Source organism: Coregonus clupeaformis, chromosome 35 (assembly GCF_020615455.1).
Source record: "Coregonus clupeaformis isolate EN_2021a chromosome 35, ASM2061545v1, whole genome shotgun sequence".
Classification (NCBI taxonomy): domain Eukaryota; kingdom Metazoa; phylum Chordata; class Actinopteri; order Salmoniformes; family Salmonidae; genus Coregonus; species Coregonus clupeaformis.
Window position 1 is genome coordinate 3,566,288 of NC_059226.1, and position 477,851 is coordinate 4,044,138.

General features: G+C 44.4%; 2 protein-coding genes and 1 non-coding gene across 5 annotated transcripts; 2 read left to right on the top strand and 1 right to left on the bottom strand.

Moving 5' to 3' along the window:
- The first annotated feature begins 23,072 nt into the window (after positions 1-23,072).
- On the top strand, positions 23,073-369,062 carry LOC121573524 (delta-sarcoglycan-like). Of its 3 annotated transcripts, none has more exons than XM_041885585.2 (8): positions 23,073-23,160; positions 272,135-272,320; positions 307,879-307,980; positions 317,919-318,006; positions 318,651-318,770; positions 349,905-349,977; positions 367,158-367,281; positions 368,809-369,062. In XM_041885585.2, the coding sequence occupies exons 2-8, from the start codon at positions 272,135-272,137 to the stop codon at positions 368,986-368,988; spliced, it is 873 nt and encodes a 290-aa protein (XP_041741519.1). In that variant the 5' UTR covers positions 23,073-23,160; the 3' UTR covers positions 368,989-369,062. The 3 variants fall into 3 exon arrangements, with proteins under 3 accessions (XP_041741519.1, XP_041741520.1, XP_041741518.1); XM_041885586.2 differs by lacking the exon at positions 23,073-23,160 and adding an exon at positions 51,527-52,015; XM_041885584.2 differs by lacking the exon at positions 23,073-23,160 and adding an exon at positions 257,290-257,745.
- Positions 101,470-103,496, bottom strand: LOC121573526. Its single transcript, XM_041885587.1, has 2 exons — positions 102,073-103,496; positions 101,470-101,941 (listed from the first exon to the last, which is right to left on the bottom strand). Exons 1-2 carry the CDS (start codon positions 102,680-102,682, stop codon positions 101,799-101,801), a joined length of 753 nt encoding a protein of 250 aa, XP_041741521.1. The 5' UTR covers positions 102,683-103,496; the 3' UTR covers positions 101,470-101,798.
- A 77,223-nt stretch (positions 369,063-446,285) lies between the features above and the next one.
- trnag-ucc lies at positions 446,286-446,360 on the top strand. The gene has a single exon. It is a non-coding gene; the product is annotated as a tRNA-Gly (tRNA).
- The last annotated feature ends 31,491 nt before the right edge of the window (positions 446,361-477,851 follow it).

Genomic DNA, 477,851 nt, shown 5'->3' on the forward strand with positions numbered 1-477,851 from the left:
TTACCGGGATAGAAGAGTAGTCAGGAGTCGTAATGGCAGAAGCAGGTCTGGATCTCCTGAGGCAGAAGAGTATCCAAAAACCAGGCAGGTCCGGGGTCACAAAACCAGGGTGAGCCAGAAGCGCGAGCAAACAGGTTCCGGGTGTGAGCTTTGCAGGCGATCTGACACCGGAGAGCTGAAAGACAGGGCCTTAAATACTGGGAGAGGTTAGTGGGTAATGCAGCGCAGCTGGCAGAGTAATTAGAGCCGAGCAGAGCAGGGACAGGTGGAGCTAGTTAGGCTGAGTAGAGAGAGGGAGGTGAGCAGAGTGGAAGATAGTGGAAACCAATTAAGGTGGTAACCCGGTGGAGTGAGAGGGCTCATGACAGAACCCCCCCCAAGGGGACGGCCCCAGAAGTCCCAAGAGCAACACCACGCCGGGCGGGAGGAGGGGAGCCGGAGGAGGGCTAGAACTCCTCCGAACGGTCCCGAGTGAACGTCCTCATCCTCGGAGGAAGCCGGAGGGCCGTGGTCGGGAGATGGGACAGGTCCCGAGACAGGGTCAGGCACAGGACAGGAAGCCGAGCGGGCCGGACGGTTAGGGACCCCTCTGGGGCGGCCCCTACGGATTGCAGGTTGATCAGGATGCCGTTGGTGGAAAGCGGTGATGAGAGTCCTATCCACAATCCGACTAGCTGGCACCCAGGTCCTTTCCTCAGGTCCATAGCCCTCCCAGTCAATGAGGTACTGGAGACCCCTACCCCTCCGTCTGGACCGAAGCAGGCGGCGGACGGTGTAAACCAGACCACCTTCGACGAGCCGTGGAGGAGGGAGGACAAGGCGCAGCAGGGACCAGCGGACTCCTGGGCACAGGCAGGGGCTGCAGCAATCCGGCTGGGGGCTGGCAGGACGACTTGTGTTGGTTGCAGATGGGGCAGGCTTGGACGAATTCCCGTACATCCTTCCTCAGAGAGGGCCACCAGAACCTCTGGGCGAGCAGGTTGTAAGTGCGGGTGGAGCCAGGGTGACAAGCTAGGCGGGGAGTCATGTCCCCACTGAACGACCTGGGACCTCAGGTCTTCGGGGACAAAAAGGCGGTCAGCTGGGCAAGTGCTGGGACCTGGCTGGTTACGGAGAGCCTCCAGCACCTGTTCCTCAACAGCCCAGGTCAGAGCTGCAACGATGCAGGGACTTGGCAGAATCGACACAGGGTCCTTGGAGGGGTCAGGAGCGGAGTTAGTAGGTACTGGCCGAGGGGGTAGTGCGGCGGCAAGCAGGCAGGTTCGGTGGCAGTCCTCTCCCCACTCCCTGATCACCCCGGTCACCCAGTCGAGCTGAGGGTTGTGCCGGCGGAGCCATGGGTAACCCAGGATGAGGGGTTGGCCTGGAGAGGGGAGCAGGTGAAACTGGATAGTTTCCGGACAGACCCATCGAGACCGGGGCCGTGACATGAGTGACCGATCCGAGTAAGTGTCCGTCCAGTGCCCGGGCAGGAATAGGAGGTGTCAAACGGAGGTTCTCCAGTCCCAGTTGGCGTGCCAGCTTGATGTCCATTATGTTGGCTTCGGCGCCAGAATCCACCAGAGCAGCCAGGGTGTGAGTTGAGTCAGAGAGGCGGAGGTGAACTTGCAGCAGGGGTTTGCGGTCGGAGGACTGGATGGTCATTGAACTCAACCGGACTCCCCCTATGCCCGGTGAGCTTCGGCCCTTTAAAGGGCAGGTTACCACACGATGTCCATCACCTCCACAATAGAGGCAGAGGTTTGAGGTGAAGCGTCGCTGGCGCTCTGCAGGAGTGAGAGAGGCTCGCCCAATCTCCATAGGCTCAGACTGATCAAGCTGAACTGGGTGAGTGGCAGTAGATGACAGGAGCCCAGTCGGATCTCTCCGAATGCCGGTAGTAGGTGGACCTTGGCGCCCCCTCTCACGACGACGGGTCTGTATCCCTCTGTCGATCCTGACAGTCAGTGCGATGGCTTCATCAAGAGTGGAAGGCAGTTCATGGGAGACCAACTCGTCCTTGATATAGTCAGCCAAACTATGGAAGAACGCGTCCACCAACGATGGTGTGTTCCAAGAACTTCGTCTAGCCAGGGTTCGGAAGTCGATGGAATGGTCTGCGACTGTACGTCTGCCTTGTCGAATACTGAACAGTTCACGAGACGCCTCTGCGGTTGGTGAATCCAGGTCAAACACCTTCAGCATCTCCTCAGCAAACAGGTCGAAGGTTGCACATGCGGGGGTTTGACGTTCGAACTCTGCTGTTCCCCAGAGTCGAGCTCGGCCCGTCAGGTGAGTGATGGCATACCCAACTCTAGCCCCCTCCGTGGCGAAGGTCCTTGGCTGCAAGGAGAACTGAAGTCGGCAGCTAGTCAGGAATGGCCGGACCTGGGTTGAATCGCCGTTGAACCGCTCGGGGTTTCCAATCTTGGGTTCGGAGCAGCGGCTGCAATGACCGGGGCAGGTAACTCGGGGGCAGGGCTGGTGGGCAGACTGGCTGGGGTCAGGTTGGTGAGGAGTTGAATGATCATGGCGAGTTGTTGTTGCTGCTGCTGGGACTGCTGCTGGTGCTGCTGGAACTGCTGATGCTGTTGGTGGCCGACCTGAAGCAGAGAGGAGATGACGCCGCTCATGCGGCCTAGCTCTCTCTCAGTGTGTTCCAGGCGTAGCATGGCGGTGGGTTGCTCAGGCTCTTCGGTTTCCATGTCGGGGGAAGTGTGCGCTGAGTCCATGATGGTCAGATCGTACTGTCACGGTTCAGACAGACGACAAGAGGACCACAATTGCGTCACACCAGAAAGTTTATTTAAACTTAAGGGGAAAGGGATGTAGGGAGTGAGTGAAGGCTCCAGGGGTTATCCCGTCCGATGTGCTGGGTCTGTGCCTCCCCCAGTGGCAGCGATCGTCCGATGACGCCGGTGGTTGGTGGTCCAGAAGTCCTGGGGGGGGGAGGAAACACAGACACAACGGGGCGGAATGAAACCAGGCAGCAGTACAGTTCAAGGGAAATCCAAAATACGTAGTAGCAAGGCAGAAGGCTGGTCAGAGTTACCGGGATAGAAGAGTAGTCAGGAGTCGTAATGGCAGAAGCAGGTCTGGATCTCCTGAGGCAGAAGAGTATCCAAAAACCAGGCAGGTCCGGGGTCACAAAACCAGGGTGAGCCAGAAGCGCGAGCAAACAGGTTCCGGGTGTGAGCTTTGCAGGCGATCTGACACCGGAGAGCTGAAAGACAGGGCCTTAAATACTGGGAGAGGTTAGTGGGTAATGCAGCGCAGCTGGCAGAGTAATTAGAGCCGAGCAGAGCAGGGACAGGTGGAGCTAGTTAGGCTGAGTAGAGAGAGGGAGGTGAGCAGAGTGGAAGATAGTGGAAACCAATTAAGGTGGTAACCCGGTGGAGTGAGAGGGCTCATGACAATGAGCTTGACGCCTTGTTAAGTTCCTTTCCTGAGGATGGCTCACCCCTCACAGTTCTGGGTGACTTTAACCTCCCTACGTCTGCCTTTGACTCATTTATATCTGCCTCCTTCTTTCCACTCCTTTCCTCTTTTGACCTCACACTCTCACCGTCCCCCCTACTCACAAGGCAGGCAATACGCTTGACCTCATCTTTACTAGATGCTGTTCTTCTACTAATCTCACTGCAACTCCCCTCCAAGTCTCCGACCACTACTTTGTATCCTTTTCTCTCTCGCTCTCCTCCAACACTACTCACTCTGCCCCTACTCAGATGGTAATGTGCCGTCGCAACCTTCGCTCTCTCTCTCCCGCTACTCTCTCCTCTTCCATCCTATCATCTCTTCCCTCTGCTAAATCCTTCTCCCTCCGATCTCCTGATTCTGTCTCCTCAACCCTCCTCTCCTCCCTTTCTGCATCTTTTGACTCTCTATGTCCCCTATCCTCCCGGGCGGCTCGGTCCTCCCCTCCTGCTCTGTGGCTTGACGACTCATTGTGAGCTCACAGAACAGGGCTCCGGGCAGCCGAGCGAAAATGGAGGAAAACTAGACTCCCTGCGGACCTGTCATCTTTTCACTCCCTCTTCTCTACATTCTCTTCCTCTGTTTCTGCTGCTAAAGCCACTTTCTACCACTCGAAATTTCAAGCCTCTGCCTCTAACCCTAGGAAGCTCTTTGCCACCTTCTCCTCCCTGCTGAATCCTCCTCCTCCTCCCCTCCCTCCTCCCTCTCTGTGGATGACTTCGTCAACCATTTTGAAAAGAAGGTTGACGACATCCGATCCTCATTTATTAAGTCAAATGACACCGATGGTCCTGCTCACACTGCCCTACCCTATGTTTTGACTTCTTTCTCCCCTCTCTCTCCAGATGAAATCTTGCGACTTGTGATGGCCGGCCGCCCAACAACCTGCCCGCTTGACCCTATCCCCTCCTCTCTTCTCCAGACCATTTCCCGAGACCTTCTCCCTTATCTCACCTCGCTCATCAACTCATCCTTGACTGCTGGCCATGTCCCTTCCGTCTTCAAGAGAGCGAGAGTTGCACCCCTCCTCAAAAAACCTACACTCGATCCCTCCGATGTCAACAACTACAGACCAGTATCCCTTCTTTCTTTTCTCTCCAAAACTCTTGAACGTGCCGTCTCTAGCCAACTCTCCTGCTATCTCTCTCAGAATTACCTTCTTGATCCAAACCAGTCAGGTTTCAAGACTGGTCATTCAACTGAGACTGCTCTTCTCTGTGTCACGGAGGCTGTCCGCACTGCTAAAGCTAACTCTCTCTCCTCTGCTCTTATCCTTCTAGACCTATCTGCTGCCTTTGATACTGTGAACCATCAGATCCTCCTCTCCACCCTCTCCGAGTTGGGCATCTCCGGTGCTGCTCACTCTTGGATTGCGTCCTACCTGACAGGTCGCTCCTACCAGGTGGCGTGGCGAGAATCTGTCTCCGCACCACGTGCTCTCACCACTGGTGTCCCCCATGGCTCAGTTCTAGGCCCTCTCCTATTCTCTCTATACACCAAGACACTTGGCTCTGTCATATCCTCACATGGTCTCTCCTATCATTGCTACGCAGACGACACAGAATTGATTTTCTCCTTTCCCCATTCTGATAACCAGGTGGCGAATCGCATCGCTGCATGTCTGGCAGACATATCAGTGTGGATGCCAGATCACCAGCTCAAGCTGAACCTCGGCAAGACGGAGCTGCTCTTCCTCCCGGGGAAGGACTGCACACTCCATGATCTCGCCATCACGGTTGACAACTCCATTGTGTCCTCCTCCCAGAGTGCAAAGAACCTTGGCGTGACCCTGGACAACACCCTGTCGTTCTCCGCTGTTGTCCCACTGGCTATCGTAAGTTGAATGCACCAATTTGTAAGTCGCTGTGGATAATAGCGTCTGCTAAATGACGTAAATGTAAAATTGCATAATTTTTGGGGGGATGCTAGTGGTTGTATTAATTTGAGATCTATCGCATCCCACAACTGTCCCAGACTATTTTTGGAATATTTATTTCTCGCACAGAATAGAATAGGTCGACCTTTGTACTGTGAGGGGTAGTAGATGACACAGGCTAGTGCTTTTGCTGTTATTTAGGCCTACTCATCTTGTTGGCTGATGAAAAGTAAATGTGGACAGGTCTTCCAATATCTTCAATATGCACCTTGGAATTGGATGAGGACGCGCGCAGTTGCGTCTTCACTTGTAGTCTGTGAGAAAGACCCGATCACGTGATGAAGCGTGCAGCACTCCGCAAGAAGGGCACAACAGCCACTGGCCGCAAAAGGCATGGATTTTCTTAGGGTGCATTACGGCCACACAAAGGCATTATCAATTGCTTGTCAAATTATGAATGAGTGACTGATGTGGTGTGTACAGCCTGCGCAAAAAACAAAGCAGAGCTCATGCCTTTCAAGCTATTTTTTTCAAATCATCATTAGAGTCGCATCATGCAGCCTTACGATGAATAAAAAATAGAAACATGTATCCCAACGTTTGTAGAACAACTAAATTTACATGAATAACTCTAAATTAAGTATATAGGAATACCTATTTCTTTGTTAACCGCTCAACACAAAATAGCCGCATGTGAGCACACCCTCAATATGTTTGGAGAAAATATCCTTGTCACGACTTCCGCCGAGGCTGCCTCCCCTCCTTGTTCGGGCAGGTTTCGGCGTTCGTCGTCACCGGCTTACTAGCTACTGCCGCTCCCATTCTCATCACTCCACTTGTCTTGTCTTGTCAATCACACACAACTGGTGCTCATCCCCTAATTAGTCTGTGTATAAGTGTTCCCTCTGCCCCCTTGTCTTTGTGAGTGATTGTTCTATGAGGGAGGAGAGTAGCTCGGTTGAGATACTTTCATTTATTTTGCCAGGGTTGATTTTCCCCTGTGTCATTACATTTATTTTATTTTCTGAGACTGTGTTTGGTCAGGGAGGATTGATTCCCCTGTACCTGTTTCGATTGCCGTTGTTGGCGCATTGTATGTCTGGAAGGAATACATCTGCATCCAGTTATTTTACTCCTGTGCCTGACTCCGTCCATCATTCACCACAGAATCACTCACCCGCTAATATGGAGTCAGCAGGAGAAGACCGCATGCCTGGAGTCGTTGGCAAGGGTCCAGGAGCATTCCACGATGCTGGCCAGCTTGGGGGAAGCGATGGATCGGGTTCTTCAGGTCGTCCAATGCCTGGAGACGAGAGGACCCGATCTGACGAGACCAGCTGGCCAACCGGATCCAGCCACCTACACCCCAGCACCCGGAGGGATCCAGATATCCTGGCCCCCGGCATTTGATGGGACGGAAGCACGCAGTATAGGATTCCTTCTCCAACTGGAGCTGTATTTCTCCAGCATCAGGCTGGCGCCATTAGAGCGGGAGAAGGTATCCGTCCTCGTTTCCTGCCTCTGTGGGAAAGCCCTGGAGTGGGCCAGCGCGGTGTGGAACGAAGGAGGAGCCGTGTTGGAGGACTACAGGGAGTTCGCTCGCCTCTTTCGGGCGGCTTTCGGGCGAGCGGCTTGTCCAGCTGAGGCAGGGGATGAGGACCGCACAGGACTACGCGCTGGAGTTCCGGATGCTGGCAGCATGGTCTGGGTGGAACGAGTGGGCCCTGATCGACCACCTACGGGAGGACGTCCGACGGGAGCTAGCCTGCCCGGGATGCCAAGCTATCGTTCTCCCAACTGGTGGACATGGCCATCCGGCTAGACAATCTGCTGGCAGCCAGAGGACGTCCTGGTAGGGGTCTGCCCGTTCCCACCCCGGACGACTCGGATCCCGAGCTGATGGAGCTGGGTGGAGCCGCCGGTCGAGGGAGCGGAGGAGGACAGCGACAGTGCCACTCTGGTGGCACGAAGGGACAATACACCTCACGTCGCAGTGAACGTTATTTTGGGTCTGGAGGCAGTAGGCAGGGCACTCACGCATCACCCCAGGTATCGAACACCCACGCTTGTTCAGAGCCCTTTGCGGCGCACTGTACCCTATCTATCTCCTTTCCTGATCACATGGTAGTTCCCCAGTGTAAGGCGCTAGTCGTTTCAGGCGCAGCTGGGAACTTTATGGACAGGGCATTTGCACGCAGTCAAGGCATTTCATTGGTTCCCCTATCCATTCCACTCCCCATCAGAGCCCTTGACAGTTGACTATTAGGGTCCGGGTTAGTTAAGGAGGTTACTGTACCAGTCACCATGATCACCCAGGAGACTTATTTTGAGCAGATCACCTTTTTGATTATTGAATCTCCTGCTTACCCTGTAGTATTAGGTATTCCGTGGTTAGCCCTTCACAACCCCAATTTCTCATGGCCGCAGAGGGTTCTTACGGCGTGGTCGCGAGAGTGTCCGGGTAGGTGTCTAGGTGTTTCCATTGGTGCAACCACGGTGGAAAGTCCAGACGGTACCCCCACCGTGCGCATTCCCCCCGAATACCATGATCTGGCGCTCGCGTTTTCCAAGAGGCAGGCGACTAAATTACCACCTCATCGGGAGGGGGATTGCGCGATAAACCATCGGGTATATGCTGTACCTCCCAGGAGTCATGTGTATCCCCTGTCGCAGGCTGAAACGGAGGCTATGGAGACACACGTCACCGAGTCCCTGGGCCAGGGGTATACACGTCCCTCCACTTCACCTGCTTCCTCGAGTTTCTTCTTTGTGAAGAAGAAAGATGGCGGTTCACGCCCGTGAATTGATTATCGACCACTGAACAAGGTGACGATACGATTTAGTTATCCTCTTCCCCTCATTCCTTCAGTGATTTAGTCAATGCATGGGGCCCGCTTCTTCACCAAATTAGATCTCAGGAGTGCCTACAACCTTTTGCGTATTCGGGAAGGGGATGAGTGGAAAACAGCATTCAGCACAACCTCAGGGCATTATGAATACCTGGTGATGCCCTACGGTTTGATGAATGCTCCATCCGTCTTCCAGTCCGACATTTATTTTGCCAGGGTTGATTTTCCCCTGTGTCATTACATTTATTTTATTTTCTGAGACTGTGTTTGGTCAGGGAGGATTGTTTCCCTTGTACCTGTTTCGATTGCCGTTGTAGGCGCATTGTATATCTGGAAATAATAAATCTGCATTCGGTTATTTTACTCCTGCGCCTGACTCCATCCATCATTCACCACAATCCTTTCTATTTTATTCAGCTTTGTTCAATTGTATTCTTCATACTATAAAATAATGCCACAGAATTCTAAGCAAATCATTTCTGCTAAATGAACTAGTGTAGCCCACTGCCATTTTGCATAGCCAGATCAGGACCTAACATAAGGACAACTCAGAGTATGCTATTCTGTTCTTCTGAAATAGACTACATTTTCTTCATATCATGCTTCTTTAAACCTGTCTAAAATAAATAATGGATTTATTGTGAAGGTGTATGCTATATTTCATGGATTTATTAGACTTTTTAAAATGTAGATGTTCCAAAGGTCAGCATCAGTGGCTTGTAGCCTATGTGTGGAAGCCAGGAGATGCTAAATGTGTTTATGTTGATAAAGGTCAATTGCCATGAGACCGACAGTTATTTTCTTGACAATCACCGGCTGACTACATTTCATGACCGCCACAGCTCTAATCATAACCAATGTCAACCCTCGTCAATTATGTTACATAGCTAGCTAGTAATATTATTTACAGTTGCTGATGTTAGACTTTGCTAACTTGTTACAAATGAGAGGCATGGCAGATGATAAGATAGCAGGCACCAGGGTAGCTAGCTAGCCAACTCCAGTAAACCTAACTTTAGGTGGCAACCGATAGTTGTTTAGCAAGTTAATTTAGCTAGTTGGCTAGCTACCTAACTAGCTATATAGCTAGCTAAGATAGAAAATAGACAAATAATTAGATTCCCCCCCCCCCACAGTAACACAGTAGTATGTTATATGTTAGACAGAAATACACAATATGCGTTTCACTAGGTAAACTAAAGTTGTTATTTTCTTTCTATGTTTTTTTTTTTTTGGGGGGAGTAGATCAGCTTTAATATTGCAGATAGATTGTAACTTCCATCAATGTAATTGTCTGCATCACTTCCAATCCCCCATATGTTGTTTTTTTCTCGCAAATATACACTACCATTCAAAAGTTTTGGGGTCACTTAGAAATGTCCCTGTTTTCGAAAGAGAAAATTTTTTTTTGTCCTTTAAAATACGAAAAATTATCAGGAACCATCAGTCCTGTGTTCCAATGGCACGTTGTGTTTGCTAATCCAAGTTTATCATTTTAAAAGGCTAATTGGTCATTAGAAAACCCTTTTGCAATTATGTTAGCACAGCTGAAAACTGTTGTGCTGATTAAAGAAGCAATAAAACTGGCCTTCTTGAGACAAGTTGAGTATCTGGAGCATCAACAATTGTGGGTTCGATTACAGGCTCAAACTGGCCAGAAACAAATAACTTTCTTCTGAAACTCGTCAGTCTATTCTTGTTCTGAGAAAAGAAGGCTATTCCATGCGAGAAATTACCAAGAAACTGAAGATCTCGTACAACGCTGTGTACTACTCCCTTCGCAGAACAGCGCAAACTGTCTCTAACCAAAATAGAAAGAGGAGTGGAAGGCCCTGGTGCACAACTGAGCAAGAGGACAAATACATTAGAGTGTCTAGTTTGAGAAACAGACACCTCATAGGTCCTCAACTGGCAGCTTCATTAAATAGTACCCGCAAAACACCAGTCTCAACATCAACAGCGAAGAGGCGACTCCGGGATGCTGACCTTCTAGGCAGAGTTGCAAAGAAAAAGCCATATCTCAGACTGGCCAACAAAAAGAAAAGATTAAGATGGGCAAAAGATCACAGACACTGGACAGAGGAAGATTGGAAAAAAGTGTTATGGACAGACAAATCGAAGTTTGAGGTGTTCGGATCACAAAGAAGAACATTTGTGAGACGCAGACCAAATGAAAAGATGCTGGAGGAGTGCTTGATGCCATCTGTCAATCATGGTGGAGGCAATGTGATGGTCTGGGGGTGCTTTGGTGGTGGTAAAGTGGGAGATTTGTACAGGGGAGAAGGAATCTTGAAGAAGGAAGGCTATCACTGCAACGCCATGCCATACCCTGTGGATGGCACTTGATTGGAGCCAATTTCTTCCTACAACAGGACAATGACCCAAAGCACAGCTCCAAACTATGCAATAACTATTTAGGGAAGAAGCAGTCAGCTGGTATTCTGTCTATAATGGAGTGGCCAGCACAGTCACCGGATCTCAACCCTATTGAGCTGTTGTGGGAGCAGCTTGACCGTATGGTACGTAAGAAGTGCCCTTCCGGAAGCATGGGGTGACATCTCTTCACTAGAATGCCAAAGGTCTGCAAGGCTGTAATTGCTGGATTCTTTGACGAAAGCAAAGTTTGAAGGACACAATTATTATTTAAATTAAAATCCATTATTTCTAACCTTGTCAATGACTACATTTCCTATTCATTTTGCTATATTTCATATTCAAACTAATTTAATGTATGTTTTCATGGAACACAAGGACATTTCTAAGTGACCCCAAACGTTTGAACGGTAGTGTGTATATATATATATATATATATATATATACACTGCTCAAAAAAATAAAGGGAACACTTAAACAACACAATGTAACTCCAAGTCAATCACACTTCTGTGAAATCAAACTGTCCACTTAGGAAGCAACACTGATTGACAATAAATTTCACATGCTGTTGTGCAAATGGAATAGACAACAGGTGGAAATTATAGGCAATTAGCAAGACACCCCCAATAAAGAAGTGGTTCTGCAGGTGGTGACCACAGACCACTTCTCAGTTCCTATGCTTCCTGGCTGATGTTATAGTCACTTTTGAATGCTGGCGGTGCTTTCACTCTAGTGGTAGCATGAGACGGAGTCTACAACCCACACAAGTGGCTCAGGTAGCGCAGCTCATCCAGGATGGCACATCAATGCGAGCTGTGGCAAGAAGGTTTGCTGTGTCTGTCAGCGTAGTGTCCAGAGCATGGAGGCGCTACCAGGAGACAGGCCAGTACATCAGGAGATGTGGAGGAGGCCGTAGGAGGGCAACAACCCAGCAGCAGGACCGCTACCTCCGCCTTTGTGCAAGGAGGAGCAGGAGGAGCACTGCCAGAGCCCTGCAAAATGACCTCCAGCAGGCCACAAATGTGCATGTCTGCTCAAACGGTCAGAAACAGACTCCATGAGGGTGGTATGAGGGCCCGACGTCCACAGGTGGGGGTTGTGCTTACAGCCCAACACCGTGCAGGACGTTTGGCATTTGCCAGAGAACACCAAGATTGGCAAATTCGCCACTGGCGCCATGTGCTCTTCACAGATGAAAGCAGGTTCACACTGAGCACGTGACAGACGTGACAGAGTCTGGAGACGCCGTGGAGAACGTTCTGCTGCCTGCAACATCCTCCAGCATGACCGGTTTGGCGGTGGGTCAGTCATGGTGTGGGGTGGCATTTATTTGGGGGGCCGCACAGCCCTCCATGTGCTCGCCAGAGGTAGCCTGACTGCCATTAGGTACCGAGATGAGATCCTCAGACCCCTTGTGAGACCATATGCTGGTGCGGTTGGCCCTGGGTTCCTCCTAATGCAAGACAATGCTAGACCTCATGTGGCTGGAGTGTGTCAGCAGTTCCTGCAAGAGGAAGGCATTGATGCTATGGACTGGCCGGCCCGTTCCCCAGACCTGAATCCAATTGAGCTCATCTGGGACATCATGTCTCGCTCCATCCACCAACGCCACGTTGCACCACAGACTGTCCAGGAGTTGGCGGATGCTTTAGTCCAGGTCTGGGAGGAGATCCCTCAGGAGACCATCCGCCACCTCATCAGGAGCATGCCCAGGCATTGTAGGGCGGTCATACAGGCACGTGGGGGCCACACACACTACTGAGCCTCATTTTGACTTGTTTTAAGGACATTACATCAAAGTTGGATCAGCCTGTAGTGTGGTTTTCACTTTAATTTTGAGGGTGACTCCAAATCCAGACCTCCATGGGTTGATAAATTTGATTTCCATTGATAAGTTTTGTGTGATTTTGTTGTCAGCACATTCAACTATGTAAAGAAAAAAGTATTTAATAAGATTATTTCATTCATTCAGATCTAGGATGTGTTGTTTAAGTGTTCCCTTTATTTTTTTGAGCAGTGTATATATATATATACAGTGGGGAGAAAAAGTATTTCATACACTGCCGATTTTGCAGGTTTTCCTACTTACAAAGCATGTAGAGGTCTGTAATTGTTATCATAGGTACACTTCAACTGTGAGAGACGGAATCTAGAAAATCACATTGTATGATTTTTAAGTAATTCATTTGCATTTTATTGCATGACATAAGTATTTGATACATCAGAAAAGCAGAACTTAATATTTGGTACAGGAAACTTTGTTGGCAATTACAGAGATCATACGTTTCCTGTAGGTCTTGACCAGGTTTGCACACACTGCAGCAGGGATTTTGGCCCACTCCTCCATACAGACCTTCTCCAGATCTTTCAGGTTTCGGGGCTGTCGCTGGGCAATTCGGACTGTCAGCTCCCTCCAAAGATTTTCTATTGGGTTCAGGTCTGGAGACTGGCTAGGCCACTCCAGGACCTTGAGATGCTTCTTACGGAGCCACTCCTTAGTTGCCCTGGCTGTGTGTTTCGGGTCGTTGTCATGCTTGAAGACCCAGCCACGACCCATCTTCAATGCTCTTACTGAGGGAAGGAGATTGTTGGCCAAGATCTCGCGATACATGGCCCCATCCATCCTCCCCTCAATACGGTGCAGTCGTCCTATCCCCTTTGCAGAAAAACATCCCCAAAGAATGATGTTTCCACCTCCATGCTTCATGGTTGGGATGGTGTTCTTGGGTTTGTACTCATCCTTCTTCTTCCTCCAAACACGGCGAGTGGAGTTTAGACCAAAAAGCTCTATTTTTGTCTCATCAGACCACATGACCTTCTCCCATTCCTCCTCTGGATTTTCCAGATGGTCATTGGCAAACTTCAGATGGGCCTGGACATGCGCTGGCTTGAGCAGGGGGACCTTGCGTGCGCTGCAGGATTTTAATCCATGACGGCGTAGTGTGTTACTAATGGTTTTCTTTGAGACTGTGGTCCCAGCTCTCTTCAGGTCATTGACCAGGTCCTGCCGTGTAGTTCTGGGCTGATCCCTCACCTTCCTCATGATCATTGATGCCCCACGAGGTGAGATCTTGCATGGAGCCCCAGACCGAGGGTGATTGATCGTCATCTTGAACTTCTTCCGTTTTCTAATAATTGCGCCAACAGTTGTTGCCTTCTCGCCAAGCTGCTTGCCTATTGTCCTGTAGTCCATCCCAGCCTTGTGCAGGTCTACAATTGTATCCCTGATGTCCTTACACAGCTCTCTGGAGAGGTTGGAGTCTGTTTGATTGAGTGTGTGGACAGGTGTCTTTTATACAGGTAACGAGTTCAAACAGGTGCAGTTAATACAGGTAATGAGTGGAGAACAGGAGGGCTTCTTAAAGAAAAACTAACAGGTCTGTGAGAGCCGGAATTCTTACTGGTTGGTAGGTGATCAAATACTTATGTCATGCAATAAAATGCAAATGAATTGCTTAAAAATCATACAATGTGATTTTCTGGATTTTTGTTTTAGATTCCGTCTCTCACAGTTGAAGTGTACCTATGATAAAAATTACAGACCTCTACATGCTTTGTAAGTAGGAAAACCTGCAAAATCGGCAGTGTATCAAATACTTGTTCTCCCCACTGTATATATATATATATACAGTGAGGGAAATAAGTATTTGATCCCCTGCTGATTTTGTACGTTTGCCCACTGACAAAGACATGATCAGTCTATAATTTTAATGGTAGGTTTATTTGAACAGTGAGAGACAGAATAACAACAAAAAAATCCAGAAAAACACATGTCAAAAATGTTATAAATTGATTAGCATTTTAATGAGGGAAATAAGTATTTGACCCCTTGCAAAACATTACTTAGTACTCCCGTGTAGTTCTGGGCTGATTCCTCACCGTTCTCATGATCATTGCAACTCCACGAGGTGAGATCTTGCATGGAGCCACAGGCCGAGGGAGATTGACAGTTATTTTGTGTTTCTTCCATTTGCGAATAATCGCACCAACTGTTGTCACCTTCTCACCAAGCTGCTTGGCGATGGTCTTGTAGCCCATTCCAGCCTTGTGTAGGTCTACAATCTTGTCCCTGACATCCTTGGAGAGCTCTTTGGTCTTGGCCATGGTGGAGAGTTTGGAATCTGATTGATTGATTGCTTCTGTGGGCAGGTGTCTTTTATACAGGTAACAAGCTGAGATTAGGAGCACACCCTTTGAGTGTGCTCCTAATCTCAGCTCGTTACCTGTATGAAAGACACCTGGGAGCCAGAAATCTTTCTGATTGAGAGGGGGGTCAAATACTTATTTCCCTCATTAAAATGCAAATCAATTTAACATTTTTGACATGCTTCTTTCTGGATTTTTTTGTTGTTATTCTGTCTCTCACTGTTCAAATAAACCTACCATTAAAAATTATAGACTGATCATTTCTTTGTCAGTGGGCAAACGTACAAAATCAGCAGGGGATCAAATACTTGTTTGCCTCACTGAATGTGTATATATACACTGCTCAAAAAAATAAAGGGAACACTTAAACAACACAATGTAACTCCAAGTCAATCATACTTCTGTGAAATCAAACTGTCCACTTAGGAAGCAACACTGATTGACAATACATTTCACATGCTGTTGTGCAAATGGAATAGACAACAGGTGTAAATTATAGGCAATTAGCAAGACACCCCCAATAAAGGACTGGTTTTGCAGGGGGTGACCACAGACCACTTCTCAGTTCCTATGCTTCCTGGCTGATGTTTTGGTCACTTTTGAATGCTGGCAGTGCTTTCACTCTAGTGGTAGCATGAGACGGAGTCTACAACCCACACAAGTGGCTCAGTTAGTGCAGATCATCCAGGATGGCACATCAATGCGAGCTGTGGCAAGAAGGTTTGCTGTGTCTGTCAGCGTAGTGTCCAGAGCATGGAGGCGCAACCAGGAGACAGGCCAGTACATCAGGAGACGTGGAGAAGGCTGTAGGAGGGCAACAACCCAGCAGCAGGACCGCTACCTCCGCCTTTGTGCAAGGAGGAGCAGGAGGAGCACTGCCAGAGCCCTGCAAAATGACCTCCAGCAGGCCACAAATGTGCATGTGTCTGCTCAAACGGTCCGAAACAGACTCCATGAGGGTGGTATGAGGGCCCGACGTCAACAGGTGGGGGTTGTGCTTACAGCCCAACACCGTGCAGGACGTTTGGCATTTGCCAGAGAACACCAAGATTGGCAAATTCGCCACTGGCGCCCTGTGCTCTTCACAGATGAAAGCAGGTTCACACTGAGCACGTGACAGACGTGACAGAGTCTGGAGACGCCGTGGAGAACGTTCTGCTGCCTGCAACATCCTCCAGCATGACCGGTTTGGCGGTGGGTCAGTCATGGTGTGGGGTGGCATTTCTTTGGGGGGGCCGCACAGCCCTCCATGTGCTCGCCAGAGGTAGCCTGACTGCCATTAGGTACCGAGATGAGATCCTCAGACCCCTTGTGAAACCATATGCTGGTGCGGTTGGCCCTGGGTTCCTCCTAATGCAAGACAATGCTAGACCTCATGTGGCTGGAGTGTGTCAGCAGTTCCTGTAAGAGGAAGGCATTGATGCTATGGACTGGCCGGCCCGTTCCCCAGACCTGAATCCAATTGAGCACATCTGGGACATCATGTCTCGCTCCATCCACCAACGCCACGTTGCACCACAGACTGTCCAGGAGTTGGCGGATGCTTTAGTCCAGGTCTGGGAGGAGATCCCTCAGGAGACCATCCGCCACCTCATCAGGAGCATGCCCAGGCATTGTAGGGAGGTCATACAGGCACGTGGGGCCACACACACTACTGAGCTTCATTTTGACTTGTTTTAAGGACATTACATCAAAGTTGGATCAGCCTGTAGTGTGGTTTTCCACTTTAATTTTGAGGGTGACTCCAAATCCAGACCTCCGTGGGTTGATCAATTTGATTTCCATTGATAATTTTTGTGTGATTTTGTTGTCAGCACATTCAACTATGTAAAGAAAAAAGTATTTAATAAGATTATTTCATTCATTTAGATCTAGGATGTGTTATTTTAGTGTTCCCTTTATTTTTTGAGCAGTATATATAGTATCTCACAAAAGTGAGTACACCCCTCACATCACATATATTTTCATGTGACAACACTGAAGAAATGACACTTTGCTACAATGTAAAGTAGTGAGTGTACAACTTGTATAACATTGTAAATTTGCTGTCCCCTCAAAATAACCCAACACACAGCCATTAATGTCTAAACCGCTGGCAACAAAAGTGACTACACCCCTAAGTGAAAATGTCAAAATTGGGCCCAATTAGCCATTTTCCCTCCCCAGTGTCATGTGACTCGTTAGTGTTACAAGGTCTCAGGTGTGAATGGGGAGCAGGTGTGTTAAATTTGGTGTCATCTCTCTCACACTCCCTCATACTGGTCACTGGAAGTTCAACATGGCATCTCATGGCAAATAACTATCTGAGGATCTGAAAAAAAGAATTGTTGCTCTACATAAAGATGGCCTGGGCTATAAGAAGATTGCCAAGACCCTGAAACTGAGCTGCAGCACGGTGGCCAAGACCATACAGCGGTTTAACAGGACAGGTTCCACTCAGAACAGGCCTCGCCATGGTCGACCAAAGAAGTTGAGTGCACGTGCTCAGCGTCATATCCAGAGGTTGTCTTTGGGAAATAGACGTATGAGTGCTGCCAGCATTGCTGCAGAGGTTGAAGGGGTGGGGGGTCAGCCTGTTGGTGCTCAGACCATACGCTGCACACTGCATCAAATTGGTCTGCATGGCTGTCGTCCCAGAAGGAAGCCTCTTCTAAAGATGATGCACAAGAAAGCCCGCAAACAGTTTGCTGAAGACAAGCAGACTAAGGACATGGATTACTGGAACCATGTCCTGTGGTCTGATTAGACCAACATACACTTATTTGGTTCAGATTGTGTCAAGCGTGTGTGGCGGCAACCAGGTGAGGAGTACAAAGACAAGTGTGTCTTGCCAACAGGCTTGGGGAATGCTCCATGTATTTAAAATTTACTCTGACTTTTGCTTGGACTCAATGTTTTCACTACATATGCTTTCAGCCCAAGTATCTAGTAAAAATAAATGCCTATTCCCTAATAATATGCTAGGGAAAAATGAAACGAGCTTGTTCATTAGAAGTAATATAGTAATATATTCAGATGTAGTGGGAACCCTATATGTTTGGTCTACTACATGTTGCCGCCGCACACCTCCCCCCTCCCCATCCATCCCCCAAATGGGTCTCTCCCGTGGCTGCCCCCCCCCCCAATACATATCCCTTATCTCACTGCGAGGAGGCTCCCACCATCACTCTTTACTCACTTAATATTTATATCAGAATGCAGTATTTGCTATCAAGGTCAAGCAGGCTGCTACCTTCACAGAGGAGTTATTTGTCTCTAGAGAGAGTCACTTTTTGGTGCTTTTATCTGCCCACATTTTTCTCACCGAGCCCTGGGCAGGAATGGCACCAAGCTGAAGTGACAGAGTTCGTGTGAATAAAGTCAACACAGGCAACTTTGTTTCTTTGAAACTTTGACATCACCGGAACCTCAGATGTAAACATAGCTTGTTGTTTTTTTCCCCCTCCACTTCTTATTAAATGTAAATGTTTTCTATAAATCTATTTTTCTAAATCCCTCAACGTAGATACAATCAATTTCTAACATAAAGCAAAAATGCAAAGACATCGGCATGGTCGTGACTTGTCATGACAGGCTGTGAAAATCTGTTTAAGGATTATCTCCACCTGTGTAATAGCCATCCATAAGCTCCTGTTTATCTGGAGCATGGGGAAATGATTTACGTTTTGACATCTCTCATACAGTGCTGTTCTGCAGATGTGTGTGTGTATGTGTACATCTATATGTATATGCGTGCGTGTGTGTTTGTGTGTGTGCAGGCATGCGTACTTGCATATTTAGGTCTGTTTATGTCTTCGTGTGTGTGTGTGTGCGTGTCCATATGTTCATATGTGTGTGTGTTTATGTGTATCCAATTCAGTCCCAATGCTCCAGTCCACTCATCATATGGCAGTTGTGGGGGAATTGAATGGCCAGAGGGAAAAAAAACAGGACAGAAAATCCAGAGCCATGCCAATTTTCTACACATGTTAGATAAATGGACCCTGACGGCCAACCCTTGTCAGAATGCCTCGGTTGACAAAAGCCTACCTGATATCGGCCGGCACTCGCCCAGCCACTGACAGCTGACAGGGCAGAACATAATCAGCACAAACTGAATGTATGAATGTCCAGTTCAATGAATCTGGCTGGGTGTTAGGTATGTGGTCTGAAAAAACCCCACATGGAACTGTAACCTTAATTTAATCATTGCAGATAGATTTTCTGCATTGACTGGGTGGAGTGGAGACTTGATTTCAGAATAGGCTGTTGAAAAAGTGCATGGCGTAAAATCTACAATCTGCAATTCTGTCCTTTCTTCAACTCAGTGTCGTTGTGATTAATCCTATTGTAATCATGTGAGACAACTAAAATGAAGTGTAATTGGTGGAGATGTATAATGCAGAACTTTTCACCCAATGAACAGTGCATTGAGGCATAAGGAGAGACCTGGTTGTCAACCTCTGAAAGGACTTCGATGAGAACGGACTATTACTGTGTTATTCAAATGGCTATTCTACCCATTAATTTGTGTTGATCCCTCTCAATCATGCATAAAGCTAATCCTTATGTCATACTGTACTCCAGTTTATAGAGCAGATTCGTCACATTGGCTACTATTCTCATAAAAAAACTGATATTACATTCTGTACCACACTCATATCACAACCATTCCTCTCCCTATGCCTCAGCTCTGTGAGTATCAGCCTGTAGATCTGTCCTTGCTAGCAAGAGGAGCCTCTGCTGCCACTCGTATTAATTGTCAGACGATGATCCAGAGGCCAGAGAGTCAGAGCTTGGCTCATTGTATTACAGAGAGCAGCCTTTATTCTCCTGCCCAGGAGGCATCGGTGGTGTAATACAGCAAAGCAGGGGCCATGCACCAGTAGCAGCATCACTCCACAATGCCAGGCTAGGTTGATGTTAGCGGTAGCATTAGCCTGTTAGCGTGACACTGTTTCATTAGGTTGCTGCCCCCACATGTCAGCCCTCGGCAGCTCTGAGGCTAGTTGAAGCTAGCGGCTCGCAGGCTAACGGACACGCTCTGTGCATATTAATGTCAGAGGTGATGAATATAAAAAGAGGGAAACATAGAAAAACATTTGCTGCAATAGTATGCAATAGTTTTTGTACCAGCCCTTTGTAGTTAGTTGGTAAGCTTTTAATAGGACATTTGCAATGTGAGTACCACAGAAATGTGTCCAATAGCTGACAGATTACTATTTTGTTGTTGTAGTTCACTGAAGATCAAAGTTATGACAAACTAATTACAATGTTAGATATAACGCCGATTTTAGTCAAATTTATTGATATCACGCTTGATCATGATAGTAATTGTTTGTATTTGCAAGTGTCAACTCATTAATTAATGTATACATGTTTCAAGTTTTCAAGTACAGTGAAATGCCTTTCTTGCAAGCTCTAGACCCAACAATGCAGTAATCAATTGTCACGAACGTTGAGAGATGGGTCGGACCAAGGTGCAGCGTGAAAAGCTTACATGTTTATTTACTCAATAAATATTCAACAAAACAAGAAATAACGTTAAGTCCAAAGGGCTATACACATACCAGCCTAACAGGAACAAGATCCCACAATACACAGTAGGCAATGGGCTACTTAAGTATGATCCCCAATCAGAGACAACGAGCGACAGCTGTCTCTGATTGGGAATCCCCCCCGGCCAAACCTAGAAACACAACCTAGCACCGCAACATAGAAATAGACTAACTAGATCATAAATATAGAATATATAACATAGAACCTCACGCCCTGACCAAACCAACTAAAGACAACAGGCCTCTCAAGGCCAGGGCGTGACAGTACCCCCCCCCCCAAAGGTGCGTACTCCGGCCACACCAACCTGACTCATTAGGGGAGGGTCCGGGCGGGTTTTCAGCCTCGGAGGCGGATCCGGCTCCAGGCGTGACGACATCTTCCTCTCTGCCTCCCCGTTGCGCCCCTGGTCTGGTCTGGTCTGGACCTCGGCGTGATGCTTCCCCTCTCCTTCCTCCCACGATGCACCAAGCCCTATCTGGACCCTGGTGTGGGAGACCCCGAACCTGGAGAGGGGCTGACGTCTGGGCCTGGATCGGCAATCCCCCCACGATGCACCAAGCCCTATCTGGACCCTGGTGTGGGAGACCCCGAACCTGGAAAGGGGCTGACGTCTGGGCCTGGATCGGCAATCCCCCCACGATGACCAAGCCCTGTCTGGACCCTGGTGTGGGAGGCCCCAACCCTGGAGAGGGGCTGACTTCTGGGTCTGGAGTGGAGCCGCTACCCGGAGCTGATCTGGACCCCGGTGGAGCGGACTGCTCTGGCTCCGGAGTGGAGCCGCTGACCGGAGCTGAACTGGAACCCGGTGGAGCGGACTGCTCTGGTTCCAGAGTGGAACCACTGACCGGAGCTGAACTGGACCCCGGTGGAGCGGACTGCTCTGGCTACCGGAGTGGAACCGCTGACCGGAGCTGGACTGGGCACCGGTGGAGCAGACTGCTCTGGCTCTGGAGTGGAGCAGCTGACCGGAGCTGGACTGGACCCCGGTGGAGCGGACTGCTCTGACTCCAGAATGGAGCCGCTGACCAGAGCTGGACTGGGCACCGATGGAGCGGACTGCTCTGACTCCGGAGTGGAGCCGCTGACCGGAGCTGGACTGGGCACCGGTGGAGCGGCCTGTTCTGACTCCAGAGTGGAGCAGCTGGTGGGTGCTGGAACAGGCACTGGTGGAACGGGCCGGGCCGGACTAGAGACTCGCACCACTGGTCTGGTGCGAGGAGCAGGCACGGGGCACACCGGGCTGGCGACACGCACTACTGGTTTGGTGCGACGAGCAGGTACGGGCCAAACCGGACTGGATGCACGCACCACTGGTTTGGTGTGAGGAGCAGGCACGGACCTTACCAGACTGGGAGCACGCACCACTGACTTGGTGCGAGAAGCAGGCACGAGGCGTATCGGACTGGGAACCGGCGCTGGAGGTCTACGACTGTACCAGTCCTTCACTCTCCGCGCCCAATCCTCCACCAGTGAGGACTCCTCCGGGAACCCCCACGAGTTGGGGAACAGAAGCTCATCGTCGTCGTCATCCTCCGACTCCTCAGTGTAAAACTGTTCCCATTCCTGTTCCCATGGTCGTAGGGACTCCAACTGGAACCCCACCGGGTGCAGTGGTCGGGGTTCTTCTTTCTCGATCCCCGACCACCCCTTTAGCCTCCCCAAAAAAATGTATTGGGGCTGCCTCTCTGGCTTCCTCCTCGGCCGGCGCCGTCGGTGTCGCCATTGCTCCTCTCCTACCCGGGCTTCCTCTGTCTGTTCCCAAGGACGGCGATCCATCCCAGCCTGGATCTCCTCCCATGTCCAAGATCCCTTACCATCCAGGATCTCCTCCCATGTCCAGGATGTCTGCTCCTGGCCATGCTGCTTGGTCCTCGTTTGGTGGGATCTTCTGTCACAAACGTTGAGAGACGGGTCGGACCAAGGTGCAGCGTGAAAAGCATACATGTTTATTTACTAAATAAACATTCAACAAAACAAGAAACAACGTAACGTGAAGTCCAAAGGGCTATACACATACCAGCCTAACAGGAACAAGATCCCACAATACACAGTAGGCAATGGGCTACTTAAGGATGATCCCCAATCAGAGACAACGAGCGACAGCTGTCTCTGATTGGGAATCACACCCGGCCAAACCTAGAAACACAACCTAGCACCAAGGTGCAGCGTGAAAAGCATACATGTTTATTTACTCAATAAACATTCAACAAAACAAGAAACAACGTAACGTGAAGTCCAAAGGGCTATACACATACCAGCCTAACAGGAACAAGATCCCACAATACACAGTAGGCAATGGGCTACTTAAGTATGATCCCCGATCAGAGACAACGAGCGACAGATGTCTCTGATTGGGAATCACACCCGGCCAAACCTAGAAACACAACCTAGCACTGCAACATAGAAATAGACTAACTAGATCATAAACATAGAATATATAACATAGAAACTCACGCCCTGACCAAACCAGCTAAAGACAACAGGCCTCTCAAGGCCAGGGCGTGACATCAATAGCAATGTAATGTAGTGTTTCAGCAGCCTACAACATGAGATAAAGAGATAATTTGAGTCCATCTGCAACCCTTTCCATTGCTCCTTGGGCACTCCCTTCTGACATAAGACAGAGTAGTGTGTCAGCAGATGTCCTATTTTACAACCTTTACCTTTAAATAGTCCACTGACCCAGTCAGGAAGTCTCTCTGCACACTGAAGCATGGTGATAAGTCCAGACAGCTGAGTTTGGCATGGCCTCCCTCTCTCTCTCTGCTGTCATGCCTGGGACATTACCATTCGGAAGGGGAGACCTCCAAATATGGCAGGGAGAGGAAACACTAAAAATAGTCCCTGGGAGACACAAATCCAGTCAAGGTTTACCTCGGAAAAACCAAAGGACTTACCATTGTGAAAACATCTGCAAAGGTAGGGATGTAGCGCCATTTTGAGTGTTTGAATTCTCAATGTGTTTTAAACAAGGGTTAATTTTGAGGTTTGGCTCCAAGATCTGTGATCTTCCATGGCAACACGGTTAGTGTTGGGATAGTCTAGGTAGGGCTGAGGACATATAATAAGGTTTAACTGAAGTAAAAAAGGAAGATTTTACTGAAAAAACTGCAAAGGTCCTATAATTTTGCAGTGACTCTTTTACAAGCCACTTCTGAGATATCACTGTTGAGGTATCACTGATTGGGCAGTATTCTGAAGCAGCAGCAAAAGATTGTCAAAAGTTGTCATCGACATATCCCTATTTCAGATACATCTGAGGAGTCTCTGAAAGGGTTATATGAGGTGTCTAGTTTTGTTTCTGAACTGACGCTGTTTTAATTAATGCAGTGAGGCTGCCTTGGATGTCAGTTGTCATTGAATTGAAGAATCCACTGAACTTAATCTAACACACTGATATCAATGATTTATTAGAGGGTTGACCCCCGTGGCTGCTTTAAAAAACCTGCTGATATACTCTTATGCATTAATTATAATGTTGGACTCTAAAACCCACTAAATATCCTTGTTCTTTACACTCACATTAGTGAGGTTCTTAAATCTATACTGAGCCAAAATATAAACGCAACATGCAACAATTTCAAAGATTTTACTGAGTTACAGTTCATACAAGGAAATCAGTCAATTGAAATAAATTCATTAGGCCCTAATCTATGGATTTCACATGACTGGGAATACAGATATGCATCTGTTGGTCACAGATACCTAAAAAAAAGTTAGGGGCGTGGACCAGAAAACCAGTCGTATCTGGTGTGACCACCATTTGCCTCATGCAGAGTTACACATCTCCTTTGCATAGAGTTGATCAGGCTATTGATTGTGGCCTGTGGAATGTTGTCTCACTCCTCTTCAATGGCTGTGTGAAGTTGCTCGATATTGGCGGGAACTGGAACACACTGTCACACACGTCAATCCAGAGCATCCCAAACATGCTCAATGGGTGACATATCTGGTGGGTATGCAGGCCATGGAAGAACTGTGGACATTTTCAGCTTCCAGGAATTTTGTACAGATCCTTGCGACATGGGGCCGTGCATTATCATGCTGAAACATGAGATGATGGTGGCGGATGAATGGCACGACAATGGGCCTCAGGATCTCGTCACGGTATCTCTGTGCATTCAAATTGCCATAGATAAAATGCAATTGTGTTTGTTGTCTGTAGCTTATGCCTTCCCATACCATAACCCCACAGCCACCATGGGGCACTCTGTTCACAACGTTGACGTCAGCAAACCGCTCGCCCACACGATGCCATACACGGGGTCTGCGGTTCTGAGGCCAGTTGGATGTACTGCCAAATTCTCTAAAATGATGTTGGAGGTGGCTTGTGGTAGAGAAATGAACATTAAATGCTCTGGCAGCAGTTCTGGTGGACATTCCTGCAGTCAGCATGCCAATTGTACGCTCCCTCAAAACTTGAGACATCTGTGGCATTGTGTTGTTTGACAAAACTGCACATTTTAGAGTGGCCTTTTATTGTCCCCAGCACAAGGTGCACCTGTGTAATCATCATGCTGTTTAATCAGCTTCTTGATATGCCACACCTGCCAGGTGGATGGATTTTCTTGGCAAAGTAGAAATGCTCACTAACAGAGATGTAAACACATTTGTGCACAACATTTGAGAGAAATAACATTTTTGTGCATATAGAACATTTCTGGGATTTTTTATTTCAACTCAACATGGGACCAACACTTTACATGTTGCATTTATATTTTTGTTCAGTGTAAGAAACATTTCCCTGACTCTGCACCAATATGGTCAGTGGCCACATGTGTGGAGATAGTCTTCAACTTTTGAAGAAGTACTTGAGGAAGTTCTCTTCTATCGCAGGTTTATATTGGTCTCTTCAATGCAGTTTGAGCATCAGGTCATCTCAGGTCACAATCACAGGTGCTTATCAATTAGAATACAAATATATCTGCTGCTTTGTGGTCTTAAACTGTAAGAAGAATGAAAGGCAATGGGTAAATTCCATTCGACCTGAATCTATGTAATTCTTATAATGTATGTAGGTGTAAATGGGAAGAGTAATCCTTCAGTTCACAGGATTTACCCAGATCAGCCATCCAACCAGCGTTAAACCTTTCTCTTTCTCCTCCACTCCCTCCCTCCCTCCTTCCTTCTCCATCCACTTCTCCCTCCCTCTCTCTTTCCCACTCACTGGTATTGCAATGCTATTCCCTTTGTTAGACACTGCTACACTCTTCACAAGCTCCCAATAAACACGTGAGCTCACTGCAGGATAATTAATTAGGCCTGAGTGACAAGGTAATCTAAGGTCAACCCACGAGATATCAAAGGGCAAACTTTGGTACCCACTGCCTCTGTGTGTGTGTGTGGCTCTAGCCTTTTGGGGGCACTAAGCGAGATTTGGTTGGGAGGCCCCCCACCACACGACAAAATAATTTTGTGGCCCCCCTCTTGATGGTTTTATACACATTTTGCCATGGGGCTTAGAGAACATGTTGCAGTTAACTTAATGAGGGTGTTGGAGTCGTGCTTGGCCACACAGTCATGGGTGAACAGGGAGTACAGGAGGGGACTAAGCACGCACCCCAGAGGGGCCCCCATGTTGAGGATCAGCGTGGCAGATGTGTTGTTGCCTACCCTTACCACCTGGTAGCGGCCCGTCAAGAAGTCCAGGATCCAGTTGCAGAGGGAGGTGTTTAGTCCCAGGGTCCTTAGCTTAGGGATGAGCTTTGAGGGCACTATGTTGTTGAATGCTGAGCTGTAGTCAATGAACAGCATTCTCACATAGGTGTTCCTTTTGTCCAGGTGGGAAAGGGCAGAGTTGAGTGCAATAGAGATTGAGTCATCTGTGGATCTGTTGGGGCGGTATGCAAATTGGAGTGGGTCTAGGGTTTCCGGGATGATGGTGTTGATGTGAGCCATGACCAGCCTTTCAAAGCACTTCATGGCTACAGACGTGAGTGCTACGGGTTCGGTTGTCATTTAGGCAGGTTCCCTTGGTGTTGTTGGGCACAGGGACTATGGTGGTCTGCTTGAAACATGTAGGTATTACAGACTCGGCCAGGGACAGGTTGAAAATGTCAATGAAGACGCTCGCCAGTTGGTCAGTGCATGCCCGGAGTACACGTCCTGGTAATCCGCCTGTTTTAATGGTCTACGGCGAGCGTGATCACACAGTCGTCTGGAACAGCTGGTGCTCTCATGCATGCTTCAGTGTTGCTTGCCTCGAAGCGTGCACAGAAGTCATTTAGCTCGTCTGGTAGGCTTGTGTCACTGGGCAGCTCACGACTGGGCTTCCCTTTGTAGTCGGTAATAGTTTGCAAGCTCTGCCACATCCGAAGAGTGTCGGAGCCAGTTTAGTAGGATTCAATCTTAGTCCTGTATTTACGCTTTGCCTGTTTGATGGTTCCTCTGAGGGCATAGCGGGATTTCTAATAAGCGTCCGGGTTAAAATCCCGCTCCTTGAAAGCAGCAGCTCTGCCCTTTAGCTCAGTGCGGATGTTGCCTGTAATCCATGGCTTCTGGTTGGGGTATGTACGTACGGTCACTGTGGGGACAACGTCATCGATGCACTTATTGATGAAGCCGGTGACTGGTATGGTATACTCCTCAATGCCATCGGATGAGTCCCAGAACATATTCCAGTCTGTGCTAGCAAAACTAAGCATCTGCGTCATCTGACCACTTCCGTATTGTCACTGGTACTTCCTGCTTTAGTTTTTGCTTGTAAGCAGGAATCAGGAGGATATAATTATGGTCAGATTTGCCAAATGGAAGGCGAGGGAGAGCTTGGTCTAGAGTTTTTCTCCCCTCTTGTTGCACATGTAACATGCTGGTAGAAATGAGGTAAAACATATTTAAGTTTGCCTGCATTACAGTCCCCGGCCACTAGGAGCGCCGCCTCTGGATGAGCATGTTCTTGTTTGCCTATGGCTTTATACAGCTCGTTGAGTGCGGTCTTAGTGCCAGCATCGGTTTGTGGTGGTACAGTGGGGAGAACAAGTATTTGAAACACTGCCGATTTTGCAGGTTTTCCTAATTACAAAGCATGTAGAGGTCTGTAATTTGTATCATAGGTACACTTCAACTGTGAGAGACGGAATCTAAAACAAAAATCCAGAAAATCACATTGTATGATTTTTAAGTAATTAAGTATTTGATACATCAGAAAAGCAGAACTTAATATTTGGTACAAAAAACTTTGTTTGCAATTACAGAGATCATACGTTTCCTGTAGGTCTTGACCAGGTTTGCACACACTGCAGCAGGGATTTTGGCCCACTCCTCCATACAGACCTTCTCCAGATCTTTCAGGTTTCGGGGCTATCGCTGGGCAATACGGACTTTCAGCTCCCTCCAAAGATGTTCTATTGGGTTCAGGTCTGGAGACTGGCTAGGCCACTCCAGGACCTTGAGATGCTTCTTACGGAGCCACTCCTTAGTTGCCCTGGCTGTGTGTTTCGGGTCGTTGTCAAGCTGGAAGACCCAGCCACGACCCATCTTCAATGCTCTTACTGAAGGAAGGTGGTTGTTGGCCAAGATCTCGCGATACATGGCCCCATCCATCCTCCCCTCAATACGGTGCAGTCGTCCTGTCCCCTTTGCAGAAAAGCATCCCCAAAGAATGATGTTTCCACCTCCATGCTTCACGGTTGGGATGGTGTTCTTGGGGTTGTACTCATCCTCCTTCTTCCTCCAAACACGGCGAGTGGAGTTTAGACCAAAAAGCTCTATTGTTGTCTCATCAGACCACATTACCTTCTCCCATTCCTCCTCTGGATCATTCAGATGGTCATTGGCAAACTTCAGACGGGCCTGGACATGCGCTGGTTTGAGCAGGGGGACCTTGCGTGCGTTGCAGGATTTTAATCCATGACGGCGTAGTGTGTTACTAATGGTTTTCTTTGTGACTGTGGTCCCAGACCGAGGGTGATTGACCGTCATTTTGAACTTCTTCCATTTTCTAATAAGTTGTTGCCTTCTCACCAAGCTGCTTGCCTATTGTCCTGTAGCCCATCCCAGCCTTGTGCAGGTCTACAATTGTATCCCTGATGTCCTTACACAGCTCTCTGGTCTTGGCCATTGTGGAGAGGTTGGAGTCTGTTTGAGTGTGTGGACAGGTGTCATTTATACAGGTAACGAGTTCAAACAGGTGCAGTTAATACAGGTAATGAGTGGAGAACAGGAGGGCTTTTTAAAGAAAAACTAACAGGTCTGTGAGAGCCGGAATTCTTACTGGTTGGTAGGTGATCAAATACTTATGTCATGCAATAAAATGCAAATTAATTACTTAAAAATCATACAATGTGATTTTCTGGATTTTTGTTTTAGATTCCGTCTCTCACAGTTGAAGTGTACCTATGATACAAATTACAGACCTCTACATGCTTTGTAAGTAGGAAAACCTGCAAAATCGGCAGTGTATCAAATACTTGTTCTCCCCACTGTAAATAGACAGCTACGAAAAATATAGATGAAAACTCTCTTGGTAAATAGTGTAGTCTACAGCTTATCATAAGATACTCTTCCTCAGGCGAGCAAAACTTTGAGACTTACTTAATATTTGATTTCGCGCACCATCTGTCATTACAAATAGACACAGACCGCCACCCCTTGTCTTCCCGGAGGCAGCTGTTCTACATTTGCATTTACATTTATGTCATTTAGCAGATGCTCTTATCCAGAGCGACTTACAAATTGGTGCCTTCACCTTATAGCCAGTGGGATAACCACTTTACAATATGTATTATTATTATTTTTTTGGGGGGGTGGGATATCCTATCCCAGGTATTCCTTAAAGAGGTGGGGTTTCAAGTGTCTCCGGAAGGTGGTGAGTGACTCCGCTGTCCTGGCGTCGTGAGGGATCTTGTTCCACCATTGGGGTGCCAGAGCAGCGAACAGTTTTGACTGGGCTGAGCGGGAACTGTGCTTCCGCAGACGTAGGGGGGACAGCAGGCCAGAGGTGGATGAACGCAATGCCCTCGTTTGGGTGTAGGGACTGATCAGAGCCTGAAGGTACGGAGGTGCCGTTCCCCTCGCAGCTCTGTAGGCAAGCACCATGGTCTTGTAGCAGATGCGAGCTTCAACTGGAAGCCAGTGGAGTGTGTGGAGGAGCGGGGTGACGTGAGAGAACTTGGGAAGGTTGAACACCAGACGGGCTGCGGCATTCTGGATGAGTTGTAGGGGTTTTATGGCACAGGCAGGGAGCCCAGCCAACAGAGAGTTGCAGTAATCCAGAAGGGAGATGACAAGTGCCTGGATTAGGACCTGTGCCGCTTCCTGTGTAAGGCAGGGTCGTACTCTCCGAATGTTGTAGAGCATGAACCTACAGGATCGGGTCACCGCCTTGATGTTAGCGGAGAACGATAGGGTGTTGTACAGGGTCACGCCAAGGCATTTTGCACTCTGGGAGGAGGACACAATGGAGTTGTCAACCATGATGGCGAGATCATGGAACGGGCAGTCCTTCCCCAGGAGGAAGAGCAGCTCCGTCTTGCCGAGGTTCAGCTTGAGGTGGTGATCTGTCATCCACACTGATATGTCTGCCAGACATGCAGAGATGCGATTTGCCACCTGGTTATCAGAAGGGGGAAAGGAGAAGATTAGTTGTGTGTCGTCTGCGTAGAAAGGATAGAGGCCATGTGAGGATATGACAGAGCCAAGTGACTTGGTGTATAGCGAGAATAGGAGAGGGCCTAGAACTGAGCCCTGGGGGACACCAGTGGTGAGAGCACGTTGTGCGGAGACAGATTCTCGCCACGCCACTTGGTAGGAGCGACCTGTCAGGTAGGACGCAATCCAGGAGTGAGCCGCGCCGGAGATGCCCAACTCGGAGAGGGTGGTGAGGAGGATCTGATGGTTCACAGTATCAAAGGCAGCAGACAGGTCTAGAAGGACAAGAGCAGAGAAGAGAGAGTTAACAGTGCGGAGAGCCTCCGTGACACAGAGAAGAGCAGTCTCAGTTGAATGACCAGTCTTGAAACATGACTGGTTTGGATCAAGAAGGTCATTCTGAGAGAGATAGCAAGAGAGTTGGCTAAAGACGGCACACTCAAGAGTTTTGGAGAGAAAAGAAAGAAGGGATACTGGTCTGTAGTTGTTGACATCAGAGGGATCGAGTGTAGGTTTTTTGAGAAGGGGTGCAAATCTCGCTCTCTTGAAGACAGAAGGGACATAGCCAGCGGTCAAGGATGAGTTAATGAGCGAGGTGAGGTAAGGGAGAAGGTCTCCGGAAATGGTCTGGAGAAGAGAGGAGGGGATAGGGTCAAGCGGGCAGGTTGTTGGGCGGCCGGCCGTCACAAGTCGCAAGATTTCATCTGGAGAGAGAGGGGAGAAAGAAGTCAAAGCATAGGGTAGGGCAGTGTGAGCAGGACCAGCAGTGTCATTTGACTTAATAAACGAGGATCGGATGTTGTCAACCTTCTTTTCAAAATGGTTGACGAAGTCATCCACAGAGAGGGAGGAGGGGGGAGGAGGATTCAGCAGGGAGGAGAAGGTGGCAAAGAGCTTCCTAGGGTTAGAGGCAGATGCTTGGAATTTAGAGTGGTAGAAAGTGGCTTTAGCAGCAGAAACAGAGGAAGAAAATATAGAGGAGGGAGTGAAAAGATGCCAGGTCCGCAGGGAGTCTAGTTTTCCTCCATTTCCGCTTGGCTGCCCGGAGCCCTGTTCTGTGAGCTCACAATGAGTCGTCAAGCCACGGAGCAGGATGGGAGGACCGAGCTGGCCTGGAGGAGGATAGAGAGTCAAAGGATGTAGAAAGGGAGGAGAGGAGGGTTGAGGAGGCAGAATCAGGAGATTGGAGGGAGAAGGATTGAGCAGAGGGAAGAGATGATAGGATGGAAGAGGAGAGGGTAGCAGGAGAGAGAGAGCAAAGGTTGCGATGGTGCATTACCATCTGAGTAGAGGCAGAGTGAGTAGTGTTGGAGGAGAGCGAGAGAGAAAAGGATACAAAGTAGTGGTCGGAGACATGGAGGGGAGTTGCAGTGAGATTAGTAGAAGAACAGTATCTAGTAAAGATGAGGTCAAGCGTATTGCCTGCCTTGTGAGTAGGGGGCGACGGTGAGAGGGTGAGGTCAAAAGAGGAGAGGAGTGGAAAGAAGGAGGCAGAGAGAAATGAGTCAAAGGTAGACGTAGGGAGGTTAAAGTCACCCAGAACTGTGAGGGGTGAGCCATCCTCAGGAAAGAACTTATCAAGGCGTCAAGCTCATTGATGAACTCTCCAAGGGAACCTGGAGGGCGATAAATGACAAGGATGTTAAGCATGAATGGGCTAGTGACTGTGACAGCATGGAATTCAAATGAGGAGATAGACAGATGGGTCAGGGGAAAAAGAGAGAATGTCAACTTGGGAGAGATGAGGATTCCTGTGCCACCACCCCGCTGACCAGATGCTCTCGGGGTATGCGAGAACACATGGTCAGACGAGGAGAGAGCAGTAGGAGTAGCAGTGTTTACAGTGGTAATCCATGTTTCCGTCAGCGCCAAGAAGTTGAGGGACAGGAGGGTAGCATAGGCTGAGATGAACTCTGCCTTGTTGGCCGCAGAACGGCAGTTCCAGAGGCTGCCGGAGACGTGGAACTCCACGTGGGTCGTGCGTGCAGGGACCACCAGGTTAGTGAGGCAGCAGCCACGCGGTGTGAGGCGTTTGTATGGCCTGTGCGGAGAGGAGAGAACAGGGATAGACAGACGCATAGTTGACAGGCTACAGAAAATGGCTACAATAATGCAAAGGAGATCGGAATGAAATGAACTAAACATCTGGGAAAGCGAGAGAGCGGGGCCTCCCTCACTTACGTTTCACTGAAACACCCAAATAGGTAAAACTATAATTGTTGTAAACTACAGCGGTTCAATGTTTTCTAGGAATAGACTAACTTAGTTTATTCAGCTAGCTAACTTGGTACAGTATTCTTCTGTGAAAACCATCCAGGGCACCTAGTCCTATGACGCCATAGCCAACTAGCATGCCAGGCTCCAATAACACGGTTTAGCACCAATACTCGGCCACAACAAACCACCAGTGTGCCAACTGTATATTATCCATGTTGTCGTTCAGCCATGACTCGGTGAAACATAATATATTTTAATGTTCTCGTTGGTAGGATAGTCTTGAACGGAGCTCATCCAGTTTATTCTCCAATGATTGCACGTTGGCCAATAGGATGGATGGTAGTGGCGGGTTACCCACTCGCCAACGAATTCTCACTAGGCACCCGGACCTGCGTGCCCTGTTACGGCGTCTTCTCTTCATGCGAATGACTGGGATTTGGGCCTGGTCGGGGATATCTGGAGTAAAGCCTTCGCATCCATCTCGTTAAAGCTTTCTGTAATTCTACATATTTTGGCATGGGTGGAGAGAACTCTGCAATTTTATAACACATTTCATTTTTTCAATTTTGCCATGGGGCAGAGAGAAAACATCTACAGTTTATTGTTATTAATATTTCATTTACATTTACATCATTTAGCAGACGCTCTTATCCAGAGCGACATAATATATTGTTATTATTTTATCTACAGCTAATTTCATGCAATTTTACCCATTTTGCCATGGGGTGGAGAATTTTCCCCCCAATTTAAAGCAAATTCCCTGCAATTCTACACATTTTGTAATGACTTGATAATATGATTTCTGAATGAGAATGACTAACAAAATCAGTGGGGGACCCCTGGAGGTCAGGGCCACTGGGCATGTGCCCGATCGGTATTCGGCCATGATTACTACAATTTTAGATAGCTGGCTAGACTAACTACCAATCGAATTTTTTTTTGCTGACATGGCTAATTGAGTGACTGTCAATGACTGACATAATAAGAGAAAAACTGCTGATGCACAACCAAATTTCGAAATTGCACCTGGTGTATTGTACTTTTCTTACTCTCAATAGTAAGTTGAGACCCCGACTGAGTTCCAAAAAATATAAACGCAACATGTAAAGTGTTGGTCCCATGTAAAATAAAAGATATCCAATATTTTCCAAACGCATAAAAAATTGTATTTATCTCAAATGTGTTTACATCCCTGTTAGTGAGCATTTCTCCTTTGCCAAGATAATCCATCCACCTGACAAGTCGGGGGTGCCAAGGAGTATTTTTGTCTGTAATAAAGCCCTTTTGTGGGGAAAAACTCATTCTGATTGGCTGGGCCTGGCTCCCCAGTGGGTGGGCCTGGCTGCCACGTGTCTGGGCCTACAGTATGCCCTCCCAGGCCCAACCATGGCTGCACCCCTGTCCAGTCATGTGCAATAGATTAGGGCCTAATTAATTTATTTAAAAGGACAGATTTCCTTCAATGAACTGTAACTCAGTAAAATCTTTGAAATTGTTGCGTGTTGCGTTTATATCTTTGTTCAGTATATACAGTGCATTCAGAAAGTATTCAGACCCCTTGACTTTTTTCCACATTTTGTTAGTTACAGCCTTACTCTAAAATGTATTTAAAAAATAATAATCTCAGCAATCTACACACAATACCCCATAATGACAAAGCAAAAACAGGTTTTTAGAAATGTTTGCGAATTTATTAAAAATAAAAACAGAAATACCTTTTTTACATAAGTATTCAGACCCTTTGCTATGAGACTCAAAGTTGAGCTCAGGGGGTTCCATTGATCATCCTTGAGATGTTTCTACAACTTGATTGGAGTCCACCTGTGGTAAATTCAATTGATTGGACATGATTTGGAAAGGAACACACCTGTCTATATAACGTCCCACAGTTGACAGTGCATGTCAGAGCAATAACCAAGCCATGAGCTCGAAATAATTGTCCGTAGAGCCCCGAGACAGGATTGTGTTGAGGTACAGATCTGGGGAAGGGTACCAAAACATTTCTGCAGCATTGAAGGTCCCCAAGAACACAGTGGCATCCATTATTCTTAAATGGAAGAAGTTTGGAACCACCAAGACTCTTCCTAGAGCTGGCCGCCCGGCCAAACTGAGCAATCGGGGGAGAAGGGCCTTGGTCAGGAAGGTGACCAAGAACCCAATGGTCACTCTGACAGAGCTCCAGATCTCATCTGTGGAGATGGGAGAATCTTCCAGAAGGACAACCATCTCTGCACCACTCCACCAATCAGGCCTTTACGGTAGAGTGGCCAGACGGAAGCCACTCCTCAGTAAAAGGCACGACAGCCCGCTTGGAGTTTGCCAAAAGGCACCTAAAGGACACTCAGACCATAAGAAACAAGATTATCTGGTCTGATGAAACCAAGACTGAACTCTTTGGCCTGAATGCCAAGCGTCACGTCTGGAGGAAACCTGGCACCATCCCTACGGTGAAGCATGATGGTGGCAGCATCTTGCTGTGGGGATGTTTTTCAGCGGCAGGGACTGGGTGACTAGTTAGGATCTAAGGAAAGATGTACAGAGAGCTCCTTGATGAAAACCTGCTCCAGAGCACTCAGGACCTCAGACTGGCGCGAAGGTTCACCTTCCAACAGGACAACAACCCTAAGCACACAGCCAAGACAATGCAGGAGTGGCTTCGGGACAAGTCTCTGAATGTCCTTGAATGGCCCAGCCAGATCCCGGACTTGAACCCGATCTAACATCTCTGGAGAGACCTGAAAATATCTGTGCAGTGACGCTCCCCATCCAACCTGACAGAGCTTGAGAGGATCTGCAGAGAAGAGTGGGAGAAACTCCCCAAATACAGGTGTGCTAAGCTTGTAGCGTCATACCCAAGAAGACTCGAGGCTGTAATTGCTGCCAAAGGTGCTTCAACAAAGTACTCAGTAAAGGGTCTGAATACTTATGTAAATGTGATGTTTCTGTAAAAAACCAGTTTTTGCTTTGTCATTATGGGGTATTGTGTGTAGATTGATGAGGAAAAAAAACGACTTAATCCATTTTAGAATAAGGCTGTAACGTAACCAAATGTGAGAAAAGTTAAGGGGTCTGAATACATTCAATTATTGCACTAGAATCAGAGGCATGCCCCAGGCTATCTGTCTCTGCTGGGGTGTTGACACTGCTCCACCCTTTAAGGGCTGGCTGGAGGGCATCTCTTATGAGTTCACTGAGGGAGGAGAGTGAACAGTGCTGGTATAACCATTACTGTTCACTGCATCACAATACAGTGCTGTCGCCTAGGCTTGTGTCGCTTATGCTTCGAACTGGCCCTGTGTGTTTGCTTGTGTATATTCACCCTGTAAACTCAGGGGAGTGGTAACATGTTATTTCCCTCTTAGGAGTGTGTCAAGAGGAGGGGGTGAAATTGTGAGGGATTAAGGAAAAGCATGGAGCAACTGGAGGTCAATTGTTGCTTTCTTCTGGAAAAGTCAGTTTCGATTTATTCTGATGAGCGATGAGCACCACTGGATGCTTGACTTGTCGTGTTTCTTTGCATGTGGGAGACTAGCATCCCACCATATTATCTGACATATTCTGATAGCTCTATTAACATTGCATTCATGAAGATGTCTTCATGATACAGTACATTTCTCCATTCCCCAAGCATGGGCCAGTATGGAGTGTGCAGCACTGTATTGAGATGCAGTGAATAGTATTGGTTATACCAGCACTGTTCACTCTCCTCTCCCAGTGAACTCATTAGAGATGCCCTCCAGCCAGCCCCTGAAGGGTGGAGCAGTATCAACACCCCAGCAGAGACAGACAGCCTGGGACATGCCTCTGATTTCCTCTCCCATGTATGCTGTCTCGGTGAACTGGATATTCAACAGCTTTTAAATGTATTAGCTAGCTGTGTTGTGCACTCGCTCCCACTCTCTCTTCCCTCTCGTGCAATAATTGAATTGTTGTTGTTGCGTTGTGTGTACTGTCTCATGGGATATTGCACATGCCAAGTAGAGACGACACTAGAGTGATATAAAGCTATTCCTAAATTAACTTCTGTGTAAAATGTACTGTATGTAATTGATTTCCTGTCCTTTGCTACTGGTGTGTGTTTTTGGTGTAGGTTCATCGATGTTTGTTATTTGAAATGTGGTTATATAGTCATGACAAATTGGGCCTGTTGTAATGCACAAGCCCACATAAAACATAAGCTCCCTAAGGATAAGCTTAGCGCAGCCATACATTTGCTTTACAACAACGCCCTGCTGAGTTGAGACTGTGATCTATAGAGGCAATAAAACACAGTTCTTTAAAAGCAGAATACAACCCACAGAATCAGAAACCTACAAAAACCTGTTCCTGCTGCCAACCGAGATAAAAGTGTGTCATTATTAAATATGTCATAACCATGTGTGACTATGTTGCTTATCGTGGACTACAGGAAACGGTGCCAGGACAACAACCTCTCCCTCAATGTGATCAAGACAAAGGAGATGATCGTGGACTATAGGAAAAGGAGGGCCGAGCACGCCCCCATTCTCATTGACAGGGCTGTAGTGGAGCAGGTTGAGATCTTCAAGTTCCTTGGTGTCCACATCACCAACAAACTATCATGGTCCAAACACACCAAGATAGTCGTGAAGAGGGCACGACAATGCCTCTTTCTCCTCAGGAGACTGAAAATATTTGGCATGGGTCCTCAGATCCTCAAAAAGTTATACAGCTGCTCCATTGAGAGCATCTTGACTGGCTGCATCACCGCTTGATATGGCAACTGCTCATCATCCGACCGCAAGGCACTACAGAGTGTGGTGCGTACGGCCCAGTACATCACGGGGCCGAACTCCCTGCCATCTAGAACCTCTGTACTAGGCGGTGTCAGAGGAAGGCCCTAAAAATTGTCGAAGACTCCAGCCACCCAAGTCATAGACTGTTCTCTCTGCTACCGCATGGCAAACAATGGCAAACGGTACCAGAGCGCTAAGTCTGGGACCAAAAGGCTCCTGAACAGCTTCTACCCCCAAGCCATAAGACTGCAAAATAGTTAACCAAATAGCTACCTGCTTTGACCCTTTTTTATTCTATGCACACACACTGGACTCTACCCACACATACTTACACTGACACATAACACATACACACATTCGCCACACACACACGCTGCTGCTACTGTCTATTATCTATCCTGTTGCCTAGTCACTTTACCCCTACCTACATATATCTACCTCAATTACCTCGTACCCCTGCACATTGGCAGTCAGGATCTCTAGTCTCCACCGAGTGTTGTTAACATTTACATTTAAGTTATTTAGCAGACGCTCTTATCCAGAGCGACTTACAGGAGCAATTAGGGTTAAGTGCTTTGCTCAAGAGCACTTCGACAGATTTTTCACCTAGTCGGCTCATTGATTAGAACCAGCGACCTTTCGGTTACTGGCACAACGCTCTTAACCACTAAGCTACCTGCCGCCCATGGTTCCCATTATCCAACTGTCATTGGAGAAACAAGCTTTTGAGTGTTCAGAGATAAAACACCTAAGTTCTTCCGACTGGCATGGAAGTGGCTGGAGTCTTCAGAGGTGTAAGGATAATTAGGAGTCTGAAACTAGGCTATTTGGAGCAGTGTGTGTGCGTGCGTGTGTGTGTGTGCGTGCATGTGTGGTGTATATGTGTGGTGTACTGTATATGTGTATGTGGTGTATTCATACGTGCATGCCTGTGTGTGTGTGCAACAGAGGGGAGTCAGAGCGAATCAGAGCATATAGCAGATGTGCATTCTTTCTCTCTACAGTCTGAGCCCCAAGGTCCCTCTGCTGGCCAGTGATGTTTATCTATCTGCTTTACTATAATTATGCCTTTTTTTCCCTGCTCCTCACGCTCCAGTGCCTTCTCTATAGCCCTGCACCACTCTGAAAAAATGTATTCAAGTACATACTGTGGCTTCCTGTTAAAGGATAGTGATACTGTATATTCAGGCCTTGATTCCTACGCTTATCTACTTGAAAATGACTTATTTTACTAGAGGAAATAATATTTTCATGTTCTTATAGCAAAATGTTGATTATGGGTAGCATAGCTTACATCTGATATTAGCCTTATTACACTAAAAGAGGATGGTACTTATTAGATCACCAAATGGTGACGGTGCTGTTTAATGGCACGATTGGGTGGGATACTTTCTAAATGTAATCTGTTACAGTTACTAGCCTGTCCAAAATTGTAATCAGTAATGTAACTTTTGTATTACCTAAACTCAGTAACGTAATCTGATTCCTTTCAGTTAGTTAAAAGGCGCAGGTTAGTAGCTGGCAAAGCCACAAAGTCATAAAATCTGATTTAAAACCTAACCCTAACCTTAACCCTAACCTTAACCACACTGTTAACCCTAATTCTTAACCCTAACCTAAGACCAAAAAGCACATTTTAGTTTTCATTCATTTTTACAATATAGCTTATTTTGACTTTGCAGCTGGCCCATCTGGTGGAAATCACTCAGTTCTGCCTCAAGGATATCCCAATAAACGTCAACCTGCTTAATAGGCATTAGAAGAAGACGAAAATGAATACTACCAATTGAATGACATACATTGCAGGATAAATCAATGTTAGAGTTTACGTAGCTGGCCAGAAATGGATGTTGCATTTTACTTTATGGGTTGGTTATGTAGGCAGCTTCTAACCCATTGCTTTCTACTACAGATAATACTATTAGGCTATATCTTTACATAAAAAAAAGAGTCTGTCAGATTTCTAGTCATTCCAATTAATTAAATACCCCTTGATCTTCAAGAATACCACTTGGAAATATGTAAATATAGATTAGCCAAATTGTTTTAGGCCTACCTGAGCATAACCCAAAAACTAAGGACTAGTTAGCCCAGTGGCGACCTGTCATTATTTTTATTTGCCTGTTTGCTTGCCTGTTTTGCATGTTATTTTCGCATTAATACGTGTCACATGTAAAAAAATTAATATAATAATTGAGTTAATAAAGCCGCTTTTTTGCTTTCTTGAGTAAGGCAGCTCCAAAATGCAGGTGTTTTAGCCTAGCTCAGTGCATTCTGTGGTGGTGGGGCAGCCAGCGGAAAATACGGCGTAGGTGTTGGTAATGTTCTCTAGTTGACCCGTGATTGGCTCAGTGTTCTGTCACTCATGGGAACATTACGTCACCGCCAAGTCTAAGGGTAGAGCTCGAGAATTCAGGCCCCTTGGGTGCTGCCATAGAGTTACATTAGAAGTAACCATCCAAGAAAGCTCAAGGTCATTGGCCACAGATAAAATGACGTCAAATCACGTTATATCTATAGTAGCTTTGATTGGACTGATCATGTCAACATCATACTTTCAAAATCTTAGCTAGCAGTCATCATCATTGTCACGCCCTGGCTCTGGGGACACTTGTATGTTGAGCCAGGGTGTGCATTTCATTTGTTTATTTAGTATGTGTATTTCTATGTTGGCCTGAGTGGCTCCCAATCAGAGGCAACGAGTGTCAGCTGTTGTTGGTTGTCTCTGATTGGGAGCCATATTTAAACTGTCTGTTTCCCATTTGTGTTTGTGGGATCTTGTTTCAAGTCTGTTTATGTTAGACCGTGAACTGTCACGTATCGTTTGTTGTTTTGATCGTGTCTCTAATTAAAGAGTATGTTTGCCTGCAACGCTGCGCCTTTGTCCTCATCTCTGGTCGACGATCGTGACAGAAGATCCCACCTCGACTGGATCAAGCAGCGTGACGAGGAGAGAGGATGGACCTGGGAGGAGATGAGTGAGAGTCTGGCAAGAGGGATGGAGGCCATGAGCACGGGGGAGAGACAAGCCCATACATTTTTTAGGGGGGGGCTAACGCCGTGGACGACGGGGCAGCAGGAGGCCGCCAGGTTACGGGAGTCACTGGTCACCAGGGGGAAGGAGGATGTAGAGGCACGGCGAGAGGTACTGGCGTGTGTTGCCAGTCCGGTCCGGCCTGTTCCTGATCCCCACGTAGGGCCAGTGGTGTGTGTTCCCAGTACGGTCCGGCCTGTTCCTGTCACTCGCACCAAGTCAGTGGTGCGCCGTCAGCCCGGCACGGCCCGTTCCTGCTCCCCGCACCAAGTCAGTGGTGCGCTCGTCAGCCCGGCACGACCCGTTCCTGCTCCCCGCACCAAGTCAGTGGTGCGCCCGTCCAGCCCGGTCCGGCCCGCTCCTGCTCCCCGCACCAAGTCAGTGGTGCGTTTCGTCAACCGGCGCGGCCGTTCCTGCTCCCCGCACCAAGTCAGTGGTGCGCGTCGTCAGCCCGGTCCGGCCCATTCCTGCTCCCCGCACCAAGTCAGTGGTGCGCTTCGTCAGCCCGGTCCGGCCCGCTCCTGCTCCCTGCACCAAGTCAGTGGTGCGTTTCGTCAGCCCAGCTCGGCCCGTTCCTGCTCCCCGCACCAAGTCAGTGGTGCGCTTCGTCAGCCCGGTCCGGCCCGCTCCTGCTCCCCGCACCAAGACAGTGGTGCGTTTCGTCAGCCCGGCGCGGCCCGCTCCTGCTACCCACACCAAGCCAGTGGTGTGCGTCGTCAGTCCGGCACGGCCCGTGCCTGTTCCACCGGTGGCTGGTCCGGCACCGGTCAGATGCTTCACGCCGGAGCTAGAGCAATCCGCTCCACCAGTGTGCAGTCCAGCTCCGGCCAGCGGGGCCAGACCGGACCAGGGGTACTTTGGGGGGTTGGAGAGGGAGCGGGGAACAGGCCCGGAGCCGGATCCGCCGCCTAAGCGGAGTGCCCACCCGGTCCCTCCCCTGTGGTGTTTGGTGGGCGCGGTCGGAGTCCGCGCCTTTAGGGGGGGGTACTGTCACGCCCTGGCTCTGGGGACACTTGTATGTTGAGCCAGGGTGTGCATTTCATTTGTTTATTTAGTATGTGTATTTCTATGTTGGCCTGAGTGGCTCCCAATCAGAGGCAACGAGTGTCAGCTGTCGTTGGTTGTCTCTGATTGGGAGCCATATTTAAACTGTCTGTTTCCCATTTGTGTTTGTGGGATCTTGTTTCAAGTCTGTTTATGTTAGACCGTGAACTCACGTATCGTTTGTTGTTTTGATCGTGTCTCTAATTAAAGAGTATGTTTGCCTGCAACGCTGCGCCTTGGTCCTCATCTCTGGTCGACGATCGTGACAATCATGAATCAAGTCGACAATCTACTGGCAAATCCTTTTTAATCCTTGTCATATGAAGATAAATAATGAAGAGAAATGATAGATAAAATGTATCGGTGCTAATCGGCCATTGAACATAAACATTACACAACAAGTTGTAAATCGCAAATTCAACAATGAGTGGTTTGGAAGGAATCAGTGGCTAACTGCAAAAATTGCAAAGCAATCACTAGCCTGCTATTCAGTGGAGTGGCTGTGTGGTCCCAAGTCTGGAATTAAGGGTCTCTTTTCCAAGCTTTAAATGATAAACATTCAACATTGGCCATGCTCTCAATGAAGCATGATTTGTGCCGCGCTCAAAACAACTGTTAAATCTGAACTGCGAAATCTGACTTCAGTGAGTTCAAGACAACTGGGAACTCAGGAAAAACTAGCTCCAACTGGGAAAATACATTTTGAACGGTCATCTAACTCGGAATTGTAAATCCGGAACACGGGCCTCTTTCTAGAGCTATGAGCTGAAGATCACTTACGTAATCATGATTCAACCTTGTTTTTTCCGAAGTTCCCAGTTGTCTTGAAAGCACCATAAATCCAGAGAATGCAGACTGTTTTTTTTAAAGGTAGTAAATGAGGCTGAATTAACTGTTTCGCTGCCAGACAAGGCTCCGCTGATAGCCAGGTGTAGCAGTGGTAAGGTGTTGGGGCTGCTGTTGGGACAGCTTTATGTAGGCCCTAACAGTTTGTGGGCACCGTTTGTCACCGTTATAGTGCAATTAATGTATTGTTTAGTGTTGTGTTGTGTTGTGTAGTGGCTTTGCTGGCATGCATCCCACATTTTTTCTGTTTGTTTGCCCCACCAAGATTTGCATGCTAAACTCGCCACTGAGCTACCCTAATATTTTTATTTTTATTTTGTTGTCATGGAGGACTGATTGGGCTCATTGCTTCGAGTTGAAAATACATTCTGCTCTCGGAATGGCATGCTTTGAGCATTACCGAAAAGTGCTATTTGCATGTGAAAGACTAGATGGTAATTTTCCATAAAAGAAAATAAAAGCCCCACTCGTGGTCTTCTTAAATTAAACTAGTTTTTGACAGTATGGAGCACAATACCATTGGGGAGTTTGGAAGGGAGGAACTCAAACTTTTATTCCATAGGCTAGGATCTGCACTATGCAGCTGTTGCAAGAGCACATTTTTCACTGGCTGTCCACTGGGGCGTATTCATTACTCCGATTCTGTTGCGAAATGTTTCTTAAACGGAAGCAAATGGAATGAAATGGGTATGGACCTAGCCTACCGGAATTTGTCCAATAGAAACTCTCTTTGTGCTCCGTTTGGCTCTTAAACGGTAAACAGTTTCCGTAATGAATAGGCCTATACCCCTGGTCGCAAAAACAATGATTGATAGGTAACTTAAACTTCTTAAAGTCAACCATTATTCGGTTAAAATACACATATACATTTGTAAACAGCCATCCACAACAACCACAATCCGTAGGGCGCATGTCACGACTTCCTCCGACGCTGCCTCCACTCCTTGTTCGGGCAGGCTTCGGCGTTCGTCAACACCGGCCTTCTAGCCACTGCCGCTCCTCATCTCATATTTCCATTTGTTTTGTCTTCTTTATTACACACACCTGGTTCATATCCCCTCATCAGTATCTGTATAAGTGTTCCCTCTGCCTCCTTGTGTTTGTGTGTGATTGCTTATTGTGAGGATAGTGAAGCTCGGTGGAGCTCCTTGTATTTTGTATCGCCGGGTTATTTTCCCTGTGTGCCATGTTGGTTCCAGTGCGCCTGTTTTGCGCAATGGACTGTTTTGACGCATTACTGCGTAACTCTGTTTTCCGGAATAAATCCTGTTATTTACCTCCTGAGTGGCGCAGTGGTCTAAGGCGATGCAGTGCTAGCTGTGCCACTAGAGATCCTGATTCGAATCAAGGCTCTGTCGTAGCCGGCCGCGACCGGGAGACCCATGGGGCGGCGCACAATTGGCCCAGCGTCGTCCAGGGTAGGGGAGGGAATGGCCGGCAGGGATTTAGCTCAGTTGGTAGAGCACGCCAGCGTTGTGGGTTTGATTCCCATGGGGGTATAAAAAAATAAATAATAATGTATGCACTCACTAACTGTAAGTCTGCTAAATGACTAAAATGTGATTTACCCTCCAGTGCGTGACTCCTTCAACTCACCCATCACAGAATCACACACCCACCATGGAGTCAACAGGAGAGGAGCACATGCCTGGAGTCATGGCACGGGTCTGGGAGCATTCGTCGATGCTAGCCAGCTTGGGAGAAGGGATGGATTGGGTTGTCCAACGCCTGGATAGGAGAGGACCCAATCTTTCGGGACCGGATCCAGCCACCCACACCCCAGCACCCAGAGGGATCCATATATCCCGACCACGGGATTTCGATGGGACAGCTGCTCTCTGACAGGGATTCCTCCTACAACTGGAGTTGTACTATACGAACATCAGCCTGGCTCCATCGGACCGGGAGAAGGAGTGGGCCAACGCAGTCTGGAGTGAAGGAGGAGCCACGTTGGACAACTTCGGGAAGTTCGCTCGCCTCTTTCCGGCCGTCTTCGATCACCCACCCAAAGGTAGAGAGGCAGGTGAGTGGCTGGTCCGCCTGAGGCAGGGGACCTTTAGGACTTCGTCCTGGAGTTTCGTACTCTAGCGGCTGGGTTCGGGTGGAATGAGTGGGCCCTAATCGACCACTTCTGGTGCCCTCTACGAGAGGACATCCAAAGGGGCCTGCCCGGATCACGAGATGATGGAGCTGGGTGGAGCAGCGATCCGGGAGAGCGGAGGATGACAGCGCCAGTGTCACTCTTGTGGCATGGGAAGACATTCTGCTGCACGCTGTCTTCTGCGTTCTTTTGGGTCTGGAGGCGGCAGGCAGGGCACTCTCGCGTCATCCAAGGTATCGAACACCCACACTCGATCAGCGCCCTCTGCTGTGCACTGTACCTTACAAATCCACTTTCCTGATTAGACGGTAGTTCCCCAGTGTAAGGCGCTGGTTGGTTCAGGCGCAGCTGGGAATTTTATGGACAGGTCATTTACACATAGTCTAGGCATTGCATTGGTTCCCCTATCAATTCCACTCCCCATCAGAGCACTCGACAGTCGACCATTAGGGTCCGGGTTCGTTAGGGAAGTTACAGCACCAGTCACTATGGCTACGCATGAGACTCATCAAGAGCAAATCACTTTTTTATTATTATTGAGTGTCCTGATTTCCCTGTTGTGTTAGGTCTTCCCTGGTTAGCACTACACAACCCCACCTTTTCATGGCCGCAGAGGGTTCTCACGGGGATTGCGCGATAAACCTCCGGGTAGACACTGTGCCTCACAGGAGTCATGTGTATCCCCTGTCACAGGCTGAAACAGAGGTGATGGAGACATACGTCTACGAGTCCCTGCGCCAGGGGTTTATACGTCCCTCCACATCGCCCGCCACCTCGAGTTTCTTTTTTGTGAAGAAGAAAGATGGAAGTCTGCGCCCTTGCATTGATAACCGAGCACTGAACAAGGGGACAATACGTTATAGTTATCCTCTACCCCTCATTACATCTGTGATCGAGTCAATGCATGGGGCACGCTTCTTCACAAAATTAGATCTCCGGAGTGCGTACAACCTGGTGCGTGTCCGAGAGGGTGACGAGTGGAAGACAACATTCAGCACAACCACGGGGCATTACGAACACCTGGTGATGCCTTACGGTTTGATGAATGCTCCATCCGTCTTCCAGTCCTTTGTGAATGAGGTGTTTCGGGACATGCTTGGTCGCGGTGTAGGGGTCTACATCGTTGACATTCTGGTGTATTCCGCTACGCGCAACGAGCATGTGTCCCTGGTTCGCAAAGTGCTGGCCCGACTGTTGGAACATGACCTTTATGCCAAGGCAGAAAAGTTTCTGTTTTTCCAACAGTCCGTCTCCTTCCTCGGATACTGCATTACCACCTCAGGTGTGGAGATGGAGGGAGATCGCATTTCAGCCGTGCGTAATTGGCCAACTCCAACCATGGTAAAGGAGGTGCAGTGCTTTATTGGCTTTGCCAACTACTATCGGAGGTTTATCCGTCTCTTTGGCAAGGTCGCAGCTCCCATCACATATCTGTTGAAGGGTGGGCCGTCCCGGCTCCGCTGGTCTGCTGAGGCTGACAGGGCCTTCAGTAACCTGAGGGTTCTGTTCACCTCATCCCCGGTGCTGGCCCATCCCGATCCATCACTACCGTTCGTAGTGGAGGTGGATGCGTCCGAGGTAGGGATAGGCGCTATCCTATCTCAGCGCTCGGGCACGCCACCCAAGCTCTGCCCCTGTGCCTTCTCCAAGAAGCTCAGCCCGGCGGAGCAGAACTACGACGTTGGTGATCGGGAGCTGTTGGCTTTTGTCAGAGCCCTGACCATGTGGAGGCACTGGCTCGAGGGGGCGAAACACCCTTTCCTCGTCTGGACGGACCATCGTAACCTGGAGTATATCCGGGCAGCGAGGAGGCTGAAACCCTTGCCAGGCCAGGTGGGCCCTATTCTTCAACCGGTTTGATTTTACACTATCTTACATCCCGTGTACGAAGAACGTGATGGAAGACGCACTGTCACACCTGTACGACACAGAGGAGAGGCCCATAGACAACACCCCCATACTCCCGGCCTCTTGCATTGTGGCGCCGGTAGTATGGGCGATAGATGCGGACATAGAGCGGGCATTATGCACAGAGCTATCTCCACCTCAGTGTCCAGCTGGGCTGCAGTATGTGCCTGCTCTTGTCTGTGACTGTCTGATCTATTGGACACACACGTCCCCCTCCTCTGGTCACACAGGTATCAGTCGTACAGTGCGCTGCCTGACTGGAAAGTACTGGTGGCCTACCTTGGCTAAGGACGTGAGGTTGCATGTCTCCTCCTGCTTGGTGTGCACCCAGAGTAAGGCACCTAGGCACCTCCCAGCGGGTAAGTTACAGCCCTTACCAGTTCCACAACGGCCATGGTCCCACTTGTGTATTGACTTCCTTACTGATCTTCCCCTCTCTCAAGGTAACACCACCATCCTTGTCATTGTGGAACACTTTTCCAAAGCCTGCCGCCTCCTTCCTCTGCCCGGTCTCCCCACGGCCCTGCAGACTGCAGAGGCCCTGTTTACACATGTCTTCTGGCACTATGGGGTGCCAGAGGACATAGTGTCTGACCGGGGTCCCCAGTTCACATCCAGGGTCTGGAAGGCGTTCATGGAACGTCTGGGGGTTTTGGTCAGCCTGACCTCTGGTTTTCACCCTGAGTCAAATGGGCAGGTGGAATGGGTGAATAAGGATGTGGGTAGGTTCCTGCGGTCCTACTGCCAGGACCGGCCGGGGGAGTGGTCGGTGTTCTTGCCATGGGCCGTATATTCCCAGAACGCTCTCCGTCACTCCTCCACTAACCTAAAGCCATTTCAATGTGTTTTAGGTTATCAGCCGGTTCTAGCACCGTGGCATTAGAGCCAGACCGAGGCTCCTGCGGTGGATGACTGGTTTCTGCGCGCGGAGGAAACGTGGAACGCTGCTCACTTCCACCTCCAACGCGCAGAGCGTCGCCAGAACGACCACACTGACCACCACTACAGTGAGGCCCCAGTCTTTGTACCGGGTGATCGGGTCTGGCTCTCGACCCGGAATCTGCCCCTCCGTCTGCCCTGCCGGAAGCTGAGCCCGTGGTTTGTGGGGCCGTTCCTCCCGCCAGATTATCGTATTAACCACTCATTCCATGTGTCTCTCCTCAGGTCGGTGGTGGCTTGTCCGCTCTAGGAGTCTGATGTGCGGGAGGTCCCGCGTAATCCGTCCATTCCATCCTGGATTCGAGGCGTCGGGTGGGGTGCCTTCAGTACCTCGTGGAGTGGGAGGGATACGGTCCGGAGGAGCGGTGCTGGGTCCCAGTGAGGGATATCCTCGATCCCTCCCTGTTGCGGGATTTCCACCGTCGCCATCCGGCTCGCCCTGCTCCGCGTCCTCCTGGCCATCCCCGAGGCCGTTGTCAGCACGCTGCTGGAGCCGCGCGTCAAGGGGGGGGTACTGTCACGACTTCCTCCGACGCTGCCTCCTCTCCTTGTTCGGGCAGGCTTCGGCGTTCGTCGTCCCGGCCTTCTAGCCACTGCCGCTCCTCATCTCATCATTCCATTTGTTTTGTCTTGTTTATGACACACACCTGGTTCATATCCCCTCATCAGTACCTGTATAAGTGTTCCCTCTGCCCCCTTGTCTTTGTGTGTGATTGTTTATTGTGAGGATAATGAAGCTCGGTGGAGCTCCTTGTATTTTTTATCGCTGTGTTATTTTCCCCGTGTGCCTTGTTGGTTCCAGTGCGCCTGTTTTGCACAATGGACTGTTTTGACGCATTAATGCGTAACTCTGTTTTCCGGAATAAATCCTGTTATTCTGTGAGTTACCCTCCTGCGCCTGACTCCTTCAACTCACCCATCACAGCGCAAATAAATGAGAGAGCAGCAGTGTGATTAACATCAATGCGCTATGTAGCCTAGATATTAATAATAAGTGATATCAGTATCAATGTTAGGCCACACCACTGCTGTCGTCCTTATCCCCAAGCATATTATTCAAGTTGGATAATCTTTGGATGCCGACAACAGTCGCACCATTTGAAGAAATAGCTTGGACCGTAGCCTATAAAAGCATATTCCTGCTCTTTTCCCGTGATCGATCAAACGCATTTGGTGTGTCATCATAGTGGTCTCTGATCAGACTCTCTTAGGCGTAACAAATTTAAACTTGCACATTTTTTCAATGCTGATTTGAATGTCATTGAGAAAACACAAAGGTGTCAAATATTTTTCTTTTTCTGAATTTAAAAGTAATCCTAGAAGTAATCATCTAGTTTTTCAAAAGAATCTGTAATCTGATTACAATATTTTTGCTGGTAATGTAACGAATTACACTTAGAGTTTTTTTTTCTAATCCTTTAGGTGCATGACATAGGATAGATTGGAGAGTTAGTCACATGATCATTTTTACTATTACTGCACATTTGGCTGAGACTGGACCAATGAATGTTAATGCAGGATGATGAAATGTCATATCCATGACTAGGAAAAGCACCACTTTATGTGCAGCATAACTTTGTAGTGTATTTGTGGTTTAAAAATACTTCTGAAGTTTGTAATGTCCACTTTGAAATTTCTGACTAGATTTTCCCTTACTATAAAATATCAACCCATACAAAAAATGTCCATTTAATTATAATCCACATTTACTGTTGCTTCATGATTATTTTTTACTGCTGTAGCAAACTGGCTCAAATTAAGATCTGTGCTTGGTATGATGTCTTGGTGCTGAGATGAAGATGCATGTCAATTCCGTGTTATTAAATAATAACATGAAGATAGTCAGTCTGCATTATTAATCTGTGCTGATGTTTTGAACCGTTATATCTTGTAGAAACCTTGTCCCTCAACATGATTAGCACTCATCTGACTACAAACATGCAGTCATTTACCGGATGCTCTTATCCAGAGCAATTAGGGCTAAGTGCCTTGCTCAAGGGCATAGACAGATTTTTCACCTAGTCAGCTCTGGGATTCGAACAAGCAATTTTTCGATTACTGGCCCAACGTTCTTGACCGCTAGGCTACCTGCCGCCTCTTTGATTTCACCTTTTGAGTTCGCCTTTTGATTTCACCGTTTTAAAATTCAATTATTGCCCTCATTAGATGGGTAATTTTGATGAAGATAATATCGTCATCATCGTTTTCAGATTAGCCATTTCATGGGTTCACACTTCATTATGCTCAATCATTGCCAAATCCTCCTTAGCTTGTATTATGTGTCAGTACCATTTATGTCTGTAGCATGGTGGCAGTGTGTGTATTGTAAAAGGCTGGCTAGCTGAGACAGAACAGTCTGTTCCCAGGCCAGCCCAGCGAGACAGACAGACAGACAGACAGACAGACAGACAGACAGACACTGTGTATTGTGCTGGCACTAGACGCTACCAAAGCATATTGAACTATTATGATCATAGAATGATAAGCATCACATTGAAACACTGTAAAGAAACAGTGGGGCTTTCAGACTCTCTCGCCATCTCTCTCCATTTATTTTTCCGAAGGTGATGTCATATTCACTTCTGTTCAGGTGTACTGCATTGCTGCATAGACTAGTTTATGAATATTCAGCATTATAATGTATATATACATAACAAAGGGAGAAAGTCCATTGTTGGAGGATGGGGGTAGAGTTTTGCTTATCAGCAGATTTGGTCCACAGGAGTTCTCTTTGTAGAGAGCTACAGGCTATAGATGTTTTCATAGTAGAATGGTGAAGTTAAAGTATACTGCATGCTCTATCTATCTATTCTACTTTGAACCTAACACCTGTCAGCCACCTGTCAAAGATTTCTGGGAGTAAATACATTCCGCATTGAGAGGTAAAGAATGACAACAAATATAAAAGTGTCCCAGCATGCCCCCTTAGGAACATGGCTGTCTACAGCTGATCAGCACCATTCTTCATTATTCTCCCCATCCCTGATGTACTGTGGTTTGGAACCACAACTCCTGTCCCTCCCTCGTCCAGTTACAGTATCGAACTGCCTGCTAGAGTAGGTGTCTCTCTCTCTGTGCCAAGTGGCGTGATGAAAATGGACACATGTTTGGCACACGTCACCTACAGCTCTGATGGACCTCAGGGACCCACATCCTCCCTGGGATGCGTCCAAACACATATTTGTTGTTCCAGGCCAATGCTGGTTCTCTACAGGGCTATCTAAAGTGTCCATATTCTGTCAGAGATGGGACAGTTTCTGTCGCGGTGTCAAAGGAAGTAACAAGCCGGAGTAGATTTACTAGTTTGTACTTTAGCTATGGGCCCCATGGGGTACAGCCAAGAATTACTGGATACATTGAATTGAGTTGGATGGGAAGTGAGGGTGGGGTGTTGTATATAGCTGACTTGTTGCCTCCATTCTTGGAATCCCATAATCTCCCAATCGAAGGCACGCACGCACCTGGTATCCAAAATATTGTTTTAGTTTTGTGTTTGTTTGTTTGAAAATGGCCCAGGGACTAAGTGTGTGTGTGAACAAACTCTGTGTATCTGTGGCAGTTTTTAGTCATATCCACCCTCCTGCCTGGGTCGAGGTGAGGGCTTCATGACTGAGATTGTACATGTGTGTGTGTCTATACAGCTGTGTGTGTATTTGTATTCTGTGTGTGTGCGTGTGTGTGTGTTTGCCTACATTAATAGGCTGGTACATTGGTGTCATTCTGGCATGCTCCTGAATAGAACAACAATGATTTATTCCATGTCATGGTAGTAATGTGAGATGTGCTATTCTGGGTGTCACGCAGCCAAAAACTGCTTTTCCAACAGGTCTCATGAGAATGTATTGTTTTGGTGTTGCACAAAAAGAATGTCCGCAATAAGGATCTCATTCGCCTCAGTCATAGAGAATGTCTGGACAATGTTATTGAGTTAAGTGTTACTGAGTAGCAGATCTATAGCAGATAATCAGTCTTCAGCTCCAAACCTCCTCAATAGTTAACATCAGACAACTCTGCCTTTAATTGCATGTACAGATTATGTTCATTTAACTGGAAAACTCCACTGAAACCCTATTAAAATAAGCCCAATTGCCTTCTGAATAAAACAACAACAACTTCATATTCATTCCTATCTTCATAAAACAATGAACAATGATAAGCTTTTCATGAATGGCATTGATTGACTCTGACTGAGCCTCCCTCTCCGACTGGCTCTTAAATGCAGTGTGTGTTCCTTTAAATATTCTAATCAATGTTTATGACCTCTAGTGAGACTCATGCTGTCAATTTGCCAACTTCAATGCAGCTGGAAACACTCTCTGCTAATTCTCTCTGCCTTCTCTTCTTCCCTTGCTCCCTCGCTCCGCTCATCCTTTCTCTTCCTTAACCTCTACACCGCCTTCTCTCTCATCCCACCTCTCTATTCCTCCTCCATCCCGTCTTCTCTCATCCTCCTCTATCGTCTCTCTCTTCTCTCTCCCTCTTTCTCTCTCTCTCTCTCTCCTCCTTTGGATTTCAAATCATGATCCCCTCTGCTGCAAAGAAAACTCCACCTACTCAGTATTGCTAATGTAGTCACTGACAGTGCAAGTGTTCTCTCTCTCCCTCGCTCTCTCCTGCTCTCCTCATATCTCACTCCCTCCTTCTCTCTCTCTGATGCACTCTCTCTTGCTTCTCTCTCTCCTGCTCACACTCTCTCTCCCTCGTTGTCTCATACTCCCCTCCTCTCACTCCCTCTCGCCCTTTCCCTGATCTCTCTCTCTCTCTCTCTCTCTCTCTCTCTCTCTCTCTCTCTCTCTCTCACTCTCTCTCACACACACACTCTCTCTCTCAAATACACACACACTCTCTCATTGCTCCAGTCCCAAATAAATAAAGAGGCACAGAAGGATGTGGGGGAAAGAGAGAAGTTGCTGCTTTAGGAAGAACAATGTTGTTGCTACCCAACCTTCTTTATATCCTGCCTGCTTTTGAGAACGTGTAAGGATTAAAGGCGCGTGGCAGCGCTTACACAGGGATTTCTACACCACAAAAGGATGCTCAGTTCTCCCTCCTCTCCTGCTGAAGCCACAGAAGAGAGGACTACTGTAGATAACTTGTCTCCTCCTGTCTCAGCGCTACCTGCCTAACAGTCAGCTCTGCGCAGCCACCAGAGGCAATGACAGCCTTGCTGCTCTAGAGCCCCATGGAGCGCAGTCCGCCGCTGAATTCCACGCTTTTGTAGATATACATTCTAAGAAATTCGTTCTTAGAAGCCAAACCGAGAGAAAATAAACACTGGCTGCTCACCAGCTCTATGGTTTTCTGACTTGTCCAAGATTGTGATTTTTGGCATCTGACTAAGAGGTAGGTTCTTGCTTTACTTTAGCTTGTGTTTTTTGGTTTGTTCATTTGCTGCGCTGCTTACTGTCGAAATAACTGTCTCCTTCTTCAGGAAATTATCACTCACAGGGAAATTGTGCTCAAAGAGAGGGGTTTGCCTATTGTTGTACAGTTTGGTGTATGCTTAGTCTTTAACTGTCCTATTTAAAAATACTTTTTTCCCCACTTACATTTGGTCTACAGTATGCTGTGGCTCTGTCTTCAGTACTGTTAGAGGGGATTATGCACAGCTCATTGACACAGATGAATGGTGACACCACATTCTTTTGGAGAGACTGGAAACCCAAATTGGTCTACACGGACAAGTTCTGGCCTGGTTTAGATCCTACCTGTCGGAAAGATATCAGTTTGTCTCTGTGAATGGTCTGTCCTCCGACAAATCAACTGTACATTTCGGTGTTCCTCAAGGTTCCGTTTTAGGACCACTATTGTTTTCACTATATATTTTACCTCTTGGGGATGTTATTCGAAAACATAATGTTAACTTTCACTGCTATGCGGATGACACACAGCTGTACATTTCAATGAAACATGGTGAAGCCCCAAAATTGCCCTCGCTAGAAGCCTGTGTTTCAGACATAAGGAAGTGGATGGCTGAAAACTTTTTACTTTTAAACTCGGACAAAACAGAGATGCTTGTTCTAGGTCCCAAGAAACAAAGAGATCTTCTGTTAAATCTGACAATTCATCTAGATGGTTGTAAAGTCGTCTCAAATAAAACTGTGAAGGACCTCGGTGTTACTCTTGACCCTGATCTCTCTTTTGACGAACATATCAAGACTGTTTCAAGGACAGCTTTTTTCCATCTACGTAACATTGCAAAAATCAGAAATTTTCTGTCCAAAAATGATGCAGAAAAAATTAATCCATGCATTTGTTACTTCTAGGTTAGACTACTGCAATGCTCTATTTTCCGGCTACCCGGATAAAGCACTAAATAAACTTCAGTTAGTGCTAAATACGGCTGCTAGAATCCTGACTAGAACCAAGAAATTTGATCATATTACTCCAGTGCTAGCTTCCCTACACTGGCTTCCTGTTAAGGCAAGGGCTGATTTCAAGGTTTTACTGTTAACCTATAAAGCATTACATGGGCTTGCTCCTACCTATCTTTCCGAGTTGGTCCTGCCGTACATACCAATACGTACGCTACGGTCACAAGACGCAGGCCTCCTAATTGTCCCTAGAATTTCTAAGCAAACAGCGGGAGGCAGGGCTTTCTCCTATAGATCTCCATTTTTATGGAACAGTCTGCCTACCCATGTGAGAGACGCAGACTCGGTCTCAACCTTTAAGTCTTTACTGAAGACTTATCTCTTCAGTAGGTCATATGATTGAGTGTAGTCTGGCCCAGGAGTGTGAAGGTGAACGGAAAGGCTGGAGCAACGAACAGCCCTTGCTGTCTCTGCCGGGCCGGTTCCCCTCTCCACTGGGGTTCTCTGCCTCTAACCCTGTTGCAGGGGCTGAGTCACTGGCTTGCTGGTGCTCTTTCATGCCGTCCCTGGGAGGGGTGCGTCACTTGAGTGGGTTGAGTTACTGACGTGATCTTCCTGTCTGGGTTGGCGCCCCCCCTTGGTTTGTGCTGTGGTGGAGACCTCTGTGGGCTATACTCGGCCTTGTCTCAGGATTGTAAGTTGGTGGTTGGGGATATCCCTCTAGTGGTGCGGGGGCTGTGCTTTGGCGGAGTGGGTGGGGTTATATCCTTCCTGTTTGGCCCTGTCCGGGGGTTTCTTCGGATGGGGCCACAGTGTCTCCGGACCGCTCCTGTCTCAGCCTCCAGTATTTATGCTGCAGTAGTTTATGTGTCGGGGGGCTGGGGTTAGTTGGTTATACCTGGAGTACTTCTCCTGTCTTATCCAGTGTCCTGTGTGAATTTAAGTATGCTCTCTCTAATTCTCTCGTTCTCTCTTTCTCTCTGAGAACCTGAGCCCTAGGACCATACGTCAGGACTACCGGGCATGATGACACCTTGCTGTCCCCAGTCCGCCTGGCCTTGCTGCTATTCCAGTTTCAACTGTTCTGCCTGCGGCTACGAAACCCCTACCTGTCCCAGACCTGCTGTTTTCAACTCTTTAATGATCGGCTATGAAAAGCCAACTGAGAGACCTGAGCCCTAGGACCATACGTCGGGACTACCGGCCGTGGTGACTCCTTGCTGTCCCCAGTCCGCCTGGCCTTGCTGCTATTCCAGTTTCAACTGTTCTGCCTGCGGTTATGGAACCCCTACCTGTCCCAGACCTGCTGTTTTCAACTCTTAATGATCGGCTATGAAAAGCCAACTGAGATTTATTCCTGATTATTATTTGACCATGCTTGTCACTTATGAACATTTTTGAACATCTTGGCATGGTTCTGTTATAATCTCCACCCGGCACAGCCAGAAGAGGACTGCCACCCCTCATAGCCTGGTTCCTCTCTAGGTTTCTTCCTAGGCTTTCGCCTTTCTAGGGAGTTTTTCCTAGCCACCGTGCTTCTACACCTGCATTACTAGCTGTTTGGGGTTTTAGGCTGGGTTTCTGTACAGCACTTCGAGATATTAGCTGATGTAAGAAGGGCTATATAAAATAAAATTGATTGATAGATACATTCCCAAAAATGGCTAATTCTCCCACATGCAGGATGAGAAGTCAGCTTCAGTCTGGGAAGTCTTTAATCTGATGCTTTATTGCAGTGAACATAAATAATAATTGAACATTTCAGCTCAGCACTCACATGGTACTTTTAACAAGTCAGGAGTCAAATTAAAAGAATGTTAATCATTTCATAATAGATGCAGATAACATGGTACTTGAGAAGAAGGGTGCTTACTCTAGGTGACTGAATAGTTTCTTACAACAAGCATTTGGAGATTTGGGTTTGTGTTTTTTGTCATTTGGTTGAATGTTTTCTCATTTGGACACTCCCAAGAAACAGTCCACTCTCAGTCCAAAAAGGAGAGTGGTTAAGTACTAAAATGAGATGTTCGGATGAAGAGAGAGATAGATTAATGTTGCTTATGCCTCCATTACTCTCTGATAGTGAGAGATCTCTTGTACTTTAAGTGACAAACCGATACACACATGAATTCAGATGCACAGCCCACAGTTCCCTTCTGTATTGAGTTCACCCTTTGCAGGATGCATATATGCCAAGTGGGGAGTGTGTGATCATATACATATTTTCTGGGGCTTGCAACTGCCTGGTGCATCAGGTCTCATCATGTCGGCTCATATTTGGCATTATGGTGATGAGGCTTACTCTGGTCTTCCTCAATCAGTTTGTGCAAATCATTCTTTATGTTTGTAGAGTTATTAGTATTGTGTGCTCTCTCTCTATCGCGGTCTCTATCTCTCTCCTCTCCCTCCCTCTCTTAACACTTATCCAGGTACTCTACATTTACACAAAGGTCATTTGAAAAGCCAAATAAATGTTGAGCATGTGTCCACATGCTGAGCCCTCTGAATGCTGGATAGAGGAGAGAGTCTGGCCTCGGAGGGAGAGAAGGTCTCCCGAAAAGAACTCAATTTCACTGGGACGTGTAACGAGCGCTGGGGGGCGAGTTGGCGGCCTGCCCGGCCACTGAAGAGAAATCCCTCCACGCCTCCAGAGGAAATCAATTGACAGAGAGACAGAATTAGCTGCTTTTCTCACCTGCTGAAGATAAGATTACTGCTGTGCCTCCATCTTTTGCGTTGGCCTGGCGGTAGAAAGACACAATAGAGGGAACATTGCTACTCACAGAGGCAGAGAATTATTCATGTCAAATAATGACACAAAGTTTGATTTGGGAGTTGATAGAAAGAAAAGGGCTGCTCAGTGCAGGGCAGATATGAGGTTCCTACTGGATGATGATAGTGTGGGGGTGAGTGTAGAAGATGCTGTGATTGCAGAAGTGGGGAAAGTGTTTGAGATGGAATATACATTCTGTGGTAATGAATGCTGCATCAGGATAGGTGAGGTGTTTTGATTTAAACAGCTCCCTGTCTGTCACTGTTCACACGCAAGCGCACGCACATGAACACACACACAAACAGAGTAACCACATTAGATTGAAAAGGAAATTACCTGAAAGTGCTTCAACTTGATTCAATGCCAAGAACAGCAAAGGCACCCTTGCCTCTCACCATTCGGTACAGAATTACCCCTCAAACAAATCAAGTCCTTTTACAGATCTGACCTCACTCCTCAATGTCCTTGTTACATTCAGAACTTTCTGTGTGTGTCATTAAATGAGGAACTGTCAGAGACTGTTTTGCCTTATATTTTGGCATTTTTCTGAATTTTTCTGTTTCTAGCTAGGTTTCCATCCAATTGGCGACAGATCTTCATGCAAATATTTCCATCAAATTGACGTGTTGCGGATAAGGCTGTGCGTGATGACGTAGTGCACATAAAAATAACTTTTGTGGTTACATTTCCATGTACCAAATAAAAAATACAAATTAAATAGCTTTCCATCGCCTTTTCAACTCTACTGACTGTTTTTCACTAAACATTTTGTGTTATATAGTGAATGTGCCCACTCTGGTCTTGGCACGTGCGCTCTATCCAACAGTTCGCAGATACAGTGCGGGAATAGCCTACATGATGAGATTATTATGGACAAAAGAGCTAGATTATTCATATTTGTCAAACGGCAGCCAAGCATTGATCATCATGTCACCAGAATAAGACCCTTGATATTTATTGGAAAGCAGCATCAAGCTTATCACCTTTCACCACCCTGTGAAGTTCAACATAATTTATTTAATCTGTAGCCTAATAAACTGCATGCTTTCCTGAGTTGTAATGGGAGGACCACAAAACATATCATCGCGTGACTCCAAGTTTACTTCGCTATGATGGTTATTATATCAATATTTGCGATAAAGGTATTTCCACTGCCATTTCTCGCATAATTACATTTACAGTCACAAAAAGATCCCACCTTGTTTTGTCGACATTTGGAAAGTTTACAGACAAATTTGCTGTTTCCATCAGGCCTGTCGTGACATTTTTTTAAATCCGATATGTACTTCACTTGCATAAAAAAGGTTGGATGGTAACCTGGTTATTGTCTGGCTTCTAGTGAGAGTGAAAAACAATCTTTTCAGACACATTTTGGGTAGGCCTACATCTTATTTTCTGTTATTGTGTTATCTTACTGTAGTAGTGAATCATGTTTGGGGTGTGTGAGGCCTGGATATCTACTGTGCCTTGAGGACAGAGGAAACAGGAGGCTGACTTCCCCTTGACTAATTAACAGCCAATCAAACCCAGTTAAATAGTTAAAAAAAAATATATATATATATATATATCGCATTTCTTTTGAAGTCCCGCATGAACGAAACACTCCGCCTGATGCATGGCTCAGAGGAGGAAAGTTCAAACTAAGCACCAGAAGGCAAGTCTCAAATAAATGTTAATACATATTTAATTGGGTTTTGAGAAACCATGATGAATAAATAAGAAGAGGAGTTGGTCTTTTTAGTTTTTTGAATGCTCACAGATGAAGCCGGTATCCTTGGATTTAGAAAATAACGTACTGTAGCAAATGCACTTTAATCGTCCTCTGTCTGGTTCTCAATGCACCTGTCTGCTTCCTACTGAATGATAGTTTGTTCCAGTGAAACTAAGTTAGCACCTGTTAATAATTCATGTTTTTAGCTTAATTATTAGTTTTTTATTCTCTACATATGTAAACGGGTGCAAACTTTGTAGATGTGCAAACTAGGCTTTGTAACTTGGACCCATACTGTATATGGCATATGTACATTTATGTCATATACATACAGTACATGTATGTAGACTAACTGTTTGATTTCTTGAGGATAAGAACAGGTCTTCTCAGGCAACTTGCACTGTACTTTAGTTTAGTTTTTCTGCATCAAACACTTGATGCTCATATCTTCTTTTTTTTATTGTTTTTCCACAGCACCTGACAAACAACACAAAAACAAAACGCCTACTATACAACACATTCCACAAGGTGATCGACGTATGATTTCCACATGTTGTCAAACACTTCCGTTTTTTGTTTAACTTTATAATATACAAAATCCAACAGGATGTAGCTAGATAGTTCAGTCCTCCAGTTTGTTATTGAGGGTGGTTATGAGGCTTTCCAATTGATGCTCATTTCAAACATTTATCAGCTAGATGCTCTTATCCCACTAGGTACTGCTACAGGTGTGTGTGTGTGTGTGTGTGTGTGTGTGTGTGTGTGTGTGTGTGTGTGCTCACACGCTTGTCTATGTCAAATGTGTGTGTGTCTGTGTTGGTGAACTCGCGATCTTTGTGTGGTTTTTTTGCGCATGCATGTGTGTGCGCGTGTCTATGACTGAATGTGTATGCTTCAACAAATGTACACCTGCATTAGTAATTCATGAGTCATTCTCTATGGCAACAATACATTTGACAAGCTGCTGACAATGTTCACATCCTGCCTGTGTTGCTATTGAGATTGTTGTGTTGCATTGTGTTTGTGTGTTCAAGGAACTGAAACTGTGTCGTCAGCAATTTTAATAATTCCCTGTTATACAATCTGTCCTCAAATCCCTATAAGGCTAGCTAATGTTTTCAGACATTCCTCTACTATGTGATATACTGCATTGGGTCCCAATTAACTGCACAGATTTTAAAAGCTGAAAAGCCAAAAACGGGCGGGGGGTCTTGTACAAACATGATATTACCAAGTTATTATTATGGTATAATAATAACTTTAATAATAACTTTGTTTGTATGTCACTTTTCAGTACAGGTAACGAAGTGCTTCACATCATAAAATAAAATAAAGTACCAACAAAGAAACAAAGACTGGAGGAAGGAGAATGAAAAAATATAATTAAAATAATTAAAATCATACATTAAAAGCATCTTTATAAAAGGGAGTCTTCAGCAAGGATTTAAAAAGAGGCACTGAATCTGCAAGCCTGATCTCCTCTGGCAGACCATTCCAAAGTGTAGGGGCCCTAATGGCAAATGCCCGGTCTCCTTTCGGTGTCAACCTAGACTTTGGAATGGTCAACTGTGCCCTGCCAGAAGATCTCAGGCTGCGTCCTGGCTCGTCGGGAGATAAAACATCTGAGATATATGATAGGTCTAAACCAAGCCTTAAACGTGATTAATACAATATATTGAAAATATATTCTAAAAGTGACTGGTAGCCAGTGTAGAGAAGCTAAAATAGGTGTGATATGGTTACATTTCCTGGTGCATTTTGAACTAATTGTAGACAAATTGTGCCTTTCTGTATGATAAATGTTCATTATTTTCTTCTGAGCAATTTACTTTATTTATTCGTATTTTTTCTTATTTCTTATTGTTTTTGCATTGTCGAGAAGGAACCTGCAAGTAAGCATTTCTTTGGACGATGTATACCATATGACTAATTCATCTTGAAACTATACAAATAATTACAAAGAGTATAAGGCATATCTATTGTAAATCAGGACCTTGTATTATTTTGTTGACCAATATGATCGTAGGACAGTGTATATGGGTAGAATGCACATTGACTTGTTTGTCAAACGGAGGAATAATTCTGATGGTTTATTGATTACAGTAAATCAAGGCATAAGTCACCTTGGATCTGGCCATTGGCTTGGCAGATAATATGATTATTGACCTATGAAACAAGACATTGACAAATTACCACTTTGCTGACTGGTTGTTTAGGCACATCATTCACTGTGGTAGTTATTGACAAGTAGAGGCAACACAATTGCTGAGCACCATCAATTATCTAGTTCTATTCTGGAACTGATTGAGTTTTAACCCTTGTGCTTTGCTGGGGGGGAAAAAACGTCAATCTTTTGTTGATATTCTTTGCTTGTTAGCGAGTTATTAGCCCAGTTATAGTTAAGTATAGGTCAGCAATGGGGAGTTATTGCTTCCTACAAGAGCACAAAACGTGTAGACTACATTTCAAGCTGTCTTTGAAAAGCCAGTCAGGTAAAAAGATTATGTCTCAATTAAAGGGGCAGTGTTGTGTTTTGAGATTAGGCAGAGGGGTAGCCTACATTGTCTAATAGTCTGTAAGACAATAATAAATCATGCAATTTATAGTCACCTATTTGGCCAATGGAGTTACAGACCAAGTAGAAAATCATGAATTAATGTCAAGCTCTTTTTAAAAGTCTCATGCCTGCATTGAACACCACATATACAGTGCATTCGGAAAGTATTCAGACTTTTTCCACATTTTGTTACGTTACAGCCTTATTGTCCCCCCCTAATCTACACACAATACCCCATGAATACAAAGCAAAAACTGGTTTTTAGAAATGCAAATGTTTTTCAAATAAAAAACGGAAAAATAACGTATTAACGTAAGTATTCAGACCCTTTACTCAGTACTTTGTTGAAGCACCTTTGGCAGCGATTACAGTCTCGAGTCTTCTTGGGTATGACGCTGCAAGCTTGGCACACATGTATTTTGGGGAGTTTCTCCCATTCTTCTAGGCAGATCCTCTCAAGCTCTGTCAGGTTGGATGGCGAGCGTCGCTGCACAGATATTTCCAGGTCTCTCCAGAGATGTTTGATCGGGTTCAAGTCTGTGCTCTGGCTGGGCCACTCAAGGACATTCAGAGACTTGTCCCGAAGCCACTTGTGCATTGTCTTGGCTGTGTGCTTAGGGTCGCTGTCCTGTTGGAAGGTGAGCAGGTTTTTATCAAGGATCTCTCTGTACTTTGCTCCGTTCATCTTTCCCTCGATCCCGACTAGTCTCCCAGTCCCTGCCGCTGAAAAACATCCCTACAGCATGATGCTGCCACCAGGTTTCCTCCAGACGTGACGATTGGCATTCAGGCCAAAAAGTTCAATCTTTGTTTCATCAGACCAGAGAATCTTGTTTCTTATGTTCTGAGAGTCCTTTAGGTGCCTTTTGGCAAACTCCAAGCAGCTGTCATGTGCCTTTTACTGAGGAGTGGCTTCCGTCTGGCCACTACCATAAAGGCCTGATTGGTGGAGTGCTGCAGAAATGGTTGTCCTTCTGTATGCTTCTCCCATCTCCACAGAGGAACTCTGGAGCTCTGTCAGAGTGACCATTGGGTTCCCTGACCAAGGCCCTTCTCCCCCGATTGCTCAGTTTGGCCAGGCAGCCAGCTCTAGGAAGAGTATTGGTGGTTCCAAACTTCTTCCATTTAAGGATGATGCAGGCCACTGTGTACATGGGGACCTTAAATGCTGCAGACATTTTTTGGTACCCTTCCCCAGATCTGTGCCTCGACACAATCCTGTCTCGACGCTCTACAGACAATTCCTTCGAATTCCTGGCTTGGTTTTTGTCTGACATGCACTGTTAAATGTGGGACCTTATATAGACAGGTGTGTGCATTTCCAAATCATGTCCAATCAATTGAATTTACCACAGGTGGACTCCAATCCAGTTGTAAAAACATCTCAAGGATGATCAATGGAAACAGGATGCACCTGTGCTCAATTTCGAGTCTCATAGCAAAGGGTCTGAATACTTATGTAAATAAGGTATCACTAATCTGTTTTCGCTTTGTCATTATGGGATTTTGTGTGTAGATTGAGGAAACACATTTATTACATTTTAGAATAAGGCTGTAACGTAAGGAAATGTTGAAAAAGTCAAGGGGTCTGAATACTTTCCGAATGCACTGTAGGCTACTGTAGGCTATATCATATAAATCAAAATCTATTTGCATGTGAAAATTTTATGGTATTTGCTCCATTGGTTTTGTTGGTAGGCCTACATTATGCTCAAATAGACACACTAGCCTATTGGCTACTGTCTAAAACTGTAAGGGTACAGCCTCAGTGTTCACTGTAAACTCGTGCCGGAATTTGCACACTCACAACATTCAATTTCCGCTCACAAGACCTACAATTTGCTGAGTGCCCCAAAAAATTAGAGGGAACATTGAACTCAACCCAATTGAACACTTATGGGAGATTCTGGAACGGCGCCTGAGAGAGTGTTTTCCACCACCATCAACAAAAAAAACTAATGATGGAATTTCTCATGGAAGATTGGTGTTGCATCCCTCCAATAGAGTCAGACACTTGTAGAATCTATGCCAAGGCACATTGAAGCTGTTTTGGCGGCTTGTAGTGGCCCAACACCCTATTAAGGCACTTTATGTTGGTGTTTCCTTTATTTGACAGTTACCTGTAGGTGAGTGTGGGTGTGTGTGCGGACGCACATGTGTGTATGTGTCTATGTGTGCATGCATGTGTGTGTGTGTGTGTGTGTGTACATGCGCATATGTCTGAGTGCATTTGTGCGTGTGTGTGTGTGTGTGTGTGTGTGTGTGTGTGTGTGTGTGTGTGTGTGTATATACAGTATGTTCACGCTTAGTGTGCACTTGGTAACATTTACAGGGATTAAGAAATCAGTGGCGGCTTCCAGAGACGAGGGGCAGTGTTGTAATTAAATGAGTCAGGAAGCAAATTCATTTATTATTTGATTTCCATCTCCAGATGCAAGCCACTGAATTCTCTGGTCTAACAAACTCGGCACAAGTGCCTCTGGCACGCATTTAAGTGCACAATAACACTGCATATCCTTTTAATGCAGATTCTCCCAGCAAGGGGTCCTGGAACCGCGGTTGCGTTGGCAGCATCCAGGTAATACTTGTTTTCTGAATTTAGATGCTGCTTTTTAACATGGCTGACTATTCCGACATTACCATATTGTATTCCGTAAGTACATTTGCAAGCTCAAGTGTGTATTCCGTTTATACCGGAGGGCAGAAAGAGCTCAAGGAATATTTACAGTGATGCTAACGCTGTCAGGCTTCATGGATAATATTGACTTTATGAGCGATGGCCATATTTACCTGTTGAATGGATGGCTGCTTTGACTAATGAGCTTCTGAGATTTTATTTTCTTAATAACGCATGGTTTTCTGGGATTAAATAAAAAAATTTAAAGATCTGGGAATGGAGGGATGAGAAATGGGTAACTATCCCTGTGGGCATATTTCAGCTTTTATAGGAACATTTGTCATGCAAACGTTTGTGTTGTAAAAGTTGGGATTCTTTTCCACCCCAGGCCTTTTATCTCAGTTTCACTCATGCATTCTATATGCATAGCTCTTTCTCATTCACAACACTGTTACACATGAACAAGCAGTGTATAGCCCTGCCTTAGCTTTGTTTGAAAGCACCACTTGAAGTCATGTGTTTAATTTTGCATTAGAGTTAGAACTCATTGGTTCTGTGCCCGAGGCTCTTCACTGAGCTTGCCAAGAGATAGTAGTATAGACCTTGGTCTGTCCTGTCCATCCTAACTTTAGCAAGCATTCAGTAGGAGTAATGCCAATTTTAAGGTACGACTGCAAGGTATGCTAAGTGTAGGGGGACCATATGTCCCAGATTTTGGCTCTTTGTCCCGCATCCCGCAACCAAACAATCATGTCCCGCATTCTATCAACAAATTCAAACACCACCAATTTAGAAAGAAAGGTAGATTTGTCCCATATTTCAATCGGACATTCCAACCTGTCTCTTGCAGTGATGTTGCGCTTATGAAAATATATTGTAAGGATGTGGTAGCCTAAACCTACTGGTGATGTTAAACACTCCAATCGTTGTTGAGATCTGATATCCTGCGCAGCGCAAGACGAGACGTAGGCCAATGTCATAGGCCTATTTACAACCAATCATATTTCTTAAATCCTTTCGGGCTAAATTCCAGCTAAACTTGGAGAGGATGGTTAGGCCTCCTAACTACTTACAAAAGTAAGTAAAATAGCCGTATTAGACTGAAAGATATAAGGTCATTTCAGCAAACTTGTGAAGCTCTCCATGCTCATTAGTTGCTCATTCAACATATTTGCTGATACTTCACTCAATCCCTTTTTAAAAGATTCCCATCCTAACTGTTTTAAATTCCCTGAGACCAACCAGAAATGTTTCCATGGCCAAATATTCTGAGATTTTCATAAAACAGCCACACATGTGGTCTCTAATTTCTGCATCAAGAGTAGGCTACGCTTCAATTGCTCGGTCGGTGCAGCGAACTGCAGGGGTGTAGTGCTGCCAGAGCACACCTGAGCGCCACTTCTCACAACGGTGCTTGTTTAGTAAAGTTAGATCAAAGCTGAATCAATGTCTTGGAAGATCACAATGATAGTAGAGCGTTACACCAAAAACACCACCTAATTTCTTATGAGATTTTAGGATGGTTAGCTGAATAGTCCCCAAAACTTCTCATGCGGCCAAAACTCAATAGCGCACAAACTAGGCCGAATGTGCTTTGATTGAAAAAATACAGGAAGGCTATGTAGTTTAACACCATCTGCTCTAATTTGCTCACGAAACAGTAATTCAAGAAGATCTAAATGCATATTCCCATGAAACTGATTGAGATCAAATGATTGACATTCAGATGCAGTTTGGACATTTCACTGGTAAAACGGGAAGAATTATCATTCACGATTGACAGTGATGATGCCATGGCCTATATTAAAGTTAGGTATGGTGTTTGAAGAAAACGTTATTGAGACAATAGGCAGACGTTGCAATTGGAGTATTCATTTTATGCATATTCTATAGTGATATTCAATATCTGTCGGTACAAACTTTGAGAAATTATGACTCATTTACATTTGTATTGTCCCGTGTAGCTCAGTTGGTAGAGTATGGCGCTTGCAACGCCAGGGTTGTGGGTTCGATTCCCACGGGGGACCAGTATGAACATTTTTTATGTACTCACTAACTGTAAGTCGCTCTGGATAAAAGCGCCTGCTAAATGACTAAAATGTAAAATGTATTGCTCTCGGTTTAACACCATCCGCTCTAATTTGCTCTCTCACCATCTCTCTCCCTCTCTCTCTCCGTTCCCCTGCCTCTAGCCACTGGGGCTCCAGATAGCTCTGCAGACTGTTTAAAGTAGCTCTGGCACTGACAGATTGATTTCTCTCCATCAAAAGTGTACGTCTCTGCAGATCTATAAATACACACTTCCCAAAATGGAGTTCCATTTTGATGAGCAATAGTGCCGAAAAGTATTGCTAATATGTTTTGAATGCAGTCAGCCCGTTTCTTTGCAGGGTGAGTCTATTTACCCGTTATAATAGCACTCAATCAAAAGTCAAGCCAAGGTTGATCTGGCATCAGCATAGCTATACAGCACTAAGTTCTAATATGCTGAACAAACACTTTCCTTTTTACCCCATGCGAATCGGAAATATGAAGCTAACAATTTGTCTTAAACAAATGCAAGGCTAAACTATAACTTTTAGTGTGTGTTTAGAGAGGGTTTGTTTGGCTAATGTCTCAAAGAATGTTTATGATTTTCCAGATCCATCCACTGACACCTTGTCATGTACAGTAGTCCTCACATGGGATACATGTGTATACAATCCCCCCTTCCATTTCAAATACACTCAGATTAGATTAAGAGCATGAAGACCCCACTAGATCTGATCCACACGTCTCATGGGAGTAAACCATGCTGGCAAAGATTACCATGGATTTGTTAATCTCTCTGTTCTTTCCTTTCAAGACCACAAGCACACAAACATGCATATGCATGTGTACACATACACACAGTCCCACGTACACACACACATGTACACATGTGAATACACACACACACACATGCACCATCTAACCATCAGTTATGTCCCAGCGGCCCTTGGGGTTTCACAGGCTAATGGAATCTAGTCTCTACACACACTGTTACATGAACAGTTACACGTACACATGAATTTAGAGATGATTTTAAGTTCTGCTGTAGGGTGTGTGTGTGTGTTTGTGTGTGTGTGTGTGTGATGGGGTAGAGTCTGACAACAAGGAGACAGGTGCTATTACCCTATGGGCAGCACATCAGAAGGTGGAATGTGACCCATGATGATTGTTTGGATGACGATTGGACATTTGCCAAAAACTGTCTGCTAAATTTGGTCTATTGGACAATTGTACTACACTGTTCTATTCCTCCCTTCAGAGTGACCCCTCAGGATAATGTTGACAGGCATTTGAGAGTTGCATTAACCCTGAAGTGATAGAACGTTTCGGGACCTTGATAACCTGTTTCTTTAAGCATGAGACATCTATGTTGTTTGCCTTCTCTTGGTGAGACCATTTTTAGTTGCAGTTGTATGAAGCTTGTGAGTGGCCACTTTTGTCAAACCTTGCAAATCTCTCGGGCTGTAGTGCCTTTTCACAAAACCTCTAAGGAGAGAGAGCTGGACAAAAATCCCATCTTTAAAGGAATGTTTTTGTCTCTGGCCTCCAAGAAAGAGTTAGACTATGACTAAATGACAGCATTAAGAACAGATTTGGCTGCCAACCACCATAATTGACTAATTTTTTTTGCACTGACTCTCTTGCACTGACTCTATGCACACTCACTGGACTGTAACCACACACTCACACATACTTACACTGACACTCCAACACACAAACACACACAACATATGCTCACAAACACAAAACACACACACACACACATGCATATTGACGCCACACACACACACATTGACTCGGTTGTAACCCTTGTATATTGCCTCGTTATTGTTATCCATTGTCTTACTATTTCAATGTTTATTTGCACATTTTCTTACTTTTTAACTCTGTATTGTTGGGAAAAGGCTCGTAAGTAAGCATTTCACAGTAAAGTGTACACCTGTTGTATTCGGCGCATGTGACAGATAACATTTGATTTGATTTTATATGATTGTGTGTGTACAGAACCTTTGCCCATTGTTTCTTTTGTTGGAGGCTGTAGTCGAAGATTTGTAATGCATGTAATGCCTCTAATACATCTTACCTCATTGCCTAATTTCTTGACCAACATCCACTTAGGAATTCAGTTATGAATTATTAAGTCTTGTCTGCATGAATAATACACCATGGTTGAATTTTCTTCAAGCTCTCTACACAAGCTAAACCTGAGATGCAGCTTCATCCACCCGGCAAAACGAATGTTAACCTTCCAGAATACAACACACACATTTTCCACTGCCAAGGAGGCTCAAGACTTCTTCAAGAAGCACATCTAGCCCAACACACAAGGGGACGAGCTGATAGATCTAGGCTGAACCCAATTTGACTGGCTAATTTTTCAGGTACACTATTCATGCACAATCACGCAGCCTAGCCTATGGCTATAATGCTGCCCTCAGCATAAGACAACGAGGACACCCCCTCAATTGTGTAAAAGGAACACTATTATTATTATTATTTGTATTATTATTATTGCTGAACATTGGACATTGTTCTTATTATATTGCCTATTGTCCAGGACATTTAGACAATAATGGCTCCATGGCAATTAACGGACAGTATATTGAAGTGTCTAAGGTCGTGTCTACACTTGACACTTACATGGGACTTCTGCTATCTGAATACGAAGATCGCATTGAAAAGACAGGTCTAGACGCACAAAAGTCACTTTGAGGTCTGATTGTGTTCAGATCTGGCTGACCACTTCAGGAGGTGGTCAGGGATGCATTGTGTGCAAATTTGTCCTCCGTCTGGACGCAATCAGGCTACCGAAAGCGCATACAGTGGGCAATGTCATCAGCTCTCCTCCCACAAGTCTCCAGAAAACTTGTGTTTTGGGAACTAGAGTCAACTTTTCATTATGACGTTGGAGGAAATACGTTCCTAGCGTGTGAGGAACGTGTTTCCTGGCCTCATAAATGCTAGCTAATATTTAGAAAAAATTATGCAGAGTTATGCAAAACCATTTGCAATCCCTTTAGCATTGCTTGCTAGCTTGCTGGCTAGCTACAGAGGTTAGCTGGCTAGTTAGCTACAGTAGTTAGCTACCGCCATCAATTGTTGTTGTGTTATTATCTTATTTAGCCTATTCCACTGTTTGTAGAATGCATACTGGCATTTGAATATAGCGCGGGAAAAGGAAATCCGGACACACTGTGGACATGGTAGACACATTTAAATGTAGGTGTAGATGCATGACGCGTTATGAATTCCATGATCAGAACTCTATGATCAGAATACTAAAGCTGAATGAACTGTCAAGTCTAGACATGGCCATATAGACTGGGGTTGCTTCCTTTTGGGGCTACAGCGCATTGTATCCCTATGGGCTAAACTGTTTAGGATAGACAGCCACCACACATATGGGCTACCACACAATTCCTTTTTTTTCTCTCCTGTTGATGGGTGTCCCCCTCCGTTTCTGCTGCTCAATTTATGTCCCAGGGAGGACTTGGCCTACAGGCCATGATGAATTGTTCTGAAGATCTAGGTGAGAACGACCAATGGGTAGGTTTACCTGTGTGTCCTGCTTTTTGTTTCACATCCACTAAAGATAACAATTACACAATTAATAATACATTATTTTTTGAAAAACAATGGCCCCAACTGCCAACTGTGTCTCCTAAATCAGGTAGGCACATTCCTTCATATGATGTCGGAGTGCCCTGCAGTTAAATGCTTCCTTTCGAAGTGCATGAATTTAAATATTCAATGCTTTGCTTCTATTATGTTACTTAACGATGATAGCCCCTTGAATCTCTCAATCAGTAAGAGAAGATTACTGCTGGCAGGCTGCACTGCTGCAAAACAATTTTGGACTCTAAAATGGAAACCACCTCACTCTCTCCCATTTAACCAGTGGATACAGTTACTATTAAAAAGTTATAACATTATAATTATTGACAGCGAGAATGAATGGTGCTAGTCAAGGAACAATTGAGGCCTGGACAAATATACTCTGCAAAGAACAATAAAAAAAACAATCTTAGCTAAAGCCCCACACATACAAACCAATTACACTGAAAAATATATATATATAAACGCAACATGCAACAATTTCAACGATTTTACTGAGTTACAGTTCATACAAGGAAATCAGTCAATTGAAATACATTCATTAGGCCTAATCTATGGATTTCACATGATTGGGAATACAGATATGCATTGGTCAGTCAAAGATACCTTTAAAAAAAAGGTAGGGGTGTGGATCAGAAAACCAGTCAGTCTCTGGTGTGACCACCATTTGCTTCATGCAGCGTGACACATCTTCGCATAGAGTTGATCAGGCTGTTGATTGTGACCTGTGGAATGTTGTCTCACTCCTCTTCAATGGCTGTGCGAAGTTGCTTGATATTGGCAGGAACTGGAACACGCTGTCGTACACATCAATCTAGAGCATCCCAAACATGCTCAACGGGTGACATGTCTGGTGAGTATGCAGGCCATGGAAGAACTGTGGACATTTTCAGCTTCAAGGAATTGTGTAAAGATCCTTTCGACATGGGGCCGTGCATTATCATGCTGAAACATGAGGTGATGGCGGCGGATGAATGGCACGACAACGGGCCTCAGGATCTCGTCACGGTATCTCTATGCATTCAAATCAATAAAATGCAAATGTGTTTGTTTTCTGTAGCTTATGCCTTCCCATACCATAACTCCACAGCCACCATGGGGCACTCAGTTCACAATGTTGACATCAGCAAACTGGTCGCCCACACAACACCATACACGCTGTCTGCCATCTGCCCGAAACAGTTGAAACCAGGATTCATCCGTGAAGAGCACACTTCTTGTAACGACAGACACTGGGAGACGAGAAGCAAGTACAGGGTGTGGATAATAATAAATAAACATGAACCAAAACAAGAACAGCGTCTGGACATACATAACATAACAACATCACTGCTGACTGGGGAATGAACCTGAAGGAGTGACAGATATAGGGCAGGTAATCAATGACGTGATGGAGTCCAGGTGAGTCCCATAATTAAGCGCAGGTGCGCGTGACGATGGGTGAACTGGTGACATCGAGCACCGGCGAGGGGGAGCGGGAGTATACGTGACACTTCTCCAGCATGCCAGTGGCAATCGAAGGTGAGCATCTGCCCACTGAAGTCGGGTCAAGACCCTGGTGAGGACGACAAGCATGCAGATGAGCTTCCCTGAGACGGTTTCTGAGAGTTTGTGCAGAAATTCTTTGTTTGTGCAAACCCACAGTTTCATCAGCTGTCTGGGTGGCTGGTCTCAGACGATACCGCAGGTGAAGACGCCGGATGTGGAGGTCCTGGGGGTCCTGGGTCTGCGGTTGTGAGGCCGCTTGGACATACTGCCAAATCCTCTAAAACGAATTTGGTAGATAAATTAACATTAAATTATCTGGCAACAGCTCTGGTGGACATTCCTGCAGTCAGAATGCCAATTGCAAGCTCCCTCAAAACTTGAGACATCTCTGGCATTGTGTTGTGTGGCAAAACTGCACATTTTGACTGGCCTTTTATTGTCCCCAGCACAAGGTGCACCTGTGTAATGATCATGCTGTTTAATCAGTTTCTTGAAATGCCACACCTGTCAGGTTGATGGATTATCTTGGCAAAGGTGAAATGCTCACTAACAGGGATGTAAACACATTTGTGCACAACATTTGAGAGAAATAAGCTTTTTGTGCATATGGAAAATATTGGGGATCGTTTATTTCAGCTCGTGAAACATGGGACCAACACTTTACATGTTGCGTTTATATTTTTCTTCAGTATATACTGTATATATACAGTACCAGTCAAACGTTTGGACACACCTACTCATTCAAGGGTTTTTCTTTATTTTTACTATTTTCTACATTGTAGACATCAAAACTATGAAATAACACATGGAATCATGTAGTAACCAAAAAAGTCTTAAACAAATCAAAATATATGTTATATTTTAGATTCTTCAAAGTAGCCACCCTTTGCCTTGATGACAGCTTTCCGCACTCCTGGCATTCTCTCAACCAGCTCCATGAGGTAGTAACCTGGAATGCATTTCAATTAACAAGTGTGCCTTGTTAAAAGTTAATTTGTGGAATATCTTTCCTTCTTAATGCGTTTGAGCCAATCAGTTGTGTTGTGACAAGGTAGGGGTGGTATACAGAAGATAGCCCTATTTGGTAAAAGACCAAGTCCATATTATGGCAAGAACAGCTCAAATAAGCAAAGAGAAATGACAGGCATTTACATCATTTAGCAGACGCTTTTATCCAGAGTGACTTACAGTTAGTGAGTGCATACATTTTCATACTGCCCCCCCGTGGGAAACGAACCCACAACCATGGCATTGCAAGCGCCATGCTCTACCAACTGTGCTACAGGGGACTATCATTACTTTCAAACATGAAGGTCAGTCAATGCGGAAAATTTAAATAACTTTTGAAAGTTTTTTCAAGTGCAGTTGCAAAAACCATGAAGCGCTGTGATGAAACTGGCCCCCATGAGGACCGCCACAGAAAAGGAAGACCCAGAGTTACCGCTGCTGCAGAGGATAAGTTCATTAGAGTTACCAGCCTCAGAAATTGCAGCCCAAATAAATGCTTCACAGAGTTCAAGTCACAGACACATCTCAACATCAACAGTTCAGAGGAGACTGCGTGAATCAGGCCTTCATGGTTGAATTGCTGCAAAGAAACCACTACTAAAGGACACCAATAATAATAAGAGACTTGCTTGGGCCAAGAAACACGAGCAATAGACAATAAACCGGAGAAAATCGGTCCTTTGATCTGATGAGTCCACATTTTAGATTTTTGGTTCCAACCGCCGTGTCTTTGTGAGACTAAGGGTAGGTGAACGGATAATCTCTGCATGTGTGGTTCCCACCTTGAAGCATGGAGGAGGAGGTGTGATGGTGTGGGGGTGCTTTGCTGGTGACATTGTCTGTGATTTATTTAGAATTCAAGGCACACTTAACCAGCATGGCTACCACAGCATTCTGCAGCGATACGCCATCTCATCTGGTTTGGGCTTAGTGGGACTATCATTTGTTTTTCAACAGGACAATGACCCAACACACCTCCAGGCTGTGTAAGGGCTATTTGACCAATAAGGAGAGTGATGGAGTGCTGCATCAGATGACCTGGCCTCCACAATCACCTGACCACAACCCAATTGAGATGGTTTGGGATGAGTTGGACCACAGAGTGAAGGAAAAGCAGCCAACAAGTGCTCAGCATATGTGGGAACTCCTTCAAGACTATTGGAAAAGCATTCCAGGTGAATGTGGTTGAGAGAATGCCAAGAGTGTGCAAAGCTGTCATCAAGGCAAAGGGTGGCTACTTTGAAGAATCTAAAATATAACATATATTTTGATTTGTTTAACACTTTTTTGGTTACTCCATGATTCCGTATGTGTTATTTAATATTTTTAATGTCTTCACTATTATTCTACAATGTAAAAATTAAGAAAAACCCTTGAATGAGTAGGTGTGTCCAAACTTTTGACTGGTACTGTATATTTATTTAGACTTGTGTTGCTTTCTTTGCTTTCAGGTCTACAGGGAAGGGGTGGTACGGGGGGGATTATGGGGAATGTAAGTGGAGACTCAGGGGATGGATGGGTGGGAAGGGGACTGATAAGCAACCTCGGTTGTTGGGTGGGATGGGAAGGGGTGGGAGGCATGCTTTTTTTCAGACAGGGGAAGGAGGATGTGGGCGGGCGGATGGGGACTGAAGTGGGAAATGGGTTGGGGTTATCTTTGTCTGCATTTCTTTGATTGTTTTTGTACTTGTAACTGCCCATCAAAAAAAAAAAGTCAAAACTAAATAAATAGTACAACATCAAAAAAATTGCAAACCCCCTGATTTGCTTATCTTCTGGCCCTTGCCCATGGTGTTGCACATGGCACTTGCTAATTGCTTCCATTGCTTCTGTTGACCTGTGCTGCTGTCTGTACCCCACCAGTCTCCTAAAAAAGGAGGATCATTTGGGCTCCAATTAGAGAGGAGCTTGGCGTGCCCCTGGGAGGAATGATTAAAAAAAAAAAGAGCTTTTCACAGGCATGGCATAAGGCAATCAGATCAGCCTCCAAGGAGGATAATGCCAGCTTCAAGAAAACCCATAAACGATGCCCCGGATTGGGAAGATTGAGAGACTGCTGCATTATAACAACACAATCCGTTTGAAAGTTGTGCCAGAGTGATCAGACGGCGGTATAGGATGTCTGATGACAGAGTCGGAGTATCTTCACTAAATGCCAGTGAATTGAGTGAGGCAGTCATTGTGTTTATTGCATCATCAGCCATCTTCAACTGCCTATTTGCGTGTGATCGTTAGGAAATGTAAGTTTAGATGTATTCATTGCGTTAATGCAGTGTTAAGTGACTTCCTGCGCACCTCATTTGAGACAGAGGGGAGACATGGGTCTGTGAGTCTATGGTTATGGTTCCGAATGTCAGCGTAGAGGTCAGACTGCTCAAAGGCTGGACAGATACAAAAATGTCACACTCAATATAACCTACAGTACCTGCATACGGTTTACTTCAGATCTTTACTTCAGATTTTGTGCCTGCTTCGTTTTATGATGTTAGCTACAGTCACACGCTGTTGTTTACACAATTACTATGAGGACACAAGAGTCAATCTTCAGTCAGTCTAATCCTATGATGGAGATGGAGAGACTTTTCAGGATTGCAGAGCCATTATAGATATAATATCGGTGGGCTCACTAGACAAAAGCTACCCCTGAAAAGGATATACAAATCAGAATTGTTATTTGAGGGTATGCCCGCATCACTTTGTTGAAGTGGTGTCTTCGCAAACACACTGCGACCTACATTTCACAATAAGCAAGTAAATTAAGGTTTCAATGACAAACTTCATTTGATGGTTGTTAAAATCCATACAAACTCATCAACAGTTTTGCTGCTCGCAACTTTTATTTGCCCTTTAATTTGCGTTGCTACACATCATTTTATGACATTGAAATTCATCAAAAGAGCACTTTGAGCAGCTATGAGTATGTGTGAAAGAGAAAGGGAATGAGATAGAGAGTACAGAAAAAGAGAGAACGAGACAGATAGAGAGAGAGAACATGACAGAGAGAAAGAGGTGCTTGGGTGTGTAATGTTTTATTTACTGTAGGCTCTCTGCAGGTCTCTCTCTCTTACACAGGGAATACAGCCCCTAGAGGCTGAGGTGAGCTTCCTACCTCAATTATGTTATCACGTTCGTGAAATTATGTTTCTCTTTTATCCTTGATTCGCTTTCTCAGCCCCTGTCTGTTCTCTTGGCTCCTGGCCTAAGCCTTTGATTTCTCTTCATCTCCCTAGCTGTCCTGAAGGTCCCACTTGTGAAGTGTGCATACTCCACAGGAGTTTAGTCCCTCTGTGTGTTTGTACTGGCTGCCTGCTTTGTGATCTACCCTGGCTGGAGGTGAAACATTTGGAGGCCATGCTGGGCCTGGCCAGGTCTGAGCACTTAAAGCCAGTCAAAGGGATTTAAGCATTTAAGAGTAAAAAGTAGGCTCTTGGCCCTAATGTAGTGAAGGTTCAGTGATTTATTATTGTGTGACAAGTAGCCTTGCCTTGTAGAGGAATCGTGTCAACTAAGAGAGTTAATGCCTAAGCTTCAGCTCAGTAGGCCAACACAGTCTTGAGTCACGCAGGAGACCCAGGTCACACTAACAATGTATTTTCTACAGTACATTGTCCCAGCAGGAAAAAATCTGAAATGCTAATTTTGTTATTCTTCATGTTGATGATACTGTAGTTATTCAGCAGAAAACTGACCAGAGATAATCGCATGAGTCACATCTAACAGTTCTTGTAATACATTTTTCAATATTTATGACCGACCACAAGGCCCCCTGTGAGGATAAGGACCATTCCTCCCTGCCGCTCGGTGTGGCTGTGTTTGCAGCAGCACTAAGCAGGGGAGGGCTTGTTAGTGCTTGGATGGTAGACCTGAGGAAAACAGAATGCTGATGGAAAGGTGGATGCCTTCTCACTGGACCATATTAAATCACATTATATCATAACTCAGTACCGCAGTACACTGCCTTGGTGGAGACGCAGTTTTTTTAAATGAGATGTTGTAGTGAGACATCCACATTCAATGATCATTAGTTATATAGGCCGATCCTATGTTACATTCTCTTTGGTCCTTTGGCCTTTTTCCTTATCATTATATCACATTATAATTTGCAACACAATGTGGGTTGATGGTGTGTTTGGTGAGCTCAGGGGTAATGGCACTATGTATGTAAATAAAATCTCCCAGTAGCTCATGTCATCCATACCTCATAGAGTCACGTGACCGTCACTTGTTTCCCCCAGATAGTCAAAGACTATTGTGACTTAATTACTGTGCTCCGTTGATGGGGCATTGTTTCCAGGGCAGGGAAGTGAAAAGGCAGGCTGGATCACATACGGCGAGACAGTAAACATCAACGGTGTTCCGCAGCCAGTTAATTTAGAGCCTTTCTCTGCTCTTCTCAGCACCACCTTTTGTTTCCCCAAGGGTCGTTCCACCTCAAAAAACACAAGAAAGAGGATTTCAACACCCACCATCTCATATTGTTCTGAAATTATTTCTGTTGTTAGAAAAATATAAGATTGTCATTCCTGCAACATTATTTTGTTGAAATATAATTTGATCTCTGAGAAATTAAGCTAATTGATTGCACCCAAATTGCCCATTTTAATGTATAGGATTCATATAATATTCAACTAATACAGTACCTAACATCCAATTTGAACCAAACTTTTTCAAACAATGAGTTATACATGAGGAATCCAAAGAATTGGTCAAAAAAAAAAACACAGAACCCCCACACCCTCCTTACCTTGTAAGCAGTCTATGGACAAGGTATGACAACAATCTATGCTTTGGTTTTGTTGTACACTGTTTTCAATGCTAACCAGTCAATGGTACCTACACTACCGTTAAAAAGTTTTGGGTCACTTAGAAATGTCCTTGTTTTTGAATAGGAAATACAGCAAAATGAATAGGAAATGTAGTCATTGACAAGGTTAGAAATTATGATTTTGAATTGAAATAATAATTGTGTCCTTCAAACTTTGCTTTCGTCAAAGAATCCTCCATTTACAGCAATTACAGCCTTGCAGACCTTTGGCATTCTAGTTGTCAATTTGTTTTTTATTTTATTTTTATGTCCCCTTTATTTAACAAGTTGAGAACAAGTTCTCATTTACAACTGCGACCTGGCCAAGATAAAGCAAAGCAGTGCAATAAAAACAACAACAACACAGAGAAATGTACAGTCAATAACACAATAGAAAATATATATACAGTGTGTGCAAATGTAGTATGTTATGGAGGTAAGGCAATAATGTTGAGGTAATCTGAAGAGATTTCACCCCATGCTTCCTGAAGCACCTCCCACAAATTGGATTGGCTTGATGGGCACTTCTTACATACCATACGGTCAAGCTGCTCCCACAACAGCTCAATAGGGTTGAGATGCGGTGACTATGCTGACCACTCCAATATAGACAGAATATCAGCTGACTGCTTCTTCCCTAAATAGTTATTGCATAGTTTGGAGCTGTGCTTTGAGTCATTGTCCTGTTGTAGGAGGAAATTGGCTCCAATCAAGCGCCGTCCACAGGGTATTGCATGGCGTTGCATAATGGAGTGATAGCCTTCCTTCTTCAAGATCCCTTTTACCCTGTACAAATCTCCCACTTTACCACCATCAAAGCACCCCCAGATCATCACATTGCCTCCACCACACTTAACAGATGGCATCAAGCACTCCTCTAGCATCTTTTCATTTGGTCTGCGTCTCACAAACGTTCTTCTTTGTGTTCTGAACACCTCAAACTTCGATTGGTCTGTCCATAACACTTTTTTCCAATCTTCCTCTGTCCAGTGTCTGTGTTCTTTTTCCCATCTTAATCTTTTGTTTTTATTGGCCAGTCTGAGATATGGCTTTTTCTTTGCAACTTCAGCATCCCGGAGTCGCCTCTTTACTGTTGACGTTGAGACTGGTGTTTTGCGGGTACTATTTAATGAAGCTGCCAGTTGAGGACCTATGAGGTGTCTGTTTCTCAAACTAGACACTCTAATGTATTTGTCCTCTTGCTCAGTTGTGCACCGGGGCCTCCCACTCCTCTTTCTATTCTGGTTAGAGCCAGTTTGCGCTGTTCTGTGAAGGGATTAGTACACAGCGTTGTACGAGATCTTCAGTTTCTTGGCAACTTCTCACATGGAATAGCCTTCATTTCTCAGAACAAGAATAGACTGACGAGTTTCAGAAGAAAGTTATTTTTTTCTGCCCATTTTGAGCCTGTAATCGAACCCACAATTGCTGATGCTCCAGATACTCAACTAGTCTCAAGAAGGCCAGTTTTCAGCTGTGCTAACATAATTGCAAAAGGGTTTTCCAATGATCAATTAGCCTTTTAAAATGATAAATTAGCAAACACAACGTGCCATTGGAATACAGGACTGACGGTTGCTGATAATGGGCCTCTGTACGCCTATGTAGATATTCCATTAAAAATCAGTCGTTTCCAGCTACAATACCCATTTACAACATTAACAATGTCTACACTGTATTTCTGATCAATTTGATGTTATTTTAATGGACATTCCAGGTGACTACCTCATGAAGCTGGTTGAGAGAATGCCGAGAGTGTGCAAAGCTGTCATCAAGGCAAAGGGTGGCTATTTGATGAATCTCAAATATAAAATATATTTTGATTTGTTTAACAGTTTTTTGGTTACTACATGATTCCATATGTGTTATTTCATAGTTTTGATGTCTTCACTATTACCCTACAATGTAAAAAATAGTAAAAATGTGCAAACTTTTGACTGGTAGTGTTGGTCCAACCTCATGAAACATTTCACTGTCAGAGGGCTCTTAGATTTATCAACTATGTTTTCTCCCCCCTCTCTTTAGATAATTGGATGTTTGTTATTGTGTGTACCGAGCACAGAGGAAAGAAAACGTATTTTGGCTGGGCCTTGACAGGTTAGACAATGGTTTAAAAAGAACAAATGCTGTCAAGAGAAGAAGCAGAGTAGTGGTGTGTGTCTGTTAGGTGAGGAAAAGTTCCCTCTAAAGGGAGACCAAACAAAATGTGTGCTTCTGGAAGCATCAGAATCGACCACTTGCTGAGATTTTTCTCGCTGCTTTCACGTCAATGGAAAATATTGCCCCTTGGATCATTGTGTCCACATTCAGGGTGTGGTAGCATAGCAGCAAAACCTCATTGATTTATTCACCCCCCCTCCTTTCATCTCTCTTATCAGCATAGTTTAGCTGCCTTTGATTGGTTAGGTGATCAGGAGTATGAAGATTACTTATGCATATTTAAGACACTGGAGTCACACTTGGCCAGTAAATAACCAGGCTGGGAGTGATCAAAGGTCTCCAGGTGGGGGTCCACGTCTAAACCTGCCCATCCCTACCCATGAATCGGTGGTGAGCGTGTTGGCTCGAATAAAAGGAGAATTACAACCTTGTTTAATGGTCTGGTTTAAAATCACGCTGAGGACGGGGATAGCCGGGGCCCTCGTGAGATGTACTACAAAAAGGTGCTGGCTGAGTGCAGATAACCTCTGGGAAGAAGACGTGAATGCTTTTAAGCCACCAAACAGAACCTGAAAATGCATCTCTGAATTTGCCCATCCGGCTAACAGCCTCAGCATTCTCCATTAACATCTGCTCCTCCTTTCCAATTCCATCTAACGTCATCCATCGTGTGATGAGATGAATACTGTTTGATTAATACAGTGCCATGGACTGCCCAGTAATCGGCAGTTATCAAGGGCATCTCTGATCTGGGTATAAATAATCAATTATTTAAGATAATGACCTAACAAGATACCCTTTAGAGGAGGTCAAGTTTCCTCTTCGCAGGCGCCTTGTGCTCCCGTGGAGGGAACAAGCTATCTGCATTAGAGCACTGACATCGCACTACCTGCCTGACAAGAACTGCCTCTCCTCTGCTTCTGCACAGACACAGGTACAGTTGAAGTCGGAAGTTTACATACACCTTAGCTAAATACATTTAAACTCAGTTTACCACAATTCCTGACATTTAATCCTGGTAAAAATTCCCTGTCTTAGGTCAGTTAGGATCACCACTTTATTTTAAGAATGTGAAATGTCATAATAATAGTGGAGAGAATTATTTATTTAAGCTTTCTTTCTTTCATCACATTCTCAGTGGGTCAGAAGTTTACATACACTCAATTAGCATTTGGTAGCATTGCCTTTCAATTGTTTAACTTGGGTCAAACGTTTCGGGTAGCCTTCCACAAGCTTCCCACAATAAGTTGGGTGGATTTTGGCCCATTCCTCCTGACAGAGCTGGTGTAACTGAGTCAGGTTTGTAGGCCTCCTTGCTCGCACATGCTTTTTCAGTTCTGCCCACATATTTTCTATAGGATTGAGGTCAGGGCTTTGTGATGGCCACTCCAATACCTTGACTTTGTTGTCCTTAAGCCATTTTGCCACAACTTTGGAAGTTTGCTTGGGGTCATTGTCCATTTGGAAGACCCATTTGCGACCAAGCTTTAACTTCCTGACTGATGTCTTGAGATGTTGCTTCAATATATCCACATACATTTCCTTCCTCATGATGCCATCTATTTTGTGAAGTGCACCAGTCCCTCCTGCAGCAAAGCACCCCCACAGCATGATGCTGCCACCCCCATGATTCACGGTTGGGATGGCGTTCTTCGGCTTGCAAACCACCCCATTTTTCCTCCAAACATAACGATGGTCATTATGGCCAAACAGTTCTATTTTTGTTTCATCAGACCAGAGGACATTTCTCCAAAAAGTACGACCTTTGTCCCCATGTGCAGTTACAAACCGTAGTGTCTTTTTTATGGCGGTTTTGGAGCAGTGGCTTCTTCCTTGCTGAGCAGCCTTTCAGGTTATGTCAGTATAGGACTCGTTTTACTGTGGATATAGATACTTTTGTACCTGTTTCCTCCAGCATCTTCACAAGGTCCTTTGCTGTTGTTCTGGGATTGATTTGCACTTTTTGCACCAAAGTACGTTCATCTCTAGGAGACAGAACGCGTCTCCTTCCTGAGTGGTATGATAGCTGCGTGGTCCCATGGTGTTTAAACTTGCGTACTATTGTTTGCACAGATGAACGTGGTACCTTCAGGCGTTTGGAAATTGCTCCCAAGGATGAACCAGACTTGTGGAGGTCTACAATTATTTTCTGAGGTCTTGGCTGATTTCTTTTGATTTTCCAATGATGTCAAGCAAAGAGGCACTGAGTTTGAAGGTAGGCCTTGAAATACATCCACGGGTATACCTCCAATTGACTAAAATGATGTCAATTAGCCTATCAGAAGCTTCTAAAGCCATGACATCATTTTCTGGAATTTTCCAAGCTGTTTAAAGGCACAGACAATTTAGTGTATGTAAACTTCTGACCCACTGGAATTGTGATACAGTGAATTCTAAGTGAAATAATCTGTCTGTAAACAATTGTTGGAAAAATGACTTGTGTCATGCACAAAGTAGATGTCCTAACCGACTTGCCAAAACTATAGTTTGTTAACAAGAAATTTGTGGAGTGGTTGTAAAACGAGTTTTAATGACTCCAAACTAAGTGTATTTAAACTTCCGACTTCAACTGTATGTACCTAGAGCTGCATGGGCTGTGGTCTGGAGCTGGAGTATATATCCCTCCTCATGACTTGTCATGTCACCAAGAGTATAGAAGTATTAACCACAGCACATAGGTTGCACTGTGTCAGGGCGTCAGTGAAATGCGGTAGGCGAAGTCAAGCACAGGACACAGAACTGATCAGAAAACGTACTTTACTCAAAGGTAAAAACAAAACAACCACTACCTCCACACAGGGAGGGAACAAACCCACACACTAACGACTACCGAAGACAATAACAATCACACACAACACACAGTGCAAGACAGAGGGCTAAATAGGGAAGACATATTACATAATGGGAAACAGGTGTAACCAATAAAGACAGAACAAGTCGAACATAGATACATAGATCGGTAGCAGCTAGTACTCCGGTCACGACGAATGCGGAAGCCTGCCCGAGCAAGGAGGAGGGACAGCCTCGGCTGAATCCGTGACTGTACCCCCCTTGACGAGCGGCCCCAGCCGTGCGCCGACCCCGGCCTCGGGGACGGCCAGGAGGACGCGGAGCAGGGCGGGTCGGATGACTGGTGGAAATCCCTCAACATGGAGGGATCTAGGATGTCCCTCCTAGGGACCCAGCACCGTTCCTCCGGACCGTACCCCTCCCACTCCACGAGATACTGCAGGCCCCCCACCCGACACCTCGAATCCAGGATGGAACGGACCGAGTACGCCGGAGCCCCCTCGATGTCCAGTGGGGGCGGAGGAACCTCCCGTACCTCAGACTCCTGGAGTGGACCAGCTACTAACGGCCTGAGGAGAGACACATGGAACGAGGGGTTAATACGGTAATTAATAGGAAGTTGTAACCTATAACAAACCTTGTTCAATCTCCTCAGGACTTTAAATGGCCCCACAAACCGCCGACCCAGCTTCCGGCAGGGCAGGCGAAGGGGCAGGTTTCGGGTCGAGAGCCAGACCCTCACTGCGGTGGCGATCGGCGCTCGCCTTTTGTCTCCTGATTGCCCGCTGCAGGTGTACATGAGCAGCGTTCCAGGTCTCTTCCGAGCGCCGAAACCACTCATCCACCGCAAGAGCTTCGATCTGGCTCTGATGCCAAGGTGCCAGGACCGGCTGATAACCTAACACACACTGGAAAGGGGTAAGGTTAGTAGAGGAGTGGCGGAGTGAGTTTTGGGCTATCTCTGCCCAGGCAATAGGACCTCAGAAACCTACCCACATCCTGGTTAACTCTCTCCACCTGCCCATTACTCACGGGGTGAAAACATGAGGTAAGGCTAATCGAGACCCCCAGACGTTACATAAACGCCCTCCAGACCCTAGAGGTGAACTGGGGACCCCGATCCGACACAATATCCTCAGGTACCCCGCAGTGCCGGAAGACGTGGGTAAACAGGGCTTCAGCAGTCTATAGGGCTGTAGGGAGACCTGGCATAGGAATGAGACGGCAGGCCTTCGAAAACCGATCCACAACGACCAGGATGGTGGTATTCCCCTGCGAGGGGGGAAGGTCCGTCACAAAGTACATCCGACCCTCTGGACACTGGGGGGGAATAGGCTCGGTACGTAACGCCCGCTCGATGTCCGCATCCACCTCCCACACCACCGGTGCCACCAGACACGACGCCGGGAATATGGGAGTGGGCTCAATGGACCTCTCCTCTGTGTCATAAAGTCGGGACAGGGCGTCTGCCTTAGCGTTCTGGGAACCTGGTCTGTAAGTGAGAGTGAACACAAATCAAGTGAAGAACATGGCCCACCTAGCCTGACGAGGATTCAACCTCCTCGCCGCCCGGAGGTACTCCAGGTTACGATGGTCAGTCAGAATGAGAAAAGGGTGTTTAGCCCCCTCAAGCCAATGCCTCCACACCTTCAGGGCTTGAACCACAGCTAACAGCTCCCGGTCCCCCACATCATAATTGCGCTCTGCCGGACTGAGCTTCTTAGAAAAGAAAGCACAGGGGTGGCGTTTAGGTGGCGTACCCGGGCGCTGAGACAGTACAGCACCGATCCCAGCCTCAGACGCATCCACCTCAACCTGGAATGCCAGGAAGGATCCGGATGAGCCAGCACCAAAGCCGAAGTAAACAGGTCCTTCAGATGCCTAAAAGCCCTGTCCGCCTCAGCTGACCACTGCAGACGCACCGGCCCTCCCTTTAGCAAGGAGGTAATGGGAGCCACTACCTGCCCAAAGTCCCGGATAAACCTCCGGTAGTAATTGGCAAAACCCAAAAACCGCTGCACCTCCTTCACCGTGGTTGGAGTCTGCCAATTACGCACGGCTGACACGCGGTCAATCTCCATCTCCACACCTGACGCGGACAAGCGGTGTCCTAGGAAGGAGATGGACTCTTGGAAGAACAGACATTTCTCCACCTTCACATACGGGTCATGCTCCAACAGTCTACCAAGCACCCGACGCACCAGGGACACATGCTCGGCCCGTGTAGCGGAGTATATTAGAATGTCATCTATATACATCACTACACCCTGTCCATGCAGGTCCCGGAAAATCTCATCAACAAACGATTGGAAGACTGAAGGAGCATTCATCAGACCGTATGGCATGACAAGGTACTCATAGTGCCCCGAGGTGGTACTAAATGCTGTCTTCCACTCATCTCCCTCCCGGATACGCACCAGGTTGTACGCGCTCCTGAGATCCAATTTAGTGAAGAAGTGCGCCCCGTGCAATGACTCCGTCATGCTAGCAATCAGAGGTAATGGATAGCTATATTTTATTGTGATCAGATTTAGACCACGGTAGTCAATGCACGGGCGTAAACCACCATCCTTCTTCTTCACAAAAAATAAACTTGATGACGCAGGGGAAGTAGACGGCCGAATGTATCCCTGTCCCAGAGATTCGGAGACATATGTTTCCATAGCCGCCTTCTCCTCCTGTGACAGAGGATACACATGACTCCGGGGAAGCGCAGCGCCTACCTGGAGGTTTATCGCACAATCCCCCTGTCGATGGGGTGGTAATTGAGTCACCTTCTTTTTACTGAAGGCGAAAGCCAAATCGGCATATTCAGGCGGAATGTGCATGGTGGGAACCTGGTTCGGACTTTCCACCGTAGTTGCCCCTACGGAAACACCTACACACCTCCCCAAGCACTGATTAGACCATCCCTTGAGAGCTCTCTGTTGCCATGAAATAGTGGGGTCATGAGAGGTTAACCAGGGAAGCCCCAACACCACAGGAAACACAGGAGAATCAATCAGATATAGACTAATTATTTCCTCATGCCCCTCCTGCGTCTTCATCCTGAGAGCGCTGTGACTTCCCTAATCAGACCCGACCCTAAAGGACGACTATCTAGGGCATGGATAGGGAAGGGCACATCGACTGGCACAATAGGAATCCCTAACCTACGGGTAAACTGACGATCAATGAAGTTCCCAGCTGCGCCTGAATCTACTAGCGCCTTATGCTGGGAATGAGAAGAAAACTCGGGAAACACAACATTCATAAACATATGCGCAACAGGGAGCTCTGGGTGAGTTGGGTGCCTACTCACCTGAGACGGTTCATCAGTGCGCTGCCTACTGCCTCGACTCCTTGGAGGCCCTCCCCAGCACCGACCAGCAGTGTGTCCTCTCCGGCCACAGTTGGTGCAGGGGACGGCCCCTCTACTGGTCTCCCTCATAGCAGCACCTCCGAGCTCCATAGGGGTAGGGTCGGAGGTGCTGGGGGATAGAATGGACATCCCTGATCCGGACATCCGCGGGTAGCCAACAGGTTATCCAGTCGAATCGACATGGCCACCAGTTGGTCCAGGTTTAAGTTGGTATCCCTGCAGGCCAATTCCTGATGAACGTCCTCCCTTAAACTACAGCGGTAGTGGTCGATGAGGGCCCTCTCATTCCATCCTACGCTGGCAGCCAGAGTCCGAAAGACCAGTGCAAATTCCTGTGCGCTCCACTTCCCCTGTCTGAGGTGGAATAGACGCTCACCTGCCGCTCTCCCCTCTGGTGGATGATCAAATACCGCCCTAAAGCGGCGGGTGAACTCCGCATAGTTGACAGTTGCGGCGTCTATCCCCACCACTCGGCGTTTGCCCACTCCAGCGCTTTACCGGACAGACAGGAGATGAGGGCGGACACGCTCTCGTATCCCGAGGGAGCCGGGTGAATGGTTGCCAGGTAGAGCTCTACCTGGAGCAGAAAACCCTGACACCCGGCAGCTGTACCATCATACGCCCTCGAGAGCGAGAGCCGAATCCCACTGGACCCAGGAGGTGAAGCGATGGATATTGGTGTAGGTGGTGGTGTAATCGGAGGAGGTATAGGAAGACCTCCTCTCTCCCATCGCTCCATAGTGTTGACCACTCGTTCCATGGCGGTGCCGAGAGCCTGGATCATGGCTGCTTGTTGTTGTACGCGTTCTTCCATCGATCCGGCTGGCATCGCTGAGCCTGCTGACTCCATAATGAAGGTGTGTGATTCTGTCAGGGCGTCAGTGAAATGCGGTAGGCGATGTCAAGCGCAGGACACAGAACTGTAGTTCAGTTGGTAGAGCATGGCATTTGCAACGCCAGGATTGTGGGTTCGTTTCCCACGGGGGGCCAGTATGAAAATGTATTCACTCACTAACTGTAAGTCGCTCTGGATAAGAGCGTCTGCTAAATGACAAAAATGTAAAATGTAAATGTAAAACGTACTTTACTCAAAGGTAAAAACAAAACAACCACTACCTCCACACAGGGAGGGAACAAACCCGCATACTAACGACTACCGAAGACAATAACAATCACACACAACACACAGTGCAAGACAGAGGGCTAAATAGGGAAGACATACTACATAATGGGAAACAGGTGTAACCAATAAAGACAGAAAAAGTTGAACATAGATACATAGATCGGTAGCAGCTAGTACTCCGGTGACGACGAACGCCGAAGCCTGCCCGAGCAAGGAAGAGGGACAGCCTCGGCTGAATCCGTGACACACTGTTGCATAGTGACCGGAGGGGCTCCACATGATTAGGATGGGGCTACATTACTGACTGAAATGGTCAGACTGTCAAATTCATAAGAAACACTGACTCCGAATCTCAGTCGTGAAGAGGGCACAACAGCACCTCTTCTTCCTCAGTAGGCTGAAGAGATTTGGCATGGGCCCTTCGATCCTCAAGAGATTCTACATCTCCACCATCGAAAGCATCTTGACTGGCTGCATTAATAATATAATAATAATATGCCATTTAGCAGACGCTTTTATCCAAAGCGACTTACAGTCATGTGCGCATTCATTTTTACGTATGGGTGGTCCCGGGGATCGAACCCACTACCCTGGCGTTACAAGCGCCGTGCTCTACCAATTGAGCTACAGAGGACCACATTACCGCCTAGTATGGCAACTGCTCCTCCCTTGACTGCAAGGCTCTACAGAGGGTGGTGCGGACTGCCCAGTACATCACCAGGGCCGAGCTCCCTGCCATCCAGGACCTCTACATCAGGCATGTCAGAGGAATGGCCGAAAAATTGCCCAAGATTTCAGCCACACAAGCCAGCCATGGACTGTTCTCTCTGCTACCGTTTGGCAAGTGCTACCGAAGCATCGGGTCTCAGACCAACAGGCTCAGAAATACAGTAGCTTCTATCCAGTGGTGTAAAGTACTTAAGTAAAAATACTTTAAAGTAATACTTCAGTAGTTCTTTTGGTATCTGTACTTTACCTTACAATTTCTATTTTTGCCAACTTTTACTTTTACTTCACTACATTCCTAAAGAAAATAATGCACTTTTTACTCCATACATTTTCCCTGACACCCAAAAGTACTCGTTACATTTTGACAGGAAAATTGTCCAATTCACATACATCAAGAGAACATCCCTGGTCATTCCTACTGCCTCTGATCTGGTGGACTCACTAAACACAAATGCTTAGTTTGTAAATTATGTCTGAGTGTTTGCGTGTGCCCATGGCTATCCGTAAATAAACAATATTGTGCCGTCTGGTTTGCTTAATATAAGGAATATATACTTAAGTATATTTTAGCAATTCCATTTACTTTTGATACTTAAGTATATTTAAAACCAATACTTTTAGACTTTTACTCAAGTAGTATTTCACTTATACTTGAGTCATTTTCTATTAAGGTATCTTGACTTTTACTCGAGTATGACAATTTTTCCACTACTGCTTCTATCCTCAAGCCATTAGACTGTTGAATACTTAATGAAATTGCTACCTGGACTGCACTGACTCTATTTTGCACTGACTCTATGCACCCTCACAAGACTCTATCCACACACTCATACGCACTTACACTGACATTCTCATACAAACACACACATAGACACACATACATACAATTACATATGCACACACACTTAACGCACACACAAATACATACGCATACTGAGGCCACACACACACACACTTTTTTTTCTTCTTCTTCTTCTTCTTCTTCTTCTTCTTCTTCTTCTTCTTCTTCTTCTTCTTCTTCTTCTTCTTCTTCTTCTTCTTCTTCTTCTTCTTCTTCTTCTTCTTCTTCTCTATCCTGATTTTTTCCGTGGCTGTCAGTAATTAACTATATACCGTATGTCTGAAGTGAAAGTATTGCCCCAACAGGGAAATAAATAATGTACGCTTTGCACTGTCTCTGCAGCTCAAATTAAGGATTTGTTTTTCACTCTACTTATTTTGCCTACCCGGTGGGAGCTGTAAATATGCTTGTTTTACAAAATGATGTATTTTGAATAGATAATAATGATCTATACTCTAGAGCTATTAACATTCAGCATACATTTAATATAGATGTATACAGCACAGTTATTTCTCAGTGTGTGAGTTGAGTTCCTTGTTTTTAGAGCATCTTGATGCTACTGCTAATGTTCATTTAGTCTAGTTGGGGTGTATTTGAAATATAATAGTAATACAGTGGAACTACTATAACTATATCTCATAATGTAGGTACAGTACAACACACAGAGAACATGTTGATATCCAATATAATATAGAACATTGTAGTGCTATTTTAAGTCTGTTTCATCTCTGCCCGTGTTGCTTCATTAGGCAGGCATCTTAATTTGAATTCATCTTCCAAGTCATTATGTAATTACAGATATCTCTGTTACAGGTATTCAATAATAGGTCTAGAGTTTGGAACACTTTCAGCAGTACAATCATCAACGACAATCATTTGCTAAGTATCATCTTCACGCTATTGTTAGGGAAAGTTAACCAAAACCCACTTCACTTCAGAAGCGGAAGGAAAATGTTGTGATACAGTTGTCACTTAACAAAGCAATAGCATAACATTACTGTCAAAAGAGCTGCCAACCCTCCCTGCTTGACAAGCATTTAGAGGAGGGGGATGGCATAGCCTTGTTTGAATGCAGGGAGAGGTAGCTCGACCAAAGGATGAAACAATGGCTAACACCCTCCCCTCGTTCCCTCCAACAATCAATCAGAATGGTATTAAGAACAGAACAGTATTAAAATGAGCTCAATCATTTGACTGGTCTTACGGTTTGTTATTTTCCTTTCATAATGTATAAAAGAAAAAGAGCCTGCACACTCATAAACTCCTCCACATACCTTTATTCACAAACAAGCAACGTTTTGATCCTTGCTGGATCTAAATATTGTTTTTGTGTGAATAAGGGTACGCGGTGGAGCTTATCAGTGTGCAGGCTCTGTTTCTTTTATACTAACCTTTTTCAGCCCTGCACCCCACATAAAGGACGTTTGATCACACTTGACCCTTTCATAATGTATTAACGGGGAAAAATAATTATTGTACTCTATCAGAGGAAGTGACTAATAATTTGGTATATTGATTATGAAACAATGCTATCAGATAAATGCAAGGATATTGAACAAAATCAGACCTATTTAGTAATTTGTCTAAATATCAACAGATCAAGTGAATTTACAGAATGGACTGTACATATCAAAGCTGTAGCTCAGAATGCTGCCTGGATCTTATAAAAACCTATGTTATTCCTCATGGTGACTCAGAAAGACTCTCCTGAAAGAGATAAACCAAAGAACTCAGCAACACTGCACTTGGCATTTATAAATTAGCATTTGCCCTATTATGTGACAAAAGTACATTTTCCTTTGTGGGTTTTTTCATCTAAATGTACTTTTCTGCACTCCTTAGTGCTACGACAAAGACACTTATGGAACCAAGAATTCCAATCCAACTATAACTGGCTTGGTGGCTGACACCTCTCGAATGTTTAATATTTCCTACACTCAGTGGCAAGTCTAGGAAGCACCTGCATGCAAATTAGATATTTATTTCCCCTCCTACAAGATACCACCCAGTCTAAGAATGATTGGAAAAGTATTCAACAAGGCCAACTATGGAACTAATGACGGAATAGGCTACAGTACAACAGTTAATGATCCACAACCAAGAGAAAAGACAACAGTAGCCACAGGGGAGGAAGGAGAAGGCCAGGGAGGGCAGTGCAGAAACACAGCTTCCTTTGCAACGACTGGGTAGTCTCAGTTGCACTGTATGTTGATATATTAGCTGCCCACACCCCCTGCATACCAATGAACGTCCCCTAGACAGGAGAGAGAGGAGTCAGGGGAGTTGGGGGAAGGAAGTAGAGTGGTATTAGGTGATGTCAGTCTACGACCAGCATTAGAGATAATCGGCTATGCTTGGATGAGATTTTAACTTTGAGAGAAATACCTTTTTTTCCCCTGATTTTACACAGAACTGTCTTTATACAGGTATGTTGGTGTTGTAAGTGCTCCGACAGTACAAAATAAAGGTGTGAAGAGTTGAGGACAAGGTATGGAGAGTGGCGTGACCCAGTGAAGTTTATGAACCAGAGATGTTAAAACAGGTTCATTTTGACCTGCCCTTAAAATGTCTGACCGTACAGACCATGCTGTATGTATGAAGAAGGTTATCTGCTCTTGTAATCTCGCTCTCTCTTCACTTTCCATTTCCTCGCCTCAACACTCCCCGTTAATTAATCATCTGCCCTATAGCCCACAACTAGGTAACATTTCAGCCCAATGCACACCTTTCCATAATGAACTGTCTCTCTCAATCACTCTTTTTAGGTGAATTTGAAGCGATCTACTGTACATAACACGTACTGTAGGAGAAAAGAGAGATAGAAAATTAGTCATTTAAAAAAAGAGCAGGCTCTTCAAAGAAAAACAGGATTACATATTAAGAAGCAACAGTTCTTGGAACGACTTTCAGAGGGGAACTAATATGGTTTTATTTAGGCATGTACTCCATGTCTGAATGATGTTTGATTTGCTATTATCAAAGAGTTATGAGTTAATTAATTGTAGGTTGGCGGAAGCTTTTATTTTGAATTGGGAACACAGCAAGCAGTGAGCGTACTTGAAAATAAATCAAAGTCGGAAAGAAAAACATTTTGACCACTTAGATTATACCTATAATTGGATACATCTTTCTATCATTCTATCAGACCTCAGCAAATAGTTACCACAGGACACTAGCTACAGTACATCAAAACATGATCTGTCAATCATTGAATAGTAGAGTTCAAATAACTTACGTTTGGATATCGATTAGAAATGGTCTACACACAGGCCTCCCGAGTGGCGCAGCGAACTAAGGCACTGCATCTCAGTGCTTGAGGAATCACTACAGACCCGGGTTTGATCCCAGGCTGAGTCACAGCCGGCCGTGACCGGGAGACCCATGAGGCGATATACAATTGGCCCAGTGTTGTCTTGGTTAGGGGAGGGTTTGGCTGGCCGGGATTTCCATGTCCCATCGCGCTCTAGCGAGTCCTTGTGGCGGGCCGAGTGCTTGCAAGCTGACCTCAGTTGCCAGCTGGACAGTGTTTCCTCTGACACATTGGTGCGGCTGGCTTCCGGGTTAAGCAATCAGTGTGGCTTGGCAGCTCTGTGTTTTGGAGGATGCATGGTTCTTGACCTTCGCCTCTCCCTACTCCGTAGGGGAGTTGCAGCGATGGGACAAGACTGTAACTACCAATTGGGGGTGGGTAAAAAAATAAAAGGTCTACACACAAGACAGACATCTTCGATTGAAACAGAGGTGTGACCTGTGAAAAAGGGACCAATGCAGTAGTTTCTCTTGCAAAGTAGATGTCTAGTGTCTCCATTTTAACAGCATTGGTATTCGCAATAAGTTTCACATTGATCACCACTGACTTTGTAAGAAAAGGTGGTAAGTTACCTGTTTTAAATGGAGTTTCAGGGGCCTCCTAAGTGGCGCAGCGGTCTAAGGCACTGCATCGCCGTGCTAGAGGCGTCACTACAGACCCGAGTTCGGTCCCGGGCTGTGTCGCAGCCGGCCGCGACCGGGAGACCCATGAGGCGGCCAACAATTGGCCCAGCGTCGTCCAGGTTAGGGGAGGGTTTGGCCGGCGGCCGGGATGTCCTTGTCCCATGGCGCTCTAGTGCGGAGGAAACACCAATGTGTTTCCTCTGACACATTGGTGCGGCTGGCTTCCGTGTTAGGCGAGCAGTGTGTCAAGAAGCAGTGCAGCTTGGCAGGGTAGTGTTTCAGAGGACGCATGCTCTCGACCTTCGCCTCTCCCGAATCCGTACGGGAGTTGCAGCGATGGGACAAGACTGTAACTACTTCCAATTGGATATCATGTAAAAAGTACAAAAATAAAAACATATATAAAATTGAGTTTCAGAAGTACGGCAAATGTAGTGGATAATATCCTGTTCCCTTTAGTAAGTAAGCATTGATTCGAATTGTTTGAAAGTTGTCATTTAGAGATGTTGCATTTAAGAGTAATTTTAAAGGCCATAGAGACAATTACTTATTAGAAGTTGTCTTAATGGTGGGAAGGTATTAATCTTTCACCATAGACCAGAATGCCTGAATTAGTCATGTGCTCTAACTGTTGGGTAGCAACTCTGCCTTACTTTTAAGGTAATTGGTTTCTTGGATTAAAAAAGAGCACACAAATTCAGCTAAATATAAGGTTAGTAGTTCTATCAGTTGAATTAGATTTTCTGCAGGCATCTTCAAATCTGTATTTCCCCTCACAAAGTTTGGTCATACTCTGGCCTACTCTAGCTCCACTGCATATTTCCCTAGTGATGCTGAAACACAGCAGCACCACCCATCTTGTAACGACTACTTCTGAGAAAACATTACATTTAACCAGTGTTATCAGCAGATAAAATACATTGCCTCAAACTGAGGCCCAGAGAAGCTACCACTTAGGCCTAATAATCAGTGGTGTAAAGTACTTAAGTAAAAATACTGTTAAGTACTACTTAAGTAGTTTTTGAGGGTATCTGTACTTTACTATTTATATTTGACTACTTTTACTTTTACATTCCTAAAGAAAATAATGTACTTTTTACTCCATGCATTTTCCCTGGCACCCAAAATACTTGTTACATTTTGAATGCTGAACAGGACAAGATTGTTATTTTTATTTTTTTACTTTTGATACTTAAGTATATTTTAGCAATTACATGAACTTTTTATACTTAACTATATTTAAAACCAAATACTTTTAGACTTTTACTCAAGTAGTATTTTATTGGGTGACTTTCACTTTTACTTGAGTCTGTCACGATTCAGACAGACGACCAGAGGACCACAATTGCGTCACACCAGAAAGTTTATTAAACTTAAGGGAAAAGGGAAGTAGGGAGTGAATGAAGGCTCCAGGGGTAACAGGGATCCCGTCCAATGCGCTGGGTCTGTGCCCCCCAGTGGCAGCGATACGTCCTATGAAGCCGGTGGTGGGTGGTCCAGAAGTCCTGGGGGGAGACACAGACACAACAGGGCGGAATGAAACCAGGCAGCAGTACAGTTCAAGGGAAATCCAAAATACGTAGTAGCAAGGCAGAAGGCTGGTCAGAGTTACCGGGATTGAAGAGTAGTCAGGAGTCGTAATGGCAGAAGCAGGTCTGGATCTCCTGAGGCAGACGAGTATCCAAAAACAGGCAGGTCCGGGGGTCACAAAACCAGGGTGAGCCAGAAGCGCGAGCAAACAGGTTCCGGGTGTGAGCTTTGCAGACGATCTGACACCGGAGAGCTGAAAGACAGGGCCTTAAATACTGGGAGAGGTTAGTGGGTAATGCAGCGCAGCTGGCAGAGTAATTAGAGCCGAGCAGAGCAGGGACAGGTGGAGCTAGTTAGGCTGAGTAGAGAGAGGGAGGTGAGCAGAGTGGAAGATAGTGGAAACAAATTAAGGTGGTAACCCGGTGGAGTGAGAGGGCTCATGACAGAACCCCCCAAGGGACGGCCCCAGAAGTCCCAAGAGCAACACCACGCCGGGCGGGAGGAGGGGAGCCGGAGGAGGGCTAGAACTCCTCCGAACGGTCCGAGTGAACGTCCTCATCCTCGGAGGAAGCCGGAGGGCCGTGGTCGGGAGATGGGACAGGTCCCGAGACAGGATCAGGCACAGGACAGGAAGCCGAGCGGGCCGGACGGTTAGGGACCCCTCTGGGGCGGCCCCTACGGATTGCAGGTTGATCAGGATGCCGTTGGTGGAAAGCGGTGATGAGAGTCCTATCCACAATCCGACTAGCTGGCACCCAGGTCCTTTCCTCAGGTCCATAGCCCTCCCAGTCAATGAGGTACTGGAGACCCCTACCCCTCCGTCTGGACCGAAGCAGGCGGCGGACGGTGTAAACCAGACCACCATCGACGAGCCGTGGAGGAGGAGGACCAGGCGCAGCAGGGACCAGCGGACTCTCATGGATGGGCTTAATCTTAGACACATGGAAAGTGGGGTGCACCCTCAGGGAATTAGGCAGTTGGAGCCGGACAGCAGTTGGGCTAATCACTCTTATGATAGGGAATGGGCCAATGAACCGAGGTGCCAGCTTCTGCGACTCCACCCTGAGTGGCAGGTTCTTCGATGACAACCACACCCTTTGACCAACATGGTAGGTGGGAGCAGGAATTCTCCGACGGTTGGCCCCGGTAGTGTAGCTGGCAACGGACCTGAGGAGTGTGGCTCGGGCTTGTGACCAGGTGCGGCGACATCGACGGGCAAAAGCAAGTGCAGATGGGCAAGTAACCTCCTCCTCCTGGCTGGCAAATAGAGGAGGCTGGTATCCATAAACACATTGGAAAGGGGACATACCGATGGCAGAGCAGGTCAGAGAATTGTGTGCGTACTCCACCCATGTCAATTGCTGCGACCAGGAGTGGGGGGTTGCGTGAAGTCATGCATCGCAGCGCCTTCTCGAGCTCCTGATTAGCCCGCTCTGACTGCCCATTGGATTGGGGATGGAATCCGGAAGTCAGACTGACTGTGGCTCCCAGCAGGTGACAGAACTCCTTCCAAAAAGCGGAGGAGAATTGTGGACCATGGTCAGAAACAACATCCCTTGGCAGTCCGTGGATCCGGAAGACGTGTTCCAGGACCACCTGGGCGGTCTCCTTGGCGGTTGGGAGCTTGGGGAGGGGAATGAAGTGTGCCATCTTGCTGAAACGGTCAACGATGGTGAGAATGACGGTCATGCCACTTGAAGGGGGCAGCCCCGTGACAAAGTCAAGGGCGATGTGAGACCAGGGACGTCTGGGCACAGGCAGGGGCTGCAGCAATCCGGCTGGGGGCTGGCAGGACGACTTGTGTTGGTTGCAGATGGGGCAGGCTTGGACGAATTCCCGTACATCCTTCCTCAGAGAGGGCCACCAGAACCTCTGGGCGAGCAGGTTGTAAGTGCGGGTGGAGCCAGGGTGACAAGCTAGGCGGGAGTCATGTCCCCACTGAATGACCTGGGACCTCAGGTCTTCGGGGACAAAAAGGCGGTCAGCTGGGCAAGTGCTGGGACCTGGCTGGTTACGGAGAGCCTCCAGCACCTGTTCCTCAACAGCCCAGGTCAGAGCTGCAACGATGCAGGGACTTGGCAGAATCGACACAGGGTCCTTGGAGGGGGTGTCATCCTTCTGGAATTGACGGGAGAGGGCGTCTGGCTTGGTGTTGCGTGATCCAGGCCGGTATGACAGAGTGAAATTAAACCTGGTGAAGAACAGGGCCCAGCGGGACTGCCTGGAGTTCAACCGTTTGGCCGTGCGGATGTACTCCAAGTTCTTATGATCGGTCCAAACGAGAAATGGAATGGTGGACCCCTCCAGCCAGTGACGCCACTCCTCCAAGGCAAGCTTCACAGCCAGCAGCTCACGGTTCCCTATGTCGTAATTGCACTCAGAGGGGGACAACCGACGTGAGAAAAAGGCACAGGGATGGAGCTTCCTATCCTCCGCAGCCCACTGAGAAATCACAGCCCCAACTCCCACATCCGAGGCGTCCACCTCCACAATGAATTGCCGGTCCACATCAGGCATCTGGAGGATGGGAGCGGAGGTGAACCTCACCTTGAGGGTACTGAAGGCTTTGTCGGCTGCTGGGGTCCAGGTGAAGGGTTGCTTGGTGCTGGTTAGAGCAGTGAGAGGGGCAGCAACGGTACTGTAGTTCCGGATAAACTTCCTATAGAAGTTAGCAAACCCCAGAAACTGTTGCAGCTTCTTTCTGTTCTCCGGAACTGGCCATGAAGTGACTGCTGATACTTTGGCAGGATCCATTTGGATACTTCCTTCTGCCACTATGTACCCCAGGAAGGCCACTGTCTTGACGTGAAACTCACATTTCTCTGCCTTGGCGTAGAGGGAATTCTCCAGAAGACGATGAAGGACTTGCTGGACATGGCGGGTGTGTTCAGACAGGTTTCTGGAGTAAATTAAGATGTCATCCAGGTAAACGAAGACAAACTTGTTTAACATGTCCCGCAGTACATCATTCACTAGAGCCTGGAACACAGCAGGAGCATTGGTGAGGCCAAAAGGCATAACCAGATACTCGTAGTGGCCTGTTGGTGTATTGAATGCGGTTTTCCATTCATCTCCCTCCCGGATCCGCACTAGGTGGTAAGCGTTTCTGAGATCCAACTTGGTAAAAACAGTGGCTCCCTGGAGCAACTCAAAAGCAGAGGTGAGCAGAGGCAGAGGGTAACGGTTCTTCACTGTGATGTCGTTGAGTCCCCTGTAGTCGATGCAGGGGCGAAGAGATCCGTCCTTCTTCCCCCACAAAGAAGAAGCCAGCACCAGCAGGAGATGAAGATGAACGGATTAATCCTGCGGACAGAGAGCCATTGATGTAGTCCTCCATGGACTTTCTTTCAGGAGCAGACAACGAATAAAGACGACCCCTTGGAGGAGCTGTTCCAGGGAGGAGGTCGATGGCACAGTCGTACGGTCGGTGAGGGGGCAGAGATGTGGCTCTTGCTTTGTTAAACACCTCTCTGAGACCCTGGTAGCATTCTGGGACATTGGAGAGGTCAGGAGCGGAGTTAGTAGGTACTGGCCGAGGGGGTAGTGCGGCAGCAAGCAGGCAGGTTCGGTGGCAGTCCTCTCCCCACTCCCTGATCACCCCGGTCACCCAGTCGAGCTGAGGGTTGTGCCGGCGGAGCCATGGGTAACCCAGGATGAGGGGTTGGCCTGGAGGGGGAGCAGGTGAAACTGGATAGTTTCTTGATGGTTTCCGGACAGACCCATCGAGACCGGGGCCGTGACATGAGTGACCGATCCGAGTAAGTGTCCGTCCAGTGCCCGGGCAGGAATAGGAGGTGTCAAACGGAGGTTCTCCAGTCCCAGTTGGCGTGCCAGCTTGATGTCCATTATGTTGGCTTCGGCGCCAGAATCCACCAGAGCAGCCAGGGTGTGAGTTGAGTCAGAGAGGCGGAGGTGAACTTGCAGCAGGGGTTTGCGGTCGGAGGACTGGATGGTCATTGAACTCAACCGGACTCCCCCTACGCCCGGTGAGCTTCGGCCCTTTAAAGGGCAGGTACCACACGATGTCCATCACCTCCACAATAGAGGCAGAGGTTTGAGGTGAAGCGGCGCTGGCGCTCTGCAGGAGTGAGGGAGGCTCGCCCAATCTCCATAGGCTCAGACTGATCAAGCTGACCTGGGTGAGTGGCAGTAGATGACAGGAGCCCAGTCGGATCTCTCCGAATGCCGGTAGTAGGTGGACCTTGGCGCCCCCTCTCACGACGACGGGTCTGTATCCTTCTGTCGATCCTGACAGTCAGTGCGATGGCTTCATCAAGAGTGGAAGGCAGTTCATGGGAGACCAACTCGTCCTTGATATAGTCAGCCAAACTATGGAAGAACGCGTCCACCAACGATGGTGTGTTCCAAGAACTTCGTCTAGCCAGGGTTCGGAAGTCGATGGAATGGTCTGCGACTGTACGTCTGCCTTGTCGAATACTGAACAGTTCACGAGACGCCTCTGCGGTGGGTGAATCCAGGTCAAACACCTTCAGCATCTCCTCAGCAAACAGGTCGAAGGTTGCACATGCGGGGGTTTGACGTTCGAACTCTGCTGTTCCCCAGAGTCGAGCTCGGCCCGTCAGGTGAGTGATGGCATACCCAACTTTAGCCCCCTCCGTGGCGAAGGTCCTTGGCTGCAAGGAGAACTGAAGTCGGCAGCTAGTCAGGAATGGCCGGACCTGGGTTGAATCGCCGTTGAACCGCTCGGGGTTTCCAATCTTGGGTTCCGGAGCAGCGGCTTTAATGACCGGGGCAGGTAACTCGGGGGCTGGGCTGGTGGGCAGACTGGCTGGGGTAAGGTTGGTGAGGAGTTGAATGATCATGGCGAGTTGTTGTTGCTGCTGCTGGAACTGCTGCTCATGCTCATCGGTTTCCATGTCGGGGAAAGTGTGCGCTGAGTCCATAATGGTCAGATCGTACTGTCACGATTCAGACAGACGACCAGAGGACCACAATTGCGTCACACCAGAAAGTTTATTAAACTTAAGGGAAAAGGGAAGTAGGGAGTGAATGAAGGCTCCAGGGGTAACAGGGATCCCGTCCAATGCGCTGGGTCTGTGCCCCCCCAGTGGCAGCGATGCGTCCCATGAAGCCGGTGGTGGGTGGTCCAGAAGTCCTGGGGGGAGACACAGACACAACAGGGCGGAATGAAACCAGGCAGCAGTACAGTTCAAGGGAAATCCAAAATACGTAGTAGCAAGGCAGAAGGCTGGTCAGAGTTACCGGGATTGAAGAGTAGTCAGGAGTCGTAATGGCAGAAGCAGGTCTGGATCTCCTGAGGCAGACGAGTATCCAAAAAACAGGCAGGTCCGGGTCACAAAACCAGGGTGAGCCAGAAGCGCGAGCAAACAGGTTCCGGGTGTGAGCTTTGCAGACGATCTGACACCGGAGAGCTGAAAGACAGGGCCTTAAATACTGGGAGAGGTTAGTGGGTAATGCAGCGCAGCTGGCAGAGTAATTAGAGCCGAGCAGAGCAGGGACAGGTGGAGCTAGTTAGGCTGAGTAGAGAGAGGGAGGTGAGCAGAGTGGAAGATAGTGGAAACAAATTAAGGTGGTAACCCGGTGGAGTGAGAGGGCTCATGACAGAGTCATTTTCTGTTAAGGTACAGTGGGGAAAAAAAGTATTTAGTCAGCCACCAATCGTGCAAGTTCTCCCACTTAAAAAGATGAGAGAGGCCTGTAATTTTCATCATAGGTACACGTCAACTATGACAGACAAATTGAGGAAAAAAAATCCAGAAAATCACATTGTAGGATTTTTTATGAATTTATTTGCAAATTATGGTGGAAAATAAGTATTTGGTCACCTACAAACAAGCAAGATTTCTGGCTCTCACAGACCTGTAACTTCTTCTTTAAGAGGCTCCTCTGTCCTCCACTCGTTACCTGTATTAATGGCACCTGTTTGAACTTGTTATCAGTATAAAAGACACCTGTCCACAACCTCAAACCGTCACACTCCAAACTCCACTATGGCCAAGACCAAAGAGCTGTCAAAGGACACCAGAAACAAAATTGTAGACCTGCATCAGGCTGGGAAGACTGAATCTGCAATAGGTAAGCAGCTTGGTTTGAAGAAATCAACTGTGGGAGCAATTATTAGGAAATGGAAGACATACAAGACCACTGATAATCTCCCTCGATCTGGGGCTCCACGCAAGATCTCACCCCGTGGGGTCAAAATGATCACAAGTACGGTGAGCAAAAATCCCAGAACCACACAGGGGGACCTAGTGAATGACCTGCAGAGAGCCGGGACCAAAGTAACAAAGCCTACCATCAGTAACACACTACGCCGCCAGGGACTCAAATCCTGCAGTGCCAGACGTGTCCCCCTGCTTAAGCCAGTACATGTCCAGGCCCGTCTGAAGTTTGCTAGAGTGCATTTGGATGATCCAGAAGAGGATTGGGAGAATGTCATATGGTCAAATGAAACCAAAATATAACTTTTTGGTAAAAACTCAACTCGTCGTGTTTGGAGGACAAAGAATGCTGAGTTGCATCCAAAGAACACCATACCTACTGTGAAGCATGGGGGTGGAAATATCATGCTTTGGGGCTGTTTTTCTGCAAAGGGACCAGGACGACTGATCCGTGTAAAGGAAAGAATGAATGGGGCCATGTATCGTGAGATTTTGAGTGAAAACCTCCTTCCATCAGCAAGGGCATTGAAGATGAAACGTGGCTGGGTCTTTCATTATGACAATAATCCCAAACACACTGCCCGGGCAACGAAGGAGTGGCTTCGTAAGAAGCATTTCAAGGTCCTGGAGTGGCCTATCCAGTCTCCAGATCTCAACCCCATAGAAAATCTTTGGAGGGAGTTGAAAGTCCGTGTTGCCCAGCGACAGCCCCAAAACATCACTGCTCTAGAGGAGATCTGCATGGAGGAATGGGCCAAAATACCAGCAACAGTGTGTGAAAACCATGTGAAGACTTACAGAAAACGTTTGACCTGTGTCATTGCCAACAAAGGGTATATAACAAAGTATTGAGAAACTTTTGTTATTGACCAAATACTTATTTTCCACCATAATTTGCAAATAAATTCATTAGAAATCCTACAATGTGATTTTCTGGATTTTATTTTTCTAATTTTGTCTGTCATAGTTGACGTGTACCTATGATGAAAATTACAGGCCTCTCTTTAATCTTTTTAAGTGGGAGAACTTGCACAATTGGTGGGTGACTAAATACTTTTTTGCCCCACTGTATCTTCACTTTTACTCAAGTATGACATTGTGTACTTTTTCCACCACTGCTAATAATGTTCCTCCTTGTCAATCCTCTGAACCATTTTGAATGCTGAATCACAATTTTTGAAGTCTTTCTCCATTTCACAAAAACTGCCTTTTTGGCAGATTATTCTTTGTGTGAAGAGTGAGACCAGTCTGTCAGCGAAACATTTAACACTTCTGATGGCTCCATAAATCTGCTTGCCATGGACATTTAGTGGTTTGTACAGTTCTGTAACTCACATGCCACACACTGTCATATTAATAATTGCGTGCAAAACTGCATCAGCTACAATAATGAGACATTTCTTCCAAATGATGCCGCTGCACGTTGTTCAACCTCAGCTGTGAGATCTCATGCAGAGGGTCTAACCTTGGTGCTGTGGCTAATGTCCACAGATTTACATTTTAGCAGACACTCTTATCCAGAGCAACTTACAATAGCAATTAGGGTTAATTGCTCAAGGGCACATTGACAAATTTTTCACCTAGTCGTCTTGGGGATTCAAATCAGCGACGTTTCAGTTACTGGCCCAATGTGCTTAACCTCTAAGCTACCTGCTGCCCCACAGATTACCAGAGAGCGACCAGACAAGCTGACCCACTGTCCATTCACGTACCCAGAACTCTATTAGCTGTAACCGTGGCAAACAACATCCTACCCGCTGGACCACAGCAAAAGCTTGCCACGAGCGCTCGTCTGGTGGATGAAAGTGGAGGCTGGCAATGAGTGTTTTAGATGAGTGTTGTGGTAGTCGAAGGAGGTACTGTGACCTGGCCATGCCCCCTCGCTCCGGGCAGAGGCCACAGAGAGCATCAGTGACTGAGTGCCAACCCAGCAACACCTTAGCTCTTTATCAATCAGCCATGGCATCTATTCCAGCCTCCGCCACCTGTCCCACTCTGTCAGTGTCAGTGCACATTTCGCGGGCTGGATTTAGCTACTGGCTCACAGAAGGGTTCCTTCAAGGGTCATTATGTTCTGGAATAGTATGCTGTTTTCAGAAGCATTACGAGGGGCTTGGGATATTTTAGTTTTGGCACCGTCAATACTTATCGGCAGAGATGTTCACAAGTCTTTGAGGTAGAGTCCAAGTCAAGTCTCAAGTCTTTTAGGGCCAAATCTAAGTCAAGTCACAAGTCCCTTTTGGCAATGGCTTTCTGCTTGCTGTGGGTTAGGTCTATTAACCTTGTAAATTATTTGAAGAGACTCCCTTCATTAGTCCATACTTGTATGAAAGAAAGCACATCAGGCACTATTTAAATCAAAATAAATGTCCTTTTAAAATGTAGACAGTTTACATGAATAAAAGTAACTGTAACGGATATGAAAAATAGCTAACATAACATTTTAAAGTGCATGGTATTTTGTGGCAGACATTGTCTATATTTCACTTCATTCTGTCACACAAACAGAAAATCTGTAGGTGAGGGAAGATAAATGACAATCAATCAATCAATCAATTTTATTTTATATAGCCCTTCTTACATCAGCTAATATCTCGAAGTGCTGTACAGAAACCCAGCCTAAAACCCCAAACAGCTAGTAATGCAGGTGTAGAAGCACGGTGGCTAGGAAAAACTCCCTAGAAAGGCGAAAACCAAGGAAGAAACCTAGAGAGGAACCAGGCTATGAGGGGTGGCCAGTCCTCTTCTGGCTGTGCCGGGTGAAGATTATAACAGAACCATGCCAAGATGTTCAAAAATGTTCATAAGTGACAAGCATGGTCAAATAATAATCAGGAATAAATCTCAGTTGGCTTTTCATAGCCGATCATTAAGAGTTGAAAACAGCAGGTCTGGGACAGGTAGGGGTTCCATAACCGCAGGCAGAACAGTTGAAACTGGAATAGCAGCAAGGCCAGGCGGACTGGGGACAGCAAGGAGTCACCACGGCCGGTAGTCCCGACGTATGGTCCTAGGTGCTCAGGTCTCTCAGTTGGCTTTTCATAGCCGATCATTAAGAGTTGAAAACAGCAGGTCTGGGACAGGTAGGGGTTTCGTAACCGCAGGCAGAACAGTTGAAACTGGAATAGCAGCAAGGCCAGGCGGACTGGGGACAGCAAGGTGTCATCATGTATAAATGTAAACTAAAATGACTGACAACTGTTCAATAACTGCACTACTAAAGTGTTCTATATACCTAAAATATACTTACTGACCTGGACACATAACAACAGAAACACAATTTCCTGTAACAAGTAGCAAATTACGTCCTGTGCACTAAGACAGAGAACATTTCTGTTGCAGACAGGTTACATTTCAGAAATATCAAGTTTGTCAGCGTTCTTGCGCTGAGCCTGGCACGATGAGGGCGCATGATGAGGCCTCCATGACTAAACAATCTCACCACTGGGGCACTAGTGGCAGGCACAGCCAACACTGTCATTGCTACCTGCTTGAGCCTTGGAAAGTATTTTGCATGGATTCTCCAAAAATCCAAGCAATCGACTTCATTTTCATCAGAAGATACTTGAATGTAGCGAACAATCTCTGCTCTGACAGATTACTTTATGTCTCCTTTCTTCTTGCTGATCTTGTTGCGGTAGCCAGAGAACAGTCTGGAGGTTTTGGCAGGTGGTTGTTCTTCTTCTTGTCCACTACTGCTCTCCGTAACAGTGACTTTCCGTGCCTCAGCGAAAACAAGGTCTGAAAAAAATTCATAAAATGATGTATATAATCAAGAATATAACAGGATACATTATACATGAAAACAAATCATTATTATTTGAATTCAGGTGGCATAGAAAACGTTGCATGTTGCAATGCATTGTACCTACCAATCAGACTCTCCTTCAATTCAGCTTTATCTTCATGTGGTATGAGGACATCATGATCAAGCCAGAACAGGCAGAAAGTTGGGTCCAGCAGTGCAGCCATTATGTATACATTGTCACCAAATGGAAGTTTTGTTGCCTGTTCATCCGAGTGCTCCATTCTGACATTCACAAACACCCCATGGAATCGGCGTTTGAGTGACTGCTGTAGTGCTTTTACTAGACTGTCTAGGTGTCGACTTGTGCTCAGTATACTTTGCAGATGATAGTTGAGTGACAGTCCACAAGGAAGGGCAGCACTGAGAGTCACCACTTTCTCCCCCTGAGTAAGGTCGGTGGCCTGGACAAAAGGGTCCAAAATGTCCACTAGCTCCAATAGCTGGCTCCATTCCCTTGGTGATAAGCAGAGCTCCTTGTGTCCTTGGGCCTCAAGTAGAGTATTGAGGCTTTGTTGATTCAGATTGGTGACTGCTTTAACAAGCCAGAGGATGGAATTCCATCTGGTAGACACAGCAGCAGGGATACTACGATTGGCTCCGAACTCAGCTTCAAATGCTTCTTTCAGACCACAGGTAGTATGTAGTAAGCTGCAAAGTTTAGTTACCTTAGCCATCACACTGTTTATGATTTTTGTTTCCTTTAGTCCATCTCTAATCACCAGTTGTAATGAATGGGCAAATCACTGTAAGCGCTGTTGCCTGCAGTTGGTTTGGATAGCTTCAACATCAGCATTGTACTCTTCACCAAATTATTCCCATAGGCTGGGGTTTTCCACATCATCATCATCATCATGATCATTGCTTGCTTTGGGGAAACAAACTGTGAAGGCCTTTTTCATATTTGCAGCGTTATCACATATGATATCATCTAATTCATGTTTTATGCCAAAATTATCACATATTACTTCAAATGTATCACTGGTTCTTTCCCCAGTGTGTGACCCTGTGAATCTATCACAGCTCAACAGAACTGACTCCAGTCTGGGAGTTTTCTTCTCTTCCATGGCCATGTAATGGGCCGTTACTCCCATGAAGCCCCTCATGGTCCTGTCAGTCCATATATCTACAGTGACAGACACTGATTCTGTCTTCTCTTGGGCACTTTTGATTGTAGCCTCTTTGTTCAGTGTTAAGTCATGCAGGCGCCTGGTCAACGTGGGCCTACTTACTGGTCTATATTTGTCATCAACCACTAACATGAAATGCCTAAAGTGAGGGTTGTCCACTAAGGACATAGGCAGGTTGCAGGAAATGATCAGGTCTTGCAGTATAGCCTCTGTTATGGCCTTCTGCCTGGGTTGGCCCTGGCTGTACACATAGACACTTGTGGTGGTCAAGAATGAGTCAATGCTGCTCTGTCCTTCTGTCCCTGCACTGGCCACCTTTGCTTTGCAGAATTCAGTGAACCTGCAGATGAACAACATGATGGATAGTTATTGCTGACTTGAGATGGAAGTACAAGGACACAAACAAATATATATGGTATATGGGATTTTTCAGCAGAAATGTCCAAGAAGTTGCATGCTTTGAACTCTCGTTTTATACTAAGTTACTTCCTAGGACCAGGCTACAACAGAAAGTATATTAAATCCCATAGTGATATGCATATCGCTGAGATGTCATTTAATAATCTCTGCTAACAAGTACGCCTAGCTATCTGACAACCCACCTCTTAACCTTTCGAGAAATATTTGAGAAGCTAAAAGATGACACACAAGAAAGCTAGCTATATCAAGCTGGCATCTGCTAAACAGGCTATTATTAGTCTAACCACATTGTAACGTTGTTAGCTAGCTAACCTAACTGACCTTTCGCGGTGAGTTTTCAAATGTCGGATGAAGTTAGATGTAGTTGCGCCAGCATCTTTAATGTTAATTCCACAAGTTTTGCAAACAGCATTTCGTTTTTTTGCCACTGGCATTATGCTGCAGGTTCTTGTAACTGTCACGGCCTGGCTCTGGGGACTCTTATATGTTGAGCCAGGGTGTGGATTTTCTATGTGTGATTTTCTATGTTTTGTTCTAGCTCGTGTTTTCTATGTTGGCCAGGGTGGTTCCCAATCAGAGGCAGCTGATTCTCGTTGTCTCTGATTGGGGACCATACTTAGGCAGCTTGTTTGGCACTGTTTATTGTGGGATCTTGTTCCGTAAGGTTTGTTTTGGTGTATTAACCTAGGACTTCACGTATCGTTTGGTTTGTTGTTTTGTTTGTGTGTACACTAGAAATAAAAGATGTACGCTTACCACGCTGTGCCTTGGTCCACTGTTTATAACGACCGAGACAGAAGATCCCACCAAAATAGGACCAAGCAGCGTGTGCAGGAGCAAACGCCGCGTATGGAACAGGAGGTTACTCTGGTAGATGTCCTCCTCGGTTGGGGGAGAATCACAGAGGAGGAGGCCGTCCGCTACCGGAGGGCGATGAGGGAGGATGCCCAGGCAGGAGAGGAGAAGCGGCGCCAACCGGGTCGTCGTCGGACAGGCGAGAGGCAACCCCAAGTAATTTTTTGGGGGGGGCACACGGCATGGACGACGGGGCTGCTGGAGGCAGCTACAGGGCGAGTTTGCGGACTAGGAGAGGAGGCCACCAGGTTACGGGGGCCATTGGTCATGAGGGGGAAGGAGAGTGTAGCGGCACGGCGAGAGGTACTGGGGTGTGTTACCAGTCCGGTCCGGCCCGTTCCTGATCCCCGCACAAGGCCAGTGGTGTGTGTTCCCAGTATGGTCCGGCCTGTTCCTGACCCTCGCACCAAGCCTGTGGTGCGCGTCGCCAGCCCGGCCCGGCCCGTTCCTGCTCCCCGCACCAAGCCTGTGGTGCGCGTCGCCAGCCCGGTCTGGCCTGTTCCTGCTCCCCGTACCAAGCCAGTGTTGCGTGTCGCCAGCCCGGCCCGGCCCGTTCCTGCTCCCCGCACCCAGCCAGTGGTGCACGTCGTCAGCCCGGTCCGGCCCGTTCCTGCTCCCCGCACCAAGCCAGTGGTGCGCGTCGCCAGCCCGGTTCGGCCTGTTCCTGCTCCCCGCACCAAGCCAGTGGTGCGCGTCGTCAGCCCGGTCCGGCCTGTGCCTGCTCCCCGCACCAAGCCAGTGGTGCGCGTCGTCAGCCCGGTCCGGCCCGTTCCTGCTCCCCGCACCAAGCCAGTGGTGCGCGTCGTCAGTCCGGCACGGTCCGTGCCTGTTCCACCGGTGCCTGGTCCGGCACCGGTCAGCTGCTCCACACCGGAGCCAAAGCAATCCGCTCCACCGATGTCCAGTCCAGCTCCAGCCAGCGGGACCAGACCAGGGCCGCTACGGGGGGGTAGGGAGAGAGTGGTGGTCACGCCCAGAGCCGGATCCGCCTCCGAGGCGGAATGCCCACCCGGCCCCTACCCTCTTGTGTTTGGTTGGCGCGGTCGCAGTCCGCGCCTTTGGGGGGTACTGTCACGCCCTGGCTCTGGGGACTCTTATATGTTGAGCCAGGGTGTGGATTTTCTATGTGTGATTTTCTATGTTTTGTTCTAGCTCGTGTTTTCTATGTTGGCCAGGGTGGTTCCCAATCAGAGGCAGCTGATTCTCGTTGTCTCTGATTGGGGACCATACTTAGGCAGCTTGTTTGGCACTGTTTATTGTGGGATCTTGTTCCGTAAGGTTTGTTTTGGTGTATTAACCTAGGACTTCACGTATCGTTTGGTTTGTTGTTTTGTTCGTGTGTACACTAGAAATAAAAGATGTACGCTTACCACGCTGCGCCTTGGTCCGCTGTTTATAACGATCGTGACAGTAACCAAATGTAACAACGAAAGCCTCACCACATGATGACATTGTTGCTGATTACAATTGTTTAGCTGTAGTACTACAGTGACGTACAAATGACGCAGACGTTCTAGAAGGCTTTTCAGCCCTCTGTATTAAACTACTATCTCTGTGTCACAATGCCGCCTGTTCCATGTTATCTGACAGAATGCACAACAAAAACTTATCCCAGTACTGACTTGCATTGTTCTCATCTAGAGTGCAAGTCAAGTCTCAAGTCAATTGATCATGAGTCTAAGTCACGACTTAAGACTTGAGTTTCCATCTCTGCTTATCAGTGTTTATTAAATTATATCTTGTCACCTGGGATCACGCACAAGCATAACACCCAGTTGGAAGCAGTGATTGCAGACTGTTCTGTGTTACCCCCCCATTTTTCAACCAGTGTTCCATCATTTGTGAACTCTAGAACCTCAATAGACCTAGGCCCAATAGACTTTTCAAATTGTGGTTTATTTAAATAAATAAAAATATTTGTGTAAAATTCATTATTTTCAACTGTTTAACGGTTTTCAATAGTACTTAAACTTAAAAAACACCACCTGTCTCATACATATTTTCTGGTAGTTTACATCATGTTTGCTATTCTACCACTTCTTCGTCAAAACATTATTTGAAGGGTGCTCTCTGGATCGTTTCGCTGTATTCACTGTCTGGGGTATTTAGCTAAATGTCTTCATACAGCTGTAATACATCAATTCTTCATGTTTGTTGACAATCACTTCATGCATGATGAGTTGTAGCATTGTTGACAAATGAATGTGTTTTTCTGAATGATTTCAAACTGCAATTTTGTGTATGGAAGGCCTGCTTTGTACACTCTTCTCATTTGAATGGATAGGTTGTAGGATCACTCCTTTTTAACAAAGGACAATGAGTCTGGAGATGAAAGGAGCTCATAGCTATCTGCCGGTTCCCTTTTGGCTGTTGATGTGACTGATATCTAACATAATCTCTCAGCATCAAAAGATATCATCAGTGGCAGGAGGCCGGAGCCCTTTTATCACGGACAGACAAGACAGGGATGTCAAAGCTCTGTCTCTATATCTCATGTTGTACTACATCAAACACAGCCTCTTGACCGCAATGCTTATTGATGGCAAATGAGTGCACATACAGTCACATAGTATGTCATGTAGGATGCACATTGTCAGCTCATCTTGAATATTTTATGGAGATTTTTATCAAGTTATCTGGTTTAATTTATTTAGCTGTTGATGTTCTATTTGACATCTTAATCATAGCTTGCTCGCGGTGTTTGACAATATTTTTGTGAAATCAAAGTAAGCAGACTTGTTATAGCACAGTCGCATACAGCTAAATATACTAGTCCATTTCGAGGCTCACAGGAGAGAGCACTCAGCAAAATTATGAATATTTAGAGTGAGAAAAAAATAGGATTTGCAATTTATTTTAAATGCTTGGCAGAAAAGCAGTCATTTAATACTAGGTTATGTCTAATACAGCACAGGACATAGATAAGGGAGCCCTATCTGCTGGTGCTGCCCTTACAAATGCTAAATAATGTCATTTTTTGCTAGGGGGAATTATCTTATAGCCTGCTTTGTACAAACAGTGAGGTGATAAGGAAATTCCTCTTTGACTGTGGTCTCCAATGGTTACCAGTGTACAGAGGGCCTTCCATCTCATGCAGGCTCTACTTTCAGATAAACCAGTCAGAACATCATTCACGCCACAATCCACTGGGGAGCCTCATCACTTTAGCAACCCAATTAAATGTATGATGATAACTTTGGTATAGAAGGGATAGGGGATACATTTTGATGTGGTTCTTTGAGAATTCATGTATATTGGAACTTTAAGTTTCGCTCAGCAGGTTTGGGACTCAGTTCAATTAATACATTTCCATGTCATGTCAATATTGATAGGATGGTACCATCCAAAATATATTTGATAATGTATTATTAATGATTACACAGAAAAAAGTGTCCACTAGACATATTAGGTTTATTCTGTATTCAACTCCTTGTGACTCTGATGATGTCCTAATATGGACAATGTAGAGCTGTCACAATCATTTCTAGCATTCAATAGGGATACTCTGTACATATATACAGCTGCACCATTGAGAGCATCTTGACTGGCTGCATCACTGCTTGGTATGGCAACTGCACCGCCCTCAATCGCATGGCGCTACAGAGGGTGGTGCGGACAGCTCAGTACATCACTGGGGCCGAGCTCCCTGCCATCCAGGACCTCTATATCAGGTGCTGCGAAAGGAAGGCCCAGAAAATTGTTTAAGAATCCAGCCACCAAAGCCATAAAATGTTCTCTCTGCTTCCGGAGCATCATGTCTGACACCAATAGGATCCTGAACAGCTTCTATCCCCAAGCCATAAGACTGCTAAATATATACACAGACTATGTGTCTCACTCTACACACTCCATTCATATATCCTGATACCTAGTGGTCCTCTGCAGCTCAGCTGGTAGAGCACGGCGCTTGTAACGCCAGGGTAGTGGGTTCGATCCCCGGGACCACCCATACACAAAAATGTATGCACGCATGACCGTAAGTCGCTTTGGATAAAAGCGTCTGCTAAATGGCATATTATTAGTCACCTCGTCATTTAGCAGACACTCTTATCTAGAGCGACTTACAGGAGCAATTAGGATTAAGTGCCTTGCTCAACAGCACATAAAGGTATTTTTCACCTAGTCGGCTTGAACAAGCAACCTTTCGGTTACTGGCCGAACGCTCTTAACCGCTAGGCTACCTTACCACTATACCTATCTAACCCTAACACTCCAGTATCCCTGCACATAGTAAATATGGTATGGGCGCTGACCCTGTATATAGCTTAGTTACTTTCTCGTGTTCTTCTTATTTGTATTTCTCGTGTGTTTTTGTTCTACTTTACTTTTTTATACTCTTTTTATTGTTCTACTGGATTGTTGTGAAAGAGCCAACAAGAAAGGCATTTCAAATCAAATCAAATCGAATGTTATTTGCCACATGCGCTGAATACAACAGGTGTAGACATTACAGTGAAATGCTTACTTACAAGCCCTTAACCAACAATGCATTTTTTTAAATTCATTTTTTTAAAGTGTTAATAATGTTAAAAGTGTTAAAATAATTTTAAGCAAATAACTATAGAGCAGCAGTAAAATAACAGTAGGGAGGCTATATACAGGGGGGGTACCGGTGCAGAGTCAATGTGCGGGGGCACCGGCTAGTCGAGGTAATTGAGGTAATATGTACATGTGGGTAGAGTTAAAGTGATTATGCTTAAATAATAAACAGAATAGCAGCAGTGTAAAAGGGGGGTGGGGGGGGGGGGCAGTGCAAATAGTCCGGGTAGCCATGATTAGCTGTTCAGGAGTCTAATGGCTTGGGGGTAGAAGCTGTTGAGGTCTTTTGGACCTAGACTTGGCGCTCCGGTACCACTTGCCGTGCGGTAGCAGAGAGAACAGTCTATGACTAGGGTGGCTGGAGACTTTGACAATTTTGAGGGCCTTCCTCTGACACCGCCTGGTATAGAGGTCCTGGATGGCAGGAAGCTTGGCCCCAGTGATGTACTGGGCCGTACGCACTACCCACTGTAGTGCCTTGCGGTTGATCAGTTGGGGCGGTATGCAAATTGGAGTGGGTTTAGGGTTTCTGGGATAATGGTGTTGATGTGAGCCATGACCAGCCTTTCAAAGCACTTCATGGCTACAGACGTGAGTGCTACGGGTCGGTAGTCATTTAGGTAGGATATCTTAGTGTCCTTGGGCACAGGGACTATGGTGGTCTGCTTGAAACATGTTGGTATTACAAAGTCAGTCAGGGACATGTTGAAAATGTCAGTGAAGACACTTGCCAGTTGGTCAGCACATGCTCGGAGTACTCGTCCTGGTAATCCGTCTGGCTCTGCGGCCTTGTGAATGTTGACCTGCTTAAAAGTCTTACTCACATCGGCTGCGGAGAGCGTGATCACATAGTCATCCGGAACAGCTGGTGCTCTCATGCATGCTTCAGTGTTGCTTGCCTCGAAGCGAGCATAGAAGGGATTTAGCTCGTCTGGTAGGCTTGTGTCACTGGGCAGCTCGCGCCTGTGCTTCCCTTTGTAGTCTGTAATAGTTTTCAAGCCCTGCCACATCCGACGAGTGTCAGAGCCGGTGTAGTACGATTCAATCTTAGTCCGGTATTGACTCTTTGCCTGTTTGATGGTTCGTCGGAGGGCATAGCGGGATTTCTTATAAGCGTCCGGGTTAGAGTCCCGCTCCTTGAAAGCGGCAGCTCTACCCTTTAGCTCAGTGCAGATGTTGCCTGTAATCCATGGCTTCTAGTTGGGGTATGTACGTACGATCACTGTGGGGACGACGTCATCGATGCACTTATTGATGAAGCCAGTGACTGATGTGGTGTACTCCTCAATGCTATCTGAAGAATCCTGGAACATATTCCAGTCTGTGCTAGCAAAACAGTCCTGTAGCTTAGCATTTGCGTCATCTGACCACTTTTTTATTAACCGAGTCACTGGTGCTTCCTGCTTTAGTTTTTGCTTATAAGCAGGAATCAGGAGAATAGAGTTATGGTCAGATTTGCCAAATGGAGGGCGATGGAGAGCTTTGTATGCGTCACTGTTGTCACGATCGTCGTAAAGGAGAGTAGACCAAGGCGCAGCGTGTGAAACGAACATGACTTTATTTAATTAAAGTTTCTAAATACAAACAAAACACGACTCGTGAAGTCCACGGTTACACTGACCGAATAAGGAACAAAAACCCACAAACACAAAGTGAAACACAGACAGTTAAGTATGGCTCCCAATCAGAGACAACCAGCACACAGCTGACACTCGTTGCCTCTGATTGGGAGTCACTCAGTTAAACATAGAACTAAACAACCTAGAACACCCAACATAGAAACCGAAAACATAGAAACAAACACACTCTGGCTCAATAACTAGAGTCCATTAGCCAGGGTGTGACAACTGTGTGTGGAGTAATGGTGGTCTATAGTTTTTTTTTCCTCTGGTTGCACATTTAACATGCTGGTAGAAATTAGGTAGAATGGATTTAAGTTTCCCTGCATTAAAGTCCCCGGCCACTAGGAGCGCTGCCTCTGGATGAGCGTTTTCCTGTTTACTTATGGCCTTATACAGCTCATTGAGTGCAATCTTAATGCCAGCATCGGTTTGTGTTGGTAGATAGACAGCTACGAAAAATATAGATGAAAACTCTCTTGGTAAATAGTGTGGTCTACAGCTTATCATGAGATACTCTACCTCAGGCGAGCAAACCCTCTAGACTTCCTTAGTATTAGATTTTGTGCACCAGCTGTTGTTTACAAATATACACAGACTGCCACCCCTTGTCTTACCGGAGTCAGCCGTTCTATCCTGCCGATGTAGCGTATATCCCGTCAGCTGTATGTTGTCCATGTCGTCGTTCAACCACGACTCTGTGAAACATAAGATATTACAGTTTTTAATGTCCCGTTGGTAGGATAACCGTAATCTTAGGTTGTCCAATTTGTTCTCAAATGATTGAACATTGGCTAATAGGATTGATGGAAGAGGCAGTTTACTCGCTCGCTGTCGGATCCTTACAAGGCACCCCGACCTACTTCCACGATATCTCTGTCACTTTCTCATGCGAATGACGGGGATTTGGGCCTTGTCGGGTGTCTGTAGGATATCCTTTGTGTCTGACTCGTTGAATAAAAAATCTTCGTCCAAACCGAGGTGAGTAATCGCTGTCCTGATATCCAGAAGTTATTTTTGGTCATAAGAGACGGTGGCAGAAACATTATGTACATAATAAATTACAAATAACGCGAAAAAACAAACGTAATAGTACAGGGCTGTAAAACGGCAGCCATCTTCTTCGGCACCACTTCTGTCTTCGGCGTCACTTCACAGTACTAGTCCACGTGACAATAAAAATGTAAAACTTGTATATACACTGAGTATACAAAACATTAAGAACTCAAGCTCTTTCCATGACATAGACTGACCAGGTGAATCCAGGTGAAAGCTATGATGCCTTATTTATGTCACTTGTTAAGTCCACTTCAATCAGTGTAGATGAAGGGGCGGATACAGGTTAAAGAAGGATTTTAAAAACTTGAGCCAATTGAGACATGGATTGTATATGTGTGCCATTCAGAGGGTGAATGGGCAAGACAAAAGATGTAAGTGCCTTTGAACGGGGGTATGGTAGTAGGTGCCAGGTGCACCGGTTTGTGTCAAGAACTGCAACGCTGCTGGGTTTTTCACGCTCAACAGCTTCCCGTGTGTATCAAGAATGGTCCATCACACCAAATGACATCCAGCCAGTATAGAAGGAGAGTAGACATAGGACCCTGGAGACTATAGAAGTGCATACCTGGAGGGAAGCAAAAGTTATCTTCCTGGAGGGAAGCAAAAGTTATTACCCTACATAAGAATAGTAAAGCCCCCTTTACTGGCTCAAATAGCCAACCAATCAGCCTGTTACCAAACCTTAGTAAACTTTTGGTATGAATTGTGTTTGACCAGACACAATGCTATATTAGAGTAAACAAATTGACAACAGACTTTCAGCACGCTTATAGGGGAGGACATTCAACAAGCACAGCACTTACACAAATGACTGATGATTGGCTGAGAGAAATTGATGATACAAATATTGTAGGGGCTGTTTTGTTAGACTTCAGTGCGGCTTTTGACATTATCGATCATTGTCTGTTGCTGGAAAAACTTATGTGTTATGACTTTACACCCCCTGCTATATTGTGGATAAAGAGTTACCTGTCTAACAGAACACAGAGCGTCTCCTTTAATGGAAGCCTCTCCAACAAAATCCAGGTAGAATCCGGAATTCACCAGGGCAGCTGTCTAGGCCCCTTACTTTTTTCAATCTTTACTAACGACATGCCACTGGCTTTGAGTAAAGCCAGTGTGTCTATGTATGCGGATGACTCAACAGTATACACATCAGCTACCACAGCGACTGAAATGACTGCAACACTTAACAAAGAGCTGCAGTTAGTTTTAGAATGTGTGGCAAGGAATAAGTTAGTCCTAAATATTTCAAAAAAACTAAAAGCATTGTATTTGGGACACACCATTCACTAAACCCTAGACGTCAACTACATCTTGTAATGAATAATGTTGAAATTCAGCAAGTTGAGGAGACTAAACTGCTTGGAATAACCCTGGATTGTAAGCTGTCATGGTCAAAACATTTTGATACAACAGTAGCTAGGATGGGGAGAAGTCTTTCCATAATAAAGTGCTGCTTTACAGCATTCTTAACAGCACTATCAACAAGGCATGTCCTACAGGCCCTAGTTTTGTCGCACCTGGACTACTGTTCAATCGTGTGGTCAGGTGCCACAAAGAGGGACTTAGGAAAATTGCAATTGGCTCAGAACAGGGCAGCACGGCTGTCCCTTGAATGTACACAGAGAGCTAACATTAATAATATGCATATAAATCTCTCCTGGCTCAAAGTGGAGGAGAGATTGACTTCATCACTACTTGTATTTGTGAGAGGTTTTGACATGTTGAATGCACCGGACACCCATGCATACCCCACAAGACATGCCACCAGAGGTCTCTTCACAGTTCCCAAGTCCAGAACAGACTACGGGAGGCACAAAGTACTACATAGAGCCATGACTACATGGAACTCTATTCCACATCAAGTAACTCATGCAAGCAGTAAAATCAGATTTAAAAAACATAAAAATACACCTTATGGAACAGCGGGGAATGCGAAGCAACACAATAACATACACACTATAAACATGCACTATCACGTTTCAGGAGAAGACCCAGATGCAGACAGTGTCGAAGTAACAAAAGTTTATTAAAAAAACAGGGGGCAGCAAATGACAGGTCAAGGGCAGGCAGAGGTCAGTAATCAAGATCAGAGTCCAAAAGGTACAGAACGGCAGGCAGTCTCAGGGTCAGGGCAGGCAGACATCAATAATCCAGGGTGGTGTGACAAGGTACAGAACGGCAGGCAGGCTCAGGATCATGGCAGACAGAATGTTCAATACCGGGAAAACTAGAAAACAGGAACTTGAGAAAGACAGGAGCAAGGGGATAACGCTGGTAGGCTTGACGAAACAAAAATAACTGGCAACAGACAAACAGTGAACACAGATATAAATACACTGGGGATAATGGGGAAGATGGGCGACACCTGGAGGGGGGTGGAGACAATCACAAAGACAGGTGAAACAGATCAGGGTGTGACACACACGTACACATGGATTTTGTGTTGTAGATGTGTGGTAGTAGAGTAGGGACCCTTAATATGTTGTGAAATCTGTTTTGGGCCAAGAAACACGAGAAATTGACATTAGACAGGTGGAAATCTGTCCTTTGATCGGATGAGTCCAAATTGGAGAGTTTTGGTTACAACCACCGTGTCTTTGTGAGACGCAGAGTAGGTGAACAGATGATTTCCGCATCTCTGGTTCCCACCGTGAAGCATGGAGGAGGAGGTGTTATTGTGTGGGGGTGCTTTGCTGGTGACACTGTCGGGATTTATGTAGAATTCAAGGCACACTTAACCAGCATGGCTACCACAGCATTCTGCAACGATACGCCATCCCATCTGGTTTGCGCTTAGCGGGACTATCATTTGTTTTTCAACAGGACAATGACTCAACACACCTCCAGGCTGTGTAAGGGCTATTTGACCAAGAAGGAGAGTGATGGAGTGCTGCATCAGATGACCTTGCCTCCCCAATCACCCGACCTCAACCCAATTGAGATGGTTTGGGATGAGTTGGACCGCAGAGTGAAGGAAAAGCAGCCAACAAGTGCTCACCATATGTGGGAACTCCTCCATTCCAGGTGAAGCTGGTTGAGAGAATGCAAGAGTGTGCAAAACTGTCATCAAGGCAAAGGGTGGCTACTTCGAAGAATCTAATCTCAAATATATTTTGATTTGTTTAACACTTTTCTGGTTACTACATGATTCCATATGTGTTATTTCATAGTTTTGATGTCTTCACTATTATTCTACAATGTAGAAAATAGTACAAATAAAGAAAAATCCTTGAATGAGTAGGTGTGTCCAAACGTTTGACTGTTAATGTACATGCATGTCTTACTTATGCCAGTAACTGCAGATATAGATGATACCCAACGAAATGTCTGAGGCACAATAATATCTCTTTATAAGTGACACATTTTTCTCTGTCTTATTTGAGCTTAGAAAAATACATTTTGAACAACAATTAATTTGTTGCTTAGGCACCACAGTCTGATAAGCATCCATTAATTAAGAGATAAAATGCTCTCAGAAAATCATCTCACTGTTCCTCGAGCTCAGGCTTCTTACAATCATCATACTACATTTCATATTTTGGTTTAGATCACCAAACATCTTCTTTTTGACAGAGAATTCCTGAACATGCAGTTTTTTGACAGTCATTCATGTGTTCCGTCTTAGTTATTCCATTGAAGCTGTTTAATCTTATCTATTCCCCTGTCCATCAATATTCTTCAACCATCGTCAAATCAGGTAGCAGAGCTAAAGCTATACGATAAGCTAAGAAGTTCTTGTTGTTGTTTACTGTCACAGCATCCCGTCTTTGTTGTCATCCCTCTTTGTACTTGTCTTTCTCTGAGGGTGAAGTCGCGTCTTTGAACATCACTGGAACAATCCCAACTGTAGAGAAAATATGACACTCAGTCTAAACTGTTCATATCCACAAGTTTAATGCATTAGTCTATCTAATAAAATGAGTCAAATGTATTAGTAATAGTACAGGAGAGCCGACCGCAATCCCCTGGATTCATCAAAAATGTAATATATTTTTCATGGTCTTCATTGCTCAGAAACAATATATACTCAGAACTACTGCACTTTTCGAAAAAAAGGTGTTATCTAGAACCTGAATGGGTTCTTCGGCTGCCCCCATAGGAGAATCCTGTTTGGTTCCATGTAGAACCCTTTTGTTTCCAGGTAGAACTCTTTTGAGTTCCATGTAGAACCCTTCCACAGAGGGTTTTACATGGAACCCAAAAGGGTTCTATCTGGAACCAAAAAGGGTTCGACCTGGAATCAAAAAGGGTTATTTTGGAACCCTTTTCTCTAAGATTGTACTATGCATCATTGTTTCCCTATATGTACGCCACAGGATGAGATGTTTTTAAATAAACCACAACTAGCCCGTTTAGACAATTAGTATTTGATTTGACACTAGCACTACATTTTTTTATTATACATTGACCCTTGGAGCCATTCAAGTTTTGAGCCTTCAACGTTTCTGTTTAGTTTTATAACTAATACTTTCCATAAAGGATGCAACATTCTAAGAGAAAATACGTTGGGAAATAAATGAATTATTCAATTAATTCCAAGTAAAATGTGACCATAATGAAATCAGGTTTACTGTTATTTAAATTATGTGCTTGCTCTGGTTGAACATGCTTATTTCCTTCTTCCTAAGTCTGTAAAAAAAACGTATTTAGCAATTTTTTTCAGATACAGAAAACAAGTCACCACCGGGGAAAGATAGGCTTTCTGCAGCATGGCAAAAATGTGCTAGCTAACTAACAACTGTAACGATGTAAAAACAAATTATGTATGCACTCACTAACTGTAAGTCGCTCTGGATAAGAGCATCTGCTAAAATGTAGTAAAACTTCCCTGTCTTAGGTCAGTTAGGAACTCCACTTTATTTTAAGAATGTGAAATGTCATAATAATTGTAGAGAGAATGATTTATTTCAGCTTTTATTTCTTTCATTACATTCCCAGTGGGTCAGAAGTTTACATACACTTAATTAGTATTTGGTAGCATTGCCTTCAAATTGTTTAACTTGGGTCAAACGTTTCAGGTAGCCTTCCACAAGCTTCCCACAATAAGTTTGGGTGAATTTTGGCCCATTCCTCCTGACAGAGCTGGTGTAACGGAGTCAGGTTTGTAGGCCTCCTTGCTCGCACATGCTTTTTCAGTTCTGGCCACAAATGTTCTATAGGATTGAGGTCAAGGCTTTGTGATGGCCACTCCAATACCTTGACTTGGTTGTCCTTAAGCCATTTTGCTACAACTTTGTAAGTATGCTTTGGGTCATTGTCCATTTGGAAGACCCATTTGCGACCAAGCATTAACTTCCTGACTGATGTCTTGAGATTTTGCTTCAATATATCCACATAATTTTCCTTCCTCATGATGCACCAGTCCCTCCTGCAGCAAAGCACCCCCACAGCATGATGCTGCCACCCCCGTGCTTCATGGTTGGGATGATGTTCTTCGGCTTGCAAGCCCCCCCTTTTTCCTCCAAAATAACGATGGTCATTATGGCCAAACAGTTCTATTTTTGTTTAATCAGACCAGAGGACATTTCTCCAAAAAGTACGATATTTTTCCCCATGTGCAGTTGCAAACCGTAGTCTGGCTTTTTTATGGCGGTTTTGGAGCAGTGGCTTCTTCCTTGCTGAGCGGCCATTCAGGTTATGTCGATATAGGACTCATTTACTGTGGATATAGATACTTTTGTACCTGTTTCCTCCAGCATCTTCACAAGGTCCTTTGCTGTTGATTGATTTGCACTTTGCACCAAAGTACGTTTATATCTAGGAGACAGAACGTGTCTCCTTCCTGAGCGGTATGATGGCTGCGTGGTCCCATGGTGTTTATACTTGTGTACTATTGTTTGTAAAGATGAACGTGGTACCTTCAGGCGTTTGGAAATTGCTTCCAAGGATGAACCAGACTTGTGGAGTTCTACCATTTTATATATACTGGACAAAAATATAAACGCAACATGTAAAGTTGGTCCCATGTTTCATAAGCTGAAATAAAACAACCCCAACATTTTCCATATGCACAATTGCTGAGAGTATTTCTGTCTGTAATAAACAAATTCTCATTGGCTGGCCCTGGCTCCCAAGTAGGTGGGCCGATGCCCTCTCAGGCCCACCCATGGCTGTGCCCCTGCCCATTCATGTGAAATCCATAAATTAGGTCCTAATAAATGTATTTCAATTCACTGATTTCCCTCAATTAAGTGTAACTCAGTAAAATCTTTGAAATTGATGCATGTTGCATTTATAACAGTCCATGCCAACCCAATCTTTTTTGCCCCATAGTTGCGCACGCGTCAGTTTTGTTGCTAAACAACCAAGGCCCGGTTTCTCAAAAGCATCTTAAGGCTACCTTCGTAGGAGCATTGTTAAATCTCTGAGCTGTTTCCCAAAACCATCATTACCAAAGCTCGTTATTTACTCCTGTGTTTTTTCCCTACCGCCTCACTTTATTCATAGAAGATATCCTTTAAACATAGAATCAAGATGTTTACCTGTCTCTCTGTGACAACAGATAACTTCACAATGTAGTTGACTACAAATACAAAGTTGCTAATGTTTTTTAAATTGTTACAAAAAAGTGAATGATAAAAATATGCTTCAAATGAAAACCGAGATGACTGCATTAAAAGATAAATAGCCTACAGTATAGGCTACTTTTTTAGGTGACTTAATTTCTTGTTTTTTTAAGTCTTTTTTTTAAGGAGGGGTTACAGGTACGTAAAAACTATCAAATTAATGCAAACAAAGATAACTCCAACCCAAAATGGGGTTAAATGCACTATGTATTATGTAGGTTGAACGCTGTAACACAGAATAAAATAATTAATAAAAGTCCTGTGATTGGAGTGACTGTCCATTACTGATTATCACTTATTAACTATCATTTATTCACGTTATTTCAGAAAATATTTCAGTTATCGTGTATAGTATATTTGTTTTATTTGATGACTTTATTATTTAATTCCAAGTCATCATCTCATCTCTTTAAAGCTGCTGCCTATGCTGTCTGACAAAATCACTATTTTAGTAGTTCTTCAAAGTAAATAAGGTATACTTTTATGACTGCTGAATACCAGCTATCAATCACTTAGATCATGTATTTTCAGGTAGAGATACCTTGCGAAGCAACTACTCTCGATCGCTCATGCATTCTTCTGTTTCTTTTATGTATCAGACATAAAATAAACATAGACCGGACTTTTTCCACATTTTGTTACGTTACAGCCTTATTCTAAAATGGATTAATAAAATGTTTTCCTGATCATCTACACACAATACCCCATCATGACAAAGCGAAAACAGGTTTTTAGAAATACAGAAATACCTTATTTACATAAATATTCAGACCCTTCGCTATGAGACTCGGAATTGAGGTCAGGTCATCCTGTTTCCATTGATCATCCTTGAGATGTTTCTACAACTTGATTGGAGTCCACCTGTGATACATTCAATTGATTGGACATGATTTGGAAAGGCACACACCTGTCCATATAAGGTCCCATAGTTGACAGTGCATGTCAGAGCAAAAACCAAGCCATGAGGTCGAAGGAATTGTCCGTACAGCTCCGAGACAGGATTGTGTCGAGGTACAGCTCTGGGGAAGGGTACCAAAAAATGTCTGCTGCATTGAAGGTCCCCAAGAACACAGTGGCCTCCATCATTCTTAAATAGAAGAAGTTTGGAACCACCAAGACTCTTCCTAGAGCTGGCAGCCCGGCCAAACTGAGCAATCAGTGGAGAAGGGCCTTGGTCAGGGAGGTGAAAAGCACGACAGCCCGCTTGGAGTTTGCCAAAAGGCACCTAAAGGACTCTCAGACCATGAGAAACAAGAGTCTCTGTTCTGATGAAACCAAGATTGAACTATTTGGCCTGAATGCCAAGCGTCACGTCTGGAGGAAACCTGGCACCATCCCTACGGTGAAGCATGGTGGTGGCAGCATCATGCTGTGGGGATGTTTTTCAGCGGCAGGGACTGGGAGACTAGTCAGGATCGAGGGAAAGATGAACGGAGCTAAGTACAGATGAAACCTGCTCCACAGCGCTCAGGACCTCAGACTGGGGCGAAGGTTCACCTTCCAACAGGACAACGACCCTAAGCACACATCCAAGACAGCGCAGGAGTGGCTTTGGGACAAGTCTTTGAATGTCCTTGAGTGGCCCAGCCAAAGCCCGGACTTGAACCCGATCAAACATCTCTGGAGAGACCTGAAAATAGCTGTGCAGCGACGTTCCCCATCCAACCTGACAGAGCTTGATAGGATCTGCAGAGAAAAATGGGAGAAACTCCCTTAATACAGGTGTGCCAAGCTTGTAGTGTCATACCCAAGAAGACTTGAGGCTGTAATCGCTGCCAAAGCTGCTTCAACAAAGTACTGAGTAAAGGGTCTGAACACTTATGTAAATGTCATATTTCAGTTTTTTTTTTTTTATACATTTGCAAAACTTTCTAAAAACCTTTTTTTGCTTTGTCATTATGGGGTATTGTGTGTAGATTGATAAAAACACTAAACTATTTAATCCATTTTAGAATAAGTCTGTAACGTAACAAAATGTTGAAAAAGTCAAAGGGTCTGAATACTTTACGAATGCACTGTATCAGCTAATTGATCATTACTGCATAGCTTGTTGGACAGTAAACGACTAGAATGATTACCATGGAAGTAATGGTTGAGTCTTACTCGACGAATGGCAAATTCTGTTCTCTGTCTTATCAATAAATTATGTTCTGTCTTGACTTTGGAAAGAGTAATAGATACCTGGTCTGAAAATAGTGTTTGTTGAGAAAGCTCTAACACAATTAACAATATCTGCTTTATTTATGATTTCATCAACCCATATACAAATGCAGTTGACTGAATTTTTATTGATCATTATGAATTAAATTATCACAGAATGTAGGATTTTGTAGTAATTATATGTTGAAACAACATCTTGTGGCTCTTTTAGGAGATTGAAGTTAACAGTAGTAAGTATGGTGGTCAGACAAGCTCATATGTTCAATTTCTATTTTCTTTATTAAAGTGTAGATAATAGTATGAAATCAATTCGTAAGAATGATTTATTCCTGTTTGAGTAGAAAGTGTACTCTTTTGCTTTAGGATTATGTGCTCGCCAGGCATCAATAAGGTTGTAATCAGAGTATACACTGAGTGTACAAAACATTAGGAACATCTTGGTACTATTGAGTTACACCCTTTTTACCCTCAGAACAGCCTCAATTCGTTGGGGCATGGACTCCACAAGGTGTTAAAAGCGTTCCACAGGGATGCTGGCCCACGTTGACTCCAATGCTTCCCACATATATGTTAAGTTGACTGGATGTACTTTGGGTGGTGGACCATTCTTGATACACACGGGAAACTGTTGGGCGTTGCACTTCTTGACACACTCAAACCGGTGCGTCTGACACCTACTACCATACCCCATTCAAAGGCACTTAATTATTTTGTGTTGCCCATTCACCCTCTGAATGACACACATACACAATCCATGTCTCAATTGTCTGAAGGCTTAAAAATCCTTTAACTTGTCTACTCCCCTTCATCTACACTGATTGAAGTGGATTTAACAAGTTACATCAATAAGAGATCATAGCTTTCAACTGGATTCACCCGGTAAGTCTATGTCATGGAAAAATCAGGTGTTCTTAATGTTATATACGCTCAGTGTATGCTGGAGAGCTTTGGTTGCATGTGGATTGTAGTTAGATTTGTCCTATTAGTCCTATTAGATTTGTCCCGCATGTCCAAAATTGAATTAATTTCTGTCCCAATAATTCTAACAATATGCTGTTCAGATAATCAAAAAACGTAGGATCGTATGAATTTGGAGCGTTCACATTAATAAAGGGAATTTTCTGACCATTATGGATACATTTGATGAAAGTCATTCTGCGTTCTTGGTCTTCACCTTTACCCAAGATGCTAATTTTGAGTTTCATATGTACCATTATGATTACAGATTTAGTTTTGTTTGGGGCTGATGAAAAAGCCAGGCTGGTCACAAGAAAGAGCTGTCGATTTCTGAGGGCGTCGATATATGCCTTCGTTGGGGCTCACCCAAATAAATTAAAATAATGATGTCACAGCACTGGGCTCAAACTCACAATGCGCAGCGCCAGAGCGCGCTGCTTAGACCACTGCAGTTCACAATTCCCTAGCAAACAGGGAGAGTACTTGATGATACCTAATGGAAACAGCATATTATTTTAAATTATTTTGTTTTAAGCCTTCCCCAAACGATAGCCCTAAACCATAACCACTCGGAATTAATACCTAAACCTAACCCTTTGAGTTGTTTCTGTTTTAGCTACGCAGAATTAACCCTGTAACCACGCAGAATTAATGGGTAAAAAAAATCAATGTTCATCCAATTACGCCAAATTCTGAAGTGAAACTACGAGATCAGGTTGGAAAAAGCAGCCAGTTTGTACAAATGGTTCTCTATTTTATGTGAGTCCTTTTGGCACAGGTGTGTTTCTTGGAGCATTGCTATATCAACATGGTGTAGCGGTCAGGGCTCTTACCCTTCTGGGCCACCCTCTCTCCTGGGCAGCAGATGTCACCAATGAGCAGGAATATACCAGCCTTCACACACCCACCCTCTCACTCCATCAATACAGCTGGAACGTTTAATAGGACAGTTTAGGCCTTTCAAATTCCAAGAGAGAATAGCTAGCTTTGCCATTGTTTAAAACAATTATAATGTATTATTAATAATGTAATCTTTAGTGTTAATAAGCCCATGGATGTGAAACAAAAAACAGTACCCACAGGGAAATAATTAATTATACCAACTGAGGTATTCAAAGCGCTTTACATATTAGGGGGAAACTCACCTCATCCACCACCAATGTGTGGCACCAACTTTTTTATTTCACCTTTATTTAACTAGGCAAGTCAGTTAAGAACACATTTTTATTTACAATGACGGCCAATCACGTCCGGTTGTGATACAGCCTGGAATCGAACCGGGGGGTCTGTAGTTACGCCTCAAGCACTGAGATGCAGTGCCTTAGAACGCTGCGCCACCTGGGTGATGCATGGCAACCATTTTTTATTTGCCAGAAAAATCACCACACATCAGCTATCAGGTGGAGAGGAGTCCTATATGCCAATTAGGAATGAGGGGGATGATTAGGTGGCCATGATGGAATGGGGCCAGGTTGGGCATTTAGCCATGACACCGGGGTTACTACGCCTATTCTTACGATAAGTGTCATGGGATTTTTAATGACCACAGAGAGTCAGGACACAATGTCCCCTTCACTGCCCTGTGGTATTGTGGTCTCCTTAAAGGGAAGATTGCCCCCTACTGGCCCTCCAACACCACTTCCAGCAGCATCTGATCTCACATCCAGGGACCAATCAGGACGACCCTACTTAGAGTCAGAGGCAAGCCAGCAGTGGGATGCAGGATGGTATGCTGCTGGCTCTTTCCCCAGTCAGACCTTTAAATTTAAGTTTGCAGACATAATTAATTAGGGTGGGTAATGAAGAATTATTATTATATATTTTTTTTATACAAAAAAGTTAGGCAAAATCTAACAGAAATCATGTTCATTCAATTGAGTTCTATTTTGCTAATTTTAGGCTACTGTCTGTAATTTGCCTCAATATTTTTCATGATGTGTAACAAAATGTGCGCAATGATGTGCCAAATGAATCTGTGATTGAGTGCATTATTATAGGGTCAGCATTAGAATAAGCTGCCTCAATATTTGCAGCCTTTAGGTGATAATATCTATCTAGGAGCTGATCCGTCGTCAGTATTGTGGAATAATTTTTAGGTTAAGGTAAGATTTGAATGGAGAAAGCTGATCAGAGAGCAACGCTGCCTTTCTTTCGATCCTACCAGTATCGACACATGCTCTAACGACACATTTAGCGAACGTTCTTTCTGAGTGGTGTTTTGGGGAAAGCATGATTCATCTTTGGCCATTGTAGGAAAGATGCATCATTAAAACACTCATAAGCATAAGTTCCATCGCTATCGGCAAACCGGGCCCAACCCAAAGCAAGCAGACCCAATTCACTCCTGGTCTTGCACATCATGAAATTGAATAGTGAAGTTGGCGCTAGCCTGTGTATCTCCCGTGATCCGCAGCCTGTCAACACTTCAGGGAAGCCTGTGTACCAGGCCGGCGTAGGCCCCCTGGATCTGCCTGTTTATACAGGGGTCGTGACCGATGTCTTTAGGGATCTACAGTACTGCTGATCCTAACAACTACCTTAGCAGTCGTCTCCCCTGTGACGGACACAGATCAATGTCTGTTACGGCAGAGCTGTGTTCTACTGTGATGATACCACTAGTGGTGTTGTTATACTGACTCATTCTGGCGGAGTGGTGCCAGGAATATAACCTCTCCCTCAACGTCAACAAAACGAAGGAGCTGATCATGGACTTCAGGAGACAGCAGAGAGAGCATGCCCCAATCCACGTCGACGGGGCGTCAGTTTAGTGAGTGAAAAGCTTGAAGTTTCTCGGCATGCACATCACTGACAACCTGATATGGTCCATCCACACAGACACTGTGGCGAAGAAGGCGAAACAGCGCCCCTACAACCTCAGCAGGCTAAAGAAATGTGTCTTGGCCCCTAAGACCCTCACTAACTTTTACAGATGCACCATTGAGAGCATCCGGTCGGGATGTATCACCGCTTGGTACGGCAATTACACTGTCCGAAACTCAGGGCTCTCCAGAGGGTGGTGCGGTCAGCCCAACGCCTCAGCGGGGGGAACACTACCTGCTCTCCAGGACATCTACAGCACCCAATGTCACAGGAAGGCCAAGAAGATCATCAAGGACCTCAGACACCCGAGCCACGGCCTGTTCACCCCGCTACCATCTAGAAGGTGGAGACAGTACAGGTGCATCAAAGCTGGGATCTAGAGACCGAAAAACAGCTTCTATCTCTTGGCCATCAGACTGTTAAATAATCACCACTAGCCGGCCTCCGCCCAATACCCTGCCCTGAACTTAGTCACTGTTACTAGCCGGCTACCACCCGGTATTCTACCCTGCACTTTAGAGACTGCTGCCTGTCGTGGAAATTCTAATCAAGTGAGAGAGACTGTAATTTCTTCAAACAATTCATCTTTATTTGATATTGAGTAATTATTGCAATAATGGAGCTGGTCAATGAACCACCCATAGGTGATTTGTTGAGAGCCCAACAAACAGGAAATGCTGACATCTTATATAGTGGACCTAAAAATTATTAGTCATGGCTGGTTCCACCCCTCCCCGGCAGCTCAGGGCATCATAAGATACCCTGTTTTCTTATTGTGGCTATGTGTATGGGGTCATAGTGCACAAACAAGTGATAACGTTAGTTCCATTACTCCTCTGTTCAAGCCAGCCTCTGTTCACCTCATATCTACACACAGCTGTGCCCTTGAAAGATATGAGAAGAAACAGGATGGGCTGAGACACTGTGGTCACTGTCAGAGGGTCTTTGTCTTGACCGTGTGACTAAGTTGAACACAGGCAGAGTGGAAAACACTATCTCCTTCTTACAAGACCTTCAAACAGACAGTGGAAATTTACAGGTTTAAGGCTCATACAGCGCATGTGCATAACAAAGTTTAGCGTTACGAACTATTAAAGTTGTTCTTCATTACATTGTCTCTGCTATATACCGGATTTTTCCCTCACATGCCCAATGTACATTTGAGTCATTTAGCAGACGCTCATATCCAGAGCGACTTACAGTTAGTGCATACATTTTTTTTCATACTGGCCCCCCGTGGGAATCAAACCCACAACCCTGGCGTTGCAAACGCCATGCTCTACCAACTGAGCTACATCCCTGCCGGCCATTCCCTCCCCTACCCTGGACGATGCTGGGCCAATTGTGCGCCGCCCCATGGGTCTCCCGGTCGCGGCCGGCTACGACAGAGCAGTGCCTTAGACCACTGCGCCACTCGGGAGGCATGTACATGTATGTATACATGTATGTACTATGTACATAGTCAGTGAACACTGCTCACTTTAATAATGTTTACATACTGTTTTGATGAATATTTACAGTAATATATGTATACATAATATTCATAGGGTAAAAAAACTATCATTTGGACATTTTAGAACTATAGAAACAGTTTCAAGTCAAACTCCTCATTAAGGCCAAGAGGAGACAGTGTGTTAAGCCTGTGGATCCAGAAAGATTCCCTTTGAATACGTTTCCTCTCAATGTCCCCTCCCCTGCGTTAAGATCAAAGGCCTGATTACCTTATTGTCCACCAATGTCATTTACATGTTGAAATGTCCCTGTGGTCTGTCCTACATAGGGAAAACCCTCAGAAGCCTTAAGACCCGTATATATGGACAGGTGAGACAAAAAACCCTGTTGCTTTTCATCTTGCACAAGCTGGACATCCTATTAGCTCTCTGAGATACATTGTAATAGAAATGGTAAGATGTCACGCAGGGGAGGGGACATTGAGAGGAAACTTCTTCAAAAATAATCTTTCTGGATCCCCAGGTTCAACGCAGGTCTCCACAGGGATGCCAACGCTTCCCACAGTTGTGTCAAGTTGGCTGGATGTCCTTTGGGTGGTGGACCATTCTTGATACACACATGAAACTGTTGAGCGTGAAAAACCAAGCAGCGTTACAGTTCTTGATACAAACCGGTGAGCCTGGCACCTACTACCACCCAGTTCAAAGGCACTTAAATATTTTGTTGTGCCCATTCACCCTCTGAATGGCACACATACACAATCCATGTCTCAATTGTCTCAAGGCTTAAAAATCCTTATTTAACCTGTCTCATCCCCTTCATCTTCACTGATTCAAGTGGATTTAAGAAGTGACATCGATAAGGGATCATAGCTTTCACCTGGATTCACCTGGTTAGTCCATGTCATGGAAGGAGCAGGTGTTCTTAATGTTTTGTATACTCAGTGTATATATTTATATTCCGGACTCTGACATTGCTCATTCTGATATTTCTTAATTCATTTTTTATTTTTATTTGTGTGTATTGTTTTGTATTGTTAGGTATTATGGCACTGTTGGAGCTAGAAACATAAGCATTTCGCTGCACCTGCGATAACATCTGCAAAATAAGTGTACAAGAACAATACCATTTTATTTGATTCTGGGATCATCTATCTGAGCTGGCCTCCTGCGTGTGGGAGGAGGGAAATGGCTCTCTGGGCTTCCGAATGGGATTCAACTACCTTAATAATACTAAAGCATAGTAATAATGGATTGGATTAATATGTAATTTTACCTCATCCTTTGTGACACAGACACAGGACAAGCAGTGTGGGAAGTGATTCCTTTCTTATTCAGGCTTTTGATTATCACTTTAGCACAGTTTTGGGATCTGCCTCCACACTGGTGTGCTGTCAAATCAATGTGTTGATTGAGATACAGTAAGCAGTGATATAAGTTAGTGACAGGAATAGGACTTGTAGATGTGTCTGGAGGAGGAGGGGTGGAGACTGAGGCAGAGATGGAGGAAACACTATGAGGGCAAAGTAATGATCAGATTTCATCACACCTCACAATACTCCTGGGTGTATGCTAATCTAGACTGTTATGGAAAATAAATAGGCAAGGAATAGTATGCAATACAATATCACCATGAAGCTCTCTTCCTTCCTGTCTGCTATCATTCTTGATGAATTATTGAATACTCACAGGGTCTGTATAAACATGAGATGGAAATATAGTTTTGCATCTGATTCTGGCTATTAATAATAATAGCAGTAGCCCTATTTTGATCTGATAAATTATGGTGCAATCTCTTCAAAACTATTCCATGCACACACACACGCATATGCACACGCACACACACACGCACACGCACACACACACACACACACACACACACACACACACACACACACACACACACACACACACGCACACGCACACACACACACACCTAACCCTAATTCTGACCCTAAGCCTAATTCTAACTCTAAACCCAACCCCTAAGCCTAAAATAGCCTGAATTTTAGTTGGTTTACTATTCTTCTGAGGACTTCTGGTGCTCACATGTATAGTAAAATGTGTACACACACACACACACACACACACACACACACACACACACACACACACACACACACACACACACACACACACACACACACACACACACACACACACACACACACACACACACACACAAACAAAGATTACCATCTGAATAGGTTCTATAGAATTGGGGTTCATAAGCAGATCCAAATGACATTTGATATAAACCTCTGATTAAATTGTTTAACATTTACAACCAGTGAGATCACTTAGCCTCAGTCATCAATGTGATACTAGCACTTTAAAATGTATTTGGTATTAAGTCAGTCAATGAGCATGAAGAGAGGGTGCATCCATGTTATCAGTGGTAGTATTAATGGGACAGAAGTTATATACAGTGGGGAAAAATAGTATTTAGTCAGCCACCAATTGTGCAAGTTCTCCCACTTAAAAAGATGAGAGAGGCCTGTAATTTTCATCATAGGTACACGTCAACTATGACAGACAAAATGAGGATACAAATTCCAGAAAATCACATTGTAGGATTTTTTATGAATTTATTTGCAACTTATGGTGGAAAATAAGTATTTGGTCACCTACAAACAAGCAAGATTTCTGGCTCTCACAGACCTGTAACTTCTTCTTTAAGAGGCTCCTCTGTCCTCCACTCGTTACCTGTATTAATGGCACCTGTTTGAACTTGTTATCAGTATAAAAGACACCTGTCCACAACCTCAAACAGTCACACTCCAAACTCCACTATGGCCAAGACCAAAGAGCTGTCAAAGGACACCAGAAACAAAATTGTAGACCTGCACCAGGCTGGGAAGACTGAATCTGCAATAGGTAAGCAGCTTGGTTTGAAGAAATCAACTGTGGAAGCAATTATTAGGAAATGGAAGACATACAAGACCACTGATAATCTCCCTCGATCTGGAGCTCCACGCAAGATCTCACCCCGTGGGGTCAAAATGATCAAAAGAACGGTGAGCAAAAATCCCAGAACCACACGGGGGGACCTAGTGAATGACCTGCAGAGAGCTGGGACCAAAGTAACAAAGCCTACCATCAGTAACACACTACGCCGCCAGGGACTCAAATCCTGCAGTGCCAGACGTGTCCCCCTGCTTAAGCCAGTACATGTCCAGGCCCGTCTGAAGTTTGCTAGAGTGCATTTGGATGATCCAGAAGAGGATTGGGAGAATGTCATGTGGTCAGATGAAACCAAAATATAACTTTTTGGTAAAAACTCAACTCGTCGTGTTTGGAGGACAAAGAATGCTGAGTTGCATCCAAAGAACACCATACCTACTGCTCCAACCCAGCCCTAAGGACAGAACAGTGCAGTCTGGACTAGGGACTGTTCACCTCTCTGATGTTCATCAGCGCACACACACACACACACACACACACACACACACACACACACACACACACACACACACACACACACACACACACACACACACACACACACACACACACACACACACACACACACACACACACACACACACACACACACCACCAGGGACTGTTCACCTCTCCTAGACACTCAACAGCATTGTTTGGGATGTAGCTCAGTTGGTAGAGCATGGTGTTTACAACGCCAGGGTTGTGGGTTCGATTCCCATGGGGGGCCAGTATGGAAAAAAATAAAATAAAAATGTATGCACTCACTAACTGTAAGTCGCTCTGGATAAGAGCGTCTGCTAAATGACTAAAATGTAATGTAAATGTAATGTAAATGAAACATCATGCTTTGGGGCTGTTTTTCTGCAAAGGGACCAGGACGACTGATCCGTGTAAAGGAAAGAATGAATGGGGCCATGTATCGTGAGATTTTGAGTGAAAACCTCCTTCCATCAGCAAGGGCATTGAAGATGAAACGTGGCTGGGTCTTTCAGCATGACAATGATCCCAAACACACCGCCCGGGCAACGAAGGAGTGGCTTCGTAAGAAGCATTTCAAGGTCCTGGAGTGGCCTAGCCAGTCTCCAGATCTCAACCCCATGGAAAATCTTTGGAGGGAGTTGAAAGTCCGTGTTGCCCAGCGACAGCCCCAAAACATCACTGCTCTAGAGGAGATCTGCATGGAGGAATGGGCCAAAATACCAGCAACAGTGTGTGAAAACCTTGTGAAGACTTACAGAAAACGTTTGACCTGTGTCATTGCCAACAAAGGGTATATAACAAAGTATTGAGAAACTTTTGTTATTGACCAAATACTTATTTTCCACCATAATTTGCAAATAAATTCATAAAAAATCCTACAATGTGATTTTCTGGATTTTGTTTTCCTCGTTTTGTCTGTCATAGTTGACGTGTACCTATGATGAAAATTACAGGCCTCTCTCATCTTTTTAAGCGGGAGAACTTGCACAATTGGTGGCTGACTAAATACTTTTTTCCCCCACTGTATATATATATATATATATTTTTTTTAGGTAGAAGTGACAATAAATCCAAGAATGTAGTTCTAGAAAGATTCTAACTACTTCCAAATGTTCATGCCTGTCGAAATCCATATTAGCACCTGCTGAGACTGAGGATGTACTAATATGGACAATGTACATTTCAAATATGCTCTTACAAGCCAACAGAGTAACAAAGACATGATCAGATTAATGATACAAAACCAAATTAATGACTGTAAAACTGGGTTAGTGTGTGAGAGGCCAGATTGTGTTGACATCTGTCATAATCACATCCTGTCTCCTCTGTTGGATATTGGAGGGCCCAGAGACTGGAGCGATGCATCTGTGCCAGCCTCTGCTCTTCTGTAGCGCATCATGTTTTACAGTATGCCTAGTCACATTGGCTCCAATTTGAAAAGGCTTGCCAAAGGCACATAGCAAACACAATCTGAATACTGCAGATGGATGATGTGTTGTGGCCTAATCAGACTATCATTAGGCTCTTTTTAGTCAACAACTGTGCGTCTTCAAAGCACTGAAATGTTAACACTATATGCCATTTAGCAGACGCTTTAATCCAAAGCTATTTACAGTCATGCGCACGTACATTTTACAAATGGGTGGTCCCGGTAATTTAACCCACTACCCTGGCGATACAAGTGACATGCTTTACCAACTGAGCTACAAAGGACCACATCTGAGTGTTTTAACATACTGTATATGATAGCAGTTATGAATTATATACCGTGTCATGATCAGGGGTTGGAACCGGTTCAGGGAACAGAACTGAAAACCAGAAAAGGACTACATTCTTCAAGGAACAGAATCAGAACCGGGAACAAAGGTGATCTATACTGTTTTGGAACATAACTGTAATTTTAAAAGCATGGGAAACGTTTAATAACGTTATTTTACATTCCGGGCATTTCTTTCCAGTCCCACAAAAAAACACAACAAAGCACCTATGCAAAGCCCTCCCTCTGTCAATCCAAAACTTCTTCCAGTGTCTACCTGCCAGCTTTTTGCCAGTGTGTTTACATGTAGGCTACCTGCCCCTCTCCCTCCGAAGCATAGCTGTAGCCTACTGATGTTACAAGTGTGATTCAGCAGATATGGAGAGAGATGTTTAATTAGAGAATAATAGATTAACTTTTCCAATGCTGGTTAGCGATACGATAGTTATCACATTTCACATTGGATTTTTAACTACAAAAAGTTAAGATGTGTTTTTAATTTTGGTGCCGCTTGTTAGCTAGATTCTCTGGTCCAACGTTAAGCCAACTCTGAAGTTCAAAGACATTGAAAGTTCCTCCATAGAAGCCACTCCTCCGTAAGTAAAATTATGTGGGCCTAATTCAGGTAATGCATGTCATCGCAAGATGCTCAGTGCTTCAAGTCAAGCCTCCTCCTCCACCCTCTCTCCTAACCTGCAAAATGTCAGTTGCATCTCGCACCCACACTTGTCGTTCCATCACGTATGTAAACAACTCACTGAGCTATAGCTTGCCCGCTCCATAGCAAGCTCCTCTAACCACACTGCATGATTGGTGAAGTAACTTAATGTCGAGCTAAATGTTTTTAAAAAAGGAACAGAAAGGAACAGTATACCTGTACTTTTTTTTTGTTCAAACCTGTTCAGAACTTTATTTTGCTGGTCGGAAAAGTGGAATGGAATGAACGGAATGAAACAAATAATGATTCTGTTCAAAACGAAACGATTGGAAAATAATTTCGTTTACAACCCCTGGTTATGACTAGGATAATTATCCAAAATATCTATTTCACCACCAACCTGAATCCACCTGCAATTTTGTGGTAACTTTCTGTATTAATCCCTTTTAAACCAAATAATAAAGAGAGAGGAGCTCTTAGGTTTGCCGGGCCAGAACAACTTATTTTCCAGATGATACTTCAGGTCTGACATACTGTATCAAGTACCCGGTGTAAATATATTGTTTTGCAGCATATTCTGTGGCAGAATAATTGGTTTAACAGGACTAATCTTAAACCTGGCTGAGTAGAATAGCTTTGTCTAAGGGTTTAAGGGTCTCTAACATCCTCTAGCACAATAGGTAAACAACTGCACTGGATTATTGCACCTGTCTATACAGAGCTCTGTAAACATAACCTAACAATGCATTATTATTATTATTATTATTATTATTATTTTATTTTTTTAGGGGGTAGATCAGCTTTAATATTGCAGATAGATTGTAACTTCCATCAATGTAATTGTCTGAATCACTTCCAATCCCACTCTGGGATGCTGACCTTCTAGGCAGAGTTGCAAAGAAAAAGCCATATCTCAGACTGGCCAATAAAAATAAAAGATTAAGACAGGCAGTCTGAGATGTGGCTTTTTCTTTGCAACTCTGCCTATAAGGTCAGCATCCCGGAGTCGCCTCTTCACTGTTGACGTTGAGACAGGTGTTTTGCGGGTACTATGTAATGAAGCTGCCAGTTGAGGACCTGTGAGGTGCCTGTTTCTCTGACTAGACACTCACTGACTAATGTATTTGTCCTCTTGTTCAGTTGTGCACCAGGGCCTCCCACTCCTCTTTCTATTCTGGTTAGAGCCAGTTTACGCTGTTCTGTGTAGGGAGTAGTACACTGTGTTGTACGAGATCTTCAGTTTCTTGCCAATTTCTCGCATGGAATAGCCTTCGTTTCTCAGAACAAGAATAGACTGACGAGTTTCAGAAGCAAGTTATTTTTTTTCTGGCCATTTTGAGCCTGTAATCGAACCCACAATTGCTGATGCTCCAGATACTCAACTAGTCTCAAGAAGGCCAGTTTGATTGCTTCTTTAATCACTACAACAGTTTTGAGCTGTGCTAACATAATTGCAAAAGGGTTTTCTAATAATCATTTAGCCTTTTAAAATGATAAACTCGGATTAGCAAACACAATGTGCCATTGGAACACAGGACTGACAGTTGTTGATAATGGGCCTCTGTACGCCTAGGTAGATATTCCATTCCGTTGCCAGCTACAATAGCCATTTACAACATTAACAATGTCTACAATGTATTTCTGATCAATTTGAGGTTATTGTAATGGACCACAAAATTGCTTATCTTTTGAAAACAAGGATATTTCTAAGTGACCCCAAACTTTTGAACAGTAGTGTACATTCTATTTTGTTAGTTATTTCTCCTGAACTTCCTCTAACCTCAACCTCTCCAATAATTTTCATGATGTCCATCCGGTTGCTTCTATATGCCATATCTTTCAAACTGTGCTCTTTCATAAAAGTTTTCAACCTATAACCTATATACTTATTATGGACACAGTATGCTTTACATGAGTTATCTTGTTGTTATTAGTTATTAGTTATTATTAGTTGTTATTAGTCCCAACCTTCAGCTCCATTCAACCCCTCCCATCTACAGTGGGGAGAACAAGTATTTGATACACTGCCGATTTTGCAGGTTTTCCTACTTACAAAGCATGTAGAGGTCTGTAATTGTTATCATAGATACACTTCAACTGTGAGAGACGGAATCTAAAACAAAAATCCAGAAAATCACATTGTATGATTTTTAAGTAATTAATTTGCATTTTATTGCATGACATAAGTATTTGATCACCTACCAACCAGTAAGAATTCCGGCTCTCACAGACCTGTTAGTTTTTCTTTAAGAAACTCTCCTGTTCTCCACTCATTACCTGTATTAACTGCACCTGTTTGAACTCGTTACCTGTATAAAAGACACCTGTCCACACACGCAATCAAATAGACTCCAACCTCTCCACAATGGCCAAGACCAGAGAGCTGTGTAAGGACATAAGGGATAAAATTGTAAACCTGCACAAGGCTGGGATGGGCTACAGGACAATAGGCAAGCAGCTTGGTGAGAAGGCAACAACTGTTGGCGCAATTATTAGAAAATGGAAGAAGTTCAAGATGATGGTCAATCACTTTCGGTCTGGGGCTCCAAGCAAGATCTCACCTCGTGGGGCATCAATGATCATGAGGAAGGTGAGGGATCAGCCCGGAACTACACGGGAGGACCTGGTCAATGACCTGAAGAGAGCTGGGACCACAGTCTCAAAGAACACCATTAGTAACACACTACGCCGTCATGCATTAAAATCCTGCAGCACACGCAAGGTCCCCCTGCTCAAGCCAGCGCATGTCCAGGCCCGTCTGAAGTTTGCCAATGACCATCTGGATGATCCAGAGGAGGAATGGGAGAAGGTCATGTGGTCTGATGAGACAAAAATAGAGCTTTTTGGTCTAAACTCCACTCGCCGTGTTTGGAGGAAGAAGAAGGATGAGTACAACCCCAAGAACACCATCCCAACCGTGAAGCATGGAGGTGGAAACATCATTCTTTGGGGATGCTTTTCTGCCAAGGGGACAGGACGACTGCACCATATTGAGGGGAGGATGGATGGGGCCATGTATCGCGAGATCTTGGCCAACAACCTCCTTCCCTCAGTAAGAGCATTGAAGATTGGTCGTGGCTGGGTCTTCCAGCATGACAACGACCCGAAACACACAGCCAGGCAACTGCCCCCCCAGCCCATCCTTTTTACGCTGCTGCTACTCTGTTAATTATTTATGCATAGTCACTTTAACTCTACCCACATGTACATATTTCTTCAACTATCTCAACTAGCCGGTGCTCCCGCACATTGACTCTGCACCGGTACCCCCCTGTATATATAGCCTCCCTACTGTTATTTTATTTTACTTCTGCTCTTTTTTTCTCAACACTTTTTTTGTTGTTGTTTTATTTTTACTTTTTTTGTTAAAAATAAATGCACTGTTGGTTAAGGGCTGTAAGTAAGCATTTCACTGTAATGTCTGCACCTGTTGTATTCGGCGCATGTGACCAATACAATTTGATTTGATTTGATTTGATAAGGAGTGGCTCCGTAAAAAGCATCTCAAGGTCCTGGAGTGGCCTAGCCAGTCCCCAGACCTGAACCCAATAGAAAATCTTTGGAGGGAGCTGAAAGTCCGTATTGCCCAGCGACAGCCACGAAACCTGAAGGATCTGGAGAAGGTCTGTATGGAGGAGTGGGCCAAAATCCCTGCTGCAGTGTGTGCAAACATGGTCAAGACCTACAGGAAACGTATGTTCTCTGTAATTGCAAACAAAGGTTTCTGTACCAAATATTAAGTTCTGCTTTTCTGATGTATCAAATACTTATGTCATGCAATAAAATGCTAATTAATCAGTTAAAAATCATACAATGTGATTTTCCGGATTTTTGTTTTAGATTCCGTCTCTCACAGTTGAAGTGTACCTATGATAAAAATTACAGACCTCTACATGCTTTGTGAGTAGGAAAACCTGTAAAATCGGCAGTGTATCAAATACTTGTTCTCCCCACTGTATATATATTAAATTACAGTGGGTGTTTTATTTAATTATTTTTGCTTCTGTCTGCAACATTAATCCATCTATAATCTGTCTTTTAATATTCGCTCCACCACTTTTTTAATAAAAGGGGATATGCAGATATGCCCGAAGACTGTAGACTGGATCGGATCAGCTAATCTTCTGCATGGTATCACTCACTTCATTGCAAATGTCATCCTCCAAAAACATTGTGTTGTTGCTATGGAAAATACTTGCCACAATCTCTCTGTCTTGGCTCAGTCTCTGAATGTGCAGTATCTCAGAACACAATAATGGGGAGAACGTTTGTCTCTGTGTTCATTCTGGTAAAGTTTCAGAAAGTTGGTTAAAGGTGGTATTGTTTTGTAAGTTTATTGGTGAAGTCAATAGTGTAAGAAAAAAGCATTATAAAGAAAGTCATATATTTCTAATCTTTAACCTCAGACAGGAAATGTACGACCAAAGCTGTGAATGATGATGAAAACGTGCACAAAAATGCACATGTAGGCATTGATTACATTCTCTGGAGCAAGTGGAGTTAGCTAGCTTTCCTCCTTCATTTTAGTCATTAATGACTCACTTGGCGAGCATTCCTTCGCCTCAAGGACAACAGAGTCTTCAGACACTCAATTCGGAGTGGGTTCACACAGCACAGAGTGCAGCTTGTTGTTCATAGCCCACTGTATTCAAATGTACTCACCCACGAGGGCTCTCTCACCCTAGAGGATGTGTGGGGTGACGTTCTCAGTTAATCCTCATTCCCTCGCCACACAGCAGCAGCCTCTGATTCATCCTGTTGCCTGTGGTGGCGTGCCAACACCCATCCCTGGATACGTGTCTTCATTCTTTCTTCATTCCCTTACAGTCAGGGCCTTCACCTCTTTAGTTGAAGCCCAGGCTCTTAACTTGCATCCTAAACTAACTTGCAGTCGCAGCTCGACTTTGAGACAACTTTCAGCCGGGCGTCCGGTAATGGGCGTCCTCTGCAGAGAGAGAGAGAGAGAGACAGAGAGAGAGAGAGAGAGAGAGAGAGAGAGAGAGAGAGAGAGAGAGAGAGAGAGAGAGAGAGAGAGAGAGAGAACCGCCACCACTGCTTTATTACACGGTGGCGGTCACGCAAGGCCTCCAGTCAGACAGGAACAGGGCGTGCATGAGGACGGACTGGTGGGCTATTAGCACTGCCATGATACTCCTTTCCTGTCCCTCCTCTTCCTCCTTCCTCACAACAACCCGTCCTTTCCCTGGTCACCTCCGAGGGCCATGGGGGAAGTGGAAAAAACTCCAAACAATGTTTTGGGATAATTATGGTGTAACCCCTGAGACATGGTCATCATCTATGTGATTATTTCAGCCAGCCATGGTTTGCTTATTGTTGCCAGAAACAATGAGTAAACATGTTGGGGAGTGGGTTCAGGTGTGTGGCCCATGCCCACTTAGCAAATCAATTCCTTATCCATTTGAAGGCCAAGGCAGTAGCAGGCAGACCCACATGGGGAAGAGGGAGAAAACAACCACTAGAGCTGAGCAGCTTCAGTGATAACCCTGTAGTTGCACTGTTGGCTCACTGCTGGCTGCTCATTTCCACACAAACCTGAGCATCCATCATACCTGTATTCAAGGTAATCACATTAATTATGTTGATATCACAGCCTGTATTTCTGCTGCTGCGTTTCTGACTAGTGGGTGTTTTGAGACTGATATTCAGTAATTCAGTAATGACTGTATTAAGAACTGGTACAAACGAATAATCAAGTCATGATACGTGTTTAAATGAATCAAATAAGGCACGTTTTCCCTTTTATAAGTGTTTCCCTTTGTTGACGAAATCAAAACCCTTTTGGTGTTGTGACCCTTGCCCAGGGTGATGTGGGTGTGGATGGTGGGGGGGGACAGAGGATTTAGTGTTCGGAGAGCCCTTGTATCTTCCACTGCTCAGATGTACAGAGTAGATATGGAGAAAGGTCAGAGGAGGAGTTTGGTATTCTGCCGGCATTTCCGTTTGGCAGGACACAAGACAGTGTGGAGGGCTCTCAAGCCTGAAATGATTTTTCTTCCCACAGCCAGGAGGGTATGGCTCCCATGCCACACACCATTGGTTGGAGGCAATGCATTTTATAGTGTAAATAAAGATCTCTCTCTCAACCTTTCCCCCATCCTCTCTCTCTCTCTCTCTCTCTCTCTCTCAATTAAATTAAAATAAATTCTAGGGCTTTATTGGCATGAGAAACATGTTTACATTACCAAAGCAAGTGAAATAGATCAAACTAAAGTGAAATAAACAATCATAAATGAACAGTAACCAATACACACACAAATGTTTCAAAAGAATAGAGACGTTTCAAATGTTATGGCTATGTACAGTGTTGTAACAGTGTTGTAAAAGGGAAAATATAAATATAAATATGGGTTGTATTTACAACAGGTCATAAATCTTGCTGCTGCGAAAGTGTTCACCCGCCTTGGCATTTTTCCTATTTTGTTGCCTCACAACCTGGAATTATCAATCAATCAATCAATTTTATTTTATATAGCCCTTCTTACATCAGCTAATATCTCGAAGTGCTGTACAGAAACCCAGCCTAAAACCCCAAACAGCTAGTAATGCAGGTGTAGAAGCACGGTGGCTAGGAAAAACTCCCTAGAAAGGCAAAACCTAGGAAGAAACCTAGAGAGGAACCAGGCTATGAGGGGTGGCCAGTCCTCTTCTGGCTGTGCCGGGTGGAGATTATAACAGAACCATGCCAAGATGTTCAAAAATGTTCATAAGTGACAAGCATGGTCAAATAATAATCAGGAATAAATCTCAGTTGGCTTTTCATAGCCGATCATTAAGAGTTGAAAACAGCAGGTCTGGGACAGGTAGGGGTTCCATAACCGCAGGCAGAACAGTTGAAACTGGAATAGCAGCAAGGCCAGGCGGACTGGGGACAGCAAGGAGTCACCACGGCCGGTAGTCCCGGCGTATGGTCCTATGGCTCAGGTCTCTCAGTTGGCTTTTCATAGCCGATCATTAAGAGTTGAAAACAGCAGGTCTGGGACAGGTAGGGGTTTCGTAGCCGCAGGCAGAACAGTTGAAACTGGAATAGCAGCAAGGCCAGGCGGACTGGGGACAGCAAGGTGTCATCATGCCCGGTAGTCCTGACGTATGGTCCTAGGGCTCAGGTTCTCAGAGAGAAAGAGAGAACGAGAGAATTAGAGAGAGCATACTTAAATTCACACAGGACACTGGATAAGACAGGAGAAGTACTCCAGGTATAACCAACTAACCCCAGCCCCCCCGACACATAAACTACTGCAGCATAAATACTGGAGGCTGAGACAGGAGCGGTCCGGAGACACTGTGGCCCCATCCGAAGAAACCCCCGGAGAGGGCCAAACAGGAAGGATATAACCCCACCCACTCCGCCAAAGCACAGCCCCCGCACCACTAGAGGGATATCCCCAACCACCAACTTACAATCCTGAGACAAGGCCAGTATAGCCCACAGAGGTCTCCACCACAGCACAAACCAAGGGGGGGGCGCCAACCCAGACAGGAAGATCACGTCAGTAACTCAACCCACTCAAGTGACGCACCCCTCCCAGGGACGGCATGAAAGAGCACCAGCAAGCCAGTGACTCAGCCCCTGCAACAGGGTTAGAGGCAGAGAACCCCAGTGGAGAGGGGAACCGGCCTGGCAGAGACAGCAAGGGCTGTTCGTTGCTCCAGCCTTTCCGTTCACCTTCACACTCCTGGGCCAGACTACACTCAATCATATGACCTACTGAAGAGATAAGTCTTCAGTAAAGACTTAAAGGTTGAGACCGAGTCTGCGTCTCTCACATGGGTAGGCAGACTGTTCCATAAAAATGGAGATCTATAGGAGAAAGCCCTGCCTCCCGCTGTTTGCTTAGAAATTCTAGGGACAATTAGGAGGCCTGCGTCTTGTGACCGTAGCGTACGTATTGGTATGTACGGCAGGACCAACTCGGAAAGATAGGTAGGAGCAAGCCCATGTAACGCTTTATAGGTTAACAGTAAAACCTTGAAATCAGCCCTTGCCTTAACAGGAAGCCAGTGTAGGGAAGCTAGCACTGGAGTAATATGATCAAATTTCTTGGTTCTAGTCAGGATTCTAGCAGCCGTATTTAGCACTAACTGAAGTTTATTTAGTGCTTTATCCGGTAGCCGGAAAATAGAGCATTGCAGTAGTCTAACCTAGAAGTAACAAATGCATGGATTAATTTTTCTGCATCATTTTTGGACAGAAAATTTCTGATTTTTGCAATGTTACGTAGATGGAAAAAAGCTGTCCTTGAAACAGTCTTGATATGTTCGTCAAAAGAGAGATCAGGGTCAAGAGTAACGCCTAGGTCCTTCACAGTTTTATTTGAGACGACTTTACAACCATCAAGATTAATTGTCAGATTTAACAGAAGATCTCTTTGTTTCTTGGGACCTAGAACAAGCATCTCTGTTTTGTCCGAGTTTAAAAGTAAAAAGTTTTCAGCCATCCACTTCCTTATGTCTGAAACACAGGCTTCTAGCGAGGGCAATTTTGGGGGCTTCACCATGCTTCATTGAAATGTACAGCTGTGTGTCATCCGCATAGCAGTGAAAGTTAACATTATGTTTTCGAATAACATCCCCAAGAGGTAAAATATATAGTGAAAACAATAGTGGTCCTAAAACGGAACCTTGAGGAACACCGAAATGTACAGTTGATTTGTCGGAGGACAGACCATTCACAGAGACAAACTGATATCTTTCCGACAGGTAGGATCTAAACCAGGCCAGAACTTGTCCGTGTAGACCAATTTGGGTTTCCAGTCTCTCCAAAAGAATGTGGTGATCGATGGTGTCAAAGGCAGCACTAAGGTCTAGTAGCACGAGGACAGATGCAGAGCCTCGGTCTGACGCCATTAAAAGGTCATTTACCACCTTCACAAGTGCAGTCTCAGTGCTATGATGGGGTCTAAAACCAGACTGAAGCATTTCGTATACATTGTTTGTCTTCAGAAAGGCAGTGAGTTGCTGCGCAACAGCTTTTTCTAAAATTTTTGAGAGGAATGGAAGATTCGATATAGGCCGATAGTTTTTTATATTTTCCGGGTCAAGGTTTGGCTTTTTCAAGAGAGGCTTTATCACTGCCACTTTTAGTGAGTTTGGTACACATCCGGTGGATAGAGAGCTGTTTATTATGTTCAACATAGGAGGGCCAAGCACAGGAAGCAGCTCCTTCAGCAGTTTAGTAGGAATAGGATCCAGTATGCAGCTTGAAGGTTTAGAGGCCATGATTATTTTCATCATTGTGTCAAGAGATATAGTACTAAAACACTTAAGTGTCTCTCCCGATCCCAGGCCCTCGCAGAGTCTGTGCAGATCCAGGACAGCTAAGCCCTGGAGGAATACGCAGATTCAAAGAGGAGTCCGTAATTTGCTTTCTAATGGTCATGATCTTTTCCTCAAAGAAGTTCATGAATTTATCACTGCTGAAGTGAAAGCCATCCTCTCTTGGGGAATGCTGCTTTTTAGTTAGCTTTGCAACAGTATCAAAAAGAAATTTTGGATTGTTCTTATTTTCCTCGATTAAGTTGGAAAAGTAGGATGATCGAGCAGCAGTGAGGGCTCTTCGGTACTGCACGGTACTGTCTTTCCAAGCTAGTCGGAAGACTTCCAGTTTGGTGTGGCGCCATTTCCGTTCCAATTTCCTGGAAGCTTGCTTCAAAGCTCGGGTATTTTCTGTATACCAGGGAGCTAGTTTCTTATGACAAATGTTTTTCGTTTTTAGGGGTGCAACTGCATCTAGGGTATTGCGCAAGGTTAAATTGAGTTCCTCAGTTAAGTGGTTAACTGATTTTTGTCCTCTGACGTCCTTGGGTAGGCAGAAGGAGTCTGGAAGGGCATCAATGAATTTTTGTGTTGTCTGAGAATTTATAGCACAACTTTTGATGCTCCTTGGTTGGGGTCTGAGCAGATTATTTGTTGCGATTGCAAACGTAATAAAATGGTGGTCCGATAGTCCAGGATTTTGTGGAAAAACATTAAGATCTACAACATTTATTCCATGGGACAAAACTAGGTCCAGAGTATGACTGTGGCAGTGAGTAGGTCCAGAGACATGTTGGACAAAACCCACTGAGTCGATAATGGCTCCGAAAGACTTTTGGAGTGGGTCTGTGGACTTCTCCATGTGAATATTAAAATCACCAAAAATTAGAATATGATCTGCTATGACTACAAGGTCTGATAGGAATTCAGGAAACTCAGAGAGGAACGCTGTATATGGCCCAGGAGGCCTGTAAACAGTAGCTATAAAAAGTGATTGAGTAGGCTGCATAGATTTCATGACTAGAAGCTCAAAAGATGAAAACGCCATTTTTTTTTTGTAAATTGAAATTTGCTATCGTAAATGTTAGCAACACCTCCGCCTTTACTGGGATGCACGGGGAATATGGTCACTAGTGTAACCAGGAGGTGAGGCCTCATTTAACACAGCAAATTCATCAGGCTTAAGCCATGTTTCAGTCAGGCCAATCACATCAAGATTATGATCAGTGATTAGTTCATTGACTATGACTGCCTTTGAAGTGAGGGATCTAACATTAAGTAATCCTATTTTGAGATGTGAGGTATCACGATCTCTTTCAATAATGGCAGGAATGGAGGAGGTCTTTATCCTAATAAGATTGCTAGGGTGAACACCGCCATGTTTAGTTTTGCCCAACCTAGATCGAGGCACAGACACAGTCTCAATGGGTATGGCTGAGCTGACTACACTGACTGTGCTATTGGCAGACTCCACTAAGCTGGCAGGTTGGCTAACAGCCTGCTGCCTGGCCTGCACCCTATTTCACTGTGGGGCTAGAGGAGTTAGAGCCCTATCTATGTTGGTAGATAAGAGGAGAGCACCCCTCCAGCTAGGATGGAGTCCGTCACTCCTCAGCAGGTCAGGCTTGGTCCTGTTTGTGGGTGAGTCCCAGAAAGAGGGCCAATTATCCACAAATGTTATCTTTTGGGAGGGGCAGAAAACAGTTTTCAACCAGCGATTAAGTGCTGAGACTCTGCTGTAGAGCTCGTCACTTCCCCTAACTGGGAGGGGGGCCAGAGACAATTACTCGATGCCGACACATCTTTCTAGCTGATTTACACGCTGAAGCTATGTTGCACTTGGTGACCTCTGACTGTTTCATCCTAACATCGTTGGTGCCGACGTGGATAACAATATCTCTATACTCTCTACACTCGCCAGTTTTAGCTTTAGCCAGCACCATCTTTAGATTAGCCTTAACGTCGGTAGCCCTGCCCCCTGGTAAACAGTGTATGATCGCTGGGTGATTCGTTTTAAGTCTAATACTGCGGGTTAAAATGGATTTTTGGGGGGTTTGTATCATTTCATTTACACAACATGCCTACCACTTTGAAGATGCAAAATATTTTTTGGGGTGAAACAAGAAATAAGAAATAAGACAAAAAAACTGAAAACTTGAGCGTGCACAACTATTCGCCCCCCCCCCCCCAAAGTCAATGTAGTCCTCTGTAGCTCAGCTGGTAGAGCACGGCGCTTGTAACGCTAAGGTAGTGGGTTCGATCCCCGGGACCACCCATACACAAAAAAAAATGTATGCACGCATGACTGTAAGTCGCTTTGGATAAAAGCGTCTGCTAAATGGCTTATTATTATTATTACTTTGTAGAGCCACCTTTTGCAGCAATTACAGCTGCAAGTCTCTTGGGGTATGTCTCTATAAGCTTGGCACATCTAACCACTGGGATTTTTGCCCATTCTTCAAGGCAAAACTGCTCCAGCTCCTTCAAGTTGGATGGGTTCCGCTGGTGTACAGCAATCTTTAAGTCATACCACAGATTCTCATGTGGATTGAGGTCTAGGCTTTGACTAGGCCATTCCAAGATATTTAAATGTTTTCCCTTAAATGACTCAAGTGTTGCTTTAGCAATATGCTTAGGGTCATTGTCCTGCTGGAAGGTGAACCTCCGTCCCAGTCTCAAATCTCCGGATGACTGAAACAGGTTTCCCTCAAGAATTTCCCTGTATTTAGCGCCATCCATCATTCCTTCAAGTCTGACCAGTTTCCCAGTCCCTGCCGATGAAAAACATCCCCACAGCATGATGCTGCCACCACCATGCTTCACTGTGGGGATGGTGTTCTCTGGGTGATGAGAGGTGTTGGGTTTGCGCCAGACATAGCGTTTTCCTTGATGGCCAAAAAGCTCAATTTTAGTCTCATCTGACCAGAGTACCTTCTTCCATATGTTTGGGGAATCTCCCACATGCCTTTTGGCGAACACCAAACGTGTTTTCTTATTTTTTTCTATAAGCAATGTCTCTTTTCTGGCCACTCTTCCGTAAAGCCCAGCTCTGTGGAGTGTACGGCTTAAAGTGGTCCTATGGACAGATACTCCAATCTCCGCTGTGGAGCTTTGCAGCTCCTTCAGGGTTATCTTTGGTCTCTTTGTTGCCTCTCTGATTAATGCCGTGAGTTTTGGTGGGCGGCCCTCTCTTGGCCGGTTTGTTGTGGCGCCATGTTCTTTCAATTTTTGTATAATGGATTTAATGGTGCTCCGTGGGATGTTCAAAGTTTCTGATATTTTTTTATAACCCAACCCTGATATGTACTTCTCCACAACTTTGTCCCTGACCTGTTTGGAGAGCTCCTTGGTCTTCATGGTGCTGCTTTCTTGGTGGTGGCCCTTGCTTAGTGGTGTTGCAGACTCTGGGGCCTTTCAGAACAGGTGTATATATACTGAGATCTTTTGACAGATCATGTGACACTTAGACTGCACACAGGTGGACTTTATTTAACTAATTATGTTACTTCTGAAGGTAATTGTTTGCACCAGATCTTATTTAGGGGCTTCATAGCAAAGGGGGTGAATACATATGCACACACCACTTTTCCGTTATAAATTTTTTTTGAATTCTTTGAAACAAGTTTTTTTTTTTTCACTTCACCAATTTGGACTATTTTGTGTATGTCCATTACATGAAATCCACATAAAAATCCATTTAAATTACAGGTTGTAATGCAACAAAATAGGAAAAATGCCAAGGGGGTTGAATACTTTTGCAAGGCACTGTATTTCACCTAATGGATACGGGAGTTTATCAAAATTGGAATTGTTTTCAAATTCTTTGTGGGTCTATATAATCTGTGGGAAATGTGTTTTTCTAAAGTGGTCATACATTTGGCAGGAGGTTAGGAAGTGCAGCTCAGTTTCCAGCTCATTTTGTGGGCAGCGTGCACGTGGCCTGTCATCTCTCGAGTGCCAGGTCACAGTGGTCAGGTATTCTGCCACTGTGTACTCTCTGTTGAGGGCCAAATAGCATTCCAGTTTGCTCAGTTTTTTGGTTAATTCTTTCCAATGTGTCAAGTAATTATCTTTTTGTTTTCTCATGATTTGGTTGGTTCCAATTGTGTTGCTGTCCTGGGGCTCTGTGAGGTCTGTTTGTGTTCATGAACAGAGCCCCAGAACCAGCTGGCTGAGGGGACTCTGCTCTAGGTTAATCTCTTTGAAGGTGAGGGCTTTGTTTTGGAAGGTTTCGGAATCACTTCCTTTTAGGTGGTAGTATAACTTACTGACTCTTTTCTGGATTTTGATAATTAGCAGGTGTCGTCCTAATTCTGCTCTGCATGCATTATTTTGTGTTTTCCATTGAACATAAGGGATGTTTTTGCAGAATTCTGCATGCAGAGTCTAAATTGGCTGTTTGTCCCATTTCGTGAATTCTTGGTTGGTGAGTGGACCCCAGACCTCACAACTATAAAGGGCAATGGGTTCTATAATTGACTCAAGTATTTTTTGCCAGATTGTAATTGGGATGTCGAATTTTATGTTCCTTTTCATGATGTTGAAGGGCCTTCTGGCCTTGTCTCTCAGATCATTCACAGACTTGTGGAAGTTACCTGTGTTGATGTTTAGGCCAAGGTAGGTATAGTTTTGTGTGTGCTCTAGGGCAACAGTGTCTAGATGGAATTTATATTTCTGTTCCTGGCAACTGGACCCTTTTTGGAATACCATTATTTTTGACTTACTGAGATTCACTGTCAGGGCCCAGGTCTGACAGAATCTGTGCAGAAGATCTACATGCTGCTGTAGGCCCTCCTTGGTTGGGGACAAGAGCACCAGATCAGTAAACAGCAGACATTTGACTTCAGAGTCTAGTAGGGTGAGGCCGAGTGCTGCAGACTGTTTTAGTGGCCTCGCTAATACATTTATATAAATATTGAAGAGGGTGGGGCTTAAGCTGCATCTCTGCCTCACCCCTCGACCCTGAGGAAAGAAATGTTTGTGTTTTTTGCCAATTTTAACCATACACTTGTTGTTTGTGTAAATGGATGTTATAATGTCATATGCTGCAGGAGTTGTGACCAGCAGAAGGGGCATAGGCCTGATCTGGGGAGGGCTATATAGGGTGTGGCCAGGGTTTTCTCTCTCTCTCTCTCTCTCTCTCTCTCTCACTCATACACATACACTCCTCTCTCTCTCTCTCTCTCTCTCTCTAACAGAGGGTTGTATTTTTATTTTCTGTTAGGGGATGTAACACAGAATTGAGAGTTCATTCGGGAAAGTATTCAGACCCCTTTCCCTTTTCCACATTTTGTTACGTTACAGCCTTATTCTAAAATGGATTAAACAAAAAAATGTCCTCACAATGTCCCCACAATGACATAGCAGAAACAGGTTTTTAGAATGTTTTGCAAATTTATTAAAAATGAAAAACTGAAATACCTTCTTTAAATAAGTATTCAGACCCTTTGCTATGACTTGAAATTGAGCTCAGGTGCACCCTGTTTCCATTGATCATCCTTGAAATGTTTTTACAACTTGATTGGAGTCCAATCAATGTGGTAAATTCCATTGATTGGACATGATTTGGAAAGGCACATACCTATCTATGTAATAATAATAATAATAATAATAATAATAATAATAAAATGCCATTTAGCAGACGCTTTTACCCAAAGCGACTTACAGTCATGTGTGCATACATTTTTACGCATGGGTGGTCCCTGGGATCGAACCCACTACCCTGGCGTTACAAGCGCCATGCTCTACCAATTGAGCTACAGAGGACCACGGTTGTAAGGTCCCACGGTTGACAGTGCATGTCAGAGCAAAAACCAAGCCATGAGGTTGAAGGAAATGTCCGTAAAGCTCCGAGACAGGATTGTGTCAAGGCAGGATTGTGTCCCTTTGGCTGTTGTGGCCTGCCGCAGCCGGCGTCTCAGCAGCCCTCTTCTGAGGTGAGTTCTGTGGCTCTGGCCTCGCAATCAGCTTCGAGACACGGCAGAGGCCAGATCATTCCGGCTATTTTGATAGGGAGTTCGCATATATCTGTACCTGGGGCAAAGACTTTGTGTTTTCCTGGGGCAAAAGTTCAGGATATCACCAGGTTACTTCCGGAGGCTGTGCGTCAGTCACCGGGGGCTGATACTGTCATGGTTCATGTGGGGTCGAATGACATTCTGAAGGGCAGCTCAGAACAGCTGAAGATGGATTTTAAAGAACTGATTGGGTCACTACTTCACACCAACAAAAGCCCCATAATATCTGGCCCTCTGCCCTCCCTAAATCGTGGCATTGAACGGTTCAGCAGACTTTTAGCCCTCCATAACTGGCTATGAGACTATTGCATCTCTGTGGGAGTAACATTTATTGACAATTTCGATAACTTCTGGAAACAAAGCTCGTATTACAAGGAGGATGGGATCCACCCAAATAATTTGGGTTCCTGGACCCTTTCACAGCATTACAATGCTGTGTTGAGACAATGACTTATCAATGACCCAAGCCCAGCTCATTTAATCCCTACCATTGTGTCGCTGAGTTGTCATAATGTTTCAGCAAATGTACATTATCCCAGGGGCGTTGGAAAACACAATGTAAGTAACCTAATTTATGTCCCTCTTACTGCCCTGAATGCCTCTGCTGATCCTACAGCTATTGTATGCAGTAATCATATGCCTATGAATCAGAGTTTTACTGTTTGCACTGAGGAGGTGTGCCCTAGCAGGAAGTCCACTGTGTGCAGCTCACCCTGCATTAACATAAACAACTTTAGCATGTTTACCTCCATTAAGCTTCCCAGTAAAGCAAGAAAAACAATCAAGCATCCCAGAAAAGTGTTAAAAATAGCCCACGTTAACATATGTAGCTAAAGAAACAAGGTTCATGAAATCAATAATTTGCTAGTAACAGATGACATTCATATTCTGACAATCTCTGAAACTCACTTAGATAATACCTTCGATGATACAGTGGTGTAAGGGTTGGTGTGAGGTGTGAACCAGGTGCGGTGCAGGATAGACAGTAGGCAGTAGGCAGAGATGGTGAAACAAGGATCTTTACTGGTTGTCCCGAAGCCAGGATACAAAACAACGGACTTAACACAATAAAAGAAAGGTGGTGCAAATACAGTGGGGAGAACAAGTATTTGATACACTGCAGATTTTGCAGGTTTTCCTACTTACAAAGCATGAAGAGGTCTGTAATTTTTATCATAGGTACACTTCAACTGTGAGAGACGGAATCTAAAACAAAAATAAAGAAAATCACATTGTATGATTTTTAAGTAATTAATTTGCATTTTATTGCATGACATAAGTATTTGATCACCTACTAACCAGTAAGAATTCCGGCTCTTCCGGCTCTCACAGACCTGTTAGTTTTTCTTTAAGAAGCCCTCCTGTTCTCCACTCATTACCTGTGTTAACTGCACCTGTTTGAACTCGTTACCTGTATAAAAGACACCTGTCCACACACGCAATCAAATAGACTCCAACCTCTCCACAATGGCCAAGACCAGAGAGCTGTGTAAGGACATAAGGGATAAAATTGTAAACCTGCACAAGGCTGGGATGGGCTACAGGACAATAGGCAAGCAGCTTGGTGAGAAGGCAACAACTGTTGGCGCAATTATTAGAAAATGGAAGAAGTTCAAGATGATGGTCAATCATCCTCGGTCTGGGGCTCCATGCAAGATCTCACCTCGTGGGGCATCAATGATCATGAGGAAGGTGAGGGATCAGCCCGGAACTACACGGCAGGACCTGGTCAATGACCTGAAGAGAGCTGGGATCACAGTCTCAAAGAAAACCATTAGTAACACACTACGCCGTCATGGATTAAAATCCTGCAGCACACGCAAGGTCCCCCTGCTCAAGCCAGCGCATGTCCAGGCCCGTCTGAAGTTTGCCAATGACCATCTGGATGATCCAGAGGAGGAATGGGAGAAGGTCATGTGGTGTGATGAGACAAAAATAGAGCTTTTTGGTCTAAACTCCACTCGCCGTGTTTGGAGGAAGAAGAAGGATGAGTACAACCCCAAGAACACCATCCCAACCATTAAGCATGGAGGTGGAAACATCATTCTTTGGGGATGCTTTTCTGCCAAGGGCACAGGACGACTGCACCGTATTGAGGGGAGGATGGATGGGGCCATGTATCGCGAGATCTTGGCCAACAACCTCCTTCCCTCAGTAAGAGCATTGAAGATTGGTCGTGGCTGGGTCTTCCAGCATGGCAACGACCCGAAACACACAGCCAGGGCAACTAAGGAGTGGCTCCGTAAAAAGCATCTCAAGGTCCTGGAGTGGCCTAGCCAGTCTCCAGACCTGAATCCAATAGAAAATCTTTGGAGGGAGCTGAAAGTCCGTATTGCCCAGCGACAGCCCCAAAACCTGAAGGATCTGGAGAAGGTCTGTATGGAGAAGGCCTGCTGCAGTGTGTGCAAACATGGTCAAGACCTACAGGAAATGTATGATCTCTGTAATTCCAAACAAAGGTTTCTGTACCAAATATTAAGTTCTGCTTTTCTGATGTATCAAATACTTATGTCATGCAATAAAATGCAAATTAATCAGTTAAAAATCATACAATGTGATTTTCCGGATTTTTGTTTTAGATTCCGTCTCTCACAGTTGAAGTGTACCTATGATAAAAATTACAGACCTCTACATGCTTTGTAAGTAGGAAAACCTGCAAAATCGGTTCTCAAATACTTGTTCTCCCCACTGTAAGTCTCCAAAAACAGGCTGACAGCCAAAATACGAAATAGTAACTATGACTGAAATAATAAAGAAACATGGATAACACTTCTCGAGTACCTGTACATACTTCTCTGATCAGACACGGATTAGTACTGAGCATAGAGAAACTAGCAGAGAAAATTGAGCAAGGGAACAAAGGGAAGTATAAATACACAGGTGAACAGGTAGACACAGGTGACACCAATAGGTGACACCCCTCCTGTAACAGTGCCCCCCCGACGAACGGCCCCAGCCGTTCACCTCGGCACCTCCGAGTGGAGGTGACGGAAAGTTGTTATCAGCCCTGGGTCCAGAATTCCCCTCCTGGACACCCAGGACCGCTCCTCCGGCCCATAACCCTCCCAGTCCACCAGAAATTGGAGACCCCTCACCACCCACCGGCAGTCCAGGATCCGGTCCACAGTAAAAGCTGGCTGCCCTCCGACGAGGCACAGCGGGGGAACAGGTCGAGGAGGGGGAGCCAGGGGACAAGTGGCGACGGGCTTGAGGAGGGACACATGGAACATGGGATGCACCCGCATGGTGGGGGGAAGTTGCAGGCGGTAGGCCACTGGGTTGACTCGCTGGACCACTCTGATGGCCCAATGAACCGGGGGGATAGCTTCCTGGACTGCCCGCGTAGAGAGCCCACCCTCTGTTCCGGGAGAAAAACCGGGGCCGGGCGACGCCTGTGGTTGACCTGTTGTTGAGACCTGACCGAGGCCCGCTTAAGCGCCGCCCGTACCTGCTTCCTGGTGTGGTGACAGCGACTGATGTGGGCCTGTATTGACACTGGAAGGGAGACAGGCCAGTGGACGAGCAGAGAAGGGTGTTGTGGGCGTACTCCGCCCACGCCAGTTGTTGACTCCACGTAGCTGGGTTGCTGGAGGCGTAGCACCTCAGCACCCCCTCCAGATCCTGGTTGACACGCTCCGTCTGCCCGTTCGACTGGGGATGGAAGCCGGAAGACAAGCTGACGGAGGCACCGAGGCATGTGGTGAACGCCTTCCAGAACCTGGAGGTGAACTGAGGGCCTCGATCCGACACCATATCTTGGGGAAGGCCGTGGAACCAGAAAACTAGCTGCACCACCAACTTAGCCATCTCCCGGGCCGACGGGAGCTTGAGAAGGGGAATGAAGTTGGCAACCTTCCAAAACCGGTCCACAATGACCAGGATGACTGTGTATCCATCAGAGGGGGGTAGGGCGGAAATGAAATCCAGTGAGATGTGGGACCAGGGGCGCTTGGGCATAGGCAGGGGTCGGAGCAGCCCTGGGGAAGGGGCTGATGTGAACTCTTTGTGCGTGCGCACCCCGGGCAAGCGACCACGAAGGCACACGTATCCCCCTCAGCTGATGGCCACCAGAAACTTCCTACGCAGGAACTCCAATGTCCTGGCACTGAGTTGGTGAGGTCGGACGCGTGTGCCCACTGAAGCAGTCGCGAGCGCGCCACCTTGGGTACGTACATCCTCCCCGATGGACCTCCGCCCGGATATGGCTCCCACCGTTGCGCTGCTCTGACCAGCCTATCGATTCCCCACGAAACTGGGGCAGCAATCAGGGTGTTGGGAACAATGGGGTCATCCCTCTCCACCAGGTCCACAGGGTCGAACTGCCGGGAGTGTCACAAAGCTGATGTGGATGCGGTGTAGGAGTCAGGCGCAGGACACAGAAGCTCAGTCAAAACGACTTTACTAGTTCACCACGACAATGCAAAAATAACGGGCCTCGAACACAGGAGGCGAGCGATTACGCAAACAGTGCGTAAATACACTAACAACAAAATACAATGTACACCAACGGACAGGCGGACAACAACACACAACTGCAAACAAAACCAAAGGAAACTTATAGGTGACATAATCAATACATAAGACGAAACAGGTGCACCAACAAGACAAAACCAAACAAACATAGAGAACATCAAGCGGTAGTAGCTAGTACTCCGGAGACGACGAACGCCGAAGCCTGCCCGAACAAGGAGGAGGAGCAGTCTCGGCGGAATTTGTGACAGGAAGAGAGTGTCAGGCATGGTGTTATTCGACCCCGTACAGTATGAGATCGTGAACCGGAACCTGGTGAAGAACAACGCCCACCTGGCCTGGCGCGAGTTGAGCCTGAATGTACAGTCGCGGTCAAAAGTTTTGAGAATGACACAAGTATTGGTCTTCACAAAGTTAGCTTCTTTAGTGTTATGAGATATTTTTGTCAGATGTTACTATGGTATACTGAAGTATAATTACAAGCATTCCATAAGTGTCAAAGGCTTTAATTGACAATTACATGAAGTTTATGCAGAGTCAATATTTGCAGTGTTGACCCTTCTTTTTCAAGACCTCTGCAATCCGCCCTGGCATGCTGTCAATTAACTTCTGGGCCACATCCTGACTGATGGCAGCCCATTCTTGCATAATCAATGCTTGGAGTTTGTCAGAATTTGTGGGTTTTTGTTTGTCCACCCGCCTCTTGAGGATCGACCACAAGTTCTCAATGGGATTAAGGTCTGGGGAGTTTCCTGGCCATGGACCAAAAATTTTGATGTTTTGTTCCCCGAGCCACTTAGTTATCACTTTTGCCTTATGGCAAGGTGCTCCATCATGCTGGAAAAGGCATTGGTCGTCACCAAACTGTTCTTGGATGGTTGGGAGAAGTTGCTCTCGGAGGATGTGTTGGTACCATTCTTTATTCATGGCTGTGTTCTTAGGCAAAATTGTGAGTGAGCCCACTCCCTTGGCTGAGAAGCAACCCCACACATGAATGGTCTCAGGATGCTTTACTGTAGGCATGACACATGACAGATGGTAGCGCTCATCTTGTCTTCTCCGGACAAGGTGTTTTCCGGATGCCCCAAACAATCGGAAAGGAAGAAAGTTACTTTACCCCAGTCCTCAGCAGTCCAATCCCTGTACCTTTTGCAGAATATCAGTCTGTCCCTGAAGTTTTTCCTGGAGAGAAGTGGCTTCTTTGCTGCCCTTCTTGACACCAGGCCATCCTCCAAAAGTATTCGCCTCACTGTGCGTGCAGATGCACTCGCACCTGCCTGCTGCCATTCCTGAGCAAGCTCTGCACTGGTGGTGCCCCAATCCCGCAGCTGAATCAATTTTAGGAGACGGTCCTGGCGCTTGCTGGACTTTCTTCGGCACCCTGATGCCTTCTTCACAACAATTGAACCTCTCTCCTTGAAGTTCTTGATGATCCGATAAATGGTTGATTTAGGTGCAATCTTACTAGCAGCAATATCCTTGCCTGTGAAGCCTTTTTTTGTGCAAATCAATGATGACGGCACGTGTTTCCTTGCAGGTTACCATGGTTAACAGATGAAGAACAATAATTTCAAGCACCACCCTCCTTTTAAAGCGTCCAGTCTGGTATTCTAACTCAATCAGCATGACAGAGTGATCTCCAGCCTTGTCCTCATCAACACTCTCACCTGTGTTAATGAGACAATCACTGTTCATGACATTCTGGAGTATACGCAAATTGCCATCATCAAAACTGAGGCAGCAGAGCTTGACCGCTAGTAGCTCACGGTTCCCTAATTCGTAATTCCGCTACACCTGGGACAACCGACGGGAAAAACGCGCAGGGGTGAGTCTTACCGTCCATGAGGAACAGCTGGGACAGGATTGTTCCCACCACAAGGTCTGAAGCATCCACCTCCAGGCGAAGGAGCGCACGCTCGTCTGGGTGAGGGCTGTCAGGGGAGCGGCTAGGGAGCTAAAATTGCGAATAAATCACCTATAAAAATAGTTGCAGTTGCTTGAGGGAGGAGGGCTGGGGCCAATCCAGTACTGTGCTGACCTTGGCTGGGTCAATCCCTAGGTCCCCCTGGGTGACGATGAACCCCAGGAAGGAGACTGTCTCAGTGTGGAACACACACTTCTCTGCCTTGACGTAGAGCTGGTGACAGAGAAGGTGTTGGAGGACCTGCCGAACGTGCTGCTGGTGTTCACTCATGTCCTTTGACAATATTAGGATGTCATCCAAACACACGAAGACGCTGTGGTCGAGGAGGTCCCGGACCAGGACGGGGGTGGATCCTCACTCCAGGATGAGCCGCCCCATGGACCAGTCTATCCAGGGTTTGTGGGCGACCAGCCAGGGGTGCCCGAGGACAAGGGGACACTCCGGAGAGTCCACAATGAAAAACTGGATAACCTCCCAAAGATGACCAGGGCGGCCTCCTCCCATTCCGCCTCTCGAGCCTGGGTCCGGAACTTCACGGAGTAGTCTGCCACCGAACGGTCACCCTGCCGACAGGCCGTGAGCCGACTCCTGGCCTCGTGCCCCGACTCCACCCGAACACCTTGCGTAGCACCCGGGTGAATTGGTAGGAGTCGGAGCAGGAATCAGGAATTCCCCAGGGCAGCTGTCTAGGCCCCTTACTTGTTACAATCTTTACTAACGACATGCCACTGGCTTTGAGTAAAGCCAGTGTGTCTATGTATGCAGATGACTGAACACTATACACGTCAGCTACCACAGCGACTGAAATGACTGCAACACTTAACAAAGAGCTGCAGTTAGTTTCAGAATGGGTGGCAAGGAATAAGTTAGTCCGAAATATTAAAAAAACTAAAAGCATTGTATTTGGGAAAAATCTATCACTTAATCCTAAACCTCAACAAAATCTTGTGATGAATAATATGGTTATTGTGCAAGTTGAGGAGACTAAACTGCTTGGAATAACCCTGGATTGTAAACTGTCATGGTCAAAACATATTGAAACAACAGTAGCTAGGATGGGGGAAGTCTGTCCAGAATAAAGCACTGCTCTGCATTCTTAAGAGCACTATCAACAAGGCAGGTCCTACAGGCCCTAGTTTTGTCGCACCTGGACTACTGTTCAGTCGTGTGGTCAGGTGCCAAAAAGAGGGCAGCACGGCTGGCCCTTGGATGTACACAGAGAGCTAACATTAATAATATGCATGTCATCACTACTGTTATGATGAGTTTCTCAGGTATCAAAGAATCAAGGATGCAAGAATTTACTTAGAAATTCTGTGGAGATTTCATACCAAGTATTTATTGAATCACGAGCTCGTGGTTTCATCTAACAAACGACATGGCTTTGCCCTTCATCAGCTGAACTCAGTAGACAAAGAATACCCTCTATCTTATATAGCCTTTTGGTTCTCATTCCTTTCACATACATCTGGTAACCATCATAGGCCTCCCTGTCTCTGTTCTTATTGCCCTTTGCCCTCAGGTCACTACATCCTGTCCATCACTCATACTACCCTAACCATCACTAATCTACTTTGACATAATGGAATGTAGACTTCATGGCCCCAAACCACTCATCTCTTAACTCTTCCTCTGTCCTCACAACACTATGGCATGACATCATTATACCATAAAAAACATAATATCAACTACTTATATTTGTGAGAGGTATTGACACCCATGCATACCCCAGAAGACATGCCACCAGAGGTCTCTTCACAGTCCCCAAGTCCAGAACAGACAATGGGAGGCTCACAGTACTACATAGAGCCATGACTTCATGGACCACTATTCCACATCAAGTAACTAATGTAAGCAGTAAAATTAGATTTAAAACAGATAAAAATACACCTTATGGATCAGCGGGGACTGTGAAGCAACACATAGGCACAGACACATGCAAACAAACACACGATAACATTACATTTACATTTTAGTCATTTAGCAGACGCTCTTATCCAGAGCGACTTACAGGAGCAATTAGGGTTAAGTGCCTTGCTCAGGGGCACATTTACGTCATTTAGCAGACGCTCTTATCCAGAGCGACTCACCAATTGGTGCGTTCACCCTATAGCCAGTGGGATAACCACTTTACAATTTTGGGGGGGGTGGAAGGATTACGCACTATACATTCATTTTGTTTTGTAGATATGTGGTAGTAGAGTAGGGGCCTGAGGGCACACACTTAATATGGTGTGAAATCTGTTGTGAATGTATTGTAATGTTTAAAAAAATGTATAACTGCCTTAATTTTGCCTGGCAGCAGCTAATGGGGATCATAACAAATACAAATACAGATCAGGGGAAGGGTACCAAAACATTTCTGCAGCATTGAAGGTCCCCAAGAACACAGTGGCATCCATCATTCTTAAATGGAAGAAGTTTGGAACCATCAAGACTCCTCCTAGAGCTGGCCGCCTGGCCAAACTGAGCAATTGGGAGAGAAGGACCTTGGTCAGGGAGGTGACCAAGAACCCGATGGTCACTCTGACAGAGCTCCAGAGTTCCTATGTGGAGATGGGAGAACCTTCCAGAAGGACAACCATCTCTGGAGCACTCCACCAATCAGGCCTTTATGATAGAGTGGCCAGACGGAAGCCACTCCTCAGTAAAAGGCACATGACAGCCCGCTTGGAGTTTGCCAAAAGGCACCTAAAGGACTATCAGACCATGAGAAACAAGATTCTCTGGTCTGATGAAACCAAGATAGTACTCTTTGGCCTGAATGCCAAGCGTAACTTCTGGAGGAAACCTGGCACCTTCCCAACGGTGAAGCACGGTGGTGGCAGCATTATGACGTGGGGATGTTTTTCAGTAGCAAGTACTGGGAGACTAGTCAGGATCGAGGGAAAGATTAACAGAGCAAAGTACAGAGAGAGACCTGAAAATAGCTGTGCAGCGACGCTCACATCCAACCTGACAGAGCTTTAGAGGATCTGCAGAGAAGAATAGGAGAAATACAGGTGTTCCAAGCTTGTAGTGTCAAACCCAAGAAGACTCAAGGCTGTAATCACTGCCAAAGGTGCTTCAACAAAGTACTGAGTAAAGGGTCTGAATACTTATGGAAATGTTATATTTCAGATTATTTATAGTTTGTATTTTTTGCAAACATTTCTAAAAACCTGTTTTTGCTTTGTGGGGTATTGTGTGTAGATTGATGAGGGTAAAAAACAATTTAATCAATTTTAAAACAAGGTTGTGGAATGTGGAAATGTGGAAAAAGTCAAGGGGTCTGAGTACTTTCCGAATGCACTGTATTAACACTGTCCCGAACTATAGGCTACTTACAGCTGGTTACGCTGATTGTAAAAAATGTGGATATTTAAAAGGGGGTGAGGGGTGAGTCACATTTAGTTACAGTTTGGGTTTATTAACCTCTACGGGATCGGTGTCCAGCAGTGGCGGCTGGCCGATAGAGGGCGCTAGGGCGCCGCCCCCTTAAATAAAATTATTTTTAAAAAAAAAAAAAAAAATAAAAATAATAATAATAATTATAAAAACATCAGTATGTCAATATTTGTGTGTTTGAAATATGGAATGCACACAGTAATATGTGTAAGATATGATAGAAAATCATATTCGCAACCTTTCCTCTGCCTGTCAAGCGCCTCGTCAGCTCTGGGCGATACAGAAAGTGCCCCCGGAGGCGGGTCTACGTAGCAGTTAAGCCAATTGCTAATTTAAGATATGAATGTATGACATAAAATGTAGCTAATCAGCGATTTTAATTCGAATCCAAGGAGGGCGATTATTTTATCACTCAAGCTCGCCCTGATAAAATAAGGACCGGGCTCCAGTGGCGCCATTTTTACTAGAGCGACAATGGGGCAAAGCGTTACTCCTCCAAGACCCAACCCTAACTCGGTGAAATCTCTCCTCCAAGATCCGTTTGAGAGGAGAACTTTGTCAGAGAAAGTTCGGGTGAAAGAGCTGGGCCCAGATCAACCTGACCTCTCAATCAGACAGCAGGCTAGCGAAAGGGAAGCAGTATATGCGCGGCTTCTCCCGTAGCTGGTACACCAGGAAGGCTTGGCTAGCTGGGTGCACTGATGCTAATGCTTTATTTTGCTTTCCGTGCTTGCTTTTTAAAGCGACGGGGTCAGATTCAGCATGGACAGGTACCGGAGTGAGGGATATGAAGCACCTGTCAGAGAAGGTAAAGAAACATGAGAACACCGGGCACACATGGACAACTCTGTAAAGCTAGCTGTATTAGGAAGGGGTGAACATTGCTACGCAGCTGGATGACCGGCCACAGGATTGCGGTGAGGAAACACAATGAGGAGGTGGATAAAAACAGGCACATTCTATCCAAAATTATCGATTGTGTGAAGTTCTGTGGGGCTTTTGAGTTGGCCTTGCGTGGGCACGAGGAGACTCCCCAGAGCCTCTACAACACGGTGGAACTTCCACAGTCGCGCTGTAAACACTGTGTGCGAGTACAGGGATGACCTCCTAACGTGTTTCCAGACCATCAGAGACTCTGGGAACTTTGATGCCCCGACTGCCGAGAGGCGGGGGCTTTGTGAGGATGCTCGAAGCAGGCTTTCTGTTTTTCCTGGCACTGTTCCACAAGATCATGCCAAATGTGGACATGCTTTTCAGCCAGCTGCAGAAGAGGAACATCGACCCTGTCTTCATTAAAGCACTTGTCCAGAGGTTCACAGAAAGCATGCTAACAATCAGGTAAATAACTATATTTACTATTGGCTGATAAAGATGCTGTTAGAAAGATGAATAGTTCACTTACAACAGTTTAAAAGCCTAAATGTGTCTGGTCATCAAAGTGAGTGATTATCATAGAGCCGTCACAATTATATTTGTTTTAGTATTTTTAAAAGGAAAGAGAAGACATTTACATTACATTTTAGTCATTTAGCAGACGCTCTTATCCAGGCGACTTACAGTTAAGAGTGCATACATTTTTTCATACTGGCCCCCGTGGGACAGAACCCACAACCCTGGCGTTGCAAGCACCATGCTCTACCAACTGAGCTCACGGGACCACATTAGTTTTGGCAAGATCTGAAAAAAGAAGTTGGTGGAGTGCAACCCTCAAACATTGAAGAATTACAGCAGTTTGCTGCTGAAGAATGAGCCAAATTGCCAGCAGAAAAGGTGCAGCAAGCTCATTGATGTCTACAATAAGCATATGTTGGCAGCTATCTTGGCCAAAAGCTGTGCAACCAAGTACTAGCTCCAGGGTGCCAATAATTTAGTCCATGACATTTGTCTATATTTTCTAAATTACAATTGTAAACTTAAGTTTACAGAAATATAATTAAAGGTGTGGAGACCCATTTTTTCCTCTCAAATTTCAACTGATTTTAGAAGAAATAGGGAATTATTTAAGAAAAGCCCAAGGGTGCCAATATATTTGGACACAACTGTATGCCTTCAGTCTAATTGGAATGTATGGCAGTAGAGTTGTTTGTATTTCTCCCTAACCAAAATGGCTGCCATTAGGATACCATTCAGGATTTTTTTCACCTGTGTTACCACACGACAATCACGCCAAATGAGCATTGCATTTGTGTGCTCCTTCAGTGTGAATGCGCAAATTTGATATGGGTCACATGTAAAACTGATACATAATTGATACAGATTTACGGTATGTTGCCTATATATTACTATATACCGGTATTGATGCACAGACCAGTTTGGGTTTTACTTTACCTTCTATAACGGTATTTCAATGTTTGGTTTGTTAAATGTGGTAATGCCACTCCGCCATATGTAACGTCCGTTTTTCTAGTTTACTCCCCAATTTGGGTCGTCTCTCTCCCTCTCTCACCAAGTACCACCCCGTCACTCAAGGAGCGCAGTTGTTGTTACTCGACCACGAGAACAAGTGTTTGTCAAAAAGGCACAATCAGGCGTTGATAATAATGCAGGAAAGTACTACACAGTTTGTAATAATTATTCAGGTGTCCACCAGGTCAATTTCTAGAAGAGGCCTAGTTGTTATTGAAGATTAACTTTATTGCTAAGTGCACAGCAGAACAAAATTATGTTGCATCCCTCTCACAAATGTAATAGAAAAAGGCTTTAAAACGTAATAACATCAGTTAATTATGTACATCACAGGTTAAAAGCAGTTACTAGACATAGTTTGTGTGTATATACACACTATCTGTCTGTCTGTCTGTCTGTCTGTCTATATATATATATATATATATATATATATATATAAGTCACTGGTTGTGTGTTGAGGGGGAATTACAGTGAGCTAAGAAGTCTGATTGCAAGTTATCAAATTAAACTTTATTTTTTGGACCCAGGGCCTCAATTCCCCTCTTTGTGTGGGGACAGCGCATCTGAGAGCAGCAACAGCCCATCAAGCGACGGAGGATGCTGGGACCAGGAGAACAACAGAGGTTGGCTATAGAGGTAAGTTGTGATGTAATTGTCAGTGTTTCCCCATAGAACTTTTTTCAGGCCTGGTAGTATGTAGCCAAAACCCTGAACAATCAGCACCTTGGTAATCATATACTTGAGTTGGACATAGGCATGTGTCAGTCAGGATCACTTGCATCAAAATAGCTTAATTGCAAATTAAAGCTGATGATGTATCTTTTACAGGTATGTGATACCATCCTGAGTCATGCCAAAGAGAGGTTCTCCTTCACCCAGCACCTCATCAGCGCAACACTATTGCACGGAGAGTTGTTCCCACAACACAGTGTGAAGTTCCCGATACAGCGCTTGGAAACAACCGTGGAGGCGTACCCCATGTTGAACAAGGCCAAGCTCAAAACCGAACTGTCCCTCATCTATGAGAACAGTGAGTTCAAGGCTTGTAGTGGTGCAGTGCCCCTGTACCAGTTCTTCATGGAGAACAACCTTCAGAGCACTTTCACAGAGACTGCCAGCCTCCTCAAGATCCTCATCACCACACCCATGACAACTGCTGAGTCAGAAAGGTGCTTCTCTACACTGAAAAGGATCAAGACCTTCCTGAGAAACAGCATGACACAGGATCGCCTGAACGCTCTGGCCATGCTCTCCATGGAGAAGAAACTTGTCAGGGACATTCCTGACTTTAATCAAAGGGTCATTGAGAGGTTTGCCACTCAGAAGGACAGACGGGCAAAATTCCTGTACAAATAAGATGACAGACACACACACACAGAGCAGCTCTGGCCGCATGTTTCTTTGTATATAGTTGACCTTAGCATAAAAAATCCAGTTATATATGGTACTCTAGAAAGTCTTAATAGTGTCTTTGCTAATATTACTGTATATATGTTGTTTTGTATCAATTAATTGTTGCAGTTCTGGAGCACATTAACAATTAGTCACATTTAGTATGATCATAAAATACTGTATGCTATTCTTCCAGTCAAAGGTTTGAGTTCATCCACTTGATATCCATTTCTATATTATACATCCTTTTATACAGTGTAAGATTTCCTATAAACTTTTATAATAATTTCATGTTATTGTCCACTTTCCACTCTGTTCTGACAGCATGCCTGTTGCGTTGCCTGTTTACTACCAATGGTAAAAGTTCACTTTAAATGCAAATGAAAGGCTTGGGTTTGTGTAATATGTTTTTGTGTAAGAATGCCTCAACTTTTTAATATTGGCATTAAATAATTACTGAATGTTTCACTGAGCACTGCTGTCCTGCAGTTTGTGTTAAAATATATCGCGATGGTTACAGGAAAAAAAAAGTATGGCACAGCCCCACCGAGAATATTTTTCACCAGCCGCCACTGGTGTCCAGTATAAGGGACGGTTGAGCTAACGTGCGCTAATGTGATTGGCATGACTGTTGTAAGTAAAAGCAAACTTTCCAGGACTTAGACATGTCTTATATGGGCAAAAAGACCATGTAATTGCTTGAGGAGAGTGCACAACAACAAACAACTTATCAGGGCAACTCGTTTGATACATTTACCTCTGAAGGTAAATAATGTACTTACATTCAGTAATCTTGCTCTGATATGTTATCCTAAGGGTCCCAGAGGTAAAATGTAGCATACTTTTGTTTGATAAAATCAATTTTTATATTAAAATGTAGGAACTGGGTTCTACAGTTTGAACCCCTGCTGTCTCTGGCTCCACACCCACCCCGCCCAGCCATCTAGATGTGTGAAAGTGTATAAGCTAATGATCCATCATGTATGACATTCCTGGGAGTGTGTAAACTTACATTTTGTATTACCATATCATTTTTGTATGTTCTCTATAGTTATATACTTGAAAATGTATCAATTGACCAATTCGGCACATTTGGGCAGACTTGATACAAAATAGTCCAGTTTTGCAATGCTTCACAGGATCAATCTGAAACTTTGCACACACACTGCTTCCATCGAGTGGCCAAAATCTAAATTGCGCCTAAACTGCAATATTATATTGTAGCCTTTCTCATTTCAAAGATGATGGAACAAGAAAAACAACAGAAAACACGTTTTTTTGTTTTGTATTATATTTTACCAGATCTAATGTGTTATATTCTCCTACATTAATTTCACATTTCCACAAACTTTAAAGTGTTTCCTTTCAAATGGTATCAATAATATGCATATCCTTGCTTCAGGTCCTGAGCTACAGGCAGTTAGATTTGGGTATGTCATTTTAGGCCAAAATTGAAAAAAAAGGTCAGATCCTTAAGAGGTTAATGGCACAGCATGCAACTACTACAGAATTCGGTTCACCTCGCAGTGTTGGAGCCACATACAGCATGTCCCCTCATTATTTAGCCTACTATACAGTGGGGGAAAAAAGTATTTAGTCAGCCACCAATTGTGCAAGTTTTTCCACTTAAAAAGATGAGAGAGGCCTGTAATTTTCATCATAGGTACACGTCAACTATGACAGACAAAATGAGAAAAAAAATTCCAGAAAATCACATTGTAGGATTTTTAATGAATTTATTTGCAAATTATGGTGGAAAATAAGTATTTGGTCAATAACAAACAAGCAAGATTTCTGGCTCTCACAGACCTGTAACTTCTTCTTTAAGAGGCTCCTCTGTCCTCCACTCGTTACCTGTATTAATGGCACCTGTTGGAACTTGTTATCAGTATAAAAGACACCTGTCCACAACCTCAAACAGTCACACTCCAAACTCCACTATGGCCAAGACCAAAGAGCTGTCAAAGGACACCAGAAACAAAATTGTAGACCTGCACCAGGCTGGGAAGACTGAATCTGCAATAGGTAAGCAGCTTGGTTTGAAGAAATCAACTGTGGGAGCAATTATTAGGAAATGGAAGACATACAAGACCACTGATAATCTCCCTCGATCTGGGGCTCCACGCAAGATCTCACCCCGTGGGGTCAAAATGATCACAAGAACGGTGAGCAAAAATCCCCGAACCACACAGGGGGACCTAGTGAATGACCTGCAGAGAGCTGGGACCAAAGTAACAAAGCCTACCATCAGTAACACACTACGCCGCCAGGGACTCAAATCCTGCAGTGCGAGACGTGTCCCCCTGCTTAAGCCAGTACATTTTCAGGCCCGTCAGAAGTTTGCTAGAGTGCATTTGGATGATCCAGAAGATGATTGGGAGAATGTCATATGGTCAGATGAAACCAAAATATAACTTTTTGGTAAAAACTCAACTCGTCGTGTTTGGAAGACAAAGATTGCTGAGTTGCATCCAAAGAACACCATACCTACTGTGAAGCATGGGGGTGGAAACGTCATGCTTTGGGGCTGTTTTTCTGCAAAGGGACCAGGACGACTGATCTGTGTAAAGGAAAGAATGAATGGGGCCATGTATCGTGAGATTTTGAGTGAAAACCTCCTTCCATCAGCAAGGGCATTGAAGATGAAACGTGGCTGGGTCTTTCAGCATGACAATGATCCCAAACACACCGCCCGGGCAACGAAGGAGTGGCTTCGTAAGAAGCATTTCAAGGTCCTGGAGTGGCCTAGCCAGTCTCCAGATCTCAACCCCCATAGAAAATATTTGGAGGGAGTTGAAAGTCCGTGTTGCCCAGCGACAGCCCCAAAACATCACTGCTCTAGAGGAGATCTGCATGGAGGAATGGGCCAAAATACCAGCAACAGTGTGCGAAAACCTTGTGAAGACTTACAGAAAACGTTTGACCTGTGTCATTGCCAACAAAGGGTATATAACAAAGTATTGAGAAACTTTTGTTATTGACCAAATACTTATTTTCCACCATAATTTGCAAATAAATTCATTAAAAATCCTACAATGTGATTTTCTGGATTTTTTTCCCTCATTTTGTCTGTCATAGTTGACGTGTACCTATGATGAAAATTACAGGCCTCTCTCATCTTTTTAAGTGGGAGAACTTGCACAATTGGTGGCTGACTAAATACTTTTTTTCCCCACTGTATGTACTGCCGGGTGTCATTCAAGCACTGTCTAGCTCAACCACACATTTTCTTATCATGTATGTGCAGGATGTTTCATATCTTTGCAGTAATACATTGATAAAGGAGATGTGCTTTTCCAGAACCTTTTGTGCCCTTGGTGTTTTTTGCAATAAGTCTGGTCTAGTTGTACCATTCATGTAGCCCAAGGCACTCTTTTTCCAATGAGAACAGTTCACATTCAGTAGTTGACCTTTGAAAGTTCTGTTTATATGTTTGCTTACGATAATACTCAAGTTTACAGTGACATGTGGCACCCTTGAAATAACCACAGACATAATGCATTGATTTCAATTGGTGTCTCTTGAGACGTTTGTTTTGTGTCCATGTTACGTAAGACCACATACAGTTGTCTTCTTGGAGGACACAGTGAGATTCAATGAAAATAGTCGTGAAAGATCCCTTTATGACTCAGACACCATCTACTGTATACTTTTCTCCCCCAGACTAAAACAGATGGTACTTCTCCAAAGTCTTGTGTTGCGTGTGGTAGATTATTGGCAAGTTCCTTGTTGGCATCTAATAACCTTTTCTGGGTGTCTGTTCTGAAAATAAAATTGATCCCATCTTGTTGTTTTCATTAAGTAAAAGCTGTCTAAATGCAACTGGAGAGCACTAAAGGTGAATATAACTATTGTTCAAGAAGACATACTGGAGACCACTCAAAACAGTAATATTTCATGTTCAATCAATCAGTAAGGTTAGTACAAGGAGACATTGTTCAAGAAACAGCAATCTCCAGCCATTACAGATTAATTAGTGTTAACAGTAATCAAACACTTTAATTGCACCCTGCAGTCATCAAACACTGGTTATGTACGAATGTAAAAAACTGCCTAATGTACACGATTTAACAACATACTACTGGCTACATTAAACAACTTGAGAGCATCAAAGTTTTCTTTAGCAGAGAGAGCAGAACACGAGAGATTCTGCTTTAGTAGAATACAAAGCCAACATCCTACTCCACGTCTGAAAAGAGAGGAGGAGCGAATAGATAAAATAGAGGGACGACAGATAGAATCACTGTCTACGTCAGGCCTTGGCGGGAGAAGGAAACATAAAGCTGTTCCTTCTCATCCTGAGGCAAAGACCCCCTGTGCAACTAATTATCTCCTCAGTGTTCCTCTAGACTCCCTCCCCATCTCGCTCTCTCTGTCTCTGTCTCTGTCTCTCTCCTGCTCACAGCCCTGCCTTGTTTCAAAGCTCTCTGCACTCCATTTTTTCTGTAATACCACCGTTATCCCGCAATTCCTTCTTGCCAGAGTGAGGACTGAGGAGTGAGATTTCATTGTGGTGTTGGATGGAAATGGGAGGGGAGCGTGGGGAGAGAGACAGTGTGTCATTGTGGTTTGGCATTCTAAAGTTGTCCCAACCCTGACAGGTGGCTGTTCTTTACATGGAGTCAGTGGACGGAAGGGTGGCCATTTTGAATGCGACACTGTACTGTAAACAACAAGGATAATGCAATGAAGGTTAACTTAGTTCAAATCACATTATTGTACAAAGTAACAACTTACTGTACAATTAGCAGATGTGTTATTTAATGCTGGAATCCTTAGTGGTGTAATTGCCACATCCGTTTGTAATACTGCAACAACAAAGAAGTTACTGCAAACAATAAACAATAACAACCGCCGTGGGGCACTGTTTCCCCATACTGCGGATTCCATCTTTAAAGGAGAGGGTGTATGAACATCACCTAGGCCTACTGTGTGTTGACAGTCCTTTCATTCAATTAAATACTATTGCCAGGGATATGAGATGATTCCATATTCTGGTGCAACACCCAGTAATTATCAAAGAGCAAGCCACGGTGGTAATATAACAGAAATGTTGGATGCATTGTTATCAAGCTGTTCTTTAATTGATAACAGATGAAGAAGAAAGCATGGCGTTGGATGTGCTCTTGTTCTAATTGGATTCATAACCACACAGAAAAAATTTAGACTTAAAGACTACAACTAACATTATTGTCAATGTGTCTCACAATATGTTGTGTGATGTTTTCTATGGCCAGGGTGGGATGTAAGAATATAATGAAATCAAAAGACGTACGCACATCAAAGGATAGCTGGAACTGTATTGTTTTTGAACAACACTTTTACTACTCAAGAAAACAACTTAGCTTATCATATTCTTCTTCTTCTTCTTCTTTTTCTGCTTCTTCTTCTTCTTCTTCTTCTTTCGTCTTCTTCTTTCGTCTTCTTTGTCTTCTTTGTTTTGTTTGTCTTGTTCTTCATCTTCTTCTTTGTCTTCCTCCACCTCCTACTTCCCCACTTCCTCCTCTTCCTCGCTCCTCACCTGGGCTTTGCCGTTCACCTGCCAGTCTGGGTTCTCCCTCCATCCTGGCTCTAAAGCCCAAGGCCTCCAGGCTTAATCTAGAGCTTCGCTGTCGCTCTGTGATTTGGTCTCACTTCAAACCCATAAGTCCTTTCTCCTGTTTGCTCTCTGACAGCAGAGCTAGGACCATAATCTTCACATTCATACCTTCTCTTCTTTGGAAGCCTTTGCCCCAGGAGAAATGAAAATAACCATAAAGACAGAGGGAAATGGCCTTTTCCATAAAGAACGTCAAATGACTTTAATAGATGGAACAGCGGTGTGCCACGCTTGCCTGCAGTCGTAATGTAAATATCCTGCTAAACGGCTCTCGTCCCCACAAATAGGAGTAATCGACTCATCAGGAGAGGAGCAGGTAGACGGCAATGGATTGATTAGAATCAATACTCCGCGGCCAGCCGGCTCATTCTTTCCGATGTTTTGTGAGCTCCCTTCTAATGGTTGGGTAATAAACCGCATTTACCTTTTAGGATCATGCTGCCCTCTCCTCTCCCCATTCCCTACCGCCACTCTCCAAAAATTGAGCAAAAATTAGGACGGAACACTACAAAGATCCTTCTGTCATGCTCAGAGCTGCCACTGCTGCCACTGCACAGATTCATCACCACCCATTTAGGTGACACATGACCATAAATTGAGAATTTAACATTAGATGCTAGGGCATTTGCATTTCTCTGACAGTTGTGGCTTTGGATGTTCAGCGCTGAAAGAGAGCGAGCTAAGCTTACAGTCAAACCCCAGCCTGTAACCCCTGCCTGCACACGGTTCTAGATCGTTCCACAATGCTTTTAGAATTTACCCAAAGAGGTACATTCTAAAGAGTTATAGTTGATTTCGAAGTGGGATGCGGTTCTAATGTTTGAAGGGGAAAAAATCCCAGTAACAAAATCTACAGGAAATTGAGTTCCCGAAAAAGGCACTAAAAGTTTAGAATATGTGTGGAATGGCTGATAATGTCGCAATAATGAGGGCCGATTCAACTCACTAACAGGATTAGGCCTGAGAAGTGAGAACACAGCGTTCTCCATAAGGTACAAATTCAGGGAGTTCTCTCCCCACTTCCTCCTTCCTTCCCGCCCTCCTCCCTCTTCCTTTCAGCTTTTGTCGCCTCACATTCTCCCTGCCTTCTCTCAATTTGATAGCTTTCCTTTTTAATTTAGGGAGTGACTGGCTGTCTGATTGATGCTGGAAATACCTAATTAGGTAAAAGGGCAATTATTGATAATGACAGCCTAATGACACATTATTGGAACAGTTTAGATTGGGGCTGTGATAGTGCCAAGCGCCATTATGTTCAACTCTGTTCTGAGATATAATGAAACCATTCTGTTTCACTCCATGATGATTTTTCAGATTTATTGTAGACGACAGTTTAAGGTTGGGTGTTGCAGTATCACTTTCTCCATCCATCCAACAGAGGCCTGAGGGAGGCTGAGGGTGTTGGGAGAAGTTTTGAATCATCAGAGGAAAATAGCAGCTGGTCTGGGGATGATTATTTCAACAGAATCATAAACATCTCTCTCTCTCTCTCTCTCTCTCTCTCTCTCTCTCTCCCTCCCTCCCTCCCTCTTTGGACCATGGCCAAGCTTGTTTGTTCATATGTGCATCATCCTTGATTGATCTGGGAATTGCCTCTCCCTCCTTAGCCTTATAAAGGTCTGTTGAAATGGGAGAGTGTTGGGCTGGATATAAATACAAAAGGTGTTTATCAAGTGGCACAGAGTCAATGACCATTGGAATATGGAATTGAAGGAACACTTCTGCTCTCATGTGATATTGAGGATGTTTTATAGCTATTACTGTCGTGTTGGTTGATGCAGTTTTGGGGTGGGCATCTCTGATCATGGAGGGCCTACTAGAGCTGTGCAGGAACAAATGCCTACACACACTGCAGCCCTCCAGGATCAGCTATCCCCACTCCTGAGATGACCAGGTACAGTATGGAGGACTGTGTCCCTGGTACAACATTGGATTTATTAGTTGTACTTGGTTTTACTGTGCTGCAGAACTTACGTTTTTAAAAGTAGAGAGTCAGAGCCACCTCAATTGACTCTCTAGGACTCAGGGTTTCCCAAACTCGGTCCTGGGGCCTCCCAGGGGTGCACATTTTAGTTTTTGCCTTAGCACTACACAGCTGATTAAAATAATCAAAGCTTGATGATGAGTTGATTATTTAAATCAGCTTTGTAGTGCTAGGACAAAAACCAAAACGTGCACCCCTGGGAGGCCCCAGGACCGAGTTTGGGAAACCCTAGTTGGTGGACCAAAAACGGACTTCTTATTTACACCTAAAAATCCAGGTGAGTTGACTCCACAAAAAAAAAAAACTTTCATGAGTCTACTGTGTGCTTAAAGCATATTAAATAACTGCTGATCACACCACTTTCCAGGAAGTTAGGGTTCAGCAACCCCTGCTGTAGATGATTGCTCCTAAAAGCCAAATACTTTATATTCAAATGATGTCTTTGAGTTAGATGTCTGTAGCACAGAGAACTTTTGAACAGAGTTTTTGACAAAGATGAAACTTCAACATAATTGTTTCAGTGCTTAGTGTGAAACAGATCATCCATCATGCTGCACCATGTCATAAAAGCTAACAGTGTATTATGGGAACCGCTAGGGTGGGGGCCGTGTGTGGGGGAGTTCCACATTAAGTCCAATGTAATTTGTCTTCATCATGCTCACACTAGTCTGAAGTGCATGGCTTTCTGAGCAGTTTTAAATGGGGAAATTCTCCGGCATTGGCGTTGCATTTTATTGAGTCCAAGCCATCACGCACCCCAGTGGCTATGTAATGATCCAGTTCACTCTTTTCCTCATCTAACTCATGAAGTCTGCAGATATGCATCTACAGACCTGCAGAAGGGATTCTGCTTTACAAACTTGCTAGTTGGCTGCAGTTTCAAAGTACTGCTTTTGTTCTTGGCGTTGACATCAAATTCAGATTGAACATCATGCTACAAATGAGTATTAGTAATAGGCTTCAGGATTTTCACTCCTAACAAATGGCTGTAGCCAATGCACAAGTCTTCAAACATCCAGTTTTGTTCATTCCCATTCAGTCTCTCCTCTCCGTGCTGAGAGTTTGTCAATACTCTCACCATAGACATCAAAGGTCAGAGATGGTACTTTACCTATTACTTCTCTTCATGAATTGCTCTCCTCTGACTCCCCCATAAATCAGCAGCCATCACCACCCAGCAGAGAGGTCAGTGTGTGTGTGTGTGCGTGTGTGTTGGGGGGAATCAGTGAGTGGAGCTAGCGCTCAGCCCAGGCAGGGGATGGAAAGAAGGGAGGAAAAGCTCTGTATGGGCAGGAGGGAGTTGGGATTGACAATTCAGACAAAGCAGCAGATGTTGGCAGCAAGGTCCAAGTATAGATCAGGAGGCTGGGTCACCCTCCTGGGTGTACAGGAATTTAGGGGAAATGTAGAGAGAGGGAGAGGAGGGGAGAACGGAATATGAGAAGGGAATAGGAGAATAGGCACAGGAGGGGAGAGAAAAGGGGAAAGGAGAAAATGAGAGGGAAGGACAGTCTTCATTGGCAGTCCTCTGAAGTGAAAGCCAAACATAAAATTGTCTACATAAACTGCTAGTTTTAATAAAGAAATGACGCTACCAGTACTGTTGAGCGTTGGACTGCCCATTATATAGGTCTAGTATTAAATAGTTATATTATCTATCCTGTCGCCTAGTCACTTTACCCCTACCTATATGTACATAGCTACCTCAATTACCTCATATCCCTGCACATCAACTCGGTACTGGTACTCCCTGTATATAGCCATGTTATTTTTACGTGTTATTGTTAATCGTTATTCACTGTGTATTTATTCCTTGTGTCAGTTTTTTTATTTGTTTGTTGTTTACGAAGCATGTGACAAATAAAAATGTATTTGATTTAGAATTTAAGACCAGAAGACGGCTTATGCAATTCCGTTAATGAGAAGTGTTGCCTTGACACTATTTTGTAGTTTTAATGTAATTACAATAAAGCTCTGTATGATGTGTTTCGGCAACTGAATTGTAGTAGAGCAATTAAAATACAATACCAAAAGATGAGATGGTCGCCCCTCCTAATATGCGAGATTAATACATTCATATGTATTTGTCACGCCCTGGCTCTGGGGACTCTTTAATGTTGAGCCAGGGTGTGTAGTGTCTATGTTGTATTTTCTATGTTTCATTCTAGTTCGTGTTTTCTATGTTGGCCAGGGTGGTTCCCAATCAGAGGCAGCTGATTCTCGTTATCTCTGATTGGGAACCATACTTAGGCAGCCGGTTGGCACTAGTTTATTGTGGGATCTTGTTCTGTATAGGTTTGTGTTGGTGAACCTGTAGACTTCACGTATCGTTTTGTTGTTTTGTTGTTCTTGTATTAAGTACTCATTAAAAGATGTACGCATATCACGCTGCGCCTTGGTCTGCCTCTTATGACGACCGTGACAGAAGATCCCACCAAAGAAGGACCAAGCAGCAAGTTCAGGAGCAAACGCCGGGTAAGGAACTGGAGAAGTTGGCGATGTCCCAGGTGGGCGAATGGTGGTCTTGGGAGGACATGTTCGCGGGCAGAGGGCCATGGGCAAAAGTTAAGGCCCTGGTGAGAGAGGAGGTACGGCGCCAACAGTGCCATCGTCGGACAGGCGAGAGGCAACCCCAATACATTTTTTTGGTGGGGCACACGGCATGGACGACGGGGATGCTGGAGGCAGCTACAGGACGTATCGGCGGATTAGGAGAGAAGGCCACCAGGTTTGGGGGGCTGGAAGAGAGGTTGGCGGAGCCTAGAGGTAGAGCAGAGCCAACTCCCCGTACTCAGGCTAGGCAGCAGGCGGCAGCGACAGGGCGTATCTGCAGAATAGGAGAGGAGGCCACAAGGTTACGGGGGCTATTGGTCATGAGGGAGCAGGAGTTAATTGGTCAGAGGGAGGAGCTACTGGAGGCGATAAGGGAGAAGGAGAGTGTAGAGGCACGGCGAGAGGAACTGAGTAGGCAGCAGAGGGAGCGGAGGTTTATGAGGAAACCCAGTCCCGCTCCTCGCACCAAGCAAGTGGTGTGTGTCACCAGTCCGGTCCGGCCTGTTCCTGATCCCTGCACTAAGCCAGTGGTGCGTGTTCCCAGTACAGCCCGACCCATTCCTGCTTCCCGCACAAGGCCAGTGGTGTGTGTTCCCAGTACGGTCCGGCCCGTTCCTGCTCCCCGCACTAAGTTAGTGGTGCGTGTTCCCAGTACGGCCCAACCCGTTCCTGCTCCCCTCACTAAGTTAGTGGTGTGTGTTCCCAGTACGGCCCAACCCGTTCCTGCTCCCCTCACTAAGTTAGTGGTGCGTGTTCCCAGTCCGGCCCGGCCCGTTCCTGCTCCTCGCACTAAGCCAGTGGTGCGTGTTCCCAGTCCGGCCCGGCCCATTCCTGCTCCCCGCACTAAGTTAGTGGTGCGTGTTCCCAGTATGGCCCAACCTGTTCCTGCTCCCCGCACCAAGCCAGTGGTGCGCGTCGCCAGCCCGGTCCGGCCTGTTCCTGCTCCCCGCACAAAGCCAGTGGTGCGCGTCACCAGCCCGGTCCGGCCTGTTCCTGCTCCCCGCACCAAGCCAGTGGTGCGCGTCGCCAGCCCGGTCCGGCCTGTTTTTGCTCCCCGCACCAAGCCAGTGGTGCGCGTCGCCAGCCCGGTCCGGCCTGTTCCTGCTCCCCGCACCAAGCCAGTGGTGCGCGTCGCCAGCCCTGTCCGGCCTGTTCCTGCTCCCGCACCAAGCCAGTGGTGCGGCGTCGCCAGCCCGGTCCGGCCTGTTCCTGCTCCCCGCACCAAGCCAGTGGTGCGGCGTCGCCAGCCCGTTCCGGCCCGTTCCTGCTCCCCGCACCAAGCCAGTGGTGCGGCGTCGCCAGCCCGTTCCGGCCCGTTCCTGCTCCCCGCACCAAGCCAGTGGTGCGCGTCGCCAGCCCGGTCCGGCCCGTTCCTGCTCCCCGCCCCAAGCCATGGTGCGCGTCGTCAGCCCGGTCCGGCCCGTTCCTGCACCCCGCACCAAGCCAGTGGTGCGCGTCGTCAGCCCGGTCCGGCCCGTTCCTGCTCCCAGCACCAAGCCAGTGGTGCGCGTCGTCAGCCCGGTCCGGCCCGTTCCTGCTCCCCGCACCAAGCCAGTGGTGCGCGTCGTCAGCCCGGCACGGTCCGTGCCTGTTCCACCGGTGCCTGGTCCGGCACCGGTCAGCTGCTCCACACCGGAGCCAAAGCAATCCGCTCCACCGATGTCCAGTCCAGCTCCGGCCAGCAGGGCCAGACCAGACCAGGGGCGCTACGGGGGGGTAGCGAGAGAGTGGTGGTCACGCCCGGAGCCGGATCCGCCTCCGAGGCGGAATGCCCACCCGGCCCCTACCCTCTTGAGTTTGGTTGGCGCGGTCGCAGTCCGCGCCTTTGGGGGGGGGGGGGTAATGTCACACCCTGGCTCTGGGGACTCTTTAATGTTGAGCCAGGGTGTGTAGTGTCTATGTTGTATTTTCTATGTTTCGTTCTAGTTCGTGTTTTCTATGTTGGCCAGGGTGGTTCCCAATCAGAGGCAGCTGATTCTCGTTGTCTCTGATTGGGAACCATACTTAGGAAGCCAGTTGGCACTAGTTTATTGTGGGATCTTGTTCTGAATAGGTTTGTGTTGGTGAACCTGTAGACTTCACGTATCGTTTTGTTGTTCTTGTATTAAGTACTCATTAAAAGATGTACGCATATCACGCTGCGCCTTGGTCTGCCTCTTATGACGATCGTGACAGTATTAGTATTTGCTTGGTCGGCCACTTCATAATAGGAAGGGAAATAACCAATGAGTTGGTGTTATTTTGATGTATTGGAATGAGGAAATGAAAGTGAGGTAATGAAGCAATTTCGGGGCAATATGAATTAATCCATGGTAATATTTGTGTGTTGATACCAACTCAAGATACCGCTGTACTGTATTAAAAGGATGAAGGTCATAAGACTCACAACACTCCAGGTCCTGTGACCTTAATCTTGTTGTGCTCAATTGAATTTGAATATTCATCATGTATTGTGAATTTACCACCTCCCTGCGACATTTGTGTACTTTTCAAAACCAACCTGCTTGATTTCAAATCATTCACTTATGAATACCTTCATTATGGTATTGGCACTTGAGAGAGATGTTGCCACTTGGCATCTGCTATCGTTTATTGCCTCTCTATTCTGCCTGCACCACCTGAAGGGAATATTGACAGATCCTCAACATCAGTAGATGAGTTAGAACAGGTTTCCTGCTGTGCGCTAGACTGCAGTGTTTCCTAACTCCTCAAGTACCCCCAACAGTACACATTTTTGTTGTAGCCCCAGACAAGCACACCTGATTCATTGGGGTACTCGAGGACTGGAGTTGGGAAACACTGTGGTAGAGTGTGAAAGGTGTCTTTAAAGATCTCAGGGATAATAACTAATGCTACCTTAGAAACACACAGGCTGAAGCTCCTCTTCTCTCGTTAAGTGGTAATGCTAATAGCTAATCATTACCCAAAGTATTAGTACATTTCAGAGGACTTTGCAAGTGGAACAGAAAGGCTACAGGGAATGGAGTGTTGTTCCTCTCAGACCCTTCTGGTATCCATTCAAATATTCCAATCTTTGAAGAAGACTGTAAGCGTCTCTTTTTGTCTTTTTGCCCCTAGTTATCCCCCCTCCAGTCCTCTATTTTGAATCTCTCTGGTTCAAACAATGCTTAGAAACGATTTAGCCTAAGTTAGCTCAGCAGGCTAACACAATCACAGTGGAGTGACGGCCTAGATTCTGAAAAATCCAGGCGATGATGCCAAAAAACAACAACAAGAAGAATGACAAACCAAAATATCAACGTTTCTCACAGTTACATTATCCTTGTTTTGTCAGAAAGGAGTATTGGTGGAGTACTGATGTGATGACAGACATATAGTAAAGATGCGGTCAAATATATTGGCACCCTTGCATGATTCACTATTTCTTCTAAAATAAGTTACAATTGAAAAAACGTTGGGTGTTTACACGTGCATTTGTTTGATTTACACACACACACACACACCCACACACACAAACACACACACACACACACACACACAAAGATGGCTTTCTCCCAGATTCACTTCTGCTGTAAAATGATCTAGTAAAGAACCTTGGATAGCCCCTAACCACAGCTCTGGAGGGTTCATTAACTGACCTCTCAGAAGCATTCCTTCATTTTTATTTCCCTCTCTCACCTCTTGTTTGTTTATTTGTTTTCCGATCGATTAGGTCAGTCCCTTCTCTATGTTATTTTGTAAAGCTGCTCTGGTGTCATGCGGCACTATGGCTTCAAATGGTCCTCAGAGAGACGAATAAATTATTGGGACTGTTCCCCCTCTCTCTCTGGGACTCTGGCTCATCACATCAAAGAGACCACACACACAAAGCCATCATTTGTATCAGTGTTTTCGGTTAGAGATGCTTTAAAGTGTGTGTAGTGCGCTAAACAGAGAACTGCTCTTTATGAAACCAGTTATAGAAGAGAAGCGAGTGTTCAGAACATAATACTATACATTAAATCTTGTTATGTGGGTGAATCTTTGGTATGTTGGATGTTTTAAGGCGTAATACTATAATTGTTAATATTTTTAATCTATTCCGGTGTATTTATGTCATGACATTCTTGCCTCTAGTGAGCCATATGGATATGTGGGTCCAATATGTGCATGTCCCACTCCGTGCCTGTGTTTACTGAAAATGTATTATTATTACAGTACATCCATCACTAGGTAGCCTAGATGTTTCATGCTAAACACAAAAGTACTTCTAAATTAGGTAGCTCACACAGGTGTGTGTGCTTTCCCACTAATGAGAATCTGTGTTTACTTTGCCTGTGGAATAGAAGAGAACACCCCAGCGGCCTTCCCTTCCCTTCCCTCCTGTCTGTCCTGCCTCTCTGTGGGCCAGCCAAGCAGCACTCACTGTCTCATATCCATCTGTGCCCCAGATACAAACCTCATTAGCCAAGAGACACAACAGTTTGGGCCATTCATTTCAGAAAAACACACAGTCAGCAATGCATATAGCCTCAGTTGATAGGGTTCTGTATCAGGAGCTCCGTAATCTCACTTTCCGACTTGCAATGGTGTCGTCTTCTTTGAGACTTTTTCCAGGAGTTTCAGATTGATTGTGGTTGGAAGTGAGGGCGGCGCACAACTCTCAGGTATCACACTGGGCTGTCGGACAGATGACTTTTGACATTTTCACGTTTAATAAACATTCAAACAGGATGTTTGCAAGGTTTTCATAATGCCCAGCATCAGACAACAGATTATTTGGCGCATCCCTCAAAAAGTTTTCGGAGGCTTGTGGGGAAAATGTCAGGCTCTTCAGCCACGGATCAGGGATAAAAGGATTGTGATACCTAAGAGCATACTAATAAAGGAGAGGAGAAGAGGGACCGCCACTACCCAATTCTCACACCCCAGCACCCTGGCCTTCTGTCCCACAATCCATCAGAGTGTCAGTGGCTGGGCTCCATGCCATAGTGACAAATCTGCCTGTCAGAGGTACAGGGTCCTGCATGACAGCTTGGCATTTTAACCACACAGATTAACTTTGAAACGTCCATGCTCCTCTTCCAACAAAACATTTGTGTGACGATTAATAATAAAGCGAGAGAGAGCAGGTCTCTGATCCGAGATGAGCGATGGATGGATGGCTTGGCCGAGTGGACCCCCCTCTGTCCTGTTGATTCAATCAGGGGAGTCAAGCTTGGAGGCTTTTAGCACCAGAGACCACACAGCTCTAAACAAACACAGTCAATTGAGAAACTTTTGTTTGATTGTTTTGATAGGTGGGGAAGTCACAAGAATAGATCACTTGGTTCATCTTTTGAACTGACAAAAAGTTGCAATAACATTGCAATAACTCCACTGGAAATGTTCTCGTATGTCACTTTCTAGGATATCTTGTCAAATTCCAGGTTCTAGCATCATGTAACATTTGACAAACAACATTGTTGCCATGACCCATGGAAAACGTTCAATAACTCCCCTGCGTGCTCAGGTTAATGTCATCAATATGCCATAACTACGACTTACATCAGAGGGTTAAGAGGGTGAAACGATCAGCCTGAAGACACTGTGCTGTGATATTGGACATCAAAAATAGTTTTATATACTGTAAATGCAAATGATACCTCTCTTACTTCGTCATAAAAAGGAAATGTTTGTTAACTGAACAGCCTGACAGCTGCCATACAGACCATGGAATTCATTTATTGAAATGGAATGTTCATCATTAGCATGAATAATTTGCTGTCAGCCTCAGTATGCCTTCACTTGTAAAATACCTGACTGGGCTCAAAGACTTTAAAGCAACTGATAACTAATATTCTAATTTATTGTTCTGATTTAGTACTAGCTTTGAATAACACTGGAATGTTTTTCTCTTTTTGTGTATGAGATTTGACTCATACAATAATTCTGTATCCAATAATTGTATCCAGATGTTCTATTCAAGATTTGTATCCAGAATTTGTATCCAAGATTTGTATCCAGTTTTTGTATGCAGATTTTTTTTGATTTACTGTGATATTGTGTTTCTGAGCGCAGATGTCTTTCTAGGACAAACTGAAACGTTCTTCATTTATAATGCAGGTTGCAGACTGGGCTAATTCAGGTCAAGTAGCTCAAGGAACCAGCTGACTCCCCACTGAGGACTGTGACCTCATGACGACGTGCACAATGTCTACATGACTATGTAAAACCCTGTGGATTCATTTAAAACTAAACACTGTCATGCTGCATGCATTATGCATGTGTATGGCTGTAAACTGGGACCCAGGTGCTGTTGTCTTATTGTTGTGTCTGACAGTGTGTTGGTAACGGGGGAGTTGTAACCTCCACCTCTGTCAATATCCAATGGATCAATGCTAATCCCATGAATGGAAATGTTTTCCTCACATGGGGACCACCCACAGATGACTAAAGAGGCAGATACTACACAGCTGACACCATTAACCCTGAGAGAGGAGAAAGATATAAAGAGATGAAGAGGGGGAGGGGGAAATAGAGCAAGATGAGAGAGAAATATATATATATATATATATATATATATATATATATATATATATATATATATATATATATATATATATACACTGTATATCTAAGGCTGTTTTCAGTTATATAGGGTATCTTGTCATCTGTGCCAAGGCTGTATGCACAATAACAATGTGGCTAGACAAGGACGTCTCTTGATGACATTGTATTTACTTCATGTATGCATCTATGGTTGTCTTTCAGAAGCTTTGGACTTTGCAATCCGACAGATGTAGGATGTTAATTTGAGCCAGTTTGCTAGAGCAGGAAAATAATCCTGCAGCAACAGGAAATGTGAATTTTTATGTGGATTATAATTAATCTGCATTTTTGTAGGGGTTGATACATTTTTTGTTAGGGCAAATCAAGTCTGAAATTTCTAAGTGAAAATTACAAACTTTAGAAGCCTAATACACTACAAGTTTGCATTTCCTGCCTAGCAGGAAATTTCTCAACAACAAAAGAGCAATCCAATTAAGATCCTACATCTGTAAGTGACTTTATGGACACCGATCTGACAATCTTTTGAACAGACATTGCTAGTAGCTGATAGGTACAATACATCTCAATGGGAATGCCTGCTAAAATAAAGGTGAAAAAAACCTTTCTGGTTACGAAAGTTTTCTAGACAAATTATGTCTTGCTTCTGCCACTGTAGGAAGTCAGTAGCTAGCATCACCCTCACAGTGAGCCAATCTTCTTTAGTCTGCCTCAAATCCTGCACGTCTTTTGACTTCTCTCTTTCATAAGCTAGTGAACAGCGACTTCTTTTCTTTCTTCATGGCATACACTACCGGTCAAAAGTTTTAGAACACCTACTCATTCAAGGGTTTTTCTTTATTTGTACTATTTTCTACATTTATTATATATTAGAGATTCTTCAAATAGCCACCGTTTGCCTTGATGACAGCTTTGCACACTCTTGGCATTCTCTCAACCAGCTTCACCTGGAATGTTTTTCCAACATTCTTGAAGGAGATCCCAAATATGGTGAGCACTTGTTGGCTGCTTTTCCTTCCCTCTGTGGTCCGACTCATCCCAAACCATCTCAACTTGGTTGAGATCGGGGGATTATTGAAGCCAGGTCATCTGATGCAGCACTCCATCACTCTCCTTCTTGGTAAAATAGCCCTTACACAGCCTGGAGGTGTGTTGGGTCATTGTCCTGTTGAAAAACAAATGATAGTCCCACTAAGCCCAAAACAGATGGGATGACGTATCGCTGCAGAATGCTGAGGTAGCCATGCTGGTTAAGTGTGACTTGAATTCTAAATAAATCACAGACAGTGTCACCAGCAAAGCACCCCCACACCATAACATCTCCTCCTCCATGCTTCACAGTGGGAAATGCACATGCGGAGATCATCCGTTCACCCACACCACGTCTCATAAAGACAAGGTGGTTGGAACCAAAAATCTCACATTTGGACTCCAGGACAAATTTCCACCGGTCTAATGTCCATTGCTCTTGTTTCTTGCCCCAAGCAAGTCTCTTCTTATTATTGTTGTCCTTTAGTAGTGGTTTCTTTGCAGCAATTCTACCATGAAGGCCTGATTCACACAGTCTCCTCTGAACAGTTGATGTTGTGATGTGTCTGTTACTTGAACTCTGTGAAGCATTTATTTGGGCTGCAATTTCTGAGGCTGGTAACTCTAATGAACTTATCCTCTGCAGCAGAGGTAACTCTGGGTCTTCCATTCCTGTGGCGGTCCTCATGAGAGCCAGTTTCATCATAGCGCTTGATGGTTTTTGCGACAGCACTTGAAGAAACTTTCAAAGTTCTTGAAATGTTCCGTATTGTCTGACCTTCATGTCTTAAAGTAATGATGGACTGTCGTTTCTCTTTGCTTATTTGAGCTGTTGTTGCCATAATATGGACTTGGTCTTTTACCCGCCCCCCACCTTGTCACAACACAACTGATTGGCTCAAACGCATTAAGAAGGAAAGAAATTCCACAAATTAACTTTTAAGAAGGTACACCTGTTAATTGAAATGCATTCCAGGTGACTACCTCATGAAGCTGGTTGAGAGAATGTCAACAGTGTGCAAAGCTGTCTTCAAGGCAAATGGTGGCTATTTGAAGAATCTCAAATATAAAATATATTTTGATTTGTTGAACCTCTTACGGATCGGACCCTTTTTTTCAATTTACGCCTAAAATGACATACCCAAATCTAACTGCCTGTAGCTGAGGACCTGAAGCAAGGATATGCATATTCTTGATACCATTTGAAAGGAAACACTTTGAAGTTTGTGGAAATGTGAAATTAATGTAGGAGAATATAACACATTAGATCCGGTAATAGATAATAAAAACAAAAAAAACATGCGCTTTCTCTATATTCTTTTGTTCCATCATCTTTGAAATGCAAGAGAAAGGCCACAATATACTATTGCAGTTTAGGCGCAATTTAGGTTTTGGCCACTAGATGGTAGCAGTGTGTGTGCAAAGTTTCAGATTGATCCAGTGAAGCATTGCAATACTGGACTATTTTGTATCAAGTCTGCCCAAATGTGCCGAAATGGTCAATTGATACATCTTCAAGTACATACAGTGCTATGAAAAAGTATTTTCCCCCTTTCTAATTTTCTCAACTTTTGCATATTTGTGATACTGAATGTTATCAGATCTTCAACGAAAACCTAATATTAGATAAAGGGAACATAAGTGGACAAATAACACAACAATTATATATGTATTTCATAAACTTCAGCTCACAGACGGATGGTCTGACATTCTCCTGTAGAATTCTCTGATACAGAGCAGAATTCATGGTTCCTTCTATTAGTTGTTGATCAGTCTCTCACGTCGCTGTGGAGGAATTTTGGCCCACACTTCCATGCAGAACTGCTTTAACTCAGTGACGTGTGGGTTTTCAAGCATGAACTGCTCGTTTCAAGTCCTGCCACAACATCTCAATTGGGATTAGGTCTGGACTTTGACTAGGCCATTCCAAAACTTCCAATTTGTTGCTTTTTAGCAATTTTCATGTAGACTTGATTGTGTGTTTTGGATCATTGTCTTGCTGTATGACCCAGCTGCGCTTCAGCTTCAGCTCACAGACGGATGGTCTGACATTCTCCTGTAGAATTCTCTGATACAGAGCAGAATTCATGGTTCCTTCTATTAAGGCAAGTCGTCCAGGTCCTGAGGCAGCAAAGTATCCCCAAACCATCACACCACCACCACCATGCTTGACCTTTGGTATGATGTTCTTACTGTGGAATGCAGTGTTTGGTTTTCGCCAGGCATAATGGGACCCATGTCGTCAGAGACAGCAGAGGTTGTGGAGCCAGAGACAGCAGAGGTTCAAACTGTAGAACCCAGTTCCTACCTTTGAATATAACAATTTATTTTATCAAACAAAACTATGCTACATTTTATCTCTGGGACCCTTAGGATGACAAATCAGAGCAAGATTACAGAATGTAAGTACATTATTTACATTTAGAGGTGAATGTATCAAACCAGTTGCCATGATACGTTTTTTGTTATTGTGCACTCTCCTCAAACAAAAGCATTGTCTTTTTTCACTGTAATAGCTACTGTAAATTGGACAGTGCAGTTAGATTAGCAAGAATTTAAGCTTTCTGCCCATAGAAGACATGTCTATGTCCTGGAAAGTTTGCTGTTACTTACAACAGTCATGCTAATCACATTAGTGCACGTTAGCTCAACCTTCCCTTATACTGGACACCGATCCCGTAGAGGTTAAGACTTTTTTGGTTACTACATGATTCCATATGTGTTATTTCATAGTTTTGATGTCTTCACTATTATTCTACAATGTAGAACATTTTAAAAAATAAAGAAAAACCCTTGAATGAGTAGGTGTTCTAAAACGTCTGACCGGTAGTGTATGCTAAAATGCTTTTAGTTATTTATTTGAAGGTCAGACGGTATAGAAAGACTAAATGTTGTCCAAAGTGGAAACAGAGAGAAGCAGAGAAAAGCCTGTAGCTGGTCTGGACGAGGCCTGTCAGTGAAAAAGTGTTTAATAAATGACTGCTAACACTCGGACAGAGAGGCCAGGGACCTCTGTTAAAAACCTCACAGACTATAAATCTTAAAAATCAATATGACAGCCCCAAGTAATCAGTATCAATGATTTTAAACTGAAATAAGTCCCTTGGGGAGGACTATAAAATCCTACAACTCAGCTCTGAAAACATCTCTCCAATGAAAGATGGAGGGCGGTGAAATGCCTTATTGATGCTCCGAGCACCTAAACAGTAGAGTCAGGGACATACAAGTGGCAAATGGTGTGGATTGTGAAAGTCGTGATTTCTCTCTCTCTCTCTTACACACAAATACTTTTTCTCATAGAAAGGAGTTTGCGACTGAGCAATCTGATTGTGTCACCGTTCTTCAATTCTTTCTTACCTCTTTGTACTCTCAACTTTGGCTCTCTTTCTTTCAGTCTCTCTTAAATTCTGTCTGTTGCTCTTTTCTTTTTAACATAAGCCCATATTGGCAGAGAGAAAATGGGAAATGATTTGGTGTAAAGCAGGTTTGGAACGGGCTGGTGCCCTTTCTGTCAACAGTGTTTAATCGCCTTGCTCTGGCACCAGTAGGAAACCTTGTGAATAGCATCCTGTCATGCTTGAAGCTTCTGAGACCTTCTGTGGGTAAATGTCAACAAATAACATTTTGTCAGCATTTTAAACATTTATCTGCTAGAATTCTACAGAGGCTGCGGCTGCCTCAACCCCTAGGGTCCCCTGGATGTATTTTAAGCTGAGATAAAGCCTAATATCCTTATATTCACTGCAGCCATAGCTCCAAGGCATTAATTTCTGCAGACGAATTTGCCATCCAAAACAACTCCTGTTTAAAAGTCTGCTATCCTCAAAACACAAAGCAGGCATCATCCTACTATGGCATACAAAACACAGCACCCGCCATATAGGTTATATTGAATATCTCTGTATTAAATTTGTCACGGTGAGCTAATGTCAAGCTATATAGGAGGGCAACGACAATATACCCAAAAGGTCAGCTGAAAGGCCAAATTAGCTAAAGGACCGCAAGCAGAGTTTCCTGATACTGCAGGGATTTGGAGAGTGAATAGGGAGGAGATGATGGGAGGAAAGCTGCTGCTGCCGTTGCTGCTGTTGCTGCATCCTTCTCTATGGTTCCCATGCAGCCACACTCATTTCCTCAGGGGTGTGCTTATGCTAAGAGGAGCTCCTCTCTGACTCAACACAGCCAGCCAGTCGCTCACTGACTGCATATTCAGTTGAGATTAGGCTGCATCCAAAGTTAATGTTTATGTTGCGTACTGCAACTTCATAGCTCCACCATACCTCTTCCCCTTCACTGAGCTGTTTAAGCCACAGTCTTGTTGAAGTGTCACAAGACAGTTTTGCTTACTTGGACTTCTATAGTGTGTCTGTAAGGGAATTCTGCATAATGTTCCCCAGCATGCACCCATGATGCATAATGTGTGGTTGACAACAGCCTGTACAGAAGTGGAAAAATGAAGAGAGTGAACAAATGTGAACAATGATGAAGGTCAGTGACGAAGATGTGTCTAGCAACTTGCTGGCACCGAGGCCCAGCGTGATGACACAATTACGATTTATGGCATTGTTTGCATGACAGACCATCTGTGGGCTATCACAGGGGTCAAACACACCTTCTCTAGGGCAATCTCGATGAAGAGACATTCCCACCGAAGTCCTAGGGTCACTGAAGCCAGGAGAGGTGAAGACTGATTAAACTTGAATCCAATAAATGTGTGAATTAAATTGTCATGTTTGGACTGTTTCAAGAGTTCATAAAGAGCTAGGACTGGTGGAGTTATGTCGCACATGCAGCTAACAAAAACCTATGGAAATGTCCGCTCTACCCAAAATTACAACCAAATAATTGCAGCATTACCGCAAAAATGGAAGAGGAAAATGGAAGGGGGAAAAAGTAAGGAAGTTGTCTATCAGCCCGGCATTAAAGAACATAATTGGTTAAAGAAAATTGTGATGAATAAAAAAGTATACCAGTTTCATTTAAGGACCAAAGGATTGACAGCCGTCCCATATAGATTGCAAAATAGTTGGAAAGAGATTTTTGACGTACCAATTCCATGCCATAGTGTTTATGAACTGATACGCAAAACGAAGCCAGATTCAAAACTTATAATTTTTCAGTTTCAATTATTATACAAAATTCTTGCTACCAATAGAATGTTATTTATATGGGGGATACAATCTTCCCAGCTCTGCAGATTTTGCTGCGAAGAGACAGAATCATTAGATCATTTGTTTTGGTACTGTCCATTTGTAGCTTGTTTTTGGTCACAGGTCCAGGAATGGCTGAAGGATTGCAATATTTACCTGGAGCTAACTCCGCAAATAGCACTACTGGGTGATCTGAAAAGTCATAGTCAATCGATCAATAATATAATAATACTTTTAGCAAAAATGCTTATTTTCAATTTAAAATCTGTAGAAAAAATGGGAATAGAAGGGTTCAGAACTTTTGTGAAACATCACAGTACAGTTGAAAAATATATGGCAAATAGAAATCCAATATGGATGGTGTTAAGAGATAGATGGGAAGTGTTGAATGGAGCTGAAGGATGGGACTAATAACAACTAACAACAACTAATAACTAATAACAACAAGATAACTAATGTAAAGCATACTGTGACCATAATAAATATATAGGTTATAGGTTGAGAGCTTTTAAAGGATATGTATATACAGTTGAAGGCAGAAGTTTACATACACTTAGGTTGGAGTCATTAAAACTCGTTTTTCAACCACTCCACAAATTTCTTGTTAACAAACTATAGTTTTGGCAAGTTGGTTAGGACATCTACTTTGTGCATGACACAAGTAATTTTTCCAACAATTGTTACAGACAGATTATTTCACTTATAATTCACTGTATAACAATTCTAGTGGGTCAGACGTTTACATACACTAAGTTGACTGTGCCTTTAAACAGCTTGGAAAATTCTAGAAAATGATGTCATGGCTTTAGAAGATTCTGATAGGCTAATTGACATAATTTGAGTAAATTGGAGGTGTACCTGTGGATGTATTTCAAGGCCTACCTTAAACCTCAGTGCCTCTTCGCTTGACATCATGGGAAAATCAAAAAGAAATCAGCCAAGACCTCAGAAAAAAATTTGTAGACCTCCAAAAGTCTGGTTCATCCTTGGGAGCAATTTCCAAATGCCTGAAGGTACCGCGTTCATCTGTACAAACAATAGTACGCAAGTATAAACACCATGGGACCACGCAGCCGTCATACCGCTCAGGAAGGAGACGCATTCTGTCTCCTAGAGATGAACGTACTTTGATGCGAAAAGTGCAAATCAATCCCAGAACAACAGCAAAGGACCTTGTGAAGATGCTGGAGGAAACAGGTACAAAAGTATCTATATCCACAGTAAAATGAGTCCTATATCGACATAACCTGAAAGGCCGCTCAGCAAGGAAGAAGCCACTGCTCCAAAACCACCATTAAAAAGCCAGACTACGGTTTACAACTGCACATGGGGACAAAGATCTTACTTTTTGAAGAAACGTCCTCTGGTCTGATAAAACAAAAATAGAACTGTTTGGCCATAATGACCAAGCTACTATCTAATCAACGCAACATTGACATTATCCCACCCCCCCATGGTTAGCCACTATTGCCTTAAAAATCCAAACTTAACACAATATCAGCCAATTAATTTCCAGCAATATTGCCCCTTTCTGTCTGTGTGGTGCGCGTGTTTGTCTATCACTCTGTGTGTAGCCAGTTGATGTGATAACCATTTTATGGATTAACAGAAATACTTTCCCCAAAACCTTCTCAATTAAATGTTAATTGCTTTAGTAAAAAGACAGGTGCTGCTGATAATACTGCCGTCGTCATCAAGGCAGAGGACATATATGTGTATCCCATGTATCGAACGCTGTCTGGCCAAAAAGAGTATGGCATGTCATACTATTTTTTGGCTAGACAGAATCAGATACATGGGATACAAATAGTAAGACAGAGCAGTGCTGTTTTGCTGCTCGGATACTTTCTCCAGTGAGATAGTTTCAGCCACTTCTGAATTAAAGGAAAGTTGGCAGGTGCACAGTGCACTGTTCGGATGCTGTAATTATTTTTGGATGAACTTGCGAAGATAACCTATTTTTTGAACTGATTTGTTTGACAATTAGATGAAAACATCATGACTGGCTGTGTTCATGGCACATTCAAAGGTAATACATTCATAAAGTTAAATTACTTCTTTACTAAAAAAACATAAAATGGGATGAAAATGAGACGATTTCTCAGTCTGATAAACTTTAGGCTACAAACAACAGCAGCTGCATGCAGCCTACTATGCGCCCTGTCCCTCTGGCTAGGGTAAACGAAGCAGTAGCCTTATGTAGCCTATTTATAGCCCATTTGTTTATGTTAGGATAAAATGTGAATGTGCTGAAATTTGGTTTACATTCAAACTTGGGCTGACTAGGCTACCTAGACCATTTCAATCCAAAATGATTAACTTGAAATAATTAATCAACAAAATAGTGATGATGACATAGACCGAGTTAATTTCTGCCAGAGTTTGGCAGGGTTTATATCCTCCCCAGGGCCAGGAGCTTTTGAGACCTGATAGGAAAAACTCTGGTAGCCCATATAATTTTTTTTACGACTGATTAATAAACGTCATAGGGTCAGGAGTTTTACCTGGTTAGGCTACCAAATCAGGAAAAACTCTGGGCCGCAGTGGGAAAAATCACTCTGGGATCTGTGATGCCATCTCTGATCAAAGCTGAACTCCACTCCCTCTCAGTGGAGTGAGTGGTGTCGGTGTGTGTGTGAGAGACACAGAGAGAGATAGAGGACAGAGAGTGTGTCCATGTGTGCATCAGCATAAGTACAAGAGAGTTTGTGTGGGTGTATGCATGTGTGAGCAGTGTGTGTGTGTGTACAGGTTCAGTGCAGAGTGCTCTGCTCTCCTCTCCTAATTAAGAAAGGAGGGAGGCAGTTCTGACATGGGGTCTGGAAGTGATGGATGGGCTGATGGGCCTCACCTTTTATCTGCCGTGGCTCGGAGGGAGAGAGAGAGAGGGGAAAGAGAGAAGGGAGAGCGAAAGGGGGAGAGAGAAAGGGAGATAGTGATAGAGTAAGAGAGAAAGAGAAAAAGAAAGACGGAGATAGAAAGGTGCAGATGGTGTAGGGGTGGAGGCGAGGATAGGATAGGGGAGAAAGCGAGAGAGAGAGAATGAAACTAAATAAGAGTACAGTATCTCTTGTGAGCATGCACATCACAGCACAGCCTATTAATAAGACATCCAGAAAGGTGCTTGGACTCTCTCCTTTGGTAATTTAGTTATTCTCTGGTTTTGACTCCCAATCGCTCATAATATATCTCAAGTGCAATTGAGGCCTCTCCAATGGGAGCAGCTGAGCACACAGCCCAATAAGAGTTGCAATCCTATCAAGCGTGTTTGTGCATTCCCCACGTACACATTTTGTTCCTGAAGAGTGGATGTGATTTAACTACCACTCCACGGGAAAAGTAATTTGTAGTCTCCATCTTTGACTTTTTTTTTTAAACAGGGAAGCTTTGTTCTGGTGTCTTTTCTCATCTCCAATATCTTGCTTCCTTTCATGTGAGTGGAGAGACATGATCCCTCTTTTCAAAAGCTTCAGAAAGAGAGTGTGTAGTCTGATTGGTTTGCAGTCGCTCATCCCTTCGTTGAGCTCACAGGATATTTGCAGTGCTCACCAATTCTTTTCGGCACTAAGCAAATTTCAGGTCTGCGCTTACTGTGAACACCGAGGCTGTACCCGCTTTAAGTTACAGTTATAACAGTGGCCAAGTAGGCTACTGTGGCTATTTGATCATAATGTAGGCCCATCAGAGTGGTCTACCATAAAAAACAATGGAGAAAATGCATCCTATAACATTTTAACATGGAAATAGCTGTTCTATAATTCAGCCTACAGTAGCAGCCAATGTGTGGTGTTCAATGTAGGCCTACATTCCATGAGACTTTGGAAAAAAACATGTAGGGATTGACATTAACCTGTTTATCCACTTGTCCTTCAGACAAGGAGGTGACTGAAAATGTTGTGCTGTTTGATGAAAGAAACCACTTTACAAAATACAATTACTTATTATTCCAATACCATTATTATAGAGAATCTGAAAGAGTATGCTACCCTCTGCCTATTGGCTACTTAGCTTATACAAGCCTGTCTCAAAATACAACACTGTCCCTATAAAACAGAAAAAAAGCTCTTTACCTGACTTGCTTTTCAAAGACGGCTAGAAATGGACATGTTTTGTGCTCTTGTAGGAAGCAACCACTCCCCAATTGCTGACTAGAAATTAGCTGTAATTGGGCTAATAACTCACTTACTAGCAAAGAATATTAACAAATGTGCACACGTGGCTACATGCAGCTCTCGCTTTGATCTCAATACATGCGCATCTACTCGAAACCACTCATGCTGTAAACACAGTCCATTTCATAGTGAGTGGCACAGATCCATATATGGCAATGGTCTATTTGCATTTAGGGATACTGCAGCACTGATTGGTTATGGCACACCGGTCTGTGTAGAGTATGAGTCGTGCATGTCAATGTAATAGAATCCTACTCCAATGCGCACTGCTTACAAGAAAGTCTCTTGCATAGTTTGTTTTGTTTCAGTATGTTGCATTGAAAGTGGCTAATGTTGCGTTGATTCGATCACAATTCCCACAGTAGAGGGAAACGTTGATAGTGTTAACTAAAGGGGAATACAAGTTAAATCTCTTGCTTCTCTGCGCGGGCTGATATTCTCTCTGTCCTTCTGTGCTACACACTCCATTTTATAACTTGGAAATGGAAGCTCACCGTCCCAAGTAATTAGGGACAATTTCAGTCAACAGATTCTGTTGATTAAGACTTCCTCCCCCTCCCCTCTCCCCTCCCTAGATGACAAGCTACCCATAGAACACAGAGTGGAATATGAAGTGGCCGTTTGTTTGCCATGTGAAGCTCTTTGGCTATACTGTATTAATACCCCCTAGAGTCGATTGACACACCGGTGGTTTTTGCCACTGTCCTTTTTGCCATTTATGAATGTGTTATTCAATGTGTTTCTATGGGCTTTAGTAGTAAAGGCCAAAATCAATATTTTATCACATCATTTTTTATTTAGTTTTTGACACCTAAAGGGGTCCTAAAATTCAAAATAAAATAACTAAATGATCCATAGTATGACCATCCTAAAACAATTCCATATGTCAGCTTAGCACACCCCACTCCCCCAACATTTTAGACTAAAGAATGTTTATCTGTGACCCAGTTTATTTTTTTTGACTTTGCATGCATTGGATAAAAAATATTCACAAGTATGACCAAAATATCAAAAGATACATGCTGGGAAAATAAAGGGTAGTAGAAGCCCAGAGGGTATACTGCTTGTTGAGAGAATAGGCAGGGAGACTCTATCTGGCATGTGATGCTTGATGCCTCTGAAACTTAAAATGGAAGGCATGCTCATACAGTTGCTTTATACATCATATTTTAATACAGACATATTGTAGCCTACATTAATTGTCAATGTTACATCAGCTTCACAAAGGATATGTATGGGCTTGTAGGTTAAAAACATTGTACGAAAACCAGTCACGCACAGCTTCAACAAAAGGCATTTCATCCAACTGAATGCTCACTGTTTGCCAAAGGGAGGTACAGGCATGCACACATGTGGGGAAAAGTTATCTCTCACTAATAGCATGGTTCATTATCATGCCCACACAGAGATGAAACACCTCTATTTCGGTTGATCATGGCGCTCTAAAGTAGGCCGACATTTTCTTTGATCAATCACCAGAGTAACAGTACTTTATATGGCTTGATAATCTTCTCTGAAATGTTTCTTATTTTTGTTCTGCCTTGATGAAGCTCCTCATTCTACAGTAGGCTATATACTTCCCAAATGCCCAAGTCCATTACACTCCAATCCGAGAGTATTTTGCCTGTAATAGGCCCACATGCATTGAATCTTACAGCTAGGCAGAGAAGAAATGTGTGAATTCTATAACATGAGAATGTTGCTATGATGATCTCAGTAGAAGTTGTCACTTTCACTATACACATATTCGTTTTCCATTCCCCTTGGTTAATGTATACCATCCAAGCCCATTTTGTGGCATTCTCAGCACAACTGACAGGCATGAAATTGACGACTCAGTGTATTTTTTAACTACAGTAAACAGTCATTACGCTCATAGTTATGGCCACCGCTTGTTGATAAACATGTTGGCAATTCCATGGTAACAGAATTACGCTTTATTTTAAAATGTATGCCAAACAAAAACCATTGATTTCAAAGTTTAACAAACCGTACGACTCTATGCACAAGGACCACCTTGAACAATTTCCCAAAAATATAATTTAAAAAAACGAATCTAGTGGAAAAACTGTACATATGCAAATTTAGATAATGGAATTACGGTAAAATCTCCCACGTTTCCCAAAAACTGTTAAATATCTGCTCCAAATTAATATTCAAAGATGTCTTCAGAGAGAATGGGGTGTCAGCTATGACATGGCACCTTGAGTTAGAAAAAATATATTTTAGTTATTGTGTAAAGTGGATTTACACCCAGTAACAGAATTACGTAACGGAATTACATCATGGGTCCCTGATCTGTACTACACAAAATGCATAATTATGGCTATGAATGTCATTCTCCTCATGTTTCACAAGTTTGGACATCACAGCGCAGCACAACAGAGCACAGTAGAGTACATTGTGGTACAAAACAGCAGAGTAGGATAGAATAGAGTTCAGTACAGTGCAGTAGAGTACAGTACAGTAGAGTTCAGTACAATATTCTGTACTCTACTATACTCTATTTTTCTTTACTGTACTGTATTGTACTGTACTGTATTGTATTGGACTGTACTCTACCGCTCTATACTCATTGTACTGTATTGTACAGTACTGTACTCAGTACTGCATTTTACTGTACTGTACTCTACTCACTGTACTGTAATGTGCTCAGTACTGTACTGTATTGTACTGGATTATGCTGTACTCTACTGTGCTCTACTCACTGTACTGCACTGTACTGTACTTTCCAAACTTGTGAAACATACTTCTATGATGGGTTCAAATTTGGTCCGTCTGTGGACGTTAACATCAAGGCCAGGCACAACTGAACAAATGTAAACTACTTTTCAACGTCCATGGACGTCCAGTGTTGGTCAGTGCTCAGTGGGTGAGGATGCTGGTTAAAGTAAATGGAAAGAGATGGGTAGGTGTCAGTAAGAGCTGGGAGGGGTGACATTAATTAACAAAATGTATTTCGCCTTACTGTTATTAGCCCATACAAACGCATTGAATAACAGATTCACTACAGACAGTCCCCCCCAAAAAAATCTAAAGGAAGTTTGTTCTGAAGTGTCTATCCTATATCTGAGAGATATAAGAAATATTATTTTGTCACTAAACACCGGGGGACCTTCAGATGAGTCTTGTGAGGCCTGTGGGCGTCCTAGACCAAAACAACGTGTTTGTGAGAGTCTCATCTTTCCATAGAGGGGTCATAATAGTGTGTAGGCCAAACCATTCGGACACTACAGACGATTTTGTGAGAAGGCCAATTTTCGGGATGTCTCTGACAAACATCGCTCTAGCTCTGTTACCTTTCACCGCAGATGCAGAAGTGTTACATAGACGGATGCAGTGAATTGAGACCCATCCAATGCAAATAAAAATATATATCTAGCTTCAACTGACAGATTTTATGGGGATTTTGTAATTATGCTAATTGTTGTCCACGGGGGTGCGGACATCGACCTTAGGGGGTTGACATTAACTGGAGAGTAAGGCAGAGAGAGAGAGAGAAGAGAGAGAGAGAGAGAGAGAGAGAGAGAGAGAGAGAGAGAGAGAGAGAGAGGGGACATCTTCAAGTGTGTACTTGAATAGGAAAGACTGTTTTAAATCTTGCTTTGACCACCAGACAACAGAAAGTAAATAAAACAGTTATGAGCTGAACACAACAGTATGCCAGTGGAAGAGAGGACAGTAGCAGGACAGTAACAGTGGAAGGGAGGACAGTAGCAGGACAGTAACAGTGGAAGGGAGGACAGTAGCAGGACAGTAACAGTGGAAGGGATGACAGTAGCAGGACAGTAACAGTGGAAGGGAGGACAGTAGCAGGACAGTAACAGTGGAAGGGAGGACAGTAGCAAGACAGTAACAGTGGAAGGGAGGACAGTAGCAGGACAGTAACAGTGGAAGGGAGGACAGTAGCAGGACAGTATGCCAGTGGAAGGGAGGACAGTAGCAGGACAGTAACAGTGGAAGGGAGGACATTAGCAGGACAGTTACAGTGGAAGGGAGGACAGTAGCAGGACAGTTACAGTGGAAGGGAGGACAGTAGCAGGTGACCCAACTATGGTTTGTGACTATTACGATGTCCCATTATAGCCAATTCAGTTGCAGTAATTCCGTTACAGATTTTTTGTTAATTCTGTTATCAATTTGATTACGGAATTACGAGTTTTGATCACCTAATAATTCATAAACAACATTTGTATCAGTAAAATCACTATAACTAATTGGTAGGTCTACCTTTACTTGATACTTCTGTGAACTTCAAGTGATTACAGCTGTGAGTCTTTCTGGGTAAGTCGCTAAGAGCTTTGCACACCTGGGGACTCATTTATCAATCATGCATAGGCACAAATCTGTGCATTAACCATGCGTGGGATCATTTCCATGCAAAGTGTGAGATTTATCAATATGAACATTTGCTTGAGAGTGTGCGTAAATTTACGCACAGCCAGGACCATGCATATGCACAGTGCCAAGTGGTGGAATAAGTCTCTGAATGTCGTTGAGTGGCCCACCCAGAGCCCGGACTTGAACCTGATCGAACATCTCTGGATAGACCTGAAAATAGCTGTGCAGCGACGCTCTCCATCCAACCTGACAGAGCTTGAACTCCCCAAATACAGATGTGCCAAGCTTGTAGCATCATACCCAAGAAGACTCAAGGCTGTAATCGCTGCCAAAGGCGCTTCAACAAAGTACTGAGTAAAGTGTCTGAATATTTATGTAAATGTTATATTCATATTACATTTACATCATTTAGCAGTTTTGTTTTATTTTATAATGTTGCAAACATTTCTAAAAGCCTGTTTTTGCTTTGTCATTATGAGGTATTGTGTGTAGATTGATGAGGGAAAGTGTTTAAAAAAATCAATTTTAGAATAAGGCTGTAACATAACAAAATGTGGAAAAGGTCAAGGGGTCTGAATACTTTCCAAATGCACTGTATACAGGGTCAGTCAGTTCCAGTACAATATTTACAATGTGCAGGGATACTGGAGTGACAGAGGTAGATATGTACAGGGGTAAGGTGACTGGGCATCAGGATATATGATAAACAGAGTTGCAGCAGTGTATATGATGATTGTATGTGAGTGGGTGGGTGTGTGTAGAGTCAGTTTAAGTGTATGTGCATATTATGTGTGTGTGAGCAAATTATGGAGTGAGTGTTTGTGTGTGTGTTGGAGTGTCAGTGTGTGTGAGTGTGTAGGGTCCTGTGAGTGTGCAAAAAATAAAATACAAGGGTCAACTCAGATAGCCCGTGTAGCCATTTTGTTAGCTGTTTAGTTAGCTGTTTAGCAGTCTTATCGCTTGGGGATAGAAGCTGTTCAGGAGCCTGTTGGTGTCAGACTTAATGCACCTGTACCACTTGCTGTGCAGAAGCAGTGAAAACAGTCTATGGCTTGGGTGGCTGGAGTCTTCAACGATTTTCGGGGCCTTCATGTCACACTGCCTGATATAGAGGTTATATATGGAGCCAGATACCTTAGGATCGTAATAAAAGCCATGTGTCAAACATGAACGTAAACGTGAAATTTCATCTGTGAACATACAAACACCATGTTACGATTACGGACTAACATTTTAGGCTTGAACAAATCTTGTGTTGCAATTCTGACGTACAATAATACCTTTCAGAGTTTATGCAGTTTCATCTCACCAACAAAAGAAACGTACACCAAACGGCCTGTGAGGAGTGCTACCTGAACAAGCATGATACAGTTTTAAAAAACGGAAGTCATGGAAACCGGAAAGAGGTATCCTACACATTTTCAAGTTAAAAGTCTCCATTCTCTATTACTCCTTAATTGAGTTTACTTCACATTTAGGTAGCTAATGTAATCGATTTGTTTGCCAGCACAAGTCTAGATAGCACTAGCTGTATTATGCCTACAACAGTGAAGTTTCAGTCCGCTAGGTGTATCTCTACAGCATGGGCATATCTCTGGGTGAGTGGACATCCCCATGCATGGACCTTATCAAAATATGACTAATTCAATATTGCACCATCCCATTCTCTGGGCTCTGTCTGCAATCATAACCAGTAGTATATACCAGGAATAATTAAACAGAATAATAATAGATGTTTGGTTCATCTATGAATTATGTATGACCATTGGAGTTTTTGCCACTCAAAATATTTTTTTATAGAATATTTTGATATTCATTTCATCACAAAAAATCTTGCCAAAGCATATTCTGTAGGAGGGGTTAATATAAATTAAAAAACAATTTGACATGATTTATATGAATCAGGTCATGAACATATGGACTTTGAAATGAACAAGGGAGTGGTTAAACGTAGGCTAAGTCTGGCATAAGATTATTCCCACATTTTTTTTTACTATAGGGCTCTCCTTAAAAAGAGACCCTAGCTCACAGGCCTCTAAACATAGCCTCTAAATACATCTTAAAACAAAATAGTTGATAGGGAAAACAGATCTGGCAATAAGAATAGGCTATAGATAGTCTTGACTATTTGGGAACCCTTGGCTATTTCGCTCAGGACAGGTTATAGCCAAGACTTAATCAATATTTTGTTTTGTCTCATTTATTGATATGGATATAGCCTCTGCGTGATGGGGTTTGCAATGCAAATGGCTATAACAAGCCTACATATAGAGTGGAATTCACTAATACAACAGTCAAAATGCCTAATATAAGGCCTACATTCCGTGTTCCCAAATACTGGAAAAAGTGTGATTCATTAGGTTACATGATCACCACAATAGCCCCAGGCGGCTATAAAAAAAGTAATTATGCAATCATATGGCCATTAAATAACACACAACATATTTAGATGAGGGAATAGGCCTAAATCATATTTACTTTCTATTTTGCAGCTCAGGCGGTTATTCTAGACAAGGCTCTTCTGTGTCTTTATCATTCTCACACAAGTAATTTGCTAAAGGCCCAAGCCTATACTACGTCATCTACTGGTATAACGTCGTTATTGAATGCAGTTCTAAAACAAGCTCTAGACTTATATTTTGGAAATTAAACCGGAAGCTGCAAAGCAACTCTAACGTCTGGTGGATGTATGGAGGCTGAAAAACCCTGACCTAGTGAAATATATATGGAGGAGGCTTAATCAAGCTTGCAGTCTTGATTATTTCCTGGTCTCACTCTTGCAGGTATCAAAAGTAAAAAATAAAATGAATAGGAGACAGAATGCAATCGGACCATCATCTAATTGGCCTCCACATAACTCCACGTGGACATTTTTAATTTTATCAAAGCCTATTGGATGACAATTTGTTCTTAACTAAGACAAAATAATTAATAATTGACTTTTTTTCTGCACAACATAGGTACAGCAGATCCCCTTATTGTATTGGACACTTTTAAATGTACTTTTAGAGGCCGTTCAATACAATATTCATCATTAAAACAAAATCAGTTTAGGTCAAAAGAGATTAGACTAATAAAGGAAAAAGAGGAAATAACAGCGCAGGTAGATGGTAATGTAAACTGTACTATAGAGGCACAAAATAGGTTAGAGGAAAAACAAAGAGAATTGGAGGTAATTAATTCAAGAATTATCAAGTTTAATTTATTACAAAAATAAAGTGAATTGGATGGAAAATTGTGAAAAATGCACTAAATCTTTCTTGAACCTTCAAAATAGAAATGCTACCAAAAATAATTTACAGAAACTCATTGCAAGTGATGGAGTCATCCATGATTCACCTAATTATATTTTAAGCATATGTTTTCTTTTCAGTCTCCTCCATTTCCACTGAATGATGTTAACTGTAAGGATGTATTTCCTAATAATAATAATAATAATATAAATTAATAAATGTACAGAAAGACCCGTGTGAAGGCCAACTTACAGAGGAGGAACTTTTTGAGGCAATTAAATATTTTCAGTCTGGAAAAACACCAGGGCTTGATGGTATACCAGTAGAGATATATCAGACCTTTTTTGATGTACTCAAAGATCCATTATTAGCATGTTTTAATTACTTTCAGGCACTCAACAAGAAGGTCTGATATCATTACTACTGAAACATGTTTTGATGTGAAAATCCTGGCGAAATGCATAGCACATAAAATAAAAAAGGTTTTACCAGATATTGTTCATCCTGATCAGACAAGTTTTTTACATGGACGATATATTGGAGATAATATACGACAATTACTTGAAACAATTGAACATTATGAAACATCAAAGATACCAGGCCTGGTCCTCATAGCAGATTTTGAAAAGGCGTTTGATAAAATACGCCTAGAATTTATACATAAAATGCCTGGATTACTTTAATTTCTGTGAATCTCTTATACCATGGGTTAAAGTTATGTACAGCAACCCCAGGTGTAAAATAGTAAATAATGGTTACTTCTCAGAAAGTATTGAGCTTTTAAGCGGAGTAAAACAAGGCTGTCCGTTGTCTCCATATCTATTTATTATGGCCATTGAAATGCTAGCTATTAAAATTAGATCCAACAAGGAAATCAAGGGGTTAGAAATCCAGGGGATAAAAACAAAAGTGTCAATGTATGCCGATGAGTGAAGACTGAAGTCCTCAATCTGGATCCCTGCACAGTCTCATTGAAGATCTTGATCACTTTTCTATCCTCTCTGGACTAAAACCTAATTCTGACAAGTGTACCATATTACGTATTGGATCGTTAAAAGACACAGTGTTTACACTACCTTGTAGTTAACCAATAAAATGGGCGGATGTTGAAGTAGACATACTTGTATTCATATCTCAAAAAATATAAATTAACTTACCACAATCAATTTCAATAGAAAGTTTGCAAAAATAGATGAGATTCTGCAACTACGGAGAGGTGAATACTTGTCTATTTATGGGAAAATCACACTGATTAACTATTTGGTCCTATCACAGTTTACTTACTTATTAATGGCGCTGCCTACTCCAGACAACTCGTTTTTTTTAAATCATATGAGAAAAAAATCTTTCATTTTTTTTGGAATGCTAAGCCAGACAAAATTAAACGTGTCTATTTATATAATGAATATGAGTTTGGGGGGCAAAAATTATACAATATTAAAGCTTTAAACCTCTCACTAAAAGCTTCACTCATACATAAATTATACTTAAACACAAAATGTTTTTCCAGTAGATTGTTCAAAAATTGCCTTTTTGCTTTTATACAGATTACAACTTCTCATTTCCGACTAATTGAAAATGAAATTTTGTTTAAAGTATCGCCCTTTCTAAAACAAGCCATACAAATAACAAATATTACAACAAATATTATGGTTAAACTCAAATATACTGATTAATTTAAAAACATTCTTTATGGAATTTTTCTTTTAAAAATGGTATTATATTTATGAATGATATTATGAATAGAAATGGATAAGTTATGTCACATACAATGGCTTGCAAAAGTATTCACTCCCCTTGGCATTTTTCCTATTTTGTTTTTTTACAACCTGGAATTAAAAATGATTTTTGGGGGGTTTGTACCATTTGATTTACACAATATGCCTACCACTTTGAAGATGCAAAATATTTTTTATTGTGAAACAAACAAGAAATAAGACCAAAAAAATGAAAACTTGAGCGTGCATAACTATTCACCCCACTGGGATTTCTGTCCATTCTTCATGGCAAAACTGCTCCAGCACCTTCAAGTTGAATGGGTTCCGCTGGTGTAAAGCAATCTTTAAGTCATACCACAGATTCTCAATTGGATTGAGGTCTGGGCTTTGACTAGGCCATTCCAAGACATTTAAATGTGTTGCTTTAGCAGTATGCTTAGGGTCATTGTCCTGCTGGAAGGTGCAACTCTGTCCCAGTCTCAAACCTCTGGAAGACTGAAACAGGTTTCCCTCAAGAATTTCCCTGTATTTAGCGCCATCCATCATTCCATCATTTCTGACCATTTTCCCTGCCGATGAAAAACATCCCCACAGCATGATGCTGCCACCACCATGCTTCAATGTGGGGATGGTTTTCTCGGGGTGATGAGAGTTGTTTGCGCCAGACATAGCGTTTTTTTCTTGATAGCCAAAAAGCTCATCTGACCAGAGTACCTTCTTCCATATGTTTGGGTAGTCTCCCATATGCCTTTTGGCGAACACCAAACGTGTTTGCTTATTTCTTTCTTTAAGCAATGGCTTTTTTCTGGCCATTATTCCGTAAAGCCCAGCTCTGTGGAGTGTACGGCTTAAAGTGGTCCTATGGACAGATACTATAATCTCAGCTGTGGAGCTTTGCAGCTCCTTCAGGGTTATCTTTGTTGCCTCTCTGATTAATGCCCTCCTTGCCTTGTCCGTGTGTTTTGGTGGGCGGCCCTCTCTTGGCAGGTTTGTTGTGGTGCCATATTCTTTTCATTTTTTTTTATAATGGACTTAATGGTGCTCCGTGGGATGTTAAAAGTTTCTGATATATCTTTATAACCCAACTCTGATCTGTACTTCTCCACAACTTTGTCCCTGACCTGTTTGGAGAGCTCCTTGGTCTTCATGGTGCCGCTTGCTTGGTGGTGCCCCTTGCCTAGTGGTGTTGCAACCTCCCCGGCCTTTCAGAACAGGTGTATATATACACTGAGATCATGTGACAGATCATGTGACACTTAAATAAAGTCCACCTGTGTGCAATCTAACTAATTATGTGACTTCTGAAGGTAATTGGTTGCAACTGATCTTATTTAGGGTATTCATAGCAAAGGGGGTGAATACATATGCACACACCACTTTTCCGTTATTTATTTTGAGAGTTGATTGAGAGTTACCCATCTAATAAAACACAGAGGGTTTTCTTTAACACTAGAACCACCATAGGCCAACTGCCACTGACGTTTGATTTTGTAAATGTAAAAAAATTGACCCATCCTGCTCCTTCCCTGATATTTCCTAAATGTTTGTATTTTATTTTCTTCACACCTATTATTGCACAGAGAGTGAGTCCATGCAATTTATTGTGTGACTTGTTAAGCACATTTTTTAAACTCCTGAACTTATTTAGGCTTGCCATAACAAAGGGGTTGAATACTTATTGAGTCAAAACATTTCAGCTTTTCATTTTTTATTAATTTGTAAACATTTCTAAAAACATAATTCCACTTTGACATTATGGGGTATTGTGTGTAGGCCAGTGACACAAAATCTAAATTTGCAACACAACAAAATGTGGAAAAAGTCAAGGGGTGTGAATACTTTGTGAAGGCAATGTAGATGTTTTCTTTTAAGATGAAAAATGGTTGAAAAATGTATCTATGCCTTCATCTCCCAAAAAGAGACTCTTAGATTTTTTGACACCCACATGGATATGCTCCTATAAAATTCATGTTGGTGCTCATTGATCCTTTTCTATGAAAATGCCCATGTCAGTGTGGGAAAAGTCTTTCCATTTCCAAATCAGGCCATGTTTTATGTAATTGTTTACCTTTATTTATTCAGGTAGTCATACTGAGACCAATGTCTCTTTTACAGATGAGCCCTGAGTTACATAAATTACAGAAAATACAAACATCAAATTATAAATACAAAATGCAAGCAGAAAGAAAAACACAGTCATAAACAACAAACACATTCATCAGTAAGAACATCCTCAATCAGCTCTCTGAATTGCCCTAGAGGCACCAGAACATCAAATTTAAGAACATTTTGAAGATTGTTCCACAAATAAGGTGCAAGAAAACTAAAAGCTGATTTACCTAACTCAGTAGAGACCAAAGGAATCTCCAGAGTTAGCCATCCCTGAGACTCTTATGTCTAATGTTTAGTAATGATGTTAGGTACAGTGTGACTTTTTGTTAAAGGGCTTTATAAATGAAAATATAGTAATGTATCAACCTACGTGACATCAGAGGGCCAACCAACTTTCTAGTAGAGAATGCAATGATGAGTACTAAAATTGTCGCCGGTAATAAGGCGCAGTGCGCTATGATAAACTGCATCTAATGGCTTTAATGAAGTGGCAGCTGCGTTCATATACAGTTGAAGTCGGAAGTTTACATACACCTTAGCCAAATACATTTAAACTCAGTTTTTCACAACTCCTGACATTTAATCCTAGTAAAATATCCCTGTCTTAGGTCAGTTAGGATCACCATTTTATTTTAAGAATGTGAAATGTCAGAATAATAGTAGAGAATAATAGTATGATTTATTTCAGTTTTTAATTATTTCATCACATTCCCAGTTGGTCAGAAGTTTACATACACTCAATTAGCATTTGGTAGCATTGCCTTTACATTGTTTAACTTGGGTCAAACATTTCGGGTAGCCTTCCACAAGCTTCCCACAATAAATTTGGTCAATTTTGGCCCATTCCTCCTGACAGAGCTGGTGTAACTGAGTCAGGTTTGTAGGCCTCCTTGCTCGCACACGCTTTTTCAGTTCTGCCCACAAATGTTCTATAGGATTGAGGTCAGGGCTTTGTGATGGCCACTCCAATACCTTGACTTTGTTGTCCTTAAGCCATTTTGCCACAGCTTTGGAAGTATGCTTGGGGTCATTGTCCATTTGGAAGACCCATTTGCGACCAAGCTTTAACTTCCTGACTGATGTCTTGAGATGTTGCTTAAATATATCGACATAATTTTCCTTCCTCATGATGCCATCTATTTTGTGAAGTGCACCAGGCCCTCCTGTAGCAAAGCACCCCCACAGCATGATGCTGCCAACCCTGTGCTTCACGGTTGGGATGGTGTTCTTCGGCTTGCAAGCATTCCCCTTTTTCCTCCAAACATAACGATGGTCATTATTGCCAAACATTTCTATTTTTGTTTCATCAGACCAGAGGACATTTCTCAAAAAAGTACGATATTTGTCCCCATGTGCAGATGCAAACCGTAGTCTGGCTTTTTTATGGCGGTTTTGGAGCAGTGGCTTCTTCCTTGCTGAGCGGCCTTTCAGGTTATGTCGATATAGGACTCGTTTTTACTGTGGATATAGATACTTTTGTACCTGTTTCCTCCAGCATCTTCACAAGGTCCTTTGCTGTTGTTCTGGGATTGATTTGCACTTTTCGCACCAAAGTATGTTCATCTCTAGGAGACAGAACGAATCTCCTTCCTGAGTGGTATGATGGCTGCGTGGTCCCATGGTGTTTATACTTGCGTACTATTGTTTGTACAGATGAACGTGGTACCTTCAGGTGTTTGGAAATTGCTCCCAAGGATGTACCAGACTTGTGGAGGTCTACAATTTGTTTTCTGAGGTCTTGGCTGAATTCTTTTGATTTCCCCACGATGTCAAGCGAAGAGGCACTGAGGTTTAAGGTAGGCCTTGAAATACATCCACAGGTATACCTCCAATTGACTAAAATGATGTCAATTAGCCTATCAGAAGCTTCTAAAGCCATGACATCATTTTCTGGAATTTTCCAAGCTGTTTAAAGGCACAGTCAACTTAGTGTATGTAAACTTCTGACCCACTAGAATTGTGATACAGTGAATTATAAGTGAAATAATCTGTCTGTAAACAATTGTTGGAAAATTACTTGTGTCATGCACAAAGTAGATGTCCTAACCGACTTTCCAAAACTATAGTTTGTTAACAAGAAATTTGTGGAGTGGTTGAAAAACGAGTTTAATGAGTCCAACCTAAGTGTATGTAAACTTCCGACTTCAGCTGTAGATGATGTCACCATAGTCTAAGACCGATAGGAACGTCAACTGAATAATCTGCTTTTTACTATTTAGCGAGAGGCAAGACCTATTTTTATAGAAGAAGCACATATTTATTCTCAGCTTCTTAACTAGCACATCAATATGCTTTTTAAAAGACAGATTTTCATCTATCCAGATGCCCAGATATTTGGAAACCATCCAAAGTACATATGCTTAAATCATAAGACTTATTTTTATGCGCTCTAGAGAACAACATATACTTAGTTTTACCTGCATTCAGTACTAATTTCAGGTCAATAAAGTTTTTTTCTGTAATACAAGAAGGCAGACTGTAGTTCAGATAGAGCCTGGTCAACCGTGGGGGCAATAGCATACACTTAAGTATCATCAGTACACAAGTGCAGGTTCCAATTTTTTACAGACAAGTCAATATTGTTAATGTGAACAGTAAAAAGTACAGGACCCAGAATTGACCCCCGTGGGACACCTTTCGTAATATTCAGGAAACCTGATTTAACACCATCAGTAGATATACATTGAGTTCTATCTGTTAAGTAATTTTTTAACCAGTTACATGCAGCCTGGTCTAGCTATAATGTGTATGTGTCTACACGAGATACACTACATGACCAAAAGTATGTGGACACCTGTTTGTCAAACAACTCAGTCCAAATTCATGGGAATTAATATGGAGTTGGTCAACCCTTTGCTGCTATAACAGCCTCCACTTTCCACTAGATGTTGGAACATTGCTGCGGGGAATTGCTTCCATTCAGCCACAAGAGCATTAGTGAGGTCGGGCACTGATATTGGGCGATTAGGCCTGGCTTGCAGTCAGCGATGCAATTCATCCCACAAGGTGTTTGATGGGGTTGAGGTCAGGGCTCTGTGCAAGCTAGTCAAGTTCTTCCACACCGATCTCGACAAACCATATCTATATGGACCTCGCTTTGTGCACGAGGGCATTGTCATGCTGAAACTGTTGCCACAAAGTTGGAAGCACAGAATCATCTCAAATGTCACTGTATGCTGTAGCGTTAAGATTTCCCTTCACTGGAACTAAGGGGCCTAGCCCGAACCATGAACAACAGCCCCAGACCATTATACCACCTCCACCAGGTAGTGTTTTCCTGGCATCCGCCAAACTCAGATTTGTCCGTTGGACTGCCAGATATTGAAGCGTGATTCATCACTCCAAAGAACTCGTTTCTACTGCTCCAGAGTCCAATGGCGGCGAGCTTTACACCACTCCCACCGATGCTTGGCATTGCGAATGGCAATCTTAGGGTTGTGTGCGGCTGCTCGACCATGGAAACCCATTTCATGAATCTCCAGACAAACAGTTATTGTGCTGACGTTGCTTCCAGAGGCAGTTTGGAACTCTGTAGTGAGTGTTGCAACCGAGGAAAGACGATTTTTACGCGTTACGCGCTTCAGCACTTGGCGGTCCCCTTCATTGAGCTTGTGTGGCCTACAACTTCCGGGCTGAGCAGTTGTTGGTCCTAGACGTTTCCATTTCACAATAACAGCACTTACAGTTGACTGGGGCAGCTCTAGCGGGCTAGAAATTTGACGAACTGACTTGTTGGAAAGGTGGCATCGTATGACGGTTCCACGTTGAAAGTCACTGTGCTCTTCAGTAAAGCCATTTTAGTGCCAATGTTTGTCTATGGAGATTGCATGGCTGTGTGCTCGATTTTATACACCTGTCAGCAACGGGTGTGGCTGAAATAGCCAAATCCACTAATTCGAAGTTGTTTCCATATACTTTTGTATATATCATGTGTATAGGGTTAATCATTCTTATCCAATTCTATGATCATTGGTAATTACTTTATGTAAGCTGCTACAGACATATAAAACCCAGCAATGTCCTTTGCTACTCAAACCCACGTCTGGGTTGAGCCTAGTAATATACTGTGCATTAGAAGATAAGTCTTCAATTTGAGCCCTGGACAGAGCAGCATGACCTTCATTAGCTCAAGCTGACCTTGATAATAATTTACATTCTCTCACTAATAGTTCTGTATGGATGTGCACATCTACTCTGTGAAGAATGGAAGGAAATGTTAAAGTAATTGATATCCTAATGAGTGTCATATACTTGGCTATCCACTATCCCTGTGTTGCGTGGTAACTGTATGCTGCTAGCACAGTTCACATCATTCTTCTGTCCTGATATCACAGTGAATCACTTTAGTCACATGCACACACACACACGCGCGCACACACACACACACACACACACACCCACACACACACACACACACACTCAGACCCATCCACCTACCCACACACACATCTATCCACCCACACCCACGTTTCTGTGTTCAAAACATTTTCATGGGAGGCCGTTACAGGAAATCTGCTGAATCCTCCACATTTTTATGGCCTCCTGATGTGCCCATATGTTCCACACTCTGTTCCGTCAGGTCCTAATTCTTTAAATTGTTTTTTTATGCCTTACTTGAAATGGGAATCATTAATTAGATCATAGCATCACTTGCATCAGCCTCTCATTCAGTGTATCACACAGCTCTCTGGTGAAGTGCTCTTTGCCGCCCTTCTCTCTGTCATTGTTTTTTGGCTCTGGCATGCAGAGTGGTCGGGGATGCTCTCTCTCGCTCATGAGTCATGGGCAGCCTTCCACTCTCTCACTGAACACCATTCATTTTACATAACTTAATGGATGCTTTGGTAATTATCAGCTTTTTAAAGCCTTTTGGGCCCCATTTGGGCTTTTTTAATCTCTGGGTCTAGCTGACCTTGATTATCTGAGCAAGGATGTCTTTGCTGTTTTCCTCTGTAATATACAGTGGGGAAAAAAAGTATTTAGTCAGCCACCAATTGTGCAAGTTCTCCCACTTAAAAAGATGAGAGAGGCCTGTAATTTTCATCATACGTACACGTCAACTATGACAGACAAAATGAGAAAAAAAATCCAGAAAATCACATTGTAGGATTTGTAATGAATTTATTTGCAAATTATGGTGGAAAATAAGTATTTGGTCAATAACAAAAGTTTCTCAATACTTTGAAATATACCCTTTGTTGGCAATGACACAGGTCAAACGTTTTCTGTAAGTCTTCACAAGGTTCACACACTGTTGCTGGTATTTTGGCCCATTCCTCCATGCAGATATCCTCTAGAGCAGTGATGTTTTGGGGCTGTCGCTGGGCAACACAGACTTTCAACTCCCTCCACAGATTTTCTATGGGGTTGAGATCTGGAGACTGGTTAGGCCACTCCAGGACCTTGAAATGCTTCTTACGAAGCCACTCCTTCGTTGCCCGGGCGGTGTGTTTGGGATCATTGTCATGCTGAAAGACCCAGCCACATTTCATCTTCAATGCCCTTGCTGATGGAAGGAGGTTTTCACTCAAAATCTCACGATACATGGCCCCATTCATTCTTTCCTTTACACGGATCAGCATTCTTTGTCCTCCAAACTCAGCATTCTTTGTCCTCCAAACTCGACGAGTTGAGTTTTTATCAAAAAGTTATATTTTGGTTTCATCTGACCATATGACATTCTCCCAATCATCTTCTGGATCATCCAAATGCACTCTAGCAAACTTCAGACGGGCCTGGACATGTACTGGCATAAGCAGGGGGACACGTCTGGCACTGCAGGATTTGAGTCCCTGGCGGCGTAGTGTGTTACTGATGGTAGGCTTTGTTACTTTGGTCCCAGCTCTCTGCAGGTCATTCACTAGGTCCTCCCGTGTGGTTCTGGGATTTTTGCTCACTGTTCTTATGATCATTTTGACCCCACGGGGTGAGATCTTGCGTGGAGCCCCAGATCGAGGGAGATTATCAGTGGTCTTGTATGTCTTCCATTTCCTAATAATTGCTCCCACAGTTGATTTCTTCAAACCAAGCTGCTTACCTATTGCAGATTCAGTCTTCCCAGCCTGGTGCAGGTCTACAAATTTGTTTCTGGTGTCCTTTGACAGCTCTTTGGTCTTGGCCATAGTGGAGTTTGGAGTGTGACTGTTTGAGGTTGTGGACAGGTGTCTTTTATACTGATAACAAGTTCAAACAGGTGCCATTAATACAGGTAACGAGTGGAGGACAGAGGAGCTGTCACGAGTTGCTGTAGGTAGGTGTGGTGTGAAATCAGGCGCAGGACGCAGAAGTAAAGTCCAACAAAATACTTTAGTAGATCACACAAAAATAATCCAAAACCAGCCCGGAGGCGAGACAAGCGCGCACAGGCGTACACAAACGGGCGCACTAAACAAGTGCGTAATCTTCTCCTAAAACAAACAAGGAGGTAAGCTACAAAATAGCGCACCAAAATACAGGTAGCGCAGCAACACGACAAGGAACAATTACACACAACACCTAACTAACAACAAGGAACTAAATAGGGTGCTTAATGAGACATAACACAAAACAGGTGTGACAAACAGACAAAACCAATCAAACAAGAAACATAGAACGGTGGCAGCTAGTACTCCGGAGACGACGACCGCCGAAACCTGCCCGAACAAGGAGGAGGGGCCGCCTCGGCGAAACCGTGACAGTACCCCCCTTGGCGCGCGGCTCCAGCCGTGCGCCGCCCTCTCGGCCTCGGGGACGACCAGGAGGGCGCGGAGCAGGGCGCGTAGGATGACCACGATGGAATTCGGTCAGCAGGGACGGATCCAGAATGTCCCTCCTCGGCACCCAGCACCGCTCCTCCGGACCGTACCCCCTCCCACTCCACGAGATATTGGAGACCCCCATCCGGCATCTCGAATCCAGGATGGTCCGAACAGTGTACGCCGGAGCCCCCTCGATGTCCAACGGGGGCGGAGGAGTCTCCTCAATCTCAAAGTCCTGGAGTGGACCAGCTACCACCGGCCTGAGGAGAGACACATGGAACGAGGGGTTAATATTCTTGTAATCAATGGGCAGTTGTAACCTGTAACACACCTCGTTCAATCTCCTCAGGACTTTAAAAGGCCCCACAAACCGCCGACCCAGCTTCCGGCAGGGCAGGCGGAGGGACAGGTTTCTTGTTGAGAGCCAGACTCGATCTCCAGGTGCGTACACTGGCCCCTCACTGCGGTGTAGGTCGGCGCTCGTCTTCTGTCGACGGATGGCTCGCTGCAGATGGACGTGTGCAGCGTTCCACGTCTCCTTCGAGCGCCGCACCCACTCATCCACAGCAGGGGCCTCGATCTGGCTCTCATGCCAAGGTGCCAGAACCGGCTGGTACCCTAACACACACTGGAAAGGGGTTAGTCTAGTGGAGGAGTGGCGGAGAGAGTTCTGTGCCATCTCGGCCCAGGGCACATATCTCGCCCACTCCTCCGGCCGGCCCTGACAATATGACCTCAGAAACCTACCCACATCCTGGTTGACTCGTTCGACCTGCCCATTACTCTCCGGGTGGTAACCCGAGGTAAGGCTCACCGAGACCCCCAACCGTTCCATAAAGGCTCTCCAGACTCTGGAGGTAAACTGGGGGCCTCGATCGGACACTATATCCTCGGGTACCCCGTAATGCCGGAAGACGTGAGTAAATAGAGCCTCAGCGGTCTGTAGGGCAGTAGGAAGACCCGGCATGGGAAGGAGACGACAGGCCTTCGAGAACCGATCCACAACGACCAGGATGGTGGTATTCCCTTGTGAGGAGGGAAGGTCGGTAACAAAATCCACCGAGAGGTGAGACCAGGGTCGTTGTGGAACGGGCAGGGGTTGTAATTTACCCCTGGGCAAGTGTCTGGGCGCCTTACACTGGGCACACACTGAGCAGGAGGAGACATAAACCCTCACATCCCTGGCTAACGTTGGCCACCAGTACTTCGTACTAAGGCAGTGCACTGTCCGGCCAATACCTGGATGTCCAGAGGAGGGTGACGTGTGAGCCCAATAAATCAGCCGATCCCGGACCTCGAGCGGGACGTACGTCCGACCCACCGGACACTGTGGAGGGCTAGGGTCGGTGCGTAATGCCCGCTCGATCTCCGCATCGACCTCCCACACCACCGGTGCCACCAGACAAGACTCCGGTAGTATGGGAATGGGCTCCACGCACCTCTCCTCCGTGTCATACCGCCGGGACAGGGCATCTGCCTTCCCGTTCTGGGACCCAGGGATGTAAGTGATCTTGAACACAAACCGGGCGAGAAACATAGTCCATCGAGCCTGGCGAGGATTCAGTCTCCTAGCTGCCCGAATGTATTCCAGGTTACGGTGGTCGGTCAGAATGAGGAAAGGGTGTTGAGCCCCCTCAAGCCAATGCCTCCACACCTTTAGGGCCTGTACTACGGCTAACAGCTCCCTGTCCCCTACGTCATAATTCCGTTCCGCCGGACTGAGCTTCTTAGAATAAAAAGCACAGGGGCGGAGCTTAGGTGGTGTGCCGGACCGTTGTGAAAGAACTGCCCCGATACCGGCCTCAGATGCGTCCACCTCTACTTGGAAGGGTAAAGCGGGATCCGGGTGCGCCAGCACCGGAGCCGAGGTAAACAGGTCCTTCAGTCTCCCAAAGGCCCTGTCCGCCTCAGCCGACCACTGCAAGCGCACCGGACCCCCCTTCAGGAGAGACGTTATGGGAGCTGCCACCTGTCCAAAACCCCGGATAAACCTCCGGTAGTAATTCGCAAAACCCAAGAACCGCTGCACCTCTTTAACCGTAGTTGGGGTTTGCCAATTACGCACGGCAGACACTCGGTCCACCTCCATTCTCACCCCTGACGCAGACAACTGGTAACCCAAGAAGGAGACTGACTCCTGAAAGAACAGACATTTCTCGGCTTTGACATACAGGTCATGCTCCAACAGTCTCCTCAATACCCTGCGCACCAGGGCTACATGCTCGGCCCGAGTAGAACTGTACACAAGAATATCATCTATGTACACCACTACTCCCTGCGCCTGCATGTCCCGGAAAATCTCATCTACAAACGATTGGAAGACTGATGGAGCATTCATTAACCCATATGGCATGACGAGATACTCGTAATGGCCGGAGGTAGTACTAAATGCTGTCTTCCACTCATCGCCCTCCCCTAATGCGCACCAAGTTATATGCGCTCCTGAGGTCCAATTTTGTGAAGAACCGTGCCCCGTGTAATGACTCCGTCATGGTCGCAATCAGCGGGAGTGGATAACTATATTTCACAGTCACCTGATTGAGACCGCGGTAATCAATACACGGACGCAAACCTCCATCCTTTTTCTTCACAAAAAGAAGCTCGAGGACGCGGGAGAAGTGGAGGGCCGTATGTATCCCTGTCTCAGAGACTCGGCAATGTAAGTCTCCATTGCCCTTTTCTCCTCCTGTGACAAAGGATACACATGGCTCAGCGGGAGCGCAGCTCCTGTCTGGAGGTCTATCGCACAATCCCCCTGTCTATGAGGCGGCAACCGTGCCGCTCTGGTCTTACTAAACACGAGTGCCAAATCCTCATACTCAGGCGGAATGTGCAGTGCTGGCATCTGGTTCGGGCTCTCCACCGAGGTCGCCCCTACGGAAACACCCAGACATAGCCCCTCACACTGAGCAGACCACCCTTTAAGAGCCTTCTCTCACCACGAAATCGTAGGATCATGGGTAATCAACCAGGGAAGCCCCAGTACCACCGGATACGCAGGAGAGTTGATCAGATAGAGTTGAATCGTCTCCTCATGACCCCCTGCGTCATCATCCTAAGTGGCGCCCGTGACCTCCCTAATCAACCCAGATCCTAACGGACGACTATCTAAGGCATGTACAGGGAAGGGCTTATCGACTGGAAGGAGGGGAATCCCTAACTCAACACAGAATTTACGATCTACAAAATTCCCAGCTGCGCCTGAATCGACTAGCGCCTTATGCTGGGAACGAGGTGCAACCTGTGGGAAACAAACAGGTAATGTAATGTGTACGACAGAAAGCTCTGGGTAAGTAGGGCGCCTACTCACCTGGGAGGACTCCCCAATGTGTGACCTGCCATCTCCCTCACCAGGAGACCCTCCCCAGCACCTAGCCGCGGTGTGCCCTCCGCGGCCACAGTTGGTGCAGGGAGACTGCCCCCCCTCGGGCTCCTTCCTCTCCTCCCTCTAGCGCCAGCACCTCCAAGCTCCATCGGGCTCGGCTCGGAGGCGCTGGAGGGTGGAATGGGAGGCCCCCACCTGGGACGTCCGCGGGTCGCGAGCAGGGTGTCCAGCCGAATGGCCATGTCCACCAACTGGTCAAATGTTAGTGTAGTATCCCTGCACGCTAACTCTCTGCGGACGTCCTCCCGAAGGCTACATCTAAGTGGTCTATGAGGGCCCTCTCATTCCACCCTGCATCTGCCGCTAGAGTCCGGAACTCCAGCGCAAACTCTTGAGCGCTCCTCATCCCCTGTCGGAGGTAGAATAGACGCTCCCCCGCCGCCTTCCCTTCTGGTGGATGGTCGAAGACAGCACGGAAGCGGCGGGAGAACTCCGCATAGGTGACTGTGGCGGCGTCTATTCCCCTCCATTCGGCGTTGGCCCACTCCAACGCCTTGCCGGTGAGACAGGAGATGAGGGCGGAAACGCTCTCGTATCCCGAGGGTGCCGGGTGTATAGTGGCAAGGTAGAGCTCCACTTGTAATAGGAACCCCTGACACCCGGCAGCGGTGCCGTCGTACGCCCTCGGGAGCGAGAGCCGAATCCCACTGGGTTCCGGTAGTTGGACGGGCGGGCTGTCCGATGGTGATGGTGCGATAGGTGGGGGTGTGGGTACCCCGATCGGTCTCCTATCGATGGTGGGTGTTCATGACGCGGTCCAAGGCGTGCCCGATTTGGTTGATTCGATCCTCTTGACCACGAAGACGCTCCTCCATGCCATCGGTGGGTGCTCCTGCTGATTCCATATGTGGTGTGTAATTCTGTCACGAGTTGCTGTAGGTAGGTGTGGTGTGAAATCAGGCGCAGGACGCAGAAGTAAAGTCCAACAAAATACTTTAGTAGATCACACAAAAATAATCCAAAACCAGCCCGGAGGCGAGACAAGCGCGCACAGGCGTACACAAACGGGCGCACTAAACAAGTGCGTAATCTTCTCCTAAAACAAACAAGGAGGTAAGCTACAAAATAGCGCACCAAAATACAGGTAGCGCAGCAACACGACAAGGAACAATTACACACAACACCTAACTAACAACAAGGAACTAAATAGGGTGCTTAATGAGACATAACACAAAACAGGTGTGACAAACAGACAAAACCAATCAAACAAGAAACATAGAACGGTGGCAGCTAGTACTCCGGAGACGACGACCGCCGAAACCTGCCCGAACAAGGAGGAGGGGCCGCCTCGGCCGAAACCGTGACAGGAGCCTCTTAAAGAAGAAGTTACAGGTCTGTGAGAGCCAGAAATCTTGCTTGTTTGTAGTTGACCAAATGCTTATTTTCCACCATAATTTGCAAATAAATTCATAAAAAATCCTACAATGTGATTTTCTGGATTTTTTTCCCTCCATTTGTCTGTCATAGTTGACGTGTACCTATGATGAAAATTACAGGCCTCTCTCATCTTTTTAAGTGGGAGAACTTGCACAATTGGTGGCTGACTAAATACTTTTTTTCCCCAATGTATATATTTTTTAACCTAATATGGCTGGGAAGAATAAGCGTCAATACCCAGTCAGGTACCCTCTAAAGTTCTCCCTAAGGAGCTGAATGCTGTGTATGAAGATGTTCAAGGTATATGTCAGCCTAAAATTGTTGCTTTAGGTGTTGTTTTTCAAAGGAAGAACGATTTGAAACCTGCGAGGAGTACAAGATAAAAGCTCAGACCCATAGCTGATGATCGTATCATTCTACTACTGCATATCAGGTTATTAATAACCTCCCCAGGGACATCATTACACTGTCTCAATAACAGACTCAGAACAATCAGAGGTGGGGAGGGGTGTCAATTGTGTGCATGCGTGCGTGAATGTTTGCGTGGTTCCGTGCATTAGGGGTTGGGATTTGTGTGGGATGTCTGGAGGTGTGTGCTACTCCACCTCTGTTTTCAGCAATCCACTTATAAGTCTGATGATGCCTGATTGCTTTTTTCTTTGTTTAGCTTTTGTTTTCGTCTGTATCTCATGGCAGTGCTGCACTGTGATTTGTCTGGGTTGTTGTTGTCGGGCAGATGGGCAGCCAGAGCAGCCATGCTGGCGGGACTGAGGGAATGGGAGGGTGTTTGATCTGTCTGGGTCTGGAGGAGAGACTGACTGCCATCTTCAGTCTGAGGAGCTGCTGCAGGAGGGAAAGCAAAGCGCTTCAGAGATCATGGCAAGGCAGTTTAATGAGGCCACCAGAGAGAAGGAGAGAGAGATGGAAGGAGAGAGAAAGAGAGAGAGATCAAGTGTGGAGATGGGGGGGAGCGAGAGAGTGAGAGAGACGGCATGCAGCGCAGCGGCCCACATCCTTTAAAGGTGTAACACACACACATCTGTCTCATACACTGACTGACTGACTGAGTTAGAGTATGACAAACGCCAACAGCAGAGCATAGGTACTGTACTGTGAGGCAGCTGAAGTCCTCTTCTTGAAAATAAATTCACTCTCTCACTCCATATAGAACAACCCAAAGCACAGAGGCTTTCCTTGACAGTGTTCAAAAGGTTGCAGCTGTGCCCTGGAAAATACTAAACATTCCGGACGAGACACATACAGTGAGGGAAAAAAGTATTTGATCCCCTGCTGATTTTGTACGTTTGCCCACTGACAAAGACATGATCAGTCTATAATTTTAATGGTAGGTTTATTTGAACAGTGAGACACAGAATAACAACCAAAAAATCCAGAAAAACCCATGTCAAAAATGTTATAAATTGATTTGCATTTTAATGAGGGAAATAAGTATTTGACCTCTCTGCAAAACATGACTTAGTACTTGGTGGCAAAACCCTTGTTGACAATCACAGAGGTCAGACGTTTCTTGTAGTTTGCCACCAGGTTTACACATATCTCAGGTGGGATTTTGTCCCACTCCTCTTTGCAGATCTTCTCATTAAGGTCATTAAGGTTTCGAGCCTGACGTTTGGCAACTCAAACCTTCAGCTCCCTCCACAGATTTTCCATGGGATTAAGGTCTGGAGACTGGCTAGGCCACTCCAGGACCTTAATGTGCCTCTTCTTGATCCACTCCTTTGTTGCCTTTGCCGTGTGTTTTGGGTCATTGTCATGCTGGAATACCCATCCACGACCCATTGTCACGATCGTTTATAGAAGATACGGACCAAGGTGCAGCATGATAAGTGTACATTTTATTAAGTACTTAACTCACGACAAAACAACAAACAAACGAAACGTGAAGTCCTAGGTTACACAAAACAAACCTTAACGGAACAAGATCCCACACCGACTAGTGCCAAACAGGCTGCCTAAGTATGGTCCCCAATCAGAGACAACGAGATACAGCTGCCTCTGATTGGGAACCACCCTGGCCAACATAGATCAACGCGATCTAGAAAACACAACATAGAAAATATGACATAGAAACTCCACACCCTGGCTCAACATTTAAGAGTCCCCAGAGCCAGGGCGTGACAGTACCCCCCCCAAACACAACAGGGTAGGGGCCGGGTGGGCATTCCGCCTCGGAGGTGGATCCGGCTCCGGGCGTGACCACCACTTTCTCTCCACCTCCCCGTTGCGCCCCTGGTCTGGTTTGGCACCGCTGACTGGAGCTGGACCCGACGACGGTGGATCGATCTGTACAGGCTCCGGACTGGAGCAGCTGACCGGAGCTGGACTGGGCACCGGTGGAGCGGATTGCTCCGGCTCCGGAGTGGATCCGCTGACAGGAGTTGGACCGGACCCCGGTGGAGCGGATTGCTCTGGCTCCGGAGTGGAGCAGCTGACCGGTGCCGGACCAGGCACCGGTGGAACAGGCACGGGCCGTGCCGGACTGGACACACGCACCACTGGCTTGGTGCGGGGAGCAGGAGCGGGCCGGACCGGGCTGACGACGCGCACCACTGGCTTGGTGCGGGGAGCAGGAGCGGGCCGGACCGGGCTGACGACACGCACCACTGGCTTGGTGCAGGGAGCAGGAACAGGCCGCACCGGGCTGACGACGCGCACCACTGGCTTGGTGCGGGGAGCAGGAATGGGCCGCACCGGGCTGACGACGCGCACCACTGGCTTGGTGCGGGGAGCAGGAACAGGCCGGACCGGGCTGGCGACGCGCACCACTGGCTTGGTGCGAGGGACAGGAACAGGCCGGACCGGGCTGGCAACGCGCACCACTGGCTTGGTGCGAGGGCCAGGAACAGGCCGGGCTGGACTGGAAACACGCACCACTGGCTTGGTGCGGGGAGCAGGAACAGGCCGGACCGGGCTGGCGACGCGCACCACTGGCTTGGTGCGAGGGGCAGGAACAGGCCGGACCGGGCTGGCGACGCGCACTACTGGCTTGGTGCGAGGGACAGGAACAGGCCGGGCTGGACTGGGAACACGCACCACTAGCTTGGTGCGGGGAGCAGGAACAGGCCGGACCGGGCTGGCAACGCGCACCACTGGCTTGGTGCGAGGGACAGGAACAGGCCGGGCTGGACTGGGAACACGCACCACTAGCTTGGTGCAGGGAGCAGGAACAGGCCGGGCTGGACTGGGAACACGCACCACTGGCTTGGTGCGGGGAGCCGGAACGGGCCGGGCCGGACTGTGGAGGCGGACTGGAGGTCTGGAGCAAAGAGCTGACACAAACCGTCCTGGCTGAATGCCTACATCCACACAATACGTGTGAGGCATCAGCACAGGACGTACGGGGCTGTGCACTCGTACTGGCGCTACAGCACGTGGCCCTGGCGCAGGATATACGGGACCGAGGAGGCGTACTGGAGACCACGAGCGTTGAGCCGGCACACCCCGTCCTGGCTGAATGCCCATCTTTGCACGACACGTGCGTGGTGCTAGCACAGGACGTACAGGACTGTGCCGGAACACTCGCGGCACAGTACTTGGCTCCGCATAATACGGAGCCTGCCCAGTCACACGCTTCCTAGCCTGAGTACGGGGAGTTGGCTCTGCTCTAACCCTAGGCTCTGCCAACCACCCTTTTAGCCCCCCCCAAAATGTTATTGGGGCTGTCTCTCTGGCTTCCTCCTCGGCCGGTACCCTCTGCGTTGCCGCTGCTCCTCTCTATAGCGCGCCTCCACAGTCTCCTCCCAAGGACGGCGATCCATTCCGGCCTGAATCTCCTCCCAAGTCCAGGATCCCTTCCCATCCAGGATCTCCTCCCAGGTCCAGGCTGTCTGTTCCTGGACACGCTGCTTGGTCCTCTTTTGGTGGGATCTTCTGTCACGATCGTTTATAGAAGATACGGACCAAGGCGCAGCGTGATAAGCGTACATTTTATTAAGTACTTAACTCACGACAAAACAACAAACAAACGAAACGTGAAGTCCTAGGTTACACAAAACAAACCTTAACGGAACAAGATCCCACACCGACTAGTGCCAAACAGGCTGCCTAAGTATGGTCCCCAATCAGAGACAACGAGATACAGCTGCCTCTGATTGGGAACCACCCTGGCAAACATAGATCAACACGATCTAGAAAACACAACATAGAAAATATGACATAGAAACTCCACACCCTGGCTCAACATTTAAGAGTCCCCAGAGCCAGGGCGTGACACCAATTGTTCAATGCCCTGGCTGAGGGAAGGAGGTTCTCACCCAAGATTTAACGGTACATGGCCCCGTCCATCGTCCCTTTGATGCAGTGAAGTTGTCCTGTCCCCTTATCAGAAAAACACCCCCAAAGCATAATGTTTCCACCTCCATGTTTGACATTTTACATTACATTTACATTTTCGTCATTTAGCAGACGCTCTTATCCAGAGCGACTTACAAATTGGTGCAATCACCTTATGATAGCCAGTGGGACAACCACTTTACAATATATCTATTTAAAAAAACGGTGGGGATGGTGTTCTTGGGGTCAACGGCAGCATTCCTCCTCCTCCAAACACGGCGAGTTGAGTTGATGCCAAAGAGCTCGATTTTAGTCTCATCTGACCACAACACTTTCACCCAGTTCTCCTCTGAATCATTCAGATGTTCATTGGCAAACTTCAGACGGGCCTGTATATGTGCTTTCTTGAGCAGGGGGACCTTGCGGGCGCTGCAGGATTTCAGTCCTTCACGGCGTAGTGTGTTACCAATTGTTTTCTTGGTGACTATGGTCCCAGCTGCCTTGAGATCATTGACAAGATTCTCCCGTGTAGTTCTGGGCTGATTCCTCACTGTTCTCATGATCATTGCAACTCCACGAAGTGAGATCTTGCATGGAGCCCCAGGCCGAGGGAGATTGACAGTTCTTTTGTGTTTCTTCCATTTGCGAATAATCGCACCAACTGTTGTCACCTTCTCACCAAGCTGCTTGGCGATGGTCTTGTAGCCCATTCCAGCCTTCTGTAGGTCTACAATCTTGTCCCTGACATCCTTGGAGAGCTCTTTAGTCTTGGCCATGGTGGAGAGTTTGGAATCTGATTGATTGATTGCTTCTGTGGACAGATGTCTTATATACAGGTAACAAGCTGAGATTAGGAGCACTCCCTTTACCTGTATAAAAGACACCTGGGAGCCAGAAATCTTTCTGATTGAGAGGGTGTCAAATACTTATTTCCCTCATTAAAAAGCAAATCAATTTATAACATTTTTGACATACGTTTTTCTGGATTTCTTTGTTCAAATCTCACTGTTCAAATAAACCTACCATTAAAATTATAGACTGATCATTTCTTTGTCAGTGGGCAAACGTACAAAATCAGCAGGGGATCAAATACTTTTTTCCCTCACTGTAAGCTACAGTAACGGATTAATCAGGGACTTTCAGAATGAACCGGCAGCATTCCCTATATTCTACATATTAATTTATAAGCTCATGCACACCAATGCTCAACAGTCTGAGTTTTGAATCCAGTGTGGATGGATCCACAAGGTCCAGCTTGCCTTACCTCAGCCCATTGGGCTATTCTGCTGCTCTATTTCATCCACAAACGCAGCAGAGAGGTATATGACAGCTTGGCAGGACTACTGGAGAGGACAGTGCTGTTCTCTGCTCTCCAGCTGCTTCAGAGTGCCTCTATGAAATGCCTGTTAGTAGCTCCCTCCCTCACACAAAACAACAGGAACGGATGGGAGAAAAGGTCTGGACAGGAGAGAGCGAGAGAGAGTGAAGGAATTTCCCGCCATAACTCTACGTCTCTGATTGTAATTTGGAAATGTCCAGTCTGTCCTAGTCTGTACATGGAACTGTACATGGGAAATGTACTTCTTAGGCCCATAACAACACAAGTCCTCATTGATGCCTATTAATGAGTGCATTGAATTGTGGAGAGATGCTGCAGTCGGATGTTGTGACCTCCAGCTCGGGTTCAATGACACTGCTTGATTTACAGTGGGGAGCAGCAGGCGGAGTAGAGCAGAGCAGAGCGTGGTGACGGGGACAGCAGATTAACTAGTGGTTTGACCTTTCTGTAAGGCTCTGACTCATCCACTCAATCCCTTTGTCACAAGATTAAGCATTTCAATGCACTGTAAGGTCAGGGGGTTTACACAGGTGTCGCTCTCTGGCAGAGGAGACTGGATGAGGGCTGTATGGCAGCTTGTTCAGTTAGAGGAGACATAGAGAGGGTACTTTTGCAGCCCTACCTAAAGTGGGATTGCACAGGCCTGAGAGTTTGGAGGGGTTATGTCATACATACTCTGCATGAAGCTAGAGACAAATACAGTATAGTAGCTCCTTATGTGATCATCTTGGACTCTGTCTGTGCGTGTGTGCGCATGCCTGTGGGCATGTGTATATACCCTCTCCCTTTATCACCAGCATGCCCATCTATTTGTTACCCCATGGTCTCTCAGTCTCTCTCTCGCTCAGGTCTCCATGATCTGCCATGGGAGGGCATCAGACACTTCTCTGAAGTATGTGTGATGCCTCCACTCATCTTACTTCAGTCTCTCAGTGGACCCACTCTCCCTAAGTAGAGCCCCACCAGCCACTATATTTTAATTTAAATCACAAGGTATTACAAACTAACCGCAGTATTTAATTGGCAGTCTTTCTCCAATATATTTACAATGACATAATCCACAGATTTATGGTACATTAGGGGAGGAGTAGGAGCTTAAAAGCCTTAAAAAGGCAAACCGCCTCAAAGTACAATTTGTTTTTGTGTGTTCTCTGTTAATTGTTTGCTCAGCGTACATGTTCACAATAACTATGTTTTCATACTATGACTCTTCAATATCCATGTGATGTCTAAAGCAATGGTCAGCAGATGTGGTTTTCCTGCAAGAGCTACACTTCAAAAAGGGAGAAATTTCATATTTAAAGAGGGACTGGGTTGGAGAGGCGATGCTGCCACCTACTGTAGTAACATCAGAGGTGTAGACATCCTGATAAATAAGAATACACCCTTTTCCCTTATATCCCAGCACACGGATCAAGAAGGAAGTTTTCTACTTTTCAATTGTACCTTACATGGAGTAAAATACACTGATTTAATTGTATATACACCCATGGGCAAACCTGGTGTTTTTGGTTATAATTCAAGCTATATTAGATCAAACCCAGACAGGAACTATTATTTTAGCAGGTGACTTAAATCAAGCACTCAGCAAGTTAGACTGACATAGCAATAAAAAAAGGAGCCCCCCAAGAGGCTGAAAATGTGTCATCTCTACAAATATTTTACAGGACACCTAGAGATTATTATTCCCAACTACAAAAGACTACTCCTTTTTTCTCAAAGTAAGAACAATTATTCAAGAATTTACATAATTTCATTATTTTTAAATGCACTCAACAATATACTGGGTTCTAAAATCCATGATATAGTGATATCGGATCACTCTCCTGTATTATGCTTAATTACACCAACATAAAATACACTTAGTGACAGAATATGGGGAATGAGCAGAGCGCATGTTCAAGACCCGAAATGCATTAAATATGTAAACAAAAAAATAAAGACCTTTACCATTACAAATGTAGACATAGAGGACAGCAAAAAGCCGACCCCCAACATAATTAGGGGAATGATAATCTTATACTCGCAAACCAGTTATAATTTTAAAAGATAAGGTTACAAATGCTTTAATTAGAAACAACAACGCTATTAATAAAACATTTAAAGCTTGTATGAACATGTATATAAATCAGAATTAAATAACAATTGGACTGATCCTACAGCCCTCTTATACTCAATAACCCTGAAGCAACTATCAGCAGATGAAAAAGGAATCACAAAAAATGGAAATCATCTCAAAATAAATATTAGACACTATTAAAACATTTGTGCGGAGAAAAGCATCAGGGAATTTTATTACATTTACATTACATTTACGTCATTTAGCAGACGCTCTTATCCAGAGCGACTTACAAATTGGTGCATTCACCTTATAGCCAGTGGGATAACCACTTTACAATGTTTTTTTTTATTATTATTTTTTTTTTTTAATTGGGGGGGGTTGGGGTAAGGGGGGGGGGGGAGAAGGATTACTTTATCCTATCCCAGGATAAAGTCGCATATCAGATGGGAAAGCCATCCATTTGATATTCTGGGAGAAAGTAGTGCCCCTATTTACTCAAATGACAACACATATCACTCAATTCAGTGCTTCTGAGTTCCATGTATCAAACAGTTATTTCAGTTATATTAAAACCAAGAAAATCTGGAGAGTCTCCTGCAGATTACAAACACATATATTTAATAAATTGCGACAGTAAAATAATAACAAAAATCATAAGCAACAAAATGGCAAAAGTATTGATACATATTAATCAAACAGGATTGACACAAACAAATACAAGAACACTTGGCTTTCGACCGTCTTGAGTGGTCTTTTCTATTCAAAACTTCGGAAGCATTTAACTTTTCAGTTGAAATGATACATTTCATAAAAATATTATAGGAATATCCTAAAGCAAAAATAGACAAAAATAATAAATTATCTAATTAAACTGTTTAAAAAAAAGGGGGATGAGACAGGGATGTCCTCTCTCCCCCCTCCTGTGTGCACTGGCAATTGAACCGCAGCTTGGAAAAATAATTAGACAGGACCCAAACGTAACAGGTATCAGTATAGGTAAACATGAATATAAACAAATCTTATTTGCAGATGATCTCCTGATATCCCCCCCTTGTTAAAAATATTTTCGGAATACTCTTAAATCTCAGGATATAAAATGTACGTGGAAAAAAGTGAAATAATGGCAATAGAAAAAAGAATAATAACTACAGCCATCCTTTAAGTGAACCACAAAAAATATTAAATACTTAGGATACTTAATAAGTGACAACAAACAACAAATATATAAAGATAAGTTTATCCCATTACTCAAAAACATGAAAGCAGATCTAATTAAATGGCACAATCTCCCTATCAATCTTAAAGGTAGAATAAACCTCTTTAGAATACCATGAATCCCATAGTTTTTATATTTATTTTCGGTAATACCAATTACCCCACTGAAGACACTCTTTAAGAAAAGTAAACTCGGCCAAAACAAACTTCATATTGGCAAATAAAAGGTTTTAACATTCCAAATTGGAACTGTATCAACTTGCCAACCAAATGCTTTACTTACGACATATTGTTAAAAAATGCACTAAATAGGAACAATGGGTACATATTGAAGATGTGCATGCTCATCCCCAGAATTTTTTCACGTGTCTTTTTTCAAATGAGCTAAGAACATTAACAACTTCATAATTAAGAACACGATAACAACATGAAACGGATTCTACAAGAACCAATTTCACTCTCTAAAAACACACCCTATTGAACAATCCTTGGATAGCTTTTCAGAATTCACTGATAAATTGGCCCACATGGAAAACTAAAGGCATAGAAACTGTAAATTACGTGGTAATAGGAAATACAATAATTTCCATTACAAAATTAAAAAGCAATTTTGGACTGACCAATACAGACATTTTCAAATATACGCAACTTCAACGTTTTATAATGTGAAATTAATGTAGGAGAATATAACACATTAGATCTGGTAAAAGATAATACAAAACAAAAAAACGTGTTTTCTGTTGTTTTTTTTGTTCCATCATCTTTGAAATGCAAGAGAAAGGCCACAATATAATATTGCAGTTTAGGCGCCACTAGATGGTAGCAGTGTGTGTGTGTGTGTGTGTGTGTGTGTGTGTGTGTGTGTGTGTGTGTGTGTGTGTGTGTTTGTGTGTGTGTGTGTGCAAAGTTTCAGATTGATCCAGTGAAATATTGCAATACTGGACTGTTTTCTATCAAGTCTGCCCAAATGTGCCGAATTGGTCAATTGATACATTTTCAAGTACATAACTATAGAGAACATACTAAAATTATATGGTAATACAAAATGTAAGTTTACACACTCCCAGGAATGTCATACATGATGGATCATTAGCTTATACAATAACTTTCACACATCTAGATGGCCGGGCGTGGTGGGTGTGGAGCCAGAGACAGCAGGGGTTCAAACTGTGAAACCCAGTCCCTACATTTGAATATAAAAATTGATTTTCTCAAACAGAACTATGCTACATTGTATCTCTGGGACCCTTAGGATGACAAATCAGAGCAAGATTACTGAATGTACGTACATTATTTACCTTCAGAGGTGAATGTATCAAACCAGTTGCAGTGATACATTTTTTGTTGTTCTGCACTCTCCTCAAACAATAGCATGGTATTTTTTCACTGTAACAGCTACTGTAAATTGGACAGTGCAGTTAGATTAACAAGAATTTAAGCTGTCTGCCCATATAAGAAATGTTTATGTCCTGGAAAGTTTGCTGTTACTTATAACAGCCATGCTAGTCACATTAGCGCACGTTAGCTCAACCGTCCCATATACGGGACACCGATCCCGTAGAGGTTAACTAAACTTTATGCTTAATCCAGTATAAACTAATGTATAGGATTTATTATACAAGAGACAAAATTCACAAATTTTACAGCACAACGGCAGAGTAATGTCTTAAATGTAAATTACTCAATAATTCATGCCTTCTGGGAGTGATATAAAGTCCGAAAGTTATCTGCAGAGCTAGAAAGCTGGCTGTCAGAAGTTTTACATTGTACTTTTCATCCGTCTATCTGCATATTTCAAGACATGGCATATGGGGGTCAGGCTAGATACCCAATGGGTTGGACAATATTATTATCGTAAGTTATATTGAAGAAGCTATCAAATGATACTCCAACGTTAAGACAATGGAAACATCTAATTCTTTATTATATGAATATTGAAATAAATCTGTCATCAGACAGAAACAATATAACACTATTTGAAGTCAAATGGGGAGTCTTACAAGCATTAGAAACAACATTGGGTGTGGATATGATGGGAACATGTGGGTCTGAGCAAGTGTGATGTCATTAATGTTTGTGGAAATATACAGTACTAGTCAAAAGATTGGACACACCTACTCATTCAAGGGTTTTTCTTTATTTTTACTATTTTCTACATTTTAGAATAATAGTGAAGACATCAAAACTATGAAATAAAACACATGGAATCAAGTAGTAACCAAAAAAGTTTTAAACAAATCAAAATATATTTAACATTTTGAGATTCTCTCAACCAGCTTCAACTGGAATGCTTTTCCAACAGTCTTGAAGGAGTTCCCACATATGCTGAGCACTTGTTGGCTGTTTTTCCTTCATTCTGCGGTCCGACTCATCCCAAACCATCTCAATTTGGTTGAGGTTGGGGGATTGTGGAGGCCAGGTCATCTGATGCAGCACTTCTTGGTAAAATAGCCCTTACACAGCCTGGAGGTGTGTTGGGTCATTGTCCTGTTGAAAAACAAATGATAGTCCCACTAAGCCCAAACCAGATGGGATGGCGTATCGCTGCACAGACAGTGTCACTAGCAAAGCACCCCCACACCATAACACCTCCTCCTCCATGCTTTACGGTGGGAAATACACATGCGGAGATCATCCGTTCACCCACAACGCGTCTCACAAAGACACGGCAGTTGGAACCAAAAATCTCCAATTTGGACTCCAGACCAAAGGACACATTTCCACCGGTCTAATATCTATTGCTTGTGTTTCTTGGGCCTTTTATGGTTACTACGTGATTCCATATGTGTTATTTCATATTCTACAATGTATAAAATAGCAAAAATTAAGAAAAACCCTGGAATGAGAAGGTGTTCTAAAACTTTGGACCGGTAGTGTGTGTAAATGTTAAGTTGTCTATTGTTTTTGTCTATATGTTTTAGTTTATTAAAAAATATATTTATCTGCCATGGCTCCTGTAATTTGCAGCGTCATCCGCAGCCAGGGCCTCTCTCTCTTCAGCGCAGCGAGGAGCATCTGTTCTCCTAGGAGTCCCGCTGCCTCTCCTCCTCACAGCTGCATACTTCACGCAGAGCTAAAGTGTGCACAAATTTGCATTTAGCCATCGTACTGTGTACCTGGCAAACCACACACACATGATCCCTTCTCATGGAACAGAGCATCGCTCAGCAGCACACTGGCCAATGCAGATGGTGAAATTAATTGCGTTACAGACTTAAGGCTCCAACAAGCCCTTATCACTCCGTTCCCCCCAAACATGCACACACTCTCACACACACACACACACACACACACACACACACACACACACACACACACACACACACACACACACACACACACACACACACACCCTTCCCAGATTCCCAGCTCGGACTCAGTTTCCCTCTCTGGTTTGTGATGACACATTTCCATGAGAAGATGAGCAACGTAGAAGGAGGCTCAAACTACTTTAGGATGCCAGACAGCGAAAGTAAACAGATTTACATTTGCTATCTGTGAGACGGTGAGAGGTAAACCCAGTAGGGTTTACATTTTTCATCATAAATCTTGTTCTGGAGGCAGCTCTGCAGAGTGGTCAATAGCTGGCACAGCCACAAAGTAATAAAAGCTTAACCCTAACCTTAACCACACTGCTAACCCTAATGCCAAACCTTAAATTAAAGCCCAAAAAGCTAATTTTTGTTTTCATTAATTTTTACAATATAGCTAATTTTGAATTTTCAGCTGGCCTATCTAAAGGGAAATCGCTCAGTTCTGCCTCCAGGACAAGACTCATAACAATAAACATCAACCTGTGAAAACCCACAAGGTGAATTATTAAACAAATAACGATTTGAGGCTATACATTGGTGTTAAAAAGGCCACAGGAGATGGAGGGAGCAGGAGCTATAGAGGAGAGGAGGGCCTCAGTGTCTTCTATAGCATATTGATATTGTACACAGAGGATGCCTCCACAGGCTTGGCAGTGAGCCCTGTGTTGAAATGTTATGTCACTAAAGTTTTGTGTGACTAGTTTAATTAATCTTTATTTGCCCTTGGCTTTGCATATTGCTAAATCTCGGTAAAGGTTGGTAAAGAAGTCACTCTTGCAGATGAGTGAGGTATGTAGCTAGTCAACCAGCATGTTACAGTCACAATGTTGTCACCTTTAACTACACAATAGTGTGAAATCAATTTGCAGCCTTCCAACCAATTTAGACATCCTCCAACCCAGTTTTAAACAAAATAGGCACGAAACAACATTATTCTCTCTTAATTGTGACAAATCAATTAACAAATAACTTTACCTTGGGTTTTGCAATTCACTTTGTTTAGTAAATTCTCCTTCATCTAGTTCATGCGAAAGCTGTAATAACATAAAAGCAAAAAAATAAAGAATATAGTCCACCCAGACCATCTCCCCCTTTGCTGCGTTAAATGAAAGTATTCTTTCTGCACTAAAGCAAAACTTGTATCGACCATGTGCCAAAACATTGCAAACTACATCGAGATTTTAGTATGGGGACCAATTTAGAATTGCAGACAGGTCCAAATAATAGATGAGCGAGTTAAAGGCCTTTTTCTATAGAGAAGGGCACGCAGAAAATAATTGATTTTTTTGTGATTACTTTTGTTGCAGGCACTTCAGACATATTTGATTCAATAGTGTCAATGTAATGTCAATGTTAGTAAATCTGCTTTTGGTTCAAGGCCATCGTGTGTCCAGTTTAAAACACATTCAGGGGGAAATTGTATTAGTGTGTAATAATCGACCAATACTTTTTTGCTGGTGAGGCAGATATTGCAACATCATGCACCTCCTGCCTCCTCCTTACTGGCAAAATTAACAAACTGAGCAAAACTAATGGTGAGTGGAATGCAATGACAAAACGAGAATTGCCTGTATGTATTTCTGTGTTATTCCAATCGATCATCGCATTAATCATTTCTTCAATGGTCTGGCCAGTGCTTTTGTTCTAATGAAAGTTGAGGCTGGGCTGTGTGAGGGCATTGATTCCTCTGGTTAAATGATTATGACCAGGCTCAGATCAATTTTACAGCTTGTTGGAACACCTCACATTCAGGGGGTCTCGTTCCTTCTCATCATCCCCTTTCTGCCTTTACTGTAGCCCCCCCATGATGGATGACGGACCCCCACCTCCCACCCTCACCCTCCCTGACATGGAACTGTTCTCGCCCCCTTCGGTGGTCTGCCCTGTGCCTGTCATAGTTCAGTCTGTCTGTCCATGAATTGTTGCTCATCAGGCTCCACTGTGGCCCTGCATGTAAAAATAGCAGCCCTGAAACTCTACAGGACTTCTCATTAGGAGTCAATGTGCATAGCACAGATTCGTCTGTCTGTCTCTGTCTTTCTTTCTTTCTCGCTCCTCTGGCTCTCTTTCATCCCTTTCTCTCTCTCTCTCTCTCTCTCTCTCTCCCACCCTCTCTGTCGCTCTCTCTCTCTCTCTCTCACCCTCTCTCTCCCTCTGTCTCTCCCTCTCTCTCTCTCTCTCTGTGTGAACCCATTAAGTATCCATGCTCACTATGGATCACAATCTCAGACAGATGGTTGCAGTGTGGAGAGTAAACCTCTGCAATGTTTAAGTTCAGCCTCTACAGATATCAATGTTAATTCATCTGCTCGGGGGTGCAAACGTGTTCAACATTTCCATGCCATGTTTAACAATGCCGTAACAGGAGATCGGTTACACTGGTAATTTGCTCAGTGGTTGTTATGGTTGATTTGATGGCAGTGTTCGTTATGGTTGATTTGACGGGCTAACGTTTATGACAGCCGGGTATAGTATTTATAAGAGATTATCTAAAGCTTTTTCACTCCGTAAGAAATGTCTCAGATCACAGGTGCGTAGGAGAAGCAAAAGATGAAGTAGAATATTAGAATGGACACCCGCCCACTGCATAACCTAAGGGTACTTTCAAATGAAACACTTATTAGAAAGTGTGACATTGCGGTCACATACGGTAGACCTTTATATAGAGCACTACTACAGCACCAACCACTTCTATTAAATACCTATTTTCAAACTAGCTGAAAAGTCCATCCACAGGCATTTTTGCTGACAGACATTGATCAGAGATCATAGAAACCTCCACTTTCCCCCAAGACCTGCCTCTGGCTGTCTAATTTAAAGTAAGTCCTAAAGTTAAGAAGGAAAACTGCTATACAGCCAGTCAGTGCACCTAACATAATCTCAGACAAGTATTTAAGGACATGTTCACACAAAATTATAGCTGAGGAAATCTATTACCGTGATAACTTGCAAGATTAGACTTAGTCATGGTGGAGCAGACAGGTTGTAGATGTGCCAGGGTATGCAAGGTAGAGGGAGATTCATAGTCCATCAGAGCAGCATAAGTCTCTGGGAGTTTTTATGAGAAAGACGAACACACTCTCGTGCATGCGCATACACGCAAACACACACACACAAACAGTACTTCACATTCATGAGTGACTTTACTCCCTCCACTGCCCTCTTATTATCAACATAATATGGACTTGCTGATGATGGAGTTGCGCTGGTAGTTGGGTGGAGATGTGGCGCTCTGCCTTTGAGCACCTGAGACCAGCATGGCTGTGTGATCAGAATGGGTTGTTTTTATAGTGATCTTCATCGAAGTGTGGCCCAGCTTTCCAGCCTATGCCACTGTATCAGTGTTTGTAGTGATATCAGCTGTTGTGAAGGTTGCTGTGAAAGACCCCTACAGGCTGTAATGGGACCTCTTTCATATGCACACAGGTGCATTCATCAAGGTGTAGGTGTTACAGATGGCAGCTAGTTTAGCATTGTGTAGTAGTGTCATGCTGTGAGTCCCTGAGACCTGACGTACCATTGCTGCCAACCTCCAAACATATCTTGGCTTTTTAGGGTCAGCGGTAATGACAGTGTCTTGTGAAGTTTGGTACGTTGTTGTGAGCATGTGTTATTGTAGTGTGGACTGGTACATGATGCAATGTACTGTAGATGGAGTCTTTCATATCACAACTGACTGTGCAAAGATATATGCCTCAAAACAGCAGGAGAAAACGAAAGTTTCCAATAAACTGGAACTTTTAACTAGGGACACAGCAGCATACTCATAATCTCCAGCAATCTCTGACAATGTGTAATCTTCTGTTATGAGAAGTCTAGGTTTTTCTTTAAAATGATCTGCTTGGAGGTTGATATGTTTCACACTCAATCTGAGTTGTTGGACAGGATATGGGAGATTGTTTCAATCTTTTGTCTTGGCTTCATTGTGATGCCTGGATATTCTGCACGCAGATGCTCTGTTGGTTTCCTAACAGCATTGACACACCGCGCTGTCTCCGCACCTGCCATACTCACAATTGCATGAGCATGTCTGACATTCAATGAAAGTGATCACCGCACAAATTGATCAAACAGCAAATAGGAGTCTTACACAACCCTGCTTATCAGTATTGATCAGTGCTGTACTGTACTTTATTCTCTGTTGTTGTAGTTGTTGTATAACCTCCCTGCAGAACACACACACGATTTGAAAACCCCAAGCTTTGAGAGAGGACATGCCTCTAATCAATGTTTTCTTCTGCAAAATAAACGCAAATCAATCTTGTTGGGGTGTGTAATCAATCTTGCTGGGGTGTGTTTAGACTCATCAGCAGCAAACACTGTCTGGTGAAGGCCTTATCCTCATCATTTATCTCAGACGGGCTAATTCAGTGTCTTTAAAGATGATCAAAGGGGGAAAGAGTGATGCAATTTATTTTAGGGTAGTAGCTATATCCTCAAGCCTAGACACTGAGAGGAATGGCTAATTATGACTATGCATAGCCAGTGGCGGCTCCTGAAAAAATTCTCAGGAGGGGCAATTTTTCTGATGATTTAGGTGACCTACACACATTTTAAAAAAGATATGTCCAGCAACAACATGAAGACAGGGGCAGCATATAAGTCAATACCAGAAGCATTTATTGACTGATCTGGGGAGATGGATTCCAGTTTCTGTGACAGATTATAAATAATCTCTGATGCCTTTGTTATATTAGCTTTTGGTTGAATGTACTGTCGTAGTAAATATATAATGTTATAGCTTGGTCTGACTAAAATCTTGTGCATGACCCATTTTGTGTTGGGCCTTTGTATTCAATACAATGAACAAGAGTCCTATCTTGTCAGCCTTGTCAGCAGGTGGCTAAGGATAACACCCACGCCATAGGTCTCTCAGTTCTTCCAACTCACGAGTTCTTGCCCTGAGGACACACACACACACACCCACACACACACACACACACACACACACACACACACACACATCATCACTGATTAACACACACACACACACACACATCATCACTGATAACAAACACACACACACACACACACACACACACACACACACTGATAACAAACACACACACACACACACAAATCCTCTTCTCTTAGGCTGAACATCTGAAGACAGAGAACCCGACTCAGAGCCAATGCAACAGTGACACTAGCCTGGAGGTGACCTCGCCCAACTCATCAGGACCAATCAGAAGATCAGAACTACTAGATTCAACCTACTTCATTTTATTGTATAAAATGTCAGCACACAATGTTTAGGGGCTCTTCTGATAAACTCCCTACGAGTTTGACGAACGGGTCCGTGCACGCGATTCCAGATATCTTTACCTCTGAATAAACTGCCTTATATTATACAATTATCCACCTTGTCCAAAAGTCTCTACTTGGTCTCCGTTCTCCAGTAAACTTGTTTTATCAACAATAGTAAGGTTCAATGACACAGAAAGCAGTTCAATGTCGGGGTACAGAGTCGCTCTCTTACCAGGATCGCGGTCCGCTCTGACCAGGGTGAAGCCGGCCGGCTCCACTTCTCTGTCCGGGACTCTGTCATCCAGCCAAGTCTCCCAGCTGTATTGGGATTACAGCTGCCTGCAGCGTTTTCATTATTTAGTCCGTTCGTAGCGGGTATGTACACGATCAACAAGATCAGTCCAAAACCGAAGATCAGTCCAAAGCAGAATGTTTGCAGAATGTTTGTAAACTAAGTCTACAAATTAAAAACATAAAATAACGCCACACTGCAGGTCGCAACATAGACGCTGCTAGCCGCCATTGTCTTAGTTACGTTCAACGTTACGTCACGTATGACGAAAGCGCGTAAGTGCATGCCCACAGACACCCATAGAGAATGTATTGAAAGCTTTGAAATGTGAAATAAATAGATTTTACATGACAGGCTATGAGAGACTTCTGGGCGATTTTCAACCTGACTGAAATCGCCCAAAAAACGGGCGGGGCCATTTGAAGCACGACTTTAGCCTGATTTGACATTTAGTGGCTGGCAGATCAGACGTGAACACTGATAACTGCTGTTGCCGTGATATAATTGATTAGAAAAAAAATCCCTTCCTTTTCCCGTTTGGCAGTGCGTCGCCCATATCGCCCTATTGAACAAGCCGCCCATGTGCATAGCCCTGCAGAGCTAGCTATCCCCAGTCCTTCTGTTGTAGCTTCCACCATGTATGTAATGCACAGCGACTTATTGCCAAAGACAGGAGGAAGGAACCATCTGGAGGGCTTAGTAATGATCAGGTGTACTTCTGTTTTAGGCTTGATTAGGAAAAATGAAGAGGAAACAGCAATTCGGATAAACTTTTTGGAAAGCTTAAACATGGAAACAATTTTTTGTATAATTGAGCAAACTATGTGTAATTAAGGCAGTAAGATTATGTGACAACTGTACGGATTATTTTAAAGACTTTATTATGAAAATGATAATTGTTATCATGAAATAACAAATAAACATTGAGATTATTTCACTGACTACAGTAAGTAAGTGGCCTTGTACGAGCCTTTTTTTTTTGTTGACCGGAACGGCTTATAGGAGCAGGAGCCTATCTCCTGTGAGGCAGCTTGATGTACAAGTACTCCCCCTGGACAGGACACTAGTCTATCACAGGGCCTTACCCTCAATCTATATACTTAAAGCTAGAATCCTTAGTTGCTACATCCATTTTTAGATTTATAATATGCCATTTAGCAGACGCTTTTATCCAAAGCAACTTACAGTCATGCGTGCATACATTTTCTTTGTGTATGGGTGGTCCCGGGGATTGAACCCACTACCCTGGCGTTACAAGCGCCGTGCTCTACCAGCTGAGCTACAGAGGACCACAGATTTAATTATATGCACCCATTGATTATTGAAGAATATAACATATGAATGCCTCATGAGCTTACTGCAGTTCAACTGTCGTACCCCATCAGAACGCAAAATATAAGCTTGTTTTACTCCAATGTTTGTAAACAAAGTAAATGTAAACAGGCATGATATAGCCTCAAAACACAGTTCAGACTATCATGTTGATATCACAGATGGTCAGTCCTTTCATCCATAGCTCTGTCTATGAATATGAGAGTGGTTACATTTCTCCTGCCCACAGCTTTTTACCGAAACAGGGACTCTGCTTTGTTATTGTTTCCAAATTATGAGTTCCAAGCATTTCGCAGTCTTTGGTATGACTCGGCCGGGAATCGAACTCCCAACCTTCCAATCTCAAGGCGAACACTAACCACAAGGCCACTGAATTCAGATGATGAAAAATGCCTCCCTCAGTTCGCCCCCCTATAGGCAACAATTTAAGTGTTTTTCTTCCCAGGCGTAATGCAAGGTATTATCGCAGGGATATGAGGTTACACCAGGCCCTGAGTTTGTTAAAAGTGTTAAAAAAAGTACAAAGTGTTAAAAATGTGCCCCTATGCTTACCCTGACCTATGCTAAATGTACCCCATACCTGGGGTTAGTTGTGCCAAGAAACCACTATTTTTGGACAAGCTATGTTTTCAAAACTGTTATGTTTACATGAATTCTGATTATTTCCAGGGATAGACAACATCCTGAAATATATGTAGATATCTTTGTTAGAAAGAATACTATATTTCCCTTGACATAGTCATGCTGAATGTAAGAAATGGCTCAACATACCCCACTCTCCATTGTGTGTTTAAGTGTATGTTTTGAAGATGGAAAAGTAATTTACCCTGTCTGCACAATATGTATACAGTGACATCCCCTATCGTCTGTTTACACTGCCCTAACACTGTAACTGAACATTCACTCCAAACTACCTGGACCTGGCCTTCTCACCACTCATGGTCAGAATTGGCCCACAGTACATCTCACTCCTCCCAGGTAACTTGGCTTTTGTCAGGTATCATTGAATCCTACAAAGCTCAAAATACCATGTCTGGCCATAGATACAGTACACTACATGACCAAAAGTATGTGGACAACTGCTCGTCGAACGTCTCATTCCAAAATCATGGGCATTAATATGGAGTTGGTCCCCCTTTGCTGCTACAACAGCCTCCACTCTTCTGGGAAGGCTTTCCACTAGATGTTGGAACATTGCTTAGGGGACTTGCTTCCATTTAGCCACAAGAGCATTAGTGAGGTCGGGCACTGATGTTGGGCGATTAGGCCTGGCTCGCAGTCGGTGTTCCAATTCAATCCCAAAGGTGTTCGATGGGGTTGAGGTCAGTGCTCTGTGCAGGCCAGTCAAAGTTCTTCCCCACCGATCTTGACAAACCATTTCTGTATGGATCTCGCTTTGTGCACAGGGACATTTTCATGCTGAAACAGGAAAGGGCCTTCCCTAAACTGTTGCCACAAAGTTGGAAGCACAGAATCATCTAGAATGTAATTGAATGCTGTAGCGTTAAGATTTCCCTTCACTGGAACTAAGGGGCCTGAACCACGAAAAACAGCTACAGACCATTATTCCTCCTCCACCAAACTTTACAATTGGCACTATGAATTCGGGCAGGTAGCGTTCTCCTGGCATCCGCCAAACACAGATTCGTTGTCGGTCTGCCAGATGGTGAAGCGTGATTCATCACTCCAGAGAATGTGTTTCCACTGCTCCAGAGTCCATTTGCGGCCAGCTTTACACCACTCCAGCCGACGCTTGGCATTGCGCATGGTGATCTTAGGCTTGTGTGCGGCTACTCGGCCATGGAAACCCATTTCATGAAGCTCCCGACGAACAGTTCTTGTGCTGACGTTCCTTCCAGAGACAGTTTGGAACTCGGTAGTGAGTGTTGCAACTGAGGCAGACAATTTTTACGCACTTGAGCACTCGGTGGTCCTGTTCTGTGAGCTTGTGTGGCCTACCACTTCGCGGCTGAGCAGTTGTTGCTCCTAGATGTTTCCACTTCACAATAACAGCCCTTACAGTTGACCGAGGGAGCTCTAGCAGGGCAGAAATTTGATGAACTGACTTGTTAGAAAGGTGGCATCCTATGACGGTGCCACGTTGAATGTCACTGAGCTCTTCAGTAAGGCCCTTCTAATGTCAATGTTTGTCTATGGAGATTGCATGGCTGTGTGCTCGATTTTATACACCTGTCAGCAACGGGTGAGGCTGAAATAGCCGAATCCACTAATTTGAAGGGGTGTCCACATACTTTTGTATATATAGTGTCGGTACATTGTATTGCAGTGTAGCAAAATCCAATCAAATATACCTGTATAGGTCTTATTGTATACTGTCTATTTATGTCAGGAATGGAGCAGCCCACGGCCCTCATTTGTAGGCCGAGGATCAATTTTAAAATACTAAATTTTATATTTACTGCATTCTCTATTCCCTTCACCGGTGTATTGACATAAGACCATAGAACCCATGTGTGGGTGTACCAGTCAATTAATTTATTTTTCATTCCAATCACTTTCAATCGCACTGAACCTACACAGTCAAACAAAAAAGGTGAAAAGGAGTCTTTCATTCTCTATTTCTCTCTCTCTGAGTCAGAATGAGATCTGCAGGTGCAGAATGATGCTGCCTTTTTCATTTGGAGCAAAACTCTGAGCTAGCCGATGACATTTTGGGAAGGATTTGATTGAGCGACTTCACTTTATTCTTGTCTGTCGAGACCTTAGTCCAAACAGCGATCAGAGCCTTAACACTGTTGTGATAGCTGTTCATCTCTTCTGCGTATCCCTAAGACAAACCAAAACATCCTCAACCTTTTACTTGAAGGTTGTTGCCAGTGTGCGCACACAGGAGAAGAGTGGCACTGTGATTGTTCTTGCAGACACGGACATAACCTTTTTTTATATGACCTGAGCTCGTCACAAACATGCCATCACCCCTCTTACAAGCTCTCTCCCCACTTGGTTGAAGTGTGCTTTCATTCTCTAAAGTAATTTTTACTTGGTTGTTCTTGCACTCAGTGTGGAGAGCCACTCGACAAGTGCCATGCGTCAGAACAACAGAAGCTCAACCCAAGAGCATCTTATTAGTTCAGCTGCTGTAGCACAACTCCTCCACCGTTCTATCTCTATAATATGCATAGTATCAGTGGGCAAAGTGTAGTGTTTACGTCCCAGCCTCACCACCTCATTTGTTAACATTTATGTCCTGGTTCCTCTGTACAATTTCCTGAGAGAAGAGCCTGATGGTGCAGAGGTTGACTTCTCCACACAGCCAGTTTGTCAAGCCCTCTCTCTGTGCTAAGCAGCTTTTAATGCCAAAGATGCTATTTGCTCACAGATCAATAAGGCCTTTCAAACAAATCAAGTTCAGGGCAGGGTTTCCATTAGCCAATAAAGAAAATGAAAAGCCGATAAAGAAAATTGTTGCAGGCAAAATTGACTGGAAGAAAAAAAAAACAATCCCAATGCAATATGCTTTTTATTAATTGATGGAAATATAAATACATTTGATAGTCATGCTTATCGGTCTATAGGTTAATTAGCAACATTTTGGGTAAATTAAATTGTGGCATGTGTATTTTCATTAGTTGTCATTTACCTGATTTATCACAAGTGCACAGCATACAGAGGCTATTTTGAGCGGAATATCACTTGTCAGAAAACGCTAGAGCTGAGCTTGTCGCTGCTGGAGTGAAACGTGCTTTATAAGCCCAGTCATTGAGCAATAATTCTAAATGCAATTGAGTGTTGAAAACCTTCGATGGCCACCATTAAAAATAGCTACTATTTTTATTTTTCAACTAGTAATTGAACCGAGCCTCCCATTCTCCATTCAAGTGCATAGGCAACGGTAGGCAGCCTATCAGCGCGCCACCCAGCACTTGGCAATGTGAGCTGGAGGCAGTATGCATTTTGAAAACATATACTAATTGTTTGAAACCTGAACATTTTACTTCATATTATGAGGCATGTCTTACCTTGCTTCAAAGTTGCCTATGCAAAGTCTGACCATAGAAACGTGGAGGCAATTATTTTACAACGATTTTCTCTCCTGTTCTATTGGTTTTCATATCAACTTTCTTTCGTTGTCCAGAAACCAAAGGCACAATCCTAGTCATAATTAGCAACCCATCTTAGTTGTTGCATCTTGAGATTCCCACTCTTTCTACACTGAGTGTACAAAATATTAGGAACACCTTCTAAATATTGAGTTGCATCCCCTTTTGCCCTCAGAACAGCCTCAATTAATCAGGGTGAGGACTCTACCAGGTGTCGAAAGTGTTCCACAGGGATGTTGGCCTGTGTTGACTCCAATGCTTCCCACAGTTGTGTCAAGTTGGCTAGATTTCCTTTGGGTGGTGGACCATTCTTGATACACATGGGAAACTGAAAAACCCAGCAGCGTTGCAGTTCGACACACTCAAACCGGTGCTCCTGGCACCTACTACATTTGACATTTTAGTCATATAGCAGACGCTCTTATCCAGAGTGCATACATTTTCATACTGGCCCCCCGTGGGAATCAAACCCACAACCCTGGCATTGTAAACACCATGCTCTACCAACTGAGCTACACGGGACTATGTGTACTACCATTCCCTGTTCAAAGGCACTTAAATACTTTGTCTTGCCCATTCACCCTCTGAACGGCACACATACACAATCCATGTCTCAATTGCCTCATGGCTTAAAAATACTTATTTAACCTGTCTGCTCCCCTTCACATACACTGATTGAAGTAGATTTAACAGGTGACATCAATAAGGGATCATAGCTTTCACCTGGATTTACCTTGTTACGAACACGGAAATAAAATATTTGTATTAAATAAAGTAAACTATATACAAGTAACAATGGTGTGTGTAGTCAGTAGTGTAAGTGAGTGGATGCGTGCATAGATGGTGATAATGAGGTGTGTTGAGAGGTGCCAAAACAAACAAACACAAAGAAGTCCCAAAATGCCACAACAAAAAACAGTGTCTGCGCGGAGAGAGTCTCCTCGATGTATGGGGGAAATATGTATTTATCCCCGGGACACACCCGAGCCCAGGTGTGTCCCATTTCGCTGACAACCCTCCCTGCGCCACCCAGAGCCACCCACAGACATCCTATTAAGGATAATTTGGTAGACAGTGGGAGGGGTCCGTTTGTACGTTTGTCCCATCCAAGATACAGGGAGAAGCCCAGCTGGAGAAAGAAGGATCTGCAATATCATTCTCCAGCATGTACCTGATCTCAGCATCCAGACAACTCTGTTTCTCTGAAGAAACTCTATAAAACCGCTGACGGATGGGGTCAGCATCCCCAACATCAATATAGCGTTCTATTAAGTCTGTACATGTAGGCGTATCAGAAAACAAAACTGGAGAACTCCGAATCAGACCAACCAACTCGTCTCGCCTATCAGCAGGTAGATGAGCGAGAAGGCTATCCAAAACCGCCAGTGACTCTGAATTTTTCTATCTACCCTGCAGTACGCAATTGTCGGGACCAGGGACATCCTCCTCACCATGCACGGACACAGCATGACAAAAATAAGAACCCAGAGATGTAACAGTACCGGCTAAAATAACAGGTTTAACGTCCTCTGCAGACTCCCACTGTTCAGCCCCAGAGGAACGTGTGTAATAGGGTTTTAGCAGATTTGCTCAGAGCACAGGTGCACAACCATATATGGACCTTGAAACTTAGCTTGAAATGGAGAACCAACAATTGGCAGCAGAGCAAGAACCTGGTCACCTGGACTAAAGTGACGAGGCTCAGCTCGCCGATCAAATATTCCTTTCATCCTCCCCTGTGAAGATGACAGCTTCTCTATAGCCATCTCACCATCGGCATACAGGCATCGCCGGAAATCACACACATAAGATAACAGGGACTGAGGTGGCTTGGGAGACTTCCAGTCATCCTGGAGCACCGCTAGAAGCCCAGACCCACTATGTCCGAACACCAGGTCATTTGGACTGAAACCTGTGCTCTCCTGTGAAACCTCCCTGGAGGCTAACAGTAACCATGGCAACCCCTCCTCCCAATTCTTATCCATCTCCGTACAATAAGCTCTTAACAAAGACTTAAGTGTTTGATGGAAACGTTCCAGCGCTCCTTGACTGCGCGTGATAGGCGCTGGCCAAATTGTGTTTAATATGGAGCTGTTGGAGAGCCTGACCAAATAGATTAAAGGTGAAATTAGAACCTTGGTCACTCTTAATAACCTTAGGGATTCCAAACAGCGAAAAACTGAGTCAAAGCTTTTAGCACAGACTTAGTCGTGATAGACCGGAGAGGATAGGCAGCAGGAAACCTAGTGGTCTGACACATCACAGTGAACAGGTAACTACTACCATTCTTAGAGTGAGGCAGAGGGACAGCACAGTCAACAATCAGATACACAAAACGCTGGCTGACTACGGGAATAGGAAACAACGGTACCGGCTTAATACCTTGATTAGGTACGCAAAAACATCCCTCTTTAACCTAGGCCAAAATAAATGTCTTAGTATGCGATTGTAGGTGTTCCTCACGCCCAGATGTCCAGCAACATCGTCATGGGAAGTTTTCAACACCAACTCACAAAACTTAACAGGTACAACAACCTGACTAATAGCCTCCCCCACAAAACTACTATGAGGCACCCATTTTCTCATCAGGACATCATCCTGGAGAAAATAGCCATGGGCAACATCTTCCAACTGTTCCACAGGCACAATTTGGTCACGCAACTCTTCTAATGTGGGGTCAGCCCACTGCTCCTTGATTAGATCGGAGCGGGGCACAGATAACGGTATAACAGGGAAAGTAGTGACAGATTTCTTTGTAACATTATCGTTAGCCGGCGCTGTGACCAGGTCGCCACGGCTCATGGAACGCATCACTGTGCAAGCAGAGAACACCTCTGGGAAACTCTGCGCGCACTCATCGGGAATCCCTACAAATGACGACTTACAGGAAACCACTAGAGATGGAGACGCAACAGGCCATACACGCTCACCAGCCAAGTTATTCCCAAGGATAACGTCGATACCATCAATAGGCAACGAAGGTCGCACTCCTACAACAACCTCGCCTTACACCAGTTCAGAGTCCAACATCAGTTTATGCAATGGACTGACAGTGTTCAACCCAATTCCCCTAATTAAAACACTATTCCCTGAATCAGTCTCAGCAGAGAAGGGTAACACAGACTAACACAAACGACTCAGAGGCACCTGTGTCCCTCAGGATCTTCACTGGCACTGGGTCATTACTTCCTAACAGAGACACAAAACCCTCCGTAATGAAAGGTAAATAATCTGGGTCAATTGGGACTTTCACATGCACCTGGGCATAAGATGAAGTGACAGGAGTGAACAGATGTGGGACAGGTGCTGCTAATGCCATAGGTTTAGGTTTAACATTAGCGTGAGTACTGAATTTACCCTTAGCCCTGAGAACAGGACATTCATTTTTTCAATGACCTGAGCCCTGACAGTAGTGACACACTTGACTGAAGTCAGCTTTACCATGGGAGCCAGGCTCAACCCTAGATGAATGAAGCTCTGCCCGTGAACCAGAGTATCTCGGCGGGCGAGGCCTAAATCTCTCCGACCGTCTCCACTCACTCTGAATACGGGGCTCTGCAAACCACTTTTCTGTGTAAAAACATACTAGTTCGCCAAAACCGCAGCTTCAGAGACAGTCTTCACTTTGTTCGTTCATGTACGTGGCTATTCAATCAGGGATTGTGTCCTTAAATTGCTCTAGCATAATCAGATCACACAGACCCTGGAAAGTCTTAACCGCAGAGGCAGAACACCAGCGATTAAACTGTAGATAACTCTCGCGCAAACTCAACATGAGTCTGTTTATCAGCTGTTTTTAAAGTTCTAAATCGTTGGCAGTAAGCTTCAGGAACCAATTCGTAAATCTGTAACACAGCCATTTTAACTTTAGCATAGCCAACCCATCGGCTACACCAAGAGCTGAATATACTTCCTGCGCTTTACCAGTCAACACACACTGCAACATTAAAGTGCAATCAGAATCAGGCCAACTCCTAGCATCAGCCACGCGCTCAAACAACAAAAAGAACGTCTCATGGTCCTTCTCATAAAATGTTGGCAACAGCTGTAAGTTTCCAACAATATCAAATATGTCCAGGGCACAACTGAGAGAGGAGCGAACCTTAGGTGAATCAGGGTCACCTTCCCAAAGCAAACTCTGCCGAAAGCTTTCCATCCCTAACCAATTCTAGACGCTCTTGTTGCAGCTTGATTTTAGCGCGCTCCAAATCCTGTTTAAATTTAAATTCCTCTTCATGCTTAACACGATCATACTCTAGCTGTAACAGAAGCAGTCATTTCTGCTGTTCAAAAGGAAGACTACTAGGGCTAACAGACGGTGCGGCAATTGTAGCGAAACGGGGAGAAGGCTGGGGGGGGTGGCAATTCCTCGGCAGAGGCTGCCCCAACGGTAACTGCGAGTATACCACTCTCCATCAGATTGGTCTTCACTATCAACCTAACATAGGATGTCAATGTAAATAGTCCGGGTGGCCATTTCATTAATCACACTGGGCGCCACAGGAGAGAGATGAGATATATAAGGAGCTTCCCCAAATCCTACAATATCTCAACCCTAGTCTTCGTGCAGATTCGCGGTAGGCAATTACGCACTGTAGCCCGCTGGCATGGGAAAAAAGCCCAGCATGCTGGCGGATCCCCCACGAGCCACGGATGTACCCCCAAGCCAACTGCTCCGTCCACGGACATCGCACAAAAATAACCATGCCCAATGTATTCCAAAGTGGAACCCGTCGCTAAGCCTAACAGGGGAAAATAAAGGCTATAGCTCCGGGTAGCAAATGGCACTACCATACCCAAATCTCCCACTGAGGTACACAGCAGATTGTACTCACCTCATCGGACCGATGTCCCAACAGCGAGTAGAGCAAGAGTTTCCAGTCTGGGCAGGGGCTTGAAACTAACCAATGTTCCTCTCTCTAACGCAGCACACAACCAACTATCCACCGCAGTGGCAAGTTTACCAAACAAACATAAACAAAGACAGCCAACACTGGGCCTACCAAACAGCACAACTCAAAAAAGCTGTAACAAAAGTTGTGAACAAAGCATCTACAGAGTTTATTAAAACACAAACAAAATACACTTACCAGTTAGCTTAACACCACTAGTATTAGGTCTACTGGCATACTTTTCCAGGCAACGCACCTGTTTGATGAAGTCAACGGACAACCAAAATCACTGATACGTCTCTAAGGCACTATACCGAACCCTTATAAGACCAGGCAGTGAATACCAACCAAATCACATCCCAATTAGCATTAACCCATCATAATGCAAAAATTACCATAATCGCAATGTGATTTCTGTCATTCTGAGCACCGTAGGTGGACGCCCTAATGGGTTATGCACCCAATGTCTATGGGTCTGGTAAACTTCTCAAATGGCTGGTAAATTAAAATCTTCCAGGTCACGTTGTCTGGCCATGTTGTCTGGCGCCAACAGAAACCCTTGTTCGGGGGTCCTTCAGATGTCAGTGAGTGCATGTGTGGTTATTAGACTAATTGGTGTGTGTGTGGGGGGTGTATGTGTGTGTCTGTGTGTGTTCCTGTCTGTGTGGGTGTGTGTACTGTATGTGTGTGTTATCTGTGTGTGCACTCAGCTGCGTCTGTGTGTGCACTCGGCTGCAATCCGTCCAATGCCAGCAACAATCAAATCTCTACAAAAAGCCCCTTCATTTCTGACTCACTGAACAGTTAAACAATAGTAACAGTGCCAAGAACGTTTAACGTTGCCGTCTCAACTGTGACTGGAACATTTTCTATTGTCCTCCACTGGAGTGTTAGCTCGTCAGAGCGCTCCTGTCTCAGGCTGCCAAAGCCATCATCTTGGCCTACATCATTCCCTGCTCCAACGGAACACAGTCAGTACATTTCTATGGACAACGCCAAGACATAATGGGAGCAATAGGTTTATTTTTTTCCCTCTACACTAGCTGTGGGGGGAGAGTGAAACATGAAGGCACAGGCCTGGAATGACAGATGCTAATTCCATTAGCGACTCCTGAGGAGCACTTTTGGGTGTCCACCAATGGATTGAAACAGTGTCATGTGGTGTAGGAGAACACAAACAATGGGAGGCAGGATGTGATGCCACTGGTGTTATGGCTCTGGGTCAAAGTTTCCCTTATGAACAGATTTAGGATCAGCTTCACCTTAGCCATCAATGCATTAACTGTTGAACCGAAGAAAAAACACAAAGCTGGCCTTGGATCATTGTCTGGTGGCAACGTCATCCTATTGTGGTGTTGCTGCTCTGGGTAGAAGTTCCCTTAGGCACAGATCTAGGATCAGCTTACCCTTTAACCACTATGGCAACTAAAATGCTAAGCTGACCTTAGATCAGTATCTAGAGGGAACTTCATCCTATTCCGGTGTTTCCGGTGTGATGAGGTTTCCATTATGTCTAATAAGACTGCTAACCTGGCAGGGCACTATGATTATTACCTTGCCCTGTCTCTATGTAAGATGTCTGCTTCAAATCAACTCTCACAGTCTTATATTTTACATTTACATTTTAGTCATTTAGCAGATGCTCTTATCCAGAGTAACTTACAGTCTTCTATCCACTGAAACAGCAGTTTGGACACAGCAGGTTCCAAAGCAGCGAGTTCCAAAGCACACTAGTATTCAATACCCAGCAATAGCCATTCACATCCCTATATCCAAACAACAGTAAACGATTGATTAAAGCAGCAAATATATTCAATTCAGTTTTTGGGGGGACAATGCAGAAAATACCTTGCTGAGAGGTAAAATATGATTTATTTTAATTTGCCTAGGTGTCAAAGCTGTGGAGTCTGCAAGTGTTACAAATGAAACACAGCTCAGATGCAAGACTAGATGCTAGGAGAATAGCTCCGACTTAAACAATGGCCTGTGGAAAATGTACCAGACATGTTTATTCAACACTGTCTATTCTGGAATTCTATTCTGATTAGCCGACACCAATGGTGACAGCTAGTCTTCTTGGGTTCTGACACGTAACGAAATAATACATTACAGAAGAAAACACTACAATTTACATACATTAAAAACTCTAACATTGACATTACAGACTTACGTGCATACATACACTACTATATGTCACGCCCTGGCTCTGGGGACTCTTATATGTTGAGCCAGGGCGTGTAGGGTCTATGTTTTGTGTTCTATGTTCAGTTTCTAGTTCATGTGTTTTCTAGGTTGGCCGGGGTGGTTCTCAATCAGAGGCAAAGTGAATCAGCTGTTGCTTGTTGTCTCTGATTGGGAACCATACTTAGGCAGCCTGTTGTGCACTTGTGTTTTGTGGGATCTTGTTCCGTGTTGGTTTGTGTTGTTAACCGAGGACTTCACGTTTCGTTTTGATGTTTTTGTATTTTGTATCGTGTTGCCAGTACACTATTAAAAAGATGTACGCATATCACGCTGCGCCTTGGTCCAATCATTATGACGATCGTGACAGAAGATCCCACCAATACAGGACCAAGCAGCGTGTCCAGGAGCAAACGCCGGAGGTAACGTTAGTGGATGTCCTCCTCGGTTGGGGGCAGATCACGGAGGAGGAGGCCGTCCGTTACCGGAGGGCAATGAAGGGGGAGACCCAGGCAGGAGAGGAGAAGCGGCGCCAACCGGGCCGTCGTCGGACAGGCGAAAGGCACCCCCAATAAACAAAATTGGGGGGGCACACGGCATGGACGACGGGGCTGCTGGAGGCAGATAAAGGGCGAGTTTGAAGAAAGAAAGTGTTTCGCATCATTACATACAGCCGGGAAAAACGATTGGATATCAGAGCGGCGGTAACTCACCAGCATTACGACCAGGAATACGACTTTCCTGAAGCAGATCCTTTGTTTGCGCTCCCCAGGGCTACTGAACTGATTCCAGCGGCTGACCCAAAACATCGCCGGTGGAGGAGAGGCACTCTGAGTGGCCTGCTGGTCCGACTTAGGAGGCGCGCACTCCACCCACCGCTTCCAAGTATTCTACTCGCTAATCTTCAATCTTTGGTTAACAAAGTCGACGAACTACGGGCAAGGATTTCTTTCCAGAGAGACATCAAGGCCAGTAACATACTCTGTTTCACGGAAACATGGCTCTCTTGGGATATTCTGTCGAAATCAGTCCAGCCAGATGGGTTCTCAGTTCATCACGCAGACAGGAATAAATATCTCTCCGGGAAGCAGAAGGGCGGAGGTGTGTGTTTTATGATTAACGACTCATGGTGTAGTTGTAGTAACAGAGGAACTCGATAAACCGGGGGGAAGGTTTGCGGGACTCCACCCGGAGGGGCAGATCTCGGGTGGACAGCCATACCTTCTGACCGAGACGATACCTGGGAGCCAGGGTCCGGTGGTGGTCAGCTTGTCGTCGATACATGGAGGTGGTCTTGAGAAGAGCCGACCGGGCTCTCCTCCAGGTATGATGACAGTGGCGGACAAACATCTGGGCCGAGGGTATGCCAAACTTTTCCTCTTGCTCCGGGTAGAGCGGGGGCTGATAACCAAGGGATAACTCAAAAGGCGAAATACCCATGGCAGAGCAGGGAAGGGTGTTGCGGGCGTATTCGACCCACACAAGTTGCTGGTTCCAGGTGGTGGGGTTGGTGGAGACCAGGTAGCGCAGAGTCGTCTCCGGGTCTTGGTTGGCTCGCTCCGACTGGCCATTGGACTAAGGGTGGAAACCGAAGGACATGCTGGCTGACGACCCAATGAGTGTGCACAACGCCTTCCAGAACTGGGACGAGAACTGAGGACCCCGGTCGGAGACCATGTCCACTGGGAGTCCGTGGATCTGGAAGATGTGCTGCACCATGAGCTGGGCCATCTCTTTGGCGGAGGGTAGCTTGGGGAGAGGAATGAAGTGGGCGGCTTTGGAAAACCGGTCCTCAACTGTCAGGATGGGCGGTGTTGCCATCAGACGGGGGAAGAGTCGTGACAATGTCCAGGGATATGTGAGACCAGGGACGGTGAAGAACAGGCAGAGGTTGGAGGAGACCAGCCGGAGCTTGCCTAGGAGTCTTGTTATGCGCACAGATCATGCAGGCGGTGACGAACGCGGAGACGTCAGGGACAATGGCAGGCCATCAGAAGCATTGTCGCATAAAGGCCAGGGTCCAATGGGAGCCCGGGTGGCAGGCAAGCCTGGAGGAGTGGGCCCACTCCAGGATCGAGGAACGGATAGCGTCAGGAACAAACAACTGGTTATCTTGCCCCGCCCTGGGGTTCGGCTGGGAAACTGCACCTCCCCGACCTGCTTCCCTATTCCCCAACTGAGTGCCTTTGCAAAACACCAGGTGAAAGGATGGTCTCGGATTCCGGGGATGTAGCCGCGGGGCTATAGCAGTGTGACACCGCATCTGGCTTGACATTCTTGTATACCGATCAGTATGAGAGGGAGATGTTGAAACATGACTGTAAGTCGCTTTGGATAAAAGCGTCTGCTAAATGGCGTATTATTATTATTATTATTTGAAACGGGTGAAAAGCAGGGCCCACCTAGCTTGCCTGAAATTGAGACGCTTGACGTTGCGAAGATATTCCAAGTTTGTGTGGTCTTGTGTGGTCTGTCCACACAATGAACGGATGTTCCACCCCCTCCAGCCAGTGCCGCCACTCCTCCAACGCCGTCTTCACCGTGAGAAGCTCATGATTCACCACATTGTAATTCCTCTCCATGGTGTTGAGGTGATGGGAGAAGAAGGTGCAGGGATGTAACTTGAGGTCCAGGCCTGAACGCTGGGAAAGGACTGCCCCCACTCCGACATCCGAAGCATCGGCCTCCACCACGAACTGGTGGGACGGTTCAGGATGAACCAAGATAGGACCAGTGGTGAAATGGTGTTTGAGATCCCGGATCGCCCGGTCAGCAGCTGGTGACCATGTGAACGGAACCTTGGGAGAGGTGAGTGCAGAAAGGGGGGAAGCCAGGGTGCTGTAAAATCGGATAAAGTGGCGATAAAAGTTGGCGAATCCCAGGAAACATTGCAGCTGCACTCTGGAAGTAGGCTGGGACCAATCCACCACCGCTCTCACCTTCCCGGGATCCATCTGTAGCCCAGGATGATGTAGCCCAGGAAGGGGATGGTGGAGCGATGGAATTCGCATTTCTCCGCTTTCACAAAAAAACTGGTTCTCCAGGAGGCGTTGGAGGACCTGTCGGACATGGAGCACATGTTCTTGGGTGGAGCGGAATAAAACGAGGATGTCGTCGAGGTAGACAAAGACGAAACGGTTCGACATGTCACGGTTAACATCATTAACCAGGGCCTGGAACACAGCTGGAGCATTGGTAAGACCAAATAGCATGACCAGATACTCGTAGTGACCGCTGGCTGTGTTGAAGGCAGACCTCCACTCGTCCCCCTCCCGTATCCTCACCAGGTGGTAGGCGTTCCGTAGGTCCAGCTTGGAGAACTTGTTGGCCCCCTGGAGCAGCTCGAAGGTCAAGGAGATGAGTGGTAGCGGCTCTTCACCATGATGTCGTTGAGGCCCCGGTAGTCGATGCATGGGTGCAGGGTTTTGTCCTTCTTCTCCACAAAGAAGAACCCTGCGCCGGCAGGGGGGGGCAGAAGGACGGATTAACCTGGCAGCTAGGGAGTACTCAATGTAGGTCTCCATAGCCTTGGTCTCCGGACCCGACAGCGTGTACAGTCGTCCCTGGGCCGGAGTGGTGCCTGGGAGAAGGTTGATTCCGCAGTTGTAGGGTCGGTGCGGCGGAAGCGAAGTGGCCCGGGCCTTACTGAACACCTCCTGGAGGTCCTGGTACTCTGCGGGAATGGCGGACAGGTCCGAGGCAACTTCTGAGCCCCCAGGAAGACATCCCGGGGCAGGCTGCCCTGACTTCAGGCAATGAGCGTGGCAGAACGGGCTCCAGCCCATGATGGCACCAGTAGACCAGTCAATAAAGGGGTTGTGTCGCTGAAGCCAAGAGAAACCCAATACCACGGGAACCTGAGGAGACTTAATTAGCAGGAATTGGATCGTCTAATTGTGGTTCCCTGATACTCGTAGGTTGATGGAGGTGGTATTGTGGGTGACCCGGCCTATAGAGCGCCCGTCCAGCACTCTATAGTCCATGGGAGTGGAGAGGGGCTGAGAGGGGATGCCCAGCTCGGACACCAGGGTAGCATCCATGAAGCTCTCATTGGCCCCAGAGTCGATGAGTACCCAGAGAGATTGACTGGTTCCCAAACAGCAAGATGGCATGAAAAGGGGTGCGAGTTAGGGGAGAGGAAAAGTTCTCGTTCATACCGGTGAGCCTGGTCTTTTAGTGGACAGGTGGACACAAAATGACCAGTAGTCCCGCAATACAGGCAACTCTTCGTGTGAAGCCTGTATTGCCGTTCTGCTGGAGACAGCCTAGCTCTGCCTAGTTACATTGGCTCAGGAAGAGGTGAATCGGCAGACTTCAGAGACTCTCGGGAGAACTCGGGTAGCCTCGGGTTCTCTCGGCAACGGAGCCGTCAGGGACTTCCGGGATACCTCAGAGGCGAGGTGAAATCCTTCCTCTCCTTCCTTCGTTCCCGTAGTCGCCCCTCGATCCAAATGATCAAGGTGATGAGCAAGTAGAGATCCGTCTGTAGTTCCCGGGCTGCAAGCTCATTTACATTTTACATTTTAGTCATTTAGCAGACGCTCTTATCCAGAGCGACTTACAGGAGCAATTAGGGTTAAGTGCCTTGCTCAAGGGCACATTTACGTCATTTAGCAGACGCTCTTATCCAGAACGACTCACAAATTGGTGCATTCACCCTATAGCCAGTGGGAAAAGCACTTTACAAATTTTTTTTTTGGGGGGGGGGGGGGGGTAGAAGGATTACTTTATCCAGCTCGACCTTTACATCCTCCAATACGCCGTGCAGGAACGTGTCGAACAGCGCTTCCGGGTGCAGACAGTGTCAAAGTAACAAAAGTTTATTACAAAAACAGGGGGCAGGCAAATGACAGGTCAAGGGCAGGCAGAGGTCAGTAATCCAGATCAGAGTCCAAAAGGTACAGAACGTCAGGCAGGCTCAGTGTCAGGGCAGGCAGAATGGTCAAAACCGGGAAAATTTGAAAACGGGAACTTGACAAAGACAGGAGCAAGAAGGAAAATGCAGGTAAAAGACAAACAGAGAACACAGGTATAAATACACTGGGGATAACGGGGAAGATGGGCGACACCTGGAGGGGGTGGAGACAATCACAAAGACAGGTGAAACAGATCAGGGTGTGACAGTAACTACCCTGGTAGGTTGACTGATAACCTGAACCAGGTTGCAGGCACTAGTTACAGTTTGAAGCTTTCTCTTGAGTGGGCAACCTGATGAAAGCCATTCAATATTTAAATCACCCAGAAAGTATAACTCTCTATTGATATCACATATATTATCAAGCATTACACACGTTATCCAGATATTGACTGTTAGCACGGTCTATAGCAGCTTCCGACCAGAATGGGCTTTAGGTGAGGCAGGTGAACCTGTAGCCATATTACTTCAACAGTATTTAACATGAGATCCTCTCTAAGCTTCACAGGAATGTGGTTCTGAATATAGACCGCAACACTGCCCACATTGGTATTTCTGTATTTTCTGTAAATGTTATAACCTTGCATTGCTACCACTGTATCATCAAAGGTATAATCTAAGTGAGTTTCAGAGATTGTCAGAATATGAATGTCATCTGTTACTAGCAAATTATTGATTTCATTAACCTTGTTTCTTAAGCTACATATGTTAACATGGGCTATTTTTAACACTTTTCTGGGATGCTTGATTATTTTTCTTGCTTTACTGGGAAGCTTAGCAGAGGTAGACATACTCTGGTTATTTTTATTAGTGCAGGGTGATCTGCACACAGTGGAGTTCCTACTAGGGCACACCACCTCAGTGCTAACAGTATTACTGCATACAATAGCTGTAGGATCAGCAGAGGCATTCCGGGCAGTAAGAGGGACATGAATTAGGTTATTTACATTGCGTCTTCCAATGCCCCTAGGATAATGTACATTTGCTGAATCATTATGACAACTCAGCGACACAATGGTAGGGATTTATTGAGCTGGACTTGGGTCATTGATAAGTCATTGTCTCAACACAGCCTTATAATGCTGTGAAAGGATCCAGGAAATCAAATGATTCAAGCTTTGTTTCCAGAAGGTATCAAAATTGTCAATAAATGTTACACCCACAGAGCTGCAATAGTCTCATAGACAGTTATGGAGGGCTAAAAGTCTGCTGAACCGTTCAATGCCACGATTTAGGGAGGGCAGAGGGCCAGATATTATGGGACGTTTGTTGGTGTCATGTAGAGACCCAATCAATTCTTAAAAATCCATCTTCAGCTGTTCTGAGCTGCCCTTCATAATGTAATTTGACTCCACATGAACCATGAGAGTATCAGCCCCCGGTGACTGACTCACAGCCTCTGGAAGCAACCTGGTGATATCCTGAACTTTTGCCCCAAGAAAACAAAGTATTTGCCCCAGGTACAGATATATGCTTCACAATCGTAATCCCTATCACAATCACCGGAATGATCCGGCCTCTGCCGTGTCTCGAAGCAGATTGCGAGGCCAGAGCCACATAACTCACCTGAGAAAAGGGCTACTGAGACGCCAGCTGTGTGCAGGCCACAACCGCCAAAGGGACAGAGCCCCCGACAGAGGACAGCTGGTACAGGGGCTCAAAGAGATTTGAAAGTCTTAAGTCCAGAATCGGGGGAAGAAGGCATGCGCGCCAGTCAGTCAATCCGGAAGATTTCAAGAACTTTGAAAGTTTCTTCAAGTGCAGTCGCAAAAACCAGGAGGAGGAGGTGTGATGGTGTAGGGGTGCTTTGCTGGTGACACTGTCTGTAATTTATTTAGAATTCAAGGCACACTTAACCAGTATGACTACCACAGCATTCTGCAGCGATACGCCATCCCATTTGGTTTGGGTTTAGTGGGTCTATCATTTGTTTTTCAACAGGTAAATGACCCAAAACACACCTCCAGGCTGTGTAAGGGCTATTTGACCAAGAAGGAGAGTGATGGAGTGCTGCATCAGATGACCTGGCCTCCACATTCACCCGACCTCAACCCAATTGAGATGGTTTGGGATGAGTTGGACCGCAGAGTGAAGGAAAAGCAGCCAACAAGTGCTCAGCATATGTGGGAAATCCTTCAAGACTGTTGGAAAAACATTCCTCATGAAGCTGGATAAGAGAATGCCAAGAGTGTGCAAAGCTGTCATCAAGGCAAAGGGTGGCTACTTTGAAGAATTTAAAATTTAAAATATATTTTGATTTGTTTAACACTTTTTTGGTTACTACATGATTCCATGTGTTATTTCATAGTTTTGATGTCTTCACTATTATTCTACAATGTAGAAAATAATAAAAATAAAGAAAAACCCTTGAATGAGTAGGTGTGTCCAAACTTTTGACTGGTACTGTTTGTTTTTTCCAATAACAGATTATGGTCAATAACACATAATTGATTTCCTGATTATGCCGAAGAAGCATCTTTTCAACACTGTGTTGTGTTTACTCTTATTCTGTTATTGGTGGGTTAGTTTCTCTAAAGGTACAATTGTTCTCCAATAGTGGTAATGTAAAGTACATTATCACCATTCACTGAGTGTTACTGCTTAGACTCTACATTTAAAAGCAGGGGCTAATTTGTAGCAAAAAAATGTCATGTTGTAAAAAGTAATTTTAGACACTTTTTCCTGGGCACCACACCACAAGATGGGGAGAGAAGTTAGAAAGAGTGACAGTGCAGGAATCCTTTTACGTGCTTTGCATAGGCTGCCGTGAGTGATGGTCTTATTGATTCGCAGTGATTCCAGCACGCTCTCTGTGCCTTCAATGCCTCCACTTTCAGTTATGGAAAAATATATGCATCTTGTGAAAGAGCAATAGAGTTAAGAGAGGATATGGAAATTATCTTAACGTTTTAGAAGCATCAGGCTGTAAAGAAGTGATTCCAACTATATCTAAGATTCCAATTACTGTTGAAGTCGGAAGTTTACATACACTTAGGTTGGTGTCATTAAAAGTCATTTTTCAACCACTCCACAAATTTCTTGTTAACAAACTATAGTTTTGGCAAGTCGGTTAGGACATTTACTTTGTGCATGACAAGTAATTTTTCCAACAATTGTTTACAGACAGATTATTTCACTATATCACAATTCCAGTGGGTCAGAAGTTTACATACACTAAGTTGACTGTGCCTTTAAACTGCTTAGAAAATTCCAGAAAATGATGTCATGGCTTTAGAAGCTTCTGGTAGAAAAATTGGCATCATTTGAGTCAATTGGAGGTGTACCTGTGGATGTATTTCAAGGCCTACGTTCAAACTCAGTGACTCTTTGCTTGACATCATTGAAAAATCAAAATAAATCAGCCAAGACCTCAGAAAAAAATGGTAGACCTCCAAAAGTATGGTTCATCCTTGGGAGCAATTTCCAAACGCCTGAAGGTACCGCGTTCATCTGTACAAACAATAGTATGCAAGTATAAACACCATGGAACCAAGCAGCCGTCATACCGCTCAGGAAGGAGACGCATTCTGTCTCCTAGAAATTAACTTACTTTGGTGCGAAAAGTGCAAATCAATCCCAGAACAACAGCAAAGGACCTTGTGAAGATGCTGGAGGAAACAGGTACAAAAGTATCTATATCCACAGTAAAACGAGTCCTATATCGACATAACCTGAAAGGCCGCTCAGCAAGGAAGAAGCCACTGCTCCAAAACCACTATAAAAAAGCCAGACTACGGTTTGCAACTGCACATGGGGACAAATATTGTACTTTTTGGAGAAATGTCCTCTGGTCTGATGAAACAAAAATAGAACTGTTTGGTCATAATGACCATCGTTATGTTTGGAGGAAAAAGGGGAAGGCTTGCAAGCCGAAGAATACCATCCCAACCGTGAAGCACGGGGGTGGCAGCATCATGCTGTGGGGGTGCTTTGCTGCAGGAGGGACTGGTACACTTCACAGAATAGATGGCATCATGAGGAAGGAAAATTATGTGGATATATTGAAGCAACATCTCAAGACATCAGCCAGGAAGTTAAAGCTTGGTCGCAAATTGGTCTTCCAAATGGACAATGACCCCAAGCATACCATATGGGGGCCAGTATGAAAAATGTATGCACTCACTAATTGGAAGTCACTCGAGCGTCTGCTAAATGACTAAAATGTAAATTGGATCACTAACCATAGAACTTTTGAGCTCCCGAGTGGCGCAGTGGTCTAAGGCTGTGCCACTACAGATCCTGGTTCGAATCCAGGCTCTGTCGTAGCCGGCCGCGACCGGGAGACCCATGGGGCGGCGCACAATTGGCCCAGCATCGTCCAGGGTAGGGGAGGGAATGGCCGGCAGGGATGTAGCTCAGTTGGTAGAGCATTGCGATTGCAACGCCAGGGTTGTGGGTTCGATTCCCACGGGGGGCCAGTATGTATGCACTCACTAACTGTAAGTCGCTCTGGATAAGAGCGTCTGCTAAATGACTAAAATGTAAATGTAAAAATGTGGCAAAATGGCTCAAGGACAAGAAAGTCAAGGTATTGGAGTGGCCATCACAAAGCCCTGACCTCAATCCTATAGAAAATGTGTGGGCAGAACTGAAAAAGTGTGTGCGAGCAAGGATGCCTACAAACCTGACTCAGTTACACCAGCTCTGTCAGGAGGAATGGGCCAAAATTCACCCAAATTATTGTGGGAAGCTTGTGGAAGGTTACCTGAAACGTTTTACCCAAGTTGCAGTGCTACCAAATACTAATTGAGTGTATGTAAACTTCTGACCCACTGGGAATGTGATGAAAGAAATACAAGCTGAAATAAATAATTCTCTCTACTATTATTCTGACATTTCACATTCTTAAAATAAAGTGGTGAGCCTAACTGACCTAAGAAAGGGAATTTTTACTAGAATTAAATGTCAGGTTTGGTGAAAAACTGATTTTAAATGTATTTGGCTAAGGTGTATGAAAACTTCAGACTTCAACTGTATATTGATGAGAAGAGAATCGTCCCGCCCATTTGGTATCTCACTACACCCCCATATGCCATGTCTTGAAATATGCAGAAAGACGGATCAAAAGTACATTGATATTGTAATACCTCTGACAGCCAATTTTCTATCTCGACCTACATCTTTGGGACTTCATAGCATTCTCAGAAAGCATGGATTATTGAGTCATTATTAGTTTTACACTTAAGACACGACTCTGCCGTTGTACTGTAGAGTTTGTGGATTTTGTCTCTTGTATAATACATTATATACATTAGTTTATACTGGATTAAGCGTACATTTTAGTTAAATGTAATTTCGTTAGTAATGCTCCAACTTTCCCTCCATCTTGTGCCAACATCAGTTCTTTTTAAGTCTTGGTTCCAATAGTTTAAAAAAATTTCGAAGAGATTGTCAGTTGGATATGCTCTCTGCAAAGTTTTGTATATCTTCCCTATCATATGAACATCCTTTTCTGACTCAAATAAGATTCCCTCAAGGTTGCTCTGATGTCCAAAAGATTTCAAATCGAAATTTTGTGATATGTAACTTTTAAGTTGCATGTATTTGAAACTATCTACATTGGTCAATCCAAAATAACTTTTTTATTCTGTCATGGAAATAAATGTACTTCCTGTTACCAAGTCATTTACGGTTTCTATTAATTTAATTTTCCATGTGGACCAATTTATTGGTGAATTCTAAAAAGCTATCCAACGATTGTTCCATAAGGTTGTGGTTTTACGGAGTGATGTTGGTTGTTGTAGAATATGTTTCATTTTCTTCCATATTGTTATAGTGTTCTTAACTATGAAGTTGTTCATGTTCTTAGCTTTATCCTTTGAAAATAGACACGTAAAAAGATTCTGGGGATGAGCATGTGCATCTTCAACATGTACCCATTGTTCCTCTTTACTGCATTTAACTATATGTCACAAGTAAAAGCCTTGGGTAGCGAGTTGATGCAATTCCAAGTCTGGAAGGTTAAAACCACCCTCAAATTTAGGAAGATGTAAAACTTTCCTTTTTATTCTATGAATTTTATTTGCCCTTATAAAGTCTTATGACCGAGTATACTTTTTTAAAGAATGTCTTCTGTGGGGTACTTGGTATTACTGAAAATAAATGCAAAAACTTTAGATTATTCAATTTAATTAGATCTGCTTTCATATTGTTGAGTAACGGAATAAAGTTATCTTTATATATTTTTGGTTTGTCACTTATTAAGCATTATTAGATTGCTGTGAGTTGTTACTTTTCCTATTGCCATTATTTTGTTTTTTCCCCACGCAAATTCTCTATACTGAGATTTTTGAGATTCTGAATTTTTTTGGCAAAAGATACATAGAGTTTTCAATATTGGTCAGGTATATCAGGAGATCATCTTCAAATAAGTTTAGTTTATATTAATGTTTACCAATACTGATACCCACCCGGAGAACATCTGTAACAGCTCTCTGGTGATGCTCCTGGTGTTGGCTCTACGCACGGTTATGGCCTCGGGATACCTGGTGGCATAACCTACCACAACCAGTATATGTTGAAAGCCTTTCGCAGAACGTGGCAATGGTCAAATTAAATCCATAGCAATTCTATCGAAGGGTGTGTCTTTCACCGGCAACAGGATTAATGGATTTCATAAATCAGGAAGGGGTGAGGTTCTCTGACACTCAGGACACCCCTGGCAATACCTTACCACATCCGCATACACCCCCGGCCAGAAGAAACGTTGTAACACCCGCTCTTGTGTTTTTTCTCTCCGTAAATGTCCTCCCAACAGGTGGCTATGGGCCAGGTTCAGCACTGTTCGCCGAAACAGGGTTGGAACCAACAGCTGCTCCACCGTAAAGTCGTTGGACTTCATGACCTGGTTTAAGAGATTATTTATTATTTCCTTCTTCAGTGTGTCATAGTCACTGGCTTCTGTCACTTCCAAATCCGACCATGCCTGTTGTGCTTCCCCACAAAGAAATGGAGCCTGTATTCCTGCCCACTCTATCTGTGGCCACGCCTCTCGTTCTGCCGTGCGCTCAAATGTCTTTAGGAAAACCTCAACGTCATCATTCGGCGTCATTTTCTGCAGATACCATATTCATCTGCAGTTGACACTTCCTTTGTTCCTCCAATAACAAGCGATTGGTTTCCACTTGCTGCCAATTTGCTTCTTGTTGCATGTTATTGGACGTGACCAATTGCTTCAACAGATCTTCCATGGTTGTCGGCCCTTAAACCACAAAAATATATATATACATATACACTGCTCAAAAAAATAAAGGGAACACTAAAATAACACATCCTAGATCTGAATGAATGAAATAATCTTATTAAATTCTTTTTTCTTTACATAGTTGAATGTGCTGACAACAAAATCACACAAAAATTATCAATGGAAATCAAATTTATCAACCCATGGAGGACTGGATTTGGAGTCACCCTCAAAATTAAAGTGGAAAACCACACTACAGGCTGATCCAACTTTGATGTAATGTCCTTAAAACAAGTCAAAATGAGGCTCAGTAGTGTGTGTGGCCTCCACGTGCCTGTATGACCTCCCTACAACACCTGGGCATGCTCCTGATGAGGTGGCGGATGGTCTCCTGAGGGATCTCCTCCCAGACCTGGACTAAAGCATCCGCCAACTCCTGGACAGTCTGGGGTGCAACGTGGCGTTGGTGGATGGAGCGAGACATGATGTCCCAGATGTGCTCAATTGGATTCAGGTCTGGGGAACGGGCGGGCCAGTCCATAGCATCAATGCCTTCCTCTTGCAGGAACTGCTGACACACTCCAGCCACATGAGGTCTAGCATGGTCTTGCATTAGGAGGAACCCAGGGCCAACCGCACCAGCATATGGTCTCACAAGGGGTCTGAGGATCTCATCTCGGTACCTAATGGCAGTCAGGCTACCTCTGGCGAGCACATGGAGGGCTGTGCGGCCCCCCAAAGAAATACCACCCCACACCATGACTGACCCACCGCCAAACCGGTCATGCTGGAGGATGTTGCAGGCAGCAGAACGTTCTCCACGGCGTCTCCAGACTCTGTCACGTCTGTCACATGTGCTCAGTGTGAACCTGCTTTCATCTGTGAAGAGCACAGGGCGCCAGTGGCGAATTTGCCAATCTTGGTGTTCTCTGGCAAATGCCAAACGTCCTGCACGATGTTGGGCTGTAAGCACAACCCCCACCTGTGGACGTTGGGCCCTCATACCACCCTCATGGAGTCTGTTTCTGACCGTTTGAGCAGACACATGCACATTTGTGGCCTGCTGGAGGTCATTTTGCAGGGCTCTGGCAGTGCTCCTCCTGCTCCTCCTTGCACAAAGGCAGAGGTAGCAGTCCTGCTGCTGGGTTGTTGCCCTCCTACGGCCTCCTCCACGTCTCCTGATGTACTAGCCTGTCTCCTGGTAGCGCCTCCATGCTCTGGACACTACGCTGACAGACACAGCAAACCTTCTTGCCACAGCTTGCATTGATGTGCCATCCTGGATGAGCTGCACTACCTGAGCCACTTGTGTGGGTTGTAGACTCCGTCTCATGCTACCACTAGAGTGAAAGCACCGCCAGCATTCAAAAGTGACCAAAACATCAGCCAGGAAGCATAGGAACTGAGAAGTGGTCTGTGGTCACCACCTGCAAAACCAGTCCTTTATTGGGGGTGTCTTGCTAATTGCCTATAATTTCCACCTGTTGTCTATTCCATTTGCACAACAGCATGTGACATTTATTGTCAATCAGTGTTGCTTCCTAAGTGGACAGTTTGATTTCACAGAAGTGTGATTGACTTGGAGTTACATTGTGTTGTTTAAGTGTTCCCTTTATTTTTTTGAGCAGTGCATATTTCTTTGTGCGTGTGTGTGTATCCTCACTGCCTTACCCGCATTCTCCACCAATGTAGCGGTTTCGGGGCCGGGTTCTTTGCAAGGCAGGGTTTACACACACAACCACACAACACCAAGTAAAGGGTTAAACTTGTTTATTATGAGGAGGCTTTGGCAGCGTTCTTGACAAATCATACCCAAAACAAACAAAGTAAATACTTTGCTACCTGTGAAAGGTCCTCCAAGCTTTGTCTTTGGGGGAGTTCCAACCTTCTTGTAAGCCTATTTTCCTTTCGTCTTTTAAAGCCTCCTTTTCCTTCACCTGCAGGGGTCAAAACAAAGACAATGAAAGAAACCCAGGGCGTGGTTAAAGTAGAGATACTGATTGGTTTCACCTGTCTGCAGTTTGGCTCTGACTATAACTGGAGACAGGTGTGGCTGCTCTGCTGCAGTCTAGAAGTTTCCCCAGAGCTGTACATGGTCCTGCCTCTGGGTGAATACTTCGCCTTGCTGTCCGTGGTCCTTTGCTGCCAAAAAACTATAAAACCTTGAAGGCACATAACGTCCATCCAGAACACAACCCCTGAAACCGCTACAGTATTATGACTCATACTGTGCTTGCCAAAAATTAGGTTACATAAAAACTGCAATACTGTTAATATAAACGTGTGTAAGTGCGGGTTTTCAGTGAATTTATGTAAATCACAAAGCTGATCTGCATTTCCTGCAGCGCTGGAAAATTCTCAGCAACAAAAGAGTGATCAAATTAAGATTTTACACCTTAGTTAGCTAGAAAAAGGGAAGATTCGCGGATATATAATTATAGTCAGTCACTCACATATGATTGAGATAGTCAGCTTATGTTTTGACATTTTATGTTGATTTAATAGAGTAGCTCTATGATCAGACGATAATCGAATTCTTTCAATATTGTGATTTAAGTGCCCTTTAATACAATATTTGATGAATTGTGAAATCTTAATTATAATCATAATGGTGACACAAATAATCAGGGAATTACAGGCCTATATTTCTGTCATGAACGTTGAGAGACGGATCGGACCAAGGTGCAGCGTGAAAAGCGTACATGTTTATTAACTAAATAAACATTCAACAAAACAAGAAACAACGTAACGTGAAGTCCAAAGGGCTATACACATACCAGCCTAACAGGAACAAGATCCCACAATACACAATAGGCTACCTAAGTATGATCCCCAATCAGAGACAATGAGCGACAGCTGCCTCTGATTGGGAATCATACTCGGCTAGACATAGAAATAGAAAACTAGAACATAAACATAGAATATCTAACATAGATTTCCACACCCTGACTCAACAAACTAGAGTTCTATAGGTCAGGCCGTGACAATTTCAGAAGTAGACCAGGCATTTGGAAGGGAAATAGCGAGATAGCAGTGAATGTTGTTGGTAGAAGAATGAAACCCGGTATTTATTCAAGATGACATCTGTGTCACAATCCATATTTACCAAGGCTGCCTGTGTTTGGACCAGCTCTAAATCCTGTTGCTGGAATCTCACTCTAATTGGTTGTTTTCAAACACATGTCAGAATAAAGAAAGAGCACTGGGAGGATCCACAGCCAATTCTAGCCTGGATATACACATAACAGGTTGGGGAAATGTCTCAGAGGTGAGATTCACACGACAACATAATAAAGCCAGGAGTAAGCAAAAGCTTTTCCCTCCTGAAACTCAGACATACTCTTGTTTTGGTGTTCTATCTCTTCTATCCCTGGGTCATTCCACCAATTCGGTGCCTTTTAAGAAGTGTAACTTAAAAAATATATATAAAAAAAATAGGATTTCACCTAATTTTTACATTCTGTGATAAAGAGCACATGTTCAACTTCATAAAAAAACATGGTTTCCCAAATAAATAAAAAATAAATAAATGAATATAGTTAGTGCCTATTAAGTGCCAAATAAAGTAACCGGGTTGACTGTAACAGGGTTGACGATTTCTTCTTAAATCAGTCATGAATCTCCTTGTGACAGGCTTGTTGTGTGCAACAGGGAGGGGCAGCTGAATGCAAGCTTCACTATTTTTTTAATTACAACAATTCTAGCCTCTCTATCTACAGTATGGGTAACAGGGTTGACATGTTATGCTCGACCCGCTCAGTTTTCCACCACAAAACACCAGAAAATTGCCAAAAAGAGTACAACCAGCTCACTTGCTTTTTACTCTATGATTTGGCTATTAGATGTTCAATGTTCTTTTGAAATAAATATTATATTTAAAAAGGAATAGTTTCACCATATTAAAATGAGAGTTCAACTCACGTAACAGGGTTGACCTTAAAATGAGGGACTGACATAAATTAATCACTAATCACATGAAATCAATAATAATGATTTTGTGAAAGTACAAAATAACTAGGGCTTTACAATGATGGTGAAACTTGGAAACATTTTGGAATTAAGTGTGTTACAATCTTCCTAGAAGTGACACAGGGTTGATGGAGGGACATGTAAAAATGCTCAACTTCAGAACTTTAGCAAGTCTTTATTCATATAAAAAATCTGATTTATTGTATTATCCGTGTGGTCTATATTAAAGGGCACTTCATTTAATATAACAGGCTTTTAAAATGCAATATTTGTGCACAATTTCTTCTTAAAATATAAAAGGGACGCAAAAGGCAGTCTTTTCATGGAACACCCCCGTCTTCACAGCTTCCTCTTGGAACCTTTAAATCTTTCTTTAAACAGGAAAATGTACCTCCCCAGATGTATTCAAACAGCAGGCTACATCCTCATAAGCAAGTCGAAAAGTTGAGGAGTGTTGTCTCTCTTACTGCAGGCCTATTAGGGATTTCCCTTTATTGAAAAAAAAATAATCAACCAAAGCAGCTGATGCTCCACATCGCCACCACCAACAACAACAACAACAACAACACCATGCATTCCCTAGTGTCCGTGGGCTGTCTTCACTGACCACTTAAAATGCTGGACGGGCTGTGCCTGTTAAACAATGATTACTATTATTCATCTGCTCTGACCACACTGTGGCTGGGAGGAGAAAAAAAGAAAGTGCTGTGTAGGAAAAGCTTTGTGGTTATTTCCTCCCTTGCTGGACAGACTGGAAGGCCACAGCATATTAAGTGGAGGAGGGGAATGTGTTTTCTCTTTTTCCAGTCCCTCTCACACACACTCACACATACTCACACACACACAAACACACCGTCAGAAAGGCTCATCACAATCCAGGCAGCCTTGCCTCTTTAACTTCCCACATGTGTCTGGGCTTCTAAATCTTTCTGGCAACCATAAGGCTGTAACTCAGCCCTAGCAGCCTTAGTAGAGTGGTGTAGAATCTCCAGTCCCCGCGAGTAGCAGAGCAGAGTGGAGTAGAGTAGCCTCCAACGAGACGTCTGGGATAACGGAGTGTGCGTAGTGTCCAGGAAATATCTCAGGACTTCGGCAGGGACGTGTTATTGGAAAAGCTGACAAGGGGGCTGCCAGGAGTCTGTCATGCAGCTTTTTAAGAGGAGCTCAATCTCCTTTTATCTGCCTGACACACCCTGACTTAGTGAGAGATCACTGAGAGCCCTGAGAGAGAGACAGAGAGAGGGATAGGAGAGGGAGAGAAAGACAGGGGGAGAGGTAAGTTTTGTTTTCGCTCAGTTCCTGTCCTTTGTTTTAAGGGGACTTTTAAGTTTGCTACTCGTAACTGTTGACTGATGGGAGGGGGAGTAGGCGTGGAGAAGACTGTTCTTTATTTAGAACACTATTGCCATTGTTCGGAAGAAACTAAATAAAGTTTGCCCTTCTCTTTTGAAAAGAGTCATTTTAGTTTAATCTCAGTAACTGTTTGTTTTTGCTTCATGTTTTTCCCAGCACTCACAAAAGTTTATTTTAGAACCATTGTTCACGGAGACCTCTGGATTGAGGCAGGAAATGTATGTGTTTCCAGGAACAGTGACGGAGGCGGAATGCCCAAACTTTTTCAGAAAAATGAATCAAAAAAAGATTTTCAAAGGTGTTGCTCTGTAACTCTCTCCTCACAGCCGCTAGCTATCGTACGCTGGGACTGACCGACCGACTTCACCATATCAGTCCTGTCGGCATCGCATTTCGTTACTTTGCCCCTATGGGATACATGTTCCTATAAATAAGTAACTTACTGTGGAAAGAGTTCAGGCAGCAGCCTTATGGTTGTGGGGGTCCACCGAGAAGAGTTACATACTTTACTACTTTAGTACTGACTCTAGTTTCAGCAGTGAAGGAGGGGGTTGTGACTACTGGTATGTCTATGTGTGTGGGCAGGGTTTGGGGGCGGGGGAGTCAGGGGTCTTTGGCAGAGACCCTTCCCAATATAGTGTTGTGAAAAACAGATGCTGTGTGTCCATGGGGACAGTCCTAAACCCTGATATAGTAGCGAGGATCCAAGCAGGTGTTGAGTGTTTATTCACGTTGTTGATATTTGCTGTGACCGCGTGAGTCATAGTCATAGGGGCGGGTGTCTGGAGTCGATGAGGAGGTGGGATATGTAGCTATTTCCTCAGGGAGGGAAAAACACAGCCAGGCAAGCAGTGACCTGAGATGATAGACATGGGGACAAATGTTGTGTTATTCATTCTGTATAAAGCTACAGAATAAAATCACCCATAGATCTCACGTGTACAGTACTGTATGTACATTCACACATGCACAGTATTGCCTTGGTATGCAATCTCAGCTGTGCATTGCAAACTCTATTGTGCATTGAACTGTGAATTCCTGCATTTATAGTGTGCAAACAAGCCAGATAGGTGTACTTTCCTCTGTATCACATGTGTATGTAAATCCTATGAGAATCAACAGCTCCTTTCCAGTCTGCCCCAGAGACAGAGCTTGCTGAAGATGTCAGAGTTTTTCTCACAAGGATCTGTGCCAAGGCTCAGTATGTAGCACAGACACACTTCAAAAGGAGAGCTTCTTCTCATCTGCTTAACATTTAGCTTGACTGTGTACTGATGTTTTCTCTGCCCACTGGAAATCAGAGAGAGAGAGAGAGTAGAGAGAGACAGAGATAGAGGAAAAAGTGAGAGAGAGAGAGTGAGAGGAAGAGAGGAGAGAGAGGAAAAAGTGAGAGGAAGAGAGAGAGAGAGGAAGAGGGTGAGAGAGAGGCAGAGATACAGTGGGGAGAAGAAGTATTTGATACACTTCCGATTTTGCAGGTTTTCCTACTTACAAAGCATGTAGAGGTCTGTAATTTTTTATCATAGGTACACTTCAACTGTGAGAGACGGAATCTAAAACAAAAATCCAGAAAATCACATTGTATGATTTTTAAGTAATTAATTTGCATTTTATTGCATGACATAAGTATTTGATACATCAGAAAACCTGAACTTAATATTTGGTACAGAAACCTTTGTTTGCAATTACAGAGATCATACGTTTCCTGTAGGTCTTGACCAGGTTTGCACACACTGCAGCAGGGATTTTGGCCCACTCCTCCATACAGACCTTCTCCAGATGCTTCAGGTTTCGGGTCTGTCGCTGGGCAATACAGACTTTCAGCTCCCTCCAAAGATTTTCTATTGGGTTCAGGTCTGGAGACTGGATAGGCCACTCCAGGACCTTGAGATGCTTCTTACGGAGCCACTCCTTAGTTGCCCTGGCTGTGTGTTTCGGGTCGTTGTCATGCTGGAAGACCCAGCCACTACCCATCTTCAATGCTCTTACTGAGGGAAGGAGGTTGTTGGCCAAGATCTCGCGATACATGGCCCCATCCATCCTCCCCTCAATACGGTGCAGTCATCCTGTCCCCTTTGCAGAAAAGCATCCCCAAAGAATTATGTTTCCACCTCCATGCTTCACGGTTGGGATGGTGTTCTTGGGGTTGTACTCATCCTTCTTCTTCCTCCAAACACGGCGAGTGGAGTTTAGACCAAAAAGCTGTATTAACAGGTGCAGTTAATACAGTTAATGAGTGGAGAACAGGAGGGCTTCTTAAAGAAAAACTAACAGGTCTGTGAGAGCCGGAATTCTTACTGGTTGGTAGGTGATCAAATACTTATGTCATGCAATAAAATGCAGATGAATTACTTAAAAATCATACAATGTGATTTTCTGGATTTTTGTTTTAGATTCCGTCTCTCACAGTTGAAGTGTACCTAATATAAAAATTACAGACCTCTACATGCTTTGTAAGTAGGAAAACCTGCAAAATCTGCAGTGTATCAAATACTTGTTCTCCCCACTGTATGTTGAGTGATAATGTGTGGAATAGTTACCACATGATGCCCAGTGCTTCCCAGTCGAGTTTGGCAAGATGCTGCAAAAGTACTTCCTGTGAAAACGGCTTTCCACAACTCTCTATATTAGTGTTGTTGATATTTATACGCCAGTGTCTTGAGAGACATTTAAAAATGGGCATATCGAGAGTTCTTGAACTTTTATTTTCCTTTTTGTTTAGTTCTGGTAGTTTGATGAGCAACATATGTCCTGGCTTGACATTGTGCAAGCAGCTCCTCCATGGTTGCATGGAGGGTTGTTTCTTGTCACTCTCCAGATCATTAGGCCTTCATTAGGGTGCACCAACTCACTATAAAATATAATTGGGGAGCAGCAGTCAAATCCAATGGTCCTGAAGAGTCACTAACCCCTTGGAATGGGCTCCAGCAAATGTAAAGGTTTTATGATGAAGGCATTAATTGAGTCATATTGATCACTTCCTTTAATATTAATTCCCTAACTACAACTAGTCCCCTCATGTCTTTTAAATAGGCGTCATCTCCCTGCACAGGCTCTATTTTATCTTTTGAAACAATCAATACACAGTTTTCCTGACTGCTGTGCTGTCTTTAAAGCAATGCAAAATACTTTTGAGTCTCATTCAGATCACTTGAGGTAGAGTACAGTCCTTTTCCTCATATAACACCAAAGCTTTCAGAGGTGTTTCTCTCTCTGGATACTAAGTAGAGTTGCATGTGTTGTCTAAGGCCCCTCTCAGTCCTTCTCCCTCCTGACAGTTCCTCCTGAGTACGGGGAAAACTCTGGCTTCTCTCTCTTTGTCTACTTTAGTCTGCAAAGTCCTGTTATTGAGCAGAATGACTGATTGGTACTAAAAGTAATGGTATCACTGTATAGAAACTGTCTCCAGTGCGGGATGGTACTGTGCCTACTAAAGAGCTATAGGTAAAGGATAAGGTAGAGGGAAGAATAATATATGTCATTTAGCAGACGCTTTTATCCAAAGCGACTTACAGTCATGCGTGCATACATTTTACGTATGGCTGGCCCTGGGAATCAAACCCTGGCGGTGCAAGCACTATCCTCTACCAACTGAGCCATACAAGACAGCCATGCCCTTCTCAAATAAGGGTATCATGTCCCACAAGACATTTGGCCTGTGAATATATTGCATTCTGCTATTTATATTACAATAATATATTGCATTCTGCAATTTTGCAAAGTGTAATAACAGTCTGTAATGTATACAAAGCATGACCTGCATGCAGACTGTAACATATTCTGTATATTCTTGAAATATGACAGCCGACCTGGGTTGAAGTATTTTTTTCACTATAGTATACTATGGTATAAATACTGTAGTGTTACTATATTGATATACTATAGTATTTACTGTAGTGTTTTTGCGGACTTTACAGTAGTAGTCACTGTAGTGTTTTTGCACAAAAACACTACAGTGAATAATGTATTATTTACTGTAGTGTTTTCGAGGACATAACTGTGGTATACTCTAGTAATTACTGTAGTGTTTTTGAGGACATTAATGTAGTATTTACTATAGTGTTTTTGTTTTATTATCTTTGACATAGAATTGGGAGCTTTTTCTTTGAGGAAATCTACTGGATAAATACTAAAAGAGCAAATTTACCATAACTTGTAGGTAGGTATGTACAGTGCATTTGGAAAGTATTCAGACTCCTTCCCTTTTTCAAAAACAAAATACGTTACAGCCTTATTCTAAAATTGATTATTTTTTCTTAAATTGTCATCAATCTACACACAATACCCCATGATCACAAAGCGAAAACAGGTATAAATATTCAGACCCTTTGCTATGAGACTCGAAATTGAACTCAGGTGCATTGTGTTTCCATTGATCATCCTTGAGATGTTTCTACAACTTGATTGGAGTCCACCTGTGGTCAATTAAATTGATTGGACATGATTTGGAAAGGCACACACCTGTCTATATAAGGTCCCACAGTTGACAGTGCATGTCAGAGCAAAAACCAATCCATGAGGTCGAAGAAATTGTCCGTAGAGCTCCGAGACAGGATTGTGTCGAGGCACAGACCTGGGGAAGGGTACACAAAACATTTCTGCAGCATTGAAGGTCCCCAAGAACACAGAGGCCTCCATCATTCTCAAATGGAAGAAGTTTGGAACCACCAACTCTTCCTAGAGCTTGCCTGGCCGCACGGCCAAACTGAGCAATCGGGGGAGAAGGGCCTTGGTCAGGGAGGTGACCAAGAACCCGATGGCCACTCTGACAGAGCTCCAGAGTTCCTCTGTGGAGATGGGAGAACCTTCCAGATGGACAACCATCTCTGCAGCACTCCACCAATCAGGCCTTCATCGTAGTGTGGCCAGACGGAAGCCACTCCTCAGTAAAAGGCACATGACAGCCCATATGGAGTTTGCCTAAAGGCACGTAAAGGACTCTCAGACCATGAGAAACAAGATTATCTTGTCTGATGAAACCAATATTGAAGTCTTTGGCCTGAATGCCAAGCGTCACTACGGTGAAGCATGGTGGTGACAGCATCATGCTGTGGGGATGTTTTTCAGCGGCAGGGACTGTGAGACTTGTCAGGATTGAGGGAAAGAGGAACGGAACAAAGTACAGAGAGATCCTTGTTGAAAACCTGCTCCAGAGCGCTCAGGATCTCAGACTGGGGCGAAGGTTCCCCTTCCAACAGGACAACGACCATAAGCACACAGCCAAGACAACGCAGGAGAGGCTTTGGGACAAGTCTCTGAATGTCCTTGAATGGCCCAGCCGGAGCCTGGACTTGAACCCGATCTAACATCTATTGAGAGACCAGAATATAGTTGTGCAGCGACGCTCCCCATCCAAACTGACAGAGCTTGAGAGGATCTACAGAGAAGAATGGGAAAAACTCCTCGAATACAGGTGTGCTAAGCTTGTAGCGTCATCCCCAAGAAGACTCAAAACTATGAAATAATACATATGGAATTATGTAGTAACCAAAAAAGTGTTAAACAAATCAAAATATATTTGATATTTGATATTCTTCAAAGTAGCCACCCTTTGCCTTGATGGCAACGTTGTACACTCGCATTCTCTCAACCAGTTAGTCACCTGGAATGCATTTCATTTAACAGGTGTGCCTTGTTAAAAGTTAATTTATTTCCTTGAGCCAATCAGTTGTGTTGTGACAAGATAGAGGTGCTATACAGAAGATAGCCCTATTTGGTAAAAGACCAAGTCCATATTTTGGCAAGAACAGCTCAAATAAGCAAAGGGAAACGACAGTCCATCGTCACTTTAAGACATGAAGGTCACAACTTTGAAAGTTTCTTTAAGTGCAGTCGCAAAAACCATCAAGTGCTATGATGAAACTGGCTCTCATGATGACCACCACAGGAAAGGAAGACCCAGAGTTACTTCTGCAGCAGAGGATAAGTTCATTAGAGTTATCTGCACCTCAGATTGCAGACCAAATAAATGTTTCAAAGAGTTCAAATAACAGACACATCTCAACATCAACTGTTCAGAGGAGACTATGTGAATCAGGCCTTCATGGTCAAATTTCTGCAAAGAAACCACTACTAAAGGATACCAATAATAAGAAGAGAATTGCTTGGGCCAAGAAACACGAGCAATGGACATTAAACCAGTTGAAATCTGTACTTTCGTCTGATGAGTCCAAATTAGAGATTTTTGGTTCCAACCGCCGTGTCTTTGTGAGACGCAGAGTAGGTGAACGGATGATCTCCACATGTGCGGTTCCCACCATGAAGCATGGAGGAGGAGGTGTGATGGTGTGGGTGTGCTTTGCTGGTGACATTCTGTGATTCAATTCAAGGCACACTTAAGCAGCATGGCTACCACAGCATTCTGCAGCGATACGCCATCTCATCTGGTTTGGGCTTAGTGGGACTATCATTTGTTTTTCAACAGGACAATGACCCAAAACACACCTCCAGGCTGTGTAAGGGCTATTTGACCAAGAAGGAGAGTGATGGAGTGCTGCATCAGATGACCTGGCCTCCCCAATCACCTGACCTCAACCCAATTGAGATGGTTTGGGATGAGTTGGACCACAGAGTGAAGGAAAAGCAGCCAACAAGTGCTCAGCATATGTGGGAACTCCTTCAAGACTGTTGGAAAAGCATTCCTCATGAAGCTGGTTGAGAGAATGCCAAGAGTGTAGAAGAAGTTTGAAGAATCTCAAATATAAATATATTTTGATTTGTTTAACACTTTTTTGGTTACTACATTATTCCATATGTGTTATTTCATCGTTTTGATGTCTTCGCTATTATTCTACAATGTAGAAAATAGTCAAAATAAAGAAAGACCCTTGAATGAGTAGGTGTGTCCAAACTTTTGACCGGTTACTGTATGTAAATGTGATTTTTCCGGGGTTTAAAAAAAAATACATTTATCAGCATTTCTAAAAACCAGTTTTTTCTTTGTCATTATGGGGTATTGTGTGTACAGTCGTGGTCAAAGGTTTTGAGAATGACACAAATACTAATTTTCACAAAGTCTGCTGCCTCAGTTTTGATGATGGCAATTTGCATATACTCCAGAATGTCATGAAGAGTGATCAGATGAATTGCAATTAATTGCAAAGTCCCTCTTTGCCATGAAAATGAACTTAATCCCAAAAAAACATTTCCACTGCATTTCAGCCCTGCCACAAAAGGACCAGATGCCATCATGTCAGTGATTCTCTCGTTAACACAGGTGAGAGTTTTGATGAGGACAAGGCTGGAGATAACTCTGTCATGCTGATTGAGTTAGAATAACAGACTGGAAGCTTTAAAAGGAGGGTGGTGATTGAAATCATTGTTCTTCTTCTGTTAACCATGGTCACCTGCAAGGAAACACGTGCCGTCATCATAGATTTGCACAAAAAAGGGCTTCACAGGCAAGGATATTGCTGCTAGTAAGATTGCACCTAAATCAACCATTTATCGGATCATCAAGAACTTCAAGGAGAGAGGTTCAATTGTTGTGAAGAAGGCGTCAGGGCGCCCAAGAAAGTCCAGCAAGCGCCAGGACCATCTCCTAAAGTTCATTCAGCTGCGGGATCGGGGCACCACCAGTGCAGAGCTTGATCAGGAATGGCAGCAGGCAGGTGTGAGTGCATCTGCACGCACAGTGAGGTGAAGACTTTTGGAGGATGGCCTGGTGTCAAGAAGGGCAGCAAAGAAGCCACTTCTCTCCAGGAAAAACATCAGGTACAGGGATTGGACTGCTGAGGACTGGGGTAAAGTCATTTTCTCTGATAAATCCCCTTTCCGATTGTTTGGGGCATCCGGAAAACACTTTGTCCGGAGAAGACAAGGTGAGCACTACCATCAGTCCTGTGTCATGCCAACAGTAAAGCATCCTGAGACCATTCATGTGTGGGTTTGCTTCTCAGCCAAGGGAGTGGGCTCACTCACAATTTTGCCTAAGAACACAGCCATAATTAAAGAATGGTACCAACACATGCTCTGAGAGCAACTTCTCCCAACCATCCAAGAACAGTTTGGTGACGACCAAGGCCTTTTCCAGCATGATGGAGCACCTTGCCATAAGGCAAAAGTGATAACTAAGTGTCTCGGGGAACAAAACATCGAAATTTTTGGTCCATGGCCAGGAAACTCCCCAGACCTTAATCCCATTGAGAACTTGTGGTCGATCCTCAAGAGGCGGGTGGACAAACAAAAACCCACAAATTCTGACAAACTCCAAACATTGATTATGCAAGAATGGGCTGCCATCAGTCAGGATGTGGCCCAGAAGTTAATTAACAGCATGCCAGGGCGGTTTGCAGAGGTCTTGAAAAAGAAGGGTCAACACTGAAAATATTGACTCTTTGCATAAACTTAATGTAATTGTCAATAAAAGCCTTTGACACTTATGGAATGCTTGTAATTATACTTCAGTATACCATAGTAACATCTGACAAAAATATCTCATAACACTGAAGCAGCGAACTTTGTGAAGACCAATACCTGTGTCATTCTCAAAACGTAGAAACTGTAGATTGATGAGGAAAAACGACAATTCAATCCATTTTAGAAAAAGGTTGTAATGTAACAAAATGTGGAAAAAGTCAAGGGGTCTGAATACTTTCTGAATGCACAGTAGGTAAGTATGTAAGACTGGAGTCTGAATGGATAGTTCAGAGCTTCTGCTCTTTCTGTAACCTGTAGGGAACACAGTATATGGTCTATACTTGGCATGTAAGTTTCTCACTCCTGGGTGGCAAAATTGTGATATTAGAGATGGGAATGGGTGGAAAGCAGTATATGCAAATTAAATACTGTAGTATTTCTATAGTTTAAAAAACTGTAGTGTTTTAGCGGACACTGTAGTGTTTTTGTGGACATTACTGTCGTATTTACTACGTTTCTTTTTTTGTGGATGATACTGTAGTATGTACTGTAGTATTCTCAACAAGCTCTCAGTCTCACTGTAGAATAAGATGTTCATCCACGTTCTCCAAACATCACATTTTGTAGTTGCTCCAAAATGTCAAATTTCGCAGTGTTTTTGTTGCTCCTGCTGCTCTGTATTGTTCTATTTCTTAAGTTTAGGCACTCATTCCGAATGGTTGAGGTAAGGGTTAAGGTTTAGGATAGGTTTAAAACATTAAGTTTAGGCACTCATTCCAAATGGTTGAGGTAAGGGTTAAGGTTTGGGATAGGGTAAAAAAAAAAACTGTGTCCACAACTGGGATCGAACACACAACCTTCCCCATCCACAATGCCCTAGCAAAACCCAAGCATACTTGATGTTAATAGCGCTAACTGTTGCCCCTAGTGGCCAGTTTTGAAGGCATTTCCAGACATCCTCGGGATAGACATCCAATTTCAACTTCAATCTTGAACGACCTGGCTGAGTATTCTACAGAAAACTATAAAATTATATACTCCACATGATCGAGGGCTATGAGTCCTGTACACCCTCCAGTAGTGTGGAGAGAGAGAGAGAGAGAGAGAGAGAGAGAGAGAGAGAGAGAGAGAGAGCGAGAGAGAGAGAGAACCAGGTATTTCATATTCTCTGGCTCCATGCTAACAATTTAATGTAAGAGATGGGCATGAAACAACAGTGGGTGTCCATAGATAGTTGATGGTAGTTTTTTCTATATTTTTCATAACATTTTCATTTCATGTGCTGTATTTGCATGGCATGTACTGTGTACCATTTTGATTATAAGCCCACATTTTGCTGAAATGTCAGTACACCATCTTCTGCTAGGCAACATGTGTGAATGTCACAGTATTAATGAGCAACAGACTCATTTCAATACAGCTTTCCACATCATAGCCCTACTCCAGAGACCTCTTCTTGGATGCAGTTGTTGTACACTTCACATCACAGTGGTTGTGACCTATTATTCAAAAAACTGCGAGAGAGAGAAGAGATTCCAGCGCAGAGAAACGCAATTTGCCATCACTGTCTTTTCCCAAGGGAGGGAGGCGATAGGAGGCGAGGGGTGTAGTGCGCTTGACTCCCTCTGATCTGTCACCACATTATAAGCTGATCTGTGGGAGGGTTTCTCTGCTCCATCTCTCTCTCTCTCTCTCTCTCTCTCTCTCTCGCTCTCTCGCGCTCTCTCTCTGCCCATGTCTTAATCACAACGGGGCGCTGCTCCTCTCAACCCCTAGCCCATGTAATTCCTCCCAAAAGTAGTGTCAGTTTGAATCAGATTTAAATAGTTTGGCTGAGACCTACTCTGCTCTGCTCTGCTTGTGGTCGCTCAGATATGCAGCGAGACCTCAATCAAATAATATTATGGCAATTGTAGGGCTTGTTAACTTTGGTGACTTAAAATCAATACATGAAGAGAAGTACATTTGGCCTGTACTGCAACAGTACTGATGTTTCTTCACAACCTGGTCTCAGAGCATTTTGTAGGATTCTGTACATAAATCCGTGATACCCATTTAGTATGAGATGTTATGTTTCGTATGGTATGTATTCATTTGTGGATGTCCATCACCATTTCGTATGATATGTTAAGAATTACAATTATATGTTACAAATTTGCAAAACGTACAATAGGTTACGAATTCTAGCTAGGTGGCTAACGTGAGCTAGCTCGCTAATGTTAGCTAGGCTAGGGGTTAGGGATAGGGTTAAGGTTAGGGTTAAGTTTAGGAGTTAGGTTACGGGGTTAAGGTTAGGGGAAGGGTTAGCTAAAAGGGTTAGGGTTAGGTGAAGGGTTAGCTAAAATAGTTAAGGTTAGAGTTAGGGGAAGGGTTAGTTAACATGTTAAGTCGTAGCAAAGTAGCTAAAAAGTAGTAAGTAGTTGAAAAGTTGTTAATTAGCTAAAATGCTAAAGTTGTCCATGATGAGATTCAAACTCTTAACCTTTGGATTGCTAGATGTTTGTGTTATTACGCCCGCCCAACCACCCTCCTTTCGTTTTGGCCTTAAGTAACCATCTGTCTTATCTAACCATACCAAATGTAAGATATCATACATGTCGTACAGAATAATACAAAATGCTCTGAGACCAGGTTGTTCTTCCTTCTTAAATCAAGTTGAACTTGAGTCTTTGAATCCACTGGTATGTCACCCTCTGTTCTTGAACATGAATACAGAATTTTAGATGAGGTTTGAACTTCAGAGCGAGTGACTTCAGTACATGGGCCCTGAGATAATCAGAACACCATTAGACAATGATATTCAGAGATCTTATCTTATCTAATTATGTTGGAGGGCATTCTAAGCCAAATAAAGCCAGGGAGGGACACACTCACACACCTTCCCAAGTTTCCTTAATCAGGTTTGTAAGCTTTTTGATAAGCAAGGAGTGGCCATTTTGAAAAGTTGGCTCTCCTACTGTATTTGCAAGAGATGAAGAACACAGAGCATGTTGAGCTCTTAAAGTATTCATTGTGCCCTGCAGACAGCAGTGGTTAATGATAGGCTTCATTCACGCCTTCAATTCATTCTGTTGATTGTGTAGCTGGAGCTGGAGCTCAGTTACTTATGACTCATTGAGAGAACACATTGTTAGATTTGGAGCAGACTCAACGCTCCTTAAAGTTGTTGACTGTGATCCTATGACCAGGCAAGGAGGGCATTAATCAGAGAGGCAACAAAGAGACCAAAGATAACACTGAAGGAGCTGCAAAGCTCCACAGCGGAGATTGGAGTATCCACTTTAAGCCGTATACTCCACAGAGCTTGGCTTTACGGAGAGTGGCCAGAAAAAAGCCATTGCTTAAAGACAAAAATAAGCAAACACGTTTGGTGTTCGCCAAAAGGCATGTGGGAGACTCCCCAAACATATGGAAGAAGGTACTCTGGTCAGATGAGACTAAAATTGACCTTTTTGGCCATCAAGGAAAATGTCAGGCACAAACCCAACACCTCTCATCACCCCGAGAACACCATCCCCACAGTGAAGCATGGTGGTGGCAACATCATGCTGTGGGGATGTTTTTCATTGGCAAGGACTGGGAAACTGTTCAGAATTGAAGGAATGATGGATGGCGCTAAATACAGGGAAATTCTTGAGGGAAACCTGTTTAAGTCTTCCAGAGATTTGAGACTGGGACGGAGGTTCACCTTCCAGCAGGACGATGACCCTAAGCACACTGCTAAAGCAACACTTGAGTGGTTTAAGGGGCAACATTTAAAAGTCTTGGAATGGCCAAGTCAAAGCCCAGACCTCAATCCAATTGAGAATCTGTGGTATGATTTAAAGATTGCTGTATACCAGCGGAACCCATCCAACTTGAAGGAGCTGGAGCAGTTTTGCCTTGAAGAATGGGCAAAAATCCCAGTGGCTAGATGTGCCAAGCTTATAGAGACATAGCCCAAGAGACTTGCAGCTGTAATTGCTGCAAAAGGTGGCTCTACAAAGTATTGACTTTGGGGGGGTGAAAAGTTATGCACACTCAAGTTTTCTGTTTCTGTCTTATTTCTTGTTTGTTTCACACAAAAAAAAATTTTGCATCTTCAAATTGGTAGGCATGTTGTGTAAATCAAATGATACAAACCTCCAAAAAATCCATTTTCATTCCAGGTTGTAAGGCAAAAAATAGGAAAAATGCCAAGTTGGGTAAATACTTTCGCAAGCCACTGTAGCTACTTTATGTAAAGTGGAACAGTGTTTCCGTGGAATAAGACAATAAGGCAAAGGAGAGAATATGGCGTAGATAGCTGTTAGAAATCGTGTGTGGTGAAAATGAAGATTAGGACTGCTTGTGAATGCCAAAATGTTAATTAGTTAAAAGGGGCATATGGCATAATATTTTCTTCCCAGAATTGTGTATATACAATACACTCCCCCTTAAATTTGGACAGAATCGGGAACTGGGGAATAAGTTGACAGATTCTGGTACCTGATCCACATGTTGTTTATAAAAGAGCGTAGTGGAGAGATGCCCAGTGATTTGGCAAGAGAGAAGTACCAACAACATTAAGCAATGCTTGGATTGCCTCTAATTGGAAATATACTTTGTTTTGTGCCACTCTGCTTTTTTTAGGCATTAACTAACAGAACAGAGTCCCCCCGTTGGACAGTACCTAGATAGTCTGAGGAAGCTCTCAAAGGGCAGTGTTCTGGTGGGCCTCCAAATGTCCATGTATTTTTCCTGGAACATCAGTTTTTCCTTCTGTCCACCAGTCCCTTTATGGGTGTAAAATACCATGAATTAATCTGTAAGCTGCCTCAATTTTTCCGATCATACTGTATGTGGGAGTTCTTCCCATCTGGAATGCATGGTGAGAGATGTCGCTGTTGACTGTTTATATGAGTTGACTCTGTGCAAACTCAGTGTGTAATATGACATGAGGTTTATGTGGCTGATGTACAGTAAGATGACACTCCAGGGGCTCACACAAAGATATTATTTACCAATGGCCTCCAACAGGTTTATGGTTAATACTGCAACAGTGATGTTTTACGGTAATGCTACTGTGTGTAGATACTGTCTCTCACTGTCTATTTGTTTCTGTACTGTACAGTGTGTACACACCACCTCGGGATGCTGACAGCTGTATCCACATTCATTTTTGTTATATCACCAGCCCACCTGGTGAGAGTCACTGAAAGGGACACTCTACCTCCTAGTGTAGGTTGTGTGTTGCTCTTGTGTAGTGCACTGGTGGTCCCCAGCCCTAGTTCTAGAGAGCAACAGTGTCTGCAAGCCTTGGTCCGAGCCAGTACTAACACCCTTATTCAATTAATCGAGCTCTTAGTCTGTGTTTGTACAGTTCTGCTCTAAACTCAAAGTTTACTTTGGAAAATGTAAGATTAGATGCTAATCTGGAGATGTGCAATAAGTGGTAAACAAAACTTAATCGAATGTAATTGAGTATTTGGTCCTGTTTGAAATGCAACAGTACAATCAGATTTCTTTGCTGACTGGCTTTAGAGTTTTCACAGGCGCTGTCTCGTGTCATTTGTTTCAGTTAGTGGTGAATGTGTGTGGTTGTCAAATGTGATTGGCTTTGGTGGCGGAGCCAGCCACTCCAAGCTCTGTAGACAATAAATTGTATTTTGTACAGAGTTATAAGGCTATTATTATGGTGCTTGAAGTGAACAATGTCTTCTCCCACTTTACAGGCGGACAATTAGAATCAACATTAATGGACACTATCAGCACATCAATGATGCAGAGAAGGAGTAATGGAGATATAGAAAGCTTATGGGACAATGAATCAGTTTGATTCCTAACTAAACTGTATTTTATTGTGCTCAAACTCAATGGCTGACTATGGCTTCAACAGTAGGGCCAGAATATATGGTTTTGGGAGTGTGATGGTTTCAGAATGCATCTGCTTTACTTTCAGGAAGTCACTTATCCTCTTCTTCTTCTCTTGCAGATGACCCAAGAACAGTGTACTCATAGGAACAATGTCCAGAGCTCAGAGAAACCACATGTGTACAAAGTGGGGATTTACGGCTGGCGGAAACGTTGCCTTTACTTCTTCGTGCTCCTGTTAATGATCCTGATCCTGGTCAACCTTGCTTTAACCATCTGGATACTAAAGGTCATGAACTTCACCATTGTAAGTCCTCCTCCCTACCTGCTTGTGTCTTTTTATTTTTTTTTATTTTTTTTATGACTGTGCTCTTGGGGCATTGATTATTGTATTTGATTAGAAGTGTGCTGGAATAATAGGGTTTTTCTCCATGTGGGGCTATAATGACAGGCCGGTAATTACAAGCTGTGGCATTTTAGTCAGGCGCCTTCATTTTCCCTCACAGTGGTCGATCTGCTACGGTGTTAGTCCACGTAGCTAACTCCAAGCTAGCGGTCTCTCTCCTCCCCTTCTCTCGCCTTCTCTTTCTCCCTTCCTTCCATCCTTGCATGTTGTTAGTTTCTGAGTGCCCCACTGTTCTTTTCTTCTCTACCTGAGATAGTTCAATTGAGGGCATGTTTAGTATTCAAGTGCAACCGCCTCAAGGTGCCCGCCTGGAACCAATGACGCTGTCACTTCCTGCACAGTAGAGAGGTGACATCAGCACAGGATAGGGGTGGCATCAGCAAAGGAGAGTGGTGACACCAGGGCCATACACTACATTAGATGACACATGTGTACCATTCACCTCAATGCCATGTCATACAGTACTTAGCACTAGACTGTAGAGTTTGACATACATTTCCACTGTGTTTCTCTGAATATCTGGAGTGTTAGTCTGGAGCTCAAGCCCTGTGAGCCATGTCGTCTGAGGCTGCTTTTTGCTAGGTAATCCTCAACGGTGAGTCAGATATTTATAGCGCTGTATGCCTCCCCTCCTTGTCTAAAACCATGAATAAACCATGAGGACAGGTTGATGTTTCACAGTGGAGTTTAATATGATAAATAAATAAATCACAAAGCGGTTTATTCAGAAGTTGCACTTCGAGGTCCATCAGTGTGGCTACTCAAAGCAATTGGGATGTCTTGTGTGTCGACTGCATATGTTCTAGACGCTGAGTGGCTATATTAAGGGTCCTAACCTTTATCAAAATAGATGCAAGTGGGATGTGATATCATGGCGAAAGTGATCCAGCTAAGTTCCTGCATAAAACTTTGATTTTACCATCATCAAATATCTATCTACATTTTGGCCCAAGCTACATTAGTTATACAGCCTATGAAACAGTCCACAGTCCACTGCAAGGTGTTGCTGTCTCATGTTCCTTAGATGGCCTCAAGGACATAGACTGTATGGAGCGTGATTGAGGACAGGCCTGGAGATCCATGGATGCAGAAGAGCAGGTGTCTGATTGTCAGATTTATGTTGTATTTAATTGCTCCGAAGCCCCACAGTACTGGATGACATGTCAAGGAAGGGTTACAGTGAGACTGTGAAAATGAATGTGGAGAGGAGGTGGTGGTTGAAGGGACACACACACACAGAGACATGGGAGAATGGTCACACACACACACTCACATACACAGGCCTGCTGGGCAGATTCACAATTAACTCTTGGGGAGGAAACAATAAGTGTCAGTTCAGAGACTGGAGTTGGTTGTGTTTAAATTACAGAGTTGGTGAGGTCTCTGCTCCCCTTCAGGCTGTCTTTTTACGAGTGTTTAGAAATCGCAATTCTGTGTCTTAAAAGGACAGTAAAGGAAGTAGCTAGCTGTAGGAGTCAGAGTCCAGTGACAGAGCAGGCTTGATGCCAGACCAAACAGATTCAAACATTAGGCCATGTCTCATCAGACTCCCACTCTCCCTCTGAGACCGAGTGCTTGTCTGCCAGCATTTAGAACTCCTCGTAGTGTTAAATGGGGATGTTCAAATGCAAGTGAAACTCTGGTCTAGATTAAGATAGATTAAGGTATACTGTGCACTCCTTGCCATTGCAGCACAGAATGACAAAGTTAATGGGATAAACATAGATATATTGGCAGTAGTCCTATCTGGGTCCCCCCCTTAAATTCATCACATTGTACTGTTCTGGAGTGGACTCATAAGGTGAACTTCACTAACATCAGGTGTCAGCAGTAATGGTAATTAGCAACACTGTCCTTATTCCAGGTCTGCCTGTAAAACTCACTCATACTGTTAAACCCTCCTCATTAAGAGCAGGAAGAGAGATAAGTGGGGCATACAGATTCAGACTGTATGCCCGGAGTCTAACCTTCATGCATTGGTGCGTGTCAGAGACAGACGAGACACGCAGGGTTACAGGAACCTTGTCTTCTCCCCAACCACCTCTGCTTGCTGCTGCTGCATTTTTAAACCCTGGGCAGAAAGGTTACCCAGCATTTTGACCTGAGAGTCAGAGGTAGTCCTCCTATTCAAACACAAGCCTGGCTGCTCTGGGCTCCATGCCAGGCCACCCTGCTCTGCTGGCCCTGACTGGGAGAGTCTGCTCTCTAATGGGGTGAGAGGGGAGCATGGGGAGGCCTCCCTGGAGCAGCTGCTCCAACCACACCTCCCAGCCATAGCCCTCTTTCTGGGCTGTGGATCACCACTCTGGGGAGACTGATCTAGGGCCCATGCAGGATGGAGCAGCAACAGCCCTGGTTCACGCTCCACAGGGTCAAGAGTTTTTCTTGTCTGGCCAGATACACATAATTCTCATCCCCAGTCCATTTTGCCATGCCCATGCCTTTGTGCCACCACCTCAACACCCGTTTGATTAGCACAGCACTCTGATGAAGGATAGAGGACATGGACAGAAAGCCTGGCACATTCACGATTCACCAGTATCACCATTGTGATGACCTCATTTTTCAGAAGTTAACTTTTCCTTTAATCCCCAGTACTTGATACCAGCCGTTACCGAGTCATCGCCCATCGCTGTGTTTTCATTGGTGCTGCTGGTCCTCTCAGTCCTGGACTGAGCTAAGCGGGGTCTGTCATATAAAGGGACTGTGGAGCTTGTTTTTCTGTTTGTTTATAGCAGGTGGTGAGGGGCCACGGATGCAGCGATAGTTTTCTGCCAGACTGAAAATTGTGTAACTTTCTATTAACCTCCGAGAGAGGCTGTTTAATATGTCAGTGTGGCAAAAAAAAATTGTATCCCTCGTCTCGCTCCACTCTCCACAGTCGTTCTCTCTGCTCTGTACTATCTACTCTCTCACTCTCTTTCGCTCTCCTTATATCTCCATCTCTTTCTATCTCACATTCTCTCTGATACATTTTCTCTCATCATGGTACAGCACTGCAGTTTGTGTCTAAGCAGCAAGTCAGAGTTCTACAACTCGTCTTGTGTTGCTTTCAATGGCATCAGCAGAAATGTCTATGCAGTCCACTGTATAGTGTTGTTTGTAATATATGTGGAATTACATATAAAACAAGCTGGAAGGCCACGTTTGTCATCATGTTGATTTACCTGACAAATACACAGACATTATTATTTTGTCCTCTGGTTCTCATAATCAAAAGCAACTACAGCATGACAGACCTGGCAACATTTGTCTCCACAATAAGATCCTACACATAGGTGGTGCATGAATTGAGTTACCCCTCAATGCAAAGCGCTTGGAGACTTAGGAAATGAAAAGTGCTGAGTAAATGCAACCCATTCATCCATTCAACAAATTGTTCTGCTAAATTATTTCTGTCAATTCTTTGTCCTCAATATTTGAGGTTCATCAGCCACCACGCTAAATTCAACAAACAATATTGTTTTGTCTCTTCGTTTTGTTTATTTGTACACATAATACATTATTTTTACATTTCATAAAGAAATGTCTCACATGACTTTACTGTCTGAATGTTGCAATCATAGTGCATCTATGTACAGCCGATGGTGATAGACACATTTATTTATTTTTATTTTTTATTTAACCTATATTTAACCAGGTAAGCCAGTTGAGAACAATTTCTCATTTTCAACTGCGACCTGGACAAGATAAGGCAAATCAGTGCAATAAAAACAACAACAACACAGAATTACATATGGGATAAACAAAACGTACAGTCAATAACACAACATAAAAATCTATATACAGTGTGTGCAAATGTAGTAAGTTATGGAGGTAAGGCAAAAAATAGGCCATAGTGCAAAATAATTACAATTTAGTATTAACACTGGAGTGATAGATGTGCAGAAGATGATGTGCAAATAGAGATACTGGGGTGCAAATGAGCAAAATAAATAACAATATGGGGATGAGGTAGTTGGGTGGGCTAATTACAGATGGGCTGTGTACAGGTGCAGTGATCGGTAAGCTGCTCTGACAACTGATGCTTAAAGTTAGTGAGGGAGATAAGAGTCTCCAGCTTCAGAGATTTTTGCAGTTCGTTCCAGTCATTGGCAGCAGAGAACTGGAAGGAATGGCGGCCAAAGGAGGTGTTGGCTTTGGGGATGACCAGTGAGATATACCTGCTGGAGCGCATACTAAGGGTGGGTGTTGCTATGGTGACCAATGAGCTAAGATAAGGCGGGGAATTGCCTAGCAGTGATTTATAGTTGACCTGGAGCCAGTGGGTTTGGCGACGAATATGTAGTGAGGTCCAGCCAACGAGAGCGTACAGGTCACAATGGTGGGTAGTATATGGGGCTTTGGTAACAAAACAGATGGCACTGTGATAGACTACATCCAATTTGCTGAGTAGAGTGTTGGAGGCTATTTTGTAAATGACATCGCCAAAGTCAAGGATCGGTAGGATAGTCAGTTTTACGAGGGCATGTTTGGCAGCATGAGTGAAGGAGGCTTTGTTGCAAAATAGGAAGCTGATTCTAGATTTAACTTTGTATTGGAGATGCTTAATGTGAGTCTGGAAGGAGAGTTTACGGTCTAACCAGACACCTAGGTATTTGTAGTTCTTCACATATTCTAAGTCAGACCCGCCAAGAATAGTGATTCTAGTCAGGCGGAAGGGTGCAACCAGCGTTCGATTGAAGAGCATTCATTTAGTTTTACTAGCGTTTAAGAGCAGTTGGAGGCTACGGAAGGAGTGTTGTATGGCATTGAAGCTCGTTTGGAGGTTTGTTAACACAGTGTCCAATGAAGGGACAGATGTATACAAAATGGTGTCGTCTGCGTAGAGGTGGATCTGAGAGTCACCAGCAGCAAGAGCGACATCATTGATATACACAGAGAATAGAGTCGGCCCGAGAATTGAACCCTGTGGCACCCCCATAGAGACTACCAGAGGTCCAGACAACAGGCCCTCCGATTTGACACATTGAACTCTATCTGAGAAGTAGTTGGTGAACCAGGCGAGGCAGTCATTTGAGAAATCAAGGCTATTTAGTCTGCCAATAAGAATGCAGTGGTTGACAGAGTCGAAAGCCTTAGCCAGGTCGATGAAGACGGCTGCACAGTACTGTATTTTATCGATCGCGGTTATAATATTGTTTAGGACCTTGAGCGTGGCTGAGGTGCACCCATGACCAGCTCAGAAACCAGATTGCATAGCGGAGAAGGTACGGTGTGATTCGAAATGGTCGGTGATCTGTTTGTTAACTTGGCTTTCAAATACTTTCGAAAGGCAGGGCAGGATGGATATAGGTCTGTAACAGTTTGGATATAGAGTGTCACCCCCTTTGAAGAGGGGGATGACCGAGGCAGCTTTCCAATCTCTGGGGATCTCAGACGATACGAAAGGTTGAACAGGCTAGTAATAGGGGTTGCGACAATTTCGGTGGCTAATTTTAGAAATAAAGGGTCCAGATTGTCTAGCCCAGCTGATTTGTAGGGGTCCAGATTTTGCAGCTCTTTCAGAACACATACACATATTGCAGCAGTTGCACACACAATGAGGGAAAATAACATTGATGAGCTTTGATTGTTAGACTCCCCTTAGGGTTTCAATGAGCTACGCTAAAAGCTTCTTCAATTTCCATCCGTGTACCAACTGGCTAGTTGTTTTTCCATGTGGAGAGGCCTCTGTCTTACATGAATTGGCCCACTTTGCATCTAAACAGCCAATTCTCTCCCAGGCAGCCTCCAGATTGGTGGATTCACTGCCTGTTTAATTCTAAGTCTGTTGATGATGTGCGGCCTACTGGCTGGCTGGCTATCACTCTGGACAATTAAGTCTCACTACACAGAAACAGCACGGAAAAGTCAGAGACAAAGAGCATGGAGAAACATGCCTGCTTGTTTTTCCACCATTCCGATGTAATTAATTTACAAAACAAAGAGCAGATTGGAGAATGGGCTGGAATTGGATTGTGTTTGGAAGTGTGGGGGGGATCAGCCTGCCCTTAAAGACTAGATGTAACATAGTAAAAGTAAATCTGTGACACTCAAATTAGGATGATATGTTACGTTTGGTATGGTTACATTAGAGAGAAGGTTACTTAAACCAAAAACAAAAGGAGGGAGGCTGGTCGGGGAGGATGAATGGGCTCAAAGACTAGAGGTAACATAGTAAATGTAAATCTGTAACACTCAAATTAGTATGATATGTTACGTTTGGTATGGTTACATAAGACAGAAGGTTAGTTAAGCCAAAAACAAAAGGAGTGATCAGCCTGGCCTCAAAGACTAGACGTAAAATAGTAAACTTAACAAGCAAAAGTAACATAGTTACAAAAGGAGGGAGGCTGGTTGGGGAGGATGGATGGATGGATGGATGGATGGATGGGTGTATAACGCAAACTTCTAGCAACCCAAAGTTTGCGTGTTCGAATCGCATCACAGACAACTTTAGCATTTTAGCTAATTAGCAACTTCTAAACTCCCCCCCTAACCCTAACTCCTAACCTTAACCTTAACCTTAACCCCTAACTCTAACCCCTAGCCTACAGTTGAAGTCGGAAGTTTACATACACTTAGGTTGGACTCATTAAAACTCATTTTTCAACCACTCCACAAATTTCTTGTTAACAAACTATAGTTTTGGCAAGTCGGTTAGGACATCTACTTTGTGCATGACACAAGTAATTTTTCCAACAATTGTTTACAGACAGATTATTTCACTTATAATTCACTGTATCACAATTCCAGTGGGTCAGAAGTTTACATACACTAAGTTGACTGTGCCTTTAAACAGCTTGGAAAATTCCAGAAAATGATGTCATGACTTTAGAAGCTTCTGATAGGCTAATTGACATAATTTGAGTCAATTGGAGGTATACCTGTGGATGTATTTCAAGGCCTACCTTCAAACGCAGTGCCTCTTTGCTTGACATCATGGGAAATCAAAAGAAATCAGCCAAGACCTCAGAAAAAAAAGTCTGGTTCATCCTTGGAAGCAATTTCCAAATGCCTGAAGGTACCACGTTCATCTGTACAAACAACAGTACGCAAGTATAAACACCATGGGACCACGCAGCCATCATACCGCTCAGGAAGGAGACGCATTCTGTCTCCTAGAGATGAACGTACTTTGGTGCGAAAAGTGCAAATCAATCCCAGAACAACAGCAAAGGAGCTTGTGAAGATGCTGGAGGAAACAGGTACAAAAGTATCTATATCCACAGTAAAACGAGTCCTATATCGACATAACCTGAAAGCCGCTCAGCAAGGAAAAAGCCACTGCTCCAAAACCGCCATAAAAAAGCCAGTCTACGGTTTGCAACTGCACATGGGGAGAAAGATCGTATTTTTTGGAGAAATGTCCTCTGGTCTGATGAAACAAAAATAGAACTGTTTGGCCATAATGACCATTGTTATGTCTGGAGGAAAAAGGGGGAAGCTTGCAAGCCAAAGAACACCATCCCAACCGTGAAGCACGGGGGTGGCAGCATCATGCTGTGGGGGTGCTTTGCTGCAGGAGGGAGTGGTGCAACATCTCAAGACATCAGTCAGGAAGTTAAAGCTTGGTCGCAAATGGGTCTTCCAAATGGACAATGACCCCAAGCATACTTCCAAAGTTGTTGCAAAATGGCTTAAGGACAACAAAGTCAAGGTATTGGAGTGGCCATCACAAAACCCTGACCTCAATCCTATAGAAAAGTTGACCTAAGACAGGGAATTTTTACTAGGATTAAATGTCAGGAATTGTGAAAACCTGAGTTTAAATGTATTTGGCTAAGGTCTATGTAAACTTCCGACTTCAACTGTACATATAAAGATGCTGCATGCTTTTAGTCTCCTTCCTTCGCTGTGTCATGGACCCTTAGTAGAGGTCTTACACCATCCTAGGTCTACCTTTGAAAATACCTAAATGTACATAACACAATTTGTTTGTTTAGAGTGGAATTTCATTCTATTGATCAAGTTGTGGTTTGTACCAGAAGATAGATTAGGAGTGAAAAGAGATGGAAGTCAGTGTCTCTTTCAAATGGAGATCAAAGTCACTGGTGGTCTATCCCTGAGGATTGTATTGCAGTTTAGCCACTGTTTGGGGAAGTATCAGGACATTTCTATAAACTTAGTGCTAGTGTCCCTCTGGACTACGCATGGTCAGCTCTGGTCCTCTGGGCCCTGAGTGTCTGCTGGTTTGCTGGTTTCTCCTCTGTCGCCACCAGTGGTGTAAAGTACTTAAGTAAAAATACTATTAAAGTGCTACTTAAGTAGTTTTTTGGGGTATCTGTACATTACTTTACTATTTATATTTTTGACAACTTTTACTTTTGCTTCACTACATTCCTGAAGAAAATAATGTATTTAATCTTACTTTAATATGTACTCCATAAATTTTCCCTAAGACCCAAAAGTTACATTTTGAATAATTAGCAGGACAGGAAAATTGTCAAATTCATACACTTATCAAGAGAACATCCCTGGTCATCCCTACTACCTCTGATCTGGCGGACTCTTAAAGGGAGTGCTCCTAATCTCAGTTTGTTACCTGTATAAAAGATACCTGTCCACAGAAGCAATCAATCAATCAGATTCCAAACTCTCCACCATGGCCAAGACCAAAGAGCTCTCCAAGTATGTCAGGGACAAGATTGTAGACCTACACAAGGCTGGAATGGGCTACAAGACCATCGCCAAGCAGCTTGGTGAGAAAGTGACAACAGTTGGCGCGATTATTCGCAAATGGAAGAAACACAAAAGATCTGTCAATCTCCCTCGGCCTGGGGCTCCATGCAAGATCTCACCTCGTGGAGTTGCAATGAACATGAGAATGGTGAGGAATCAGCACAGAACTACACGGGAGGATCTTGTCAATGATCTCAAGGCAGCTGGGACCATAGTCACCAATAAAACAATTGGTAACAAACTACGCCATGAAGGACTGAAATCCTGCAGTGCCCGCAAGGTCCCCCTGCTCAAAAAAGCACATATACAGGCCCGTCTGAAGTTTACCAATGAACATCTGAATGATTCAGAGGAGAACTGGTTGAAAGCGTGGTCAGATGAGACCAAAATCGAGCTCTTTGGCATCAACTCAACTCGCTGTGTTTGGAGGAGGAGGAATGCTGCCTATGACCCCAAGAACACCTTCCCCACCGTCAAACATGGAGGTGGAAACATTATGCTTTGGGGGTGTTTTTCTGCTAAGGGGACAGGACAACTTCACCGCATCAAAGGGACGATGGACGGGTTGATGGACGGGGCCATGTACCATCAAATCTTGGGTGAGAACCTCCTTCCCTCAGCCAGGGCATTCAAAATGGGTCGTGGATGGGTATTCCAGCATCACAATGACCCAAAACACACGGCCAAGGCAACAAAGGAGTGGCTCAAGAAGAAGCACATTAAGGTCCTGGAGTGGCCTAGCCAGTCTCCAGACCTTAATCCCTTAGAAAATCTGTGGAGGGAGCTGAAGGTTCGAGTTGCCAAACGTCAGGCTCGAAACCTTAATGACTTGGAGAAGATTTTTGTTGTTATTCTGTCTCTCACTGTTCAAATAAAGCTACCATTAAAATTATAGACTGATAATTTCTTTGTCAGTGGGCAAACGTACAAAATCAGCAGGGGATCAAATACTTTTTTTCCCTCACTGTAAGTATATTTAGAAACCAAATACTTTTAGAATTTTACTCAAGTAGTATTTTACTGGGTGACTTCCACTTTTACTTGAGTCATTTTCTATTAAGGTATTTTTACATTTACTCAAGTATGACAATTGGGTACTTTTCCCAACACTGGTCGGCACGTCATTGATTCATTAATGTCACTGCTTGCTATCTGGCTCAGATGCTGCTTTGAAAGAAAGAACAAAAAAATGCAGACAATCATACTCTGGCATACAAATTAGGAAGTCCATCCATTGTTAAGTGAAACTGCGCCTTCAGTTATGGGAGGCAGGTAGCTTAGTGGTTAAGAGTGTTGTGCCAGTAACCGAAAGGTCGCTGGTTCTAATCCCCGAGCTGACTAGTTGAAAAATCTGTTGATGTGCCCTTGAGCAAGGCACTTAACCATAATTGCTCCTGTAAGTCGCTCTGGATAAGAGTGTCTACTAAAATTTTAATAACCAATCTTGGTCTTGGAGAGCCACATGGGTAACTAACACACCTGATTGAACCGATTGTAAAATATTTTAATTAGGTGTGTTCATTTCCTGGCATACATTCCAACCGAGAATAAATGTACAATCAAGCATGTCCAGCCAATCTAGTGTGACATGGAGTGAGTAAAAGTGTCGGCCCTCGGTCTAACGATCTAAGACGTTGGTTGCTCCCGTGTGTTACATACGCTTTATCATTAATTAGTCTCTGGACAGGGGCGGCAGCTGTTGTGTCTCTGTGATGTACAGTATAATGTACACTGTATTACAGTGGGAGACCAAAGAGCCCCATGGAATATTAAACATTAGGAGGACTAAGCCTGGGCCATTGCACCACTTTCTGTTTGCATATTAGCATTTCTATCCAGCCAACCTTATGCCATTCTAGTCAAGGTCTTTGGTTATCAAAAGGTGAGTACGTACTGCACTCTACATTCAGGGTGATAGTAGATCCATTTTATGATAGCGGTTATTCAAAAAAATATATATGATAGCAGTTAGTATTATTTTTCTCCCTAATGCTGCACTTTGTCTCAATGCCAAACACTTGCTCTTTGCAGACTTACTCAGATAGTGTCACGTCTCCTCCCGTAACTCCCCTCCGGCGCTCTGATTCGCCGGTCTACTGAGCCACCGGTCTGAGCGCACCACCTCGGCAACACTGGAATGTAAACCCAACACACCCTAATCACCTCCAGCGCACCTGCACCTCATCATCTCATCACCACCCCTATTTAGCCCTGGACTGTTCGGTATGATGTTGTGTGTGATTGTTAAGCTTTGTGTCGTTTACTCTGTTTGTTATTTCTTGTTCTCATTGTTAAGTAAACCTTGACCTTGTTAATTCCTTTATCTGCGTCCTGCCTCTTCGTATACTCAGTACTCGTCACAGAATCACACACCAAATGAAAATGGATGCAGCAGGAGTTTCCCGGTGCCTCGACCAGCAGCAGCTTGCCCAGTTGAACGCCACCATACAGGAAGTGCTCCAAACTATGCATAATCTGCCCAGTGCTCCGGTTCGACCCCAGGGAGTGGCGAGTGCCCCCAATCCACCTGTTCCCGTGCCATCACCCATTTCTGCGGGAACCCTCGCCCTACCGGAGCGCTATGACGGTAAAACTACTAAATGTAGCGGCTTCCTGCTACAGGTTTCACTTTATCTGGCGCGTCAGCCTGGGGCATATCCATCTGACCAAGCCAGGATAGCGCAGGTGATTTCGCTACTTAAAGGAAAGGCGCTGGATTGGGCCACGGCAGTCTGGGAAGGAGAGGAGGCAGTGGCGCTTCCCTACCCCACCTTCCTCGCTCGGTTCAGGGCGGTGTTTGATCATCCCATGGAGGGAAAGGACGGGGATGAGCATCTCCTCCATCTACAACAGCTGGAGGGGCCCGCGTCCGAGTACGCTCTGAGCTTTCACACGGTGGCGGCGTCTTCCGGCTGGAATGAGCGTGCTCTGCGCACGTCCTTCAGGAGAGGCTTACGGGAGGACATCAAGACGGAACTCGCATGTCGGGACGACGAGATGGACCTTGATACCCTCATCACCACGTCCATCCGTCTTGACGACATGTTGAGAGAGAGGCGGTGTTCCCAACACCTCCCGGAGCCTCGACGCTCACCCCATCTGAGCTATGGAAGCCGCCCTGCTTCCGAGTCCTCACCCATGGAGGTGGGCAGCACCCCCTACACCACCACGGACCACAGATCTCCTGGCGGCTCCCTATCTAGGCGGTATGACTCCCGTCGCCGCTCCGTGAGTGTTACGTCAGCTCCTATCACAAAACCATTGTTTTTATTTCCCATGACGGTGACTGTTTATTCCTTCTCTTCCACTTCTACTGCTATGATAGATTCCGGATCAGCGGGGAACCTTATAGATAGGGAGCTGGTCTCTGAATGGGGGTTGCACACCGTGCAACTTCCATCTCCGCTACACGTCACCTCACTGGACAATAAACCCCTTGGATCAGGCACCATTATGCACGTCACAGAATATGCCCAGAACTCCCTCGTTCACTCCTCCATGGGGCTCACTCCCTTCCAGTGCGTCCAGGGGTACCAGCTGGCCCCTTGGACACCTGCACCTCATCTCATCACCACCCCTATTTAGCCCTGGACTGTTCTGTATGATGTTGTGTGTGATTGTTAAGCTTCATGTCGTTTACTCTGTTATTTCTCATTCTCATTGTTAAGTAAACCTTGACCTTGTTAATTCCTGCGTCTGTGTCCTGCCTCTTCATATACTCAGTACTCGTCACAGACACTTTTTCCCAATTGATGTGAAGTGAATATCAATACTAGCATTCACAGATCAGTGTTATTACTTGTCATTATTTCTTGCCTTGCAGGCCTTTCTCTCTTAAGCTCACTGCAGGGTCCCTGAGAAAACAGGATGTGCAGATCATTGACAAATCTACATGTTTTCAAGATAAGGGAAATCTCCTTCTCTCCCTCTGTCTGTGTCTTTCTATCTGATGATGAGATTCCGTTTTTGATGACACACTGCACAGTTTTCAGTATTCGATGACACAGTATTTGCTATTAACATAATACAGTAATATGTGCAAAATAGACATGAATATATTTTTGCCATAAAAATACTTATCCAATTTAGTTTTAAACAGCCTTGACAATACTATACATTCCCAGTGAATGCCCAGGATGCCACTTCTGATGTGGCATAGCCTGAAGGATATGGTTTTATCATGGGGAGAAAAGAACCAGAATGTAGAGATCAAAAGGTAGACAGGAGATAATTCTGACAACTTGTCCCAGTATATAGGGCTGACTTGCTATCTGCGGGGGATAGGAGATAACATTGGGGGAATGCAGCACTATTCCACGTACTACCTCGAGGAACTAGTCAAAATGAAAAGCTTTAGAATCTCAGGCATACATATATTTTTTATTAAATTGACTCTACTCACTCACTATACAGAATAGACTAAAAGCACTTCTACTGCATATAAAAAAAATACTTTGCTGTCTATGACGCGGTTTCTACCCTGTGGTGCCACACAATTACCCTTGGGGAACGATGAATACCTAAGCAGTTACACAGATGAAAATTCCTCTACAGAGTCTCAGTTTGGATGGGGATGGTGTATAATAGTGGAAATGCATGACTTCTCCCACGTGAAATCAACATTAGAGCCAGGATAAAGGAGTGTGACAGGCCTCTAGCTCAACTTGATCAGGGGAGAGAGGAAGGATTGCAATTGGTTTCCAATCCCCCAAGGGAGAGAGATATGAGAGAGAGAGAGAAAATGAGAGAGAAAGAGAGAGACCCTCCTCCATTCCACTAATACCTACTGTACACACCTTGTACTACAGCATCCCCCGAAGCACCGCCACAACGAGTTTGTCCCAGTCTGAGGCCCTGAGCGCTATGGAGCAGGTTTTCATCAAGGATCTCTCTGTACTTTGCTCCGTTCATCTTTCCCTCGATCCTGACTAGTCTCCCAGTCCCTGCCGCTGAAAAACATCCCCACAGCATGATGCTGCCACCACCATGCTTCACCGTAGGGATGGTGCCAGGTTTCCTCCAGACGTGACACTTGCCATGCAGGCCAAAGAGTTCAATCTTGGTTTCATCAGACCAGAGAATTTTGTTTCTCAGGGTCTGAGAGTCTTTAGGTGCCTTTTGGCGTGCTGTCATGTGCCTCAACACAATCCTGTCTCGGAGCTCTACGGATAATTCCTTCAAATCAAATCTTTGACCTCATGGCTTTGCTCTGATATGCACTGTCAACTGTGGGATATTATATAGACAGGTGTGTGCCTTTCCAAATCATGTCCAATCAATTGAATTTATCACAGGTGGACTCCAATCAAGTTGTAGAAACATCTCAAGGATGATCAAAGGAAACAGGATGCACCTGAGCTCAATTTCGAGTCTAAAAAATGTCTAAAAACCTGTTTTCACTTTGTTGTTATGGGGTACTGTGTGTATCCATTTTAGAATAAGGCTGTAACATAATAAAATGTGGAAAAAGTCAAGGGGTCTGAATACCTTCCGAAGGCACTGTATGAGATGGTGCGCTATTAATGGCAGCACCCCTTTATCAAATGTTCATATTGATATTTCAGGCCATTAAAACTGTTTTCATTGGCATACAAGCCCAAAATGATGTATGCGATTGCAAAATCGAATGCTTCTAACAGCAATAGTCACCTAACTAGCGTGGTTCTTCAATAGGCTATGCGTTATGCGTAGGCTAATAAGTCTACTTGTTGGAAGCGCATTTGGTATCCAGCTGTTTAGTTAGGCCTAGTGATATTGTTGACCATCATCAACTGATCCAGGAAATATTTTTCTGAATGACAGTCAAGTGACAAACAACTGTTGTGATATACTGTAGCATGCCATACAAAAACAGCCAGGGCGGGAAAACGGTGCTCGGAAGAATGTCCAGAATATGTTGATGTCTCGTTCATTGCGCAAGTGAAGACAGTTGTGATCCGCGTTGGATCTAATCCAATACCCGTACATTTATGTTGATTATCTGCTATTGTCTGCTTGATTTACAGCAGGGTGTAGATAATTTAACAGAGAAATAATCAAGGTAATGAGATAATGTTTTCATATGTTTCTGTGCGTGGGACACCGAGGTAGGCTACTGTGCGCAATTGTGTAGGGTAGTCTACCTAGGCTAATTCACGAACGCCCTAAGGTATTTTCCATTCTATTATTCAGGACATTTAATGAGAACAAATGAGTAGCTTAGTGGGCTTATAAACAAAATTATTTGGTGAATTTTAATGATGTAAATAATGATAATGATGATGGTGAGAGCCCAGCATGTCAACGCGTGCTGTAGGTGGGTGCAGTGGTGGAATCAAACGCAGGACACAGACGGATAATCCAACAGACTTTAGTGATCGCCAAACACGGCAATAGGTCCACTCTTGCCCGAAGGCGAAATACGCACGAAGGCGAACAAAACAAAAGCGCACAAACAGGTGCGTAAATACTCCAACAGTGGAGGGAAGCTCAACCGAGCGAAATACAGGAAACACGCCCTATACACGACTGACAAAAATCAATAACACACAACACTAGACAAACACAACGAGAAACTTATAGAACACTAATTAGGCTTAAACAAGAACAGGTGTGACCACAAACAGACAAAAGCAAACGAACATGAAACATACAACGGTGGCAGCTAGTATTCCGGAGACAACGAACGCCGAAGCCTGCCCGAACAAGGGAGAGAGGCAGCCTCGGCCGAAACCGTGACAGTACCCCCCCCTTGACGCGCGGCTCCAGACGTGCGCCGACTCCGGCCTCGGGGACGACCCGGAGGACGCGGAGCAGGGTGCGTCGGGTGCCCACGATGGAATTCCGTCAGGAGAGACAGGTCCAAAATGTCTCTCCTCGGCACCCAGCACCGCTCCTCCGGACCGTACCCCTCCCACTCCACTAGGTACTGGAGACCCCCCATCCGACGTCTCGAATCCAAGATGGACCTCACAGTGCCCCCTCGATGTCCAATGGGGGCGGAGGAGTCTCCCTGATCTCACTTTCTTGGAGTGGGCCAGCTACCACCGGCCTGAGAAGGGACACATGGAACGAGGGGTTAATACTTTTATATTCAACAGGCAGTTGTAATTTGTAACACACCTCGTTCAACCTTCCCAGGACTTTAAATGGCCCTACAAACCGCCGGCCCAGTTTCCGACAGGGCAGGCGGAGGGGCAGGTTTCTGGTAGAGAGCCAGACTCGATCACCAGGTGCGTACACCGGTCCCTCACTGCGTTGGAGATCGGCGCTCGCCTTATGACGTCGGAGGGCCCGCTGCAGGTGGACGTGTGCAGCGTTCCATGTCTCCTCCGAGCGCCGCGCCCACTCATCCACCGCAGGAGCCTCGATCTGGCTCTGCTGCCAAGGTGCCAGAACCGGCTGGTAACCTAGCACACATTGAAAAGGGGGTTAGGTTAGTGGAGGAATGGCGTAGGGAATTCTGGGCCATCTCGGCCCAGGGAACGACCTTGCCCACTCCTCCGGCCGGTCCTGGCAGTATGTTCTAAGAAACCTACCCACATCCTGGTTCACGCGTTCCACCTGCCCATTACTCTCCGGGTGGTAACCCGAGGTGAGGCTCACCGAGACCCCCAACCGCTCCATAAAGGCTCTCCAGACTCTGGAGGTAAATTGGGGACCCCGATCAGACACAATATCCTCGGGTACCCCGTAGTGCCGGAACACATGGGTGAATAGTGCTTCGGCGGTTTGCAGGGCAGTAGGAAGCCCCGGCATGGGGAGCAAACGACAGGCCTTAGAAAACCGGTCCACAACGACCAGTATAGTGGTGTTCCCCTGTGAAGGAGGAAGGTCAGTAATGAAATCCACCGAGAGGTGAGACAATGGTCGTTGTGGAACGGGCAGGGGTAGTAACTTACCCCTAGGCAGATGTCTAGGCGCCTTACACTGGGCGCACACCGAGCAGGAGGAAACATAAACCCTCACATCCTTCGCCAACGTGGGCCACCAGTACTTGGCACTAAGACAGTGCACTGTCCGGCCGATACCAGGATGTCCAGAGGAGGGTGACGTGTGAGCCCAATAGATCAATCGATCCCGAACCTTGAGCGGAACGTACTTCCGACCCTCAGGGCATTGCGGTGGACTAGGGTCGGTGCGTAACGCCCGCTCGAGCTCAGCATCGACCTCCCACACTACCGGTGCCACCAGACACGACTCCGGCAGTATGGGAGTGGGCTCCACGGACCTCTCCTCCGTGTCATAACGCAGAGACAGCGCATCTGCCTTACCGTTCTGTGACCCAGGGATGTACGTGATCTTAAATGTAAACCTGGTCAAGAACATATTCCATCTTGCCTGGCGAGGGTTCAACCTCCTCGCTGCCCGGATGTACTCCAGGTTACGGTGGTCCGTCAAAATGAGGAAAGGGTGTTGAGCCCCCTCAAGCCAGTGCCTCCACACCTTTAGGGCCTGTACCACGGCTAACAGCTCCCTGTCCCCTACGTCATAGTTCCGCTCCGCCGGACTGAGCTTCTTAGAATAAAAAGCACAGGAGCGGAGTTTAGGTGGCGCGCCAGACCGTTGTGAAAGCACGGCTCCTAGACTGGCCTCTGACGCGTCCACCTCTACCTGGAACGGCAAAGAGGGATCCGGATGCGCCAGCACCGGGGCCGAGGTAAACAGGTCCTTCAGCCTCCCAAACGCCCTGTCCGCCTCGGCCGACCACTGCAGACGCACCGGACCCCCCTTCAAAAGAGACGTGATGGGAGCTGCCACCTGTCCAAAACCCCGGATAAACCTCCTGTAGTAATTTGCAAACCCCAAAAACTGCTGCACCTCCTTCACAGTGGTTGGTGTTTGCCAATTACGCACGGCCCGACACCCGGTCTACCTCCATCTTCACCCCTGACGCAGACAACTGATACCCCAAAAAGGAGACCGACTCCTGGAAAAACAGACACTTCTCTGCCTTAACATACAGGTCGTGCTCCACCAGCCTCCGCAACACTCGGCGCACCAGGGCCACATGCTCGACACGGGTAGGCGAGTACACGAGAATGTCATCTATGTACACAACCACCCCCTGCCCCTGCATGTCCCTGAAGATCTCATCCACGAATGATTGGAAAACTGACGGAGCGTTCATCAACCCGTATGGCATGACCAGATACTCGTAATGGCCCGAGGTGGTACTAAAGGCTGTCTTCCATTCATCGCCCTCCCTGATGCGCACCAAGTTGTACGCGCTCCTGAGATCTAATTTAGTGAAGAAGCGCGCCCCATGCAATGACTCAGTCATGGTCGCAATCAGCGGGAGTGGATAACTGTACTTCACCGTAATCTGATTGAGACCACGGTAATCGATGCACGGGCGCAAACCACCATCCTTCTTCTTCACAAAAAAGAAACTCGAGGACGCAGGGGAAGTGGAAGGCCGTATGTATCCTTGTCTCAGAGATTCGTCTATGTAGGTCTCCATAGCTTTTTTCTCCTCTTGAGACAGAGGATACACATGGCTCCGTGGGAGCGCAGCTCCTGCCTGGATGTCTATCGCACAATCTCCCTGCCTATGGGGCGGCAACTGCGTCGCCCTCGACTTACTAAACGCAATAGCCAAACCCCCATACTCAGGGGGAACGTGCAATGCGGGCACCTGGTTTGGACTCTCCACCGAGGTAGCCCCTACGGAAACGCCTAAACATCTACCCACACACTGGGCAGACCACTCCATCAGAGCCCTCTCCTGCCACGAAATAGGTGGGTTATGGGTACTCAACCAGGGCATGCCCAGCACCACCGGATACGCAGGAGAGTCAATCAGAAATAGCTGAATCATCTCCTGATGACCCCCCTGCGCACACATCCTAAGTGGCGCAGTGACCTCCCTGATCAAGCCCGCACCCAACGGACGACTATCTAGGGCATGAACGGGGAAAGGGACATCAACAGGGAGAAGGGGAATCCCTAAAGCTAAACAAAACTTCTTATCAATAAAATTCCCAGCCGCGCCTGAATCTACCAGCGCCTTATGCTGGGAATGAGGTGCTACCTGTGGAAAACGCACAGGTATACAGAAATGTGCAACAGAGAGCTCTGGGTGAGTGGGGCGCCTACTCACCTGGAAGGAATCCCCAGTGCGGGACCTGTCGTCCTCTCCCCTAGGAGGCCATCCCCAGCACCTAGCCGCGGTGTGTCCTCCCCGACCACAGTTGGTGCAGGGGATGGACCCCCTAGTAAGCCGACCCCTCCTCTCTCTAGCGCCAGCGCCCCGAGCTCCATGGGGCACGGCTCGGAGGCGCTGGAGGGTGAAATGGACGGACCCCCTCGGGACGTCCGCGGGTAGCTAGCAGGTTATCCAGCCTGATGGACATGTCGACCAACTGGTCGAACGTGAGGCTGGTGTCCCTACAGGCCAGCTCCCGACGGACGTCCTCTCGTAGACTACATCTGTAGTGATCGACGAGAGCCCGATCATTCCACCCTGCATCTGCCGCTACAGTACGGAATTCGAGGGCGAACTCCTGAGCACTCCTCCTCCCCTGCCGGAGGAAGACCAGACGCTCCCCCGCCGCTTTCCCCTCCGGGGGATGGTCAAACACCGCCCTGAAGCGGCGGGAGAACTCCTCGTAGGTTATGGTGTCCGCGTCGATCCTCCTCCACTCCGCGTTGGCCCATTCCAACGCCTTCCCGGACAGGCAGGAGATCAGGGCAGACACGCTCTCATGTCCCGAGGGCGCCGGGTGCACGGTGGCCAGGTACAGCTCCACCTGGAGAAGGAAACCCTGGCACCCAGCCGCGGTTCCATCGTAAGCCCTCGGGAGCGAGAGTCGGACTCCTCGGGGGTTCCGGTGCGGGAATAGGCTGACTGGCCGATGGTGCTGGCAGGGCGGGTGGCGGTGGAGGCGTCCCCCAGCCTCGGATGGTGGTGATCACCTCCTGCAGTGCGGTCCCCATCTGCAGGATCTGGTCACCTTGTTCCCGGACCCTGTCCTCCAGTGTCGCCTGGGCTGCTGCGGCTCCTGCTGATTCCATTTAAAAGGTGTGTTATTCTGTCAATGCGTGCTGTAGGTGGGTGCAGTGGTGGAATCAAACGCAGGACACAGACGGATAATCCAACAGACTTTAGTGATCGCCAAACACGGCAATAGGTCCACTCTTGCCCGAAGGCGAAATACGCACGAAGGCGAACAAAACAAAAGCGCACAAACAGGTGCGTAAATACTCCAACAGTGGAGGGAAGCTCAACCGAGCGAAATACAGGAAACACGCCCTATACACGACTGACAAAAATCAATAACACACAACACTAGACAAACACAACGAGAAACTTATAGAACACTAATTAGGCTTAAACAAGAACAGGTGTGACCACAAACAGACAAAAGCAAACGAACATGAAACATACAACGGTGGCAGCTAGTATTCCGGAGACAACGAACGCCGAAGCCTGCCCGAACAAGGGAGAGAGGCAGCCTCGGCCGAAACCGTGACACAGCAACAGATGGACTCTGAATCATTTAATCATAGAGGCTATTGTTACAATGTTTCCATTTCTTTTGTCATGTGACAGTCTATTTTGAATTGAAATGGCCAAATGTCGGCCTTTTACCAGATCCAAAAATCTTCGCATGAACTGTTTATTTCCATAAATTCGGTAGCCTATGCTACAAAATATACTGTAATATTTTGCCCATATGAACAAATGCATTTTAGGCCATAGCCTAAAGAACAGCTACATGATTTAATGAAAAGCAGCAAATAAACACAACGTTATTTCACATTCTTTGATAAAAGACTCATAAACAGAAACAGGCAATAGGCTACAGCTCGCTTCACAGTTTCCCTGCCAAAAAAGGATAACAAGGAAACTCAATGTATCTCTACAACGTTGAGTGCACAAGAGCGTAGTACCCTCCACAAAAAAATGTGCGTGACAAGAATACATGTAAGCCCCACCCCTCTCCTCTACACAGCTCTAGCTAATCATAGGTAGCGTTATACAGGTCAGCTCCAATCAATTAAAAGGTTATCTCTAGAGCTGCAGGGCCATGTTCAAGTCCGGAGGGAGCATACATTGTCATTGATACATCCCTGATAAAATAGACAGGACAACCTATACTGCACTATTGGCTATAGCTTTCATAACTGGGTCCAAGGACAGTGCAAAATATCATAGCTCAATAGAAACATACAGCGGAATGTTCTGTAGAATAACTCAATAAAATTGCCTGTTTTTCAGTGTCAGACAGAAGATGACAAAGAGAGAATACTTTTTTTGACTGGGGGGAGGCACCATAGCAGTCATATTGAAGAGGAGCACAGAGAGTGAATAAGAGGCTTGCCTTTGTCCAGTGGATATAGTGTCTCTGCAGTAGGGGAGTAAAAAGCCTTCCCCACTCTGCTGTGGCAGAATCTATTAAGACCTTGAAGCCAGCACTTCCCTTTGATGTTGTGCCTTGAAAACAAGGCTATTCAATCTCCCTGCTCAGAGTCAATAAAGCCCTGGTGTCGTAAATTTCTACATTCAGGTTTTTATGGAAAACTGATCTAGTGGCATGGATCTGGGGGAGATGCTAGAAGGCTAGGAAAAATACCTAATTTTAAGTGTCTCGGAGTGCAAACAGAGAGTGACGGGGTATGCTGCAGAGGCACTTTAGTTTTTGTGGTCGTCTTGGAGGGAAACTAAGTTTGCAGGTGTTGATGGTGAAGGTGGTGGTGGACAGTCAACTGCCCTCTGCTTGAGCGGTTCAGTCAGGTCAATTCCAGGACATTGCGTTTCATCAACAGCCAAATCAATTAACATCCAAACTGTGTCTCTTCAATTCGGTGAGAGCACAGTCGCAAAGTCAGGGCTTGAGCGTGACAGTCACTGCATCTTCCTAGAAGCTCTCTCAGCCTCCCTCATATCCACCTGCAAAAAATAAATGACTGTTTACAATTAGTGGTGAGAGATGAGATATTAAGAGGTGATAATTGCACTTTTTGGTCTTGTATCACAAGCCATCCATTACAGCTCCGCAACGGTAGGGGAGGGGGCTCTATTGTGTTCTGGCACAGCAGTTTGTCTATTCACATATCAATCACTGTCATGGCACGCCTTGATTCAACACTCCTATAGGCGGCTCAGGGTTGTGTTGTACGGCCCAGATGAATATGAAGTTAATAGGAAATCTATAGCAGCTGACAGTGACGGGTGGCAGAGGGGAACAGTCATGAATCCCCCTCTCTTATATCAGGGTCAAACTCAGATGGAGTGGTGGGCACACTTTTGCCAGGTTAATTAAATGGGACAGATATCTCTCTCTCATCCCTCTCTTTTTCTTTGTCTGTGTCTCGCTCCTCTTCTTCTTTCCCATCTCACTTTTTTTCCCTCTCTATTTCGTCTGTCTCCATCCTCTCTCTCCATCTCCCTCTTTCTCGATCTGCTCCTTTCTTTCCCTCTCTCTCTCTGTCTCTCTTACTCTCCTGCTCAAAGCCAGCACGTTCATACATTCTGTTGATGGATGATGTGGTGTTGGCTTCTCTTTGCTTTGAAGGCCTCGATGAGTAGATGTGGTATTTGGATGCTGCGTAGAGCAATCTGAAAGGCAATTCCACTATATACTGTAAATATATAGCTACATGACCACAGCATCATTGCAGCTATCACCTGTGGACTAAGTGGTACAGTCTGCAAGGCAGGCTGTAGTGTTGTACTTTGAAACCAGAGGGTTGAAACTTTTTATCAGTGCATTGTCAAAATGTATTACTCAGGACTTGGATCTGAAGTAGCAAGCCAAGCCACTAGGGTGGCAAAGGAACCTTGAAAGAGCACCCAATGTTCTGAGCTAGACATTTTTCTGTTTTGGCATTGGAATGTTCTTTTCACTTCAGAACAAGTTGTAGTGACAGAAGGCATTTGTTCCCAAATAAGGTGTCAATTTTAGGACACCCTCAACCCTCACCTCTTGAGACGTGTGGCTTGAAGCTAAGGCCATGGTATCCTAAAATGGACACTGTGCAAAAGGAATGTAATCCTAAATTCACTTTTGAAGTAACGGCTGTCATTTCAAATGCAAGAATGATATCTACACATGCTTCAGGATCACACACTTTCCTCCTTTTCACCTATAGCATATGGCTTCTTGTTTGTTTTCATGTCCTGTGTTCTGCAATTGATCATTATTTCCTTCATTCAGGGGTAAAAACTGTAAGCTGCCTTGAAGGGGTGTTGTAATTTAAGCTATGGTAATCCTCAGTCATACATCACGTATGATCACATCGTATATCCTGATAGATTGTAATGTATGAGATTTATGAATCATGGCTGGGCTGTATGCTGAGGAATTTTGAAATCCCATTATATATGTTAATGAACCATGCCACGGCCTCCAACCCTCTCTAAAATAGTCAAATCTATTTCCACTATATGTCAAGGGTTCTGATGCGACGGTGTGGTGGAATCAAGTGCAGGACACAGGAGCTCAGTCAAACTTGACTTTACTGGCAAAGCACAAAAATACACGGGTAAACTAACCCGGAGGTAAACAATACGCAACAGTGCGTAAAATACAAAACCCGACTACGCACGAACAACAGTGCGACGGTAAACTAGCGTCTGTCCCAAACAGTCGAACACCAACAGACAGGAAAACAATCACACACAACACCTGACAAACACAACGAGAACTTATAGGACACTAATGACACTAAACGATAACAGGTGTACAATACCAGACCAGAACAAACGAACATAGAAACATACAACGGTGGCAGCTAGTATTCCGGAGACGACGAACGCCGAAGCCTGCCCGAGCAAGGAAGAGAGGCAGCCTCGGCCGAAACCGTGACAGTACCCCCCCTTGACGCGCGGCTCCAGACGTGCGCCGACTCCGGCCTCGGGGACGACCAGGAGGACGCGGAGCAGGGTGCGTCGGGTGACCACGATGGAATTCCGTCAGGAGAGACAGGTCCAAAATGTCTCTCCTCGGCACCCAGCACCGTTCCTCCGGGCCGTACCCCTCCCACTCCACTAGATATTGGAGACCCCCCATCCGACGTCTCGAATCCAAGATGGACCGCACGGAGTACGCCGGTGCCCCTCGATGTCCAATGGGGGCGGAGGAGTCTCCCTGATCTCATTTTCTTGGAGTGGGCCAGCTACCACCGGCCTGAGAAGAGACACATGGAACGAGGGGTTAATACTTTTATACTCAACAGGTAGTTGTAATCTGTAACACACCTCGTTCAATCTTCTCAGGACTTTAAATGGCCCTACAAACCGCCGACCCAGTTTCCGACAGGGCAGGCGGAGGGGCAGGTTTCTGGTAGAGAGCCAGACTCGATCACCAGGTGCGTACACCGGTCCCTCACTGCGGTGGAGATCGGCGCTCGCCTTTTGACGACGGAGGGCCCGCTGCAGATGGACGTGTGCAGCATTCCATGTCTCCCTCGAGCGCCGCACCCACTCATCCACCGCAGGAGCCTCGATCTGGCTCTGCTGCCAAGGTGCCAGAACCGGCTGGTAACCTAACACACATTGGAAAGGGGTTAGGTTAGTGGAGGAATGGCGTAGGGAATTCTGGGCCATTTCGGCCCAGGGAACGTACCTTGCCCACTCCTCCGGCCGGTCCTGGCAGTATGTTCTAAGAAACCTACCCACATCCTGGTTCACACGTTCCACCTGCCCATTACTCTCCGGGTGGTAACCCGAGGTGAGGCTCACCGAGACCCCCAACCGCTCCATAAAAGCTCTCCAGACTCTGGAGGTAAATTGGGGACCTCGATCAGACACAATATCCTCGGGTACCCCGTAGTGCTGGAACACATGGGTGAATAGCGCTTCGGCGGTCTGCAGGGCAGTAGGAAGGCCCGGCATAGGGAGCAAGCGACAGGCCTTAGAAAACCGGTCCACAACGACCAGTATAGTGGTATTCCCCTGTGAAGGAGGAAGGTCAGTGATGAAATCCACCGAGAGGTGAGACCATGGTCGTTGTGGAACGGGCAGGGGTAGTAACTTACCCCTAGGCAGATGTCTAGGCGCCTTACACTGGGCGCACACCGAGCAGGAGGAAACATAAACCCTCACATCCCTCGCCAACGTGGGCCACCAGTACTTAGCACTAAGGCAGTGCACTGTCCGGCCGATACCAGGGTGTCCAGAGGAGGGTGACGTGTGAGCCCAATAGATCAATCGATCCCGAACCTCGAGCGGAACGTACCTCCGACCCTCCGGGCATTGAGGTGGACTAGGGTCGGTGCGTAACGCCCGCTCGAGTTCAGCATCGACCTCCCACACTACCGGTGCCACCAGACAAGACTCCGGCAGTATGGGAATGGGCTCCACGGACCTCTCCTCCGTGTCATACCGCCGAGACAGTGCGTCTGCCTTACCGTTCTGTGACCCAGGGATGTACGTGATTTTAAATGTGAACCGGGTCAAAAACATATTCCACCGCGCCTGGCGAGGGTTCAGTCTCCTCGCTGCCCGGATGTACTCCAGGTTACGGTGGTCCGTCAAAATGAGGAAAGGGTGTTGAGCCCCCTCAAGCCAGTGCCTCCACACCTTTAGGGCCTGTACCACGGCTAACAGCTCCCTGTCCCCTACGTCATAATTTCGCTCCGCCGGACTGAGCTTCTTGGAATAAAAAAGCACAGGGGCGGAGTTTAGGTGGCGTGCCGGACCGCTACGAAAGCACGGCTCCTATACCGGCCTCTGACGCGTCCACCTCTACCTGAAATGGTAAAGAGGGATCCGGATGCGCCAGCACCGGAGCCGAGGTAAACAGGTCCTTCAGCCTCCCAAACGCCCTGTCCGCCTCGGCTGACCACTGCAAACGCACCGGACCCCCCTTCAAAAGAGACGTTATGGGAGCTGCCACCTGTCCAAAACCCCGGATAAACCTCCGGTAGTAATTCGCAAACCCCAAAAACTGCTGCACCTCCTTCACAGTGGTTGGCGTTTGCCAATTACGCACGGCTGACACCCGGTCAACCTCCATCTTCACCCATGACGCAGACAACTGATAACCCAAAAAGGAGACCGACTCCTGGAAAAACAGACACTTCTCTGCCTTGACATACAGGTCGTGCTCCAACAGCCTTCGCAACACTCGGTGCACCAGGGCCACATGCTCGACTCGGGTAGACGAGTACACGAGAATGTCATCTATGTACACGACCACCCCCTGCCCCTGCATGTCCCTGAAGATCTCATCCACGAATGATTGGAAAACTGAAGGAGCGTTCATCAACCCGTATGGCATGACAAGATACTCGTAATGGCCCGAGGTGGTACTAAAGGCTGTCTTCCATTCATCGCCCCCTAATGCGCACCAAGTTGTACGCGCTCCTGAGATCTAATTTAGTGAAGAAACGCGCCCCGTGCAATGACTCCGTCATGGTCGCAATCAGCGGGAGTGGATAACTGTACTTCACCGTGATCTGATTGAGACCACGGTAATCAATGCATGGGCGTAACCCACCATCCTTTTTCTTCACAAAAAGAAACTCGAGGACGCAGGGGAAGTGGAGGGGCCGTATGTATCCTTGTCTCAGAGATTCGTCTATGTAAGTCTCCATAGCTCTCTTCTCCTCCTGAGACAGAGGATACACATGGCTCCGTGGGAGCGCAGCTCCTGCCTGGAGGTCTATCGCACAATCTCCCTGCCTATGGGGGAGGCAACTGCGTCGCCCTCGACTTACTGAACACAATAGCCAAATCCCCATACTCAGGGGGAACGTGCAATGCGGGCACCTGGTTTGGACTCTCCACCGAGGTAGCCCCTACGGAAACGCCTAAACATCGGCCCACACACTGGGCAGACCACTCCATCAGAGCCCTCTCCTGCCACGAAATAGACGGGTTATGGGTACTCAACCAGGGCATGCCCAGCACCACCGGATACGCAGGCGAGTCGATCAGAAATAGCTGGATCATCTCCTGATGACCCCCCTGCGCACACATCCTAAGTGGCGCCGTGACCTCCCTGATCAAGCCCGCACCCAACGGACGGCTATCTAGGGCATGAACGGGGAAGGGGACGTCAACAGGGAGAAGGGGAATCCCTAAGGCTAAACAAAATTTCTTATCAACAAAATTCCCAGCCGCGCCTGAATCTACCAGCGCCTTATGCTGGGAATGAGGTGCTACCTGTGGAAAACGCACAGGTATACAGAAGTGTGCAACAGAGAGGTCTGGGTGAGTGGGGCGCCTACTCACCTGGAAGGACTCCCCAGTGCGGGGCCTGTCGTCTTCTCCCCTAGGAGGCCATCCCCGGCACCTAGCCGCGGTGTGTCCTCCCCTCCACAGTTGGTGCAGGAGATGGACCCCCTCGTACTCCGACCCCTCCTCTCTCTAGCGCCAGCGCCCCCGAGCTCCATGGGGCACGGCTCGGAGACGCTGGAGGGTGAAATGGACGGACCCCCCTCGGGACGTCCGCGGGTAGCTAGCAGGGTATCCAGCCTGATGGACATGTCGACTAACTGGTCGAACGAGAGGCTGGTGTCCCGACAGGCCAGCTCCCTACGGACGTCCTCACGTAGACTACAGCGGTAGTGATCGATGAGGGCCCGCTCATTCCACCCTGCATCCGCCGCTAGAGTACGGAATTCCAACGCGAACTCCTGGGCACTCCTCTTCCCCTGCCGGAGGCAGAACAGACGCTCCCCCGCCGCTTTCCCTCCGGGGATGGTCAAACACCGCCCTGAAGCGGCGGGAGAACTCAGCATACGTGATGGTGGTAGCGTCTATTCTCCTCCACTCGGCGTTGGCCCATTCTAACGCCTTGCCGGAAAGGCAGGAGATCAGGGCGGACACGCTCTCGAGTCCCGAGGGCGCCGGGTGCACGGTGGCCAGGTAAAGCTCCACCTGGAGAAGGAAGCCCTGACACCCGGCAGCGGTCCCATCGTAGGCCCTCGGGAGCGAGAGTCGAACTCCTCTGGGTTCCGGAGCGGGAATGGGCTGACTTGCCGATGGTGAGGGCAGGGAAGATGGCGTTGGGGGTGTCCCTCGGGTCTCCCAGCGTTGGAGGGTGGTGATCACCTCCTGCAGGGCGGACCCCATCCGCAGGATCTGGTCATTCTGCTCCCGGACCCTGTCTTCCAACGTCTCCTGTGCTGCTGCGGCTCCTGCTGATTCCATTCGAAATGGTGTGTGATTCTGTCAAGGGTTCTGATGCGACGGTGTGGTGGAATCAAGTGCAGGACACAGGAGCTCAGTCAAACTTGACTTTACTGGCAAAGCACAAAAATACACGGGTAAACTAACCCGGAGGTAAACAATACGCAACAGTGCGTAAAATACAAAACCCGACTACGCACGAACAACAGTGCGACGGTAAACTAGCGTCTGTCCCAAACAGTCAAACACCAACAGACAGGAAAACAATCACACACAACACCTGACAAACACAACGAGAACTTATAGGACACTAATGACACTAAACGATAACAGGTGTACAATACCAGACCAGAACAAACGAACATAGAAACATACAACGGTGGCAGCTAGTATTCCGGAGACGACGAACGCCGAAGCCTGCCCGAGCAAGGAAGAGAGGCAGCCTCGGCCGAAACCGTGACACTATAGCAACAACCTACTGTTTTACGGGACAATATGAACTAGGCCTAAAGCTCATCTGTTCTTCTTTGTCAGTCTTCTTCTTACTTCTCACCAATCATTATATCCACTGATGTGTTACACTTACTTTACATGATTCAGTAGAATTGTTTTTCAGCAGTTGAATAATTGCAATGACTCAGTCGGGGAAGGAATGTTTGCTAATAATTTAAACTCAAATGAGTGATTGCGTATTGTCCTGCAGAGATTGCAATGGAGAAGTACTGTCTCTCCTAGTAAAATACGTGATTTTATGATTTTTATTAGGATCCTAATAAATAGATCATGTGCAGTGACTATATAGAAAAAGCTAACTAATCATTTTCTTTGTTAGTCATAAAGGTAATGTTTAAATCATCTCACTTTATTTGTTCTTGTCTCAAGTGATAGGGGAATAAGTTACATGTTGATGCTGTCATTAGATAATAGCTCTGAGGTCCCTCAATATTGACATTATGAATCATAGTGATCTCAAGGTGTCCTACACTTTCTCTCTGGTTGTGGAGTGTGTCTGTGTATGGTATGTGTGTTTGTGTACACATCTGTGTGTGTATGTGTGAGCGCACGCACATGCATTCTCATGTCTCTCAGCGTCCTTTGTTCCAGACACTGCCCCATCACCTTGTGTCTCCTGCCCAGCCCTCTACGCCTGGTACAGTTTGACAGTTTGGTTCTGTTCAGTGGGTGGGTCACCTGTACTGATGCATGTGCATTAATTAGCTAACAGGGGCGAACAACCTCCTGACTCTCATGCAAATGTGTGCTGCTGCTGCTGCGTCGTCGTCTCCCTTTGTCAGCGTGGCAGATAAGATCTAGGGGCTTGGCGGAGAGGGCCCTTAACAGCTGTCGACAAGAAGCAGCGTTGTTTTGGCTATGTGCTTCGCTCTCGCTGGCTCACCGCCATCCCTCAGTTACATAAAGTGATGGAATCTATATCTTAGCCAGGGACACTGTCGCACACACACTGACACAGGCAGACCGGCAGGGAGGCACCCACACACATGCAGGCACGCACGCACACATGCTCACACACACACACACATGCTCACACACACACACACACACACACACACACACACTACACATGCAAGCTACTCACAAGTCACACATGCTCCATCCCACATTCTTGGGTCCACAATAAATATCAAACTCCCAGAGCAGTGACATTCGTGCCAAGATGTGTTGAGTGGAAATCAATTTACTCCTTGATGCTGCATAAACTGTGGCATGCGAGTGAAGGTTAGTTGATTCCCGACGGACCGGAGCGATGTGGAGTGGGGAGAGGAGAGGCGAGGAAAAGAGAGAAAAACAGAGAAGAGGGGAGAGTGGAGAAGACACACCTGAGTGTTCTGGGGCCCCTTTGTCAATGAGTGCCTATCTGCATTATTCATGACAGGCTGCACCGCACCGGGGAGGAAAAAAACATTTCTCGAACATTATGCTTACCCATGAAAGCATTGGAGAACAGTTTAATACATACTCTAACATCATGCAACCCAAATGGGAACCAGATGAAAAACTCTCCCTTTCCGTAATGGGGAAGTTTCTTCCCACTGGGTCGAAAAATTGGTTGAATCAACATTGTTTCCACATCATTTCAACAAATGTGATAACATTGAATCAACATGGAAAACAGATTGGATTTGCAAAAACTCCTCAACATAAGGGAACTTTGTATTTTAATCACTCAACTGTTCACCTAAATCCAATGACTGGTGACATTTGTTGTTGTGGAAAAAGGAAGCAGAGCCTGTGAACGAACGGCGAACTCACTGATTTCCCACCTCTTGGAACTAGAGCTCTCAATCCAACCAATATACTTTTTCATACACAATATATCAAGGAGCTACACCACGGCGAAAGGGTTAACGGAGGCAACCGTGTGTTTTCGGGAAAGGCTGCCTCTGTGAGTTATTACGTGATTTACATGAGCAAAAGTGAGCCCAGGCAGGCCGTCTTTTGTTGAGGCAAGTGGCCATTTGCCTGTGTAGTAGGCAGGCTAGGGCAGCTAAAGTATAAAGTGTCTGACTGATTATTGTTTCAACCCTCTGGTTTCTTGGACTTAGCCCAGGACACGGAGTTCAATCGACAGGGTCATCCTTGGGGAGGGTTGCGTTTTGAAGTTGTTTGCGGCGGTTACTTTGGAACTCTAGAATCATCAGACTGGCGGGTGAGTAGTTGAATACAAAAAAAATAACGTGTGGGGGCCTGAGCGAAGCAGGGGGGCATGTGGGGGGAGAAAGAGATTGATTGTTGGCGAGCATTGGGTCAAGTTAGGAGATTAAAACACCAGTTACATTTTGTCGTTTTTTACTACAAGTGTTGGTTGCTATTACGATAATACAGTTACAGTAGTAGGGGAAGCGCGTGTGACCTATAGTCAAATGTTTTTGTATGTTGTAGCGAGCTGAAAGTTGGCTGCATTGTTGTACAACTTGGATGTTCCACTGAGCACCCTGGAGAGAACCGACATGATAGTAAACCCCCAAGAAGGTACTTTTAACGGGTTTTAAACGGTTTCAGATTTAGTGAAAATGGATAAGCTTATTATGTTTACTAGCCACCTGATAGGTAGGCAACTTTTGAAGCTCAAGGTTTTTCAACCAACTGCTAATCATAAGTATTGACGTTTCACAATGATCCAATTTGTATACACACAGTGTGTCTGATGTGTGAAGAACAAATGAAACTGAAAAACTATTACTGTAATAAACAAAGGGCCTACCATTCTTTGGGGGGTAGGGGTAATCCCCAAACAGGCCTAACTGTTGATTTGAAGTTTAATATTGAACACTGTTGTTTACAGGTCATTGGAAGCGGGGTAGAGGTAGTAGGTTAATTGTATATCTGCTTTACCAGTTACATACTAAAATAGATAAGATAATAACATTATCTTCCCCATGGGGAAATTTAGTTTGCGGCTTTGTGTACATGTGTCACGATCGTTTATGGAAGATACGGACCAAGGCGCAGCGTGATAAGCATTCATATTTATTTACGTACTGAACTCCCGACAAAACAACAAACAAACGAAACGTGAAGTCCTAGGTTACACAAAACAAACCTTAATGGAACAAGATCCCACCCCGACTAGTGCCAAACAGGCTGCCTAAGTATTGTCCCCAATCAGAGATAACGAGCTACAGCTGCCTCTGATTGTGAATCACCCTGGCCAACATAGATCTACACGATCTAGAAAACACAACATAGAAAATATGACATAGAAACTCCACACACTGGCTCAACATTTAAGAGTCCCCAGAGCCAGGGCGTGACAGTACCCCCCCCAAAGGCGCGGACTGCGACCGCGCCACACAAACACAACAGGGTAGGGGCCGGTTGGGCATTCCGCTTGGAGGTGGATCCGGCTCCGGGCGTGACCACCACTTTCTCTCCACCTCCCCGTTGCGCCCCATGTCTGGTCTGGCACCGCTGACTGGAGCTGGACCCGACGACGGTGGATCGATCTGTACAGGCTCCGGACTGGAGCCGCTGGCCGGAGCTGGACTGGGCGCCGGTGGAGCGGATTGCTCTGGCTCCGGAGTGGATCCGCTGACAGGAGTTGGACCGGACCCCGGTGGAGCGGATTGCTCTGGCTCCGGAGTGGAGCAGCTGACCGGTGCCGGACCAGGCACCGGTGGAACAGGCACGGGCCGTGCCGGACTGGACACACGCACCACTGGCTTGGTGCGGGGAGCAGGTGCGGGCCGGACCGGGCGACGACGCCCACCACTGGCTTGGTGCGGGGAGTAGGAGTGGGCCGGACCGGGCTGATGACGCGCACCACTGGCTTGGTGCGGGGAGCAGGAACGGGCCGCACCGGGCTGACGACGCGCACCACTGGCTTGGTGCAGGGAGCAGGAACGGGCTGGACCGGGCTGACGACGCGCACCATTGGCTTGGTGCGGGGAGCAGGAACGGGCCGGACCGGGCTGACGACGCGCACCACTGGCTTGGTGCGGGGAGCAGGAACGGGCCGGACCGGGCTGGCGATGTGCACCACTGGCTTGGCGCGAGGGACAGGAACAGGCCAGACCGGGCTGGCAACGCGCACCACTGGCTTGGTGCGAGGGACAGGAACAGGCCGGACCGGGCTGGCAACGCAAACCACTGGCTTGGTGCGAGGGACAGGAACAGGCCGGACTGGGCACACGCACCACTGGCTTGGTGCGGGGAGCAGGAACAGGCCGGACCGGGCTGGCGACGCGCACCACTGGCTTGGTGCGAGGGGCAGGAACAGGCCGGACCGGGCTGGCGACGCGCACCACTGGCTTGGTGCGAGGGACAGGAACAGGCCGGGCTGGACTGGGAACACGCACCACTGGCTTGGTGCGGGGAGCAGGAACAGGCCGGGCTGTACTGGGAACACGCACCACTGGCTTGGTGCGGGGAGCAGGAACAGACCGGGCTGGACTGGGAACATGCACCACTGGCTTGGTGCGGGGAGCCGGAACGGGCCGGGCCGGACTGTGGAGGCGGACTGGAGGTCTGGAGCGAAGAGCTGACACAACCCGTCCTGGCTGAATGCCTACTTCCACACAATATGTGTGAGGCATCAGCACAGGGCGTACGGGGCTGTGCACTCGTACTGGCGCTACAGCACGTGGCACTGGCGCAGGATATACGGGACCGAGGAGGCGTACTGGAGACCACGAGCATTGAGCCGGCACACCCCGTCCTGGCTGAATGCCCATCTTTGCACGACACGTGCGTGGTGCTAGCACAGGACGTACAGGACTGTGCTGGAACACTCGCGGCACAGTACGTGGCTCCGCATAACACGGAGCCTGCCCAGTCACACGCTTCCTAGCCTGAGTACGGGGAGTTGGCTCTGCTCTAACCCTAGGCTCCGCCAACCACCCTTTTAGCCCCCCCAAAAAAAATTATTGGGGCTGTCTCTCGGGCTTCCTCCTCGGCCGGTACCCTCTGCGTTGCCGCTGCTCCTCTCTATAGCGCGCCTCCACAGTCTCCTCCCAAGGACGGCGATCCATTCCGGCCTGAATCTCCTCCCAAGTCCAGGATCCCTTCCCGTCCAGGATCTCCTCCCAGGTCCAGGCTGTCTGTTCCTGGACACGCTGCTTGGTCCTCTTTTGGTGGGATCTTCTGTCACGATCGTTTATGGAAGATACGGACCAAGGCGTAGCGTGATAAGCATTCATATTTATTTACGTACTGAACTCACGACAAAACAACAAACAAACGAAACGTGAAGTCCTAGGTTACACAAATCAAACCTTAACTGAACAAGATCCCACCCCGACTAGTGCCAAACAGGCTGCCTAAGTATGGTCCCCAATCAGAGACAACGAGCTACAGCTGCCTCTGATTGGGAACCACCCTGGCCAACATAGATCTACACGATCTAGAAAACACAACATAGAAAATATGACATAGAAACTCCACACCCTGGCTCAACATTTAAGAGTCCCCAGAGCCAGGACGTGACAACATGAAAAAATATCATCAAGCCTACAAAGACAAGACAATAAATATGGGAATGGAAAGCGTGTGATTCAGGGGCTTCCCTAGCCCAATAATGGAGCCTAACGTCTCTCCTTATAGTCCAGGGACCTTACATGTTCTGTTTAGAGGTGAATTGGCTCTGGGAGGCAAAACAGCCAAATACTCCCTTTAAACGTGAATCGATTCTCAATTGCGGTTTGGTTCTTGAAACATAAATTGCTCTACTTTACTGTCACATCAAAATAATTTCACAAATCCAAAATACACACTTACTGTACACTGTTTTAACTGGCCAGTATGAAAATGTATGCACTCACTAACTGTAAGTCGCTCTGGATAAGAGCGTATGCTAAATGACTAAAATGTAAATGTAATTTTTTTTGTTGTTGATTTCACATTGAATTCACATTAGTTAACAACTCAACCAAATGTAAATCAAAACTAGACGTTGAAATTACATCTGTACCCAGTGGGTTGTTAGCTGTGTTACTCTCATGTTGAGCTCTTTTGGGAGAGGTATGCAAGGCTCACAAAATCTGTGGAATTCCTGGAATTCGAGTTTCCTACTCAGAGTTCTGTGCGTTTATACCCAGTGCTATCGCTACAGCAAGTCTCTGATGCACAATCTCTGGGGATGTGAGTTTCTGTAACAGAGGGAGAGATGTAGAGAAGAGGACGAACAAGTTACTGTATCTCAACTATTGTGCGTCTTCAGTGATGGTTCAGATAGCGTATGAAATGTAAGAGCTGCAGGGGTAACGAGTACATAATATTACAGTAATAGCAGGACAGAGTAAATCCGAATCTTTGATGTAAATTAATGGCTGAATCTGATGATGAAGACAGTCACTTTCCTCCATAGAGGGAAGGTGGACATACTGCAGAGTGGCAAAAAATACATCTCTAGTCATCACATAGGCTTTTGCCTTCTTCAAAGTGTCTACGCTACTTACATTTAGCAGCTATATCATAATAATAAATAATAATATGCCATTTAGCAGACTCCTATCATCTCCTATGGTTTGCCGATCCACAGGATAGATATACATATTCACGCCACGTTCAGGTCTTACTTACTTTACACTTCTCACTATCTTGTCAGACTTGGAATAGAGAAGGTAGAAAGAGGTGGGCAGACGGAGAGAGGAGGGATTGTCAGAAGGTGTTTTAAAGCATTCAGATCCAGAGGGATTGCACAGGTCTTGATCTCCATTTGGTAATGCTCCTCAGAACTCCTCAGGATCAAAGATGGTGAAAAAACAAAGAGGCTTGGTTTCTCCTGATGATCACATGGAGGGGTAGAGAGAGAACGAGAGCTCCTGTCTCGTATCAGACAAGTATGTCATCTTTACATTGTATTTATTGACAAGGGGAAGCAAAAGGTCAAAGTCAAACCTGTTGGAATCAAAGTAGCTCTGTGAACTCCTCTCTGTTCTCCAAAGCTCAGCTCATCGTTGTTTGATATCCTTTAGTCTGACATGGTTCAATAACGCAGAGAAACAGATAGGGGCTTTGTGAACACTGTTCCAATATTCAGTGCCTGATATTGTGGTATTTATGCCTTTACTGTAGCTAGCTGATTTATGCCTAAATCAAGATGTTTGTATCCAAAGAAGTATGGATGGGATGAATTCATTATATGTGTGCATTGGTACTAATTTTGTATTACACATTTATTATTTATGTCTTTGTTTGATCAGCAACAGATGGAACCCTCTCAACTCATATCTAAATATTGACCATATCCTATTCCTTTTCTCTTTCTCTACAGGATGGTATGGGCAACTTAAGAATAACAGAGAAGGGCCTGAAACTGGAGGGAGACTCTGAGTTTCTCCAACCTCTGTATGCCAAAGAAATTCAGTCCAGACCAGTAAGTACTGCCCCTGCCACGTCCACCACCATATCACATTTTAATTGTCACATGCTTCGTAAACAACAGGTGTTGACTAAAAGTGAAATGATTACTTATGGCCCTTCCCAACAATGCAGAATACAATATTTAAAAAAATAATAATAATAGAAAGAAATTGTAACACGAGGAGTAAATACACAATGAGCAATGATAGTTTGGCTATAGAGCCCCACAGTGGAGGTATTGTAATACCCATAAAACCTAGCGGTCAAACAGGGAAATGGCTCCAATCATTTAAGAGCGTCTGCTAAATGACCCCCCCCCCCAAAAAAAAAATGTAGGCTTACCATTGTCACGTTCGTTTATAGACGGGACGGACCAAGGCGCAGTGTGATATGCATACATGTTTATTAACGAATAAACACAACGACAAAACAATAAACAAACGATACGTGAAGTCCAAGGCAGCACAACACAACATACCTTAACACGGAACAAGATCCCACCACTAACTAGTGCCAAAAGGCTGCCTAAGTATGGTCCCCAATCAGAGACAACGAGCGACAGCTGCCTCTGATTGGGAACCACACCGGCCAACATAGAAATAGACATACTAGAACATCAACATAGAAATATACAACATAGAACATACACACCCTGACTCAACATATACGAGTCCCTTGAGTCAGGGCGTGACAACCCTGGAGTGACGTTTTGATTAACCATGTAAATCTCTCAGACGAGGTGACTTTTATCAATATATTCACCTCTATTTACTCTCAGACTACAAATCCCATTCCTGCACGTAATCTCTAGCTAACACATTTGCTAAGAAATATTGTGTCAATTTTAAACTTGCACAAGACAGTTCACAGAATTGTCAATTTAAAGACATTTTGCCAATTTATTAATTACTAAATGTAGCTAACATTACATAGTTAATCCAGAGATTCTTACCTTTGCCTCGATTCAGCAGTCTCAGACAGTCCAGGCAGTCTCGTCATGTCATTTGTAGTTCTTTATGATAGCTACATTAGCAGCTAATTAGCATTTCATTTCTGGAGGGTCAATACAAGCGAATATATTGATTAAAGTCACCTTGTCCTAGAGAGATTTACACTGTTATCAAAACGCCACGCCAGGGTAAGCCTACATGAAACACAGCCCTTAAGTGTTTCTAAAATGAATGGTGGAAAAACGATTAGAACCATTTCCTTGTTTGACCGCTAGGTTTTATGGGTACTATGACTCATACTGTGGTACTCTATATACATAGGGTACTAGTACCGAGTCGATGTGCAGGGGTACGAGGAAATTGAGGTAGGTATGGGTAAAGTGAATAGGTAACATGATAGATAATACACAGTAGCAGCAGCATATGTGATGAGTGTGGAAGTGTGGTGAATGTGTGCCTGTGCGTAAGTGTGTGTGTTTGTGTGTGTGTGTGTGTGTGCATGCATGCGTGTGTGTGTTTGTGTGTTTGTATGTGTTGGAGTGTCAGTGTAAGTGTGTGGGAGTATGTGGGTAGAGTCCAGTGTGTTTGCATAGAGTCAATGCAGATAGTCCGAGTAGCTATTTGGTTAACTATTTAGCGGTCTTATGGCTTGGGGGTACAAGCTGTTCAGGAGCCTTTTGTTGCCAGACTTAGCGCTCCGGTACCATTTGCCATGCAGTAGCAGAGAGAACAGTCTATGACTTGGGTGGCTGGAGTCTTTGACAATTTTTAGGGCCTTCCTCTAACACCGCCTTGTTTAGAGGTCCTGGATGGCAGGGAGTTCGGCCCCAAGGATGTACTGGGCCATACGCACTGCCCTCTGTAGTGCCATGCGGTCAGATTCCGAGCAGTTGCCATACCAAGCGGTGATGCAGCCAGTCAAGATGCTCTCAATGGAGCAGCTGTAGACATTTCTGAGGATCTGATGGCCCATGCAAAATCTTTTCAGCCTCCTGAGGGGGATTAGGCATTTTTGTGCCCTCTTCACAACTGTGTTGGTGTGTTTGGACCATGATAGGTCCTTAGCAATGTGGACACAGAGGAACTTGAAGCTCTGGACGCGCTCCACTAAAGATGTGAATGGGGGCGTGTTCGGCCCTCTGTTTCCTGTAGTCCACGATAACCACCTTTGTCTTGCCCACGTTGAGGGAGAGGCTGGGTCCTGTCAGCACGCAGTCGTTGGTGAACAGGGAGTACAGGAGGGGACTAAGCACGCACCCCTAAGGGGCCCCCGTGTTGAGGATCAGCGTGGTGGATGTGTTGCATCCTACCCTCACCACCTGGGGGCGGCCCGTCAAGAAGTCCAGGATCCAGCTGCAGAGGGAGGTGTTCAGTACCAGCAACCTTAGCTTAGTGATGAGCTTGGAGGGAACTATGTTGTTGAATGCTGAGTTGTAGTCCATGAACAGCATTCTCACATAGTTGTTCCTTTTGTCCAGGTGGGAAAGGTCAGTGTGGAGTGCAATAGAGATTGCATCATCTGTGGATCTATTTGGGCGGAATGCAAATTGGAGTTGGTCCAGGGTTTCTGGGATGATGGTGTTGATGTGAGCCATGACCAGCCTTTCAAAGCATTGCATGGCTACAGATGTGAGTGCTACGGGTCAGTAGTCATTTAGACAGGTTACCTTGGCGTTCATGGGCACAGAGACAATGTTGGTCTGCTTGAAACATGTAGGTATTACAGACTGGGTCAGGGAGAGGTTTAAAATGTCAGTGAAGACACTTGCCAGCAGGTCAGTACGCGTCCTGGTAATCAATCTGGCCCTGAGGCCTTGTGAATGTTAACCTGTTAAAAGGTCTTACTCACATCGGCTACGGAGAGCGTGATCACACAGTAATCCAGAACAGCTGGTGCTCTCATGCATGGTTCATTGTTGCTTGCCTCGAAGCGAGCATAGAAGGCATTTATCTCGTCTGGTAGGCTCACTTCGCTGGGCAGCTCTCGGCTGGGATTCCCTTTGAAATCCGTGATAGTTTGCAAGCCCTGTAACATCCAACGAGCGTCAGAGCCAGTGTGGTAGGATTCGATCTTAGTCCTGTATTGACGCTTTGCCCGTTTGATGGTTTGTCAGAGGGCGTAGAGGGATTTCTTATAAGCGTCCGGATTAATCCATGGCTTCTGGTGGGGATATGTACGTACTGTCACCGTCGGGACGACGTCGTCAATGCACTTGTTAATGAAGCCGGTGGCTGATGTGGTAAACTCCTCAATGCTATCGGATGAATACCGGAACATTTTCCAGTCTGTGTTAGCAAAATAGTCCTGTAGCTTAGCATCCTCTTCATCAGACCACTTCTGTATTGAGCGCTTCACTGGTACTTCCTGTTTGAGTTTTTGCTTGTAAGCAGGGATCAGGAGGATAGAGTTATGGTCAGATTTGCCATAGGTTTACGAAAGAGGGAGAGTAGTATCAGAGAGAGGTGATGTCATAGGAGATGGAGCGATAGACGCTCACTCACACTCTGTCTGGCAGTAATAATACCACAGAGCATGCATTGGATGGATCGCTTGATAATGGGCAGAGCCGCATGCTTTATCTCATCTGTATAGCACCAGAAGAGAGAGAGAGAGAGATCAGGCCGGCAACGGCGGAGGTGAGGGGAATAGTAATTGTCTATATGGGTGAAAAATGGGAGAAGACAATTGTCCGGTCCAGGGGGGATAAAGAGAAAGAGATAGAAAACCTGAAGCAAGGATCCTCTACTGCTTTTTTCCTCCATCTCTCTCTTGTTCCTCTCTCGCTCCCTCTCTCTTTCCAAATCTTCTCCCTCTCCCCCCATGTTTTCCCATCTCAAAAGGTTAAATAAAAGAAATGACTAGTAAGTGCCTATTAACCCTTTCCAGCCAGAGCGGAATGTTCCATTTCTTGCTGGATCATGACCTCTGCGTGCATTAATGAGTATAATTTGCTGGTGTAAAACCATGTATGAAAACATTATACATATTTTAAAAGCTGAAAAACAGCCCTTTCAAATGATATGACATACAATAGCACCCCATCAATCAAATTGTAATCAGTCAAGAAATAACACCTGTGAAAATCTGTATCTTGTATGAAAATCAATGCTTTTTTCTAATGAAGATAGAGAAAACTTTTGAGTCTTCCTTATTTTGTAAGGATTTAACATCTGAAATCAGAATAAAAATAAATTTTACTGTGAACATGTTACAGCTGTTTTAGTGACTGATGGTATTTTTCTAAAATTCTATGGAATGTTCCTTGATCAAACACTTTCTTATCTAGATAGTATATAAAATACAAATCTGCACCAAAACTAATTACAAATAGCATTTACTCTTACATATGGTCCTCTGTAGCTCAGCTGGTAGAGCACGGCGCTTGTAACGCCAAGGTAGTGGGTTCGATCCCCGGGACCACCCATACACACAAAAAAAAATTATGCACGCATGACTGTAAGTCGCTTTGGATAAAAGCGTCTGCTAAATGGCATATTATATTATTATTATTATAAAGAAAGACATAAAACAAAAACTTTATTGAAAGAATAAGGTTAAGGGAATACATTTTGTAATTCAAGGTGTTTTTGAGTCACTAAAAGGCTGTAGGCTAAGCAGAATGATATTATCTGACTTACAGCAAACACCTTCATTGCTTGTATCTGGATAGGTTCATCCATCACATGGATGTGTGGTGGATGATCATGATGGATAAGCCATCAGCTGATTAGACAGTGATAGTGGACCAAGCACAAAATATGCCATCCTATCTAGTTAATTTAGGATTTAGTAATATCAGTACTATAGCTAGCTAACTACCTGGTAGCTAGCTAACTACCAGTAGCTAACAGTACAATCGTATAAATAGATCTCTGCCAGACAGCAAAACCATGTCAGAAAACCTGATAGACTGAAGTTGGAGCATAGCCAGCTTCTGCTATTGTCTAGCAGCCATCAGCCATTCGTTATAGAATAGAAATCTCATTTTATGAATTACATGTGGAAAAACGTATTTGAGTCAACATTAGCTAGCAAGCCAGCAGCAGATGAAACAGAAAGTTAATTATCTTCCCTGTCTCCTTCCCCAGTTTTAGTTTGCGGCTATCACTGTCCAACTGGCTAGGTTTTGGATATTTACTAGCCCATACCAGTGACAAACTTAGTTATGTTATCGACATATGGCAGTACACAAACAAAATCTAGCTCACTTATTTTGCTAGCTAGAAAAATTCATTCAGAAACAGAGGAAGAGGATAGCTAGTTAGAACAAGCTAACATTAGCTACTACCTCACAGCTACCAGTAGCGAACGCCAAGCAGCAAATGATTCAGGGCTGTAAATAGACTTTTTAACAAAATAATGTATTTCAAGTGACATTATTGATAAAACATTGTCATAAACAATTGAACAACTTTCTTACCTAAACTGACCCCCCTTGTTTGCACTTTGAAGCTGTCAAAATAGCACTCGAGATCCACTTTTCTGACCATCGTCTATGAGTGCTGTCAGGCAAATGTAGATTTCACATATTTACTTTTGGGTGAAGTAAAAAAGAAAGTTCCCACACATAAAGCCCTAAACCAATTATATCTATTTGTAGCTTATGTTGTCATGTGTAAAATTGGTGAGTGGACGGCAGTGATATTAAGGGTGAAACCATCAAACTATGATTCTGAAATTAGAACGCTCCGGCTGGAAATGGTTTTAGTGGCAAGTAAAGTAACAGGGTTGACGATTTAATCTTAAATCAGCCATAAATCCCCTTTTGTCATATGCAACAGGGAGGGGGAATTGAATGCAAGTTTCACATGTTTTTTATTTTTATTGTTTAATTTAACCTCTTAAGGATTTGACAATTTCTTTCAATTTTCGCCTGAAATGACACACACAAATCTAACTGCCTGTAGCTCAGGACCTGAAGAAAGGATATGTTTATTCTTGATACAATTTGAAAGGAAACACTTTGAAGTTTATGGAAATGTGAAATTAATGTAGGAGAATATAACACATTAGATCTGGTAAAAGATAATACAAACAAAAAAACATGCATTTTCTATTTATATTTTTTCTTCCATTATCTTTGAAATGCAAGAAAAAGGCCACAATATAATATTGCAGTTTAGGCGCAATTTAGATTTTGGCCACTAGATGGCAGCAGTGTGTCTGCAACGTTTCAGATGGATCCAGTGAAGCATTGCAATACTAGACAATTTTGTATAAAGTCTGCCCAAATGTTTACACACTCCCAGGAATGTCATACATCATGGATCATTAGCTTATACACTAACTTTCACACATCTAGATGGCCGGTTGTGGAGCCAGAGACAGCAGGGGTTCAAACTGTAGAACCCAGTTCCTACATTTGAATATAAAAATGGATTTTATCAAACAAAACTATGCTACATTTTATCTCTGGGACCCTTAGGATGACAAATCAGAGCAAGATTAATGAATGTAAGTATATTATTTACCTTCAGAGGTGAATGTATCAAATCAGTTGCCGTGATACGTTTTTTGTTGTTGTGCACTCTCCTCAAACAATAGCATGGTCTTTTTTCACTGTAATAGCTACTGTAAATTGGACAGTACAGTTAGATTAACAAGAATTAAAGCTTTCTGCCCATATAAATCATGTCTATGTCCTGGAAAGTTTGCTGTTACTTACAACAGTCATGCTAATCACATTAGCGCATATTAGCTCAACCGTCCCTTAGACGGGACACCGATCCCGTAGAGGTTAAACATTTTTAGCTTGTCTATCTATGGGTAACAGGGTTGACGTGTTATGCTCGACCTGCTCAGTTTTCCAACACAAAACACCAGAAAATGGCCAAAAAGAGTAGACCAGCTCACCAGCTTTTACACTAGGGTTCAACTACAGTGGGGAGAACAAGTATTTGATACACTGCCGATTTTGCAGGTTTTCCTACTTACAAAGCATGTAGAGGTCTGTAATTTTTATCATAGGTACACTTCAACTGTGAGAGACGGAATCTAAAACCAAAATCCAGAAAATCACATCGTATGATTTTTAAGTAATTAATTTGCATTTTATTGCATGACATAAGTATTTGATCACCTACCAACCATTAAGAATTCCGGCTCTCACAGACCTGTTCGTTTTTCTTTAAGAAGCACTCCTGTTCTCCACTCATTACCTGTATTAACTCTACCTGTTTGAACTCGTTACCTGTATAAAAGACACCTGTCCACACACTCAATCAAACAGACTCCAACCTCTCCACAATGGCCAAGACCAGAGAGCTGTGTAAGGACATCAGGGATAAAATTGTAGACCTGCACAAGGCTGGGATGGGATACAGGACAATAGGCAAGCAGCTTGGTGAGAAGGCAACAACTGTTGGCGCAATTATTCGAAAATGGAAGAAGTTCAAGATGACGGTCAATCACCTTCGGTTTGGGGCTCCATGCAAGATCTCACCTCGTGGGGCATCAATGATCATGAGGAAGGTGAGGGATCAGCCCAGAACTACACGGCAGGACCTGGTCAATGACCTGAACAGAGCTGGGACCACAGTCTCAAAGAAAACCATTAGTAACACACTACACCGTCATGGATTAAAATCCTGCAGCGCACGCAAGGTCCCCCTGCTCAAGCCAGCGCATGTCCAGGCCCATCTGAAGTTTGCCAATGACCATCTGGATGATCCAGAGGAGGAATGGGAGAAGGTCATGTGGTCTGATGAGACAAAAATATATAGCTTTTTGGTCTAAACTCCACTCGCCGTGTTTGGAGGAAGAAGAAGGATGAGTACAACCCCAAGAACACCATCCCAACTGTGAAGCATGGAGGTGGAAACATCATTCTTTGGGGATGCTTTTCTGCAAAGGGGACAGGACGACTGCACCATATTGAGGGGAGGATGGATGGGGCCATGTATCGCGAGATCTTGGCCAACAACCTCCTTCCCTCAGTAAGAGCATTGAAGATGGGTCATGGCTTGGTCTTCCAGCATGACAACGACCCGAAACACACAGCCAGGGCAACTAAGGAGTGGCTCCGTAAGAAGCATCTCAAGGTCCTGGAGTGGCCTAGCCAGTCTCCAGACCTGAACCCAATAGAAAATCTTTGGAGGGAGCTGAAAGTCCGTATTGCCCAGCGACAGCCCCGAAACCTGAAGGATCTGGAGAAGCTCTGTATGGAGGAGTGGGCCAAAATCCCTGCTGCAGTGTGTGCAAACCTGGTCAAGACCTACAGGAAACGTATGATCTCTGTAATTGCAAACAAAGGTTTCTGTACCAAATATTAAGTTCTGCTTTTCTGATGTATCAAATACTTATGTCATGCAATACAATGCAAATTAATTACTTAAAAATCATACAATGTGATTTTCTGGATTTTTGTTTTAGATTCCGTCTCTCACAGTTGAAGTGTACCTATGATAAAAATTACAGACCTCTACATGCTTTGCAAGTAGGAAAACCTGCAAAATCGGCAGTGTATCAAATACTTGTTCTCCCCACTGTATAAGATGTTCAATGTTTCTTTCGAAAAAAATATTTAAAAAGGAATAGTTTCACCATTTAAAACAAGAGTTCAGTTCACGTACCAGAGTTGACCTTAAAATGAGGGACAGGTATATATATTTTTTACCTTCAAATGAATCACTAATGACATTAAATAAATAACAATCACCAGAAATGACTTTGCCAGAGCAACCTGATAACTATGTGGTACACAGAGGGCTGCATTTTGGCACTTTAGCAGGTCTTTATTCATATAAAAATCGGATTAATTAAATGTTCCATGTGGTCTACCGTAAAACTTCAATTAATAGCCCGGACGTTTATTTGCTTCAATCACTGTAACCGGCTCTTATTAGAGACAGGCTTCTATTTGATTCAGGCGTCTATTTCCTTAATTCACACAGCTTTTGCTCAATAACATTTGGAAAAGACTACCACACTGTTTATTGTGACCAGTATGAGCAGTATAAACATTATAATAACAAATCCTTCGCAGATCAGACTTGCAAAGACTAGCCTATCATGCACTCCCGATTTCATGCTTCAGCACCATTCTCTCACTCGTTGCGCCTCTTGTATCCACTGTAGTTTAGCCGACCATGTCAAACCACACTGCTGTCTCGTCCATGGCAATGATGTTGCTCTCCTTTATCTTATTTTTCAATCTTTGCGGTACTCACTGAAGTTCACTGGTAAACAATTCATTTAGACCCAGCGTTTATTTGCTGACATGTGTGCCGATGCCGGGCTATTAAAGGGGACAGGCGTTTAATTGAAGTTTTATGGCATATTAAAGGGCACTTCATTTAATAAAACAGGCTTTTAAAATGCAATATTTGTGCACAATTTCTACTTAAAATATCAAAGGGACGCAAAAGGCAGTCATTTCATGGAACAAACCATTAACAGTGACAAGAGGCAGCACAATCAGTGTGCAATAAAGCAGGTCCTAAGGATACATACCGTAGCAAGAGAAAGAGTCTGGGGGGCTAGAAATTCACTTCCATGAATTGCAGCAGAACAAGAACCATTCCTCCTTGTGCCAGTGGGGCCTAATATACTAAAAGAACAATATGACATTACCTCTTAATTCGAATCTCATTTGCTCAACCACATTGTTAAAGTGACGTATGTCAATTCAGGAATATAAATATTTTTCTTATTTACTATACTGCTTAGCTGAACGGAACCTTGATAATCATGAAGGGCCATAAATTATCTCTAATATACATGAGATGCATTATCTCGACAGCTTTAAGCGCAACACAATGGCTGGCTGCTATCTTTAAATAAGAAGTTGACTGAAGCATGCAAGATTACTCTGGCACGTAAGACAGATCCAGGGTTCAGACGTGATTTGCATTCCAGATTGGCTCTTGACTCGTGGGCTAATGGAAATTATCTGTTAAACATACAGTCCTAGTTACACACTCACACTGAGCACTAGGGTCACTATCGGTGGGTTTGTGTTTGGTGGACTGCATTGTTTGTTTACCTGCTTTGTCTCCACAGGGCAGCCCACTGTTACTGCAATCCTCCAAAAATGTGTCCATCAATATCCTCAATGGGAAGAATCAGCTGGTCACACAACTTATTGCAGGTAATATCATGCAACACGACCGCAGACTGTCACACATCCATAGAAGGTGTTTCCTAATATGGACACCATACACAGCAATGAAAATCCATTGACTTGGATGAGAGTTCTCTTTTGTTCCAAACAGACATTTCGATCCATGAACAGCTACAGACAAACACTTCTCCCATGGTAAACTGCAGTGACATTTGCTTCTGGCTGTTGATTATCTTGCAAAGATGTTTAGTGGATCAGTGAGCAATAGGAATACGGTAAGCTAGAGACTCCACTCAAGACACAGCGAAGCATAATCAATTGTCTTCATGACGTGTCAGTCGCCCTCTGCTCAGATCGCTTGTTTCTCCCCACGACATGAAACCATTTCAGGATCATCCAAGTCAAGGAGTTGTTTTTCTCTGCTGTTTGTTGTACTATCAATAACAGTTTGTTTTGGTGTTGGGCTGTGTTTTTTCTATATTTTCTTATTTCCCCTTTCAGTAGTTGTGTTTTGATCTGCTTTACTTGGTCTTACTCTTGAAGTATTTGCCTGTAGTTATAGTTCAGTTATTGTCTCTTTGCATAAATACAAGCTGTCTTTCTTGGTTTTTCATATAGCAGCCACCTGTTAAACTTCACTGACTTTTCCTCACACCTTTTGTTCTGTCCAGGATCCAGTGGAGTGCATGCACGAGGGAAGATGTTGGAAGTGAAATCTAGCACAGGGAAGCTGTTGTTCTCTGCTGATGACCAGGAGGTGGTGGTGGGAGCAGAGAGGCTACGGGTGACAGGTATGTTACTGGACCAGACACTGCATCATACTCAAAAGTCTGCTAGCAAATTATTGAACTGGAGTTTTAAACTGGACTGCTCATACTGTTCAAGTGTTGAAGTCTGGTTCAGAGGCTTAATTGAGAGATCTTTAAGTGTGGTGATCTTTTGGATGATTAATAGCAGTGTAATCATTTTACCATTAATTTAAATTTAGCAGAAAATAGCTGCCATTTGACAGCTAGCCAACAATTGAATGAATAATCACCACAGACAAAATAATAATGGATAACTCACATTTAAAGAACAGCCTAACATAAATTAGACTATAATACTTAAAAGACTGATTCTAAGTTTTCTATAAGGGACGATTAAGTGATTCTGTATTATTTAGATTTGAAGAAATCATCCAATTATGTTGAACAAGAACAGATTCAGTCACTTTTATGTTGTTTAAGATTGTTACAGTTTTTGAGTAAGGTAATAACAAGTATGTAGAACAACACAAAAATCCACTAATTTCAATAATTCATTCACATTCACAGAAAAAGGGTGAACATTTTAAGGTTGTTTTTGGTGCATTTGATCATCTCTGAACATCCCTTCCAAGGCTCACACTCAAGCCCTATATCAGCAATTACTCACAATCCTCATCTACATGTATTTCCCCCCCAGAGCTCCTCAGCCAGAGTTCATTACCCCATCCAACTCAGCTACATTTCGGTTGAATGCATTCAGTTGTGCAACTGACTAGGTATCCCCTTTCTCTTCCCTTCCCCTAAGCACATGGATGCAGAGAGAGAGGGAGGGAGGACTAGAGAGAGAGGGGGGGTGATGATTGTAGTGATGATTTTCCAGTTACTCCATTTATCTCTGGCCCTTTTTGATGGGGCTCCCAAGGGCCACAGGTTTCATCAAACGCCTTGGCAACCACAGTCGTCAGTCAAAAGGCCTTCTTAGTTCTAAATAGGCCTCTGTTGTACTAATAGTTTCTGTGCATACGTGTGGGCGGGCATGCAGGCATACAGTATTTGTGTGTACATGCGTGCGTGCATGCGTATGTGTGTATGCGTGCGTGCATGTGTTTGTATGTGTGTGTGCGTGTGTGCATCCATGCGTGTCTGTCTGTGTCTACGTACTTGCTTGTGTGTGTGCAAGTGCGTGTCTGCGTGTGCTCCAAACCATGCCAAACAACAGCTGTATGAATCAATAAATATAGCCAATGATCTCAGAACTGGGAAAGCTGCTGCTGACCCCTCTCCCTCCATCATTCCGTCCATCAGGCAGGATGAAGTGAGGCCAGATTCCTATAAAACTGTCACATGTCATTACCAAATGAATGCTTTTGTCCAAACCAATAAAATACATAATTAAGCTGAGCATATAACTTTAATTGGCTCAACTGAGGTCATTGGAAATCTATGATAGAGCCTTCGCTGCCTTCATTAGGCATGTATTGCACCATCTACAGTAAACACTGATCCAGGAAGCCACAGGATCCAATGGGGAATAGGGGAGGTGTTTGGAATCATGCTAACTTTGCAATTTGGCGCTAGCTGTGATATGAAGGAAATCAAGATCTGTAAAAGCTAATCAACCCCCTGAAATTATATATATTTTTTTTTCTCACAAGAGCGACAGGTGCTGCATCCAGAGAACATAACAAGTGACTTCGGGATAAGAATCTAGCCTTTGATTGATGGCAAAAGGAAAAATTATAATTTTGTCTGCGACTTAAATGTGGCTGTAAATTGGCTTTTAGAGGCAAATATTGAATGTAATTATTTTATTTGTGTGTGTCTCGCTTTGTAACACAAGGCTCAATCAGTGCTGCCAGGTAAAACTTGATTACAGTGTTCTGCAACTCTTTCAAGATGGTCTCCAAGATGAGTGATGCTATATAAAACCACAGTAGGCCTAGTGTAACTGTATTAATCTGAAAGCAATGAAGTGGAAATATAAAGCTTGACACTTGACACAAAAGTGAAATATTTCTGACAAGAGCGTTGGAGGAAGTGAGTTTGATTGTGATCCTTGTGATGCTGTGATGAGTGATTTCGAAGGAGTCAGGTGCAGGAGGGTATACTGTACGTCACTGAATAAGCCAGAAGCCAGAAGTACCATAACAGTTGTATACTGTACACAAGACCACACACTGTGCACTCTGGAGACCTTTAATCAAGACCGAGTGAGCTGTGGCCTAATGGCAGTGTACGTTGTATATACATTCTCGTGAGCCCGCCCAGTACAGTACAGGAGTGCCAGCAGCAGTCTACAGCGATCCTCCATCGTCTTCCCTAGGAAACCACACGTAATCAATTACACAGGAAAAACAATGGGAGAAAATAATGAATTAGCCTGGAATGCGAGGACACAATGGAGCACTCCTTTGTGGTAATTCAAATCTGCTTAGAACAGGGAATTCCAGATTTTGAATGGAGCATGCTCAATAGAGTATTCCCATATTCCCCTCATCCCTCTCTATCCCCCTGTCTCTCCCAGACCATAATTAGCAGGAGTCCACAGAATAATAACATTACCTGCTGCTGTTTTTTTGTTATAATTATAATTAAAGGCTCATTGATTAGCCTCAATTAAAGCCCATTGACTCACTGCAGTGGAGGATAATTTAAATTGAATCGCACACTTAATAATCACATCAGTACTCTGATGAGTGTAGGGAGGAGCCCGGAAACAGATATGGTATTAAAGGGATACTGCGAGATTCTGGCCGATGAACTCTCTCTGCATGCAGTATGAAAGAAGTTAGAGGTAGTTTCGCGAGCCAATGCTAACTAGCGTTAGTACAATGACTGGAAGTCTACAGGTACGCTAGGGTATGCAAAACTATCTCTAACTCCCTTCATACTGCACGAAGACATAACAATTGTATCCACAAGTTCATCTGATTCTGGGTAAGTAGAATATGGTTTAACTGCCAGAATCTTGCAGTATCCCTTTAATAGCTAGCCTGGTTTGGAGAAATTCTCACCACGTTATTAGCATTGCACAGATGATAATGTGGCAAACCAAATTTTAGATGCTACAAAGGCGGATGTCAATGTGGATTGAGAGAAGCAATGTGCAGAAAGTAGTCCCATCCGTTAGTGATGTGTCTTCACACATTAACCACATCACCCAGAGAGTAATCACTACGCCAGTCCAGATGCTTGATCTAACAGATGGGGCAGACAATGCCAACTCCATCATATTTTTACAATCCCTAGTCTGTAATATGACACCCGTGAGAGAAAATTTGAAATGGTTAATTTATATCAGTTTTATGAGGAGAGCATGATACAGATACAGATATCACCCTGTGGCCAAACAACCATAGCCTTTATTTTCCTCCTATCTACTGTATCTATCATGGTGGTCTTCAGACTTTCAGCTGTGATGTGTATTACAGTGCATGACTGCTGGAGAGCCACTTGACCTGACCTCAGTTTCCTCCACTTTCAGCCAGTATCTAATTACTGTATAGGGCTAGAGTCACGTCCACTCATGGTGGGTGGCTAGCTGGCAGTGCTGGTCCAGACTGTTGATGATGGGGTCACAACCCTAAAGCAGGAGGCCAGCGGTCCCCTCTACAGTAGACTGGTTGACCTGGTTAATTTGGGGTCACAGTCTTACAGTCCTGATGCTCTAGGTTGTTGTTAGAACCCACTGCTCTGTATCGGTGTCCAGTAGACCGCATGGGCTGCAGTGGTCTATAGCCTCAACGCCTTGTGCTTCCCAGGGTTCGGTACACCTTGTGTCTGCTGTAAGAAAAAGAGAGAGAGAGAAATAGAGTTTGAGAGAGAAAGGTAAAGAGAGAGAATATATAGATCATGAGAGAGAGAGAGAGAGAGAGAGAGAGAGAGAGAGAGAGAGAGAGAGAGAGAGAGAGAGAGAGAGAGAGAGAGAGAGAGAGAGAGAGAGAGAGAGAGAGAGAGAGAGAAATGGAAATGTGAAGTACTGTATATCCTTTCCTATAAATAGTAATGGAAATATGACAGTAATGATAACCTAACTTTATTTATGTTTCACCTTCTGCATTACCATCAACATTATAGCCAAGTCATTCCTGAATATGATGACATTCATCCATTTCACTTCATTCTCTTCCTCAGTTTATCCCCTCCCCCCAGCTCCAGCTTGCAGTAATAAGATCATTAAGAGCAGCCGGGGGTTACTGTGTGACGAGTGTCATACATTACATTTATTTAAGGCACGAGAGGGAGACTACATTTCACCGTTTGATCAGGTCTGAATGGGGAATGTGCTTTGCAAAGTGACCATTGGATTTCTGTCAGGTGACCATGCTAAGTGGACGATAAAGAATCCATAAAAGCCAGGGAGTTATATCCTCTGCTTCTCTGCACTCTGCTTTACCTGGGTCTCTTCCTAGGGCTTGGTTTCACGGTCCACATAAATCTAGCCCACCACTGGTCACAAAACTAGATTAGATTGTAACCGTGAAGTCAGTACAGTCTCAGGGTTTACAGCACTGAGTGTCTCTGACAAACAAGATGCGTTTGAGAGCCCGGCAGAGCCATTTGCAAAATCATGGAGGCATTGTTTGCCTTTCAAATCTTGTTTATACAGAGCTTCAGAAAGTATTCACACCCCTTTACTTTTTCCACATTTTGTTGTGTAACAGCCTGAATTTAAAATGGATTACATTTAGATTGTGTGTCACTGATCAACCCACAATACACCACAATGTCAAAGTGTAATTATGTAAAATAAAATAATAAAGCTGAAATTTGAAAAGCTGAATTGTCTTGAGTCAATAAGTATTCAACCCCTTTGTTATCACAAGCCTAAATAACTTCAGGAGTAAAGATTTGCCTAACAAGTCAGATAATAAGTTGCATGCAATAATGGTGTTCAACATGATTTTTGAATGACTACCCCATCTCTGTACCCCACACATTCAATTATCTGTAAGGTCCCTCAGTCGAGCAGTGAATTTCAAGCAAAGATTCAACGACAAAAACCAGGGAGGTTTTCCAATGCCTCGCAAAGGGTACCTATTGGTAGATGAGTAAAAAAAATAATTTAAAAAACAGACGATGAATATCACTTTGAGCATGGTGGAGTTATTAATTAAACTTTGGATGGTGTATCAATACACCCAGTCACTACCACTCAAGGATTTCACCATTATTTGGTGATTTTAAGCCAGTTACAGAGTTAAATGGCTGTGATAGGAGATAGCTGAGGATGGATCAACAACATTGTAGTTACTCCATAATACTAACCTAAATGACAGAGTGAAAAATTAGGAAGCCTAAACAGAATAACAAATATTCTAAACCGTGCATCCTTTTTGCAATAAGGCACTAAAGCAATACTGCAAAAAATGTGGCAAAGAAATTAACTTTTTGTTCTGAATACAAAGCATTATATTTGGGGCAAATCCAACACAACACATCACTGAGTATCACTCTTCATATTTTCAAGCATGGTGGTGGCTGCATCATGTTATGGGTATGCTTGTCATCGGCAAGGACTAGGGAGGTTTTTAGGATAAAAAGAAAAGGAATAGAGCTAAGCACAGGCAAAGTCCTAGAAGAAAACCTGGTTCAGTCTGCTTTCCAACAGACACTGGGAGACAAACCCACGCTTCAACAGGACAATAAGGCCAAATATACACTGGAGTTACTTACCAAGACGACGTTGAATGTTCCTGAGTGGACTAATTACAGTTTTGACTTAAATCTGCTTCAAAATCTATGCCAAGACTTGAAAATGGCTGTCTAGCAATGATCAACAACCAACTTGACAGAGCTTGAAGAATTTTTAAAAGAATAATGGGCAAATATTGTAGAATCCAGGTATGCAAAGCTCTTAGAGACTTACCCAAAAAGACTCACAGCTTTAATCACTGCCAACACCCTTCACACCCTTCTAACATGTGTTGACTCAGGGGGTTGAATACTTATGTAATCAAAATATAGTAATGTTTTATTTTCTATTAATTAATTATTATTATTTTAGAATTTTTCTTCCACTTTGACATTACAGAGTACTTGTGTAGATCGTAGACCAAAAATTACAATTAAATCCATTTTAGTCCCACTTTGTAACACAACAAATTTGTGGAAAACATAAAAGGGTGTGAATAATTTCTGAAGGCACAGCACTGTATGTCTCTAGCACCCTAAGATCCGCATTACAGATGTATAATGTTTTTCTTCTCATTTTGAGGATATATAATTATTGTCAAGGATATGTGAGAGGGAGGATGGTCTAGGTGTTGACGTATACCTTGCTTCCACTGAAAATGGCATCTAACTGCATCCACCACTGATCCATAATAACTAATGGTATCTTGGAACATGGATGGCATTGGTAATGGACTAAAATGTAAGGCTGAGAATCTTTAGGTGACTTTTGCGGCAATATGAGATCGGTTTTCGATTTACAATGACTGTCCTCTTTTATATACTGTATATATGGCTCTCATTGGCTGGGTTTACACAGGCAGCCCAATTCTGATATTTTTTCCACTAATTTGTCATCTGACAAATCACACCAGATCTTTCACATCAGATATTTTTCAGAGCTGATCTGATTGGTCAAAAGACCAATTATTGAAAAAAAGATCAGAATTGGGCTGCCTGTCTAAATACAGCCAAAGTGCATTATATAGTACCACCCTAAACCAGCTTTTGTTTTATTGGAATTAAAGAGTAACCTTGGTATCAAGTCGTTTACAGTATACACAATAAGCATAGACAGACCAATGAGATATTGCTACTAACAGTTATCCAAACAGCGATGCCCATTCCTTTTTTCCTTTTACACTTTATTCTTGCGATGGGCCTGTTGTTCTAATGATTCCTCCGGAGGGCTGGTCAAGGACACGCACACACACACACCACACATACTGTACAAACACACTCATCAGCGTGATATCACTCTTCCAGACTGAGGCTGCCCAGAGCGTGATTAACCACAAGGCACAGTGATGCGTTCCACAGCTCCATGTATGGCTCCATGCTACAGTAGCTGCTGGGGTGACAAATGGCCTGGTAGCAGAGGATGATGTTATCGGCCCCACTGACACTCTGTTCTCCCATCCCGGTCCATCTCCCTCTATACCAGGCGCCTGCTACGGGTGTGAGCACTGCAGTTTGTAGCTATAAACCGGATGACCAAATGACAGTAGAGTACTTGAAAGCCACTGTGAAATCATGTTGCAAATATACAATATACAAGTACACAGAAAAATAGAAAATCAATGGATACAGTAAATAGATAGCCTACAGTAGGCCTACATTTACTTGCAATTGTGCATAAAAAATAATCAGCTACAAAATAAATATGTTCTGGTGTATCAAACATCACTCTCACGCCATCCTTAAAATACTTTACTGCTTGATTTTACTAACAAACTATTTCCCCCTGTTTAATATCTACATGTTCTCAGTCCCTGTTGAGCCATGTTCTTGATGCAGTCCCACATGAATTTTTTTTTTTACTATTGAATACTACAGTACTTACTATTAAATACTATAGTAAACTGTAGAATAATATACTACACACTGTAGTATCCCTGTAGTACTTACTATAGAATGTTGTCGAATAATGTAGTATTTACTACAGTTTTTTTTCCCGGATAATACTGTATCCGAAAAAAACCTGTAGTAAATACTACAGTAAAGTCCGCAAAAACAATTCAATTTTTTAAACTATAGTAAATACTACACTATTTAATTTACATATACCCTGCCCATTCCCCTCCACCATATCGCAATTTGTCCACCCATAAGTGAAAAACCTATGCCAACTATAGACCATATATTGTGTTCCCTACAGGTTATAGAAAAGAGCAGAAACTCTGAACTATCTGTTCAGACCCTCAGTCTTACATACCTACAGGTCATTGAAAATGTGCGATTTTAATGTTTCTCAAGTAGGTTTCCTGAAGGAGAAAGCCTCCACTTCTATGTCAAAGATAACAAAACAAAAACACTATAGTAAATACTACAGTAATGTCCGCAAAACACTACAGTAAATACTACAGTATACTACAGTCCGCAAAAACACTACAGTAAATACTACAGTATACTACAATCTGCAAAAACACTACATTAATTACTATAGTATATACTAAAGTTATTTTACTACAGTAGTTATCCTATAGTTAACTGTAAATACTACAGTAAATACTACAGTATACTACAGTATTGACTGTAGTGTTTTTCCTTACTTTGGTCCTCAAGAACACTACAGTAAAGTCCGCAAAAACATTACAGTGAATTCTATAATCGTTATACCATAGTACACTATTTTTTTTAATCATGTGGGGTGTGCTCTTCTCCTCCCCACCGCTGTCACCATGCACCCATCCCACCCCTCTCTGATCTACTGCAACGAGGAGGATGATGCTAAATGTATTTCATTATAATCTGCAATCTAGTGTACTACTGAGGATCCCTGGAGCACTCTTCAACTGTACAAGAACCATCTCCCCCACACTTATGTAATTCTGCCACTAAATGGCACTGCACCCAAGGCAGATAGATAGTTCCAATTTTCCTGCATTCGGCCACCTGGAGTTTGCTCTCCCGGAGTACTGTGGCTGGATTCCTATTTATGGATGCTGCTCTGGTGTTTCCATTAATCGGAAATTAAATGAAAATGTTATTTGTCACATGCGCTGATTACAACACGTGTAGACTTTACAGTGAAATGCTTACTTACAATCCCTTTCCCAACAATGCAGAGTTAAAAAGTAAGAACATTTGCAAATAAAATTAGAAAATAGTACAATAAATAACAATAACAAGGCTATATACAAATCTAATCTAATCTAATTGTATTTGTCACATGCTTCGTAAATCAACAGATGTAGACTAACAGTGAAATGCTTACTTATGGGCCCTTCCCAACAATGCAAAAAAAAAGTATACGTTTGAAATAGTAGGAAAAAAAAATATTGACAAATAATAACACGAGGAATAAATAGAAAAATAATAACACAAGGAATAAATACACAATGAGTAACGAAAACTTGGCTATATACACGGGGTACCAGTACTGAGTCAATGTGCAGGGGTACGAGGTAATTGAGGTACATACACTATGTATACAAAAGTATGTGGACACCCCTTCAAATTAGTGGATTCGGCTAATTTAGCCACACCCGTTGCTGACAGGTGTCAAATATCTGCCCTGCTAGAGCTGCCCCGGTCAACTGTAAGTGCTGTTATTGTGAAGTGGAAAAGTCTAGGAGCAACAACGGCTCAGCCACGAAGTGGTAGGCCACACAAGCTCACAGAACAGGACCGCCGAATGCTGTACTCCCTGTTCACCCATGACTGCATGGCCAGGCACGATTCCAACAACATCATTAAGTTTGCCAACGACACAACAGTGGTAGGCCTGATCACCGACAACGATGAGACAGCCTATAGGGAGGAGGTCAGAGACATGGCCGTGTGGTGCCAGGATAACAACCTCTCCCTTAATGTGACCAAGACAAAGGAGATGATTGTGGACTACAGGAAAAAAAAGAGGACTGAGCACGCCCCCATTCTCATCGACGGGGCTGTAGTGGAACAGGTTGAGAGCTTCAAGTTCCTTGGTGTCCACATCACCAACGAACTATCATGGTCCAATCACACCAAGATAGTCGTGAAGAGGGCACGACAAAGCCTATTCCCCCTCAGGAGACTGAAAAGATTTGGCATGGGTCCTCAGATCCTCAAAAAGTTATACAGCTGCACCATCGAGAGCATCCAGACTGGTTGCATCACCGCCTGGTATGGCAACTACTCTGCCTCCGACCACAAGGCACTACATAGGGTAGTGTGTACGGCCCAGTACATCACTGGGGCCAAGCTTCCTGCCATCGTGGACTTCTATACCAGGCGGTGTCAGAGGAAGACCCTCAAAATTGTCAAAGACTCCAGCCACCCTAGTCACAGACTGTTCTCTCTGCTACCGCACTGCAAGCGGTACCGGAGCGCCAAGTCTAGGTCCAAAAGGCTTCTTAACAGCTTCTACCCCCAAGCCATAAGACTCCTGAACAGCAAATTTTTGGCTACCCAGAGTACTTGCACTGCCCCCCCCCCCCCCACCCCATATTTTTACGCTGCTGCTACTCTGTTAATTATTTATGCATAGTCACTTTAACTCTACCCACATGTACATATTACCTCAACTAGCCTTTGCCCTCGCACATTGACTCTGCACCTGTACCCCCTGTATATAGCCTCCCTACTGTTATTTTATTTAACTTCTGCTCTTTTTTTCTCAACACTTTTTTGTTGTTGTTTTAAGGGCTGTAAGTAAGCATTTCACGGTAATGTCTACACCTGTTGTATTCGGAGCATGTGGCAAATACGATTTGATTTGATTTGAAGCGAGTTGCATGTAAAAATCGTCTGTCCTTGGTTGCAACACTCACTACCGAGTTCCAAACTGCCTCTGGAAGCAACGTCAGCACAATAACTGTTTGTCCATGGCCGAGCAGCCGCACACAAGCCTGAGATCACCATGCGCAACGCCAAGCATCGGCTGGAGTGGTGTAAAGCTCTCCGCCATTGGACTCTGGAGCAGTGGAAACGCGTTCTCTGGAGTGATGAATCACGCTTCACCATCTGCCAGTCCAACGGACGAATCTGGGTTCGGTGGATGCCAGGAGAACGCTACCTGCCTGAATGCATAGTGCCAACTGTAAAGTTTGGTGGAGGAGGAATAATGGTCTGGTGCTGTTTTTCATGGTTCGGGCTAGGCCCCTTTGTTCCAGTGAAGGGAAATCTTAACGCTAAAGCATACAATGACATTCTAGACGAGTCTGTGCTTTCAACTTTGTGGCAACAGTTTGGGGATGGCCCTTTCCTGTTTCAGCATGACAATGCCCCCGTGCACAAAGCGAGGTCCATACAGAAATTGTTTGTCAAGATCAGTATAGAAGAACTTGACTGGCCTGCACAGAACCCTGACCTCAACCCCATCGAACACCTTGGAACACCGACTGCAAGCCAGGCCTAATCGCCTAACATCAGTGCCCGACCTCACCAATGCTCTTGTGGATGAATGGAAGCAAGTCCTTCCAGCAATGTTCCAACATCTAGTGGAAAGCCAGAAGAGTGGAGGCTGTTATAGCAGCAAAGGGGGGACCAACTCCATATTAATGCCCAATATTTTGGAATGAGTTGTTTGACAAGCAGGTGTCCACATACTTTTGGTCACGTAGTGTAGCTTAGTAGAAACCCCCTGGCTTAGACAGGGTTTCGAATGTTTAGTTCCAAAAATAAGGGGTTAAATACATGTCAAGATATATATGTTTCCCGAACGTTCTTATATTTGTCAGATATAGGACAGACACTTCAGAACAAACTTCCTTTTGATTTTTTGGGGGGACTATCAACTCTTATGGGTTAAAATCCCCAGCTACAATAAATGCGGCCTCAGGATATGCAGTCTCAGGAGCTGGCTAAAATAATGTAATAGCCTACATAGATAAAAAGGGCATAATTGTTTTGCTGCTGCCAACTTGATCTTTTAATGGTGATAAAGATTTATTTCAAAGCAGTCTCACGAGCCAAACCCTTTATCAATAGTCTTGACTACTTGGCGAATGCATTGGGCATGACAAAAAAACAGCCTTCATTGAGAAAAGTGGAGGCTATGCTTGGTTTTTATCAAATGAAATGGGAGAAAAAAAACATTTATATTTCTCTCTTGTTCAATGTGCATATGGGCACAGTGTGTCACGGCTGGATAGGCTGCGCTTCCGTTGTCAAAATCCATGCCATAACCAACCACGTTACCGCTAAAACCAACTTTCTGTTGATCTCAAATATCCCCAACAGCGCATACTGAAATTAACACTTTGGCAAACCTCAGATATTACCTCCCAACTCAGCACAAGTAAGCTCATATAAGACAGGTAAATTACCAATCCTGGTGCTAGGGTTTCAAAATAGAAGAATGCCGGCTTTAACAGGTCGAATTGCAAACAAGCATACGTTTGACAAAATAGAGCCCTGTATCTTACAAGTTACCTTAGAAAAAAATCTGATGTACTGTACCAGTCAAAGGTTTGGACACACCTACTCATTCAAGGGTTTTTCTTTATTTTTACTATTTTCTACATTGTAGAATAATAGTGAAGACATCAAAACTATGAAATAACACATATGGAATCATGTAGTAACCAAAAAAGTGTTAAACAAATCAAAATACATGTTATATTTGAGATTCTTCAAAGTAGCTACCCTTTGCCTTGATGACAGCTTTGCACACTCTTGGCATTCTCTCAACCAGCTTCACCTGGAATGCTTTTCCAACAATCTTGAAGGAGTTCCCACATATACTGAGCCCTTGTTGGCTGCTTTTCCTTCACTCTGCGGTACAACTCATCCCAAACCATCTCAATTGAGTTGAGGTCAGGTGATTGTGGAGGCCAGGTCATCTGATGCAGCACTCCATCACTCTCCTTCTTGGTCAAATAGCCCTTACACAGCCTGGAGGTGTGTTTTTGGGTCATTGTCCTGTTGAAAAACAAATGATAGTCCCACTAAGCGCAAACCAGATGGGATGGCGTATTGCTGCAGAATGCTGTGGTAGCCATGCTGGTTAAGTGTGCCTTGAATTCTAAATAAATCACAGACAGTATCACCAGCAAAGCACCCCCACACCATCTCACCTCCTCCTCCATGCTTCACGGTGGGAACCAGACATGCGGAGATCAGCCGTTCACCTGCTCTGCGTCTCACAAAGACACGGCGGTTGGAACCAAAAATCTCTAATTTGGACTCATCAGACCACAGTACAGATTTCCACCAGTCCATTGCTCGTGTTTCTTTGCCCAAGCAAGTCTCTTCTTCTTATTGGTGTCCTTTAGTAGTGGTTTCTTTGCAGCGATTCGACCATGAAGGCCTGATTCACACAGTCTCCTCTGAACAGTTGATGTTGAGTCGTGTCTGTTACTTGAACTCAGTGAAGCATTTATTTGGGCTGCAATCTGAGGTGCAGTTAACTCTAATGAACATCCTCTGCAGCAGAGGTAACTCTGGGTCTTCCTTTCCTGTGGCGGTCCTCGTGAGAGCCAGTTTCATCATAGCGCTTGATGGTTTTTGCGACTGCACTTGAAGAAACGTTCAAAGTTCTTGAAATGTTCTGGATTGACTGACCTTCATGTCTTAAGGTAATGATGGACTGTCATTTCTCTTTGCTTATTTGAGCTGTTCTTGCTATAATATGGACTTGGTCTTTTACCAAATAGGGCTATCTTCCTTATACCACCCCTACCTTGTCACAACACAACTGATTGGCTCAAACGCATTAAGAAGGAAAGAAATACCACAAATGAACTTTCAACAAGGCACACATGTTAATTGAAATGAATTCCAGATGACTACCTCATGAAGCTGGTTGAGAGAATGCTAAGAGTGTGGAAAGTATATTTTGATTTGTTTAACACTTTTTTGGTTACTACATGATTCCATATGTGTTATTTCATAGTGTTGATGTCTTCACTATTATTCTACAATGTAGAAAATAGCAAAAATTAACAAAAACCCTTGAATGAGTAGGTGTGTCCAAACTCTTGACTGGTCCTGTACATCTATCCCATCACAATTGATATACATCTATGCAATCGTGATTGATATACATCTATGCAATCATGATAGCCAAAGGTAATTTAAACATTGCTCGATCCTATGTGTAGATACAGGTCTGCTATCATAAGAAAGGCCTTTGAACATCCTAGTGTAAATACAGCAGCAGCTCCAGATATCAGCTCAGCAGCAGTGCTATTCCTGTTAAATACTACTGATGTGGAATGTGTGTGCAGCTATAAGCCTACTGATATGTCTGGATAAACAACATAACCTCCCACTGGGAGGCCCAGTCTGTACAGACTGTACTACATAGGCTATTTAAAAACACGTCTCTCACATTTGTCATCCTTTGCTCTTCTATACTCTTCTCCATTGCCTCCCTCTATCCCACCACCAGTCGCTATGGAAGCCATTAAGTGAATGTTTATTTAGCCTCCAAACACTAGTGATATATCCTGCTGCAAGCTTCATAAGGCGCTGATTGATCAGCAGGAGACTGGCGGACCGGGAGGGTCGAAGGAGACGTAATGGAAACACATTGACAACATCATTTCAGAGGGGACATTATGTGGGAAGTTGGAAATAAACCTAAACTGGCTTTATCGATCTTTCACTCAATCTGTTTATGGACGTTTATGGCCGGTGCATTACAGGATGTCACTGGGAGAGTTGGCCCAGTCCGGTTCCCAATGGAGCAGTTAGAGAGAGGTGTGTGTGTGTGTGAATGTGAGTGCGTGTGAGTGTGCGCGTTTACAAGCATGTCAGTGTGTGCGTGTGTGTGGGTGCCTATGTATGAAAGTCGACTAAAGTTCATAAGGTGTTGTGTAAATGCAAGTGAGAAGATATTGATCGATTGACTCTCATAGGCTGGCTATTGATTTTAAGGCCATACGTAGTACAACTAGGGCTGTGGCGGTCACAACATTTCGTCAGCCGGTGATTGTCAAGCAAATAACTGTCGGTCTCACGGTAATTGACCATTAATTAACATAAACACATTTAGCATCTCCTGGCTTCCACACATAGCCTACAAGCCACTGATGCAGACCTTTGGAACATCTCCATTTTGAAAAGTCTAATAAATCCATGTAATTTAGCCTACACCTTCACAATAAATCCATTTTTTATTTTAGACAGGTCTAAAGAAGCATGATATGAAGAAAGAATAGCATACTCTGTGTTGTCCTTATGTTAGGTCCTGATCTGGCTATGCCAAATGGCTGTGGGCTACACTAGATTTGCTTAGAATTCTGTGATGTGATTTTATAGTATGAAGAATACTATTGAACAAAGCTGAATAAAATAGAAAGGATATTTTCTCCAAACGATTTGTGGGAGTGCGCACACACGACTATTCTGTGTTAAGCGGTTAACAAACAAATAGGTATTCCTATATGCTTAATTTAGAGTTATTAATGTAACTTTAGTTGTTCTACAAACGTTGGGCTATATGATTTGATTTTTAATACATTGTAAGGCTGCATGATGCGACTCTAATGATGATTTGAAAAAAGTCGCTTAAAAGGCATGAGCTCTGCTTAGTTTTTTGCGCAGGCTGTACACACTACATCAGTCACTCATTCACAGCTTGACAAGCACTTGATAATGCCTAGAATTTCATGGCGGCATCCCCTTTGTGTGGCCGTAATGCACCCTAAAAAATCAATGCCTTTTGCAGCCTGTGGCCGTTGTGCCCTTCTCCCTGAGTGCTGAGCGCTCTGAATCACCTCTCACTCACATGGCTCTCCATCACCTGATCGGGTCTTTCTCACAGGCTACAATTGAAGACAGACACATCGGGGACGCAACTGTACGCGTCCTTATCCAATTCCGAGGTGCATATTGAACATATTGGAAGAACTGTCCACATTTACTTTTCGTCAGCCAACAAGAAGAGTAGGCCTAACGAACAGCAAAAGCACTAGCCTATATCAACTATCCCCCATAGTACAAAAGTCGACCCATTCCATTCTGTGCAAGAAATACATATTCCAAACATAGTCTGGGACAGTTGTGGGATGCGACAGATCCCAAATTATTACATCCACTTGCATAAAAAAAAACTTTTTTACGCAATGTGTCTGACGTAACAGATCAGAACGTTTAGCTTAAAATGTTGATAAAATATTAGGCTATTTCTTCACATTATAAGCGCAGCAATGCGCACATGGTAGTAGGCTATAAGCGCGAATGTTCCATTAGCGGAAAACACCATTATCAAAAGTGACCGCAAATGCAATTATGCATGTAATGCTTTTATTATAAAGGTGCATTTTTATGGTGAAAATTATCTTCCCCAAACTTGAAACTCACACGCTGCTTACGTATGCCAATTAAGCTCTACACCCCTTGTAAAGCGGATTAATGTGCTTAATTTTAAGAAGTTATTTGGCCATTTTAGTTGTGATACAAACCTTATAAAAACATATAGGCGAATGGGCTAGGCTACATGAGGTGTGCGACTATGATTCAAAAAGTCGCAAAAAAAGGCATTGTTTTTTATGCTGGGCATCATTTACAAGTGATAATATACACTGCTCAAAAAAATAAAGGGAACACTAAAATAACACATCCTAGATCTGAAAGAATCAAATAATCTAATTAAATACTTTTTTCTTTACATAGTTGAATGTGCTGACAACAAAATCACACAAAAATTATCAATGGAAATCAAATGTATCAACCCATGGAGGTCTGGATTTGGAGTCACCCTCAAAATTAAAGTGGAAAACCACACTACAGGCTGATCCAACTTTGATGTAATGTCCTTAAAAGGGATCTCCTGAGGAATCTCCTCCCAGACCTGGACTAAAGCATCCGCCAACTCCTGGACAGTCTGTGGTGCAATGTGGCGTTGGTGGATGGAGCGAGACATGATGTCCCAGATGTGCTCAATTTGATTCAGGTCTGGGGAACGGGCGGGCCAGTCCATAGCATCAATGCCTTCCTCTTGCAGGAACTGCTGACACACTCCAGCCACATGAGGTCTAGCATTATCTTGCATTAGGAGGAACCCAGGGCCAACCGCACCAGCATATGGTCTCACAAGGGGTCTGAGGATCTCATCTCGGTACCTAATGGCAGTCAGGCTACCTCTGGCGAGCACATGGAGGGCTGTGCGGCCCCCCAAAGAAATGCCACCCCACACCATGACTGACCCACCGCCAAACCGGTCATGCTGGAGGATGTTGCAGGCAGCAGAACGTTCTCCACGGCGTCTCCAGACTCTGTCACGTCTGTCACATGTGCTCAGTGTGAACCTGCTTTCATCTGTGAAGAGCACAGGGCGCCAGTGGCGAATTTGCCAATCTTGGTGTTCTCTGGCAAATGCCAAACGTCCTGCACAGTGTTGGGCTGTAAGCCCAACCCCCATCTGTGGACGTCGGGCCCTCATACCACCCTCATGGAGTCTGTTTCTGATCATTTGAGCAGACACATGCACATTTGTGGCCTGCTGGAGGTCATTTTGCAGGGCTCTGGCAGTGCTCCTCCTGCTCCTCCTTGCACAAAGGCGGAGGTAGCAGTCCTGCTGCTGGGTTGTTGCCCTCCTACGGCCTCCTCCACGTCTCCTGATGTACTGGCCTGTCTCCTGGTAGCGCCTCCATGCTCTGGACACTACGCTGACAGACACAGCAAACCTTCTTGCCACAGCTCGCATTGATGTGCCATCCTAGATGAGCTGCACTACCTGAGCCACTTGTGTGGGTTGTAGACTCCGTCTCATGCTACCACTAGAGTGAAAGCACCGCCAGCATTCAAAAGTGACCAAAACATCAGCCAGGAAGCATAGGAACTGAGAAGTGGTCTGTGGTCACCACCTGCAAAACCAGTCCTTTATTGGGGGTGTCTTGCTAATTGCCTATAATTTCCACCTGTTGTCTATTCCATTTGCACAACAGCATGTGAAATGTATTGTCAATCAGTGTTGCTTCCTAAGTGGACAGTTTGATTTCACAGAAGTGTGATTGACTTGGAGTTACATTGTGTTGTTTAAGTGTTCCCTTTATTTTAAGTGTATAATTCACAGTATGAAAAATGTATGCACTCACTAACTGTAAGTCGCTCTGGATAAGCGTCTGCTAAATGCGTCTGCTAAATGACTAAAATGTAAAATGTAAATGATAGGCTAATATTGTCACCCATCAGACTAATCTTGATTTAATATTGTCTTTACATATACCAAATAATATATGTGTGAAATTTGTTTTGATTTAGAATGGACCATTATCATGCACCTGTATCGAAACAGGGGCAGCTGAAAAAAACATGTCATCTATGCACTTAAATAGCAAATGGAGGACGCTTTTCGCGTGGTTCATTTTCATCCCAGCCAGGTAGGCTATACTCCTGTTGTAAATATAAGCAATGTGCTTAATATTAGGAAAGTTGAGAAACAAATATAGTAGGCCTAGCCTATAGAAAGCTGATGGGATCCTCCTCTTTTTAGTAGAGGCCATCACTCTGTTTTCTCGCGCAATTGCATAGCCTATAGAAATGTTGCGCAACATGAGCTCATGGGCTCTTATGAAGTGTTTGATTAGATTTTCGATTACATTTGCATTAATGTCAGAGTGATTGGAGGGACAATAGAGGGCTGAGTACCAGGCAGTTAGCAGGTTTTGTAGGCTACTAATGACCAGCAGCAGCATCAGAGCTTGGAGAAGCCTAATTACCGTGACTAAACGGTCACGTGGAATTTGACTGCCTTCATGACTCGTGACCGCCGGTGTGGCGGTAATACGGTAACCGCAACAGCCCTAAGTACAACTAAGCTCTGATTGTACTGCAGTTAAGGCAGGAGGGAAAATAACAGTCACAGTTTGATCCTAGCCAGTACTGCTCCCTATGTTGAACCCCATTGTGTTACCAGATACCCAACTATGCAGTATGCTGTATATGGGGAATATCAAACATTCAGTATTTTGTTGTCCATATTAGGACTGCATCAAATTATCTTGCTCTCTAATAAGGGTGTGAAAGTGAAGACGTTATAGACACTGTGAGGTATGCCTAATACCAAAAGGGCACATACTGTACTGTTACAGTCCTTTCTCCTAACTAACAGTCCTGATCTGTCAGTTAGGCTGAATGGCACCACAGACTCAGCCACACATTGTGCATACAGCCAAAGGCTAAAGGCAGCCTTTTTCTTCCCACAGTGATTTTGTTTCCTGGTCTTGATCTGACTACGGCTGCAGTCTGTCTGTCCACACTGAGTCGCTTTAATCATTTCTCTCCCAGGGGCTCTGATCATCTATTATTTTAATCTATGGACTGGACCCTACTGTGTCAGAATGGGGAACTGATGTTGTGTTTTACATTTTACATTTTAGTCGTTTAGCAGACGCTCTTATCCAGAGCGACTTACAGTTAGTGAGTGCATACATTTTCATACTGGCCCCCGTGGGAAACGAACCCACAACCCTGGCGTTGCAAGCACCATGCTCTACCAACTGAGCTGAAGGTGTAGGCTATACTGCACTAGTCATTTAGCACAGATTTTCCGGGTTCTTACTCAACGTGTTAATGCTGTGTTATGCATTTAGCCAAAACCATTATGGGTTATGTTGTTGGTTGAATCCCTCTGACTGTATGAATACACCTACTGAAACAAGCTTTAACAGACTGTACTCACCTTATATGTGATTTTTTGCCAAAAGAGGCCCATCATCTGTAAATCCCTCCCCAAAACTGGCTTTGACAGTACAGTATTCTGACATGCTGCTGTCTTGACAGCTCATCACACACCCTCACCATGTATTCTATGAACATAACATTACATATGGACAGCCTCTATTACTCTTCATGGATATGGTTGGCAAGTTTGAATGGTTTGTGTATCTCACCGATCAATGTCAATCTCGGCTGTCAGGCGGGGGGCTGAGTTTTTCTCCGTCAGCATTTTCACACAAAAAAGTAATTGTGAAATTTGTTACATTTGTTACCGCTAAGCTGGCACTGTATTGACCACCTTTCTCTCCATAATATAATAGTCGCTTACCGTAGGAGACACCATAAAGTGAAATATCTCCTCATAAAAGCTGCATCACAACTCTTTTCCATACCATCTGAGCAAAGATCAATGTCTTGGCTGTGAGGCCTGGTTATTCACTTGAAGGGCTCATAGCTACAGTGTAGAAATATGTATGAACATTTTATTTTATGCTCTGTAAGTAGGTGGGTTACTTGTGACAGGCTCTTTGGGGTTGGGGATGTCTCCTATCCGCCAAACACTCTTAGATAAAAAGGTGCTATCTATAACCTAAAAAGGGTTGTTCGGCTGTCCCCATAGGAGAACCCTTTGAAAAACTATTTTTGGTTCCAGGTAGAACACTTTTGGTTTCAGGTAGAACAGTCGGAGAACCCTTTTGGAACCCTTTTCTCTAAGAGTGTAGAGTCTCAGTAGTCTGTAGGTAGATACGTATGCGGTAGTCTACATTAAGCATGGTTACATGCACACAATAATACAATTATTGTGAATAGCCTATTTAATATGATAGTTCGATTTAAATGTTTACATGCTTTGCAAGAAGAACGATTTCCCTAATAATCCTGTTTACATGGGCACATCTGAAATCAGCCTACCTGATGGGGCATTGATAAATGCAGAAAATCGGCAATCAAAATAAACGTTCTACCACAGCGACCATGTTATTTTTGTGAAGCATATTTGGACCTCCTGTAGCTCAGTTGGTAGAGCATGGCGCTTGCAACACCAGGGTTGTGGGTTCGATTCCCACTGGGGGCCAGTATGAAAAATGTATGCACTCACTTAACTGTAAATCGCTCTGGATAAGAGCGTCTGCTAAATGACTAAACATTTCAAATGTAAATTCTGAGTTCGGACAAACTATTTCCAAGATGCTGTCACGATCGTTGACGAACGGGACGGACCAAGGCGCAGCGTGATAAGCATACATGTTTATTAACGAATAAACACAACAACAAAACAATAAACAAACGATACGTGAAGTCCAAGGCAGCACAACACAACATACCTCACAACGGAACAAGATCCCACAACTAACTAGTGCCAAAAGGCTGCCTAAGTATGGTGACCAATCAGAGACAACGAGCTACAGCTGCCTCTGATTGGGAACCACACCGGCCAACATAGATCTACACATACTAGATCTAAACATAGATCAATATAGCAAAACACAACACAGAAACTACACACCCTGACTCAACAATACGAGTCCCTTGAGTCAGGGCGTGACAGTAACCCCCCCAAAGGTGCGGACTCCGACCGCGCCACATAAACATAACAGGGTAGGGGCCGGGTGGGCATTCCACCTCGGAGGCGGATCCGGCTCCGGGCGTGACCACCACTTACTCTCCACCTCCCTGTTGCGCCCCTGGTCTGGTCTGGACCTCGGCGCGCTGCTTCCCCTCTCCTTCCTCCCACGACGTACCAAGCCCTGTCTGGACCCTGGTGTGGGAGACCCCGAACCTGGAGAGGGGCTGACGTCTGGGTCTGGACTGGAACCGCTGACTGGAGCTCGACCCGACGACGGTGGATCGAACTACTCTGGCTCCGGAGTGGAGCCGCTGACCGGTGCTGGATCAGGCACCGGTGGAGCGGACTGCTCTGGCTCCGGAGTGGAGCCGCTGACCAGAGCTGGACCGGTGGAACAGGCATGGGCCGTGCCGGACTGGACACACACACCACTGGCTTGGTGCGGGGAGCAGGAACGGGCCGGACCGGGCTGACAACGCGCACCACTGGCTTGGTGCGGGGAGCAGGAACGGGCCGTACCGGACTGGCGACGCGCACCACTGGCCTGGTGCGGGGAGCAGGAACAGGCCGGGCCGGGCTGGCGACGCGCACCACTGGCTTGGAGCGAGGGGCAGGAACAGGCCGGACCGGGCTGGCGACGCGCACCACTGGCTTGGTGCGAGGGACAGGAACAGGCCGGGCCGGGCTGGCGATGCGCACCACTGGTTTGGTGCGAGGGGCAGGAACAGGCCAGGCCGGGCTGGCGACGCGCACCACTGGTTTGGTGCGAGGTGAAGGAACAGGCCGGGCTGGGCTGGCGACGCGCACCACTGGCTTGGTGCGAGGAACAGGAACAGGCCGGACTGGGCTGGCGACGCGCACCACTGGCTTGGTGCGAGGGACAGGAACAGGCCGGACCGGGCTGGCGACACGCACCACTGGCTTGATGCGAGGAGCAGGAACGGGCCGGACCGTACTGGGAACACACACCACTGGCTTAGTGCGGGGAGCAGGAACGGGTCGGGCCGTACTGGGAACACGCACCACTGGCTTAGTGCGGGGAGCAGGAATGGGCCGGACCGGACTGGCGACACGCACCACTTGCTTGGTGCGAGGAGCGGGACTGGGTTCCTTTATAAACCCCCGCTCCTTCTGCTGCCTAACCAGCTCCTCTCGCCGTGCCTCTACACTCTCCTTCTCCCTTATAGCCTCCTGTAGCTCCTCCCTCTGACCAAATAACTCCTGCTCCCTCTGAACCAATAGCCCCTGTAACATGGTGGCCTCCTCTCCTAACCTGCAGATCCGCCCTGTCGCTGCCTCCTGCTGCCTCGTCGTCCACACCGTGTGCCCCCCCAAAAAATGTTCTTGGGATTGCCTCTCGGGTCTCCGTCGTCGGCACTCCTCTTCCCGTGAGGACTCCTCCGGGAGCACCCACGAGTTAGGAAACAGACACTCGTCGTCGTCGTCATCCTCCGACTCCTCAGTGTAGTACTGTTCCCACTCCTCTTCCCAAGGTCCTAGGGACCCAATCCGAAACCCAACCGGGTGCAGTGGTCGGGGCTCTTCTCTATCGCTCCCCGACCACCCCTTTAGCCCCCCACCAACATTTTCTTGGGGCTGCTTCTCGGGCCTCCTCCTCGGCCGGCTTCCGTGTTGCCGTCATTCCTCTCCTGCCTGGGCATTTACCTTCGCCCATGGCCCTTTCCCCGAAAATATCTCCTCCCATGACCACCATTTGCCCACCTGTGACATCGCTATTCGCTCTTCCTGGGCACGCTGCTTGGTCCTCGTTTGGTGGGATCTTCTGTCACGGTCGTTTATAGACGGGACGGACCAAGGCGCAGCGTGATATGCATACATGTTTATTTATATTGAATAAACACCACGACAAAACAATAAACAAACGATACGTGAAGTCCAAGGCAGCACAACACAACATACCTTAACACGGAACAAGATCCCACAACTAACTAGTGCCAAAAGGCTGCCTAAGTATGGTCCCCAATCAGAGACAACGAGCTACAGCTGTCTCTGATTGGGAACCACACCGGCCAACATAGATCTACACATACTAGATCTAAACATAGAAGATCAACATAGCAAAACACAACACAGAAACTACACACCCTGACTCAACAAATACGAGTCCCTTGAGTCAGGGCGTGACATACATACTTTCAGTTTATCCGAACTCATTTGCGCAAAAGAAGGAAGCTCGTCTGCTCGTGCTTCAAATGCGCAGATCAAATACACAACCCTATAACGTTGATTAAAGCGTTTACATGTCCAGTAGTTCGAAAGATTGCTCAGAAAATCTGGGGACTCATTGATAACCATTGCGTAAATTTCACACTACATTTTTGGGTGCGCCATTTCTGAAAAGTCTGCGCATATACACAAATATTGAGAATGATATACTTGGCGCAAGCCATACCTACACGTTTCCATTATAAATCAGACCTGTCATAAAACTGTGCATGCATGAACGAGCATTAAAACTCTATTCACCTTTTATGGTGACAATAACGACCTTTAGTTGCTGTATAACTTGGACTATTGGCATTAGGCATTAGGCCACGGCACGCAAAAGACGAATTGTTGTATTTAGTTTATCTTATGATACGTTTCTGGTATCGAGAAGTTCAGGATGAAAGAATATACTTAAACAATTATATGGAGAGTTGATACAAAGTATTTATTTGATTACGGTACCGGGTTCGTTTAACAAACAACACGTGCTTTGCCTCTTGTCATCTGAACACTGGATAAAGGAAATCTCACAGTTTATATACTTCATGTTACACGTTTCTTCAACAACATCTGGTAACCATCAGTGGGCACTCCCCACTCTGATGGTACCAGCTTGTACCCAAGTCATTATATATATATATAAATAAATAGTTCTAAGATAAACCCCAGTAAGCTCCCTCGACATACTGGAATCCTTGGCATTCAGACTCTGTGCACCAAGAGTTACCTATCTAACAGATTTAACTTTGTTCCTACAACACAATGACAATACGTTATAACAGTTTATCAATAGATTATTGGGTTTATATGTGCTGTGTTGGTATAGGCTCTGAGATTAAATAGACAATGAAGTTGTGCTCTTATTGCACAGCAATGCTGTAGCCTACCCATACTGTCAAATATTTTACATAAGCTACTGGTCTATTTACTTTGTTGGCAGAATGTTTTAATCTTTAGCAGTAATTTATGCTATATCTGGTAAAGGACTGTGTCAGTTTCTGAACGAGAAAACAATGGCAAATTGTCGTGGACCTGTCAGCAGAATGTTTGAATTCAACAATGTTTTATATAAACTTTTCCCACAACCTAAATATGGACGACCCTCAAATTCTGAAACATTGTAGGGCAGGCTACTCCAAAAAATGCAATTACAATACTTACAGTAGTTACAGTTCTATTTCTCATGTGTTTTGTTCTACTTGACTTTTTCATTTATGGTTTATAGTACTAATGGTATTCATTACTGCATTTTTTGGAAAGAGCAAGCAAGAAAGTCATTTCACTGTAGGCTACTTGTGCACATGACAATAAAAACTTGAAACTTGATACATACGCCTACTTCAGCTGTTAAATTCGACTGTATACCGGTATTATAAACCACGCTGCCTATGATATAGCGAAACTTGAAATACAGTGGGGAGAACAAGTATTTGATACACTGCCGATTTTGCAGGTTTTCCTACTTACAAAGCATGTAGAGGTCTGTAATTTTTGTCATAGGTACACTTCAACTGTGAGAGACGGAATCTAAAACAAAAATCCAGAAAATCACATTGTATGATTTTTAAGTAATTCATTTGCATTTTATTGCATGACATAAGTATTTGATACATCAGAAAAGCAGAACATAATATTTGGTACAGAAACCTTTGTTTGCAATTACAGAGATCATACGTTTCCTGTAGGTCTTGACCAGGTTTGCACACACTGCAGCAGGGATTTTGGCCCACTTCTCCATACAGACCTTCTCCAGATCCTTCAGGTTTCGGGGCTGTCGCTGGGCAATACAGACTTTCAGCTCCCTCCAAAGATTTTCTATTGGGTTCAGGTCTGGAGACTGGCTAGGCCACTCCAGGACCTTGAGATGCCTCTTACGGAGCCACTCCTTAGTTGCCCTGGCTGTGTGTTTCGGGTCGTTGTCATGCTGGAAGACCCAGCCACGACCCATCTTCAATGCTCTTACTGAGGGAAGGAGGTTGTTGGCCAAGATCTCGCGATACATGGCCCCATCAATCCTCCCCTCAATACGTTGCAGTCGTCCTGTGCCCTTTGCAGAAAAGCATCCCCAAAGAATGATGTTTCCACCTCCATGCTTCACAGTTGGGATGGTGTTCTTGGGGTTGTACTCATCCTTCTTCTTCCTCCAAACACGGCGAGTGGAGTTTAGACCAAAAAGCTCTATTTTTGTCTCATCAGACCACATGACCTTCTCCCATTCCTCCTCTGGATAATCCAGATGGTCATTGGCAAACTTCAGACGGGCCTGGACATGCGCTGGCTTGAGCAGGGGGACCATGCGTGCGCTGCAGGATTTTAATCCAATGACGGCGTAGTGTGTTACTAATGGTTTTCTTTGAGACTGTGGTCCCAGCTCTCTTCAGGTCATTGACCAGGTCCTGCCGTGTAGTTCTGGGCTGATCCCTCACCTTCCTCATGATCATTGATGCCCCACGAAGTGAGATCTTGCATGGAGCCCCAGACCGAGGGTGATTGACCGTCATCTTGAACTTCTTCCATTTTCTAATAATTGCGCCAACAGTTGTTGCCTCCTCACCAAGCTGCTTGCCTATTGTCCTGTAGCCCATCCCATCCTTGTGCAGGTCTACAATTTTATCCCTGATGTCCTTACACAGCTCTCTGGTCTTGGCCATTGTGGAGAGGTTGGAGTCTGTTTGATTGAATGTGTGGACAGGTGTATTTTATACAGGTAACAAGTTCAAACAGGTGCAGTTAATACAGGTAATGAGTGGAGAACAGGAGGGCTTCTTAAAGAAAAACTAACAGGTCTGTGAGAGCCGGAATTCTTACTGGTTGGTAGGTGATCAAATACTTATGTCATGCAATAAAATGCAAATGAATTACTTAAAAATCATACAATGTGATTTTCTGGATTTTTTTTAGGTTCCGTCTCTCACAGTTGAAGTGTACCTATGATAAAAATTACAGACCTCTACATGCTTTGTAAGTAGGAAGACCTGCAAAATCGGCAGTGTATCAAATACTTGTTCTCCCCACTGTACATATAGCCTATTTTAATAATAATAATAATATGCCATTTAGCAGACGCTTTTATCCAAAGCGACTTACAGTCATGCGTGCATACATTTTTGTGTATGGGTGGTCCCGGGGATCGAACCCACTACCTTGGCGTTACAAGCGCCGTGCTCTACCAGCTGAGCTACAGAGGACCGTGATGGGTTAACTACCAACTAGGCTACTAGGTCCAATTAAATGAGAGATGTGCATGGTAATTTGTTGTATGGCTCCTTCGGGAATATGAACCCATCACGGCCAGAAAGGGTGAGGAATATATTCTGCAATGGTTATGCAATTCCTATGTCAAATTATTTTAGATTCTAAATATAAAACACATAGATTTTCACTCTTCTCACTAATGTCAAATGGTTGCATTCTTGTTAATATGTTTAAACTGTAATTAAAAAATGTTTTATTAAGCTTTTCATCATATCCCCCATTTTCACAAAATACTTACTTGCCAGCTTGCAATACAATATTTAAACCAGGGAGGTGAGCACATTCTCACATCAAGAAAAAAAAACAATGAAATGCCAACTTTTGAGAAAAAACTGGCGCATGCACATTTTGGGGTATATTTTGTACATAGCCATAGTTTATAAATGAGGCCCCAGGTGTTTTAATCAGCGTATGCTTACCTCGATTTTGACCTTATGCCGATTAAGATCAGCAGAGTAATGTGTTTAAATGACTAATGCCATAACTGGCCTACTGCCACATTCAGTTTAATATCGAATTACTAGTGTGCATGTAAACGTACTCAGTGTATAACTGTGGGTAGAGATAGTTTACTGTATGCATATGAATGGTCTGATGGCGGTCTGGCTCCTTTGTATCATCTCTTAATGGACCCTTCCCTGTGGGAGTTCACACAAAGTGCATTTGGAAAGTGTTCAGACCCGTTGACTTTTTCCACATTCTACACACAATACCCCATAATGACAAAGCAAAAACAGGTTTTTAGAAATGTTTAGAAATGTTTGCAAAAAAAATGGAAATATCACATTTACATAAGTATTCAGACAATTTACTCAGTACTTTGTTGAAGCACCTTTGGCAACGATTACAGCCTTTAGTCTTCTTGGGTATGACGCTAAAATCTTGGCACACCTGTATTTGGGGAGTTTCTCCCATTCTTCTCTGCAGATCCACTCAAGCTCTGTCAGGTTGGATGGGGAGCGTCACCGCACAGCTATTTTCAGGTCTCTCCAGAGATGTTCTATTGGGTTCAAGTTCAGGCTCTAGCTGGGCCACTTAAGGACATTCAGAGACTTGTCCCGAAGCCACTCCTGTGTTGTTTTTTGCTGTGTGCTTAGGGTCGTTGCCCTGTTGGAAGGTGAACCTTCGCCCCAGTCTGAGGTCCTGAGAGCTCTGGAGCAGGATTTCATCAAGGAACTCTCTGTACTTTGCTCCTGACCAGTCTCCCAGTCCCTGCCGCTGAAAAACATCCCCACAGCATGATACTGCCACCACCATCCCTCACCGTACGGATGGTGCCCAGATGTGATACTTGGCATTCGGGCCAAAGAGTTCAATCTTGGTTTCATCAGACCAGATAATCTTGTTTCTCATAGTCTGAGAGTCCTTTAGGTGCCTTTAGGCAAACTCCAAGCAGGCTGTCATGTGCCTTTTACTGAGGAGTGACTTCTGTCTGGCCACTCTACCATAAAGCCCTGATTGGTGGAGTGTTACAGAGATGGTTGTCCTTCTGGAATGTTCTCTCATCTCCACAGAGGAACTCTGGAGCTCTGTCAGAGTGACCATCGGGTTCTTGATAACCTCCCTGACTAAGGCCCTTCTCCCCCGATTGCTCAGTTTGGCCAGGCGGCCAGCTCTAGGGCGGCCAGCTCTTCTCCAGATCTGTGCCTCGACTAAATCCTGTCTCAGAGCTCCTCGGACAATTCCTTCGACCTATTGGCTTGGTTTTTGCTTTGACATCCACTGTCAACTGTGGGACCTTATATAGACCGGTGTGTGCCTTTCCAAATCATGTCCAATCAATTTAATTTACCACAGGTGGACTCCAATCAAGTTGTAGAAACATCTCAAGGATGATCAATGGAAACAGGATGCACCTGAGCTCAATTTATCGAGTCTTATTGCAAAGGATCTGAATACTTATGTAAATCAGCTTTTCTGGTTTTTATTTGTAATACATTTGCAAAAATTTCTAAAAACCTGTTTTTGCTTTGTCATTTTGGGGTATTGTGTGTAGATTGATGAGGAAAATGTTTTATTTAATCAATTTTAGAATACGGCTGTAACATAACCAATTGTGGAAAAAGTCAAGGGGTCTGAATAATTTCCCAATGCACTGTATATTCAATTACAACTCACATACGGTATGATATCTGCTGCTCTTTCTGGCCTGCATTATCTCCATATTGACTACATTAAACATACCATTTAATATTCCTCTGTTTCATACACATCTTATTGCATCAGCCTGTCTGCTGTTTCAATGTGTGATTTCTTACAATACCATTTGATCAACTTATATTGGTATTACCTTTTTTACAAATACATTTGCGACAGTGGTGTATAAGAACCCTGACCTAAACCCCCTAAAGAGGAGTAGTTTTACGTCTCATCCATATACATTACAACATAGAAGTACAGTGACAGTCTCATAGCCATTCCCTTCACTCCTGCTGAGGAGGTGTGACTCCCAGCAGCAGAGCTGTCAGAGTAAAAGAATGGATTAAACTTCCCCCGCGGAGCTGAGCTCTTCAAACCAAACGCAGAGCAGACCCCCTGCCAAGCCTGCGCCCAAGAGGCCTCTGGGATACATACAGGAGGACCAACACTGCCGTGCTGCTGCCAATACATATACAGTGCCTTCAGAAAGTACTCACACCCCTTGATTTTTTCCACATTTTGTTGTGTTACAGTCTAAATTTAAAATAGATTAAATTGAGATTCTGTGTGACTGATCTACACACATTTTACATTTACATTTTACATTTTAGTCATTTAGCAGACGCTCTTATCCAGAGCGACTTACAGGAGCAATTAGGGTTAAGTGCCTTGCTCAAGGGCACATTTACGTCATTTAGCAGACGCTCTTATCCAGAGCGACTTACAAATTGGTGCATTCACCCTATAGCCAGTGGGATAACCACTTTCCAAATATTTTTTTTATTTTTTATTTTATTTATTTATTTTTTTATTTTTTTTTGGGGGGGGTAGAAGGATTACTTTATCCTATCCCAGGTATTCCTTAAAGAGGTGGGGTTTCAAATGTCAAAGTGGAATTATGTTTTTAGAAATGTTTACAAATTAATAAAAAAATGGAAAGCTGAAATGGTTTGAGTCGATAAGTATTCAACACTTTTGTTATGGCAAGCCTCAGTAAGTTCAGGAGTAAACATTTGCTGCACAAGTCACATAATAAGTTGCATAGACTTACTCTGTGTGCAATAATAGTGTTTAACATGATTTGTAAATGACTACCCCATCTCTGTACCCCACACATACAATTATCTGTAAGGTCCCTCAGTCGAGCAGTGAATGTCAAGCACAGATTCAACCACAAAGACCAGGGTATTTTTCCAATGGTTCGCAAAGAAGGGCACCTATTGTTAGATGGGTAAAAAAAATTGCTGTGATAGGAGAAAACTGAGGATGGATCAACAACATTGAAGTTACTCCATAATACTAACCTAAATGACAGAGTGAAAAGAAGGAAGTTGGTACAGAATGAAAATATTCCAAAAGATGCATGCTGTTTGCATTAAGGCACTAAAGTAATACTGCAGAAAATGTGGCAAAGAAATTAACTTTTTGTCCTGAATCCAAATAGCTATTTTTGGGCAAATCCAACACAACACATCACTGAGTATCACTCCTCATATTTCCAAGCATGGTGGTGGCTGCATCATGTTGCTTGTCATCGGCAAGGGCTAGGGAGTTTTGTAGGACAAAATAAACAGGATATAGATAAGCACAGGCAAAATCCTAGAGGAAAACTGTGTTCAGGCTGCTTTCCAACAGACACTGGGAGATTAATTCACCTTTCAGCAAGACAATTACCTCAAACACAAGACCAAATATGCACTGGAGTTGCTTACCAACACGTCATTGATTGTTCCCGAGTGGCCTACTGTAGTTACAGTTTTGACTTAAATCGGCTTGAAAATCTATGGCAAGACATGAAAATTGCTGTCTAGCAATGATCAACAACCAACTTGACAGAGCTTTAAGGATTGTTTGAAGAAGAATGGGCAAATATTGTATAATCCAGGTGTGCAAAGCTCTTAGAGTCTTACTCAGAAAGACTCACAGCTGTAATCGCTGACAAAGGTTATTATAACATGTATTGACTCAGGGGGTTGAATACTTATCTAATCAAGACATATTAGTGCTTTATTTTCCATTAATAAAAAAAAAGGTTAGAATTTTTCTTACACTTTGACATTACAGAGTATTTTGTGTAGATCGTTGACAAAAAATGACAATTAAATCCATTTTAATTCCACTTTGTAATGCATCAATTGTGGAAAAGGTCAAGGGGTGTGAATACTTTCTGAAGACTGTACATCAGGAGAACAGAAGAGCTCCTCCTGGAACAGATCATTAAGCCCAGAGTTATCTATTCCACATGGGCGAGGGAGCGCTTCTCTTTGCATATTTACCCTCGCCACTTTCAGGTCGAAAAGCTGAGAGCTGTAATTTAAGAACAACCCTAAAGGAATAACGGCCATCCCGACCATCACCCCGTTCCTATAATTGAAAATACCATTTTTTTCGAGGTGTTTTGGTGTCTCTGCGGTGCCACAACATGCTTTGAAACCCATTTAGTCAAGGCCTTTAATCCACTAGCCTGATTCTGCTTACTTTGACGCAGCACCCCAACGTAAAGGTTTATTCAATAGCATAGGGTGGGACTACAGTAGCTCAGAGTCAAAGTTAACTGTGTGGAGTAGGTGAGAGCTTGTTGAACATGGCGGCCTGTATAGATCTGTGGCTTCAGAGATTATGTTCATTGATTTGGCATCACAGTGTGGTATTGAGCGATGGGCCGATGGCTTGCAGAGTGGGGAGGTCTCCTGGCTAATGTTGTGGTTCTGTGATTACAGGTGCCGAGGGAGCCGTGTTCAGCAACTCTGTGGAGACGCCACACGTCAGGGCCGAGCCCTTCAAAGAGCTACGGTAAGATACATTTCTCTTTGAATAACCACCCTGATGCACACACATATTGTAGATACATACTGTACATACAGTGGCTTGCGAAAGTTTTTCCTATTATGTTGCCTTACAACCTGGAATTAAAAGGATTTTTGGGGGGTTTGTATCATTTGATTTACACAACATGCCTACCACTTTGAAGATGCAAAATATTTTTTTGTGTGAAACAAACAAGAAATAAGACCAAAAAAAATAACTTGAGCATGCATAACTATTCACCCCCCCAAAGTCAATATTTTTTAGAGCCACCTTTTGCAGCAATTACAGCGGCAAGTCTCTTGGGGTATGTCTCTATAAGCTTGGCACATCTAGCCACTGGGATTTTTGCCCATTCTTCAAGGCAAAACTGCTCCAGCTCCTTCAAGCTGGATGGGTTCTGCTGGTGTACAGCAATATTTAAGTCATACCACAGATTCTCAATTGGATTGAGGTCTGGGCTTTTTAAATGTTTTTTAAATGTTTCCCCTTAAACCACTCAAGTGTTGTTTAGCAGTATGCTTAGGGTCATTGTCCTACTGGAAGGTCAACCTCCGTCCCAGTCTCAAATCTCTGGAAGACTGAAACAGGTTTCCCTCAAGAATTTCCCTGTATTTAGCGCCATCCATCATTCCTTCAATTCTGACTAGTTTCCCAGTCCCTGCCGATGAAAAACATCCCCACAGCATGATGCTGCCACCACCATGCTTCACTGTGGGGATGGTGTTCTCGGGGTGATGAGAGGTGTTGGGTTTGCGCCAGACACAGCGTTTTCCTTGATTGCCAAAAAGCTCAATTTTTGTTTCATCTGACCAGAGTACCTTCTTCCATATGTTTGGTCTCCCACATGCCTTTTGGCGAACACCAAACATGTTTGCTTATTTTCTTTAAGCAATGGCTGTTTTTCTGGCAACTCTTCCGTAAAGCCAAGCTCTGTGGAGTGTACGGCTTAAAGTGGTCCTATGGACAGATACTCCAATCTCCGCTGTGGAGCTTTGCAGCTCATTCAGGGTTATTTCTGGTCTCTTGTTGCCTCTCTGATTAATGCCCTCTTTGCCTGGTCCGTGAGTTTTGGTGGGCGGCCCTCTATTGGCAGGTTTGTTGTGGTGCCATATTCTTTCAATTATTTAATAATGGATTTAATAGTGCTCCATGGGATGTTCAAAGTTTCTGCTACTTTTTTATAACCCAACCCTGATCTGTACTTCTCCACAACTTTGTCCCTGACCTGTTTGGAGAGCTCCTTGGTCTTCATTGTGCCGCTTGCTTGGTGGTTCCCCTTGCTTAGTGGTGTCGCAGACTCTGGGGCCATTCAGAACAGGTGTATATATACTGAGATCATGTGACAGATCATGTGACACTTAGATTGCACACAGGTGGACTTTATTTAACTAATTATGTGACTTCTGAAGGTAATTGTTTGCACCAGATCTTATTTAGGGGAACATTTATTTTTTGAAACAAGTAATTTTTTTCATTTTACTTCACCAATTTGGACTATTTTGTGTATGTCCATTACATGAAATCAAAATAAAAATCAATTTAAATTACAGGTTGTAATGCAACAAAATAGGAAAAACGCCAAGGGGGATGAGTACTTTTTGCATACATACATACATACATACATACATACACTACCGGTCAAAAGTTTTAGAACACCTACTCATTCAAGGCTTTTTCTAGATTTTTACTATTTTCTACATTGTAGAATAATAGTGAAGACATCAAAAAAATGAAACAACACATATTGAATCACATAGTAACCATAAAAGTGTTAAACAAATCAAAATATATTTTATATTGGAGATTCTTCAAATAGCCACCCTTTGCCTTGATGACAGCTTTGCACACTCTTGGCATTCTCTCAACCAGCTTCATGAGGTATTCACCTGGAATGCATTTCAATTAACAGGTGTGCCTTGTTAAAAGTTAATTTGTGGAATTTCATTCCTTCTTAATGCGTTTGAGCCAATCAGTTGTGTTGTGACAAGGTGGGGTGGGGGGTGGGGGTGTTATACAGAAAATACAGGTTAAGTCGGAAGTTTACATACACCTTAGCCAAATACATTTAAACTCAGTTTTTCACAATTCCTGACATTTAATCCTAGTAAAAATTCCCTGTTTTAGGTCAGTTAGGATCACCACTTTATTTTAAGAATGTGAAATGTCAGAATAATAGTAGAGAGAATGATTTATTTCAGCTTTTAATTCTTTCATCACATTCCCAGTGGGTCAGAAGTTTACATACACTCAAATAGTATTTGGTAGCATTGCCTTTACATTATTTAACTTGGGACAAACGTTTCGGGTAGCGTTCCACAAGCTTCCTACAATAAGTTGGGTGAATTTTGGCCTATTCCTCCTGACAGAGCTGGTGTAACTGAGTCAGGTTTGTAGGCCTCCTTGCTCGCACACGCTTTTTCAGTTCTGCCCATACATTTTCTATAGGATTGAGGTCAGGGCTTTGTGATGGCCACTCCAATACCTTGACTTTGTTGTCCTTAAGCCATTTTGCCACAACTTTGTAAGTATGCTTGGGGTCAATGTCCATTTGCAACCAAGCTTTAACTTCCTGACTGATGTCTTGAGATGTTGCTTCAATATATCCACATAATTTTCCTTCCTCATGATGCCATCTATTTTGTGAAGTGCACCAGTCCCTCCTGCAGCAAAGCACCCCCACAGCATGATGCTGCCACCACCGTTCTTCACGGATGGGATGGTGTTCTCCGGCTTGCAAGCTATCCCCTTTTTCCTCCAAACATAACAATGGTCATTATGGCCAAACAGTTCTATTTTTGTTTAATCAGACCAGACGACATTTCTCCAAAAAATACGATCTTTCTCCCCATATGCAGTTGCAAACCGTAGGCTGGCTTTTTTATGGCGGTTTTGGAGCAGTGGCTTCTTCCTTGCTGAGCGGCCTTTCAGGTTATGTCGATATAGGACTCGTTTTACTGTGGATATAGATACTTTTGTACCTGTTTCCTCCAGCATCTTCACAAGGTCCTTTGCTGTTTCTGGGATTGATTTGCACTTTTCGCACCAAAGTACGTTCATCTCTAGAAGACGGAATGCGTCTCCTTCCTGAGTGGTATGACGGCTGCGTGGTCCCATGGTGTTTATATTGCGAACTATTGTTTGTACAGATGAACGTGGTACCTTCAGGCATTTGGAAATTGCTCCCAAGGATGAACCAGACTTGTGGAGGTCTTGGCTGATTTATTTTGATTTTCCCATTATATCAAGCAAAGAGGCACTGAGTTTGAAGGTAGGCCTTGAAATACATCCACAGGTACACCCCCAATTGACTCAAATTATGTCAATTAGCCTATCAGAAGCTAATTTCCAAGCTATTTAAAGGCACAGTCAAATTAGTGTATGTAAACTTCTGACCCACTGGAATTGTGATACAGTGAATTATAAGTGAAATAATCTGTCTGTAAACAATTGTTGGAAAAATTACTTGTGTCATGCACAAAGTAGATGTCCTAACCGACTTGCCAAAACTATAGCTTGTTAACAAGACATTTGTGGAGTGGTTGAAAAATGAGTTTTAATGACTCCAACCTAAGTGTATGTAAACTTCCGACTTCAACTGTAGCCCTATTTGGTAAAAGACAATGTCCATATTATGGAAAGAACATCTCAAATAAGCAAAGAGAAATGACAGTCCATCATTACTGTAAGACATGAAGGTCAGTCAACACAGAATATTTCAAGAACTTTGAAGGTTTCTTCAAGTGCAGTCGCAAAAACCATCAAGCACTATGATGAAACTGGCTCTCAAACTGACCACCACAGGAATGGAAGACCCAGCATTACCTCTGCTGCAGAGGATAAGTTCATTATAGTTACCAGCCTCAGAAATTGCAGCCCAAATAAATGCTTCACAGATTTCAAGTAACAAACACATCTCAACATCAACTGTTCAGAGGAGACTGTGTGAATCAGGCCTTCATGGTCAAATTGCTGAAAAAAGAAACCACTACTAAAGGACACCAATAATAAGAAGAGACCTGATTGGGCCAAGAAACTCGAGCAATGGACATTAGACCAGTGGAAATGTGTCCTTTGGTCTGGAGTCCAAATTGGAAATTTTTGGATCCATCCTCCGCGTCTTTGTGAGACGCAGGGTAGGTGAACGGATGATCTCCGCATTTGTATTTCCCACAGTAAAGCATGGAGGAGGAGGTGTTGTGGTGGGGGTGCTTTGTTGGAGGAGGAGGTGTGGTGTGGGGGTGCTTTGTTGGTGACACTGTCTGTGATTTATTTAGAATTCAAGGTACACTTAACCAGCATGGCTACCACAGCATTCTACAGCAATACGCCATCCCATCTGGTTTGGGCTCAGTGGGACGATCATTTGTTTTTCAACACGACGATGACCCAACACACCTACAGGCTGTGTAAGGGCTATTTTACCAAGAAGGAGAGTGATGGAGTGCTGCATCAGATGACCTGGCCTCCACAATCCCCCACCTCAACCAAATGGAGATGGTTTGGGATGAGTCAGACCGCAGAGTGAAGGAAAAGCAGCCAACAAATGCTCAGCATATGTGGGAAGTCCTTCAAGACTATTGGAAAAGCATTCCAGGTGAAGCTGGTTGAGAGAATGCCAAGAGTGTTTAAATCTGTCATCAAGGCAAAGGGTGGCTGTTTGAAGAATCTCAAATATAAAATATATTTTGATTTGTTTATCATTTTTTTGGTTACTACATGATTCCATGTGTTATTTCATAGTTTTGATGTCTTCACTATTATTCTACAATGTAGAAAATAGTAAAAAATAAAGAAAAACCCTTGAATGAGTAGGTGTTGTAAAACTTTTGACCGGTAGTGTACATGCACAAACTCATACACAGCTATAACAGCATGCGTCAACTTTATCCTTTTCTATGCATTTATAATCAAACAAAATGCAAAAAAAAACTAACAGATGGGGAATTGCTGTGGCATGTCTCTGGGTTGCTATTATAAAAGGAAGTAAAAATTACTCACATCGTGGGCAGAGGACCTACTGTACAGTTTAGTTTGTGCTGGTGCATTTGGGCTGACTTAAGATTACAGGTCATTTCCCTAAGCCATGGTGTGTCGCTGAGCGAGAGGGAGGGTGTGATTTGAATTATTGCCTTTGAAATCATTCACTAACCCAGGGTTTCCCAAACTCGGACCTCGGGACCCCAAGGGGTGCACATTTTGGTTTTTGCCCTAACAATACACAGCTGATTCAAATAATAAACTAATCATCCAGCTTTGAATCAGATGTGTAGTGTCAGGGCAAAAACCAAAATGTGCACCCCTTGGTGTCCCGAGGACCGAGTATGGGATGCCCTGCACTAACCCCATGCATACTACCACTGTCAACCATTATACGCTGAAAAACAATACAAACATAACATGTAAAGTTTTTGTTTCTTGAGTTGAAATAAAAGATCCCATACACACAAAAAGCTAATTTCTCTAAAATGTGCACAAATTTGTTTACATCCCTGTTAGTGAGCATTTCTCCTTTGCCAAGATAATCCATCCACCTGACAGGTGTGGCATATCAAGAAGCTGATTAAACAGCATGATCATTACACAGGTGCACCTTGTGCTGGGGACAATAAAAGGCCACTCTAAAATGTGCAGTTTTGTCACACAACACAATGCCACAGATGTCTCAAATTTGAGGGAGCGTGCAATTGGCATGCTGACTGCTAGAATGTCCACCAGAGCTGTTGCCAGATAATTAAATGTTAATTTCACTACCATAAGCTGCCTCCAATGTCGTTTTTGAGAATTTGGCAATACGTCCAACCTGCCTCACAATCGCAGACCATGTGTAACCATGCCAGCCCAGGACCTCCACATCCAGCTTCTTCACCTGCGGGATCGTCTGAGACCAGCCACCCGGACAGCTGATGAAACTGTGGGTTTGAACAACCAAAGAATTTCTGCACAAAATGTCAGAAACCGTCTCAGGGAAGCTCATCTGCGTGCTCGTCGTCCTCACCAGGGCCTTGACTTGACTGCAATTTGGCGTCGTAACTGACTTCAGTGGGAAAATGCACATATTTAATGTGTACTTGCACGCTGGAGAAGTGTGCTCTTCATGGATGAATCCCGGTTTCAACTGTACCGGTCAGATGGCTGACAGCTTGTTTGACTTCGTGTGGGCCAGCAGTTTGCTGATGTCAACGTTGTGAACAGAGTGCCCAATGGTGGTGGTGGGGTTATGGTATACGATACGGACAATGAACACAATTGCATTTTATTGATGGCTATTTGAATGCACAGAGATACCGTGACGAGATCCTGAGACCTATAGTCATGCCATTCATCCTCCGCCATCACCTCATGTTTCAGCATGATAATGCACAGCCCCATGTCGCAAGGATCTGTACACAATTCCTGAAAAGCTGTCCCAATTCTTCCATGGCCTGCATACTCACCAGACATGTCACCCATTGAGCATGTTTGGGATGCTCTGGATCGATGTGTATGACATTGTGTTCCAGTTCCCGCCAATATCCAGCAACTTCGCACAGCCATTGAAGAGGAGTGGGACAATATTCCACAGGCCACAATCAACAGCCTGATCAACTCTATGCGAAGGAGATGTGTCACGCTGCCTGAGGCAAATGGTGGTCACACCAGATACTGATTGGTTTTCTGATCCATTCCTCTACCTTTTTTTAAGGTGTCTGTAACCAACAGATGTATATCTGTATTCCCAGTCATGTGAAATCCATAGATTAGTGCCTATTGACTATATTTCAAATGACTGATTTCCTTATATGATATAAACTGTAACTCAGTAAAATCCTTGAAATTGTTGCAAGTTTTTTAGAAACACATCTCCCAAGCCACCATTCCTTATCTAGAGCCCTTTGTTTTGCGCAATCATGTCACATGACCTTGATTTGAACCTTTATTTAAAGCATTAAAAAAATAATTCAGATGGTCCAGCACTATCTACACACAATTGTAATTCTAATTTATGGATAAGGATAAAAAATATAGGATAAAATCTGTCAAAATTGCGCGAAACACATTGCCAGGGCAACCACATGGAATTTAGGAGTACCAGAAAATATGATTATTTTCAATTGATTGAGATTCAGCCTATATTGGGCCTATATGAAATCTAGCCACTTTTGAAACTAATATGTAACACTGCAAATAGTTTATTATAAGATGTTGATAAAAACCTGTCATTGAAATTCCAAAGTCATTTGTGGAATATTAGGTTTCCACAATGTGTAAAAGCACTATTTTCCCATTGAGATGCATTACATTAAAATGTTTACAGTGTCTCTTTAAAATGTCAGGTTTGTCATTCATTCATTGCTATGATCATTGCATGTGTGGCAGATCCACAGAACAGAAATGGCAAAGAATCACACCACCCACAACTAGTCCCTTAAGGCCCAAAGGAATGGGATCAAGAAGCCCAGATCAGATCGCTACGAGTCCACAAGAAGCACAACAAGAAAGGCCATAAGACAGGCAATGCAGCAGCCAACAAGATCACTGATGCACCACCCGCAGGCCCTTAGACTGGGTGGCTACTCTCTGTGTATGTCCACGTTCCATTGACTTCGTTACCAGCACAATAAAGCTATGCTTTCAAAAAAGAAGCTATCCAATTACATTTTTGGAAAAACTCCTATCCTGAGCAACTTACAGTGGTTAGTGTACAGTGCATTCGGAAAGTATTCAGACCCCTTGACTTTTTCCAAATGTTGTTAAGTTACAGCCTTATTCTAAAATGTATTAAATTGTTTTTTCCCCTCATTATTCTACATACAACACCCCATAATGACGAAGTAAAAACAGGTTTTTAGAAAGTTTTGCAAATGTAAAAAAATATATATTATATTTACATAAGTATTCAGACCCTTTACTCAGTACTCAGTACGTTGTTAAAGCACCTTTGGCAGCGATTACAGCCTCGAGTCTTCTTGGGTATGACGCTACAAGCTTGGCACGCCTGTATTTGGGGAGTTTCCCCCATTCTTCTCTGCAGATCCTCTCAAGCTCTGTCAGGTTGGATGGTGAGCGTCGCTGCACAGCTATTTTCAGGTCTCTCCAGAGATGTTCGATCGGGTTCAAGTCCGGGCTCTAGCTGGGCCACTCAAGGATACTCAGAAACTTGTCCCGATGCCACTCCTGCGTTGTCGTGGCTGTGAGCTTAGGGTCGTTGTCCTGTTGGAAGGTGAACCTTCACCCCAGTCTGAGATCCTGAGCGCCCTGGAGCAGGTTTTCATCAAGCATCTCTCTGTGCTTTGCACCGTTCATCTTTCCCTCAATCCTGACTAGTCTCCCAGTCCCTGCCGCTGAAAAACATCCCCACAGCATGATGCTGCCAACACCATGCTTCACCGTCGGGATGGTGCAAGGTTTCCTCCAGACATGACGCTTGGTATTCAGGCCAAAGAGTTCAATCTTGGTTTCATCAGACCAGAGAATCTTGTTTCTCATGGTCTGAGTCCTTTAGGTGCCTTTTGGCAAACTCCAAGCGGGCTGTCATGTGCCTTTTACTGAGGAGTGGCTTCCGTCTTGCCACTGTACCATAAAAGCCTGATTGGTGGAGTGCTGCAGAGATGGTTGTCCTTCTGGAAGGTTATCCCATCTCCACAGAGGAACTCTGGAGCTCTGTCAGAGTGACCATCGGGTTCTTGGTCACCTCCCTGACCAAGGCCCTTCTCCCCCGATTGCTCAGTTTGGCCGGGCGGCCAGCTCTAGGAAGAGTCTTGGTGGTTCCAAACTTCTTCCATTTAAGAATTATGGAGGCCAATGTGTTCTTGGGGACCTTCAATGCTGCAGACATTTTTTGGTGCCCTTCCCCAGATCTGTGCCTCGACACAATCCTGTCTCGGAGCTCTACGGACAATTCCTTCGACCTCATGGCTTGGTTTATGCTCTGACATGCACTGTCAACTGTGGGACCTTATATAGACAGGTGTGTACCTTTCCAAATCATGTCCAATCAATTGAATTTACCACAGGTGATCTCCAATCAAGTTGGGGAAACATCTCAAGGATGATCAATGGAAACAGGATGCACTTGAGCTCAATTTCGAGTCTCATAGCAAAGGGTCTGAATACTTATGTAAATAAGGTATTTCTGTTTTTTATTTTTTATACATTTGCATAAATGTCTAAAAACCTGTTTTCGCTTTGACATTATAGGGTATTGTGTGTAGATTGATGAGGATTTTTATTTATTTAATCAATTTTAGAATAAGGCTGTAATGTAACAAAATATGGAAAAGGTAAAGGGGTCTGAATACTTTCCGACTGCACTGTGTACATTTACATACTTGACCCATGTGGGAATTGAACCCACAACCCTGGCATTGTAAGCAGCATGCTCTACCAACTGAGCCACATGGGATTACCATCCATTTTCCTTTCTTTCTGTGCCATAAAATGTTTGGATATACTGGTAATGAAGTAATATGACTGAACAAAGTGGAAATAAATTATTAACGGCTCGCTAGTAGTTTTAGCACGTCCCACGACGTGGTTTATGAATGTAAAATGCGGTCCCGGCGAGCCACTATAGGAAGATACAAATGTTGAGCAGGTAATATGGGTCAGATCTTTTGACCTGGTTTGACTTCAAGCAAGCCATTTTTGCTATGGTAATGGTGCAACCATGACGCTATTGAATCTGCACTTGCTTTTTTGTCTAGGGCACTCGGAAACAACAGTAGAGTGTAGCCTTATCATTTAAACAATTATTATAGTTTTTTTTTTCCCTAGTCGCACAGTGCTCCCAAAATAAAACTCTTGGTCACACAGCAAAATATTTTGTCACACTTTAGAGTCCTAGGTACAGTGTAACATTAAACTGCTGAAGCCTTTGAAATGGTTCAGAGGTTTGGACTCTTTCTTCCAATGAACTGTAGCTTGGAGAAACTCTGTAAAGCAATGCACACTCCTCGAGTAATTAGTGTTATTTCCTGTCCAGTAGAATGTTGATGGAGAACCATTCGGCTGCGTTGTTGTGTGGTCTCCGACATGTAGAGATCAATGGCCGTATCTTTGGCAGCACCGCTGCTTGGATCGGCCCTATCTCCGCCCAGATCAATGCCCGGATGATCATTAAAATCTAATTGAAGGAGCTTCTCATTAACTAAAACAAACACGTGAAGTACAATGCCAATATCAAAGGCAAAATACTGAGAGAAGGGAGAGAGACTCGGAGAGAGGGAAAGATTAATGAGTTTAGGTGCTGGCTGGCAAGTGGTTGAGTAGACATGGCAGGGGAGACACATTGGTAGAGAGAGAGATAATGAGCATTTAGTGCCACATTACACCCTTGTGACTATACTACCACCTACCACATTACCACCCAAAACATGTAGGTACACACACACACATACACATTAATTGAACTGTTGGGGAGGAAACAATAAGTGTCCGTTGAGAGACTGGAGCTGGTTGTTTTTAAATGACAGAGTTGGTGAGAGTTGGTGAGGTCACTAGTAATCTCAGTTTTGTGTCTTAAAAGAACAGAATAGACAGAAGAAGCTGTACATGCACACCCACAGACCCACACACACATACAGTGGGGGAAAAAAGTATTTAGTCAGTCACCAATTGTGCAAGTTCTCCCACTTAAAAAGATGAGAGAGGCCTGTAATTTTCATCATAGGTACACGTCAACTATGACAGACAAATTGAGGAAAAAAAATCCAGAAAATCACATTGTAGGATTTTTAATGAATTTATTTGCAAATTATGGTGGAAAATAAGTATTTGGTCACCTACAAACAAGCAAGATTTCTGGCTCTCACAGACCTGTAACTTCTTCTTTAAGAGGCTCCTCTGTCCTCCACTCGTTACCTGTATTAATGGCACCTGTTTGAACTTGTTATCAGTATAAAAGACACCTGTCCACAACCTCAAACAGTCACACTCCAAACTTCACTATGGCCAAGACCAAAGAGCTGTCAAAGGACACCAGAAACAAAATTGTAGACCTGCACCAGGCTGGGAAGACTGAATCTGCAATAGGTAAGCAGCTTGGTTTGAAGAAATCAACTGTGGGAGCAATTATTAGGAAATGGAAGACATACAAGACCACTGATAATCTCCCTCGATCTGGGGCTCCACGCAAGATCTCACCCCGTGGGGTCAAAATGATCACAAGAACGGTGAGCAAAAATCCCAGAACCACACGGGGGGACCTAGTGAATGACCTGCAGAGAGCTGGGACCAAAGTAACAAAGCCTACCATCAGTAACACACTACGCCGTTAGGGACTCAAATCCTGCAGTGCAAGACGTGTCCCCCTGCTTAAGCCAGTACATGTCCAGGCCCGTCTGAAGTTTGCTAGAGTGCATTTGGATGATCCAGAAGAGGATTAGGAGAATGTCATATGGTCAGATGAAACCAAAATAGAACTTTTTGGTAAAAACTCAACTTGTTGTGTTTGGAGGACAAAGAATGCTGAGTTGCATCCAAAGAACACCATGCCTACTGTGAAGCATGGGGGTGGAAACATCATGCTTTGGGGCTGTTTTTCTGCAAAGGGACCAGGACGACTGATCCGTGTAAAGGAAAGAATGAATGGGGCCATGTATCATGAGATTTTGAGTGAAAACCTCCTTCCATCAGCAAGGGCATTGAAGATGAAACGTGGCTGGGTCTTTCAGCATGACAATGATCCCAAACACACCGCCCGGGCAACGAAGGAGTGGCTTCGTAAGAAGCAATTCAAGGTCCTGGAGTGGCCTAGCCAGTCTCCAGATCTCAACCCCAGAGAAAATCTTTGGAGGGAGTTGAAAGTCTTTGTTGCCCAGCGACAGCCCCAAAACATCACTGCTCTAGAGGAGATCTGCATGGAGGAATGGGCAAAAATACCAGCAACAGTGTGTGAAAACCTTGTGAAGACTTTCACAAAACGTTTGACCTGTGTTATTGCCAACAAAGGGTATATAACAAAGTATTGAGAAACTTTTGTTATTGACCAAATACTTATTTTCCACCATAATTTGCAAATAAATTCATAAAAAATCCTACAATGTGATTTTCTGGATTTTTTTTCTCATTTTGTCTGTCATAGTTGACTTGTACCTATGATGAAAATTACAGGCCTCTCTCATCTTTTTAAGTGGGAGAACTTGCACAATTGGTGGCTGACTAAATACTTTTTTTCCCCACTGTATACACACAACATACACACACATATACACACACGCAGACACACACACACTCCCATCACCTTCCACCTTACCCCCTGAAAGGACTTAGTAAAGAGACACAGCAGTTCTCTCCCTCCCCCTGGCCCTGTCAGAGTGAGAGGAGAGAAGGCAACGGTGGACTTACCCTCGCTGACAGGTGACACTGGTTATCAGCCCTGCCTCCATATACAGCGAACATTCTGACACCCATCAATCAAAATGAACACAGTATAAACACGCAGTTCTCTCCCACTCCGTGACATCACCGCACATATTTATTTATATACTGGATTCTTGACATAGCTCACTCTAATATATCTACTGCTGTACATATGATTCCTACTATATCTTGTGTAAATTCATTTGGTGTAGATACATACAGATTGCATTTGGATTACTGTTACAGTGCTATTTGGGTTGTTAATGAGAGAGAGAGAGAGAGAGAGAGAGAGAGAGAGAGAGAGAGAGAGAGAGAGAGAGAGAGAGAGAGAGAGAGAGAGAGAGAGAGAGAGAGAATTCCATGACAAACGTATAATAATGCTTCCAGAGGATATTACTTTGTGTGATGACTCATCCATCATTTATGGTGCTTTTGAAATGATCATTTAAAAACGTTCCATCAGAAAAGGACAGATCACTTTGAATGATGCTCTGAAGCTCCTGCATACTATTCCCAGTGTAATTGTTGGTTGTAGGCTAGGGCTTTTTCTTCTATTTACGCATTATTTTATGACAAGTGGCCAATTGAAAATGAGATATGGCCGAAACTATCCAATTACATTAGAAAGAGGGGTGAGCGCAGTGGAGCATGAGTAAAAATTGAATATTTGCGTAATGTGTTGGAATCCTTGGCAGGTAAGAATTCAGGATCCCACCATGTTCTATTTTGAGTGTCATATTCTCCCACTCCCTGCAAATGTTATAGAATTAGACCAATAACCATCATCATATCTCTATGGTTGATGTTCATGTGTCATCCATAGGACATGTCCTTCTATTGAATACATTTCTCACTTATGGCGGCAGAAAGGAGGACAGGACTATTTGACAGATGTCCTGACCCATTCTCTACACAGATACAAACAAAACAAAATGAAGCCTAGCATGAGAACAAAAAAGCATCACAATAACTCCTTGAACATGGAATGTGTTCTCAAGAACTAATGTGACATTAACCTATAAATGGCTTTCTTTGAAAACGGAGCCGCCATTTTATCCAGATTTATTGTTCGACCGCTATAACTGTTTTACCTTTGAGCAGAGTTTTGGAGGATTGATTTGTAATCATTAAAATAAATGCTGTGTCTGTAGTTGGGCTGAGGAAACAGGCCCTGGTGGCACCCCGATGGGGTCAGCACTCCCATCCAAACTGCAATAAGCCCCAGACCTGTCAGACAAACCACCTTTTTAAAGTGTATATTTATCAGAGTAATTGAACCTTCGCTAAGACCTCCCAAGAATTTTGGGGAACCAACCACAGCGCGCCAATGGATAGCAACTGTCGCCGAGTCCGACACCTCAGACAAGCTCACGTTTAAATCGCATGAAAGCCAGTGAGGGCAATGGCAAAAACAGAGTAAAAAAAATATATAATAATTTAACAGTGCACCAGGAGATGCAGATTGCGTCTTCCTCAGCCCCTTCTATTATTCCCAACACAACCTTACGGGATCAATTTCATTTCTTGGTCAAGCGTCTGATTAGTCGACTCTCTGTGATCCTGAGACAACGCCAAGGATGCTGTTGCTGTAACGTTGTGTTTTATAATCTGATTATTTTCCCTTCAGTAGTATCTGAGACACACAACACACCCCAACCCTGAATACAGATAGATAGCCAGGCTGAGGCTCACAATCACAGGCTTTTCAAAGAGGAAGAGCACTTTGGGCTAAGATTAATGCATGGGAGTGATTGCTTTATTTTCATAACAATAAATGCTTTTTGACATTCCTTTATTGTGAATCTAACCAATAATGGTATAGCTATTTTTGTTTTGACTCTTTTCTGATCACAACATGGCAACTAAATCCAACATGATGCCAATGTTTTCTCCTTTAGTAGAGATAGTCTGAAGCTGTTTCTCATCATCCTAAACTGTTGTCGAACGCCAAATAAAGTATTGTCCTATTGTGTTGATCCTCATTGAAAGGACATGGTGTACCATCACAGTGTTATTCGGTTCATCTATGTTTTAGCAGACATACTTAGAGCTATGTTTTCTCTCAAAGAGTGGACATTATGTCCAAAGCATTATGTCCACATGCAAGCTCCCTGGTTGGTACTATTTAATTGCACTTACAGTGCATTCGGAAAGTATTCTGACCCCTTGAATTTTTCCACATTTAGTTACGTTACAACCTTTTTCTAAAATGGATTAAATCGTTTTTTCCCTCATCAATCTACACACAATACGCCATAATGACAAAGCAAAAACACGTTTTTAGAAATTTTTACAAATGTACACTACCGGTCAAAAGTTTTAGAACACCAACTCATTCAAGGGTTTTTCTTTATTTTTCACTGTTTTCAACATTTTAGAATAATAGTGAAGACATCAAAACTATGAAATTACACATATGGAATCATGTAGTAACCAAAAAAGTGTTAAATAATTCTAAATATGTTTTATATTTGAGATTCTTCAAATAACAACCCTTTGCCTTGATGACAGCTTTGCACACTCTTGGCATTCTCTCAACCAGCATCACCTGGAATGCTTTTCCAACAGTCTTGAAGGACTTTCCACATATGGTGAGCACTTGTTGGCTGCTTTTCCTTCACTCTGCGGTCCGACTCATCCCAAACCATCTCAATTTGGTTGAGGTCGGGGGATTGTGGAGGCCAGGTCATCTGATGCAGCACTCCATAATTCTCCTTCTTGGTAAAATAGCCCTTACACAGCTTGAAGGTGTGTTGGGTCATTGTCCTGTTGAAAAACAAATGATATTCCCACTAAGCCCAAACCAGATGGGATGGCATATCGCTGCAGAATGCTGAGGTAGCCATGCTGGTTAAGTGTGCCTTGAATTATAAATAAATCACAGACAGTGTCACCAGCAAAGCACCCCCACACCATAACACCTCCTCCTCCATGCTTTACGGTAGGAACTACACATGCGGAGATCATCCGTTCACCCACACCGCGTCTCACAAAGACACGCCAGTTGGAACCAAAAATCTCCAATTTGGAATCCAGACCAAAGGACACATTTCCACCGGTCTAATGTCCATTGCTCGTGTTTCTTGGCCCAAGCAAGTCTCTTCTTCTTATTGGTGTCCTTTAGTAGTGGTTTCTTTGCAGCAATTCGACCATGAAGGCCTGATTCGCACAGTCTCCTCTGAACAGTTGATGTTGAGATATGTCTGTTACTTGAACTCTGTGAAGCATTTATTTGGGCTGCAATTTCTGTGGCGGTCCTCATGAGAGCCAGTTTCATCATTGCGCTTGATGGTTTTTGCGACTGCACCTGAAGAAACTTTCAAAGTTCTTGAAATTTTCCGGATGGACTGATCTTCCTGTCTTAAAGTAATGATGGACTGTCGTTTCTCTTTGCTTATTTGAGCTGTTCTTGACATAATATGGACATAATATGGACTAATATATGGCTATCTTATGTATACCACCCCTTCCTTGTCACAACACAACTGATTGGCTCAAGCGCATTAAGAAGGAAAGAAATTCCACAAATTAACTTTCAACAAGTCACACCTGTTAATTGAAATGCATTCCAGGCAAAGGGTGGCTACTTTGAATAATCTCAAATTTAAAATATATTTTGATTTGTTTACCACTTTTTTGGTTACTACATGATTCCATATGTGTTATTTCATAGTTTACAATGTCTTCACCAGATTTCCTGGTCCCTCCCTGTATGCAAATTATTTTATAGTTTTTTTTTTTTTAAGACACATATTGACACCATAAGTTAATGGTCAAAAGAAGCATATTAGCACTAGGTATAAACAGGGCATTTGTTTCTCTCAAGTGCTGAAGATGAGATGGAGAGATTGAGGTGTGATAACAGTTTCATGGCCTCTCATTTAACACTTCAGGTGTAATTTAGGGTTGTGTCTCAGTCGCTGGATATGTAGCCTATTTTGAAATTCTGCCTCCATTATTCTGACTGCCTGAATCTTATAAGCATTTGATGATTTCCCAGTGTCACTGCACAGCAGTCGGTGGCCATTATGTTCTTATAATAATAACCAAGGCCCCTTTGTTGTCTTTTCTGTCCTTGTTTTTCCAATGTTAACAAGTCAAATGGCAGTAATATCCTAGAATATTCTAATATGATATATAATATAATACAATATATAATATAATAATACAGTACTAGAATATAGTCAAGTAATATCACAGCAATATGTAATGGAAATCTGATATGATTCAAGATCCTTCATCTAGCATCCATCTTCCTCCCCTTCATTATTTAAACGTGTAAGTAAGGCAAACCAAACCCGTTTGATATGAATAAAGATGACAGCTACTTATTTGAATATAAATGCTGCTAGTTGTTTGTTGGCCATATGATCGATACTTCATTTCCTTGTTGGGCAGCGGCTGAGGCTGGCAGGGGCCAGAGAAGAACTGCACCTGCAGCCACAGCCTCTTATCCTAGATTACTGTCTACTGTCGCCATGTCTTCGTTCCAGGCTCTGGTTCATATCTCCTTTCACTGACAGAGGGATAACAACACTCCCCAACAGTTAGACTCTGATATGAGATCCTGACACAATGGAAGCCTGTTATACTATGAACAACAGACAAATTTGATTGCAGGAAGAAAAACAAATAGCAAAAGTCATGATGTAGTGAATATACCTGCCACTTTCAGTGCTGTGATGGTGATTGTGTATCATGTGTTTCAGTAACAGCAGTCATAGCTTCCAAGGGGCTTTGATTATTCTGTTTTCTCCCAGGCTCTACCTTGGATATTCTTTACTATATATTGTCATTGGTGGAATTGTCTCTTCTCTCTCTTCCAGACTGGAGTCTCCCACGCGGTCTCTGTACATGGAGGCCCCTAAAGGAATCCAGATCCTAGCAGAGGCAGGGGACATCCAGGCCACATGTAGAAGTGACCTACGCCTAGAGTCCAAAGACGGAGAGGTAGGGGACCCATACTCCCAACTTTTATCTTTCATCTTTCCGTCCTCCTCCCTTAAAGTAGTCACTGATCTAAAGGATTTCACTCGATAGCTTTCATTTTCAAGTAATGTCAGATCAGTTCATCACTGATGTCATGAAGGAAGGAGGTCAGGAAGAAGTAAAGCTAAATTAAGAGTTCTCACACTGGGTATACTCTACATCTGTATATCTGTCTGTCAATGTTATGATGTGAGGAAAATGTGGATGAGGGTAAAACTGAATTTGTCCTATTGTTGCCCTTGGGTTATTCTTCCAAAGTTAATGAATCATGGGACTAGATGATATAACACATAAACAGAGGTCCCTCTCCATTTTATGGACTTGATGTGACTTATACCAGATATTTTAGTGCTTTGCTATCTCTTCATATAATTGAACCTCTGCCCTTCCAACTGTCCATTTGTCACCTGCCTGATGCGCGGACAGACACCTCACAGACAGCTCTCGCTCTCTAGGAGCCCCTTGGCACTTCCAACCGCAATTAGTGGTAAGGTTTGCCTATTAGAGACCTGCCCATCCCCGGCCCCCAGCCTCTCTCTCACTGCAGAGATTTGCTCAATAGCAGATGTGTGGAGAAGTCAGCTGAGACTCCCTGCTTAAGTGTTCCAGGTCATTTGATGGGAATGCTTCCCCCAGGCACCTGATAATGACTCCTTTTACCTTTTTATATCTGGAGCAGTTCCACTCCCGGTCGGGCAAATACAAGCCCATTCCCGGGAGGGCGAGGGGGGTTAGAGAGATGGGATTTAGACTGGGTGGATGGAATGGTAAAGTTGGGTGAAAGAGAAGAAATACCAATTCAAATGGTAATGTCGGGGTAAAGTTAGAAGTTATTGCTGGAATTGATAGGTACGCTCTTTAAAAAAATGGTTCCAAAAGGGTTCTTCGGCTGTCCCGATACGATAACCTTTTTGGTTCCGGCAAGAACCCTTTTTGGTTCCATGTAGAACCCTCTGTGGAAAGGGTTCTACATGGAACCCATAAGGGTTCTTCAAAGGGTTCCTTTTAGGTTCTAGATAGCACCTTTGTTTCTAAGTGTGTAGCTTAAACGCCTAGGTATAGATTTGTTCATCTTAAATCATGACGGAGCACTCAGAGATGAGTTAGGTGTGTGACCGTTAAGAGGTTATTGCCAGTAATGGCTTTGTCCGTCGATAGCCACTTTTCTTCAGCCCAGAAGCATGGCAGAGATGCCTTTGTTTTCTACAATGAACAGATCATGCAAACAGATCTACAGTATATTGTCCACAGTGCTTTGAGTGATCTATCATCTCAAGCACATTATGATTGTCTTGTTGTTAGGTAGAGGAGGCTATACTTTGTGATTTTTTAACTAATACATGGGTAGAGTCACACACAGTTCTCTCTCTCACGCTCTCTCTCTCTACTCTCTCTCTCTCTCACTCACTCAGCAACCTACCCACCTACACATACTGTATGTAAATAAAATGCCTCTGTCTTTATCTACCTTTGTCTCCTCTTGGTCAGATCACTCTGGATGCACAGAGGATCAGGCTGCTGCGTCTGCCGGAGGGCAAGGCCTCTCCCTCGGGGAGCACTTCCAGACAGACTGTCTATGAGGTGTGCGTCTGCCCCAACGGGAAACTCTTCCTCTCACAGGCCGGGACAGGCTCCACCTGCCAAATCAGCAACAATGTCTGCCTCTAGAACACATACACACACACAAACATGCACACACACATACACACACACACACATAGAAATATTTGCACATACACACACAAGCACTGATACATACACACACATACATGTATACTGATACACACACACATTGAAACACACATACACACACTGAAACACATACACAGAAACATACACACATAGATCATATCGACACACGATGCACATTGTTATCAAACACACACACAGAGAGAGAGAGAGACACACACAGAGACACACACACGTGTTCTGTCCCTCCTAACAGCCCTCTGGCAGAAACTGAGAGGCAACCTCCTGAGATTTACGAAGAGACACTCAGAGTGACAATGTTCTGTTCGCTGTCCTGAAGACAATTTCAGTACCAGAATCACTAGGGTGATCACCCACATTTAGAAACCCTGCAATATCCTGCCATTTTCCACTCTCTGCTTCAAGTCACCTACCACACGTTGTGATAGAAGGCTCATTGCTATTTTGTTCTATGATTGAAAAAATCTAGTTTGTTAGCAGTTCTAACAATATTGTAACTTGTTTTGAATCGGGAAGTGTGTGCCAATAGTTGTTTATTTTGTGAATGATTTTGATTGTCAATGTGTCAAGCTTGGTTTCACTTGCATATCATGTCAATTCACGTCAATGTCGACTTTATAGAATCATGAAGAGAACAGCAGCAGCACAGATTTTGAACCCACACAGCTAAGAGAACATTATGGTAAACATTGAGTATATCTCAATATTTACCATAGAGTATACAGTTGAAGTTGGATGTTTACATACACCTTAGCCAAATACATTTAAACTCAGTTTTTCACAATTCCTGACATTTAATCCAAGTAAAACTTCACTGTCTTAGGTCAGTTAGGATCGCCACTTTATTTTAAGAATGTGAAATGTCAGAATAATAGTAATAATAATAATTTATTTCAGCTTTTATTTCTTTCATCACATTCCCAGTGGGTCAGAAGTTTACATACACTCAATTAGTATTCGGTAGCATTGCCTTTTAATTGTTTAACTTGGTTCAAACGTTTCGGGTAGTCTTCCACAAGCTTCCCACAATAAGTTGGGTGAATTTTGGCCCATTCCTCTTGACAGAGCTGGTGTAACTGAGTCAGGTTTGTAGGCCTCCTTGCTCGCACACGCTTTTTCAGTTCTGCCCACAAATGTTCTATAGGATTGAGGTCAGGGCTTTGTGATGGCTACTCCAATACCTTGACTTTGTTGTCCTTAAGCCATTTTGCCACAACTTTGGTATTGTCCATTTGGAAGACCCATTTGCGACCAACCTTTAATTTCCTGACTGATGTCTTGAAATGTTGCTTCAATATATCCACATAATTGTCCTTCCTCATGATGCCATCTATTTTGTGAAGTGCACCAGTCCCTCCTGCAGCAAAGCACCCCCACAGCATGATGCTGCCTACCCCGTGCTTCACGGTTGGGATGATGTTCTTCGGCTTGCAAGCTTCCCCCTTTTTCCTCCAAACATAACGATGGTCATTATGGCCAAACAGTTATATTTTTGTTTCATCAGACCAGAGGACATTTCTCCAAAAAGTACGATCTTTGTCCCCATGTGCAGTTGCAAACCGTAGTCTGGCTTTTTTATGGTGGTTTTGGAGCAGTGGCTTCTTGCTTGTTGAGTGGCCTTTCAGGTTATGTTGATGTAGGACTTGTATTACTGTGGATATAGATACTTTTGTACCTGTTTCCACCAGCATCTTCACAAGGTCCTTTGCTGTTGTTCTGGGATTGATTTGCACTTTTCGCACCAAAGTATGTTCATGGTCCCATGGTGTTTATACTTGCGTACTATTGTTTGTACAGATGAACGTGGTACCTTCAGGCGTTTGGAAATTGCTCCCAAGGATGAACCATACTTTTGGAGGTCTACCATTTTTTTCTGAGGTCTTGGCTGATTTCTTTTGATTTTCCCATGATGTCAAGCAAAGAGTCACTGAGTTTGAAGGTAGGCCCTGAAATACATCCACAGGTACACCTCCAATTGACTCAAATGATGTCAATTAGCCTATCAGAAGCTTCTAAAGCCATGACATCATTTTCTGGAATTTTTCAAGCTGTTTAAAGGCACAGTCAAATTAGTGTATGTAAACTTCTGACCCACTGGAATTGTGATACAGTGAATTATAAGTGATATAATCTGTCTGTAAACAATTGTTGGAAAAATTACTTGTCCTGACCGACTTGCCAAAACTATAGTTTGTTAACAAGACATTTTGTGGACTGGTTGAAAAATGAGTTTTAATGACCTAAGTGTATGTAAACTTCCGACTTCAACTGTATACCATATATACCATAGAGAGTATATCTGCAAATCTGTGTACGTGACCAATAAACTTTGATTTGATTTGATTGCATGAAGATGTGATGGTCTTCATAGGTGATCACCCTACCAATTCCTTGTACTGGGACTGAACCATTGTGACCCACTCTGTTCAAAGAGGAGAAATTGTGCCTGTGCCTTATATCAATGCACTTGTGGCAAGGAGAAGCACATCACACCGACTTTCTTTTGTCAATGAGTACATTTGATTTTTCCTTTCAGTTAAATCCGTTTTGTGTGTAGAGGATGGGAATGCAAAGATCTCTCAGACTCACACAACTGCATGCACCCACACCCTCTTTCTCCCTCTTCTTCTCTCGTATTTTTTCTGTGGTTTAATCCCTTTGCCAATAATATTTGGGCCGACATATTGGTAAACACATGGTTTTTGTTTTTGAGATATAAGCGAGAGAGGCATCTTTTATATAGTTTATCTGTAAATACACAATCACATCAGTCTGTGTCAAGGGCACAGTCTCAATAAATGGAGAATCTACTCTTGCAAATTAAAGCTTTTATAATATCATGTGTTTTTGTAAAAAAAAAAAAAAAAAAAAGATTGAATAGTAAACATCTTGATATTCTACAGGTAAGCATGTATAGTGTAAAATGTTTCCCTTTTGGGAAGTTATATTGCTTTTTCGTTATTTTCTTTGTGTGAACTTCTCACATAATGAGCTCAACATTACACATGAATGCTAGCCTATTTTGTTTGGCAGTTGGGGGTGAGGTCTTTGCATTCCTCGCGTGTTGTGTGGAATTTGTTCTACTAAGAGCCTTTTTATTGTCTTTTATTGACTGTGTATTTAGCCCTACTTGTTGAATGATGCTCAGAGTAACCGACACAAACACCAAAAAGCGGAGGGGCCCCTACTATGACTAAACACGTAGTCATATTGTACAGTACTCGTTGAGTACTTGTCTTGTCCTTAGCTCCCATACACTGCAATCCTCTTGAAGCGATCTGAAGAGAACAGTGTCTGTGTTCAACTTCCTCTTCATTTACTCCATTTGAATGGGGCTGTTTGTCTCAGCTTAGACCACTCGTTATTAGCGCAGCATCCCTGCTGAGGAAAGCAATACTGACTTCAGGAGGGTTTTTACCGCTTGGTTTTTACAGCTCTGTCAATGTTGTGCTACTGTATATTCAAGAGATGTTACGTTTTGTAATGGCTGTGTAAAATGGTTTCACTCTTTTTTTCTCCACATAAAGCATTTTATTTATTTAGATTTCCGACGGACACACTGTAAAATGCCACTGAGTATTGCTGATAGTATATAATAAACTAAATGTCAATTTGACTGAAGCATTTCCCCAGGCATATTGAATTTGGTCCGTTTTATACAGTTATTGTCTGAAAAGCAGATCAGTTGTCCCAAACTACAGCATTCTTATATTTCAGTGTTCTGCAACATGGAAAAGTTATGACACACATACACACAAAGTGTACAAACCTGAGTCTGTGTCCAGTGCTAATTGACTAGATCAGAGGACTGTATCAACACCACTCAAATTAAGTTGCAACTCCCCTTTTCTTCCTCTTTATAGTGAGACAAACTGTCCAGAGTGTTCGATGTGTGTTTTGATTGGTTAGGAACTGGGTAAATGGCTGCCTTGAGCCTCATTATTGAATATTTGCTAAGTGCCCGGTCACTGGTTGCCTCTGCCACAGCCCCAAGAACAGACTAAGTATTGCAAATCATTAAAAGTGGCCCCAGTCCTCTATTACTCTCCTGTCCACTGCACATACATGCCATTCTGACTCCAGTTATTAGATAATCTCTGTATGGGTGTCTTTGTTACTCTAAAACAGCGTTTCCAAACCCCAGTCCCCGAGTACCGCCAACAGCACACATTTTTTTTTTGTAGCCCAGGACAAACTCACCTGATTCAACTCATTGAGGGCTTGATGATTACTTGACAAGTGGAATCAGGTGTGCTTGTCCGGGGTTACAACAAAAATGTGTGCTGTTGGGGGTACTTGAGGACGGGAGTTGGGAAACTCTGCTCTAAAATATATGCCCATCATTGACTCAACAATGAACCCTTGACCAGGTATGCCAGATAATCCTTCTGAAGCTAAGTGTGAAGTGTGTTTGATCAAGGACTTTCCAATGTCAAGATGGTCTTTTATGAAGAGGGGAGTCCAATTTCAGATAGTTCCATGTAGGTTGATTGGACATGCACTCTCATGACTGTGCTTCTGGGTATACAAACGAACAACCATTATTATGGAGGACTTCCTCTGGAATTATTCTAATAAGAGACACTGTTAATCATTGCTTTCGTTCAAGTCTGTCTTCTCACTCTGAAACAAGTATTGTTAGCATACTGAAAGAAGATATAGGAGCTTATATAGGATGGGGGACTTTAGAATCAGATTTTCCAAAAGTCCTTGATCAAACACACTTCACACTTAGCTTCAGAACGATTATCTGGCATACCTGACTTCATAAGGATTATTTAAGACCCTTTACATGTTTTGTGAGATAATTTCCCTGTAAGAATGGCAGAAAAGCAAACGCAAAAGCCTCATAAGGGCCCATCATTTGATACTAGCTACAGTATATTTCCTTTAACTTGTCCAGTGATTTTCGGTCAACATTTAGAAAGTCAGAAAATCGATGCGACAGTTGCCTGCTAGAGTGCGTTTCTATTTAAAAATCCCCAAAAACCTACAGTTTAAAAAAAAAATTTGAAGTGTTTCCATTACCCATTTAGGCAAATTGTGCATTAATAAATTGGCGACAGCCTGTATGCCCTCCCGCCTATTTGTTTTATATCTCAGGTAGCCCGCGAAAGCCAGCATGGATAGAATGCAATAATTGACTAATATTTGCCATATTCTAATGAATAATTCTCATGTGCCAACGTATCTCCACAGTCCGTGCCATGGTGAAACTTGCACTCCTGTAGATCTGAAATAATTGGATGGTGATACTTGCAAGCCAACCAGAAAAGCAAAGCGAAGTAATTCAGGCATTCTTGAAAGTCAGGACAATCCTTGTCCTGTAAAGAAACGGATTTTGCAAGCTGTAGTAATTTAGAATCAAATGATGTCACATGTGATGATGTCACATGCCCCGTGTACCTTCAAAACTATTTGGGAATCATCATTTATTCAAAAACACAGTTTCCATCATAATCTTCCAAAAAAGACAAAAAAGTTAGACAAAAGAAATGTATACCCCTGTCGAACGGATAAAAATGTTGTCGATCTTTAGAAAGTTTCTCCTATATCTGCCGTTTCCATCATCACATTTTTTTGGGGGGGGGGACATTGTTGAATATACCTGGAAATGGAAACCTGACTAGTGTCTGTCTGGCAGTGGTACTCTTATAGACTGAGAGTAGCAGACGTCTTCAAACATACATAGTTTCTCTGTTATGATGGGGATATAATTATATTTGTTCATTAGGCTAAACACCAGTGGCTCAAGACACAGAATTATATATATCAGAGCTATCATTTTACATTTTTTTGGGGTGTTCTAAACGTTACTGTGCTAGCTATGTGTTGTCTCTCACACCTCTCCAGTTGAACGAGATCTAACGAGCTAAAAGTAGGACTTTGAGTGCCATGTTTATTATATTCTAATTTGCTTGATTTTTTAAAATCTTTAATTCATTAAAATGGGTGTAAACACTAATTGATTGAATGACATATATTTAGTGTGTTTTTGAGATATTGTGTTGAACAATTTTTCTGAGCTGAGTGTGAGTGCATTCTTGTGTAATTTAATTTGTTTTTAGCTTCACAAAAATGTGTTACATCACGTGTTGAGGTGATTTTGAACAGCAGTACATGTGAAAGGAGCACAAAATGTTGATGAGGACATGTAAACAAAATGACACTCACAATCAATCATGGTTTCACTTCGTACCTTGCTTTGGGTTTGACATTAGGGGCCATTCTCTCATGTGTCTGAAAATAGTGTACAGCTTGCCATTTCGAATGATACATTGGTTACCTGTCCTCTCTTCAATCAAAAGAGGATGCTTATTTCATATTTTAAGATATAGATCTGATGTATCGCTTTCAAGAGTGATAGCTGTGTCATCCATGCTCGAGTATGAGGTATTAATTTAGTTCACATACATTTATTTAGTCCTCTTTGAGAAGATTCAATTACAATATTATATTTTAAAAAATTTGGTTGGCACAATTTACGAAGGCTGAGAAGTCATTTTGTTCTAGTTTGTAACATTTTGTTCTAGTTTGTTTTCACCGTGATGTAAATGAAGAAGATCCTCGCACATTCTATGCAAAACAAATGGATATAGACAGCATCGTAATAATGCGAATAAATGTCAGTTAACCATCTTACATTTATTATACTTTCTGTATACAGTTTGTATTTATGAATTGAGTTGCAATCTAAAATGTATCAATAAACTTATTTAAAAAATGGTTGCTTCATTTGTGTGCATATTCACTCTGAGTACAAGGAAAGGGAAACATCATACAGAACATTTTGTCCGTCAGATAATTGTTATACGTTTTCACGTCCTTGTTTATGTTCTACCCTCCAGTAACTCAGTTAAAAGCCCAGTGCAGTCAAAAATGTAATTTTGCAGTGTTTTATATATATATATATTTCCACACTATGATGTTGGAATAATACTGTGAAATTGTGAAAATTATGATAATGCCCTTTTAGTGTAAGAGGTGTTTGAAAAGACCTCCTGAAATTTCAGCCTGTTTTGGTTGAATGGAGTTTTGGCCTGCCTGGTGACATCAACAGGCGGTAAATTAGTTAATAGAGGATTGCCAGGTGACGTACAATGCCTCCTGGCAGCCATGTTGGAAGACCACCCCATTCTTCCAACAACAACAGCTGAGCCGCTACCACAAGCTAAATGATAACAGTGCCTAAAACTACTTGATTCATCACCATGGTCAATTTCTGTGCCGTATTTGGCTACTCTAACAAGGCAGGAAAGACAACAGGGATTTTTTTTACAGATTACCCTCAATCATCAAACACCAAGAAGATGAGACTAAAAGGACTGTCAGAAAAGAGAAGAAACCTTTTTGCCCAAAAAGACCTGAAGCCAGACAGCTGTCAGTACCGGGTCTGCTCCGATCATTTCATCACTGGTAAGTCGGATTTCGAGTTTAGTTTAGCTTTTAGCTGTTATGCTAATCAGGTGCTAACAATAAGACTAAGTAGCCAAAATTAGCTAGCTAGATAGCTTGTAGTCTGTCTAGCTAGTAAGTGTCTCTCTCATAGGTGGTGTGTGAGTTTCATATTTTGGGGAAGCTATTTTTTCCACCATAAAAATGGGTCTTTATAGTCATAAAGTCAAATCAAATCAAATGTATTCATAAAGAGACTTTTTTACATCAGCAGATGTCACAAAGTGCTTATACAGAACCCAGCTTAAAACCCAAAGAGCAAGCAATGCAGATGTAGATGCACCGTGGCTAGGAAAAACTCCCTAGAATTGCAGGAATCTAGGAAGAAACCCAGAGAGTAACCATGCTTTGAGGGGTGGCCAGTCCTCTTTTGGCTGTGATGGCGGGAGATTATAAGAGTACATGGCCATTAAGGCCTGATTGTTCTTCAAGATGTTCAAACGTTCATAGATGAACATCAGGTTCAAATAATAAATCACAGTGGTTGTAGAGGGTGCAACTGTCAATGATGCTGTAGGTGGGTGTGGTGGTGGAATCAGGCGCAGGACGCAGAAGTACAGTCCAAAGACTTTAGTGAAATATCCACAAGAGAAACGCACAAACTAGCCCGAAGGCGAAACTCCGCACGCAGGCGAAAACAAAACGGGTGCACTACACAGGTGCGACAAAACACTCCAACACAATGGAGAACAGCTCAACCGAGCAAACAGTAATACGTCCAGCAAAACGCACGACAGTGAAAACAATCACACACAACACTAGACAAACACAATGAGAACTTATAGGACACTAATTACACTAAACGATAACAGGTGTAACAACAATCAGACAAAAGCAAACGAACATAGAAACATGCAACGGTGGCAGCTAGTATTCCGGAGACGACGAACGCCGAAGCCTGCCCGAGCAAGGAAGAGAGGCAGCCTCGGCCGAAACCGTGACAGCAACAGGTCAGCACATCAGGAGTAAATGTCAGTTGGCTTTTCATAGGAGAGAGAGAGAGAGAGAGCTGGTGCTTCTGTCCCCAACCAAGGAGGGGCTACAGCAGCACCTAGATCTGAGAGACAAGGCAAGAAGGGCCTTCTATGCCATCAAAAGGAATAATGTCCTCCCACAAAGGTACTTGCCCTATCCAGAGTAGCCTACTCTCTCCTTCTCTGACAGCTGGAGCTGCTAACATTAAACCTTTCACCCCCTTCCATGGCTGTTAGCTAGCTACCTAGCTACAAATGCATTTTTAATTTACAATGATACATACATCAAGAGCTAGTTAGCTAATATGAAGTTAGCTAGCTGGTGATATTTAATTCACTTAGCTAGCTATACAGTATGTAAAGTTAGCTAGCTAGCAAACTAACATTACGTTAGAAGCTAATCTGAGTTAGCCTGCACACTAACATTAAGTTACTGTAGCTAATTTTCATCCAACATTGGACACCCCCTAACTTCAGACACTCTGTAGTGGTTGGAGGACTAAATCACCTCGAGCTCAAAATTGAATTAACGGTAAGTTTTACGACTAAATACACCCTTCTAGCTGACCACCAATTTTCATTACAATTTATGTAAGTTAAATTAGGTCATAAGAGTTTTCAAAAAGTGGAACATGCTGTTGTGGAACATGCTGTATATTGTAAAATTAAACTGGGCGACAGACCACACATCATTTAATATCCAACTTTTAATCTATGAAATATAGCTAACAGATTTGCTAATGTTGCTAGCTTAGTTGCTAAATGTTGATAGAACTGCTTAGTAACCAAAAAGGAAATATATTGTAAGTGTTAGATAATACAAATCACGAAAACAGCTGAATGTTGTCAAGCTTTACTGTATCAAAATTGGAGTCATCTGACGGGTGCGTTTTGTGCAATCTGCAAAAATGTACTGCTGTTTTACAGCCCTCTAACCAATTGTACTATTATGTGTGTTTTGTTGCGTTATTTTAAATGTATTCTGTACATAATGTTTCTGCCACTGTCTCTTATGACCAAAAAGAGCTTCTGGATATCAGGACAGCGATTACTCACCTCATATTGGACGAAGATGTTTTCTTCAACGAGTCGGACTCGAAGGATATCCTACAGACACCCGTCAAGGCCCAAATCGCCTTCATTCGCATGAGAAAGAGACGGAGATATCATGGACATAGGTCGGGGTGCTTTGTAAGGATCTGACGGCGAGCGAGTAAATTGCCTCTTCCATCAATCCTATTAGCTAATGTTCAATCATTTTAAAATAAATTAGACGACCTAATATTACGGTTATCCTACCAACGGGACATTAAAAACTGTAATATCTTATGTTTCACCGAGTCGTGGCTGAATGACGACATGGATAACATACAGCTGGCGGGATATATACGCTACATCGGCAGGACAGAACGGCTGACTCTGGTAAGACAAGGGGTGGCGGTCTGTGTATATTTCTAAACAACAGCTGGTGCATAAAATCTAATACTAAGGAAGTCTCAAGGTTTTGCTCGCCTGAGGTAGAGTATCTCATGATAAGCTATAGAAAACACTTTACCAAGAGAGTTTTTATTTATATTTTCCGTAGCTGTCTATTTACCACCACAAATCGATGCAGGCACTAAAATTGCACTCAATGAGCTGTATAAGGCCATAAGTAAACAGGAAAACGCTCATCAAGAGGCAGCGCTCCTAGTGGCCGGGGACTTTAATGCAGGGAAACTTACATCCGTTCTACTTAATTTCTACCAGCATGTTAAATGTGCATCCAGAGGAAAAATAACTCTAGACCACCTTTACTCCACTCACAGAGACGCGTACAAAGCTCTCCCTCGCCCTCCATTTGGCAAATCTGACCATAACTCTATCCTCCTGATTCCTGCTTATAAGCAAAAACTAAAGCAGGAAGCACCAGTGACTCGGTTAATAAGGAAGTGGTCAGATGATGCAGATGCTAAGCTACAGGACTGTTTTGCTAACAGAGACTGGAATATGTTCCGGGATTCTTCAGATAGCATTGAGGAGTACACCACATCAGTCACTGGCTTCATCAATAAGTGCATCGATGACGTTGTGCCCACAGTGACCATACCCCAACCAGAAGCCATGGATTACAGGCAACATCCGCAGTGAGCTAAAGGGCAGAGCTGCTGCTTTCAAGGAGCGGGATTCTAACCCGGACGCTTATAAGAAATCCTGCTATGCCCTCAGACGAACCATCAAACAGGCAAAGAGTCAATACAGGACTAAGATTGAATCGTACTACACCGGCTCTAACGCTCGTCGGATGTGGCAGGGCTTGAAAACTATTACAGACTACAAAGGGAAGCACAGCCGCGAGCTGCCCAGTGACACAAGCCTACCAGATCAGCTAAATCACTTCTCTGCTCGATTCGAGGCAAGCAACACTGAAGCATGCATGAGAGCATCAGCTATTCCGGATGACTATGTGATCACGCTCTCTGTAGCCGATGTGAGTAAGACTTTTAAGCAGGTCAACATTCACAAGGCCGCAGGGCCAGACGGATTACCGGGACGTGTACTCCGAGTATGCGCTGACCAACTGGCAAGTGTCTTCACTGACATTTTCAACATTTTCCTGACTGAGTCTGTAATACCAACATGTTTCAAGCAGACCACCATAGTCCCTGTACCCAAGAACACTAAGATAACCTGCCTAAATGACTACCGACCCGTAGCACTCATGTCTGTAGCCATGACGTGCTTTGAAAGGCTGGTCATGGCTCACATCAACACCATTATCCCAGAAACCCTAGACCCACTCCAATTTGCATACCGCCCCAACAGATCCACAGATGATGCAATCTCTATTGCACTCCACACTGCCCTTTCCCACCTGGACAAGAGGAACACCTACGTGAGAATGTTATTCATTGACTACAGCTCAGCGTTCAACACCATAGTGCCCTCAAAGCTCATCACTAAACTAAGGACCCTGGGACTAAACACCTCCCTCTGCAACTGGATGCTGGACTTCCTGACGGGCCGCCCCCCAGGTGGTAAGGGTAGGTAACAACACATCTGCCACGCTGATCCTCAACATGGGGGCCCCTCAGGGGTGCGTGCTGAGTCCCATCCTGTACTTCCTGTTCACCCATGACTGCACGGCCAGGCACGACTCCAACACCATCATTAAGTTTGCCACCGACCTGATCACCGACAATGATGAGACAGCCTTTTGGGAGGAGGTCATATCCCTGGCCGTGTGGTGCCAGGATAACAACCTCTCCGTCAATGTGATCAAGACAAAGGAGATGATTGTGGACTACAGGAATAGAAAGAGGACTGAGCACGCCCCCATTCTCATCGACGGGGCTGTAGTGGAACAAGTTGAGAGCTTCAAGTTCCTTGGTGTCCACATCACCAACAAACTATCATGGTCCAAACACACCAAGACAGTCGTGAAGAGGGCACGACAAAGCCTATTCCCCCTCAGGAGACTAAAAAGATTTGGCATGGGTCCTTAGATCCTCAAAAAGTTCTACAGCTGCACCATCGAGTCACTTTAACTCTACCCACGTGTACATGTTACCTCAATTACCTCGACTAACCGGAGCCCCCGCGCATTGACTCTGTACCGGTACCCCCTGTATATAACCTACCTACTGTTATTTTATTATTTTACTGTTGCTCTTTAATTCTTTGCAATTTTTTATTAATTTTTTTAAAAACTGCATTGTTGGTTAAGGGCTTGTAAGTAAGCATTTCACTGTAATGTCTACACCTGTTGTATTCAGCGCATGTGGCAAATAACATTTGATTTGATTTGATACAGTGCAGTGCAGTGTAATTCAGTTAGAATGCAGTATAACTGCAGTACGCTGCAAATACTGCGTCCAAAATAACACCTTTTTTTTACAACAGTAATTTTGCAGTGTAACTGCAGTTAGAGTGCAGTATAACTGCAGTCCAACTGCAGTACACTGCAGTTATTCTGTAATTGCTGCGTCCAAAATACCACAGTCGACTGAAGTTACTGCACTTTTACTGCAGTTTCAAAACTGCCATCTTTTTTTGTAAGGGTGTTGGCTATGTTTCATTTTACAACAGCTACATAGAGGCAGTATTTAGTCAAATGTTACAATGTATGCATCAATATTAAACTAATTGGGACACTAATTTTCATTACAGACAACATTTAAAAAAATGTGGGTACACTTTCAGTTATTCTGAAACCTTTCATCATAACCTTTCAATGCCTTAGCTTAGAATTGTAATATGTTTATACATATTCAAATGGAGTTATCTTTCTAAAATGTGTATTTGAGTATTTTTGCACTATGGCCTATTTATTTATTGCCTTACCTCCATAACTTACTACATTCACACACACTGTATATATATTTTCTGTTGTATTTTTGACTTTATGTTTTGTTTACCCCATATGTAACTCTGTGTTGTTGTTTTTATCGCACTGCTTTGCTTTATCTTGGCAAGGTCGCAGTTGTAAATGAGAACTTGTTCTCAACTGGCTTACCTGGTTAAATAAAGGTGAAATAAAAAAATAAAATAAAAATCTGCCAAGGTTAGGCATCTTTTGTTTTTATGACATTACCACGTGTATGTGAATTTTATATGCTAATATCCGTTTTATTTTCTTATCTACCAAGATGCATGGTGTACCTCGGCAGACTCTGGCGGACAGCCTGAGCAGCCGGGTGACCCATGGTTGTCGCAGTGGACCAGCCACATTTCTTGCACCAGAGGATGAAAATGATCTGGTGTAGTACTATATCTACTGGGCCAGCCATGGGTTCCCCTTCACCAGACAGAGGCTGATGAAATAGAATGACAAAATACGCAGGTATTTGGTGTTCTGTGCGTTTATGTAGAATGCTGGATTGACTGTTCTCAATGTGTGTGATGTAAATGTGGATGTGGATGGTGATGCCAAAATAAACATTTTCATCCTGGATGGACAATTTTATAAACTATTAAATTCTAGGTTTCTGTACTCAGGGGAGAAAATCCCACCACTGGGGAAGAGGTGGTGGGAAATGTTCAGGAGGAGGCACAATAACCTGAGCATGAGGAGGCCGGACACCCTGGACTGGGGGAGAGCTGAGTGTACCACACGTCCGATGATGGACACCTTCTTTGTTACAGGAGGGGGTCGCAGTTCAGGAGCGACACACTAGGTGTCATCCTCTGACAACCTTAGGTACCTCCTTACTCACAGTCTGGATTAATCATTACCCTATTGATGTCATCTGTGTCTACCTGTTCACCTGTGTACTCATGCCCTCACTTCCCTGTGTTCCCTTTCTCAGTTTTCTCTGCTAGTTTCTCTATGCTCAGCAGTATTAATCAGTGTCTGATCTGAGAAATATGTACAGGTACTCGACAAGTGTTCTCCCAGTTTCTTTATTATTTCAGTCGTAGTTACTATTTCGTATTTTGGCTGTCAGCCTGTTTTTGGAGACTTATTTGCTCCACCTTTCTTTTATCGTGTTAAGTCCGTTGTTTTGTATCCTGGCTTCTGGACCACCAATAAAGATCCTTGTTTCACCATCTCTGCCTACTGCCTACTGTCTATCCTGCACCGCACCTAGGTCACACCTCAGACCAACCCTTACACTTCTTAACTTCTTATGAGAAGCACTTGGATGAGAGTGGGTTGAGGGAGAATCCCAGACAAATCTATAACTGCGATGAGTCTGGGTTTTGTAGCGACCATAGCAGGCACAAAGTGCTGGCTCCCCGAGGTGCAAAACACGTATACCAGCAGGCTCCGGGGACCAAGGAGCACATCACAGTGCTGGGGAACGTCCCCCTGTTTATCATCTACCCCAAGTGTTCCCCTGGCCGCAACTACACACTGGGAGGCCCATGTTGAACGATCCAACAGTGGCTACATTGATGGGGACCTGTTCAGGAAGTGGTTCAGCACTTCATTAAGCATGCAGTTAAGGAGCACCCTCTCCTTCTCTTCGATGGGCACAAGATCCATATGGACCTGGAGGTGCTCGCGGCAGCACTAAGGGAAGGGGTTATAGTTCTTTGTCTTCCATCACACTGCACCCTTGTCCTGCAGCCGCTGGACGTGGCATACTTTGGCCCTTTAAAGGCTGAGGACATGCGCTATGTGGTGGAAGGGTTTAAGAAGTGTGGCCTCTTCCCTTTTGACCCTTCAGCCATTGAAGGGTCCCGTTTAATGCTGTCTCGGTCCCTACCGGGTCCCAGCACCGCCTCTCCTGGAACCAGCAGCACTGTGCCATCCACCAGCACCTCCTCCCCAGTGACCACAGGAGGACTCTTAGACCCTGCTCCAATCCCAGCCCTAGAAGAGCACCCCCTAATAGAGGGGGGGGGAGGGCTGATAGCGAAGGACCTGGTGCACATCCTTACTGTCCTGAAGTATCGGCCAGATACTGTGGTCGCCACATGCCTCACAAGTGAGGAATAGACGTGCCAGTGGCAGGAGAGGGGTGAGAAGGCAGGGGGAAAAGAGCGTCGGGCAGCCATCAGAACACAGGGGGCACAGGAGAGGGCTGCCATGGATGTGACCATCAACGCCATCGCCTCTGCTGGACCCCCCGCTGGAACCACTCCTGACAGCTGCATCACCACTGTCAGTGCCTCCAAGTGTGTAACACCTATAGGAACCTCTGGAGCCCGCTGCTGCAGAAGAAGGCAATGTGCCTGCTCTCCCGGCCACACCATCGTCGGCAACTCAACCCCACCACTACAAACACCAGCTCCTCCAAGCCATGGTCGGCGGTTTCGCCCACCACCACGATGCACACCACCTCCCCTGTCTGTCACCACCAAAGCGGCCTCCTCTGGACCAACTGCCTCCTCCATCTACCCTGGTAACACCACCACAGCAGCCTCGTATGGTGTCCCTGCCGCCAGCAATTCTAATCCAGCCACCTCCACAGGTAAACACATGTTAAAGTATGAAAATAATGACTGTTTAATATGTGTTTTGTAAAACTGCAATGTTTTTGTTTTTTTAATCACTCTTTACATATCTACAGTCCATGGCACCAGCCGTCAAGTCATGTCCACCTCCTCCAAATCTTCTGCAGCTTCTGCAGAGGTATTGATGTAAAAAAGTTGAAGTTTTAGTAGCACAGAAAAGGAAGAGAAAAGCTCCACCGGCCACCTCTGTCACGCCACCCATGGCACCACCCTCAGGTACTTCAGAATCTGTTTGTTTTTCTCTCTCTCAGTTGTATCAGTTACTATTGTTGCTGTAGTACCTCTACATTTGCAAACCATTTAAATCAATTTGATTGATTATTTTTTTGTTAGTTTTTTATAAAAGAAGACGCTCGCTGCGGGGAGTGTGATCCGCCTGCAAGCTACCCACAGGAGTGTGAATCCGAGGTGCCATGGGTGTGCTGTGACTTCTGCCAGCACTGGTTCCACTGCAGGTGTGTGCAGTGGGATCCAGAGGTGGCGGTGAAGCTGGATTTTTATTGTGATTTCTGTGACAATATAGGGATGGAGGTCGAGATGTTATTGTTTGTTTTGTTTGTTTTCAAATGCAATTATTTATTTGTAAAAATAAAAATACATGTCTAAAATATTATATATTTATTCAACTCATCTTGTGTATTTCTTCCTTTACTTTCCAAGTGCATCTCTGCAACATAAACTCCAACAGAGTTTTCATTGTTTATGTCAATGCACATGACTGAAATTAAAGTTTTATTTGATGTCAATTATTCATACTCATTTATATCTACTTTCTCAAAACATAACATTAATCTGTAAAACAAATGATGAGACATTATTTGGTTAAAACAAAGATGTTGGTGAAGAACCATTTTTAGTCCACAGGAGGGCGCATTGGGCTACGCAATGAAAAGTTGACGGGAAAGTTTTAAAAAAATAAACGGAAGGCTAGCCAACTAGTCAACTATCTAATAAACACACAAAATTAAATGGATATGTCTTGTAATTGAACAAAATAGTAAGGTGGCCAATAACTGGGGACAGTATGACGATAATACAGGACTTCTTTTTTTTTTAGCTAAATCACTTATTGAAAAGCTGATAGTAGTATTTCCACTGAAATGTCAAACATGCTAATTGATAAGCTGTTAGCTAACATTTTTACGACACCAATAATCACAAAACATTGATGGCTTGATCACATGATAAGACTGTTGAAGGTTATATATTTCTTAAAAGCTGTTGAATATGCCAACAAAATGGGGTTCCACGCTAGCAAGCAAGCTAGCTAGCTAGCTAATAATACATCGTTTTTGTATCACTTTCAAAATATATTTACTTACTTGAATACAGTAGGTTCTCCCACTGCCTCCATTTTTTGTGTCCTTAGAAAAACAAAATAAGGTTTTCAGTGGTAGTAAAATGCAGCCAGCCATGTGGACGATTGGTTGACACACAGGGCAACAAAGTTCCAGCAGACTGACTATGGTCTTCCAACATGGCGCCTGGCGTGGTTGCTAGGTGATTTGTGACGCAACTGCAACCCCTATATAGACCAATAACTGTTCCAAACCTCTCTGCCAATAACAGCTCGTTTTCAGTTTCCCCTGCCCTCTAATACCACTCCCAGACAGTCCTAGCTAAGTTATTGCTTGAGAAATTGCTCTTAGCTAAGAAGCTATTTTTTTGATTTTTTTTTTGACCATTTGAATTTAAAACAATTACAGTAAAGTTCTTATTGTTACCCAGAAATTATTTGGAATTTAGATAAAAACAGCTGCATTGGACCTTTAAAACCAGTTAAAGTACATCTCTCAGCATCAGTCACCTAAACACTTCCAAGGTGACAAGTGACAGTAAATGTTAAGTGGTTTTGTCTCTCACATCGTATACATTGGTGCAAAGTGGACTGAGAGAAATTACTGTACAGCAGGTGCTCCAACCAAGTTTCCAGGTTCTTGAATAGTTTAAAACTGCCATAACCATTCTGAGATGTGTATGTTGGTTTACGACCTATGACTTTACACTATCAAGACTGATGAAGAGAGCTTGGATGACTTGCTAGCTAAACAAAAGCTAAATTGCCTCCCGCCTAATGCCTTATTGTCACACCCTGGCTCTGGGACTCTATATGTTGAGCCAGGGTGTGTTCATTCTATGTGTTTATTTCTATGTTGGTAATTCTGTTGTGTTTATTTCTATGTTGGCTAGAGTGACTCCCAATCAGAGGCAACGAGTGTCAGCTGTCGTTGGTTGTCTCTGATTGGGAGCCATATTTATACTGTCTATTTTCCCTTTGTGTTTGTGGGTTCTTGTTCCGTGTTCGGTCATTGTTACCGTGGACTTCACGAGTCGTTTCTTGTTTTGTTTATTGTGTCGATTATCACTAAAGATAATAAAGTTCACTATGTTCGTTCAACACGCTGCGCATTGGTCTCTCCCTGACGATCGTGACAGAAGAACCCACCATGCAACGACCAAGCAGCGTGTCCAGGGGCAGCTCTTGGGGCTGGACATGGGAGGAGGCGTCGGGAGAAGAGACGGTGGAGGCGCGCCGTAGAGAGGAGCAGCGGCGCCAAACGGGTCAACGTCGGACAGGCGAGAGGCAACCCCAGAAAATTTTTAGGGGGGGGGCACACGGCATGGACGACGGGGCTGACGGAGGCAGAAAAGGGGCGGATTCAGAAGGCCACCAGGTTACGGATACACCGCCCTGTACGTCCTGTGCGGATGCCTCACACAGAGTGTGTGAGGGTAGGCATTCAGCCAGGACGGGTTGTGGCCGCTCTTCACTCCAGGTCTCCTATCCGTCTCCACAGCCCGGTTCGGCCTGTCCCTGCTCCACGCACCAAGCCTACGGTGTGCGTCGCCAGCCCGGTCTGTCCCTGCTCCACGCACCAAGTCTACGGTGTGCGTTGCCAGCCCAGCCCGGCCTGTCCCTGCTCTACGCACCAAGCCTACGGTGTGCGTCGCCAGCCCAGTCCGGCCTGTCCCTGCTCCACGCACCAAGCCTACGGTGTGCGTCGCCAGCCCGGTCCGGCCTGTCCCTGCTCCACGCACCAAGCCTACGGTGTGCGTCGCCAGCCCGGCCCGGCCTGTTCCTGCCACTCGCACCAAGTCTACGGTGCGCGTCACCAGCCCGGCCCGGCCTGTTCCTGCCACTCGCACCAAGTCTACGGTGCCCGTCGCCAGCCCGGCCCGGCCTGTTCCTGCCACTCGCACCAAGTCTACGGTGCGCGTCGCCAGCCCGGCCCGGCCTGTTCCTGCCACTCGCACCAAGTCTACGGTGCGCGTCGCCAGCCCGGCCCGGCCTGTTCCTGCCACTCGCACCAAGTCTACGGTGCGCGTCGCCAGCCCGGCCCGGCCTGTTCCTGCTACTCGCACTAAGCCAGGGGTGTGAGACGTCAGCCTGGTAAGGCCTGTTCCTGCTACTCGCACTAAGCCAGGGGTGCGAGACGTCAGCCTGGTAAGGCCCGTCCCTCCTCCACGCACTAAGCCAGGGGTGCGAGTCGTCAGCCTGGTAAGGCCCGTTCCTCCTCCACGCACTAAGCCAGGGGTGCGAGTCGTCAGCCTGGTAAGGCCCGTTCCTCCTCCACGCACCAAGCCAGGGGTGCGCGTCGTCAGCCTGGTAAGGCCCGTTTCCTCCTCCACGCACCAAGCCAGGGGTGCGCGTCGTCAGTCCAGCACAACCCGTGCCTGGGTCACCGGTGCCTGGTAAGGTACCGGTCAACTGCTCCACTATGGAGCTGAAGCTAACCGCTCCTGCTAAGTCCAGTTCAGCTCCAGCCGGCGGGGCCAGACTGGACCAGGGGCGCTATGGGGGGTTTATTGGAGGGTGGTGGTCAAGGCCGGAGCCAGAACCGCCGCCGAGGAGGTATGCCCGCCCAGCCCTCCCCTGTTTTGTTCAGGTTGAGGCGCGGGCGCAGTCCGCGCCTTTAGGGAGTACTGTCACACCCTGGCTCTGGGACTCTATATGTTGAGCCAGGGTGTGTTCATTCTATGTGTTTATTTCTATGTTGGTAATTCTGTTGTGTTTATTTCTATGTTGGCTAGAGTGACTCCCAATCAGAGGCAACGAGTGTCAGCTGTCGTTGGTTGTCTCTGATTGGGAGCCATATTTATACTGTCTATTTTCCCTTTGTGTTTGTGGGTTCTTGTTCCGTGTTCGGTCATTGTTACCGTGGACTTCACGAGTCGTTTCTTGTTTTGTTTATTGTGTCGATTATCACTAAAGATAATAAAGTTCACTATGTTCGTTCAACACGCTGCGCATTGGTCTCTCCCTGACGATCGTGACACTTATGATAACGCAAGTTCATCTTTTAAGCAAGAACTGTCATTAATTGTTGTGACAGTCATTTTGCATTTGGGAAATAATTAGTGTATGTAGGCCTCATGACAAGGGCCAAGAGTTTTGTTTTAATGTTGTTTGCTTAATTAATTATGTTTCTTTTTCACCCTGTCTTTCTTTAGCTTACAAATAGTTCTGTATGAAATGAAGCAACAGCAGTATATGGTATATGTTTGGCTGATGCAGTGTATGTATAGCGTTAGTTTATGGTCCAGTAGGCATCCCACATGCTTTACTTTACTAGTAAAATGTGCAGCAAATTAATTGCACATGACCACACAAATAGTGGCTAATTGCATAGTTAAAGAGCGTGTTTTTATGCATATTAACTTTTAGGTTGGCTGGTAATTTAGCCAATAAGAATTTATTTTGAACTGGAAAATGGTCCTGCATTAAATATGCCGTTGTCTAAAATGATAGCTCTGCCTGATCGCAGAAGCTCTGCCCCTTGAATTTTTCATGTAGATTTTCTAACAGAAAACATCAAACGCTGTTCTATACATCCGACCTGTCCTGCAAAGATTATTTCACACCCTAATTCAATGTAATGTTGTTAGAATCAATTAAGTCATCACACTTCAATTAAGCTTGGTTTGCAGTGACAGCGAGGGATGTGGTTTGAAAAGTGATTTTCTTGTTATCTGGGTCATCTCAGATGTCCAAGACACCCATTAACAATCAATTCCCTGTTGGCTTTAGTGAAATATGCATTAGAAGAGCACTTCACACTTATTTCCACAATATTGAAATCACATTTATAGGCCTTTAAAACACTAATACTGTACATTCTAAACAACTTCTATTCAGACTACAAGGAAATCAACAGGTGGAGGTGCACCAATCCCAGAGCCAATACAGACACAGAGCAACTAACAAATAGCCCTGATGTCACTCGGTGGCTCATCAGCCCCTTTAGAGTTGCCCTCTCTGACACCCCCATTTAGATACAAGTCCAATTTACAATTTACTGTGGAGCCACAGTGGCCAAGTCATTAAGCTGTCAACCAGGAGCGACGGGAGATATGTCCTATATCCAGAGGCCAATATTCATGAAGGCTCTTCTTTGTTGTGTTGTAAACACGCAGAGATAGAGAGGGGTGGGGGGGGGGGGGGGATAGAAGGGGGCTGTAGATCATGTTTATCATCCTAATCAGTGTCCACCAGGCCATCCAACACAAGCATTGTTACCAATTATGGGAGGGGAGGTCTGCCAGCGAGTGCCTCCATGGGTGGGAATTTTGCTGTGTGTTTGTGTTGTTTACAAAACACAGTCTCAGGGTCATGAAGGCATAGATATTTAATGTTTTATGTATGGCAACAAAACAGGGGAGTTGTGTTGTATTATATGTTAGCGTTGAATTGCTTTCCTTTTATTCAACATTCAAACCCTTGTTGGAGAAGAGAAAAAGGTTCATTTTTATTTGTAATTATGATGTGTTTTTAAGTGACGACTGTACTGTATGTTCTTGGAGATTTAGAATCTGTGCTCAAACCAGTAACCACTTTTCTGTTCCTTTAAGGCTTTTATTCCTCACACCCAACGCTTGCTTTATTACAATTCCACCTTGCTTTTTATTGAAACTGTGCAAGGCCGACCATCTAATGTTGTTAGCACCACCATGCTGCATCAAAGCGTCAATCATCTCTTAGAAAGAGACGTTTTACAAGTCTTAAGCCAAAAACATTATCCATGGTTTGGGTTATGCAAAAAAAATGTACTTTGAGTTTTCAGGCTTTGAATGCATTTCACAAATTTTCTGTTTGATAAAATACTTCTAGTATAGCACTTCTTAATTTTTTTGGTTTGGTTTTTATTTTAAAGACTGTTTCACAGTGGCACAATGGCGATATATCAGGAATATCAAATGGTAACTTATTATAATTATTTTTTTACACCATTTTTGTTGGGGGGTTTACAGGTACAATATCAATTTCAATTCATATATTCAGTTTATATAACATGTGCGCATGGGCTGCCACTCAAAAGAAAAACAAAAGTAAGAAATGCATACAGAGAAATTATCATATTGATCAAAACAGATTTTGTAATAGTAAAATTGGCATGTAAAGAAAAAGAAACAAAAAGAGGTAGGCCTACACCCCAACTCCCCATCAATTATATCCGGGAACGCTTACCTTGCCATATACTGTACATTTGTAAACCACACTATTGATTTTATCCCAATAGTCAGAAGGGGGACTACAGAAATTCATCCATGGCAATTTATTCATTTTGACAATAGATATTCTGCCGGTTAAAGCAACTGGGATATTAGTTCATCTACTGAGGTCGGATTGAATTGATTTGAGTGTTCTGTTAAAGTTTCTGGCAACGGTTTTATCTAAGGAAGGAAATATATCTACTCCCAAAAATGTTAAATGGCAAACAATTGGGATTCCGTATGTAGAGAGAGAGTCCTCCATCAGGGTCTTGAGAGGCAGTATAGAGATGGAGCTGAATTTGTCTATGATCTTCAAAGCGTTTGGGAGGGATTGAGATACATTGTCTAGATAAAGATAGTACCAATTTGGGTAAGTACGTTTCGAGACGGGATTACAGAATTTTTGAAAATAGTTTATCTGTGTTTACCAAAGATAGTGAGGACACCGGGTGGCATCCTTACCTTTTTTTCATAAAAGCAAAATTAGTGCTGTATTTACATCCCTTCCAAATGAACCTTGGTGAACGGCTGTGGTAATCATTTCAAATAACAGTGGACCTAATTGGTTCCAAACTTTTAAATAGACCTCAGGAGGAATACCGTCCCAACCAGGTGATTTGACTTTATTCATATTATCCAATGCCCTTTTGAGTTGGAGAGAGATTAGGGCTCCCAGCAAGCCAGCTTCCTCAGTTGAGAGAAGAGGAGTTCTTATATCTTTAAAAAAAAAACTCAATATGGCTTGTTGTAGATTTACAATCAGAGGTGTACGATTCTTTATAGAAACGGGAGAATCTTAGGTTGATTAATTTGGGTTCTGATAGTAGTTCACCTGATTCAGATTCAACAGTTGTTAGCTTGTAGCCACCCTTTGCCTTGATGACAGATTTGCACACTCTTGGCATTCTCTCAACCAGCTTCACCTGGAATGCTTTTCCAACAATCTTGAAGGAGTTCCCACATATGCTGAGCACTTGTTGGCTGCTTTTCCTTCACTCTGCGTCCGACTCATCCCAAACCATCTCAATTGAGTTGAGGTCGGGGGATTGTGGAGGCCAGGTCATCTGATAAAGCACTCCATCACTCTCCTTCTTGGTAAAATAGCCCTTACACAGCCTGGAGGTGTGTTGGGTCATTGTCCTGTTAAAAAACAAATGATAGTACCACTAAGCCCAAACCAGATGGGATGGCCTATCGCTGCAGAATACTGTGGTAGCCATGCTGGCTAAGTGTGCCTTGAATTCTGAATAAATCACAGACAGTGTCACCAAAAAGCACCCCCACACCATAACACCTCCTCCTCTATGCTTTACGGTGGGAATTACACATGCGGCGATCAACCGTTCACCCACACCGCGTTTCTCAAAAACACGGCGGTCGGAACCCAAAATCTCAAATTTGGACTCCAGACCAAAGGACAAATTTCCACCGGTCTAATGTCCATTGCTCGTGTTTCTTGGCCCAAGCAAGTCTCTTCTTATTATTGGTGTCCTTTAGTAGTGGTTTCTTTGCAGAAATTCAACCATGAAGGCCTGATTCACAAAGTCCCTTCTGAACAGTTGATGTTGAGATGTGTCTGTGACTTGAACTCTGTGAAGCATTTATTTGGGCTGCAATTTCTGAGGCTGGTAACTCTAATGAACGTATCCTCTGCAGCAGAGGTAGCTCTGGGTCTTCCATTCTTTTGGCGGTCCTCATGAGAGCCAGTTTATCATAGCGCTTGATGGTTGTTGTGACTGCAATTGAAGAAACTTTCAAAGTTCTTGAAATTTTCCGAATTGACTGACCTTCATGTTTTAAATTAATGAAGGACTGTCGTTTCTCTTTGCTTATTTGAGCTGTTCTTTCCATAATATGGACTTGGTCTTTTACCAAATAGGTCTGTCTTCTATATTGTTGATAAGCCCGTGGATGTGAAATAAAAAGCAGGACCCACAGGGAAACCTACCCATTGGTCGCTCCACACCCAGAAGACCCTCTCTATAAACCGTTCCCCCTTGCCCCCCTTTCCCAGCACCCCTCCTCCCTAGGCCCCAGCCCTCCCTCCTCGGGTCCCCCTGCCCTGCACTATAATTAGAGTGTTGTAGCATAACAGCGGGTGTCATCCTTACATATGGAATCTCTTAAGCAGCATATTTTTGGTCTTAATGTATTAAAGAAGAAGAAGAAGAAGAAGAAGAAGAAGAAGAAGAAGAAGAAGAAGAAGAAGAAGAAGAAGAAGAAGAAGAAGAAGAAGAAGGTAAAAACAAAATAAGTAACCAATTCAGACCTTTTCAATTGATTTAGGAGACTTGATGAGTGGGTAATGAAGAAAAAATAAAGATAATGAAAACAGATATGCAAGCCTAATGTCTAAACAGTCAAAAATAGGATAGCTGTAGGACCATGGAAGGATATGAGTACAGTGGAGGTACACCTAAGCATTGGGTAACTATGAAAGAGATAGCATCACTGGAGGTACCAATTGAGCCGGTCTCCGCGTGTATGGGGGGTGGGACAAAGGAGCTCTCTGAGGCTGGTTGTGCGGGACTGGGGGGTCTACAGTGAAATTGTATAATAAGAACTAACCCAAACAGCAATAGGCTAGGCATATTGACATGGGAGAGAGGCATAACGCAATCACAGGTGTTATTCGAGAGGGCTAAGACAACATCTGGTAATGGCGACGAAAGTTTGGGCTGAGGCTAAACAGATAAACAGGATGGGGTACCGTGTAAAGGAACAGTCCAGCAGGCATTAGCTGTGTAGCTGAGTGATCATAAGTTCCAGTGAACAGCAATAAGTAAGTCCGGGAGCAGTTCGTAGGCTGCTACAGCACAGGCGAGCAGGAGGCACGGCTGTTGATTGTGCGTGCTAGTGGGCCGGGGCTAGCAGATGGATATTCGTGGTCGACGCAACGGGAAGCCTGTTGAAACCACATCAGACGATTACGTTGGCAGACCAGTTGTGATGGATCGGCGGGGCTCCGTGTCGACACTAGGAGGTCCCGTCCGGTTGACAGAGAGGTAGATAGCCGGGAGATGGGCCTGGCTCGAGGCTAGCTCAAGGCTAACTGGTACGTCGGGACAGTGGTGATTAGCCAACAACAGCCATTCGGTTGCAGCTAGCTAGTTGCGATGGTCCGGTGTTAAGCTCCAGTGATTCAGTGATTCCGGCAGAAAATCCGATATGCTCAGGGTCGATAGCACGCTGTGCAGATTGGCCGATTATTGTCCAGGCTAGAGCTGGCTGGTAGGTAGTGCAGGCCAGGGACAGTGGTGAAGACCGCCAACGGTGGCTAATAGCAAGTAGCTAGTTAGCTGGCTAGTTTCAGCCGTAGGTTCTTGATAAAAATAAAGAAATAATAGAATCCGTTCCACATTGGGGGAGGCGGGTTGCAGGAAAGTATATTTAGTTAAAGAATGGAAAGTGAGATAGAGAAATATATACGAAAAAAAGACATAAAACTAAAAAAACTAAAAAAACTGGCTATTTACACGAGGACACAACAGAATACACGACCGCACTACTACGCCATCTTGGATCTGTGCCTGATGAAAAGCTCCGGGCCTTGTCTATGCGAGAGGCGCTTCTCCCTGGCTCCCTGTACCGTCAAAACTCCCTCCGTTACTATCATCTGCGGAAGACCATCACCACGACCATCGCCAAGTCTCCAAGTCAAGACCTGCCACTGCCAGAACCCTAAATTATTTTTTGTTTTGTTTTTAAAGCGTCTGATATCCTCTTTGTAATGAAAAGCACTATATAAAATAAATAATAGATCTATTATTTTTTTTATTATTATTATTATTATTATTATTATTATTATCAAACAGGACATTTCAAAACTCATCATCAATCAGGGAACAGGCTGGTTGAATCCTTGCTGGTTCTGCTTCTCTGCACTGTTAGGAGCTAGTAACACAAGCATTTCTCTGCACCCGCTATAACATCTGCTAACCTGTGTACGCGACCAATAAACGTATATTTTATTTTATTTGACCCATGATTGCACCACCACAGGGGCTAGGAGAACGCAGTCAAGCCTACTGATGTTCTCAGGACTGGAGCTCTGGACCATCCCATGGTGCTCATCCACCATGGCCTCCAGGGACAGCAGGTAGCCTAGTGGTTAAGAGTGTTGGGCCAGTAACCAAAAGGTTGTTGGTTTGAATCCCTGAGCCGGCAAGGTGGAAAATTATGCTGTTCTGCCCTTGAGCAAAGCAGTTAACCCCCAACAACAACTGCTCCCTGGGTGCTGTTGATTAAGACAGCCCACTGCACCTCTTTGATTCATAGGGGTTGGGTTAAATATGGAAGACACATTTTGTTGAATCCATTCAGTTCTGCAAATGACTAGGTTTCCCCCACAGGGGCTGTAGCCTGTGCCACTGCCTGTTCCACGTCAGAGGGTGTGGGGCTGGTAGCAAAGCTAGCCTCAAAGCATTGGAGGGTGTGGGGTCTACGAAGGGAATCATCGTCAGAGTCAAAATCTTCCTCATCAGACTGATAGTTGGAGTTGAACTCGTAGCATTGACATTTTCACAGGGGAGTTCTCATAGACCGCCAGCATAAAAAGCCTACATTTACATGTTGCTTATGAGTGCATTTCAGACTACGTTTGGATTATACTTGGATTGTAAGGCTGGTATGGTATGAATGTCCTGCTTAATATAATGTTTGTGTCACCGTTGCAAATCAAATGCATTATACTAATAATAAAAGGCAGGCACTTACAAATTGCACGTTTTTTGTTAGTTTTTTATACAGTAATTTTACTCTCTTGGATGAATGGATGAATTAATGAATTAAATTCATTGAGGGGAGATGGGGTTTGTATTTTACAGTATTTTACCATAATTGCATGGGATTGGTGCAGGTTTGGAAGCCTTTGTTAAGGCCTCTAGAAGTGCAAGTGATATAAAAGACCAGATTTGGGTATTTTATATAATTTGCACTTCAAGTGGCCTTAACAAAGACATCCAAATTGGCAGTGACTACAGGGCAAAACAGACCAAAGGACATGGACATTACTCAACCATTAAAGGTTTGTGACTTGCTGCCACCCCAATCTGTCCCCTTTACACATTTAATTGTTGGGGCACTACTGCGACATATCAGTGAAATTGGTACAGCACTCTCACTAATGGGTGGCTCAAATGTAGCCTCTTACCAAAAATAATTCACATTATTAACATAAAATATGTTAATGAGCCTGAAACCACTAGTGGTCAAAAGGTTTTTGGCGTTCCAGCTAATACGGTACGGTACTGTATTCCATGTGGTGGAATTAAAGTACATTCAAAATACAGAAATTCTGTTCCTGCCCACAACATTTTCCCACAATGCACCATCATTTACAGTATGCTGCAGTATAATGCTTCACAGTATTCTACTGTTGATAAATGTACAAATTTAGTGTGTAAATCACAGTTTTTCATTACAGTGTAATATTCTGTGTAATTAATTTTGTAAATCATATAAATCAAATAAACCTTGTTTAGTTATTGTATAATACTGTCAAAACAACAAGAACGTTTAACACAGTACGTATTCAGCACATTTACATTAAAATACATTGTAAATTGCAACCTTACAATACCCTTGGTCTTTCACTGTGGATTAATAGGAGACTTGATTAGCCAAAAAGCATTGAGGTCAATGAAATAGGTTTCTTCATCCATAGATATCACAGACTACACCAAACCCAGTCCACTGGCTTCACCATTATTTCAGGTGATCTGACGTGAACCCCAAGGCATCCACCAGTTAAATTATTCCAGGTCTGCCGCATGCCAAATAATTGGAATGGACATGTCATATTATAATCTTCCCAAGATACTGTTCATCACACAGTGAATTAATTCCACCACAGGAGTCATAGCAGAGTCATTTTATCATACCCTCTCCATCCATCCCATTGAATCATTCTAATTCGTAATAGGGAGACGTAAGGGAGATAGCTACTGTGTGAATTCGATAGTGGCCTTTGCTTTGTAAACATTGATTTACTCTTCCATTTATAAGGATGGTACAGGTATTGTGTTGCGTACAAGAGTTTCATTCCAATAAACTTAATTAATAATTTATTCAAAGGTACTAAGCATTACAATAATGCTGTTAAAAATGCATGAGTAAACTGATACTGTTGGATGTCTCCATGTAATAAATGTACAACATTTTGTAAATTATGTAGTTAATGTTGTCTTGGGAGATATCAAGTAAAGAAACAGGGTTATGAAAAATGCACAATATTATATCCATCCTATATGGTAGTTGTTGTTTTTCATTATATGTCTGCCTGTTGTTTTTTCATGGTTTCCACCTCTGACTTTTTCCTTAGCTAAAGCACTTATTTTCAGTGACTCAACAATGACCTCTCAAACAAAGGACAAACACAGACAGGTCAAGAGAGAGCAGTGCAGTACATGAACGTGAATAAAGACAGAGAGGAGAGGAGGAGAGGAAAGGTTAAGGGCAGCTTTAGCTTCTCAACAATCATCCACTTACAAAACCCACATCCTAGGAGGGTAACATTGATGTGTCCTGATAAATGCTTTGGACGAGATGCGTGAGTGTCACGCCCTGACTCAGGGGACTCATATATGTTGAGTCAGGGTGTGTATATTCTTTGTTATGTAGTATTTTCTATGTGGGTTCTAGTATGTGTATTTCTATGTTGGCCGGTGTGGTTCCCAATCAGAGGCAGCTGTCGCTCGTTGTGTTTATGAAGTTTAAATAAACATGTATGCATATCACGCTGCGCCTTGGTCTGACCCGTCGATGAACGAACGTTACAGTGAGAGGCCAGATTCAGGAGAAGATTGAATTCTGTGCTGAGGTGGTCACATGTGGGCCAATGCAAAGTAACCTTTTTGTGAATAGTAAGCCCTTCCCTGCTCTCCATATAATGTGCTACAAGGAATCAGTGGTATAGGAACCATTGGCTCAGAGAAGGCTTTACCACCTTGTAATCAGTGCCTCGGGATGTCTGTTGTGTCTCCACTCATGTTAATGTCTATTTGTGGTAAATTGCATGACATGACAATGTTGCATTATTTATTTTTCTCTTTCCATCTCTTCCTATACAGTATGTCGTTAGAGTTTGATGGTGTTTGTGTTGTCAAATTGTGAAATGTAGTGCTATATTATTTTTGTACTATGACATTAGACGGCAAAGAAATGTATTGGCTATGAAATTATCCTGGAATTACCAAATATTTGAAAGCTTTTTAGGTCATCAACATTAGAGCATTAGCTTGAATTTAGTAAATGTCTCTCACACTGTAAACATTTTTGATGTTGATGTTTTCTAAATCAAATATGACTGTTAATAAGCTACTTATCAAACCCTTTGCATTTCTGTTTGAAATCTAAGTCTTAGTCAATTAGACTATGTAGATAAACGCTAAAGCAAATACCTCCACAGACAGGTAGAATAATGTACCTGCTCTTTGTAGCTACACTCATATATGCTAAATTAGACATTAACAGCAGTAATATTCTGTTACCTGTCCAGACCTGATATGCCTAGCCTCTATCATAGACACCAGAAGGCAGCTACCCTAGCCATATCAGTGCTAGTAACACAATACTTTTTGGTTTAGTTTGCACTCAACCCCATTAAGTACAATTTAGCAGTTGCAATTTCAATTTAATCCTCCAGAAACGACAGAACAAATAATGCAACAAATATTGTGGTTATATACTAAAAACTTAATTTTTTGACAAAATGTTTAAAAAAGGTATAATCTTCGTAAATGATATCATCGGTAGGACTGTTGGAATTATGTCACATATGCAGCTAACAAAAACATATGGAAATGTCTGCTCTACCCAAAATTACAACCAAATAATTGCAGCCTTACCGCAGAAATGGAAGAGGAAAGTGGAAGGGGGAGAAAGTAAGGAACTTGTCTGTCGGCCTTGCATTAAAGAACATAATTGGTTAAGGAAAACTGTGATAAATAAAAAAAAGTATATCAGTTTCATTTCTGGACCAAAGGATTGACAGCCGTCCCATATAGATTGCAAAATAGTTGGGAAGAGATTTTTGACGTACCGATCCCATGGCATAGTGTTTATGAACTGACACGCAAAACGACACCGGATTCAGAAATTAGAATATTTTAATTTAAATTATTATATAAAATTCTTGCTACCAATAGAATATTATTTATATGGGGGATACAATCTTCCCAGCTCTGCAGATTTTGCTGTGAAGAGACCGCATCATTAGATCATTTGTTTTGGTTCTGTCCATTTGTAGCTTGTTTTTGGACACAGGTCCAGGAATGGCTAAAGGATTGCAATATTTACCTGGAGCTAACCTTGCAGATAGCATTACTGGGTGATCTGAAAAGTCATAGTCAATCGATCAATAATATAATAATACTTTTAGCAAAAATGTTTATTTTTTATTCACAATCTGTAGAAACAATGAGAATAGAAAGGTTCAGAACTTTTGTAAAACATCACAGTACAGTTGAAATATATATGGCAAATAGAAATCCTATATGGATGGTGTTAAGAGATACAGTGGGGAAAAAAAGTATTTAGTCAGCCACCAATTGTGCAAGTTCTCCCACTTAAAAAGATGAGAGATGCCTGTAATTTTCATCATAGGTACACGTCAACTATGACAGACAAAATGAGAAACAAATCCAGAAAATCACATTGTAGGATTTTTTATGAATTTATTTGCAAATTATGGTGGAAAATAAGTATTTGGTCAATAACAAAAGTTTCTCAATACTTTGTTATATACCCTTTGTTGGCAATGACACAGGTCAAATGTTTTCTGTAAGTCTTCACAAGGTTTTCACACACTGTGGCTGGTATTTTGGCCCATTCCTCCATGCAGATCTCCTCTAGAGCAGTGATGTTTTGGGGCTGTCGCTGGGCAACACGGACTTTCAACTCCCTCCAAAGATTTTCTATGGGGTTGAGATCTGGAGACTGGCTAGGCCACTCCAGGACCTTGAAATGCTTCTTACGAAGCCACTCCTTCGTTGCCCGGGCGGTGTGTTTGGGATCATTGTCATGCTGAAAGACCCAGCCACGTTTCATCTTCAATGCCCTTGCTGATGGAAGGAGGTTTTCACTCAAAATCTCACGATACATGGCCCCATTAATTCTTTCCTTTACACGGATCAGTCGTCCTGGTCCTTTGCAGAAAAACAGCCCCAAAGCATGATGTTTCCACCCCCATGCTTCACAGTAGGTATGGTGTTCTTTGGATGCAACTCAGCATTCTTTGTCCTCCAAACACGACGAGTTGAGTTTTTTACCAAAAAAGTTCTATTTTGGTTTCATCTGACCATATGACATTCTCCCAATCCCCTTCTGGATCATCCAAATGCACTCTAGCAAACTTCAGATGGGCCTGGACATGTACTGGCTTAAGCAGGGGGGACACGTCTGGCACTGCAGGATTTGAGTCCCTGGTGGCGTAGTGTGTTACTGATGGTAGGCTTTGTTACTTTGGTCCCAGCTCTCTGCAGGTCATTCACTAGGTCCCCCCGTGTGGTTCTGGGATTTTTGCTCACCGTTCTTGTGATCATTTTGACCCCACGGGGTGAGATCTTGCGTGGAGCCCCAGATCGAGGGAGATTATCAGTGGTCTTGTATGTCTTCCATTTCCTAATAATTGCTCCCACAGTTGATTTCTTCAAACCAAGCTGCTTACCTATTGCATATTCAGTCTTCCTAGCCTGGTGCAGGTCTACAATTTTGTTTCTGGTGTCCTTTGACAGCTCTTTGGTCTTGGCCATAGTGGAGTTTGGAGTGTGACTGTTTGAGGTTGTGGACAGGTGTCTTTTATACTGATAACAAGTTCAAACAGGTGCCATTAATACAGGTAACGAGTGGAGGACAGAGGAGCCTCTTAAAGTAGAAGTTACAGGTCTGTGAGAGCCATAAATCTTGCTTGTTTGTAGGTGACCAAATACTTATTTTCCACCATAATTTGCAAATAAATTCATTAAAAATCCTACAATGTGATTTTCTGGATATTTTTTTCTCATTTTGTCTGTCATAGTTGATGTGTACCTATGATGAAAATTACAGGCCTCTCATCTTTTTAAGTGGGAGAACTTGCACAATTGGTGGCTGACTAAATACTTTTTTTCCCCACTGTAGATGGGAGGTGTTGAAGGATGGGACTAATAACAAATAACAACAAATAATAACAAGATAACTAATAATGTAAGCATACTGTGTCCATAATAAGTATATAGGTTGTATGTTGGGAGCTTTTGGGAAAGAGCACAGTTAGAAAGATATGGCATATAGAAGCAAACCGGATGGACATCATGAAAATGATCGGAGAGGTTGAGAGTAAAAGAAGTTCAGGAGAAAAAACAAACAAAATATAATTATTGTAAAATTGACTGTGTCCATAAAATGTAGATAGTAAGTATAAGCTGGAAGTAGGGGCCTAAGCATTGTTGTTCACTAATTTACCCCAAGTAGGGAAAGGATGGTGGGGTTGAAAACTAGGGGAGTATATATAAAAAAACATGGGGTATTGGAAGTGATGCAGACAATTACATTGATGGAAGTTACAATCTATCTGCAATATTAAGCTGATTTTTTTTATTTATAAATAAAATAGCACAATTTAGCACCAAGGACTTTACTGTCAGCAGTCTGCTGTCAACTAAGATAGTCATATGCTGAGATGCTCTCAGGCAGGCTAATGGAGGACGGGCTGCTGCGCTGAACAGCGTTGAGGAATATACAAGGCTCCACTCCCTGCTGACTATTCTGTGTGTGTGTGCGTGCGTGGTGCGTGTGTGCGTGAATGCGCATGCAAGGCTCCAAAGCCTGAGCAGCCAAGTGACAAACTGAGAGATATCTAATCCAAACAAAGGTTGGCTTAACAGATCAATTAGCAGCACAAATTAAGCACTGACTCACACACACACAGAGAGACCAGACATCATCAGGGCCGATGCTGTATACAGTAAGGGCAGAGTGCTGTGTCATGCATGCATTAGCTGATCAGAACAGGAGTCAAGGAAAGGCCAGGAATTAGCTTACTCACTAACACTCTTATTAGCCAACATTTCACCCACAGCAGCACATCATAACACGCTTTCTTTTTTATATTTGACATTTACATTTGAGTCATTTAGCAGAAGCTCTTATCCAGAGCGACTTACAGGAGCAATTAGGGTTAAGTGCCTTGCTCAAGGGCACATCGACACGTTTCACCTAGTCAGCTCGGTGATTCAAACCAGTGACCTTTCGGTTACTGGACCAATGCTCTTAACCGCTAGGCTGCCTATATTAAAGGGAAAAGTTGATGTGACCCACAGAACTACAACAACATCCCTATTCATCTTAATAGTATCTAATTTATGTCATAGAGATAAAATATACTTGAATATAAAATATATCAGCTAGCTGTGATACTGTAGTCGTATGTGTCTGTCCCCGGGTGCTATTCAACTGGTGGGTTGTGTTGATGGAGTTAACCAGTAGGGGGCAGAGTCTGATTGGGAAAGTTTGGTCAAACACTACTCAAACTTTTCTATGCCTGCATAGAGGTCCTCCTTTACCGAATCATCAATCAGGTTTATGATGAAACACATGCATGTGAAGCAATGTGGAAGCAAAGCTGCTGTAGCAAAGCAAGTATTTTATTTTTTTACCCCCCATTGTCCCACTTAATATGCAGAGATTTTCTTAACATTTACCTGGAATGGAATTGCTACTTTCTATTCAGCACAGGGTCTGTGATACTCCTTGAAATACATTGCTTGTCACAATACCTTGTACAGTGGGGAATAAAGACCATAGAGTAACTTACAGAGTTATGAAATGTTTTTGAAAAGTACAGTACGAGCTGTCAGGACAAATGAAAAATGACTGCAGACAGTCAATGAAACAAAACAATTGTTCCCATTGAAAGATTACTTTGAATGGTTTCCTACAGTAAGAGAAAGGATGAGGAATTGCAACTGTGCCTGTGACTTTAAGATGAAAGGAACTATAAATCAAGCAAGCAAGGTTATTGGAAATGCTGTGACAATAGCTCATGTAACAGAAACAAATTCCTTCCCTTGGGTCCTATGGAGAAATGGGGAAGTGGTAACATGCCACCCACTAATTGACGATATAAGATCTGAACGGATTACAGCAAGTCCTAACACAATGATATCTGAAGAATGTTGGTGGAGATGCTTTCAGTGTCTGCATCTGCATTCCATGGGGAACAATATAACTGTTAAACCTTGATCTTTGAATGTGTTGATATACTTCTCTAATAGCATATTAACGATATGCCCACTCTAAAGGATACAGTGCCTTTTACATTTACATTACATTTACGTCATTTAGCAGACGATCTTATCCAGAGCGACTTACAAATTGGTGCATTCACCTTATAACCACTTTACAATATGTTTTTTTAATTTTTTTCTCTTTGGGGTGGGATAAGGGGGGGTAGAAGGATTACTTTATCCTATCCCAGGTATTTCTTAAAGAGGTGGGGTTTCAAGTGTCTCCGGAAGGTGGTGAGTGACTCCGCTGTCCTGGCGTCGTGAGGGAGCTTGTTCCACCATTCGGGTGCCAGAGCAGCGAACAGTTTTGACTGGGCTGAGCGGGAACTGTGCTTCCGCAGAGGTAGGGGGGCCAGCAGGCCAGAGGTGGATGAACGCAATGCCCTCGTTTGGGTGTAGGGACTGATCAGAGCCTGAAGGTCAGGACCACACGTGTCCTGTGGATGGGGGCATTGTCATCCTATGGGGGCAGAGCCATGGTAGTCAAAATAATGACCCTAAGCATGATGGGATTTTAACTGTTTAATTAACTCAGGAACCAAACCTGTGTGGAAGAACCTGCTTTCAATATACTTTGGACCGAGTACGCCCCCATTCTCATCGACGGGGCTGTAGTGGAGCAGGTTGAGAGCTTCAAGTTCCTTGGTGTCCACATCACCAACAAACTATCATGGTCCAAACACACCAAGACAGTCGTGAAGAGGGCATGACAAAGATTTGGCATGGGTCCTCAGATCCTTAAAAAGTTATACAGCTGCACCATCGAGAGCATCCTGACTGGTTGCATCACTGCCTGGTATGGCAACTGCTCGGCCAACGACCGCAAGGCACTACAGAGGGTAGTGCGTACAGCCCAGTACATCACTGGGGCCAAGCTTCCTGCCATCCAGGACCTCTATACCAGGCAGTGTCAGAGGAAGGCCCTAAAAATTGTCAAAGACTCCAGCCACCCTAGTCATAGACTGTTCTCTCTGCTACCGCAGGGCAAGCGGTACCGGAGCGCCAAGTCTAGGTCCAAAAGGCTTCTTAACAGCTTCTACCCCCAAGCCATAAGACTCCTGAACAGCTAATCAAATGGCTACCAACATCCCACCCACCCCCTCTTTTACGCTGCTGCTACTCTCTGTTATTATCTATGCATAGTCACTTTAACTCTACCTACATGTCCATATTACCTCAATTACCTCGACTAACCTGTGCCCCCGCACATTGACTCTGTACCGGTACCCCCTGTATATAGCATTGCTGCTGTTATTTAACTGCTGCTCTTTAAGTATTATAATTTCTTTATTTAAAAAAAAATTTTACTTATCTATTTTTTACTTAACACTTATTTTTCTTAAAACTGAATTGTTGGTTAAGGGCTTGTAAGTGCGCACATGACAAATAACATTTGATTTATTATTTTGGCAGTTACCTGTATGTGTCCAACAATAATTGCTTGGGCTATAGGTCACTGGCAAAGTATGCCAACCTCTAGCTGACCTGCAAAAGTAATGCTACCTGTTTTTGTGAAGGACTACAACCAATCAAAAGGTAACTTTTCTACGTTTATGGCAATACATCCAAAATACGTCAGACTGAACTTCTCAAAGGACAAATTGTGGTCAAAACCTTTGTTTCGATAAGCACTTTAATACCTACAGTATGACAAGGCAGTGTCCCACTTTAGAGGGACACAGTATTGGCTGTTGACAGTAAATCAGCATGACTTTATGCATGTATCGTTACTTTCCATGGGAAACTAGTCCCAGGAGCCTAACACGCATGCGCGTATGCATGCACGGACACACACACACACACACATACACACACAGACACAGACACACACACCCATAGAGACGATGCCAGCGCACAGTACCACCTGGTCTCTGTGATGGGAACCGTTGGCTGGCTGAGATCAAATAATGGAAAAGCTTGAAGGATTTTTCATTAACAAACATGAAGATTTAGCTGGCATCCAGACAGTTATGCAAGATGTGTCCTCATTTCAAGAGGTGACTCAAGGAGAAGGACAGCTCTGCTTTCGAACTAACGCAACGCTTGGGACACAGAAAATAAGTTTATTGGTCACGTACACAGTATTGCAGATGTTATTGCAGGTGCAGCAAAATGAAAGATGAAAGATGGCACTGTTCTCGATGACCGCTATTTTGCGAGCTCCGACCCAACTTTGCTATTTTGTGATTCTTTTGGCGTTTATCTTTACTTTATTTTCATGAAATGTATCCACTCTCATTTCGTATAACTGATGGGAACTTTAGAAAATTACCCCAAATCCAGCTTCAAATTCAACTAATCTGCCCTGGGCTCTTTCTGTAATTCCAACCCAGTTTTTGGGGTATGCAAGAGGAAACGTCGGCGTTACAGAGGCAGGAGAGGGGAGTCCTGGAGATATTAATGAAAAAGTGGCCACCTCTTCCCTCCATTCTATTGGCCAATGTACAGTCACTTGATAATAAGATGGATGACCTCCGAACACAGATTTGCTACCAATGGGACTCTCGTAACTGTAATATTCTCTGCTTTTCTGAAAACGTACAGTACATCCGGAGGCAGCCTTTCATGTCACCAGCGATTTTAATTCCATGTCATTAAGACGTGATGCTCAACTTCCATCAACATGTCTACTTCGCCACTAGGGGCGATTAAGTCCTAGACCACTGTTACTCTGCCCACAAGCAAGCATACAAGGCCCTCCCTTGTCCGCCATTCGGCAAATCAGATCATGACTCCGTACTCCTACTTTCTGTTTACAAGCAGAAGCTCAAACTGAATCAGAGATTATGCTACAGGACTGCTTTGCTAGCGCTGATTGGAATATGTTTTCCGAGACTCTGCCGAAAACATTGACGAGCTAACCACTTCCGTCACCGGATTCATGAGGAAATGCATCAGCGACGTTGTCCCCACAATAAAGGTTTGCTGCTTCCCCAAGCAAAAGCCCTGTATTAACACCGAGGTTGGCACTAAATTAAAGACAGGGCTACCACACGCAGGGCTATCGCAGACAACCCTGAGCTACGGCTGAGGACAGGAACAAGTACAAGAAGTCCTGCTACGACCTCCGCAGAGTCATCAAACTAGCAAAAGGACAATATAGGAATAAGGTTGAATCATACTACACAGGCACCGCCGCTTGCCACATGTGGCAGGGGCTACAGTCCATTACGGATTACAAAGGAAGACCCAGCCGTGATCTGCTCAACGATGGCTCTCTTCCAGATCAACTCAATGCATTTTATGTACGCTTCGACAATAAAAACACTGTACCGTGTGTGAGTGCCCCCACCGACGCAGAGGACTGGGTGATCTCACTCTCCGAGGCCGAAGTGAGTAAGGTCTTTATTCAGGTCAACACTCGCAAGGCCACGGGGCCGGACAGTATTCCAGTGCGCGTTCTCAGAGCACGAGCAGATCAGCTGGCAGGCATCTTCACGGTAATTTTCAACCTCTCCTTGTCCCAGTCTGTAATCCCCACATCTTAAAATGACTAACATCATTCCTGATCCCAAGACGAGGCTGCAGTGGAGCGCGTCGAGAGCTTCAAGTTCCTCAGTGTCCAAATCACTAAGGACTTAAAATGGTCCACTCACAAACACACAGTCATAAAGAAGGCGCAACAGCACCTCTTCCCCCTCAGGAAGTAGAACAGGTTTGACATTGGCCCTCAAATCCTCAAAAATGTCTACAGCTGCACCATTGAGAGCATCTTGACTGGCTGCATTCACAGGACTCTACACACTCACGCACGCTGACACTCCAACACACACATAACATGGACATACATTTATACTGACTCTACACACAGCAACACATACTGTGGTCCTCTGTAGCTCAATTGGTAGAGCATGGCGCTTGTAACGCCAGGGTAGTGGGTTCGATCCCCGGGACCACCCATACGTAAAAATGTATGTACACATGACTGTAAGTCGCTTTCGATAAAAGTGTCTGCTAAATGGCATATTATTATTATTATTATTACTCACATACAATCATAATTTTTGCTGCTGCTACTCTGTTTATCATATATCCTGAAGCTTCTTACTTTCTAATGTTCTTATTTTTATTTCTCATGGGTTTTTGTTCTACCTCTGTTACAGGAGGGGGTCGCAGTTCCAGAGCGACCCACTAGGTGTCATCCTCTGACAACCTTAGGTACCTCCTCACTCACAGTCGGGACTAATCATCTTCCTATTGGTGTCACCTGTGTCTATCTGATTCACCTGTGTATTTATGCCCTCACTTCCCTGTGTTCCCTTGCTCAGTTTTCTCTGCTAGTTTCACTATGCCAAGCAGTACTAATCAGTGTCTGATCGTGGGATGTATGGACAGGTACGTGAGAAGTGTTCTCCCTGTTTATTTATTATTTCAGTCATAGTTAGTATTCCGTATTTTTGGCTGTCTGCCTGTTTTTTGGAGTCTTATTTGTTCCGCCTTTCTTTTTCGTGTAAAGTCCGTTATTTTGTATCCTGGCTTCGGGACCATCAGTAAAGTTCCTTGTTTCACCATCCTTGCCTACTGCCTACTGTCTAACCTGCACTGCACCTGGTTCACACCTTACACCAACCCTCACAACCTTAGGTTATTTTTAGTGCTACATTGATATTGATTACTGCATTGTTGGGTTTGAAGCTTGCAAGAAAGGCATTTCACTGTACTTGTACACATGACATTAAAACTTTAAATGCTTATCTTTCTAGCTCCAATAATGCTGCAATATCTAGCAATACAATAACAATACACACATAATAAAAAAGAAATTAAGACATATCAGAACGAGCAATGTCAGAGTCCGGAATATAAATAAATGTATACAGTGCATTCAGAAAATATTCAGACCCTTTGACTTTTTCCACATTTTGTTACGTTACAGCCTTATTCTAAAATGGATTAAATAAATACAAATCCTCAGCAATCTACACACAATACCCCATAATGACAAAGTGAAAACAGGTTTTTAGACATTTTTGCAAATGTATTACAAATAGAAAACGGAAATACCTTATTTACATAAGTATTCAGCCCATTTGCTATGAGACTCGAAATTGAGCTCAGGTGCATTCTATTTCCATTGATCATCCTTCAGATGTTTCTACAACCTGATTGGAGTCCACCTGTGGTAAATTCAATTGATTGGACATGATTTGGAAAGGCACACACCTGTGTATATAAGGTTCCACAGTTGACAGTGCATGTCAGAGCAAAAACCAAGCCATGAGGTCGAAGGAATTGTCCGTAGAGCTCTGAGACAGGATTGTGTCAAGACACAGATCTGGGGAAGGGTACTAAGAAATGTCTGCAGCATTGAAGGTCCCCAAGAACAGTGGCCTCTATCATTCTTAAATGGAAGATGTTTGGAACCACCAAGACTCTTCCTAGAGCTGGCAGCCCGGGCAAACTGAGCAATTGGGGGAGAAGGGCCTTGGTCATGGAGGTGACCAAGAACCTGATGGACACTCTGACAGAGCTCTAGAGTTCCTCTGTGGAGATGGGAGAACCTTGCAGAAGGACAACCATCTCTGCAGCACTCCATCAATCAGGCCTTATGGTAGAGTTGCCAGAAGGAAGCCACTCCTCAGTAAAAGGCACATGACAGCCCGCTTGGAGTTTGCCAAAAGGCACCTAAAGACTCTCAGACCATGAGAAACAAGACTCTCTGGTCTGATGAAACCTAGATTGAACTCTTTGGCCTGAATGCCAAGCGTCACGTTTGGAGGATACCTGGCACCATCCTTACGGTGAAGCATGGTGGTGCCAGCATCATGCTGTGGGGATGTTTTTCAGTGGCAGGACTGGCAGACTAGTCAGGATTGAGTCAAAGAGTAATGGAGCAAAGTACAGCGAGATCCTTGATGAAAACCTGCTCCAGAGCTCTCAGGACCTCAGACTGGGGCAAAGGTTAATCTTCTAACAGGACAGCAACCCTAAGCACACAGCCAAAACAACGCAGGAGTGGCTTTGGGACAAGTCTCTGAATGTCCTTGAGTGGCCCAGCCAGAGCCAGGATTTGAACCCAATCTAACATCTCTGGAGAGACCAGAAAATAGCTGTGCAGGGACGCTCCCCATCCAACCTGACAGCGCTTGAGAGGATCTGCAGAGAAGAATGGGAGAAAGTCCCCAAATACAGGTGTGCCAAGCTTGTAGCATCGTACCCAAGAAGAATCGATGCTGTAATCGCTGCCAAAGGTGCTTCAGCAAAGTACTGAGTAAAGGGTCTGAATACTTATGTAAATGAGATTTCCGTTTTTATTTTTAATAAATTAGCAGAAATTTATAAAAACCTGTTTGCTTTGTCATTATGGGGTATTGTGTGTAGATTGATGAGGGGAAGAAAAAAAAACAATTTAATCCATTTTAGAATGAGGCTGTAACGTAACAAAATGTGGAAAAGGGGTCTGAATAGTTTTGAAGGTAATGTATGTGAATGGTGTGTATAGACAGTATGGCCAGTATATGAATAGAAAAGGTGTCTACAGCGGTAGCTATATAGGATGGGCCATGACTAGAATACAGTACATACATATAAAGTGGTAAAACAGTATGTAAACATTATTAAAATGACCAGAGTTCAATGGCTCTATGTACATAAATGGCATATTGAGAAATTAAATTGTCTCTTCCCCCTATAGCATGGTCACATTTTACCGTCTGTGTTTTGTGTCTCTGACCTGCTGGTGAAGGGTGTGTTGTTTTTGTTTTGTTTTGGGGGGGGGGTTTCAGAGCATTCTCATACATTTGTATTAGCTTTACTGCAGGCAAAGGTGTCCCTGTGTGTACAGTAGTGTGTACATTGGGGTATAGGACAGTCTGGAGTAGCTATTTGATTTAGCTTTGAATAAAGTAACATTTCTACACATCTTTATGCAAATACAGTCAGCTAACTTAAAGTTAATGAGATATTTATATTAATTGATTAAATTATCTAATTAAGCAGTAGTAATGAACTTCAGGGCTTTTTTTTCTTTAACTGATTCCTGTTTATTCTGGAAGGCTGTTAGTGATGTGTGCAAGCTGGGAAGCATTGCTATCCATCAATACTCTAAAAATAGAGCTCATCTTTTACTGCCAAAGCTGTAGTATGTTCCTCGACCACCCACAGTCTGTTTCTAACACCGGACCTTATTTATGTTCAGAAATATCCCACTGGGCACAGACGTCAGTTCCATGTCTAGTTTTGATTGAGTTGTCAACTAAAGTGAATTTAACATGAAATCAACAACAAATGTCACTGTGTCATTGGATTTAGGTTAAAAGTTGAGCGACAAAAAGACCTAATTCCCTTATATTGATGACTTTTTTCTAATCCAATCAGTTTTCCACATTGATTCAACGTCATCACATTGATTTTTTTTGGGGGGGGAAATCAGTGTTCATTTTGACACTCTTTTTTAGATATAGTCTAGTCTTAGTCGTTTGGACTAAAACGTCAATAAGTCTTAGTCAAATTGTTGTCATTTGAATAATGATTTAGTCTAGTTATTGTCAAAATGACAAAAACAGTGGGCCATTTTAGTCAACTAAATGCCTTTTTATTTTAGTCACATTTTAGTCACATCACATTTTTATTGCCTCATTAACCTATAGTAAACATAAATCACTGACTTCCATGTGCACAAACATACATAGCCTTGTCATACCAACATATTTTTCGGCATAACATCCTGTGCATGATTCTTTTCCCAACAGCCAAATTGGCAGAAGAACACATTATTCTGTAGCAGATAAAAAAATCACACCCCTTGACAATGCTCCAGACTAACATTTTCCCCTCGTGGCACTGGTGCAACTAACTTTTTCAGTTTGTGGCACAGGCCCATGATTTGGTTGCACCAATTATTTTCTGTGGCGTCGCGCAATATTCTTTTTTAAAAATCACCTTATAAAGTCATTCACAGTGCTTTAGACTGTGTAATATAATACTGAGATATAATTACTTCTATGCTGGCTTCGAGGCAAGCAACACTGAAGCATTCATGAGAGCATCAGCTGTTCCGGACGACTGTGTGATCATGCGCTCCGTAGCCGATGTGAGTAAGACTTTTAAGCAGGTCAACATTCACAAGGCCGCAGGGCCAGATGGATTAGCAGTCCCCCCTACCTGTCCCTGACTGAGTCTGTAATACCAACATGTTTCAAGCAGATCACCATAGTCCCTGTGCCCAAGAACACTAAGGTAACCTGCCTAAATGACTACAGACCCGTAGCACCTACGTCTGTAGCCATAAAGTGCTTTGAAAGGCTGGTCATGGCTCACATCAACACAATTATCCCAGAAACCATAGACCCACTCCAATTTGCATACCGCCCCAACAGATCCACAGATGATGCAATCGATATTGCACTCCACACTGCCCTTTCCCACCTGGACAAAAGGAACACCTATTAATTGACTACAGCTCAGCATTCAACACCATAGTACCTTCAAAGCTCATCACTAAGCTAACGACCCTGGGACCAAACACCTCCCTCTGCAACTGGATCCTGGACTTCCTGACGGGCCGCCCCCAGGTGGTAAAGGTAGGTAACAACACATCTGCCACGCTGATCCTCAACACGGGGGCCCCTCAGGGGTGCGTGCTCAGTCCTCTCCTGTACTCCCTGTTCACCCATGACTGCATGGCCAGGCACGACTCCAACACCATTATTAAGATTGCCGACGACACAACTGTGGTAGGCCTGATCACCGACAACGATGAGACAGCCTATAGGGAGGAGGTCAGAGACCTGGCCGTGTGGTGCCAGGATAACAACCTCTCCCTCAACGTGATCAAGACAAAGGAGATGATTGTTTTTGTCTGTTATTGTCCAGTTCACGTGAAGAACAAGATGGTGCCTCAAGATAAAAACGTAATATTCAATATCAGTAAGTTAGACGAAATATTAGCACTTCATATACTCGTGGGTAATAACATTCAATCTGGATAACACAAAACAAATCATAAGGCTAGAGAAATGTATCGACAAATATTACGAAAACAAGCAACACTCAAACATGACGGAGGGTAAACGAGGAGAATCATTCTCCAAAAGAAAACGTGACTCCTCAACGGATACAAATTATTTATTCTTTTCACCACTGGGACTGTTAAGTGTGGAAAGCGATCTGTTAAAGTCGATAAATGACAAACTGGGCATACTTGAATTAGTCAGTAAGGATAAAAAGGAGTTGAAGGCGTACCTTGAAATGAGTGACAAAGAAGCTGTGATTATGGAGAAAGAACCAAAAAAGCTCAAAAGGGACAGTCACTAAGATAGAAACGAACATTAATGAGAACATCTTTCTGAGAGAAGCCTTACTAGACATACGGACTAGATCTATGAGAGAAAATCTACTGCTTACGGGTATCCAAGAAAGAGAAGGAGAAGTTCCTGAAAATGAAGTGAAGGAATTATTTCATACAGCACTGTCGATAAAATCCAACTCGATCGTGTACACCGTTTCAGACAAAGAGGACAGAGATATGAGCGTCCATTCAGTGCCAAATTAGCTTTCTTTAAGGATAAAGTCATGGTTAAAAGCCTGGGTAAAAGACTCGCTGGCACGAAAATAGGCATGAATGATCAGTTCCCGGGGGAGATTGCAGAACGGCGCAAAGTTCTGTACCCAATCTTCATGGAGACTAGATTAAAAGGGAAGTGTGTAGCTCTCGTAGTCGATAAACTATATATTGACAACCAAATGTTCAGAGACACTAAAATAACTCCATGGCTATACTAAAAATTACAAAGTTCTCATAGAGGAGTCGAATAATGGAACAACCAATACTAGCCATGGTAGGGATTGTAATAATAAAAAAATATTTAGATAGAAAAGCAATAAAATAAAACAATTGTTGAATAAAATATAGTACAACTACACTGTACCTTTCAAGATAGGGAATGATGTAAAATAATTAGTATTCAATTTTACATTTATAGTATTTTATAAATGGATAAGACGGCATTAGAAGAAAGGATAACTAGCAAAATAATACATCTTCAAATATAACTAATTTGAACACACAAGTACTCAATCAACATGGTGGAGATAAAAACACAGCAAACCGAAGACATAGAAGGCACAGTATGTGGGTATTTGTGGATGTATTGTGATGGAAGGTGTGGTGTGTATTTTTTTTGTTTGGAAAAGTGTGGCGTTAAGTGAGTGAGAAAGAAAATGTTTGCATATCCCAGAACCAATGTGTGTCTGAGCAGGGGTTGTGAGAGAGAGCTTTCAATTTTATGCACTTTTAAATGTGCCTTTTAGAGGCAATGCAATTCAGTACTCAAAACAAAAGCAATTTAGGTCAAAAGAGTCCATACTAACAACGGAAATAAAAGGTCTAACAGAACAGATAGATAGCAATAAAAACTGTACCATAGAGGCTCAGAATAAGTTAGAGGAAAAACAAAAAGAAATTGAGGAACTTATTCAAGAAAGATCACGTGTAATATATTATACAAATAAAGCAAACTGGATGTAATATGGGGAAAATGCACCAAATTCTTTTTTAATCTTCAATATGGAAATGCTACCAAAAATAATTTACTGAAACTGGTTACAATTTACGGAGTCACCCATGATTCACCAAGTGATATTTTGAAGGAGGAAGCAAAGTACTTTAAGCATATGCTAATTGTATGTATTTTTTTTCTATTGATAATGTAAACTTAACAGCCATACAGAAAGACTCATGTGAAGGCGAAATTACAGAGGAGGAACTTCTTGGTGCAATAAAAGCCTTTAAGTGTGGGAAAACTCCAGGGCTGGATGCATAACAGTTGAGGTATACCAAACCTTTTTTGATATACTCAGAGGACCGTTATTAGCATGTTTTAACCACTCTTATATAAATGGTAGATTATCAGACACTCAACAAGGTCTGATTTCATTATTACTGAAACAGGATACTGTCACATCCTGATCTGATTCAACTGTCGTTGTGCTTGTCTCCACACTCCTCCAGGTGTCGCCCATCTTCCCCATCATCCCCTGTGCATTTATACCTGTGTTCTCTGTTTGTCTGTTGCCAGACCTCTGCCTGCCCCGACCCTGAGCCTGTCTGCCGCTCTGTACCTTATGGACTCTGCCCTGGACTACCGACCTCTGCCTGCCCTTGACCTTTCCTTTGCCTGTCACCTGTTTATATAATTAATGTCAGTTATTCGAACTGTCTGCATCTGGGTCTTTTCCTGAGCCGTGATAGTACGAACTGGCCATGACGGACCCAGCAGACTCGAACCAGCTCCGCAATGCTGCCTCCTCCCAAGGAGCCACCATTGGAAGGCACGAGGAGTTGCTTTGTGGTCTTATGGAAGGTTTCCAGACCTTGGCAGAACGCCATGACTGCGCATTGAATACACTGGAGCAATTCCGAGGGTTGTCTGTTAGGCAGCCTACCACAACGGTAACCTGCCAGCCCCTCAGTAACCCAGCTGTCAGCAGCGTGTCTCTCCCGGCCACCCCAGCTTCCCGAGAACCCTGCTTACCTCCCCCGGAACGCTTCGCTGGAGAGTCAGGAACCTGTCGGGGGTTTCTCTCTCAGTGTTCCCTCATCTTCGAGCTGCAGCCCTCCTCCTTCCCCTCGGACCGCTCGAAGATATCGTACCTCATCACGCTGATGTCCGGGAGGGCTCTTGCCTGGGCTACGGCAGTGTGGGAACAATAATCTGCCATGTGCTCCAGTCCGGAGGAGTTCGTGGCTGAGATGAAGAAGGTTTTAGATTATCCGTTGTCCGGGAGAGAGGCTGCCCGGAAATTACTCCAGCTTTGGCAAGACTCCTGCAGTGTGACAGACTATGAGGAGGAAGTCCGCACGTTGGCTGCCGAGAGTGCCTGGAACCCGGAATCCCTGTTTAACACGTTCCTGCACGGATTATTGGAGGAAGTTAAGGACAAGTTCACAGCCCGGGAACTGCCGACGGATCTGGACTCGCTCATCGCCTTGACCATCCAGATCGATGGGCGGCTACGGGAATATAGGAAGGAGAGGAGGTCCAATTCCGGTTCCACACGCCACCCAAAGATTCCACCTCACCTCCAAGGCATCCCGGAAGTCCCCGACGTCTACATTTCTGAGAGAATCCGAGGCTACCCGAGTTCCCCAGAGAGTCTCCGAAGTCTGCTGATTCGCCTCTTCCCGAGCCGATGCAACTAGGTAGAACTAGGTTGTCTCCAGCCGAACATTTATGCAGGCTTAACACAAAGAGTTGTCTGTATTACGGGACTACTAGTAATTTCGTGTCTACCTGTCCACTAAAAGACCAGGCTCACAGGTAGGAGTGAGTACTCTGGTGGGCCATACGGATAACTTTCCTTCTCCCCTTACTCGCACCCCTCTCCATACCATCCTGCTGTGGGGGAACCATTCAAAATCTCTCCGGGTACTCATTGACTCTGGGGCCGATGAGAGTTTTATGGACACTACCTTAGCGTCAGAGCTGGGCATCCCCAATCAGCCCCTCTCCAATCCCATGGACGTTAGAGCACTGGACGAGCGCTCTATAGACAGGGTCACCCACAATACCACTCCCATCAACCTGAAAGTGTCAGGGAACCACAGCGAGGCTATCCAGTTCATGCTTATTAAGTCTCCTCAGGTTCCCGTGGTATTGAGATTCTCTTGGCTCCAGCGACACAATCCCCTCATCAACTGGACTGCTGGTGCCATCATGGGCTGGAGCCCGTTCTGCCACACCCATTTCCTGAAGTCGGCGCAGCCTGCCCCTGGACGTCTTCCAGTGGGCTCAGAAGTAGCCTCGGACCTCTCCGCCGTTCCCGTGGAGTACCAGGACCTCCGGGAGGTTTTCAGTAAGGCCCGGGCCACTTCGCTTCTTCCGCATCGACCCTATGACTGCGGGATCAACCTTCTCCCGGGCACCACACCACCCTGGGGACGACTGAATTCTCTGTCGGGTCCGGAGACCAAGGCTATGGAGTCCTACATCGAGGACCCGCTGGCTGCAGGGTGTATCTGTCCTTCTGCCTCCCCCGCCAGCGCAGGTTTATTCTATGTGGAGAAGAGGGACAAAACCATGCGCCTGTGCATTGACTACCGGGGCCTCAATGACATCACGGTTAAGAACCGCTACCCGCTACCACTCATTGCCTCGGCCTTCGAGCCGCTCCAGGGGGCCACCGTGGACCCGTGGAACGCCTACCATCTGGTGCGGATACGGGAAGGGGACTAGTGGAAGACAGCCTTCAATGCAGCCAGCGGACACTACGAATATCTGGTTATGCCATTTGGTCTGACCAACGCTCCAGCTGTGTTCCAGGCCCTGGTTCACGACGTTCTCCGCGACATGTTGAACCGGTTCTTCTTTGTCTACCCCGACAACATCCTTGTTTTCTCGCACTCAGCCCAAGAACACGTGCTCCACGTCTGACAGGTCCTCCAGTGCCTCCTGGAGAACCAGCTTTTTGTGAAAGCGGAAAAGTGTGAATTCCATCGGTCCACCATCTCCTTCCTTGGTTACATCATCACTGCGGGTAATGTGCAGATGGATCACAGAAAGGTGAGAGCGGTGGTGGATTGTCCCCAACCTACATCTATCGGCGCTTTATCCGGGGTTACAGCACCCTGGCTTCTCCCCTTTCTGCACTCACCTCTCCCAAGGTTCCGTTCACGTGGTCCCCAGCTGCTGACCGGGCGTTCCTGGACCTCAAGGATCTCTTCACCACAGCTCCCATATTAGTTAATCCTGACCCATCCCCGTCAGTTCATGGTGGAGGCCGACGCTTCGCATGTCGGAGTGGGGGCTGTCCAGTCCCAGCGCTCTGCCCTGGACCTTAAGCTGCATCCCTGCGCCTTCTTCTCCCATCGTCTTAACACCAGAGAGAAGAATTACGATATGGGGAATCGTGAGCTTCTCGCGGTGAAGATGGCGTTGGCGCAGTGGAGGCACTGGTTGGAGGGGCGGAACATCCTATGTGGATGGAATATCTCGCACCGCCAAGCGTCTCAATTCCAGGCAAGCTAGGTAGGCCCTGTTTTTCACCCAGTTCAACTTCTCCCTCTCCTACTGCCCGGGGTCCAAGAATGTCAAGCCGGATGCCCTTGACATTCTTGGACCCCACGGCTACACCCCCATCCTTCCTACCTCATGTGGAGAATCAGGTCCATGAGGCACAGCGTTCCCAGCCGAACGGGGGGGGGGGGGCAGATAACCGGATGTTTGTTCCTGACACTGTCCGCTCCTCGGTCCTGGAGTGGGCTCACTCCTCCAGGCTGGCCTGCCACCCGGGTTCCCGTCGGACCCTGGCCTTTGTGTGACAACGCGTTTGGTGGCCCACCATGGTCACTGATGTCTCAGTGTTCGTCTCCACCTGCACTATCTGTGCACAGAATAAGACTCCTCGGCAAGCTCCGGCTGGTCTCTTTCAACCACTTCCTGTCCCTCACCATCCCTGGTCACATATATCCTTGGACTTTGTCACTGGTATCCCCCATCTGACGGCAACACCATTATCGTTACAGTGGTGGAACGGTTTTCCAAAGCCGCCCATTTCATTCCTTCCCCAAGCTCCCTCAGCCAAGGAGACGGCCCAGCTCATGGTGCAGCACGTCTTCCGGAGCCAATCAGGACCTGGAGACAACTCTACCACCTGTCTACGCCAGCCCCACCACCTGGAGCCAGCAACTCGTGTGGGTAGAGTACGCCCGCAACACCCTCCCCTGCTCTGCCACTGGTCTCTCGCCTTTTGAGTGTTCCCTGAGGTATCAGCCCCCGCTCTTCCCAGAGTAAGAGGAAGAGGTCAGCATACCCTCGGCCCAGATGTTCGTCCACCGCTGTCACCGTACCTGGAAGAGAGCCCGGTCAGCTCTTCTCAAGACCACCTCCAGGTATTGACGACAGGCGGACCACCACCGGACCCCGGCTCCCTGTTATCGTCTCAGGCAGAGGGTATGGCTGTCCACTCGGGATCTGCCCCTCCGGGTGGAGTCCTGCAAAATGTCCCCCCGTTTTATCGGCCCTTTCCCCATCCCCAAGATTCTTAGCCCCTCTGCTGTTCGTCTTCTGTTGCCCCGTACCCTCCGTACACATCCCACTTTTCATGTGTCTAGGATTAAACCTATGTCTCACATCCCTTTGTCTCCTGTTTCCAGGCCCATCCCTCTTCCCCGTCTCATCGACGGCCAACCGGCGTACACGGTGAGGCGCCTCGTGAAGGTTTGGCTGCAGGGCAGGGGATTCCAGTACCTGGTTGACTGGGAGGGTTATGGCCTGAAGGAGAGGTGCAGGGTCCCCGCTAGGGACATCCTGGACCCAGGCCTCATCGCAGACTTCCACCGCCGGCACCCCGGTCAACCAGGTATGCGCCCAGGAAGGATGCCAGGTGGCATCCCTAGAGGGGGAGGGGGATACTATCACACCCTGATCTGTTTCACCTGTCTTTGTGCTTGTCTCCACCGAACTGGTATCGCCCATCTTCCCCATTATCCCCTGTGCATTTATACCTGTGTTTCTCTGTTTGTCTGTTGCCAGTTCGTCTTGTCTCATCAAGTCTACCAGCGTGTTTTTCGTAATCCTGTTTTCTTGATCCCTGTTTTCTAGTTTTCCCTGTTTTTGATCACTGCCTGCCCTGACCCGGAGCCTGCCTGCCGCTCTGTACCTTACGGACTCTGCCCTGGACTACCGACCTCTGCCTGCCCTTGACCTGTCCTTTACCTGCCCCCAGTTTATATAATAAATGTCCGTTATTTGAACTGTCTGCATCTGGGTCTTTTCCTGAGCTGTGATAGATACAAGTGGGAAATATAAAGATCCAGTCCATTAAAAGAAATTGTAGGCCACTTACACTTCAGTGTTGTGATGCAAAAATTCTAGCAAAATGTATAGCGCATAGAATTAAAAAGGTATTGTCGGACATTATTCATCCTAATCAGACAGGTTTTTTACATGGACGATACATTGAACATAATACAGTGAGGGAAAAGTATTTGATCCCCTGCTGATTTTGTACGTTTGCCCACTGACAAAGAAATGATCAGTCTATAATTTTAAATGGTAGGTTTATTTGAACAGTGAGAGACAGAATAACAACAACAAAAATGCAAAAAAGCATGTCAAAAATGTTATAAATTGATTTGCATTTTAATGAGGGAAATAAGTATTTGACCCCCTCTCAATCAGAGAGATTTCTGGCTCCCAGGTGTCTTTTATACAGGTAACGAGCTGAGATTAGGAGCACACTCTTAAAGGGAGTGCTCCTAATCTCAGTTTGTTACCTGTATAAAAGACACCTGTCCACAGAAGCAATCAATCAATCAGATTCCAAACTCTCCACATTGGCCAAGACCAAAGAGCTCTCCAAGGATGTCAGGGACAAGATTGTAGACCTACACAAGGCTGGAATGGGCTACAAGACCATCGCCAAGCAGCTTGATGAGAAGGTGACAACAGTTGGTGCGATTATTCGCAAATGGAAGAAACACAAAATAACTGTCAATCTCCCTCGGCCTGGGGCTCCATGCAAGATCTCACCTCGTGGAGTTGCAATGATCATGAGAACGGTGAGGAATCAGCCCAGAACTAAGTTGGTTGCAATTTCAATTTCATCCACCAGAAACGACAGAACAAATAATACAACAAATATTGTGGTTAAACTCAAATATACTAATTGATAAAAAAAACATACTTTTTTGAATAAAAAAAATAAATATATATAATCTTCGTAAATTATATCATAGGTAGGACTGGTGGAGTTGTGTCGCACATGCAGCTAGCAAAAACATATGGAAATGTCTGCTCTACCCAAAATTACAACCAACTAATTGCAGCATTACCACAGAAATGGAAGAGGAAAGAGGAAGGGGGAAATTGTCTGTCGGCCCTGCATAATTGGTTAAAGAAAATTGTGATAAATAAAAAAGAATACCAGTTACATTTAAGTGCCAAACAATTTGACAGCCGTGCCATATAAATTACAAACTAGTTGGGAAGAGATTTTTGATGTACAGATTTCATGGTACATGGTTTATGAACTGATATGCAAAACGACGCCGGATTCAAAACTTATAATTTTTCAATTTAAATGATTATACAAAATTCTTGCAACCAATATTATGTTATTTATATGGGGGATACAACTTTCCCAGCTCTGCAGATTTTGCTGCGAAGAGACAAAATCATTAGATCATTTGTTTTGGTACTGTCCATATTGTTTTTGGTCACAGGTCCAGGAATGGCTGAAAAATTGCAATATTTACCTGGAGCTTACCCTGCAGATAGCACTACTGGGTGATCTGAAAAGTCATAGTCAATCAATCAATAATATAATAATACTTTCAGCAAAAAAAAATTATTTTCAATTCACGATCTGTAGAAACAATGAGAATAGAAAGGTTCTGAACTTTTGTGAAACATCCCAGCACAGTTGAAAAACATATGGCAAATAGAAATCCAATATGGATGGTGTTAAGAGATAGATGGGAGGGGTTGAATGGAGCTGAAGGTTGGGACTAATAACAACAAATAACAACAATATAACTCATGTAAAGCATACTGTGTCCGTAAAACATATATAGGTTATAGGTTAAGAACTGCTGTGAAAGAGCACAGTTTGAAAGATATGGAAAATAGAAATCAGATTTAGATGGGAGAGGTTGAGGGTAGAGGAAGGACAGGATCAAAAACAAACAAAATAGAACTATTATAAAATAGACTGTGTCCATCAAGTGTATGTAGTATGTATAAACTGGAAGTAGAGGCCTAAGCATAGTTGTTTACTAGTTTACTCCAATTAGGGGAAGGGGTGGTAGGGTTAGAAAGTAATAAATTATTATTATTTTTTTAAAGGATATGTATACACTACAGTACCAGTCAAGAGTTTTAGAACACCTACTCATTCAAGGGTTTTTCTTTATTTGTACTATTTTCTACATTGTTGAATAATAGTGAAGACATCAAAACTATGAAATAACACATGAAATCATGTAGTAACCAAAAAAGTGGCAGCTTTGCACACTCTTGGCATTCTCTCAACCAGCTTCATGAGGTAGTCACCTGGAATGCATTTCAATTAACAGGTGTGCCTTCTTAAAAGTTAATTTGTGGAATTGTATTCCTTCTTAATGCACTTGAGCCAATCAGTTGTGTTGTATGGACCAAGTCCATATTATGGCAAGAACAGCTCAAATAAGCAAAGATAAACGACAGTCCATCATTACTTTAAGACATGATGGTCAGTCAATCCTGAAAATGTCAAGAACTTTCAACCTTTCAGACACATCTCAACATCAACTGTTCAGAGGAGACAGTGTGAATCAGGCCTTAATGGTTGAATTGCTGCAAAGAAACCACTACTAAAGGACACCAATAAGAAGAAGAGATTTGCTTGGGCCAAGAAACACGAGCAATGGACATTAGACTGGTGGAAATTTGTCCTTTGGTCTGGAGTCCAAATGTGAGATTTTTGTTTCCAACCGCCGTGACTTTGTGAGACGCGGTGTGGGTGAACGGATGATCTCTGCATGTGTAGTTCCCACCGTAAAGCATGGAGGAGGAGGTGTTATGGTGTGGGGGTGCTTTGTCTGTGATTTAGAATTCAAGGCACACTTAACCAGCATGGCTACCACAGCATTCTGCAGCGATATGCCATCCCATCTGGTTTGGGCTTAGTGGGTTTTCATTTGTTTTTCAACAGGACAATGACCCAACACACCTCCAGGCTGTGTAAGGGCTATTTGACCAAGAAGGAGAGTGATGGAGTGCTGCATCAGATGACCAGGCCTCCACAATCCCCCGACCTCAACCCAATTGAGATGGTTTGGGATGAGTCGGACCGCAGAGTGAAGGAAAAGCAGCCAACAAGTGCTCAGCATATGTGGGAACTCCTTCAAGACTGTTGGAAAAGCATTCCAGGTGAAGGTGGTTGAGAATGCCAAGAGTGTGCAAAGCTGTCATCAAGGCAAAGGGTGGCTACACGATTCCATATGTGTTATTTCATAGTTTTGGTGTCTTCACTATTATTCTACAATGTAGAAAATAGTAAAAAATAAAGAAGAATCCTGGAATGTGTAGGTGTGTCCAAACTTTTGACTGGTACTGTATATTTTTGCAATAAAATATATGGGGGATTGGAAGTGATGCAGTCAATTACATTGATGGAAGCTACAATCTATCTGCAATATTAAAGCTGATCTACCCCATTAAAAAATATATACTTTTAAAGAAAAAAAGACATGATTGTGGACTACAGGAAATGGAGGACCGAGCACGCCCCCATTCTCATCGACGGGGCTGTAGTGGAGCAGGTTGAGATCTTCAAGTTCCTTAGTGTCCACATCACCAACAAACTATCATGGTCCAAACACACCAAGACAGTCGTGAAGAGGGCACGACAAAGCCTATTCCCCCTCAGGAGACTGAAAAGATTTGGCATGGGTCCTCAGATCCTCAAAAGGTTCTACAGCAGCACCATCGAGAGTATCCTGACTGGTTGCATCAATGCCTGGTATGGCAACTGCTCGGCCTCTGACTGCAAGACACTACAGAGGGTAGTGCGTATGGCCCAGTACATCACTTGGGCCAAGCTTCCTGCCATCCAGGACCTCTATACCAGGCGGTGTCAGATGAAGGCCCTAAAAATTGTCAAAGACTCCAGCCACCTTAGTCATAGACTGTTCTCTCTGCTACCGCACGGCAAGCGGTACCGGAACGCCAAGTCTAGGTCCAAAAGGCTTCTTAACAGCTTCTACCCCCAAGCCATAAGACTCCTGAACAGCTAATTAAATGGCTACCACCACCCCACCCAGCCACTCTTTTACGCTGCTGCTACTATCTGTTATTATCTATGCATAGTCACTTTAACTCTACCTGCATATACATATTACCTCAATTACCTCGACTAACCTGTGCCCCCGCACATTGACTCTGTACCGGTACCTCATGTCTACAGCCTCGCTACTGTTATTTTACTGCTGCTCTTTAATTATTTGTTATTTCTTTTTATTTGTTATTTTTTACTTATCAATTTTTTACTTAACACTTATTTTTATTAAAACTGCAATGTTGGTTAAGGGCTTGTAAGTAAGCATGTCACTGTTGTATTCGGCGCATGTGACAAATACAATTTGATTTGATTTGAGATGGTAGGCTTTTCAAGAAATACGTTGTTTCATCTAACATGTCCAAGCAGGAATGCATGATTTAAGATATTTTAATGTGCAACCTAATCCAGTGATTGTCATGAATTGTGGGTTGACAATAGGGTGTTGTTGTTATATTTTACTGTTAAAATAGGGCTCCAGAATTTTCTGAATTGTGTTGTTCAATAGAGATTAATTTCCCTACATCTTTATGTGCACTAATATCGTAGTCAAATTTATTTGGTGGGCTAATCCACCTCCACGAGGAAGTGAAAACTCAAAACAGATTGGCCTTATCGCTAACACTAAATATAATACCCACTTCTAGTAGTCATGTATTAATCTAACAGTACATTTAATGTCCTAAAAAGACTTTGCAGTTGTAGACTGCTACCCTATGCACTCGCAATGGCTGATGCGCAATGGCACTTTGTATCTTAAAAAGTAGGTAGCATAAACGTAACCACGTGTAACATATGGATTTGCATTAGCACACGCATCAAAAGTCCCAATGCAAAGTTACACCTCACTTTTCTATTTATCGATCGTTGTCTCTGATTGGGGATCATACTTAGGCAGCCATTTTGCCTACCTTTAGTTGTGGGATCTTGTTTCTGTTTCAGTTTAGGCTTGTTGCTGTTAGCCTTTAGAACTTCACGTTCAGTTCCTTTTGTTATTTTGTCAAGTGTTTATTTAATAAATTAAACATGTACGCTTACCACGCTGCACCTTGGTCCGACCATTTATACAACGAACGTGACAGAAGATCCCACCACCAACGGACCAAGCAGCGAGGTCAGGAGGAGCAGACACCCTGGACACAGGTGGGGAAGACATTTTGGACATGGGAGGAGATATTAGCCGGTAAAGGACCCTGGGCGAAGGAAGAAGCCCAGGCAGGAGAGGATCAACGGCGACATCAACGGTGCCCACCGTGAAGGAAGCACGAGAGGCAGCCCCAATAAAAAAAATGTTTTGGGGGGGGGGGGGCACACGGAGCAGAAGGAGGCCCTGAAAGGGCTGACTGTGGAGGAAGAGGAGGCCGCTGTTATAGAGGCCCTCCAAGACATGCAGCTCAGCACTCTGAGAGAGGAGATAACTACCTTACGGGGGCTGATAGTGAAGAGGGAGCAGGAGCTCTCCCTTCAGAAAGAGGCGCTGCAGGAGGCCCACATGGAGAAGGAGTCAGTGGATGCACGGAGAGAGGAGCTGGCCAGACAACAGGAGGAGCTGAGAGAGGAGTTAACCCTACAGCAAAAGAGAACGCAGTCCTTAGAGCAGAGGCTGGCGGAGCCAGGTTTCAGAGTAGAGCCAACTCCCCGCACTCGCGTTAAGGAGCGTGGGACCATACAGGCACCCTGTTACAGTGGGGGAAAAAAGTATTTAGTCAGCCACCAATTGTGCAAGTTCTCCCACTTAAAAAGATGAGAGAGGCCTGTAATTTTCATCATAGGTACACGTCAACTATGACAGACAAAATGAGAAAAAAATATCCAGAAAATCACATTGTAGGATTTTTAATGAATTTATTCGCAAATTATGGTGGAAAATAAGTATTTGGTCAATAACAAAAGTTTCTCAATACTTTGTTATATACCCTTTGTTGGCAATGACACAGGTCAAACGTTTTCTGTAAGTCTTCACAAGGTTTTCACACACTGTTGCTGGGATTTTGGCCCATTCCTCCATGCAGATCTCCTCTAGAGCAGTGATGTTTTGGGGCTGTCGCTGGGCAACACAGACTTTCAATTCCCTCCAAAGATTTTCTATGGGGTTGAGATCTGGAGACTGGCTAGGCCACTCCAGGACCTTGAAATGCTTCTTATGAAGCCACTCCTTCGTTGCCTAGGCGGTGTGTTTGGGATCATTGTCATGCTGAAAGACCCAGCCACGTTTCATCTTCAATGCCCTTGCTGATGGAAGGAGGTTTTCACTCAAAATCTCACGATACATGGCCCCATTAATTATTTCCTTTACACCAGGGGTGTCAAACTCATTTTAGCTCAGGGGCCACATGGAGGAAAATCTATTCCCAAGTGGGCCGGACCGGAAAAATCATATGGTATATATAACTTAAAAACAACAACTTCAGATTGTTTTCTTTGTTTTAATACGATCAACATACAACATAAAGCTGGAGCCTGAGGACAGTGTGTCCAAAATAGTACAAGCACAACATCACTATTAATCATAAAACACGTCAAGTTTATTTGAAAATTCTAAAGAAAAAGAACACACAAACACACAATGCCTCAGTGATTAACAGAACTGTTTCACAGATCACAGAACTATATCAGGGTGTCATTTCTCAGGCAGAAATGTAGATAAAAAATAATGAAATCCTGTTCCCCAAACAAGTGCAAGAACCACAGAGTCAAGAATAGGTTAAATATACAAATAAAATAAAAACAATTAAAAACAATAGCACATCAACATAAAAACATATAAACATAAAGCTGGAGCCTGAGGACAGTGTCCAAAAGCACAACATCACTATTAATCATAAAACACCTCAAGTTATTTGAAAGTTCTGAGGACAAAGAACACACAAACACACAATGCCTCAGTGATTAACAGAACTGTTTCACAGATCACAGAACTATATCAGGGTGTCATTACTCAGGCAGAAATGTAGATAAAAAATAATGAAATCCTGTTCCCCAAACAAGTGCAAGAACCACAGAGTCAAGAATAGGTTAAATATACAAATAAAATAAAAACAATTAAAAACAATAGCACATCAACATAAAAACATATAAACATAAATCTGAAAGCGTTGCTCAAACTCCCGTAACAGTCCCGTTATTTTATCTTTGAACCGCTTCATGTCTGCCACATGTTGGGTCGCGCACACATTTTTCAGACGGGGGAAGTGAGCTGCATCACCACCGGCAAGTTGCGTCTCCCACAATGACAGCTTCAACTTGAAAGAACATATGCTGTCATAATACTGCGTGACAACTTTGTTGCGCCCTTGCAGCTGTTTGTTCAAGTTATTCAGGTGCTCTGTAACATCCACCATAAATGCAAGGTCCTGCATTCATTCTGCGGAATGAAATTCTAACACTGGTTTGCCCTTTTCTTCCATGAACTGTTCAATTTCTTCTCGTAAATCAAAGAAACGCCTCAGCACAGCACCTCGGCTTAACCATCTTACCTCAGTGTGGTATGGCAGGCCATAGATGTGGTCTTTCTCTCTGAGAAGGCTGTCAAACTGACGGTGATTCAGGCTTCTGGATCGGATGAAATTAACAGTTTGGATGACCACCTTCATGACGTTATCCATCTTTAATGACTTGCAACACAAAGCCTCCTGGTGCAAAATACAGTGAAAAGTCAAAAAATCACGTCCTCCATTTGCAGATTGCACTTTCTCTCTGAACTTTGTCACAATGCCTGCTTTTTTCCCGATCATTGAGGGCGCACCATCTGTAGCCAGGCTGACAGCGCGGGACCAGTCCACTCCGACCCTGTCCAGCGCGCCCGACGAGTGCGGTAAAAATATCAGCTGCTGTCGTTGTATCTGTCATCGGCACCAACTCCACGAACTCCTCGGTGACGGTCAATGCGTCATCAACTCCGCGGATGAAAATGGCCAGTTGTGCAACATCTGTAATGTCCGTGCTTTCATCAATTGCAACCAAAAACGCAATAAATGACTTTACTTTTTGCTTCAACTGGCTGTCCAAATCCACTGAAAGATCGGAAATCCTGTCTGCAACTGTGTTTCTTGTCAGGCTGATATTTGCAAAAGCCTGCCGCTTTTCAGGGCACACAATCTCCGCTGCCTTCATCATGCATATTTTTACAAATTCACCCTCACTAAATGGTTTTGAAGCCACTGCGATTTCATTAGCAATGAGGTAGCTAGCTTTCACTGCAGCGTCACTGATGTCTCGGCTGTGAGTAAACACAGACTGCTGTTTCTTCAGACCCGCCAACAGTTCATTCACCTTCTCTCATCTCCGCTGTCCTTGAAAGTTGTCATATTTGTCGGCATGAAGACTCACATAGTGGCGACGAAGGTTATATTATTTCAGCACTGCAACATGCTCTGAACACACCAAACATACAGCTTTCCCATTCAATTCCGTGAATAAATAGGATGACCATTTTTCTTGGAACACTCTGCACTCTGCGTCCACTTTTCTCTTTTTTGACAGAGACATATTGGGGCAATGAGGGTGCCAAAGCACATAATGTTAAAAGTAGAAGCCGTAATAAATATCGCGGGCAAAACAAAGTAGCTCATTGGCTGCACGTGCTTGACCTACTTGCTCTGCCCCGGTATAAACAGTTTGCTTGCTTAACACAATTGCTATTGCGCCATCCAGTGGACACAATTGGAACAGCAGTTTATTTTATTGAAAAATTGCAGCGCATTTTTATACTTTACAAAAGTATTATTATTTTTTTATTTTATTGTAATTTTTTTTCAAAATCATCTCGCGGGCCGGATTAAACCCGTTTGCGGGCCTGACGTTTGACACCCCTGCTTTACAGGGATCAGTCGTCCTGGTCCCTTTGCAGAAAAACAGCCCCAAAGCATGGTTTCCACCCCCATGCTTCACAGTAGGTATGGTGTTCTTTGGATGCAACTCAGCATTCTTTGTCCTCCAAACACGACGAGTTGAGTTTTTACCAAAAAGTTATATTTTGGTTTCATCTGACCATATGACATTCTCCCAATCCTCTTCTGGATCATCCAAATGCACTCTAGCAAACTTCAGACGGGCCTGGACATGTACTGGCTTAAGCAGGGGGACACGTCTTGCACTGCAGGATTTGAGTCCCTGGCGGCGTAGTGTGTTACTGATGGTAGGCTTTGTTACTTTGGTCCCAGCTCTCTGCAGGTCATTCACTAGGTCCCCCCGTGTGGTTCTGGGATTTTTGCTCACCGTTCTTGTGATCATTTTGACCCCACGGGGTGAGATCTTGCGTGGAGCCCCAGATCGAGGGAGATTATCAGTGGTCTTGTATGTCTTCCATTTCCTAATAATTGCTCCCACAGTTGATTTCTTCAAACCAAGCTGCTTACCTATTGCAGATTCAGACTTCCCAGCCTGGTGCAGGTCTACAATTTTGTTTCTGGTGTCCTTTGACAGCTCTTTGGTCTTGGCCATAGTGGAGTTTGGAGTGTGACTGTTTGAGGTTGTGGACAGGTGTCTTTTATACTGATAACAAGTTCAAACAGGTGCCATTAATACAGGTAACGAGTGGAGGACAGAGGAGCCTCTTAAAGAAGAAGTTACAGGTATGTGAGAGCCAGAAATCTTGCTTGTTTGTCGGTGACCAAATACTTATTTTCCACCATAATTTGCAAATAAATTCATAAAAAACCCTACAATGTGATTTTTTTTCCTCAATTTGTCTGTCATAGTTGACGTGTACCTATGATGAAAATTACAGGTCTCTCTCATATTTTTAAGTGGGAGAACTTGCACAATTGGTGGCTGACTAAATACTTTTTTTCCCCACTGTATGCTGTGATACGCACTGTATCTCCAGTGCACATTCACAGCCCGGTGCGCTTGGTGCCCGCGTCCTGCTCTTCCGGGCTAAAATGAGCGTTCAGCCAGGACGGGTTGTGCCTGCTCCTCGCACCGAACCAGTGGTGCGTGTCTCCAGTCCGGTACGGCCCGTTCCTGCTCCTCGCACCAAACCAGTGGTGCGTGTCCATAGCCTGGTAAGGCCCATGCCTGCTCCTCGCACTAAACCAGTGGTGCGTGTCGCCAGCCCGGTGCGCCCCGTACCTGTTCCTCGCACCAAACCAGTGGTGCGTGTCCACAGCTCGGTGCATCCTGTGCCAACGCCCCGCACTGGCACGAAGCCTCCAGTGATGATCCATGGCCCGAAGAGCGTGTCCACAGCCCGGTGCACCCCGTACCCACTCCTCACACCAAACCAGTGGTGCGTGTCCCTAGACTGGTACGGCCTGTGCCTGCTCCTCGCACCAAACCAGTGGTGCGTGTCCACAGCCCGGTGCATCCTGTGCCAACGCCCCGCACTGGCACGAAGCAACCAGTGATGATCCATGGCACGAAGCCTCCAGTGATGATCCACGGCCCGAAGAGTCCAGCTCCGGTCAGCTGCTCCACTCCAGAGCCAGAGAAGTCCGCTCCACCGGTGCCTAGTCCAGCACCGGTCTGCTGCTCCACTCCAGTGCCAGAGCAGTCCGCTCCACCGGTGCCTAGTCCAGCTCCGGTCAGCTGCTCCACTCCTGTGCCAGAGCAGTCCGCTCCACCGGTGCCTAGTCCAGCTCCGGTCAGCTGCTTCACTCCAGTGCCAGACCAGTCCGCTCCACTGGTGCCTAGTCCAGCTCCGGTTATCTGCTCGATACCAGAGCCGGGGCAGTCCACTTCACCGGTGCCCAGTCCGGGTCCGGTCGTCTACTCTTCCCCCATGCCATTTTGCCTACCTTTAGTTGTGGGATCTTCTTTCTGTTTCAGTTTAGGCTTGTTGCTGTTAGCCTTTAGAACTTCACGTTCAGTTGCTTTTGTTATTTTGTCAAGTGTTTATTTAATAAATTAAACATGTACGCATACCACGCTGCACCTTGGTCCAATCCTTTAAACAACGAACGTGACAACCACTTTATTTTAAGAATGTGAAATGTCAGAATAATAGTAGAAAGAATGATTTACTTCAGCTTCGATTTCTTCAGTGGGTCAGAAGTTTACATACACTCAATTAGTATTTGGTAGCATTGCCTTTAAATTGTTTAACTTGGTTCAAACGTTTTGGGTAGCCTTCCACAAGCTTCCCACAATATGTTGGGTGAATGTTGACCCATTCCTCCTGACAGAGCTGGTGTAACTGAGTCAGGTTTGCAGGACTCCTTGCTCGCACACGCTTTTTCAATTCTGCCCACAAATGTTCTATAGGATTGAGGTCAGGGCTTTGTGATGGCCACTCCAATACCTTGACTTTGTTGTCCTTAAGCCATTTTGCCACAACTTTGGAAGCATGCTTGGGGTCATTGTCCATTTGGAAGACCCATTTGCGACCAAGCTTTAACTTCCTGACTGATGTCTTGAGATGTTGATTCAATATATCCACATAATTTTCCTTCCTCATGATGCCATCTATTTTGTGAAGTGCAACCAGTCCCTCCTGCAGCAAAGCACCCCCACAGCATGATACTGCCACCCCTGTGCTTCACGGTTGGGATGGTGTTCTTCGGCTTGCAAGCAACCCCCTTTTTCCTCCAAACATAACGATGGTCATTATGGCCAAACAGTTCTATTTTTGTTTAATCAGACCAGAGGACATTTCTCCAAAAAGTATGATCTTTGTCCCCATGTGCAGTTGCAAACCATAGTCTGGATTTTTTATGGCGGTTTTGGAGCGGTGGCTTCTTCCTTGCTGAGCGGCCTTTCAGGTTATGTCGATATAGGACTCGTTTTACTGTGGATATAGATACTTTTGTACCTGTTTCCTCCAGCATCTTCACAAGGTCCTTTGCTGTTGTTCTGGGATTGATTTGCACTTTTCGCACCAAAGTACGTTCATCTCTAGGAGACAGAACTCGTCTCCTTCCTGAGCGGCATGACGGCTGCGTGGTCACATGGTGTTTATACTTGCGTACTATTGTTTGTACAGATGAACGTGGTACATTCAGGAGTTTGGAAATTGCTCCCAAGGATGAACCAGACTTGTGGAGGTCTACAATCTTTTTTCTGAGATTTCTTTGATTTTCCCATGATGTCAAGCAAAGAGGCACTGAGTTTGAAGGTAGTTTGAAGCCTTGAAATACATCTACAGGTACACCTCCAATTGACTCAAATGATGTCAATTAGCCTATCAGAAGCTTCTAAAGCCATGACATCATTTTAATACCTGAGCATATATATTAGAATGATGCGCTTTCAGATGTACAAGGATATTTTTCCCCGTCAACTTGTGGGTGCAAACACTGTCTTCTCCCATGGAAATGGTCTTGTTTGATTCCACTCAATAAGTAAACTGGCTCATTCGGTCTTGTTTGAATCGACACAATAAGTAAAGTGGCTCCAAATGTCGCCCCTTTTTCTACCGGGAGCTTGTACCACTGGGAGATTAGCCATGGCATGTGCCTTATTTGCATCAATGATTTGTTGCCGCCAGGTGACTCGTGAATGACCTGGGCATGGTATTTATTTTCCACCAAAAAACGCATTGCAACATTGCAATGAGAAAGCCTTAAAATTCTGCTAAAGACCTGCATGCTTTTGATTGGACCAAACAAATAACACTGAATACCTCTCAATCTCTCCATAAACTCTTATCCAGTCCACTTACTATCCCAGACATAATTTAGTCTCGTCTCGTTTTCATCAACCGAAATCAAAAATCATTTTCGTTTAGTAATGTTTTTTTCTGGGTCTATTTAGTCAGTTATCATCTCGTCAACTGCCTTTGAAAAATAGTGTTTGACAAATATTTTGTCACTTTATTTGCAGACAAAATTAACAACGGTTGAAATGACGCGCAAACAACTTTGATTCAACCAATTTTTGCCCAGTGGGATAGGACTTTCCATAGTTTGTTTGAACTCTTCTCTTTCTCCTGTTTGTTTTTGTATTTGTCAGGTTGCAATTAGTGCTGGATGTTTGTCAAACACAGCACTGTCACTGCTGTGAAATCCACATGGAATACTAAACCAAGTGATGTCAGCTACCGTATACAACCTCTCAGATGGTGTTCATGGGATAACCTACATTTACACAATCAGAACAGAGCCATAAATTAACCCCCCTCAAACAAATCCTGCCTATAATGAATATAACATTTTAATTGCTTTTCCCAGAAGTTGACTTTTTTCTCTCTCTCTGCTGTGCACTTGGTTAATAATCAGAAATCTTTTCACATCCAAGGGAATGAGAGGGAGTGCTTTGAGCTAGCAGCCCCATAGACATAAAACCAGTAGATAGTGATAGCACTGACATCATACACATATTCCTATGGAAATCTCCCGATGGCGCGTTAAGTATTTGAATTTGAAGCACGCCATGTCGCTGAATGGGGATGAATGACACCAAAAAATCACTAAGGATCATGGTGAAAGTGGCAGTAACTAGCAAAGGATCATGGTCGATGTAGTCGTTTTCATCCTGCCTGAGAGAGTCAAGGCAACGCTTCTAGATGAAGTCAGCGTCAATACTGGAAGCCCCATAGACATTGGTCAGCCCCTCCATCTCCACTTGAGAGGCTTGTTGACTCCGCACTCTCATCTGGATAGCACAATACACCCCCTTAGGTGCATGTGATTGGTCTGTGTCAGCACGTGGTCCTGTGTGACCACAAATGTAGTAGTCAGAATGGATCACTGTTTAATGAAATATTTCGATTTGTAGCGAACTTTTAAATAATTCACAGTGGGGATCGAACTTGGTTATAATAAACACATTTCTGAGCCCAAAACGCCAGTCAATAAATTTTTCTTTTGGCCATTCTGGTGAACACAATTTACATAGCCGTTCTAGGGCAGACCAGGGCTTTTGGCACCGCTAGGTTGCTACGCAGTAGCCGACCAGAGCTCGTGACTTCACGCTCCAGACCGGACACTGGGGGCCTGAGCAGCTCTTCCTCTCCATCCCCAGAACTCGGTGCGATTGCACAGCGATGTAATTTCCTCTCTGGGTCCCAGGGGGCCGAGCTGTTTTCGGCTCTGGCCCCTAGGGACATATTTAGAGGCATACTGAGGACATCGTTCTGTAGACTAGTTCAGAACTTAGGACTGAGCATGTGGCCCACTCCTGCTGCCAGGTCTCTCAATAAGACTTGCTATTGAATCCAAAAACAAAAGCCCAGTGCTGCAGTGCCATTGCCAATGTGACTAGCATGTCCTTCCTTCGAAAGAAGGCTGCAGGGGTGTAAATTGCTACCTCCTTTGCCATTTGACAAGAAACAGTACCACTGAGGGTAATTTTCTTGCCTTTTAAAATGCATGCGCCATATGCTGCAATCGTGCTCCAAGAGGGTCACATTGAGCACCGCTTCCGATTTCTCATTGCGTGTACTCGACGATTGGCAAGCACGCTTATCTGTTTAATGTATGTATGATGGTCCCGTGTAGCTCAGTTGGTAGAGCATGGCGTTTGCAACGGCAGGGTTGTGGGTTCGATTCCCACGGGGGGCCAGTATGAAAAAATAAAATGTATGCACTCACTAACTGTAAGTCGCTCTGGATAAGAGCGTCTGCTAAATGACTAAAATGTAAATGTATATCTCCCATTGCAGCTCTCCCTCATAGCAACGCCCCTTCTGGTATTTTCTGCACATCGTGAGCGGAGATCCTTGACACAGCTAGGGCTATTAGGCATGCATTAAAACATCAGTGGGGTCAGAATGGTTCCTTGCGCTATGCTATGTGCTATTGCAATTCATTTCTGTGAGCTGAATTATCACGCCAATAGAGATTTAGAAGGTCATCTGGAGACAGCAGAGCGCCAACAACAATGCTCATTACTATTCATTGGAAATGACATGTAAATAGAGAAAAAGATTGCCGTCAGGTCTGTACCACAGGCGCAGCGCATTTTCATCATGTTAAGCTTAACGTTTATGTTTCACGACGCTAAAGGCCTACCGTGTCGAAATGCTGCAATTTAGAATGCTGGCCTGCGGCAATAATGTATTTACTTGTTCAGTAATTAAAGTGGGAAATTCAAACATTGCAGATTGTAAAATGAATTTTCGATGCAACAACATACTGATCAGTAACCAATAGATTTCTTTTTAATATACAATTGTCCAGTAGGCCTATAGCCTACCTTAGCCGTCCTCGTGCTCTCTCGCAGCTTGGATAGAAAGTTTGTGTTGTGTAAAACCAGTCTATTAATGCCAAATAATACAATCACTCCACAGTCAAAACAATAGCTTACTAGGGATTGTTTTATTATGCAGACAATGAAGTCTAGCTTACTAGCATATCTATGGCTAGAAAGAATTCATACCCCTTGACGTATTCAACATTTTGTTGTGATACAACCTGAATTCAAAATGGATTAAATAGATTTTTTTGTCTCACCCATCTACACACAATACCCATAATGACAAAGTGAAAACATGTTGTTCTTTTTTTGGCAAATGTATTGAAAAAAAAATAAGACAGAAATATATAATTTACATAAGTATTCACACCTCTGAGTAGATACATGTTAGAATCACCTTTAGCAGCGAATAGAACTGTGAGCCTTTCTGGGTAAGTCTGTAAGAGCTTTGCACACCTGGATTGTACAATATTTGCACATTATTATTTTTAAACTCTGTGAAGTTGGTTGTTGAACATTGCCCCCCCCCCAAGCTTGTAGAGCCACCATTTGCAAAAAATACAGCTGGAAGTGTCTTGGGGTATGTCTCTATAAGCTTGGCACATCTAGCCACTGGGATTTTTGCCCATTCTTCAAGGCAAAACCGCTCCAGCTCCTTCAAGTTGGATGGGTTCCGCTGGTGTACAGCAATCTTTAAGTCATACCACAGATTCTCAATTGGATTGAGGTCTGGGATTTGACTAGGCCATTCCAAGACATTCAAATGTTTCCCCTTAAACCACTCAAGTGTTGCTTTAGCAGTATGCTTAGGGTCATTGTCCTGCTGGAAGGTGAACCTCCGTCCCAGTCTCAAATCTCTGGAAGAGGTTTCCCTCAAGAATTTCCCTGTATTTAGCGCCATCCATCATTCCTTCAATTCTGACCAGTTTCCCAGTCCCTGCCGATGAAAAACATCCCCACAACATGATGCTGCCGCCACCATGCTTCACTGTGGGGATGGTGTTCTCGGGGTGATGAGAGGTGTTAGGTTTGTGCCAGACATAGAGTTTTCCTTGATGGCCAAAAAGCTCAATTTTAGTCTCATCTGACCAGAGTACCTTCTTCCATATGTTTGGGCAGTCTCCCACATGCATTTTGGCGAACACCAAACATGTTTGCTTCAGTCCCTGCCAATGAAAAATATTTTCTTCTTTAAGCAATGGCTGTTTTTCTGGCCACTCTTCCGTAAAGCCAAGCTCTGTGGAGTGTACGGCTTAAAGTGGTCCTATGGACAGATACTCCAATCTCCGCTGTGGAGCTTTGCAGCTTCTTCAGGGTTATCTTTGGTCTCTTTGTTGCCTCTCCTTGCCTGGTCCATGAGTTTTGGTGGGCGGCCCTCTCTTGGCAGGTTTGTGGTGGTGCCATATTCTTTAAACATTTTAATAATGGATTTAATGGTGCTCCGTGGGATGTTCAAAGTTTCTGATATTGTTTTGTAACCCAACCCTGATCTGTACTTCTCCACAACTTTGTCCCTGACCTGTTTGGAGAGCTCCTTGGTCTTCATGGTGCCACTTGCTTGGTGGTGCCCCTTGCTTGGTGGTTTGCAGACTCTGGAGCCTTTCAGAACAGGTGTATATATACTGAGATCATGTGACTCTTAGATTACAGACAGGTGGACTTTATTTAACTAATTATGTGACTTCTGAAGGTAATTGGTTGCACCAGATCTTATTTAGGGGCTTCATAGCAAAGGGGGTGAATACATATGCACGCACCACTTTTCCGTTATTTATTTTTTAACAATAAATATGCATTTTTTAGCAATAAAATGCAAATTAATTACTTAAAAATCATACAATGTGATTTTCTGGATTTTTGTTTTAGATTCCGTCTCTCACAGTTGAAGTGTACCTATGATAACAATTACAGACCTCTACATGCTTTGTAAGTAGGAAAACCTACAAAATCGGCAGTGTATCAAATACTTGTTCTCCCCACTGTATATGATATTGTATTTATTTGAACTGGCTAGCCAGTTAATGTAACATTAGCTAGCTAGTTAACAAGCTTGAAACTAACCAAAACATTGTTTAGAAAGTTGCTTTTAGTTGCCTGGTTTGCTAGATTGACGTACTGTATACGAAATTCATTTTTTTAAATGGATGGGTTTATTGGTTTTAAAATACACCAGTTATGCTATTTTGGACCACCAGGCTGCAGATGTCGGATGACAATAGAATGTTCATGATGTCACTGTGACAACTGTATACAGATATGTCGATAGACGTAGTATAAACCAGCCTTTAGTCTTGAAATCTTTGGTTGTTTAGTACACTACCGTACCCACTCTGTTTAGCACATGGCCTCACATGTGAATCTTTAAAGCGATGGGTAGGGCTAAGGCTTAACAGGGTGTGAACTACTGCATGCTGAATGGGTGTAGACAAAGAACAACTCTCCAGTAGACGTACCAAAACATTCAAAGGGCCATTTTCTCAAAACTGGGGTTACAAGTTTATCAACTTTCAAAGCAGAATTACTTTCCCATTGTTCCTCAACTGTAGTGTATGATATACCATTTTCTAGCTCTGAGTTTCTACTTTAATCCAATGTAAAAAAAAAAAAAAAAATGAAATGTTGCAACATTTACATTTTAGTCATTTAGCAGACGCTCTTATCCAGAGCGACTTACAGTTAGTGAGTGCATACATTTTTCATAATACATAAGACCGAATTGAGCCGATTGGTCACATTTTTACTCCTGAACCTGTTTAGGCTTGCAATGATAAAGGGGTTGAATACTTCTTGACTCAAGACATTTCAAATTTTCATTTTTAATTAATTTGTAAGAATTTCAAAAAATAATAATTCCACTTTGACGTTATGGGGTATTGTGTGTTTGCAAGTGACACAAAATCTCAATTTAATCAATTTTAAATGCAGGCTGTAACACAACAAAATATAGAAAAAGTCAAGGCTTGTGAATACTTTATGAAGGCACTGTAATTACTGTATTTAGCTGATAGCCTATTTACAGTGCATTCAGAAATATTCAGACCCCTTGACTTTTTCCACATTTTGTTATGTTACAACCTTATTCAAAATCCATTAAATTGTTTTATTCCCTCATCAATCTACACACAATACCCCATAATGACAAAGCAAAAACAGGTTATAAGAACATTTTGCTAATGTATTAAAAATGTAAAACCTGAAATTTGACATTTACATAAGTTTTCAGACCATATACTCAGTACATTGTTGAAGCACCTTTGGCAGTGATTACAGCATTGAGTCTTCTTGGGTATGACGCTACAAGCTTGGCACACCTGTATTTGGGGAGTATCTCAAATTCTTCCCTGCAGATCCTCACCAGCTCTGTCAGGTTGGATGGGGAGCATCGCTGCACAGCTATTTTCAGGTCTCTCCAGAGATGTTAAGATCAGGTTCAAGTCCGGGCTCTGGCTGGGCCACTCAAGGACATTCAGGGACTGGTCCGCAAGCCACTCCTGTGTTGTATTGGCTGTGTGCTTAGGGTCGTTGTCCTGTTGGAAGGTGAACCTTCGCTCCAGTCTGAGGTCCTGAGCGCTCTGGAGCAGGTTTTCATCAAGGATCTCTCTGTACCTTGCTCCATTCATCTTTCCCTCGATCCTGACTAGTCTCCCAGTCCCTGCCGCTGAAAAACATCCCCACAGCATGATGCTGCCACCTCCATGCTTCACCGTAGGTATGGTGCTAGGTTTCCTCCAGATGTGATGCTTGGCATTCAGGCCAAAGAGTTCAATCTTGGTTTCATCAGACGGGAGTATCTTGTTTCTCATGGTCTGAGAGTCCTTTAGGTGCCTTTTGGCAAACTAAAAGCAGGCTGTCATGTGCATTTTACTGAGGAGTGGCTTCTGTCTAGCCACTCTACCATAAAAGCCTGATTGGTGGTGCTGCAGAGATGTTTGTCCTTCTGGAAGTTTCTCCCATCTCCACAGAGGAACTCTGGAGCTCTGTCTGAGTGACCATCTGGTTTTTGGTCACGTCCCTGACCAAGGCCCTTCTCCCCCGATTGCTCAGTTGGCCGGCCGGCCAGCTCTAGGAAGAGTCTTGGTGGTTCCAAACTTCTTCAATTTAAGAAGGATGGATGCCACTGTGTTCTTGGGGACCTTCAATGCTGCAGAAATGTTTTGGTACCCTTCCCCAGATTTGTGCCTCGACACAATCCTGTCTCTATGGACAATTCCATCGAACTAATGGCTTGGTTGTTGCACTGACATGCACTGTCAACGGTGGGACCTTATATAGACAGGTGTGTGCCTTTCCAAATCATGTCCAATCAATACAATTTACCACAGGTGTACTCCAATAAAGTTGTAGAAACATCTCAAGGATCATCAATGGAAACAGGATGCACCTGAGCTCTAAAATAAAAAAAATAAAAAAATATAATGTATGCACTAACTTACTGCAAGTCGCTCTGGATAAGAGCGTCTGCTAATAACTAAAATGTAATGTAAAATGATGACAGGATATTTGGCATCGAGACAAAGACAAACCGATTAGTCTTCTTGTTATTTCTCCTTCCCCTTGTTATCATGTGTAATTTAGAACTTAAGTCCAGTCTAATTAATACCTGGTCGGTCTACAGCTACCAGTGCAATGAGTAAATAATAAGCAATGGTCCATTTAGCTGGACTAATCAATTCCATTAATCACACAGCTGATTTTCAGGATGGGACAAGGCATTCATCATTAGTGAACTGTTGTCCCAAAGTCTCTCTGTTGCTGATTCACACTATAGGGCAAACTGTGCCTAGCCAAGCCAAGGTTTACATGGGCTGGCTTGGTTACACAGCCACCATAGTTGCTGGAACCCTGCTGAAAAGGACAAAGCAAAAAAATTAAAATCAGTCAGCAGGTTTGGGTCAGCCCTGTAGAGTGAATCATGCATTTGAGTCTCCAATGTGAGCAAATTATGGAGGATTTAACAAAACAGTCGATAAAATGTAATTGCATCAATGAAATTTTAATTATTGCAATTTAAATACATGTTCAAAAATATACAGTACCTGTCACGCCCTGGCTCTGGGGACTCTTGTATGTTGAGCCAGGGTGTTAGTTTCTTTGTGTAGTGTCTATGTTTCGTTTTCTATGTTCTGTTCTAGGTTATGTGGTTCTATGTTGGCCGGGGTGGTTCTCAATCAGAGGCAACGAGAATCAGCTGTTGTTTGTTGTCTCTGATTGGGAACCATACTTAGGCAGCCTGTTGTGCACTTGTGTTTGGTGGGATCTTGTTCCGTTAAGGTTTGTGTTTATGACCGAGGACTTCACGTATCGTTTTTGTTGTTTTGTGTTGTAATTATAAGTACCTATTAAAGTATGTACTCATATCACGCTGCGCCTTGGTCCACTTCATATAACGATCGTGACAGAAGATCCCACCAATACAGGACCAAGCAGCGTGTCCAGGAGCAAACGCCGGAGGTAACGTTAGTGGATGTCCTCCTCGGTTGGGGGCAGATCACGGAGGAGGAGAACGTCCGTTACCGGAGGATGATGAAGGGGGAGACCCAGGCAGGAGAGGAGAAGCGGCGCCAACCGGGCCGTCGTCGGACAGGCGAGAGGCACCCCCAATACATTTTTTTGGGGGGGCACACGGCATGGACGACGGGGCTGCTGGAGGCAGATAAAGGGCGAGTTTGTGGACGAGGAGAGAAGGCCACCAGGTTACGGGGGCCATTGGTCAGTAGAGGGAAGGAGAGTGTAGAGGCACGGCGAGAGGTACTGAGGTGTGTTACCAGTCCGGTCCAGCCCGTTCCTGATCCCCACACAAAGCCAGTGGTGTGTGTTCCCAGTACGGTCCGGCCTGTTCCTGTCCCTCGCACCAAGCCTGTGATGCGCGTCGCCAGCCCGGCCCGGCCTGTTCCTGCCCCTCGCACCAAGCCAATGGTGCGCGTCGCCAGCCCGGCCCGGCCTGTTCCTGCCCCTCGCACCAAGCCAATGGTGCTCGTCGCCAGCCCGGCCCGGCCTGTTCCTGCCCCTCGCACCAAGCCAATGGTGCGCGTCTCCAGCCCGGCCCGGCCTGTTCCTGCCCCTCGCACCAAGCCAATAGTGCGCGTCGCCAGCCCGGCCCGGCCTGTTCCTGCTCCCCGCACCAAGTCTGTGGTGAGCGTCGCCAGCCCGGCCCGGCCTGTTCCTGCCCCTCGCACCAAGCCAATGGTGCGCGTCGTCAGCCCGGTCCGGCCTGTTCCTGCTCCCCACACCAAGCCAGTGGTGCGCTTCGTCAGCCCGGTCCGGCCCGTCCCTGCTCCCCGCACCAAGCCAATGGTGCGCGTCGCCAGCCCGGCCCGGCCTGTTCCTGCTCCCCGCACCAAGCCTATGGTGCGCGTCGCCAGCCCGGCCCGGCCTGTTCCTGCTCCCCGCACCAAACCAGTGGTGCGCTTCGTCAGCCCGGTCCGGCCCATTCCTGCTCCCCACACCAAGCCAATGGTGCGCGTCGTCAGCCCGGTCCGGCCTGTTCCTGCTCCCCGCACCAAGCCAGTGGTGTGCTTCGTCAGCCCGGTCCGGCCCTTCCCTGCTCCCCGCACCAAGCCAATGGTGCGCGTCGTCAGCCCGGTCCGGCCCGTTCCTGCTCCCCGCACCAAGCCTATGGTGCGCATCGCCAGCCCGGCCCGGTCCTGTTCCTGCTCCCCGCACCAAACCAGTGGTGCGCTTCGTCAGCCCGGTCCGGCCCATTCCTGCTCCCCGCACCAAGCCAATGGTGCGCTTCGTCAGCCCGGTCCGGCCCGTCCCTGCTCCCCGCACCAAGCCAATGGTGCACGTCGTCAGCCCGTTCCTGCTCTCCGCACCAAGCCTGTGGTGCGCGTCGTCAGTCCGGCACAGCCCGTGCCTGTTTCACCGGTGCCTGGTCAGGTACCTGGTCCACACCTGAGCCTAAGCAATCCGCTCCACCGATGTCCAGTCCAGCTCCAGCCAGCGGGGCCAGACCAGACCAGGGGCGCTACGGGGGGGTTGTTAGAGGGTGGTGGTCACGCCCGGAGCCGGATCCGCCTCCGAGGAGGAATGCCCACCCGGCCCCTCCCCTTTTGGGTTTATGTTGGCGCGGTCGCAGTCCGCGCCTTTGGGGGGGGGGGGGGTACTGTCGTTTTCTATGTTCTGTTCTAGGTTATGTGGTTCTATGTTGGCCGGGGTGGTTCTCAATCAGAGGCAACGAGAATCAGCTGTTGCTTGTCTCCTCTGATTGGGAACCATAGTTAGGCAGCCTGTTGTGCACTTGTGTTTGGTAGGATCTTGTTCCGTTAAGGTTTGTGTTTATGACCGAGGACTTCACGTATCGTTTTTGTTGTTTTGTGTTATATTGAAAGTACCTATTAAAGTATGTACTCATATCACGCTGCGCCTTGGTCCGTTCATTATGACGATCAGGACAGTACCAGTCAAAAGTTTGGGTTTTTCTTTATTTTTACTATTGTCTACATTGTATAATAATAGTGAAGACATCAAAACTATTACATAACACATAAGGAATCATGTAGTAACCCAAAAAGTGTTAAACAAATCAAAATATATTTTATATTTGAGATTCTTCAAATAGCCACCCTTTGTCTTGATGACAGCTTTGCACACTCTTGGCATTCTCTCAACCAGCTTCACCTGGAATGCTTTTCCAACAGTCTTGAAGGAGTTCTCACGTATGCTGAGCACTTGTTGGCTGCTTTTTCTTCACTCTGCCGTCCGACTCATCCCAAACCATCTCAATTTGGTTGAGGTCGGGGGATTGTGGAGGCCAGGTCATCTGATGCAGCACTCCATAATTCTCCTTCTTGGTAAAATAGCCCTTACACAGCTTGAAGGTGTGTTGGGTCATTGTCCTGTTGAAAAACAAATGATATTCCCACTAAGCCCAAACCATATGGGATGGCATATCGCTGCAGAATGCTGAGGTAGCCATGCTGGTTAAGTGTGCCTTGAATTATAAATAAATCACAGACAGTGTCATCAGCAAAGCACCCCCACACCATAACACCTCCTCCTCCATGCTTTACGGTGAGAAGTACACATGCGTAGTTCATTTGTTCACCCACACCGCGTCTCACAAAGACACAGCGGTTGGAACCAAAAATCTCCAATTTGGACTCCAGACAAAGGGACACATTTCCACCAGCCTAATGTCCATTGCTCGTGTTTCTTGGCCCAAGCAGGTCTATTTTTCTTATTGGTGTCCTTTAGTAGTGGTTCTTTTGCAGAAATTCGACCATGAAGGCCTGATTCACACAGTCCCCTCTGAACAGTTGATGTTAAGATGTGTCTGTGACTTGAACACTGTGAAGCATTTATTTGTGCTGCAATTTCTGAGGCTGGTAACTCTAATGAACTTATCATCTGCAACAGAGGCAACTCTGGGTCTTCCTTTCCTGTGGCGGTCCTCATGAGAGCCAGTTTCATCATAGCACTTGATGGTTTTTGCGACTGCACTTGAAGAAACTTCAAAAGTTCTTGAAATGTTACATATTGACTGACCTTCATGTCTTAAAGTAATGATGGATTGTCATTTCTCTTTGCTTATTTGAGCTGTTCTTGCCATAATACGGACTTGCTCTTTTACCAAATAGGGCTATATTCTGTATGTCCCCCCTACCTTGTCACAGCTGGTTGAGAGAATGCCAAGAGTGTGCAAAGCTGTCATCAAGGCAAAGGGTGGCTATTTGAAGAATTTCTAATTGTTTAACACTTTTTTGGTTACTACTTGATTCCATATGTGTTATTTCATAGTTTTGATGTCTACAATGTAGAAAATAGTAAAAATAAAGAAAAACCCTTGAATGAGTAGGTGTGTCCAAACTTTTAGACTGGTATTGTATGTAAATAAGTTCTTTCTGTTTTACATTTTTAATACATGAGCAAACATTTCAAAAAACCTGTTTTTGTCATTATTGGGTATTGTTTGTAGATTGATGAGGATTTTTATTTATTTAATCAATTTTAGAATAAGGCTGTAACGTAACAAAATGTGGAAAAGTCAAGGGGTCTGAATACTTTCCGAATGCACTGTATATTACACGTTAGAACTCTGACTATCCGTCTCATCACTCGTAGGCTTATCAGTGTTCACAGAAGGAGGGTCACTCTCATGCTTTTCTGGGAGAGGAGGAGGAAAAGAAGGAGGGCCAGCACTCTCACTAGAGAAACTGTTACTATTCTCGAGGGGAGGAAGAAGAGGAGGAGCAAGGCCACTGTTATTGCCGGGCATAAGTAGGCCTACTAGCTTCCACCTGTGATGGTGTTTCATCAGTTGAGGACGAGGTGAAAGCTTTGCTGATGTTGTTATCTTCTGTAATTTGGCACTAGCTTGATCAGAAAAAGCTTTTTTTGCAGCATTTTGTGCACCACTTGGTCTTGCCTTTTGTTTATCCATCTTGAACAACGCACTCACTCGCCATCCGAGTCCGACCTGATTCAACTATTGTTTTTTTACTTGATAGCCAATTAGGTGAGGAGGCCGAGGCCGGCTGCTGCCGGTGCCGCTGAGAAATAGGCTGATTAAATGCATGACAACTTCATTTTCTACCTGCCTCACCTACTACAATGTAGATTGGACAACACAAACACTTTGTTTGCTACATGTGGAAATTAAAAAGGAGGGATACTGTCAAAATGATTTCTACATTTTTTAAATACAATTTAGACATACTGTAGGTGTGAGATGGAGCTCAAATATTCTGGGCACGCTGACGGCCAACCAACCAAGCATACTTAACTTCACAATATTAATCAAAGCACTCAACAACGTGCTATTGTCACGGGCCAAAACCACCAGAAAGCACTTAAACCACCAGAAACCAGATACAGGCCTAGCAGTTCAGTAATTAGTAGAGACTTCCTTATTTAACACAGTGTGTCACCAGACCAGGACACACAGCTGTAATGGTGTCCCCAAGGCGTCCCCATGGCCAGCACTAGCTAGCTGGGTCTCCTGGTGGAAGGGAACTGTAATTAAAGCCTGGGTCTCTTTCACAGTTCACTCTCTGGCTCCTGTCAGGCTGTCTAATGGCTTCCATATGAGGCACTTTACAAGCAGAGAATGGGATTAATGTTGGCTGGTTGGAGGGGAAATGGCCGTCCTGGGAGTTACCTGTCAGGGCCCCGCGCTGCGCCATGCCCCTCTTGTCTCCCCACGCCGGGCCGGCCCAGAGCGATGGCTGTTGCACAATACCGAGAGGAGAGGGATGGAACCGCTGCGGAATGAGGGGAGGAGAGGAGAGAAGAGAGAGCGAGAGAGAGATAGAGAGAGAGATGGGACAGAGCAGAGGGAAATTCACACCAGATGAGGAAGGACTCGAGTTGGGTAGTGGGCAGGAGTGATACATTGCAGAGGCCTGCTCTTGGCCAGGGTGCCCTTCTCCTGGGGTGACTGGGTTTACAAGAGCTCTGGCTGTGGGCTATAGTTATAAACCATGTGTTCCTGGACTTGGAAGTTCCTTTTTTCCCTACACACTATGTAATAACATGTTATTACAATGTTATCACTACAGTAATTACACATGCACTACACAGGTTTAGGATAAACTTAATGTAAAGTGTTACCAGCTCATCTATAACATTGACTTACTCGATTCCTTACAGATGGAGTGTATTATAATAAAAGAGAACTACTTACATATTTTCTGTTACAATTCCAGAGATCATCCTTGGCATTGTTTACTGCTTCTCTTCAGTGGTGGAGGAAAAACAGCTGTGTACGTGCTGCAGCTCTGTTGACAGTGTGCCCTGCTCAAGGGCGTCAAGTAATTTATTCCCAATTAGTATGTATCCTTTAGGCAAATTTCCCCCCATAATCCCCATAATACTGTTTTAAATGAGAGCAATAAGTTGATTTACATACTATATTAAATGAATGAAGCAAGACTTGAGACTGCAGCCACATGCCTTACCTTCCATATGAAACACACATGCTCAAAGGTATGCATATAATTTTAACAGTAGATGGAGGACCAACAATGTGTGAAGAAGACAGGGAAAGTGAGGAGGGGAAGAGAGAGATTACTTTTCCCTCGCTAATTTAGTCCCATGGGGCATACATGCAAGCATGCATAGAATAACAGCAAACACTGGAGAAGAAAGAAATAGGAAATAGGAAAGACAGGGGAAATAACTGAGAGGGAGAGAGATAGCGAAAAAGAAAGATAGATACAGTGTTAGATATCTTACAATGTGTTAGCGGTCAGCTTGCGTAGCATCACAAAGACACCGGCCAGTTGACAGGTCTTGACTCCTGCTTACTTGAGGTGTTTTGGGCATTCTCGATCTCCGTAGCATACATATCTGCAGCTGGTACTCTACGTGGAGACCAATGGGGATTGACATGTCTGCAATGTGGTGCTACCCCTGTGCTTGGAATGAGTGCTCCCCTTGTTGAAATGTTCTGTTTCCCTGTCACTGTGCCTGAGAGAATCCCCTCAGTCACAGGACAGAGAGAGAGAGAGAGAGAGAGAGAGAGAGAGAGAGAGAGAGAGAGAGAGAGAGAGAGGCAGGGAAGGAGGGAGGGAGGGAGGGGCGGACGGAGAAGAGAGAATGAGAGAGAAAGAGGAGGAGACGTAGAGGCATTCTTTGGGAGAGAGAGTTTGGAAGAGAAAAAAAAAACACTCCAGCTGAGTTGACTCAAGCTGTCACTGACTTCAGTGTGTATCTCACATGGTATCGATTCCAACCTGGATCCTGTGCTCCACGCAGCCACAGAGGTCCATCTGCGAGCTACGCTCAATTCATCCTCATCTCGGGGGCTGCTCTGGCGTTACCTATTGTCAGACATAATCTCAACAATTAAATGAATGGAGTGTAAGGCTTTTTTGTGTTTAAGTCTGGTTGACTTCTCTCTCTAACAGAAATTAAGGCCGACATGATGACATCACCCGCTGCCCTGACTGACACTGTGATGGATTTCTAATCAAAGCTGTGCTGGCATTTACTACGGTACGATAATCTCAGGCCCTGCTTTTGTGTTAAAAGGTGTATGCTCAATGAAATAGGGAGTGAGCTCCCAAATCACATTCACTGCTGAATCTTTATCTCCCTGTGTTCACATTATTTCTGTGTAGTATTGGCTGTTTGCAGAGTTGTAGTTAATCTAAATGTGCAGAAAAATGATTTGCACTGAACAGGCCTTGGGTCCATGTTTAGTCCATATCCACTTTGAATAATTGTTAAGTCTGTGAAATCATGGTGTCATCATATTGTCAAATACAAAATGATATTGCATCATCCAACAACATCACCCAGCCATTAAGGAAAGTAAGGAAATAATGGAATGTGGGCACCCTGGCCAAGAGCAGGTCTCCTGTAGCTCAGTTGGTAGAGCATGGCGCTTCCAACGCCAGGGTTGTGGGTTCGATTCCCACGGGGGTCCAGGTTGAAATATGTATGCACTCACTAACTGTAAGTCACTGTGTATAAGAGCGTCTGCTAAATTACGTAAATGTGTTCTGGTTGCAGACTTTCCTGCCCCGCAGCTAAGCGTAACTAACAACTTCTGTAATTTTACAGTTTTATTTTCAGTGTGTTTTTATCACCACAAAATGCAAAGACTGTGTTTTATTTGCTTCTTTTATCAAATGTAAACAAGAGAGGAAATGAAAGAACATTTGTTCAAGCAAGACTAATTGAGACTCGGAAAAATAGGATTTCAGCATATCACCTGCTCCTCTGAAAAAGTTCTGGTCAGCACTGAGTTGTTACCTAACATATATATCACACTTTGCATCAATTGTTCAATTCAGACACAAAATAAAGGAAGTGAAAGTTTCACTGGCATACCATATCTACCACAGAGAAGACCAGTGAGATCTATCTTGCTCAGGGAAAACGGTCAGCAACCTGTTTCCCCTTTCACATACGCACACACACACACACACACACACACACACACACACACACACACACACACACACACACACACACACACACACACACACACACACACACACACGCATGGACACACACAGACAGATCTAGCATAGTCATTAGCAAAATAGGCCAGCATTCAGACAACTGAGCATATGGCTTTGCTTGTACATCCTGTATGTTGACTATGAACACGTGTCATGACTGTCCTGTTGTGGTGCAAATGGGCAGATCAGGTTTAGAATGGATAAACTTCTACCAGACCCCTCTCACCCGCAGACGGAGTGGAGGAAACTGATGTGGGGGTCTTTAACACCTCACGCCCTGTCGTAAATTTAAGCAGGAGAGGAATCTCTCTTTGTCCTCTAGTATGAATGTTACATTGTCTAACATACTTTTTCCCGCTGAAACTCTAATGTTCAAATTATGAATACTGGAACAATATATATAACATAAGAACGTAGGGAATGGTCAGAGGAGGTCTATAGAACAATATTGTCAATTGGGTTCCTATTTTGTTATGTCATTCAAAATGGTATGAAGGAAATACTGTAATTTTAAAAGTATACACACTATATATGTCCAAATGTCATCCTTTACGTTGTATATGAAATATGAAAACTAATGAAAGCATTTTTGTTAAGATACGAACGTGATTTTAGTTTTCTAATGAGATAATTGTTTTTCATATAAGCTTTGCACAGTAAGAAGCAACGCCCCGAGGGAGCTTAGAGAGCGTGTCAGCATGACGGAACGCCCCTTTTAACGAGAGTATATAAAAGGATGGGTTAAGAATTAACATATCAGACCAGGAAAACTTGAGCTGCAGCTCATGTCTCTAAGTGGTTTGAACCCTGAAAATCAACACGAGGGGGAGACGATAAAGTCACCTCCCTGACAATCACTGTTACGGCTAGAAAAGTGAAGTTAATTCTATGGACCATTCTATTACCCTCTTCAAACCATCGTCTACTACTCTGCTCTCATCACCCCACTGGGGACCATCGACACGGCTGATTAGCCTATCTTCAGAGGACCAATCTTGCAGAACAAGTGAAAGGAAACACCACCCTTTAGTTCTGTTCAAGACTACATGACAAGTCATTGGAGCCACGGACAACTAAGAAGACAGACATTGTGACCTCTTCTGGACAATCAGAGCCTTGCACTCAAAGTCAGAGAGGAGGCCCAACCAAACCCCTTTCCAAGAAGGCTTGGTTCCGAGAGAGATAAACGACGAACGAAGGCCTTCACACGTAAATACATAAATTATTTCTTACTCCAAACGGGCGGCGGTTCGTGTGCAAAGTATTATGATTACTGTGAGAGTAGTTTCCAAATGTATCCAAGCGTTGTGTCTCTCTTTCTCTCTCTCTCTCTCTTTAACTCTCCATCTTCTGTAACAAGCCGTCATATTGTGTCAGTCCGCTAGGGAACTTTTTCCATCGTATTTAGTTTTTGATCAATATCCTATACCGTGTGTGTGTTACAATTTGTGTGGTACAGAATCATCAGTAAGGCTGGGTTTTTTGCAGATGCAAGGAGTACACGACGTTCAGAATGAAGATATTACATGAGGTAATGATTAATAAGTGACTGCTAATCACTACCAGTGAAAAGTTTGGACACACCTACTCATTCATGTGTTTTTCTTAATTTTTTACAATTTTTTACATTGTAGAATAATAGTGAAGACATCAAAACTATGAAATAACACATATGGAATCATACAGTAACCAAAAAAGTGTTAAACAAATCAAAATATATTTTATATATTTGAGATTCTTCAAATAGCCACCCTTTGCCTTGATGACAGCTTTGCACACTCTTGGCATTCTCTCAACCAGCTTCATGAGGTAGTCACCTGTAATGCATTTCAATTAACAGGTGTGCCTTCTTAAAAGTTAATTTGTGGAATTTCATTCCTTCTTAATGCGTTTGAGCCAATTAGTTGTGTTGTGACAAGGTAGGGGGGTATACAGAGGATAGCCCTATTTGGTAAAATACCAAGTCCATATTATGGCAAGAACAGCTCAAATAAGCAAAGAGAAACGACAATCCATCATTACTTTAAGACATGAAGGTCAGTCAATACGGAATATTTCAAGAACTTTGAAAGTTTCTTCAAGTGCAGTCGCAAAAATCATCAAGCGCTATGATGAAACTGGCTCTCATGAGGACCGCCACAGGAGTGGAAGACCCAGAGTAACCTCTGCTGCAGAGGATAAGTTCATTAGAGTTTCCAGCCTCAGAAATGGCAGTCCAAATTAATGCTTCACAGAGTTCAAGTAACAGACACATCTCAAAATAAACTGTTCCGAAGAGACTGTGTGAATCAGGCCTTCATGGTCAAATTTCTGTAAAGAAATCACTACTAAAGGACACCAATAATAAGAAGAGACTTGCTTGGGCCAAGAAACGCGAGCAATGGACATTAGATGGTGGAGTTGTGTCCTTTGGTTTTTGGTCTTTCTGAGAAGCGGTGTGGGTGAACGAATGATCTCCGCATTTGTATTTCCCACCGTAAAACATGGAGGAGGAGGTGTTATGTTGTGGGGGTGCTTTGCTGGTGACTCTGTCTTTGATTTATTTAGAATTCAAGGCACACTTAACCAGCATGGCTACCACAGCATTCTGCAGTGATACATCATCCCATCTGGTTTGGGTTTAGTGGGACTATTATTTGTTTTTCAACAGGACAATGACCCAACACCTCCAGGCTGTGTAAGGGATATTTTACCAAGAAGGAGAGTGATGGAGTGCTGTGTCAGATGACCTGGCCTCCACAATCCCCCGACCTCAAACAAATTGAGAGGGTTTGGGATGAGTCGGACCGCAGAGTGAAGGAAAAGCAGCCAACAAGTGCTCAGCATATGTGGGAACTCCTTCAAGACTGTTGGAAAAGCATTCCAGGTGATGCTGATTGAGAGAATGCCAAAAGTGTGCAAAGCTGTCATCAAGGCAAAGGGTGGCTATTTGAAAAATCTCAAATCTCAAATATATTTTGATTTGTTTAACACTTTTTTGGTTACTACATGATTCCATATGTGTTATTTCATAGTTTTGAGATCTTCACTATTATTATACATTGTATAACATAGTAAAAATAAAGAAAAGCCCTTGAATGAGCAGGTGTGTCTAAAAGGGGCTCTTTTACAGATGAGCATTGCATAAATACATCAAACACATACAATATACAACATTACAAAACATATTAAGAAAAACAGACACATTTATCAACATAGATGTCTCCGATCATTACTCTGAACTGACCAAGGGGGACCAGAACATCTCATTTCAGACCGCTCGGTAAGTCGTTCCACATAAAGTGCGCAAACATTTTTAAAGTAGCTATACCCGACTTTGTGCAGACTGAAGGGGTCTCCATTGTTATCCAAGCCTGAGACCAGGTTTGGTCATTTGTAAGTCTAAATTGAATTAATGATGATGTTTGCTTGTGGCGGTATGTACACAGCTGTGATAATAACACACGTGAATTCCTGCAGCATTTTGTGGGGTCGGCATTTTAGCATCAGAAACTCTAGGTCGGGTGAACAGCAGCTCGAGATGTTTTCAACTTCGGTACATCAGGAATTGTTGCACTCTTACCAGAAGCCGTAGTTCGATCCATACGGAAAATGGAAAAGCCGTCTGGTTGAATAGCAGAGTTGAGTGAGTTGTCCATAAGCCATGTCTCTGTAAAAACAAAGACACCGCATTCCCTGATGTCCGTCTGCAATTGAAGCCTTGCTCTGAGTTCACAAAGATTATTTTCCAGCAATTGGATATTAGCCATCAGGATACTTGGAAGAGGAGGCCATCTATTCAGGCTAGCTTGGAGTCCCCCTTTCCTTCCTCTTCTTCGTTATTACTGCGTATGGGAAATTGAACAATCACACCGGAGAGTTGATCCATGAAGGAGATATTTGAGAAGTCCTTTGGTTTATATTTTCTCACAGGAACAGTCAATAGTCAATAGAGAGGCCGTGGGTGGATTGGCCGTCTGGCAATTCTGGCAAATGCCAGAAAGACCTACCATCTTTTATTGGGTTGGGCTGGTTGAAATTGACCCCAAAACGTAATTTTTTGTATTTACAGTGGGGGGAAAAAGTATTTAGTCAGCCACCAATTGTGCAAGTTCTCCCACTTAAAAAGATGAGAGACGCCTGTAATTTTCATCATAGGTACACGTCAACTATGACAGACAAAATGAGAAAAGAAATCCAGAAAATCACATTGTAGGATTTTTAATGAATTTATTTGCAAATTATGGTGGAAAATAAGTATTTGGTCAATAACAAAAGTTTCTCAATACTTTGTTATATACCCTTTGTTGGCAATGACACAGGTCAAATGTTTTCTGTAAGTCTTCACAAGGTTTTCACACACTGTTGCTGGTATTTTGGCCCATTCCTCCATGCAGAACTCCTCTAGAGCAGTGATGTTTTGGGGCTGTCGCTGGGCAACACAGACTTTCAACTCCCTCCAAAGATTTTCTATGGGGTTGAGATCTGGAGACTGGCTAGGCCACTCCAGGACCTTGAAATGCTTCTTACGAAGCCACTCCTTCGTTGCCCGGGCAGTGTGTTTGGGATCATTGTCATGCTGAAAGACCCAGCCTCATCTTCAATGCCCTTGCTGATGGAAGGAGATTTTCACTCAAAATCTCACGATACATGGCCCCATTCATTCTTTCCTTTACACGGATCAGTCGTCCTGGTCCCTTTGCAGAAAAACAGCCCCAAAGCATGATGTTTCCACCCCCATGCTTCACACTAGGTATGGTGTTCTTTGGATGCAACTCAGCATTCTTTGTCCTCCAAACACGACGAGTTGAGTTTTTACCAAAAAGTTATATTTTGGTTTCATCTGACCATATGACATTCTCCCAATCCTCTTCTGGATCATCCAAATGCACTCTAGCAAGCTTCAGACGGGCCTGGACATGTACTGGCTTAAGCAGGGGGACACGTCTGGCACTGCAGGATTTGAGTCCCTGGCGGCGTAGTGTGTTACTGATGGTAGGCTTTGTCAGTTTGGTCCCAGCTCTCTGCAGGTCATTCACTAGGTCCCCCCGTGTGGTTCTGGGATTTTTGCTCACCGTTCTTGTGATCATTTTGACCCCACAGGGTGAGATCTTGCGTGGAGCCCCAGATCGAGGGAGATTATCAGTGGTCTTGTATGTCTTCCATTTCCTAATAATTGCTCCCACAGTTGATTTCTTCAAACCAAGCTGCTTACCTATTGCAGATTCAGTCTTCCCAGCCTGGTGCAGGTCTACAATTTAGTTTCTGGTGTCCTTTGACAGCTCTTTGGTCTTGGCCATAGTGGAGTTTGGAGTGTGACTGTTTGAGGTTGTGGACAGGTGTCTTTTATACTGATAACAAGTTCAAACAGGTGCCATTAATACAGGTAACGAGTGGAGGACAGAGGAGCCTCTTAAAGAAGAAGTTACAGGTCTGTGAGAGCCAGAAATCTTGCTTGTTTGTAGGTGACCAAATACTTATTTTCCACCATAATTTGCAAAAAAAATCTGATTTTCTGGATTTTTTTTTCTCAATTTGTCTGTCATAGTTGACGTGTATCTATGATGAAAATTACAGGCCTCTCTCATCTTTTTAAGTGGGAGAACTTGCACAATTGGTGGCTGATTAAGTACTTTTTTTCCCCACTGTACGTTTCTCTGCTGTCATAATAATCTATATTAAGTATTTGGCTGATCAGTGGGCAACTGTTTTCTGATTGGTTGAGTTGAGGTGACGTCAATTTACATTCAAAGTAAAACGCGCAGCATCAAAGAAAGTGAGACCCGCTCTGAATCCCTGTCAGTCACTCAGTCAGAACAGAAGATCATGAATCATAAAAAAATTGAAAGTTGGTGCCGAAAAAGTTAGAGAGACAAAAAAAAGCGCTTTAGGCCGACACTGTCAAGTGAAATCAAATTGTATAGGTCGCATACACATATTTAGCAGATGTTATTGCGGGTGTAGCGAAATGCTTGTGTTCTTAGCTCCAAAAGTGCAGTAATATCTAACAATACATAACAATACACACAAATCTAAAAGTAAAAGAATGGAATTAAGAAATATAGACATAGCATTACTGGGTGATCTGAAAAGTCATAGTCAATCGATCAATAATATAATAATACATTAAGCAAAAATGTTTATTTTTAATTCACAATCTGTAGAAACAATGAGAATAGAAAGGTTCAGAACTTTTGTAAGACATCACAGTACAGTTGAAATTTATATGGCAAATAGAAATCCTATATGGATGGTGTTAAGAGATAGATGGGAGACGTTGAATGGAATTGAAGGATGGGACTAATAACAACTAACAACAAATAATAACAAGATAACTAATAATGTAAGCATACTGTGTCCATAATTAGTATATAGGTTGTAGGTTGGGAGCTTTTGTGAAAGAGCACAGTTAGAAAGATATGGCATATAGAAGCAAACCGGATGGACATCATGAAAATGATCGGAGAGGTTGAGAGTAGAAGAAGTACAGGAGAAAGAACTAACAAAATATAATTATTGTAAAATTGACTGTGTCCATAAAATGTAGATAGTAAGTACAAGCTGGAAGTAGAGGCCTAAGCATTGTTGTTCACTAGTTTACTCCAAGTAGGGAAAGGGTGGCGGGGTTGGAAAGTAATAAAATAAAATAAAAACTTTTTTTGATAGGATATGTATGTATGTATGTATGTATGTATATGTGTATATATGTGTATGTATATATATGTGTATGTATATGTATATATATTTATATATATATATACAGTGCGGGGAAAAAGTATTTGATCCCTTGCTGATTTTGTACGTTTGCCCACTGACAAAGACATGATCAGTCTATAATTTTAATGGTCGGCTTATTTGAACAGTGAGAGACAGAATAACAACAACAAAATCCAGAAAAACGCATGTCAAAAATGTTATAAATTGATTTTCATTTTAATGAGGGAAATAAGTATTTGACCCCTCTGCAAAACATGACTTAGTACTTGGTGGCAAAACCCTTGTTGGCATTCACAGAGGTCAGACGTTTCTTGTAGTTGGCCACCAGGTTTGCACACATCTCAGGAGGGATTTTGTTCCACTCCTCTTTGCAGATCTTCTCCAAGTCATTAAAGTTTCGAGGCTGACGTTCGGCAACTCAAACCTTCAGCTCCCTCCACAGATTTTCTATGGGATTAAGGTCTGGAAACTGGCTAGGCCACTCCAGGACCTTAATGTGCTTCTTCTTGAGCCACTCCTTTGTTGCCTTGGCCGTGTGGTCTGAGTCATTGTCATGCTGGAATACCCATCCACAACCCATTTTCAATGCCCTGGCTGAGGGATGGCCTGGCTTGATGCGGTGAAGTTGTCCTGTCCCCTTAGCAGAAACACACCCCCAAAGCATAATGTTTCCACCTCCATGTTTGACGGAGGGGATGGGGTGTTCTTCGGGTCATAGGCAGCATTCCTCCTCCTCCAAACACGGCGAGTTGAGTTGATGCCAAAGAGCTCGATGTTGGTCTCGTCTGACCACAACACTTTCACTCAGTTCTCCTCTGAATAATTCAGATGTTAATTGGCAAACTTCAGATGGCCCTGTATGTGTGCTTTCTTGAGCAGGGGAACCTTGCGGGTGCTGCAGGATTTCAGTCCTTCACGGCGTAGTGTGTTACCAACTGTTTTCTTGGTGACTATGGTCCCAGCTGCTGCCTTGAGATCATTGACAAGATCCTCCCGTGTAGTTCGGGGCTGATTCCTCACCGTTTTCATGATCATTGCAACTCCACGAGGTGAGATCTTGCATGGAGCCCCAGGCCAAGGGAGATTGACAGTTCTTTTGTGTTTCTTCCATTTGCGAATAATCGCACCAACTGTTGTCACCTTCTCACCAAGCTGCTTGGCGATGGTCTTGTAGCCCATTCCAGCCTTGTGTAGGTCTACAATCTTGTCCCTAACATCCTTGGAGAGCTTTTTGGTCTTGGCCATGATGGAGAGTTTGGAATCTGATTGATTGATTGCTTCTTTGGACAGGTGTTTTTTGTACAGGTAACAAGCTGAGATTAGGAGCACTCCCTTTAAGATACCTGAGAGCCAGAAATCTTTCTGATAAAGAGGGGTCAAATACTTATTTCCCTCATTAAAATGCTAATGAATTTAGAACTTGGGTTTTTTGCAGATGCAAGGAGTACACGACGTTCAGAATGAAGATATTACATGAGGTAATGATTAATAAGTGACTGCTAATCACTACCAGTGAAAAGTTTTAGAACACCTACTCATTCAAGGGTTTTTCTTTATTTTTACTATTTTCTACATTGTAGAATAATAGTGAAGACATCAAAACTATGAAATAACACACATGGAATCATGTAGTAGCCAAAAAAAGTGTTAAACAAATCAAAATATATTTGAGATTTGAGATTCGTCAAATAGCCACCCTTTTGCCTTAATGACAGCTTTGCACACTCTTGGCATTCTCTCAACCAGCTTCATGAGGTAGTCACCTGGAATGCATTTGAATTAACAGGTGTGCCTTCTTAAAAGTTAATTTGTGGAAATTCTTTCTTTCTTTCTTCCTTCTTAATGCGTTTGAGCCAATCAGTTGTGTTGTGCAAGGTAGAAGATAGCCCTATTTGGTAAAAGCCAAATATAGCCCTATTATGGCCTTATTATGGCAAGAACAGCTCAAATAAGCAAAGAGAAACGACAGTCCATCTGTCACGATCGTTTATAGACGGGATGGACCAAGGCGCAGCGTGATATGCATACATGTTTATTAACGAATAAACACAACGACAAAACAATAAACAAACGATACGTGAAGTCCAAGGCAGCACAACACAACATACCTTAACACGGAACAAGATCCCACAACCCACTAGTGCCAATAGGCTGCCTAAGTATGGTCCCCAATCAGAGACAACGAGCTACAGCTGCCTCTGATTGGAAACCACACCGGCCAACATAGATCTACACATACTAGATCTAAACATAGAAAATCAACATAGCAAAACACAACAGAGAAAATACACACCCTGATTCAACAAAAACGAGTCCCTTGAGTCAGGGCGTGACACCATCATTACTTTAAGACATGAAGGTCATTCAATATGGAACATTTCTAGAACATTGAACGTTTCTTCAAGTGCAGTCGCAAAAACCATCAAGTGCTATGATGAAACTGGCTCTCATGAGGACCGTCACAAGAATGGAAGACCCAGACTTACCTCTGCTGCAGAGGATAAATCCATTAGGGTTACCAGCCTCAGAAATTGCAGCCCAAATAAATGCTTCACAGAGTTCAAGTAACAGACACATCTCAACATCAACTGTTCAGAGGAGACTGTTTCAATCAGGCCTTCACGGTCAAATTGTTGCAAAGAAAACACTACTAAAGGACACCAATAAGAAGAAAAGACTTGCTTGGGGAAAGAAACACGAGCAATGGACATTAGACCGGTGGAAACTTGTCCATTGGTCTGGAGTCCAAATTGGAGATTTTTGGTTCCAACCGCCGTGTCTTTGTGAGCGGATGATCTCCGCATGTGGGGTTCCCACCGTGAAGCATGGAGGAGGAGGTGTGATGGTGTGGGGGTGCTTTGCTTGTGACACTGTATGTGATTTATTTAGAATTCAAGGCACACTTAACCAGCATGGGTACCACAGCATTCTGCAGCGATACGCCATCACATCTGGTTTGGGCTTAGATGGACTATCATTTGTTTTTCAACAGGACAATGACCCAACACACCTCCAGGCTGTGTAAGGGCTATTTTACCAAGATGGAGAGTGATGTAGTGCTGCATCAGATGACCTAGCCTCCACAATCCCCTGACCTCAACATAATTGAGATGGTTTGGGATGAGTTGCTTACTACGTGATTCCATATGTGTTATTTCATAGTTTTGATGTCTTTGCTATTATTCTACAATGTAAAAAATAGTAAAAATAAAGAAAAACCCTTGAATGAGTAGGTGTGTCCAAACTTTTGACTGGTAGTGTATATATATATATATATATATATATATATATATATATATATATACACTGCTCAAAAAATAAAGGGAACACTTAAACAACACAATGTAACTCCAAGTCAATCACACTTCTGTGAAATCAAACTGTCCACTTAGGAAGCAACACTGATTGACAATATATTTCACATGCTGTTGTGCAAATGGAATAGACAACAGGTGGAAATTATAGGCAATTAGCAAGACACCCCCAATAAAGAAGTGGTTCTGCAGGTGGTGACCACAGACCACTTCTCAGTTCCTATGCTTCCTGGCTGATGTTTTGGTCACTTTTGAATGCTGGCAGTGTTTTCACTCTAGTGGTAGCATGAGACGGAGTCTACAACCCACACAAGTGGCTCAGGTAGTGCAGCTCATCCAGGATGGCACATCAATGCGAGCTGTGGCAAGAAGGTTTGCTGTGTCTGTCAGCGTAGTGTCCAGAGCATGGAGGCGCTACCAGGAGACAGGCCAGTACATCAGGAGACGTGGAGGAGGCCGTAGGAGTGCAACAACCCATCAGCAGGACCGCTACTTCCGCCTTTGTGCAAGGAGGAGCAGGAGGAGCACTGCCAGAGCCCTGCAAAATGACCTCCAGCAGGCCATAAATGTGCATGTGTCTGCTCAAACGGTCAGAAACAGACTCCATGAGGGTGGTATGAGGGCCCGACATCCACAGGTGGGGGTTGTGCTTACAGCCCAACACCGTGCAAGACGTTTGGCATTTGCCAGAGAACACCAAGATTGGCAAATTCGCCACTGGCGCCCTGTGCTCTTCACAGATGAAAGCAGGTTCACACTGAGCACATGTGACAGACGTGACAGAGTCTGGAGACGCTGTGGAAAACGTTCTGCTGCCTGCAACATCCTCCAGCATGACCGGTTTGGCGGTGGGTCAGTCATGGTGTGGGGTGGCATTTCTTTGGGGCGCCTCCATGTGCTCGCCAGAGGTAGCCTGACTGCCATTAGGTACCGAGATGAGATCCTCAGATCCCTTGTGAGACCATATGCTGGTGCGGTTGGCCCTGGGTTCCTCCTAATGCAAGACAATGCTAGACCTCATGTGGCTGGAGTGTGTCAGCAGTTCCTGCAAGAGGAAGGCATTGATGCTATGGACTGGCCCGCCCGTTCCCCAGAACTGAATCCAATTGAGCACATCTGGGACATCATGTCTCGCTCCATCCACCAACGCCACGTTGCACCACAGACTGTCCAGGAGTTGGCAGATGCTTTAGTCCAGGTCTGGGAGGAGATCCCTCAGGAGACCATCCGCCACCTCATCAGGAGCATGCCCAGGCGTTGTAGGGGAGGTCATACAGGCACGTGGAGGCCACACACACTACTGAGCCTCATTTTGACTTGTTTTAAGGACATTACATCAAAGTTGGATCAGCCTGTAGTGTGGTTTTCCACTTTAATTTTGAGGGTGACTCCAAATCCAGACCTCCATGGGTTGATAAATTTGATTTCCATTGATAATTTTTGTGTGATTTTGTTGTCAGCACATTCAACTATGTAAAGAAAAAAGTATTTAATAAGATGATTTCATTCATTCAGATCTAGGATGTGTTTAAGTGTTCCCTTTATTTTTTTGAGCAGTGTTATATATATATATATATATATATATATATATATATAAACTCAGTGAAAAAAGAAATTTCCCTTTTTCAGGACCCTGTCTTTCAAAGATAATTAGTAAAATTCCAAATAACTTCACAGATCTTCATTGTAAAGGGTTTAAACACTGTTTCCCATGCTTGTTCAATGAACCATAAACAATTCATGAATATGCACCTGTGGAACGGTCGTTAAGATACTAACAGCTTACAGACGGTAGGCAATTAAGGTCACAGTTATGAAAACTTAGGACACTAAAGAGGCCTTTCTACTGACTCTGAAAAACACCAAAAGAAAGATGCCCAGGGTCCCTGCTCATCTGCGTGAACGTGCCTTAGGCATGCTGCAAGGAGGCATAAGGACTGCAGATGTGGCCAGGGCAATAAATTGCAATGTCTGTACTGTGAGACGCCTAAGACAGTGCTACAGGGAGACAGGACGGACAACTGATTGTCCTCGCAATGGGTAGACCACGTGTAACAACACCTGCACAGGATCGGTACATCCGAACATCACACCTGCGGAACAGGTACAGGATTGCAATAACAACTGCCCGAGTTACACCAGGAACGCAAAATCCCTCCATCAGTGATCAGACTGTCTGCAAAAGGCTGAGAGAGGCTGGACTGAGGGCTTGTAGGCCTGTTGTAAGGCAGGTCCTCACCAGACATCACCGGCAACAACGTCGCCTATGGGCACAAACCCACCGTCGCTGGACCAGACAGGACTGGCAAAAAGTGCTCTTCACTGACGAGTCGCGATTTTGTTTCACCAGGGGTGATGGTCGGATTCGCGTTTATTGTCGAAGGAATGAGCGTTACACCAAGGCCTGTACTCTGGAGTGGGATCGATTTGGAGGTGGAGGGTCCGTCATGGTCTGGGGCGGTATGTCACAACATCATCGGACTGAGCTTGTTGTCATTGCGGCAATCTCAACGCTGTGCGTAACAGGGAAGACATCCTCCTCCCTCATGTGATACCCTTCCAGCAGGCTCATCCTGACATGACCCTCCAGCATGACAATGCCACCAGCCATACTGCTCGTTCTGAAGAGCCCAGATCGCAATCCCATTGAGCACGTCTGGGACCTGTTGGATCGGAGGGTGAGGGCTAGGGCCATTCCCCCCAGAAATGTCCGGGAACTTGCAGGTGCCTTGGTGGAAGAGTGGGGTAACATCTCACAGCAAGAACTGGCAAATCTGGTGCAGTCCATGAGGAGGAGATGCACTGCAGTACTTAATGCAGCTGGTGGCCACACCAGATACTGACTGTTACTTTTGATTTTGACCCCCCCTTTGTTCAGGGACACAATATTCAATTTCTGTTAGTCACATGTCTGTGGAACTTGTTCAGTTTATGTTTCTTGTTATGTTCATACAAATATTTACACATGTTAAGTTTGCTGAAAATAAACGCAGTTGACAGTGAGAGGATGTTTCTTTTTTTTGCTGAGTTTTATATATATATATATATATATTAATATCTACAACAGTATTTGGAAAACCCTTCAAATTAGTGGATTAATCTATTTTAGCCACACCCGTTGCTGGCAGGTGTATAAAATCGAGCACACATCCACGCAACTTCCATAGACAAACATTGGCAGTAGAATGGCCTTACTGAAGAGATCAGTGACATTCAACGTGGCACCGTCGTTCGTAAATGTTCTGCCATGCTAGAGATGCCTCTGTCAACACTAAGTGCTGTTATTGTGAAGTGGAAACATCTAGGAGCACCAACGGCTCAGCCGCGAAGTGGTAGGCCACGCAGGCTCACAGAATGAGACCGCCGAGTGCTGAAGCGCGTAGCACGTAAAATCGTCTGTCCTCGGTTGCAACATTTACATTTACATTTTAGTCATTTAGCAGACGCTCTTATCCAGAGCGACTTACAGTTAGTGAGTGCATACATAAAAAAATATATATATATCATACTGGCCCCCCGTGGGAAACGAACCCACAACCCTGGCATTGCAAGCGCCATGCTCTACCCACTGAGCTACACGGGGCCACTACCGAGTTCCACACTGACTCTGGAAGTACGTCTGCACAATAACTATTTGTCAGGAGCTTCATGAAATGGGTTTCCATGGCAGAGCAGCCGCACACAATCCTAAAATCACCATGCGCAATGCCAAGTGTTGCGCATGGTGTAAAGCTCGCCGTTGGACTCTGGAGCAGTGGAAACGCGTTCGCTGGAGTGATGAATCACGCTTCACCATCTGACAGTCCGATGGACGAATCTGGGTTTGGGGGATGCCAGGAGAATTCTACCTGCCTCAATGCTCAAGGGTTGAATCCCGCCGGAGAAGATGTCTGCCATTTTACAGCCCTCTAACCAATTGTACTATTATGTGTGTTTTTTCACGTTATTTGTAATTTATTCTGTACATAATGTTTCTGCCACCGTCTCTTATGACCAAAAAGAGCTTCTGGATATCAGGACAGCGATTACTAACCTCGTATTGGACGAAGATTTTATTTCAACGAGTCGGACGCAAGGGATATTCTACAGACACCCGACAAGGCCCAAATCCCCGTCATTCGCATGAGAAAGAGACAGAGATATCGTGGACAAAGGTCGGGGTGCCTTGTAAGGATCCGACGGTGACCGAGTAAACTGCCTCTTCCATCAATCCTATTAGCCAATGTTCAATCATTTGAAAATAAATTGGACGACCTAAGATTAAGGTTATCCAACCAACGGGACATAAAAAACTGTAATATCTTATGTTTCACCGAGTCGTGGCTGAACGACGACATGGATAACAAACAGCTGGTGGGATATACACTACATTGGCAGGATAGAACGGCTGACTACGGTAAGACAAGGGGTGGCGGTCTGTGTATATTTGTAAACAACAGCTGGTGCATAAAATCTAAAACTACGGAAGTCTCGAGGTTATGCTCGCCTGACGTAGAGTATCTCATGATAAGCTGTAGACCACACTATTTACCAAGAGAGTTTTCATCTATATTTTCGTAGCTGTCTATTTACCACCACAAACCGATGCTGGCACTACGATTGCACTCAATGAGCTGTATAAGGCCATAAGTAAACAGGAAAATGCTCATCCAGAGGCAGCGCTCCTAGTGGCCAGGGACTTTAATGCAGGGAACTTAAATCAGTTCTACCTCATTTCTACCAGCATGTTAAATGTGAAACCAGAGGGAAAAAAACTCTAGACCACCTTTACTCCACACACAGAGATGCGTACAAAGCTCTCCCTCACCCTCCATTTGGCAAATCTGACCATAACTCTATCCTCCAGATTCCTGCTTATAAGCAAAAACTAAAGCAGGAAGCACCAGTAACTCGGTTAATAAGGAAGTGGTCAGATGACGCAGATGCTAAGCTACAGGACTGTTTTGCTAGCACAGACTGGAATATGTTCCGGGATTCTTCCGATAGCACTGAGGAGTACACCACATCAGTCACTGGCTTCATCAATAAGTGCATCGATGACGTCGTCCCCACAGTGACTGTACGTATGTACCCCAACCAGAAGCCATGGATTACAGGCAACATCCGCACTGAGCAAAGGGTAGAGCTGCCACTTTCAAGGAGCGGAACTCTAACCCGGACGCATATAAAGAATCATGCTATGCCCTCCGACGCACCATCAAACAGGCTAAGAGTCAATACAGGACTAAGATTGAATCATACTACATCGGCTCTGATGCTCGACAGATGTGGCAGGGCTTGAAAACTATTACAAACTACAAAGGGAAGCACAGCCGCAAGCTGCCCAGTGACACAAGCGTACCAGATGAGCTAAATCACTTTTATGCTCTCTTCGAGGCAAGCAACACTGAAGCATGCATGAGAGCATCAGCTGTTCCAGATTACTATGTGATCATGCTCTCATTTAAGTCATTTAGCAGACGCTCTTATCCAGAGCGACTTACAAATAGGTGCATTCAACTTAGGATAGCCAGTGGGACAACCACCCAATTTTTATTTATTTTTAAGGGTGGGGGGGGGGGTAGAAGGATTACTGTTATACTATTCCAGGTATTCCTTAAAGAGGTAGGGTTTCAAGTGTCTCCGGAAGGTGATCAGTGACTCCGCTGTTCTGGTGTCGTGGGGGAGCTTGTTCCACCATTGGGGTGCCAGAGCAGCGAATAGCTTTGACTGGGCTGAGCGGGAACTGTGTTTCCATAAAGGTAGGGGGGCTAGCAGGCCAGAGGTGGATGAACGTAGTGCCCTCGCTTGGGTGTAGGGTCTGATCAGAGCCTGAAGGTAAGGAGGTGCCGTTCCCCTCACAGCTCCATAGGCAAGCACCATGGTTTTGTAGTAGATGCGAGCTTCAACTGGAAGCCAGTGGAGTGTGCGGAGGAGCGGGGTGACATGAGAGAACTTGGGAAGGTTGAACACCAGACGGGCTGCAACGTTCTGGATAAGTTGTAGGGGGTTAATGGCACAGGCAGGGAGCCCAGCCAACTGCGAGTTGCAGTAATCCAGACGGGAGATGACAAGTGCCTGGATTAGGACCTGTGCCGCTTTCTGTGTAAGGTAGGGTCGTACTCTGCGAATGTTGTAGAGCATGAACCTGCGGGTCACCGCTTTGATATTAGCGGAGAACGACAGGGTGTTGTCCAGGGTCACGCCAAGGTTCTTTGCACTCTGGGAGGAGGACACAATGGAGTTGTCAACAGTGATGGTGAGATCATGGAGCGGGCAGTCCTTCCCCGGGAGGAAGAGCAGCTCCGTCTTGCCGAGGTTCAGCTTGAGGTGGTGATCCGACATCCACACTGATATGTCTGCCAGACATGCAGAGATGCGATTCGCCACCTGGTTATCAGAAGGGGGAAAGGAGAAGATTAATTGTGTGTCGTCTGTGTAGCAATGATAGGAGAGACCATGTGAGGATATGACAGAGCCAAGTGACTTGGTGTATAGAGAGAATAGGAGAGGGCCTAGAACTGAGCCCTGGGGGACACCAGTGGTGAGAGCACGTGGTGCAGAGACAGATTCTCGCCACGCCACCTGGTAGGAGCGACCTGTCAGGTAGGATGCAATCCAAGAGTGAGCAGCGTCGGAGATGCCCAACTCGGAGAGGGTGGAGTGGAGGATCTGATGGTTCACAGTATCAAAGGCAGCAGATAGGTCTAGAAGGACAAGAGCAGAGGAGAGAGAGTTAGCTTTAGCAGTGCGGAGAGCCTCCGTGACACAGAGAAGAGCAGTCTCAGTTGAATGACCAGTCTTGATACAAGACTGGTTTGGATCAAGAAGGTCATTCTGAGAGAGATAGCAGGAGAGTTGGCTAGAGACGGCACGCTCAAGAGTGTTGGAGAGAAAAGAAAGAAGGGATACTGGTCTGTAGTTGTTGACATCAGAGGGATCGAGTGTAGGTTTTTTGAGGAGGGGTGCAACTCTCGCTCTCTTGAAGACAGAAGGGACATAGCCAGCGGTCAAGGATGAGTTGATGAGTGAGGTGAGGTAAGGGAGAAGGTCTCCGGAAATGGTCTGGAGAAGAGAGGAGGGGATAGGGTCAAGCGGGCAGGTTGTTGGGCGGCTGGCTGTCACAAGTCGCAAGATGTCATCTGGAGAGAGAGGGGAGAAAGAAGTCAAAGCATAGGGTAGGGCAGTGTGAGCAGGACCAGCGGTGTCATTTGACTTAATAAATGAGGATCGGATGTCGTCAACCTTCTTTTCAAAATGGTTGACCAAGTCATCCACAGAGAGGGAGGAGGGGGGGGAGGGGGAGGAGGATTCAGCAGGGAGGAGAAGGTGGCAAAGAGCTTCCTAGGGTTAGAGGCAGAGGCTTGAAAATTAGAGTGGTAGAATGTGGCTTTAGCAGCAGAAACAGAGGAAGAAAATGTAGAGAGGAGGGAGTCAAAAGATGACAGGTCCGCAGGGAGTCTAGTTTTCCTCCATTTCCACTCGGCTGCCCGGAGCCCTGTTCTGTGAGCTCGCAATGAGTCGTAAAGCCACGGAGCAGGAGGGGAGGACCGAGCCGGCCGGGAGGATAGGGGACAGAGAGTCAAAAGATGCAAAAAGGGAGGAGAGGAGGGTTGAGGAGCAGAATCAGGAGATCGGAGGGAGAAGGATGTAGCAGACGTGAGTAAGACTTTTAAGCAGGTCGTTCACAAGGCCACAGGGCCAGACAGATGACCAGGACGTGTACTCCGAGCATGCGCTGACCAACTGGCAAGTGTCTTCACTGACATTTTCATCATGTCCCTGACTGAGTCTGTAATACCAACATGTTTCAAGCAGACCACCATAGTCCCTGTGCCCAAGGACACTAAAATAACCTGCCTAAATGACTACTGACACGTAGCACTCACGTCTGTAGCCATGAAGTGCTTTGAAAGGCTGGTCATGGCTCACATCAACACCATTATCCCAGAAACCCTAGACCCACTCCAATTTGCATACCACCCCAACAGATCCACAGATGATGCTATCTCTATTGCACTCCACACTACCCTTTCCCACCTGGACAAGAGGAACACCTACGTGAGAATGCTATTCATTGAAAACAGCTCAGCGTTCAACACCATAGTGCCCTCAAAGCTCATCACTAAGCTAAGGACCCAGGACTAAACACCTCCCTCTGCAACTGGATCCTGGACTTCCTGACGGGCCTCCCCCAGGTGGTAAGGGTAGGTAACAACACATCTGCCACACTGATCCTCAACACGGGGGCCCCTCAGGGGTGCATGCTCAGTCCCCTCCTGAACTCCCTGTTCACCCATGACTGCATGGCCAGGCATGACTCCAACACCATCATTAAGTTTGCCGATGACACAACAGTGGTAGGCCTGATCACCGACACCGATGAGACAGCCTATAGGGAGGTCAGCGACCTGGCTGTGTGGTGCGAGGAAAACAACCTCTCCCTCAACGTGATCAAGACAAAGGAGATGATTGTGGACTACAGGTTAAAAAAGAGGCCTGAGCACGCCCCCATTCTCATCGATGGGGCTGTAGTGGAACAGGTTGAGAGCTTCAAGTTCCTTGGTGTCCACATCACCAACAAACTATCATGGTCCAAACACACCAAGACAGTCGTGAAGAGGGCACAAGAAAGCATATTCCCCCTCAGGAGACTGAAAAGATTTGGCATGGGTCCTCAGATCCTCAATAAGTTATACAGCCTGGTATGGCAACTGCTCAGCCTCCGACCACAAGGCACTACAGAGGGCAGTGTGTACAGCCCAGTACATCACTGGGGCCAAGCTTCTTGCCATCCAGGACCTCTATACCAGGTGGTGTCAGAGGCAGGCCCTAAAAATTGTCAAAGACCCCAGCCACCCTAGTCATAGACTGTTGTCTCTGCTACCGCACGGCAAGCGGTACCGGAGCATCAAGTCTAGGTCCAAAAGGCTTCTTAACAGCTTCTACCACCAAGCCATAAGACTCCTGAACAGCTAATCATGGCTACCTGGACTATTTGATTTGACTTGATCATAGTGCCAACTGTAAAGATTGGTGGAGGAGGAATGATAGTCTGGGGCTGTTTTTCATGGTTCGGGTTTGGCCCCTTAGTTCCAGTGAAGGGAAATCTTAATGCTACATTACATTCTAGATGTGTTCAAACTTTGTGGCAGCAAAGGGGGGACCAACCAATGCTCATGATTTTGGAATGAGATGTTCGACGAGCAGGTGTCCACATACTTTTGGTCATGTATTGAATATACAGTGCTGTGAAAAAGTATTTGCCCCTTTCTAATTTTCTCTGTTTTTGCATATTTTTTATACTGAATGTTATCAGATCTTCAACCAAACCTAATATTAGATCAAGTGAACCTGAGTGAACAAATCACACAAGAATTACATACTTGTTTCATTTATTTCATAAACAAGTTAAGCAACACCCAATGCCCCTGTGTGACAAAGTAATTGCCCCCTTAAACTTAATAACTGGTTGTGCCACCTTTAGCTGCAATAACTCCAACCAAACGCCTCCTGTAGTTGTTGATCAGTCTCTAATGTCGCTGTGGAGGAATTCTTCCATGCAGAACTGCTTTAACTCCCTGACATTTTTGGATTTCAAGCATGAACTGCTCGTTTCAAGTCCTACCACAGCATCTGAATTGGGATTAGGTCTGGACTTTGATTAGGTGATTCCAAAACTTCAAATGTGTTGGTTTTTAGCCATTTTCATGTAGACTTGATTGTGTGTTTTGGATCATTGTCTTGCTGCATGAACCAGCTGCACTTCAGCTCACAGACAAATGGCCTGAGATTCTCCTGTAGAATTCTCTGATACAGAGCAGAATTCATGGTTCCTTCTATTAAGGCAAGTCGTCCAGGTCCTGATGCAGCAAAGCATCCCCAAACCATCAAACTACCACCATCATGCTTGACCATTGGTAAAGGTTCTTACTGTGAAATACAGTGTTTGGTTGTCACCAGGCATAATGGGACCCATCTGTCCATAGAACATTCTTCCAAGAGTCTTGATGATCATCCAGGTGCTTCCAGGTGCTTTTTGGCAAACTTGAGTACATTTTTTGGATGAGATGGGTCCCATTATGTCTGGCAAAAACCAGCAACATCCGCTATACACTTCCTGATAAACTCAGTCACCGTGTCAGTGTATACGTCAATGTTACTCTCAGGGGCAATCAGGAACATGTCCCAGTCCGCTTGATCAAAACAGTCTTGGAGCATGGATTTTGATTGGTCAGACCAGCATTGAATAGACCTTAGTAAGAGTACTTCCTGTTTGAGAGGGAGGAGCAAAATGGAGTCCTGATTTGATTTGCCGAAGGGAGGGCGGAGGAGGGCCTTTTAGCAATCCTGGAAGGGAGAGTAACAATGGTCAAGAGTTTTTGAATTGCGAGTACTGCAGGCGATGTGTTGATAGAACTTCGATAGCGTTTTCCTCAGATTTGCTTTATTAAATTCCCCAGCTATAATAAATGCGGCCTCAGGATATGCGTTTTCCAGTTTGCACAAGGTCCAGTGTAGTTCCTTGAGAGCCGTCGTGGTATCGGCTTGAGGGGGAATATACATGGCTGTGAAGATAACCGAATAAAATTCTCTAGGGAGGTAACGCGGTCGGCATTTGATTGTGTGGTATTCTAGGTCGGGTGAACAAAAGGACTTGAGTTCCTGTACGTTACCACAATCACACCATGAGTAGTTAATCATGAAACACACACCTCCACCTTTCTTCTTCCAGGAGAGTTCTTTATTCCTATCCGCACGATGTATTGAGAACCCAGCTGGCTGTATGGACGGCACAGTATATCCGGAGAGAGCCATACAGTCCCTGATGTCTCTATGAAAGGAGAGCTCATCTACTTTATTGTCCAGGGACTGAACATTATCGAGTAATATACTCGGAAGCGGTGGATGGTGTGCACACCTCCTGGGTCGGACTAAAAGTCCACTCCGAATACCTCTTCTCCGCCGGCGGCGTCTTGGATCCAATTAATTCCTGGTCGAAATGCTGGTTAGTTACTGCCTCTCTGAAATCCAACAGTTATTTCCAGCTGTATGTAATATTCTGGGCTAATAACGTGAGAAATAACATTAAAGAAAACGAAATACTTCAAAGTTACTTAGGATCCTTAAACAAGGTGGCCATGTCTATCGGCGCCATCTTCAGTTCATCTGTCTGAAATTAACAGATATATTTGCTAAAAGTTCTGGTTCTGCTGGTCTGAGTGCTGTGTCTGTGAGAAATGACAGACCAGCTGCTGCTGCCGCTGCAGCAGAGGACAGTGGGCAAGTCGAGATAGGAAGAAAACAGAGAAAGGCACACTCACGCACACTGACACAGATCATGTAGCCTACTGCTGCCAGTTACGCCTAATATTTTTGCTGTATATTGTCTGAAATAGTAGGATAATTAGAGACACTTAGAGACACAATTTAGACACTAGGCTATTTGCAATAGGCTATAGCCTAACAAGTCATTAGATTGGCTTTTATAACCCATAGGTAAGACAATAGCCATCTACGAGACATTTATACAGTTATTTTTATTAAACACTAGTCATCATATTGAATGCATGAATGCTAAATTATCCCAATTAATCTGTTAAAGTGAAGTTTGGGGCTGTCAGTGTATTTTAATTGTTTTATTAATGTTTAGGCTATTCACTCTGCTTTTAAATCTGCATCTCTTCAGCCAGCGAGGCAACTAGGGTTTTTGAACTGTAGCAGAGAGGAAGAGCCACGTATCTGCCCTCTCATTGGCTAGAATGGTCCCACCTGATCTTGCCTCCTCCTGCCTTCCTTCCATATTTGAGGACATGTATTTCCATTGTTAGAGCGGTCACTTGACTTGTCAATATAATAGATCATATTTGACTGTAGTGATTAGAGACTCTGGTGTCAGATTACATTACATATCCACCACCATTGGAGGATGGAAAGTCCCACCTAAAATGTAATTCACTCATTGAAGATCCCGTCACTGCTTGGCGGAAGGATACGCATACGCTGGATACGCTGGAAATCAACAGCGCTGGAAATCTGTTTGCATCCACAGAAACTAGTCCCATTGTTCTATGACAAACACAGATGGTTTTATATCAAGTTCAATAGAAGAAAACAAAGAGAGAGAGGAAGAGAGACTCACACTACAAAGACGTACTGCCAGTTCCTTAATGTTTTGTCTGTATCTGTAGCCTAATATTAAACACGGCTAAGTGGACAGTTTCGTCAAAATCGGGCCAGTGCTGTATGAGATATTGCAGGTGACGTACGAACTAACGTACGGACGGATGGAGACAGATCCACAGTCCCCTCCCAAATTTCATCATGGATAACAACAATCACAGTAAGCTACTTAATTGTTAGCCCAAAATGATTTGATGTTGATATAAAAACGTCTGCATTGGATCTGAAATATTAAAATGATCAATGAAATCGCCAGGTAGCCTAATGTTCTGACAAAGATGTTTCCGCAGCAGATTGCTAAACTGTATTTTATATGGATAATATGAACGAAGTCTACTCTGTTTTTGCAAGGCAAAACAGGAGAAAATGAAACAAGTGCTTTCTGGTCACTAACCTGGATATGTGCACCTGCCTTTGGGCATCAATGCTGATGACTGGTCATTGGTCAACAGTCAAGACACGCAACCTTTTGGTTCTGAAGCACAGATTAGATGTTGTTGAGACAAGAATTTGGTGCAATGCCATAGGCCTATGTTAGTGACCAGATCAAATAGTCAAAGGTATAACTAGAAAATACAAATACAATTAAAATATGTATTAAAAAAAGAACACCTTCCTAATATTGAGTTGCACCCTTTTGCACTCAGGATAGCCTCAATTCGTCGGGCCATGGACTTTACAAGGTGTCGAAAGCGTCCCATAGGGATGCTGGCCCATGTTGAATCCAATGCTTCCCACAGTTGTGTCAAGTTGGCTGGATGTCCTTTGGGTGGTGGACCATTGTTGATACACACAGGAAACTGTTGAGCGTGAAAAACCCAGCAGTGTTGAAGTTATTCACACAAACTTGTGCACCTGGCACCTACTACCATACCCCGTTCAAAGGCACTTCAATCTTTTGTCTTGCCCATTCACCCTCTGAATGGCACAAATAAGTAATCCATGTTTCAATTGTCTCAAGGCTAAGAAATCTTTCGTTAACCTGTCTCCTCCCCTTCATCTACACTGATTGAAGTGGATTTAACAAGTGACATCAATAAGGGATCGTAACGTTCACCTGGATTCACCTGGTCGGTCTATGTCATGGAAAGACCAGGTGTTCTTAATGTTTTGTACACATATACAGTGCCTTCAGAAAGTATTCATACCCCTTGACTTATTCTACATTTTGTTGTGTTGCAGCCTGAATTCAAAACTGATTAAATTGAGTTTTTCTCATCCATCTACACACAATATCCTATAATGACAAAGTGAAAACATGTTTTTAGACATTTTTGCTAATTTATAACAAATGAAACACAGAAATATCTAATTTACATAAGCATTCGCACCCCTGAGTCAATACATGTTAGAATCACCTTTGGCAGTGATTACAGCTGTGAGTCTTTCTGGGTAAGTCTCTAAGAGCTTTGCACACCAGGATTGTACAATATCTGCACATTAATCTTTTTTAAATTATTCAAGCTCTGTCAAGTTGGTTGTTCATCATGGCTAGACAGCCATTTTCAAGTCTTACCATAGTTTTTCAAGCCGATTTAAGTCAAAACTGTAACTAGGCCACTCAGTAACATTTAATGTGGTCTTGGTATGTGTCTCCAGTGTATATTTGGCCTTGTTTTTTAGGTTATTGTTCTGCTAAAAGGTGAATTTGTCTCCCAGTGTCTGTTGGAAAGCCGACTGAACCAGGTTCTTCTTGGATTTTGCCTGTGCTTAGCTCTATTCCGTTTATTTTTATTCTAAACAACTCCTTAGTCCTTGCCAACGACAAGCATGCCCATAACATGATGCAGCCACCACCATGCTTGAAAAAATCAATATGAAGAGTGGTAATCAGTGATGTGTTGTGTTGGATTTGCCCCAAATATAACGCTTTGTATTCAGGACATAAAGGTCATTTTTTTGCCACATTTTTTGCAGTTTTACTTTAGTGCCTTATTGCAAAAAGGATGCATGTTTTTATTCTGTACAGGCTTCCTTCTTTTCACTCTGTCATTTAGGTTAGTAAAGTGGAGTAACTACAACGTTGCTGATCCATCCTCAGTTTTCTCCTATCACAGCTATTAAACTCTGGTGAAATCCCTGAGTGGTTTCCATCCTCTCCGGCAGCTGAGTTAGGAAGGAGGCCTGTGTCTTTGTACTGATACACCATCCAAAGTGTAATTAATAACTTCACCATGCTCAAAGGGATATTTAATGTCTACTTTTTTTTTTACCCATCTACTAATAGGTGCCCTTCTTTGCGAGGCATTGGATAACCTCCCTGGTCTTTGTCGTTGAATCTGTGTTTGAAATTCACTGCTCGATTGAGGGACCTTACAGATAATTATATGTGTGGGGTAAAAGATGAGATAGTCATAAAAATAATCATGTTAAACACTATTATTGCACGCAGAGTGAGTCCATGCAACTTATTATATGACTTGTTAAGCAAATATTTACTCCTTTAGTGATTTAGGCTTGCCACAACAAAGGGGTTGAGTACTTATTGACTCAAGACACTTCAGCTTTTCATTTGTAATTAATTTGTAAAAATGTCTAAAAGCATAATTCCACTTTGACAATATGGGGTATTGTGTGTAGGCCAGTGACACAAAATATCAATTTAATCCATTTTAAATTCAGGCTGTAACACAACGAAATGTGGAAAAAGTAAAGCGGTGTGAAGCATTCGGAAAGTATTCAGATCCCTTGACTTTTTCAAAATTATTCTAAAATGATTAAATTGTTTTTTTTCCCTCATCAATGTACACACAATACCCCATAATGACAATGCAAAAACAGGGTTTTAGACATTTCTGCAAATGTATTTAAAAATTAAAAAACTAAAATATCACATTTCAGTACTTTGTTGAAGCACCTTTGGCAGCGATTACAGCCTTGAGTCTTCCTGGTTATGACGCTACAAGCTTGACACACCTGAGTTTCTCCCATTCTTCTCTGCAGATCCTCTCAAGCTATGTCAGGTTGGATGGGGAGCGTCGCTGCACAGCTATTTTCAGGTCTCTCCAGAGATGTTCGATCGGGTTCAAGTCCGGGCTCTGGCTGGGCCACTCAAGGACATTCAGAGACTTGTCCCAAAGCCACTCCTGCGTTGCCTTGGCTGTGTGCTTAGGGTCGTTCTGTTGGAAGGTGAACTTTAGCCCCAGTCTGAGGTCCTGAGAACTCTGGAGCAGGTTTTAGCGTCATACCCAAGAAGACTCAAGGCTCTAATCTCTGCCAAAGGTGCTTCAACAAAGTACTGAGTAAAGGGTCTGTATACTTATGTAAATGTGATATTTCCGTTTTTTATTTAAAAAAAACCTGTTTTTGCTTTGTCATTACGGGATATTGTGTGTAGATTGATGAGCATTTTATATTATTCTGTATGTAAATTTGAGCATTTAGTATGATACAGTATGTTACGTTTTGTATGGTATGTATTAATTTGTGGATTTCCATCACCCATTTTGTATGATATGTTATGAACTACAATTCGTATTATATGTTACGAATTTGCAAAATGTAAAATATGTTAATAATTTCTAAAACATACAATATGTTACAAATTTACTAAGGAAGTCTCGAGGTTTTGCTCGCCTGAGGTAGAGTATCTTATGATAAGCTGTAGACCACATTATTTACCAAGAGAGTTTTCATCTATATTTTTCATAGCTGTCTATTTACCACCACAAACCAATGCTGGCATTAAGATTGCACTGAATGAGCTGTATAAGCCCATAAGTGAACAGGAAAATGCTCATCCAGATGCAGCGCTCCTAGTGGCCGGGGACTTTAATGCAGGGAAACTTAAATCCGTTCTACCTAATTTCTACCAGCATGTTAAATGTGCAACCAGAGGAAAAAAAACTCTAGACCACCTTTACTCCACACACAGAGACGCATACAAAGCTCTCCCTCGCCCTCCATTTGGCAAATCTGACCATAACTCTATCCTCCTGATTCCTGCTTATAAGCAAAAACTAAAGCAGGAAGCACCAGTGACTCGGTTAATAAAAAAGTGATCAGATGACGCAGATGCTAAGCTACAGGACTGTTTTGCTAGCACAGACTGGAACATGTTCCGAGATTCTTCAGATAGCATTGAGGAGTACACCACATCAGTCACTGGCTTCATCAATAAGTGCATCGATGATGTCGTCCTCACAGTGACCGTACGTACATACCCCAACCAGAAGCCATGGATTACAGGAAACATCCGCACTGAGCTAAAGGGTAGAGCTGCCGCTTTCAAGGAGCGGGACTCTAACCCGGACGCTTATAAGAAATCCCGCTATGCCCCCCGACGAACCATCAAACAGGCAAAGAGTCAATACAGGACTAAGATTGAATCGTACTACACCGGCTCTGATGCTCGTCGGATGTGGCAGGGCTTGAAAACTATTACAGACTACAAAGGGAAGCACAGCCGCGAGCTGCCCAGTGACACAAGACTTCCAGATGAGCTAAACCACTTCTATGCTCGCTTCGAGGCAAGCAACACTGAAACATGCATGAGAGCACCAGCTGTTCCGGATGACTATGTGATCACGCTCTCCGTAGCCGATGTGAGTAAGACTTTTAAGCAGGTCAACATTCACAAGGCCGCAGAGCCAGACGGATTACCAGGACGTGTACTCCGAGCATGTGCTGACCAACTGGCAAGTGTCTTCACTGACATTTTCAACATGTCCCTGACTGAATCTGTAATACCAACATGTTTCAAGCAGACCACCATAGTCCCCGTGCCCATAACCTGCCTAAATGACTACCGACCCATAGCACTGACGTCTGTAGCCATGAAGTGCTTTGAAAGGCTGGTCATGGCTCACATCAACACCATTATCCCAGAAACCCTAGACCCACTCCAATTTGCATACTGCCCCAACAGATCCACAGATTATGCAATCTCTATTGCACTCCACACTGCCCTTTCCCACCTGGACAAGAGGAACACCTACGTGAGAATGCTATTAATTCACTACAGCACAGCATTCAACACCATAGTGCCCTCAAAGCTCATCACTAAGCTAAGGATCCTGGGACTAAACACCTCCCTCTGCAACTGGATCCTGGACTTCCTGACGGGCCGCCCCCAGGTGGTAAGGGTAGATAACTACACATCTGCCACACTGATCCTCAACACGGGGTTCCCTCAGGGGTCCCTCAGGGGTGCGTACTCAGTGCCCTCCTGTACTCCCTGTTCACCCATGACTGCATGGCCAGGCACGACTCCAACACCATCATTAAGTTTGCCAACGACACAACAGTGGTAGGCCTGATCACCGACAACAATGAGACAGCCTATAGGGAGGAGGTCAGAGACCTGGCCGTGTGGTGCCAGGATAACAACCTCTCCCTCAACGTGACCAAGACAAAGGAGATGATTGTGGACTACAGGGAAAAAAAGAAGACTGAGCACGCCCCCATTCTCATCGACGGGGCTGTAGTGGAACAGGTTGAGAGCTTCAAGTTCCTTGGTGTCCACATCACCAACGAACTATCATGGTCCAAACACACCAAGACAGTCGTGAAGAGGGCACGACAAAGCCTATTCCCCCTCAGGAGACTGAAAAGATTTGGCATGGGTCCTCAGATCCTCAAACAATTCTACAGCTGCACCATCGAGAGCATCCTGACTGGTTGCATCACCGCCTGGTATGGCAACTGCTTGACCTCCGACCGCAAGGCACTACAGAGGGTAGTGCGTCCGGCCCAGTACATCACTGGGGCCAAGCTTCCTGCCATCCAGGACCTCTATACCAGGCGGTGTCAGAGGAAGGCCCTCAAAATTGTCAAAGACTCCAGCCACCCTAGTCATAGACTGTTCTCTCTGCTACCGCACGGCAAGCGGTACCGGAGTCCCAAGTCTAGGTCCAAAAGACTTCTCAACAGCTTCTACCCCCAAGCCATAAGACTCCTGAACAGCTAATCATGGCTACCCAGAGTATTTGCACTGCCCCCCACCCCCACCCCATCTTTTTACGCTGCTGCTACTCTGTTAATTATTTATGCATAGTCACTTTAACTCTACCCACATGTACATATTACTTCAACTACCTCAACTAGCCGGTGCCCCCGCACATTGACTCAGCACCGGTACCCCCCCTGTATATATAGCCTCCCTACTGTTATTTTATTTTACTTCTGCTCTTTTTTTCTCTACACTTTTTTGTTGTTGTTTTATTTTACTTTTTTATTAAAAATAAATGCACTGTTGGTTAAAGACTGTAAGTAAGCATTTCACTGTAATGTCAGCACCTGTTGTATTCGGCGCATGTGGCCAATAAAATTTGATTTGATTTGACATTTGCTAAATGTATGATATGTTACGAATTCTAGCTAGGTGGCTAACGTTAGCTAGGCTAGGGGTTAGGGTTAAGTTTAGGAGTTAGGTTAAAGGGTTAAGGTTAGAGTTAGGGTTAGCGGAAGGGTTAGCTAACATGCTAGGTAGCTGCAAAGTAGCTAAAAAGTTGTAAGTAGTTGAAAAGTTGCTAATTAGCTAAAAATGCCAAAGTTTCCCATGATGAGATTTGAACTCGCAACCACCCTACTTTCGTTTTTGGCTTAAGTAACCATCTGTCTTATGTAACCATACCAAACATAACTATCATACTCATTTGAATATTTGGATTTTACGTTTATTATGTTACGTCTAGTCTATGAGACCAGGCTGGGTCCCCTGGTCTTCTGGTACAAGTGCCGTGAGAAAGTATGCTAGGCTTAGCAGAGACAGCTCATGGACAAGTGCAGTGGAGGTAGGAAGAAAACAGAGAGAGAGACACACAGCTGTACAGCCAGTTCCTTAATATGTAATAGTAATTAACACTAGGGTAGGGGGAACACATACAGTGGGGAAAAAAAGTATTTAGTCAGCCACCAATTGTGCAACTTCTCCCACTTAAAAAGATGAGAGAGGCCTGTAATTTTCAACATAGGTACACGTCAACTATGACAGACAAATTGAGATGTTTTTTTTACAGAAAATCACATTGTAGGATTTTTAATGAATTTATTTGCAAATTATGGTGGAAAATAAGTATTTGGTCACCTACAAACAAGCAAGATTTCTGGCTCTCACAGACCTGTAACTTCTTCTTTAAGAGGCTCCTCTGTTCTCCACTCGTTACCTGTATTAATGGCACCTGTTTGAACTTGTTATCAGTATAAAAGACACCTGTCCACAACCTCAAACAGTCACACTCCAAACTCCACTATGGCCAAGACCAAAGAGCTGTCAAAGGACACCAGAAACAAAATTGTAGACCTGCACCAGGCTGGGAAGACTGCATCTGCAATAGGTAAGCAGCTTGGTTTGAAGAAATCAACTGTGGGAGCAATTATTAGGAAATGGAAGACATACAAGACCACTGATAATCTCCCTCGATCTGGGGCTCCACGCAAGATCTCACCCCGTGGGTCAAAATGATCACAAGAACGGTGAGCAAAAATCCCAGAACCACACGGGGGGACCTAGTGAATGACCTGCAGAGAGCTGGGACCAAAGTAACAAAGCCTACCATCAGTAACACACTGCGCCGCCAGGGACTCAAATCCTGCAGTGCCAGACGTGTCCCCCTGCTTAAGCCAGTACATGTCCATGCCTGTCTGAAGTTTGCTAGAGTGCATTTGGATGATCCAGAAGAGGATTGGGAGAATGTCATATGGTCTGATGAAACCAAAATATAACTTTTTGGTAAAAACTCAACTCGTCGTGTTTGGAGGACAAAGAATGCTGAGTTACATCCAAAGAACACCATACCTAGTGTGAAGCATGGGGGTGGAAACATCATGCTTTGGGGCTGTTTTGCAAAGGGACCAGGACGACTGATCCGTGTAAAGGAAAGAATGAATGGGGCCATGTATCGTGAGATTTTGAGTGAAAACCTCCTTCCATCAGCAAGGGCATTGAAGATGAAACGTGGCTGGGTCTTTCAGCATGACAATGATCCCAAACACACCGCCCGGGCAACGAAGGAGTGGCTTCGTAAGAAGCATTTCAAGGTCCTGGAGTGGCCTAGCCAGTCTCCAGATCTCAACCCCATAGAAAATCTTTGGAGGGAGTTGAAAGTCCGTGTTGCCCAGCGACAGCCCCAAAACATCACTGCTCTAGAGGAGATCTGCATGGAGGAATGGGCCAAAATACCAGCAACAGTGTGTGAAAACCTTGTGAAGACTTACAGAAAACGTTTGACCTGTGTCATTGCCAACAAAGGGTATATACAATTATTGAGAAACTTTTGTTATTGACCAAATACTTATTTCCCACCATAATTTGCAAATAAATTCATAAAAAATCCTACAATGTGATTTTCTGGATTTTCTTCTCTCATTTTGTCTGTCATAGTTGACGCGTACCTATGATGAAAATTACAGGCCTCTCTCATCTTTTTAAGTGGGAGAACTTGCACAATTGGTGGCTGACTAAATACTTTTTTCCGCCACTGTATGACATATGACACAATAATCCTTATTATGTCTACATATAGACACACTTGAAAACTGCAAATTAATTCATAACGAACCAGATAATGATGACGCTCAGGCCCATAATCAAGTTGAGGAAAGAGAGCAAGCAAGAGAGGCAAATGCCCCAGAAAGGTTAACAGAGGAGTATAAGCAGAATCACAGACAGACAGAGAGAGTAACAACAGAGGAGAACAAGGTGAATCACAGACAGACAGACAGACAGACAGAGTGACAACAGAGGAGAACAAGGTGAATCACAGACAGACAGACAGACAGAGTGACAACGGAGGAGAATCACAGACAGAGTGACAACAGATGAGATCAAGTGTACCG

What these genes read in the sequence shown, in the direction of transcription:
- LOC121573526 (XM_041885587.1), bottom strand. Translation starts at nt 102,682, where the DNA reads ATGGCTAAGGTAACTAAACTTTGCAGCTTACTACATACTACCTGTGGT. An exon ending in ATTGAAGGAGAGTCTGATTG is followed by an intron (nt 101,942 to 102,072) that starts GTAGGTACAATG and finishes AATTTTTTTCAG; the next exon opens with ACCTTGTTTTCGCTGAGGCA.
- LOC121573524 (XM_041885585.2), top strand. Translation starts at nt 272,135, where the DNA reads ATGACCCAAGAACAGTGTACTCATAGGAACAATGTCCAGAGCTCAGAG. An exon ending in AGAGAGGCTACGGGTGACAG is followed by an intron (nt 318,771 to 349,904) that starts GTATGTTACTGG and finishes CTGTGATTACAG; the next exon opens with GTGCCGAGGGAGCCGTGTTC. An exon ending in GAGCCCTTCAAAGAGCTACG is followed by an intron (nt 349,978 to 367,157) that starts GTAAGATACATT and finishes TCTCTCTTCCAG; the next exon opens with ACTGGAGTCTCCCACGCGGT.